The sequence below is a fragment of the Macaca nemestrina genome, chromosome 10, assembly GCF_043159975.1.
Source record: "Macaca nemestrina isolate mMacNem1 chromosome 10, mMacNem.hap1, whole genome shotgun sequence".
NCBI classification, from domain to species: domain Eukaryota; kingdom Metazoa; phylum Chordata; class Mammalia; order Primates; family Cercopithecidae; genus Macaca; species Macaca nemestrina.
The window spans coordinates 92106315-92683030 of record NC_092134.1 but is presented as its reverse complement, the minus strand read 5'-3'; the positions used below and the strand labels follow the sequence as shown (position 1 = coordinate 92683030).

Below are 576716 nucleotides of genomic sequence, written 5' to 3'. Positions count from 1 at the left end.
TTGCAGCTGTAACACTCCGATCTCTACCTCTTGCCACATGGCATATTCCCTGTGTGTCTTGGTGTCCACATTTCTCTCTTTTATCAGGACACCAGTCACTGGATTATGGACCACCTTAATATCCAGCATGACCTCAATTTAATTACATATGCAAAGACACTATTTCTAAATAAGGTCACATTCACAGGTACTGAGTGGACATATATTTTGTCTCAACCTAGTATAGTTCTCATTTCCTCTTTTTAAAACCTGTACGCATCACTCACGCTAATGTGGATATGACTGAAATTCTGCTCTAAGCATCTTTTCAGAAAGCATTTATGTTGATAGTTTACAACAATATGGATGAAACTCAAATGCATTATGCTAAGTGAAAAGAAGCCAGATTCCAAATGCTGTGTGATGCCATTTATAGAACATTCGGAAACAGTCAGAATGCTAGTGGTTGCAAGGAGTTGAGAGGAGTTGGAGGGTCTGACTGCACAGAAGCGGCATGAGGGAACTCTTAGGGGCGATAGAACTGGTTGTGGTGACTGAAATCTATGCATTTGTCAAAACTCACAAAATTGCCCATCAAAAGGGTGAGCTTTACAGTATGTACATTAAAACAACTTTTTTAAAAATGAAATTTTGAAAAGATCATGACCATTGGACAGATCTGTGATAATATTTTAATGCTACCTGTTATTACCTATAAGATCTTGGACAAGAAATATGGCATTCTGAGGTGCAGTTTCCTCTTCTCTAAAATAGGGATAACACTTCTCAATTGTTCAGAATTCTTTTAGTTGCAAATGACAGACACTCAACTCCAATAGCTTTAAGGAAATAGCAAAAAAAGAGTCTATTGGCTCAAATAATGTAGTCTCTAAGATGGAATAGATATAAGGGCTTTAGTAATGTTCTCAGGGTTTCTCTTCATCCATGGATTCTGTATCTCTGGCAGTATATCTTTTTGTGGAAGGAATCCGGGGTGCTGACATTTCCAAACCTACGTCCTCCTGATCAGTGGTCCAAAAGTATTAGAGCCTCTCTCACTCTGACTCAGCATACATAGGAAATCTCAGTGAAGACTCAGATTATTCCCAGGAATGTAGTACATTTTATTTGCCACTTTGGATAGCCTGTCTACCCTTCTGGGTAGTGAAATGGTGGCACAAACATTGTAATAGAAATATCCACCGGCCAGGCATGGTGGCTCATGCCTGTAATCCCAGCACATTGGGAGGCTGAGGGTGGATCATCTGAGGTCAGGAATTTGAGACCAGCCTGGCCAACATGGTGGAACCCCACCTCTACTAAAAATACAAAAAATCAGCTGGGCGTGGTGGTGTGTGCCTGTAATCCCAGATACTCAGGAGGCTGAGGCAGGAGAATTACTTGAACCGTGAGGGTGGAGGTTGCAGTGAGCTGACACCATGCCACCACTGCACTCCAGCCTGGGTGACAGAATGCGACTCTGTCTCAAAAAAAAAAAAAAAAAAATCCCACCAGGACTAGATGGAGTGGAGAAGGATGTTCCCCTAGAAGAAATATCAGATGCCTGTCAGCACGAAAACCCTCCTTTTACCACATCTCAAATGTACACTATTCCTGGTGATGAAAGGTGAGGGGAAACTATGGTCAATCAGTCCCATCTACAGTGCTTTTATTATTTCTAAGAATGACATGAATATTCAACTATAGTACAAGTTTCCAAGGGACTTCAAAACTTCATTAGAAAAGCTTATCCACATTACACAATCACTTCAAGTAATCACAGGGAAGGGACGTGTCACATTAAAGTGTTGCAAACACATGCACTATTTTAAGTGAACTATATTCATTATTCACAAAACCTCAGTGGCATATAACAGTAAAAACTGCTCACACATTTGAACAGCAGTAGGTCAGATATGTGGCTTTGCTTATCTGAACTGAACTCCCTCACATGTTCAGGAGTCAGTTGACTGTCAGTTGTCCAAAGCTGCCCTTAGATGGGGCCTTTAGGGTAACTTGGCTCCGTTTCACTTTTCTCCCGTTCTCCAGCAGGCTAGACCTGGCACGTTCTCACAGCTGACAGAGGTGCAAGAAAGCGTGTGGAAACATGTAGCTACTCTCTCAAACTTTTGTTTGCCTCATGTCTGCTAACATCCTATTGATCAAATCGAGTCATATTATAAACCCGGAACCAAGAGGCATGGTAGGTCACCCACATATGCGGGTGGGCATTTTAAAAGTACAGCAGAGGATGTGGACATAGGAAGTATTGAAGAATTGGAGCCACATGATATAATCTGCCACAGATACTTACCAAATTCCACTGGCTCTAAGAGGCCATCAATTTTACTATTAAAAAAGAAAAAATATTTATAATTAAACTATAACACAATGCTTGTTTATCATGTAGAATTGTTATTCTTATTGAAACAGCTATTTATTTGTACATGTTTTTATGATGTTATACTCATGCATAGGCAACAAAGAAGCTATACAAAAATTGTGCTAAGATAGTCTGACAAATTCTTTACATTTAGAATAAGCCTCATAAATCGCTCCTAAACTTTCAGTAGTTGATATTTGTATTTTGTTACAAAATGTCATATTTTGGTGGTAGTGGTGTCTACATCATTACTTAAAGGATGCTCCAATATTTCTTTCAAGCTTCTGATGCCTATTCTGCCAGTGTTTTCTCAATCTTACCAGTCATCAACAGAAAGTTATTGTGGCCATTGAAAAAAATATGTTCATAAACTCTTCTCTTCAAGAGGTGGAAAGTAATTCTGGTCCCCTTGAGAGTGGGCTGAATTTAATGAATCACCTCTAGGGAATGGGATAAAGCAGAACTGACAGTGGAGGACTTTGGAAACTAGGTCATTAAAAGCCAGTGTGGTCTCCATCTTAATCATTCTCTCTCTCTCTCTCTCTCTCTCTTAGATCAATGGCTCTTTGAGAAGCCAGCTGTTATATTCTAAGGGAATTCAGCCAGCCCTGTGGAGATATTCATATAGTGAGAAACTGATACCTCCTGCCAGCATCCCTGTGAGTGAGCCATCTTGCAAGCATATCAGCCTGTCAAGCCTTCAGATGAATACAGTCTAGGCTGAAAGTCTAACTGCCATATAATGAAACACCTTGAGCTAGAATCGCCCAAACGTCTGCTCCCGGGTTTATGACCTTCAGGAACTATCTGAGATAGTAATAATTTGTTGTTTTAAGGCACTATATTTTGGAGTAATTTATTACATAGTAATAGATAACTGTACAATTGGCATATGATTAAGACTCTTAAGTGACTTGTTGACAATTTTTTTTTCTTTTTTTAATTATACTTTAAGTTCTAGGGTACATGTGCACAATGTGCAGGTTTGTTATATATGTATACATGTGCCATGTTGGTGTGCTGTACCCATTAACTCGTCATTTACATTAGTTATATCTCTAATGCTATCCCTCCCCACCCCTCCCCACAATAGGACCCGGTGTGTGATGTTCCCCTTCCTGTGTCCAAGTGATCTCATTGTTCAATTCCCACCTATGAGTGAGAACATGCGGTATTTGGTTTTCTGTTCTTTTGATAGTTTGCTGAGAATGATGGTTTCCAGCTGCATCTATGCCCCTACAAAGGACATGAACTCATCCTTTTTTATGGCTGCATAGTAGTCCATGGTGTATATGTGCCACATTTTCTTTTTTTTTTTTTTTTTTTTGAGACGGACTCTCGCTCTGTCGCCCAGGCTGGAGTGCAGTGGCCGGATCTCAGCTCACTGCAAGCTCCGCCTCCCGGGTTTACGCCATTCTCCTGCCTCAGCCTCCTGAGTAGCTGGGACTACAGGCGCCCACCACCTCGCCCGGCTAGTTTTTTTTTTTTTTTTGTATTTTTAGTAGAGACGGGGTTTCACCGTGTTAGCCAGGATGATGCCACATTTTCTTAATCCAGTCTGTCACTGATGGACATTTGGGTTGATTCCAAGTCTTTGCTATTGTGAATAGTGCTGCAATAAACATACGTGTGCATGTGTCTTTATAGCAGCATGACTTATAATCCTTTGAGTATATCCCCAGTAATGGGATGGCTGGGTCAAATGGTATTTCTAGTTCTAGATCCTTGAGGAATCGCCACACTGGTTTCCACCATTTTAAGCAAATGAATTTGTCTAATTTGACCAATAGAAATAACAAAGGTAACCCTATATGCCCAACTACTCTATTTTCATCTATTTCTGTATGCTATAATGATTTAATTTCAATGCTGAATTATAAGACACTTAAAAAGCATTCAAACTCATGTGTTATCTGCAAAATATTTCCAACTCAATTGAAGTAATGATGATATAAACAGTTATGATAAGGTGACTTATGTGTAGGCAATAACAACTCTGCCATAGTTGTCTCCTGGCTAACAGCAATTGAAAGATACCATTAATTTTAAGATGTATCCTATTTTAAGAGATGTTAACATATTTTTAAAATGTGTGCACTAGAAATATGGTAAGTAACAGTTCTTATGAACACTTGCAGCTTCTTTGACTAAATTTAGGGTAAAGAAGATGAAAGTTATATCTAGGTTAGGATGTTGAAGAGTAATTGGTTTACTGAAGATGCAAGACTCCAGTTTAGCTGTCTGGGACCCAATGGGAACTGAGATGAGCATGGCTGTCCAGGGAAATAGTTTTTATTTTTACAGCTATCATAAAGGCAACAGCTCAAAGAATTCTGTCTAACTCAACTGTTTCACTATTTCTTTACATCTTCACACATTAGTACAAGCCCATGCATGAAATAAGGACTCAATACATATATAGTGAATGGATTGTTGAATAAAAAACAGAGGTTTTAGATTTTCAGTGTTAGATTAGCATATTTTCTAGAAATATTTTTATGTTACTTGGTTGATAATTTGCTTATTTCACATATTCTAATATCGTGAGAACTCTTTACTAAAATAACAATCGGTTTTTGACAATGCTATGTTTACAGGTTTATGTCTGTAAAAAATTGTAGGTGGAGAAAAGGCTCATTGAAGGATGATCACTAAAGAGGAAGAAATTTATCTACAGTTGTACACCCAGGACATATCCAGGACCTCCTCTTCTGAGTATTGTTTCTGCAACATTTCATTTCTAAATGTTTGCACCACAGGAGTGCTAGATCATATTAACATAAGCAATAATACTCTACAGTTTGTGGCACACACTAATGCACTATGCACAATGTCTCATCTATTATTTATTTTTATGTATTTATGTATATATTTTATTATGTGTTTCTCTATTTTAACTCCAATCCCACATCACACCATGCTTTCACTGTCATGTATTCAATGCTTGTCCTTTCAATTAATCTTTATTTTATTTATATACTATTACATGAACAATAAATAGGATTCATATATTTGGTTTTATTTATATAAATTATATTTTGCTGCATATTCTATTTGGCTTCATAGCTCTTTTGGTTAACATTACTTTTTCTGATATATCTATATGTATGTCTAGTTTATTCCTCTGGTTAATTTTGGTACATTTTATCCCTTTGTTCCCATTCTGTTTTATAATCTCCCCACTAGAGATAATTTTACAGTAAACATTTATTTGCATGCTTCTTTATGTACCTCTATGGGAATTTTTCTGGCATATAAATTCAGTAATAGAATTGCTAGATTATTGTACATGTGAATAATATATTATTTATCATGCATATTCACTCATTCAACAGCATACTTCTTTTCGTGTTAAGGATACAGCAATGAGAAAAATTAAGTCATACCAATTTGAAAAAGGTGGCTCTAATTTTTCACTTCTTTCAACAGTTGAGGATTTCCATTTTCTCATCCAAGCTTGATATTATATAGATATAAAATTTAGCCAATCTGGTCATGTATACAGTGTTTTAGTTTACATTTCTCTGATTACTAAATGTTCTTACCACCTCTTTGTATAATTATTACTTATATATTTTTCTTTTGTGAATTGTCTGGTCATAACAAAACATTTTAACATTCTATAGAAATCTTAAACATACACATACTGATATGGTTTGGCTATGTCCCCTCCCAAATCACATCTTGAACTGTAGTTCCCATAAACCCACATGTCATGGGAGGGACCCAGTGGGAGGTAATTGAATCATAGGGGCAGGTTTTTCCTGTGCTACTCTCCTGATAGTGAATGGGTCTCATGTGATCTGATGGTTTTATAAAGGGCAGTTCCCCTGCATATAGTCTCTTGCCTGCCACCATGTAAGATATGCCTTTGCTCCTCCTTCACCTTCTGTCATGATTGGGAAGCCTCCCCAGCCATATGGAACTGTGAATTGATTAAACCCCTTTTTCTTTATAATTTACCCAGTCTCAGGTATTTCTTCATAGCAGTGTGAAAATGGACTAATACACTAAATTGGTACCAGTAGAGTGGGGTACTATAAGGATATCCAAAAATGTAGAAATGACTTTGAAACTGGGTAACAGGCAGAGGCTTGAACAATTTGGAGGGCTCAGAAAAAGACAGGAAAGTGTGGGAAAGTTTGGAACTTCCTAGAGATTTAAGGAATAGCTTTGACCGAAATGCTAATAGTGATATGGACAATGAAGGCCAGGCAGAGGTGGTCTCAGATGGAGATGTGGAATAAAGGTGACTGCTGCTATATTTTAGCAAAAAGACTAGTGGCATTTGCCCCTGCCCTAGAGATCTGTGGAACTTTAACTTGAGAGACATGAGTTAGGGTATCTGGTGGAAGAAATGTCTAAGCATTCAAGAGGTGACTTGGGTGCTGTTAAAAGCATTCAGTTTTATGTATTCACAAAGATATGGTTTGGAATTGAAACTTATATTTAAAAGGAAAGCCAAGCATAAAAGTTTATAAAATTTGCAGCCTGACAATACAATAGAAAAGAAAAATGCATCTTCTGAGGAAAAATTCAAGCTGACTGCAGAAAATTGCATAACAAGGAGTCAATTGTTAATCACAAGACAATGGAGAAACTGTCTCCAGTGCATGTCAGAGGTCTTCATGGCAGTCCCATCTATCACAAGCTGGTAGGCCTAGGAGGAAAAAATGATTTTGTGGGCTGGGCCAACAGCTTTGCTGCTCTGTGTAGCCTCAAGACTACATCCCAGCATGGCTAAAAGGGGTCAATGCACAGCTCAGGCCAGTGCTTCAGAGGATGCAAGGACCAAGCCTTGGTGGTTTCCATATGGTGTTGGGCCTGCAGGTACACAGAAGTCAAGAATTGAGGTTTGGGAACCTCTGCCTGGATTTCAGGGGATGTATGGAAACACCTGGATATCCAGGCAGTAGTGTGTTGCAGGGGCAAAGCCCTCATGGAGAACCTTTGCTAGGGCAGTGCAGAAGGGAAATCTGGGGTAGGAGCCCCCACACAGAGTCTATACTAGGGCACTGCCTAGTGGAGCTGTGAGAAGAGGACCACCATCCTCCAGACCCCAGAATAGTAGATCCATTGGCAGCTTGCAACATGTGCCTAGAAAAGCCACAGACACTCAATGCCAGCCTGGGAAAGCATCCAGAAGGGGGCTATATTCTGCAAAGCCATATGGTCCCAAGGATCATGGGAACCCACCTCTTACATCAGCCTGACCCGGATGTGAGACCTGGAGTCAAAGGAGATCATTTTGGAGCTTTAAGGTGTGATGGCCCTGCTGCATTCTGGACTTGTGTGGGACTTGTAGCCCCTTTTCTGGGTCAATGTCTCCTATTTGAAATGGGTGTATTTACCCAATGCTTGGATCTCCACTGTATCTAGGAAGTAACTAACTTGCTTTTGTTTTTACAAGCTCATAGGTGGAAGGGTACTTTCCTTGTCTCAGATGAGACTTTGGACTGTGGACTTTTGAGTTAATGCTGAAATGAGTTAAGACTTTGAGGAACTGTTGGAAAGGCATAATTTGTTTTGAAATGTGAGGACATCAGATTTGGGAGGGGCTGGGGCAAAATAATATGGTTTGGCTGTGTCAGCATCCAAATCTTATCTTGATTTGAAGTTTCCATAATCCCCACATGTCATGGGAGACAACCAGTGGGAGGTAATTGAATCATAGGGCGGTTTTTTTCCTGTAATGTTCTCATGATAGTGAATAAGTATCACAAGATCTGATGGATTTATGAAGGGCGTTTCCCCTACACATGCTGTCCTGCCTGCTGCCCTGTAAGATGTGCCTTTGCTCCTCCTTTGCCTTCCACCATGATTGTGAGGCCTCCCCAGCCACGTGGAACTGTGAGTCCATTAAACCTCTTTTTCTTTATAAATTACGCAGTCTCAGGTATTTCTTCTTAGCAGTATGAACATGGACTAATGCACATATCTTATGAGCAAGCGATTTCACTTATGGGTATATATGATAGAAAAATGTGTGCATATGTGCACCAAGTATCAGAATGTTCATGATAACACTGTTCATAATAGCTCAAATTTAAAATCGACCTAAATGCCCATCAATAATAGCTTAGATAAATACACTGTGGTATTGTGTTAGTCAAGTTCTCCAGAGAAACAGAATGAATAGGATAGAAAATAGATAGATGAAAGATAGATAGAGGGACAGAGATTTATTACGAGAGACTGGCTCGCATGATTATGAAGTCCCCCTATTTCCTATCTGCAAGCTAAAGGCCCAGGAAATGTAGTGGTACAGTTCCAGTTCAGAAGTGCTGATATCAGGGCAGGAAGTGATGGATATCCCAGCTCCAACAGAGAGAGTAAATTCACCCTTCCTCTACCTCTTTGTTCTGCTTAGGCCTTCAACAGGTTGGATGATGCCCAGCCACACTGGTGAAGACCATCTTCTTTTCTCAGTCTACTGATTTAAATGCTAATCTCTTCAGGAAACATCCTCAATGGCATATCCAGAAATAATGTTTTGGCAGCTATCTGGGCATCCCTTGGCCCAGTCAAACTGGCACATAAAATTAACCATGACAGGTAACTTTCATATAATAAAATATTATACAACAATGAATATGTAGAGCCTATTACTACATTCAACAGGAATGTATCTTACATACATAAATAGGATGGAGAAGCCAAACGCAAAATAATACGTGCTGGAAGATTACTTTTTAAAAGTTCAAGGACAGCAATTGCCATGGTTTGATCACTACACATTTGAGCACATATCAAAATATTACACATACCCCCAAAATATGTACAACTATTATATATCAATAAAAAGTATAAGAACAGGAAAAATGGGTCTATTTAATTAGAAGTCAGGATATTGGTTATATTTGGAAAGGCAGGTGAGAGTAGTGACTGTCAGGGAGTGTGAAGGGACTTCTAGGGAGATGGCTTTTCCTAATCTGGGTGGTAATTGCACTGTGTGAAAATTCATTAAGTTTTACACTTATGACTTGCGCAGTTTTATATATATCCATGTTATGTTTCAATAAGATACTAAAAATTCACTAAACCTATTTGTACATAACTCTGCATTTCTAATTATGTCCTAAGGTAAAATTGTTAGAATAGGGAGTGTGACTATTTCATACACATATGTCCTACAAGGGACTTATAAAAGTTATTATTCTTGGTTAACAGGAAATGCAGATGACTAAAGAACAAATTATAATCAAGTGTGGTAAGTCCTATGATAGGGAAGATTTAAGATGCTTTGAAAATGAAGTGGGCTTGGCAACAGCAGTCTAGGAACCAGGAGAAGTTTCTCAGAGGGAACGATGGATATGAGACTACCTGAAAAGAAAAAAGCCTGGGTATTACATGGGGACCAACGAGGAGAAGAAGGTGCCAAGCAAAAAGAAAGGCACTATGAAGGCACCAAATTGAGAGAAGCCTAGTGAGGCTCAGAGTTTCTAAGAAGGACAGTATGGCTGCAGTATGAGAATTGAGGCCAGAGTGACGGACAAAAGTGGATGGTGAGAGCTTTACAGACCCCACCAAAACAAAACAAAACAAAACAAAACAAAACAAAACAAAACAAAACAAACCTGTGCTTCATCTAACAAGTAATAGGCCACCTTGGAGGGCAAACAAATGGTGAAATAATAATGTTTGCCTTTTATACCTAATTCAGACTACAGTGGAGGACAGCTTAATGCATGTTAGTCTGTAAAGTAAAAATCCGAAACATCATCATGACTCTACAAAAGACTTGCTGAGATAAGCAGAAATAGGTTATATTACTTAAAAGTTTCTCTCTCTAATATTTCATTGTTTATAAATGATGAGACTCTCCTTTAGAGAATATTGTCGTATAAATAATTTAAAAATGGATAGATTAACATTTCCTTCCTCAATTAATCTGTTGTGGCCAGAAACATTGACTGACTACTTATTTATTCTCCATTTCCAAAACCAGTTATTGGGATGAAAACTACTGGTATCGAGTGCTTTGTAAATTAGCAAAAGTACAAGCTGTCTGATGAATTGTAGATTTCTATATAATTATCTTTCTTGCCTTTAAACGAGTGTCCCTTAAATTTTAGGAAATCATAGCTGAAATCAAATCAATCAATTCAAAAATCGCAAGCTATTCAGTCGACTAAAATTATTATTAAAATGTTATTTAAATATATACAATGTAAAATCAATTATAAACTTCTTGTTCTTGTAACTCATACCAAAGCAAATTTAAAAATAAAACAAAGATACAAGGCTAGTAATATTAAAATTAATAACTGATTTAATATGACTATTGATGTTGTTTTGCTGAAATTAATTTGCTGCCCATGGGCCTAGATATTTGAATCCTTCCACAATATTTTTCTATCCTAGTTTTTGGCAGACAGTGCTGACATTTGGGCATCACTTAGTGCAAAATCATTATTTACCATTAAGTTCACATCTGTTCCTTTCTTATTAACCAGAAATTGTACCAATGAAGTTGGCACTTGTCACCAATGAAATTGTAAATACATACTCTAGGAATACAATTATAGGAAACATTTAGTTTCATTTAGAAGATCCAGAATACGCCTGTGTTATTTTTAAAGATATCAGACAAATATAATCACCAAATGATCAGAAGTTTTAAATTGTCCTTAGAACTCTCAGAGTTTGTGGGAAGCAGGTTCTTAGACCAGAACCAGGTTGAGGAACCCTAAATTAAGTCGTGATAGGCAACAGTTAAAATGCAAATATTATTTGTAAAGAATAGCACAGGCAAACTTTTCACACCTTAACTCAAAATAATTTGATAAGAGAAGGGCTTTGAAGAAAAGGAAATACAACATTTTTGGCTTCACTCAGGGATTAGGAAGTGGTCAATATTTAAAGCATTTGTAGTGGCCTGAAGCTTTCAGAACGTGCTAAAATTACAGAGTTCACAGTGATTATAATCTAGGATAAAGAAGGTGATTAAAGAGGGACTGAGGAAGAATATAAAGCATAATGTGAATATCTAATAAAATTATTCTTAATATTAGTAAATACAGATACAGTTACACTTTTCATTTCAGATACACTTGTGTAGAATTAAAGTTATTCAGGAAAGTAAAGAGGCAGATTTAGAAAATGACATCAGGCCCCAACAGGATTGTGTACCTTGCTAATGCAAGCAAGCTCTCAGATAAGACTGACTGATTGACATTTTTGGCACTTGAGACACTATTGATCCTGTATATTCATGACTTTCTCTTACTTGAATTTTAACTCCTGTTCTTAAAAAAGTAATCTTATTATGGCTTGGCAGATTGCTTATTTCTGAAATGGCTCCTATGGCATGAAATGGCATAATCTAAGCAATCCAGTTTGGGAGGAATTGAAAAACCACTTGAAAAATCTTGGAAAACACAGCAGCTCTTCGAAAAAAAATTTACTAGAAGATTTAAATGATAGAGTGGAATCCCAGATCTAGAGATATTGACCTAAATAAATGATCCTTGTGAATTTCAGGTTTGTTCACTCTAATAGGAGGGAGTTTACATAAATAATTACTGGCTCAACCTCTCTGTATCATCAAATCAAGCAGAAAGAGAAATCTCCTCCAACTTGTATCCCAAAGTTCTATAATATTAATATTAAACAAAAAGACAAATAAATTACGTCCCCCTTTAATTATTCACTTGGATCCCACATCCATCATATAAACAGTATTTCTATCTCATGCCACAAATATGCTTGGTCCTGAGCATTTGTGAGCTAAGTCCTAACTGACAAGCAATCTCTTTCTGTGCTTTGAATGGAGGAAGAAAAATATAACATATTTTTATAATACTATTTTCATTATCTCAATCTACAAAAAGAAATCACAGCCTTTCTTATTACTGACACCTAGAACTTTACAGTGAATTTATTTTTCTATTTATTTTCCATAATCAAACACTGTTTAGGCAGAGAAATACTGCCTCAAGGCCACTATGAAGTTATACAAAATCATGATTCATTAATGATCAAATAAAGAATGTTACCTATTCAAGTTCATAATTTCTTTTTTCTTTTAGAAACAGGGTCTCACACTGTCAGCCCAGCTGGAGTGCACTGGCATAATCATAGCTCTCTGCAGCCTAGAACTCCTGAGCTCAAGCCATCCTCAGCCTCTAGAGTAGCTAGGAATTCAGCCTCTAGAGTAGCTAGGACTACGGGCACAAGCCACAATGCTCTGCCAATATATTCTTTTCAGAAATTTTTTTTCTTTTACTTTTTTCCTTTCTTTCCCTATTTTTAAAATTCTGATTAGCATAACACTATTTTCCTTAGTGATGAATCTTCAAGGGAAGCACTCTGTTCTCTGGCACTCAGAAAAGCTCAGTTTGGGTGGCCATCCTAGAGAAGCATAAAATGCCATGTGGGTCAGCAAGCCCAGATCAAAGAGCTGCCTCAGACAGATGTCTGTCCCCAGAATAACCACAGGAAGCCCTTTGATCTCCAGGTTGTCCCATCACCCTCCACCTTCTGTGACAAGCTGCTCTTTGGGGTTGGGTTCCTGAGCAGCTGCCCCTTTTCTGCTCATTCTCTAGAATCTGCTAAGGACACATGTCATCTTATTCATCATTCCTTCAAATACCTTCATTTACCTGTGTCTTCTGATAACACCTCTCAGAAAGCTATAGTTCTTGAGAGTTTCTATAGGAGTTCTAAAACTTCAAATATGTAGTCACTTAAAAAAACCACACCACAGAAAATCTGGCAATTGCTATTCAGGAAATAAATTTTAAAACTGGGCTATGCTGGCTTTGAAGAAGTAGACTCATAAAATCAGGAGAAGGTTGGAGTTAAGTAGTGGAAAGCAACTGCTTCTCACAAGCTGAAGAGCAGCTGGCAACACACTTACCATGCAGACCTTTTTAAGGACGCTAAAATATATTTTCTCATTAATTATTTAAAGGGTCTACCAGATTTGATTTAGTTTGGTTTGGATTTTTAGTTAGGATCTCTGGGAAGATGATTCAAAAGATTTGTAGCAGATGTGAGGCTAAATATAGACTTATTTGAACATTTGTAGTAAATTTCTGTTTATCTACTCTCATAAAATTTGGCATTTAAGAATTAAATAATTGTAGACCATGCACAATAATACAACTCATAAAATAATTTTCAGTGTATAATCTCTTAAATGGCAACATCGATGATCGCTTTAAAAATATGCCATTCCCTTTGACAACTGTTTTTGTTTCTTATGACCACTGTAACAAATTACCACAAGCTTGGTGGCTTAAAATAACAGAGATTTATGCTGTCACAGTTCTGGAGCCAGAGATTCCAAATCAGTGTCAGTGAACCAGAATCAAGACATTGTCAGGGTCATACTCCCTCTAAAGGGTCTAGGGGAGAATCCATCCCTTGCTTCTTCTAGCTTTTTGTGACTGCTAGAATTCTTTGGCTTGTTTGGCTTCTGGTCACATCAGTCCAACCTCTACCCTTCTCCTGTTTGCCTTCCTCTTCCATACATGTCAAATCCTCTTCTGTCTCCCCCCTATAAAGACACATATTGAATTTAGGACTAATCCGGATAATTTAGGATAATATTCCTACCTCAATATCCTTAATCACACATGTAAAGTCTTTGCCACATGAATTAAAATTTGCAGTTTCCAGGGATTGGATTCAATATCTTAGAGAGCTACTATTAAGTCTTCTGTTTTTCCAACTTATATTTCTTTTCCTGGAGTGATAATCTCAGTAAAAAAATTCCCATAAGCAATGTGATTGTTTCAGTTAGTAAGTTTATGTTACTATTCTGAATAACAAAATATGTAAAACATTATACTATAAATTACCTGGTAAACTTTTCAAATGGTCAACGCAACATAAAACTCATCCAATAGGACATTTATTGTTGTCTCATCAAAAATCACAAAGACAAAAATATTCCACTAGTATCAGGCTACCAATAACATACAAAGTAAAACAGCAGTAGAGCCGCCTTTCAAGAAACCTAAGGAAAGAAAATGCAAACCACAGGTCTTCAGGTCTTCATATATCAAAGCTGAAGAAACACATTTTGAACATGGAGGAACTCATCAGATGCTCTCCACCTGTGCCCTTTTTGAGGAATCTACTGCAGGGTAAGCTTTATACAAACTAAAGCTAAGGAGAATTCCAGCAAAGGAACTGATGGTGAATACTGCACGTAATTGAAAAGCTAAAACTTAAACCATAGTGAAGTCATAGAAGAATAATTTCACAACATTATACTTTCTGACAGAGTAGAAAGAATGCAACTTTAAAAAGGTGAAAACAAGGGAGAAATAATGTAGAAAGTAGAATGATGTTAATAACTTTTGTATAGGTAACAGGCATCAAAAGATGCTATTTAAAACTAATATGGAAGATACTAAAAAGGTTAAATACAGAATAAATAATATTAAGGGCATTATAAAATGTATTAATATAAAATTAGCCACTAGAATAAAATATAAAGCTCCAAAAATACTGGAACTATTTTTTAAAAAAGAAAAAAAGACACACCAAAGAGAAAAAGAAACAGTAAATATTCCATAATTTGCATATATACAACTTAAGATGATACAGCATAATAGAGCAGACAAAAGAATAAGGACATGAAAGATCTAAACAACATAATAATATAGAACTTTTGGGGTATATATCAAGCACTATACCCCAAAATTTAAAAAATAATTTTTCTCAAGTATGCATGAAACAGTCACAACAATTGACTCTATATTAAGACACATAAAAACATAGTAAGTTTCATGCAGTGGAAATACTCCATAAACACTGATCTCAGTGCAATATGACCAGAAACTAAAAATAAAAGCAAAATATAAAAGTGCACCACCTAGAAGGGACATAAAATGTGGAATGGGGCAAGGCAAGAAACAACCCTATTGGAATGGATTAGAATTTCTAAAATATGTGTGTATGATGTATATATGCATGTACATGTACGTATGTATAAAAATACATATGTATGTATATGTGTGTATGGTTGTCTACCCACATATACATATGCCTGTTTATGTGAACATGCATATGATCTATGTGTAGTATGTATGTATGAGTATATACATGCATATATTTTCTACTTTAGTTCATTGAAAGGGCAAAGGTCCCCAACAGCAATGACTGCAATGAGCATGTCTAGCTACCAGATCTTAGTCTCTACTCCCACTCAACCTAAAAAGGAACCAGGACTCTTCTGAGTAATGACTAATTCCAGGGTTAGGGCAGGGCAGGTACAAGATGAGCCTGGAACGTTAGTTCTGCCAGAAAGTAAGAGCTATCCAAAACATAATGTGGAACATTTCACAAGGAAATAAGAACCAACTTGAAGGACTGCCACTAGTCAAAGCTGGGACCATTTGAACAAGATAAATAAGGGCAGCAATGAATTATAAATCATTGAAAAAGTAATATACAAGTCTATCATGATGAAAGAGACAGAGAAATGGAAGAAAAAATGAGGTCTCTTGCTCACAATAAAACGCTAGGTGCTGGCAAGCAAATGATCGTATTTTGTTTTTTGATCAGTTAATATGGTGAATTACATTGATTGATTTTCAAATGATAAACCAATATTGCATTCTTGGGTAATCTATTTTTATACATTGCTTGTTTGATCAGCTAATATTTTATTAGGGATTTTTGTGTCAATTTTGTATGTTCATGAAAGACATTTATCCATAGTTTTTTTTTTCTTTTAAAAGTTTTGTCTGGCTTAATGTCACAGTATTCCTGGCCTCATAAAATGAGTTAGAAGATGTTCCTTCTTCTATTTTCTAAAAGAATTTAGATTCCTTTTGTCCCCTTTGTTCACTAAAATATCAGCATGGGACAAAATAATTTTTAAGAATGTATGCACCTGATTTAAGGCCTTTCTTCTTTTCCATGTAAGGATTTAAAGAAATGTAAATCAAAACCACAATGAGGGGACAGATGCCATGGCTCATGCCTGTAATTCCAGCATTTTGGGAGGCCAAGGTGAGTGGATCACGAAGTCAGGAGATTGAGATCAGCCTGACCAACATGGTGAAATCCCATCTCTACCAAAAATACAAAACTTAGCCAGGCGTGGTGGCACGTACCTGTAATCCCAGCTACTCAAGAGGCTGAGGCAAGAGAATCACTTGAACCCGGGAGGCAGAGGCTGTAGTGAGCCGAGACTGCACCACTGTACTCCAGCCTGGGTGACAGAGTGAGACTCTGTCTGAAAAAAAAACAAAAACAAAAACAAAAAACCGAGATACCATCTTATGCCAGTCAGAATGGCAATTATTAAAAAGTCAAGAGTCAAGAAACAACAGATGCTGGGAAAGTTGCAGAGAAAAAGAACACTTCTACACTTTTGGTGGGAATGTAAATTAGTCCCTCCATTGTGGAAGACAGAGTGGCAATTCCTCAAAGATCTAGAAGCAGAAATATCATTTGATCCAGCAATCCCTTTACTGGGTATGTGCCCAAAGGAATATAAATCATTCTATTATAAATATACACGGACTTGTATGTTCATTGCAGCCTATTCACAATAGAAAAGACCTGGAATCAGTCCAAATGCCCATCAACAGCAGACTAGATTTTTAAAACATGGTACATACACTGTTGGGAGAACCCGCTCCCGATGGTTATGTGGGTTCTTTTCTATTTCCTAGGTGTCTCGGCAGGTTTGAGAAATAAAGGGAAAAAGCATGAGAGAGAAATTTAAAGCTGGGTGTCCAGGGGAGACATCACATGTCGGCAGGAACCGTGATGTTCCCCGAACCATAAAACCAGCAAGTTTTTATTAGCGATTTTCAAAAGGGGAGGGAGTGCATGAATAGGGTGTGGATCACAGAGATCACATGCTTCACAAGGTAATAAAATAGCACAAGGCAAATGGAGGCAGGGCGAGATCACAGGACTAGACACGCATCGTGGTTGATAACATCTTATCAGGAAACAGGGTTTGAGAGCAGACAACCTGTCTGATCAAAATTTATTAGGCGGGAATTTCCCCATCCTAATAAGCCTGGGAGCGCTACAGGAGACCAGGGCTTATTTCATCCCTGCGGCTTCGACCAAAAAAGATGGCAAGCCTTGAGGGGGCATACCCTCAGGGCGCATTCTCTTTCTCAGGGATGTTCCTTGCTGAGAAAAATAATTCAGCGATATTTCTCCTATTTGCTTTTGAAAGAGGAGAAATATGGCTCTGTTCCATCTGGCTCACTAGCAGCCAGAAGTCTTATCTCTGGTGTTCCCTGAACATTGCTGTTATCCTGTTCTTTTTTCAAGATACCCAGATTTCATATTGTTCAAACACACATGCTCTACAAACACTTTGTGCAATTGACACAATCATCACAGGGTCCTGAGGCAACTTTCATTATCCCCAGATTATGAAGAAGATGACAAGATCAAGAGATTAAAGTAAAGAAAGGCATGGGAAATCACAAGGGTATTGACTGGGGAAGTGATAAGTGTCCATGAAATCTTCACAATTTATGTCCAGAGATTGCAGTAAATACAGACATAAGAAATTATACAAGTATTAATTTGGGGAACTAATAAATGTCCATGAAATCTTCACAACTTATGTTCGTCTGCCACAGCTTCAGCCGGTCCCTCGGTTCGGGGTCCCTGACTTCCCACAACAATACACACTATGAAATAGTATGCAGTCATAAAAAGGAACAAGATCATGTACTTTACAGGGACATGGATGGAGCTGGAAGCCATTATTCTTAGCAAATTAATGCAGGAATAGAAAACCAAACCCCGCGAGTTCTTACTTATAAGTGGGAGCTGAACGATGAGAACACATGGATACATGGTGGGGAAGAACACACACTGGGGCCCGTCAGGGGGCCGGAGGGAGGGAGAGCATAAAGAGCAGCTCATGGGTGCCGGGCTTAATACCTGGATGATGGGTTGATTTGTAGGATAAGCCACCAGGGCACAAGTTTACCTATGTAACAAACCTGCACATCCTGCACATGTGGCCCGGAACTTAAAATAAAAGGTGATTAAAACATAAGTAAATATAAAATAAAATACTAAAAATAAAATAAAATGAAATGATAAATTCTCTCTAACCAATGTTCTAATTGCATTGCACAATGTTCTGTTTTCACCATTATTTAGGTAAAATCTTTTCTTTTTTTTAAAATTTATTTATTATTATTATACTTTAAGTTCTAGGGTACATGTGCATAACGTGCAGGTTTGTTACATATGTATACTTGTGCCATGTTGGCGTGCTGCACCCATCAACTCCTCAGCACCCATCAACTCGTCATTTACATCAGGTATAACTACCAATGCAATCCCTCCCCCCTCCCCCCTCCCCATGATAGGCCCCAGTGTGTGATGTTCCCCTTCCCGAGTCCAAGTGATCTCATTGTTCAGTTCTCACCTATGAGCGAGAACATGCGGTGTTTGGTTTTCTGTTCTTGTGATAGTTTGCTAAGAATGATGGTTTCCAGCTGCATCCATGTCCCTACAAAGGACACTAACTCATCCTTTTTGATGGCTGCATAGTATTCCATGGTGTATATGTGCCACATTTTCTTAATCCAGTCTGTCACTGATGGACATTTGGGTTGATTCCAAGTCTTTGCTATTGTGAATAGTGCCGCAATAAACATACGTGTGCATGTGTCTTTATAGCAGCATAATTTATAATCCTTTGGGTATATACCCAGTAATGGGATGGCTGGGTCATATGGTACATCTAGTTCTAGATCCTTGAGGAATCGCCATACTGTTTTCCATAATGGTTGAACTAGTTTACAATCCCACCAACAGTGTAAAAGTGTTCCTGTTTCTCCACATCCTCTCCAGCACCTGTTGTTTCCTGACTTTTTAATGATCGCCATTCTAACTGGTGTGAGATGGTATCTCCTTGTGGTTTTGATTTGCATTTCTCTGATGGCCAGTGATGATGAGCATTTTTTCATGTGTCTGTTGGCTGTATGAATGTCTTCTTTTGAGAAATGTCTGTTCATATCCTTTGCCCACTTTTTGATGGGGTTGTTTGTTTTTTTCTGGTAAATTTGTTTGAGTTCTTTGTAGGTTCTGGATATTAGCCCTTTGTCAGATGAGTAGATTGCAAAAATGTTCTCCCATTCTGTAGGTTGCCTGTTCACTCTGATGGTAGTTTCTTTTGCTGTGCAGAAGCTCTTTAGTTTAATGAGATTCCATTTGTCAATTTTGGCTTTTGCTGCCATTGCTTTTGGTGTTTTAGACATGAAGTCTTTGCCCATGTCTATGTCCTGAATGGTACTACCTAGGTTTTCCTCTAGGATTTTTACGGTATTAGGTCTAACATTTAAGTCTCTAAAATATTTTCAAATTCTTTTGCGATTTTTGAACCATGAGTTATTTAGAAGTACATTGTTCAATTTTCACTTTAAGCTCCCATTGTTCAGGTCTCACTTGTAAGAAAGAACATCCAGTGTTTGTTTTCTGTTCCTGTGAGATTAAAATCTATTTTAATTAATTTTAATTTAATATAATTTTGGTGATCTCTCTTTGATTTTGTTCCCCTTAAATATATTGGGACTTATCTGATGGTCTAGCACATGGTCTCTCTTGGTGATTAGTCAATGTGCACTTGAAATAAATGTGCATTCTGTTGTTTTGTATGAATAGTGTTCTATAAATATCATAGGTCACGTTGGTTGTTAGTATTGTTCTGATCTTCTATATCCTTACCAATTTTCTGTATTCTATAATTAACTGAGAGAGGAAAGTTGCGTACCCAACTATAACTTTGAATCTGCCTATTTCTCCTTTCAGTTCTATTGTGTGTTTTTTGTTGTTGTTGTTGTTGTTGTTTTTTGTATTTTGAAGCTTTGTAATTGGGTACAAATACAATTAGTATTGTCACATATTCTTGATGACTTGATCCTTTTAATAAAATATCTTTCAATATCTCTGGGAATATTTCTAATCTTAAAGTTTACTTTGTCTCATACTAATATGTCTACTCCAGTTTTCTTATGATTAGTGTTCCCTCTTTGCATTCTTTTATTTACTATTTTTGTCTTTATATTTAATGTGCATTTTCTGTATAGAATTTTATACTTCTTCCCATTTTCTGTTATCAGTCCCTACCACTGTTGTTTTCATCTCCAGGCTTTTGCTTACTGAAGCCTTCACATGACTCAAAGAATCGAAGAATGTTTTGCAACTCACAAAAATGTGTAACAGGATTATGTGATCTTCAGCTCTTTTAAACTTCTAGCCACAGACGTATACTCTTAACACAGACATATACTCTTTTGTTTCCTTGTTTTCAAATACTACTTAGAATATGGCTTGTCTTTTTCTCGTACATGCTTCCTGAACAATCCCAAAAATGGACAACACTTTTCTTCATTCTGATACTCTTCTGCTTGGTAACTTAAACCTCAGCAGCCACATTATATAAGATGCATGCTGCTACAGGAGGCAGTTTAATGAGCTGCTTTGCAAAGCCTAGCAAGTTTCTCAGTTTTTTAATTTAATTTTCCAAGTTAACATTAGTTTCATATGCAGATAATATTGGTTTTAAAAATACAGAAATATATTTCTTTTCCCTTAGAAGTATGGAAGAAGAAAGAGAACTGGTTTGGCAGTTTTGTTCCACAAAGTCTTTGAGAATTTAGGCTCCTTCCATTTTACCAATCTGTTTTTTCTAGTCTTCAAGATTTAAGAGGGTTTGAGGCAGTCGAACAGAAGAAGATGGGGGAAAAAAGGCAAAGGGCATGTTCCGGCTGCTTTTAATGAAGCTTCCTGAAATCTACCAAGTGACAAAGTTTTACCTTCTTCTTAGGGAAGCTGGTAAATGTAGTCCTTTTTCCCTAGAAGGCCATGTACCTTAAAAATGAAGGCTTAGGCAAGACAGTCCTCTGACTTCTTTATCTTAATTTGTATTTGTTTACCTTACCCAAGCTGAATGATGTTCTGCATTTATTTATTTATGGCCTGTGCTATCTCTTTCACTACTTGTCAGTAAATTTCATGTGAAATATTGGATTCCTGGCTTTTCTTGAAAAAGCTGACAGATATAGCACCAACGGAATATGTGTCCACCAGGAAGCATCTGGAATTGAGTACAGTCTCCCTCTCTAAAGGAGGCCTTTACTCTGCAGATAGCAGAGGTTGCTGTGCCTTCCTATTCCTAACCCACTGGCCAGCTGCCTGGCCCCACAGGCATTTGTTGATACTGCCCCTGTTTCACACACTTTCCCAAGGACAAGGACTGCCGGGTTAGCTCATACCTTGTAGATAAGCAAGGTCACTAGAGAAGTGTCTTGAGTCACTATGCAACTTTAACACTGAAGCTGGTTATAATTTAGTTTAACATACCATGTATAGTTTAATTTCTGTTTTACTAAAAGATATTTAGACCGCTTCCAATTTTTATTACATAGAATGTTGTATATACTTGCATGTATTATATATGTTCTTTATATATTTTATATATAGAGTTGGCCCTCCATATCTTTGAATTCCACATTTGCTGATTCAACCAATAGCAAATTAAAAATAGTTGGAAAACACAGTAAAAAATAATACAAATTTTAAAATATAATATAAAAATGATTTACATAACATTTACAGTGTTAAGTATTATAAATCATCCTGAGAAGATTTAAAATATACAGCAGGATGTGTGTAGGTGATATGCAAATATTACTATGCCATTTTATATACGGAACTTGAGGATCAATGAATTTTGGAATTCACAGTGGGTCCTGGAACCAATGCCCCCATGCCAGGTACAACTGGGGTACTATACATATACACAAACACACTGTATCTACCTCATATGGTGTGTCAAGAATTCCAGTTACATAACCCATGTAAAGCACTTAGGCGAGTGTCTGAAACATAAGAATTGCTAAATTAAGAAAACTCTGAAAGATCAGGTTTTAGAGATCATAGGCTCTATGACATCACCAATATATACAAAAAAATATATTTAATCAATTCCAAGCTGAAGTTTTTTTTTTAATTTTTAAAAATTTTTTTAGTATTATACTTTAAGTTCTAGGGTACATGTGCATAACGTGCAGGTTTGTTACATATGTATACTTGTGCCATGTTGGTGTGCTGCACCCATCAACTCCTCAGCACCCATCAACTCGTCATTTACATCAGGTATAACTCCCAATGCAATCCCTCCCCCTTCCCCCCTCCCCATATTAGGCCCTGCTGTGTGATGTTCCCCTTCCCGAGTCCAAGTGATCTCATTGTTCAGTTCCCACCTATGAGTGAGAACATGCGGTGTTTGGTTTTCTGTTCTTGCGATAGTTTGCTGAGAATGATGGTTTCCAGCTGCATCCATGTCCCTACAAAGGACACTAACTCATCCTTTTTGATGGCTGCATAGTATTCCATGGTGTATATGTGCCACATTTTCTTAATCCAGTCTGTCACTGATGGACATTTGGGTTGATTCCAAGTCTTTGCTATTGTGAATAGTGCCGCAATAAACATACGTGTGCATGTGTCTTTATAGCAGCATAATTTATAATCCTTTGGGTATATACCCAGTAATGGGATGGCTGGGTCATATGGTACATCTAGTTCTAGATCCTTGAGGAATCGCCATACTGTTTTCCATAATGGTTGAACTAGTTTACAATCCCACCAACAGTGTAAAAGTGTTCCTATTTCTCCACATCCTCTCCAGCACCTGTTGTTTCCTGACTTTTTAATGATCGCCATTCTAACTGGTGTGAGATGGTATCTCATTGTGGTTTTGATTTGCATTTCTCTGATGGCCAGTGATGATGAGCATTTTTTCATGTGTCTGTTGGCTGTATGAATGTCTTCTTTTGAGAAATGTCTGTTCATATCCTTTGCCCACTTTTTGATGGGGTTGTTTGTTTTTTTCTGATAAATTTGTTTGAGTTCTTTGTAGGTTCTGGATATTAGCCCTTTGTCAGATGAGTAGATTGCAAAAATTTTCTCCCATTCTGTAGGCTGCCTGTTCACTCTGATGGTAGTTTCTTTTGCTGTGCAGAAGCTCTTTAGTTTAATTAGATCCCATTTGTCAAACTTGGCTTTTAAGAGCAAACACATTCAAAAGCTAGCAGAAGGGAAGAAATAACTAAGATCAGAGCAGAACTAAAGGAGATAGAGACACAAAAAACCCTCCAAAAATCAATGAATCCAGGAGTTGGTTTTTTGAAAAGATCAACAAAATTGATAGACCGCTAACAAGACTAATAAAGAAGAAAAGAGAGAAGAATCAAATAGACGCAATAAAAAATGATAAAGAGGATATCACCACTGACCCCACAGAAATACAAACTACCATCAGAGAATACTATAAACACCTCTACGCAAATAAACTGGAAAATCTAGAAGAAATGGATAATTTCCTGGACACTTACACTCTCCCAAGACTAAACCAGGAAGAAGTTGAATCCCTGAATAGACCACTAGCAGGCTCTGAAATGGAGGCAATAATTAATAGCCTACCAACCAAAAAAAGTCCAGGACCAGATGGATTCACAGCTGAATTCTACCAGAGGTACAAGGAGGAGCTGGTACCATTCCTTCTGAAACTGTTCCAATCAATAGAAAAAGAGGGAATCCTCCCTAACTCATTTTATGAGGCCAACATCATCCTGATACCAAAGCCTGACAGAAACACAACAAAAAAAAGAGAATTTTAGACCAATATCCCTGATGAACATCGATGCAAAAAATCCTCAATAAAATACTGGCAAAGAGAATCCAGCAGTACATCAAAAAGCTTATCCACCATGATCAAGTGGGCTTCATCCCTGGGATGCAAGGCTGGTTCAACATACACAAATCAATAAATGTAATCCAGCATATAAACAGAACCAAAGACAAAAACCACATGATTATCTCAATAGATGCAGAAAAGGCCTTTGACAAAATTCAACAGCCCTTCATGCTAAAAACTCTCAATAAATTCAGTATTGATGGAACATATCTGAAAATCATAAGAGCTATTTATGACAAACCCACAGCCAATATCATACTGAAAGGACAAAAACTGGAAGCATTCCCTTTGAAAACTGGCACAAGACAGGGATGCCACCTGTCTTTCACCACTCCTATTCAACATAGGGTTGGAAGTTCTGGGTAGGGCAATCAGACAAGAGAAAGAAATCAAGCGTATTCAGTTAGGAAAAGGAGAAGTCAAATTGCCCCTTTTTGCAGATGACATGATTGTATATTTAGAAAACCCCATAATCTCAGCCCAAAATCTCCTTAAGCTGATAAGCAACTTCAGCAAAGTCTCAGGATACAAAACTAATGTGCAAAAATCACAAGCATTCTTATACACCAGTAACAGACAAACAGAGAGCCAAATCAGGAATGAACTTCCATTCACAATTGCTTCAAAGAGAATAAAATACCTAGGAATCCAACTTACAAGAGATGTAAAGGACCTCTTCAAGTAGAACTACAAACCACTGCTCAGTGAAATAAATGTAGTTATATATATATATAGCATCTATAAAATTGGGATGTGTCTTACCATTGATGATATCTCATAATTATCATCATATAAAAGGCTTTTTTTCAAGTAAATGACCTTGTCTGAGGACTTGAGAACTTGGTCATGACATTAATACTGTGCTCACTACAGCTAGGTAACAAACATGACCCATAACTGGAGAACCACATCTAGTGGTGTTTACATCCAGAACATCTTGATTATGTTATGAATTGGTGTTTATTGAAAAGGTTACTGTGTATGCAAAAACACATAAAAGCAGCAGCAGTGCATACATTTTATATTGGTGAAGTAAATATTCACTGTTGAAGAAATGAGTGCAAGTACCAAAAGTTGCTGAATGGATGTCAGAGATTTGGAAGAAAATATTTGAGACTAAAATGTGCTTCATCATCTACTGTCTTTGAGGCTTATAGAATTAAGAATGCTAAGTACTCAGAGTCAAAAAGTGATTTATAAGAGAACACGGAGTCAAAAATGATTCACAAAATGAAGAGGATTTAGGCATACCTCAGCCAATTTATTTCATTTATATTTTTCTTTTTGCATGCAAGAGTAATATATTTCTAAGTACATCTAAAAGAGCTCTTCTGCTAAAGAGAAAATTGTCTTTTGCTAAGAAAACATATCCTGTAAAATAGATACCTTCTTCTAAGTAATATGTACAGTAATGGTATATCTAACATATATTACATCATAGACTGATGAAATCTACAAATGAACAATTTCTTTACCACTTCAGTGTTTTCAGATCCTGGTCAAGATTTAAAGTCCAAGGAGTGAGGCATGAATAGCCCTGTTTAAATCACATGCCAGCCTATTGTCCTTGAAAAGGGTGGGGTACCTTGATTGGCAGTTTCAACACAATTTAATTTGATAAAGATGGGATTGATTTCTAAAGAAATATCAGAGTCTTATTATAAAAAAAGGAACATGAATATTGAGCAAGCAATACAATTGGGTTTAAAAAAAGTACATTATGAATTTCAACAGCTAGATGACTGCCAAGATCTATTGTAGAAAAAAAATACTGAAGCAATTTAAATTAATCAACAATCATGAGATATAAATTTACCAAAATCATCATCAGCATGATGACATATTCTAAGTATTGTCTGTTATATGTTGTTACATATATTTTTCCAGTCTATTATTTTACTCTCAACTTTGTTTACATGGTGCTTTTTCATACAGATTATTGTTATTTTGGTATTGTTGAGCATCTAGATCTCCCAACCCATGAAAGAAAGGGATTTAAGCTCAGCAGAGTATGTTCTCTTGAAAGCAGCCAGTATAACTGGGTTCAGTGCAGCTAGAGAATGGAGACAGATCCTCCAATATGCTGAGGAGATAACTAACTGCGTTATTCAAAATAGTGAGTTGGAGATTTCATCCTAGGTGTCAACAGAGGGATAAGCCCTTCGTAGATGACTGAGTCTTCATCTCCATCTTTCCTTATGCTGTGTTGTAAATAACAATACATAGCAAACAGCCCACACAGGGTCACTCTTGATCCTTAGGGATCCCAAAATTTCCAGAAGGCATGGAATCCTCTCAAGCCCCTACAATGAAGTTAAACAGTCCATGTGTATCACCAAACACCCGTGTCCAATACTGACTTTATTCCTTTGTTTTCATGATATCTTTCAAAAAAGGGGATCATGAGCCTATGGAATTTTATCTCTTAAGACATCTAGATTTTTTCTGTCTGGGCTAAATTTCAAACCTCAGTAGTAAAGCAATAATTATGAAAGCCAGTGTTTATCCCAAGTACTTTTTATTAAATATTCAAAAATGCTAACAGAGATGGAAAATGTGTATATACAACTTTGCAATTTAGAAAAAAGACCGATAATCATTCAATCAAATATTTTGACTCAGAGGTTGTTTTTTATAAAATCTGATTTTACTTTTGGTACTTCATAATTGGTTTATTTATTTTAGTCTATAAACAAACATTAAGAGAGATAAGAGAACTCTTAATTCCTGAAATATAATTTAGAAGACTACATTTTTATTCATACAACATAAAACATTAAATCATGTCTTTATCCTTAATGCTTCACGATGACGATGTGTTTGCAAACACATATTTAAAAACTCAAAAAATGTTATGAAACCAAATACCTGAACTAATGCTGAGGAGAGGGAATCATTCTGAAACAAAATGTGTAAAGAATAACTAATTGCAACATCAGTTTCCCCACAAGTTTATGGAATGTTCACAGAAAGCAATTCCAAGTTCACACAATAATCCACTTTAAATGCTGGTGATTATGATTTGTTTGTGGTCCTGGAAACCATAAGTACTATTATTTTTGAAAAGCAATTAATATAAAGCAGCAGTATTAAATATGTGTCAACAGAATTACTCATTAATATAAATGCTTTTCCCCAGTTATGGTGAGAGGTGTTCATTATTTGTAGGCAGAGGAAATTAAATTAAATAAACTCTAATCTAGGGCCTTGCCATTTTGCTTAGTAAGCAAGAGATAGTTTAAGTTAATCCTTGAGGTTGGTTGGCTGACTGCCATTTTTAGATCAGATCCTGGATTTCTAGTGGGGAAAGTTAGTCCTATGAAAAAATCATCTCCCATGGTACCTTAAATGTAGTTGATTCAGCTGTCATTTAAATTTCCAGATACAGAAAAATTAAGTCAAATGTTTGAGAATGAATTTTCAATATGTTTAGCAGATATTTTATAAACTTTTGTAAAATACTTCATTAAAAAGTATAAAACAATGACAAAGATTTTGCATTTAATCTGAACTATAATTTATGTGATCCCCTGTCGTTAACCTAGACTTATAAATAAACTCTATGGACAATTCTTGTGGGCTCAAAGACCAAGATTTGAAGACTATTCATTTTTTCTCTCTTTCTTTCTTTTCTTTTCTTTTTTTTTTTTTTTTTGAGGCAAAGTCTCACTGTGTCACCCACGCTGGTGTGCAGTGGTGCGATCTTGTCTCACTGCAATCTCCACCTTCCAGATTCAAGTGATTCTCCTGCCGAAGCCTCTCAAGTAGGAAAAAAAAAAAAAAGATTGTTGCTAGCCCTAAGACCACAGCTTTGTCAACAAGGACATCATCATTTGAAGTCAGCTTTAATGTCTTTTCACAAGTTATTTTTGTAATTCTATTCCAAATTCTTAAACTGTCAAATCACAAGATAATATATAATACATCTTTCTTTTTATGAAATGACAGTTTTCAAAAATGACCTAGAAAAATAACTTAAAAGGGAGATAATGCACTTTAGAAAAACATTTAAAAAACTTTCTTCATGGAACAAATTGGTTTTAAACCAGCACTGTCCCCTCAAACATTCTGAAATGATGGAAATATTCTATATTTGCACCATCTAAAGTGGCAGCCACTAGCCAGTGAGAACTTGAAAAATACCAGTGTGAAGAGAAACTAAGTTTTAAGTTTAGTTTAATTATTATTAATTTAAATTAAAATGGCCTCATGTGACTAGTGGCATGTTGGATGTCGAAGCTCTAGGATGTAGATTACCTATTGGAATAGCCATGATTACTCATCATTTGTTAATCATAAGAAAGAGGAAACAGTGAAACTCTATCAGAGCAACTCAGCTCTTCTGGGTGAACGAATATGGACACTGGATTAAGTCATCCCAAAATGGTGTCAAGAATTCTGGCAATGAATAATCCAGTTTCATCAATTAATGTGTTAAACTACTGGTCCACAAAACTGATTGTATTCACTTTTCACTTTCCCGAACGGAATTATATATTAATCACTTCAGACAGTGGTGTTTACTTATAAGGTTACCACCACTGTCCTGGTAAATATAGATACTTGTAGTCATGAGTCTCGCTTGAAAATCAGTTTCCCAGAGATACTCTCAGTCATTCAATTGTTATTTTGCAATTTTTTAAATATAGAAATAGAAAATATGGCCGGGCGCGGTGGCTCAAGCCTGTAATCCCAGCACTTTGGGAGGCCGAGACGGGTGGATCACGAGGTCAGGAGATCGAGACCATCCTGGTGAACACAGTGAAACCCCGTCTCTACTAAAAAACTACAAAAAACTAGCCAGGCGAGGTGGCAGGCGCCTGTAGTCCCAGCTACTCGGGAGGCTGAGGCAGGAGAATGGCGTGAACCCGGGAGGCGGAGTTTGCAGTGAGCTGAGATCTGGCCACTGCACTCCAGCCTGGGCGACAGAGCGAGACTCCGTCTCAAAAAAAAAAAAAAAAAAAAAGAAAAAGAAATAGAAAATACTTTTATTACCTGTACTTTATTACCCATGCCTATTGTAACAAATGTATATTGACTGATTATAAACATTTGTATATTTAAAAAAACCCAAGCCATACAACATAAAAAATAAAGTTAAAAAAATTCTATCAACTAGAAATAATTATTGTTAAATTTGTTACCTTAATTCCAGACATCTCTATTCATAAAGAAATATAGAGGTATATCAGATAACTAGATTGAGATCAAACTAATATTATTAAAATAGAATTGTACTTGCTATTTTCATTTTCAAAATTATGACATGCTATTTTATTTTAATTTAAAATTTAAAAGTGAACAATGCTGCATTAAAATGAAATGAATTGTTGTTAAAGTTTTGATAATTGCTTCTTCATCAAAAAGATAACATGACCTAAAATATTCATCTAAATTAAATTTTAAACGATTACAAAAAACTTTAAGTTGTTAAGTCATTTTCTTTTTAGCTAAATATCTCAGTTGCAGGCAGTAGATGAATGGCTCATGTGAAGACGAGGAAATGAACGTTCAAACACTACCTCCTACCACCCCTCTTCTTTCACCTAAAATTAGTGATCCTGTTTTTGGTTTTTGTTTGTTTATTATTTTATTTTATTTTACTTTGTTCTGTTTTAAATCATATTCTGAAGGTTTATATCACTTACACTCTATTCTGTAATATTTGGATTCTTTTTTTTAAATTTATTTATTATTATTATACTTTAAGTTGTAGGGTACATGATAACTCAAGCACAATATGACCAGCTGCCAGCTCTCCAGTAGATTAAAACTTGCTCTTCCTAATGTCTTGGCCATTTGGGTCATAAGCAGCTTCAGGCTTCCACTTGCTCATCTATAAAACTTGAAGTCATTCATCATTCTTGAGTCCTCTCCATCTCCCTCACTCCAATTCCAGACCATATACAAATTCTGCTGGCTCTACCCCCTAAATGTCTCCAGAATCTGCCCACCTTCCAGCACCTTCACTGCCATAACCTGGTCCAGGTCACCATCCCTCATCCCCAGATCCTTGCACAGTCTCCCACCTGGCCTTCCTGCTCTGCTCTGGCCCTGGACCCTCTGTCACATCTCAACACAGCAGACAGAATGATGCTCTTACAAAGACAATAAAATGATTTTAACCCTTTGAGCAAAACACTTCAAAGCCCTAACATTGGCCTAGAAAGCCAATGCAATCTTGCCCTGTTACTCATTTCATCCCATCTCCTACTATTTCACTTCAGCCACTCCGGCCTTCCCAAATACACCAGGTATGTTCCCACCTCATGCTTTTCATACTTGATGTTTCTTCTTTCTGGAACCACTTTGCTTCAGACTCTGTCACCATGCAAGATTTACTCAGATGCCAACTTCTCAGGGTGGCCTTTCCTGACCACCCTATTGATTGATTGGTTTAAATATTTTATTGACACAAGTATGTGCATATATTTATGGGTTACATGTGATATGATATTTTGTTAGATGCATAGGCTGTATAACCATTAAGTGAGGGTATTTGGGAAGTCCATCTATTATTTTATATGTTGGGAGCATCTTAAGTCCTCTCTTCTTGTTATTTTGAAATATGCAATGCACTGTTGTTAACTATAGTAACCTCCTCTGCTGTCGAACATTAGAACTCATTCCTTCTATCTAACTGTATGTTTGTACCCATTTACCAACTTCTCTTCATCACCATCTCCCCAACACCAAGACACCCTTCCCAGCCATCATCCTACTGGTAACCATCATCCTATTCTCTAACTTCATGAGATCCACTTTTTAAGCTCCCACGTATGAATGTAAACATGCAACATTTATCTTTCTGTGCTTGACTTATTTCATTTAACATAATGCCCTTCAGTTCCATTCATGTTGCTGCGAAGAGTAGGATTTAATTCTTTTTATGGCCAAATAATATTCCATTATGTATAAACACATTACATATTTTTTTTCTATTCATTTGTTAATGGATACCACTCAGTTGATTCCATATCTTGCTTTTATGAATAATGCTGCAATGGACATTTTAGTCTATGTATCTCTTTGATATACTGACTTCCTTTCCTTTGGATAAATTCCCAGCAGTAGGATTGCTAGACTGTATCTTAGTTCTATTTGCCATTTTTTGAGAAATTGCCATACTGTTCTGACCTCCTGACTTAAATCACAGTCCTGCCTTCAACTTTCCATCCATTTCTCTGTCTAGCTTGTTTTTCTCCATAGAACTTATCACCATCTGACATGTTGTGCATTTTACTTCTTACTTTGTTTATTATTTGCCATCCCCTTATTAGAATGTTTCCACAAGGGCAAGAAAATTTCCCTGTTTTGTCCACTATTTTAGGTTCAGTGCCTGGGACAATAGTGTCATAGGAACTTGACATTTGTTTACAGAAAAAAATTGAGTGAATAATTGCTGCAGGATTTTTTAATGTTTTTTGTTCTTGATTATTCATATCTTCTATTTTTATATAAATTCAGCCCCTCACCCTATTACCATTGTTTATATATTTCTGAATTGTCTGGAGATTTTAAATTTTTCTACTGCGATGTAACCAATTACCACAAACTTAATGATGTAACCCAACACTCACAGTTCTATAGGTCAGAAGACTGGCACAGCCTCCCTGTGTCCTCTGCCCAGGGAATCACAGGCTGAAATCAAGGTGTCAGTCAGGCTGAGTTCTCATCTGGAGGCTCTGGGGAAAAGGCAACTTCCAAGCAATTCTAATTGTTGGCAGAATTCTCATCCTTGCTACTTACTGAATGTCAGCTGGGGCCGCTCACAGCAACTAGAAGCTACTTGCCTGCCTCGCCTTCTGTCTTCAAGCCAGAAATGTTGAACCACATTCTTCTCATGCTATACATCTCTGACTTTTTTCTTCTGCAATGAGTGGGAGAAAACACTCTTTTTTAAGGTTTATGTGATTAAGTCACACCCACTTGGGAAATCTTCATATTGTAAGAACAACTGATCTGGCACCTTAATTACATTTGTAAAATCTGTGTACCTAGATTGGTGTTGAATTGAATAACTGGGAGAAGGTGTGTGTATTGCAGGGGCTGGGAACCTTAGAAGGGCATTTTAGAATTCCACCTACCTCAGATTTCAATATAAGATTTTTTTCTTCTTTTCACAAGAAAGGTTTGTAAGATCTGTATTCCTGAATTGCTGCAAACTTGAGGAACTTTCCTCCTAATTTTTTCCCAACCAAAATGCTACAGACCTTGCTCCTTGTATTTCCTGCTTTTAGGTGTTTCACTGATTTTTGCTACTAGTTTTCCATTCTTCTTCTGATTTTCTGGATTTAATCATTCAGTCATTTGGAATTTTTTTTTCTAAGAAGTAATCATGGGCACAATAATTCCTAAATTTTTTGAATGTTTGCAAAATGCTTGTTCAGGGAATCAAAAAATAACTGGCCATAATATCCATTCCTTCAAGACTTCGTGAGCACGATCTGTTATCTCCTGATACTGATTATTGTTCTAAGAATGTCCAAGTCCAGCCTGATCTCTTTGTTGGTAACTTTTTTTGTCCACATTCATGCCGAAAGTTTAATAACAGCCAAAATATATCTTGATATTTGCATCTTTCACAAATTTTAAAATACAGATTTAGCTCTTATATCAAATAAATTATTTTCTATTATATATTCAAATCATTTTATTTCAGTGGTTTCTATTTCAAAAACACCAATTATCATCCACAAGCATATCTGTCTTCTTTTCTTTTAATGGACTTTCAGCTTTCTCTTAGGTTGTTACTTAGAATTTTTTCTTTCTATGTTCTCTTCCTTTCTGTAAATTCAGAACAGAGTCCTATAGAATATTGAGGCCTAGTGACACACACACACACACATACATATATACATATATACATATATATATATATATGTGTATATATATATATATATGTATATATATATATATATGGGGTTTTATTTTTGTTGTTGTTGTTGTGTTTTTGCCCAGCTAGAACACGGCAATGATAATTGCTCTGTCTTTCTCAGCTCTGCCCTTGTCTTTCAGAGCTTTCCTCCAAGCTCCCACTTTCCCCTGCATCCACTTCTCATGAAGTAAACATTTCCTGAATTTTTTCAGCTTTTGGGACTCACATTTGGCACATATGGGAGGTAACAGCAGGGATATGTTTGGGGACTGTACTAAGACATGAAGGAACATTTTATTTCCTTTGTGTTACTTTTTAAGACAAAGTACTAAATTATAGCTTTTCATTGTTAGGTCTGTCTTGGTGAGATTGTTTTTCCTAATTTTGAAGTTTTTGCTTGTTTACTCATTTGCATATTTGCTGTTTGTTTAGTATATTTTACCTTTGTTATTATGATGTAGAAGACAAAGAAAATGATCAACAAAATGTAATTATACAACTCAATAAATTATTACAATATGAATATTTCTAGGACATGGATAATATTCAGGAACCAGAAATCCTCCTCCTCCTCATTGATTTATTGCCTTTAAAGGTGACCAGTTTCCTGACTCCTAACACAATAGTTCATTCTTGCCTGTCTTAAGTGTTATATTAGTGAAATAATAAGGTATGTATATTTTTCTGGTTTCTTTCAGGCTACGTTACATTTCTAAAATTTGTCCATCTTGCTGCATATAGGTACAATTTACTTATTTTATTTGCTCTTTAGTATACCATTGCTTGAGTCTACCATAATTTAGGCATTATTTATGGGCATTTGGATTATTTCCAGGGTATGCCTACTACAAATATTTGAGCCATGGACATTATTGAGCATGGTCTTTGGTACATGTTTTTAATATTTTTGTCGGATATATTTAAAAGTGGATTGAGTCATACGATATGCATATGGTCAACTTAATAGAAAGTGCCAAATTGCTTTCCAATGTGGTTAAGCTAATTACACTAATTCACACTTCTACACTTTTATGAGGACTACTATCACTCAACATATTCACCAACACTTAGTACTACCAATCTTTTTACTTTTAGCCATCTAATGGGTGTGTAGTGAACCTGTACATAGGTTTGCTTCCTATGTTGCTGATTAAAGTTGAAAAGTTGAAGACTGTTCTGAATCGTACTAAATTTGGCATCCCTGCTAAGATATTTTCTGCATGACAGAGGGGAAGCTGGAGACTACAGTCCTAACAACTGCCTGCCTTATTTCACATTGAAGTCCAACATTTAGAGGCAATTCATAGAAGGGAAGGTCACATTCTTCAGAAGAGGTTGTAGCAAGACTCATAGGCAGACATTAGATTCACAGAAGCCTGTTGAGAACTATTATATAGAGAGCACAGACTCTTGGGAACTATTTGCTTTACTGATGTAGACTGAGAGAGTGGGAGCTTCTCTGAGTTCTCCCAGCTCTTTAAATGTTTGTATAAGCTTCCAATTCCTTCTAATAAAGCACTTCACACCTGGAATACATACAGTAGCTTCTGTTTTCCTGTGCAGATTCCTGATGCTATATTTACTCTGTTGTATTTATCAGCCATTGAGATGTTTTTGTGAGGTGCTTGTTCAAGTCTCTTGCCTTTTTCTCCTTGCTGGGTTGTCTTTTCCTTATTGATTGGCAGGTATCTTAGTCAGTTTGGACCACCATCACAAAATATCAGACTGGGTGACTTAAGCAGCAGAAATTTATTTTCTCACAGTGCTGGAATTGAAAGTCCGTGATCCACGTGCCATCAGGGCTGGATTTTAGTGAGGCTCCTTCCTAGCTTCCAGACAGCCACCATCTCACTGTGTCCTTAATAGCCTCTTCTCTGTGTGAGAGTGGCAAACTCTGTTGTCTTGCTCTCTTCTCATAAGAACATCAGTCGTATCATATTAGGGCCCCACTCTTATGACCCTAAAGGTTGTATCTCCAAACACAGAAACACTGTAAGTTAGGACTTCAACATATGACTCTTCAGAGGACACAATTCAGTTTGCAATGGTAGGAGTCCTTTATATCATTCATGAGTTCAGTTATCGATGAAAAAAATAGTTATCTCACTTTATAGCCTGTTTTTCAGCCTCTCAAATGGTGTAGTTTGACTAAAAGTACTTAACTTTGAAGTAGTTTAACGAATTTATGATTGTGTTTATGTTTTATTTTAAAAGTTACTTCCTAACAATAGTCATGAAGATATTCTCCTCTGTTATCTTTATTTAGACGCTTTATTATTTTGCCTTCCATATTTATGTGTAGTGTCTACCTAGGAACAATTTTTTTGGTAAGACATTTTTCCCATATGGTTATCCAAACAACCCAGTACTCTCTATTGACTAGAGTATTCTTTCTTCTATTTATCTAAAGTACTAATGTTTGCATAAATCAAATATCTATATCTATGTGAGTCTTTTTTCTGGGCATCTATTTCATTGCATTGGTTTATGTGTCTATAGTTGATGCAGCCCCACTTTCTCTTAATTATCTACCATATAGCAAGTCTTGATATCCATAAAGCAAGATTTCTTACACATAAGAATGTGTAATGCAAGATTGTCTTAGCTATTCTTGGTCTTCTGAATTTCCATATAAATTTTAGAGCCAGATTTTCAGTTTCCATTTTGAAGCCCTGCTAATTTATTTTCTGTTTTGTTCTGTTTCCATTTGAGTTAGCTTCCTGGGGCTGGGGTATAGTGGGGGTATGAACCTATGCTCCCTATTGCCAGAGTTATCTGTCTAATACATAAATAAATATAATCTTAAATTATAAATTAAAAATATATAATTTTAACTTCTAAAATCAACTTCGAGGTAAAATGTAAAATACTTAGAGAGTTATACAAGACGCTACATTGGCTTGTCCTGGCCTTTATTTCCAGCCACAACACTAGCTGTGTATCATCCTTCATCTGACATTTTTGAATGCTTATTATATGCCAAGAATAGAGCTATTAATTGAATTTATTCTCTTCCTTTATATATTAGCCTTGGTGTCATATTTTCCAGAAGTCTTTTCTGAGTTTCTTTAATAGGGTTAAGGACTCTCTTCTCTGAATCAGAGATAATTTTACCTATCTATGTTAGTCTATAGCCTTAAAATTGTCTAGAAATTATTTCCATCTCCCTAAAAAGGGGGTGTTATTCATCTTGAATAACAAAAACTTAGGGCAAAAGCCTGTGGTTTAGGGAATATATATTGGAGAGAGAGTGATAGAAAATATATGTATAAATATGGAAAGAGGGGAAGAGAGTTGTCATTTTTTTTTACTATCATAATAGTCTACATTATTTTTCTATAAGTCATTGCTATGAACTTCTTTTGATTATCATAAAGGACACTGGTAGCACGTATTTTAGAAGAGTATTGAAAACAAACTGGGGGTTCTGTAGGCAAGTGACTCTGCCACGGTGCCCTGGCAATCTTGCACAACTCCACACAGGGCAACGCTTGACCATAGTCTGACTCAAGACTTGATGGCGATTCCTGTGACTCTCTTTTTGGTGTAAGGGGAGGTATATCTTTTAAGGAGTTGCTGTAAGGCAGTTTCTCATTTCAATCTTGTGGAAGACTCCCACAGGATGATTCTGGTTTCAGTTGAGTAAAGGACTTTTCTACCTCCCCTCACTTGGAGTACAGCTGCAGACTTCTGGACTAAGTTTATAAACCTGCTTGGCTGTGGTATAGAGGCTGCTCCTCCATGACACAGTGACACTTCACTGGTGTCACCCACCATCTGACTCTTTTGGGTTAGTGTCATAATATAGAACCAGGAATGTGGGGAGCTGACATCACCATGCTAATGTTGCTTTGCTTTTGCATAAGAAGCAAATTGTCAGGATCTATCTAGGACTGTTGACTCCTTACTAGCCAAACCTACGGAAGGGTGCAAGCCAACCTCACAACTGTAATAGCCATCCTTGTGGTCTTTTTAGTCACTGTGCTTCTGCTTTGGGAATGCCTGACCACTTGATAGATTCTTCTTAAAATGTCAGCCGATTAGCAAATCTTCCTTCAGATTCTGCCAAAAATACTTATTAATATGCATTTTAATATTGAAAACTCATGATGACACTATCAAGAAGAACCTACTGTCTACTTGCTACAATGTAACTGGCAAAATAAAACAACAACAAAAGGGGTGTTGGCCTCTGTGCATCAGGTTCACTTGTAGGAAAAATTATGCTTCGTTTTCCTTAACTAAATGGTTTTGTTTTCAGACACACGAGATTGGTACCAAGTTCTTTGCTACCCCCGGGCATTTAGCAGGCTGTGTTCCCACTGCCTGCTCTCTAGCCCTGTTCTCACCTGACAACCACATTTATGCTCAGCACATGGTTAACCCCTTCTCATTCTTCAGTCCTCAGCTTAAATGTCATCTACCCAGGGAATCATTCTTAATCCTCGACTTTCCCTTTCTCTATGCTTTCCCTTTGTCATATTTACCACAATTTTGTATTAAAAATGAAAGAGAGACATTATGATCATTCATGTTTATCTCTCCCACTGGAATGTAAGGTCTATGAAAATAGAGATAATAGCTTTTGCTTGCTTATTATTACCACGATATTTCCAGTACCTAGCTCAGTTCTGGCATATAGTGGAGCTTAATAAACATTTGTTGAATAAAATAATAATCATGGAGTGAAAAACTGGAAAAGTTATCACCCACCTTTGGTTTTTTGGGTGTTAAATCATGATTGCTATATTTCTCCGACCAGTTGAAATTTCTCTTTCCTGCTGTACATACTCGAGGACTTAAATTCCATAAGTATTGACAAAACACATATGATGGGTTGGGTGGGAGTGTTGAGTTAGGGATTTGGTGATGTTATTTAGGAAACTGATGTTACTGAGGGAGAAGGGTAGGAAGAAAGGATACTGAGAATGTCATATTGAGGCCTTGGAAGTAGAATCCCCACAGTTAAATTATGTAGATGGAGAGCACACAGGAAAAAGGTGAAAGTATTTGAAATTGGGGGACGTAGTTTTTAAAAATAAGTTTTTTATTGCTAGGCATGGTGGCTTATGCCTATAATCCCAGATACTCAGGAGACAGAGGCTAGAGGATTGCTTGAGGACAGAACAACAAGACCAGCCTGCGCAACATAGTCAGAACCTATCTTTAAATAAATAAATATTTTTCTTAGTTTCATACAAAACATAACGGTCTTAGTAATTGTAAGGTGTTCTCGCATTTGTCCCTCAAATCTGAATTAGACAAGAGTCCGCTAGACATTTGTTTTGGAGTTCACATCAACCAAGTAAAGAGCAAATCACCAATTTTAGTTATTTATCAATATCATGTTCTGTGTTGACTTCTATGAAGACAAGAATGAGTTAACACACATACACACACACAGAGCACACACACAAATATTCAGGCAAAATTATTACAGAGCAAGTAAAAAGAATCAATATCCTAAAGATTCAGAGGAATACCAATATTTACTAAGCCAGATGAACATTTTGGGAAATTGATTCCCTTAATTCAAGAGATAAAGGTTCCAGCCCAGGAATAGAGACAATTATAAAAGCAGGTATAGATGTAAAGGTTACAAACAAAAGAATGTAAGTGTGATAGATGTAGACAGGGTGGAGGAAAACTAAAAACCAAACTAAAACACTAAATAACAATGAATATCAAAGGTTGGAAGACAAACTTGAGAGGCTCCCCCAAAGTGCAGAAGAAAAAGACAAATGATAGTAGTAAGATACAAGGGAGGCGTAATAGTGAGTGAACTCAAGTATTAGAATTATTATTGGGAGAGCTACCAGAACTACTACAAATTACTCTAAAAATTTATCCTGCAAAAATTATAAAAGTGATCTTTATTGAAGAGAGGTAATATAGTTTGTTCAAATGAAAATAGACTTATCTTGAGATAAACAATTGGAAGAGAAACACTATGTAGCACATGAGCTTCCCCATAAAAAAATGGCCACCGGTATTCTTATAAAAGTACTAACACGGAGAAGAATAGACTCATGTAGTGGATATAAGAGTTCCAACAAGGAAAAACAAAAGGCCGGGAATTCAGCTAAACTCAGATCACAGGATCCCAAACCAAGGGAATTTACTATGTGTATATCAAACATGTCTGTCCTTTTTAAAAAAAAATCTACTCTGCCTTTGATCTTCTACCTGTCAAATTTATATTGACATTCCGCCATTAGCTATACCAAAGTTATTTTGTGGCAAGTTAAAAAATATTGTTTTAAATACTTCAGATATAGTTTGGCAGAATTAGGGAAATGGAAGAAGCTCACGGTAAAAACAAATGAACACATACACACACACACACAACAAAAAAAAAACAGAAAATGGAAAACCATTTTATAAGAGTTATAGATATATTGTGGAATGTTGGTGTGTATATTTCAAAAATAATTTTAAACTGAGTCTGAAACACTACCAGAGGAGACTGACTAAGAATTAATTTGGTAAACCTCTATGGAATTTAAAACATTAACTACCAGCAGTTTGTATAACTTTAAGTATACAATAAGTTATAGAAAATAATTAATGGATAAATGGATAAAGACAGCTGTTCTGCAAGTAGCATAAAGCCCAAGCTTTACAAAATATGTTTTCACTCTAAACCACCAGACTATAGTAATATGCACCTTTTAAACTGTTTTAATAATATAGGTTCAGTTTATTATTTTTATAGGTAAGTCATGTCAGTTCATAGACCATAATCCTTTTGGTATTTTTCCTGGACAAAACCTTGGAAATTGTAGAAAAATGACATGATCTCACCACTCAATAGAACAGCTATAATCAATTAGCTACAATCATATCCAATAATTTTTTATACATTACTTCACTTGCTTGCAATCATTACATACATGTAATTTTATATCCTGGCTTTTATACAATCAGCCCTTTAACATGTGACAACATAGTCTTCATAATTATTTTCATAGCTACATAATATTCTGTTGAGTAGAGGTTTTATAATTGTCTTATCTACTTTTCTTCATTTCAATATTCAAGTAGAACGAGGATGAAAAGTTTGTGTCCCTTTCAAAACTGATATGTTGATATCTCATCCTAATTTAATGGGGCTTGGAGGTGCGGCCTTTGGTAGGTGATTAGGGCATGGAAGTGATTAGGGCATGGAGGTGATTAGGGCATGAAGGTGATTAGGCTCACGAAGGAGCCATCCTAGGTGCGATTAGTGCCTTTATAAAAGGACCCTGAGAGCTCCCTGGTTCCTTCTGCCATATGAAGATACAGCCAAATGACAGCCATGTGTGAACCAGAAAGTGGACCCTCACCAGACACCAAATCTGCCAGCACCTTGATCTCAGACATCTCAGCTTCCAGAACTGTGAGAAATATATTTCTCTTGTTTACAAGCCACTCAGTCTATTGTATTCTGTTACAGCAGCCTAAACAGACTAAGACAAGTAACTTCCTATTTTTGTCGATGACAGGAAGCAAATCATACACATTGTTTTTATATAAAGTTTATTATTTCTTTAAAAGGTTTGCATCAATGTTACTTACTGCATATCAAAATATTTTATTAGTCTTGATCTGTGTTGCTCAATTAAATGAAAACATGGTTTTGCCAATATGCATGCATGAGTACCAGTTTTACTTCACATTTATTATTTGTCATTGAATTTGTACTTGTTTTATTATTTTTTCATTATTGTTTCATTATTTTAAAAATTTCTTTGAAAACTAACAAAATTGGCATTGGTCCTTGTTTATTATTTGTATTAACTGCCAAAATTTGATAGAAGTAGAATGCAAAAAAATAAAAAATCTAAAATATGGCATTGACTCAGTAGAGGTAGAGGGGATATAAACTTTGGAGCTTGGAAGCCTGGTGACTTTGGTTAAGAAATTGCAAAGCATAGTCAAAATATTGCTTACCAAATTAACACAGGAACAGAAAGCCAAATAGCACACGTTCCCACTTATAAGCAGCAGCTAAGCATCGGGCACTTATGGACTTAAGGATGGCAATAATAGACACTGGGGACTAATAGAAGAGGGGCCAGGGGAAGGGTTGAAAAACTAACTGATGGGTACTATACTCACTATCTGGGTGATAGGATCAATCGTACCCCAAACCTCAGCATCACGCAATACAGCAACATAACAAACCTGTGTAGGTACCTCCTGAATTGAAAATAAAAGTTGAAATTATTTTTGAAAAACATACTGTTAACATTTATCTTACTTTGGAAGAAAAATGAAGTACCAGGCAGTGCTGTAGCCCTGGGTAAATAAGTGGGAAAAAAATCAGAAGGTGTCTGTGTGCTGGCTGCTTCTCGAAACTTCCAGCAAACAATTGTATCACAAAATTCCAGCAAAATTTCAGGATAGAGTGAACTAGTCTGCAAGTGGAGACAAAAAGGCAATAGATCTTTGTTAAGAAGCATGCTGCCTGTGGTCTGCAGACTAAATTTGACTGAGAATCCAGAAAGTTGAAATCTCGTTGCGCGATAAAGCCAGCTATGTCTATATACGAATTTAAGCTATTAGGCACTAGTTCCCCGATCTACAAACTATGTCTATATACGAAGTGAAGCTCTTAGACACTTGTTTCCGCCCTACACATTTTGTGAGAGCACTGACAAAGATAAAATTAGGGAGAATGCCTTTACTACTCCCACTCATCACTTCAGAGTTGGTGGAGAATGGGAGATAGAATATAGGCCAGAAACTAAAAACCGTGTTCTGTGCCTAAATAAAAATGTTGATAGTAGTTACCCTTACAGAGAGATGAGAATGAATTCTGATTTCTTTTAAATAACATACAGTACATTCCCCTATCCTTAGAACCTCGTCTGTTTCATCCTCCATGGCCATCTCTCCATTCCCCACTATAATGCAAATGCGCAGGACCTCCATTTCCTGGTGTGCCTCGCTTTACTGAAAGCCCGTTTATTTGTAGAGATAGCTCCCTGTGGCTGTCACCCTCTCTCTCTCCCTTTGCCCTAATTAAACATCTATTCATCTTAACATCCATAATAATGTCTCTCACAGTGCCATAAACCAAGAAATAATTTTTTAATAAAATCGAATTGAAGCGAATCACCAGAGAAAGGAGCCTCCTGGCTGGTGATTCATGATGGTAGAGGAGGCACCTTAGTGCAAGTGGGACTGTTTCGTGATATTTTTCCAATTATCTCTCTCTCTCTTAATTCTGTCTCTCTCTCTCACACACACACACATACACACACCTGACACATTATACACATAACTACATGAAGCATGCTAGCTGGATGTAAACCACGTATCTCAAACTCTACTACCAAAAAAAAAAAAAAATACTGAAAACCTGCTTGAATTTAAACGTGGTAAATAATTGGCATATTGTTTTGTTTTGACATAGATCCCATTTTCCCTCATTATTCTCTTTTCGTGTTATAATAGGAACCTCAGAAAGCCTTCTTTCCATAGGGTACCCCTACAGCATCCAGAGAATGCTCTGATAAACAAATGAATGGAACAACACAAAAGACTCAGAATTACAAATCGTATCCCATTCCAGATATAGATCTATTCTCCATCTTAAAATGACATTTTCCCTTTTAAAGAATAGCAAGCCAAATGTGATCAGATTCGCAAAACAGCCAGCTGAATAGCATGTGGAATGCTGAAGAAGTAATAAACAAAAATGCAAATGAAGCTGGGCATTCTGCCTGGAAAACAGAATCTGTGTGCAAACAACACATATTCATGCCTATTGTTAAACCCCTGGAAAGGCCCTTCAACTGTGCCCCTTTCTAAGCATAAGGCCAAGGAGGAAATAGGTGAATTTTCCACCAACACACAGTGGGAAGGTTGTAACGAGTGAAGATCATACATCTAAGAAAGATTGGGGAAAAATAATTGATTTAATTTAATTTAATCTTGATGAGGATTAAGTCAAGCTTCACCGCTCCTCTGACAGGTTGGCATGTCAACATAGGAATAACTACTATCATCACTCAATAGCAATCCTCAGGAATTACGTTATAGTTGAGCTCCATATTTTAAACATTATTTTGGGCCATCAAAGTCTTTTTTTTTAAAAAAAATAGAGGTGTTAAAGACCTCAAGAACTAGAATTAGTCTTATTCTAGATTATCTGATTGGGCAAATCACTTTTTTTCTGGTTCCACCCGCATAACGAAGTTAATCATTTTGCAAATTCACAAGTATAAGGCATTCTGTAAATATCAGGTGCTAGTATTGTTATAGTTAGCAAGGGAGAGGAAGTGCATTCCAGACAAAATAATGATGTCATCTAAAGTGTGGCAGTAAGAAGAAGGCAGGCACAGCTATGGAATAAGTATTCACCTGTTTGGCCCAATAAACTTTACAAATCTTTTTAAAGCCTCCACTAGTCTGTCATTATTGGTTGAGAGTAATTATCTCTTCCTTTGATTTTGATGACTTTTCAAATTCATTTCTTCACAGACAACATTTTCTTGCTATAATAATTGTCTGGACATTAGGAAGAACAATCCTCTGCCTGACTGTGAGGTCCTATGACCTCAGTTTCTCTTAAATTCCAATCCAGTATGTCAAGATTTCTCACATACAGTTTTCATGTACCTGCTGAAGATTTTACAAGAGTTCACTTTAAGAGGCTACTATTACAGATCCCTTCACTACCAGGATTTCAAAGTCCTTCATTTTCTGCCCTCACTCAAACAGTCTAAAATCATTTCCCATTAAACTTTAGAGAGAACAATCCCTTTCACTTCTGGAGAATATTCTTAACCAGGTCTGTGTCTCCAAGGCTTAGTCTCTTCCTCCACCTGAAATTTCTTTCTTTCCTTCCAGTCTCTTCATTTTTGCCCACTCATCAAAAGCAGGTGATATTGAAGTCTCTACAAGTGTTGTAGCTGACTTACTCCTCTGAATTCATTTAGTACTTCCTGATTCATGACATCATTTAACACTTGTTTATATTTTATATTTCAAGATGACCCAATTCGATGGCACAGGGAATTTTGCTTCTCCCATACATATTAGATGTCTCAAAATACAACTAATTAGTGTATTAACTGATTGGGAGTGGATGTGAAAAGTGGTTCAGAAGTCTCAAAAATACAACAAAGCCATTTGTACTCACAGACTTGCCCACTATCTCCTTTGCCAAAAGCCTGTTGGCCTTAGGACTATATCTAAAAAAGTACAGTGGATATCAACGGAGGTAAAGAAAGTTTTCATGAAATCGAATTTGTAGGCTTATGCTGTCACTGTAAGGAAAGAATACTTATTTAGGATAACAAACTGTGTCTTTTGAAGTTTGATGATGGGATATGCAATAAGTTTCCTCTGAGGGTTGAGATAAAACTTAAATGAATAAATGATACATAGGGGCTGCTATAAAATCAGAAATGTGGCTTTCTGAAATTAAAACTACCTATCTGTTTCAGTGTAAACCATATGGCATGTGCATTTTAAGCACATTTATATTTAGTATTTAGGTTTTATAAGGAATGAAGAAAAGTCATACCACACCTAGAAAGGGTGTGAACATGGAAGCCAACACTCATGGAAAGGTCTGTGTCTTGACAATATTTTTGATCAAAAGTTGTCTCCATAGTTACAATACTATTACCCTTATCTTACATGAAGTAATAAGTCACTGTATTTTTTAATGTTACTTAGTTACTAAAATATAAAATTCCTGTAAAGTCAAATTATTATGTAAACTTCATATTGAATATTTATTTTAAAATAAACCAGCACAACTACTATGCTTTTTCTGTTAGTGAAAAAGACATGTTGCATTAATGTTTCTTGCAACTTAGATTTTTGGAAATAGATATGGGTGGATCTATTCTCAGAGAAATTACTTCATCTAAAGAGCTTAATTTGAGAGCTATGTTTATTATTAATATTTGATTTTACTATTAATTTATTAAGTAAAATAATACTTTGATAAAAAAGAATCAGTGTTCTGACTTTGCAGAATACTGTTTGTTATCATCATAGTTACCACCTCCTTCAAAACAAATTAAGGCTTGCAATTTATGGAGAAATATAGAGAGGAGATGAAGAATAGAGGCTTCAGCCACTCAAAGGAGTTATTACACTATTCCTTCTGACAGTGTTTGGTTTGTAAAACTTTAATTTGATGTATTTTGAAGGGCCATGGCATGAGGTCATACTAAAAAGATTATGTGACTGAAATATTGCATGCCTGATACTTTTAAACTTGGAGAATTCTCTTCTTAGATAAAATAATCTAAACAGCAATTTAGAGGAGTGCAACAGCTTGAGTTAGAGCACATGATGTGTAAAAGTTTGGAAAAGCAAGGCTGACAGTTTTGGGTGAAGGAAAGGGCAAGGTGGAAGAGTACAGAGAGGAGTTGCTCGAAGGGTGTGGTCTCCTGCAGCACCTCATTCTCTGGCAAGGACCTCCACCGGGACAGCCAAAAGTTTAATCAAATCATGCAATAGGTGGAAGAGAGAGCAGCTGACTGGATTAGAGTTCCTCCAATTATTTCCTCCTGCAAAGAACTTTTGTTACCATTAGAGAAACAAAAGCACATTTGTGTCCCCCACCTTCCATTACTCAAATGTCCCTGTATTATATCTATCAACTAAGTATTTAAATTAAATTAGATGGGCACAGATATCAGTAAGTGGCTGCAAAGTTTATGCAACAACAGCAATGTGATGTAAGGTAACACTAACCTGGTCTGATCCACCTGTCCAAGCCAAGAAGGCCAAAGTAATTACTATTTTGCTATCCCTGCACCTGGATTCTGTATTACATTTCAGGTAGACTTTTATAGGAATTTTACTTTAATTTAATACTGAAACCATGAAATGATGTAATCCCTAAAAGCACAATCTGGACTCAGGTAAATCATACGCTTTGATGGATATTCACAGTTATATTATATTATAAAAAGAAATTTAGACCTACTACAACCCAATTTTTTTTTCAAGTAAGTCATATAAAATGTTAACATCCACATAATCTTCCCAAAGGAAACTTTAATTTCTCTGCATGGCATTATGATAGTCATGGTACTATTTAAAACACAATGGTAATTGTACCTGTGATTCATGGATTTGGGTGAGCCATATGGTATATATGGTATTAATCGAGCTGGTTGAAATCCAGAAGCAGTGAAATGTTCTTCTTCCCTTGACTGTATAAAAGTTCTGAATTCTGAAGCATCATTTATTAGCACATCAGACACTTCATGCTCAGAAATGCTCACAAGTATGTCAGCACTTTCTGCTTAAACCCTTGAATGTCTCTATCAAATTTTCTCTCTCCTTTTACTCTGTCATTGAACTCTTGGTGTCTCTTTCACATACACACACAAACAGATGGACACACAGCTTGTAGTTATCTCAGTTTGCAGTACTTTTGTTTTTGTAAATTTGAGTGCTCAAGGGGATTTGGAGACTTTTGGTCATATTTGCTTTTTATTTTTTTAATAAAAATTTAGCTTGAATGGAAAAGGTGTTCTGTCAAGGCTTTGCTTCTACTAGGGCTCAATTTTCCTCTCTCAAGAAGACAGTACAATTGACAGCCCCTATTATGACACAGCTACCCTCTTAGGTAGCTGTATGTACCTATTTCATATAGTCCTTATAATCACTCCAGAAAATTCACTCATTTTATTCATATCTCTATTCAAGCATCACCATGTCAGGAAATTCTCTATTCTAAATCAAGTAGGAACTGCCCCTATTATCTCAATCCATTTTTTTTTCTATTTTTATTCTTAGCACTTACTATCACCTGACATATTATACAAACTTTGTTTGATTATTTTGTTTCATCCCTATTATATCATAGGCATTTTTGGGTAATCATTTGTCTTGCCTTTATTACTAGATATACTAGGTATCTTCATTATTTACAAGAGTAGCTGACCCATAGTAGATGCAAATAAATATCTGTAGAATAAATGATAAGCTATCAACCAAGGGCTAAAGAACAAAGACTCTGGATTCTTAATGTATGGGCTCAACTCCCTAAAGATGAAATATAAAATAGTGGCTAAGAGTGTAGCCTTGGAGTCAGACTGCTTAGGTTTGAATCCCAACTTTACCATTTGGTGACTACATGACTGATATGGTTTGGCTGTGTCACCACCCAAATCTCATCTTGAATTGTAGTTTCCATAATTCCCACATGTTGTGAGAGGGACCCTGAGGGAGGTAATTGAATCATGGGGAGCGGGTCTTTCTCATGCTGTTCTCTTGATAGTGAATACGTTTCATGAGATCTGATGAATTTATAAAGGGCAGTTCCCCTGCACAAGCTCTCTTGCCTGCCACCATGTGAGATGTGACTTTTCTCCTCATTTGCCTTCCACCATGATTGTGAGGCCTCCCCAGCCATATGAAACTGTGAGTCAATTAAGGCTCTTTCCTTATAAATTACCCAGTCTTGCATATGTCTTTATTAGCAGCAAGAGAACAGACTAATACAGTGAACTTGGACAAGGTATTTACCTTTTCTGGGCTTCAGTTTCCCCATGTGAATGGTGATAATAGTAGCAACCACCTCATAGAGTTGGTTGTGAGAATGAAATTAATGGATATTGCATGCTTAGAAAAGTTCCTGGCACTCCATGTTAAAGTTATCATTAACGTCATTCACTTCAGTTCGTAGATGAAGATACTGAGGTTCAGAGAAGTTAAACAACACATTAGGTGGTAAACTAGGCCTTCAGACAGAGCTGCTTCTGTTGTTACTGGTGTGGTTTTTTTTCCTAAACTGGATGTCTTCTCCTCTTCTTATCCTTTTTTCTTTTTTGTTTTGTTTTGTTTTGTTTTGTTTTGAGACGGAGTCTCGCTCTGTCGCCCAGGCTGGAGTGCAGTGGCGCGATCTCGGCTCACTGCAAGCTCCGCCTCCTGGGTTTACGCCATTCTCCTGCCTCAGCCTCCTTATCCTTTTTTCTTATTTTAATAACACTATTATTAAAAATAATAATTATTAATATACATTGAGGTTTTACTTAATGTGAATATTATAGATGGTAAATAAAATACAGGTCTCTTTTAAGGAAAATATGTAGAAAAATATACTTGGATATAAAAGAGGAATTAAAATTCACATTCTATTTTCCTCTAAAATCTCTGAGTATTGAATTTTCTACCTACAGAGATAATTTTCAATTACTTATTATAAATGCTTACCGACAAAATGTTAGGCTGAGAGGACTAGAAATATAGATACTTTGATAGTTAATAAGATCGTTTGATGGTTAATTTTACTACTGTTGCCTTTGCCCTTTCACGTGATAAAGAATTTCTTTAGCTTTATAGATTATAAAATGTGTTTTAGCATCTACCTTTTATTCTATCATAATAGTCATTTCTCTGATACCCTATAGTAGTTTTTCATACTTTTTTTTCTAGAGAATCTTTTTTTCAGAAAGCAGTTTACTAGGAAGTTCTCTATAGAATACATCTGAGTGGGGTTGCTCGATGGGAATAATAGATGTTGTAGAACACAGGTTACTTAATTCATTTTTCACTTCCCCACAGGCGGCCTCTAAAATTCAGAGGAGACTCCAGAGTCAGACAGAGTAAGACAATCATTTCAAAAGAAATATTGTGAATGAAGAAAGGTTTCTTATGCTATGGAGTAAAGTCTACATAAAGGAGATTTTAAAAGAAACACAGATTTTAAAGGGACACTTTTAAAAGCTTACATGTATTCATCAGTGTTCTCCAGACAAACAGAACCAATAGAGTATCTTTCTTCATCACAAAGTATTGGTGCACATATGGAGGTTGAGAAGTCCCATGATCTGATATTGCTGTCTGCAAGCTGGAGACCTAGGAAAGCCATTGGTGTAGTCTGAAGGCCTGAGAGTCACAGGTCAATGGTATAGATTCCGGTCCAAGTCTGAAGACCTGAAAACCAGGAGCACCAAGGGCAGAAGCTCCATGTCCCACTTCAACCATCAACCAGAGAGGGAATTCAGTGTTCTCTGCCTTTTTGTTCTATGCAGGCCCTCAACAGATTGAATGATATCCACTCACAGTGGGGAATCTTATCTGCTTTATGCAATTGACCAGTTCAAATGTTAATCTATTCTAGAAATATCCTCATAGACACTCTCAGGAATAACGTTTAACCAAATATCTGGGCATCCCATGGCCCAGTCAAGTTGACACATAAAACTAACAATCACAATTCAGATGAGCTTCAAAACAGTTAATTTTCCTTTAGTTCTGCCTTCTTATTCTAAGGTTGATTTATTACTGTCATTTGCCTTTTTAAGAAACACTCAGTGACTTCTAGGATATTCCAATGATTAAAGCTTTATCTTAAAACTCATCACTGTCTTCTGACTTATTTTTAAAATGAGATGAGAGAAATGGCTGATACAGTGATCTGGATTGATTCTTGCTATATGTTCATCTCTTTCTCTCCACTCCACCTGGCTTCCCCCTGCCCATTCCAGGTTTCAAGCATTAATCCTATAGCCAAGGTGTGTAAAAACCAGAGAGAACATTGCAGAACTGAAAGTAGATGCAGCCTAAAGGCAAGAGTTATTCTGGGTTTAGGGCACTGGTAAGAAGGTGTTGTGGGTAATGTGAAGTCTAGGGCCCACTGGCCTTTGGGAAGCTGAATCAAATGCTAAGGCCCTCAGTCCACACCAGCCTGTCCATACCCTATCTTGGGCACTGAATGACAAAGCTACCACAGGTCAGGGACTGCCTGTCCACTTGGAAAATGAGAATTTGAACACATTCAAGATTGCAGTTCACGGCCCTTTCTCTGATGGGAAGGAAATGTAATCTAGACATTGTCTCTAATCATGACTAAGAATCCATCTTTCACAGGTTCAATAGGATGGAAGTTTATTTAAGCAGGACAAGAAAAATATTTTTTTGCACACTGTGTTTGTGGTCTAAAATGAATCTGCTGCAAATAATTTAAAAATATTTATTTTAATTTTCCTGAAAATCATTAAATGTACAAAATTATTTCATGTGGTTTGAGTGTACAGTTGTGTGTGTGTGTGTGTGTGTGTGTGTGTGTTCCCAAGCTTGATTATTAACTTGATCTGTTGAGCTAATTAATAGTATTTCCAAGTAAAGCAGGGAGTTGTCAAAGACTGATTATGACTAAATAGTAATAGGATTGATTGGCCCTGACTCCAGACCAGATATGTGTGAATATTTTAGATTGTGTTTAATGAATATTGTCTCCTAAATATGTCCAATTTCCAACCTAAAATTTGGATTTTAGTACTAATTTGCTAGCAAATACTTCTTAAAGAGTAAAATGTTAAAGTTTATTAAACACAAGTCCCGCTACAATTCTGTGATGAATTATTACAAGTTGTATTAAAGTGTTATTGTATTTACAAAACTGGGACTGTTAAACAAAAGATACTGATAATCAGCATTGATAACAGTGTTTTTAATTTTATAAAATAGAGATGAGAAAAGATAAACACAACAGAGTATCTGCATATTATTTCAGAGATATTTAATTTTCTCTCTAAGAATATCTGATGCTTTCACAAAGGTTATAATTCTCTGCACAGTCCCATGGATGGGGGCTTCATAACTAATTTTTCTTGATGGGGAATAGAGGATGATTGATGAGGAGGAGAATTCATCTTAGTTAATGTTCTTTGTACTTTGTATTACAAAGAATTAAAGTAGCTACGATCACTAGCTTTGTGGGAATTTGTAGCTGAAAACATGTTAGGTGACTGGTAGCCACATTGAGATCTCATAAAGATCATGCTTTGATTTTGACTATTGCTTGTTAATAGCACTTTTATTTTTCTTTTTAAAAAGTCAGCCCCATTTGCTGTTTGGCTTCACCTCAGCTTGTCTTACATCACCTCATCCATCATACAGGCAGGGCTGTTGGCAGGGAGAGCAATTTCTCAAAGAATTATAATACGGCATGCTGTGAAACTTCTTTCTCTGTGTCCTTTAGCAATAGCTTTGACCTATCTCTCTTGCTTAGAGTGGCTATCCACCAACCATACCCTATTAGCCATTCCCTCAGTAAAATCTATTATTATTACAATTAAAATGATGCCTATGTTGAGTAGTTCATGAACCAGGCCCAGTGCTAACCATCCCAGGCTCCTTTGTGTATCTTTATTATACAGATGTTGAAACAGAAAGATAAGGTAAGTTTTCCATGGTTAGTATTAGGTAATGTGTGTCAAAAGTGGGACTCAAACATAGATCCAATTCTAAGGTCAATTTTTGATTTTACCTCTTGACAAGATGTTGCCTCTATATATCCAACCTGTATCTTTGTTTTAGTTTATTAATTCATTGGCTTATTTAATAAACATTTATTATATACCTAGGGCAAGGTGTTGGAATCTAAAGATGCATCGAACAGAGTGGTTGGCCTCCCAGCCTTTCCTCAAGGTGAGAGAGAGAAAAATTAAAAATCAAAATTAAAAAAAAAATCATTGTTTAGAGTACGAAGAGAAACACAAGTTTTTCTCATGAAAACCAAGGATAAACTTTGCAAATTCGGGTGATATTGGAGCTGATTCTTGAAGGATGAGTAAGTATTGAGATAGGAAAAGGCAAGCTTTTTTTGAAGAACATCAAGACTGGAACCTAAATTAGCAAAGCTTCAGAGGTAGACAAAATCCGTTTCTTGTTCAGCATCCTAATGGGAATGTATTTTCTTCTAGATGTAGATACAGGATAAACATGGAAGCATTTTATGCAGGGGATTTTGATAAGGTGAACATTTTGTAAAGATTACTATAGATAAAGAATGCCTGAGAATATGAAGCCTCCTTGAAAACTGGATGATTCTGGATCTCAATTTTTATAGTTCCCTTTCTTTCAGAAAAGAAATAATTATTTTTAGAGTACTTGTAATAAAATACTCATGTGTTTGTTTTTCCTTTGATCATATTTGTTCTTTTGGGGTTGGGTGGAAAGTTTGAAGAGACTGAAGAAGCAACAAGCATCTGAATGAAAAGGCATCAGTAAAATGTATGTAAATGAATTCTAAAATGTATTGGAGTTGTAGTTAGTAAAACCAGGTTTTGATTTTGTCTCTGGTAATTAGGACAGCTTTTTTTTTTTCTTTGTAAAAATAACAATATTTTTCTTCCCCTATCTCATGGCATAAGTTGAGATTCGAAGGATAATATCTGTGAAAGTTCTCTGTGAATTTTATAAATATCATAGAAAAGCTGAAATGGAGCTTATAATTTTTGCAGAGGCTTGAAGGGGAAGTCTCTTTGTCTTCCAGTTTCAAATGGCTTGAAAGTTTTAGTGTAGTTTATAGTGTGGTAATTGCATGCTTAATACTGATCGCAATCAATAAATCTTCTCTTGTGACTGGCATGATCTAGAAAATCCCCTCTTAGTAATGGGGAAAAAATCCCAGACGTGAGAGAGAACTCATAAAGTAAAGGAAAGTTGTGGCAAAGGAAAATACAACAGCTTTGCTCCCATGTTCATGGATTTAAATCTTCTCAACAGTCAGCCAAGGGCTTCTCAGTTAATATTTGGACCTAAATTTATATGCAAGATTTTCTAATATAGAGTTTTAACTTTGGAGTTTCCTTCCCTTTTGACTTTCCTTCCCTTTTGAATATGGCATAGCAGAGACAGCCACATGAATTTTATAATGAATAAAGAAATTATTATGAAAAATCTTTTCAACTTATTAGACCTATTAATTTTATCCTTTATGTTATGAATGGAATTTTGTCCCCTGAGAATTCACAGGTTGAAACCCTAACCCCCATTGTGACTGTAAGTAGATATTGGACCTTAAATGAGGTATTTAAGATTAAATGAGGTGATAAGGGGGAGCCACATTTCATTAGGCCTGGTGTCTTCATAAGAAGATGAAGAGGCACGAGATTCTTCTTGCTCTCAGCATGCACCAAGAGAAAAAGCCATGCCAGGATTCAACAAGAAGGCAGTCATCTGCAGGCTAAGAAGAGAGACCTCACCAAAAATCAACCCTGAAGGAACCTTCCTCTTGGACTTCTAGCCTTCAGAGCTGTGAGAAAGTAAATCTCTGTAGTTTAAGCCACACAAGCTGTAGAATTTTGTTATGACAGCCCTAGCAGACTAAACTCTGTATTTCAAGATCTATAGTCCTGTGTCATGAGAGTCAGGGCATGTTAACTAAGATTTTTAGCATGCCTTGAGGAACTTACAGGAAAAGCGTTCTCTTTGAACAAAATAAAAATAATAAAATGTATGTATCAAAAGGCAGAATGATGCCATTTGTATATTTGTCCCTGCCCAAATGTTATATTGAATTGTAGTCTTTAATTCTGATGGTGGGACCTGGTGGGAGGTGACTGGATCATGGGGGTGGATTTCTCATGAATGGTTTAGCAGCATCCTCTTGGTGCTCTCCTCATGATAGTGAGAGACTTCTTTTAGGATCTCACTGTTTAAAAGTGTGTGGCACACACTCTTTCCCTCTTGCTCTTGCTTTTCCCATGTGAAGTGCCTGATTCTAAGGAGTCCCCAGAAGGAGATGCCACTATGCTTCCTGTACAGCCTGCAGAACTGTGAGCCAATAAAACCTCTTTTCTTATAAATTACCCACTCTCAGGTATTTTTTTTTATAGTAGTGGAAGAACAGACTAAAACAGAAAATTGCAATGCAGGAATAGCCTAACGCACACTTTATCTTGGATTTCCTTCATTATTGCATTTTCTGTTTCTATTTGTTTATTTTATTTTCTCATGGCTCAGTTAGTAATACATTCTATGTTAAATAGAGAATCCATGAAATCAGTGATTAGTCTGGAACTGAAAAACAACAAAACAACACAATAAGGACAAGGCATTTCTTCCAAACCATGTAAAGAAGGGTAAAGTCTTTGCAGAAAATATTTGCTAATGATATTAGAAGTAAACTCAACCTAAAGCTACTATTTCAAAACAGTGAACAATATGTAAAGCTAACTTTACTTTTCTGCATATTATTATATAATTTCTAAAGAAACAAACACATAAATTAGCCTCAAGACTCTATAGATGATAGCACTGGTTTGTAAAGACGTCATGACTGAAGAGCAGTTTCCCCTGCATGAAGAATCAAAGGTAACTCATAACGATGTCATTTGGTTGCCATGTTCCACAAGAATTGTTGGTGTAAAAATCTAATATATTTATGTATATACATGTATATGTGTATGTATACATATACATATATGATACTCTCATTTGACATTATACTCTTCAAAAGGGTTGCATTATATTAATATTTATTAAGCCATGTAGCCAAACATATTTTACAAATGTTTCATAGAAAATAAAAATGTTTATATTTTCCTTTTGTATCATAAGTGTTACATGTGATTTAAGATGTGGGATTTAATGTCTCCTGTAATAGACATTTCCCATTAGAATATTGGACTACCATTAAAATGTTTACTCCATGAGGACATCGTCCCAATCAAACATCAACACGTACCTTTTTTCTCAAATAAGGGGAGGTTTATTCATTTATTTATTTATTTCTTGTAAGAAAAAAAAAAGAAACATTCAATCTGAACACGTAGTTTAGATCTATTTGTCCTTGGAAGAGTGAGCAGTTGGGCAAACATCATAAGTAATAAACTTGTCATCAATCTCTTAGTATAGAGTCAGTGACACTCAGTACTCCACCTTTGGGGAATTAACAAAGAAGGGAGACACACAGTGAACTGATCATTATGATATATGTCATTTTACCTAACGTTGGACTGAGCACAGGGTGCTGTGGAACACAGAACAGAAGGATCCAATCCAGTGTGGAGCAGACAGGGAATGCCCCTGCCCCAGAATGGAGGAGATGATGCCTTCAAACCTCACCACAAGTCTTCAGGGTGATTTGGGACAGGTTAGCTTGCTTGTCCTGTAGTGAAGGACTAGTAAGGTGAGAGGAACCCTCTTCTAAATAAAGTGTGACATCTTCAACAAAGTGCCACTTCTTCATTTTCTCAGAGTGGTTCTTCATAACAATAAAAGTGACAAGAGATGGTCAGATTTGCAAAAGAAGAGTAAGGTGGGAATAAGAAGAAGAAAAAAAGAAGAAAGAAGAATAACTTTAACCATGGGGACAAAACGAGGAAAGAAACAGACATGAAAAGAAAAACACAGCTGTATTTGTTCTCTATCACCACTGACCCACTAACTCTAACCTAGAAACTGGAGCATGATGTGCTATACATTTAACATACATTTTCTTATTTAATTCTCAAACCATCCATGAGATCTTCACTATTTTGCATATAAGGAAAATAAGAAACAAAGAGGTCAAATAGCCTACACGATGGCTCTTAGCAGACTGGGGATTTCAGCTCAGGTTTATCTGATGCCCTGATGCCATGCCGTCTGTCTCCTTGGTAGCTCTCTTACCAGTCTCATCCTCTCTGCCATTTTCTTGGACCAGCCTGTCATTAATTATCTCCTAGAAAGTGGCAACAGCTTCCTAATTACTCTTCTAGCCATTTGCCAAAGTAAGAAGGGTCAGATCAACCCTCCACAGTCCCTCTAGTGCTGTTCTCTGGGCCATCAAGTTCTGTTTCTGCTTGAATTTGCATTTGGCAACATGGTTGGCATAAACTATAAAATAACAAACCTATCTAAAATGTTTGACTGTTTCAAAATATATTTGCAGTTGGGTGCAGTAGTTCACACCTGCATTTCCAACAACTTGGGAGGCTGAAGTGGGAGAATTGCTTGATGCCAGGAATTCAAGACAGCCTGGGCAACATAGGAAGACCCTATCCCTACAAAAGAAAACATTTTATTTAGTTAGCCAGGCATGGTGGCACATGCCTGTAGTCCCAGCCACACAAGAGTCTGAAGTGGAAGCATCACTTGAGGCCAGAAGTTCAAGGTTATAATGAGCTATGATTGCATCACTGCACTCAAGCCTGAGCAACAGAGTGAGATCATGTTTCTATAAAAATGGAATAAAATAAAATATATTTGCAAAGATATGGTCGTCAAGAAGACCACAAAATTCATGCTTGGAAGCTGAGATTTCACTACCCTTAAAGATGTCCTTTTCCATGTAAAATGACAGCTTCCCCTCTAATTTCTAGCACTGATGATTTTCCTTAGTTCTGGATGTTGAACTGCCGTTGAAGAAAATGCAACTTTAACACAGCTAGTAGAGCTGCCTCCGGTTTCTCCAAGCAAGTCCATTATGCACACAGTTCTTAGGGCAACCTTGCTGAAATATTAATTTGATCTGTGTAGGACCTATAATGATTCATCATAACCTTCACAATAAAGTTCGAACTACTTAGCTTAGTGTATAAGTGTTAGGAGTCTGGTCTCTGCTTTCCCCAGGAGCTTAAATCCTATTATTCCCTCACACAGAACCTATTTTTTTCTCCATCTATACCAATCCACCTGTAGTTCCATCAAAGGAATTACACTCTTCTTTGCCTTCACCTGCTGGTCCCTAGAATAGTTTGTCTCCATATTGGTTTAGTCAAATGCTAGTCATCTTTCAAACCTGAGCTCAGGTATGTTTCTTCAGGGCCCTTCTCTTCAACTCCTTGTCTGATTGCCTCTTCAGTGTGCTTCCATTACACTTCGAGTCTACCTCTGTGGAAGACTGACCATGTTCTGCTGCAAGTCAGAGTTTCTTTACTCATCTCTGCAATAAAGGGTCAGTTCTCTAAGGACTCTGTATGCCGGCATTCAGCACTGTCCCTAGCCTTTTAGTAGGTGCTCGGTAAATGTTTTCTGATTTATTAAATGGGATACAAGAAAGAGAGGTAAGGAATTCAAGAAAAGTAAATGAAGAAATTAAGAGAAAAGCCCATGAAAAAAGAAAAATAAAATGACAGGTATCCTCCATTGGGAACATCTTGTGTGCAAATAAGGCTTATGTATTATACATTATTATTATGTATTGACTTTAGAAAATGAATGGATGAATATTTGATGGGTAACTGGAGGAAAAGTGAGAGAATGAGCAGTAAAGTGTACAGAAAATTAGAAAATGCTGCAGATAAATTAAAGTGTGAATAGGTACAGCAATGAGGACAAATTGTTTCTGATACTTCATATGATGAATTTCCAAATGAAGACTCCCAATGATAAATTACTCAAAAGTCATAAGACCAGTATCCAACTCCTCCGATTAATTAGTTGTTTCACTTTAGTATTAAGAATAAGTTAACTTTCGAATAAACTGTTATTTTGTAAAGGGTTTTCATATACATAATCTCATTTAATTGCACAGTACTTATGTGAGAAACTCAAGGCAGGTATTGCTGCTATTTCACAAATGAGGAAGCAGAGCTGAATTAAATGATTTGCCTAATGGTACTTTCCAATCTGTGTTGTAACCAGAGTGGATCTTTAGATCATGGCAACCAGCCGCTCATTTTGTAGATAAAGAACAGCATAGAAGATATGCCTGGACTAGCTCAGGGTTAAGTAAGTGGTAGCCAGGTTTACCCATTTAATATCTCCCAGTCAAGTGCATTTCTAATCAATCTAAATTGTTTCTTTATCATTGTTTATATCATGTGCTTTTAAATGCCAAAATATAATTCTTTGTCTTTGTGCTACATTTTCAGATTGATAGTATCCCTGCATTGAAATGTTGCATCTCATAACCTTGTCTCTGGGAGCTATTACTTGCAAAAACCCCCGACTGGTAAAGTTTGTGAAAACTGACTGTCTAAGAAAGTGAACTGATCCTGTTCTTTCTTAGTTCCTGGCTGAATCAGGACAATGGGAAGCATTTTCAAGTAAAAATTAAATATCTGATATGTCATGTCCTACTGGCACAGCTTCAACCTTGAACCCTATTCCCTCCAACACCACCCTGTGACAGCCAACACCTGCTTTATTGAGGAGGAAATGCAGGGGGAGATGTTAACATGCTGCCTCGTTCTGTTCAAACACATTTATACCTCACCAACCACAATCTCATCCCACCACACACATACATGTAGGATTAGAATTCCTTCTGCTCACTATTGTTTCTAAATTGCTGAAGAAACTCATTGCTGATGATGTAAAATACCTAGAACATATCTACATCTAACAAAGGAGATAATTGCATACCTAACACCTTATTTTATTAAAAGCCTTGTTTTTATGGAAATTGCATTCAGAAAGTATCTATATACTATGGAAATGATGCCCTTCAAGTCTGGGGAAAATATAGACCTCATTGGAGATGGGGAAAAAAAGAAGATAAAACTTACCTCAAGGGGTAGTTGTGAAGGTTTATGAAACATGTTAAGAATCTGTCTTGAGGCCGGGCGCGGTGGCTCAAGCCTGTAATCCCAGCACTTTGGGAGGCCAAGGCGGGCGGATCACAAGGTCAGGAGATCGAGACCACAGTGAAACCCCGTCTCTACTAAAAAAATACAAAAAATTAGCCGGGCGCGGTGGCGGGCGCCTGTAGTCCCAGCTACTCAGGAGGCTGAGGCAGGAGAATGGCGGGAACCCGGGAGGCGGAGCTTGCAGTGAGCCGAGATCGCGCCACTGCACTTCAGCCTGGGCAACAGCGTGAGACTCCGTCTCAAAAAAAAAAAAAAAAAAAAAAAAAAAAAAAAAAAGAATCTGTCTTGAAAGATACATTGCAAGCAAAAAGTTTTAAATATTGCCACATAGTTCCATATTACCATGATGTGAAATTGCAGGTTTTATGTGTGTGCAATTAAAAGCTTACTGCTCAGTTTGAAAAGTTTTGCAATCGTTACTCCACCAGTGAGGGTCAACCTTCAAGGCACCTACCTCATGCTGTGAGACCAGTAACAATGAGAGTAAAAGTCTCTGCCTCCAATCTATTTATTTGTGTCTTTGGGGCCCAATAATCTTTAAATCTTTAAATATTTTGAAGGAAACAAGTTTACACCTAGCTGCAACATTAAAGCAGAGATATTTGTAAATAATACCATGACTATTATGATAGAATGACATTAGACTTGACTTGTTTTGCTTCTACAACTCAATTTGTGTGTCAATATAAAGATGATAATGCACTATAGAAATTTATCAGAGTGTCTAATTTCATAACTAGAATTACCTAAATTTTCTGCCAAGATTCATTCGTCTAAGCTTTGCCACAGACAGATGCAGAATTAAGATGATTTCTAGGTAAAATGCAGAGTGACTCAAATAATCCAAGAGAAAACTTTGTAGAGAAGAAAGAAAAGAGAAGGGAGAGGAAAGAGGAAACGTAGGAAGAGAGAATAAGGTCACATTTTCTGCTTGTTCGACATACATCTTCCTTTACAAGCCCCTCATCCCATAGGTATGGCAATTTATAGAGTGGTAGAAACTATGGTTATAACTGTCCTTATTCATTCCCTCAGGGAACCATCTTTTCTGTCTCCAAGGGCTCGTGATGGAACTATAAATTATGATGCCCTACCAGTTTCCAGAGATATGTATAAGAGCATCCTTAACCTGCAATTCTACACTCCTCGGGATACTGTGATTTATACAGGAGCATATATGTGTCCTAGCCTGAAAGCATCAGAGTCTTTCTAAAGAGTCTTTTCTAGGCCTGGCGCGGTGGCTCACGCCTGTAATCCCAGTGCTTTGGGAGGCCGAGGCGGGCGGATCACAAGGTCAGGAGATCGAGACCACGGTGAAACCCCGTCTCTACTAAAAATACAAAAAATTAGCCGGGCGCGGTTGTGGGCGCCTGTAGTCCCAGCTACTCGGGAGGCTGAGGCAGGAGAATGGCGTGAACCCGGGAGGCGGAGCTTGCAGTGAGCCGAGATCGCGCCACTGCACTCCAGCCTGGGCGACAGAGCGAGACTCCGTCTCAAAAAAAAAAAAAAAAAAAAAAAAAAAAAAAAAAAAAAAAAAAAAAAAAAAAAGAGTCTTTTCTAAAGAGAAACGTCTCAACTCTCTTTGGACTATGAGACATAAGAATTCAGGTTTGAGGCTGCCAGCATTCTTCTTTCTGTCGATATAGAAAGAGGTTGCCTGAGAATTAAGCTCACAGACAAACCTAGGTGATATCATTTAAGTCCCTGGATGCAACTCTGCTGGAATTCTCAGTTACATGAGTCAGTATGTTTTGTATTCTTTTCTTTCTTAACTAGGTTAATTTGTGTTGAGTTTCTTGCTACTCAAAAGATGTGACAAATACAGCCTTTATATGAGTTTTTCTTAAGTAATCCTCTTGAAAACCTAATTTTACAGGTGAGAGGCTTAGAGATGTTAAGTAAATTATCCAAGTTCATATCTAGAAAGTGTCATGGATAGATTCAAATCCACATAGAATTTCCTTGAACATAATAAACTCAATGACATTAAGAGTGGACCATGTGGGCCTGGCATTCTTGAGAGTTGTATTGTTTATCCTTTTTATTTAATTTTTATTTTCACTTATTATTTACTTTAATTAACATTTATTTCTTTTTATTTTAATGTATCTTTTGCATAAAAATTCAGATGGCTGAGTTTGTCCTACATCAGTAGGAATAACTCACCTTCTGTAAATATGAGAGCTCTGCTGCAATGCTTACTGTTGTATAATGTAATCATTTAGAATAATTTGCACTGATAAAGAAAAAGCCAAACAATGACTCATAATTCTCTATTAAACCATCATTCTCAGCAAACTATCACAAGGACAAAAACAAACAAACACCGCATGTTCTCACTCATAGGTGAGAACTGAAAAATGAGAACACTTGGACACAGGAAGGGGAACATCACACACCGGGGCCTGTCTTGGGGTGGGGGTTGGGGAGGGATAGCATTAGAAGATATACCAAATGTAAATGATGAGTTAATGAGTGCAGCACACCAACATGGCACATGTATACCTATGTAACAAATCTGCACATTGTGCACATGTACCCTAGAAATTAAAATATAATAAAACACACACACACACACACACACACAAGTAATGGGAAATAAACACAATTAGTTTTGCACCAACATAATATATTACTGATTTCATGTACATTTTATACCTCTATCACTTTTCTGATACTTTTTTCCTAAGATATTTAAAGGAAATTTTGAAAGAGAATTACTAGGTAGCAAAGATTTCTATGCTCCCAATATGTTCCTTCCTTCTGTTACTAAATCCAGCCTATTCTTTCTTCACCTATGAAATCTCTACTCCAATGCCTTGACCCCCAAATCTTTTCGTATAAAAATTTAAAACTTCCTTTTTCTAACCCTCTCTTATTTCTCCTCCTTGGCCCCACTGATCCATTCACTGCTACCAAATTTATATGAATTTAATTTTCTGCCTGCCTACTTGTTCTGCCACATGTGAAGAAATTGTACTAATTAGGGCCTTCCACTGTGCTCAGCCATGGATATGCAGAAATTATGATATGATTCACAGTCTTACATGCACTCTCTTCAGTTGGAGAGACAGGCATATTAATAAAACTTTATAGCAAAGCCAATAATTAGTCTTATGACATGGATATATATGCTTGCAAAGGGAGCCCAGACATAAAAGCAACTAACACAAATAAGACCCAATGGGAATGTTAGATTTCATATATAATTGGAGAGGAAGCAGTGGTGTCAAACAGAGGCATGCTAGACAGAAGATGCAACAAACACAAAGACATGAAGCATAAAGGAACTTAGCTTGGGTCACAAAGACCTTTTGGAATGCCTGCCCTGCTTATAATAATACCATTCAGGACATAGGCATGGGCAAATACTTCATGTATAAAACACCAAAAGCAATGGCAACAAAAGCCAAAATTGACAAATGGGATCTAATTAAACTAAAGAGCTTCAGCACAGCAAAAGAAACTATCATCAGAATGAACAGGCAACCTACTGAATGAGAGAAAATTTTTGCAATCTATCCATCTGACAAAGCGCTAATATCCAGAATCTACAAAGAACTTAAATAAATTTACAAGAAAAAAACAAACAACCCCATCAAAAAATGGGCAAAGGATATGAACAGATACTTCTCAAAAGAAAACATTTATGCAGCTAACAGACATATGAAAAAATGCTCATCATCACTGGTCATTAGAGAAATGCAAATCAAAACCAGAATGATATACCATTTCATGCCAGTTAGAATGGCAATCGTTAAAAAGTCAGGAAACAACAGATGCTGGAGAGGTTGTGGAGAAATGGGAATGCTTTTACACTGTTGGTTGGAGTATAAATTAGTTCAACCATTTCAGAAGACATGTGGCTATTACTTAAGGATCTAGAACTAGAAATACCATTTGTCCCAGCAATCCTATCACTGGGCATATACCCAAATGAGTATAAATCATGCTACTATAAAGACACATGCACATGTATGTTTATTGCAGCACTATTCAATAGCAAAGACTTAGAGCCAACCCAAATGCCCATCAATGTTAGACTGGATTAAGATAATGTGGCATATATACACCATGGAATACTATGCAGCTATAAAAAAGGATGAGTTCATGTCCTTTGCAGGGACATGGATGAAGCTGGAAACCATCATTCCCAGCAAACTATCACAAGATCAGAAAACCAAACACCGCATGTTCTCACTCACAAGTGGGAGCTGAACATTGAGAACACGTGGACACAGGGAGGGGAACATCACACACTAAAGCCTGTTGGGGGGTGGGAGGCAAGGGGAAGGGTAACATTAGGAGAAACACCTAATGCAGGTGATGGGTTGATGGGTGCAGCAAACCACTAGGGCATGTGTATACCTATGTAACAAAACTGCGTGTTCTGCGCATGTAACCCAGAATGTAAAGTATAATAAAATAGTAATAATAGTAACGAACTCTTTAACAGCAACATCCCTTCCATCAGAATTTAAAATGTGGCTTTTTTAAATTAATTAATTAATCAATTATTTTGAGACAGGATCTTACTCTGTCGCCCAGGCTGGAATGCCGTGGCACAATCATGGCTCACCGCACTGCAGCCTTGACTTCCCTGGACTCTGGTGACCCTCTCACCTCATCCTTCCCAGTAACTGGCTACAGGCTCACACCACCACACCTGGCTAAGTTTTATTTTTTTTAATTTTTTGTGAGATGTGGTTTTGCCATGTTGCCCAGGCTAGTCTTGAACTCCTGAGGCTCAAGTGATCTGCCTGCCTTGGCCTCTCATTACAGGGGATTACAGGAAGGAGTCACTGCACAGGGCCTAAAGTTTGATTTAAAAGAGAAAGAGAGGAAGAAAAGAAAGAGCCATCTCAAGCTGTTGGATCTATAAACTGAGTTTCTCCATTGCAGCTGCTATGTGGAAGAGAGAGGCAAAGAAAGCCATGAAGCCATGAAAACAATAATAAATCATACTAAAACAGACATCTGAAGCATTCTTTCATATGTTCAAATGTATTATGAAATCATGATAGGGCAGGCATTCTGAGAAGTTCAGAAAAAAAAATGCAGGCCCTGCTCTCATGAAACCAACAAACTAATGCAAAGAATAGACAATCCAACAAGAATACATCAGATAGTGATTAGAGCTATTATGCAACTAATCAAAGGGATGTAGTAAAGAGTGTTTGGGGCATTGATTTAAATTGATGGTTCAAAGAAGGCCTCTATAAGGAAGTTGCATCTAGGCTAAGATCTTAGTGACAAGAAAAGAAACCAAACAAACAAAAAACACTAATGATGATTCAGAGGAGGAATTTTCTAAGTTGAGAGTACAGGAAGGAGTAAATATAGCATATTAACAGCACAGAAAGAAGGTCAGAGTGATTAGAACTTGGTGAGTGAAGGCAAGAATAGTAAGAGGTGAGGCATAGAGGGAAGCAGGGGCCCGATGAGGTAGGACCTCTATTTCAGGGTAAGGATTTTGGATTTTAGTTTACACTTAATCATAAATCATTATAGCAGACTAAGTAGATGAGTGCTATGTTCAGATATAAGTAGCTAAAAATAACTTTAACTTGCAAAAGGGAAGCAGGGAAATCAGGTCACAGAGAACCTGAAACAGCTTGGGCTAGAGAATATGGTAACCAGGCTGTTATCACTGTAGATGTAACAAATGGGACATCTGGAGATAGAGAAATGGCTTGCTAATCAATAAGATGAGATGAAGAAAAAGAGAAAGCAAGAGTGATTTGTAGGTTTTTAGCTTAAACAATTAAGTGGATGAAGATGAAATTTTCTGAGATTGGTCTGATTGTGAGAAAAACAAGTTTTGATTGAGTGGAGTGAATTGAGAGTTTCCTTTGGGCCGGGCCTGGTGGCTCATGCCTGTAATCCCAATACTTTGCCGGGCCAAGGCCTGTGGATCACCTGAGGTCAGGTGTTCAAGACCAACCTGGCCAACATGGTCAGACTCTGTCTTTACTAAAAATACAGAAATTAGCCAGATGTGGTGGCACATGCCTGTAGTCCCAGCTACTCAGGAGGCTGAGGCAGGAGAATCGCTTGAACCTGGGAGGCGGAGATTGCAGCAAGTTTAGATCATGCCACTGCACTCCAGTCTGGGTGACGGAGTGAGACTCTGTCTCAAAAGTAAATAAATAAATAAATAAGAGTGTCCTTTGGATCATTCTAAGCTTGAGATGACTACTGGATATCCAGGTGGGTATGTCAAGTGAGCAATTAGATACTCAAGTCTGCAGTCCAGGAGATCAGTCTGGGGTGAAGCTACAAACTTGTTGTAAATCATCATGTGGATATTATTTAAAGCCCTGAGCTGGAGGATATTACCCAGCCAAAAAACACACACAAAAGAAAAAGCTCTGCCCATCTAGAGATTAAGACAAGGAGGAAAAATCAGCAGAGGAAACTAAAAAAGATGTCAGTGTGATAGAAAATAAACACTAGAGTATGATATTTCAGAAGCCAAGAGAAGAAAGGGTTCAAGAATCAGGGAATATATAATGATGTTGAATAGTTGGAGAAGTTGAGTAAGATGAGGCCGCAGGTATACCTACTGGGTTTGGAAATGAGGAAGACTTTAATACTTTGACAGTATCAATTTTAGTATAGTGACAGAGATAGAAATTATACTGGAGTAAGTTGAAAATAAGAAAGAGAAATTATTTAGTAGAGAGATTACACTGGTACAATTTTCAAGATTCTATTTTTAAGAATACCAGAAATATGCTGGAAGAGCTGAAGGAGCAAATTCCTACAATATGTACGTGTGCTGATGAGAATGAACCAGCAGAGTAGCAGAGATGGTGGGATGTAGGAGAGGGAAGGGACACGGGCAGGAGGCACTTGAGAGCGTGTTAGGGGATTAGGCGATGGGATCGAGGAGTAAGTGAGGGCATGTACCCTCAGACACAGGGTGTTAGAAGAGTGGTAGATCTGGGGGTATATGGGTATGTGAGCTTCTGCCTAATTGCTCCTATTTTCCCCTTGAAGTTATTAGCTAAGAGGAAGAAAGGAAGGTAGAATGTTGGAGTTTGAGAAAGGGAGGTAATTTGAAATAAATATTTTAGATAACAGGAGAACAAATGTTCTAGAGTGATCGAGTAGGATTCCTGACCAAAGTTGAGCCCTCACTTGAGATTCGTGGTCATGAATATAAGGTGAGACTACTTGCTACAGTTGTGTGTTTTTTCCAGCAACATTTATATGCTCAAGTATTGAATAGGGGAATTGATACAGGATTTTTTTGCTCCTTAGTTCAGCTAACATCTGGGTTCTTGTTACATGACCAGGAAAGATTAGGCATGCAGACACATTGAAAGGTGAGGAGAGCAAAATTTATTAAAAGAAAGTTCTCAGTGGAAAAAGAAGGGGTACTGCCAACAGGCTCCTACCTCACAGATTGAATACCAGGCCACCATACACATGAGCTGAAGAGTCCAGGCTCCTCCCCATTGCATAAGGTGCAAAGCTCTGGTGGCTCCACCCCATTCTCCCAGTGTACAGGTGGGCCCCCAGTCTGTTGTGGTTATGTGCAGACAAGGCCTGGGGCAGTTTCCCTCATCTGCATAAAAGCATCTGATGTAAACACCTTTGGGGCAAGTTGGAGATCCTCTGGGGATCCTCCCTTATCTGCCTCCTGCATCTATCAGAATGGCTGAGGTTTACCACCCTTGGAGTTTTCCAGGCAGATATTGAAGGAAGGAGAGAGATACATGAGAGTTAAGGGTTTTGGGAAGAACATATTTTTAATTATTGGCCATGAAATGTAAGCTGTATAACCATAGCAATGAGAATTACAGGAATGTAGTTGCTATAGAAAACAGTGGTAAAGAATTAAAGGTTTCAATGAAAGCAAAGAATTGCTAGAGTAGGAGAACGAGACTAGGTAAGCTAACTGTAGGAGAGGGACAGTGAAAGTCTAAAGTTTGAAATAAAATTTCTGGTGGCCTTTGAGTTTGTTATTATTATAATGTGGAAAGACCATGATATTGTTAAATGAGTTGAGGTGAAATTTTTAAAAAGTGCAAGTGAGGTCAAGGCATTAAGAAAGCAAGGTATTTGTTAGATCATATAAGCAGACGTAGAATTGGCAGGAACTGTCCCAGAGTGAGTGTGGTGAAGAAGGCAGGGAACAACCACTGAAGCCACCATGAATGAAAGGGGTGTGGCCTGGAGGCTGGCAGGTGAAACTCAGAAGGAGGGTGGCAGTTGATAAAGCTTGCTGGCACAAACTTCAGAGAGCCTGCTGTATTGGAATGAGAGGGATGGAGAATGCATGGAAACAGCTCCGGGAATGGCAGAAGACACGCCTTCCCCTTCTCTGAGCCCTGAGGTATGCTCAAGGAAAACAAAAACAAAACAAAACACTCTTTACTCCAGAGTCTTGCCAGGAGTGCAGTGTCAGCAGGATACGGTGGCCACATTTCATTTAAGACAAGACAAGAAAAGAAAAGGAATGTTCAGAAAATAAGTTACTGAAAAAGGGATTGGCTATTTGTTCCAAAGGGCAAAAATGGAAGAGATCTGGAGGGTGAGGTCTGGAGAAAAGGCAGATTAGATGCTGCAGTGTTAGATTACCATCCACCTAAAGGGTAAGTTTACATTAAAAATCCAGCCCACAAACATGGCATATCCACAGATAAGAAAGCAGAGTCTCACATACCACTCTCTCACTTATTATGTGTTAAGCACTTTGTTCAGTTGTATTCTATTTACATAAAGAGAAAATACCATTCGGGGCCCTATAAATCATGTTTATGACCCACAACCCAGTGTTGAAAAACCAATGGAATGGCTCTTCCTTTTGCTTCAGGTTTGTTTTTCAGAGAGGTGTCCCTGTTGTTTGTTAAATTGGCCTACCTGGTTATTTTCTATCTTCCTTCCATGTTTATCAGCTTTGTGATGCTTATAAACAGCAGTCTTCTTGCTTCTCTTTCTAGTTATTATTGTCTACATCTTCTCCAACATGTGGATTTTATATGGGCAGGACATGTCTGTCTTGTGTATCTTTTCACTGCCAGCACAGTACCTGGCATGAAACATGCTCTATGTAAATAGTGAATTGATGGATCATTGGGAATACCAATTTTAGGTGTTCTAAACTACCAAGTTTCTTAGTTGTCTCTAGAACTGTATTAAACCTCTTCTATGCTTATTAAATAAATATCCTTCAGAGAGTATCTAAGAAAGTTTTCTTTACCCTTTAGCTTAGACTATACATCAAACAGTAAAATGAAAAAGAAAAGCCCACTAGATATGCACCATTTGTCCCTCCAGACTCACTTTCTTCTCCTTTCCACCCTGTTCTGTGACCCTTTTTTGACTGCATTCCCCTCTGGCTTCCAGCTGGGTCCAGTCAATAAAAGTACCAATAGAAGATCCAGAAGTAAGAGAAGCTGGAGAACAGGTGTTTATTTTCCGACTCTTCCTCCTGGGAATGGGTTGCAATGGCTGTGCTCCTCTGTGGAAAGATCTCTCAGGATTTTGTAATTGCTCCTTCTCCTTGCTCCTTGAGGCCTAGAGGAGATTAGTCCCTCCCCGCACCCTTAGATGCAATCCCTTGTCCCATGCTCTTTACTCTACCCATGACTTTCTAAATAGTTCTGTCCTTAAATTCTCCCCAAATACCTCATTTGTTTCCTGCCTGGATTCTGATTGAAACAGAAATATTTTTATTTAAAATAATCCAGTGCCATCTGAGGTGCCTCTGGGTTTAAAAGTCATGCCAAGGGCATTTCGGAACAAGTACATAGATGCCTAAGAAGATATGTTTTCCACTCCCCATTACTAAACTTACGGAATTAAGAGGGTATTTACTAACTACAGGCAAACATTCGATTTTCACCATGCCAGTATCATTCCTTCAGTCAAAACCATTTATCAGCTACCTACTGTGTGCCAGGTTATGCTAGGCACTAAAGACACAAGTAGTCAAATAGGCCTCAGTGCCTGCCATTAAGAAACTTAAGACATTCTTCTGAAAAATCTATCCTGTGCTTAGTATTCAAAGCAAAATTAGGTTGAGTGCAACATTATGAAACACAAAAAAAAATCCAATTTGAAAGCTGTGGAAAGAGCAACAAAATACATAAATATAAAATGTCTCAGTTTGATAAGTAGAAGATATTTAATATTTTGATACATAATAAAAATATTAATATATTACTTTTTGAAGCATACACAGAACTGTGGTTTGATATAGAATTCAAGAAAAGACTCAGAAATAGTGTATGTACATATATATTTCATTTGCGTAAGAGTAAAACACAGATATACTTATAAAGCAGAAAGCAATTAGTTCAATTTTTTCAAATTAGGTAAGTCACTGTCTTCAATGTAATATTCAAATAGGCAGTACTTGCACTCTTAATTTAGGATCTATTGCGCAAAGCAATTTTTATTAGGGCCCATTAAGTTTATTTTGTGGTATGCCCATCGATTTGATGTAAACTGCCTAGCTATAGTAAACTTTTTCATCCCGCTAGCCTGAAGGGAATACTGGGTATGACTCATGAAATGGAGTTTGAGATATCAAGATTTTATTAGAGGTTTCCAAAATAAACCTTGGTTTAGATTTAGATTCAAGCCTTGGCAATCAGTTTACTTTTTATCATGAGTGAAAAAGTAGGTTGGTAATTTAATTCTCTTTAATACTTGCTAAAACATTTCTTCACATTATGTTTTTGTAAAGCAAGAAGCCATTATGGATACTTTGATTTTTTTTTTCATAAATTGAAAAGTAAAATCAATTTAAAAACCACCTTCAAATTAAAGTGATGTTGGATTCATTAAATTTCTATTAAGGCTTCATAAAACCTTGCCTTTTTCCCTAGAAATTAGAAAAATGTGCCAATTAAAATAGAATAAAGTTTGAAGCTAAGTGTATCTCAGGATGGCTAACATAATTGGTATGTGTTGTGGGGTTGAATTGTGTCCTCCCAAAGATATGTACCTGTGAATGTGACCTGATTTGGAAATATAGTCTTTACAATGAATCAAGTTAAAGTGAGATCATACTGGATTAATCTGAGCCGTAAGTCCAATGACTAATGACTTTAAAAGAAAAAAGGAATTTAGAGACAGACAGACAGACAGACAGACACACACACACACACACACACACACACACACACACACACACAGAGGGAAAGGGTCATGTGATAACAATGGGAGCAAAGAATGGAGTGATGCAGCTACAACAGGAAGAACTCCAAGGATTGTTGCACCCACCAGAAGCTAGGAAGAGGCAAGGAAGGATTCTCCCCAAGAACCTTAGGAGGGAGTGTGGCTCTGCTGACAACTTTCTATTGAACTGCTTGCCTCTAGAACTGTGAGTGAATACATTTCTGTTGTTTTAAGCCACCCAGTTTGTGGTACCTTGTCACAACAGCCCTAGGAAAACTAATATAGTATACAGGGTTTTCACAGATGACCATATTTTTCTCTTTCATGGGGATATAAGGCCAATGACATGTATTCAGTTAAAATAAACAAGCAAAATACATGTAATTACCAACAAAGTGTAAATTAGGCCATCCAGAGAAGCCTGTCAGAGTAGGTAAAGAATTCTGAATGTCCCACGACAAAACATTTATAGTATATTCAGCTGCAATTTAAGGATAGCTCTGGTATCTTAAGAAGCATAAAGTTCCTCTTAAGATTTATTCTTTAAAAGATGTTAAACAGAGAGGAATTAACATTAGAGAGTGTCTCTCATATGCCAGACTCAGTGAAAGATATTTTATTCTTAGGATGTAATCTAATCCTTCTGTATTAGTCAGTTCTCACACTACTATGAAGAAATACCTGAGACTGGGCAATATACAAAGGAAAGAGATTTAATTGACTCACAGTTCCACATTGCTAAGGAGGCCTCAGGAAACTTACAATCATGGCAGAAGGCACCTCTTCACAGGGAGGCAGCAGGGAGTGAGTGCAAGCAGGGGAAGTGCCAGACGCTTATAAAACCATCAGATCTAATAAGAACTCGCTCACTATCACAAGAATAGCTTGAGGGAAACCACTCCATGATCCAATCACATTCCACCAGGTCCCTCCCATGACACACTGGGATAATGGGAACTACAATTCAAGATGAGATTTAGGTAGGGATACAGCCAAACCATATCCTTCCATCCCTGGCCCATCCCAATCTCATGTGCTCATATTTGAAAACACAATAATGACTTTCCAACAGCCCCACAAAGTTTTAACTCATTCCAGCAATAATCCAAAAGTCCAAGTCCAAAGTCTCGTCTGATATAAGGCAAGTTCCTTCTGCCTATGAGCCTGTAAAATCAAAAGCAAGTTAGTTATTTCCTAGATACAATAAGAGTACAGGCATTGGGTAAATACACATGTTCTGAATGGGAGAAAGTGGCCAGAATGAAGGGACTACAGGTCCCATGCAAGTATGAAATCCAATAGGTAGTCATTAAACCTTAAAGTTTCAAAATGATCTCCTTTGACACCACATTTCACATTGATGCAAGAGGTGGGCTCCCAAGGCCTTGGCTTTGCAGAGTACAGCCCTCTCCTGGCTGCTTTAATGGGCTGGTGTTGCATGTCTGCAGCTTTTCCAGGCACACAGTACCAACTATCAGTGGATCTACCATTCTCAGGTCTGGAGGACAGTGGCCCTCTTCTCAGAGGTCCACTAGGCAGCGACACAGTGGGAACTCTGTGTGGGGACTCTAACCCCACATTTCCTTTCTGCACTGCCCTAGCAGAGGTTCACCATGAGGGTTCTGCTTCTGCAGCAAACTTCTGCCTGGACATCCAGGCATTTCCATACATCCTCTGAAATCCAGATGGAGGTTCCTAAATCTTAATTTTTGACTTCTGTGTACCCACAGGCTCAATACCACATGGAAGCCACCAAAGCTTGGGGCTTGCACCCTCTGAAGCAATGGCCCAAGCTATACCTTGGCCCCTTTTAGCCAAAGCTGGAGCTGAAGCACCTGGGATGCAGGGTACCATATCCCTAGCCTGCACAGAGCAGGGGAACCCTGGGCCCAGCTCAGGAAACCATTTTTCCCTCCTACACCTCTGGGCTTGTGATAGGAGGGGCTTCTGTGAAGGTCTCTGACATGCCCTGGAGACATTTTCCCCATTGTCTTGGTGATTAATATTCAGCTCCTAGTTACTTATGCAAATTTCTGCAGTAGACTTAAATTTCTCCCCAGAAAATGGGTTTTTCTTTTCTATCACATCTGCAGTCTGCAAATTTTCCAAACTTTGATGCTTTTGAGGTGAAACCCTGTCTCTACTAAAAATACAAAAAATAGCAGGTGTGGTGGCAGGTGCCTGTAATCCCAGCTACTCAGGAGGCTGAGGTAGGAGAATCACTTAAACTCAGGAGGCATAGGTTGCAATGAGCCAAGATAGCACCACTGCAATCCAGCCTGACAACAGAGTAAGACTCTGTCTCAAACAAAAAAGAAAAAGAAATTTCTTCCACCATATACCCTAAATCATCTTTCTCAAGTTTGAAGTTCCACTGATCCCTAGGGCAGGGGCAAAATGCCGCCAGTCTCTTTGCTAAAGCATAACACGAATGACCTTTGCTCCAGTTCCCAAGAACTTCCTCATCTCCATCTGAGACCACCACAGCCTGGACTTCATTGTCCATATCACTATCAGCATTTTGGTCAAAACCACTCAACAAGTCACTAGGAAGTTTCAAACTTTCCCATATCTTGCTGTCTTCTTCAGAGCCCTCCAAACTGTTCCAACCTCTACCATTACCCAATTCCAAAGTCACTTACACATTTTTAGGTATCTTTATAGCAGCACCCCACTACCTCAGTATCAATTTACTATATTTGTCTATTCTCACACTGCTATCAAGAAAAGCCCAAGACTATGTAATTTATAAAGGAAATAAGTTTAATTGACCCACAGTTCCACATACCTGGGAGGCCTCAGGAAATTTACAATCATGGTGGAAGGCACCAGTTCACAGAGTGGAAGGAGGGAATGAATGCAAGCAGGGGAAATGCCAGACGCTTACCAAACTGTCAGGTCTCATGAAAACTCACTCACTATCATGAGAACAGCATAGGGGAAACCATCCCCATGATCCAATCACTTCCACCAGGTCCCTCCCATGACATGTGAGAATTATGGGAACTACAATTTAAGATGAGATTTGGGTGGGGACACAGCCAAACCATATCACCTTACAATAACTCTGATATTGAAATTATAGTATGTTCACTTTCCAAATAAGGACATTATAGAATAGTTGCCTCAATTATAAAGTAAGTTCCCTAAGATCACACCATAGTAAGTAGCAGGCATAAAATTTGAACCTAAGTCTAAGGAAGATCTAGGTTTTGTGGGACCTAAGCTTACACAGTAGGTAGGGGGAGAGCAAAGACAACAGAACATGAAATGCATTGCCTTGTGCCAGTGAGAGGCCCTCAAGTTTAAGTTTCATCTTGTTAGCTCCTGCCTGAGCACACCTGACTTCTAAGCATTTTTATTCCAGGCATTCGACAAGTAATACAAGTTAGTTATAGAAAAATAATAAAATGCACTCATCATTTTTATTTATTTTAATTAATTAATTTATTTATTTTGAGACAGAGTCTCCATCTGTCACCCAGGCTGGAGTGCAGTGGAATGATCTTGGCTCACTGCAACCTCCACCTTCCAGGTTCAAGTGATTCTCATGCTTCAGACTCCCAGAGAGCTGGGATTACAGGTGCCGGACACCACGATTGGCTAATTTTTGTATTTTTAGTAGAGGCTGGGTTTTTTCATGTTGGCCAGGCTAGTCTCGAACTCCTGACCTCAGGTGATCCACCCTCCCTTGGCATTCCAAAATGCTGGGATTACTGGCATGAGCCACTGTGCCCAGCCTGCACTCATTATTTTAAAAATCACTCAACATTCTACCACCTAGAGTTAATTGCTCTTAAGTACAAATTGTATGCATCCTTCAAGAGATCTTGCTATACATAAATATTTATATCTTGTTTCTTTTTCATTTAATATATTATTGACATTTAAAATATGAGCCACAACATAACAGTTTTCTGTTTATAACTATGTAGTGGCTTCTATATCAATTTTTATTAGTTTTTTTGGTATCAAAATAATATACGTTCTTAATTTAAAAATAAAATACTGCTGTTAAGCTTATAGCTAATAACAGGAACCACTGTAACTCCGTCATCAAAACTCATACCTTAGAAGCAATCTTTTTAACCTCTAGCTAATTTTTCTTGCTTTCCTCTAAAATTTAAGATATTTATCTAATATTCTTTAAGATATTATCTACTGACCTCCTAATATGGAATATATGAATTTAGTATTTTCACATTTCCCTTAATTTTTCATTTTTCTAAACTTTTTAGTTATCTTAATATTCAGAAATTACCTTATTATCATTATGTTAATGTCATTCATTGACAAATCAAGAGATACATATTTTCTTTCTTGTGCAACATATTTTCTTCTGGAATTAATAATGGTCATTATTTTTAGTTATCATTTATTTCTATATTACCAATTATTTCAAATACTCAGAATGCTGAACCCTTCTGAACACCACATTTTACATGGCCACACATTAAATAAACTTTTCATTCCAGTTTGTTGTTGTTGTTTTCATTAAAGATATTCCTGCTGGTCTTTCAAATATACTGCTGTTTTCTAGACCTGCAACTCAGCTACTGACCTGAGATCTCCCTGGGTTCTTTTATGATGATTCCAGTTTTCTTTGTTCCAACATTTAACGTCCAAGTTGTTCTCTTCATTCACTCTCTCATTTTGGTGGAATATACACTGATAATAGTGTCCAAAGAATGTGTATATGGAAGACAAATTATCTGTGAAATGTGAGTGCCTGAAATGTCTTTATTCTACCCTCATATGTGTTAAATAATGTCTGGCTACAGATTTCTAGTTCAGAAATAATTTTCCAACAGGATTTTGAAATCATTGCTGTATGGTATTTAAGCTTCCACTGTTGATGAGGAACCCAAGGCCATGCTGATTCTCAATCTTATGTAGGTGACCAGCTTTTATTCCCCACTCCCCAGAAGATTTTAAGGTCATTGTTTTCCCCTTAGTTTCCAATATTCCTAATGATGTGCCTGGTGTCATTTTCCATTCATTGGTCAAAAATTCAATGATCTCTTCTAGTTTAGAGACTCACATGTGTCTATTCTAAGAATATTTTTGTACTATTTCTTAGATAAGCCCATCTTCTTTTTTTCTGAAACTCTTATTTTATTGAAATATTTTGTTTAAATACAATATCAGTACTGTTTAATCATATATATTGTTATTTATTTCATTTTTATCACTTCATTATTTTATTATTATAATTATTAAATAAATTGACTCCAACTTTGGTATTTGTTTTTAGCCACTATATGGTTTCATATATTTCACTGAAATTAAGACATAGTTTTCCTTTAAATATCTTGACTTTTTAAAAAATTCTCTTCTAATTTTTCAAGTTATCATATTTGGGTTAGTGATGAATATGAAAGAACAAGTTGAACACAGGTTAGCAGGGAGAATGAGTAATATTTGGCTACTTACATAAGTATTACAGCAAAACAAACTTATGATGCCCTAAGCTCTTTTAACATTAGTGAGCTGCTGTGTTCTGACAACTAAATTAGTCATCTATCGTGCTACATCATGGTGTGGGAGAATCCCATGAAAATATGCATTATTCACCTATGGAATACCAAACAGCCAGTCTTCTGTGTTCATGGTTAGCTTTACTTTTTTAATAGGAGAAAAATGATTACTTTTTGAAGATTTTTTTCTCTATTATGATATGTCACAAGAGCCACCAAAGCAATGATATTTTCCTTTTAGAAGAGTAAGATTGGTGAGCACTTTCAGAATGTTCTAGATAACATGCAAACTCTCTCACCTTTTAAAAAAAATATTTATCTTTCCAAAAAGTGCTGCCAATTTTATTTAACAAATCCACTCATTCTAGTCTTTGTTTCCATTTCTCAAATGGCACCAATGACTTGATGCTTATTAATCCAATATTAATTTTTATCTCACTCAAGCTGCCTTGATACTGTTAACTACTCATTAACTACTGAGTGAATGAAATGAGTAATTTTCCAGCCTCACTCAGTATTCCATCCTTGGTCCTTTGCTTCTGATCCTAAGTCTAGTTGCTCAAGTTTGTACATATTCATAATTTAAATTGCCATTTGAATGCTAACAGCTACAACATTCAAAACAACCTATATCATTTTTCATTGCATTAAGCTCTTGTGTCCTAAAAAATTGATATGCTACACAGTTACCTCTGTATGTGCCAGTTCTGCTGTTTAGGGAAGCTAATTTGTAGGGACAAGAGGAACCACTGAAATGCTTTCCTTTCCCACATTCTCTTTAAATTAACTTTTTATGAAATATTATTTTCTGGCCATGACAATTCACAAAGTTCTCTTCAGTCTCAGATCTCCCATAGGGTTCAGTTTTAGCCACTGAGCTTTTGATTTTTCCTTTAAATCTGCTTGTTTTCTTTACCCAGTCATATTGTAAATTCATGGTAAGCAGAGATTATATTCTCTACCATTATATCCCTAAGAGCATCCTTCACTGGGCAAGGGTAGGTACCCATTAAATACTCATTGAAAGCTTTTTAATCAAATTGATGGGATTTTCCCCATATTTTGGATTCAGCTCAAACATCATTTAATACATATCCTTTTTTAGTTAAAAAAAAATTACAAACTAAGACTTTTTAATCTGGTTACTGGCCTTTAATTTAATGTTAACTGCCACTATTAGGTTGCACTATTGATCCAAAGAAAATACTGACTGTTGGTTATTTTCTGGCTTGTGATTGATGAAACGTTATTGAGTAACATTAGGTCATATTCTTTGTCAGAATGTGACTTGGAATTTGGCAGCTATACCATCAATTAGCAATATTGCTGATAACCTGTATTTTATATAGCAAGTAATTTGTTTTTCCATAGTAGCTGGGAGAAGGAGAGAAGAAAATGACAGTTACTCATTGCCACAAGTCATCTGTAGTAAAAATAATACATTTAAAATATTCTTTAATGCTCTTTTTAGAAACCTCTTAAAATGTTTTTGTGGTTATGTGTATGCACACATGCATCAGTATCTTGGTAGGCTTTCTGATCCAACATTAAGAATTAATTTACTTTATTACGCACTTTAATCTAGCAATTTGATGCTTCATTTATTACCTAAATTTTTGAATCAGAGTCTAATATTCATGTCGCCATACCAAGGTTCCAGGAGCATTTACATCGCAAAGTCAAAGAGTTGCTAACTTTGCCTATCTTTGTTTCCCTTTTCTGAAATGCATTTTATTGAAGCAAACTCAGACTTCAGCGCTTTTATTTCACATTTTAAAATAAGTGAAAAAGTATTTAATGTCTACCATGTATCAAGTAATATGGTAGGTACTTTTCATAATTAAAAAAATATATATATACCGGCCCTAAATAACTTAGACCAAAATAATGAACAGCTTGTTAGGTACCAATCTGATTTTAATTATTCAATCTTTTCTGTTTTCAACTCCAACTTTCAACTATTGATCCACCACTAACACAGACATTACATTTTTTCTGCTACATATTTCTAGAAATATAATTGATATTGACATTCTCAGGCACACATTAAATAATAACTTTTACAACTTTAGCACAAACCCATACTGTGTAATGTTGATTGACTAATACTACATTAGAATAAAGTAACCAAAAAATCTGGGAGGGAAAAACTATTTTTCAGTGTTCTAAATAACATAATTAACATGTCATCAATGATAAGACTTGCCCAGTTTGGAATTAGACTATCAAAATCATGCACATTCATGGCGTTAACTCAGTTTCCTTCCCCATAAAAATAAAAATATTATAGATTTCCACTTATTAGATCCGCTTTTATTTTCATCAAGACTATCAGTTTGTGTTCTAAAGAGCATAAATAATATATCCCATGCCTCCCATATATAAAAGTAGACTGGAAGTGAAATCAGTTTTTTTGAAAGAAACTACAGCAGTTTTGGAAAGTTGTAAACTCCAACAGTTCTTATTGAAGGAGTCAGTATTTTTTAAAGTTCCTGCTTTAGAATTTATGACTCAATTGATAATGAAATAAAGGATTAATTGCTTCAAGTCAGATTTACAAATCTAAGATGCTGCTATAATTCATTTAAGATTCTCTATGTATAAACTAACACATTTTATAAAGTTAAGAATTAGTAATTTCCATGAACCTTTACTTCTTAGCATATACTAGCCAATTAATAACTATTGACCAACTATTCTGAGACTCTCCCCTTTCAGCATCCACATCCTGCCGTGCCTACATACCTGTGGGAGATAATCAGGCATACAGTCAAATGCTTGGTGGGGCATATTCAGGCACACATGAATTTATGAACTATAAATGCAATAATTGCATTTTAATGTAATTTTCTTAAAAGTAAAATTTTCTGAACTACATCTGTGTTGTAGTTACAAATTGTAGTTTTTCTAAATAGTTATTTGAGAGTGACAGTAATAAAACACACCCAACCTATATATTTAAGAATGATGTGGGCACTTTCTCTGCATTTCTTTCCAAATGGGTGTTTTAGACAAATACACCTATCTCTGGCCTAATAATTTTAATTTTTTCAGGAAAACTCTTCTGCTAGGTGAAAATTGTTAAGTGAAAAAAACTTCATGTATTCTAATAGGAAAAATTATTAGATATCCCCCCATTCCACCCAAAGATATCCAGCTTTCATAGGTAGAAAAATGTTTCAATTGAATGAGAAGTTTATATATTTTAAAGGATTTGAAAATAAATACCTAAAGTTTGTACATAAAAAGTAAGGCAATAAAGGTTCATTACATTCATCAAAGAATATTTGATAGTGGGTTAAGGTTGGTAGAGTTAGTGAAGGGGGATGCAAAGGAGTCATTCTTTGGAAGATGGTAGAAACTGAATGAATGAGACTTGATCTTTACATTTATCAACATGAAGGTCATTGATGGCCTTGAAAAGAAGAATTCCTATAAAGATTAATAAAACGTTGCTAAGTTATCTCTTTATTTATTTATGTTTTCAAGACAGGATCTTGCTCTGCCACCCAGGCTGGAGTGCAGTGGTGCGATCACTGCTCACTGTAGCCTCAACTTCCAGGGTTGGCCTCCCACCTCAGTCTCCTGAGTATCTGCTGCTACAGGCATGCAGCACCACACCTGGTTAATTTTTTGTATGTATGTATGTATTTACTTACTTACTTATTGTAGAGCAGGGGTTTCACCATGCTGCCAAGGCTGGTCTCAAACCCTTGGGTTTAAGCAATCTGCTCACCTTGGCCTCCTACAGTGGTAGGATTACAGGTGTGAGCCACCATGCTTGGCTTCTTTTTAATATTTTATTTGTGATATGTTTTAATTGTTCTTCTGGAGTGTATTAGCCTAATTATTTTTTTTAAAAAAGTATCTTTATTTAAAGTAATCAGATATTCCTTGTTGTTGTTTCAGCACCAATATTTAATTACCAACCCCTTCCTTCTTTCAAGTCCTGTGCATCTCCTGTGTACAATGTTCACTTTTTAATATACAAAGTTAAATGAGGTACATCATATCTGATCTCTTAAAAGCTTTATAACAGAATGAGATAATTTATGGTGAAGAGGTAGTAAAGAGTAAGACAAGACTTAGTTCAAATCCCCGCCTGAGTCCTCTTCAAGAGAAGTAATTATATTGTGAATATATGAGTGTAAAATACTATTAGTTAATTGATCTGACAGTAAATGTTCTCATCTAGTGTAAGTGAGAAAAACATCTTAATGTGTCTAGCGTAGCCATCAACACCTGATAAGTGAAGGATGCTACACATTCCCCAAACCCTTAAGTCACCAGCAGTGATAAGCCACATTTCATTCATGAGACATGTTTAAAAATAATAAAATTCTTTTAAAAAATCAAATTCAGATTTTTTACAAATTAACATTAGCATATTGACAACCAAGTTGTGGAAACATTTAACTAAAATTAAATAATAAATTCACTGAAGTGTTCTAGTTCTTTATTATGATGTATATTTTACACTTTTTCTTGTATTGACATGTTGAAATGGTGGGTTTTTAAAATTTTTATCTTTATTTTAAGTTCTGGGATACACGTACAGGATGTGCAGGGTTTGTTACATAGGTAAACATGTGCCGCAGTAGTTTGCTGGACCTATCAAACCATCACCTAGGTATTAAGCCCAGCATGCATTAGCTATTATTCCTGATGCGATCTCTCCCTTCACCCCACCCCCTGACAGGCCCCAGTGTGTGTTGTTCCCTTCCCTGTGTCCATGTCTTCTCATTGTTCAGTTCCCACTTATAAGTGAGAACACGCAGTGTTCGGTTTTCTGTTCCTTTGTTAGTTTACTGAGGATAATGGTTCCCTGCTACATCCATGACCTGCAAAGGACATAATCTCGTTCCCTTTTATGGCTTCATAGTATTCCATGATGTACATGTACCACATTTTCTTTATACAGTCTATTGCTGATGGGCATTTGGGTTGATTCCATGTCTTTGCTATTGTGAATAGTGCTGCAATAAACAGAGAGGAGCATGCATCTTTGTAATAGAATGATTTGTATTCTTTTGCATATATACTCAGTAATGAGATTGCTGGCTCAAATGGTATTTCTGGTTCTAGATCTTTAAGGAATCACCACACCATCATCCACAGTGGTTGAACTAATTTACATACCCAACAGTGTAAAAGCGTTCCTATTTCTCTGCAGCCTCACCAGTATCTGTTGTTTGTTAACTTTTTAAAAACTGCCATTCTGACTGGCATGAGATTGTATCCCACTGTGGTTTTGATTTGCATTTCTTTAATAATCAGTGATGTTGAGCCTTATTCATGTTTGCTGGGTAAATGAATGTCTTCTTTTGAGAAGCGTCTATGTCTTTTGTCCATTTTTAATGGGGTCTTCTTTTAACTGTAAATTTGTTTAATTTCCTTGTAGATTCTGAATATTAGACCTTTGTCAGATGGATAGATTGAAACAATTTTCTCCCACACTGTAGGTTGCCTGTGTGCTCAGTTGATAGTTTCTTTTGCTGTGCAGAATCTCTTTAGTTTAATCAGAACCCATTTGTCAAGTTTTTCTTTTTTTGTAATTGCTTTTGGTGACTTTATCATGAAATCTTAGCCTGTGCCTAAGTCCTGAATGGGGTTGTCTAGATTTTCTTCTAAGGTTTTTTAAAGTTTTGGGTTTTACATTTAAGTCTTTAATCCATCTTGAGTTAATTTTTGTCTAAGGTGTGAGGAAGGGGTCCAGTTTCAATGTTCTGCATATCGCTAGCCAGTTATCCTAGCACCATTTATTAAATAGGGAATCCTTTCCTCATTACTTGTTTTTTTCAGGTTTGTTGAAGTTCAGATGCTTGTAGATGTGCAGTCTTATTTCTGAGTTCTCTATTCTGTTCCATTTGTCTATGTGTCTGTTTTTGTACCAGTACTATATGTTTTGGTTATTGTAGGCTTGTAGTATAGTTTGAAGTCAGTTTTGTTCTTTTTGCTTAGGATTGTCTTAGTTATACAAGCCCTCCCTTTCTTGGTTCCATATGAATTTTAAAATAGTTTTTTTCAAATTCTGTGAAGAATTTCAATGATAGTTTAATGTCAATAGCCTTGAACCTATAAATTACTTTGAGCTTATGGCCACTTACATGATACTGATGCTTGCTATCCATAAGCATGGAAAGTTTTTCCATTTCTTTTTGCCCTCTCTGATTTCCTTGAGTAATGGTTTGTAGTTCTCCTTGAAGAGGTCCTTCACTTCCATTGTTAGTTGTATTCCTAGGTATTTGATTCTCTTTGTAGCACTTGTGAATGGGAATTCATTCATGATTTGGCTCTCTGCTTGCCTGTTGTTGTTGTATAGGAACGCTTGTGACTTTTGCATATTGCTTTTGTATCTTGAGACTTTGCTGAAGTTGCTTATCAGCTTGAGAACCTTTTGAGCTGAGATGATGGAGTTTTCTAGATATAGGATCATGTCACCAGCAAACAGAAAATTTGTCTCTCTTCCTATTTGAATATGCTTAATTTTTTACTCTTGACTGATTGTATGCTTTACATACTTAAAGCCATTTGTATTAAGTTTGTTGGGGTCCGCGTGTTTCCTAAACAAAGGAATGAACACACAAGACAACACAAGACAAGACAAACATGGCGGCCGCCTCGAATGGCGTGCTCTCCTTTATTTTATACAGTCGTTTGTGGAATGTTCCCAAGTTACAAGACACATTGTTGTTTTTCTGACCTTTCCCTGACTTTCTGGATTTTCAAGATGTTTACACATAAACAAGCCCCCAGGGTCTGCTGTTAGCAGCTGGGCTCCTTTGTCCTCCCTGTTTACAGGGAAGGAATGCCCTGCTTCCTTTGCAAGAGCAGGACTTATTAGAACGCCCTGCTTCCTTTGCAAGAGCAGGACTTAACAGGAACGCCTCGTTTGTGAGCACGTAGTCCTCTACATTTCCCCTTTCCTTATATACGGTTTTGAATTTCTTTTAAAACCATCATTACATGTTGGGCTCGCTGGGATTCGGTGTTTGCCCTTTGGTACCATCTCCAGCAGACTGTGAAAATGACAAAGGCAAGAATAACAGTCAATACATTACTAGAAACAGAGGTCAGCAAAGTTTTTACAGGGCTCATAGGGTTCAAAGACGTCAAACTTTGTGCAATACCAGTCATCAAATCTGCACCAGTCAGCAAAGGTAACTGATTGTGAAATGTTTCAGAAATGTTCTGTATTAATTCTTGTATTTCTAGGGAAAGATTATTATGACCAATTAAAAGTCTCTTTATCTCAGTCCAATTATGTACAGTGCTGTTAAAAGGAACAGGAGTAATACAAAGTTGCGTAGTGTTCCAATCACATTTCTTTTATTATTATTATTATTATAGTTTAAGTTCTAGGGTACATGTGCATAACGTGCAGGTTTGTTACATATGTATACTTGTGCCATGTTGCTGTGCTGCACCCATCAACTCGTCAGCACCAATCAACTCATCATTTGCATCAGGTATAACTCCCAATGCAATCCCTCTCCCCTCCCCCCAGCCCCCTCCCCATGATAGGCCCTGTTGTGTGATGTTCCCCTTCCCGAGTCCAAGTGATCTCATTGTTCAGTTCCCACCTATGAGTGAGAACATGCGGTGTTTGGTTTTCTGTTCTTGTGATAGTTTGCTAAGAATGATGGTTTCCAGCTGCATCCATGTCCCTACAAAGGACACAAACTCATCCTTTTTGATGGCTGCATAGTATTCCATGGTGTATATGTGCCACATTTTCTTAATCCAGTCTGTCACTGATGGACATTTGGGTTGATTCCAAGTCTTTGCTATTGTGAATAGTGCCGCAATAAACATACGTGTGCATGTGTCTTTATAGCAGCATGATTTATAATCCTTTGGGTATATACCCAGTAATCGGATGGCTGGCTCATATGGTACATCTAGTTCTAGATACTTGAGGAATCGCCATACTGTTTTCCATAATGGTTGAACTAGCTTACAATCCCACCAACAGTGTAAAAGTGTTCCTATTTCTCCACATCCTCTCCAGCACCTGTTGTTTCCTGACTTTTTAATGATTGCCATTCTAACTGGTGTGAGATGGTACCTCATTGTGGTTTTGATTTGCATTTCTCTGATGGCCAGTGATGATGAGCATTTTTTCATGTGTCTGTTGGCTGTATGAATGTCTTCTTTTGAGAAAAGTCTGTACATATACTTTGTCCACTTTTTGATGGGGCTGTTTGTTTTTTTTCTTGTAAATTTGTTTGAGTTCTTTGTAGGTTCTGGATATTAGCCCTTTGTTGGATGAGTAGATTGCAAAAATGTTCTCCCATTCTGTAGGTTGCCTGTTCACTCTGATGGTAGTTTCTTTTGCTGTGCAGAAGCTCTTTAGTTTAATGAGATCCCATTTGTCAATTTTGGCTTTGTTGCCGTTGCTTTTGGTGTTTTAGACATGAAGTCTTTGCCCATGCCTATGTCCTGAATGGTACTACCTAGGTTTTCCTCTAGGGTTTTTATGGTATTAGGTCTAACATTTAAGTCTCTAATCCATCTTGAATTAATTTTCGTATAAGGAGTAAGGAAAGGATCCAGTTTCAGCTTTCTACTTATGGCTAGCCAATTTTCCCAGCACCATTTATTAAATAGGGAATCCTTTCCCCATTTCTTGTTTCTCTCAGGTTTGTCAAAGATCAGATGTCTGTAGATGTGTGGTATTATTTCTGAGGACTCTGTTCTGTTCCATTGGTCTATATCTCTGTTTTGGTACCAGTACCATGCTGTTTTGGTTACTGTAGCCTTGTAGTATAGTTTGAAGTCAGGTAGCGTGATGCCTCCAGCTTTGTTCTTTTGACTTAGGATTGTCTTGGAGATGCGGGCTCTTTTTTGGTTCCATATGAACTTTAAAGCAGTTTTTTCCAATTCTGTGAAGAAACTCATTGGTAGCTTGATGGGGATGGCATTGAATCTATAAATTACCTTGGGCAGTATGGCCATTTTCACGATATTGATTCCTCCTATCCATGAGCATGGTATGTTCTTCCATTTGTTTGTGTCCTCTTTTATTTCATTGAGCAGTGGTTTGTAGTTCTCCTTGAAGAGGTCCTTTACATCCCTTGTAAGTTGGATTCCTAGGTATTTTATTCTTTTTGAAGCAATTGTGAATGGAAGTTCATTCCTGATTTGGATCTCTGTCTGTCTGTTACTGGTGTATAAGAATGCTTGTGATTTTTGCACATTAATTTTGTACCCTGAGACTTTGCTGAAGTTGCTTATCAGCTTAAGGAGATTTTGGGCTGAGACAATGGGGTTTTCAAAATATACAATCATGTCATCTGCAAAGAGGGACAATTTGACTTCTTCTTTTCCTAACTGAATACCCTTGATTTCTTTCTCTTGCCTAATTGCCCTAGCCAGAACTTCCAAGACTATGTTGAATAGGAGTGGTGAGAGAGGGCATCCCTGTCTTGTGCCAGTTTTCAAAGGGAATTTTTCCAGTTTTTGCCCATTCAGTATGATATTGGCTGTGGGTTTGTCATAAATAGCTCTTATTATTTTGAGGTACATTCCATCAATACCGAATTTATTGAGCCTTTTTAGCATGAAGGGCTGTTGAATTTTGTCAAAAGCCTTTTCTGCATCTATTGAGATAATCATGTGGTTCTTGTCTTTGGTTCTGTTTATATGCTGGACTACGTTTATTGATTTGCGAATGCTGAACCAGCCTTGCATCCCAGGGATGAAGCCCACTTGATCATGGTGGATAAGCTTTTTGATGTGCTGCTGAATCCGGTTTGCCAGTATTTTATTGAGGATTTTTGCATCGATGTTCATCAGGGATATTGGTCTAAAATTCTCTTTTTTGTTGTGTCTCTGCCCGGCTTTGGTATCAGGATGATGTTGGCCTCATAAAATGAGTTAGGGAGAATTCCCTCTTTTTCTATTGATTGGAATAGTTTCAGAAGGAATGGTACCAGCACCTCGTTGTACCTCTGGTAGAATTCAGCTGTGAATCCATCTGATCCTGGACTTTTTTTTGTTAGTAGGCTATTAATTATTGCCTCTATTTCAGAGCCTGCTATTGATCTATTCAGGGATTCAACTTTTTCCTGGTTTAGTCTTGGAAGAGTGTAAGTGTCCAGGAAATTATCCATTTCTTCTAGATTTTCTAGTTTATTTGTGTAGAGGTGTTTATAGTATTCTCTGATGGTAGTATAATTTCTGTTCTTGTACATTTGCTGAGGAGTGCTTTACTTCCAATTATGTGGTCAATTTCGGAATAAGTGCAATGTAGTGCTGAGAAGAATGTATCTTCTGTTGATTTGGGGTGGATAGTTCTATCGATGTCTATTAGGTCTGCTTGCTGCAGAGATGAGTTCAATTCCTGGATATCCTTGTTAACTTTCTGTCTCGTTGATCTGTCTAATGTTGACAGTGGAGTGTTGAAGTCTCCCATTATTATTGTATGGGAGTCTAAGTCTCTTTGTAAGTCTCTAAGGACTTGCTTTATGAATCTGGGTGCTCCTGTATTGGGTGCATATATATTTAGGATAGTTAGCTCTTCCTGTTGAATTGATCCTTTTACCATTATGTAATGGCCTTCTTTGTCTCTTTTGATCTTTGATGGTTTAAAGTCTGTTTTATCAGAGACTAGTATTGCAACCCCTGCTTTTTTTTTGTTCTCCATTTGCTTGATAAATCTTCCTCCATCCCTTTATTTTGAGCCTATGTATGTCTCTGCGTGTGAGATGGGTCTTCTGAATACAGCAGACTGATGGATCTTGACTCTTTATCCGGTTTGCCAGTCTGTGTCTTTTAATTGGAGCATTTAGTCCATTTACATTTAAGGTTAATATTGTTATGTGTGAACTTGATCCTGCCATTATGATATTAACTGGTTATTTTGCTCGTTAGTTGATGCAGTTTCTTCCTAGCATCGATGATCTTTACATTTTGGCATGTTTTTGCAATGGCTGGTACCGGTTGTTCCTTTCCATGTTTAGTGCTTCCTTCAGGGTCTCTTGTAAGGCAGGCCTAGTGGTGACAAAATCTCTAAGCATTTGCTTATCTGTAAAGGATTTTATTTCTCCTTCACTTATGAAACTTAGTTTGGCCGGATATGAAATTCTGGGTTGAAAATTCTTTTCTTTAAGAGTGTTGAATATTGGCCCCCACTCTCTTCTGGCTTGGAGAGTTTCTGCCGAGAGATCTGCTGTTAGTCTGATGGGCTTCCCTTTGTGGGTAACCCGACCTTTCTCTCTGGCTGCCCTTAAGATTTTTTCCTTCATTTCAACTTCGGTGAATCTGGCAATTATGTGTCTTGGAGTTGCTCTTCTCGAGGATTATCTTTGTGGCATTCTCTGTATTTCCTGGATTTGAATGCTGGCCTGCCCTACTAGGTTGGGGAAGTTCTCCTAGATGATATCCTGAAGAGTGTTTTCCAACTTGGTTCCATTTTCCCCCTCACTTTCAGGCACCCCAATCAGACGTAGATTTGGTCTTTTTACATAATCCCATACTTCTTGCAGGCTTTGTTCATTTCTTTTTCTTCTTTTTTCTTTTGGTTTCTCTTCCCACTTCATTTTGTTCATTTGATCCTCAATTGCTGATACTCTTTCTTCCAGTTGATCGAGTCAGTTACTGAAGCTTGTGTGTTTGTCACGTATTTCTCGTGTCATGGTTTTCATCTCTTTCATTTCGTTTATGACCTTCTCTGCATTAATTACTCTAGCCATCAATTCTTCCACTTGTTTTTCAAGATTTTTAGTTTCTTTGCGCTGGGTACGTAATTCCTCCTTTAGCTCTGAGAAGTTTGATGGACTGAAGCCTTCTTCTCTCATCTCGTCAAAGTCATTCTCCGTCAAGCTTTGATCCGTTGCTGGCGATGAGCTGCGCTCCTTTGCCGGGGGAGATGCGGTCTTATTTTTTGAATTTCCAGCTTTTCTGCTCTGCTTTTTCCCCATCTTTGTGGTTTTATCTGCCTCTGGTCTTTGATGATGATGGTGACGTACTGATGGGGTTTTAGTGTAGGTGTCCTTCCTGTTTGATAGTTTTCCTTCTAACAGTCAGGACCCTCAGCTGTAGGTCTGTTGGAGATTGCTTGAGGTCCACTCCAGATCCTGTTTGCCTGGGTGTCAGCAGCAGAGGCTGCAGAAGATAGAATATTGCTGAACAGCGAGTGTACCTGTCTGATTCTTGCTTTGGAGGCTTCCTCTCAGGGGTGTACTCCACCCTGTGAGGTGTGGAGTGTCAGACTGCCCCTAGTGGGGGATGTCTCCCGGTTAGGCTACTCACGGGTCAGGGACCCACTTGAGCAGGCAGTCTGTCCCTTCTCAGATCTCAACCTCTGTGTTGGGCACTCTTCAAAGCTGTTAGACAGAGTCGTTTGCGTCTGCAGAGGTTTCTGCTGCTTTTGTTGTTTACTGTACCCTGTCCCCAGAGGTGGAGTCTGCAGAGACAGGCAGGTTTCCTTGAGCTGCTGTGAGTACCACCCAGTTCGAGCTTCCCAGCGGCTTTGTTTACCTATTTAAGCCTCAGCAATGGCGGGCGCCCCTCCCCCAGCCTCTCTGCTGCCTTGCCGTGAGATTGCAGACTGCTGTGCTAGCAATGAGGGAGGCTCCGTGGGCGTGGGACCCTCCCGGCCAGGTGTGGGATATAATCTCCTGGTGTGCCTGTTTGCTTAAAATGCAGTATTGGGGTGGGAGTTACCTGATTTTCCAGGTGTTGTGTGTCTCAGTTCCCCTGGCTAGGAAAAGGGATTCCCTTTCCCCTTGCACTTCCCAGGTGAAGTGATGCCTCGCCCTGCTTCAGCTCTCGCTGGTCGGGCTGCAGCAGCTCACCAGCACCGATTGTCTGGCACTCCCTAGTGAGATGAACCCAGTACCTCAGTTGAAATTGCAGAAATCACCGGTCATCTGTGTCACTCGCGCTGGGAGTTGGAGACTGGAGCTGTTCCTATTCGGCCATCTTGCTCCGCCCCCCCCCATCACATTTCAACAAAGCTCAGGTATTCAACACTGTTAGTTGATCTCCCAACCAAGAATCCACTTGCTCCAGATTATCCACTCATTCAGTCAAATGAGCATCTATGTTTCGTTGCTGCTGCCACAACAAATGTGATTGCTCATGCCATTGTTGTACAAATTCTGCATTTTGTATACTCTGGTGTAGAGCTAATCCAGCAACAGTGGCGGTGGAAGCAATTGCTACAAGTCCTATCACCACGGTCACGACGATTCCAACCATCCTCCAACTGCAGTGGACAAGATCTTGCATAACCTTGTAAATTTGAGTAACCCCAGCAGATTCACTCCAAGTATGTGTTAAGTTTACAGATAGCCAGGTTTCTTTTCTGGCTCTTAGTATATATAAATCGGAATGAGACTCATTCCAATTATTATTCCACCAAGTAGTATTTATACAACTTAAGAATGTACAATTGTTTGTACAGTTAACTACCCCTGTATTATTATCCCATTTAAAAATTCCTGTCAACAACAAGTAAGGCTTTCTTACACATGCAATAACATATCTAGAACTATTTCGATTTAAAGATATATGGAAAGGGTTAGCAATATTAGTAGGATTTAAGGACATGTTTCCCGTGAAAGTGAACATTGGTTTACCAGCAGCTAGCAACTTCCAAATATGACCTTGTATTTTTGAGGTATTAGCCACATGTGGCACAGGGGGTGATAGACCATCATCATGCCAAATAATAGTTTCATTGTCATCTGCAGAAATGCTGTGATTACCTTTATGCCAACGCAGGTTGACATGGCTGAATTTAGTCTGAAAATCTCCATGTACATTCCAATCTGTAACAAGGTATTTACGACTCTTCCCTTTTACTTCTAACAACAATTGTGGCCCACTACTTCTACATCTAGTCCACTCTAGTTGGGAAACACCTTCGGACACATCAGGGATAGGGCATAAAGATAATGTACTTGGCAGAGTTTCATTAAGTACTGCAGTATGATTATACTTAAAACTTTGAGCCACAATAATCATAGTAAAGGCAGAGATATGACTATGGTTATAGTGAACAGGCCAAGCCTCATAAGAAAGATGCAGACAATGTGGACTACTCCCAAGACATATAGGTAACCCTTCAACCCCAAATTGATATGAACTACTTACTGTGCCAGTGTCTAATTCAGGATCCTGGTTTAAAAAAGGCGATGGCATCCAGGTGGTATCATTAGTAAATAATGGGACTTCTCTGTCTCCCCAGGCCACACCTTGAAATAAGGGTGGAAAAGGAATATAAGCCCAGTATGTAAATTCTCCAGCTGTTACCTGACAATTTACTATGGTCAGCATAGCCAGGAATAAAGTCAGTGGGGTTTTGGGCTGCCCAACTTGTTGAACAACCCCTTCAGCTTCTTGAGTAAGCTTTTTCAGTTGACCCCATGTCGGGGGCTCCACACGTCAAGTCCCAAAGGTGAGTGTTCTCTGAGCACTCAGATTCAGCTCCTGAAATTCCTTGAGGAACTCTTCGGATTGGCTCCTCTTCGCCATGGCACTGTTTCAACCGTTGAGATGGAAACAACTCATCTCTGGCACCTGTAGGGACAAGAGCATAGCCTCGGCCCCATTGTAAAATTTTTCCTTTTAAATATTGCCCTTGTAATGAAGGATAATACACCCACAGATTACTGTTTTGCGGCTTTTCTAAAGGCTGTTGAAAATGTTTCACCACTGCAGACTGCTGTAATTGGCGCCAATGATTGAGAAAATTTAAAGTAAAAAGGACTTTCAGATTTTGATGTTTTGGGGAATCTCGTCCATCTCCCCCCCCCTTTTTTTTAAAGTTGTAATTTTAAGGTAGCATTGGCTCTTTCAATAATTGCTTAACCTTGACTGTTAAATAGAATACCAGTGGAATGATGGATATGGTCTAAAGAGAGGAAGGCAGCCAATTTGCAAGAGCAATGAGCAGGGGCATTATCAGTTTTTAATTCAGCAGGGACTCCCATAACTGCAAAGCAAGTAAGTAAATGAGTAATAACAGAGTCAGCCTTTTCAGAGGGTAATGGAGTAGCCCACTGAAAATGTGACCACTTATCAATAGTATGATGAACACATTTTAAACGACCAAAGGAAGGAACATAAGTTACATCCATTTGCCAAATGTGATTTTGTTGAATGCCTTGAGGATTAATACCTGGACTTAAAAAAGGTGCAATGATAGGAGCACAAGATGGGCAGGCTCTGACAATAGCTTGGGCTTGATGGCGTGTTATAGAAAATCACCATTGTAATCCTAAACTATCAGTATGATGTAGTTGGTGCTCATCCTGAGCCCGTTGGACACTGCCAATAAGTAAAGAATCAATCTGACTATTGTCAAAAGATAAAGGTCCTGGCAAAGCTGAATGAGAACGAATATGAGTGATAAAAAGGGGGGCAGTGTGGGAAGTAAGAGTTTACGTATACAGACTGATTCAAATGGGTAGTGAGAAATTTTGAATTATCTGATGTCCAGTATCCAGCTTTTCCATTGCTGGAAGCATCAGTAAAAAAGGTAGGACCCTTTAACTGGAGTGTAAGAGATAGGATTATATGGCAATAAAGAATATTGTTGCAGAAAAGCAAATAATTTATTACTAGGATAATGCTGAGAAAAAGAACCAGTATACTCAGCGCAAGCCACTTGCCAACCTTCATGAGTTTCCAATAGAGATTCAATGTATTGATTAGATAATTGGGTAATAATTTTTATAAGGTCAGCACCAAGCAACTGACAAACTCGATGTCATCCTTTAATAATTAATTCAGCCAGTTTATCAATATATGGGTGAATTTTCTTAATGGCTTTATTAGCCAAAAACAGCCACTCCAGAATATTATTATCTTGGTGTAAAATGGCCGTTGGTGAATGGGGAGTATGAAAAAGACACAACAAAAGTGGAAGATTGGGTGCAATATAATCAAGGTGAGCTTCACTACTTCTATTTTCTACAAATGATAATTCTTCTTCTGCTACAGGGGATAAAGTCCCCATAGGTTGAATACAAGTATTTACAACTTTAAGATCAGTTAATAAGTGCCATTTTCCTTTTTTTTTTTTTTTTTTTTTGACAAGACAAACACAGGAGAATTCCATGCAGAAGTACTTGGTTCAATAAGCCCCTCAGACAATTGTTCCTTAACTAAATTCTTTAAAGCCTTAAGTTTTTCTTTAGATAATGGCCACTGTTCCACCCAAACAGGAGTTGTAGTTTTCCACTTCAATTGTAAAGTTTGAGGCTTGTGGACAGTGGCTAAGAGTTTAAAGGATTGTAGCCCATTTTGAACATCATATTTTTGGCAGCTGAAGAAATATGAGGAATGCTTAAAAAGGCACCAAATTGTTGTAAAAGATCACGGCCCCAAAGGTTAATGTTAATGGGAACAATATAAAAGAACACTTTTCCTTGTTGTCCTTCAGGTCCTACACAGCTCAGGGGCTCGACACTTTGGTAGACTATAGAAGCAGCACCTAGGCTGGATAGAGTAACTGATACTTGTTTCTTTTCCCAATGATCAGGCCATTGAGCCAAACATTATTATATACATCCGCTCCTGTGTCGACTAATCCCTCAAAAAGTATCCCATTAATTTGCAATGAACATAAAGGTTTTTGATCAGAAACTAAAGTTTCCCAGAAAACAGTTTTCCCAGTACTACCGAAACCTCCTTGACGAGACACATCTCTAGATAAGAAAGGGGAAAAAAAGGCAATAAAAGCAATTGTGCAATATGTTCCCCTGCCTCTAGGCTCATAAATTGTGAGACTTGTACCATAATAAGGATTTCATCAGTAAAATCAGGATCAATAATTCCTGGGACCACCATTAACCCCCGCATAGTGCTGCTGCTTCAACTTAGTGAAAGTCCTACATGTCCTTTTGGCAAAGGACCACACACTCCGGTAGCCAACTTATATATTCCTCCATTAGGAGATAAAGTATAAGGTTGGACAATAGCCAGGTCAGCAGCGGCACTCTGCTTAGTGGCAGCATAAAGCTGAGAAACTGGGGTAGGGTAAGATGTCTTTAAGGAGGACTCGAGGTCATTCCTTGATGTTGTAAGCCACTGCTCACTGGGTACTGGGGTAGGCCTGCATTATAGTTGTTGGGGCCCCAAGCCTACGGGCCCCAGCTCCCATTTCCCAAGAGGGGTGACAATACATTCCCACTTTTATCAGTTTTTGAGCAGCATTCATTGGTCCAGTGTCGACCCTTGCGACATCGTTTACACATATCAGATGGTAACCTTTTTTCTTTTAGAGCAGAAGAGTCTAATTTTTTTTGGCATTCCTTTTTAAAATGACTGGGTTTCCCACATTGATAGCATATACCTTGTTTAGAATTGCCTTTTAAAGCCTTAGAAAGTGCCCCAGCAAACAACTGAGCATTGTAAATAGCTCCTCCAACACCTGCACAAGCCCGAATGTATTCATCTAAATCAGCTCCACTAGCTTTTAGAGGACGCAGCAATTTTTGGCACTCGGGATTAGCACTCTCAAAAGCTAGAGTATCCAAAAGAATTTTAGCAGCAGGGCCTGAACCTACAGTCTTTAATACAGCATCTTGAAGATGGGCTACAAAATCTGGATCCCGCTCAGTGGCTGTTTGTAGGATCTTTACAAAAGATAAAGGAGTTTTACCCGCTATTTCAACCTTAGTCCACGCTTTTATAAACAAGGCTTTAATCTGAGTGAGAGCAATATCATCTAGGCCTGCCTGAGCATTAAGAGTGGTGTATTGTCCTGAACCCATAAGCTGCTCTTCAGTAGGTCCTGGGGGATTTCGGGTAGCATTTTTTCTAGCTTGTACTCTTGCTTCCTCCCACCACCGACTTTTTAATTGAAGCCATTGCGAACAATCAAGGACAGCCTGTCCCAACGTTTCCCAGTCAATAGGAATCATCATATGTTCTGAAGAGAAGGAATCGAGAAGGCCAAGAACAAACGGTGACTGAGGTCCATAATTAGAAATTGCAGCTTTCATTTCTTTCAAAAATTTAAATTGTAGGGCTGCAAAAGTCACATTCTGGCCACCATTTGGGAATTGAGCATTGGGGCCAAAAGCAGCCCATATTATTGGGAATAAATCTAATTCCTCGAAATCATCCTTTTCCTTCGATTCCTTCTTTTCTCCTACAGGAGGAAGAGGCACAGAGAAAACCTGACCTGACATAGGCAAAGAGGTTGGAGGTGGAGGCAAAGGGAAATCCTCTTCCAAAGGAGCAGAACGGAAGGTAACAGGGAAGGCTCGTGGCGGAGAGATAGGAGAAACAGGAGCAGCGGTACCTTGCAATTTTAACAACCGTTGTAACATCTCTAAAATGAGCTGCAAATCAGAATTTCCTTCAGATGGAGGCATTAGCTCTTTTTCCAATTCCTTGTCCTCAACAACCGGGGCGTAAATATGTTCCTCTCTAGGATCATTCCTCTCTAAAGCTTCAGATACCTCACCTCCTGTGGCAGTATCACCATGCTCTGAGTCAGTTTCAAGTAACTCTAATGCCTGAGTAATGGAACTACACAAAGTCCACAAAGTCAGAGGCATCATTTGCCCTTGCTGATGAGCTCGAGGCAGGACTTTAAGGACTTGTAACCATTCCTTTCGATTTAACTGCACTTTGGTTTGATATTGAAACCAATAACAATGTTGTTCAACATGGGCAAACAATCGCTTCAAAGTCTTATGTTCCTTAACTAACTTCTACTCCTATAGACATCAACAGTCCCTGGAGTAACCGCAAATATTCAGAGGCCAGAGAGGTGGAATTCCCCATAATTTTCCCGTGGGTCCCCCTTTCTTTATTTACCTGCCTGGGGTGCTCCCCCTCTGGTTCCTTGCTCTCATGGAGCCACGGACCCTGCTTGATGCGCCACATGTTGGGGTCCGCGTGTTTCCTAAACAAAAGAATGAACACACAAGACAACACAAGACAAGACAAACATGGCGGCTGCCTCGAATGGCACGCTCTGCTTTATTTTATACAGTCGTTTGTGGAATGTTGCCAAGTTACAAGACACGTTGTTTTTCTGACCTTTCCCTGACTTTCTGGATTTTCAAGATGTTTACACACAAACAAGCCCCCCAGGGTCTGCTGTTAGCAGCTGGCTCCTTTGTCCTCCCTGTTTACAGGGAAGGAACGCCCTGCTTCGTTTGCAAGAGGAGGACTTATCGGCAACGCCTCATTTGCGAGCACGTAGTCCTCTACAAAGTTTCATTCCATAAACATTTAAAAAATTATTTAATAAAAAATAAAAACTCCTGTTGATAAGGCTATTTTTTCACTCTCTAATTTTAATAATTAGACTCAAACACTATGTCTCTCCCATTTTCTTCATTCTGGTATTCTGCATCAGGTAAACAATTAAAATTCTGTTATCTGCTTTATTATGCTGTATCAGGGACATTGGTATGATTTTCTTTATTTTAAGAAGCACTTTTTACTATTTTAAAATTTGCACTGTTTATTTTTCTAAGCTGTGTGGTTGACAAAACCATACAGATTAATTTGTAAAATACCAATGGGTTATATAAACATTTGAATATAGACATCGCCTTCTGATAGGGTTAATGAAGTATGTGGTCACCCTGATGCTATTTACACAATGCTCTAGAGAATTTTCTATAAAGGGCCTGCAGATAGTTAGCATTTTAGGCCTTGAGGTCCATACAGTCCCTGTTACCACTGTAGTAGGAGTAAACCACAGACAATACATCAACAAATTGATGTAACTTTATTCCAATAAAACCGTATTGACAAAATAGGTGGCAGGTCAGATTCAGCCCTTAGGTCACAGTTTGACAACTCTTCTCTAGAGAAGCAAATACGTGGTATGTTATGACTTTCTCAGTAGACTATATTATTTTAGTAACACATGCTTTTTCAGCATTAAGTTCAGAGTTAGAAGAAGAACATAGGAGTTTATTCAACTTTATCTTCAAGGTACATGCTATGGGTTACTTCTTGAGTGTGAATCTATATTATTAAAAGTCATTTTGGATTCTTCAGAAACTAAACAAATTCAGATGTGATTCAAGAAAAGTTTGCATACAAAGAATTCTATAGGGCATAGTATTTAAGCCTGCACTTCACTATGAACCAGTGAAGTTTAGGTTTATATCCTTAAAAATTAGTATGTCTAATTTTAAATATTAACAGGAAGCACTTGTGATTTATTCAATTTAAGGCGTATGTAGGGAGGGCAAGATGACATGTAAATTTCAAAATTACTGAGATGATTTATTTAGGAATATTTGTGAGGCTGATTATAAACATAATTTTAAAATAAAATTTTAGAAATGAGGACTATAAATGCCTATCTGTTAAAAAGTAAATAATTATACTAAAATGTAAGAAGCAATGTCTCCTTTTCAAAAGTAAAGGCATGAGTGTGGTGAGATATAACATATGAAAAGTATGAAAATAGATGCAAAATCCACAGGTCATGGGAAAAGAGAAAAAGGTTAGTAAGTAGGGCAACAGAATATATTTACAAGTAGATAATGATATTATTTTGATTTTATTATAAATCAATTGTAGAAACTGAAGTATTATTCAATGGTGACACAGAGTATGTCACGGATCAATGTACCCATCAAAATAATCTTCTACTTGAGAAAAGGGGGCTGGTAAGACCTCATTTCAAAAGATTTTCTGTTAAAAATTTACTTCAGACACGGTTATTAGATTAGGCCCTAAACTCAAGTTGTACACTGCCAACTGTAATATACACAGAACAATTAAATTTGGGTGATTTTATGAGTCAATGGACAGAAAGACTACACTATTAAAGCTATCCTAGGGGATTGCTTTTCTGAATGCTAAGTAATTTAGTGTTTACCGAAAGAAGCATAGAAACTCATATTTTAGTATGAATATTTAACCAATTTCTTCCTCTGATAAATTTCCATTTTGAGAGATCTAAAGAACTGTTAATTTTGGTAAGTGCATATCTCCAATTTGTCAGTAGAACAAGATCTATGGACACTTAGATGCCAAATCTAAGTCTTAATGCCTAATCTTAAAAAGATCAGAGTACAGCCATTAGCATACATGAAAACAGAATTTTTAGAGAAATAAGAGCTACCTTTCCTTTGACAAGATCTGCAGAAAATTAAATAAAGTAGAATTACTAATAGCTAGCAAGGATTGTTGATTTTAAATTTATCTATATTTATTTTTGTTGTGATTGGTGCTATTTTATTGCACCTTATTTTTAATTTTCAAATTGTATAATAATTTAATATTTAGACAATTTCCTTGCAACTTTCAAAGGACCGCTGCTAATTTTAATAGCAGCTGTTCTAGAGATATATATGTCTGTTAAGGTTCCAACAGGTTGTAGGAGGTATGTATTAAGTGTGTAGTAGAAAATGTATCAATGATAGTATTTATCAGATGAATGGAGGGCAATTAAAATTGGAGGTTGGAAAAAACATACACAGAAATTAAGTAAAAGAGAAAAGACTAGGAAAAGACGGAATTCCATCCTTCTTCTTACTCTGCTCCAACCTAGACTGTTTCACTGTCTTTACTCCCTCGTTCCTTTCTATATCATCAAGTGTACAGACAGCAGAAATTATGCCAAGTAAGTGAAGCCCAGAGTTGAAGGGTAGGGTGAAGAACAAAAGAAATAGATTTTATAAACTATATTGATGACCCCAATTCTCCTTACACATCTCTATCATTTGAAAGAGGTTAAGTGATGTGGTTTAGCTGTCTTCCCCAAGCAAATATCATCTTGAATTGTAGCTCCCATAATCTTCATGTGTCATGGGAAGGATCCAGTAGGAGGTAATTAAATGATGGAGGTGGGTTTTCCCAAGCTGTTCTCATGATAGTGAATAAATCTCATGAGATCTGATGGTTTTATAAAGGGCAGTCTCCTCTGCACACACACTCTTGCCTGCCACCATGTAAGACGTGCCTTTGCTCCTTCTTTGCCTTACCCCATGACTGTGAGGCCTCCTCAGCCATGTGGAACTGTGAGTCCATTAAATCTTTTTCTTTATAAATTACCCAGTCTCAGGTATGTCTTTATTAGCAGTGCAAGAACAGATTAATACAATAGGAAACCAATTTCTCTACTAAATCTATGCTTATAAATTGTCTTCATTCATTCAGCAAATATTTGTAGAGTATCATGTGTCAGATATTGCTCTGGGCATCAGAGTTACAACTGAGAACAAAAGTAGACAAAGATCTCTACCCTAATGCAGGCTCTTAGAGAATGGATCGGATTAGGAAAAGATATATTTCATTAAAAAAATTTTTCCAAAGATCGAGATTCTCACAAGCCAGAATACTGATATTTTATTAAATAGAAAATCATGTCCCTTATTTACCTTGGAACTTAAGCTAAATTTCTGTGGTAGAACTGCAGGTCATTTGTTTTGCAACTAAGTCAATGGTCCAGTTAATTTTTCGGATTGAAATTTTTTATTCTATTTCTATTCTTTCTCTGACACATTTCCATAATACATTTAGACGTTTTGAAAATCTAAAGAACCCATAAATTTGGTAAGTCCATATCTCCAATATGTCAGTATAATTGACTTAGTTCTTCTACACAGCATTCATATTAGAACGAAATCCAGATATTTCTGGTAAAATGCATTTTTAAAAAATGCTATCATAGGGGGAATATTTTAATTGTCCAGTTACCATTTATATAAAAAATGGTTTTATGGAAGAATAGGGGCCCTGAGTACTGTAAAGTGTAATGGAAAATAAATCTGTTTAGTGTATAATCGCAACTGGTGAAGATATAAAAAAGCAAAATGGCAATAATTCTTGGTGCTAAGCTTTTCAAAACTAAGAGGAAGAAAGCTAAATAGTTTAAATGTGGAAATAAGCATTAATTCTAGGATAAGTTGATCAGTATTCAAATTGTAGCTTATAACTTTGGACAATTCACTTAAAGTTCTGAGAGTTAGTTTTTTCATTTGCACAACCGTGAGAATGGCAATACCTCTCCTTCCTTGAGGAGCTGATGTGAGGGAAGATCAAAAATACAGTATTTGTGAAGGCATTTTATAAACTTTATGGTCCTACAGAAATTGGAAGAATCATCATTCTTAATCTCTAATATATTTTGGGGATAATGTAATGAGGGCACTTTTCATTTATTCAAGAGTCATATATTAAATATATATATTTCTTAAGTTTTATTCATTTCTTCTTTCTAACGTAACTCACACTATACAGCAAAAAAAAAAAAAAAAAATAGCAAAATGAGATCAAATTAATGGTTCACTTTCAGACCTCTTTACTGAGTTTTAACTCTTTTTTCTATTTTAAGATGACATCCAGGATAATAATCCCTGACTTTGGGGAGGATATCTCCTGCCTATATTAAGCAGTAACTGTTATTACGATTCTCTTCACAGATTATTTGGGATGCTTGGCTTAGCCTAGGAGTGAGCAAATTGCATTCTAATAGAATAATATTTAAACTTCATTTCAAAAATCCCAATTCCAAGCATTAAAATAAACACTGTGGAAATCCTCCATGCTCTTTCTTCTTTTCTTTTTTTCTCCTCCATTCCTTTTTTCTTTTTGTTAATAGCTAGATCCCTCTTTAGACTGCACATTTTATTTGCTTTTTCCTACTTTTAATTATGTTAGGTGAACACTAAAGGCCTTTCTTTTATAGACATAACTTTCAAAATTAATGTAATTAAGCAGATTGCCTGTGTAATATGAGAATTGATCATTTACTATAGAAAGCAACTAAACAAAAATCTTAGTTAAGCTGGAACATTTGCTGTGAACACTTGAGGCATCTCTGTCAATCCACAATTTAGCAAATTGTCCATTTTCCTGAAATTTTATTTTAATGAAATTTATATTAGTGATTCATAATCATGGTGGTTACAATATTTAGTTGCTCAAAACTTTTCTTAGCAATTTAATATCACATAAAAAGTGTAAGATAAATAAGTTACATGAGGAAAATCCTTAAGAATGTAACTTGTTTTCTATTTTATCTTTCAAAAAAAAAAATTGGCAGGCCTTTATTTTTCCTGGATGTGTTGTTAGCTCGACAAATTGTGAGGTACCTAAGTTAGCATTCAGTGAAGTCCTAACTCTCCTAGTGGAACTCATCTCTACCATACAGTATATTTTCCATTTTGTTCAGAGAATACAACTCCTTAAACCAAATTTCTGAGTGTTAATCCTTGGTCTATGCCAACTGATTGAGTAATGTTACTCATCTGTAAAGTAGGATTAGTAATAATACCCACCTCTTACAGTTGCTGTAAAGCTTAAATGATTTAATAAGTGTAAAGCACTTAGGAAAAGCCTGACACACTGTGTATGTTATTTCCTAGTATTAGAGCCTTAAAACCCAGGCAACCAGAATTTAGACTTCATGGCTTTCCACCTGGGTCTGCCTCCCCAGCAGCACCCATTCTCCATTCTCCTAAATTATAATTTGCCTGCCCTCTGTTTCATTCTTCCGGAAGTTTGATAGGCAATGGCTAACATGATCAACTGTTGACCTGGGATGATAACGACTAATGAAAGTCAACTTGGAAAAAGTGAGGTATGTGAAACCAGAGAAACCCAGATTTAAATCTCAGGTTACAACTTATGAGCTGTATGACTTAGGGCTAAATACTTAAACTCTGTTACCTATGGTGGCTTCATCTCAAAAATTAAGATGATAATAAGGTTGCTATCGCTAACTGGGGATCCTGTGGATTCCATCACAGAAGCTGAACCACTCTGAGGGATGTTACACATTGATCATGGTAATTAGATCTCGTGTGATTGTGACATCTGGTTGGGCATCTGTCTAAGTGTTCCCCTCCTGTATCTGAAGCTGTGCCTGAAGTAAGCAAGTGCTAACTGCAAGGAAGGGGAGATAGATGAGAAGTCTGGAGAACAAAGACAAACTGAGGACCATGAAGATGAGCTGGAACCCACAAGAACATGCTGTAGCCTGCTTCTGTCTTTCATTGGCACCTGCATCTGAGTCTCACTGCATCTTGGCCTCCAACTTTGAAGAAGTTGGTGACACTGCCATGGAGCTGTATATGAAATGGCCCAGATCTGGAGAAACTGAAGGTGTATCCAGTGGGAGCTGCAGTAGCTGTTGATCCATGCCAATGAGGTAAGCCAGCAGATCTAGGACACGATGTGCGAGCACACAGCACCTGACCCTTTACCAACCTTCCCAGCATACATATGGCTGCTGCATCTTTTCTGCCTTCCAAAACTTGCACAAATTATGCTCTTGGCCTATCATAATCCAAAACCATTCAGGGAAAGGAATTCTTAAAACATCAATCCAGTTTAGCTAAATTGATACACTACAATGCCACCACACATATCTACAGATGTCAAAACCTTATACTCTTTATCTTAGGTGAGCAAGAAATTAGAGTGCCTTCACACTCTATAACTGACTTCTTCCTGCACCTGAGCCCTACTTGCATAGTGCTGAAAGAAGGAAGGACATAAGCTTAACAGTTAAATGCATATTCCTTGGTTTAAACAGTTTTGGGGGACAAAATTAATCTCTTTCATGTAAATAGTGTTTAATTATATCTTCAACAACCCAGGACTTGTTGCCTTCACCTTTTCTTGTAGCTAAGTTGACATCTGAATATGACATCAGGTTTGTAAGATTGTGTGAAATTCGAGTATGTTATGACCTCATATGCTTAGGTACCTGCTGGGTATCCTTCTGTTATCTGTCACTGAAGTTTGAGTTCTTGGAAACTTGTGGCCTAGTCTTAGCATAGTTAAGGCCTGGTAGAAGGATCAACTCATCTTGGTTCTCCTAGGACCTTCCTGGCTTTGAAATAGAAAGTCTCATGCTCTTCTGATGAACTCAGTCTAATGAAGACCTGACCAAGTGGCCACACTGGGGCTTGATGTTCCTCCCCTTTCTGACTTGGCCCAAGCTCAGCTCTTGTCAGTGCTACCAATGTCCAGACCTTTTCTTCTTGCTCCAACCAATCCAATATTTGGTGTGTCCTGAAGTCTCTATTTCAGGGTTACCTTGTCCTTCCTCCATGGCAACCACTGCTATCTCTCTACTCATCTAATTTCCTAAAACCTCTTACTTGGAGGGCTCAACAACTTCTGAATTCACTTTATATGGCACAAAAGCAGAGGGAAAATAAGGAGATGGGTTGCTATTTCAAGCCCTGAGCATTTCCAAGGAGGTTTGAAAGTGTGAGGATGGAGGTAAATAACACACTTTTCTAAGAATGTTCACATTGAGTTTAACCACAGAAGGGATGTAGGTAGGAAAGAGGGAAACAGTCCATGTGTTTGACCATTTCAGCTTCTTTTCTTTTTTCTTTTCTGACATCAAGTAGGTACTGTATTTGTGTCATATCTTGAGTCCCTTCTACCTGTAGCTTATGGTAAGTCTTCAGTGTTGCTCCTGATATGTATATTTTGAAAATTAAAAAATATATAGTATTTTCTTTTACTGTAAACCCTGGCTTTCGAGAATAATGCCTTCTTATGGACACAGGAAAAGTTAATTTTGAATTTATTCCCGGTAATATCTGCTCTCTCTCTTTTCCTTGCATGATAAGCCACATGGTATATCACAACTAGGGAAAATCAGATTTAGATTGGAATAGAAAATTATTTAATTTTTTGCAAAATATTATGCATGTTTGCAAATATGTCTTTCTGCTCCTCTTTCCCTCTCCCCAGGATGTTTATAGGAGAGTCCTCTTGTTCGTATTCTAATTTAAAAAAATAATAAAGACAAATGAATCATAATTCTTGAATTACTTGTCTGGTAGGGAACACATTTTGAGAAGGAAGTTCTTTATAATAATGTTTTTCAAATCAGAAAATTTGCAAAAATGCACACTTTACAAATATGTGACAAAACCTTCTTAAAAATGTTTTACCAAGTCAAGGTCAGAGTCTGACATCATCAAAAATAAGAGTTCAGGGTAAACTATTAGAATGAGAGGAATAGGAACAGCTCCAGTCTCCAACTCCCAGCGTGAGCAACACAGATGACCGGTGATTTCTGCATTTTCAACTGAGGTACTGGGTTCATCTCACTAGGGAGTGCCAGACAATCGGTACTGGTCAGCTGCTGCAGCCCGACCAGTGAGAGCTGAAGCAGGGCAAGGCATCACTTCACCTGGGAAGCACAAGGGGAAAGGGAATCCCTTTTCCTAGCCAGGGGAACTGAGACACATAACACCTGGAAAATCAGGTAACTCCCACCCCAATACTGTGCTTTAAGCAAAAAGGCACACCAGGAGATTATATCCCACACCTGGCCGGGAGGGTCCCACGCCCACGGAACCTCCCTCATTGCTAGCACAGCAGTCTGCAATCTCGCGGCAAGGCAGCAGAGAGGCTGGGGGAGGGGCGCCCGCCATTGCTGAGGCTTAAATAGGTAAACAAAGCCGCTGGGAAGCTCGAACTGGGTGGTACTCACAGCAGCTCAAGGAAACCTGCCTGTCTCTGCAGACTCCACCTCTGGGGACAGGGTACAGTAAACAACAAAAGCAGCAGAAACCTCTGCAGACGCAAACGACTCTGTCTAACAGCTTTGAAGAGTGCCCAACACAGAGGTTGAGATCTGAGAAGGGACAGACTGCCTGCTCAAGTGGGTCCCTGACCCGTGAGTAGCCTAACTGGGAGACATCCCCCACTAGGGGCAGTCTGACACCCCACACCTCACAGGGTGGAGTACACCCCTGAGAGGAAGCTTCCAAAGCAAGAATCAGACAGGTACACTCGCTGTTCAGCAATATTCTATCTTCTGCAGCCTCTGCTGCTCATACCCAGGCAAACAGGGTCTGGAGTGGACCTCAAGCAATCTCCTACAGACCTACAGCTGAGGGTCCTGACTGTTAGAAGGAAAACTATCAAACAGGAAGGACACCTACACCAAAACCCCATCAGTACGTCACCATCATCATCAAAGACCAGAGGCAGATAAAACCACAAAGATGGGGAAAAAGCAGAGCAGAAAAGCTGGAAATTCAAAAAATAAGAGCGCATCTCCCCCGGCAAATGAGCGCAGCTCATCGCCAGCAACGGATCAAAGCTTGACGGAGAATGACTTTGACGAGATGAGAGAAGAAGGCTTCAGTCCATCAAACTTCTCAGAGCTAAAAGAGGAATTATGTACCCAGTGCAAAGAAACTAAAAATCTTGAAAAACAAGTGGAAGAATTGATGGCTAGAGTAATTAATGCAGAGAAGGTCATAAACGAAATAAAAGAGATGAAAACCATGACACAAGAAATACGTGACAAATGCACAAGCTTCAGTAACTGACTCGATCAACTGGAAGAAAGAGTATCAGCGATTGAGGATCAAATGAACAAAATGAAGTGGGAAGAGAAACCAAAAGAAAAAAGAAGAAAAAAAAATGAACAAAGCCTGCAAGAAGTATGGGATTATGTAAAAAGACCAAATCTACGTCTGATTGGGGTGCCTGAAAGTGAGGGGGAAAATGGAACCAAGTTGGAAAACACTCTTCAGGATATCATCCAGGAGAACTTCCCCAACCTAGTAGGGCAGGCCAACATTCAAATCCAGGAAATACAGAGAATGCCACAAAGATACTCCTCGAGAAGAGCAACTCCAAGACACATAATTGCCAGATTCACCAAAGTTGAAATGAAGGAAAAAATCTTAAGGGCAGCCAGAGAGAAAGGTTGGGTTACCCACAAAGGGAAGCCCATCAGACTAACAGCAGATCTCTCGGCAGAAACTCTCCAAGCCAGAAGAGAGTGGGGGCCAATATTCAACACTCTTAAAGAAAAGAATTTTCAACCCAGAATTTCATATCCAGCCAAACTAAGTTTCATAAGTGAAGGAGAAATAAAATCGCTTACAGATAAGCAAATGCTTAGAGATTTTGTCACCACTAGGCCTGCCTTACAAGAGACCCTGAAGGAAGCACTAAACATGGAAAGGAACAACCGGTACCAGCCATTGCAAAAACATGCCAAAATGTAAAGATCATCGATGCTAGGAAGAAACTGCATCAACTAACGAGCAAAATAACCAGTTAATATCATAATGGCAGGATCGAGTTCACACATAACAATATTAACCTTAAATGTAAATGGACTAAATGCTCCAATTAAAAGACACAGACTGGCAAACCAGATAAAGAGTCAAGATCCATCAGTCTGCTGTATTGAGGAGACGCATCTCACACGCAGAGACATACATAGGCTCAAAATAAAGGGATGGAGGAAGATTAACCAAGCAAATGGAGAACAAAAAAAAGCAGGGGTTGCAATACTAGTCTCTGATAAAACAGACTTTAAACCATCAAAGATCAAAAGAGACAAAGAAGGCCATTACATAATGGTAAAAGGATCAATTCAACAGGAAGAGCTAACTATCCTAAATATATATGCACCCAATACAGGAGCACCCAGATTCATAAAGCAAGTCCTTAGAAACTTACAAAGAGACTTAGACTCCCATACAATAATAATGGGAGACTTCAACACTCCACTGTCAACATTAGACAGATCAACGAGACAGAAAGTTTACAAGGATATCCAGGAATTGAACTCATCTCTGCACCAAGCAGACCTAATAGACATCGATAGAACTCTCCAACCCAAATCAACAGAATATACATTTTTCTCAGCACCACATTGCACTTATTCCAAAATTGACCACATAATTGGAAGTAAAGCACTCCTCAGCAAATGTACAAGAACAGAAATTATAACAAACTGTCTCTCAGACCACAGTGCAATCAAACTACTACTCAGGACTAAGAAACTCAATCAAAACTGCTCAACTACATGGAAACTGAACAACCTGCTCCTGAATGACTACTGGGTACATAACGAAATGAAGGCAGAAATAAAGATGTTCTTTGAAACCAATGAGAACAAAGATACAACATACAAGAATCTCTGGGACACATTTAAAGCAGTGTGTAGAGGGAAATTTATAGCACTAAATGCACACAAGAGAAAGCAGGAAAGATCTAAAATTGACACTCTAACATCAAATTAAAAGAACTAGAGAAGCAAGAGCAAACGCATTCAAAAGCTAGCAGAAGGCAAGAAATAACTAAGACCAGAGCAGAACTGAAGGAGATAGAGACACAAAAAACCCTCCAAAAAATCAATGAATCCAGGAGTTGGTTTTTTCAAAATATCAACAAAATTGACAGACCGCTAGCAAGACTAATAAAGAAGAAAAGAGAGAAGAATCAAATAGACTCAATAAAAAATGATAAAGGGGATATCACCACCAACCCCACAGAAATACAAACTACCATCAGAGAATACTATAAACACCTCTACGGAAATAAACTAGAAAATCTAGAAGAAATGGATAATTTCCTGGACACTTACACTCTCCCAAGACTAAACCAGGAAGTAGTTGAATCCCTGAATAGACCAATAGTAGGCTCTGAAATTGATGCAATAATTAATAGCCTACCAACCAAAAATACTCCAGGACCAGATGGATTCACAGCTGAATTCTACCAGAGGTACAAGGAGGAGCTGGTACCATTCCTTCTGAAACTATTCCAATCAATAGAAAAAGAGGGAATTCTCACTAACTCATTTTATGAGGCCAACATCATCTTGATACCAAAGCCAGGCAGAGACACAACAAAAAAAGAGAATTTTAGACCAATATCTCTGATGAACATCGATGCAAAAATCCTCAATAAAATACTGGCAAACCGGATTCAGCAGCACATCAAAAAGCTTATCCACCATGATCAAGTGGGCTTCATCCCTGGGATGCAAGGCTGGTTCAGCATTCGCAAATCAATAAACGTAATCCAGCATATAAACAGAACCAAAGACAAGAACCACATGATTATCTCAATAAATGCAGAAAAGGCTTTTGACAAAATTCAACAGCCCTTCATGCTAAAAACGCTCAATAAATTCGGTATTGATGGAACGTACCTCAAAATAATAAGAGCTATTTATGACAAACCCACAGCCAGTATCATACTGAATGGGCAAAAACTGGAAAAATTCCCTTTGAAAACTGGCACAAGACAGGGATGCCCTCTCTCACCACTCCTATTCAACATAGTCTTGGAAGTTCTGGCTAGGGCAATTAGGCAAGAGAAAGAAATCAAGGGTATTCAGTTAGGAAAAGAAGAAGTCAAATTGTCCCTGTTTGCAGATGACATGATTGTATATTTAGAAAACCCCATTGTCTCAGCCCAAAATCTCCTTAAGCTGATAAGCAACTTCAGCAAAGTCTCAGGATACAAAATTAATGTGCAAAAATCACAAGCATTCTTATACACCAGTAACAGACAAACAGAGAGCCAAATCAGGAATGAACTTCCATTCACAATTGCTTCAAAGAGAATAAAATACCTAGGAATCCAACTTACAAGGGATATAAAGGACCTCTTCAAGGAGAACTACAAACCACTGCTCAATGAAATAAAAGAGGACACAAACAAATGGAAGAACATACCATGCTCATGGATAGGAAGAATCAATATCGTGAAAATGGCCATACTGCCCAAGGTAATTTATAGATTCAATGCCATCCCCATCAAGCTACCAATGAGTTTCTTCACAGAATTGGAAAAAACTGCTTTAAAGTTCATATGGAACCAAAAAAGAGCCTGCATCTCCAAGACAATCCTAAGTCAAAAGAACAAAGCTGGAGGCATCACGCTACTTGACTTCAAACTATACTACAAGGCTACAGTAACCAAAAAAGCATGGTACTGGTACCAAAACAGAGATATAGACCAATGGAACAGAACAGAGGCCTCAGAAATAATACCACACATCTACAGCCATCTGATCTTTGACAAACCTGAGAGAAACAAGAAATGGGGAAAGGATTCCCTATTTAATAAATGGTGCTGGGAAAATTGGCTAGCCATAAGTAGAAAGCTGAAACTGGATCCTTTCCTTACTCCTTATACGAAAATTAATTCAAGATGGATTAGAGACTTAAATGTTAGACCTAATACCATAAAAACCCTAGAGGAAAACCTAGGTAGTACCATTCAGGACATAGGCATGGGCAAAGACTTCATGTCTAAAACACCAAAAGCAACGGCAGCAAAAGCCAAAATTGACAAATGGGATCTCATTAAACTAAAGAGCTTCTGCACAGCAAAAGAAACTACCATCAGAGTGAACAGGCAACCTACAGAATGGGAGAACATTTTTGCAATCTACTCATCCAACAAAGGGCTAATATCCAGAACCTACAAAGAACTGAAACAAATTTACCAGAAAAAAACAAACAACCCCATCAAAAAGTGGGCAAAGGATATGAGCAGACATTTCTCAAAAGAAGACATTCATACAGCCAACAGACACATGAAAAAATGCTCATCATCACTGGCCATCAGAGAAATGCAAATCAAAACCACAATGAGATACCATCTCACACCAGTTAGAATGGTGATCATTAAAAAGTCAGGAAACAACAGGTGCTGGAGAGGATGTGGAGAAATAGGAACACTTTTACACTGTTGGTGCGATTGTAAGCTAGTTCAACCATTATGGAAAACAGTATGGCGATTCCTCAAGGATCTAGAAGTAGATGTACCATATGACCCAGCCATCCCATTACTGGGTATATACCCAAAGGATTATAAATCATGCTGCTATAAAGACACATGCACACGTATGTTTATTGCGGCACTATCCACAATAGCAAAGACTTGGAATCAACCCAAATGTCCATCAGTGACAGACTGGATTAAGAAAATGTGGCACATATACACCATGGAATACTATGCAGCCATCAAAAAGGATGAGTTTGTGTCCTTTGTAGGGACATGGATGCAGCTGGAAACCATCATTCTTAGCAAACTATCACAAGAACAGAAAACCAAACACCGCATGTTCTCACTCATAGGTGGGAACTGAACAATGAGATCACTTGGACTCGGGAAGGGGAACATCACACACCGGGGCCTATCATGGGGAGGGGGTAGGGGGTAGGGGGGAGGAATTGCATTGGGAGTTATACCTGATGTAAATGACGAGTTGATGGGTGCTGATGAGTTGATGGGTGCAGCATAGCAACATGGCACAAGTATACATATGTAACAAATCTGCACATTATGTACATGTACCCTAAAACTTAAAGTATAATAATGAAAAAAAAGAAAAATAAATAAATAAAAACTATTAGAATGAGAAAAGAAGTGTATTTTAGCAATATCTGACTTATATGTAATTGTTTCCCATTGTAAATAGTGTTCACATTTTGTCACATTTCATTAATAATTAACACATAAAAATAACAATTAGGCACATATATACTGACTCATCTAATACCCCTTCAATAACCTCCTGTGCTGCAGATGAACAAATGAAGGCACAGGGAAGTGCAGTGACCTGCCCAAGGACATGCTGTTAGAGACAGCAGAACCATGAGTTGGACATATAGTGAGTTGAATGGTGACTGGAGGCCCACATCCTAGCCCCTGGAACCTATGAATGTGATCTTATTTGGAAAAACATTCTGATATAAATTAAGGATCTTGAGAGGTATCATCTAGATTATCTGGGTGGGCTCTGATTTCAATGATAAGTGTACTTTTAAGAGACAAATGAAGGAAGAGAAAACAGAGAGGAGGAAGCAATGTGACCTTGGAGGCAGAGAATGGAAAGATGCAGCCACAAGTCTAAGAATGCCTGAAGTTACCATAAACAAGAAGAGGCAAGGAAGGAATCTCCCTTAAAGCCTCCAGAGCATGCATGGACCTGCTAATACTTTGATTTTGACTTTTGGTCTCCAGGACTGTGAGAGAATACATTTCTGTTGTAGGTCACTCAGTTTGTGGTCATTTGCTGGGACAACACTAGGAAAACCTGTAGGTGGCCCTGCTCCATAGTCTGTGTTTTCAATCCTGAACCTATACTGTCTCTCAAACGAGCAGATAATCCTTAAAGTTTGAAACTCCTACTACCCTTTCCCAGGATGTTTGCTTCACCATTCTTGAAAGCTACTATTTCAAACATTCTCTTTTAAAATTAGTACATCTTTTTTCTCTTCTCCTGAGTCTTCTTTGATGAAATTACTCCATAATTTATTTATAAACAAACCCCTTTGATTGTTCAATTTCTAAACTTACCAAATTGGCTCTCACATAAATTGGCTCTCCACATTTTTGAATTTTTTCTTCTTATGTTGTTGAAATATTCTCTGCTTCTGTCCAAAAAAACACTTTAATGGCTCTTGATCTTCTTATTTGCTGCCTCAAATTCTTTACTCTTGTATTCATTAGTATTGCTGTATAACAAATTACCCCAAAACTTAGCATCTTGAAATAATAGACATTTACTAGCAAAGGTTTTGTACATCAGATATCTGGGCATGTCCCACCAGTTTCCCCTGCTTCAGTCTTTCACAAAGCTGCAATCAAGGTGTCAGCCAGCATTGGAGTCTCATCTGAAGACTCAACTGGGGAAGCAAATGTTTCTAATTCCACTTATGTGGCTATTGACACGAATCAGTTTCTATACTTGTGTTGACTGTGAGACTCAGTTATTTGCTGGCTATTAGATAGAACCCATTATCAGATGCTTGCCACATGGGCCTTCTCAATATGGCAGCTTGTTTTATCAAAGCTGAAGAGAGTCTGATAGCAAGACAGTAGTCATAGTCTTATGTAACATAATCATGAGAGTGACAGCCTATAATCCCTACCACTTTCCATTAGAAGCAATTTGCTAGACTAGCCAACACTCAGGGAAAGGGATGAATACTCAAGAACTATGGATCATTGGGGCCATATTAGAATCCACTTGTGACAATTCTCCAATGCCTTCTTTCTCCTACATAATCACATTCTCCATGTCTAATAGAGCACACTAATCAGTATTCAAACATGCTTTAGATTATCTCATTTTACAAAAATTCTGTGACTCCACTCTTTCAGCTAGTACCCAGTTTATTATTTTTTATTTTTATTTTTATTTTTTGAGACAGAGTTTTGCTCTTGTTGCCCAGACTGGAGTGCAATGGTGTGATCTTGGCTCACTGCAACCTCTGCCTCCCAGGTTCAAGTGATTCTTCCGCCTCAGCCTCCCGAGTAGCTGGGATTACAGGCACCTGCCACCACACCCAGCTAATTTTTGTATTTTTAGTAGAGACAAGGTTTCATCATGTTGGTCAGGCTCGTCTCGAACTCCTGACTTCAGGTGATCCACCTGCCTCGGCCTCCCAAAGTGCTGGGATTACAGGTGTGAGCCACTGTGCCCAGCCTTATTATTTTTAAATTTTGTAGTTAGCATGTTATGTATCTTGTTTATGAAATTTTATCCTCTTCTGGTAATAAAAAAATGTTCTTCTATGCTGTTTTTCTAAGACTTTGTTGTTTTTTTCTTTTATATGTAGATACACATACCTTTCATTTAGACCACTTTCATACTTAAAATTTTGTGTATGGTAGGAATGATTATATTTTTCAATATTATCAAATTGACCCAGAATGATCTAATTTTCTGAAAAGTATCCACTCACATTGTACTGTAGACTAAACTTTGCCGTAAACATGTGATTCAGTGTGGTTAATTAGATTCTTCTATATTGTGTAGTCTAAATGAAACTGTGAATAACAATTAACCTTATAAGACTGATTTTTACATCTTTATGGAAGGTTATATTTTCCCACAGTCTTGAAATGTGAAATTAAGTAAATCCCACTAATGAACACACAGACCACAGACACATAGTAAACAGTCCACACGTGTATAAGCACACACAGGTATCTAGACATCTACACTCTCAATAACAAATTAATTTTATTAATTCATTACACAAATAACAAATACTATTCCTTTGTTACATCTTTGTGTAACCTATTTTTGACTTAAGTTAAATTTTTGTTTATTTCTTAGTTATTGGAATTTTTGTGCAGTTGCTCTTCATTAATTTTTCTGTTGTTATTTCAATGATTTTCTTAGAGATTTATAACATGCATGTTTATTACTCACTTTTTCACTTTGTTATTAATTTGCAGAAGTTTTACATTTAATGCAGGCAAACCTACTGATATTTTTCTCTATTTTCTTCAGATAGATTTTTAGAATTTCAGTATGTTTTTAGTATATAGAACTTACCTAGGCAAATGGAAATTGGTTAAAACTTAAATGGATTTTGTTTCCAATATAATATGTAGGTAATTTTCCTAACACCATTTACTGAATAATCTGTTCCTTTCCCAATTTTTGTGCTGGAGTGGGACTAGATAATTTGAGAAGGCTTGGCTCAATGTTAGCTCTTGCAGTATTTGTGTGGAAGTCACCTCTCTTCCCTGCCAATTTCCTCCCTCCATTCCTTCTCATTCACCCCTCTAAATATCCAGGTTCTGTCCGTGTCTTATAAGCTAGGGTATCTGCACAGCCCAAAGGGATGCTGTGTGTGTCTGTATTCTGTCTTTCCTCTTAGGTTCTCTCAATGTTTGATATATCCTTTATCTTAGCTAAACTATCTCATAGCAGAAAAATTAACTTAGAAAAATATAACACATATTATCTTTGTGCATCAATGCACAGTATGTTCACAAAACATACTCTAACCTTTGATTATTATTTTCTCTTTCTGGAAAACAGGATTGAAATATAGCTATAGAAACTATTCTGTTATAGCAAATGCTCAGCAGACCTAGTAAAGGACCAAGGTAGGTAGAAAGGTAATTTTCTTTTCCTGCTTTTACTCTAAATATGGCTTAATCAATCAATTTAATACCTAAATATCTCTGTAATCACCATATAGACATTACAAATAGACATAAGATATGCAACCATCTTCAGGAAATATGCTTCGATGATATGCAGGTATGCACATTGAATTATACTCACTGTGACAAGATTAAAAGAGAAGCTGTTAAATGGATATGCATGAAGTAGGACCTGCCTGTAATTTTCTCTTTCCTTTTCCTTCATTCCTACCCTGTCCCTTTCTCTCACTGTTTTTCTTTTCTATTTTGTTTTTACTGAGCCCTAAAAATAGGAAATTGAATTAACAATAATTCTCAATTCATGACACACCATCATTATTAGTCTATGCAAGTCACTCTATTGCTTTATTTTATTTTTTGCTTTTATTCATTTTCTTCACGACTATTCCCTTCTTTATATAGTCACCTACTCCACTTAAATTATGTATCCTTGAAAAATGTGCATTGTTGTTTTATGAATGTATCTGTTTTAAATTTATAAACATGGCATTCTGCAACAGATGTGCTTATTGTTATTTTTAACTCAACATTGTGGCCATAGACTGAGCTGTATGTAGATCACTGCTCTTGACCACTGCACAGCCCAGAGGCTAATCTACCACACATTTTTTCTCTTCTACTGGAGACGAGCACCTAGGTTTCTCATAATTCCCTGGTCCGAAGACAAAGCTGCAAAGAACCTCCAGATCAACCTTTGGAAGAGGCTCCCAGGGGAGAGTTGCCAGGTCATAGGGCTGCACATTCTTGATGTCACTAAGTGCTGCCAGATTGTTCTCCAGATTTGTGGGCTTATATTTCTTAAGTATTTTGGCAGAATTCACATTAAGTTGAAATTTTGATTTTGTGCCAACATTCAGGGGCATGTTAGAGTAACTTTATAACTGTGTGAAAAATTAAAGAAAAAATCTAATGTTTAAAGTGCTTTTACATGCAGTTCTTTTTAGATTATTTAACCAAGAAACAGTATTTCTGAGAAATGGTGCATATAATATGTAGTTTTATTCATATCTATTAATGTGGGTCAGATTTTATGAAAATATTTTAAGTAAAATTCTACTCTCTATATCATTGGAATAAAGGTCTATATATTGTGTTGCATGATTAATAGAATAATCAGACATTTTATTATTATGTCCATTTTACATTTACAAATGCTGTACCATGAGTTGTGTTTGCCCTAGAGAAAATAACAAGACCTGACATTTATTAAACACCTCCTATGTGTCAAAGAAATAAGCACTACTTGATTATTCTTAACATAATATATGTGTAGTAGTCATTATTTTACTCATTCTACAGGTAAAGAAATTAGTATTCAGAAAGGTTAAGTCATCTCCCACAAGAATTGTGCAGCCTGTACATACAGAAACTAGGATTCAATTCAAGAACTACATTAACTACAAAGCCTGGATCTTTCATCATTAACTTCAAAACAAGATGGTGTATGGCTATAAGAAGGACAGCGTGCCTTAGTGGTTAACGGCGAAGTCTTATAAGCCAGATGTCCAAGTATAAATTCCAGTTCTGCCACTAAGAACTCTGAAACCTTAGCATGTCACTCAAACTCTGTATGTCACCTTCTTCGTCTATAAGACAAAGATGGTTTCAGTAATAATATAATAATATCTCCTTTCTCAGGTTGTTTTGACTCCTAAATGACTAAAACGTATTTAAAGCTTAGGACAGTTTGCAGGATATTTCCAGTCAATGATTTCCTGTTATTTTTCCTAAGAGGACTGTTCTTTTGTTCAGATATTCACTCCTCTTCCTCAAAGCCCTGTTCACCCAAGGGAAGCTGGACTCATCCTCAATTCCAGGTGTTTTCCTGGTTAGTTTGAGTCAATCAGCATAATTCTATGCTCCTTAGTGGTGAGTCATTCTGGAATGGCTTTAATAAGCAATTATGGTCAGTGACAATCAAGATTTTTGCTGGGATTTTTCTAGAAAGGCCCTTTGCTTGCTTTTCCAGGAAGAACTACCTCCCTGAGTATTTGACATGTATGAGGAAACACAGAACCCTGACAATGACTGGCACCCATTCTTTAGCTATGAGGAAAACCAGCCTTAGAAGCCAGCCAGGGCCATAGAAGTTAAGAACCTGAGTCACTGAAGGCATCATTCTGCCTGCAAACACAAAGCCTGCTCTACCCTTAGACTCCAAACTATTGGTAATGTCAATATGAGTTCAATTTTTGGTGCCATAGGTGAAAAGTTGTGTTCATAGAAACAGACTATGAATAAATGTTATTTTTCCTAGCTCTTAGACTTTAGAGATTAGGAGAATGAACTACTTCCACTTGAGGGGGAGCTCAGGTGCTAGAGGAAATCCTGCTGAATGTCGAAATGCTGAAGACTAAAGGTTTTCTAGGAAAGTTTGAATACATGAGAAAGATTCTTGGAAACAGAAGAGGGATTACATAAAAGGGCATTGTAAAAGAAGCAAAGCATCAGATTAAAAAGATAAACAAGTATGTCAAATAGTTTTAAAAAGAAAAGAAAGACACACAGTCAGAAAGAGATGGGGATGACAACCAATCCAAAGGGCGTAAAATATGGTGGATGATTATGAATCAGATAGGAGAAAGGAACATGGAGCTAGGAAGTGGGCGAGGAGTACATGAGTGGAATTGCTCAACCTCTTTATTCCAGTCAGAAATTTGGTGTACAGTTGTGGGATGACTTTGTAAATGAATAATTTAAGCATAGTCTTAACTGTGAACCAAAATTGCACATAAACTATCATATTTATTAAACATTAAACAAACATTCACTGATGATTATATGTATTGTGCATACAAACATGCATAGAAATTGGCTCTCCATAAAAATATATAATTTTAGCATTGGAAATATCAAATAACGATAATGCTGTCACAAAACTGGTGAACAAGATTTGCAACATATATGAAATATGTTTTGGGGGCTTCAATAATCCAGATGGTAGAGTGGTTTCCCTAGCTCTTGTTCAAAGTTCCATTGAATGACATACTCTTCTCTCTAGGCTTGTAACAAGGAATGCATATCTACTTAATAGATGTTATAAGACACATACAAAACAAAGACTCATTCTTTTCTTTTCCAAAAAAGACAAGCTATGATTTGGACACAGGCAACCTGGCTTCAGAGTTTACAGTGATTCTCATTCTGGTGATAAGTATCAAAACCGTTAAAAAGGTAATAAAAACATCATTGTTCTAAATTCCACTTATTGAAATTTATTCCAGCTCTATGTCTGACATGAAAACAAAAATATAAAATAATTCTAATTGCAATATTGTTTATAATGTGCAAACACTAAAAGCAAACAAAATCCATTAATAATTGATTCAGTTTTATAAAGATGATGCATCTATACAATGAATGACTAGAAAATAATTTAAATATATATTGTTGTTGGTTTCATCACCTGGAAAAGTGTTGAATTTACATGGTGAGGTGAAGAAAGACAAAATACAAAGCTGGGTAGTTGGTCTCCATTTGTTGAAAAATTCTACAGTAGGGCTGTATATACTGAAGAATATTTCTGGAAAATCATACAACAAATATTAATGGTTGTTATCTCTGAATGTGGATTATTTTCAACAATAAGCACATGTCAATTTTATAATCAGAGAAAACATAAAAAAGCAGTTACACTTCAAAAAAATGAGAGAGAGAAAGAAAGGAAGAAGAGAAAACTAACCAAGTTAGAGAATAAAAATGGCTACCAAATCCACCTTGGACTGCTGAAGATTTCTTCATAGAGAAGGAGTACATTTTGTATCAGGTCTTATTTTAGTAGATTTACATCTAAATTTTATTTATTGCAATGACAACGTTCTTAGTGCAAGTTATTTCTGAAGAAAACTTTTTTTTTTTTTTTTTTTTTTTGGAGACAGGGTCTCCCTCTGTTAGAGTGGCATGATCATGGCTCACTGCAACCTCCTGGGCTTAGGTGATACTTCCACGTCATTCTCCCAAGTTGCTGGTTACTGGTACTATGGGTGTGTACTACCATGCCAGGCTATTATTTATTTATTTGTAGAGATGGGATTTTGCCATGTTGCCCAGGCTGGTCTAAAACACCTGGGTTCAAGCAATCTGCCCACCTCGGCCTCCCAAAGTGCTGAGATTACAGGTGTGAGCCACTGTGGCCAGCCTACTGAAAATACTAAATTCTTATCATTTGAGTAATGCAATACTTTTAACTATCTTTTAAATGTAAAACTTTACTGTCAATACTACTTATCAACTGTTAAAAAGAAAACTTCTTGAATTTTTATTGTGTAATGACCAATGGATCATTTTCTAGTTTGACTCCTCTTCCATCTCATGTGAGTTTGGATTGACTTTAAAGAAGTTATTAAGCTTCAAACTGAGTTGGAGGTAAGAACTAGGACACAGAGTAATTGGAGTTACAAATCCTGGTAACTGTGATTTTTAATTATATGACAGTTATTGAAAACATGAAAATCTATATGACATTTTCTTAATTATGGCAAACAGTATACATTTGAATGAAGTACTTTCTCTTTAGTATAAAATTATACAGAGAAATTACATTAAACTGAAACAGAGAAACATATTTTTAAACAGTCATTACAAATAGCAAACTACAAGAATTTTTTCGAGAAATTATCTAAGCCTTCCCATTTATACAAGTTTAACTATATTTTGAGAGACTCTAGTGCACTTAGTACTCTAACTGCTATCTTGTTTTTGGGTTGAGAGTGGGAGGGCATTTGGTTCTTCATAGGAGGGGACAGGTATTTGCTTTACACTAATAAATAAGAGGACACTCTGAGTTCTACTGTAATATATAATCATTTTGTACAATAATTGTGAATGGTAATTGAAGTGTTCAAAACATAGTATAGATATTTTATTTATGCTTTCAAGATTTCTGGAAGGTAGGATGATACAGGTATCAATGATTTCATTTTATAGATGAGATTATACTGAAATTAAATAATTTATGTTGAATTTATGGCATGGCAGAGCAAATCATGGCAAAAGCATCTCTTTGTTTCTTAGACATCATTCTAGTCAACAGAATTTCCATGTGGAATTTCCAGTATCAGTTATTTTAAAAAATTATATTTTCACATAATAAATTATTAATATATAATACTAGTTATGTACATATTTCCCTTGAGTTTGGGATGAATGAGCAAAGAAGTGGCTTCAGAAGCCCAAAGAAATACTGACAGTAAATGAGGTCAGTGACATTTTTCCTGGTTTTGTCCTCAAACCCTCCTTACATTGGTTTTAGATTATGGTTTCCACATCACTGTAATAAAAAGTAAAAAATGACAATCGACAAAATAATTTGTTTCCTTTCACTAAGCAACAAGCCAAATTAATGAGCTGACATCTCTAAGTTCTGTGCAGAAACATTCAGAAAACTATTACTACAGAAAATTTTTATTGAACTAAGCACAAGTAAGAGTTTGACCGAAATTATAATATAGTGATTGATCTATTAAGATAAAACTTAAGAAACATACACAATTGGTTTATTACATAGAAAACTTTTAGCTATTTAAGACCAGTTAAGTGGAACCAAATAGTCTAAAATAGCCGTATTGGTATTGCATAGAACAGTTAATCAATATTCTCATTTGCATAAATTATTCAAAGACCTCTAATAAACATGACCTTGGAACTTACCTCATCAGAGGAAGCAAAACAAAGAGAGAATTTTTTTGTTTGTTTGTTTGTTTGAGATGGAGTCTCACTCTGTCACCCAGGCTGGAGTGCAGTGGCGAGATCTCGGCTCACTGCAAGCTCCGCCTCCCGGGTTCACGCCATTCTCCTGCCTCAGCCTCCTGAGTAGCTGGGACTACAGGTGCCCGCCACCGCGCCCGGCTAATTTTTTGTATTTTTTAATAGAGACGGAGTTTCACCGTGGTCTCGATCTCCTGACCTTGTGATCCGCCCGCCTCGGCCTCCCAAAGTGCTGAGATTACAGGCGTGAACCACCGGGCCCGACCAGAGAGAATTTTTAAACAATGGAATCAAATGAATGCAATTACAGTGTCTATTGACATATCACGTTTGATAGTGTATTTTATTCTAAAACAACCCCATGGCAAATGTAAGAAAAACAAGCCAATACAATGTAGCATTTAAGAGTATGAGTTCTTTAGTGAGGCTGATCTTAGCTTAAGCCTAGGATCTGCCACTTTTGATTTGTGTGAACTTGGTCAAGTTGTGGGAACAATAATAGTACCCACCCAAAATGGTCATTGGGAGATTTGAATGAGATTGTGTATGTAAGGAATGTAGTGCTGTGGCTGTCACATATTAAGAGTTATTATATATTAGCTCTTGTGGTTGTTTTTTATATCATCCCTCTTTGTCAGTGACTATGACCCACAAGATATAACACAAAATTAAAGTTAACTAAATACAGAATTTAATCTATTTTTCTCTATAAACCATCTCTCACAATAGTCCCTTCTTAAATAGAGTAATTTTACCCTTCCTGATGTTTGGGTGACTTTAGAAGAATCAGTCTGTAATCTAATTGAAAGTTGCCACAATTTTTAATTTAATACCTCACTTTAATTTGATTTTCTTCAAATTCCTTATTCTGCTGTGTCTGATAATTCATTCCTGCAGAGACTGCACAATTGCTGTAAATTATTTACGTGATTTTGGTGTACATAATAGTTTTATTCATACCACTTTATTCCTCTTATAAATGGCAGTCTGTACTGTCATGATACCCCTTCTAACTACATTTTGCCAAAGATAGCAGGAAAGCAAGATAAGAGCAAATAACTCCTAATGGATTAAGTGTCAACAGACAAGAATTATAAGAATTGATACTGCTCTGTGTTCTCTGGATTTAACTGATTCTGTATTATTCAGAGTAAAACATATCCAAAATGTATCACTTCTCTAACATAATGTATTATCAGCCTACTTTTGTAAAAAAAAAAAAAATCTGCCTCATTTTTAATGAACTTTCAACTAACTCAACTTCAAAGTATCTTTTATTGCTCTTATCAAGTTTGGAATTTTTCTGTACTGTCAAAGAGACCTTGTTATTATCTCATGCATTACAAACATAGTCATTATGCTACTAGGCACAAATCTGATCCTAGATTATGATGGAAAAATTATCAAGATAAGAACAAAGTCTGTTAACTTCAACACAGATGAATGTATTCCACAGGAACTATTTTGACCTGCAGTGGCTAAGTACTTTTGCCTCAGCTACCAGAGTAATTTTATATAGTTACAGATTACATTTAAAGCACTTGAGAATTTAGAGCACTTGGGATAATTATAGAAATAGTACTAATTTATGATAAATGACCAGGGAATTGAGAAAAGAAAAACACAGATAATGAAATTTTCTTTATGAGAAAGTTTATATAATAGATAATTGAAAAACTGTTGTTATATTTAAAGTACTAACTTATGCTATATGAACATATATAAAATAAATGATTTAAAGTCCTATTCTTTGAAAAATTCCCCCAACCTTTCCAACTTCATGGCCCTTAATTGAATGCACAAAAGATGAAAAAGAGTCAAAAATGAGTTGGTTTTGACAAAGCATTATCTGTGCATGAGGTGAAAAAAGTCTTTCCCTTTCACATTTTACCTCTCCATTCATCATTTTTGAGTCTTAGAATGCAGCATTTTATTTTAGGAATTTTAGCATTTGACTCAACAGCCAATACCTCCTAGATTCATTCTTAGAAGTAGGTATGACTCAGAGCTGGGATGAAACCCTGACTCTTCTCACTGGAAACACCCAAGGCACATTCCAGTTTCATTACTGCACTAGGAATTGGCCCAAATAATTTAGCAAGTTAATGTTTTAATCTCTTTTCATGAATATATGACCGCTGATAGCTGATTGAAGCAAAAAGTAGTTACTAAGCTGAAAATACTCAACCAATTGCTTAAAGTTTTTATTTTATTTTATTTATTTTTTCCTTGAGGTGGAGCTTCACTCTTGTTGCCCAGGCTGGAGTGCAATGATGCGATCTCAGCTCACTGCAACCTCCACCTCCTAGGTTCAAGTGATTCTCCTGCCTCAGCCTCCCGAGTAGCTGGGATTACAGGCACCTGCCACCATGCCAGGCTAATTTTTTAAAATATATTTTTAGTAGAGATGAGGTTTCACCATGCTGGCTAGGCTGGTTTCGAACTCCCAGCCTCAAGTGATCCACCTGCCTTGGCCTCCCAAACTGCTGCTTAAAGATAATTTGAATCAAGCCTTGGTTATTGGCTTGGAAATAAGCTAAGTGAATTTGTAGTCTTTCCTTTGTTTCTTGATTGGCAAAGCACATTCTCAGGTCCAGGCTGAATGAAAGGTTATGAGAAATGTAACAGGCTTGGTTTTGGCTACAATGTGTAACACAGCTAGAAGTTGGCCTTGCCCAACAAGAAGAGAGTGGCTTTCCTTTCAGCTCTTCCCCCAGTGTTAGTATTCAGCCTGCAATTTTCACTATCCAGGGATGTTTAAAAGATAGAATATTATGATCAGTGAACACATAAGGGTATGCCCAAGCTAAAGATGCAAGGTGTTAATTTGTCTAATTTGCCAAAAGGCATTTATTTAAATATTGTTGGATCTGTTTTGCTGAGATATTTGTGCATATTTTAAACTCATTTCAAGTGCTTTCTTTGTTTACTCAAACTAATTACTTCCATTTAATTAGGCTCCATGTTCCTAGCTCACTCAAGCTTTTCAGCGATATTACAATTTTGCTAATATGTAGAAAAATATTTTACAGTCTGGGAAGTGAAAGAGACTATCTGACTCAACTGATGTCACAGACTTATGCCACAATGTTTCCAGATGGCAAAAGTTTATGAGGTTCACTTGGGCGTGTCCATTCCCTTAGAGTTCAATTCTTGTCATGTTCTTTCCTTATACTTAGCTCTTTTGGAAGTGCTCAGGCTTTTATTTGACTATGTAAAAGATTTTCCTGTTCTGTTTGGCCTACTTCATTACTTAGTTTCACTTTACATGTCCTCATTTTTGAACTTGCTATTCTCTGTGGACAACTTTTGACATCTGCTTTTTGACATCTGCTTTTCTTTAATAATAAAAATGTTATGTTACTCAGACTATAATTTGCTCATGCCCCTTACTTTTACTATAGCAATTGCATGGGTATACCAAGGACATCATATGAACTTTTTTTTTCAAGTAACTGAAGTCTCATGGTCCTAACAGTCTCATGTCTCAATGGAATATTTTTGGATTCCATCTCTTCTCTGTCTTGTTAAAAATGCTGTCACTGTCATTGTGTTTACTGTAAAACCAATAAATGTCAAGCTATAGCTATAACTGTATATGCACAGTCATAACTATAACTGTTTATAGCTGTAGCTAAAGAAAGGAATGGATTTCTCCTGCCCAGAAGTATTTGAATAAATTCTAGAACATGCATCTCCAGTTTATGCAATTCACAAAAATATTTTCATGCTGTTAATGTTAAATGATTTCTTATTTAATCAGAAATTTATTGTTTGCCTATTTATTTGTAGCAAGACAGGTCAAAAGAGAGGGGGAAATTCGGAACATAGTGGCAAATGTTACTTTATCACATATGAATCTATATGTATTAAATGAGAAATACAGCATCTTATTTTGAAAAAGAGTTTAAAAGCATATTAAACATCTAGCACACCAATCCTCACGGGTCACTGAACAGCTAACAAAATCTCATCTTTCATACGGAAAGAAGGCTCAGAAGGTTATTAACCTCTATTATTAGTCTTCGCTAATTCTTCGGTTAGCTCCAAGGATTTAAAAGACAAAGTCTGGAGCTGTTCTCATCAATTCCAACTGATGCCATTGGTGTCATAGAGAAGTACAAGCTTTCCAGGAACAAGGCTCAACTGGCAGCAAGGAATCATCAATGATGAATTTATAAAACCCACCCAAGCATCTGGTAGCAGCTTCAGGATAATGGCAGTAAGTAATATGCAGCCAGGTGACAGGATCTCTTTGCATTCCTAAGATTCAGAAGATGGTAAAGGAAGTGGAGTAAGAAGGGTTTGGAATCATGCCCTACTGCGTATTTTCAGGAAGGCTTATCATGCTACACAATTTGAAGAGTCAAACTGGGAGGGGAGGCAATTTGGATACAAAGGGTTCATTCAGGGTAAGTAGAAGGAAGCAGCCACTAAGATTTTATTTATATTTCACTGCTTTCTTTCATCATCCTTCCCTTTAATTTTCCCTTCCAGGTTCCCAAATGATCACATTCCCGTCCCCAGTAGTAAAACGCCTGTGGAAGTAGAAGATGGATGCTGTGGCAACTGAACCTGGAGTCAGACTCAGAATCCCAGCTTCCTCACTCGGGAGCAGGCCTTGCATGGCTGTTCAGGGGCTCCTTAAGAAGGCAGTGTCCTGAGGCGGGCGCTTGGCTTTTTCCCCATCTTTGCTGCTAGGTGGAGGATCGCGCCTTTCTAACTCACCTGATTTCTGGATCATGGTTTGAGAAGCCTGGCTCTGTGGATTTCCTAGTGTTATTTTCCTAATAGTGATTTCCTAAAGTAACAGTTTCCTAACTTCTGATTTTGTAGTTTTGATGTGAAAGAAACAAAAGTGCTTCTATTTCAAACATATTGGAGGTAGACTTGACGCTGGGCGGGCCATGAGCATTCAGCGGAAAACCAGATAGACAAAAAGATTCTGCTCTCCCGAAGCTTACAGTGCGGTGGATTTAAAAGTTGTTTCTCAACATTAGCGCTGTACCCATCATCAGCCCTACCCAGGGCGAGGAGCCTCGATGCTTGAAGTCCACTGTTCAGGCAAAGGAGAATACAGTGTTCCCAAGGAACATTGTAAGCTGGCGGCCAAAATTTGAAAGAACGTAAATCGCAGGGCAGCGAAGGAGGCGGGGGGTCTCTGGAGGTTACTTCTATTAGCGTCAATACGGGAGAAGTCAGGGGACCTAGCAGGAGCCTGAAAACTTCAAGCCAAACAAACTCTGAGATCACACCTCCCACCCGCCACCTCTCTCCGACTAGCCACTGCCGCCGCCGCGAGGCGGCTGCCCCGGGGGTGGGCCGGGGAAGGCAGGGGGGCTTGGAGAAGACGGACTCTGCTTTCATTCCCCCTTTCTTTCCCATCCCTAACATGGGCTTTGCCCTGGAGCGCTTCGCGGAAGCTGTGGACCCGGCTCTGGAGTGCAAGCTGTGCGGTCAGGTGCTTGAAGAGCCCCTGTGCACGCCGTGCGGGCACGTCTTTTGCGCCAGCTGCCTGCTGCCCTGGGCGGTGCGGCGGCGCCTGTGCCCGCTGCAGTGCCAGCCCTTGGCGCCCGGCGAGCTGTACCGGGTGCTGCCGCTACGCAGCCTCATCCAGAAGCTGCGCGTCCAGTGCGACTACCGCGCCCGCGGCTGTGGCCACTCGGTCAGGCTGCAAGAGCTGGAGGCGCACGTCGAGCACTGCGACTTCGGCCCTGCCAGCCGCCTCCACAGCCGCCCGAGCTGCGCTTCGGGGCTGGGCGGCGGGGAGGTGCCCGCGCGGGGGGGCTGCAGTCCGGCACCCGGGGCTGGCCGGGGCGGGGGCGCGCGCGGGGGGCAGCCGAGCGGCCGCTGTGGCCGCCAGCGGGGGCCCAGGCCTCGGGTCCTCGCCTGGAGGCGGCGCGAGAAGGCGCTGCTGGCGCAGCTCTGGGCGCTGCAGGGCGAGGTGCAGCTCACGGCGCGCAGGTACCAGGAGAAGTTCACCCAATACATGGCTCACGTCCGCAACTTCGCCGGCGACCTGGGTGGCGGCCACCGCAGGGTAAGCAAAGGGGGGTGGGCACCGCCGGCATGGTCGATTGGGGTGGGAAGAGGAACGGTTCTTTCTGACACTTCAGGATTCCTTTGGAATTAGGCATCCTTCCTCACTGTGCAGCAGGAAGCATCACACCCTGATCATTACTTTCCTGTCATTATCTTTCGAATGGATTGTCATCGAAGTTAAGGATCGTCCCTTTTCTGCTTATATTACGATTGGAAAGAGTTAAACAGATTCGATTCTAACTTTGTGCCGGGAAAGTAGGAATTGGGAAAACTCGTTTTCCATCCAGACTTACTTTCTCCATCTTTCAGCCTCCTGCCCACCGTCTCTGCCTATTTTTTGAACCCTTGTCCCGTGCTTGAGGCAAATCCGAGAAGGAAAGCCGGAAAGCACAGACTTTCCCCGCCCAGCCTTTCCTCTCCCGCGACAGCCAGCATCCCCGCGGCCCTGGCAGCCGCACACCTGGGACTGGTGTCAGTGCTGATGACACTTGCGCTGCCACTGCCTGAATCAACTGCCTTCTACGAAGTTGGGGACTGTGAGGCATGTAGGGGCCAGGACGGCCTCAGGAGCTGAGAGATGGGGTTTCTTAGACTTGCAGAGTTCTTTTCATCACTCTGACTTTCCCTAAATAAGCCTTCCTTGCCTCGGGATCTCATTATTGGTGGAGAGAGAGACAGAGATTGAGATTGTGTGTGTGCGACCTGGGAAGTCCAGTCCGAGAGCCTCCATCTGTGGTCAGACCGGCCCTGCGAGCCCCCAGGCAGTGGCTGTTTCCCTTCTTTGTCTAAGCTTCTGGCCCCGAACTGCGCTCCTGGTCCGCCCGCCCGCTTTCAGGCCGAATAAACAAGCCTCTTTGCAGCACCCCGTGTGAAGAGGCTTGTTTATAAAGCTGTAACTTCTCTCCTGGAGGACTTCTGCGCAGTGTTTGACATTTTTGGTCGCTGCCATGGTGAGCAGGCATTTAGCAGAATTTGCGATCCATTCAAGGAGCTGTTTTCATTCTTCAGCACTCCCGGGGAGGAGCAACCCAGAAAGATTCCCATTTGGGACTGGCTGCTGCATACTGCCTCCAACTCAGGCACTGAGTTTAGAAGCGCCTGTCTTGAACCTAAATGAGAACGTTGAAGTGAGAGGGACTAAAATGTTTCCTACCTTGATGAATGGATGCACACTGTGTATGAAAAGACTGGTTTCAAGGATTCTTTCTCTAGTCCATATATGCATATACATACATGCATATATACAGGTAAATTTACAAAATGGGAGGACCCAGGGAAAAGCACAGATAGAAGCTTTGTATTACCAGTCCAGGTTTCAAGGTCTAGGAAACCAGTGGTTGAAGGAAAGGAGCAACAGTTAGAATAATATTACAGAAAAGTCCATGCAACAAGTCAAGCTATGATTCTGAGAAGTGAGAAAAACTGCCCATGATTTGCAGACTAGCCAAAACCCTCTATGTGTTTCTCAGAAATGTTTTTCTCCTACCAGTAGGGGCTGCTCTGTGCACTGCCTAAGAAAAGCTCCTGGGAAAATATCGTGATGCTGATAGTAGTGATGATGATGCATATGGAATGTTATCATTCAGAAATAATTTCCAAGTAAAGGTTAATAACATCTATAACCATGAATAAACCCACCTAGCCCAGCACTAATTCATCCAATGTTTAAGTTAGTCTTCACTAATAAACATTGTAGCTATAATTCTTGTTTTACTATTATTCGGCCAGCAGGAAAAAAAATGCATACTACTTTACCAAGCACAAACCCTTATTTTTTTATTCTGCAGGAATTATGCAAAACCAAGTAGGAATATTATTTAAAATTAGGACTAGAGTAGCCTAACATATTCTGCATTACAACAGCAACATGAATATTATGACTAAAATTTATAAATAGTTCATGTTTCTTAAATTCCTTAAGACTTTACAAAATAAAAATTTTACACTATTGATAATTTATATTTTACTTTTCTGTAATGGAGGGAAAAATAAAGATACCTCCAAGGTTTAACCAGAAATCTGTTTTCAATTACAGTGAAATCAGATTTAGATGCTGCATTAGGATAAAAGAGCTGCATGTCTCAAAATGCAAAGCCATTCCGTAATTTTTGAAAATAGGGTTTTTTTTCCCCTCACATGCACCGTTGTTCTTTTTCAAATATATACTTACAAAGTAAGTATAAGAAAATGTCAACCTTCTGCCACATTCAACCATTCTTAATTTCAAAGTTTTCCTCTTTTCACATGTCAGTTAACTTACGGTACATAAAAACTTATTGTAGCATTTATTTTTCTTTTATATTTTTACCTAGTTAGTCATTTTATACATTTTTTTTTCTAGGATGGAGAACATAAGTCATTTACTATTGTGTTAGAAAGAGAATATGACACTTTGGGATTCAATATTATAGGAGGTCGACCAAATCAGGTAAAACACCTTGTTAATGCACTACTCATTCCTTATAAAATAAGCATTAATAAACATTACTCATTGCTTTTAAAATAATAGAGGACTTAGCTTTCATTTGTGGATTTTGAGTAAGAAAAATAGTCGTTTAATCTTTAAAATTATGCTTGTGATCAAATATCAGATTTCTTAATGAAAATATTCCAGTACATGCCCAGATTTTATTTATTTATTTAGCTAGTTAGTTATTTAGTTTGTTTGTTTGTTTGTTTGAGACAGAGTCTTACTCTGTTGCCCAGGTTGGAATGTGGTGGTGCAATCTTGGCTCACTGCAACCTCTGCCTCCTAGGTTCAAGCGATTTTCCTGCCTCAGCCTCCCAAATAGCTGGGATTACAGGCACCTGCCACCATGCCCGGCAAATTTTTTGTATTTTTAGTAGAAACAGGGTTTCGCCATGTTGGCCAGGCTGGTTTTGAACTCCTCACCCCAAGTGATCCACCCCCCCTCAGTCTCCCAATGTGCTAGGATTACAGGTGTGAGCCACCACGCCTGGCCCTGATTTTATTATTTTTAAAATTTTTAAAAAGTATTTCCTTTTTGAGATGGAGTCTCACTCTGCAGCCCAGGCTGCAGTGCAGTGGCATGATCTCAGCTCAATGCAATCACTGCCTCCAGTTCCAGTGATTCTCCTGCCTCAACCTCCTGAGTAGCTGGGACTACAGGCATGTGCCACCACGCCTAGCTAATTTTTGTATTTGTGGTAGAGAAAATACAAAATGTTGGCAAAGCTGGTCCAGAACTCCTAAACTCAAGTGATCCGCCTGCATCACCTCCCAAAGTGCTGGGATTATAGGCTGGAGCCATTGCACCTGGCCTTTATTTTTGAGAGAAACAAAAAACAACAGCTAGCAAACTTGGTTCTCTTTGCAACTTTAAAAGAAGAAAAGGAAAGTACATTTCACATTTTATCTAAATTATATTGTACTTTTGGAAAATTTCTTGAATAAACCTATCTCACAATACCATATGTAGGCAACTTCTATTTGATAACATTAGGCAATTGTATTGCCTGCTTAAATCTCCTATTTATTAAGTGAAATTACTCAGCTTGAAGATGCTAATACAGACTAGGAAGAAAGTAATATATATTGAATGAATGAATGAACAGTTGAAATAAGGGATGATTGAATTCAATAGGAAGTACCATGTTAAAGAAAAACAGTTGATTAGAAATATTTTTGGCTCCCCAAACCAAGTTCTTTGTTTGACTGTATGAATAATATTCTCTATGTTGATGCCAATTGTTTTCAAAATGCATATTTTAAACTTACATAATATACTGTAGTTGCAAAGTTCTTTTATATCATTGAATTCCTGTGTCAACTTAATTTTCACCATAACTGGAAAAAGGTGGTTAAGTTTTAAAAAATGATGTTCTTTAATTTTCTCAATAAACTGCCATGAAATTTTTGCATCCTGCATTGCAGATGTTGTTCAAGGAAACTGTCTTAGTGTTGTTGGTCATATGCTCTGTTTAGGTAAGGATGGCAGTGACATATTTCTTCCTTGTGTTTAGTATTTTGAAAACCTAGCAACTAATGACTGCTGTGCTTCTCTTTTTAAAACAGTCCTCATTTATTAAGATGAAAGTCTTTTCATCATATCATTTTGGTTATCATTTTCCCTAAGGAATATTTTTGTAGATTCTGTTTTGGTATTTGACATATAGATGACATTGGACTTTTTAAAAAAGTCTCTTAAAATTCATGATAAGGACAGCTAAAGAGAAATAATTTTATTTAACCTGCCATGAAGTCAAATGACATTTAAAATTATATGATGTATTATTATAGGATGTTGGATATTTTCCCTAAATAAGCTTTGGCTTCTTGTGACTGTAAACTGTCCCATTTTTACCATATTGGCTATGTTTGAGGTTTAACTAATCATGAGTTACATTGCACCTGGAAATATGTAAAAATGAGCTTTGCATGGGTTCCCTTTTGCATAGGTTCCCTTGCAGTTTGGATGTGATCATTTGAGATTTTACACTTGAGTAAGCTACCAGTCTCTCCTGCGAATAGACACAGCTAGAGCTATGTTTCTAAATCTGTCACATCAAAAAGCTAAATTATATTTCAAAACTCTGACCTCATCTCAAACCAATTATACAGTGGGAACCAGACACATGTTTTTTTCCTTCTTTAACCTTATCACCCTTTTACTTGCTGTATCTCTTTAGAAGTGAGATGTTTCATAAATAATACTTAAAAGCCAGTTTATTTCACCTTGTACATGCCCTTTCCCATAGCTTTTAATGTGAACTAAAAAATGTGAAGTTAATAGATAATCTTGTCAGAGACCCTGGACTCATTCATTAAAACTGCCATCTTGATTAATGACTAGTTGGTGTTAAGTAAGTTAAAATTCTGTGCCAAATCACCAGCTAAGAGAGTTGCAGATTTACGGAGTATTGGTAATGTTACATTTGGTAAATTGTCCTTAATAATATTTAAATTTTGCTTACGTCTCTCTTCTGTTAACGATTTTTTTAATAGAATAGTCAGGAAGGAACATCGACTGAAGGAATTTATGTTTCAAAAATTGTAGAAAATGGACCTGCTGACAGAGCAGATGGCCTGGAAATTCATGACAAAATCATTGAGGTAAGACAATGATAAAACATGTATATGATCCTTGCAAGAAAGATTTGGATATTTTAAGTTTCCAAACTTATCACTTTACTTTGGTGTGGTGCTTATTAGAATATACATTCGTAGTAGCAGTAAAGGCATTATCGTTTTTACTTTCTTACAAAAAATGTAAAAGTCACTGGGAGAGATGGTTCATACCTATAATCCCAGCACTTCTGGTGGCTGAGGCAGGAGGACCACTCGAGCTCAGGAGTTCGAGACCTGACTGGGCAACACAGTGAGACCTCATCTCTACCAAAACACAAAACAAAAAAAATTAGCTGGGCTTGGTGGCACATACCTACAGTCCCAGCTACTCAGGAGGCTGAGGTGGGCGGATCACTCGATGTTAAACCCAGGAGGTCAAGGCTGTGGTGAGCTGTGTGTAGGCCACTGCTCTCTAGCCTAGGCAACAGAGCAAGACGCTGCCTCGAAAAAGATGTAAAACTCTATTATGATTCTATATAATTTATTGGATATTGTGATGAAAGAATACAATACCTGGAGTTTCCAAATGTGTTAATGAATACCTCTGTTTTAATAACTTGTGTTTCCCATGAACTATGATGTCACTTGCTTGATTATTAAAGGATTAATTATTATAACATTTCAAAAAAGGATGATAAATCTCTGTAATTTAATTAATTACAAATTAAATTTGTAATTATTTTATATAGAGAGTTTGGAAGAAATTATACAATACCTGTAATATTTATTAGTGTAATATGGCTACTTTGTTCATGTCATTATCTTTTATATGAAAGAAAAAGGGAAATACCTTTTTTTCTCTTTGCTGTGAAAATCTGGTGAGAACTCTTTGTATGTTGTAACTGTATTGTTGTATTTGGGGGTGATAAAGTGAGCACCTATATGCTAGTAAAATTGGGTTATGATAGTGAAATTTTATGTCCCTGCCATCTGCCATCTCTGTCCTTTTGACATTTTATTAACTGGTTAAGACAATATTAGTTGCTGTTACCAAAAATGGTTAAGTTACTTTTATCAGTGAGTATTTCCAATGTATTAGTAAAGGTACAAATAGGAATTTGGAAGGTTTACTTGACTCCACTATTCTTTTTAAAAATTCTGTTCATTCTAGGCTATATAATCACTAGTGCTATCTTTCTGAATATTTATATAAACTATCATGATGGAGGCAGATTTTCTGTATTAAATTTTGAATAAAGTTTTAGATTTTCATTAATCGTCTGTGCACTAAACAAAGTTGAATTTTTACTGAATTGACATAGAATAAGGGTGAAGAATATAGAACAGCCAATAGTTTTCTGTTTTGGGAAAAAATATCACAACATTTATAAATTAGCTGACTAGACAATTTAGAAAAAAAAAAGAAGAGTTGTCTTTTGCCAAAAAAACAAACAAAACAAAACAAAACTGTGATTTATATCTAAAGAGGTCTCTTGTATCAAGATTTTATTCTTCCAGTTTTGTTGCCAAGAAAGTGCAGACCTACTTTTGCTGTTGCTATCCAGTTCATCTTGACAATTTGCCTAGTGGAAACATTCACATACTGTAGCTTCTAAAGTTAGAATGTGCGCAGTATGATCTAAAGGGCAACATAATTTAATTTAAACAGAAGATTGTCCCTATTACTTTCTGCATTATCTCAAAAACATATTAAGCTGTCCAGTTACCAGTGGAAAGCAAAGTCTTATATTTGATATTATTAGAAGAACTGATGGAACTGAATACATATATTGTTACACACACACAAACACACAGACACAACAGAAATATGTGTTGGCAATTTAAAAACTTATGCTAGCTAGGTGACAATATTATATATGCTTCATTAATGTTACATTAAAAGAGAAAAAGAATTTTTTTATGTTGTCATACAACAATTTGGTTACAAACCTAATGGTTTTTTAAAGAGGTAATTTTATAAAACTATGGTTGAAAAAATCAAGTGCATGTAGACACCTATATAGTACTGTTACTAATATATGTCAAATTAATCTTCTTTAAACCCTGTATGATAAAAAGTAAAGAGATCAACCATAGAAATTCAAATGAAATTTAACTAGCTGCGGTATTATTATTCACTTTGATTTGCATATATTAGCAGCTAATGACTAGAGCTTGAAATTTGTCTCAATGATACAGATTTTTCAATGTGTCTTTTATACCAGGGTACACTGATTTTATGTATACATGCTATAGTTCTAGACTGGATCAATGTGACCACATTTGCAGTTAAGAAATGGATTAGATGATGTGCATATTTCTAGAATGTTGTGTGTTAAATAGCATGAAATCTTTTAGAAAGAAGATTATTAGAAATAAATCGCTCTTTCTTAGTTGTTCAGTGATGCTGTCAGCTTTTTGAGTGAATAGATATTTGTGCGACTTTGATATCTAGTTAAACAAATAGTGTGTTTTTTCTTGTGCGTATATGTGTGTTGTAAAAGAACTCTGTGTAATCATTAAAGTTAGAAATATTTGATGCTTATCAGTTATTTTAGTTTCTCTGTCATTATGATATCAGTCAACTTTAAGCAGTTTTTAGCTAATGGAAAATTGAGAAGAAATCTATCAGTTTAAAATGTGCAGATGCATATTTTAAAACAGATTTTTAAAGTAAAGATAATAATTTCTTTTCTGTTTTGTGATCAATGATTTGTTCAGTGAACAAATTTAATGGACCAATTTTTGAATTTCAAATGGTCATGCTGATTTAAACCTGGTGCAACAAATAAGTTTGTTAACAGTGTAAAGAGTACAAACTAGTTCATATATTATAAAATTATCCATATGACTTATACACAATCTGACATATTACTAAATGCTTTGAATTTACTGATATATAACTGAAATAAAAAATAAAACAATAAGAGATTCTATGGTTTATATATAGTCAAGGTATGCTCAAAAATATTTTGTGTAGCTAATTGCTTGATGCACACATACAAGTTGATGAATTGTTTTAAAAAAACAACAAAATTTTCCAAAGTTACTCACGTAAATGAGGAAGTAGATATGTTAAAGGTTTTGTTCTGTTGATGATTAAAAAGATTTTATAAACTGTAATAAATATATTAGTTATAATAGTTTGGTACAGTTCAACAAAGGCTAGTAAAGTAGTATTTTTTAATATTCTGCATTCTATTGATAAAATTCAAGAATAATAAAAGAATAAAAATCACTGTCATTAGGTAAATCTATGTCATGTGTTTCACATAATATAAGTTAATTTTTTGAGTCAGTCTCCACAAGCAAGTTAATTTTTGGAGTCGGTCTCCACAAGCAACTATGTTAACCAGTTTCTAGCTATTTCCACATTCATATTTGTTAAACTATTTATGCTTGTAAATTTTAAAATATCAGTTGTGATATTTGAGTTACACTAGATGTCAAAATATCACTGGAGACTGAAAAGGCAGAAGATATTGTTGAAGGCGTTTTGAAACATCACAGAAATTCACATATGCCAAGAATTCACCACAGTATACAGCGAATAAAAGTATGCTGTTTTTCATTCTTTCAAGAATCAAAAGAATCACAGAAAATCCCTGATCCTATCGAAGAGTTGGGCACAATTCTGGAAGAGCGCATGACCATTAATTTAGTTCTCATGATGTTAGGATGCCTAAGTGGTATGTGGGAGGGAGCTGAGAAACAAAGTTCACTGTTGCTTTTAGCATTGATTCCTCTATTCTTTCTTTCTTTCTTCTTCTTTTTTTTTTTTCTTTTTTGAGACAGGATCTTGCTCTGTCACCTAGGCTGAAATGCAGTGGCATGATCATAACTTACTGCAGCCTCTACCTCTGGGACTCAAGGGGTCCTCCAGCCTAAGCCTCCCAAGTACCTGGGACTACAGGTGCACCCCACCACACCCAGATAATTTTTTTAAAAATTTTCTGTAGAGATGGGGTTCCACCACGTTACCTAGGCTGGTCTTGAACACCTGGGCTCAAGCGACCTGTCCACCTTGACCTCCTGAAATGCTGGGATTACAGGCGTGAGCCATAGTGCCCAGTCTCTCTCCTATTTTTATGATGCTCATAGCAGGCAATGCAACTATAACTCCAACTCCAGAGTGGGAAAGGGTGGATAATCACTCATGGCTCTTTGTTTACACTTTCTTCTCCCAGCACTCCACTAACCCCTGCAGCTCCAGGCCAATGCTGTTTGACAGGGAAGTGCTGGAGGCACAGTGCTTCTCTCAACTTCTGGAGACCAGAGTGGGGCTGAAGGTCTGTGGAATCTTTGAGATGAATAGGTCGGAGCACAAAGCAGAGGATTATTTTTTAGTGCATATATTAAAATCTTTTTATTTTATTTTTTACCTTGAAATTCTAATGCAATGCAGCATAAAAGGCATTTTCCTTTTCTTTAGAAATAGTTCCCACATTGAAGTGTCAGTGTAGCACTTTCCATTAAGTGCTAAGTTTATTACCAGAAGAAAGAGTTTCACAAATCAGAAACTTTTTAACTAATGCCAGACTGCCAACTACACTTTCTTTTATTTCTGTAATATTATACCTCTGCATTCTCTGTGGTCACTGTCTGTACTGCTAAAATGAAAATCTTTGGTAGTTGTCTTGTTTATTTAGCTAACACTCTGCATAGTCAGATTGTAGCTGTTAAAGCAGGAAAATTAATTGCAGTTCAGAGCTAAACATTTAGGAATGTTATTGAATCAGATCTACAAGGTGCTACCTCTGTATATACCTAATGAAACACTATACCTTACTATCTCACAAAGCAATGGTGCTAATTTGTTGATGCATAAGAAGCATTTACAAGTTTTTATAGATCACCTGTAAATCTGCTGGGCAGTTAGTTTTTTGATAAATTTATGTCTAATTCAAACAGCTAAATATCACTAATCATAGAGAAATGCAAATTAAAATCACAATGAGATACCATCTTACATCAGTCAGAAAATGGTTATTAATAAAAAATCAAAAAACAATGGATGTTGGTGAAAATGCAGAGAAAAGAGAGCACTTATACGCTATTGGTTGGAATGGAAATTAGTGCAACTCCTATGGAAAACACTATGGAGATTTCCCAAAGGACTAAAAATAAAACTACCATTTGATTTAGCAGTCACACTACTGGGTATCTACCCAAAGGAACAAAATCATAATAGAAAAAGACACCTGCAGTTGTATGTTTATTGCAGCACCATTCGCAATAGCAAAGTCATGGAATCAACCTACATGTCCATCAGTGGATGACTGGATAAAGAAAACATGGTGTGCATATATACACCACAGAATACTGTGCCATCATTAAAAAAAAATGATATTGTGTGTTTTGCAGCAACACAGATGGAACCAGAGGCCATTACCTTAGACGAAATCACTCAGACACTGAAAGTCAAATTCCACATATTCTCATTTATGAGTGGGAGTCAAACAATGTGTACACATGGACATAGAGAGTAGAATAATAGACATTGAAGATGTGGAAGCGTGGGAGGAGGGAAGTGGATTGAGGGCTGATAATTACTTAGTGGGTACAATGCATCTTATTCAGGTGACAGTTACCTAAAAGCCCAGACTTCACCATGATGCAATGTATCCATGTAAAAAAACCTGCATTTGTACCCCCTAAACCTATAAAAATAACAAATACATTTTTAAAAGAGTGTAAATGGACATTACCACCTTGCCTTAATGAAGTGACACTGTAGATTTATTCAGTGTCCCTGTCCTCCTAGAAGTTAGTTTAATTCATGATTACAAATCATTACATTGGGTAGGGAAACAGCAGAATTTGTGGATGGAGGCAGCCTCATAGTTTCAGGAAAGGATGCAGGTGTTAAACTGGATTTTGGCCCTGAATTTGTGTCACATTATCACTCAAAGATTTCTCAACTTTTCCATTTCTCAGTTTCTCTCCTGTAAGTATAAGTGTCATCATAGACAGTCCCTCAGATTTTCCAACTAGGTGGTCATCATGGTTTTGCCACACCACTGAGGTTTTATTATTAATAAACATAGTTTTATGTCAGCCTACAAAAAAAGACTGGAAAGATCCTCATACTATTGAGTGTATTAAGCACTGTTCTATCCATTTTAAACTTCTAAGACTTGAACTTTTCTTTGACTTGTTAGTGCTAAACTCCTGAGAAGGGAAACAGGGCCACCTTTTTTTACTGTGCAGCTTGCACATGGCACAGCTGGATTTGGTGTCCCTCTCTGAAGGTCTCAATGTGGTTCCTATTCTCGTCATCATTCTGTGCTATAAAAATCTCATCAGAACACCTGTAACATTATTTGATTCATTTTAAATTGTGATCCAAAGTTGCTTTTAGGTAAAATTCCAAATTGGGGCCTTAATGTACTGATTTTTGCCCTTTTCTTCCTTTCAATCATCCTGAGCACCTGGCACCTCCTTTCTCTCTTTCTTATTCCCCCGCAACATTTCTTGTCAGGAAAGAAGGTCCTTACTTTCACTTGCACCATTTGAACCATATACGTTTCTTCCATCATCGTATCCAAATTTTAACTAGAGATGATGCCTTAATGACACCTAAGCTTTTATCATTTTCACCTGGGCCTGCACTGTGGCTTCTTGACGAAGCTTTCCTTCCTTCCAGCCTCTGCTATCTATAACTCCACTTGTTTTCTACCCTCAGCAAAACTTTGGTCATTGTTTTGCTCCTTTGCTTAGGGGCCTTTATTGGCATTATATTTTCAATAGGTTAAATCCAGGGTTTTTTCGTGAAGCAAAAATAGCCCTTTGAAACCCTTACTTTCTTTGTGCAATTTTTTTTTAACACAACCTCTACTGTTGTCTCATGAAACTCCTCCCTTTTCCTATCAACAGGCTTCTCTACTTTTATTTGTTGCTTTCTGTCTAACTGGTATTCTGTGCCACGGCCTTCTGTAGCTGATAAACTCCTTTGCATACTCAAAAATCCTCTACTCCTGGAAGCCCTTTGCAATCCACTAGGCAATACTATCTTTTCTTCTCCATTATCAATAGATCTTTATACCTCTCACTTTCATAGCATTTTCATGTATTATGGTATGTATTTATTCTTTGATGTTCTTTTCCCCCAACAAATGCATGGGTTTCTTCGAAGTGGTTTTAGTATTTTATTGAACCTACTATCTTCACCATCTCTTTTGCTCTCAGCATTGTGCCTGGGAAACTTCAGACATTCTGTGAATTTTCTTTGAATGATGGACTAAATGAATGGATGAATCTCAAGGTCAAGGTTTTAGGCATTATGGTATGGATCCAAGAGTTTTTCAACATCCCTAACATTTTTCCAGGTGGGCAGTCCACAAAGGCTCTCCTGTAACATTTGATTCCTTCTCACCATATATTTATAACTAGATCAATCAGAAGTTGAAAGATTATTGTTTCTTAAGTTGTGAGATCTTTAAAATCTAGCCACAATGGATCAAAGCAATTGTATCTTTCTAGACTATTTCTTATAGCCTATAAATCAAGAAAGAACCCAAGTCTACAAGGCAATGTTTTAAATTCTGTTCATGTAAATGCTTGAATTAGATCTAAAGACATGTGTGCTCACCTTCACCCTCCTGCAGAATGTTAGTTATTGAACTTGAACAACCCTGGTAAAGCTGTCTGAATTTACATGCTTGTCTGCAAAGCAGATGTGCAGAGAATGGCACTGGACCAAATATGAAATTGAACAAAAACATGATTGACTGCAGAGGAGCTAAAAAGATGAAAGATATTTTCAATGTTTCCAAGCCTTGTAAATGGTCTGGTGAAAAGACCAAAAGAGCTGGAAGCTTCCTAGAGCACTGGGGATGGCACAGGAGCCTCTTTGAAGTCCTCTTGGGGAGAGCTGCTTGAAATAATTACCAGTAGCCCCAGCTGTGAGGCATTCTGAAGAAGCTTAAGGCACAGCTCACTGAACTTGATGCTGGGAACTTTTTAAGGCAAATTTAGGAAGATTGTGCTTTCATAAGTACATGCTGTTGTATTCCTAGTAGATTTTAGTGTTTCTACAAAGAGATAGGAATAGAAACTTTCCCAGTCTTTTCTAAAAATCATTGTTCTTCCCAACGTCTTGAGAAAGTGTCACAAAGGAGAGAAAGGCGACTGACATGGATTGGGTGGATTTGGTGCCTGATCCTCTTAAGCTTATGAATTATTATAGCCACATCACAGTCCCAGGGCTTTATAGACAGTACTTTTAATCAGCTTTGCTCTTCTTTCTTAAGAAGATAACAGTGTTCTTAAAAAGAATGTATCACTTCTTTTACAATCAGCAACTCAGAGGTGATTCATTGTTATCTTCATATCAAAAACACCCCAAAGAATAGACATTATTCATTATGTGGTTTTGAATATTTTAAACAATTTTGTATTGCTATAAAAGTAGAGCAATAAATCTTTAATTTATAAGATTAGATGAGCAACTGACTATTCTGCTTAAAGAAATAAATATTTTTCATAATTTAGAGTATGATGCAATGTAGTATAGAATACCTAACAAAGTATATAATGTTAAATGAAAATATTGTTATTTTTTGTAAAATTAGGTGATTCGATGTTTTATTTACATAATGTATTACACTGAAGCTAAGGGAAACAATAGATTTACTCTATGAAATTATATTTCGGAAAAAAATAGTTAACAAACATTTGTTAGTTACAGAAAAGGTAGTTTTCACAGTGAAATGTGCTACAAACATGATTCATGAAGTACATAAACACATGTTTAAATGATAATAGGCTTTTGTTGCTGAAGGTTGAAAAAAAGCCTGTTATTGATTGGAAGTACCTTAAAGAGCTTATAATCAAGATGGGAAGATAGTTGTACATTAGTTAAACAAGCAACAAGAAAGCAAAACAACAACAACAAAAGGAACACAGAATGAGTGATTGGTGTAGAATCACTACCAAGAAGACTTCTTTGGTATTCTGGTAGCCTAAGAGGTTTAAGCTTTAAGGGGGAATGGTACTTGAAAGGACTCTTACAGGAAAAGTCAGAGAGGGATTAAGAGGCAAGAGAGGGTAGAATAAGAGCTTTCCATATTTAGGAAGAATGCCATGAGTCAAAGACAAGGTAGGACTTGTGTGTCTTGCTTGGCAGCCATTTGGTCAATTAACCTGAAAAAAATTATTATAGCTAATACTTATTGGTTATTATACGTCAAGCATTCTTTAGGATTTTTTACAGGTATTAATTCATTTTATCTCCACAGAACTCTATGAGGTTGGTACTGTAGGTATTAATGGTGTCCCATTTTGCAGATGAGAAGACTGAGGCATAGAAAGATCAAGTAATTTGCCAAGGCCATAGAGTAAGAGCTCCTGTATCTGTGCCCTCAACCATTGCTTAATACTACCTATTACTAAGAATTACATAAGTGATTCATGGTAGGTAATCTATGAAAAGTTCGTTGAAGCCAGACTTTGAAGAAATTAGGGGAAGGCCTTGCATGCTTGGCTAAGGAGTTTGCATTTTATGGTATAGGCAACAAGGAGTCAGTGATAAGGTTTGAGCAGGGGAATGACACGAGCAAAGCAATGATTGAAAGATTAAATTCCAAGATAAATTTCACTGGGGTATATAAATAACTTGAAAAGTGAAAGAACTTGAGATAGGACGCTAATGGTTGGGTATCACAGTTGTCCTTATATGAGGTAGTAAGGGCTTGTAGCAAATAAATACAAAAGAAAAGTACCAGAAGGTACTGATAGCCTAGTTATCTTATTCACTACACTTATCTTGAACATTTTCCCTTGTCTTCACTTTCCAACAGTATGCTTATCATCATCTTATATCAAGAATGTAGTCCACTACCTCAGAGGTTATATATCCTTTCTTTTATTCTCTTCATTGCAGATGGTGTCATGGTGTTTAGTATAAACAGACTATGGAAATATATCCCCTATGTCTATTAAGAAGTCATTTGATGGTATTGGTTCAAAGAGGTCCTCTAAAAAGCCTTGAGAGAAAGGAAGAGAGACAAAAGTCTTGATGGGTTACCCTTTGGACAGGAGAGTTCCTTAAGAAGAACTAGGGTGTTCAAGCATTGTTTTCTACTGCAGGCTTTTTAGAAAAGATCCTGCAGTAATAAGATGGGTGTTGGAAGTACTAGGCCAGTTGGAGCCTGTATTAGTCCATTCTCACACTGCTATAAAGAACTGCCCTAGACTGGGTAATTTAGAAAGGAAAGAGGTTTAATTGACTCAAAGTTCTATGTGGCTGGGGAAGCCTCAGGAAACTTACAATGATAATCAAAGGTAAAAGGGAAGCAAGGTACCTTCTTCACAAGGCAGCAGGAGAGAGAATAAATGCAGAAGGAAATACCAAACACTTATAAAACCTTCAAATCTTGTGAGAACTCACTATCAGGAGAACAGCATGGGGGAACCACCCCCGTGATTCAGTTACCTTCACCTGGTCTCTCCCTTGACATGTGGGGATTATAGGGATTACAATTCAGAATGAGATTTTGGGTGGGGACACAGCCAAAACATATCAGAGCCTGATCACCTTTTAAACTTGATTTGATATATTTAGAAGTACTATTGACACTGGAGCTTTTGTTCAGACAAAATTTTCTCTCAATCAAATATGTCATCTTCCCTCTTCTAGAATATAGCAATTTACTTTATATGGTTTCTTACCCACCATTTCTGTGCTCTGTCAAATCCGTCTCTATGCCAGTGCTACTTGAACTATTTGTGGTAAAAGACATTTAATTATTTTATTTTATTTTTATGAATCGTACACTGTAAGATAAAAATGTATTACTAGAAGAAAATGAAATAAAATGCGACAAAATACTACCAGGCCCATTTTTATTATGTATTTATTATTATTAGGTTCATCAGACATACGTGTGTCCTACCAAGTTAACATAAATGATTCTAAGTTCTTGTACTCTGTTTCTATACTTATTCTATCATAGATTAGTAAGAAACTGTTCATGACCTAGCACTGGTCTTTGGTCCTTAGTCCACTCTAAGTAACAATGCCTCTCACAGCATCCAGAAAGATCATTTATGAATGCAAATTACATCTTATGATCCTTCTGTCTATAATTCCTGAAAACCTTCCCTGCACATGGGATAAAATGCAAGGTTCTTAGGCTATTCAATGAGGTCCTGCCTCCTCTGGCACTCCTCTATAAATCCAGCTCCTTTGTCCACCCTCCTCTTAGCTCACGTTCTTCAAGCTACATTGACTTTCTCTTTCAGTTCCAGAATGCGCTCAGCACTTTCCCGTCTCAAGGACTTCTCACTGGAAGTCTCTTTCCCCTCCTTTAACCTCATTAACTTCTACTCATAGCCTCATTCCTTCTACTCAGCTCAAATATCACTGTTGCAGACAAGCCTTCTCTGACTTTCATGTTTAAACTCTAATCCCACGTGATGCTCTTTCATATTGCCTTCTCCTGGCAATATCACAATTAGAAATTACCTGTTTCTTTTTAGGCAAATGTTTACAGAAGAGTCACAGATCATAAGTGTCTAGTGCAACCAAAGATCAGAAAGTGAACTTATGCACGAGGCCAGCACCCAGATCAAGAAACAGAGCATAGCAGGCATTCCCAAAACCTTCCCTTCTTCCCCTGTTCCTCATTACCACCTTCTACATTTTGCCTATTTTTGACTTTTATATAAATAGAATCACACAATAGCTATTCTTTACAGTTCAACTTCTTTTATTCAACACTATGTTTGTGATGTCCACTCCCATTGCTGCCTGTAATTGTTCATTCTTATAGGTGTGTAGTATTGTAGCATTTCACTGTATGACTATACCACAACTTAATTATCAATTTTACCTTCAATGGAATTGTCAGTTCTAGGCTATTACAACAGTAGTGCTCTGAACATTCTTGTTTTGTGGACTCATGCATGCATTTATGATACACACACACAAACACATTTACGGGTGTATTTGCAGGGTCAGAGGACATATAAATGTTCAGCTTTAGTCATTACTTCCATACAGATGTTTCAAATGGTTGTAGCAATTTAGATTCTCATCAGCAGTGTCTTAGAGTTTCCTTTAGTCCACATGCTTGCAAAAGCTTGGTATTGTGTGTTTTTTAAAATTTCATCCATCTGGTGAAATGGTGTATGCAGATGATTCTGGCATTTCCTTGATGTCTAATGAAGTTAAATAAATCTTTGGATGTGTATTGGTCATTTCAGTCTCCTGTTTTATTAAGTACCACGATGAGCTTAGAAATCCTGCCTTTTGCTGTGCCTTCAACACTCAGTGGCACTCAGCAAGCACTCAGCTATACATTAGTACTACTAACTACATTAGTACTACTAACTACAAGGATAAAGCAAATCTAGCCCTGCTATTAAAAGTCTGTGCCTGACATATATGAGGTGTGCAATAAACATGTACTAAATGCATAAATAAAAGTGTTCTAAGTTTCTTTTAAAGACACATCTATCACAAAGCAATTAAATACTTCCTCTCTTACCTGGTTTTCTCTCAGAGAAAGAGAAGTAATTCTGTGTTTCTTTTGACATCGCATTTGATCATCTTGGCAAGCTCAATTTTTAATGTTATTCTTTTTGAAGGACCAGTCTTACACTACTTTGCTTCACAATTCTTTGTTATAGTGTCACAAAGATTAATATGATCCCTAAACTAATACTTTCGGCCTAGATACACTGTGTTACAAATCCTTTCACTTTTTCTGAATGTGTGGGTGTTATTTTTTAAGAGACATAATTCTTTTCAACAGATAAGGATGATCAAAGAAGAAAAATTCTTTGTTTTGCTTCTTATCTGAACTTTCACTTAGAGGACATTTCTTTTTGTAACACAGAACTTTGTAATGCATATCTTTTCTTAGACAGGTATAATTTTTTTTTTTTGGATCCAAATTAAAATTGGGTAATGTTACGTTCTACTGATTCAGAATTAAGTCATTGAGGCATACTTAGTTAACCCTAAGATAAAGTTAGATTCCCAGACATACAGCTGGCAAGATAGAATTTTAGAGCTGAAAAAATTGGCTGACTCAAAATTATCTAATAAACAATTGAAAAATAATTTTCATGTAATTTTCATACAAAAATGTTATATTTTACACATTATGCATTTAATATTATTCTAGGCATATTTTATATAATTAAATAATTTATAATGTGGGATCACGAACTGCCGTATAAATTGTCTCACTGTAGTTCATAAACATATGTCTCATTCAGGGAGTACTCATAAAATATACCTCAACACATAATATAAATTATATGCCAAGTGGCTGTTATGTTCAATCAGAATAATAAGGACGATGACGGTTATAAAACAGTTAACATGTGTAAACTCCTTATTGTGTGTCAAATTATGCAAACAGCTCTATGTAATAAACACCTTGGTGCAATTAAAGGATTCTAGTGAATAACAATAATAAACTTAAACTTTGATATGGTCAATTTCATCAGAATAAACTTCACTATGTCAGAAGAGGAAATATGGCTGGTTAATATGAAGGAATAGTAAACATGTTGTAACACGTAGGGGAGACCTATGGAGTTGATGGCTCCAACTCTTCTTTAAGCCAGTTAGTGAAATTCAAGTGAATTAGCCATGTTTACAGTTTACAAAAAAAAAAAAAAAAAAAAAAATCAATGTAATATAGTGATCATTATGTGTTTTCTTATGGCACTTGGAGTTTGTAACAGCTTTCATTATTCAAAGATCCTGAAACATTTTGCGGAGCAGAGTTACAGATAGTTAGACATTCTTAGCTCTGAACGCCCTTTTGTGTGTTTTAAACTTTGTAAACATTAATCTGTTGTCCACTATTGCTTCTATTCCCAGGATTCAACTGTTAAATCCCAGGGTTCATAATCTATTGGAAATATCTGACCTGCCAAAATAGAAGTCTTTAAGTGTAAGCTTTACGATTAAGACTCGACTATTGGGTTCAAGGAAAATATTTAAATCCAATTCTGGGAATAATTTGAAGAGATTTTGCTGCTCTGAGAGTGATTCCCAAAGTTTAATATTTCAGGTGTTTTCTATATGAAATGTTTTCGCTAAAGAAACCTTTATCTTCATGTATATTGTCTCCATCTCTTTGCTTCTAAGGGATTTTTCAGTAATATCTGCATCTGTTTAGGGATTTAGCTTTTAAACTTTGTCAATTATTTAACCAGTAGCAGCTGAAGAAACCTGACCTTTTAGAATGATCACAACCCAATGCATTCGCTTATCATCTCTACCATATTCACATTGATTCCTTACATGGAAGTGTTTTTTAATATCAAAATCAAGGAAGAATTTTTTTTTTGTTTAATAAAAGCTTGAACCTGTAATCTGTAGGAAGCATGCTATATAGTACTTTCTCTTTCTTAAAAATAACTCAATAGTAAGAAGCCTGTTGTTTATTCTCTTGGGAGAAGGCATTATTCAGGAAAGAAAGTGAAGATTTTTATGAACATTATTTTTTCTTGTTTTTTGTGTTTTTTTTTTTCTTTTCTTTCCTTTTTTAAAAAAATATTGTTGGGGGGGAAAAAAGATTTTCCAGAAGTTTTACACGTAAAAGATAATGAATTTTCACCTTGTTCATGCTGTAGGAATTTGGGATTGTGAAGGTTAAGTAACATGAAGTTGAGAAAGTGCTTGAACATGGTGAATTTCTCTCACTGTGTGTATTTGTGTGTGTGTGTGTGTGTGTGTGTATATACATGCATGTGTGTTTTCTCCTTCTCTGCCCTGTTTGAAAGTAATGCATCAACACTTTGTAAGATTTTTTTTTTATTTTTATTTGGAAACAGCTGCGTGGATACTACAGGAGTGGCTAAGTTAATGCATCATAAGAAGCAGTGGTTTATTTTGAATGGAAAGGAGTTTTATTTGTTTATTTTTTATTATACTTTAAGTTCTAGCGTACATGTGCACAACGTGCAGGTTAGTTACATATGTATACATTTGCCATGTTAGTGTGCTGCACCCATTAAGTCGTCATTTACATTAGGTGTATCTCCTAATTCTATCCCTCCCCCATGCCCCCTCCCCACAATAGGCCCCGATGTGTGATGTTCCCCTTCCTGTGTCCAAGTGATCTCATTGTTCAATTCCCACCTATGAGTGAGAATATGCAGTGGTTTTCTGTTCTTGCAATAGTTTGCTGAGAATGATGGTTTCCAGCTGCATCCATGTCCCTAAAAAGGACACTAACTCATCCTTTTTTATGGCTGCATAGTATGCCATAGTGTATATGAGCCACATTTTCTTAATCCAGTCTGTCACTGATGGACATTTGGGTTGATTCCAAGTCTTTGCTATTGTGAATAGTGCCACAATAAACATGTGTGCATGTGTCTTTGTAGCAGCATGATTTATAATCCTTTGGGTATATACCCAGTAATGGGATGGCTGGGTCAAATGGTACTTCTAGTTCTAGATCCTAGAGGAATCACCACACTGTTTTCCACAATGGTTGAACTAGTTTACAGTCCCACCAACAGTGTAAAAGTGTTCCTATTTCTCCACATCTTTCCAGCACCTGATGTTCCCTGACTTTTTAATCATTGCCACTCTAACTGGTGTGAGATGGTATCTCATTGTGGTTTTGATTTGCATTTCTCTGATGGCGAGTGATGATGAGCATTTTTTCACGTGCCTGTTGGCTATATAAATGTCTGTTCATATCCTTTGCCCACTTTTTGATGGGGTTGTTTGTGTTTTTCTTGTAAATTTGTTTGAGTTCTTTGTAGGTTCTGGATATTAGCCCTTTGTCAGATAAGTAGATTGCAAAAATTTTCTCCCATTCTGTAGGTTGCCTGCTCACTCTGATGGTAGTTTCCTTTGCTATGCAGAAGCTCTTTATGTTAATTAGATCCCATTTGCCAATTTTGGCTTTTGTTGCCATTGCTTTTGGTGTTTAGACATGAAGTCTTTGCCCATGCCTATGTCCTGAATGGTATTACCTAGGTTTTCTTCTAGAGTTTTTATGGTTTTAGGTCTAACATTTAAGTCTTTAATTCATCTTGAATTAATTTTCATATAAGGAGTAGGAAAGGATCCTGTTTCAGCTTTTTACTTATGGCTAGCCAATTTTCTCAGCACCATTTATTAACTAGGGAATCTTTTCCCCATTTCTTGTTTTTGTCAGGTTTATCAAAGATCTGTAGATGTGTGGTATTATTTCTGAGGGCTCTGTTCTGTTCCATTGGTCTATATCTCTGTTTTGGTACTAGTACCATGCTGCTTTGGTTACTGTAGCCTTGTAGTATAGTTTGAAGTCAGGTAGCATGATGCCTCCAGCTTTGTTCTTTGGCTTAGGATTGTCTTGGCAATGCGGGCTCTTTTTTGGTTCCATATGAACTTTAAAGCAGTTTTTTCCCCAATTCTGAGAAGAAACTCATTGGTAGCTTAATGGGGATGCCATTGAATCTATAAATTACCTTGGGCAGTATGGCCATTTTCACGATATTGATTCTTCCTATCCACGGGCATAGTATGTTCTTCCATTTGTTTGTGTCCTCTTTTATTTCACCGAGCAGTGGTTTGTAGTTCTCCTTGAAGAGGTCCTTCACATCTCTTGTAAGTTGGATTCCTAGGTATTTTATTCTCTTTGAAGCTATTGTGAATGGGAGTTCATTCATGATTTGGCTGTTTGTCTGTTATTGGTGTATAAGAATGCTTGTGATTTTTACACATTGATTTTGTATCCTGAGACATTGCTGAAGTTGCTTATCAGCTTAAGGAGATTGTGGGCTGAGATGATGGGGTTTTCTAAATATACAATCATGTCATCTGCAAAGAGGGACAATTTGACTTCTTCTTTTCCTAACTGAATACCCTTGATTTCTTTCTCTTGCTTGATTGCCCTAGCCAGAACTTCCAACACTATGTTGAATAGGAGTGGTGAGAGGGGGCATCCCTGTCTTGTTCCAGTTTTCAAAGGGAATGCTTCCATGTTTTGCCCATTCAGTATGATATTGGCTGTGGGTTTGTTATAAATAGCTCTTATGATTTTGAGATACATTCCATCAATACCAAATTTATTGGGAGTTTTTAGCATGAAGGGCTGTTGAATTTTGTCAAAGGCCATTTCCCCATCTATTGAGATAATCATGTGGTTTTTGTCTTTGGTTCTGTTTATATGCTGGATTACATTTATTGATTTGTATATGTTGAACTAGCCTTGCTTCCCAGGGATGAAGCCCACTTGATCATGCTGGATAAGCTTTTTGATGTGCTGCTTGATTCGGTTTGCCAGTATTTTATTGAGGATTTTTGCATTGATGTTCATCAGGGATATTGGTCTAAAATTCTCTTTTTTGTTGTGTCTCTGCCAGGCTTTGGTATCAGGATGATGTTGGCCTCATAAAATGAGTTAGGGAGGATTCCCTTTTTCTGTTGATTGGAGTATTTTCAGAAGGAATGATACCAACTCCTTCTTGTACCTCTGATAGAATTTGGCTGTGAATCCGTCTGGACCTCGACTTTTTTTGGTTGGTAGGCTATTAATTATTGCCTCAATTTCAGAGCCTGCTATTGGTCTATTCAGGGATTCAACTTCTTCCTGGTTTAGTCTTGGGAGAGTGTATGTGTCCAGGAATTTATCCATTTCTTCTAAGTTTTCTAGTTTATTTGCATAGAGGTGTTTCTAGTATTCTCTGATGGTAGTTTGTATTTCTGTGGGGTGGATGGTGATATCCCCTTTATCATTTTTTATTGCATCTATTTGATTCTTCTCTCTTTTCTTCTTTATTAGTCTTGCTAGTGGTCTATCAATTTTGTTGATCTTTTTAAAAAAACAGCTCCTGGATTCATTGATTTTTTGGAGGGTTTTTTGTGTCTCTATCTCCTTCAGTTCTGTTCTGATCTTAGTTATTTCTTGCCTTCTGCTAGCTTTTGAATGTGTTTGCTCCTGCTTCTCTAGTTCTTTTAATTGTGATGTTAGGGTGTCAATTGTAGATCTTTCCTGCTTTCTCTTGTGGGCATTTAGTGCTATAAATTTACCTCTACACACTGCTTTAAATGTGTCCCAGATATTCTGGTATGTTGTATCTTTGTTCTCATTGGTTTCAAAGAACATCTTTATTTCTGCCTTCATTTCGTTATGGACCCAGTAGTCATTCAGGAGCAGGTTGTTCAGTTTCCATGTAGTTATGTGGTTTTGATTTTCTTAGTCCTGAGTTGTAGTTTGATTACACTGTGGTCTGAGAGACAGTTTGTTATAATTTCTGTTCTTGTACATTTGCTGAGGAGTGCTTTACTTCCAACTATGTAGTCAATTTTGGAATAAGTGCGATGTGGTGCTGAGAAGAATGTATATTCTGTTGATTTGGGGTGGAGAGTTCTGTAGATGTCTATTAGGTTCACTTGGTGGAGACTGGAGTTCAATTCCTATATATCCTTGTTAACTTTCTGTCTCATTGATGTGTCTAATGTTGACAGTGGGGTGTTAAAGTCTCCCATTATTATTGTTTGGGAGTCTAAGTCTCTTTGTAAGTCTCTAAGGACTTGCTTTATGAATCTGGGTGCTCCTATATTGGGTGCATGTATATTTAAGATAGTTAGCTCTTCCTGATGAATTCATCCCTTTTCCCATTATGTAATGGCCTTCTTTGTCTCTTTCGATCTTTGATGGTTTAAAGTCTGTTTTATCAGGGACTGGGATTGCAGGCCCTGCTTTTTTTGTTTCCCATTTGCTTGGTAGATCTTCCTCCATCCCTTTATTTTGAGCCTATGTGTGTCTCTGCATGAAATGGGTCTCCTGAATACAGCAAACTGATGGGTCTTGACTCTTTATCCAATTTGCCAGTCTGTGTCTTTTAATTGGACCATTTAGTCCACTTACATTTAATGTTAATATTGTTATGTGTGAGCTTGATCCTGTCATTATGATATTAGCTGGTTATTTTGCTCGCTAGTTGATACAGTTTCTTCCTACATTGATGGACTTTACATTTTGACATGTTTTTGCAGGGCCTGGCACCTGTTGTTCCTTTCCATGTTTAGTGCTTCCTTCAGGATCTATTGTAGGGCAGGCCTGGTGGTGACAAAATCTCTACGCATATGCTTGTCTGTAAAGGATTTTATTTCTCCTTCCCTTATGAAACTTAGTTTGGCTGCATATGAAATTCTGGGTTGAAAATTATTTTCTTTACGAATGTTGAACATTGGCCCCCACTCTCTTCTGGCTTGGAGAGTTTCTGCCAAGAGATCTGCTGTTAGTCTGATGGGCTTCCCTTTGTGGGTAACCCGACCTTTCTCTCTGGCTGCCCTTAACATCTTTTCCTTCATTTCAACTTTGGTGAATCTGACAATTTTGTGTCCTGGAGTTGCTCTTTTCGAGGAGTATCTTTGTGGCGTTCTCTGTATTTCCTGAATTTGAATGTTGGCCTGCCTTACTAGGTTGGGGAAGTTCTCCTGGATAACATCCTGCAGAGTTTTTTCCAACTTGGTTCCATTTTCCCCCTCACATTCAGGCACACCAATCAGATGTAGATTTGGTCTTTTCACATAATCCCATATTTCTCGGAGGCTTTGTTCATTTCTTTTTACTTTTTTTTTCTCTACTCTTCTCTTCTCACTTCATTTCATTCATTTGATCTTCAATCTTTGATACTCTTTGTTCCAGTTGATTGAGTTGGTTACTGAAGCTTGTGCATTTGTCATGTAGTTCTCGTGTCATCATGTTCATCTCTATCAGTTCCTTTAACATCTGCTCTGCATTGATTATTCTAGTTATCCATTCAACCATTCTTTTTTCAAGGTTTTTAGTTTCTTTGCCCTGGTTATGTAGTTCCTCCTTTAGCTCTGAGAAGTTTGATCGACTGAAGCCTTCTTCTTTCAACTCATCAAAGTCATTCTCCATCCAGCTTTGTTCCATTGCTGGCGATGAGCTGCATTCCTTTGGAGGTGGAGATGCACTCTGATTTTTTGAATTTCCAGCTTTTCTGCACTGATTTTTTCCCATCTTTGTGGTTTTATCTGCCTTTGGTCTTTGATGATGGTGATGTACTAATGGGGTTTTGGTGTGGGTGTCCTTTCTGTTTGTTAGTTTTCCTTCTAGCAGTCAGGACCCTCAGCTGTATGTCTGCTGGAGTTTGCTTGAGGTCCACCCAGACCCTGTTTGCCTGGGTATCAGCAGCGGAGGCTGCAGAAGATAGAATATTGCTGAACAGCGAGTGTTGTTGCTGTCTGATTCTTGCTCTGGAAGCTTAGTCTCAGGGGTGTACCCAGTCGTGCGAGGTGTGAAGTGTGAGTCTGCACCTAGTAGGGGATGTCTCCCAGTTAGGCTCCTCAGGGGTCAGGGACCTACTTGAGCAGGCAGTCTGTCCTTTTTCAGATCTCAACCTCTGTGCTGGGAGAACCACTGCTCTCTTCAAAGCTGTCAGATAGGGGCTTTTACATCTGCAGAGGTTTCTGCTGATTTTTGTTTAGCTATGCCCTGTCCCCAGAGGTAGAGTCTACAGAGGCAGGCAGGCCTCCTTGAGCTGTGGTGCGCTCCACCCAGTTCGAGCTTTCTGGTGGCTTTGTTTACCTACTTAAGCCTCAGCAATGGCGGGCACCCCTCCCTCAGTCTCGCTGCCACCTTGCAGTTAGATCTCAGACTGCTGTGCTAGCAATGAGGGAGGCTTCGTGGGCATGGGAACCTCCGGGCCAGGCGTGGGATATAATCTGCTGGTGTGCTGTTTGCTGAGACCCTTGGTAAATTGCAGTATTAGGGTGGAACTTACCCGATTTTCCAGGTGTTGTGTGTCTCAGTTTCCCTTGACTAGGAAAAGGAATTCCCTTCCCACTTCTACCTCCCAGGTGAGGCAATGCATCACCCTCCTTCAGCTCTCACTGGTTGGGCTGCACCCACTGACCAGCACTGACCGTGCAACACGCTCCAGCGAGATGAACTGGTACCTCAGTTGAAAATGCAGAAATCACCCATATTCTGTGTCACTCATGCTGGGAGCTGAAGGCTGGAGCTGTTCCTATTTGGCCATCTTGGGATCCCCCCAGAAATGAGTTTTAAAATCAACAGTTACTTTGTTTAGCTTTCTAAGAGGTAATTTGGGCAAAGGTGAAGACATCTGAAAATTAGGCATCATTTTCTTTATCAATAAGCACAATGTCAATGGCAAGCTTTCTATTGAAAGTGTTCAAGAAACAACATGAGTGAATAATGTTAAATTATTATTGATATCTTTTGGAAGGGAAGTGTTAAAATATACTTAAAATTTTACTATTGTCTTAAAAATTGAAGAAAATATTATACTTTAGATCTACTCTTCATTTGTAGCAATTGAACATTTTTAAAATGTCAAAATATAAAAAATACTTTAAATTATTTTACTTGTGTACAGTTGTTGAAAAATGAAACCATGGTGAAAAGATGTCATTAAAACCCACTATTTCTTTTGGAGGAGAAATCTTGGAAATTTTGAAAGCCACATATAAATGTGAACTTACCTAGATTCCAAAATATAACCTGTGATTTTCCATATTTTTTGTGTATTTCCTGTCATGGATTGGTAGGTAAGGATTTTGCTAGAGGTTAAAACCCTAGAATTGCTCAAACCATATTTAAGATTTCAAATTAGTTTAGAACATTTTACCAAAAGATACTAAAGTCCAAAAACAGCTAACTCATTTTTATTATAAATCATTGAAATATATTTCTGTTAATTATTTATAGCTCTTCTAAGTCAAGCTGTTATTCAAATGTAATTTCTAAAATATTGTCAGTTTTATAGATAACTTATGTCTACACAATGCCAGAGAATACAAATAAATCTTAAATTAAAAAAATCACAAGACAGTGTTTCATGCCCTCAGCAAATACCCAAAGTTGAAGATAAGTTATTTCATTGCCAATATTTCCAGCTGTCAGAGTTGCCACATCAGCGTACTTTATATATAATTAACTTATTGAAAGAATTGTCAATATCCCTTTTGTCCTTGAGAGAAAAAAAAACAATCAGATGATGTTGAAAGATTACTAGATTCTAGATTGGTATTTTAATTTTCAGAAGCCAACCCAGTTCTGGGATTGTTCTTAGAAGATAACTTCAGATTATATTGCTTTGGTTTATTTTAGGAGAAAATCTGTTGTAGAATATAAGGCAGGTTCTTATCTCTTTCATACTTGCCCATTACTTTTATTTCTTTTCCTTTGTGGCCCTTACAGAAAGCCTTGTGGATAGATCTGTTTTTTTCTAGTAATTCCTACATTGTTGAAGAAGCTTTTCTCTGAGGTGCTCATGTATTATCATTAGCATGATTAATGTTAGTCACTTAAACAGAGAGATATGATCTTAATCAGAAAACTATTATCCAGAAACTGCAAACCAACAAAATACAAGGAAATTCAGGAAGAAGTCCACCTGTAGATACACTCTGCAGATTTGATAATTGGACTATTTAGGCAGGAGGCACAGAAGCCTTTATGCATATTAATGCAATTTAATTTGAAGAGCTGTACGAAGATCAGTTTAGGCAGAATAAAAGCCACCTATACTAGCTAAAATAGAAATGAAAGCATAGTTTCAGGATTATAGTTTTTAACGAGACCAGAAACCCATCCCGAGGCATTTAATTGTGCGTTCACCTGCAGATATTTAACTGTCAGTGGTTTTCAATGGTCCCTTTATATGATACTATGATTCTTTGTATATGATTTCTAAAATAGGTGGATGTGCCTTCGTTTAGTTTTATGGAGAAACTCCCTTTGCATATTTTATTTTATATTCTTGCCTGTCACTGTACGCTGGAACAGAATCAACCTTTATCTGGGCCCTGTACCTGTCAGCCTAATGGTAAGAGGGCTCAATCTCATGTTAACTCAATCTTACCTTATACCAGCACATGTTCCAAAATCTCTGTGGGTCCTAATTAGATTATATTGTCATTAGAGGCACATAAACTTTCATATGGATATTTAAGCATTTGTTTTTCTCAGACTAAAGTATTGTTATTATATATAGACATATTACAATATCAATGCAATGATATTTTACTTTCATTTCTTAGTGTTTCTGCCTGTTTTGTTTGATTTGGTTTGTGAACTACTAGTTATGCAAGAAACTTATTGTTCAGAGGTAGATTTTTTCCCTACTATTTTTGTTTACATACATCATTCCAAGTGGAATACCCATGTCCTGTAAATATGGAAAAGTTGACAGCCTCATCTTATTTTTGATGTGTTTTATATAAGAATACTTGTCTGGAATTAAATTGATAACTTCTGTGAAGAGTATATATTCTCTAATTCTCTTTTTTAAATATTAATTTTACCACTTAATAAATATTTGCCTAGCCTTTGCTACAAGCCAGCTACTGTGCTAATACTAGTTACACTACACCTCAGACACTGGAATTATGGTAAAGTAATAGAGACAGAGGTTAAATAATAAATTAGAAATTGTAGTAAATGTATGAGGGAAGTTCTAGCTGTTGTTTGAGGAAATAATGGGTGTGAGTGGGTGGTTTTTATCAGAGACATCAAGGATTTTTTCTTTGAAGAGTGACATTTATAGCATAACTAGAAACATGAAGAAGTGTTAGCTAGGCAAGGATTTGAGGACAAAGATTTTTAAACAGACAGATGAGTGCATGTGGAAGCTCTGTGATAGGAAAAAACTTAGTGTATTATGGGAATTGAAAGAAAGCTGATGGAAGAATGGCTCTCAGCAAGGATTGGAGAGTGGGAGGGGCTAATTCTTGGAATGTCTCTCAAACAGGTTGACTATACATCTGGGTGGCCCTCGGCAGCCTTGTTGATCTGGCAAAATGATTACTAACACTCCTAGTTATTCTCACATGTGCCCCAATTTGATGCTAAATTACATCCTCCTCCATTTATAAATCGGGTTTTCTTTTTTAATTCCAAGAAAAATAGGAACCCATTAAAGTATTTAAGCAGGGAAGTGACATGATCAAATTACCATTTTAAGAAATCATTCTGCTGTAATGTTGCGAGTGGATTTGAGGAATCCAGATGGAAGTGGGAGGCTGGCTAGCCAGCCAGAGCAGTAGTTCAGATGCCAGATGGCAGTGGTTTCGATGAGGGGTTTGGCAGTGGAGACAAAACCCACAGCTTCAACATATATTTCAAGAAGAGACTCAGGGAAGCCATAAGCAACAAGCACCCTCCTTTTGGTCTAGCAATAATAATGCTACTCTTCTTCATTTTAATGAACAGTCATGAGTGCATGCAATGCCCACACTGACAGTTCACTTGTACAGCCATGGGTTCTTAGTTTCTGTTTCTGGTTGGGCCAGTAAAGCCCTTTCCTCATCCCTCTTTCTGCTTATCACCAGAGACAGAAACTAAAAACCATGGCTTCAGGCTGCTGAAAGCCTAAAACAAAACAAAACAGAACAACAACAAAATAAGACAGATTAGACAAGCTTGCTTTAAGTGACTTCCTGATGACATATAAGGGACTCAGTTTTTTCGGCATTTTGTCTTTTGATTAACCTGTAGCAAGGTCTTGGAAAGCATCATTGCAAATAGTTGATCTAAGAAGATAGCATAGGGCATTGGTTTGGAGCCCAGTCTCTGGAGTTCAGTGGCCTGGATTGGAATGTCAGCCCTGCAACCAGTTGCTTCTAGTATGGAAGAGTCACTGACCCTCTCTGGTCCTCTATGTCCTAATCTCTAAAATAAGGATAACAATAGTGCCCACCTCAGAGTTGTTCTCAAGATTAAACAAGTTAATATTTCAAAAAATTTAAAACAATGAGTGGTACATAGCCACCCTTGTAAAAATTTTGTTAAATTATTAAATCTGGGTGACTGTATGGTTTGTACTGCAGCTTGATCAGAGATGTAGTGGGATAATTCTCGACCTAAATATCTTGTGTAATCTATTGATTATGTTACCTTCTGGATATATTGGCTTACGCCTGTAATCTCAGCACTTTGGACGACCAAAGCAGAAGACTGCTTGAGGCCAAGGGTTCAAGACCCGCCTGAGCAACATAGTGAGACCCCATATTTAAAACAAAAAAAAAAGTTAGCCAGACGTGGCTACACGCCTGTAGTTCCAGCTACTCTGGAGGCTGAGGCAGGAGGATGGCTTGAGCTCAGGAGTTTGAGCTGCAGTGAGATAATGACCACCCCACTGCGCTCTAGCCTGGGTGACAGAAGGAGACCCTGTCCCCCCCAACCCCCCCAAAGCTATCCATCTGGGACTGTTGAGAAATTCCTCAAACATAAACAATCAATGATCATCTAGATCTGAACTTGACTAGAATTCTGGCTAGAATACATAGGGAAGAGATGAAAGAAAGGGTTATATTTTAAAAAGAAAAATGTGTGTAGACTTAATTTCTTCCGCCTGTGTAGCATGTGATTTTCTGCTGAGACTAAAATTACAACTGCATTTATGAAATGTTAGAGTTGAAAGCCATTATAGATGACTTTTTTTCACATTGTCTTACTGTGGAGATTAGGGCTTAGAGAAATTAAGCAGTTTACCTAAATTCCTATGACACAGATCACGGTTACCCAAAATAGTTATAACAGGTAATAATAAAAAATTTCAGAAGTCTGTGACTTACAAATTTGATCATAACATTGGTGATGCCATATAATATATCCGTTTGAGAGAAAAAAAAGTCTGAAAAGCATTAAATGTTCAAGGAAGTGTTTTATAGCTGGTAAAGTCTAATACTCTCACTTTGCGGATGATTCTCATTAACTATAAGAAGCTGTGAGATATATGTATGAAATTAAGAGACTCATGGGAGATGTATATGTTTTTCTAGGATGGAAAATTGCCTTCAAACACAGGTGCCTGGTAAGCCACTTCTGTGATATGAAGAATAGTGAACTTGCTTTCCTGACCAAAATGTTCCACATCTCACCAATTACCTGGCTTGAATTTCCACCAGTAGGGATGAATTTCTTTAAGTTTTGAGGATATCTTGGTATTAAGGAATGGCTTAGAAAAATGGAAATTGTTTACTGGGCTGTCTCAATCTCAGCGTGTATTAACTAAGGACTTCTAGGGAAGAGGTTCTAAAACTGTAGTATAGAAATTATATATGTCAGATTCTTGAGGCACTTGTTAAAAACACAGATTCCAGAGTTCGATCACAGACCTACTGAAATAATCTCTAAGGTCTAGACTACTCAGATCTATACACTGTTTGCTTGATGGTGTTCCTGAATGCCATTTGAATATCACTTTAAATTATCACGAGTGATATGTTGAAAGTTTGTGATAAACAAAAAGTATACAATTTTATGTTCACTAGTAGAATAGTAAAGCAAGTACCTTTAGTTTTATTTGCATTCTGACTGATAATTTACTGTCATTAGAATCTGCCATGATGATTACATAGATATTGTAGGATTTTTTTTTACAGGTAATTGTTATATCCACTTGAAGTATAACTTGCAAATTTTTCATCTTAGGCAAAGTCTATCTGGGTTTATCATTTCAACTCTCATCCTAGTATCAGTTTTCTCCACTTTCTCCCATAGTGGTCTAAATACAGTGCTTTGAGTCTACCACTTGTCTTTGAATAAGTCTCATAAACACTCTAAGAATTCATAGTTGTTTTGTTTTTTTTTTTTAATCTATCATTGAATTTAATTTGCTCTCCTAAATCTCAGGATAGTGAAAGGATTTAGTTAGGTAATTTACATGAAAACTTTGTAAGTCATAAAGTGTTCTACAAATGTAATATACTATTACTAGTTCAGGACCTAAAAATACTTATTACCCCTGTGGTCCTGTCAAACTCATTCTATCAATTTCTTTTCTTTCTCAGAACTCTGGTCTCAGTGATACTAGTTAGCAAATTTAATTATGTTAAATAAAATTTTAACTCTGATACTAATAGGTAACATCCATAGGCCAAATCCAGATTGAGTACAGTTAGTACAACTAGTACATTCAAAGTATTGTTCTGGACATTATAGAGAAATAATGAGTAATGTAAATGTTCTTGATAATGTTATAGAGATTTTTAAAAAGAGGGAATAAGAAATGCAAGCAATCATTATGCAAATTCTTATGTAATCAGTGCCATTAACAAGATAGAAGGTACTGGGGGTGAAAGTTGTTTAAGGGAAGAAGAATAAAATTAAGTTTTAGGGAATCAAGGATTCTGTACAGACCTTGAACGATGGGTAGGATTTTAGAAGCTTGTGTTACAAAGAATTTGACTTGAATACAAGACAGAAATCATTCCTAAAACAACTTTATCTGTAAAATTTGAGACTTAAAACCAGGAAAAACTTTGGTATCTTTTAAATTAACTATTTTTTATTAAAAAAAACATAGAGTTCATCAGATCTGAAAGCCTGCATATTCCAAAAACTAAATTTATGTCCTATTTTGCATTAGACTATTCTAGAGTAGGCAATAATTGAGTAAGGTATTCTGGGTCTGTTTATTTGATCTGCTCTGATCAATTCATCCAATTCATTCATTTGATTAATCATCTGATTAATTCATCTCAGAACACAGACCAGATATCTGGCATCCTTTCTTTTCTTTAGGAAATATGGAATCATCAAATATAAATTATGTAAAATTTATATTTTACATAATAAAAATAATGTAATATTTTATTACATTAAAAATAATCACCAAATCAACCTGCTGAGTTAAATTAATGTCCCTGTATTCTTCCTAAAATGAAGGCACCTGCCTTACTAATGTTCATAATAAATGTCTTGTATAGAAGTTTTCCTCATGTAGAAATACATGTTTGTTTCATGAAGAAATCAACTCCCCAACATCATATCCTTCTCAAAACAAATAGGTGGATTTCAGCTTCTTCCCTTTGTTGTGAATGATCCTTTCATATCCCTATCTTGTTAGCCTGGTCAAAACCGATAGGTTAGAAGCCACTTAAAGCAGCAGATGAGGCAATAGTGTGCTTAAAGCTAGAGTGGTGTATGGACTGGACTTTCAGTCTTCAGGTTCAAGCAGCTCCTGAAGTAGAGGCCAATGTTCCAAATCAGAGCAACTCAATGAACCATTTTGTCTTTGTTTGAAATATCTAAGGCAGGGCTGGCTTCATGGGTGAGTACCTGAGCAGCTACACAGGGTTCACGCTTAGAGAGGTCCTATCCTTATTTTAATGCTCTACTATCACCATCTTGAAATTCCTAATCATTTTTGAACAATGATTTTCATGTTGTGCTGGGCTCTGCAACTGGTCCTGCTCTAAGGCTTTCATCCCTTAGTGCAGAGCCATCTCAAAACAAAATACAAGCACCAAATGAGTGCTGTCACTTTTTAACATGAGAAAAAAATAACAGGTTTCAGAGATCCAATCAGATAGTAATGCCAGATTTTCCCCAGGACATTCCCATGAAAAGGACAAAGTTTATATTTGAAACAGTCAACAAAGACATAGATAGGTCTGATTGTTAAAAATCAGTTTAGCCTGAAGGAAGACTATTCTCTGGGTAAAACAGATCATTTTCTCTTCTCTACCACAGCCTCCTCTCCTTGTTTTTGCTTGAAAACATACAGACACCTTCCATCCTTGGCCTGCTTACTGTGGGCTGCCAATAAGATAGACAAGGCTACGTTTTGGCCCTGTTTCCCAGTTTGCAGAGTTCCTCTCTGTGCTCCCAAGAACTTTCTAAATCCCATCCATAACTTCACTGAAGAAATACTGAAAAAAAGATACCACATTATTCATATAAACTTCCCACAGAGCACTGCCTTCCTCACCAAAATGGAAAAGGACTTGGAATGTACAAGCCAGAGAGCAGAGGGCCGAAAGGCTGTGGAAATGAATTCATTCACCAAACTGAAACTTTTGAGGGAGGCCAGTTTTCAAAAGCAGTCTTCCAAGTCTTTCCACTATTCAGGCTGCTCCCTCTGCACAATGAACCTATTAAAAGAATTAAGTCAACTTTTAAAAAGCAGTGATCTCTCTTTTGCCTGATTTGCAACATAATTCAAGTGAAAACCCCTTTTCCTTTTGTCTATTATATGAATCTGTATTCCTCTTCTAGTTCATTGCTTTATTTGATTTTCATTTCAATTGATAGCTTGTCCCTTGGTCAGGGGAAGGCAGGATAAAGAAGATAGGGCACATCGGAGAGGTTCTAAGAGTGTTAAAGAAATACATCAAGGGCTGACAAATGTGATTCTGTTTCAGAGCAGGCCTGATCACTGATTATGAACATTTTAAAGGTGAAAATGTTCATTCTGTACTATTAATCTGCTATAGCAAATTCACTTCTGATGCGCATCTCACATTCTGATGCTTTTGTTTCAAACAATTTTTAATGTCTAGGAAAATGTTCATTATATAAAAATTTTATCATGTACTGACATACCTTCTGCAAAGAGTGTTCTTTCTAATAACAATTGTTGGGCATAAGAAGTGACTCCTCAAGAAGGACTCTCAAATAATTCGGTTGTATCTGTTAAATAAAATAATATAAAACCAACTTTTGAAAATCATTAACTACAACTCACTTTCAGCAAATATGTATTACAAAGATTAAAGTATGTTCAAATATTTCCTATCCATTGCTCCTTGCACATTTTCAGTTAATTTCTGTTCTTTTATGGCAAGTTCAAATATTTGGCTATAAGTGAAGGAAATTTAACTGTAGAAATGTTTCTAAAACCTTAAGCAGTTATTTATTTTTACACGTAAGTCTCTACATTATTATTCCAATAGCTAGGAATATTATTGTTCCTAGAATATTCCTAGATCTAGGAATATTGTTTTACTGGGAATATTATTATTCCTAAGTATAGGAATAATAATGTAGAAACTTAAGAGTAAAAATAAATGGAGTCTGATTTAATATACATTTACAGAGGGTACCTTGTGTACAAAGATACAGATCCTGCCTTTCAGGGGTCAAGGTGATTAGAGAATTACAACACTGGGTTTTTTGCACGCTGTGATGAAAGCTTAAAGAAGATACCCTAGTTCTAGCTAGAGATGGTGGGAAGAAGCCAGGGGAAGAAGACTGAGAGGGTTCACGGGGAACATGATCTCTGACATGAATTTTGATGATTGAGTAGGAGGTCAGTCAAGATTAGAGGTGAAAATGGTAGGGAGAAGAAAATTGCATAGTCTTAAACCTCAGATTATATTTACTCCGAATATTGTCTTTTTGTAATATTTTATTATTAAAATGGAGATGAAGGAGAAAGAATAATCTAGTGATAATGCTCTAGAAGTTGAAATGAGGCACTTTTAACAGTGGGAGTAAGCTTCCCTTCTTTGCTAATCAACTGCAGCCTTGGTAATGTTCTTAATAATCTGAATTTCAAACAGCACAAATACTTGAAAGAAATATGTTAGGTGAGATATTAAAGCTGCCTCCCAAGAAACATGAGCTTGCCTTGAGGAGACACAAATTTTACTATTAGATAACACACAATAATACTTCAAGAAGTGTATGAAGAAGCAACCTTGATATGATCATTGGAAATTAGCTGTGGGTATTTGTTGGTTTTGTAGAAAACTGAATCTTTTTCTTTAAATGAATATCTCAAAGCTGTGTTATGCAGTCCACAAATTTTATTAGGAATTCCATATACTCAGCAACAATTTTGAACTGCTGTAGTTTCTGCTACTAATATAACCAACAGCATTAGTTGGGAAAATTTTGGCGACTCTTCTGTGTCAGTTTGACCTCAAGATGTCTGACACTGCTCACCGGGAGGGTAAATCTGTGTGAGTGCTTTCTGTAAAAGCAGAAAATACAAAGAAGACACGACTAGTCAGAAAGGTCTGTGCCCAGCAATAAGGAGAACCCAGAAGCCAAGCTCTAAGAGGATATGAAGATTCTTATGTTTGTGACTTTTCCCACACCCTGCCTCTGTAAAATCTGTATTAGTTTGCTAGGGCTGCCATAACAAAGTCCCACAGACTGGGTAACTTAACGTAAATGTAATTTCTCACAGTTTTGGAGGCTAGAATTCCAAGATCAAGTGTCCGCAGGGTTAGTTTCGGGTGAGTCCTTTTTCCTTGGCATGTAGGTGGCCACCTTCTTGCTGTGTCTTCAGGTGGCCTTTCCTTTTATGTCTGTGCTCTAATCCTCTTCTTAGAAGAACAACAGTCATGTTGGATTAGAGATCACCCTGATGGCCTCAATGAATCTTAATTACCTCTTTAAAGACCCTATTTCCAAATGCAGTCACATTTGGAGGCACTGAGGATTAAGGGCTTCAACATACAAATTTAGCCGGGAGAGGGGATGTAATTTAGCACTGAAGAGAATCTCACTACTTAGAGGAAGGCACTGCCATCTAGTAGCACTCAGTGACATGATTTTAAAATAAGTATTTGAAAGAACAAAGAAATGGCCCCTAGAGGAGCTGATGCCAGAAGCTGACTCCAATAGTGTATACAGCTAGACTCTGGTAAGGAAATACATAGTAAATTTGTAGTCAGTTCCATAGCCCTAAAACGCAAGAAAGCGGAATGAGGCAGAGGTTATGGAATAAACCAAGCAGTTCAGAAAAATGTTGGGCATAAGTCAAGAAGGTAGATCCGTAATAATGATGTCTTAATCTTGACACTACTTAAATCTGAGTTACTCGTGGTTAGCACAACCATAAGCTGAAAGCAAAATGAAATACTGTAGAGAAAAGCATCTATTTTAGGCTCCATCTTTCTACATACACTGCCTATAACCCAATTATGGCTGAGGCAACGTTGTGCATTTCTGCATTGTTTCATTTTTCTGTGAACATACAGGTGGGACCATATGACTGAGTTATAGGCAAAGGAATACAAATGGAAGTAATATTGTTTCTAGGCCATGAAGCATCCAAGCAATTGACCTTGCTCTCTCTCTCCTGACCACAAGTCAGGAAACAAAGGATACTGGAAGGAGGCCAGATTCCAGAGTTCTTGGGGAGGGGCTACCCAGGAGAGCTCTTGAACTGGGAACACCCACTTCAGACTTTAAGTGATCAAGAAACAAACTTTTAAGGCTTGTTAAGTTAATGTTAAGTCACTGAGATTTGAGGGATTTTTGTTACAGCACTTACTCATCCTAACACAGAAATTAGTACTGTGAAGTGGGTGTCCTATTGTAACCCAAATATATTGCATCAACTTATATGAGGCACATGGGGAAGAGGAAGCTGATAATCAAGACGAAGCAATGTTAAGCCATATTCTTAGGGGCAACACATTTGGCAGAGCATTTATATGGAAGCTAGACAATATATCAACAGCTCTAAGGAAAAAGGTTGAAAAACAGAATCTTATTAGTGTGTTTTTTTTTTTTTTAATTACTTGTGTTTGGCAAAATGTCACAAAAAGGAAATGAATTCAGGAAAGAACTGGCTAGTTTATGAGCAGAACTGGTAAGGAATTTTCTTAAATGTAGTAATTTAAGGCTTTTTGGGCTTAGAAAAGCCAACTGCTTCTAGATCTCAAGCAGTTAGCGGTCAAATTACGGTGACTCAGGAGAAAAAATCAGATTAAGGGTGTGTGTGGCCTTCCTTTTCAAGTCTCATAACCTTTAGCTGTCCTCAGGAAAGTTAAGTGATGAGAAAGAGGCAACAGAGAAGAAAGGAGAGAAAACTGGGCCCCTAACTGTTCTGGCACAACTGACAGCTTTTAAAGATCCAGTCCCCTACAGGGAATACTCATCGAGACATATTTGTACCTTGGCCAGGAAAAAAATACTAGACAAGAAGAACGTTTTAGGGATTAGAGCTGAGGCCATGGACAACAAAGAACATAGTTTGTCTTCCTGTGGTAAAAGAAACAGAAGCAGCATTGTCTCACAAATTATTCCTTCATGTGGAGTTGACAGTGGTGGTGGGTTGGCACCATCAGAGTGCCAGCATATGACCAGAGGCCCTCTGTGCCACCTTTTCCACATGGAGCACATAGTCTACCATGCAGACTATCATAAACTGTGCTTGCATCATAGGTCATGGGCCATATGGCATTTTTTGCTAGGCATGGACATTTGACCTGCAGCTCATTTCCTGCTAATGGATACTTATTTAACTTTTTAAAAAAAAATGTTTGCGCACATTTTGGAAAGTCCTTTTCGGCATTTTTTTTTTTTCCTGTCCACCTCACCTATTTAGAGTGTTATCTGCCCTTAGGCAGCTGTGATGTACAGATTGAGAGGGAACAGGTTGTTGCTGTACTCAGTCACATAGAAATAAGAAAACTCATTTTGTATAAAATTTATACTAAATTTCATGAGATTGCTCTGATAGAGTTTGTCTCAAATGTAATGTATTACTATCATTTCTCTTTTTTTATTGAGATGGAGTCTCACTCTGTCACCCAGACTGGAGTGCAGTGGTACAATCTCAGCTCACTGCAACCTCCGCCTCCCGGGTTCAAGTGATTCTTCCGCCTCAGCCTCCCAAGTAGCTGGGATTACAGGTGCACACCACCAGGCCCGGCTAGTTTTTGTATTTTTAGTAGAGACAGGGATTCACCATATTGGCCAGGATGGTCTCGATCTCCTGACCTCGTGATCCACCCACCTTGGCCTCCCAAAGTGCTGGGATTACAGGCATGAACCACTGTACCCAGCCTGTAATGGATTATTTACAGCTTTATAAAACTACTATAAGCTGTGTTTCTATAGTAAGAAACCTCTTAAATAGAACCCAAGGTATCTATGGTGTATATCTTATAGTTCTTATCTTGGCTAGAACTATTCACTTTTAGTAGCTTATGTTTGGTAACCAAATTACAGATTTAAAGGTGCATTTTTGCTTTATTATTAGCTTGGTGCAAAAGTAATTGCAGTTTTTGCCTTTTTTTTTTAATGGCAAAGCTCACAATCACTTTCGCATCAGTCTAATATAAAGAATGGGTAAGGCTTGCACAACAGGTAGGTATTACTATATTTATTTGGCTCTTCTTAGACTCTATACGAAGCAACACCTTGAAGGAACCCATAGTACACGTGATGGGTTTGTTTGTATCCAGAGCAGTATCATCAATATTTGGAATATAATAAGTAAATTACTTTTATGATGGTTTGTGTATGTATATATTAAAGAAAACATTAGTCTTGTCAGGTTCTTTTTAAAATTTTCTAAATTCTATCATCCCTATTTCTCCCTGTCTCTTCCTTCTCTTCTCCACTCCTCCCTCCCTCTCTCCCCCTACCCAGCCCATCTATATGTATTTAGTTCAGATAATCACACAAAGGAAACAAAGATGAATAACATATACCTCTTGCTCTCAAATCCTGTAGACACAGAATACACTGATTATGCTGTTTTATTTTAAAAGTGTAATCTTTTGCATTCCACATACAAAATTCCAAATCAGAGTAATTTTTATTTTTAAAATGTTAGCAATAAGATAATAATATTGATGCTGGGAGCTGTTGAGCCATTAGGTCTCGAGGTGATCATTTACGACAGTGAGCTGAAGTAGTACTCAAGCCTGTATCCACCCACTGCAGCAGAGCTAGCAAGAGGCAAAAAGAGCTGCCAGCTCCTCAACCCCATTCTCTCTGTGGAATGGCACTGGGCGATGGCCAGGCGAGTGCAGCACAGGCAGGGGGAGTTGTCTCACTGTTGAGAAACCCCAAAAATAGGGCTCCAGCCCCTTTATGATCCTGTGGGTCCAGGGCAGGGTTAAAGGGAAGGGCTAGGAGTGGAAAGGTACAGAATCTCAGTGGAGAAAAGTGTCTCAGCCAAGGCCTTCCAGTAAAGAGGCCTCTGACCAGAAGGGCCCTGGACATGGTAGGAGGGGATTAGGTTTTAGAATGCAACTCTCTGCAGAAAACTGCACCAAGTTTGGTGTGGTCAGAGCAGCTTGCCCTTGAGGCCTGCCAGGCAAAGCTTTGCAATTGCTTATGGTTGCATCTGAGAGGTCACACATAGGATTTTGTCCTGGAGCTGGGCTCTCCAGGAACTATCATTTAATGAAAGTTCACTATGTGCCAGTCTGTGGCATTCAGTCCTCATGGAAGCATGTGAGTAGGGGCTTTTATTAACCCCATTTTAAAAATGGGTAAACAATGCTTACAGAGATTACGTTACTTGCCCCATATCGTGCCATGAATCTCCTAACCAATGGCCAGTTAAAGTGTGACAGGTTATGAGCCATCTATTGATACATATTCATAATATTATTTTTGTTGCAGTCTTGTACATTTATTGTATTAAATATTACTGCCAAAATTAATAGCTGGGGTATGAACAAGAGTGGAACTTTTCCTGTGCATGACACTTGATAAACTTACAGGTTCAAATGGCTTTCATGAGGAACAGATCAAGTAATAGTGCTTTTAGTGGGGTTATAGAACAAAGTAAAGAGAAAATCAAGAGAATTTCTGTTCTGAGAAGTAGAGAATTGTGAGTATTTTCTGATCATGGAGATAATTCCAATTTCATAGTATAGGTAAGAAAATCTGAGTTTGTGTCTTAGAGTGATTTATCTACTTTAATCTTAGACGTGGGACAAGAAGTCAAAATTCTTGACTCTTAGTTCAATATACCCTTTATTATATAACAACAAGAGCTGCAACAGCAGTGGCTGTTGCTAATTTTCCACTTGCACAGATGAGGAAATGAACACTGTAAGATCAGCAGCTTCATCAGAATTTGAATGTAGGCTGATTAACTCTAGTTCTCCTTGCTTTAATCACTACATAATAACACCCTAATACTGCCCCATCCTACTTTAGTAATAGAGATCATGTTTTCTTAAGCATAAATCATAATACCTGGCCTGAAAAATAAAAATAGAAGAGTTAAAAAAAATAGGAACAAGTTTTACTTATTCAAATGGTCATTATAACTATATACAGTTCTGTCTCCAGAGTATAAAAAGTCATGCTATTCTAAGAAAAAATAATATAGATTTCATTTATTCATATTTTTATCAAGAAATAGTACATTATGAATTAATTATTGGACTTACGTTATCATGTTGATGATTTTTTACTGCCAGAATTTGCAGCTATTTACCACATTAAGTTTCAAAGCTAAATAAAGATAGCTGTAATTTCAGTCTATAAACAGGAAGAATAACATCTTAATGCTTTAAACTCTGGGTGGTTGTATCTGATCTAATAAATTGAAAGGAAGAAAGCAAAATTTAAAGCTCCAAATTGATGTATTTCATCATTCATATTGGGAAGTATAATTCACTTTATATTACATTGTGTTTTTTTTTTCTGATGTCATCTATCACCTGTATTACCTTTAAACCAAACACATATAATTGTGGAAAAGTATCTTACAATTTAGTGCTTTATACTTAAATGGTCTTGTAATAATTTTTAAATTTAGCTAAAGGAACACAAATATTTTCAACAAATGTTTACAAAACACACCTATTTTAATTTCACTCTCTTTTCTTTCTGGATCAAAATGGATGATTCCAAGTGCTAAGATGTTAAGTAAGACAAAACTGAATATGGGGGTGGGGGATCTAGAAATTTTATCCCTTACCTCCAAGTCAGGAATCAATACAAGCCCCGGCCATTTCTGTCATCAATTGTGCCATATCCATTGTCTCAGCTTGTTTTGCATGTTAGTAATAACAGCTATAAGGTGTTGTAGGAGTTGGCATCTTGGAATTTCGTTTTCATCATGCCTTCTCCTACCCTCCTGAGCTATCTGGAGCCAGGCACACCCCTGGAGTAGGTAATCCTTGTCAACAACACACTCCTGTCTCCACTTGGATTTTTTTTTCCTGCTATTCTTACCTCTCCAGGCGTTCTTTCTGGTCCATACAGTTTACCCATTCTGAGTGTCTTTATCCTATGATGTGATTAAATGATGTCTTGAAAGGTTTGTACTGATCATTTGGTGTCATATTTTTTTTTTTAACACAAAGTCCTTGAAATTGCCAGGAGAATGATGTGTGTCATATGTTGTCCTATTTGTGTTACAAAATAAAGACCTTTCCCTGGCCCGTACTCACCAGCTTCATAGCTTTGCTCCAATATGAGGTCCATGGTGAGCATCTGTCTGATCACCCTCTTTAATTGCATCTCTCCACCTCTAGCGCTTCCTGCCACCCTTCCCTATTCTGTTTCTCTCCATAGTACTAGCATCTTCTAATGTACTGCATTATGTACCTAGATTTTTTTTTCTCTATCTAATTCTCACTAGATCAAAAGTTCTTTGAGGTCATGGATTTTTGGGTTTTGGTTCACTGCAAAGAACTCCAGAGCCCAGGGCAAAGACTGGTACCTAGATGCTGCTCAGTAAATTTTGTTGAAGGAATAAGGAATTATGGAGGAACAAAGCTTTGATTAGATTCCCAAAGGGGTCCATAATCTTAAAAAAAATGAAGGTAAGGAAACCCTGACTTAAGGGTTCATTCATGGAGTCAAGCACAGAGCCTCCTGATTTTAAATGTAGCTCTGATGTATAAAACAGTGAAAGTCATAAAAAATGTTATGTGGCTCAAACATTGGCCACATGATTCAAATTTGTAATCTATGTTTCAAGGTATTGCACCTGCCATGCATTCTGGTATTTTAATAATGTTAAGGCTACAAAAACTGTTAAGACCCAAAGAAAATACCAAATAATCAGTGGCCAAATTTTATAATATTGAGCTGTGACTGAAGACCCTCTGAAGATCTGTGTAGAGCATTCTTTCTGATTCTTTTTGTGTCAAACTGACTTTCTATTGACCATATTGTACTTGCCGTTTTTACTATCTAATACCCAGGTTTCTTGCCTGTTTGTATCATGCAGTTGCAGAATATCCCAAATTGCAAATAGGCATATGCATCTTAAACGGATAACTTTTCCCTATCCAAACTGGTAGAGTTATTCAAAACTATAGACAAATACACATATTTAGAATGATAGCTAGGAGGTATGCTAATGTCAGATTATTTTTCACAGATACTAAGTAAAATAAGCATAATGGTGAATTAAAAAGATAGATGTGCGACATTCAGGGAATGAGAACTTTGTTCAGTCAAGTGGTATTCAGAAGTAATTCTGATAAAATCTGAGGTTTGTTCTGTTTATCTTAGATCAGTGAACTAAAATCCCCAGTGATTTTGAATAACCCCGTTGCTTCTCTGTATTTTGTCAGGGTCGATATAGAATTTGCAAATGACCTAACCAGCTGCAAACTGAGACATCAGGACGGGTGCAGTGGCTCACACCTGTAATTCCAGCACTTTGGGAGGCCAAGGGGGGAGGATCACTTGAGCCCAGGAGTTCAAAACCAGCCTGGGCAACATGGCAAAACCCCATCTCCACCAAAAATACAAACATTACCCAGGTGTGGCGGCAAATGCCTGTAGTCTCAGCTACTTGGGAGGCTGAAGTGGGAGGATGGTTTGAACCCAGGAGGCAGAGGTTGCAGTGTGCTGAGATCATGCCTTTGCACTCCAGCCTGGGCAACAGAGTCAGACCCGGTCTCAACAATAACAACAACAACAACAACAATAATAAGACATTGATGCTACCAGGATCTCTAGTGTGACCATATGCATATGAGATATATGCTGTTTGGTGTTTAATGAACCACAGCCTACTTGTCTCCTGTGTGAAGTGTGATAATGAAACAAAATGGCCAAAAGTAGAAATAGAAAGGAAAAGCAGAAGTCATGTCTTAAGAAAACAAGCAAAAATCTACACACACACACACACACACACACACACACCCCAGAAAGGTTGAAACTGTATATTACCATACTCTAAAATTATAATCACTTTCAGAGATGTTTACCAGTACTATTTAGTTGACTGATTATACTATAAATGAAAAGGTCTTTGATGCCATCCACAGTAGAAATAAAGTGTTACAAGAAAAGACAAAATAAAACGGTACAGGAAAAGACAGTCATCTGAATGGAAGTTATATGGAGCCAGAAAGACTGAACACCACATCTACTTATTACAGAAAGTTATGAACAATCCTCCTCTGAATGTGCCAGAGCCCAGTGAAGATGTTTTCAACTGTTTCTCCAATCACTTGAACAGTGGCAGCCATCATCAATACATCACCATTTATGTCATCATAACTATCTTAAAGCACAGAAGGGAAATTCATGAGCGTTTCTTTAGGCTGGAGGTTAATTTTAATTAAGTATTGGGGCAGAAGTCAGACTACTGACTACAGAGTAATTTTTTGTGCTGCTCTGAGAATTTGTGAGTATTCAAGAAAGTTCACAACACTGTTAGTATTACATGAACCGTCTGTTTAACTTGGATACAATAGGTCAAAAAAAAAAAAAAAAAAAGACAGACTCTTGGAATTTGAAAGGCCTTTTTCCAAAAAAAGAAAGTGTACGGTGGGTTAAAGTGTTAATTGGGTTAAGGATCCCAGGAGAATGTTATCATCTTCCTAAATAAAAATGCTACCTTTGTTCTGGGTATGCCATGCTCACGAGGCTGCCTTGCTCTGAGTTTCATGAATCAGACAATTGTAATATCATTGACAAGTATAAGCATGAGTTTTCTTAGAGAGAAAACAAAGTTCAGGTTGACAGCTTCCTTTAAGTAGCTCAAGGAAACAATGTTCCTTAGTACGTCATTAGCTATTTCTATGAAATTCAATAGTATATACAATGCACTGAGGTGATTTTCTCAAACTCTTTGTGTTTTTATATGTGAAATAAATGGATTGTTTCTACAGAGATAATCTCATAGAATTTAAAAATCAGACAGAAGAAGAGTTTATGCTGGAGTATCAGCCTGGGTGGGATTTAACACTTAGATTCTTAAAGAATTCTGAAGATATAATATCCTTTTTTCCAAAAATATAAATTTTCTCCCTGAAGTAAACCTATGACCTCAGTCGAATTGTGCTTGATGCAGTGCTTCATAATTTCCGCCATTCTTTCACTAATTCATCTAATTGCACATTATTTCATCTAATGTTTACACTGATAACCTGAGACAGATGATCTGTTTAACTTAGTAATGGACCACGCAAAAATATGAACTTGAAGATGCTCACTATGGCAAACCCCAGAATTGTTTCATGAAAGAATTTTTTTAAATTTTCTATTCAGATAAAACAGAGTGTCAGACAGGATTCTTAAAAAGTCTTATAACCAAAAATGGCAGGTTCAAGATCACAACCAAAATTCCCAGTGCATTGTGATTTCTGTTAAATCTGCTTCCTCATTAAACAGCAGATTCTCTGGATTTCAAGTAAGCATGAGTAGCCTATTACAATTGCACACTATGTGAATACTGCTTGACCCAGGCCCCACTCCCTCAGGCCGTGACCTTTTCCTTGTCTTACTCCCTATCTGCTATATCAAAGCATAGAAATAGATGCAGTTCTGGTATCTGCTTTCCTTGAGTTTCACATTATTCTTTAAAAGAACTCCATGACCTCTGGCACCATTGGATGTGGTGTCCTTGGATATTTTTATTTGTAACCCTTCTTGTGCTGGCCTTCAGAAGTCTTGTGAATGAATGCTCAGGGCTTGAGACCTGAGAGATTTCCCATTTTATTAACAGCCTTTCTCTTCCTTCAGAGTTCAAGGTGAGGTCAGTGACATTCTCTACATTTCTTACTAGGAAGTCACTCTCTTTTGCCAGGCTGGAAGCTTAGGGATGATCCAACTGTACATTTTTTTTAATATAATAATTTTTGTTATAAACTTGGTGGACTTAGTGGTTTTTCCCAAGTTTCCACAAGTGGCTTTTGTCAGAGCTGCTTTATGACCTGATTCGTATTGCTGTGTTGGGGATTTCCCTATAATTCAACAGTAATCATTTTTCAAAACCATCTGTGTCTCTCCTGGAGGCCAGAAATCACAAACCAGATAACATTTTTGAATATAGTGTACATTGCTGCTGGGGAGGGCACTATGTCAGCACAATTTAAAGTGAGGCACCCCCTCTCCAGCTTTAAGTTGATCAAGCAGAGTGCACATGCTCTTTAAGTTCTGGGTAAGGGGTAGTGCATTCCATGTGAAAGCAGGGAGGTTTTTGAAACTATATTAGAGGACACTTACACATCTATGATTGCCTCAGTCGCAGATTTTTAGCCCTGACTGCCTTCCCAACCCCTCTACCTATCACTGGAATGTGTCCAGGCAGGAGAACTGTAATGAATATTCATTACTCTAAAGAAATAATAACTAGTAACTGCATCTTCTGTTAAAATACAAAATGAAAATCATACCACTCAAAGGTCATATTCGTGATTTCCATATTATTGCTTTGCTGGATTATCTTTATTTCTGCTTCTCTCCATTGGCATGTATCCCAAAGAATTTATCATTACTGATAAGTTATAAATGCAATCGGTTAGAAGTAAAGATGGCATGTTTTAATAGTAGTGTGGAATCAATAACATCCTAGTCTTCCATCTTTGGAAATGGTAGATTCCAAATAAAGTGTATTTCATCTATATCAGTGCCCTTGAAAATTTTTCATCTTTTTTGAAGTCATGTGCTATTCTTAGACAGTGTTTCAACTATTTTAGAAATTTTCAGAAAAAATATCCGATTTTTGTCTTTCATTTCCAACTCTTATACTTGTTTTTATTTGTAATAGTCACATGCATGGCAGTTCTTTTATATTAACACACAGCTAATCTCTTTTTTTACCCAGGAAACAGGAAAATCTGTGTTTCAGTCACATTCAAAAATAACAATATACTCTTTTTTTTTTTTTTTTTTTTTTTTTGAGACGGAGTCTTGCTGTGTCGCCCAGGCTGGAGTGCAGTGGCCGGATCTCAGCTCATTGCAAGCTCCGCCTCCCGGGTTTTTACGCCATTCTCCTGCCTCAGCCTCCCGAGTAGCTGGGACTACAGGCGCCCACCACCTCGCCCGGCTAGTTTTTTGTATTTTTTAGTAGAGACGGGGTTTCACCGTGTTAGCCAGGATGATCTCGAACTCCTGACGTCGTGATCCGCCCGTCTCGGCCTCCCAAAGTGCTGGGATTACAGGCTTGAGCCACCGCGCCCGGCCAACAATATACTCTTTGATTTGTCTCTGAGCTGCCTGAATCTGCCATGGTAGGATTAATTTAAAGTAATTCCCATCACTCCCCCTGTGGTTTAATGGAGTGTGTACGTGTGAGTGTACACACGTGCATGTGTATTTTCAAAAAGAAATATCAAGGATATATGAAATAGAAATTCATTCATGAACTCACATTGCCTCCTACAGTAACATGATGTATTGAATGAAAAACACTCATTAGGGCTAAACAGATACAGGTAGTTAGGAGCTGATTTAGACTTGATAAGCCTTTGAGCAGTAAGATTGCTCTGTTACCATTCCGGGTTTTATAAACTTCTCAATCACTTTATTCAGGATTTTTATTAGAGAAAAATATATGCATATTAAAATGCCTTTGCATCATCAGCATTAAAAACTCATTTGTTGCCATTTACATTGCTTAATTTTCCAGTGACACCATTCATTGCAGAAAGAATCAGATTTGGTCTGTTGTGACATGCATTAACAGCACAAACACTGCAAGGAAACATAGCTAACTTGCCGATCTATTTGACTGCCATGTTGTTAGAGTGATGGTGGCGTGCAGATAGGTTTCCCTGGGGGTATAATTGTTCCAGAGTGATGGTGTTTCCTAATTATGCACTGAACGGTATGGCATCTTTTCTTAGACTTTATAAGAATTTACTTTAATATAATTTTGAAACAGCAAAAATGTTTCATTTTTTACTAAATAGTGATGACAGAAAAACCTGAAGCTATTGTTTTATAGGGCCAAGCCCTAACTTTGCTATATGGCAGTGAATAATTCTCACACTTTCTGAACTGTGATTTCCTTATTTGTCAATTATAGTTACTAAACTACATCTTGAATTGCGGTCAGTTCTGGTACCAAAAACTTATGGTTCCATGAAAGCGGGCTGATAATTCTTATTGTTGAAGTTATTCTGAAAAAGACAGGATCATTATACAGTAGCATTTTCAAACTACTATGGCACTGTTTATAACTAAATTTAAAGTATATTAAATTTATTAAATTTAAAAATCATTGAAATTATAATTGATTTAATAAGTGAATTATTTGCAGATTTACTTACATTAGTTCTTTGTTTCTAAACAAAGATGAGGCATATAAAAAAACACTTTGACTATGCCTAAAAGGTCATTTTTAGAAAATTGCAAAGGCATGTTGTAGAATGCCCTCTGAAGCAGCGGACCCACTGAGATATAAATCAATTAGGGAACTGCATGCTAAAAAAGTAAGAGCTGAAATTTAAATTCCTAAGTTTTAATGAAGTGCTGTCTTCATATACTGTTGCAGAATATTTATTTTCATAATAAAGCAGGTGTAAGGTGATGCTCACGTAGACTCACCTGTCCTTCAGCAGAGGATGGTAAACAAGGAATGACATTATTATGCTTTCCCTGGTTCACCATACACTGAATGTACAATGAGAAAAAAAAATTCCTTTGTTATTTTTCTATATGCAGTTCCTGGATCTGTAAGCAGGTGTTCATCAGCTGCGTCCTCAAGGCCTAGAATTTGGCAGCTCATTGTGAAATTTATTTAGCCTCTAGATGAAGGTTCTCTTATCCTTACATGTTTAGCACTTAAGGAGACGGATAACAAAGAAACTTATTCCCAGATGTAACAGAAAACCACTCTCTGATTGGCCCCTGTCAGAAAGCAATATTGGCCCGTTGAGGAATATTCATTTTAGTGAATTTATTGCCCCTTGATTAATAGAAACCTCAAAAAGGCCAACCTTTGGAAAGCATCTGCTTGATAATATATGTCGATAGTTTTCCTTTAAACCCCCCAATTTATAGAGCTACTACTAAGACCATCACTGTATTTTTCAAAATTGTTTTGGCAAGTATCGAAACCTGTACTTTTCTTTACCTTCAAAACATGCGTATAAAGAATACCTTCTCTGAATTCATACAGTTGGAATTCTCATGTAAATTAGAAATATGAGCAGCCAGGATTAAAATAGAAACTCAAAACCATTGGTCAGAAAAGTTATCTTAGAAAAGTTCAAATGTACTTTTCAGAGCTTCAAAACAGAGAAATCTAGAACCTAGGCAGAGGGTATGGGTGCATGGGGACTTCCATAATCATAATGTGAAATAATTTTTGTGGAAAATATAAGATTTTCATGTTATCACCAATATAGATATCTAACTAGAAAGACAGACTGTTTAATGATGGTTTCTGGATTCCTGGGATAAGAGTTTGTAGTCGCATTTGAGCAAATAGGAAGCTTTTGTGGTTCATCTCAATGTACATATGTGTCACGTATGAGATGGAATAATCACATGCATAAAAACCCTAAAGGAAAACATTTTCTTTTCCCGGTTGCTCTTCAGTGGTTATATAAATATGTCCTTTAAAACTTGATTGGATGAGAGCTGTATTTTCTAGCTCATTGAATCTCCTGAAATTGGAGATGGTTATTTAACCCTATGACAGATGGAGACAGCCTGTCTCAGCCTTCAAAGATGAAATGTCAACGAGCATGAGTGAATAAATATGAGACTAATTGAAGTGGACCGGCTGAGAGATTGAGGAAGGATGCATTCCTGGCACTCCTCAGACCCCAGCTTTTGAAGCCAGCCAACAGTCTGTGTAAATGACCCCACTAACCTACACCAGCAGGGGTTAGAAGGTTACCTAAACACACCGTCCTTTAGAAACCTATTAGAAACACCTTTCAGAGAATTGGTATTCCTAAATATGCCTGGTCTGTCTTTTCAATTATAGAGTAAGAATTAAAGAATACTGGTTTTGAGATGAGCACTGTAATTTTATGTTGTTCAGATATAAACTTTTAATGTAGTACAATCAAATATGAACTCTTCAACTTGATAGCAAATGGGACAGCTCAAGCCCTATGACCTTCTCACCTGATGCATTGTTGTGCCATTGTGTTTCTTTTGCAGCAATATATTCTCCTAGGAAAATAAGAAAAAGGCCAAAAAATGAAACAAAATTTAAAACAATATGGGTTTAAAGTCTAGCTTTACAATATTACAGTTTTTCATAGAAAATATTAAACTAACAAAGAAGAGAAACAATTATATTAACCAGGGCCACACATTGGAAAAGCCTAGAAGGGCCAGGTCGATTTCACCAATGAAGAATCAGGGAGTGAGTTCCTATGCACACAGTGTGCTTCTGAATGGTGAGGATTTTGGAGAACTAGACACATAAGTTAATTTAAAAACATGTGGGCCCAGAAATGCTAGACCTCACATTTTTTTGAGAAAAATAGAAACGTAAGTATAGATGTAAAACATCTCAATTTTTAAATGCTGGTTTGAAAATTTAAAAAAAAATAAAAACCCTCTATGAAGAACCAAACCACATACACGTGGGCCTCAGGGGCTATCTGGCATACAGGCAATCAGTTTACAACCTCTGAATTGCATAGATATACACAAACTGAAAGCTTTGCATATCATAGGCACACCAAAAATATTTGTTTAACCAGCTTGAACATTACCAGGCATCAGCATTACATAATTTCATTTCCAAATGTCTAACACTCATTTTTTTCATTGTTGAACTTTCGAAGTTAAATTAAAACTAAAGAGTTATATTTAGTTATATAAGTTGGTAACTTAGCCATTTCAGGAATCAAATTAATCCCAGAGAAAATAAACTTTACATTTATTTGAAATGTTTTTTACAGTCCGATAACCCATGTTTACTGAGCACCTAGATTAAAAGACATTGCAGAGTGATTGAATACAGTTTCTAACCAAAGTAGTTTGCAATCTAGTGGGTAAGAAAGACTACCTTTAATATGACACAGATAAAAGTAAATGTACAAATATCATGAGGGATAGAAGAAAATTATTTTCTTTGTGCCTTCATAGCACAAAAGCGGGAAAGATTGATTATTTGCAGGAGATCAAAGATCAAGGAAAGCACCTTGAAGGAAGTGGCATTTCAGATGTGTATGACAGAGTGAGACATTGCAGAATTGGGGGCAGGGTGCATCACAGTACTTGGACTGAGTATTGGGAAATCTGGCATGCCTGGAGCACAGAGGAAACAAAGTGAAGGTGAGGCGGGAGGCTCATTTAGAGCAGGCTTATAGACAGCCTTCGGAGTCATGTTGGTGCCTGTTTTAGGACTTTATAGAAGGAGAAGAAGATAAGGCTGGTGCATTGCAAAACAAATTAGAGATAAAGGAAAAGAGACTAAGAGAGAAGAAAGATCGGTTAGGGGGCCATTTCAATAGTATGGGCAATAGATAATGAGGACTTGAATGGGTGTGGGGGAGTGGGGCTGTGAAGATGCAACAGATTTGGATATCATAGCATATGACAGTCTGGGGATTGATATTTTTTTTCTTTTTACCAATAAGGCAAGTGAAACAATTAGACCTAGATCTTCATTTTTTTCTTCCCACTTTATTGGCTCACCATTCTTTCTGAATTTCAGTACAATCAACAGAATAAGGAAGGTGTGATAAGACCATAGATACTTCGATTTTCCTACATAACCCAATAACAATTTATATTTTAAGCTTCTGGGTCTATTTTATTTTATATATGGGGTTTATTGAAGACGGTCCTCCAAAGAAGATAGAAAATGTCTTTTTCATAATATCATACTCTAAAAATGGAAGACTGATAACATTTCAAATGTATACACAGGAAACATTTAACATAAATAACACAGATTGCAAAAAGGCAAGAAGGATTAGAATTCACAAAGCTAACTTTCATCATTGGAAAAATAAAACATGAAAATAAAAATACAATTAGGTGATATTAATTTCTAATCATTATACCTTCTTGGTATTGGTGCCCTCTCAAAGGCACTTCTTGGGGAAAATGGGAATCTAGAGTTTTCAAATGAACAGAGTATACAGTCCAGATACTTGATGAAATAACATAATTATTTCATAATATTTTAAAAAGAAATGTATTTCCTAATTGTTTCTTATAAAATGGAAGTATAGAAACAAAAAGCAGCAGAAACCTCTGCAGAGGTAAATGCCCCTGTCTGACAGCTTTGAAGAGAGCAGTGGATTTCCCAACACAGAAGTTGCGATCTGAGAACGGACAGACTGCCTGCTCAAGTGGGTCCCTGACCCCTGAGTAGCCTAACTGGGAGACATCCCCTACTAGGTGCAGACTCACACCTCACACCTCACACAGCAGGGTACACCCCTGAGACAAAGCTTCCAGAGCAAGAATCAGACAGCAACAACACTCGCTGTTCAGCAATATTCTATTTTCTGCAGCCTCCGCTGCTGATACCCAGGCAAACAGGGTCTGGAGTGGATCTCAAGCAAACTCCAGCAGACATACAGCTGAGGGTCCTGACTGCTAGAAGGAAAACTAACAAACAGAAAGGACACCCACACCAAAACCCCATTAGTACGTCACCATCATCAAAGACCAAAGGCAGATAAAACTGCAAAGATGGGAAAAAAGCAATGCAGAAAAGCTGGAAATTCAAAAAACCAGAATGCATCTCCACCTCCAAAGGAATGCAGCTCATCGCCAGCAATGGAACAAAGCTGGATGGAGAATGACTTTGACGAGTTGAGAGAAGAAGGCTTCAGTCGATCAAACTTCTCAGAGCTAAAGGAGGAACTACGTAAACAGCACAAAGAAACTAAAAGCCTTGAAAAAAGAATGGATGAATGGATAACTAGAATAATCAATGCAGAGAAGACCTTAAAGGAACTGATAGAGATGAAAATGATGACACGAGAACTACATGACAAATGCACAAGCTTCAGTAACCAACTCGATCAACTGGAACAAAGAGTATCAAAGATTGAAGATCAAATGAATGAAATGAAGTGAGAAGAGAAGAGTAGAGAAAAAAAAGAGTAAAAAGAAATGAACAAAGCCTCCGAGAAATATGGGATTATGTGAAAAGACCAAATCTACATCTGATTGGTGTGCCTGAATGTGACAGTGAAAATGGAACCAAGTTGGAACATCTCCTGCAGAATATCATCCAGGAGAACTTCCCCAACCTAGTAAGGCAGGCCAACATTCAAATTCAGGAAATACAGAGAACACCACGAAGATACTCATTGAGAAAAGCAACTCCAAGACACATAATTGTCAGATTCACCAAAGTTGAAATGAAGGAAAAAATGTTAAGGGCAGCCAGAGAGAAAGGTCGGGTTACCCACAAAGGGAAGCCCATCAGACTAACAGCAGATCTCTTGGCAGAAACTCTCCAAGCCAGAAGAGAGTGGGGGCCAATATTCAACATTCGTAAAGAAAAGAATTTTCATCCCAGAATTTCATATCCAGCCAAACTAAGTTTCATAAGTGAAGAAGAAATAAAATCCTTTACAGACAAGCAAATGCGTAGAGATTTTGCCACCACCAGGCCTGCTCTACAAAAGATCCTGAAGGAAGCACTAAACATGGAAAGGATACAACAGGTACCAGGCCATGCAAAAACATGTCAAAATGTAAAATCCATTGATGCTAGGAAGAAACTGCATCAACTAGCGAGCAAAATAAATAGCTAATATCATAATGACAGGATCAAATTCACACATAACAATATTAACCTTAAATGTAAGTGGACTAAATGGTCCAATTAAAAGACACAGACTGGCAAATTGAATAAAGAGTCAAGACCCATCAGTTTGCTGTATTCGAGAGACCCATCTCACATGCAGCCTATATTTTGACACACATAGGCTCAAAATAAAGGGATGGAGGACGATCTACCAAGCAAATGGAAAACAAAAAAAGCAGGGGTTGCAATCCCAGTCCCTGATAAAACAGACTTTAAACCATCAAAGATCAAAAGAGACAAAGAAGGCCATTACATAATGGTAAAGGAATCAATTCATCAGGAAGAGCTAACTATCCTAAATATATATGCACCCAATATAGGAGCACCTAGATTCATAAAGCAAGTCCTTAGAGACTTACAAAGAGACTTAGACTCCCAAACAATAATAATGGGAGACTTTAACACCCCACTGTCAACATTAGACAGATCAACGAGACAGAAAGTTAACAAGGATATATAGGAATTGAACTCCAGTCTCCACCAAGTGAACCTAATAGACATTAAAAGAACTCTCCACCCCAAATCAACAGAATATACATTCTCCTCAGCACTACATTGCACTTATTCAAAAATTGACCACATAGTTGGAAGTAAAGCACTCCTCAGCAAATGTAAAAGAACAGAAATTATAACAAACTATCTCTCAGACCACAGTGCAATCAAACTACAACTCAGGACTAAGAAAATCAAAACCGCATAACTACATGGAAACTGAACAACCTGCTCCTGAATGACTACTGGGTCCATAACGAAATGAAGGCAGAAATAAAGATGTTCTTTGAAACCAATGAGAACAAAGATACAACATACCAGAATCTCTGGGACACATTTAAAGCAGTGTGTAGAGGGAAATTTATAGCACTAAATGCACACAAGAGAAAGCAGGAAAGATCTAAAATGGACACCCTAACATCACAATTAAAAGAACTAGAGAAGCAAGAGCAAACACATTCAAAAGCTAGCAGAAGGGAAGAAATAACTAAGATCAGAGCAGAACTGAAGGAGATAGAGACACCAAAACCCTCCAAAAAATCAATGAATCCAGGAGCCAGTTTTTTGAAAAGATCAACAAAATTGATAGACCACTAGCAAGACTAATAAAGAAGAAAAGAGAGAAGAATCAAATAGACGCAATAAAAAATGATAAAGGTGATATCAACACTGACCCCACAGAAATACAAACTACCATCGGAGAATACCATAAACACCTCTACGCAAATAAACTAGAAAACCTAGAAGAAATGGATAATTTCCTGGACACGTACACTCTCCTAAGACTAAACCAGGAATAAGTGGAATCCCTGAATAGACCACTAGCAGGCTGTGAAATGGAGGTAATAATTAATAGCCTACCAACCAAAAAAAGTCCAGGTCCAGACAGATTCACAGCCGAATCCTACCAGAGGTACAAGGAGGAGTTGGTACCGTTCCTTCTGAAACTATTTCAATCAATAGAAAAAGAGGGAATTCTCCCTAACTCATTTTGTGAGGCCAACATCATCCTGATACCAAAGCCTGGCAGAGATACAAAAGAAAGAGAGAATTTTAGACCAATATCCCCGAAGAACATCAATGCAAAAATCCTCAATAAAATACTGGCAAACCGAATCAAGCAGCACATCAAAAAGCTTATCCACCATGATCAAGTGGGCTTCATCCCTGGGATGCAAGGCTGGTTCAACATATGCAAATCAATAAACGTAATCCAGCATATAAACAGAACCAAAGACAAAAACCACATGATTATCTCAACAGATGCAGAAAAGGCCTTTGACAAAATTCAACAGCCCTTCATGCTAAAAACTCTCAATAAATTCGGTATTGATAGAACGTATCTCAAAATAATAAGAGATATTTATGACAAACCCACAGTCAATATCATACTGAAAGGGCAAAATCTGGATGCATTCCCTTTGAAAACTGGCACAAGACAGGGATGCCCTCTCTCACCACTCCTATTCAACATAGTGTTGGAAGTTCTGGCTAGGGCAATCAGGCAAGAGAAAGAAATAAAGGGTATTCAGTTAGGAAAAGAAGAAGTCAAATTGTCCCTCTTTGCAGATGACATGATTGTATATTTAGAAAACCCCATTGTCTCAGCCCCAAATCTCCTTAAGCTGATAAGCAACTTTAGCAAAGTCTCAGGATACAAAATCAATGGCAAAGATCACAAGCATTCTTTTTTTTTTTTTTTTTTTTTTTTTTTTTTTTTTTTTTTGAGACAGAGTCTTGCTCTGTCGCCCAGGCTGGAGCGCAGTGGCCGGATCTCGGCTCACTGCAAGCTCCGCCTCCCAGGTTTACGCCATTCTCCTGCCTCAGCCTCCCGAGTAGCTGGGACTACAGGCGCCCGCCACCTCGCCTGGCTAGTTTTTTGTATTTTTTAGTAGAGACGGGGTTTCACTGTGTTAGCCAGGATGGTCTCGATCTCCTGACCTCGTGATTCGCCTGTCTCGGCCTCCCAAAGTGCTGGGATTACAGGCTTGAGCCACCGCGCCCGGCCCACAAGCATTCTTATACACCAGTAACAGACAAACAGAGAGCCAAATCATGAATGAACTCCCATTCACAATAGCTTCAAAGAGAATAAAATACCTAGGAATCCAACTTACAAGGGATGTAAAGGACCTCTTCAAGCAGAACTACAAACCACTGCTCAGTGAAATAAAAGAGAACACAAACAAATGGAAGAACATGCCATGCTCATGGATAGGAAGAATCAATATTGTGAAAATGGCAACACTGCCCAAGGTAGTTTATAGATTCAATGTCATCCTCATTAAGCTACCAATAGTTTCTTCACAGAATTGGAAAAAACTGCTTTAAAGTTCATATGGAAACAAAAAAGAGCCCGCATTGCCAAGACAATCCTAAGCCAAAAGAACAAAGCTGGAGGCATCATGCTACATGACTTCAAACTATACTACAAGGCTACAGTAACCAAAACAGCATGGTACTGGTACCAAAACAGAGATATAGACCAATGGAACAGAACAGAGCCCTCAGAAATAATTCCACACATCTACAGCCATCTGATCTTTGACAAACCTGACAAAAACAAGAAATGGGGAAAGGATTCCCTATTTAATAAATGGTGCTGGGAAAGTTGGCTAGCCATCAGTGGAAAGCTGAAACTGGATCCTTTCCTTACTCCTTATACGAAAATTAATTCAAGATGGATTAGAGACTTAAATGTTAGACCTAAAACCATGAAAACCCTAGAAGAAAACCTAGGTAATACCATTCAGAACATAGGCATGGGCAAGTACTTCATGTCTAAAACACCAAAAGCAATGGCAACAAAAGCCAAAGTTGACAAATGGGATCTAATTAAACTAAAGAGCTTCTGCACAGCAAAAGAAACTACCATCAGAGTGAACAGGCAACCTACAGAATGGGAGAACATTTTTGCAATCTACTCATCTGACAAAGGGCTAATATCCAGAACCTACAAAGAACTCAATCAAATTTACAAGAAAAAAAAAAAAACCCGTAAAAAGTGGGCAAAGGATATGAACAGACATTTCTCAAAAGAAGACATTCATACAGCCAACAGACACATGAAAAAATGCTCATCATCACTTGCCATCAGATAAATGCAAATCAAAATCACAATGAGATACCATCTCACACCAGTTAGAATGGCAATCATTAAAAATATCAGGAAACAACAAGTGCTGGAGAGGATGTAGAGAAATAGGAACACTTTTGCACTGTTGATGGGACTGTAAACTAGTTCAACCATTGTGGAAAACAATGTGGCTATTCATTTGACCCAGCCATCCCATCACTGAGTATATACCCAAAGGATTATAAGTCATGCTGCTATAAAGACACATGCACACATATGTTTATTGCAGCACTATTCACAATAGCAAAGACTTGGAATCAACCCAAATGTCCATCAGTGACAGACTGAATAAAGAAAATATGGCACTCATACACCATGGAATACTATGCAGCCATAAAACAGGATGAGTTCATGTCCTTTGTAAGGACATGGATGCAGCTGGAAACCATCATTCTCAGCAAACTATCACAGGAACAGAAAACCAAATACTGCATGTTCTCACTCATAGGTGGGAACTGAACAATGAGATCACTTGGGCACAGGAAGGGGATCATCACACACCAGGTCCTATTGTGGGGAGGAGGGGGGAGGGATAGCGTTAGGAGATATACCTAATGTAAATGACGAGTTAATGGGTGCAGCACACTAACATGGCACATGTATACATATGTAACAAACCTGCACGTTGTGCACGTGTACCCTAGAACTTAAAGTATAATTAAAAAAAGAAAAAAATAAATAAAATAAAATGGAAATATAAAACATCTGACAAACTTAAGGTCACTAAATATGGACATATTTGTAGCAAATACGTTTACGGATCATATTGGCCATGTTATTGCTATACATGTTTAAATAAACGTCTCAATTACAAGTTTTCATGAGTTTATTGCTACTGTATTCTCAGTATGTGTTGCTTTGTAATATATGGTAAAATAATCTAATTTAATACTTTAACATTTTTGTCATGAAATATTTGCCCATACCTATGTCCTGAATGGTATTGCCCAGATTTTCTTCTAGAATTTTTATAGTTTTGGGTTTTACAGTTCAGTAGTTAATCCATCTTGAGTTAATTTTTGTATAAAGTGTAAGGAAGGGATCCAGTCTCAATTTTTTGCATATGGCTAGCTACTTTCCCAGCACCATTAATTAAATAGGGAGCCCTTTCTCCATTGCTTGTTTTTGTCAGCCTTGTCAAAAATCACATAGTTGTAGGTGTGTGGTCTTATTTCTGAGATCTCTATTCTGTTCCATTGGTCTATGTGTCTGTTTTTGTACCAGTACCAAGCTATTTTGGTTACTATAGCCTTGTAGTACAGTTTGAAGTTGGGTAGCGTGATGCCTCCAGCTTTGTTCTTTTTACTTAGGATTGTCTTGGCTACTCAGGCTCTGTTTTCACTCCACATGAATTTTAAAATAGTTTTTTCTAATTCTGTGAAGAATGTCAATGGTAGTTTAACAGGAATAGCATTGACTCGATAGATTACTTTGAGCAGTATGGCCATTTTCACAGTCTCGATTCTTTCTAACCATGAACATGGAATGTTTTTGCATCTGCTTGTGTCCTCTCTGATTTCCTTGAGCATTGGTTTGTAGTTCTCTTTGAAGAGGTCCTTCACTTCCCTTGTTAGCTGTATTCCTAGGTATTTTATTCTCTTTGTGGCAATTGTAAATGGGAGTCCATTCGTGATTTGGCTCTCTCTGCTTGCCTGCTGTTGATGTATAGGAATGCTAGTAATTTTTTGCACATTGATTTTGTATCCTGAGATGTTGCAGAAGTTGCTTATCAGGTTAAAATTGACAAATAGGATTTAATTAAATGAAAGAGCTTCTGCACAGCAAAAGAATCTATCATCCGAGTGAACAGATGACCTACAGAATGGGAGAAAATTTTTGCAACCTATCCATCTGACAAAGGTCTAATATCCAGAGTCTACAAGGAACTTAAACAAATTTGGAAGAAAGAAAACTAAACAACCCCATTAAAAAGTGGGCAAAGAACATGGATAGACATTTCTCAAAAGAAGACATACATGCAGCCAAAAGCATATGAAAAAAAGCTCAACATCACTGATCACTAGGGAAATGCCAATCAAAACCACAATGAGATACCACCTCATGCCAGTCAGAATTGCTATTATTAAAAAATCATAAGATAAAAAACAACAGATGCTGGTGAGGTTGTGCAGAAAAGGGAACTGTTTTACACTGTTGGCGACAATGTAAATTAGTTCAAACATTGTGAAAGACAGTGTGGTGATTCTTCAAAGACCTAGAGGTAGAAATACCATTTGACCCAGCAGTCCCGTTACTGAGTAATATATGCAAAGGACCACAGGTCATTCTATTGTAAGGACACATACGTGCATATATTCATTGCAGCACTATTAACAATAGCAAAGACATAGAATCAACCTGAATATCCATCAATGATAGACTGGATAAAGATAATGTGGTAAATATATACCATGGAATAGTATGCAGCCATAAAAAGGAACAAGATCATGTCCTTTGCATGGTCATTGATGGAGTTGGAAGTCATTATCCTCAGCAAACTAACACAGGAACAGAAAACCAAACACCACATGTTCTCACTTATAAGTGGGAGCTGAATGATGAGAACGCATGGACACATGGGGGGTGAACAATACACAATGGGGCCTGTCGGGTGGAGGAATGTTGTGGAGAGGGAGAGCATCAGGAAGAATAGCTAGTGAATGCTTGCCTTGGTACCTACGTGATGAGTTGAACTCTGCAGCGAACCACCATGGCACACGTTTACCTATGTCACAAACATGCATATGTACCTCTGAACTTAAAAGTTGAAGGAAAAAAATACTATAGGGGATAAATCTGCCACCTGTTCTGTTTTCCTGATTTGGAAATAGTGTAATAACATAGGGAAATTATAGGCTTTACTGTGTTCAATTCATTTACCAAATATTAGCTGACTACTACTAGGTAAAAGGTGCCATATGCTATTGAGGGTAAGAAAGGTGACAAAAGGCACATCAAATAAGTCATTTTCAAGAAGTTGAATTTTATTTTATGAAGCTTTAGAAAGTCAAATTGTCCTTTCTTAAACAGCTTATATTTTCTGCTGATTCACTGGGCAGCGGATGTACTGAAGATGCTACAGGAGTAAACAGAGTTGTGGAATGTTGGATTTTGAAAAATATAAAAGCACATATTTAAAAAGACAAATGTTAAAAATGAAAACCTTGAAATAGGTTGGGCTAAAAAGTTTTCAGAGAAAAGATGTTTGATAGTGTTTTAAACCCTGATATATCCATCACAAGAATCCGTTTTCCCTTTTTAGAGAGTTATAATGTGCACATTTTTTTTAAAGGCACATATTGCCCACTTAGGCAGTATGGAGTAAATCACTGAAGCAGGCAGCCATTCATATTGCTGAAAATGTGGCAAATTATATTGCATATTGTATTTTCTTTCTTCTCTTTGCTCACTGCTTTGAAAATTCATCCTTGTAAGTATTGTTATTATAATTGAATTCACATTAATTGTAAGCATTTGACAAATTTCTAGCTAATGTTTGCCAGAAGTCTCTTTGAGGGTGATTATTCCTTAATATTTGTTTCTTGATATCTCCATCAACAATGTAATGAGATTCAATTCCAATATGTGCATTCAAGGACCACACAAGGCCCTGTCTCAGAACATAATGGGTGTAATAAATGTAGTTTTTCAGCACCATACTAAAAAGTAAAAAGCTAAAATCTAAATTTTAGAGGTGAATTTACTGGAAGTAGCTGAAGAGGCATTTAATTTATACTTTGTATCTGTTTTTGGCTGCCGAGTATGTAGTTATAATGAAGACAGTGAACGCATCAATACAATGACTCAAACTGGCTGTCACATTGTCTTAGTCTGTTCAAGCTGCTGTAACAAAGTACCATAAACTAGGTGGCTCATAAACAATAGAAATTTATTTCTTACAGTTCTGGAGGCTGAGAAGTTCAACGTCAAGGTGCTGGCAGATGTGGTGTCTGGTGGGGGTTCACTTCCTTGTAGACAGGGCCTTCGTATTGTGTCCTCACATGGTGCATAGGACTAGCTAACTCTCTGGGATCTCTTTGATATAAGGGCACAAATCCTAGTCATAAGGGCAAAGCTCTTTTGGCCTAATCACCTCCCAAAGGCCCACCTCCTAATACTATCATCTTGGGGGTTAGGATTTCAACATACGAATTTTGGGGAAACACAACATTCAGATGATAGCATATATAAACTACTTGTCTCTTGATCTACCAATTCTGTGTTGATTGTGGATTATGAAGTTTTAGAGTGGTGAAACTTCAGTATCTATTTTACTCCTCCCTCCTGACCCCCAGATCTTTTAGCCCTTTCCTTATTATTTTCGAAGTCGAGTATCCCTTATCCAAAATGCTGAGGACCAGAAGTGTTTCAGATTTTGGATTTTTGGATTATGAATACTCAACCTGTACAGATAAAGGATACCAGGGATTAAGATCTGGAGCTATGATGTACTGTGTTTGGTTGTTGATTTTGTTGTGCATCTAGATTTTTGGATTTGTTAAAAGGGGTTAGGCAAATTAATCCAAAAAGACATTAAAGTCAAACTGACTTAAAAATCAATCCCTAAGTGAAAGAGCATGGGCTTTTGTTACCAGATTGACTTGACCTGACCCTTTGTTCTACCACATACTGGCCCAGTAGTTATGGTTAAGTTACTTATCTCCTCTGAATTTCAGTTCCCTCATCTGAGGGACAATAATGAGGATAATAACAAATACATTGTAATATTGTATTTTTGTTGTAATATTGTAATATTGTTGTGAGAATTAAATAATACAGTAAATATTAAAACACTTCATATAGTGCAAGGTCTATAATAGGAATTACAGAATTGTTTTTTTCTTTATAAACCATCGGTGGTTTGACCTTGTGTTTCTTAAGATAACATTAAAGGTGTTTACTAGTATTCATGCTTTTATTATGATCACTGAACACTTTCCTGGGACCAGCCTAGATTGTTTATAGTCTCAGCCACTCTTAAGATTTCACAATTCCACACCGTTTAGTAGAGCTAAGCCAAAACTAAGTCTGTCAGAACTCCTTTCCAGTATAGATTTGGCCAAGATGAGCAACAAGAGAAATTTCTGCCAGATTTAGAAGACAGAAATGAAGCAACAGCTATGTTTCACTCTTGGAAATTTGGTAGGGTCAGTTGTAGTTGCAGCTCACACACAGTGTGAGAGATCTGCCTGCTCACCTTGTTGGCAGGAGGCAGCAAGCAAGTGGGCCCAGAGTTCCTCTAACTCTTGCAAGATTTTTCAGCTTCTCCAACTCTTGAGCCAGGTATGTGTTTAACTCTGTGATGAAATTGTCAGCATCTCCCGCAGGTCACTTCCATCATCAAAATTGGAAACTTGGAGGCAGTGAAAGAGCAAGGCAGGTTTTTGTTTTGTTTTGTTTGTTTTTGGTTGCAATGCAGGTCTTTAAAATATTAGAGGTGATAATTTACATTTAGACAACACATGTGCAAGCTTTTATTTTCTTATCTTGATAAAATATGTATGCTCTTTACACTGTCACACAAAAGTTAAAGTGAGGGAGTGCATGATGTAGTTTCATCCTACGTTTATGTTTTACTTAAATCCAAATCAACTTTGTGTGTGTGTGTGTCCATAAGAACAAGAATAAAATGCTTCCTAATCTTAATAGTTTTTAATAATTTTGTGTTACAATTTGGAATAGCAAGGGTGCTTTGAGTTGATCCTGAATGGTTTCAGAGCTCCCCTGTCCAGTGCTTTGATCAGAGATTATGTGGATAGTTGTGTAACCAATGAAGTATTCTTAACATCACACTTAACATTCCCCCTTATCCTTGCAGGTTCCAGGCTGACCTTCCCCTCCCTCACATCAAATCCACCTTTAATTCTCACTTGCCTGCCCCACTGATACTAGGTCAGCATCAGACACAAGGGTCGTATATAAGTTGTTCAACCAGTGCCCACGATTGTCTATGGCCTAATCCCTATAATAAACTTCAAATTATTTCTTATTCCTGTTGCTCCTGATTCTTTACACAAACCCAAATTGACACACTTTTCAAATATGAAATCTCCATTTTACAATATAAATACACGTATCTTCATTCCAAACTCTTTGCCAAAAGTCCTTTTAGAGAAGAAGTAATAATCATAGAATAAATAATTGCAAAAGGTAACACATAGGTGCACACACACCCATTATTCTCTTACTGAAAATAACCACTCATTGTCTCTCATAACCAGCCTGACCTGGTCAAACATGACATGTAGGGACTTGCCAGTCTGTGCCTGTTAAGCTATATGGTTTTCTTATATTTACCCCAATCTTACATTTTTTTAAAAGCTTCAGTCCTCTTTCTAGGAAGGGGTGGGATCTCTTGTTCATTTTTTCTCATTCATTAATTTATTCAATAAATACGTCTGGACTGAACTGTGTAGCGTGGCTCGATTGGCTGAGAACTTCACCATGACCATGTGGCTGCTGGCTTTGTCTACTGGCAGTGTCTTTCCTGTCCAACAGATCCAGGTTGTTTGGGACCACAGAGAGTGCTGTTATTATCATTCACTGACTTATACCCAGCATAATCTCACACCTATTATTCATTGACTCATTTATGAAGTATTAAGTGAGGGCCAGTTGATCGAAAGGGTAAGATTTGGTCACTACCATCTTGGAAATAGAAATCTCTAAGAAGATTATTCATAGCGCCTAGAATACGTCCACTCCCACAATCTGAGAAACACCACAGACAGGAAGAAAGAAAATGAAATAATTTGTATCCTATTTATCAGTGCAATGAATAAGTAAGTTTTAGTAGAGATTTTAAAAGTAAAACTTAAACATAGGATGAAACTACATCATGCTCTCCCTCACTTTAACTTTTGTGTGACAGTGTAAACATCATCCGTATTTTATCAAGATAAAAATAAAAACTTGCACATGTGTTATCTATATGTAAATTATCACCTCTAACATTTTAAAGGCCATATAAAATTATACATACACATACACACACATATAAATCTACATGTATATATTATGGTAAGATAAATATGTATTTACCTCTTTTTAGACCACAACAATGTGACATGAAGGAAATTACTCAAATCTACACACACATTCAGAAAGAGAGAAAGTGAAGAGAGAATGTAGTGTTTTCCCAGAAAAACTAATACAAATCAGGAGAGTCAGTTATGCTTGATGACATCTTAGAATCAAGTGAACATTTATAAATACATATGACTATTTCTATGTTGGGTGAATAGCAGTGAGTCTGAAGCCCTGGGGTTGGGGAAACCGAGCTTTTGTGAAACTAGAAAGTTCTCCCAGCTGCAGGGTAAGAGAAGTAATTTGTTCTGCCAGCTTCTATTATAAACAGAAATGAAATTACATAGATTGCGAATGACTGGCTTGACAGAGTGCTTGATAAGCTTATGATCTAAAAGAACTATCCATTTTCCCAAAGTCAGCTCTTCTACTGCTTGCTGTAAGATGGGAATTTTGATGTTAGAAGGTCACTATGTTTGTGGTTGCTGGTCAACATTGTAATGGAGTTGAAAAGGATGGATTTGCCAGTTCATGTAAAATATGTCCATGGAAATCCAAAATCCAAATCAACTTTGTGTGTGTGTGTGTGTGTGTGTGTGTGTGTCCATAAGATCAAGAATAAAATGCTTCCTAATCTTAATAGTTCTTAATAATTTGTGGTACAATTTGGAATAACAAGAGTGCTTTGTGTTGATCCTGAAGAGTTTTAAAGCTGCCTTGTCCAGTGCTTCAATCAGAGATGATGTGGATAGTTGTGCAACTGGTGAAGTATTCTTAACATCACATCCAATATATAACATTTATGGATATACATATTAACCTAAGCTATTGAGATACATTTTGTAAATGTTCAAATCATCAGGTGATGGACTACAGAACTCTCTTTCAAATCGCATTTGAAATTCTCTTTCCCTCCTTGAGAAGTTTATTTTTAGCATATCAGTCAACTGTTTTGGAAAATGGACTAGAAAGTAGGTATCAATATGACATCTTCTTTTCAATAGGGTTTAAGGAATCCTGAAGATTTGTATTTAAAAAATTTATTTCCATATGATCTTATTTTCAATGGAGTTCCAGGGATCCTTAAAGGTATGATTACCTTTTAAATTTCTTTCCCATATCGGTAATATCCTTTGTATTTCTTTTACTTCGACTTTTAGTTTTTTTGAGACAGGGTCTCACTCTGTTGCCCAGGCTGGAGTGCAGTGGCACAACCATGGCTCACTGCAGCCTAGAGGACTCAAAGGATCCTCCTGCCTCACCCTTGCCCCTCCCCAGTAGCTGGGACTGCAGGCAGGTGCCACCACGCCAAGCTAATTTTTATATTCTTTGTAGAGACAGGGTTTAGCCATGTTGCCCAGGCTGACTTCGATTTTTTTCTTGCTTCATCCAAAATGTCAGTTAGATAAAACTTCTGCTGCAAAACACTTTCCCTTAACACGTTCTTAAGGATGGAGAACAGCTGTCACTTGCTGTAGCTATCCACAGCTGTGGAGTGAATGCGCTTAGCAAAAAAATTGCAATGCCCTTCTAAGCATAGCACTCAGCATAGCTGCTGTCCAGTGGTAAATATAATTGGCAGAAGCAGCTTTTTCTTAATAAACTTCTGGCTCCTCTTTTTCACCTAATTGCAGTGTGTGTTGGTCCTAATGCTTTCGTCATATCTGATTCTAGGTATAAGATTCTTTTCAGTATTTTCCTTTGCTGTTATTTTCTTTGTCTGTTACTTCTGCCTCCTATAGTTTTGGATCAACAAGTTTTTGAGTGTAGAGGAAAGCAGAGTTTTCCCCTATGAAATGGAAATTTTCCTTGTATCTCTTCATCTTGTCTGAAGAATGTTCTTGTTACCATCAGCAGATTGCACATGGAGTGAAAAGCATAGCAAGATATAGAGAGACATAGTCAAGGTCAGACTTCTCTGAGTAATATTTTCAACTTTAACCTTTTACACAGACATTACCCCTAGGATTTGTTTTAATTTTTAGTAGTTGGGGCAGCTTGGTTAATTGTTCTGGTATTACAATGAATAATTACAATTTTAAAAGTTAGTAAGTTCAGTCAGTTAAACAAGGAAAAATATTGATTTTAAAATACTTTAGGTTTATGACCAGATCTCAGGAGTTGTGCCAAGGTAATGACAAAGCAACTAGCTGAGAACCAGAAGTTATTATTCATGCAAGTGATATGACAGCATTTAAATAAGTTAAAAATATTTTCAGTCAGTCCGTATTTAAAGCCAGATAGATCTACTGGAGTTCCTTTGTGCTCACAACTACAATTAAAATAAATATTTTATTAACTACAAATAAAATAAAATAAAATAAAATTATATTTCATACTTTAATTTGAGGTAATGATTTTTCTTACTATGTGTTACAGATTCAGGACTTTTTAGTTTCTGTATGGGATAACACTTCCCAATAGCTAATTCACAGCAGTAGACTGTCATTTCTATTTATAATACATTAGATGTAATATAGGACTTTATATGAAGACATGATATCCCTATAACTAATGCTCCTATTTCATAAGCTTAGCTAAGATATTCACTCAAACATCATTCATTTCCCTCTCATATTCCCAATCTTTCAATGTGCCTCCAGACTGAGTACTCTGGTGGCTTTTATTTCCTGTCTACTCTCAGGTGATCTCAGCCAGATCTAAGGCTGGAGGAGCCTTTATGCCTCCTAATATTTTATGTGTAGGTCTGACCTTTAGCCCCAAATCCCGCTTCTTTCCCAACATTTTCAACTGGACATCTAAGAGACATCTCAAATTCCCCACATCTCAAATTTTTGATTTCCAATTCCTGCCCCCAAAATACTCCCCCAACTTGGTAAATGGCCATTCTGTTCTTCCAGTTGCTTAGGCCAAACCCTCAGAGTCACCCTTGTCTCCTGTTCCCACACCTTACATGAGATTCCATCTCACCGTCTACACTAAGCCATTGTATCGCTCTCCTAGAATATTTCAATAGCCTTCTAACTGGTCTCTCTCCCTTCCACTTTTGTGCCACTAAGATGTATTCTCCGTACCACAGCCAGAGCGTTCCTGTGGATGGAAGTCAAATCATGATACTCCTCTGCTCAAAGTTCAACGAGTTCCCATTTTCCTCAGTAAAATCCAAAGCCCTTTCCTTGCCCATTGTTCTACATGATCTGCTCCCCTGCTGCATCTCTGACCCTACCTCTTACACCTCTCTCCTTTGCTTACTCCACCCTTGCCAAACCACAACCCTTCCTGTTCCTTCAGCAGGTCCAGCAGACTCCTGCCTCAGTGTGTTGTCCATGCCAGGCTTACCCCTGGAAGGCCTTCACCCAAGCATACAACTGTCTTGACACTCCCTTCACATTGATCTCTGGTCCAGTGTCACCTTATCAGGGAGGTTTTCCTCAATTATCCCATATAAAATAGCATTCCCAGTTACTACCCTGGGCACTGTCTAGTTAGCGTCTTGGCAGTGTGTTATTGTATTTCATAGCATTCTCACCCTCTTATGTATTATATACATATTGGTTTATTGCACTTCCCCAAGCAGAAGATTTCTGAGCACAGGGACTTTGCCTGTTTTGTTCATGACATCTCTAGAACCCAGAACAGTGCAGCCTCCTGTTAGGCATTTAATACAAATTTGATGAATGAATAAATGAACAAGTGAATTATTTTATTAACAAACACATATTGACTATATGCTTGATACTATTTCAATTCTTGGGGATTCAAATGTTAATAAAATAAGAGCTCTGCCTTCAAGGAAAGACAGACATGCACAAAATTAATTAGAATATGATATGACAACCCCTCTAGTAAAGTCCTGTGAAAAGTTTTGTATACACTGAAATATATATGGACAATATAATTGGATATCTAGGATTGGCTTCAAAATGATATGCAGTGGAGGGAATGATTTCTATACATGAACAATGTGTTCATAAATGTTCAATCTGGGTATTGAGAATATAGGGATTCATTCTTTCTATATTTTAAAATGTTCAACATTTCCCATAATACAAAGTGAAAAAATCTATAACAATATAATGGATGAGCAGTTACTGTTCCTATGCTGACAAGGAGTCTTTACAGAGGAAACAGTATTTAGACTGAGTCCTCATGGAAATCAAAGCAAGAACTCGTTAAAATGGACAGCAAAAGAAGGACAACCCCACCCTTATGTCACATCTGCCCTACAAAGAAACAGAACAATACCTGGGCTACACATTAGATGTGGCTCAATCGAGCTGGGTGGTAGAAGGTGAGTTAGAGGGGTAGTCTGGGGAAATAGTGAAGGATCTTGTTTGGAATGTGGAGAAATATGGAATTATTCTCCAGGGAGACAAAAGCCACCTGATATTTTAAGTCTTCAAAATTTAGGATGGTAATTAATAGCATGCAGATAGAGGAGCTTTGGGTAGACAGGAGACATGTTCCAACTGCAGGGAGATTTCTCGGAGAAATAAAATGTCTTTTTGATAATTTGCTTTGATGTCATTTGTTTTTATCATATCAATATTTAATATGAGCTCTGTCTGCATAGATTTTTTAAAAATAATTTTTGTTTTATCAGCAGTGAATATGATTTTGATTAATCCAATATACCCATCAAGATTTTAAAACAATTGTACAGTTAATTGACATGTATTTCAACTGTACAGTTAATTGTACAGTTAAGCGACAGTGTATTTCACTCTAGATTGAAAAGCTGTCTTTACGAGATAGTTAAATTTTTGGCAACAGATTATGCTGTGTGGATAGATATGGATGGATATTAATCTAAATCCAATCCTCTTGAGGAAATTGTGTATAAAAATATTCTTGTTATTGAGTTCTTTCATGTGCAGAGGAAGTTTTCATCCAAAATGTTTGAAGCTTGTTGCCCTGTGACATTTTGTGACACTATTACTATATCTAATATTTTTCAGTTAACTTGTAGTGGTTTGTTGGAGCTATAGATGAGGTAACGAGTTCCAGGCATTTTGGTGAGATCAACTGCAGGGGCTTGACATCACAACCAATTTACCTACAGCAACTGTTTCTGCTCTTATGTTCTTCATCCTGTGAACCTTCCCATTCAGTGAGAGTTGTAAAACAGCAAATTTGAGTTCAACTCTGTTATTCTTAATGCCTTGGGACCACTAATGAGTCCTGTTATGCCACCGAACATGAAATACAGTGAAGAAAACGACCTCTGCATTGCTTTGGAAGCTAGAAGCATTGCTCCATATAGATACTCTCTACAGTTACTTTTTTTTCCATTTACTCTGAAAGGTTAAGAGGTCATTCTGTATTGAGTCTTCAGCTAGGATATTTTGCCTCACTTTGTTTTCAGGCCTTCACAAATTTCAGTGTCATTCATCCATCCCTTCCTTTTTTTTTTTTTTCAAATTCAACAAATATATTGAGATCCAATATATCCAGTGTTCTGTGCTAGGCACGATGAGGACTATAATGCTGATGAAATTCCAGGGTCAAATAATTTAAAATTTAGTAAAGGAATTAATATCAAAATAATCATGGTCCAAGGTACAACATAAGTTATGTTTGGAGAGTATGGAGGAACAATGTATCATAGATAGTTGAGAAGAGAACTCTGGAAGTAAGATGCTTATTATATTGGCTACTACATTATCTCCTAATTAAGGTATGCAGACTGGCAGAACTAGCATTACCTGAGAAGTTGCTAGATACACAGATTTTCAGGCCCCAGTAAAACTCACTGAATCACAATCTTTGAAAGTGTGGCTTCAGAGTCTGTTTTAACAAGCTGATATTTACACACACTGACCACTGAAATTACCCAATATATGTTATTGGTTGTTGATTTAATTTGGGGGGTTCCTTTAAAATGTTTTATGTGATGAGCAAATGTTCCTCCTCTGTGGTAGGGTTCATTGCCCTCTTGGGCGTGGCTTTACTTGTGACCAGCTTGGAGAAATATGATAAATCTCTAACATACTAATTGTTATATGTTTCTTTGCATAGTAGGCTTGGATAGAAGATAGAATGTACATTGATGCAGTTATATGTTTCTTGGCATAGTAGGCTTGGATAGAAGATAGAATGTACATTGATGTAGTTATATGTTTCTTGGCATGGTAGGCTTGGATAGAAGATAGAATGTACATTGATGTAACCATTTTTTAAAGTGCCATTTATCTCCCATCCTTTTAATAAATACTTATATTTCCAAAATATTTAAAGACTCTAAAAAAGAAAAATAGCATTTGTGCTTAAGGTAGCCAGTTTTGAACACAGGTATTTGGAAATTGATTTTAAAAGATCTATGCTCAAACTAAGATTTTAGAAGATCCTGGTTTAAGTTAACATACTTGGGACATGCATACAATTATCAGGCATTTCAGCTACAGAAAGCAATGGCATTAATCCATGTGCTGAAGGTTCACAGATGTGAAATTTATTGGACTGTTGTTTTAGGCAGTCATGGTGAAACGGGAAATGACTTGCACAAAGCAGGCTCCAATGAATTGAAATGATGTTAGTTGCTGCAGGTTCTTTTCACCACTTTGTTCTGATATTTAAACTGATGTTGTCCAGAGGGTTAGCAACTATATTTAGAAAATTATTATTTGCCTATTTGTTCTGATTCAGCAAATAATAGTGTGTGAAAATTATGGATATGCCTCAGCTGGCAAGTTGCTGAGTACTTTTAGAGTCATACAAAACAATACCCAAAGTATTAGATGAAGCTTACAAACCTAAATCTTATGGGTTATCAAGGCTTTCTATAATGGAATCCGAAATCTTTTGGCTAAGAAACATTTCATCACCATGCACATGCACCATAGGTTTTACTTATTACACATTATATGCTGAAAACAAAGACTTACTGCAAATGACAAGAAAAGTAACATTTTAATTGCTTGAAAGCAAAATGTTTACTTAGAGTTCAATGACTAAATCCAGTAAGTTAGTGTGTAATGGACAGTAATAGCCAAGATTTTACCCTCCTACTCAGGAAAGCCAGCGTGAAATTGTGAGTTTCGAATGGCAGTAATTAATCATTATGGTAGACTGTCAGAAAAAGAACTCAGGTCATTTATGTTAATGATCGCAGTGTGCAGTTTTTGACATATACTGTGAGCTCTAACATATTTTATACATAGCAATTAACCCAAAATGCAAACATCTGGAAAGCATTCTACCAGCATTCTTAGAAGTGAAATAGATTTTAAAACACATATTAAAAGATATCTTATTATAAATAATTGCATTGTGAAGTAGTATTTTAAAAATAAACAAAAAATACAGATTATTTGCTTGGCATAATGTAATTATCCCAGAGTAATTTATATAATGTCATTACCCATTACAACCTGAATACAAAGTAATATTTGTTTGGTAATAACCAGAAAGCATTTAGATGTCATGGTTATTATATGAACCATGTGTGCATAGTACTTAGATAGATTTAGTGGACATTTATGATTTCCCAGTATTTATCTTAAATTACTCTGAAGTAAAAGCTTCTTGGTTATTACTAAGCAAAAATGACCATGTTATACATGCATATGCACATGTGCATGTGTGTGTATACACACACATATACACACAAAGAGATAGAGAATCAGCTTCAAAAAGATAATTATAAGACTCAATGTCTGAACATGCAGGTAGGTATGAAAAAAGGCACCTTAAAATGGGATATATTGGGTCAGTGCAAAAGTACTTGCGATTTTTGCCATTAAAAATAATGGCAAACCCATAAGAAATATTTTGCATGAAGAGGTATCTCGTCACTAATTAGGAAAAATTACTGTGTTGAAGGTGACTTGTACAGATTGTATATAGCATGTCAAAAGAAGTTGTTTGGGATAAAATAAATTAGTATATGGGAACTTGCACACCATTTGGATACCAGACAATATGGCAAAGTACTGCTGTAAAACCTGTGGTCTAGCTCTGTTGCTGAATTGTAAGGATTTGGGGAAGAAGGGACCTGAATGAATGACTTTGAGGCTGGAGAGAAGTCAGTAGTAGGGTGACAGGAACATAACTGTGATGCCTGGAATACACCATTCCCTTGCTATTGCAGATTATTTTCAACCTTAATTATTTAAGAAGCATAACAATGGATTTATCATCATTCAAGAGTGCTTTGCTGATGACTTACTGGGGCCTGAAGTATTATGCAGCCTTCCTTTGATTTGAAGACTTTACACTTTGACATGTTCTGTTGACTTACTCTGCACTAAATTGCCAACTGTAGAAGCTAGTAGGAAGGTAAAGAAGCAGAGTGCGTTCATAGGGATAGAGTTTGGATTTGGCAACATAAGGCTTTCTTTCATTTATAGTGAAGGGGTATGTGTGTATGTTTAAATTTCCCCATCCAGTTTTATAGGAAATCAATCTAATTTACCCACCCCAGGACGCATAGTCATGAGACAGAAATCTCAATTAAGGGGACTATTATTTTAGACTTATCGTTTGTAGATTTGTCTAGATGGTATAGACAACTATGGACAAAATGGGTAGGGTAACTTGCATACTTGTTTGCTCTTGACTTAGGTGTTCAGACATATCATTGTAAATGCATTACAAAAGTGTCTTCTGACCACTCCAGAATCTCAAAATATTATTTTTTTGTAACTAGTCTGTACTTCTGGTTCATTCCATGATTTAGCAAAAACGAACAACTAATTTTCAGGAAGAGTTCTGTGTTATAAGAAAAACAGTTGTTGGCCCGGCGCGGTGGCTCACGCCTGTAATCCCAGCACTTTGGGAGGCCGAGGCCGGCGGATCACAAGGTCAGGAGATCGAGACCACGGTGAAACCCCGTCTCTACTAAAAATACAAAAAATTAGCCGGGCGCGGTTGTGGGCGCCTGTAGTCCCAGCTACTCGGGAGGCTGAGGCAGGAGAATGGCGTGAACCCGGGAGGCGGAGCTTGCAGTGAGCCGAGATCGCGCCACTGCACTCCAGCCTGGGCTGGGCGACAGAGCGAGACTCCGTCTCAAAAAAAAAAAAAAAAAGAAAGAAAGAAAAACAGTTGTTATGAGTACAGTCTTGTTGATTTGCTCCCCTCCAAAAACATTTTCAAGAAAGGCAAGAGTGTCTGTTTGAAACGTTGTTCCTGGAACATACTAACAGGAAATGCCTTGATTATTCCACCACCATCTTGCTTTCTTTTCATATGAGGGAACTTCAAATAGTTTGTATAAAAATGGAATTAAAAGGCAAAAATAAAAAAACATAAACTATATTTCTCAAAATTAGCTCCATCAAGTTCAAGATACTTTTGTAAGCAATGATGCCAGCCTTTTAGTCCATCTCTAAATAACTAAAAGTCCTGGGAATTTAACCATGCTAATGGGATCTTTTTTACATTATAAACTGAAGAAAAACGGGTGTGCTTGACAGATTTGTTAAGATTGGCAAATGAAAAGAAGTTTGGAGGAGCCAAATTAGGACTGGAAGGTAGATGCCTAATGATTTCTTATTGAAACTTTCGAATGAGCAGGAGCATTGATAGGGTGGAAAAACACTAGTAAATCTTTCCTGGGTGTTTTCCTGCTAAAGTTGTGGCTTTCCCAAAATACCTTCATAATAAGCAGATGTTATTGTTTGTCGACCCTCCAGAAATTCAACAGGCGAAGTGCCTTGAATATCACAAAGAACTGCTGCCACGACTTTCGCTCTTGACTTTTACTTTGACTGGACCACAGCCACCTCTTAGTAGTCATTGCTTTGATTGTACTTTGTTTTCAGGATTCTACTGGTAAAGACATGTTTTAACTCCTGTTAGAATTCTTTGAAAAACTGCCTCAAGATCTGGATCGCATTTGTTTAAAATTTCCATTAAAAGCTCTGTTCTTTTCTGCAGCTGATCTGGGCACAACAGTTTTGGTACCCATCAGGTGGAAAGTTTGCTCAACTTCAGTTTTTCAGTCTGATGATGTAAGTTGAACCAATTGAAATATCTATGGTGTTGGCTGTTGTTTCTACTTTTAATCATCAGTCCTCTTCAATTAGGGCATGAAAAAGATGAATTATTTTCCTCAAAAATTGATATGGTAATCTGCTGCCATGGGCTTCATCTTCAACACATTCTCATCTCTTCTTAAAATGAGTTATCCATTTGTAAACTGCTTGTTTCTGTGGGGGCATTGTCCCTACAAACTTTTTGTAAAGCATGAATGATTTCACAATACTTCCTCCCAATCTTCATTATAAATTTGGCATTTGTTCTTACTTCAATTTTAGCAGAGTTAATATTGCTCTGGTAGGGTCTCTTTTCAAACTGTCTTATCCTTCTTACTTCTTCAAACTAGATTCTGTTCAGACAAGTTATAAAAAATTAGTTTATTTTGATGGAAATAAATTTGAAATCCATGCATAATTTTAAAAATAATATACATTTTCCATGAACTGTTTGAAGACCCTTTGTATATGTTCTGTGATAAATCATCCAACATTTCAATTCCCTCTTACCTGAGTCATTCACACTGGCCTTGTGTGGTCAGATTACAATATAGTCAACAAGTCATTAAACAAACATTTACAAAGCAAACCAAATTATAAAAATGTTATATTTACAATAAGGCCAGACATGGTGACTCACGCCTGTAATCCCAGCACTTTAGGAGGCTGAGGTGAGCAGATTGCTAGAACCCAGGGGTTCAAGACCAGCCTAAGCAACACACTGAAACCCTGTCTCTACAAAAAATACAAAAATTAGGTGGGCATGGTGGTATGTGCCTGTAGTCCCAGCTACTCAGGATGCTGAGGTGAGAGGATTGATTGAGCCCAGGAGATAGAGGACGTAGTAAGCCATGATCGAGTCACTGTACTCCAGATTGGGTGACAAAGCAAGACCCTGTCTCAAATAAATAAATAAATAATAAAATGAAGTAAAATAAGCATTGTAATATAATGGAAACCTTTGGCAGTGTCTTATAAATACTTTATGGTATGATCAGTAATTCTAGGTATTTAACAGAGAGAAATAAATACACAAATATAGGAGGGCAGTCTTTTCATAATAGCCAATATCTTGAAGTAACCCAAATGCCCACAAACAGGTAAATGTTCATACAATGAAGTACTACTCAACAACAAAATGGAACGAACCACTGATAGCCTCAAACTGTAAATGTTATCCTGAGTGGTAGCAGGCAGACACAAAAGTTTCATTCACAAGAAACACTTAAAAAGGCAAAACAGGCCAGGCATAGTGGCTCATGCCTGTAATCCCAGCCCTTTGGGAGACTAAAGCAGGTGGATCACAGAAGTTTGAGACCAGCCTGGCCAACATGGTGAAACCCCATCTCTACTAAAACTACAAAAATTAGCTGGATGTGATGGCAAATACCTGTAATCCAAGCTACTAAGGAGGCTGAGGCAGGAGAATTGCTTGAACCCAGGAGGTGGAGCTTGCAGTGAGCTGAGATTGGGCCACTGCACTCCAGCCTGGGCGACAGAACAAGACTCTGTCTGAAAAAAGAAAAAAAAAAAAGGCAAAACAGTCTTAACAGAAAGCAGATCAGTGATTGCCTGAGACTAGGGAGTAGGTAGGAATAATTTACTACAAATGAACACTAGGAAATATTTTGAGGTGCTGAAAATGTTTTAGGTCTTGAATTATAGTGGTGGTTAGTTGGGTGTACATTTTCAAAACACATACTTAAAATGGGTATATTTTATTGTATGTAAATCATATCTCAACAAAGTTGACTTTGAAAGAAAATATGAATATTGAGTATGTAAGAACAAATGAATATGTAGTGAGATGAACACGTGGGAAAGAGCAAGACTTGGAATTGTGTGGCATTAATGTGGGCATGGAATTGAGATAAAACTGTAGAAATCCCATTCTATTGGTTGCCATTTTACTTTGTTGATTGTTTCCCTTGCTGTGCAGGAGCTTTTTAACTTGATGTCATCCCAATTGTCTATTTTTGCTTTGGTTGCCTGTGCTTTTGAAGTCTTACACAAAAAAATCTTTGCCTAGCTCAATATCCTGGAATGTTTCTCCCAATGTTTTCTTCTAGTAGTTTCATAGTTTCAGGCTTAGAATTAAACTTTAATCCATTTTGATTTGATTTTTGTGTATGGTAAGAGACACGGGTCTAGTTTCATTCTTCTGCATACGGTTATCCAGTTTTATCAGTGCTATCTATTGAAAAGACTCAAAACCAAATACAGTATCATCTCACTCCAGTTAAAATGGCTTGTATCCAAAAGACAGACAATAATAGAGCCTGGTGAGGATGTGGAGAAAGGGGAAACCCCATTATTGTTACTGGGAATGTAAACTAGTAAAGCCAATATGAAGAATAGGATGGAGGTTCCTCAAAAAACTAAAACTAAAACTTCCTTATGATCCAGCAATTTCACTACTGGGCATATAGCCAAAAAGACGAAATTCAATATATCAAAGTATACCCGCACTCCCATGTTTATCACAGCCGTATTCACAATAGCTAAAATATGGAACTGTGTGTCCATCAAAAGATAAATGGATAAAGAAAATGTGATACATATACACAATGAGATACTATTCAGCCGCAAAAAGAATGAAATTGTGTCATTTGCAGCAACATAGATGAAACTGGAGCCCATTTGCTAAGTGAAATAAGCCAAGCACAGAAAGACAATTATTGCATGTTCTCACTCATATATAGAAGCTTTAATAAAAGTGGATCTCATGAAGATAGACAGTAGACTCCTGGCCACCAGAGGCCAGGAAGGGAAGAGGGAGAGGGGAGATAAAAGGAAATATATATATATATATATATATATATATATGTGTGTGTGTGTGTGTGCGCGCGCGCGCGCGCGCGTGCGCATGCGCGCATATATATTATACGTGTGTGTATATATATGTGTCTGTGTGTGTTTATTACCTTTTAACTGTACACTTAAAAATAGTAAAGGTGGTAAATTATATATGTACATTTTACCTCACTTAAACATATACATATATATAAAGTAAAAATATTTCAAAAGAAAAAGGGACAAAAGTATAAATCAGCACTTTCTTCTGCACTGCTAGAGATCAGAAGCAGCAGCAGTTTATTATTTAGCACAGTGAAGATATTACACGAAACGCTTTATATGCATAATATTATTTAATCTTCCCCAAATACCCAAAAGGTAGGATTTAAAAAACAAAGCTTCGGGAGACTAAGTAAGATACTCAAAGTCATATGGCTAATAGGTGGCAGGGCTAGGATTTGAATGAGACTGACTCAAAACTACAAATGCTTAACAGTTATACCCAAATGAAAATGAAAACCTTTCTGAATAATAGTTTCTTATATAATTATGGGAACGTTGGTATTTAGTGTTGTTTGAATAAGATATATGTAAAACCTGTTGCAAATTAGAGAGTACACCACTATACCCATGCTCATTTATGTAATAAACATTTCACCATTTCCTATGTGCCAGAAATTATGCTGAGTATGGGAGACAAGACAGATCCTCTGCAGTCCCAGGTCTGCAGATGCAGGCAGTAAAACAAAGAAGTTAAAGTGCTGTGCAGTGAGTGAGTCACAGTGCTGTAAGACCACATTGCCTAGGCAGCCATGCCCTTAGAAGTGGTGATGTCTAAGTGAGAACTGATAGATTAATAAGAGGTTGCTCTGGCCAGGCACAGTAGCTCATGCCTGTAATTCCAACATTTTGAGAAGCAGGAGGATCACTTAAGGCCAGGAGTTCTAGACTAGCCTGGGCAACACAGGGAGACCCAGACTCTACAAAAAATAAAAAAATAAAAAAAATTAGCCAGGCATGCTGTTGCATGTCTGTGGTCCCAGCTACCTGGGAGGCTGAAGTGGGAGGACTGCTTGAGCCCAGGACATCGAGGCTGAGCTGTAGTCACACCACTGCCCTCCAGCGTGGGCAACAGAGTGACACATTATCTCTAAATAAATAAATAAATAAGAAAGAAAAGAAAAAGAAAGAGTCGGCTCCCTGGGTGTGGGAAGGGGACTAATTGACGCAGGAATGATTCATGGGGAAATCTAGGGGACAGAGTTCAGTGAGACAGGTGGAGTGAGGCCAGAGTATAGAGTGCACAGTGGAGAAGTGGTGAGGGAGAAGGCTGAAGTGACCAGCAGGGCGGCCAGATCATGCAGGTCCTTTAGGTAAGACATGTATGTTTGTCATGCAAACCAGAATATGTAAAGGTTAATATAAACTTTGATAATTATGCCAAGACAACAGATCTAAATTGGGGCTGTTCGTGGTGACTCCATAAACTTCGACAGGAAGGTGTTTTGTTTGTTTGTTTGGTTTTGTGGTGTTTTGTTTTGTTTTGTTTCAGGGTAGTAGGAATAATTGGAGAGTTTTAAGTAGGGAAATGAAATGATTAGATTACATTCTGCCTTGTGTCATGTCTACCAACATGCCTTGAGGAGGATGTTGAGGGAACTTGTTTTTATTAAATTTTAACTTCCTGAAGTGTGTGTGTGAAGGATTTTACATTAGTCTGTTTTTGTGTTGCTATAAAGAAATACCTGAGGCTGGTTAATTTAGAAAGAAAAGAGGTTTAATTGGCTCGTGGTTCTGCGAGCTGTACAGGAAGCATGACACCAGTATCTGCTTCTCGTGAGGCCTCAGGGAGCTTTTACTCATGGCAGAAGGTGACGGGGGAGTCAGCACATCACATGGCGAGAGAGGGAGCAAAGAGAGAGAGCAAGGGGAGCAGCCAAGCTCCTTTGAACAACCAGGTCTCCTGTGTATTAGCAGAGCAAGAACTCACTCATCGCCATGGGGTGGATACCAAACCATTGGTGAGAAATTCACTCCCATGACCCAAACACCTCCCACCAAACCCAACCTCCAGCATTGGGGATCAAATTTCAACATAAGATTTGGAGGGGACACACATTCAAATCAGATCGGCTCTTGAGGATTCATGTTCTCTATGAAAATTATGGTCACTGAAAGAATATTAAGGAAAAAAACTTTTTAAAAATGCATTGACAAATGTGTAAGGATAATTTTCACAATAAAACTATTTATTTCCTAGTCATATAAAAGTGATTTTAGTGGTATTCTAAGTAAAAGAGTCTGTAAAAGGAAAAGGAAAACAGTTTTCCCAACAGGATATTTTTAAATGAATAAAAATTTCTTGAATACTTTCTAAGGTCCTACTATCTCAGAGTCAAATTTTGATTATGTTGTATAACGTAGAGGAAAATATTTAAGATTGTTTGTTCATTTCAAAAAATTTAAGAAGTTTGGCCAAAAGGGAATACTTAAATACTTTTTATGCTCTGAGATTATGTCTCCATTCAATTGAATATTCAATAAATAAGTATGGAACAGCTAAAATGTGTTATAGAAACCTGGTGCAATATATTGATCCCCCTGTACACAAGCCAACATATACCTTCTCTTTTCTATTATCTTGACATAAGGCAAAGAAAAGCTGAATTTTTAGGGCTTCCTGAACTGTGAGGAATAAATTTATGTTGTTTACAAGATACTCAATTTATATAGTAATTTGTCATAGCAGACTGAACTAAGACACACATTCATTTGGCTGGATCATGACTGTCTCCAGACTTTCATATCCAAGTGTCTACCTGGCTATCTTCTTGTGGCTATCTTCTTGTGTGTCTCAAGTCCTTTCTAACTCAAAAGGTCCATCTCAATCTTCTGTTTTTCTACCAAATCTGTCATCTGCCTATCTCAGGGAATGGTATGTCCATTCATCCAATTGAATAAGTCATAAACCATCTCTAATTAGTCAACTGGCTAGCCATCTCTCCTGTTATACATATCACCATATTACATTGCTTTTGCCTTCTAAATATTTCTTGAACCTACTCACTTTTCTCCACATTCTTCAACCCAGCTTAGGCTACATTAATTTATCACCTGGACTGTGCCTCCTGAATCATCTACTTATACTCACTTCCTCTCAGTACCCCAACCAACCTATACTCCAAATTGCAGCCGAAGTAATGCTTTTCAAATGTAGATCTAAATATGCTCCTGAAAACCCCTGAATGAATTCTCTTTCTTCCTAAGATAACTACTTAGCATGGTTTTCTGGAAGCTGGGAAGTCCAAGATCATGGTGCTAGCAGTTTAGATTCAGGTGATGGTACTCTTCCAGGTTGCGGATTGCCGACATTTCATTGTGTCCTCACATGGTGGAAGGGGCAAGGCAGCTCAGAGGCCTCTTTCATAAGGGCACTAATTCTGTTCATGAGGGTACTTGCCCTCATGACCTAATCATCTTTCATAGGCCCCACCTTCCAATACCATCGCCTTAGTGATTGGGATTCAGCACAGGTTTAGAACATAGCAATGGTGAGTCACCTGCATAGGAGACGTAACTGAAGCCTTGGGTGTGAATGAGATGCCCCTGGAATAGACCTTAGAGGAAGAAGAAGAGAATCTCCAAGAAATTCAATATTTAATGGTCGGTGGAAGTGGAGAAAGTCTTTGGACACAACGAAATGGCTAGAGAGGAAAGAGTAAAACAGGGAAGTGTGGTATCATGAAATTCAGTAAGTGATTTGCCAGGAGATTGGGTCTTTCAGTTGTGTTTATTTTGAATGAATTTCACTATTGCTCTAGTTGGAGGAAATATTTTCAAACGGAAATTGGCTGTGATTTATTTGCCCCTTTCACCTATTCATTCATTTTATTTGTCTTCCTATGAGTGGGACCCAGCTAGAAAAGGAACTACAGGTGTCTTAAAATTCGCCTGTTTATCGATTTAACAGTAATATTAGAAGGTAACATTAATTCAGCACTTATGTTACTCTGCTAATGCTTTTGATGTTATTTAACCTATTCAACAAACTTTAGAGTAGGTAATATTATTATCTTTTTTATAAATGAAGAAACAGTGCCAGAACTTGAGTGATCTGAGCATAGTCACACAGCAAGTGATAGGGCCTGGATTTAGAGACAATGAGCTACTCCCTATGTAATAACTTCTAACTGAGGGTTACTCCATCACTATTTATTCTATTAATGTGAAGCTGGCAGATATTATACTGGACAGTTGGTATGCTCTAAGCCCAAATTGTTTTGTATTGTGTTGCAAATTGTAAATTCTATGTTTCTATTTTTTCTTCCAGTATCCAAAGGAAAATATTTATATATTGTTTAATTTTTAGCCTTTTGAACGAATAATACCTACAGTCTCAATGTTTTTATTTGGCAAATAGAAGGAGGGGGGAAAGGAGAGAAACAGAGAAAGGTAGAAAGAGTGAGAGAAAGAAAAATACTAGAAATAAAATGCCTTATTTTACACATAATCTAGAATAAGAGTCATTGGTGACAGAAGCTATGTTTGTGTAGATTAGCTTTAAGAAATCTTTTCTCTCCCCTATTAAAAGAAAAGGGGGTAAAAAGCAACTATTCTCTCATAAATATTATTTTTAACCATAAAACGCATGATTAAAATACAAAAACTACTCTCTTAAAATTAAGTACCAAAAACGTGAAACTACATGTAATTTATGTATTCCACAAATATTTATTGAGTGCATGCTATTTGCTCAGACATTATTCTAGTGCTAGGGATGTAGTGATGAACAAACACCAAATTCCTTGTTCTTATGAGGTTTATATTCTAGGAGGAGAGATGATCAATAAATAAATAAGCTAAGAGATAGGTCAGGTGGTAACATACACCACAAGGAAAAAGCAAGATAAGGAGAAAAGGGAATGATGGAGGTGCTGTCTGATTAATATTATGAGTGGTGATGATGATGATGGAGATGGCAAGTACAGACTTTAGCTCATTTTTTGGCTCTTATGTTGGTAAAGACACTAGTAAGTAGTACATAGAGGGGGCACTGCAAATCATTAACACTCACTCTTCTTTATCACAGGCTGAAGCATAAATTTTGAAAACAATTGCATACATTTAGAAATTAACCTGCATTTAAACACACACATAAAAGAGACAGGAAGCAAACTTACCAAAAGTATAATGGATAATAATGGCTATCGTTGGCTGATTTTTATTTTCATCTGTATATTATAAGCATTTTCAACTGGTCCTATGATGCATAATTTTATAATAAGAAAACAATAACATTAAATATTTTCATATTGAGCCTATTGAGGAGAAAAGACAGAATGGAAAGGGAAAGACAGGAGAAAGTAAAGAAGAGTCAGAGAGACACATAAAAAATAGATATGAAAACATGAATACATAGAAACCTTTCATATTAAGAAAAAGATGCAGAGTGATGGACATGCTTACGTATCTGCTCACACAATATCACCATGTTATAGCCTTTTAAAAACAGTCACTGAATATTGTGATGCTGCATTTTAACAAAACTAGCATGTCAAGAAACACTGACACTTGAAAGTGTTTATTTGTGTTGGATGAAATTAGACTGAGGGTTGGATCTGCTCCTCGTGGTAGAATTAAATCAGTACCTGCTTAGACTCTCAGATGACCTTTGTTACAGACTCTAACCACATCTGTGGACAAAACTTCAAGACACAAGAGAAACAAGTCTGAAAACTATGTTAAGCATTTAAGATAAAAATAAAATCTTAAAAAAATTTGAGTATATTGGCCGGACAGATTACTTTGCATCATGTAATTAGTTCACAAATGAGTTTAGTCTAGAGGGCTACTTTTAAGCTAATTGGCTTAGTTTTAGCCCTCTCTTTTAGATATCTTCATTGGTAAATACTTCACTTACTAGGATTATAAATTCTATTTATTTTGCAAGCAAATCTATAGAAATCGAAGTGTCAGTTACAGATATCTTTTTCATCTGTATTTCTGATAAGAGAGAACGCTGACCTTGAAGGAACAGCTTAGAATCATACTAGGACGTTTTCTACTTTTAGAATACTGTTGGCAAACTTATTGGTTTGGAGTATCTGGAAGCAATCTTTGGAATTGTTTTGTATTATGTAAATGAAAATAATCTAATGCATTTGCTATCAAAAATACTGAAAGCAACTAAATTCACATTTCAAAAGTAGGATCTTTCAGTCTGTTCTTTCTTTTGGCCAATTCTTTGGATCGTATTTTTAGGAAGATTTCCTTTTCATGTGTTTTATTTTTTATTTTTTGACTTATGTATTAGGAGAGGAAGAACAATACTTCATTCATCCTATTTTCTAGCAGCATTTTGGTATAGTTTCCCTGACATAACAGCAGAGATGTGTGGAGTGGGGAGTGTCCACTAAACAAAGGTTATGAGAAGTGCCATCTTTTGTGGGTGGTCTCTGCTTAAATAAGCAGTGCAATTGAGTGGCGTTGTGAAGGTTTATCTTATCTCAAAACTAAAATAAACTAAGGGCTTCAAGAAATTCAGAATTTAGCATATCTAAGTTATGACTCCAACTGTACATGAGTTCATATAAAATTATATTTTTATGTAACTGCATTATGAAACTAAGGTTGTCTTATTTATTAGTAAAGACACATTTCTTGATATTAAAAATACTTGCTACATTTTCAGCAAATAAGAAGGAAAAGTTAATATTTTATTAGTTCCATCAAAATACTTAATCGATGGTCTGTTGTGTCCACTATGAGTCTAGACAAGGTGGTGCTATTATATTTTTTAAAGTCAGTAATAAGAATCTTATTTGAACTTGTGTACAACTGAAGTCATAATCTGGATTTTCTGTAGTCTGCACTTCCCTAGTTTCACCCACAGAGAAACATTAATATTTCTCACACTTGAAATATCTCTGACAGAAAATAATGAGCTTCTAACCCCATGGTTCTGCTGATTTTCTACAATATCACCCCCTGTAGTCAAGGTCGTTTTAAATCTTGTGTTTTTATAGAGATCAAACTCCATGATTTATCTCTCCTTTTTAATTAGAAAAAGAACATGCTTCTATTAATTGAGTTAAATTGGTGATGCAGAAAGATGCACTATATTTATTATGTTGCCTCATAAATTCCATAGCACATCCCAGTTTTAAAAGACAAAGGATTTTCTGTCCTCTTGGTTTATTAGGGATGTACAAATTGTCTAGGGTTTCAGGAATTCCCTAGAGTTTCTCATCCAAATTTATATCAATTTTTATTGAAGAAAAACTACTTTTCATTGCATTTCGAAAAACATATTCAGAATATTTGTGAAGAATGTAAATTGTAGTATTTAGTAGGGGGCAGTTACAGATTTCTTTAAAATACACCTAAGGGAAAATGTGTAAGCCCCGTTCCATGTGGATTACTTGTTAGAAATCTAATAACTTGTGACAAATGAATTCTGCTTCATCATAAGTTGAAGACTTAATCAAAATTTAGGAATTAAAGAAATTAGATTTCATTCTTTTACAAAGGCAAAGTAGTTCTATTTCTCTTTTTATTGTTTTGAAATCTCTTCAGTTCTACCAAATCCAACAATTTACAATGAAGTGTAATGTAAGAAAGAGGAACGCATTCTTATGCTGGCAGATCCATGCCACAGAACATGGGATGGGGAGAAGAGTATCTGTGGTGATGGACAAGAATGGGAAGGGTACAGAATGGGCAGCCTGCAGTCCTGAAGATAGGCTTACTGGCTCCCCATTAAACTCTAGACATTTGTCCGGTGATTGCAGTTTCTCCTCCAATCTTCATCCTTCCATTGCCTCCCCCTGTGATTTCATTTGTACTCTTTCATGCCTCCCAGATGACTGGTCCAGTTCCCTAAATTAGCATCTTCTCCAAAATCAGGACTTCTGGAACTCTTTTTCCATTTCCCAGTGGCGCTGATTGATGATACAGTGCTGTAACATTCATTATAGTTTTGCCTGCTGAAAGACCATGACCACAATCTATCTATGGCCGTGTACTGAGATAAACAGTTACCTATGTGTCCACAATGTTCACTTGCAGGCCCTTGTCTGATGTGTTATCATACATTTGGTTCTGTTTAAGAAGCTCCAGTTGAGTGTCTTCATAAAATGAAATGCCCGTGGCCTGAGTATACAAAAATTAGTAAGTAGTCAATGTTTGTGATTTTTAGAAACATTCAAGTAAGTGGAGGAGCTGGAAAAAAATTCAGTTATGTTGTAATGTGTAATTCTTACAATAATTTATTATGCAATAGCATCAGTATGGTTGTAGAGTTACAGGCTAGAAGATACAAAGATACAACTTCCATTGAAGACATAGAATTTGAGATGATATTTGAAGGAAGATTGGATTTTGAAAGGGTGAAACTGCTATTGGTTAATAACCACCGTTAAGTAAAACTATAGAAGTGATCACTGACAGAGAAAACCCAAGGGGAAACTAGTCTTGGGCTGAATACTGTTTGTTTAGATACGCTAGATAATTTTAATAGTTAAATATCATTTTAGATGGATTCTACATAAAATTATTAGAAGGTAAATGTAGATCACTAGAGCAAGATAAGATGTCAGCATTTCTAGAATTAAATTGAAGACAAATCGTAAAGATTAATAGGTCAGTCAATTAAGTTACCATTTTTAGCCTGATTTTTGAAGTAGGGATAAAAAGTACGGTATATATGTATATATATAATATATCTCACTAATCTAAACCACATGGTATATACTATTTAATAAAATATACATGGTACAGAAGATTACCTCATGCTACCAATGATAAATCAAAAGGGACTGTGCTTGTGTCTGTATTTGGGTAAAGGAAATCATGAAAGGGGATGATTTATTAACTTCAGTGATTCCTCAAAATTGTTACTGATTCCTTTAGTGAGGCCTCAAAGCAAAAAGAATGTGTATGTGTGTATACACACGTACATGTATCAATGAGACAGATAAGATGAATTAGTCATGCTGATATCTTTTTTTGGTGGTGGTGGGGGAATGTACTGACAAAGACTCTTTATCAAAATGAATCTTGTATTCACTTAAAGAAAATGAAAATAGCTGGGCGTGGTGGCTTATGCCTGTCATCCCAGTACTTTGGGTGGCCGAGGTGGGCGGATTGCTTGAGGTCAGGAGTTCAAGACCAGCCTGGCCAACATGGTGAAACCCCGTCTCTACTAAAAATATAGAAATTAGCTAGTGTGGTGGCTCATGCCTGTAATCCCAGCACTTTAGGTGGCCAAGGCGGGCAGATCACTTGAAGTCAGGAGTTCAGGAACAACCTGACCAACATGGTGAAACCCTGTCTCCACTAAAAATATAAAAGTAAGCTGAGCATGGTGGCACATGCCTGTAATCCCAGCTACTCAGGAGGCTGAGGCAGGAGAATCACTTGAACCTGGGAGGCGGAGGTTGCAGTGAGCTGAGATCTCACCACTGCACTCCAGCCTGGGCAACAGAGCAAAATTCAGTCTCAAAAGAAAATGAAAATAGAGTCTATCAATAAGTTGAAAGCAAAATGTTGGTAGAAAATAAGAATTAGCAATCACATGAATTTTTGTGCTTATATTAAATTTAAAAGCGAGTTACTATTATAAACTATACAATAAAAATATTCATCATATATAATCCCACATCTTAAAATACAAGAAGGAGACTCCTCCTTTCCCCTTGTATTGATAATAGGTTCACATTTATCCATCAACATGCTTTTACCTCTGTGATCGAAGACCACCCCTGACTACAAATCAAGCTGTGGCCAAAAACTGACTCCATAAAAAACACACCTTTGACTTAACCTTTTTATCCTTTCAATTTCAGCAATATTTGAAAATTTAAAAATATAGTTAACAATATGTGCAGATTTATAAATATACCAGTTTAAGGAAAGAGAAAAAAACTTATCAAAATTCTATCATTTAGCTGCCATATAATTACTTAAGGCTATAGGTACAATGAATACATTGTTTTTCATATGATAACAAAATAATGAAAACATTTTATTGGCAGAGCTAATTGTTCTCTAATTGCAAAGAAGATCAAGTGACTTTGGCTTTATGAAGGTAAACTTCAACCTGAGTGTATACAATTTACAAAATGATGACATTGTTTTTAAAATCATTATGAATAAAGTATCATATCAATAGTAGTTAGAATCGAACTTAGTTATAGCTCTTGGAAATTTGTTATTGCCGTTGAAATATGTTCTTTCTCTTATTTTCTTTGTATCTACGTAGTGGTTTGTAGTGGTTCAAAAAATCCATTAGAGGGCAATATAATATTGCTCTGAAGCTGAGGAAATGTACTAGTGAAAGAACAGTATTACTCTGTCTCTCTGTGTGAGTTTTGAAAACAGGCTTCTTAACAAAAGGAATTATTTAATTCTATGTTTTTTATTAGTGTTTTATTTTTCTGAAACACAAACCATCAGCTGAATTTTAATCTTTCATTTATATTTAGAGTTGTAAAATAAATTATTCTAAATTTGAATTTAAATCTTTCAGGTGTATATTTAACTTGGTAAACACAAATAGATGGTGCAGTAAATGTCCCTTCTACAATTGTATTGTAGAAAACCTTTTTTAGAATGAAATCATGTCATTTGAAGCAACCTGGATGCAGCTGGAGCCATTATCTTAAGTGAATTAATGCTGAAACTGATCTCACTTACAAGTGGGTACTCATGAACATAAAGATGGGAACAATAGACACTGGGGACTCCAAAAGTGAGGAGGGAAAGGAGGAGGAGAGAAAGGAATGAAAAACTATCTAGTGGGTACTATGTTCACTATTTGGGTGACGGGTTCAATAGAAGCCCAGACCTCAGCATTGAGCAACATATCCATGTAACAAACGTGCACATGTACCCCCCGAATCTAAAATAAATTGTAAAAACACCTTTTCATCCACAATATAACGTAAAATGATTCCTTAAAAATGAATAACAAACTTGCTTGGAATTTAAAACTGTAGAGATCTACATATGTAAGTGAAGAAATCCTGGGCATCTTCTCGAAGTTGATCGTTTATATTAAAGAGCATATATTTTACATGCATGGTTTATAAATGCAAGACTTCTACTGGATCATCAATCCAAGTTATATTTCTAAGTTCGAAAATACACCTGAACTCACGTAACCAGTTTATATAATTTAACATCGCTTTAAAGTTTTATTTAATTCAAATATAATTAAGAATCAATAGGTTGTGGATATGGTTTTACTTTAAGAAACCATTCTATGTGACAGCAGAAACACATCAAGGACCGATCTCAAATCCTGTCTTAAATCCTGCAGGTTAGATTAAAATATATTGTATCAAAAAACATTGAGCATTTAAGGAAAACACTAGGAAAAACTACATTAGGAGTGCTGCTTTCTTCAAAATCTGAGAGTCAGTCCTCAGTTGTTTCTTAATATGTGCAGCTGCTGACTAGCCCAAGGGTGGACTAGACAAAGGTCATTCACACTTTTTTCTTAGCCAGATCCATGTACCACTTGTACTGTAGTTAATTCATTGCATCGTGTTTTTAACTTAAACCAACATATTGTAAAAGATACTATTACCAATTGAAAACCAGAATGATGTGCCATAAATATCAGGGTACTATAAAAATAAGCATAGGGGAAATAGTTTACATTGAAAAAAGAAATTAATAAAAATAAATTATGATGGCTCTGATATCTATATAAAATGCAGAGCTGAAAATAAGTTATTCAAATCAAAGCCTTTTTCTTCTCAGTTCATAATAAAATGATTTGCTTTCACCCAGTGTTGCTTCATTCATGACTTAAAACGAGATATTAAAATCAATAAGTTAATTGCATTTTTTTCCTCTTGGTCTTGATACTAAATGGAACTGAGAATTCCATTTTACCTGTGCACCTAGTTGGATACTGGGAGCTGGATTGCAATTTACATTTTTCAATTACAGTCAGTGGTCCTCTGAGCAGCAGAAAGCAAATATGAAGCAGGAAGCTAGATCCCAGGCTACTCTTTGACCCAGGTCAGGAACTCACCTTAGGAAAAGATATTTTAAGAAATCTGTGAAATTATTAAAGAAGAATGGCACAAAGACCAATTCTGGCAAGAATGGAAGTGGGGGTAGTAGTTAGCTGTTCTAACATTTTAGCTTTTTAGTCCACTCATACTCTTAGACTGACCTGTTTTTTAAATCAGTGAAGGCGGTGTAAATCTCCAGAAATATGTTTGTTTGGTGGGAAAAAAAATATTTTTGTTCTAAAATAGTGACATATTTCTTGTGAAAGTATTCAATTATTTTATAATTGACAATGATGCTATCTTTTAATAATAATACATCAGTTAATCATTGATGAATACTTCTTAAGATAATACCATAAAGCTAAATGCTCTTTCCAATTTTTTCACAGATTTTGTAGTACATATTTCCAGAATTCTATCAGGTTGTCCATCCTTCTGTCCATCTATACAGTTAGACAACCAGCCCACCATCTCAGTGCATCAAAGCATTGTTTGCTCATGAAACTCTTTGGTTCACGGGCTCTACAAACTGCTAGTTAAACATAACTGTAGTGTTGGTCTCTGGACTCTCCAAGACAAACCTATCCAGACTTTGGCTATCATCTTATATGGATAATGTGAAAACAGATTAAGACTTTCAGTGTATAGGCTGGGCGTGGTGGCTCACGCCTGTAATCCCAGCACTTTGGGAGGCCGAGGCGGGCGGATCACAAGGTCAGGAGATCGAGACCATCCTGGCTAACATGGTGAAACCCCGTCTCTACTAAAAATACAAAAAAATTAGCCGGGCGTGGTGGCGGTCGCCTGTAGTCTCAGCTACTCGGGAGGCTGAGGCAGGAGAATGGCGTAAACCCGGGGGGCGGAGCTTCCAGTGAGCCGAGATCGCGCCACAGAACTCCAGCATGGGCGACAGGGAGAGACTCCATCTCAAAAAAAATAATAATAATAATAAATATATAAAAAATAAAGACTTTCAGTGTATAATGAAACAAAAATATAGCTAAAGTGGGATTTTGATAAGATGGCAAATACTTGGCATGCATAATGTATTACCCCTCCTGTGCCTATGGCAGACATTGCTAATTGATCATTCCTACTGAAATTGATCAGAACCCATCTCTAGACAGCTATTACCAATCAACTGGAGCTGGCATGTTACTTTAACCTGAATGTCATTCCTATATCTGGAAAAAGTAAAAAAAAAAAAAGACAAAGATAAGAATATGCAACAGCAAAAAACATAAGAGAGAACCAGGGTTTTCCATTGACAGAAGTTAGAAATGTCCTTTCTCCAGGATACTGATAAAAATTGGAGTTGCAATAAAAGGAAGAAGAAAGGGCCAGGTGCAGTGGATCATGCCTGTAATCCCAGCACTTTGGGAGGCCACAGCAGGTGGGTTACAGAGGTCAGGAGTTCGAGACCATCCTCGCCAACATGGTGAAACCCTATCTCTACCAAAAATACAGAAAAAAAAAATTAGCTGGGCATGGTGGTGTACGCCTGTAATCTCAGCTATTTGAGAGGGTGAGGTAGGAGAATTGCTTGACCCCGGGAGATGGAGGTTGCAGTGAGCCAAGATCTCACCACTGCACTCCAATCTGGGCGACAGAGCAAAACTCAGTCTCAAAATAAAACAAACAAACAAACAAAAACACACACACACACACAAAAAAAAAAAGGAAGAAGAAGGTGTGAGGTGTGAGTAAGAAAGTTGCTCTGTTAATCCCTTTCACCAAAGAAAAATAATCCTGACAAAGGAGCCTGTTACTAAGGCTGCCATTGCTTCCATGGTGGCCCAGGGGAAGCCAGAGACCTCTACTCTGAACTACTCTGACATTATTAAATTAAATTCAACAAATATTTATTAAGCAACATCATGCATACTATGCATAGGTTTCTGCTGTACTAAGTTCTGTTACAGATACAAAAGAGGATTTTTTTTTAACTCAGCTCCTATGTTGTACAAGTCACATACCACGTAATTAACATATTTTATTGAAATCCCCAAATACCCCTAGGTCCAAGTAGTGTTGTGTCAACTTTACAGATGAGGAGACTTGAGAGAAGTTTAGAGAATTGCCAGTAACCAGACAGCTGCCAGATGAGGCAGGATCTCACACACAAATTTACAGTCCTTCATATTGTATTGCCTCGCATGGGCACAAAGATAGTTTCACTTGTGTTTTTATCTGTCTCTGGATTCACTGGAAATAACAAAAGCAGCAAGAGAACAGACATGGAATAGTCTGCCTCCTGTTCACATGTGTTTTCTTGACTAAACCAGATAGGCTCTGAAGGATAAAGGTTAACAAAAATTAGAATTACCAGTGCTAGACTTTTTATCATGGTCTCATTATTTGGTTTTTAATTCTTTCCAGATACGAAAAACTTAACTTTTTCCCTCAAAGATAGTTGTCTGTTAAACTTTATTGTAAATATAATTTATGAAACTTAAAGAGAACCAGCACATTAGGAAATCACATCATAATTTCCAATTAAATACATCATTCTTTTCCAACATAAAGAATTTTAGAGTCAGACTAATGAAATATCCATCTTTTAGCAATGTTAATATTATTCTAATGGAGTACCTTTCATTTGAAGAGGCTGATGTGTTTCTAAAAGTTCAAATTAAATTGAAGAAAGGACATTAGAGGGATATGAAGAGCAAATCATTGAAAGATAAAAACATGGAAAATTGCATGATTGAAACTAAGGGATTTCACTTTATGCCTTGCCTTATAAATTATCAACCAGATAATACAATTCTGTATAGTAACCCCCAATCACAAATTTTTCACTTGAAATGTATTGTCTGCTTCACCTAGCTCCTGCCTTGAGCTTGGAGAGCAAACAAGGATATTTAGGTTTAGCCTAGAGCAACGTAAAAGAAAATGGAATAAAATCTTCTCCAGATCTCTGTGTAGCTAGGGGCCTACAGCAAACAGAATTGAGGTTATAATGGTTCTGAAGCTAAGAACAGTATTGCTAGTGTCTATGAAAATGGAAAGCAACTATAAAAATGATTGACACATTCTATAAAGTAGACTTTCACTGTCAATCATCTAAATATGATTCATTAATCATACTATAAGCATTTGACAGCTGACTGACAATAACAAATTCTCCCCAGAGAAAGCTATATAAAAACTTAAGAGCAGCTTATAATTGTTACTATTTAAGCCGGATGTTATGTATCATACAGGAAGCAGATAGCTTCTTGCAGCCCAGCATAATTGATTCCAACAGAACCTTGTTACCACAGTTGGCATTTCATGGCTTCTGATGCATTCCCAATTACAAGGGGAAAAAAGAGAGAGAGAGAAAACACTTCTGATCTAAACTAAATAAATTGTTCAAAACAGACTTTTTGTAAAAAACAATTTTCAAATTCTTTCAGCAATTTGAGAGCCTTAACATTACAGGGCATAAAGACATGGCCAGGCCTGGCATCAGTTTCTCCATGTTTCTAACACAGTCTGCCCAGAGTTCAAGACTCTATATGCCATATTTTGAAGTTTTCCACTGTATCAGGCTGTATTTCTTGAGGTATTCCAAAGAAAGATGAAAAGCCAAACTTTAAATAAAGCACAAGATGGAAAGATTAAGGATGTAATAATAAAGACTTGCTATGCACAGACCTGTGGGTTATCCTTGGGGAAGAAATGAAGTCAACACCAGGTTTTAAACTATAATAAGCATTCTGATACACACACACGATATTGCTGAAACATTTCTAGAATGTCAGTTCAATGCTATATAAGATGAAATGTCTCTCGCCCTACCTCTCTCTTTTGCTTTGTCTGTCTCTCTCTGATTTTTTGAATAAATTCTAATGGGTCATTGTTGTCAAGTGGACTGAGTTAGGAATCATATAAACCTGGGTTTGACTTTCGTTTCAGGTTTGCCCATTTAACAGCTATGGGTGAGTCAGTTACTCATTTCTAAAGCAGTGATAATTACTTTCCCATCACCAATTGTTATAAATTAAATGAGCTAATAGATGTAACAATAGATTTTACTCAATTAACTCTGTGATTATCTGGGATAATTTTTGGATTGTAACTATTGTTTGTGTGTGTGTGTGCGTGTGGGTGTGTGTGTGTGTCTGTGTGTGTATTTAGAATTAGATTGTTAATACATGTAACCTGGTTATAATTTAAGCAATTTATAGAAATAAAGATTAATAAATTTTGTAGCTGGAAGGAAAAAGTTGTTAGAGAAAATTGAATTCTATCACTTAATAGTAAGGGGAACTAAGTCATAAAACACATAGATGACTTGTGTAACAAAAGGCTTATTTCTTTAAAAAATCATGTTCATAGAACATTTGGCTTTCTCAAAATTTCCACTTGCTTTCAGTGAAGATACAAAATTGGAATCTTTATTCCATCTTATCTTCACAGAAGTCAGAATTCACCATTTTAAAGTAATTGATTAATCATACGATAAATGTACTTACTTTTGTAGTAACTATTTCTTGATATTTTTATATTCTAACAGGATAGAGATGCAGCCAATTGGAAGAAATGATGCAGATTATATACAAAATTTATTCATTTTATTAATTTGTTAGTTATGTAGAAATCTCAAAATAATTTTTGTGTGTATACCATCGTAAGAGTGTTAAAAACTCAGTATATGTAGTGGGGAAGTAATATTTTAATGAGAAGTGCTCTTTCCTGAACTGATTTAGTGAAAAATTTGTTTTAAAATAATACAAAGTAGTAAAATTGATTATTAAAATGTCAAAACTTCATTTTTACACAAATATTTTATAAATATGAAATTAAAATCTTTGTAGCATCACATATGATTCTACTTGACTTATATAATTTGCTTTTATATTATATTTCATTTTGTGTTTTATATTATCTAAACCTCAAAGTATATAATATATTTTCATCTCATCAGCTTAAAACAATATAGCTATTATTTTTTCTTGAATGACTGTATCTAGAGATTTAAAAAAAAATTTAATAAATCCACTCCTCCAACACAAAGCACAAAATAGAGACAGGATACATTAAATATCTTTCAAGTTCATTGTTTTATGAATAGCTGATTCTCATTACACTTAGCTACTTTCCCTTAGGTACAAAAAATATGCGTCAAGTTCTATTTTCATGACCTTATTAAATCACAACTGCAGGTACCATTTTTAAGCATCTATAGCATTGTTTTAAAGGTATCTTTCACATGAAGCGAGTTTGAAAAGTTATTCTTCCCTGGATTTTGCATAATTATTTTCTCTTAATCCAAAACTCAGAATTTTTGGTCTAGTCTGTTTTAACCACCTTGAATATTGCCAATTAAAATGCTAGCCTCCTGGCCCTAACTTCCTTTTCTTTGTTCCTAGCAAGCATCTATTTTTCCACATTCTTGTATACTTTAACTCAAAATGCCAATCAGTGATGATTGATCACATTTTTCAGACAACAGCCTGGACCCTGATTCTGCACTCCACATGCATTTGCCATTTTGATTAATGAACATAAATCAGGGGTGACAATTCACATTTGCAAGTGGATGGAAAGAATTATTAGAAATGCAGCATGTTAGTAAGTGAAAGCTTCCCTTCATTCTATTACAATTGCATTGAAAACAAATACATTCCCCTCAGAGGACCTTGTGGTTATCATTAGGGAATATCTGAAATATGGAAATAAAACACATGCTGCCAGGCCTGTTTTCATTATTTTGATCTCATAAAAGATCTTTATATTTCAATACTGCACAGGCACCAAATGATTTTGAAACATCATTTCTATGTTTATATAAGCCTCTACCATATAGAATATCTCAAAAAGCAATTCCTTTCTCTACCAAATAGAGTACATTTTTTGGAATGAAAGAATGGCAAACATTTAACTTGTTTTCTTAATTCACATAAACAATAAAAATCAAAGATTTTGTCTATGTCCATTCAATGAATTACTTGCTTTTTTTCCCTCCACTAATATTTACTTTAGGAGCACAAAATTCATATATAAATAACCTATTTTGGTTTTAAAGCCAAAGTGCCAATGATATGTGGTGAATCAGCCTAAAGTCAACGGTAAAAATATTGTTTTCTTTGGCTATGGAAATTTCTAACCCAGTTGAGACATACAGATCAGAATCTTCAAATAAAATATTCCTAAATGGAATATGTATGAAATATACTTCACAGACCATATGTATTGATCCTAAAGTGACCTGTTTGACTTATTAATTTTAAAGCATCATTACTATAATGGCCCATTTATTGTGTTAAATGAGTATTAAATCTTTGCAGCTACTTAAGACTGATTTTAAGGGCCACGGATTTAATTGCCTCAATAAATATATACCTATAGTATCAGTTATTTCTATCTTCTCACAAGGAAAAGGCACTGGTGTGTTTAGTCAGTATAACTGACTCTTTTAGTAAGAAATGGATAGACTTTTAAAGCACATGTATCAAGACTGCCAGAAAAGAAATGAAAACTTTATGAGCAGTTCGGAAGTTATAAAAATATTTGCCATGCTTGAAAAACATTTCTATCTTTATTTTATAATAACATATTTACTTAGGAAGTGCTCTGCTTTCTTTCCCCTTTGTGGCATCAAATTGTCAATTAAAGGCCTCTAGAGTGACCATGGGATGAGTTGGTTAAGTTGCTGTCCAGGTGAGAGAACAGCAAAATAGATGCTGTTGGTTGTAACTCTGAATTTCCAGAAGTCACATTAAAGTCCTAATAATCACAATATTTACGAGGAAATTGAATTCTGCAATCAATGAAAACTATAGTCTTGGCAGTTCCTGAAAGGCACATTTCCCTGATGTCTCGCTTAAACTTGTCTGGGTTTCATTTAGTAGTCTGTTTATGTTAAATTTAAGCAATCATGGGTATGGAAAATGAAGAAAGTGTTGAGTATCCATTTGGATCAATTTTATTCATTCAAAAATGTACATTTTAATAAAGTAATGTATTAGGCACCATGGATAGAAATAACAAAGAGACTCAGTTTCTTCTTCCAAAGTGTTCCTAAAAAAGGAAATAGACATAGAAGGAAAGCAAGTTATAATCCAGTTTGGTAAGTACAGTAACGGAAGATTGCATAAGACAGTATGCTAGCAAGAGCAAGAATGATCAAACCTGGTTGTGGAGAGTGTCATGAAAGTCATTATAACCAAATCTGAAAATGCAGTTCCCCACACACTTAAAGAAGAAAAAAGTATTCTGAAAAGAATAGTGATTTCAGTACAGAGAATGAAACAGTATAGCATGATAGAAACTACAAGCAGCCTTAACTGTAACTTACACATAGGGCATCTCCTAGAGATGGGAGAAGTGATAAAGGGTGAAGCTAGTAAGGAACTTTTATGCTTGGAAGTTTTGACACTACTCTATAAATGATGTAGAAACCAATAAATGAGGTGTTTCACTAAAGACAAGGTATATTCAGTCAGAAATTAGCAATTTTAGAAGTTTTTAGAATACCTAAAAAATGACTGAATATAAAATCTTATTTTTCATTGATAAAACATGTTTTCAGGTTTACCTGCAAACACTATGGTTGATTTGCAAACATGTCTTATTATAGTAGAAAATCACCAAATGTATGCTATTTCTCATTAAATTTACCTTCATGGCAGCAGATGCCAAAGAACTAGTTCAGCAATTATGCCTTAATGTCATCCCATTATCATTTATCATTTTTATTAATGCATCAAGATCTAAAGTCCTCAAAGGCAAGCTTGGTCAGCAACCCTAGAAATATGGAGCTCATTTTGTCTTTGCTTTGTCATAAAAGGGGTCTTGCCTTCTTCTATGTGGGACATGGCATTTAAGTTAAGTTCATATAACCTTTTAAGTAAGGACATTATATATTTTTTTCGTTTTGTACTGGGATAACTACCTCACCAGTAAGTGGTAGAGTAAATTGTAGCCACATGTCAAAAAGTAGGTCATCCTAATGAGTGTGTGTAAAGCTGATATTTTCCTTTTCAAAATGTCAGGGTTTTTAAAAAATGGAACAGTAATACGTTTTATTAGTAACCGCTGTGTGTATTGTGTAGTTAAAATTGTTGACTATATAACTTCTTTCATACCAAGCATTACTTAAAATAATGAATCTTTCAAAATTTAAATTTACATGGCATAAAGGTGCAATTTGAAGGAATATATAGATTTGATCATTATAAATGGAAAACACTTAAAATGCTGAGCTTCTTTCTATGTTTAGCGAACACTTCCTAGTTTAAGCTAGAAAGAAGGATTGCCTCAATTATTGAAAGTTCTGAATTAGAAAATACTTTGGAAGCAAATATAGTACCATAGACACTCCGGGACAATAGAGGCCATTCTTTAAACACCAACTAAAGTCTATGTTAAACATCGACATTATCACTACCTCTTGTATCCATAGACACCATTGAAATATCTGAATCCATGGTGGAGAGCAGATCTCCCAAGATAGCTTGCTTCTTATTCAGATGATTCCATTAGGAAAAGTTTTCTTGTATTTTGCCAAATCTATCATAGCTAGCATTCCCTGGCTCAAACTTTGCCTGCTGTGGTCATACAGCACATGACCTTCAAATATCTGAAGATAGTTAAAGATTAATTCCCTTCCTGTTTACTGAATCACTGGACTCGCCATTAGGAAAATGTGGTAGGAAAAAAAATGCTCTGAAATCACCCAAATATTTGCAAAGTCTCCCACTGAATTATTATAGATAGAAAAATTTTGGCTGACAGTATAATTAGGTAGATTCAAGCCCAAGAGCTCATTGGTGGGTCAGTGTCGGACTGGAGAGCTGATGCATCTATGTGGTCTGGATGCTACAGGGATCAGTGCTTTAGACTAAGATGCTGAACATTTTAACTCATGAATAAGCTGAGAAGCTTGATTGGCATGGGATCAAACTGATGCCAGAAGCAACTCTGGAAGGGAGAGTGGATACGCCTTATGACAGTTATCCCAGGGAACTGTGTGGCTCATTTCCTCATTTAATTAAAGTCTCTGATAAAAAGTCCATATTTCAGATAGCCGCTGTCTTACCACCTTATAAAATTAGCATTCTTCCCCGTCATAACTCTCTAACTGGCTCATTTTTCTTCATAATGCTTACCACCACTTGTCGTATATCTATTTATCAGTTTACTTGAACGAACCCACTAGAATGTAAGTCCCAACATTTTATAGTTTTCATTGCCAAAAATTCAATCTTTCATTTCTTTCCCATTAAATGATTTCAAGGCCAAGTTGTTGGCAGGATTTTTGCACTGGCCTGAATAGCAAACTTAGAAGAAGTGAGCTCAGTGGAGTGATAGGGGAGGCAGGCAGGAAATGGATCCCCTCTGCTCCACATCTTTACACACTGCATGCTAGGGTCTGTGCTTAGGCAGTTGGTGTAATTTTTATTTATCTCTCTTAAAATTTTATGATGGTATTGTGGAATTTTTTTTAAAAATAATCATTTCTGAGGAATTATTACATAAAAGGCTGTAGATATATAGTAAGTAAAGGAGATAGGATTCAAAACCAAATATGGCCATAGGAGTAGGAAATAACTTTTAATATCTGACTACAAAGGTTTCAGTGATGAGTATAAAGTATTTCATTTTTTAAAATAAAAAATGGAGGCTCATTGAATCTAAGGAAATAATTTAGAGAAAATGTACAGGCTGGATGTGAAGGATGTGAGACTAGAGAAGAATATGATAGTACTTGTGCATTTCAGAGTTGGGTAAATGGTTACAGGCAGACGAAACTCCAGACTTATACGCTTTTCTATCTTGGTAGATGTGGTTGACTAGCAGTAGTTTCATAGCTATTAATGAGGAAGGGTGAATGGTATAGGAAGCCTAGGACATTCTCGATGGGGATGACAGCAATCCCAAGGGGCAAATATTGGTTCTTGGAGGGCAAGAAAGCTTACATATTACAATGGTTTGTGGCCCTCCAAAGAACTACAGTATGTAAACACATATACAGTATATTTGTGGTATTAAAATTTCACATGGAAGGTGATGGGGAGATAATGGGAACCAAAAAGAAACAGGGGCCTAATGCAAGAGAGCAGAAACCATATAAGAAAATGATTTATACAAATAAGCTGTTCTCTGGTGTTTTAAGTACTCCTTTTAGTATATTATAGTTTATTGTAGCAGTTTAAGGAGTAGACCCTGGCCTCAGATAGACTCAGATAGACCTGGGGATTATTTTCTATGTGTCATATAAAATATAAATATATGAAATATGAATACATTTATGAAATATGAAAATACAGATTTCACATATGCATGTATCATATTTATATGTCATATTTCATATGTGTCATAGATTCTGCTGTTTCCCAGTGTATATTCATTGATTAAAGCCTTGCAATAAATGTATGAGAAGTTATTTGAATAAAACTTGCCCAAAGTCACACGGCTCTTAATGTTAGGGCCAGCATTCACTATGAGATTTATTTTCCTAATAAACTGGGAAAAGAAAGTAGTCATATGTATTCTACAGGTTGCAAGAATCACATCAGCTAATGTATGTAAAGCACTAAGCACAGTGCCAGGCAAGAATGTTAGCTACTCTTATTATCCATCTGTTGTCATTACCCTATATTTGTCTGGATAAACCAGAGTCAGCAGTATTTACCATTCTTAGAGACTTGGTTCTACTTTAATAATAATGTTATGCATATTGGTTAGCTAGTTTGACAAATGTACCACACTAATGTAAGATGGTAACAAGGGGGGAATCTGGATATATGGAAACTCTCTGTACTATATTTACAACTTTTCTCTAAATCTAAATCTATTCTAAAATATAACAATTCTTTAAAAGAGATTCACTTCTAGCAATGAATTGAGTATGTTCTTTTAAATTGCAACTTTAAAAATCAATTTCATAAATTCAGCAGAACAATGAAAATGCAAAACAAACAAAACAAAAACCAGTAATGAGAGTGCACAGGAATTTTAAACATTCTATACATGAACCAGCAGATGGCAGAGCACGCAAACGTCTGAACCTGGGAACTAAAAACCCTGCTTCCCAGCAAATGAAGCCTTTTCATTTTTCACGTAGTTTTAGTTAATTTATAGGGCCAATGATATAAAATCCTGCTGCCCTAACTACAGGGCTATTGCTGAAAATAAAATGGGTGTGAGTTCTGGGTGGATATGTTAGCTCCCAGGCACTGCAGAAGCGAATTTCCCACTGAGGAAAGAGGCAGCTTTCATTCTGAGCGCTGTGAACTCAGCTTATGCACCAGTGCAGGTATGATGTCTATAAACAGATGGCCGGTCTTCTTATCCCAATCTCTTCCTCACCTTGTGCTCACTGTAGTGATATCTCACCTGGTCTAGGTGGGTGGATGATTGACTCTGTAGACCAGACTAGCTGGACTAATCAGTGATCCCAGCTGTGCTGACACTGATCTAGAGTTACTGCTGGAACGAAAGTCTAACCTCCAGCTGAAATGAGGTTGGTGAACAGCTCTTGTTGCAAAGATTGAAGAGACTCTGCTGCTCTTTGGTGTGTAGGAAAAGTAATGTTTGTTAGAGGAAATCAATTTCTCTTTGGTAGATTAGCGGCTATAGCTAGAATTCACACACACAGGTTCCATATGGATAAAGATGATTTTCTTTTCTTATGTCTAGGGGAGAGGAAGATAATTTATGTGAGCAACTGAAAGGTAATGTAGAATAAAATGGATATTAGTTAGACATTTTAGTCCTCGGCAAAGAATTTAAGGCTAATGGCCTCCATCTGATCCAAAAGCCAATTATGCTAATGGTGCTCTTGGATGTAAAAGCTGTAGCTATAAGTCAACACAGACCTTTGGCACTCAATACGTTTGCATGGACACTAAGATGATTCTTTTCCTCCTGTTCCCTGGCTGTACTCAAAATTCAAATCCTTTTTACCTTTTGTTATATGCATGACTCATAAGATAATAAGACTGAATGAGAGGAGGCTTTTTACAAGGCCATGATTGGATATATCCTCCAAGCTGAGCCTTATGTTATATTCAGAAGTCATGGAAAAAAAACATAGACACAAGATACCATAAAAGGTTGTCATCTCCCTAACCAGGATAATGTTTTTCATCAAATTCTAGGAGACTTTTAATTTCTTTTGTGCAGGTTAATCATTGAGATGGGTTAACGTACACGCATTAGTTAATCTTTGCAGTCCGTTAAATGAACAGGTTTATTGACTTTACAAAAGGTTACTTTGTGTAACGATTACACTGAAAGAGCAGAATTCAATAGGGTGCAATATAAAGCATTATTTTTCCTTCCACTGTCCCTAAAACCCTGCTAGAGGGGCCAGCTATTTCTGTGCTTTTGATGAAAAGTCAAAGCAGTCCCATAGCTTCAGTAACTTTTAATTAAAAAACAGTCTCTTAATAATCAAAATTCTCTACCTCATTCAAAGTTAAACCTTGTCCAGTAGTTCCCTTGAAAGTCCTCTTACTCAAGATAGAGATAAGGGAACAGTGGAAAATGCTACATCACTACAACTGTTTCTAAGGAAATTCTGTTCCAAACACTCCCATCCTTTGAACTTTCTAACTTCTAAATATTTTCTTAGTGTAGACTGAACAGAGGGTCTCAGTATTTGTTTTGGGATGCCATTTTAGCAAGCCCTGCATAGTGATGGAGCCCTTACTAAGGATGCACAGATAATGGCCCTTATCTCAGCCTTTCAGCCTTTAGCCAAAACAGAAAGAAAAGGTCCCAGTTAAATATCCTGCCATATTTGTAACTCCAGAAGGATTTGGGGGACACTAAAAATAAAGGCAGGGTGACATAAAAATAACAATGTGCTAGGATTCTTGTTAAGTGACTCTCAAAGGGCAGTGGGAAACCAGTTACACTCAGGGTTCGGGTATACAGTGTTTTTCGAATGTTTGGGTTGGTAAAGTTTGAGAACCAATGCTCTTTTACACTTTAAACAAATCAATCATTCTTGACATAAGTCATTTATGAAATAAGAATGCTGAACTAGAGAGATTTATAAGATTCCCTTAAACTCAAATTATTTAAGAATAACTTCCTTAAGCAATCAAAAAGAGAAAATAAAATTGTCAAAATATTATGTCTAGTCATCTTAGCTTTGATTTTGTTTACATGAAGTAGGCAGGCAGTTTTTAAAACCTAAAAAGCTAAAACATATTGGCACAATTTATGAACTTAAATGAGAAGCAGCATCTTCATTTTATAAAAAATGATGGTCGTGGTATTTAAAGATGGGTAGTAGTTTCCAGCAATAAGTAGGAGCCACTATTATTAAATAATTAGTTTCTATTTTGGTTTTTCTAGGAAAGCTTGTATTTATTTATTTATTAACGTAAATAAGTCTCTGTGTCCTCAGATAAGAATATTAATTGACCTGGCTCCAGTCTGTGTGAAATGTGAATTTCCTTAAAACTGAAAATTTAGAAATCAAACATACTACTATTTCAAGGAAGTACTAATGTTTTCAATAGAGGGAAAAAGACATGGGTTGAAACAAAGAAATAGAGTTGGAGATAATTATAGTAGTATTGAGGATAGCCTATAAAGAGACAATAATGATTAATAAAAGGCCACCTGCAAGGCATATAAGATTTTCAAAACTTGAAGACTTCTTTTTTCCATCAGTCTATAGAACTTAAGGTAGAAAACAGCAACATAAGGAATTCCTGGACAAGATAGCCAAATAGGAACAGCTCTGGTCTGCAGCTCCTAGCAAGGCCAAGGCAGAAGATGGGTGATTTCTGCATTTCCAACAGAGGTACCTGGTTCTTCTCACTGGGACTAGTTAGACAATGGGTACAACCCACGGAGGGCGAGCAGAAGCAGGGTGGGGCGTCGCCTCACCTGGGAAGCACAAGGGGTCAGAAAACTCCCTCCTCTAGCCAAGGGAAGTCCTGAGGGACCCTGCCGTGAGGGACGGTGCTATCCACCCTAGATACTATGCTTTTCCCACGGTCTTTGCAACTCACAGACCAGGAGATTCCCTTCGGTGCCTACACCACGAAGGCCCCGGGTTTCAAGCACAAAACTGGGCAGCCATTTGGGCAGACACTGAGCTAGCTGTGGGAGTTTTTTTTCGTACCCCAGTGGTGCCCCTGGAATGCCAGCGAGACAGAGCCGTTCACTCCCCTGGAAAGGGAGCTGAAGCCAGGGAGCAAAGTGGTCTTCCTCAGCAGATCTCACCCCCATGGAACCCAGCAAGCTAAGATCCACTGGGTTGAAATTCTTGCTGGCAGTCCAGCAGTCTGAAGTCAACCTTGGACACTCAATCTTGGTGCGGGGAGGGGTGTCCACCATTACTGAGGCTTGAGGTTTTCCCTCACAGTGTTAAACAAAGCTGCCAGGAAGTTTGAACTGGGTGGAGCCCATCCGCAGCTCAGTGAAGCCACTGTAGCCAGACTGCCTCTCTAGATTCCTCCTCTGTGGGCAGGGCATCTCTGAAAGAAAGGCAGCAGCCCCAGTCAGGGGCTTATAGATAAAACTCCCATCTCCCTGGAACAGAGCACCAGGCAGATGGGGTGAATGTGGGTGCAGCTTCAGCAGACTTAAATGTTCATGCCTGCCAGCTCTAATGATAGCAGCAGATCTCCCAGCACAATGCTCCAGCTCTACTAAGGGACAGACTGCCTCCTGCCTCCTCAAGTGGGTCCCTGACCCCCGTGCCTCCTGATTGGGAGACACCTCCCAGCAGGGTTTGACAGACACCTCATACAGGAGAGCTCCAGTTGGCATCTGGCAGGTTCCCCTCTGGGACAAAGCTTCCAGAGGAAGGAGCAGACAGAAACCTCTGCTATTCTGCAGTTTCTGCTGGTGATACCCAGGTAAACAGGGTCTGGAGTGGACTCACAGCAAACTCCAGCAGGACTGTAGAAGAGGGTCCTGACTGTTGGAAGACTAACAAACAGAAAGCAATAACATCAACATCAACAAAAACAATGACCACACAAAAACTCCATCCAAAGATCACCAACAGCAAAGACCAAAGGTAGATAAATCCACGAAGATGAGGAAAAAACAGTGCAAATAGGCTGAAAATTCCAAAAACCAGAATGCCTCTTCTGCTCCAAAGGATCACAACTCCTCACCAGCAAGCGAACAAAACTGGCTGGTGAATGAGTTTGACGAATTGACAGAAGTAGGCTTCAGAAGGTGGGTAATAAAAAACTCCTCTGAGCTAAAGGGGCATGTTCTAACCCAATGCAAGGAAGCTAAGAACCTTGATAAAAGGTTAGAGGAATTGCTAACTAGAATAACCAGTTTAGAGAAGAACATAAATGACCTGATGGAGCTGAAAAACACAGCACAAGAACTTTGTGAAGCATACACAAGTATCAATAGCCAAATCAAGCAGAAGAAAGGATATCAGAGGTTGAAGATCAACTTAATGAAATAAAGCATGAAGACAAGATTAGAGAAAAAAGAATGAAAAGGAACACACAAAGCCTCCAAGAAATATGAGACTATGTGAAAAGACCAAACCTATGTTTCATTGGTGTACCTGAAAGTGACAGGGTGAATGGAACCAAGTTGCAAAACACAGTTCAGGATGCTTTCCTTGCCTGATTACCCTGAAGGATTTTGTCACCACCAGGCCTGCCTTACCAGAGCTCCTGAAGGAAGCACTAAATATGGAAAGGAAAAACTGCTATCAGCCACTGCAAAAACATACTGAAATGTAAAGACCATTGACAGTATGAAGAAACTATATCAACTAATGGGCAAAATAACCAGTTAGCATCATAATGACAGAATCAAATTCATACATAACAATATTAACCTTAAACGTAAACGTGCTAAATGCCCCAGTTAAGAGGCAAAGACTGGCAAATTCGATGAAGAGTCAAGACCCATTGATGTGCTGTATTCAGGAGACCCATCTCATGTGCAACAACAAGCATAGGCTCAAAATAAAGGAATGGAGGAATATTTACCAAGCAAATGGAAAGCAAAAAAAACAGGGGCTGCAATACCAGTCTCTGATAAAACAGACTTTAAACCAACAAAGATTTAAAAAGACAAAGAAGGGCATTACATAATGGTAAAGGGATCAATGCAACAAGAAGAGCTAACTATCCTAAATATATATGCACCCAATACAGGAGCACCCAGTTTCATAAAGCGAGTTCTTAGAGACCTACAAAGAGACTTAGACTCCCACACAATAATAGGGGGAGATTTTAACACCCCACTGTCAATATTAGACAGATCAATGAGACAGAAAATTAACAAGGATATTCAGGACTTGAACTCAGCTCTGGACCAAGCAGACCTAATAGACATCTACAGAACTCTTCACCCCAAATCATCAGAATATACATTCTTCTCAGCACCATATTGCATTCTAAAATTGACCACATAATTGGAAATAAAACACTCCTCAGCAAATGCAAAGGAACAGAAATCAAAACAAACAGTCTCTCAGACCACAGTGCAATCAAATTAGAGCTCAGGATTAAGAAACTCACTCAAACTGTACAACTCCATGGAAACTGAACAACCTGCTCCTGAATGACTACTGGGTAAATAATGAAATGAAGGTGGAAATAAATAAGTTCTTTGAAACCAATGAGAACAAAGACATAATGTACCAGAATCTCCGGGACACAGCTAAAGCAGTGTTTAGAGTAAAAATTATAGCATGAAATGCCCACAGGAGAAAGTGGCAAAGATCTAAAACTGACACCCTAACATCACAGTTAAAACAACTAGACAAGCAAGAACTAACAAATTCAAAAGCTAGCAGAAGGCAAGAAATAACTAAGATGACAACTGAATTGAAGGAGACAGAGGCAGGAAAAACCCTTCAAAAATATCAATGAATCCAGGAGCTGTATTTTTTGAAAAGATTAACAAAATAGACCATGAGCCAGACTAATAACGAAGAAAAGAGAGAAGAATGAAATACACACAATGAAAAATGATAAAGGGGATCTCACCACTGATCCTACAGAAATACAAACTACCATCAGAGAATACTATAAACACTTCTATGCAAATAAACTAGAAAATCTAGAAGAAATGGATAAATTCCTGGATACATAAATCCTCCCCAGACTAAACTGGGAAGAAGTCAAATTCCTGAATAGAACAAAAACAAGTTCTGGAATTGAGGCAGTAATTAATAGCCTACTAGCCAAAAAAAAAAAACCCAGGACCAGACAGATTCACAGCCGAATTCTACCAGAGGTACAAAGTGGAGCTGGTCCCATTCCTTCTGAAACTATTCTGAACAATAGAAAAAGAGGGACTCCTCCCTAACTAATTTTATGAGACCAGCATCATCTTGATACCAAAACCTGGCAGAGATACAACAACAACAAAATTTCAGGCCAATACCCCTGATGAACATCAATGCGAAAATCCTCAATAAAATACTGGCAAACTGAATCCAGTAGCACATTAAAAAGCTTATCCACCATCATCAAGTTGGCTTCATCCCTGGGATGCAAGGCTGGTTCAACATACGCAAATCAATAAACGTAATCCACCACATAAACAAAATCAATGACAAAAATCACGTGATTATTTCAGTAGATGCAGAAAAGGCTTCAGTAAGATTCAACACACCTTCATGCTAAAAACACTCAATAAACTAGTTACTGATGCAACGTATCTCAAAATAATAAGAGCTATTTATGACAGACCCACAGCCAATATCATACTGAATGGGCAAAAACTGGAAGCATTCCCTTTGAAAACTGGCACAAGACAAGAGTACCCTCTCTCACCACTCCTATTCAACATAGTATTGGAAGTTCTGGCAAGGGCAATCAGGCAAAAGAAAGAAAGAAAGGTCTTCAAATAGGAAGAGAGGAAGTCAAATTATCTCTGTTTGCAGATGACATGATTGTATATTTAGAAAACCCCATCGTCTCACCCCCAAGACTCCTTAAGCTGATAAGCAACTTCAGCAAAGTCTCAGGATACAAAATCAATGTGCAAAAATAACAAGCATTCCTATACACCAATAACAGACAAATAGAGCCAAATCATGGGTGAACTCCCATTCACAATTGCTACAAAAAGAATAAAATACCTAGAAATACAACTTACAAGGGATGTGAAGGACCTCCTCAAGGAGAACTACAAACTACTGCTCAAGGAAATAAGAGAGGACACAAACAAATGGAAAAACATTCCATGCTGATGGCTAGGAAGAATCAATATTGTGAAAACGGCCATACTGGCCAAAGTAATTTCGATTCAATGCTATTTCCATCAAGCTGTTATTGACTTTCTTCACAGAATTAGAAAAAATTAATTAAATTTCATATGGAACCAAAAAAAAAAAAAAGAGCCCATATAGGCCAGACAATCATAAGCAAAAGGAACAAAGCTGAGGCATCACGCTACCTGACTTCAAACTATATTTCAAGGCTACAGTAACGAAAACATCAGGGTGCTGGTACCAAAATAGATATATACACCAATGAAACAGAACAGAGTCCTCAGAAATAATGTCACACATCTAAAACCATCTGATCTTTGACAAACCTGACAAAAACAAGCAATGGGGAAAGGATTCCCTATTTAATAAATGATGTTGGGAAAACTGGCTAGCCATATGCAGAAAACGGAAACTGGACACCTTGCTTACACCTTATAAAAAAATTTACTCAAAATGGATTAAATACTTAAACATAAGACCTAAAACCTTAAAAACCCTAGAAGAAAACCTAGGCAATACCATTCAGGACATAAGCACGGGCAAAGACTTCATGACTAAAACACCAAAAGCAATGGCCACAAAAGCCAAAATTGACAAATGTGATCTAATTAAACTAAAGAGCTTCTGCACAGCAAAAGAAACTATTGTCAGAGTGAACAGGCAATCTACAGAATGCGAGAAAATTTTTGCAATCTATCCATCTGACAAAGGGCTAATATCCAGAATCTACAAGGAACTTGAACAAATTTGCAAGAAAAAAAAAACAAACAACCCCATCAAAAAGTGGGCAAAGAATATGAACAGACACTTCTCAAAAGAAGACATTTATGCAGCCAACAAATACATGAAAAAAAACTTATCATCACTGGTCATTACAGAAATGTAAATCAAAACCACAATGAGATACCATCTCATTCCCATTAGAATGGCAATTAAAAAGTCAGGAAATAACGGATCCTGGAGAGGATATGGAGGAACACTTTTACACTGTTGATGAGACTGTAAATTAGTACAACCATTTTGGAAGACAGTGTGGCAATTTCCTCAAGGATCTAGAACCAGAAATACCATTTCACCCAGCAATCCCATTACTGGGTATATACCCTAAGGATTATAAATCATTCTACTATAAAGACACATGCACACATATGTTTATTGCAGCACTGTTCACAATAGGAAAGAGTTGGAACCAACCAAATGGACATCAACGTTAGACTGGATAAAGAAAATGTGGCACATATACACCATGGAATACTATGCCGCCGTAAAAAAGAATGAGTTCATGTCCTTTGCAGGGACATGGATGAAGCTGAAAACCATCATTCTCAGCAAACTAACACAAGATCAGAAAACCAAACACCGCATGTTCTTATTCATAACTGGGAGTTGAACAATGAGAACATTTGGGCATAAGGAGGGGGAACATCACACACTGGGGCCTGTCAGGGGATGGTGGGCAAGGGGAGGGACAGCATTAGGAGAAACACTTAATGTAGATGACAGGTTGATGGGTGCAGTAAACCATCATGGCACATGTATACCTATGTAACAAACCTGCACTTTCTGCACATGTGTCCCAGAACTTAAAGTATAATTTTAAAAAGAGAAAAAAATAAAATAAAATACCAAAGTTGTCAATAAGAAACAAAAATTGAACTCCTGATTGCTTGATGAATTGGGAATGTGACACGAGGTAAGGCTGCCCTTCAGTATGGGCATAACAAGAGTTGTCACGCTAAGGAGACTATTCTGCCTAAAATTCTGTGTTACTATTTTGTATTTAAGTATGCTGGTATATTAAAAGTGCACATATTTGAAAAAAACAGCAACATAAAATCTGACTTTTAGGTTCTAAGATAGACACTAAAGAAGAAGGCTGACCACTCAGAAAGTCCTATTTTTCCTTTACAGATCATTTTCCTTCTTCTTTTTCTTTTTTCTTTTTTGTTGGGAGCCCACTCCAGACTTAAGCAGCCAAGGGAGAACTACTCCACTCTCCCAACCTCCTTAGAGACTCTATTAAAAAAAAAAAAATCCCCATTTAATCCCTGACCTGGTTTGCATGATCAACTGGGCACACATTCTAAGGTCTGTGAGGAAGTTTGTGTACAATGGCTGTTCCACAATCCCATTTCATTAAAAGAAGGCAATCTCTGTTTAAATAACATTTCTGGTCCACTCACTATTCTTGGAGGCACAAGTGACTGTCTGGATGTGTAAATGGATGTGTCAACACCAGGAAGAGTAAATGTTTGGATGTTCACTACAAGTCTTTGCTTTGGACATTGCTGGTGTTTGCGGAAGACCCATAGGGCAGAGAGGCACTGATTTCATAGTAGCAGCTTAGGACTTCACGGTGGTAAATGACTCTGATGATGTATTATGACACACCTCATAAATGTGAAATTATGACTGTTTACATTTTAAAGTATATGGGATATTTTTCTACGTTAATCATTTAATTTTTTACACCTTCTTTTCATGGTCTTTATGTTACCTAGGCTTGGAAGTGATGCCACTTGTTTTCATTGTTTTAATCAGTACAGTTTTCTTCCTTAGACATAAAAACACATCTAAGGTAGCTTTTGTAGCCTTCTTACTCTAACTAATGTCTGCAGAGGACCCCAGGCAGCAACATCTTTTGATGTAGTGATGTGCAGAAATAGATCATTGTATCTAAGCATTATTTAAATCATTCAAAAATCTTCTATATAAAACTGCAATTTAAACTCCAAGAAGGTGCACTTGGAATAACAGAAAGACTAAGTTAGAAAGAGACAAACCCGAGTTCTAACCATGGTTCTGCTACAGCCATAGTCATGGTTCTGCTAGAGGCATAACCTAGAGAAGACTTTTCATGAACTCAGATTTCTAATTTGTAAAATAAAGTAGCTAAATGGATGAGCTCTAAGATCCTTTTTAGCTCAAAATTGTATCAAGTGAGTTCTTGGTGTCTAAAAGAAACTTGCCCTTATTAAAAGTACCAACTCTATCCAAATTAGCTTTCATTCATTACATTTAAACGATTCCTTTGTACATGGAATTAAAACAGGAAATTACTAAATTTATTTGCAAAGATCTGAATATCATTTGTCTATGCAGTTTGACTAATGTGAAAATAACCTGCAGAACTGCAAACTGCAGAGGAAGTCAGAGTTCATAGAAAATCTCTCGCCTTCTTTCAGGACCTTCTGCCCAGAGTGTGTCTTTAGAGTTAGGCAGTTCACCATCTGAGGCAAGAAAAGAAAGAGAAAGCAACATAATCAAATAGAAAACTCTGAGAAGAACTCTCCTTTCATAAATTAGACTTCCTGTTTTTTACTTGACGATCTACAGTTTCTACAAAAGCCTTATTGTTTAGTGTAAAAGACCCCCCTCCCCAGCCCCCTTCAGTGAATTTGGGTAGAAAATTACACATATCTCCCAGGACTTTCACCAAAGTTTCTCCCTTATGTAGCACTGGCATTTCTTCAAATCTCCTCTAAATATTATGAGAGACAGAAGTAACCTTTTGTTTGGAATGCTAGTTGTGACTTCGGATTATCGGTGAAGCCCCTTTGTTTGGGCTCTATTGAAGCATGTCAACAGCTATCAGCAATAATACTTGCTCCGCCTGCTGCAACGTGATGTATTGATGTGTATACAACAATATGTTATAAATTGAAATAAAATATGCATTTTTTCATAATTTATCAGCATTATGATGGCACAAAAAAGGCAGTCTTATGAATAATACAGAGCTCTTCAGCGGGCATTATGTACTGTAGGTAATAAACGCAGCCTCTCCCCTGGACTGCTGGGAGAGTTGTAAAGCAGAATGCATTAGTTCAGCCCTGTGACAATAAATCATTTTAGTATGTCAGTAGGCCCTGTCTAACTTTTACTCCTGAGGTCTGAAAGAATAGTGTGCCATACGGCTCTGGATGGTTTGTGAAGTGTTTAGACTGGCTCCAATTCTCCTGGGTAATGTTTTGAGTGAGTGATATGGTTAGATAACAAGTGGCAGTATTTCTCAGGTATCAATATTGTGATGCCTCCTGTTGTTTTATTGCCTGGAGTGGCTGATTTTGTCCTAATTGGAACTGTAGTTCTTCTTTGTATCTCTATTTGCAATATGGTGCAGTATTTCTTTAAAAAATAAAAGTTGTTCTGTAATACTGTGAAACTGCTCGAAATCGCTTCACCCTGACTCTTAGTTATCTTTGCATGGATGAGAAATCAATAAATCCTCACTGTTGGTATTTTATCCTCTTAAAAATATGGATACCTTTCTAGGAACTGCTTTTCTTGGCACTACAATGGCCATCGGTTCACCATGACCTCATTTATTTCAAATGGTAGCAAACCAGCCTCTTTAGTAGTGAATTTAAATTAATCGTAGGATTTAAAGCATTATGTTTATATAAACTTTGTTAAAATATCCAAGCCTTCTGTATGTATTAATTTCTCCTAGGATAACAGCAGGCATAATGGTTTATACATATGTTGACAAGGCCCCATTTTAAATTATTCTTTTGGCTGAGAATATACACCTGAAATTTTAACACATTACAATTTTCTCCTACGGTAACAAAGATCTGAAAAACATTATAAGAAACACTAAATGGAAAACAACAGCTGCTCTGAAGGAGGTGAGACAGATATTTCATTTTGGCATTATTTTATTATGTTACGACTGTGTAAATGAATTCTAAACAAAACTTCGGCCCTTTCTTTTTCATGCATAAGATTACTTCCCAACCCTCTGCTCTCTTGAACTAAGTATTCATATATTAAGTTCATGCTCATCCATGAACAGTTAAGAAAACAGTGATTTGATGCATCCACACAGTACTTTTTACTGCAGTGTAATAGTATGACTTATAACTTGAGCTCATTTTAAACATTCAAACTAATTAGAGTCATAAAACTATAACAATAGTACATTTTAATCCACTGGTATATTAACCAATGTGGGTGGAGACGTGATTTTCATACAAAAGACTCTGAACTAGTCCAGAAAAATATATGGATTGAAACAGGTGGGAAATAACAGTTCAGGCCCACTGCTCCTTCATGTCCCTGAAATATAAATGCAAGGACTATTAGCAGCAGCACACCAGCTGAGCTGCATAAAGATGGTCAATTTCTAAGGAAACTAGAGTTTATGTAATAGAGGGCCTTTTGGACCACATCAACTTGACTTCATTTTGAAGCAAATATGTAACCAGTGCAGCTTGCAAGGCATGGCATGGCTTTCACGCATTTCAAATGGCTTGTGTGTGGCCTCTGTTCTGCCCCAGCGGGTCCTCCAAGCTGGCCCCCACAGAAGAGATTGCTGCAGTCCAATATAGAGATTAGGAAAGCATGAAGCACTATGGTGACAGCAATTTTGAAGACAGATGCCTTCTCTTTGTCTCCAGAGTGGGGCTAGTGAAGAAAATAGCAGTGCAAAGTTCTTTGCCATTAACTTACCTCTTCCATTTGCTTTGTGAGTGTACCCTAAAGAAGAAAGTGGAATTCTGACTGCATGATGGATCTCCAGTAATTGTTATGAAAGGTTTGGAAATTTTGACAGCAAGTAGGGCATGCCATCAAATATTAAGCTTAAGACTATCTACTGATTTGTGAGAAGCCACTATGTACATAGGAAGTACTGGTGGTGGGCCTTTCCTTTAGGTTCATGTGTAGCTGGAGATTAATTTGATGCTTGAGATCCACTGTGCTTTGGAACAGAATCCTCTTAACATCCCTACCATATGCTCACAGGAAAGATGATTTAAAGAACTATGGTTGGCTAACATGCATTGTTTCTACTTAGGGAAGACAGTTTTTTAATAAAAAAACTTTCAAAGCAAAATATCAAATATGCTTTAATAGGGAATTTTATACATCATTGAGTGAAGGCTTTTAAAAATTCTTTGATTCAAGACATCTTTTGTTTGGAAAACAGAAATTCTGAAGCTGGTTGCTCTGTGGAATACACTTTAAAAGAAAAGTAAATAGGTCATTGGTTTATCGCACTTTCCAGGAAATTCCTTTTTGACATTTTATTTTGGAAAATGTAAAAGAAACAGAAAATTCCTTCACATATATGAAAAAAAATCACCCTTCAGGAAAATTATACATCTTCATACATAAGTATTCTACAGCACACACATTCTGATATATATATACACTTTAACTTGGAAGAAAGATCTAGAAAAATACAAAACCTAGTATTGATATCACTTAATGAGCTTTCATGGAATAATAATTCTGAAATGGACCATGACTAAACCTATGAGGTATAATTTCATATATTTACCCTAGTTTCAGAAACATAGGTATTTAACAATCTTTTGGAGAAGGAATAACCGGTCATTTTTCATGGTCTAATGAGGTATTTATTACCTTTTCTGGGTCTGCCATGAATACCCCTTTTAGAAGTGTCAGATTTTTCATTTTCATTTGTAAAAATTTACAATTTTCTATGTCTAAGTAATTTGATTCATTTCCTTAAACATTCTTTGAATCCTATATTTATCTCTCTCTAAATTGAACAAAACATATATTTAAATGAGAGAATGAAAGTCTCCTTTTTAAAGAAATGGTATCTATGTTGCTTGCTTCCAAAGTTGCTTTTTTAAAAAAACATGCTACAATTTATCTTGGGTAATGTAAATTCTAAGATAGAACTTATAAAACACTTTCAAGATATCTGAATTATGTTATCCACTAGATTATATGTACTTTTTGTACAGGTATAATATAAAGATATAAAAATTTTATTTTACTTGGTTTCTAGGAACATTATGAACATTGAAAATGTTGTATAATTTCTGAGATATTGGTGATCAGAAACACTATTATTTGTTCTAATATGAAATGTTTCTGAAGAATAAGATTTAAATGGAAGAGCCAAGAAAGTCATAGCCTTACCTTATATTTGCTTAGGTGAAGGCCTTTGTGAGCATTGTAGCATTTCTTGGATGTAGACAGAATTCAGTTTTATCCCTAATTTCTTATTTAGTGGCTATATAAACTTCTATATATACTTAAACTCTCTGAATCTGTTTTATTATCTGCAAATTGGGAATAATGACTTTCAGAGTTTCTGGAAAATTTGAAAGTACTCAATAAATATTATTTTTCTTTATTTACATGTCATAAAATCATTATTCATCCTAAGCCTCCCAAAGCCAAGAGTAGCCCTTAAACACAGTAGATGCTCAATACACTATAAACATGTAATGTTTATAGTTATTGAGTGAGGCCAGAACTACGTGAGTCTTGGTTTGTACTCCTCATATGCTCAAGTTTTATGAACAGGATTGTGAAGAGAATAAGATTATGAAGGAAATAAGACAGCTTTGTGAACACCATGAGGAAGATCTATGGCAGCGTGGACAAATCCTGCAGTTATTCTTCTCCATAGAGACCCCCTATTGTATTCATTTCATTTCCAAGGAGGCATCCCATTACCTCAAACCTGGTACATGAGATGCAACCTTACTAAGAATCTCAGCACAGGAACCCTGAGTACCAAACTGGGAGGAAGCCAGGACCAGGATAACTGGAAATATGCTGGCATTGGGAAAACAGGCCAAAGGATGTGCATCCACCCAGGTTGTGTTTGGCAGTCTTCAGCAGAGGTTAATCAATTAATCAGCAGGAACACAAGCAACAAGCAAAGCATGAGTAGCAGGCGTTAGAGAAAAAAGTGGGTCAGGCATAACAGTTCTGAGGCAAGAGAAAGATGTAATCCATATTTACAACTATGAAGTTATAAATTACAGTGAACAGAAGGACTGAAGAAAATGGGAAGAACAAAGGTTTAAGCAAACAGCTAGAGAGAGTTGTTCATTCCCATCACAAGGCTCAAAATCTTTATGAAAGGGGAGAATACCATTCCAGGCCTTCTAAGGATCATTATGTGTAGGAAGAGGTGGTTTCATGTTGCTGGAGAGCACATGTGTCCAGGAAGTGCAGACCAAGAGAAAAAAAGTGGCAAAAGTGCAGAGGTCAGAGAGGGAAGTGATAAAGGGTCCTGTAAGAAATGTTCACTTACAACTTTTCATTGCATTTTTGAAGCTACTATTTAGGGTTTTTTCTTGATGTGATTCTTATATTTCAGGACACCCCCCCCCCCCCCGCAACTGGGTTTGTGCTTCCTTTTGCCACTCCTTTGGGTAGAATTAGTGTCTAGAACCCCAGATAGCCCAGATATTTATTCACACTTTAACTATACATGATATCACCTCGGCCATGCCTGGAAGCATGAGACTTCTTTTTAGTTCTTAAAATGACATTCTAAGTATGCTGAAGCATGCTGCTAATTTGTTGTCTTTATTCTTTAAGGAATTTGGAGAAGAACGTTCACTTTAGTAAGATTCAGCAAACTTGGAAAATACGTCCCAGAGAGTTGTGCATCAAACCATTATAAGTACTGTTTTAGACTCTACATTTGACAGAATTGGCTAGGGGTTTTAATAAACAACTCCAAATCCTCACTATTATGAAAAGACCAATGTGAATGTTTCTGGTCAGGCAGCTCTCTCGGGAGGCTCTTTTCTGAGATATGGCTCAGAATTCTGGAGTCCGTGCATGCTGTGGCTCCACCACCATCTTGGAGGCACATGCACCTTGCTTCTGGCTGCTCACTCTGGGTAGGTAGAAGTGAATGGGAGATAGGAGGGATGCTGGAGAACAGGTCACCCAGGTTACTTTATGGTTATTTTATGGCCAGTTCTAAAAAAAGTCCCACCTCATTGCAAGGTGGGACTCCATGACTAACTTCTGGCTGGTGGAATGTGGGTATAGGACATGTAATTAATTGTCCTAGGCAATGTAATTTTCCGGGTGCTGACAAGGAAAAAAATACAGACACACATGTAGCATTGTATCTGCCATAGCCTCTATAAAGCTTAGCCCTCTCCACTCAAGCGACTGACCTAGCCCCTTCCCTACTCCAACCTTCTCCAGTTCTCCCCTACTACCTGCACTCCTGCTCTATCAAGAGCCATCACCTAAATAGCCATAAAGCAGTAACTGCCCCCAACTCTCTCCGCCACTATTAAGAATGACTGTCAGAGCAAAGTGCCAGCAATGTGGCAGATTTCCTTAGAATCTTTAAGTGTTCTCTTCCTGTTTTGTAAAAGCAAATTCACCATTAATGCATATCACTGGTATGTTGTACTCTAAGTACAGGCAGAAATAACTCATCCTGGCAAAAGGAAATCACTCTGGAAATTACCAGAAGATGTGACATGGATTATTTAGTGTAATGGCTGAAGGTGTTTTCAGTAAAATTCAGTGTATGCTGTGTTCCCTGATCCCATTTGTCCTCTTAAAATTAATTTCTGTAGTGTTTCACAGTTACCTGTTTAATTATTCATTCTAGATATCACGGAGAATGATACAGTACTGCAAAATAAAGCTAATAAAACAAGTTTCTAATGCTAAATATCAAAGCTGGAAAATATGACCATTACAAATAAGCAAGAATCTGTCTTCTCTTTTCCTAAGTATTCTACAAAGACATGTCATTCAATAAACAATAGGGTTGCTTGGATTAATTTGAAGATGTTTGCATAAATAGGCTCAGAGTTTTATAGTTATGTTGTTGTGGGGTTTCTGTTTTTGTTTCTTTTTTTCCTCTATAGTTTGTTTGTTTGTATCACAAGAGTACGTGTTTCACAGGCAAAATATTCACCTTGAACTTTCATGCCATTGAAACTTCCTCTTCTCTTTGCAGTGTAGGGTTATGGGAGAGGCATGAACTTTCAAAGTCAGGCAGACCTGGGTGCAAGTCTTGCCTTTAACACACTTGTGCAAGTCACTTGCCATCTCACAGGCTGTTTCTCACCTGTAAAATATACTTCCCAATGTTATCATATGTATGAAACTAAGTGCTGTAGAACAAAACCTGAATTTAGCATACTGACTTGACTCTTTACTAAACAGATTAATTTCTACTAATAATTTTATATGAACTATAAATGGCAAGGTTGATTTCAATGGATAAAAATATAAAAAGAACAGTGAAAACTGTGAGGACTTTATGAAGACTATTAAATGAGAGAAGGGAATTCATTCATTTTAAATATTCATCATTTAAAATTATTTTACTTAAAATAGTAGAACAAAGACAGTACTTTGAAACTAAGTTTCTTTATTAAAATAGAGATGATTACAACTCTATTACCTTAAATATTACCTCTTTTTATAACTAAGCTCAACGAATCACATTTCATCAATGAGAATACTTAGAAATTAAGGCAGAGCTTTGCATATTATAGGATTACAAAAACAGTTTTCTAAAGCCCTATTGTAAACCTGGAAGATAAGGTTTAAGAGATTTTTGGATCTCTTAAACAGAAAAACATAGAAAATCAACTCAGGAGGCTAAATATCCTTAACATAAATACTAAAAGGAGAGAAATTAGAAAATGGAGGCAATTATCAAGTAAATGAACAAAGAAAATGTCATAGAGCTGAATGAAGACATGAATCTTCTTCAAAGAGCCTAAAGTCTTCTAGAAAGGGAAACGTGGTCATAGACATGTAAAAAATAAATCTCAGTAGATCTGATTTCTCATTAGTACCACAGCAGAGACAATGGAGCAATCCCTTCAAATTTTGAGAGGTAATGTTTCAAACTGGAATTCTATACCCAGTCAAGACGTCTTTAAATAATAAGTCAAAATAAAGACAATTTCAGAAATTCAAGAACTTCAGAAGTTTACCTTCTACTCACCCTTTGTGAAGATGTCACTCGAAGGTGTACTCTGGCCAAACCATCATGAAAATTAAGAAAAGGATTTGAGATATAAGAAACACTGGAAACAATTCATTGAGGTCAATTACAAAGAGTTCCCGTATTGTCATGAAATCACAAATAGTCCCCAAGTTCAGAAAATGTAAAACAAAGAAATAATATAAATTGATTTAACTCAAAGATAAAATTACTAAGAAGCTAGAAATTGTTAATTGTGAAGACATTTTTTTTCTCTGCAGGACAAAAGAAAGGTAATTAGGAAAGTGAGACAAAGAGCAAATATACAGAAATGAACTATCCCTATACCACCCCCTCACCAAAATTAAATAATCAAAAACTCCATAAGAAAATAATGGCCTAAATATGAGAGGGGTCTTCAAAAAGTTCTTGGAAAATCTGTATTATGAAAAAATTATGTATGAATTTCAAAACTTTTGGCCACAAAATAAGCTCATATGAATGTGTTATAACATGTCAGAACAGGATCTAGTTTGAGGCACTATGAAGGATAAGACATCAGTTTCAAAAGAGACCCTGTCAGAGCAGCCTGAATTCTACTGAAATTGTAGCAAAAACAAACATCAAATTTATGGTGAAGCTTGGGTGAAAGAATGGTGAAATTATCGATGCTTTGCAAAAATTTGGGACAATGCCCCAAATAAATCAGCAGTTTACAAATGGATAACTTGTTTTAAAAACAGGTGAGATAATGTTTGAGGTGAAGCCTGCAGGCACAGACCATCCATTTCCTCAAAAACTAAATTTTTTGAGGAACAATTTCATCTTGCTTGTGCCATAATTGAAAAGGATCTATGGTTAAAAGCAGAAACAATAGCCCATACCACAGACATCTCAACTGGGTCAGCTTACATAATTCTGACCAAAAAATGTTGACCAAATTTTCCACCTGATGAGTGTCAAAATTGTTGCACCCAGATCAGCTGCAGACAAGAGCAGAGCTTTCAACAGAAATTTTAAACAAGTGGGATCAAGCTCCTAAAGGATTTCTTCAAAGAACTGTAACAGGAGATGAAACATGGCTTTACCAATGCAATCCTGAAGACAAAGCACAATCAAAGCAATGGCTACCAAGAGGTGACTGTGGTCCAGCCAAAGCAATAGTAGACAGGTCAAGAACAAAGTTCTTTGCAATATTTTTGGGGGATGCTCAAGGCATTTGGCTTGTTGGCTTTATGAAAGGTCAAAGAACAGTAACATCTCCTTATTATAAAGGTACTTTGAGAAAGTTAGATGAAAGTTTAACAGAAAAATTCTCAAGAAAGTTTTCCTCTTTCCTAGAGAATCCTTCTCTACCATGACAATGTTCCTGCTCATTGCTTTCATCAACAAAGGGCAATTTTTCAAGAGATTTGATAGGAAATAATTAGGCATCTACCTCACAGTCATGATTTGGCTCCTCTTACTTCTTTTTATTTTCTAATCTTAAAAAATCTGTAAGGTTGGGTGTGGTGGCTTACACCTGTAATCCCAGCAACCTGGGAGGCTGAGACAGGAGGATCACTTGAGTTATTCGAAACCAACCTGGGCAACATGGCAAGACCTAATCTCTACAAAAAATACAAAAATTAGCCAGTCATGTGGCATGTGCCTGTAGTCCTAGCTACCAGGAGGCTGAGGTGGGAGGATCACCTGAGCCCAGGAGGTTGACACTGCAGTGAGCCATAATCATGCCACTGCAGTCCAGCCTGGGCAACAGAGCAAGACCCTGACTCAAAAAACAAAAACATAAACAAAATCTGCAAAGGGCACCAATTTTTCTTCACTTAATAGTGTAAAAAAGACTACACTGATGTGGTTGAATTTCCAGGACACTTAGTTTCTCAGGGATGAACTAAATGGCTGGTATCATCACTTATAAATGTGTCTTGAACTTGATGGAGTTTACGTTGAGAAGTAAAGCTTCTATTTTTTTAATTTTCATCTTTTAATTCCATTTTCCACAAACTTTTTGAAGTTCCTTTGCATAACAAACCAAAATATATCATACTTTTGAGCAGTTGATGGAATATAAGGAAAAAACATTTAATTGTAATACTAGGATATTTGAATTTTAAAGAGGACAGAGATAATAACATTGGACTAAAATAAATTTTTTAAAATCTCACAGAACAAATAAAATCTTTAACCCAGGGGATAATGTATGTCAATGGCCCTAGTTCTGGCCCTGGTCCTGTCCTTGACCTCAGCTTCATTATGTGGCCACAGGAGTACTTTCACTGGTACTGTGACTTTTTACAAGCTAATGTATAAACTAAGGCCTGTTCTCTGAATCTTATTTTTGACTAGTTCTGACACCATTAAAATTGAGGGAAGACACTAAACTAGTGCTGGCTGGCCTAAAAGGTGCTAGGACATTGAAAAAAAATGGTTCGTTAAAATGTAGCCTGTTTACCAAGTGCCACTGGTGGGACATATGAAATATTCAGTGGAAAGGGAAGAATCTTTCCTTACCCTTCATTTTCCAACCAACCCCAGTGGAAAACAGCTACCTGTAATTTGTGCTCTATGCCCTTGTCCATGTGATTCCCAGGCACTCGGTCATTTAGTTGGGGTAAAAGAATACAAAAAATTAACCAAACTGACTATTAGATTAAAAAAGAAAATGTGATATTTAATTATAGTCAACCTCTAAGAGACACAGGAATCCAGAATGAAGAGGAAGATGGATTAAAACAATTTCCAAGCAACCTGGAGAATCCCCTGTTTTAGACTTAGTGCTGTATTAATACAGTGACAGCTTTGAAATCTCCCAAAGTAAATTCGTAACTGTTTTTCCATTACCCCTTTCAGACTCCATTCCTAGTCTGTCCTATAGAATACAGAAGCCAATTTATATTTTCTAGTCCAAATCTATGTTTTAATCTTTAATGATCATTTTTATGTTATAGAAACAATGTTGGAAATTAAAATTCCCAATAATCTTACCCCAGGGAAAACAGTATTAACAGTTCTTAATATATATGCGTATATATATGTTAATATATAGGTCAAATATATTTTAATAATTGAACTTCAAAATTGCTCCCAGTTATAATTTGTAGTGCTTGAAGATTATTTTTGTATATTCTCGTATTTTGCTATTTGTATATTATACATTCTTTCCCTATTTTCCAGGCTAAGAATGTGCTATTCTGGTTGAGTAATCCTGCATTAATAAATTTGAAGACTTAACGATACCAAAGCTGCATTGCCAGTCAAATCTGCTTTTTGTTTTTAGATATTTGCATAGGCTTTATCCCCTATGATACAATTGCACAGATTTTTAAGTTTCATTTTATTTGTTTTATGAATGTTTTAAAATGATATGCTTTCTGTGGTAAATTTCTTTATAAATTACCTGATTAGGATTGGATGAGAAAAGATGTCTAATGGAGCTAGGATATAAATTAGAATGAAGTTTAATGTATAAACTAAGGCCTATTTGCTGAAGCTTATTTTAAATTACTTCTGATACCATTAACATTTCCAACACCATTAAATGAGCCAAACAGGTAAAATAGACCAGTACAGTGTCTTCTAGAAAGAAATACAAAAGTTCTAGATTATAATTAACATTCGAATTCTCATTATTTATTGATTAATAAGATTTGGGGAGAATATTCTTTTTCTTTGAGAAGGCAGTATATACCCCTTCTATACTTTGAAGTGGTTTAGTGGTGGTCAGTTCTCTTAGGAGTCACTCGCTCATTGCTGTTAGAACACCAACAATCTGCTGTGTGATCACTGCGTCCCCCTTTGGCCTTGTTTTCTAATTCCTATTATTCTGCGGCACTTTTTTCTGGTGTCATTCACAGAGTGCTGTCTCAGAGGCCAATGTCAGAGTTGCTCCATGCATTCTTCAGTTAGAGCAATAAGCAGGGAGTGAGCCTAGGTTCTTGGAGGAATTCATCATTTTACAACATTCTAGGGCAAATACTTATTAAAAATAAAGAGAGCTAGTCATTTTCTCGAACTGCTTTAAGCCCTAAAAATAATCAGTCAAAAACCTTCTCTGAAATGTTCTTGTTTTTGGTTTCAGAGAGTAAAATGAGAGAGAGAGAGAGAGAGTGGGAGAGAGAGGGAGAGAGGGAGGGGGAGGGAGGGAGAGGGAGGGAGGGAGGGAGGGAGGGAGGGAGAGGGAGGGAGGGAGGGAGGGAGGGAGGGAGGGAGAGAGAGGGAGGGAGGGAGGGAGGGAGAAATTGACATTTTCTGCAATTAAGCCTTGGTCTGGACACTCTTTCTCAATGAGTAGAGTTAGATTTTTCCTCTCTTTTGTAATCTAATTAAATCATCAAGATTTCTTGAATCTCAGAACACTTCTGTTGGACACACAATTAACTTGTATAGTTTATTTTAATTATTGGTTCTGAGTTCACATCCAAGTTGATGCTAGCTATTTTCTTGCCCAGAATTCATTAACTTTATAACCTCCTGTTTTTTTAGGCTTAGATGGCATCCTTATAATCTTTCTTTATAGTGACACTCTTCAGAGACAAAATTGCTTTTCCCTTTTATCTGCTAGTTCTTCTAGAGTAAAACTTTCAGAGTAGTTGTTCAGGTAATAAAATTATTTTAATTTAATCTTATGGGAAACAACTGTAAATAATCCTACCATGTTTTTACATTATAAAACTGAGTTAGTTCTTCTTTCACAAGAATAGACTCAGCAATTTCAGTCACTAAAAGCCATATAAGTATATTTATATATTAAGATATTATACAAGTTATTTTTATCTTTGTACTACAATAATAGTTGATAGATAATACTATTTTATGATGCTTTCATGAACAACGTTTCTTTCTAAAATAGATGCATGTCACCATCCCCTATTAAAAATAGACTTAGTGCATATATCTTTATTCAATTGTTTATCTATTTTGATCTCTGAGTATCCTCTACCAGTATTATTCCAAGATAAAGCTTGTATTTATGAATGTATAGATGTATTTCTGTCATATTTTATATAATATATACTGTTATGTCATCTTTAGGTATATATTGATAAGTACATTCTGAAAAGGAAAATACTATGTAACAATGATAGCAGTGTTACATTGCTTTTGCATAGCTCTTTTAGCTACTCTTTTAATACACATTTACACTTCTCTTCCAAAAAACTTCTGAAATAAGTGTATTTATAACTATGCATCTTCCTTTTAGAAAACACATGTACTATGTCAATAAGTGATATGCCAAAGTCCCAACATCTGATAAATTTAGTACTACAATTAACAGTTTTCCTGAATCGCAGTTCAATAATGTTTCAAATGCAGATATTAAATAACAGAATTAAAATAACTCTTAATTATGTTTTGAGATATATATGTATAACATTTTTATATGAAACGGTTTAATAAACTGTCTGGCACACCCAGAAATGTGCCCAATTAAAATTAAACACATATTAGAAATATTTCATAATATGTAGGTTTTATTTTTTCCCTTGTGATCATTATCTCTTCTTTGAGAAATGTCCTCTAATAAAGATACTCATTTGGCCTCAGGATACGTGTACATTAAGGAAATGAAAACCTCAAGCATTCTCCCTATTATATCCATAAGATATTTGTCAAATATCCCTAGGGCCTTTCACATACTGGTCAGCTATACCCAGAGACCATTGTGAAAACTTCCTGTAGTTTTACAAAATAACTTTGTGATTTTTCAGAGCTATTATATCTTCCAAGACTTCCTTGTGTTTTATGGAAAGCTTCAGGGAAAATAAATATGTCTTTCTAGACCCAGAACTTGAAATGACAGTGGACTCAAGAGATCAAGGTTATCAAAACAGGAGTTCTGTGTTATGGCTTCTGTTTATATCTGCAGGAAAGCAGCCAAGGTGAAAGGGGTTGTTGTTATTTTTAAAGTACTGGATTATCTATAAGGGGAATTTCTTATCATTATAGATTATTTTTGTTTCCAATTCTAAATGTTGACCTTATTTTGATATCATCTCTGTCCTTTGACAGTTATTAGCTTGTAGATGATTGCTGGAAAATATACCCAAAATCATAAACCCTTTAGGTTATTGTGAATATTTGGCAGTTTGCTTTCAAAGGGGGGTGGGGGAAGAGGCAGAAATGATGAGAAAGGAAACACAGACAGACATCACGCCCATTTGAATATACTCTTTTCTTCCACATACGCACTGTGAGGATCTCTAGTGTTTTACATTTAATACATTTAGCTTTTCTCAAATCTTCAATATTTGAAGAATTCTCTTTGTTATCCTGCAAAACGGTGGAATAACTGTATTATTGCCATGATGAGGATTGTTGTTTCTATTTTAGGTATGTACCAAATGAAATACAACTATGAACAGATTTCATGACCTTTATATAAGATATAAGGAGAAGACATAAGGATATAATCCTTATAGAAGAATGAAGTCACATTATTGGGGTTCTATCTCTTCCTGTACATAATTCAGAAGTTTGTAATACCTCACTAAATTCAATAACTTATTGCAGTCAATCACACTACATATTATGACCCCCCAAAAAAGATAATGCTAAATCTAACAGCTATTTTATAAGCGATGCTTTCCAAACAACTTTTTTTTTTCTTTTTCACTGCGGCATAGCAAGAGAAAACAAGGTTAGATAGTGGCTGGCAGAATTTAGGTATCAGGATCCCTGGCACCAAAATGTGGATGGAAAGAGCCTAGCATTTGCTTGAGTCTCACAATTCTAGATTTGAGATCAAACCTTCATAATTTTAGCCATGTGGTCTCAGGCAAGTTATTTCACCTTCTTGAATCTCACATGGCTCTTCTCTAAAAGTGACCTAATGCTAATGTTCAGATTTGTTGATGTCATTATTTGAGATAATGCATTTTAAATGTCCATCCAAAGTCTATAATATAGCATCGGCTAAATAAGCTTTCCTCCTCTGTTTTCAATTACAACATTAATAGAATGTTTCATATAACGTACGTGTATGTGTGTATTGCTTGTGTGTATGTTTCTGATTATATATGTGCATATGCATACATACATGTGTATATATAAATGTTTATATGTGTGTATATATTTGTTTGTACATACATAAAGAACTACTCAGAATATTTAGACTGACCTCAAATATGACATTTCTTTGAAGTTCATTTAATCTTAAAAATGTGTGTACTTTTATATTTCTACATTATATTTTAATATTAAAATAATATATCCACAGTCATCACTTGTTAAAGTGAAATTGTCCACTCCAGAAGATAATGTTGATTTTGTAGCTTCTTGTGCCTTTTGTTCACCGAAGTATATCCAAGGGAAGGGGTGCATAACACAGTTTTTAAAGTACAACATCAAGTGATATTTTCAGGATGTTTTGTGTGCAAAATTTTTCTAAAGATGTAATGATGTACAGGATTAAAGATGTAAGGATGCTATTGAGAGCCACGTGCTCTTTACATACCTCTCATAGACACTTAAATTGTTTTCTTGGGAGTGGGTTTTTATAGAATCAGAATCATAATCTGGAAAGGAAGTTAAATCGTTTCATTCATGCTGAATTTGCACAGTGCGTTTTGGGAAAAGAGTTTCTTTATATTGTTAAAAATTCTTCATTTATTCAATGAGATTTCATGGCCTTGCAGAAATGTTTTCTGTATGTCATTTTTTATAACTCTTAGTTTATCAATTGTTAATTTTGCACTCCTCTCCCCTCCATAATGGATGACATGCGATGTACCTAATCTAACGGAACCTTAGAATCTAAGGGTATCCTAAAGGGTAAATCACATTATAAATTTTTCTGTCCAGGAGAATGCTATTTTAGTCCTGGCCTGATTTCATATACATAATATTTTTATATACATATAGTATATAATACACATACCCACAAACAAACATACACTACTCACACACTCTTATGTTGAAAATCTAAAAGCTACAAGTATTTAGTCCTTAATACTGGCCCTAGTACTGATAGAGTGCAGTCAGTGAGCCATGGCACATATGATCTGAAGAATTACCCACTAGAAGCACATGATCTCATGGCAGGATAGAGACGGTCTTTAGGGAGACTCCACAGTAGTTACAATGATTACTACAAGCCTTCTATTTTTATAATGTTGTCAGTGTTGGCCAGTAAATCAGTAAAACAACCAGTCAGACCATGCCCTCGGCAAAATATGATGTGGCATAATTACAACGGAGATTTTTAGAGAAAGCCCTCCTGAGTCTTTTGTGCTAAGTGCCTAAGGGTGATTTCCAGCTAGCCTGTGGTTTGATCACAGTTATGTACAATCTCATGCCCACGGGCTTCACAGAAGTTTTCTCTATCTATGAACCATATTCTAAAACTTTTGCATCTCTACATAGGCCAAAGGCTACATACATATAATTATAAAAGATGATGTTTAGAAATAAAAATACTGAAGAACTCGCCTGTTTCCTCTGGAAATCTCACATTCAGTTAGGTTTCCACAAGACTTCATCTAGCTAAGCACTCAATATAGATTATGTTTTATTTAAATGTTGGAGGAGCTATGTCTGATTTGTCATCATCTTGCTTACTTGAAAATAATGCCAATACTGTCAGTATTTGAGCATATGATTGAAAAGATCCTTGCAGACCTGTGGCATGCACCTAGGCTTCCACATGTCCACCAAAGGCTGGTTGCCTTCAATTATGTGCTTTTGCTTTTTCAGACTGGCTTAAGATCGGAGTATGCTCAGAGTTCTGGATACGTTATGGGGCAGATTCTTTATTGTCACTCTGTGTGACTGGATATCTGGGGAGGTTGTTTATCACAGACATGCAAGTGTGTGAACTCAGTTTTTATAATTCATTTGACTCTTATTTTAGTACCTACTATGAACAAGACACAAACTCTGGCCTCAAAAATCTCATGCTCTAGGTAAGGAACACAGACATATAAAGATATTATGAGACTAGTGCAGCTTTCCCTGAGGAGGTCAGAAAATCCTTCACAAAACCTGAAAAATTATCTCTAAGGGATAAATGGGACTCTGCTGGGTAGAGAAGGTGAGGAAATGCATTCTGGTGGCATACAGTCACGCATGGAAGAGTATGCTGTTTACATACTTTTGAATTTACAAAGTGCTTTCCTATATGTCGTATGCTTTAATCGTTTACCAGCTTTGTATGATATTAGATCAAAAGGAGTTAAGTGATTACACAGTCACCGCAATAATAGGTATCAGACCAGAGTTTCAATTAATCCATTTCTTCCTTGATTTAGTGCTTATCTAAATCTAAAAACTAAAAATAAACCTTGATTTAGTGCTTATCTCAAAACAATGTTTCTCAAACTGTTTTCTAAGTTATCTTCACCTACGAAGCTTTTTCCAAATTTTCCCCCACTCAATGCTCTCTTCCCAGGAATTTCAATACCTCAGATATATGATATATCTGTTTTCTACTTCAGCCTTTTGGAGAGCCACAAATCATTGTAAGAGCTAAGATTTCTTCAACCCCGTCTTAAGAAACAAGTTTTGCTACCCTGAAGGTGATATCAACCCCAATGAGAATGCATGCTTCAGAGACATTCTGCCAAATGCTAGAGATATAAAAGTGAATAGGATATGGTTCTCTTTCTAGGTAAACTCAATGACTAATGGATAAGAGATGCAAGCAAACAAATCATTTCAATAGAGAGTAGTGAATGCAACAATAGAAAAATGCAGCAGGCATAGAATGCATAAGACATTGCCTTCCACTTTGGCTGAGAGCAGTCAGAGGAGACGTCACAAACTTCCTTCATAAACATACTGCATAACTGCATACTGCATAGCATACTTCATAAACATACTACATGGTTGGGCCTTGCAGTATGGGAATATCACTACTAGGTGGGTTAAAAGAGCACAGCATTGCGGACAGGCAAGAACAGCAGATTAAAAGGCAAAGGTGGTGAAGCAGCTTGGCCAGTTTTGGAGTCTGCAGAGAAGTTAGGAGAGGAGAGGCTGGGAGGTGCTGGGCTCATGACATAAATTGTGAGAACAGACTTTGTCATGGATGCAGTAGAGGGGTGACATTATCAGTTTTGTGTTAGAAAAATCACTCGGGTGTTTTGCTTCCTATTCAAAGTGGCTGAGGAAAGCCAACACGTTTCACTGTTTTCCCTCCTGCTAAAATGCTGTTGAACTTACACCCATACAACAAATCTACCGCATCTTTGGAAATCTGGATGGATGCCATTAGTAAACCAGAAACAGTGAGAAAAGTTGGGAAGACTTGGGAAAACAAGTAGATTAAAACACTTAGAACAGTGCCAAACATGCAATAAGTACTATTAAGTGTTAGTAACTTATCTCAATCAACTCAAGTGGCTCTAATAAAATACCATAGACTGGATAGATTAAACAACTGACATGTATTTCTCACAATGCTGGAGGTAGGGAAGTCCAAAATCAAGCTGCCAGAAGATTTAGTATCTTTTGAGGGCTGCCTTGTAGGTGGGTCCTCATATGGCAAAGGTAGTGAGGGAGAGAGGTCTCTTCATCTTCTTATAAGGGCACTAACCCCACCATGGTCACTCCATCCCCAGGACCTCATCTAAACCTAATTACCTCCCAAAGGCCCTACCTCCAAATACCATCACATTGAAGATTAGGTCTTCAGCATATACATTTGTTTGGGGGGGACATGAGCATTGAATCAATAGCATTCTTCCCCTGGACCCACAAAATTTGTGTCCTTCTCATATGTAAAATACATTTGTTCCATCCTGACAATGTTAAAACAAAGGTCTTACATTATTCCAGCATCAACTTTTAAATCTAAAGTCCAGGATCTCATCTAAATATCATCTAAGTCATATATAGTTGAGGCTCAAGGTATAATTCCTTTGGAGGCAGAATTCCTCTCCAGCTATAAATCTGTAAAACTAGCAAGTCATGTGTTCCAAAAACACAATAGTGGGACAGGTATAGTGTAGGCATTCTCATTCCAAAGGGGAAAAATCAAAAGGAAGAATGGGTCCCAGATAAACCTGAAACATAACAAGGCAAATTCCATGAGATCCTAAGGATTGAGGACAATCATTATTGGTTTAATACTTAACCCCCCAGGCCCACTATGGTGGCAACATTGTCTCCACGGCTCAGGGAGCCACCCCTCAAGTGGTGGCTCTCTGTGGTGGCCCTGGCTATACCATGGCTCTGCTGGGCAGGGATTAAACCCTCATTGCTCCAGGCAGCCCTTCCCCCATGGCTTTGTCCAGAGACTGTTGGGTCTGTTGAAACTGAGGTAGTGGTCCTGATGATCTCTGAATTGCCTTTGGGGACATTCTTTCCTTTTCTTGAAAAATAGCACAAATTTGAAGCTGAATATTTTTATTGCCCTGTACAGTCAAAGAAGTCTGACAGCCATCCTTCCATTCCATCTCCCTCCATCCCCTTCAGTTCTAGCTGGCAATGTTTTGACTCGGGTGGGTGATTTGGTCCATAGTTCACAACTATACTAATCTTTGTATCCAACAGTCAGTCAGTCACACCCTTACTGTTCTCTTCTGAGCATGCTTTCTCATTTTTTGCAATACAGATAGGCTGAGAATTCTCCAAATGTTTAAGTTCTGGTTCTTCTTTCCTAACAATTTCTTCTTCAATTCATTTCTCTCTTCTTGAGTTTTGCTAGAAGCAGTCAGGAGAAACCAAGCTACTCCTTCAACACTCCCACTCCCAAGTTCTGCCTTCCACAAAACACTAGAACACAAAAACAATTCAGCCATGTTCTTTGCCTCCATATAATGAGGATCACCTTTTCTTCATTGTCCACTAAGATGCTCCTCATTTCCATCTGAGACCTCCTCAGAATGGTTTTTACCATTTACATTTCTACCAACATTCTGTACATGATTATTTTCATATTCTCTAATAGATGAAAGCTTTCTCTCCAGCTCTCTCTTTCCTTTCTGAGTCCTCATCAGAATCACCTTTACTAATCCCTTTACGGCAACCCTGACGTTTTCTATCATGCGCCTTGAAATGAGTCTGTATTCATTACCTAGTTCCAAAGGTGCTTCAAGATTTTTTTCAGTATTTGTTACAGCAGCACCCTATTTCTCAGTACCAATTCCTATCTTATTCTGCTTGGGTGCCACAGCAAATACCATAGACTATCTGGCCTAAACAAAAGATACTTATTTCTCACAGGTCTGCATGCTGGGAAGTCTGAGATTAGGGTGACAGCATTGTTGAGTTCTGGTGGGGGCTCTCTTCCTGGCGTGCAGATGGCTGCCTTCTCGTTATATATCTATACACTACCTCTTCCCATGACCTTTCTTTGGTGAGTGCTCAGGGCAAAAGATCTCTGTCTCTCTCTTGTTCTTCTTAAAGGGGACTAATCCCATCACAAGGGCCCTTCCTTCATGGCCTCATTGAAACCTAATTACCTTCCATAGTCCCCACCTCTGAATACCATCACGTTGGAGATTAGAGCTTCAACATAGGTATTTGAGAGGGACACAAATGTTCAGTCCATAGCACTATTGTTTAATGGGCATAGTTAAGAGGCCATAAGTAAAACAAAAGATGAGGAGATCCTTACATGAGGAAGGACCTTTGGAAAGCCAGATTTTTCTTTTTTTTTTTTTTTTTTGGTAAACATTTATCTGTATTATACCATGGCAGTTTCACAAAATCCAGCTGTTTTTCTTATCAGATTTCTTCGAGAACAATCTTTCCACTCTTGATTACATGTGAAATCCACTCTTGATTACATATGAAAACATATTTGGTCAATTTGAAATCATAATACTTTACACGTACTGATACCTTGTGATGTGTCAACCATTGGTATAATAGATATGTTTTATAGGTATTATTTCATCTAATCTATACATCACTTATGTGAGATTATTGCTGTTATTTTGCCCACTTTATATATGGAACAATAAAACAACAACTTTATATATGGAAGAAAAAGCAAAAACTAAAGCTTAGGTTAAGTACTTTTCTCAAGTACCTGCAGTTATTAAGTGGTTAAATTTAAAATCATGACTCCATAACCATAGTCTTTCAATATCTGTAATTCTGATTGATATATATTTATATTATTATTTTCTAACATTCTAACATAAAAAAAATTTTACTTAAAAATTTATAATGTTTCTATATTATTTTTAGTTATTAACATTTTTCCCTTTACCTTTTATTAAGGTAAAACTAAAAACATACTTTGGCTTCATGGATAATATACACGTTTTTGAGAAATGGAAAAGGTAAATGCATTAGTATTTATTGTCTGTCACTATGTACAAGACACAGCAGTGGACTCTTTCCTATATCCTCTCATTTAATTTTCACCTTGACTTCTGAATTGACATTAAGATCCTTAAATATCAGTTGAGGAACCTGAGATTTGAAGATGTATAATTCTCACTTTTTTATATCACATTATTCATATGTGTAAAACAATGTTTACCTTAGCATTCTATGTTTGAAAAAAGTGAGTCAGTTGTAAACTAGATTATAACGCCAGAAGCAAGAAGTATCAGGAAGCAATATCAAAGATGAAATCCTGAGACAGTCTCAAATTCCAAACTAAGCACTAGAAATAAATCTCATATTGTCAACTTGATTATCTTTATAAATGGGAGAAAACAGAAGTTTAGACAATGGCAAATGTCAAATAATACAAGAATATATTTATATCTGATTTTAAAAGCTTTGGGGTACGTGTTTGTGTTCAAAAAGAGCATGTACTTATATTTGAATACTTAAGTGACAAATATTCTGGAAATTGTTTTTGAGGAAAAGAGTTTACCCAATGTAGTTAGATTCATATTGTTTGTTTTTATACTTTACACAGTATTCCAGGAATAAAGAATACTATTCATTATTTTCTTCCTAAGAAACCATCATGCAGAATGTGATTTATCACACTCATACATATGTTTATAATAAAATACCTCAATATACTTTATGTTCACATTTTCATTTGGGAGGAAAAGCTTATATTCCTATTTAAAACTATACATAAAAAAACTTTCAGAAGGATTAAAGACCCAAAATGAGAGACCTAGATTAAAGACCTACAATACTCCCCTCAAAAACAATACTATAAAAGAACTAGAAAATATAGGATCTGATGTTGCATATGCTTTCAGCAGGGAAGGCCTTCCTAAGCACCACAAGAAACCTAACTTGAGACTTGAAAATTCTAAAAATAAAAGTAACCATCTCAGTCGGTTTTATGTTTGCTATAAACAGAATACCATAGGCTGGCTAATTTGTAATGATCAGAAATTTATTGACTCACAGTTCTGGAGGCTGGATAGTCTAAAATTGAGGGGCCAGCATCTTGTGAGTCTTTCTTGCTGTGTCATTCCATAGCAGAAGGACAAAGAGAGGGAAAGAAAAAGAGAGAGTGAGAGAAAGAGAAGGGGGCTGAACTTGTCCTTTTATAAGAAACCCTTATAAAGTCTGTGATAACAGCATTAATCCATTCACTCCACCCTCATGGTCTAATCACCTTTCATTAGGCCCCACCTCCCAACATTGTTGTGTTGGGAAGTAGGTTTTCAACACATGCTTTTTTGGGAGACATAGTCAAACCAGTAACTATAAATAATACTAAAATTAAAAATATGACTGTTAGAAGATACCTGCATGATAAATAACAGATAAAGTTAATGGCTCTGATATGTAAAGACTTGATATAAATAAATAAATAAATAAGAAAAAGTTAAACAATCCAATAGAAAATGAGGCACAGCTAGTAGCATCAGATAATACTGAATAATGGTAAAATATATTTTTAAAAAATACTTCACACTAATGATCAAATAAATGGAAATTATTGGTTATCAGACTGACAAAAATTAATAGAGTATATACAATATCCAACATGGTTGTAGAAAGAAAAAGCAAGATATCGCTTTTCACTATTTGAGAGATTGCATCCTGTCTTTTCTTTTTTCTCTCTTTTTTTTTTTTTTTTTTTTTTTTTGAGACAGTCTTACTCTGTCACCCAGGCTGGAGTGCAGTGGTGTGATCTCAGCTCACTGCAATCTCCTGGCTTCAACTGACTCTTGTGTCTCAGCCTCCCGAGTAGCTAGGACTACAGGGATGTACTACCACATCTGTCTAATTTTTGTATTTTTAGTAGAAACAGGGTTTTGCCTTGTTAGCCAGGCTGGTCTTCAACTACTGGCCTCAAGCGATCCGCCCACCTTGGCCTCCCAAAGTGCTGGGATTATAGGTGTGAGCCACCACATCCAGCCTTGTGAGGAACTTTCATTTTTGTTTGTATGTTTGTGTGTGCATATATTTAAAGTGTTACTAAAATTTGCACATTATCAATGTCCATTGGGGACTAAAAATAATAAAGTGATAGGTTTCACATGTTAACAATCTGTAGAATTTTCTAAAGATCATATCTCACTCTTAACCTCATCCTCCTTTTTTTTTCACCTTGTGACTTTCAGTATTAAAGAGCTCTATTCAGTTGCTCTTAACCCTTTCACACTCGCAAAGAGGATTTAGCCTGGATCACAGTTTCATTTGCAAGTGCTATCCTCAGGATCTAAGTACATTATAACTGCACTGATGGTTCCATTATCACAGCTTGACCATGGCAGGCTTTATACTGTTGCTAAGTAATCAGTGTCAATTGTTGCTCTTGAGGATGAAGGACAAAATATTTCTTAAGATAAAAGGAAAGCTGTACAAAAAAGCAAAGGATACTTTTATTTTTCCCCCACATTATCCTATTTCTAAAATACTACCATGTAGTAATATTTTATTCATGAGACAAATTCTTACAAATATTTTATCACTTTCTTTAGCAACTTTACCTTAGAATTCATTTACATTTAGGGCAAGTGGTTCTAACACACATAAAAGGGTTTTTTGTATGTTCGTAAGGTTCATATAGGATTAAGGGAAATACACAGATCTAAGAGTTAAATCTCATGAGCATATGAAAGTTCTACTACCAGCTTTCTCTGATCTAGAATGTAAATTAGGCCTCCTGCTAATAATGCATTTACTTCAGCACACATAACAACTATTTAAAAATCTTTTTCATATCTGCAAAACTCTTACTGCACCAAATCATCAAAAATAGATGAAAGCATTAAACAATTTGATTATCCTTGTCAACAATTTAGGATGCTATATAATTTTTCTCCCAAACTATCCCTCTGGTACCACATCATTATATAGATTCATTTGGTTTTAATAAATTGTTTAAAAACCACACCAGTCAATAAATATATATGTTGGGTATGATGTCTATGCTATAAGCAATGAGAATTTTTTTTTTCAGAAAACAAAAATCCCTGTTAAAGTCTTATGTGGGGGAAATTATGCCTTTACTTATGAAAGTTAATCAGCAATACACAATATAGGAGTTCAGAATGAGGCAGTACGATGTCACATGCTGGAATTTTCAGGATATACGAATACCCATTTCACATCAGTAAGTTGAGGTGGGCCTGAATATCTGTAATTTTAAAGGTCCACAAAGTGATTTTGCTATGTATCCTGGGTTGAGAGCTACTGCATTCAATAATGTTAAGACTGAGATATCAGGAATCATTGTGATGTAATTAGAATGAAAAATTATGTCGTTAGTACTTCAGGGACTTGACTTCCCAAATTTCTGCCTATTCTGACAGAACACAAAATGTCTTCATACAATGTCAAACTTCAGTTGATTATATTCAAATTTAAAAATACATATAAATCATTGACTGTTTTACTTGCTGTATGAGTTACTGATGCTCTGTAGAAACAAATACATTTATATCAGGTGTAAAAATGTGTGCATTTGACAGACTTGATAGGTATCATGTGACTTTTAAAAGAAAGCATGTTAGAAAATTATTACATGTATTACAAAAGAATGCTTAGCTTTATAAAAAAGTTATTGTAATTTCTTTTAAACATAGTGCATATAAAAATATGTCACTTGAAAAAAAAACTTTTCCTTTTTAAAAACGACATTCTTCGCTGCCAATGATTTGGCATAGTACTTTTTATAGCTACCAGGCAGCTGAGTGAGAGGAAAGCTTGGGTTGCTCCTGCTGCTGAAATCATGTTTTTCTCAGTCAGTGCTAGGGTTCTTTTTCTACCATGCCCAAATACTAAAACTTAAATAGTATTACTTAAAATACATGTGCACACTGCATTCCATTTTGTCCAAAGTGACTTCATGATCATTATATTTCATTTAGGGTTTCTATTTTTTTCTGAGTATTTTTATATTTATGAGCAGCCTTCCCTCTTTGTCAAACCGCTTTTATGGGAAAGAAAACACACACACACACACACACACACACACACACACACACACTTCAAGTTTCTCTATAGCAAAAAGAGACTTCCAAAATCTTTCCACTGAACTTACAATGTGGCAAACGTTGGGTTTGTTCTTTTAATAAATCCAGGTGTTGTAGTATCTTCATTTGCTCACATGACTTTGCCTATCTGTACATACTCTGCCCTGAGACTGGGTGTGTGGCCTTCTGTGTTAGTCTGTTCTCATGCTGCTAATAAAGACACACCTAAGACTGGGTAATTTATAAAGGAAAGAGGTTTAATGGACTCACAGTTCCACATGGCTGGGGAGGCTTCACAACTATGGTGGGAGATGAAGGAAGAGCAAAGGGCCATCTAACATGGCAGCAGGCAAGAGAGAACATGTGCAGGGGAACTCCCCTTTATAAAACCATCAGATCTCGTGAGACTTATTCACTATCACGAGAACAGCATGGGAAAGTCCTGCCCCCGAGATTCAATTATTTCCCAGCAGGTCTTTCTCATGGCACATGGGGATTATTACAATTCAAGGTGAGATGTGAATGTGGACACAGAGCCAAACCATATCACCTTCTTTTCTTCTTTCTCTATGTTCTGTTCCTAGGCAATTTCATTCACTCCTGCAGCCCCTAGAGGCTAGCAAATCCTGCGTCCATCATTGCCAAATCACACTGCCCTTCTTAGTGTTTTGCCCAGAAATTCTGACTGTCCACCAGGCATCTCTATCTGAATGTCTCATAAGCAACATAAACTCAAGACACTTATTGCCTTATGTCCATACTCTTCACTCCCCCTGTATTATCCATCTACGTGAACCGGAGCATTATCATACTATCCTCCAAACCAGAAATACAAAAATTATCCTATTGATTTAGAACCCCACTCTTAAATGCCTCTTAAATCACCCATCACATATTCAATACTTACTCCTAAGCCTTTTGTATGATTTTATTATTTATTTACTCAAATTAAAGCATGCCTTACTGCTTTGAAAAATGTTCAAACTCACGAGTTGCTCTTGCTGGCAAACCGAGCTTATCTCCAGTGTACTGGCACTATTGGGAAGACCCATGTGAGTCATTCTGCTGTACCTATGCTCATTTGCCCTGGTGCCGAGAAGGCCCCATCCAATTCACTCTCCCCAGCTTCCCTGAGAACTCCACTTTTCAATCTTCACTAATAGGCACCTCTGTTGAGATGCCTTTCCTGACTCTCCAAGAGAAGGAATTCTTCCTCCTCCTCATTGAGCCCCATCCATGGACATCAGCCACACATTGCTGTGTGAACTTGTCATAAGTCTATCCCTCCAATAGACCAGGTACAACTCAGAGGCAGGGCGGGAGGAAGTGTTACATCTACTTTTTATTGCCAGGTACAAAGTCAGCATTTAGTGATTTTTGACACAATGAATGATTCTGAACACCTTTAATTTCATTCTACCACCTGTATTCTCCAAATCTTGGTCAATTTTGAAGAAAAAATTGTTGAAGGCTGTGTTTTGTGTGTATCGGTGTGTATAAACAGAGTAATGGGCTTCCAATGCCTTTTGTATTTATATCAGAAGATAAATGTTTATTCATTTTTATGTGTTAGAAAACAAATCCTTTGAGACCACCTATTACATCTTACCTGGGAAATTACCACCTATTCTTAATAATTCGATGTCTCTATAATCAGAGAAGCTGCAGAAATGAATTCAGGTTTTATTATTATTATAAGTATGAACAGCTTTTAGGTGAGGATAACCTGTAGTAAGTAATTGTATTTTCTCAATACCCTCCTCTTCTAGCAGCCCAGATGCTGTCAAGTTCTTTTCACAGGTGATCCCTATAAAGTTAATTTGGTTTTTCATCACAGCAAGTTAAGTTTCTGATCCTCCAATCTTATATTTCTCCCTCCCTCCCTTTCTCACTCATTGAGGATCAGCTAAGTATTAGGCACTCTCCTTAGTGCTCATGATATCAAGATTAGTTCACAGTCCCTATCATAGAGGTGGTCACAGAACAAATACTTTGAATATTACAATACACTGTAAGTAGTACAATTTAAAGATGTAGAATATGCTGTGGTAGCATAGTCCAAAAAGTGTCCATAGAGGAGTTTGGAACCTTCACCAAAGAGGCATTTTAACTGAGTCTTGAGTATTGAGTAGAAACATTCCGAAAGGAAGAAGGAAGAGGGCAATTTCATGCCTGGATAAAAATGTAGACATCAAAAAGAATGTGGAACATTTGGGTGAGAGTGGAACGTTTGTGTGGCTGAAATGTGAAGGTCTTGTCATTTGGGTTTGTCTTATTTTGATTATTTTTTTTCTTTCAGTAGGATTCTTTTTGCTTTTGTTTTTCCCATTCAGATATTCCCAATATGGAGATATCTAGACTGTTCACTATGTTTTTTTTTTCTTTTCCAAGTTTTTTTTTTAAGTTTTCCTATGGTAAATGTCCATTGCAAGTCTTTTCAAACAGAATAAAGAAAGGGCTTCTTGAGATTTCAGAATTCAAATATTCATGTAAAAACTAGCTTTAAATCATCAAGAATGGTAACTCATGCAGGCAGAGGTCACCTAGGAGAAATTGTGACCCTAGGTGATCTGTTTCCATGGTATACAGTGGTGTACACTAAGCCAAAACCATATTCCTAAATGTTCAGGGAAATTCATCTGTCTGCATTTCTTACTGTTTCTGAATTTCACTCGGTTATATTATCCATATTTTCAGTCTGAAAGCTTATGAAGCCAAACCTACAGGAAACAAGTGAAAAGATATTTCATTGTGAAGTGACATTTTATGAACTCTACTTGTCCTTGTTCTTATGCATGCCTACTTCATAACAATGAAAACCTCCTCTGCCGACCAGTATATAAAATTCAGTTTAGTTTATTATTTCTACTGTCATGATCACCATAGTGAAAAAGCCAACTGACATTTGATTTTTTTTCCCCACTCTTGTTTATTATATTATAAAACTTTGATCCACATCATTGGCATTTGACCTTTGAATTAAATGAAGCTGCATATGAAAGGTATGAGAGCAAATAAACACTATGGCCCCTTTTTTGAGTAAAATATAAGCAATTAAATTAACATGAGCATAAAGATTCCAATATTATTTGTTATCAATATAGTTTGATTTGTAATCTTGGTTAGTATAAAACAATAATTCTTGTGATTTTCTTTAATAAATTATAAATGACATTTTGATATAAATAAGCTTGTAACACTAGGAAAATGAGGAATGATCCAGTGATAGGATTTCAAACAATATTATGCAGTACTTGTAAAGCACAGTGATTATTCTAGAACTATGTATAAATACTATGTAGGTAAATTGCCCAGCCCTTATCTTAATTTATTATACTCATTTAAATTGCATTGCAAGTTGTTTTTCTTTTGCTGTTGTTCTAGCTTTTTAAACTGGAAAGGTAGAAAGTCCTGGTCAGTACCTAAATTTGCAACCCAACATAAATCAAAGCTCCATTCTTCAGTCTGAAAGCTCCTGCCCCCACCTTCACTCTCAGTGACCCTGTGAATGTAATCTTTTCAGAGTGAACCTTGAAGCTGGTCTAGACAGCGTGTGACTTATGAAGTGAGGTAGGGTGAAGTGTCCAGGGAGAGAGGCAAATCCTTCAGAAATAAGTCTTAAAATAATGTATTTTCTTTCTTAGAACCCTAAAACAGGTAGAACTGTAACCCATTTTCTTTTTTTAATAGGAAAGCTGTTGATTCCAACTTGAATGCTCTCTCTTCCTCTTGATGTTCGTACCTAGTGATCATAATCTGTTATTACAATGTTTCTGTTTTTCATGTATTGACTCCTCTAGTTTAGAAGACACGTCAGTATAAATAAATAATCCTGGGTAAGAGAAAAGCGTATATTAAAATGAAGATAGGGAAGCAGTGAGGAAGAGGATCTGCTTTTGTTTCTTAGTAGTTGGAATGGTGCTTTCATTATATGATTAGCATTCACCATGAAGAAATAATCTTGGAAGCATTTCTAATGAGCAGCTCTGCGATCAGTGTGATTACTAGAGGAAAAAGGCAAATATGTGTATGTGTGTATGTGTGTGTGTGTGTGTGTGTAAAATAAAAAATGTAGCCCAGAACAAGGAATTTGCTGCAAGTATAGACATAACTAAATATTTATTATCACCTATGAAAATAATACAAATGTAGATTTCAAGAGGATCCCAATACATGGCATCAATAGATGTTGTATCATGTGTACCTATGTTTGTATGGCTTGTAAGATCACTAATAGTCTAACTTGTTAGTACCTTTAAGCAATTTAATCCAATTACCTCCTATGAAAGAAACTGAAATCTTATTTTGTATGGCATTCATGAATCCAAATTTGATAATATCATTTTAAATTCTGATACTTTCAGTCATGCATTGAGGTTTGTCTAATATTTGCCAGAAAACCTGGCCTCCACCTCACTGACTCCCCTCAATGTTTCTGTGAGTCTATTTTCCTATCCATCACATAAGGGCTAAGGCAGGTACAGCAAGCTTGCCTTGTAATGGTGGAAAAGCTTTTAATCATCAAGTACCCAATGCCACTTGCTCTTCTGGGGAGTAAAGGGGTGTTATGTTAGGGTTCTCCAGAGAATCATAACTTATATAAAATGTGTGTGTGTGTGTATATATATATATTTGTATACTATATAGAGAATATATATATGAGAAGTATACATATATATATTTGTATACTACATATATACGTGTGTGTGTGTGTGTGTGTATATATATATATCAATATATAGCAAGAGAGAGAGAGAGAAATAGATAAACGTCAATCTACCTAGAAATAAAGAGATACAAATTTATTTTAAGGAATTGACTCACATGGTTGTGGGGCTGGCAAATTCAATATCTGCAGAGCAGGCTAGCATGCTGGAGATGCAAGGAAGAGTTGATGTTGCTCAAGTTGGAAGTCAGTCTGAAGGTAGAATTCTGTCTTCCTAAGGGAAGGTCAGTCTTTTTTTCTCTTAAGATCTTCAACTGATTGGATGAGGTCCACCCACAGGGTGGAGAATAATCTGCTCTACTCAGAGTCTACTGATTTAAGTGTTCAGCTCATCTAAAAAATAGCTTCAGAGATATCTAGACTGGTATAACCAAATATATGGGAACTGTGACTAGCCAAGTTGACCCATAAAATTAACCATCATGAGATTTTTTTCTTCCTTTGTGAAGCAAAAGCAAAACAAAGAAAGAAACCCTGTGGAGATTATTTTAACTCAAATTTTGCTCAATAATATTATAATTACTATGAATAATTATAAATTATAATGAACATTGTCCCTAGTGCACTAATAGAATTTTTTTTCTACTATTTTCAATGTGACACTTTTGGACAGTATACATGGAGTCTGGGTTCCACCTTCTCCACTGTTCTCCACCTTCACACACTGGAAGAATTGAACACATTAACATCAGGGTAGTAACTCACTACCAGAGTGATTTTCAATCGCTTTCCATTTTTAACCACTGATGTATCCAAATCTGAGAAAAGATAGTAGCAGGTGGTACGAAATGTTCGGGCAGGTTTTGTAAGTTGAAAAAACCACAGGCAGGTGATTTTGATGTTCCCCATGGAGGCATGTGTAGCCTTTCATTCTTCTCATTGCTGTATCCCTTAAACAATAGGTAGTTTACTGATTAATGGACTTTTCATGAAATTGCTTATTTATATTTATTGAATATCCCATTTTAAAAAACAACCCTAAAAGAGAACAGAGCTGCTGGAAAACTTTGTTGCTTAGATAGTTTATTATTACCTAGATTTGAGTCTTGGGATCAGTTTTCAGAAGATAATCAAAATGACCTGGGATTTAGCATGTTTTCCTTCATTGTTTTTCCAAGAGACATTTTATTTAAGTACCTATATATAATTATATTTGCTACCTTCTCACTATGACTACCCAATCAAAATCATTTCCATAATATAATAATGCATTAAACTTCAAAATTAACTGAACCCTTAGAAACTACTTTTGTAATTAGAAATGATGCATGCTTATTGTAGAAAATTGGGAAAACAAAGAAGAAAATAAGAATTAACCACGATCCCAACACCCAGAGACAAATAACAAGTTATTAATACATTGTGGTGTCTCACCGAGCTTCTGCATATGCCAGGTCCTTGTGGTAAGTCAACGTGGTGAGATGTAGGGACTCCCTAGCCACATAACATCATCCACCATGCGTACTAGCCGATAGCATTTGTATCTTGCTTTACTTTCTGCAGTTGTATAATGAAACCAGCAGATTTATTGGTTGTGCTTTTTAAAACTAAGCACACCAGATTCTAATGATTTTCTCTATCACCTCCCTTCCCTTCCCACTTCTGTTTGAGAAATCTAAATGTAATGTGAGTGGGGACAGGAAAACAGGAGTAGGAGTGTCTTCCTGTTCTGACTCTTTCACTTACAACTGTGTGATGATGGATAGATTACTACCTGTCTGAATCTTATTTCAGGGACATTAATAATTATCATTTTATAATTTGGAAAGTGGCCTGTCACAAGGATTAGAAGGAAAGATACATGTAAAGTTCCTTGTACCATGTTTCTGGAAGAAATAAGTAACTTCTTCAAGCCAGGACCTACCTTAAACCCTATCACATATGTTGTATAATTAATTTCTCAGAACATCTGTAACTTAAAACAAACATACACATTTTCACATGCAACTTGAATGCTTCAGACCTCACTAGTACAAATGAGATCATGGTCACATTAATGCCTAAATTCTGACACTTATTTCAACAACAGAGACCTTAACCTCCCTTTGAAGTCTTCCTCGGCCTCCGTAAAAGTTCACAGAGGGTTTTTGGAAGGTTTATTCATGTTCTGTTGCTCCAGCTGCCTTTGATGCACCCTGAAAACTGACTTAAGCCTCCAGTAGTGGCTGTAATGATGAATGCCCTGGGTACTGAAGCTGCGGGTGGACTGCTTTGCTGAGGTTGGAAGAGAAGTCTATCACCTGCTCTCACTCTGTCATGAGCTAGGTCATCGGCAGCCTGGGTTCTCAGTGTTTGTGGCCACAGTCCCACAGCCTCACATGAATACAGTCCCTTACTCATTCTGCACAAACTGCTTGCTTCAGAGACCCTTAAAACCAGCCACCGCTCCTCCTCAATGCCACATCTGCTGTCTCTCCACAGCACCTTGGCACAAATCTCTTTCCTCCTCCTGTCATTGAAAGGCAAAAGCTCACAAGCACACAGGGACTCTCATGAATAACCTGCCCACCAATTCCAAAATCAGCCAGGGTTGAAATTTTTTCTTTTCCCAGAGAGGACACCTTGGTTCTTTCAGATGTGACCGAGGTTGAAAGTCATGTGACCCAGGTTGAAAGTCATTACTAAATGTTCCTAGAGGTAAAAAAACTACAAAAACGATTTATCTCACCTGCAACTCTGTGGTTGCTCCCCAGGTGCAATATACCTGCAACCCTTGCAGAAGTGCTTTTTAAACGTATGGTTGCCCTACCCTTTTCTGCAACAAGAGCCATTCCATTGATTGTCTCGGGTTGGCCCCCTCCTGTTGCTTCCCAGCCGCTGCAGCTGTGCAGCATGGCTTTAGACTACGCTTCTGCACGTCTTTAGGCATGTATCCTGCCACCGCAGGGACTTGCAGCCCCCTGCTTGGCCTGTCTTGTAGCTGCTGTCCGGGTACCTGCTGTTACACATCTTCCGCACAGTCCCACCTGGGGGCTGAGGTAGCGAGAACGTTTCAGCACTAGGGCCTTGACTGTGTTCCAGGTAATTGCTGATGGTCTTGCCATCCCACTTCACATTTCCTTGGCTTGGAGGGGTTTCTGAGAATGCTATTGGACTCTTGGACTCGCAGACCTGTGTGGGTGCTACCAGTTTCCTTAGATGCGTCCCGGGAGCAATATTAGATCCCGTGTTGATATTTCATCTCTCCTGATGTGTGCTGACTAAATAGACTCCACTTGTTTTCATTTTGTTTATCAATAAATGTTTGCATTTCTTGCTGCTGAGAACTCAGTTATGGCCATCGGTTTTATATCTTAATTTAGGAAGAGCTTTGTTATCTGGGATGTTGTTAGAACACAGGACAAAACCCTATTCACATTGCCTTGAGGTGTCCTCTTATCAGTTCCTCCTTTCTGGCAGTGGACCTATAACTGAATGGGGAGACTCCAGGCACCTGGTCAGAAGGGAGACATACTTATTTCCAGTTGACCTCAGGCTGTCCTGCAATCAGAGAGAAGCAGATGTCAACAGTGAAACAGTTGACTCAGTATGGTTTTAAAAGTCTTAACATGTGAATATTTCGTTGAATGAAGTAGGAAGTGACAATACAAAGAAGAAATCTCATCTCTCCTTTTGAATAACAATCCGTGAATTAAAATTCAGCAGAGTACATAAGTAAAGTTAATTAGAATAAATAATCTTATAACTATAAAAATTCAAGAAGAAATCACACCACAAAACTAACACCAGTTATCTCTAGGTGGTAACAATTTTATGTAATTTTTATTTTGTTCTTTTTGTTTGCTTGCATCTTCGAGCATTTTCACAGTAGATATATATCACTTCTATAATAACATATAATTATATATTACAACTTTTACAAGTTTGGATAATCATACCCCTGAAACATTTTAGTATAAAGTAAAATCTTCATTTTTCAGCATAAATTTCTAAAATTATTCTCACATACTGGGAAGCCTAATAGTGAACTAAACAAAAAATTCTCATATGCACTTTTTAAAAATAAAGTGTCTGCTGTTTATGTCACAAAAGCTGATTATGCAGATAAACAGTAAATTGCCCTTTAGTGTTTTAGTTTTTCATCTGCTCTTTTACTAAATTAGGTCAGTCATGGGAAGTGGTGTGCCTGGACTACACTGCTTCAGTGGCACAGAAATGCCTTCATTGAGTTAAGATTTAGTGCTATATTCCCTGTTTCTAATATTAGGATCATTTGAACATTATTTCTGGGTCTGTTTTAAATGCTGAAATTTATAATATTGCCAAGATTTCATTGATCTTTACACATAGACTGACAGAGAAATTTCCTTTGTGACATTATTCCTAGTAAACAGTGTGTTTCTAAATACAGATTCTGTGTGCTCTCTCATGGAAAAATAAAAACTAACCCAGTATTATTTCATTTGCCTTAATTCCTAGAAATTAAAGTCAGTATCACTATTCATTTCATTCGTAACGTATTTATTCAGTTCATTTTTAGCATCTACTCCTTTGCTTTGTTTGTTTGTTTTGGTTTTGGTTTTTTGGATGGAGTCCGATAGGTCTTAATCACTGGTTTTTATTTTTATTTTTTTATTTTTATTTTTTAATTTATTTATTATTATTATACTTTAAGTTGTAGGGTACATGTGCATAACGTGCAGGTTTGTTACATATGTATACTTGTGCCATGTTGGTGTGCTGCACCCATCAACTCGTCATTTACATCAGGTATAACTCCCAATGCAATCCCTCCTCCCTCCCCCCTCCCCATGATAGGCCCCGGTGTGTGATGTTCCCCTTCCTGAGTCCAAGTGATCTCATTGTTCAGTTCCCACCTGTGAGTGAGAACATGCGGTGATTGGTTTTCAGTTCTTGTGATAGCTTGCTAAGAATGATGGTTTCCAGCTGCATCCATGTACCTATAAAGGACACAAACTCATCCTTTTTTATGGCTGCATAGTATTCCATGGTGTATATGTGCCACATTTTCTTAATCCAATCTGTCACTGATGGACATTTGGGTTGATTCCAAGTCTTTGCTATTGTAAATAGTGCCGCGATAAACATATGTGTGCATGTGTCTTTATAGCAGCATAATTTGTAATCCTTTGGGTATGTACCCAGTAATGCGATGGCTGGGTCATATGGTACTTCTAGTTCTAGATCCTTGAGGAATCGCCATACTGTTTTCCATAATGGTTGAACTAGTTTACAATCCCACCAACAGTGTAAAAGTGTTCCTATTTCTCCACATCCTCTCCAGCACCTGTTGTTTCCTGACTTTTTAATGATCGCCATTCTAACTGGTGTGAGATGCTATCTCATTGTGGTTTTGATTTGCATTTCTCTGATGGTGAGTGATGATGAGCATTTTTTCATGTGCCTGTTGGCTGTATGAATGTCTTCTTTTGAGAAATGTCTGTTCATATCCTTTGCCCACTTTTTGATGGGGTTGTTTGTTTTTTTCTTGTAAATTTGTTTGAGTTCTTTGTAGGTTCTGGATATTAGCCCTTTGTCAGATGAGTAGATTGCAAAAATGTTCTCCCATTCTGTAGGTTGCCTGTTCACTCTGATGGTAGTTTGTTTTGCTGTGCAGAAGCTCTTTAGTTTAATCAGATCCCATTTGTCAATTTTGGCTTTTGCTGCTGTTGCTTTTGGTATTTTAGACATTAAGTCTTTGCCCATGCCTATGTCCTGAATGGTACTACCTAGGTTTTCCTCTAGGATTTTTATGGTATTAGGTCTAACATTTAAGTCTCTAATCCATCTTGAATTAATTTTCGTATAAGGAGTAAGGAAAGGATCCAGTTTCAGCTTTCTACTTATGGCTAGCCAATTTTCCCAGCACCATTTATTAAATAGGGAATCCTTTCCCCATTTCTTGTTTCTCTCAGGTTTGTCAAAGATCAGATGGCTGTAGATGTGTGGTATTATTTCTGAGGACTCTGTTCTGTTCCATTGGTCTATATCTCTGTTTTGGTACCAGTACCATGCTGTTTTGGTTACTGTAGCCTTGTAGTATAGTTTGAAGTCAGGTAGCGTGATGCCTCCAGCTTTGTTCTTTTGACTTAGGATTGTCTTGGAGATGCGGGCTCTTTTTTGGTTCCATATGAACTTTAAAGCAGTTTTTTCCAATTCTGTGAAGAAACTCATTGGTAGCTTGATGGGGATGGCATTGAATCTATAAATTACCTTGGGCAGTATGGCCATTTTCACGATATTGATTCTTCCTATCCATGAGCATGGTATGTTCTTCCATTTGTTTGTGTCCTCTTTTATTTCACTGAGCAGTGGTTTGTAGTTCTCCTTGAAGAGGTCCTTTATATCCCTTGTAAGTTGGATTCCTAGGTATTTGATTCTCTTTGAAGCAATTGTGAATGGAAGTTCATTCCTGATTTGGCTCTCTGTTTGTCTGTTACTGGTGTATAAGAATGCTTGTGATTTTTGCACATTAATTTTGTATCCTGAGACTTTGCTGAAGTTGCTTATCAGCTTAAGGAGATTTTGGGCTGAGACAATGGGGTTTTCTAAATATACAATCATGTCATCTGCAAACAGGGACAATTTGACTTCTTCTTTTCCTAACTGAATACCCTTGATTTCTTTCTCTTGCCTAATTGCCCTAGCCAGAACTTCCAAGACGATGTTGAATAGGAGTGGTGAGAGAGGGCATCCCTGTCTTGTGCCAGTTTTCAAAGGGAATGCTTCCAGTTTTTGCCCATTCAGTATGATACTGGCTGTGGGTTTGTCATAAATAGCTCTTATTATTTTAAGGTACGTTCCATCAATACCGAATTTATTGAGTGTTTTTAGCATGAAGGGCTGTTGAATTTTGTCAAAAGCCTTTTCTGCATCTATTGAGATAATCATGTGGTTCTTGTCTTTGGTTCTGTTTATATGCTGGATTATGTTTATTGATTTGCGAATGTTGAACCAGCCTTGCATCCCAGGGATGAAGCCCACTTGATCATGGTGGATAAGCTTTTTCATGTGTTGCTGAATCCGGTTTGCCAGTATTTTATTGAGGATTTTTGCATCGATGTTCATCAGGGATATTGGTCTAAAATTCTCTTTTTTTGTTGTGTCTCTGCCAGGCTTTGGTATCAGGATGATGTTGGCCTCATAAAATGAGTTAGGGAGGATTCCCTCTTTTTCTATTGATTGGAATAGTTTCAGAAGGAATGGTACCAACTCCTCCTTGTACCTCTGGTAGAATTCGGCTGTGAATCCATCTGGTCCTGGACTTTTTTGGGTTGGTAGGCTATTAATTATTACCTCAATTTCAGAGCCTGCTATTGGTCTATTCAGGGATTCAACTTCTTCCTGGTTTAGTCTTGGAAGAGTGTAAGTGTCCAGGAAATTATCCATTTCTTCTAGATTTTCCAGTTTATTTGCGTAGAGGTGTCTATAGTATTCTCTGATGGTAGTTTGTATTTCTGTGGGATCAGTGGTGATATCCCTTTATCATTTTTAATTGCGTCGATTTGATTCTTCTCTCTTTTCTTCTTTATTAGTCTTGCTAGTGGTCTGTCAATTTTGTTGATCTTTTCAAAAAACCAACTCCTGGATTCATTGATTTTTTGAAGGGTTTTTTGTGTCTCTATCTCCTTCAGTTCTGCTCTGATCTTAGTTATTTCTTGCCTTCTGCTAGCTTTCGAATGTGTTTGCTCTTGTTTCTCTAGTTCTTTTAATTGCGATGTTAGAGTGTCAATTTTAGATCTTTCCTGCTTTCTCTTGTGGGCATTTAGTGCTATAAATTTCCCTCTACACACTGCTTTAAATGTGTCCCAGAGATTCTGGTATGTTGTATCTTTGTTCTCATTGGTTTCAAAGAACATCTTTATTTCTGCCTTCATTTCGTTATGTACCCAGTAGTCATTCAGGAGCAGGTTGTTCAGTTTCCATGTAGTTGAGCGGTTTTGATTGAGTTTCCTAGTCCTGAGTTCTAGTTTGATTGCACTGTGGTCTGAGAGACAGTTTGTTATAATTTCTGTTCTTGTACATTTGCTGAGGAGTGCTTTACTTCCAATTACGTGGTCAATTTTGGAGTAAGTACGATGTGATGCTGAGAAGAATGTATATTCTGTTGATTTGGGGTGGAGAGTTCTATAGATGTCTATTAGGTCGGCTTGCTGCAGAGATGAGTTCAATTCCTGGATATCCTTGCTAACTTTCTGTCTCGTTGATCTGTCTAATGTTGACAGTGGAGTGTTGAAGTCTCCCATTATTATTGTATGGGAGTCTAAGTCTCTTTGTAAGTCTCTAAGGACTTGCTTGATGAATCTGGGTGCTCCTGTATTGGGTGCATATATATTTAGGATAGTTAGCTCTTCCTGTTGAATTGATCCCTTTACCATTATGTAATGGCCTTCTTTGTCTCTTTTGATCTTTGATGGTTTAAAGTCTGTTTTATCAGAGACTAGTATTGCAACCCCTGCTTTTTTTTGTTCTCCATTTACTTGGTAAATCTTCCTCCATCCCTTTATTTTGAGCCTATGTATGTCTCTGCATGTGAGATGGATCTCCTGAATACAGCAGACTGATGGGTCTTGACTCTTTATCCAGTTTGCCAGTCTGTGTCTTTTAATTGGAGCATTTAGTCCATTTACATTTAAGGTTAAGATTGTTATGTGTGAACTTGATCCTGCCATTATGATATTAACTGGTTATTTTGCTCGTTACTTGATGCAGTTTCTTACATTTTGGCATGTTTTTGCAACGGCTGGTACCGGTTGTTCCTTTCCATGTTTAGTGCTTCCTTCAGGGTCTCTTGTAAGGCAGGCCTAGTGGTGACAAAATCTCTAAGCATTTGCTTATCTGTAAAGGATTTTATTTCTCTTTCACTTATGAAACTTAGTTTGGCTGGATATGAAATTCTGGATTGAAAATTCTTTTCTTTAAGAATGTTGAATATTGGCCCCCACTCTCTTCCGGCTTGGAGAGTTTCTGCCAAGAGATCTGCTGTTAGTCTGATGGGCTTCCCTTTGTGGGTAACCCAACCTTTCTCTCTGGCTGCCCTTAAGATTTTTTCCTTCATTTCAACTTTGGTGAATCTGGCAATTATGTGTCTTGGAGTTGCTCTTCTTGAGGAGTATCTTTGTGGCGTTCTCTGTATTTCCTGGATTTGAATGTTGGCCTGCCCTACTAGGTTGGGGAAGTTCTCCTGGATGATATCCTGAAGAGTGTTTTCCAACTTGGTTCCATTTTCCCCCTCACTTTCAGGCACCCCAATCAGACGTAGATTTGGTCTTTTTACATAATCCCATACTTCTTGCAGGCTTTGTTCATTTCTTTTTCTTCTTTTTTCTTTTGGTTTCTCTTCTGACTTCATTTCATTCATTTGATCCTCAATCGCTGATACTCTTTCTTCTAGTTGATCGAGTTGGTTACTGAAGCTTGTGCATTTGTCACGTATTTCTCGTGTCATGGTTTTCATCTCTTTCATTTCATTTATGACCTTCTCTGCATTAATTACTCTAGCCATCAATTCTTCCACTTTTTTTTCAAGATTTTTAGTTTCTTTGCGCTGGGTATGTAATTCCTCCTTTAGCTCTGAGAAATTTGATGGACTGAAGCCTTCTTCTCTCATCTCGTCAAAGTCATTCTCCATCCAGCTTTGATCCGTTGCTGGCAATGAGCTGCGCTCCTTTGCCGGGGGAGATGCGCTCTTATTTTTTGAATTTCCAGCTTTTCTGCCCTGCTTTTTCCCCATCTTTGTGGTTTTATCTGCCTCTGGTCTTTGATGATGGTGATGTATTGATGGGGTTTTGGTGTAGGTGTCCTTCCTGTTTGATAGTTTTCCTTCTAACAGTCAGGACCCTCAGCTGTAGGTCTGTTGGAGATTGCTTGAGGTCCACTCCAGACCCTGTTTGCTTGGGTATCAGCAGCAGAGGCTGCAGAAGATAGAATATTTCTGAACAGCGAGTGTACCTGTCTGATTCTTGCTTTGGAAGCTTCCTCTCAGGGGTGTACTCCACCCTGTGAGGTGTGGGGTGTCAGACTGCCCCTAGTGGGGGATGTCTCCCAGTTAGGCTACTCGGGTCAGGGACCCACTTGAGCAGGCAGTCTGTCCCTTCTCAGATCTCAATCTCCGTGCTGGGAGATCCACTGCTCTCTTCAAAGCTGTCAGACAGAGTCGTTTGCATCTGCAGAGGTTTTTGCTGAGTTTGTTATTGTTTACTGTGCCCTGTCCCCAGAGGTGGAGTCTACAGAGACAGGCAGGTTTCCTTGAGTTGCTGTGAGCTCCACCCAGTTCAAGCTTCCCAGCAGCTTTGTTTACCTACTTAAGCCTCAGCAATGGCGGGCGCCCCTCTCCCAGCCTCGCTGCTGCCTTGCCGGTAGATCACAGACTGCTGTGCTAGCAATGAGGGAGGCTCCGTGGGTGTGGGACCCTCCCGGCCAGGTGTGGGATATGATCTCCTGGTGTGCCTGTTTGCTTAAAGCGCAGTATTGGGGTGGGAGTTACCCGATTTTCCAGGTGTTGTGTGTCTCAGTTCCCCTGGCTAGGAAAAGGGATTCCCTTCCCCCTTGCGCTTCCCAGGTGAGGCAATGCCTCGCCCTGCTTCAGCTCTCGCTGGTCGGGCTGCAGCAGCTGACCAGCACCGATCGTCCAGCACTCCCCAGTGAGATGAACCCAGTACCTCAGTTGAAAATGCAGAAACCACCGGTCTTCTGTGTCACTCGCGCTGGGAGTTGGAGACTGGAGCTGTTCCTATTCGGCCATCTTGCTCCGCCCCTGTTTGAGTAATCACTGGTTTTTAAATAAATAGGCTGTCTCATATTGCCTTAGGAAACGAAGACATGATAAGATGATGATCGCCTGTGTAAATGTGACAAACTAACCTTTAATTTCCTTGAACAGAGATGCTATCATCAAGGATATTTTGGAATTATTATAACTTTCTAATTTGAATAATTATATTTTGATTTATGGTTGGAAAACTTAGTGTTTTCTCCTTCATTTAGGTGGATATGCTTATAAACCAGTCAAACTACCTATCCAGCCAGAAAGCATATTAGAAATTATAGATTTAAAACTGGTTCTTAACACACCTCTGGGTGGGTCCACCAATGTTAAGATTTCTTCAATTTTTTTTTTTTCCCCTGAGATGGAGTCTTGCTCTTCACCCAGGCTGCAGTGCAAGGGCGTGATTTTGGCTTACTGCAACCTCTGCCCCTGGGTTCAAGCAGTCCTCTTACCTCAACCTCCCAAATAGCTGGGACTACAGGCACATGCCACCACACCCAGCTATTTTTTTGTTTTTACTAGAGGCAAGGTTTCACCATGTTGGCGAGGCTGGTCTCAAACTCCTGACCTCAGGTAATCTATCCACCTCGGCCTCCCAAGTGCTTGGATTATAGGCGTGAACCACTGTGCCCAGCTCCTCAAACTTTTTGTAGGCAGACTTTGAGAATTCCTACTGGGTAATTTTGGATCTCATACTAGGAAAGTACTCCAGACTGTATAGCTGGATCTCATTTTATACGATGAGTGTATTATGAAATGTATAAAATGAACTCTGGAAACTTTGATTTTCTTAAAGTTATTGGAAATATCTTCATTTAAAGGAATCTGAATTATGATCTCTTTATTCCTTTCCTTTTTGTTTCTTTCTTTCATTTTCTTTTCTTTCTCATAAATCTTGAAAAAAAAAACCAGATTGTTTTAAAATTTTGAAAATGGTATCTACTGGATTGCTAGGATAATGAAAAATGTGGCAAGAGGGCAAATAAGGCCAGTCCAGTAAAGAAATGTGTTTACTCATCCCACACTGGCTGGCTGGTGATGAAGGCAGCTAGATTAGTGGCTGCATTACTTTTCTTTAGAACTTTCTGGATCTCATCAAAATATTGCATTTCCTTTACACCCAGCAGGATAAAGTTCTCTGCTTCACTCCTAAGGTTAACATCTCAGTTGCACCTTCAAATTGACAGGAGGACTATGCTGGAACAGTACTATGGCAAGGACATGCCTTAAAGGAAATAGCTAAATAAAGTAATTATTCATGTGTATTGAAATGAAAGATCAAAGTCAGTTTTAAAAATACAAATATTTTAGCTTCTTAGTAATATATGAAAATATTGACCTCATTCTTACATTTACATAAGACCTTTAGTTGAATTTGATAGACATCTAAAAAAAAAGATAAAAGAACAGTAAGATAGAATAAAGCCCAAAAGCAATGAAGTTATTGAAACTGATTGCTTCCAAGATAAACAGAAGATGAAAAAGTAATATTTTTGCCAAATGAAAAGATTGATCTTCTTATTGTATTGTTCAGGCAAATAAAAGCAAAAATAATCATAACCAAGTTGTAGAATAAGAAGAGTATAATACATTTTATATAATTTGAAATGCATGCTTTAAATCAGTCATAAAATTATTTATATTATCCAAAAAGTATGTCACTAATACAGTAACAAATGCCATAGTTTGAACATCTAATTTTTTCTTTTCTAATAATGAATTATAAAACATCTAAACATTTTCTGCACGTTTATATAGTAATACACATTAGTTTTATTTTATTAATAAGTCTGGTTATAAAATTTCTCATATAGATGTGATTTATATTAATTTTTTTAAATGACAGGTTAACCTGAGTTAATATATTATTATTAAGCTCAAACAGAAAGCATGTTATAAAGATATAATCAAAACTTTAGCTGTGTGGCCCTTGAAAATAAACAACTGTTTAGGTTTATTTCTTTTGAATTCTAGGTACTTAGCTATTATAAGACATTCATATTCTTATAATTGAACTTCCAAAACCCCACTTGCAGTAATATATGAAATAGGATGTTGTCTGTTACAGTGAGTGTTTTCAATATGATGCTGTGATTCATTATGATATGGAATGATTGCTTAAATAAAACTCATATCTAAATAAAAAGGATCTGATTTTTCCTTCTTTCTTTCCTCCACATGAGATTTTACAGACACCACCAGCAAGTTATTAAATGTCTCCTTAAACATTCCATTTATATTTTACTTTACAAAAGAATATATCTGTGCATATTTCTAAGTAAAACAAGTATTTGAAGATTAGGCCATATTTTAAAATCAGGAAAGAGATTACTGTTTTAATCAGTAGTTCAGCTTGTTGAGCTATTGAAACAACTGCATATTCTAGTACTTTTTGTGAAACATTATGAAAGAGCAGAAATTATACAATTTATATGAAAAACACATTTTAATTGAAAAACTGTCTATCCGTTAACTACGTATTTTCTCTTGTGTCTTTGGGACAATAGCAATATTTTTCTTTTAGACACAGAACTCTACAATCCAACAACTGGTTTGTCATACGTGTGTCATCAAGAATAAGTGGTTTAAAAGAACATTATGGTGCATATTTCTCTAAATCCAAATAGGTATTAGGTTAGTGCAAAACTAATTGTGGTATTTGTCATATATTCTGGATCTGTGTGCTTTCCAACATAGGAGTCAATAGTCACAGATGGCTTTTGAACAATTAAAACATGACAAGTGTGAATTGAAAAGGGCTGGATTTCAAAGGCTTGGTATAAAAATATAAAAACACCTTATCAATTTTTATATTGAGTACATGTTGATGTAAGAATATTTGGAGTTAAATAAGATATATCAGAATTAACTCCACCTGTTCCCTGCTACTTTTTAAAAAGGTAGACACTAGGACATTTAACATTTGAAATTACATATGTGGCTCTCATCTGCGCTCACATTATATTGCTATTAGATAGCACAGGTCCAGATACCTCCAGTCTATCTATCTTATCAATTAATATAGTACAGCAAATATCCCTCTTAAACTGTGGACCAGCTATGGAGATATTTAAATGTGTATAATTAATGTTTGTGAAATAATAAGTATAATACCATGATTATTACCTTTTCTCTATAATATAGTATCCTTGATAATAAATATTCCAGTGTCTGGGGTTTTAATTTTAGGTCATATCACTATGTAACAATTCAGTGGCATTTGAATCCTTACTTTAAAAAATTAGCAAACCTTATGTTAAAAGTTAACATTTCTATGAAAGTTGTTTGTACCAATGTGTTTAGTTTGGCATAATTTGAGGATTTTTCTGAAAATGGAATGAACCAAGATTCATTTGTATGCATTTGTGATTACAGTATCTTCATGCTTATTGTCCTCTTTAACTGGATTATCAGAAATAGTATAATAATCAATTTTAAAAACATGTAACCAGCCATCTCTGAGGAAATAAGATAAGATGGATTATACTAGGGAGGAGGAGACCAAGTCTTGGAAACTCAACAAGCTCAAGTCAACAGCAAGGAGGTTGAGAGCTATGGGAAGCCAGACAGGCCCTTCTACAGAAGGTCAACTAAGGGTTAGTTAAGAGCAACACTCAAAGCCCAGAATTTAGAGTTTCTGTCAAAGATCATTTACTAGAGAGTTTAACTATTGATCTGTCTCAGTTAATGTGATTTTCGAACCTTAGATATGGTGAAATTTAAAAGTCAGGTGGATTAAAAAAGATATGTATTTTAGCAAACAAGCTATTATTCCCAATATGGAACATACACTGTGATAAGAAATAAATTGGTTTAAAGTGTGTGTCTTGGAAAGATTGAGTACAATAAATATGTTATCAAATACATTGAAAAGGCCTTCCAATAATTCCATTGGGACTGTTTTTGACTCTTTAGTTTCATGGATAAGTGCTCTTCCACAGCAGTGCTTTTGATGTTTCTTTTCTCTCTCTCTCTCTCTCTCTCTCTCTCTCTCTCTTTTTTTTTTTTTTTTTTTTTTTTGAGGCAAGGGCTCAGTCTGTTGTCTTGGGAGTACAGTGGCATGATATTATGGCTCACAAGAACCTCGACTTCCCAGGTTCAAGCAATCCTCCCACCTTGGCCTCCTGAATAGCTAGGACTATAAGCATGTGCCGCCACACTCGGCTAATTTTTGTATTTTTTTGTAGAGATGGGGTTTCAACACATTTCCCAGGGTGGTCTCAACTTTCTGGGCTCAAGCGATCGGCCCACCTTGGCCTTCCACAGTCCTGGGATTACAGGCGTGAGTCACCATGCCCAGCCTCTTTCAATGTTTCTTGACCATAACCGGTAGCAATGCACTTACATAACAACATACACACACAGTTTACCTAACTATATTGCAGCTGGTGAACTTTGATCGTTTCTATCCTATTTGCTTCTATTTTCTGGTTATTATCCACTAAATGAACTTCAAAATCCATTGATTAAAAACACATCTTGATATTTTTTAAAATCACAGAAATTGTTCTATGCGGATATCAGGTGACAGGAGTCACAGAGCAAGGTTGAAGATTGAGCAGCAAAGGATTAAAAAGCAAGTAGAAAATTTGTCCCAAGTGGGATCAGGATACCCTGGCCTCAGCAAGGGTGAGAGGATCAGGAAGCTCTAAGCAACCAACAACGGTTATTAGCATCAAGCATAATTCTGGTACAGGAAGTTATCTTTGACCCAGTATATTTTCCTCCATGAAACTACAAGAGTCCTAACTAGATACACATGATAAGGTAAAATGTATTCCTGCTTAGAGTTGGAAAATGAGGAAGCAAACAATTCCCACAAGAGCAGAGTATAATTGAAACATCTAAAGAAAAAGTAAAATATCATTAGCTAAAGTGAATTTCATATATAACAGGTTAACCTGGTGTTAATAAAGTATATGGACAAATAAGTTCAATTAAAATGAAAAGAAATAATACTGAATGACATATTATTTGCTCCTGAATGTCTGAACTGAATTATTTCTCTCCCCATTTTTTCCAATCAGTTTCTCTCCAGGGGAATATAGTCATTGACAATCTCTATTTCTCTTGAAGATGCAATTCCTCTTTCTTGCTGTTTTCTCCAAGGCTTTGTTTCTTTCTAATTTGAGTACATATTCTCCATTGCTAATTTGGGGTGGTAAGTGCAGCCTCAAGCTTACATTGTTCAGGCCTTTTTTTGTTTTTGTTTTTTTTCTCTCTCCCCCAATAGCCCTTTCTTTCTTTCAGCTGCTAGCTATTGGCAGCAAGCTTGAGCATATCCTCCTGTGGGTTTGCTCCTTAGGGGACTTTCCTTTTGCAGTTAATCCACAGTGCTAAAGCACAAGCCTCTCTCTGTACTTTTGATGTTACTTCTTTGCAAAATCTTTCCCCTCTGTACCTGAGACACCTAAGCTGTAGCACATTGTTTGGAATTTACAGGGCAACTGTTATCACTGCTAAAGTATGCACCTTGATTTCTGCTGCTTTAATTTTGGGGAAGTGGTTATAGCTGTGAACATCAAACAAACTGAGAGTCCTGTTCAATTTGAATAAAATCTATGTGTAGCTTGTGCAGTAGAGGATAAACAGCAAAAATCATGTGAGTTCTCAGCACACCCTTATAACAGTGCAGAAGGCCAGGGGCTTAAGGCTGAAAAGGCTACAAACACTTTTAACTTTCCGTTGTTAGAGAACGCACAATCACCAGTCACTACAACCTCTCCAGTGCTTCCTCTTTAAAAATGAACACACATGGTATTTAACTGCGATATAAAATAATGTTAAACTGCTCTCTCTGTATGTTGGTGGGTGTGTGTGTGTGTATGTGTATGTATATATATAAATATGCAGATATACCTATATATTTGAGATACTTTACATATCCACTCCTCTATACATACTTATGCATTCAAATATATTTGTTTTAGTCTCACTGAAGCAATTAAAATATTTTTAATTTTTTGTTTATGCTGGGACATGGCTGATTATTAGCAAAGCTACACTAATGAAGTCAAATATGAAAAAATATAGTATATATGATTAGGAATTCAAACTATATTTAATGGGGCTCAGAAGGCAAGAGATAGTTTACCCAACTATTAACTATGCACTATAAAAGAACAGTGAAAGATAAAACTGAAAACAAAATCTAAATTTTAATCATAAATATACTTGTTTTTAATCTTTGATGAGAGTCTGACATTATACAAAAAGCAGATTAAGATTGTTTGGGGGTTCTTTGACATTTGATGGCTATGTACTAGATAAAATGTGTCCAAAAAAATATATTGTGTATATAATACTGAAAAATATAGAACAACAGCCTGGACAACATAGCCAGACCCCCATCTCTACAAATAATAAAAAATAAATAAAATAGCCCAGTTTGGTGTCACATACCTGTAATCCCAATTACATGAGAGACTTAGGAAGCAAGATGGCTTAAGCCAGACCCAGGAGTTCATGGCTACAGTGAGCTATGGGAATGCCACTGCACTCAAGCCTGGGCAGCAGAGTGACACTCTGTATCTAAAACAAATCGAATATATATTCAACTGCAGATTTGGCAAGTTTGTTTTTAAAATAGCTCAACTTTTTTAAAAAACGTTGGTTGTTAAAAATCTGTTTATATCTGTCTGGATCTCCACTAAAAATGAGGTGCCTAAGTTCTTTCTAAGAGCCCATCAGCATGGAGGATGGTACTGCTTTCACTGATAGACTTAATATTTCCATATAGCAATCTTCTTTCTGGAGAAAGATAACATGTATCTGTGACTCAAAACAAAGAAATCTTACCAGTTTTACCACACTCAGGAAGACAGGGGAAAGACATTTAAGCATAATTGAGTGGATTTTATTTTGTGACTGGGAGTGAGGCTTTTCTGATTTGTTACTTTGTTTATTGGCCAGGAGGAGAAGATTTAGAGTACAGTATTATCAACAGTACTCCAGGAAGCAACTTTCACACACTTCGCTAATGCCTTTTGTAACTTAAACAAAATTGGGCACTATAAAACAGAATGGAAGCAAACTTGAGCTTGAGGTGATTATCTTCTCTTTAGGGTTTGGACTTGTTCCTCACTTCTATTTCAACTTTAAAGTTCTTCCTCTGCAAGTAAATTTACAGGTAAGGTTAGAATCATACTGCATCTTCTTGACAGCATCCGCTGCCAGTTATTCGGTATTATAGCTTGATGTTCATTTGTTTGAGAAGCCTCAGAGATGAAAACCTCCTTTGAAGCATTCTCAGTTGCTTGTATTGCACCTACTCATTCTTCTAAAGTAGGTGAGACTGTGTTTAATATAGGAATGTGTTTTCAATGTGTTCTTCCATGGCTGAAGTGAACTTTAATACCTACACATTGTATGCTGATACTTTCCATATGTTAATGCACTATGTTTTCTCCATGTAGTATTTTTGAAAAGGAAAGTTCATCAAAGAGTAAATATTTGTCAAAGCATGTGTTTATAAATCCCATGGTAGCTGGTGAAATTTTCTTCTGCTTAGTTAATTCAGCCATCTTAGTCACTTTTAATCAGTTCCCTAATTATATTTTCAAGTCGGTTCAGCGTATTGTTTATGACAATAAATTTATCTGTTGTCATTTTTGGTGTGAGTGTATGTGTAGTAATGTAATGTTAATATGCATTGTTTTCTTTAATATAATTATAGAATAATGCTAAAATAATGACTACTAAGAACAGGCAAAATGAGATTCTTAATTGCTGTTTAACTTCCTTTTCTAGGTTTTTTAATGAATGTTGTTTCATCTGACATTGTTTATACAAATTCAACTCCATTATATTCATGAGAAAATATATAAAATCATCATGCAAAGAAAGTATTTCTGTAGAGTAAACCATCATTCAAGCCAAGTACTGTTTTTACTCAAGTTGATCAGACCTGACACCTAAAGATGGATCCTCAGTCCTCCCCTATAATCTTTTATACCTGATTCTCTCATGATAGCCACTGGACATTCCTCGTCTGAAGGCTGGATTTTGATTAGTCTGAGCATACAGAGATAATGTGCTTTTTCATGTTTCCTCAAAGGAAAAGCTAAATCATTTAAAAATCCTTTGTTATATGATTTTCCATAACAATAAATAATTTAGGATTATCATGTGTTGTTTAAACAATTTTATGTTACTTTTATGCTTCCAAAATTAGCATAGTGAGTGCTACTCTGGAGGACAAATTATTTTTTATAAAATCTGAATGAGTTAAACCATTGATAACCCATGCTGCAGAACTCACTAGTTGTCATTGATCAAACTTCTCCATTAGAAGAAAGAGTTATCTTGACATTCCAAGTGTTGCTAAGACACCATTCTGGGTTTTAAGTCTTTCCAGCTATTGAACCACCTGACCTGACTGTGACATAAGTCATGAGCAATCAGTTTCACCTCTCTGTATCTCAGTATCCTCATCTGTGAAATGAGGATATTAAAATCAGTTTAGATCATATAAATTACAGTTCTGTAGGTCTAATATGGTCAAAAACAGACAATTTCCTATGATCTTCCTTAATAGTACCTATTCCATAAAGCTCATGAGAAAATTAAAACATCTAATGTGTCTAAGCTCTTAGCACAATACAAATATGCTGGAATAAGCTTCTATAAATTTTAGTTACTATTCTTACTGTTATTACAATAAGAAAAACCAAAAAGTATTAGGTCAATATGCGAGTGAAGAAATACAGTCAAAGTAATACCATCCAGCAGCCAAAGTGATTCAGAATAAATTATTTTTTAAGTTTCTTAAAGTAAGAATAATTAGTCTTTATTTGCCTTTCTGGAAAAAAATGTTGAAACAATATGCATGACTTTGTATGCATTTAATGCAATAATCTTTCAAGAAATCACCTCAGAAATATTTTGATACTTCATTTAGTTCATACCATTAAAAGGTTTTCAGTATCCAGCTTTAAAGTATAACATATTGTACAATTTTAATATAGTTATTTTGTTCCATAACAATCAAGACCAAAAAGCTGAGAGTATTACTGAAGTGGATTCAGACTCAAACTATCTAAAATCTGAATAGACTTTGGGGAAGACTAATTAACATCACAAATTGCAAATTACTCCAATTTATTTTAGAAGTATAATCTATTCAATGAAGCAATCATAATAAATTCAGAGGATATTTAATCTCTGAGAACTTTAATTTTATGACTGTGAAAAGCTGAGAAGTAGCAGGTATATTTGGACAATATTTCACTTATTCTACTTCATTAAGACTTGTCTTATGGTTTTAAAGATGTTAAATAAATTCTTAATCATTGTCTATATTTCAGTAGGTTTATCTGACCATTTACAGATGAGCATGTCTGTATACAAACATGTCAATGACCACATAAACCTGGAAACAATTACATCTCTCATAATGTTAATGGATATGAAGGGCTAAAACTATTGGATTTAACTTAGAAATGGGAAAAAAGAGCTTGAAAGAGAAACTGAAAAGGGCTCTAAGCACCTGTCAAGAGATTGGCATTTACATTTCTTAGATGTGAAAGGAGGGAAAAAAAGAAGCTCTGTGGATATATAAGTAAGTTTTAGATTTGGCTATAAGGAAGTTGGCATTCAGCGATTTCTATTTTCACAGTAAAATACAAGAATGGAACTGTATTAGTCCGTTTTCACATTGCAGTGATGAAATATCTGAGACTAGGTAATTTACAAAGAAAAGAGATTTAATTGACTCACAGTTCCACATTTCCACATGACTGGGGAGACCTCAGGAAACTTACAATCATGGTGAAAGGCACCTCTTCATAGGATGGCAGAAGAGAGAATGAGAACTGAGCAAAGCAAGAAAAGCCCCTTATAAAACCTATGATTCGGTTACTTCCCATCCAGTCCCTCCCATGATATATGGGGATTATGGAAGCTACAATTCAATGTTAAGATTTGGGTGAGGACACAACGAAATCAATCAGGAACATTAGCTAAGAATGAGTCAAAGAGCTAGGGTAGGAAATGAGTGAAAATAATATTTGAAATAGTCATCTGTGGTAGGAAATGAGGAGGATAATACTTGAAATAGTCATCTCAGATATCGGGAAGTGAGTTTAATTGAGAAAGAGAATTTCTGGTTAGTATTGAGAGCCCATTTGACATATAAGGTCATGAAGTAAAAACAGTATGCCAGGCTGTATAATTTTCTCCAGCTACACTAAAGTACCTGGGAAGGAGCACTAAGACAGCAGATGGTTATGTTCACCTGGAATGTGTTTTCTTCAAGGAGAGTACAAAGGATCAGGATAGAAACTGTGTATCCGATATGATTCTAATAATGAACTTTTGCCTGTGAGTTGGAGAGGTAAAGATAGGAGGAAGGTGAAGGAAGGTTAAAACTCAATGGTTTAAATGTCTTCAGGACCATAATACTGTAAGGAGAGAACTTAATTGAATCAGGAAGAGAAAAGGAGAGGAAATATGGTCCCAAGGCAGAATGTTTTTCTCAGGATTTGGAGATGGTGCCAATTCTGATGATGATGAAAAGTGATCAGGTGATCAGGAGAAAGGATATGGGAGATACTGTGATGGGAAATATCCTCTGAAATAAGAAGGTTAAGAACTTTGGTGTCTTGTGATTGCATGGATCAGCCTACTGGCTGAAGTTTGTATGGTAAGGAAGAGTGGGTCCAAAGCAGAATTCATTTGTGAATCAAGAGCAATGACAAGAATTGAGTACAAACTACTCAAAGGGGGTAGTTTGGAGGGCAGAATCACAAGTTTTACAAGAGGATTAAAAATAAAATCTGGAAGTGGCAATAAGAAGGAGGGGGCATAACAAAAACAGTTTTTCCCCCTCCTTGATCTGAAGTATGTGGAGCCACAATGACAATAACAACAAAATAGCTATTGCAAGTTCAGTGGGAGCCAAGTTACTATTTCAAATGCCTTGCATGGATCCGCACATTCCATCATTACAGTAACCTACTGAGAAGTAAGAACTACTGACACTATCCGCAGTTTAGTAAACTAAGGCAACAGAATTTAAGTATCTTTGCCAAAGTCACACACACTAGTGAGCGATGGAGCTAGGATTCAAACCTGGCAGCCTGACCCCAAAGCTTGCACCTGTACACCACTGTGCAGCACCTTAAACCTTAATTGGAAATTGAGAAAATCAATAACTCTGTAGGAGAGTGTGTTCACTGAGTTTCAGATTGCTCTGGGACTATTTTGATGGCAATGAGCTAAGGTTCTGAGACAGGTCATCGTGGGTCTCTGGGATTTATGCTGCAGACATGGAGAGGCAGTTCAGCTCTCCCTGTAAAGCTTCTTACTCAGCAGCTGTGTGCTCCAGCACAGCAGCTTCTCACTACTCCTCATGACCACCACCCCCACGTTGAACCTGGGTAAAGTCCTATCTGCTTTGTGTGGTGAAATGCAAAATAATGGAACAGACTGCTTGCTCCATGAATGGGGAGAGCTTGGTTCCTCAGTGGTCTGACAGCAGGTTCTGCCGTGTGCTTCAGACCGGGGTCATTGCTTATTGCCTGCGTGTTTGATTCTGAATTCCAGTCTCGAGTTCTACCTCCTGTCCAGTCTTCAGCTGATCCAGGTCTTGGACAATCCTTCATTCTGCCTTCACTCCATTCTCCATAGCCAATCCCCAGAATGACATGCAATTTGACAAAAGAAAAATACATTCTGGAATATGTTGTTATGCCCAAAGCATTCCATCAGAAAATTTCCTCAGTTCTCATAGACTATTGAGCATTAACTGTTTCCAGATACTATCAAAGAGTGCATTTTTGTGAAGAGCTATGCAAAGGCAAGCACATCATGATTTGTACTGTTTATCATATTTAACTTTGCTTTTATCTGAGTATCAGAGTTCCTGAAGAATCTGTGTTGGCTCAACCAAGATACTTTTCATACTTAGCTATTTTGGGGTGCACAAACATACCGAGAATTTGAACAATTAAACATTCTACAGTCCTGGGCCAAAGCAAAATTTTCCTCTCTTTCTAATTCCACTGGGCTTTCAAGTTGCTGACAGGGATCCTTATTACCAGCAGACTGCCTCTCTATTGGCAGTATTTTTGTTATTGTTTTTATTTATGCACACCTCTTGGGCAAAGGCCACCCTTCTCTCTGCAAGACTCCAGTAAACCTTTGCCTCGTCATTAGCATTTGAATCTCTGAGCTCCTATAACAAGGTCTTTGCTAGCCTCACACCAGTCTGAGTCCCTCAGAACAGAATTTTTCACAGGCCTGCTTGCTTCTGCCTTTCATTATTCTCAGATCTTTTCGGTGTTTTTGTTTAGTTTGGTTTTGTTTGCTCTTGAATACCAAGAGTCCATCTTTGGTAGCATACTAAATATATTGAAGCTTTAGAAGTATTCAGTGGGGGACATTAATGAAAAGTTAAAAAAAAAAAAAAAGAAGAAAGAAAGAAGCCAAATTGATGACTGTTGTTCTAAATGCAGATGGCACTGATTAGTTTGCTGAGATCCTTCTCTGAAATAAGCTCAGCACCATCACCTCCTTATCTCCACATCAGCTTTCCTGCCAGACATGATGGCTGGGACAATGCAGATGGCTCTGGAGCAGGAGCTTCTCTCAGAACCCAGGCCTTATCATGGCTTTGACTGGCAAAGGCTGTCATTCATTCTGTCACTCACAGTGGGGACACAATGGATCATGTCTGCCTTGCACATCATAGATAACTACACTAACTGGGGCTGGATTTAATCCCTTGGTTAAAATAGAGGAGAAGAGATAAATCATTGATTATAGAATATCTGATTTCCCTTTAATTCACTTGTCACCGAAACTGTAACCTTGTGTTCTAGATTGGTTAAATTTGTCAGCATCCCTAATAGAAACCACCATTGTAATAAGATTTTTTTTTTTCAAACTGCTATATATTTAAAAGTCAGACTGAAATACATGTGAGTCTTTCAACTCTGTCTGTGACAGTCTTTTCTTCGAAAAGCAGCAGTATGGTTTTGATGTGCTTTGGAATTCTTATCCTAATATTTCAAAGTAAAATTATCTTGATAGAGCATCCTTGAAAAAATAGGGTAGGTAAAAATGAAACTATAAACATATTAAATATAAAAGTATTTTAGGTGAAAGTCTACTGTTTATGCAATATTCTGAATGGTGAAAAGGGGAGATTCATTTACACATCTAAAGCAGCTTAGTATATTGACAAAGAAAGTGTTTGAAATAGAATCATAATAATAATCACTATTTGCCTATTTGCTATGATTATTTTTTTTCTTTTTATTTATTAATTTTTATTATTATACTTAAGCTCTAGGGTACATGTGCATAACGTTCAGGTTTGTTACATATGTATACATGTGCCATGTTGGTGTGTTGCACCCATTAACTCATCATTTACATTAGGTATTTGCTATCATTCTATGTTATTGTACATCACAAATGTTGTACTTCTTCTTATATATTACAATAATCAGATAGAAGGAGCAATAACTCTTAGCTAGGTTAATTATTGAGTTTTTGAAAAACTAATTAATGATGTCAGACCTGATTTGCTTTGTTGTTGAAGGAAGGTATTGAAGATTTTAAGATATGCAAACACTCCGTAGTATACAATAAAACATATTTATAATGTTTGCCCAGGATATTAGTTTTCCACTGGTTTACAGCACTGAGAATGAAGAGGCTAATATTACTTTGTGGACCTTTGCTCAGTAGTGGGAAAATAGTCACAATATTCAGGAAAAAACAGATAGAGTTAATATGTTCGAGATGTATACTTATGAATTTTACTGGAGCAGCAAACTGAAATGTAACTCTTGATCTAACAAAATCAACATGTAGCTTTACCTTGTTATTTAATTTTGTGTCACATTTTATGCTTTTGTTGTAATATAATTCATCCAAATAATTTTAACTATAAAAGGTCAGTGCACTAAAATGAGAGTTTCTTTGAGAAATAGCATTCTGGTGCACAGAACAACTCCTTTTAGGATAAGGCATATAAAAAAGTTTTCTTTTAGAAACAATCATAGCCCTTTCTAGGTTTATGTATCTATATGCAAATTAAGGAGGCATTCCTCCTCATTTAACAATTCTCATTCAAAAGTTTTTATTGCATGCGGAGGCAACACAATCCATTATCCTTACTATTCAACAAATCTGGCCAATAATATGTCAAATCTTATAATGTATCCTCTATAATAATGTATCCTCTATAATAATGTATGTATTAATGAACGGCTAATTCATCCTGGCATATGCGATTCAAAGGGAAGGAATAGAGAGAGGTTGCTAAGTAGATGTTTTGGGAAAGAGAATAATGCACTGCTTTTGTAGTGACCATTGTAAGTCACTGACCAGCTCAGTTGCTGAGCTAATTGCTGAAGTTGATTACTGCTGAGTCAGATACTCATCTCTGGTCCAATCAGTGGCCAACTCCATGAAAACACCAGACTGACATTTCTTCCCAGAATATAGTTCTCCATATAAGGAAGTGTCAACCTAAAGTAGAATTTTAACGTGGTAGCCATGTGACTGATGTGTTCAGAACATCAATTTTCTCTGTACATGCAATGTCATAACCACCCAGTGGGTTCATGTTGCCCACTGCCTAGGCAGAGCCGATTTATCAAGACAGGGGAATTGTAATGGAGAAAGAGTAATTCACACAGAGTGGGCTGTGCAGGAGACCGGAGTTTTATTATTACTCAAATCTGTCTCCCTGAGCATTCAGGGATCAAAGTTTTTAAAGACAATTTGGCAGGTAGGGGATTAGAAAGTGGGGAGTGCTGATTGGTCATGTTAGAGATGGAATCATGGGGGTCGCAGTGAGTTTTTCTCACTGTCTTCTGTTCCTGGGTGGGCTGGCAGAACTGGTTGAGCCAGATTACCAGTATGTGTGGTACCAGCTGATCCATCCAGGGCAGGGGCTGCAGAATCTCTCCAGCACTGATCTTAAGTTTCACAATAGTGATGTTATCCCAGGAGCAATTTGGGGCTGTTCAGACTCTTGGAGCCAGAGGCTGCATGACCCCTAAACTGTAATTTCTAATCTTGTAGCTAATTTGTTAGTCCTGCAAAGGCAGACTGGCCCCCAGACAAGAAGGGGGTCTTTTCGGGAAAGGGCTGTTATCAATATTGTTTCAGAGTCACAGTATGAACTGAATCCCTTCCCAAAGTTAGTTCAATCTATACCCAGGAATGAACAAGAACAGCTGAAAAGTTAGAAGCAAGATGGAGTTGGTTAGGTCTGATTTTTTTCACTGTCATAGTTTCCTCAGTTATGATTTTGCAAAAGCGGTTTCAGTGTGACTGGGAGGATTTGAGAATTTTAAACTTTTCTCCACTCGAGAAATGGGACCAGTGCTCTGCTTTCCTATACCTGTCATGTCTTTCTAGTTTCTCAGTGGTGCCCACAGTAAACGCCGTCCAGGTCAGAGCTTTGACCCTAAAAGAAGAAGAACAGTACCACTAAAAAAAGGTGAAAGTAAATGGACAACCAGATGCAAAGAGGATGGGACCTCCAACCTTGCCCTGAATGTTGCTCTCAACTGTTAATTTAGGGATGGGAAATAAAATTCAGAATTCCGAGAGACAGACTGGAGGCGCAATGGAGCTTGCTCTCAGATTTTGGTTTTATATGTGTGTTGGTTTTTCAGAGAAGCCCAGTGGAATTTCATAGACTTCCAGTTTGTTATATAATAATTATCACCTGATCTCAGTTTTTATAATCCCTGCTATTCTTTGTCTGAGCCATTTCTTGATTCTCATGAAAACTTATAAGATGACCTTGATCCCAGGCTTCAGCTTCCTTGATCACCTGCAAAGATGAGGATGAATTCATTCCTTGGAATCTTACAGAGATTAACCATCTTTGACACCAATCCTCCTCTTAAATGGACCAAAGCTAGGAAATGAAGGATGCTGGGCCATCAACATAGATGACCTCATAGAGGCCACAAGATCCATTCTCTTCCTATGTGCTGTCTTTTTTTCTGGTTTTGTTTTAAGAGCTGGGGGACTTACTATGCTGTCTAGGCTTGACTCAAACTGCTGGGCTCAAGCAATCCTCCTGCCTCAACCTTCCAAGCAGCTGGGACTACATGTGCATGCCACTGTGCCTAACCCCTATGTTCTGTCTTTATTGTTGCTTGCTAATATGGTCTAGATGACTATTTATCATTAGAAAATCAATGGATGGAACATTTTCTACATCATGTCTAAATATAAGTATGTAACTATAGTATATAATTTTGTTATTTCAAAAGGATTGATTGATACCTATTCTGATCTTTTAATGTTCTATTTCAGTAATAAAATGTAACCTGAAAGTATAATTAATTCATTCATTCATATAGTATTTATCCAGTGCCAACTATTCTAATCGTTATATTTCTTCATATTAGTGAAATTTCTAAGCAATGCATGAAGAATAGCATTAAGAATTTTTAACAGAATGTCAATATTAAGGTAAAATGCTTATGGCCTTATTTTTTCATTTTGAACAGTATTCAAAGGATTCATTATAATGTATATGCAGTCAACATGCTGTAGGTCACAATAGGTGTTTCATTTTGTTTTGTTTTTGCTTGGTTTTGATTATATAGACTACATAGGAATATATGCACTAGGAAAAGGTGGAAATTGGCCATATCTATAGTTAGATAATTGCTATAGTAATTAGGTTGAACCAATTCCAGTTCCTAAGATAAAGAACATGTCTATTGGTAATGGAAATATAACACACTTTTTAGCATTGTGTTTATTCTTCCTCATTATAGAAAAGTAGTAGAAATTTAGTTATCAATTACTATGTAAATATCTCAAACTGAGCAATTTAAAGCAACAAACACTCATTATCTTTCATAACTTCTTAGAGTCAGGAATCCAGGAGAAGTTTAGCAGGGTAACACTGGTTTATTGTCTATGACGAGGTTGTAGCCATGATGTAGGGCAAGACTGCTGTCATCTGAAGACTTGACTGGGGCTAGAGAATCCATTTTCTTTCTCATTCATATGGATCTTGCAAAAGGCTTCAGTTTCTTGCTGGCTGTTGATGTTGATTGAAAGCCTTCATTCCTTGCCACATGGGCTTCTTCAGGGCTGCTCATAACATGGAAGCTTGCTTCTCTCAGAGTAAATGATCCAAAGGAGAAAGAGCAAGTGAACAACTGAAGCAACAGGCTCATCTCGAACTCACATATCATCTCTTCTTCCATTTTCTATTGTTAACTCTGGTATTGTGTGGAGGGGGATTAAACAAGGGATGAATATTAAGAGACAGGGACCACTAAGAGATAGGGGACCACTAAGAGACAGCCCACCCTGTTGGAGGCAAGGATCAAAGGCTTCTGATCTAATTCCCAGAAGTATTCTAGAGAGTTCTGATCCAGATAGGTCTCTCTTTAAAGCAGTGATTCTGAAAAGAGGATGAGGAGATATAGAGCTGGAAAAGCATATCCAATATTACAGTGTAATTGTGTATTTTGAAGTAGGAAAACACACTGTTTTGAGTATGGACTACAGAAAATTAAACTTAACCATTGTTTCTTCACTTGTGGGGATACACAATAGATAAATATTTGTTCTTCTTTTTTAACGAAATAAGTCAACTGGCAATCTTGGTGTATAATGGAATTTTAATTTTTGTTGCAAAGAGTATGATGATTTTTAATGTTGAAACTAAAACTACTTTAAAACAAAAACTAGGCCTGGGAAATATAGAAAGACCTTGACTCTATTAAAGAAATTTTAAAGTTAGCCAGGTGAAGGGGTGCATACTTTAGTCCCAGTTACTGCGCAGGGATGGTAGGTGGCAAGAGGATTACTTGAGCCCAGGAGTTTGAGGCTGCACTGAGCCATGATCACACCACTCCAGCCTGGGCAACAGAGACAAACCTTGGGAAAAAACAAAAGCAAAACAAACAAACAAAAAAAACCTAGAAACTTGTGATGACAATATAGATGCAATTGTTGGACCCATTATCAAAATTACTCCTCTTAATCTCAATGAGATCAGAGCACATTTCATAGCTTTTTTTTATTAATAAAAGTATTATTCAGATTTAAGAAACAAATACTTAAAATAGTTGCATTGGATATTAGCAAGGTGGCCTGCTAGAGTTGCCTTGCACTTATTCCTCCCACTAAAAGGAATCAAAACAATAATGAACAACTGTATTTTAACTGGAGTGACTGCAGAAGTATGCTGGAGAGCACAGGAATCCAAGACAGCACCATAGAGAGGCAAGTGAGACATACTACCTGCACTCCACTGTCTCTCCCCCTGCCCCCTAGCCAAGCATCAGTTTGGAGACAGGGTGGACTTTTTCCTACAGAGAAAAGGTAAGCTGGACCTCTGGTTCCCATTACCCCCACAAACACTAGCAATCATTGCTGCAGGAGGATGCCTGGTACTCAAAGTCTCCAAATACAGTATGGGCAGTTGCTGAGACTGCACATGGCTGCATTGCCCCAGACTAAGAACCCTATCGGCATCACCTACATGCATGACCTGCTATGGCATGGTGCCATCTTGAAACTGGAGGCCCACTATAATTTCATTACATTCATGTGGGTACCTGTAGTACCAATGCCCTGGTTGAGGAATGGTCTGAGCCTACGCCTGAGAGAATGACCAAGACTCTGACATCTTAACCAATGAGGCACCCTATCCCCCAAGCAGAGCTGCCCAGCAGGAAAGCCCCATGAAGCTTCCTGGCTTACATGGACCCATCTCTAGCACAACAGCTGGCCCAGAAGTGGCCTGACCCCACCAAAGAGGGTGCCACACAGCCACCCAGTCTACTGCACCCATGCTTGGATCAACAGCCAGCCAGGTAGCAGCCCCACCCTCCTGGAGAGCCTACCATACAAGCTATTGTTCCCCTTCACCCAAACATGTCTGACCCAACAATAAACTCAGTACCCTCATGCCCAGCAAAAACATGCCAGCACCATCACAAACTCCCACAGCCTAGGCTGCTGAGACAATCACCAATGTCACAGATGAGGATTACAGCTGAAGAATCTGTATGGAGACCGAACTGCTGAATCCATCCAGAATCAAAACCAATAAACAATTCCCAATTAATATCCTAGGACCAATCTATAGGAAAAACCTCTTGCTACAAAAACTACTCCATAAAAATGGAAAAAATCACTAATCCACTAGATGTGCAGATATCAATGTAGGGACATAAGAAATATGAGAAAGCAAGGAAACATGACATTCCCAGAGGAATACAATAAACTTCTAGTTACAGACTTAACAGAAAAGGAAATTTACAACATGCTTAAAACAGAAAAGAATTTAAAACAATCATCATAAGGAAACTCAGTGAGATACAAAAGAATATATAAACAATTCAATAAAATCAGGAAAATAATTATCTGAATGAGAAATTCAAAAAAATAGATAAATATTAGGGGAACCAAACAGAACTCTTGGCACTGAAGAATTCAATGAATGACATAAAATTACAATGGAGAACTCCAACAGCAGTCTAGAACAAGTAGAAGAAAAAATTTCCAAACCTGAAGACAGGTCTTTTAAAATAACCCATCAGAGGGGAGGGGGAAGGAAAAAGAAAAGTAAATAAGAATAAAGAAGAATGAAGAAAATGTACAAGACTTATGGGACACAAGTAAGCAAAAAAAAAAAAAAAATTGTTGTCAGACAGAAGAAATGAGAAAGGCCCAGAAAATCTATTTAATGAAGTAATAGTTGAAAACTTCTCTCAAGTTTGAAGTATAGACATTCAGATCTTGGAAGCTCAAGGATCCTCAATAAGATTTAGCTCCCAAAATCCTCTCTGATGCACACTATAATCAAATTGTCAAAAGTAAAATACACAGAGAAAATTCTGAAAACTTCGGGAGTAAAATATCAAGTCAAATATAAATAAATTCATATTAGACTATTAGCAGATTTCTTAGTAGAAACCTAGCAGACCAGAAAAGAATAGGATGATATATTCAAAGTACTGAAAGAAAAAAAAAATCTATCAGTCAAGAATACTGCATACAGCAAACCTATTTTTTAGAAATGAAGGAGAAATAAAGACCTTCTCAGACAAGCAAAAACTGAGGGAATTCATTCACTATTAGACTAGCCTTATAAGAAATGCTTAAGGGAGCACTACAACTGGAATCAAAGGGAAAATAATTACTATCATAATAACACATGAAATTATACAACTCACCAGTATATGTAAATCCAAATCATACTCAGAATACCTCAGTGCTATAATGGTTCCATATAAATCTTTCGGTCCTGTATTATGAAAGTTTAAAGTAAAAAAAATGAAAAACATCAACAGTTGCAATTAGTGGCTAAGAAACACACAAAAGATAAGGATGTAAATATTTTTATGTGACCCTATTAGTTGTTATTGGCTTAAAAAAAGCCTGTTATAACTATGAGACTCTTCACATTAGCTCCATGGTAACCACAAAGAAAGAAATTACAGCAGATACACAAATGAGAAAGAGAAAAGAAACAAAACAGAACCACAGAAAACCACAAAACTCAGAGAAAAACAAAAAGAGAGGAAGAAAGGAACAAATAATCTAAAAAACAACCAGAAAACAGTTAATAAAATGGCAGGAATAACACCTTACCTATCAATAATAACCTTGAGTGTAAATGGATTAAATGCTCAAATTAAAAGTCATAATGTGTTTAAATGAATAATAATAAAAGGGACCCGACTATATGTTACCAACAAGAGACTAACCTCACCATTAAAGACAAACATTGGCTGAAAGTGATGGATAAAGATATTCCATGCAAACAGAAACCAAAAGCAAGTGGGAGTAGCCATACTTATAGCAGACAAAATAGAATTTAAGTCAAAAACTGTAAAAATACACTGAGAAGGTTACTACATAATGATAAAGGAATAAATTCAACAAGAGGATATAACAATTCTATATATATATATGAACCCAACACTAGAACAACAAAATATATGAAGCAAATATTATTAGATCTAAAGGGAGAGATAGAATAAAATACAACAATTATAGAGAACTTCAGCACACTGCTTCCAATGACAGATAGATGATCTAGATAGAAAATTATCAAAGTAATAGCAGACTTAAAGTACACCAAATGGAAATAACAGACATTTAAAGAATATTCAATTCAACAACTACAAAATATACATTATTTGCAATTTCACATGGATTATTCTCCAAAATAGATAATATCTTAGGCCACAAAACAAGTCTTAACAAATCCAAGGAAATGGAGATTATATTAAGTATCTTTTCAGATCATATTGGTATAAAACTAGAAACCAACAACAATAAAAACTTCAGAAACCTTAAAAACATGGAAATTAAACATACTTCTTAATAACCAATGGGTCAATGAAGAAATTAAGAGGAAAATTAGAAAATTTCTTGAGGCAAACAAGAATGGAAGCACGTCATACCAACACCTATAGGACACAGGATAAACAGTCCTAAGAGGGATGTTTATAGCAGTAAATGTCTGCAGCAAAAAAGAAGAAAGATTTCTAATAACCTAACCATGCACTTCAAGGAACTAGGAAAACAAGAACAAACTAAACCCAAAATTGGTAGAAGGAAGGAAAAAATAAATCTCAAAGATGAAACAAATGAAAAAGTTATTTTTAAAAACAATTCAAAAGATCAACCAACCACAGTATTGGTGTTTTGAAAAGATAAAGAAAATCAACAAACCTTCAACTAGACTAAGAAAAAAAGAAAAGACTCAAATAAATAAAATCAGAGATGAAAATGGAGACATGATAACTGACATCACAGAAATACAAAGGATCACAAGAGATTATTAAGAACAACTATAAGCCAACAAATTTGAGAACATAGAAAAAATTTGTAAATTCTTAAGACACATACAAGCTACCAACATTAAATTATAAAGAAATAAATATTCTAGGCTGGGCACGGTGGCTCACACCTGTAATCCCAGCACTTTGGTAAGCCAAGGCGGGCAGATCATGAGGTCAAGAGATCGAGACTATCCTGGCTAACACGGTGACACCCTGTCTTTACTAAAAATTGAAAAAATTAGCCAGGCGTCATGGCATGTGCCTGTAGACCCAGATACTCGGGAGGCTGAGGCGGGGGAATGGCATGAACTTGGGAGGTGGAGCTGGCAGTGAACTGAGATCACGCCACTGCACTCTAGCCTGGGTGACAGAGCAAGAATCTGTCTCAAACAAACAAACAAACAAAAAACCTTTTATCAAAAAAAATTCCAGGAAATATCTAGGATTATACATAACCAAAGAAGTGAAAGATGTCTACAAAGAAAACTAAAATATTAATGTAAGAAATCGAAGAAGGCACAAAAAAATGGAAAGATATTCTATTGATCGGAAAACTCAATACTGGCAAAATGTCAATACTAACAAAAGCATTCTACAGATTCAATATAATTTCTATCAAAATACCAATGATATTCTTCACAGAAATAGAAAAAATTTCCTAAAATGTATATGGAACCACAGAAGACTCAAAGCAGCCAAAGTCATTCTGAGCAAAAAGAATAAAATGGGAGGAATCACATTACCTGACTTCAAATTATACTACAGAGGTATAGGGACCAAAACATCACAGCCCTGGCATTAGAAACAAACACATAGACCAATGGAACAGAATAGAGAACACAGAAATAAATACATCCATTTAGAGTGCATGCGGTTTTGACAAAGATGCCAAGAACATACACTCGGGAAAGAATAGTCTTTTCAATAAATGGTGCTGGGAAACCTGGATATCCATATGCGAAAGAATAAAGTTAGACTCTTCTCACAATATACAAACATCAAATCAAAATGAAGTAAAGATTTAAATCTAAGTCCTGAAAGTAATGAAACAACTACAAGAAAACATTGGAGAATCTCTCCAGGACATTGGACTGGGCAAAGATTTTTTGGGTAATACTCAAAAAGCATCAGCAACAAAACAACAAAGCAAAATGGACAAACAGGACCACATCAAGTTAGAAAGCTTCTATACAGCGAAAGAAACAATCAACAAAGTGAACAGACAACGCACAGAATGGAGGTCATGAACTCTCCATCTGACAAGGAATTAATAGCCAGAATATGTAACGCAGTCAAACAACTCAATAGAAAAATACCTAACAACCCAATTTAAAAATGGGCAAAAGAGCTAAATACAGATTTCTCAAAAGAAGACATAGAAGTGGCAAACAGGTATATGAAAAGGAGATCAACATCACTGATCATCAGAGAAATGCCAATCAAAACTAAAATGAGATATTATTTCACCCCAGTTAACATGACTTGTATCAAAAAGGTGAGTAGTAATGAATGCTGGTGAGAATATGAAGAAAGAGGAACCCTTGTGTGCTGTTGGTGGTTACACTATAAATTAGTACAGCCACTATGAAGAACATTATGAAAGTTCCTCAAAAAAATTAAAAATAGAACTCCCATATGATCCAGCAATTTCACTGCTGAGTTTATACCCAAAAGAAAGGAAGTAAGTATATCAAAGTAATATCTGCACTCCTGTGTTTACTGTAGCTCTATTTACAATAGCCAAGATTTGGAAACAACCTAAGTGTCCATCAACAGATGAATGGATAAAGAAAACGTGGTACATGTACAGAATAGAATATGATTCAGCCATGAAAAATAATGATATTCTGTCATTTGCAAAAACATGAATGGAACTGGGGGACATTATGTTAAGCGAAGTAAGCCTGGCACAGAAAGACAAACTTCACATGTCTTCACCCACTTGTGGATTCTAAAACTGAAAACAATTGAACTTATGGAGATAGAGAGTAGAATAATGATTCCCAGAGGTGGGAAGGGTAGTGAGGTTAGGGGTGAGGAAGTAGGGATGGGTAATGAGAACAAAAAATATAATTCGATAGAATGAATAAGATCTAGTATTTGATAGCACAACAGGGTTACTACAGTCAACATTAATTTACTGTACATTTTTAAATAGCCAGAGTATAATCAGAATGTTCATAACACAAAGAAATGATAAATGCTTTAGATCAAGGATACCTGCTTTATCTTGATGTGATTATTATATATTGAATCCCTGTATCAAAATTTCTCATGTACCCTATAAATATATGTTGCTACAACATACCCAGCAATGTTTTAATTAAAAAAAAAAAAAGGCCCAGGACCCATTGGCTTCACTGCTGAATTATTCCATGCATTTAAAGAAGAACTAATACTAAGTCCCCTCAAACATTTCAAGAAAATTGAAGAGGGGGAAGTACTTCAAAACTCATATTAAGAGGCCATGTTACTCTTATTCCAAAACCAGATAAGGATACAACAGAAAAATAAACTACAGGCCAATATTACTGATAAACATAGATACAAAAATTCTCATCAAGATACTAGCAAACTAGCAAGCAGCACATTAAAAACATAATTTGCTATCATCAAGGGAGATTTATCCAGGCATGCAAGGATGGTTCAACATGTAGAAATCAATAAATGCATTAAAACACATTAATAAAGAGACAAAAACATATGATCATTTCAATAGATGCAGAGAAAGCTTTGACAACATTCAACATCCTTTCATGATAAAAACTCTTAACAAATTGGGTATGGAGAATATGCACCTCAACACAATGAAGGCCATATAGGACAAACACATCGCTAACATCATACTGAATGGGGAAAAGCTGAAAACCTCTAAGATCAGAAACATTACAAAGGTGCCTACTTTTACCACTCGTATTCAATGTGATATTGAGAGTTCTAGCCGAGCAATTAGGCAACAAAAGAAATAAAAGGCATCTATATTAAAAAATAAGAAGTTAAATTGTCCCTATTTGCAGAGGATGTGATCTTGTATATAAAATACCCTAAAGCACTGAAAAACTGCTTGGACTATTAAATGAATCCAGTAAAGTTATAAGATACAAAATCAACATATAAAAATCAGTAGCATTTTTATGCACTAATAGTGAACTACCTGAAGAGGAAATCAATGGAACAATTATATTTATAATAGCTACCAAAAAAAATAGCTAGGAACAAACTTAACCAAGAAGGTGAAAAATCTCTACATTGAAAATTGTAAAACATTGATGGAAGAAATTGAAGAAAACACAGATAGATGAAAAGATAGATTTTGTTCATGGATTTAAAGAATTAACATTGTTAAAATAGCCATACTACCCAAAGTGATCTACAAGTTTAATGCAATCACTGTCAAAATACCAATGACATTTTTCACAGGAATAGAGACAAAAATTCTAAAATTAATGTGGAAACACAAAAGACCCTGAGCAGCCAAAGCAATCCTAAGCAAAAATTAAAAAGCTGAGGACATCACACTACTTGACTCCAAAATATACTACAAAGCTATAGTAACCAAAACAGCATGGTACTGGCATAAAAACAAACATATACACTAATGGAACACAATAAAAATCTCAGAAAAAAATTTACACACAGCCAACTGATTTTTGACAACAGTGGTGAGAACGTATATTGGGAAAAAGATAGTTTATTCAATAAATGGTGCTGGGGTAATTAGATATTCACATTCAGTAGAATGAGACTCAACCCCTACATCTCACCATGTACAAAAATCAACCCCAAATGGGATTAAAGACTTAAATATAAAAATCCCAAACTATGAAACTACTATAAAATAGCACAGGGGAAATACTTTATAACACTGGGCTGGGCAAGGATTTTTAAAATAAGGCCCCAAAAGCACAGGCAACAAAAGCAAAATAGGCATATGGGATTACATCAAACTAAAACGCTTTTGCACAGCAAAGGAAACCCTTAACAGATAACCTACAGAATGGAAGAAAATATTTGCAAACTATAGCAAACTATACATCTGACAAGGAGTTAACATCCAGAATATATAAAGAACTTAGCTCCACAGAAAAAAATGTAATAATCAAATTTTAAAATGAGCAAATGATCTTCATAGACATTTCCCAAAAGAAGACAAACAAATGACTGACAGGTATATTTAAAAAATGTTAAACCGACAGGTATATTAAAAAAAAGTTCAACATAACTAATCAGGAAAATGCAGATTAAAAACCACAATGAGATATCACCTCAATCCTGTTAAAATGGCTACAATACCAAAGAAAATAAATATTAGCAAATATATGGAGAAAAGGGAACACTTACACACCATTGGTGGGATTGTAAATTAGTACAGTCACTATGAAAAAGAGATGGGGTTTTCTCAAAAAATTAAAAAAATAGAACTACCATATGCTCCAGCAATCCAACTGCTAGGTATTTATCCAATGAAAATGAAATTAGTACTTAGAAGAGACAACTACACTCCCATGTTTATTGTGGCACTACCTACAATAGTGAAAATATGGAATTTACCTAATTATCCAACAATTAATGAATGGAAAAACAATAAATGGATAAAGAATATGTGGTTTATATATACAGTAAAATCCTATTCAGCCATGAAAAAGAATAAAATACTCTCATTTGTGACAACATAGATGGGCCTGGAGGATATAATGTTAAGTGGAAATAAACCAGACACAGAAAGACAGATACTATTCAGAGTTTCTATTTCTTCCTGATTTAATCTGGGAGGGTTGTATGTTTCCAGGAATTTATTCATTTTCTCTAGATTGTCTAGTTTGTGCGCATAAAGATTTTCATCATAGCCTTAAATGATATTTTGCATTTCTGTGGTATTGGTTGTAATATCTCCAGTTTCATTTCTAATTGAGTTTACTTGAAACTTCTCTCTTCTTTTCTTGGTTAATCTCACTAATGGTCTTTCAATTTTGTTTATCTTTTCAAGGAACTAGCTTTTTGTTTCATTTACATTTTGTTTTCTTTGGTTTCCATTTCTTTTAGTTCTGCTCTGAATTCACCACTAAAGAACTCATCCATGTAACCAATAACTACCTGTATGCCCAAAACTATTAAAATTTTTAAGTTTATATCATGGAAGAAGAGAATAAAGCAGTTGGTACCAGAGACTAGAGAGGAGAAGTGGGGTAGGGGAGGGTAGAGAGAGTTGTATACCAGGTACAATGTTACAATTAGATAGGAGGAATAAGTTCTGGTGTTCTACTGCACAGTAGAGCAACCATTGTTATCAGTAAGTATTGCATATTACAAAAAGGCTAGGAGAGAGGGTTTTGAATGGTCTCACTACAAATGAATGATAAATGCACGAGGTGATGAGTATGTTAAGTACCCTGATTTGATCATTATACAACATATATATATGTGAAAACATCAAATTGTACCCTGTAAATATGTATAAGTACAATGTGCCAATAAAAACAAGAAAGTTAAAAAAAGCATTTCAATTTATGTACAGATATCATAGATTTCCGGCAGCCTTATGATATATTAATCTCAAAATAATTTTATCATAAAATATAATTATTTTAGGTCTAATAAAATGCAATGCATATTATAAAATTGTACACTTCAGGTTTCTCCTCATTTTTAACACAGACATTTTATGTTTCCTTCTTCATGTTAAAGCAGATTCCCTGAGTTACAATCTGTACTGGTGATCAAATAAGCTGATTATATCATTCTGTTGCAGTAGAATAGCAGGCAGAGTTCAATGAGGCTTTTTATCTTAAATTATATTTTCAACTTGACCTCATTAAATTATTTTTCTCCTGTTTGTCATTGTTAGGCTTACTATTTTTCATATTTCCTCTCAGCCCCTTTACCATTTTAAAAGTGTCTTTGGAAATAACTCTTGCCTGGACAGTTCATTATTTCTAATAGTGACAACATATCAAATGCCCTAGTGAACTGATTTCATTGTGCCTCATGACCCACTCTTAGACAAGCTCAGGTAGATTTCCTAGTTGCTGATTATTATTTTTTAGAAAATCATTAAATGTCAAAAGCTATTTTCATGTTCATGTTTGTTTTCAAATGTATTCTTAAACTATCTCTAGGAGAGAAAAACTACTACTGTCTAACAAATGGAAAAAAAAAAAATTTTTTTTGCCTAGCCTTTGTTTTTTAGAGTAGAGAAATGAATAGGAAACTGGGTGAAATGTTTTCCCTAACATTGGACCTATATTGCTGTTGCAGTGAAGCTGATCTGTTTTTAAATATAATGCCGGTTTTGTGCACTTTTATAATAATTAATTTTTTATTTATTATATGCGCAATGTGGATATAAATATATTTAAATTTTTACATAATTATCAATAGGGATACAATTTTGATTTAAAATAAAAATAAAATTAGTTATTATAAAGTGCAACTTTTCAAACATGTTTCAAGAAAAAACTACTGAAATGTAATCAGATGAGCAATGCTATTAGACACAACCACTGGAGAGTCTAAAGCAACTCATAATGAACTAAAAGAAAAGGGCCATTAAACTGGAGAATCCCAACAATCAAGTGGAGACATTTCAGGCTCTTAGGCATCACTGCTGGAATAAATATGTTATCACACTAAGCTTTTATGAAAGGCTGTTACATTTTACCAACTTTAATCTGTTTCATTTTTGTGTTTAAAGGATGGGAGTTGCATTAAAATAAAAATTCCATTTGGGTTATTATCTCCCCAGCTGTCTTTACAGACCATGGGGATGGCCAGAGAATATTCTCATTATGTGTGGCGAGCAGTTAGTCAGCGATTGATGCTGCATTAACGCACGGCACAGACGCGTTCCTTTTGTTACTGAATATTAGACAAATTAGTTCTTACAAATGCATGACCCACCCTCCCTCTCCCGTCGGTGTGTCTTCCTCCTCCCTCTTCTCACTTCTTTACTGACTCGACTACTGTGGATGGTTAATATTGCTAATAATCTTCAGTGAGAATGAACTGAGGCATCAGGAGGAGGAAATGGACAAAGGAAAGGGCAGAAAACAGACATTGATTGTTACAGGCAAACAGTATACAAAGGGTTCTAGACATTTTCTGGGATCCCTCAGTGCAGTAATGACAAATGAATGTTTTGTTGTCCCAGTCCCAAATTAATTTTCCCTCCCACTTTTGGTGAGGAATCATTTATCTTCTCAATTGCTTTAAATCTACTTATGTTAGGCTAGAGAGAGATGAGTTGCAAAAAAATTTGATCTAGACAGTGTTTTTATCCTGGAAGCAAAGCGTGGGGATGCACACACCTTTCTTCCTCTTGCCCCCAGTTTTTGTATTGGAATTTTTCATTGAATTTTGAAATTACAGTACAAATATTAAAATTGAAAGATAAACTTCTGCGAATGATCACTGTTTTCCAATTGGATTGTGTGTCATGTATCTTTATTTTGAAAGGGCATGACAGTGAATATCAAGTATTTAGCACTCTGATAATAGATTACATGCCTTTTATTACCAATAATAATATTAGTTATTAGTCTTATTAAAACTAGTATTTTTAGTGTTTACTGGAGGATATTTAGTTGGTGTTAAACTTTATGTTTTCTCATTTAATCTTGAAATGGTCAGTTTCCAATTGTACAGATGATGAAAGTGAACACGAGATTAAGCCCCTTGTCCAATGTTTCCTAGTTTATAAGCAGATCTTGTGTGCATCACCTGAAAAGATACAGTATGAACTATATTTGGTTGATAAATTAAATTAAAATTGACTTTGTTGTCAAATGCTATAATATTAGACATCCTTGAAGTTTTCTTTAAGCATTAATTTTTAGTGTTCTAAATTTTAATTTTTAATATAGTAAATACAGATATACCAGTATTGCTATATTTATTTGGCATTGATATAAACCATCTAACTGAAAACTTGATGGTGGATGGTACTAAATAATTTTTTAAAGTATACAATTCAATGGTTTTGGATATGTTTTGTTTCTTGTTTTATTACAGCAATCTAGTTTTAGAACATTTTTGTCCTTCCTAAAGAAACCCCATACTGTTAGCTGTCATTCTCCATTCCTCTAACCTCTCACTAATATACATTTTGTCCCTATAGATTTGCCTATTCTGGGCATTTCATATAAATAGAATCATACAGTATATGGTTGTTTGTGTCTGTTTTCTTTCACTTAGCATAATGTTTTAAAGGTGCATTGATTTTCTTGCATGTATTTGGTACTTCATTGGTTTTTATTGCTAAATAATATTACATTGCATGGATAAATCATATTTAGTTTATCTATCAGTTGATAGACATTCCCAATTGTTTCCAGATGTGACTATTATGGATAATGCTGCTGTGAACATTCACGTATGAATTTTTGTGTGGATATTTGCTTGCATTTTCCTTGGGTATATACCTAGGAGTGGAATTGCTGGGTCATGAGGTTAAACTCTACGTTTAACCCTTTGAAAAACTGCCAAATTGTTTTTCACAGCTCCATCATTTTACATTCCCACCAGCAATGTACTGGGACTCTAGTTTCACTACATTTTCTTCAGCACTTGCTATTGTCTTTTTTACTATACCTATATTTATGGGTATGAAGTGGTATCTCATTGTGGATTTGATTTGCACTTGCTAATGAATAATGACACTAATCATCTTTTTCTGTGCTTATTTGTTATTTGCATATCTTCTTTGGAGAAATGTCTACTCAAATCCTTAGCCTATTTTTAAATTGGGTTATTTGTCTTTTTGTTGTTGACATGTAAGAGTTCTTTAGACATTTTGGGTACAAGTTCCTTATCAGATATGTGCTTTGGCAAATATTTTTTCTTATTCTATGGGTTGCCTTTTCGGTTTCTGATGATATTTTTAGCTGCACAAGTTTTTAAATTTTGACAGTCTAATCTGTATTTTCTTTTGTTACTTATGCTTTAGGTGTTATATCTAAGAAAGCATTTACTTACCTCAAGGTTACAAGGACTTACTCCTAGGTTTTCTTCTGAGAATTTTGTAGCTTTAGCTGTAAAATTTAAACATTTAAACATTTAAAACATTTATAAATGGCATATAATGGCATAGACCTAATTCTTTTTGGTTTGGTTAGATATATTAGTTAAGTGAACAAAGCATATATTTGTAAGTAACTGTTATATAGTTATGATCATTTCCTAAAACCTGATGCTAAATTTGCCCCGAGGAATTTTGCCTAATAAAGAGAAACAGACATGACACAAAGAACTAAGATGTAAAGTGAAATATGAAAGGGACCACATGAAAGGTAATGACCATGTGTATTGGAAATTCAAAGAAGAAAGATTAGTCCTGGTTTTAAGAAGTGATACTATTCATGATTTTTACTATAAATTAAAAACAAAGGTAAAGTTTTGGGAGATTTTCCCTTATTTAGTAAAGTTCAAGTAAACCACTGACTAGTCCCACTTGTATTTAGGTTTCTGGAGTGTACAGCATTGCTGATCTTAACTGTTCTGTGCTGTAGAGCAGCAGCTCTAAAAGTGTGGCTAGGAAAACTCTGGGGGTCCCTGGGACTCTTACAGGGTATCTGCTAAGTCAAGACAATTTTTGTAATAAGATTCAGACATTATTTGCCTTTTTCATTGTATGAGTATTTTGCTGATTACGCAGAAGCAATGATGGATAAGACTGCTATGCCTTAGGTTGAATTAAGGCAGTGGCACCAAACTGTGCTAGTAGTTGTATGTTCTTACTGCTACAGACTTGCTGTAAAAGTTAAAAAAAATAAAATGAATGAATGAATGAATAAATGCCAGTTTCATTTAAGCATGTCCTTGATGAAGTGGTAAAGTTATTAATTTTATTAGATCTCAACCCTAGAATACATATCTTTTTAATAGTTTGATTAAATGGGAAACATACAGAAAGCACTCCGCTGCATACTTAAGTGATAATGGTGGTCTCAAGGAAAAGCACTTGTGTGATTGAGTTGCAGGCTGAATTACTCACTTTTTTAATGAAACACCATTTTTATATAAAAGATTGACAGACACGCCATGGATATTGACAGAAAAGCTACTGGGTTCAGATTTCACATCATAGCTCACTTTTAATAAATTTCCATTTGTCAAGTTTTGGTGTAGTATCAAAGAATATCCACAGTTATCTGTAAAAGCTATTAAAATTCCCTTTGTGTTCCACCTATGTACCTATATGAATCTAATTATTTTTCATATACATATTTTTCATACAAATATTTTATTCTTGTCATGATTTTGTGTTTGGTGACATATATTTATTTTTTGTTAAAACGTTATTTATGTTAGCCTATGAAAAGGTCATTAGGGTCATTTAAATAAGTATTTATATATTTTAATTTTTTACACATTTTTTTACACAATTACTATCAAGAGCTGTCACCTATATTAACAAAAAGCTCTTTGGAATCTTCGGTACCCTTTTAACCGTGTAAAGGATGTTCTGTAAATAGAAGTTTGAGGACCACTGTTGTAGATTAACTTCTTTTCACTGTATTATTTAAGAGTAGTCTTTGAGACTATAAGAAAGGGAATTTCCACTGCAATTTAGTCAAGTGAAATACTTTATATTTACTAGATTAAGACATGTGAATTGAACAAAAGAGAAGACTGAGTTTAGGATATTCTTTGCATTGTCTATAGTTAAAGTGTATAGTCAAATATGAGATTATAATAGGCACCCACTTTACCATCCATATTTATTTTTATCTGTATATTTTGTGGTATATTTCTATGTCTCTATTACAAAACAGGTTATTGAGATAAATAAATATTAATTTATCAGGCTTTATGTAACTGGAAAGACTCACTATTTATTTGCCCTTGCATTTCTACCTCCTCTAATAATCCATGTGTCCTTCTTTGTAAACATTAATGAACCCTGTATTTGACACCTATTGACTTCCTAGTATGTAACCAGCACCACAAGAGAATCTTGTAATATAATATTGAATAAGGAGCTTTCTTGCTTGGGAGGAGACTTATTGTATTTGTGTATTAAATACATAATTACCATGAGGCATTTCACAACAGAGGTATATATACATGGTATGGGGAAGCAATAACAAAAATGCAGTGGTCATTTCTTCCTGCAGAAGTCACAAAGGGCCTCATAAAGGGAGTGTCCTTGAGCTAATTATCGAAAAATGCATACATGCTTGCAAGGAACACTCCATGCCGAGAAAGAAAGGAAATAAACAGCATAATATATATGAGGAATTGCAAATAACACCACACGGTTGGAGTAAAGGGTATAGGAGCAACACAATAAAAAATGAATAGTTTAGATTTTATCCTATTGGTAGTGGAAAGTTGTTGATAAAGCTTGAGCAGATATAATTTATATTTTACGTAGGTGACTCTTCCATCAGTTTGGTGAACATATCATTCCTTCATTCTGTAAATATTTCTTTAATTTATCCTATGTGACAGGTACTGTGTTCAATGCTGGGATTATAAAAACAAATAAGACATATCCCCTGCTATCAAATTGCTCTAATGTGCTGTTAGATTATCAAGTGTGCTCCCATGGCTTACTGATATAATTAATATTAGTTCCTAGTACCTTGGGTAAGTGAAGCAATTTCAGAGTTTAGTGTTTTTCATTAACCTGTAATGCCTGTGACTTTGGTGCCTAGACAAGATGGCACTGGGAATTAACAACTGTTTGTAATTAATCTTGATGAATGTCTATAGGAAACTAGATTTTAAAAGTCCTTAAAGCACTCAATATATCAAACAAAAAACATGTCCTCAAGGATTCAAAATAACCTCATTATTTATGAAATCTCTCAAATTTGATACATGTTAGTAAAAAATGCAAACAACGGCAAAATAATATAAACAAATACAAATGCATTCTCAAGGGGATTGTATTCTAGTTTAAGTTGAATATGAGTGCCTGATTTACAGCTTAATAAATTTCTGCCAAAATGAAATATAAAGCATAGTTTCTTGCAAAGCATGCAGGAAACAATAGATACAACTTTCAAAAATATAGTAATAGTAGCTTAGAAAGTTACATACATGTTTTGAATATATCCCCCCAGTTATGTTGGACATGTTCTTATACCCACTTTATGAAAGTAGAAACTGAAGAGGACATCAATCCAAAATTGGGCTTGAGTTTGTCTGACCCAGAAGCAGTCTCCCTATCAGGGTAGAAACAGCAGTCAATACCTCCCTACCTTTATCTGCAACACACCTGAGAGGGACCTATGCATCACAGTGTAATTTGATTGGAGAGTATTGAATCTTTGATTCTAGATAGGCTTCAATATCTGACAAAAGTCTAATCAACAGGAAGTGGAATAAATGCATTTCTTCTGGAGTTTTGGGTTATGGACATGATTCTGGTTGTTAGAAGCATCTTAAATTTTTAACCAAAACTCAATGAAATATATGACTTGAGTTTTCCATAGAGAAATCTATCACGAAGACATAGATTAGAGTCGTTACCTTCTAGGTGATAATCACTGTAGACATGACATGATGTCAAAAATTCCAGAGGAATATTATTATCCATTTTATTAAAACTAAGCAAAGCAAAACCAAGGAGGAGTCCTCTTTATTAGGTAGTAGTATGGTGTTATAGGTAAAACAGCTTATTCTGTAAAGAGACTGAAAGTCAGTGGGGGATTCAGACATATAAATAGATGAAAAGATAAGAGAAGTGTATTCATTTATTCTTGCACTGCTATAAAGACATACTTGAGACTGGGTAATTTATAAAGAAAAGAGGTTTAATTGGCTTATGGTTCTATAGGCTGTACAGGCTTCTGCTTCTGGTGAGGCCTCAGGAAACACAGTCATGGTGGAAGTTGAAGGGGAAGCAAGCACATCTTCACCTGGCCAGAAGGAGAGAGAGAGAAGGGGAAGGTGCTACCCACTTTCAAACAACCAAATCTCATGAGAACTCTGTCACAAGAACAGCAAGGGGGAAGTTCACCCTCATGATTCAATCACCTCCCACCAGGTCCCTCCTCCAAAACCAGAAATTACAATTCAACACGAGATTTCGGTGGGGACACAGAGCCAAACCATATCAAAGAGAATAAGGCTAAGGACAATAATTTGGAGAACACTCAATATTAAACAGGTAGATTTAAGTAGGAGAGGTATTTTTTAAAATCTCAAGAGAATAAACTGGGCATGGTGATACGTGCCTGTAATCCCAGCTACTCAAAAAGCTGAGGTGGGAGGATTACTTGAGCCCAGGAGTGTGAGATCAGTCTGGGCAACAAAGAGAGACAGTTGTCTCAAAATAAATAAATAAATAAATAAATAAATAAATAAATAACAATTTTCAAATGAATAAAAATGAGAAAGTAGAGCTGGGAAGTAAATAGTATGAAAACTAAGGAGGTAACTATTTGAAAAAAGTGGGGGTGTATTGGATTACACTTTGTGGTCATGTAGGATACATCTGACAAAGGTGCACTGGATTTGGCAAATGAAAGTTACCTGGTGAACTCAGTATTAACAGATTAAATGGAGAGATGGTGCCAGCTTGGAGAGTGAGCACGTACTACACTTTTAAGAAGCATGGCTGTGAAAAGAAAGAGAGAAAAGGAGGGTGTCATCCTGCAAAGGACAGACTGTCAAGAAAGTGCTTTTGTTGATTTAGATGGAATAGACTTAAGCATGTCAGATGCTAACAGTATGAGCCAGTGGCAAGAGAGTAGTGGGTGATTTATTTGGGTGACTGGCAGTTCCTGTTCTACTCAGGATAAGAGACCTTGAGTTCTTTTCATTTATCATGGCATTTCTGCCCCTGGTAAACTTATTGTTGTCAATTCTTTCACTCTATGCATTCCAAAACTTCTGTTACATGCTTTAAAGTGAAACAAAAAAATTGTATGAGAGTAGAATTATTCTAGAAGCTTATTATGATAAGGCCTTGGCTAATAGGAAATCAGCTTACTTATTAACCCAATTTTTTTCTGCACTTTTCTTTTTATATGAATGAGAAAGTATGTGGAGGTGGGTGATTCAGAATTTAATTTAAAACCAACTTTTTGGCTGAACAGGCAATCAGTAAGCATTTCTTATGTGCTTGCTTTCCCAAAGATATAATGATAGGTGTGAGTGTTGATACAAAGAATTATAGCACATAGTCTTTATTGTCATGAAGGTTGCAATCTGAGGATATAAAACTACACACGTGAAAAGGTAGCTACTAGATGACAATATAAATGACAAATACCATAATGAATAATATGGATTAAATGCAACAGGAATTTAGAAGAGATGAATAACACTAAGTTGGGGTGTTCTAAGATAACTTCTTGGACAAGATAGTTGGCAAGCAAATCCTTAGGTCAGGTAGATCTGGGAAAATGAAGAGAGAAAGGCATTTCATCTAGAATGGAAGAAATGTTTGTTAATTAGGTACTATTATTTGTTGGTCATATACTAGATATTTTAATATGCATATTCATAATTATTTTAATTATTTGTGAAGATGAGACAGAATAGGATTTTTTTTTTGCAACAAGTGAATGCACCATAACTTAATGGGTTGATGGTTTCATTAGTTAATCCTAGAATTCCACTCTCTCACTTGCTCACCCGTTCACTTTCTCTTTTTATTTTGATTTATTTTCTGTTTTTCCTGGCATCTGAATTCCTTTCCAGTGTTTGAAGAATTTCCTCCTATACGAGCATTGGTAGGAGCCCGACCTTACTGCTTTTGAGCTTGTCAAGTCCAGATGCATGCTTACCCAGTGCCTTTATAACAAAAAATAGGGCACAGACATAAGCTCAACTGAAGTAGATGACTTGTCTGGGAACTTGGAATCACAACCCAGTTGTAATGAGACATGAATTTGGAGAGCAAGGGCACCTACATCCAGTCTGTGTGGTAGTGATGGTAATGCATTTGGTGTCGACCTCTAGCAAGCAGTGTTGGTGAGGAGGTGTGGCAAACTGTGGCAGTGGTGGAGGCAGAAGTATTCTCTCTAGAATGGCTCAAGGGCTGCCTGGCCTCTCTTGTTTCATGTCCATTTTCTAAATCAATTATCTTGCCTCCCTAACAATTCCGTAAGCAACCCAGTAATTCTTCCAACAATTGCCTTTTCTGCTTTAACCGGTTAGAATATTCTGTTGTCTTCATTTAAGAATTACAACAAGTGCAAGAATTTAGGATGAGATTATGAGGGCTTTTCATATCAGCCTAAGGAGTTTGAACTTTAATTTATAGGAATTATCCCAATATGAAAGCATTTTGAATAGTAGGATGGCATTACCTAAGGGATACTTTATGAAGATTAACATCAGGGTTATGTAGGATAAATAATTTGAGAGACAGTAACTAGAATGATCACATAGGAGAAGTGGGCCATATTAACAAGGCAGCTGGCTTGCAAGGGAAAAGGTTAGACAGGTTGAGTTTGAGTAGATGCAACAAATACATGATTATGTAATAGCAATATCAGATTGAGCACAGATTAGAGAAGTGATAATCAAAATCTTAATAGTAATAAGGTATGTGTCAGTTACTTTTCTAAGCAAACGGGTTATTGCACTGATGAAGAATTGTAGAATATTGGTCCTCTCCATAATCTTCCCTGACATGCCTGAGGGCTAACATATAGACCACACATGGAAACTGTGGTTTAACAATTATTCTCTGTTTTCAACCTTGCCTCACTTATAATATGTATTTGCATTAGAGGGAAGGAAGCAAGTGTCCATTGAGAACAACCCAAAGATTATTAAATAAGCCTCTCCCTCTTCATTCCCATACTGAATTCATATGAATTTACCTATGAGTCTCTTTTTTTTTTTTTGGAAAGTGAAAAAAGAAGGACAGAAACAAATACTGGCTACATTTATATTATGGGCTGATAGAAAGAAATTGAATTCATAAATGAAGGGGAACAAGAATTATCCAAGAAGTATCAGAATTGCCAGAACTCTTGGCAGCTGAACTTCACTTCCCTGTTTTAATCTCTGGAGGCCTACCCATAAGTGAGGAAGGCTATCACAAGAAGCTGAAAATACCAGGCTTAGATAAAATGATTCCTTTATTTTACATCTAAGATCCTTGCACTGCTGAATAAGAGTTTTAACCCCATTCAATTAGGATATTAAAGGTTGTATTGCTCACACATGACACTCCTCCATTACATTCTTGTAGAATAATTCAAAAATGTAACTTTCTAGACCTTCTGGAACAAAGGGCAAGTAATATCATACATACCATTACAAAGATAACCGAAGACTTCAATGTATATTTCCACGTTACTGTAATGCAGTGGAATTGAGCAAGGTAAATTCCATGTTAGTAGATGCAAAGCACAGAGAATAGTGGGGAAAGCACCACACTGTTTAATCAAGAGTCTTGTTTTGCCACTGACTAATTGTTTACTTTGAAGATATTCTTGACCTCTGTTGGCCTCTGTTTTCTTATCTCTTAAGTGAAGAGATCACTGAGGGCTCTTGGGAAAAGGACTGAGAAATTAGAACTCTGGTTCAGGAAAATAAAATTGGCTACCAGAGGGAGTGAGCAGATGATGCTGCAAGATGAAATTGCAGCCTTCATAGCAGAAGTTGAGAACAGTTGCTATTTTCCTTAAAGGTCATCGTTCATATTCCAATATGAATGGGGTGGTCATGACACATTGAGAACCTGTTGTCTTTGTTAGGATGGGCCCTACCCTTTTCTAGTAGTTATCTGTTTACCTTTTAATATAATTAGGCAGACCAGATTGGTATTTAGTCTTCTTCTGACAACAGCAAATTAGGCTTAACTCTTTAATTACAATGAGAAGGAAATCACCTTTCTGATATCCTTCAATTAGCTCAAGCAGCTGTTAAGTTATAATTAAAATTTCACATGGATCATTTGAGTTCTTGGAATGTTTCCATTTAATAACAAAACATTTGCATATATGCATTCAGTTTTTAACAACCTTTTCAAATCTGTCAATGGTAAACCAAGAACATTGATACTGTATTAAACAAAATCTTCGTAGTCTTGCAAGCAGACAGCTGGGTCCCACAACATGAAAAATGGAAATAGAAGAAGGTGATCAAAAAGTATTAGTGTCTCCAAGTTTTCTGGAGCTTGTTCAGAGAATTAAACTTTTGCTTCATGCATAGTTATCTAACAGGAAGGAAAAAAAAAACCACTAACCAGGAGAGAGTGTTTTTTTGGTGCTTGACAAATGAATGCATGCATTATGTGCATACCATTACTCAGTACAATGACAATCACCCCCGCTGTCTTTACAAGTGGGTTCTTACCTCTATAGACTTTCAGAAGTATAAATGTGAAAGGAAAAATTATACTTGAACATTCAAAGATCCTCTTTTGTTTTTATTTAGTTCTGAGAATTGAACTGACTAAAAAAAATTACTCTCTTTGAAGTTGCTCTGGCCAATATCTCTCTGATATAGCAATGGATTCAATAATCTATGTAGGACCAAGATGTAAGAATAAACATAAACTAAGTATTTAGAAACTGAGAATCTTTGAAACACTGCATGCTGGCTAAATTAAACTGCACTCAATTGAAGAATCATAAGAATATTTTAAAAATTATATTTAAAAGTTTGAATTAATGGCCATTGGATTCAACATCAGAAAACTGATTAAAATCAGGAGAAGTTAAATTATTGTTTCCTCTTTTTAGATATAATTTATGTTTTCTATTCTTTAACATTGGTAGGAGGAAGTGATAAAAAATAACAATGTTGGAAGGTGGTAGGTTTTAGAATCTGTACTGGAGGCCTTAAGCAGGAGTGTATTCATGCTTATTCCTTGGTAGTCTACATTGACAAGAAGAATTCTATATTGGTTAAGAACCTAATGATGTCTTCCCAACCATCAATTTGTATTGTATGTTATTGAATTTCAACCACCAAGATAATTGTATCTCCTGGAATTAAAGAAGCACGTAGAGAAAAGAGATGAAAGAGCAATGTCTGATACCACAATTACACCAGTGTGCACACTTTTGGGTGTACCAGCTGTTATCAGCACATTTTCCATCTGCCTTTCCTAATTTTACTATGACCTTTTAGAACTGATTTCATCTGGTAGAGAGTTGAATCTCACATCATCACTGAGTCAATTTTGTCTTTGAACAACTAAAGGGAAGAATGAGTAACAAGTGGCATTCTGTTCAGAAAAATGTTCCAAATTAGTATTTCATTATTCTTTTGTTGGGAGACCTCATCGTTGAGTGATTTTAAGATTCACTTCAAGTACTTAGGTTTACCAATCTACAAGTCCACAGTTTACCTCAGGGAATCAGGGTTAGAACTAATAAATTCTCAAGCTGTTTTCAGTAGAGAATTATTTTGGAATGTTTGTTTAAAGGCTTTTAATTTTTTATGCAGATGAAAAACAGAACTCTAAAAGGGTGATTTTATTAATTCTGGCTCCAAAATCTAGAAAGATTTACATTAACTTCCCCTCTCTCTGTCTCTTTCTGTCTCCACCTCTGTCTCTCTCTTTCTCTCTCTCCTTCTCTCACACCCACACAAACACTAACACACACACACCCCTACATGAAGACCATGCTCTAGAATATCATGTTTAGAACACTTTTTGTGTGCCCTACGCTACTTACTATCAATAAATAATGTATTCATCCCAACAACCCAACAAGTCCATTTATATTACTATATACATCTACATAAGAGAAAACCGAAGTCATGGAAAGTTAAATAAATAGTGCTTGACATATTCTAAGGCCCATTCTCTTCGCCAGTATGGTATTATTTTCATTTATTCATTAATTAAATAACTTAGTGTCTTCTAGGTCTCAGACTTATCTAGGAGCTAGGCATACAAAGATGAACAAAATGAACATGGTCCCTGGCCTCATGATGTTGACAGCATATGCGAAATTTTCTCCTTACAAATTGATCTTACATCAATGAGTAATTCCTACATTCATAGGCTTTAGCTTAAGCGTATACTGTACCTAGTATTTAATGAGGCTGCTGAGGCCTGCAGTAATGCTCACAACTTTTTGAATTTTGTGAGGCAATAGGTTTTGGCTCGTCTCTGATGACCATGTTAGCCTTGGCTGGCTGCTTGAGTTTTAGCAACAGCTATGCAGCCACTAAAATGTTCCAGTACCCAGCTATTAGATACAAGATCAGTCTCTGAATTGTTCCTGGATATTCCTCAGTTTTCTAACAAGCTGTATCCCCTCTAGTCTCTCTCTAAGAGAGGAAATCTCTGATAAGTGAGAAACAGGCCATATGAAACCCAAGAGCAAATTTTCATGTCTTTCACTTCAGTCAAGATAATGACTGATACTGTTACTCTGCCTCTTGCTTTGGGGACAATCATGAGTGAGGAGGGGAAGATATAAAACATGGGGACAACTAGCAGGTCTGAAAAAAATTCCATTTTGAACCATGTGAATTTGCAGATTTGTGATAATGCCTCAGAGAAGCTTGTTCCCTTAGGAGGAGTTGATATTCTTCTCAGGAAGATTATGGGAGGTTGACAAAAATCACAACCTCAAAATTGTGGCCCTTTGCGTAGCAGCAACCACCCTAACTAGTTATGTATGCTGAAATAAATAATTACATTTAAGTTTACCAGAACTCTCATATATATTTCCTCAGCATAGAAAGAGAATATTTTTATTAAACTCTATTTTCTTATATTTAGCCAATAAATTTCCCAGTTATTCATTTTATTAATAGCATCATTACTGTTCTGCCTTTTCGTGAAATTTTCAATGTGTCAAGAAAAATGTCCTGGGCAATTTCCACACTCTTACTTTCGTATCTACTTACTTTTTTCCATTGTATAGATGAAACTGAAGCTGAAAAATGTTGATTTGCCCAATGTCACCAGCTAGTAAGTCACAGAGTCGGGGAAGAATTTGAGTCTGTTTGATTTCAAAGCTACTTACCTTGAACTAATATGAGTGACAAGACTGTCCTGCCACAGCTGTAAATCACCCATATGTGAAACTTGAATATATTTAACAACTTTCAATGCATCTTATAAAGGTTTTTCTTTGACTCTAAAGCACAGAGCCATGGATGATTTTATTTTGTGTATACACTTTCATCTTCCAGTTGCTTCAGTGATTTGCATGCTCATTTACATATTGTGAGCACATGTCAAAGCTAGGTTATGATTCTTTCTTTTAGCAAAAGCCACTCAGTAGAGATTTTATTTTTTCTACTGGGTTCCATTACTAACATTTCTGAAACAATTGGCCTTTACTTATTAAATTTATTTAAATTATTTAATTTAATGATTAAAGGTCTGGGGTTGATTTGTCTAACAAAGTTTAGAAAATTGTTTAACGATACCACTTCAGCCCATTTCTGTTGTTATTTACATTATGTTGTTAACTGGGTGACTTACCACAAGTCCTTCCTTCTCTCTGGCCTTTACATTTTTCATTCAGAATTATTATTCCTGCTACTTTCTTCAAAGGCATTTTCAATCACCAACTTCTAATATTTTTTTTTATTCTTAGAAGGAAAGAGCTGATTAATTGTATTATGGTTGAGAAGAGTTTGGAATTGAAATTGAAAAAGCTAGAAATCTCTTCAATAGCTAATTTGGGCTAGAAAGGGACACTTCTGTTTTCAAATTACTACATTAATATATCGACTGATTTGCCTACCTCTTAAACACTTTCAGTACTGCATTCTGAAAAGCAATATTCCGTAGACAATCTTCATTTGGAGTTAAGAAACAGAACCTTTAATTAGCAAGCTAGGACTTACTGCACTGACATGGTTTGGTTGTGTCCCCACCAAAATCTCATCTTGAATTGTAACTCCCATACAGGTGGGAATTATAATTCCCAACTGTAATTGAATCATGGAGACATGTCTTTCCCATGCTGTTCTCGTGATGGTAAATAAGTCTCATGAGATCTGATGGTTTTATAAATGGGAGTTCCCCTGCACATGCTCTCTTTTTGCCTGTCTCCACGTGTGACGTGGCTTTGCTCCTCCCTTACTGTCCACCGTGATTGTGAGGCCTTCCCAGGACTGTGGACCTGTGAATCAATTAAACCTCTTTCCTTTGTAAATTACCCAGTCTCGGGTATGTCTTTATTAGCAGCATGAGAACGGACTCATACATGTACAAAGCAAGGTACCTTGTCTATTCTATTGTAACTGTTAGTCTGTTAGGTTTCTCCTACAAGTTTTGTGCTACAATTTAAAAAATCATTTCTAAGAAGCAGCAGTGGATCTTGCTATTCATAGGAATACTAGGTGAAGTTTTCCATAGGGGAATAATCAACATATGCCTGCACACTCGTCCTTTCTAGTTCAGCTGCCTCTTTGACGATTATTATAAGCATCATCCAATGTAACAATTATAAGACATTTGGTTAAGATTGTTGTGTGTCTTTTTCCTAAGATGATTAGCTCCATGAACATAGAAACCATGACTTATATTTCCTTTGTATTCCTCCATAATACCTAGCTATTAGCATAGCTATGCTATGCTATGTTCACAGAGCTATTATGTTCATAGAACTGAACATACTGTAATCTTCTAAGAAATATTTATAGGATTGGATGAATTTGTGTCAGAAATGTTACTGATTTCTTTTGCTTAACACAAGAAACATCTGTAACCAATAAAATAATTCTAGTGGTGCTGGAAATTCAAATATAAAATACTTCTTAAGCAATGTTTAGGATGCAAGTCTCCATCTCTCATGGTGCTTTATGGTGCTTTAGCTATTGTCTGGAGAATCTTTCACAAAAGTCTAGGACCCACTCCCAGACATTCAGTTCCAGCATATTTGGGGTGAGTCACTGGCAACCTTACTTTTAAAATACCACAAGTAATACTAACATGCAGCTAAGGCTGAAACCCACTGGTTTAAAATAAGCACAACCAATTCTATAGAAAATATGACAGAACACTGCCTAGTGAGTTATGTGACTTATTTGGTGCAAAAAAATTAATGAATTTTATATATTTTTCATAAACTGAATAGACTAAAGGTGTAATTTTTACATTAGTAGACTACCTGAAAGAAACTTGATTAAAAATTACCCTTTTTCATATTATAGACCATAACTGACATAGGAAGAGCATGGAAAAGTTACCATCTGAAATGGCTAATGTCCACATGTCCATTGATGATTATCTGCCTTCTGTTGCATGAGGTTTTCTACCTTATTGCAGGGTTACAAAGTTAGAGCAAAAAATTCCCCAAAACACCTATTTATCATTCCAAATAATAAGTAAAGAGAGAGAGTGTGTGTGTGTGTGTATTATTTGGAACATACACATGTATATACATGCATATAGAATATATACAAATATATGTTTGCACACATTTATACATCTTATACAGATTTTCCTTTGACTTTAGAGCATGTATTTCCGTATTTGGTGTGAGTATTTTTGTCTTCCAGTTACATGAAAGATTAGTGTGCCAGTTTACAGATTACACAGTTTTGTCTTTCAAGAATAATCGCTCAGTAGAGACCAAAGTATATAACAAAAGTACATAAATAAATAATCATAGAATTGGCTTTCAGTAACTTATTTCTATTCCACTTAATTTTAAAGGAAAGTCATTGGAAATGCTAATGAAACATATTTGGAAGGTTTCCTCCTAATACAACATGGTAAAAAGAACAAAATTCCGGCCTAAATTTCACTTTTAATTTTTACTTAAAATATGCAGATAAAGATGCTTGTCCCTGAATTGATATTGAGCTTGCTTGTTATGAGTTATGAATGTTTTAGCAGTAAAATTTGGCTTTCTGGAACAAATGGATGTTCAAACCTGATTTTATTAGTGTGGTTGAACATTGTGGAATTAAAACAAGGAAATTTCTGCATATTGCCACAATATGAGGCCTTATGGATCATAAACTTTTCTATTTATATTTCACTGGTAGACATAAATGACATTATCTCATCACAAAAAAAAGAAGCAAGGAATACACAACTGAAGTTTAGAAACGTACGTCTTAGCTACTGAATATCAGATAAAGGTGAAGCTTTTAAATAGAAGGCCCCTTGATTTAGTACCTTTAATGTGCACAGGAAGGGATCTGCACAGCACATCATTAGTGTGACGGGGTGAAAGGGGCAACACGTTTCTTCTGTTACTGTGGAAAGAGGATGAATCTGGCACAGCTCTGATGTCAGAACCTCCATCACCTTTCTCACAGATGATGTAGATTTTAATTGTACTCGGGGCTGACTCGCGTCGCACCAGCTCCTACGTGACATTGAGATGGATGAAGCCATTTGTTGGCATTATCAGAGCCAGCTGTGTGCTTGGCTGCAGCTACAGTAGGCATTTTATCTCATGCATAATCCTCTCATTGAGAGGGGATCACAAGCATCTGAACCATATGGCAAATAATTTTATTATGATCAAAAAAGGACTCTTGAAGCTAGTTAAACAGAAGAGTCCTTGAAATTCAATCAGAAGAAGTTTTATTTTCATGTTGCACCATCATCCTAAATTAACTGTTAGTACTGCCACAATCATCAAGTAGAGCCCAGACTCCTCTACCACCCTTGCTTGCAAAGTGAAAATAAACTTATAATTACTTTATTTTGCCTGGATTTTTTTTTATACTTCTCAATGTGGGAGAATTTATTTTGATCCACATTAGAGAAGAGAATCTGGATTTCAAAGACTGAAGCTGGCTTCTGATTAAAAGTAATAATTGTAAAAAAAAACTCTTCAAATATAAGAACCTTATATCTAATGAAATAAGCTTGAATTTATGTCCTAATTGCAGCTCTCTTAAAAGCTACATAAGATGGAGGTGATACATATATATATATATTTTTTTTTTTTTTTTCTTTAGGAGAAGTAAAGTCTTAAAGAAAATCTATTCTTTCACAGGGTATCCTAATGATCCTGTAAGTTTAGCATATATCTATCTTCAAAGGAAAGGAGCAAACTTGTCTTTTCCACATGGTGCGCTTTCCTGCACATTGTCAAAGAGATACATAGGTCTCCATAGCGAAGGCGTGTAATCCGCTGCCCTTCTGTGCAGGGAAGTGATGAGAAGCAGCTGCTATGGAACAAGATGTGATCTAGTTAGGAGGAATTGTGTGAGGCTCTGGCAAGCAGTTTAGTTACTGCCTCAAACCAGAATGACTTCTAGCTATCATATACCTACACTGTGACTTTTATTCATTACAAACAATGTTCCAAAACTCAAGTTCAAATGTGACAAGTCCCTAAAACAGCATCTTGTGTAATCTTAACTTGTTATGATGTATATGTTCTGTTCTTTTATTATAATTTTTCTTTCCAGAGAAAAGTCCATAAGATTTGGGCCTTACAGCACCTGTCAGTGATATGAAGCTGTAATCAGCAGCTTCCACACCACAGTTTGAGAATGTGAAGTATCACAGGGTCCAAATGGCAACAGCTGCCTTATCTGGAGACTAATCTTTTATTTGGTATTTTATTGACAAATATTAAAGCTAGTAATTGGACTGGGAGAGAATATAGCCACCTAATTTAGAGGAACTTTAATTTTCTACTACTAAATGCCTGGAGCAGCTTTTTGTTCTTATTGCCCCCTCATGACTGAAGCAGAGGAGCTGGCTGAATCCTTAAAATGGTTTCAGATGTGCATTTTTATCTTCATTATTTAAGAACATGTTTGAAAAAAAATATGCTTACTATGAAATATGATAGTGATTCCTTAAGAAAAAATAAGCAAACAAACAAAATAAACAACACTGTGGAATTCTGATTGTAAAATCAAGATGCAATTATTCAGGCTGCATTTGTTCAGGATGCATTTATTCAAGGTGCATTTGTTCAGGTGCATTTGTTAAGGATGCATTTATTCAGGATGCAACTGTTTGGGATGCATCTGTTCCGGATGCATCTGTTCAGGATGCATTTGTTCAGGTTGCACTTGCCCAGGATGGATCTGTTAAGGATGCATTTATTCAGATTTCATTTGTTTGGGTTGCATTTGCTCAGCATGCATTTATTTAGCAGTTCCCTGTTCTCAGCAAAGGCACATGGGGCAGGGCCATGTGTGCTGGTAGAAAGGGTGAGCAGAAAATGGTGACTACCTTCCAGCAACTGCCAGACGCAGGCTTTCTGCATTGAGAAAGTGGTTAAACGTGTATAATTCCTCATCTTTGGAACTTCTTCAACTTAGCAATTTAAAAAGAAAGAGGAGAGAATAAAGAAAGAAAATAATGGCACTGGGCCCTTCATTTGCTTGCCTATTATGGAAGTAGATGTTGTTATAAGTTTAGTGTTATAAGTTATAAGTTCACTTTATCATTTTTCCAGTTAATATAATAATAAAAGGAAGAAGATTATGGAGATTTGATTGGCCTCTGACAAAGAAGAGGCGTTTGGTGGCGTTATAGTTTCACCCAAGTAAGCTTTGTTAGTATGGAACATCCAGTGTATTGCCCAGCTAAATGAAATGTGTCATGATTTTTTCTGGGATAATCCTGGTGCTTTTTAAATGTACCCTCCCCACAGTGATCATTTACACAGTGTTTAATAATTATTATCCAGTATGCTTTCTAAAAGTTTTTGCTGAGTGGCAGAACCTCAGTGTTCAATGCCATGCTACACACCTCATAGGGATTTTGCTGGTAATGAAGGTTGTACATAAATAATGGATGAAGTAGGGTGACAGGGCCTGAGCACTTGGGCTTGACAGATTATCTTGTGATGTATTACAATTAGATATGCGTCCGTGTCACTTCATTTATTCAACTAGTAAGAGTGCATAACTCTTTGAAGGTAGATTTATTAAGAGCTTTACTCATGTCTTTTCAAAATTTAGAATTGATTTTTGAGCATCTCTAACAGCTTTCTAAATCATCTATCCTTTACATTTTTTAAGTTGAAATTTTATGAAAATCTCTACTAAATAGATTCCATTTTTGGTTGTGTGTTTTATTTGTGCTCAAGGCAGTTGCTAGATGACAGATCACCTTGTCATCCGCTGGTCAACAGACTGAATTGGCCTTTGGGAAGGGAGAGTATAGGATTTGTAGTACGGGAATCATAGGTACTGGTGGATAGCAAGTAGCAGACATTGTAATAAAGAATGGTTGTTTCCATTAGTAATTTTGTACACATGCATTTCAAGTAGGGATTGTCTTATTCTTTTTGAAGAAAGTGATGCCAGTGGTAAGAAAAAAATAAATCCTGTATGTTAAGATGCATTTTTCTCTCTTTCTAAATTATACAAATGTAGTTTTTCTAGCCCCCTGGGGTGAGTTACATAAATTAACTGTGACCCACATGCCTAGGACCTAAAACTGCTGGTGCAGTTGCACCTTATCTGAATTTTGCAAAGTCTTACATCTTATCTATGTTTCAGGTTTTTTTTCTTGAAAACTTAATTCGTGTCAGGTTTTTCTGTTCTCTTAGAGTTCAGTAAAATGGGAAATAATAGAAGATATTGGGGATGACTAAGAAGAGAAAAAATACTATTTTTATATGTGAATGAAGTCCATATTGATTTACTGTTATGGACCTAAAGTTTCTAGCAAACTGTTTTTCTAGCTTAGCCTCCATCATATTAAATCAAGTAATTGGTTGTCCACATGAGCATATACATCGGTGTGTGTGTTTTTAATTGTATGTTCTATTTAAATAGATATTTCTAAAATAACGCACATGATTGCAAAAGACTCCCAACCTCTCTGGCCAGAGTAAACCTCACCTTACAGTAATTCAATTCTTAATTTGATGACCCTCTCTTGTATAATTAATCATTACGAAATAAATTATTTTGATGCCCTTTGAATGTTTATTTTTAGCAAAAGAAAGGGTGTTGTATTGACAGATAGCAAGTAACTACAGAAGCAGAAGAAACCCAGAATTCTTGAGATTATCAACATATTCCCTTTCCCCTCTTTGAGCCCGCATCAGTCTCTCCAGGGGTCTGAATAAACAAACATGCTTGTCACTGTAGAACAACTTTTACATTCTTCAGATAAGGACTCAGCTCAGTTTGGGGTCAAATTATACTGGTAGCAAAGCTGATCAGAGCAAACAAGGTTTCAGAGGATTCACTCACTCTTGTAAAAGCTGATTATAATTGATGAACGACCAGCTTGCTAGACCCTGACAGACTGGTTGCCTGGCCTTTGCTCTCTGCCAGTTCAAGCCTTACAAGTGTGAAATAGCCAATTACTGAAATACCTATTGAAAGTAATAGGCCAATGAGCAAATTGCTACTGTGGGACATCGTGGCAGTGGAGATGGAAGGAGGCCAAGATAAAGTTCTGCTCTGAGCAGCTGCTCCCACCACAGATTGCTAATACTATTGGATGACCAAGAGATGAGAGCAAGGTATTTTCCCATTCAAACTGCAAGTGTCCTGCCTTGTATTGACTTAAAGTTTATGATGCATGATACCATCTTGTTATCCTGGTCCTAATTTGCAGAAATAAATCCTCCTTTTAAAAGGTAGTTAAATAGGTAATAAGGATAGTCACGGCCATAGATTTTGTGCAAAAGCATTAAATACAATTTTTGCAGGGAATGAAAAGTCATATAGTGTGCAGAGTGTTAATACTTGCCAGCCATTTGCTATTGACAGAACAATTTATCTTGATAAAGGACAGTGAAAAATTCCAATCTATTCACTGACATCACATTATCAGCAGTAATATATGACTGCATCTAAATATAAGGTTGAGATCTGATACAGCTGAGAAGTTCCTGGTAATTTTCCTGTAAATATATTGTGTACTGGACAATGAACAAATGACACATTTACCATGTAATTGGATAACCTATTTTTATGTGAAATTTAAAGTTTTACTGTGTTTAATGGAATATACCATAATGTTTCCTTTTGGAGGTAACCTGTTTCTTTAGTAAGACTTTAGCAAAAAAATGGGTATTAATGGGTTTGAAAGAGAAGAAAGGTTAGACAAAGAAAGGTAAATTCTAAAATTCTGCATAAGGCAATAGATCCTCTTGGCATTTACTACCATAAGAAAATTACCTTAATATTTACTATAAATTGTAATTATGTTATAGTTATTATAATAGAATATATCTTTTTGTAAGATTAGGAAATTGTGAATTGCATTTTAATTGAAAATGTCTTTGCAAATTGCTCTAGCACAAGTCTGAATTATCTGAAATGTACCTGAGTGGGCCACAATGCAGTTGGGGGATGAGACAGGGGTGGGGTGGTGATCTGGAGCATAGATAGTCCTGTGAGACTGGTAAAGGTGATTTAGACCTAGGGGGAGCTGTTTGAGCCCATTCCTCCCTAGGCTAGGGGGCATGCAACTTCAGCTCCATGAGATTACAAGAGGCAAAAATACAGACACACAAATCCCTGGATGTGCAACACCTTTGTCCCTTACATTCCCTAGTACCTGTACTTATATGGCCTCAAATAGGAATCAAGTCTATCATTGCTTAAAATCTGAAACTTGAATTGATTTGTGGACATGTTGTTTCCAGCCAGGCGTGGTGGCTCATGCCTGTAATCCCAGCACTTTGGGAGGCCGAGGTGGGTGGATCACCTGAGGTCAGGATTATGAGACCAACCTGACTAATATGGTGAAACCCCGAGTACTAAAAATACAAAAGTTAGCCAGGCATGGTGGTGCCACCTGTACTCCCAACCACTCGGGAGGCTGAGGCAGGAGAATTGCTTGAACTTGGGAGGCGGAGGTTGTAGTGAGTCGAGATCGCACCATTGCACTCCAGCCTGGGTGACAGAGCAAGAGAAAGAAAGAAAGAAATAGAGAAAGAAAGAAAGGAAAGAAGAAAGGGGGGAGGGAAGGAGGGGGAGGGAGGGAGGGCAGAAAGGAAGAAAGGAAAGAAGGAAGGAAGGAAGGAAGGAAGGAAGGAAGGAAGGAAAGAAAAAAATGTTATGTTTCCTAGCAAATCTGTGTCTCATTGGTGCACATTCTTTCTTTCTATTTGTCTTTCATGAACACTTTCAGAAGATGAGAGCTTCTTATTATTGACATAAAATAGCTTTGGGGTAATTTGTGTGTTCCATTTTGGATTATAGCTATGAAAAAATTCAAATAGTTTACTATTTTTAACATATTATTCTGCCTGGAGAGGATTTGAGGAATCTATGAATTAAATTAATTATAATATAAAATCTCATATTTAATTATTGAAAACAAAAACTAGCAAAAAAAATCCTAGAGCCACGTCCAAAAAGGAGAAGGATTCTTTGAGAGAAATATCTTGAATTAATTGGCACCGAGTTTAACAATCTGGTTTTGTGACTGCTGAGGCAACAGATGAAACCTGTATGCACCACAGTACAGAGTAGAAAATACAGTGTCCTCTTTTTCCAATACTTACCAAAACCACTTGAGTTACCTCCCTATCTAATAAGCAGGGTACTTGGCTTTCCTTTCTATCTCCTCTTGGTCAAAAAGCCCAGTCCTACTTTTAAAATCAAAGTAGAGAAAGATGAAGAATTAGATAGTTCCTCACCATTTGCCTGCCTTTACTTCCGTCTGCCACAGGGTGCCACTGTTGAAAATAGGTCCTGCACAGTTTGTTGCCACTCTGTCCACAGCTGTGATTATATCCTTGCTGGTCCAGATCTCTGTGCAGGACAGGATGGTTTCTCTAGAGAGGCAGTTCCACTCTGTTGAGCATTTCCAGTGTTTTCCGCTTTTGATTTTATGCTTCACTTTCAACCATTTCCCTCCTAAGCACACCTAATAGTGCCAGAGAATAAATAGGAAGGTGCTTTAAACTCATGCACATGAGAGAGTCATATAGCTGTTCCTCATCGAGCTGTGGAAGGATGAGTATTTGGTGAGATTTAAAGGAATTATATACATGCACATGCACACACACTTAAAACAGAGGCTGTCAGCTGTTATTTTTCAGATAAGTCTCAGTCAAGACCGCCCTGAGATTGAGCACAGAAGTCCCAGTCTAGTCTCCCCCATTTTCTCTCCCGTAAGTTTTTTGGGGTGGGGGCTTTTGGCATCTTTCTTGCCTGCCGATTTCAGTTGGCATTATCTCACTCCATTCAAACCATTATGATATTACTAATTCTTTAAGGGAATGTTAGGTGCTCCTGTGTACATTAGCTCATCTCCTCCCAAGTGCCGAGCAGTCTGGGGAGCCAAGGGGTTGGTGGTCAGTGGCTGCTCTGGATGAAAATGTAAAGCTCTGGCTGCACTTTCCTGCTGGGTGCCTCCTAGGACAATGGAAGTGTACTGTTTCATATTTACATAAGTAAGAGAGTTACCCAAGATTGAACAAATCTTGAAGGTAACTTTCCATTTTCACTTTAAATAAATCATTTTTAAACTTTTCTTGCTAAAAAGTACTGCCCAGATTGTACTCATTTCCTGTTTTGAAATTGTTTTTTCATGAAGATAATTTTGTGTGTGTGTTAAATTCAACTATTAAGTGGTCATATAAAAACAGTGTTGAGTAATCTAATGACCTTATCTTTATTATAGTTTATTAAATGAACTTTGTTGGGAAGGGAAGATAATATTTCTAGGAACTATAAACAGTGTTTCATTTTACCCACGCTACTTTTTTATCTGTTGTCAGTTTCTTAGAATGATATCATAAAATCTTACAGTATAATTGTGGATTTGCCAATTCTTCCTTGTAGTTCTCTTAATTTTTCTCTTTATGCTTGTAAGAATATGTAGTTAAGTGGATATATGATCAATATGGTTACCTTTTCCTCTTGTACTGTTCATTTCATTTATAAGTAAAATTGTTCTTTGTTGCTAATAACCCTTTAAAGCCTATTTTGTTTGCACTTAACATTGTATCAATTCTCTTTTTAATTTTCATTTCATTGATATTTTGTAATTTCCTTTTCTGTCAAACTTCTTATGACATTAAGTCTTTAAGTGTGTACATTTTCAACATTAGATTTTAATTGTTTTTAATTGGATTCTAATTTATTTAAAATTTAATTTCAGAATCTCTGTCCTTACTCATTTATATCATTTTTAAAGTATACATGTAAGTCATAGAATATATTTTATTCAAATTAAATACAAACCAGAATAATGTTTACTCTTTATAAAGTAGCAGTTAAATTATTACAAGAAATTATTGTCTGAACTTAACATCTTTTTATTTTTTATTTGCCATGTTCTATCTTCCATTTCACCACCCCATCAATTCCTCTATACCAGATTAATCAAAATATTTTAATCCAGATCTACTCCCATGTTTCAGATATTAAGCATCTCATTTTCATTACTTAGTAATTAGTCTTAAAATTTTTGTATGCATACTTGATTTAAAATCTGGAATAAATATTTCTGTATATCTCTCAAAGGACCTTAAGATATTTTAATTCTTATCCACCATTTTAAATTACACATTGTTTTTAATCTATTAATTTCCCCCTTGTTTAAAATGCCCCAAACTAATTATAACTGATGATTTTACAGTCAATGCTATTTGAAATAATCACCATACTTACCAATTTGCACCCATTGTTGCTTCTTTTATCTTAGTTCTATTCCTTCCTTCTAGAATCAATTTTCTTCTTAATGAATAAATATCATTAATACTTTTCACCATGTCTACTTGGGGCAAATTCTTGTATTTTGTTTTTCATACTGAAAATTTATTTTTCTGATCACTCTCTTATACAATAAATTAGCCAATAATAAAATTTGTAGTTGACAGTTACTTCCCATTGGTCTTTTAAAAATATTTATCCATTATTTCTTATTTCTCACTTTGCTAATGAAAAGTCTTTTATCAGTTAAATAACTAAGTCCGCCTTTCCTCTCTGTTGCTTAAGATATTTCACTTTGTCTCATATGTTTTACAGTTATACAACACTATGTCTAGAGTGTGATTTCTTTTTGCTTATCTGCTCAGGGCTTGATATTTTTCTGCAGTGAGGAATCTTATTTTTGCATAAATCTGGTAAACTCGTAGCTGTTACCATTCTCCCACATTTTCCCTGTTTTCTTCTTCTGGAACTTCTTTTAGATTTATACTAGATATTTTTAAACCATGCGTATCTTTGTCTTCATAATTACCTGCTTTTAGTCACTCCGTATTGCCTTCTCTTTAATTTCCTCATATCTATCTTCCAGTGTATGCATTCCTCACTTTAGCTATTTCTAATGTACTCAAAAAAAGTCATTGACTGTGTTTATTTTTATTATTCTATTTTAAATATTCCTTTTTATTTTTATGTTATTCTTCTTTTTTCTTAAAATTCAGGTTCAATTATTTACTTCTCTGATCGTTTTAGTCATATTCTATACTCTTAGATTCCCCTATTATATGCACTTTCTGAAATTTTATTTTAGATGATTTTCTGTATCAACTGGCTCTCCATAAAGTAGTTCATCTCTCCATGTGTATTTACAGTTTTTTAGTAAGCGCTTATTTGATGATTTTTATATATAATTCTAGAGTACTATTATATATTACATATAAATATATATCCTATATATATTAATTATTACTCTAAATGGATTTTCTTAAGTTGGCATATTTATATCCCAGGACCAATCTTTCACTACTTTTTATGTTAAATTTTTGCTTTGAGATTCTCTAACTATTAATATAAGGTTTACTTCAAATTACAAACTGTATATGGCACTGGCTTGGAATTTTGATTTATCAGAAGAAATTTTATGTTATTGTTTCATTGTTTTCCTCTCAGGATTCCAGGAAAATAGCAGGCTTCTTTCTGCTATTCTGAGTCAGTGAGTGAATTTTTTCTGGTCTTTTTTCAGGAAGAAGACAGCCCTACCAATTTCTGGTTCATGTGAGATTTAAATCCAACTCCTTGTCTCATCTGAGACCAAGGCATTAAAACACTAGGTCCTGGATTCTGTAGTCAAGCAAAATAAGAAAGAAAAACTAAACAACAACAAACAAAAGAGTCTGTAACTGCCTGAGCTATCATGGCATCCCCTAAAGGGTTTAGCTTTTTCGGTTTTGACTTTATTTTTGCCAAATGTTTATTTGCTTGGTTGGTTGATTTGGTTTGTTTTCTGAACTTGCTATGTACTTTAAAAATTTGCTTGCTTATACACAATCCAGCATTTTAATATATGTGTTGTGAGAAGTGAGGTCTCATCAATGTAGTCCACCATGTTTCTAGGAGACCTCCTTTGTTTTATGCATGATGAATGTGAGATATGTCATCAATGCTTCGCCCAAATTAACCTAGCTAATTTATGTCTGGCAAGTCATCCAAATCTGGCTTCAGTACACTTTCCCTAGTTTCTTCCCTTTATTCCCTGCAAGTCTATACTCCTGCTAGATGTCAGTCTCCTGAGGAATGTATTCACCTTTGTATTTCCAGTTGCTAACTACAGTGTGGGACCTAGTACATGTTTTTATTAGTAGTCTTTTAAACATTTTTGCATATAATTTTCCCCTAAAGGAAAGATGTAAAGCCATACCCTATAAGGGATTAAAAGGGAAAAAAAAGAAAGATAAGATCGTTAAAGTGCTTCACATTGAGTACAGATGGTAAAATACACAGAAAATTACAGTGTAGCCCAGACTTGTAATTATGAAACTTGATATAAAAAATTGATTATTATGCATTCATTTAGCAACTATTCAGTGTATTTCTACTATGTGGTGGATGTTATGCTAGACTTTGGTAATATAACAGTGAAAATGATAGTCTGGAAAGGCAAACAGTCTAGTCGGGGGGAACTGTAGATAATTAAATAGGCAATCACAAGACTGGGTGATAAATATTGATATGGGAATAAGAACACAGTTCAATGTCAAAGTGTGGGGCAGTTATTATTAAAGGAATTTAAGTAAAACTTATCAGAGGAAGTTACATATAATGGAAAACTGATGGATGATAGGGATGAGCCAGATAGATGAAGAGTCAGGTATACCAGAGATATAAACTTGGTTCAGGTATAGGGAATAGCATTTTTAATGGTAATAAATGCATTTGCATAACTATTCACATAGGTAGCTAAAATGTTGACTGAGGAGTGAGGGGTTGAGGAGGTATGATCACAGTTAAGTCTAGAGAAGGGGCTAAATCATGAAAGACATTATAAGCCATTTATGACAGCTTAGACTTTATCCTGAAGGCACTGGAGAAATATGACAAGGATTAGAGAAATGTTATGACAGGATATTTTAATTTGGAAAGAAGTCTATTCAGGATAAACTTAAAAAACTTTTACCCACCGTAGGTTCTTGGGCTCCCATGAAATAGAAATTGACATGAGGTCAAGCAAGTTCCCCAGACAGAGCTTTATTAGGGACTTGTGCTTGAACACAAGGGAGACAGCGCTGGAGCGAGGGTTCTCTGGCTACCTCCTTGAGGATAGGTCTTTACAGTGTTTTAGGAAGGGTGATGTGAAAATGCATGAGGCACATGAACAGTCATTACATGTGTGGAGTGGAACTCAGGGTGGACAGGCAGGCACAGTGAGAAATCATGTTAGAACATATATGACATGATTAAAAAAATGGCAGATAAGCCCCTTCCTGGGAGGGGAGTTTAGTATTATAATGAGACATGAAGTAAAGATAAGTCATTTTTCTGGTTTTGTGTGCATGTGGGCAATGCAGTCATCAGGGATGGTGGCAGTGCATGATCGATCTGGTAATTGCTGGAGATGGAAAAAAAATGTTAGTGGGGATGGGGGCTAAATCCCAGTGAGGGACAAGTCTTGTCCCTACTCTGTCTCAGAACTCTACAGGGGCAGTGACCTCACAGGCTCTTGCAATAGATCAGCAAGGGCTTCAGAGAAATGCTTATCCTAGACTGAAAGGATAGCAGTACGTCCATAGAAACATGGGAATGTTCAAGAGATATTTAGGAATTACACTTGAAAAAACGTGAAGATTGGTTGAAATTAAGCATGAATGGAGAGGATAAATTGAAGGCTGCCTCTGAGGTTTCCTTAGGGAAGTTGGCTACCATCTCTACAGCTCAGGAGAAAGATATGGCCTGAAAGTAGCAATTGGGAGGAAGGACATTGTAGTGGTTCTTAAAATATGTACACAAATTCTTTAATACTACTCTCTTCAACAGATGAAGTTGAAATTTAGTTCCTTTTTCCCTAAGAAAGGGGTAGACCTAATGACTTTCTCCTAACAAATGGAACAGGGCAGAAATAATGTTATGCTGGGGGCAGAGCAAGATGGCCAAATAGGAACAGCTCCAGTCTCCAACTCCCAGCGCGAACGACACAGAAGACCGGTGATTTCTGCATTTTCAACTGAGGTACTGGGTTCATCTCACTAGGGAGTGCCGGACAATCCGTGCTGGTCAGCTGCTGCAGCCCGACCACCGAGAGCTGAAGCAGGGCGAGGCATCTCCTCACCTGGGAAGCGCAAGGGAGAAGGGAATCCCTTTTCCTAGCCAGGGGAACTGAGACACACAACACCTGGAAAATCGGGTAACTCCCACCCCAATACTGCGCTTTAAGCAAACGGGCACACCAGGAGATTATATCCCAAACGTGGCTGGGAGGGTCCCACGCCCACGGAGCCTCTCTCACTGCTAGCACAGTAGTCTGCGATCTAACGGCAAGGCAGCAGCGAGGCTGGGGGAGAGGCGCCCGACATTGCTGAGGCTTAAATAGGTAAACAGAGCCACTGGGAAACTTGAACTGGGTGGAGCTCACAGCAGCTCAAGGAAACCTGCCTGTCTCTGTAGACTCCACCTCTGGGGACAGGGCACAGCTCAACAACAACAACAACAACAACAAAAGCAGCAGAAACCTCTGCAGACGCAAACAACTCTGTCTGATAGCTTTGAAGAGAGCAGTGGATCTCTCAACACGGAGGTTGAGATCTGAGAAGGGACAGACTGCCTGATCAAGTGGGTCCCTGACCCCTGAGTAGCCTAACTGGGAGACATCCCCCACTAGGGGCAGTCTGACACCCCACACCTCACAGGGTGGAGTACGCCCCTGAGACGAAGCTTCCAAAGTAAGAATCAGACAGGTACACTCGCTGTTCAGCAATATTCTATCTTCTGCAGCCTCTGCTGCTGATACCCAGGCAAACAGGATCTGGAGTGGACCTCAAGCAATCTCCAACAGACCTGCAGCTGAGGGTCCTGACTGTTAGAAGGAAAACTATCAAACAGGAAGGACACCTACACCAAAACCCCATCAGTACGTAACCATCATCAAAGACCAGAGGCAGATAAAACCACAAAGATGGGGAAAAAGCAGGGCAGAAAAGCTGGAAATTCAAAAAATAAGAGCGCATCTCCCCCGGCAAAGGAGCGCAGCTCATTGCCAGCAACGGATCAAAGCTTGACGGAGAATGACTTTGACGAGATGAGAGAAGAAGGCTTCAGTCCATCAAACTTCTCAGAGCTAAAGGAGGAATTACGTACCCAGCGCAAAGAAGCTAAAAATCTTGAAAAAAGAGTGGAAGAATTGATAGCTAAAGTAATTAATGCAGAGAAGGTCATAAACGAAATGAAAGAGATGAAAACCATGACACGAGAAATACGTGACAAATGCACAAGCTTCAGTAACCGACTCGATCAACTGAAAGAAAGAGTATCAGCGATTGAGGATCAAATGAATGAAATGAAGTGAGAAGAGAAACCAAAAGAAAAAAGAAGAAAAAGAAATGAACAAAGCCTGCAAGAAGTATGGGATTATGTAAAAAGACCAAATCTACGTCTGATTGGGGTGCCTGAAAGTGAGGGGGAAAATGGAACCAAGTTGGAAAACACTCTTCAGGATATCATCCAGGAGAACTTCCCCAACGTAGTAAGGCAGGCCAACATTCAAATCCAGGAAATACAGAGAACACCACAAAGATACTCCTCAAGAAGAGCAACTCCAAGACACATAATTGCCAGATTCACCAAAGTTGAAATGAAGGAAAAAATCTTAAGGGCAGCCAGAGAGAAAGGTCGGGTTACCCACACAGGGAAGCCCATCAGACTAACAGCAGATGTCTCGGCAGAAACTCTCCAAGCCAGAAGAGAGTGGGGGCCAGTATACAACATTCTTAAAGAAAAGAATTTTCAACCCAGAATTTCATATCCAGCCAAACTAAGTTTCATAAGTGAAAGAGAAATAAAATCCTTTACAGATAAGCAAATGCTTAGAGATTTTGTCACCACCAGGCCTGCCTTGCAAGAGACCCTGAAGGAAGCACTAAACATGGAAAGGAACAACTGGTACCAGCCATTGCAAAAACATGCCAAAATATAAAGACCACCGAGGCTAGGAAGAAACTGCATCAACTAACGAGCAAAATAACCAGTTAATATCATAATGGCAGTATCGAGTTCACACATAACAATATTAACCTTAAATGTAAATGGACTAAATGCTCCAATTAAAAGACAAAGACTGGCAAACTGGATAAAGAGTCAAGACCCATCAGTCTGCTGTATTCAGGAGATGCATCTCACATGCAGAGACATACATAGGCTCAAAATAAAGGGATGGAGGAAGATCTACCAAGCAAATGGATAACAAAAAAAAGCAGGGGTTGCAATACTAGTCTCTGATAAAACAGACTTTAAACCATCAAAGATCAAAAGAGACAAGGCCATTACATACTGGTAAAGGGATCAATTCAACAGGAAGAGCTAACTATCCTAAATATATATGCACCCAATACAAGAGCACCCAGATTCATAAAGCAAGTCCTTAGAGACTTACAAAGAGACTTAGACTCCCATACAATAATGGGAGACTTCAACACTCCACTGTCAACATTAGACAGATCAACGAGACAGAAAGTTAACAAGGATATCCAGGAATTGAATTCATCTCTGCAGCAAGCAGACCTAATAGACATCTATAGAACTCTCCACCCCAAATCAACAGAATATACATTCTTCTCAGCACCACATCGCACTTATTCCAAAATTGACCACATAATTAGAAGTAAAGCACTCCTCAGCAAATGTACAAGAACAGAAATTATAACAAACTGTCTCTCAGACCACAGTGCAATCAAATTAGAACTCGGGACTAAGAAACTCAATCAAAACCACTCAACTACATGGAAACTGAACAACCTGCTCCTGAATGACTACTGGGTACTTAACAAAATGAAGGCAGAAATAAAGATGTTCTTTGAAACCAATGAGTACAAAGACACAACATACCAGAATCTCTGGGACACATTTAAAGCAGTGTGTAGAGGGAAATTTATAGCACTAAATGCCCACAAAAGAAAGCTGGAAAGATCTAAAATTGACACTCTAACATCACAATTAAAAGAACTAGAAAAGCAAGAGCAAACACATTCAAAAGCTAGCAGAAGGCAAGAAATAACTAAGATCAGAGCAGAACTGAAGGAGATAGAGACACAAAAAACCCTCCAAAAAATCAATGAATCCAGGAGTTGGTTTTTTGAAAAGATCAACAAAATTGACAGACCGCTAGCAAGACTAATAAAGAAGAAAAGAGAGAAGAATCAAATAGATGCAATAAAAAATGATAAAGGGGATATCACCACCGACCCCACAGAAATACAAACTACCATCAGAGAATACTATAAACACCTCTACGCAAATAAACTAGAAAATCTAGAAGAAATGGATAATTTCCTGGACACTTACACTCTTCCAAGTCTAAACCAGGAAGAAGTTTATTCCCTGAATAGACCAATAGCAGGCTCTGAAATTGAGGCAATAATTAATAGCCTACCAACCAAAAAAGTCCAGGACCAGATGGATTCACAGCTGAATTCTACCAGAGGTACAAGGAGGAGCTGGTACCATTCCTTCTGAAACTATTCCAATCAATAGAAAAAGAGGGAATCCTCCCTAACTCATTTTATGAGGCCAACATCATCCTGATACCAAAGCCTGGCAGAGACACAACAAAAAAAGAGAATTTTAGACCAATATCCCTGATGAACATCGATGCAAAAATCCTCAATAAAATACTGGCAAACCGGATTCAGCAGCACATCAAAAAGCTTATCCACCATGATTAAGTGGGCTTCATCCCTGGGATGCAAGGCTGGTTCAACATTCACAAATCAATAAACGTAATCCAGCATATAAACAGAACCAAAGACAAGAACCACATGATTATCTCAATAGATGCAGAAAAGGCTTTTGACAAAATTCAACAGCCCTTCATGCTAAAAATGCTCAATAAATGCGGTATTGATGGAACGTACCTCAAAATGATAAGAGCTGTTTATGACAAACCCACAGCCAATATCATACTGAATGGGCAAAAACTGGAAAAATTCCCTTTGAAAACTGGCACAAGACAGGGATGCCCTCTCTCACCACTCTATTCAACATTGTCTTGGAAGTTCTGGCTAGGGCAATCAGGCAAGAGAAAGAAATCAAGGGTATTCAGTTAGGAAAAGAAGAAGTCAAATTGTCCCTGTTTGCAGATGACATGATTGTATATTTAGAAAACCCCATTGTCTCAGCCCCAAATCTTCTTAAGCTGATAAGCAACTTCAGCAAAGTCTCAGGATACAAAATTAATGTGCAAAAATCACAAGCATTCTTATACACCAGTAACAGACAAACAGAGAGCCAAATCAGGAATGAACTTCCATTCACAATTGCTTCAAAGAGAATAAAATACCTAGGAATACAACTTACAAGGGATGTAAAGGACCTCTTCAAGGAGAACTACAAACCACTGCTCAGTGAAATAAAAGAGGCCACAAACAAATGGAAGAACATACCATGCTCATGGATAGGAAGAATCAATATCGTGAAAATGGCCATACTGCCCAAGGTTATTTATAGATTCAATGCTATCCCCATCAAGCTACCAACGAGTTTCTTCACAGAATTGGAAAAAACTGCTTTAAAGTTCATATGGAACCAAAAAAGAGCCCGCATCTCCAAGACAATCCTAAGTCAAAAGAACAAAGCTGGAGGCATCACGCTACCTGACTTCAAACTCTACTACAAGGCTACAGTAACCAAAACAGCATGGTACTGGTACCAAAACAGAGATATAGACCAATGGAACAGAACAGAGTCCTCAGAAATAATACCACACATCTACAGCCATCTGATCTTTGACAAACCTGAGAGAAACAAGAAATGGGGAAAGGATCCCCTATTTAATAAATGGTGCTGGGATAACTGGCTAGCCATAAGTAGAAAGCTGAAACTGGATCCTTTCCTTACTCCTTATACGAAAATTAATTCAAGATGGATTAGAGACTTAAATGTTAGACCTAATACCATAAAAACCCTAGAGGAAAACCTAGGTAGTACCATTCAGGACATAGGCATGGGCAAAGACTTCATGTCTAAAACACCAAAAGCAATGGCAGCAAAAGCCAAAATTGACAAATGGGATCTAATTAAACTAAAGAGCTTCTGCACAGCAAAAGAAACTACCATCAGAGTGAACAGGCAACCTACAGAATGGGAGAAAATTTTTGCAATCTACTCATCTGACAAAGGGCTAATATCCAGAACCTACAAAGAACTCAAACAAATTTACAAGAAAAAAACAAACAGCTCCATCAAAAAGTGGGCAAAGGATATGAACAGACATTTCTCAAAAGAAGACATTCATACAGCCAACAGACACATGAAAACATGCTCATCATCACTCACCATCAGAGAAATGCAAATCAAATCCACAATGAGATACCATCTCACACCAGTTAGAATGGCAATCATTAAAAAGTCAGGAAACAACAGGTGCTGGAGAGGATGTGGAGAAATAGGAACACTTTTACACTGTTGGTGGGATTGTAAACTAGTTCAACCATTATGGAAAACAGTATGGTGATTCCTCAAGGATCTAGAACTAGGATGTACCATATGACCCAGCCATCCCATTACTGGGTATATACCCAAAGGATTATAAATCATGCTGCTATAAAGACACATGCACACGTATGTTTATTGCGGCACTATTCTCAATAGCAAAGACTTGGAATCAACCAAAATGTCCATCAGTGACAGACTGGATTAAGAAAATGTGGCACATATACACCATGGAATACTATGCAACCATAAAAAAGGATGAGTTTGTGTCCTTTGTGGGGACACGGATGCAGCTGGAAACCATCATTCTTAGCAAAGTATCACAAGAACAGAAAACCAAACACCACATGTTCTCACTCATAGGTGGGAACTGAGCAATGAGATCACTTGGACTTGGGAAGGGGAACATCACACACCGGGGCCTATCATGGGGAGGGTGGAGAGGGGAGGGATTGCACTGGGAGTTATACCTGATGTAAATGATGAGTTGATGGGTGCTGACGAGTTGATGGGTGCAGCACAGCAACATGGCACAAGTATACATATGTAACAAACCTGCACGTTATGCACATGTACCCTAGAACTTACAGTATAATAATAAAAAAAAAGAAAAGAGAAAAAACATAGCATGACCTAAAAAAAAAAAAAGAAAAAAAAAAGAAATAATGTTATGCCTCTTCTGAGATTAGGTTTAAAAAGACCATTGTCTTTTTCATTTGGGGCTCTCTCTCTCTCTCTCTCTCTCTCTTCAGGTCACTTGCTCTGGCAGAAGCTAGTGACCCTGTAGAACAGTTTCATAGAAAGGCCCATGTGGGAAGGAATGAAACTCTCCAGCCAACAGCTGATAGGAACCGAGGTTATAAGCAGTAAATTCTCCAGTCTCAGTAAAACTTTGAGATGACTATAGCCTCAGTCTACAACTTGATTAGAACCTCTGTGAAAACCCTCAATTCAGAACCACACAGCTAAGCTCAGACCCCTGATTCTCAGAAACTATACAAGATAATGTGAATTGTTTTAACCTATCAAGTTTCAGGGTAGTGTGCTATTCAACAAGAGCCAATACATACTTTCAACCTCTGCCAAGGATGATCATATACAATTTTGTAAGTAGAATGGCATTTGAGCTATATAACTAGATGATAGATAGAATGAAATTTCAAGAGGAGGGAATCTTGAATAACATTATAATTTATTAAAAGCTCTCTATATCCAAAGCACTATTCTCAATGAATTGCATGTACTAACTCATTGAATATAGTAATAGCAAGCCTATAAGCTAGATATTATTATCCCTCCTTTACAAATGAGGAAATTAAAACCCTGAGAAGTTAACAAATATTCTTTTTAAATATTCTGTTTCATTTTCAAGCTTGATTGAGGTATAATTGACAAAATTGTATAAAGTATACAATATAATGGTTTGGTATACCTATATATTGTGAAAGGATTACCACAATCAAGTTAGCTAAAAGATCTGTCACCTAACCTAGTTATCATTTGTGTGTTTGTATTTGTAAGGTGAGAACGTTTAAGATCTACTCTGTTGGCAAATTTCAAGTGTAAAATACAGTATTGTTAACTTTTGTCAGCATGCTGTGCATTAGATTCCCAGAGCTTCTGCTTATAATTTTGTATCCTTTGAACTTCTCATTTCCCCCAAGCCCCATCTCCTGGCAACATCCATTCTATGTTTAATTTCTGAGTCTGATATTTTTCAATTCCACATAAAAGCAAGATTATACATTATTTGTATTCCTCTGTGTGATTTACTTTACTTAGCATAATGCCTTTAAGTTTCATCCATTTCATCACAAATGGCAGGATTTCCTTCTTTTTTTTCCTTTTATATGGCTAAATACAATTGTGCATATGTATGTCTGTGTGTATCTCACAATTTTTTAGTTTGTCTTGGCTATTGTGAATAATGCCAGACTGAATATGGGAGTGCTGGTATCTTTTCAACATACTGATTTTGTTTCCTTCAGATTTATACCCAGAAGCAAGATTGCTGGATCATATGGTAATTCTATTTTTAATTTTTTTAAAAGCATCATACTGTTTTCCATAATGGTTGTACTAATTTTTGTTCCCATCAACAATCCGCAAGGGTTCCCTTTTCTCCACATCCTTATAAACATTTGTTATCTCTTGTTTTTTTTGTTTGTTTGTTTGTTTTGGGTTTTTTTAGATAATAGCCATCCTAACAGGTGTGGGGTGAGAGTTCATTGTGGTTTTTATGTTGTATTTCCTTGATGGTCACTTATATTGAATATCTTTTCATGTATTCATTGGCTATCCATATGTCTTCTTTGGAAAAATGTCAGTTCAGGCCCTTTGCCTGTTTCTTTAATTGAATTATTTGCTTTTATTCTATTGAGTTCTATGGGCTTCTAATATAGTTTTATTTTAACCATTTGTCAGGTATATGGTTTGAAAATATTTTCTACCATTCCATTGGTTGCTTTTTTATTTTGTTGACTCTTTTCTTTGTTGTACAGAATCATTTTAGTTTGATATAGTCCAGTTACTTATTTTTGCTTTTGTGGTTTGTGCTTTTAGTTTCATGTCCAAAAAGTCATTGCCAAGACCAGTGTCAAGGAGTTTTTCCCCTTTTGTTTTCTTAAAGGAGTTTTGTTTTATGTTTTATATTTAAGTTTTAAATCTATTTTGAGTTAAATTTTGTGAGTTGTGTAAGACAGAGGTTCAATTTCATTCTTCTGCATGTGCATATTCAGTTTTTCCAACATCATTTGTTGAGAAGACTATCCTTTCCCCATTGTGTATTCTTGGCACTCTTATCAAATACTAGTTGACTATATATGCCTGGGTTTATTTCTGAGCTCTTCTTTCTGTTCCATTGGTCTATGCATCTGTTTTTATGCCAGTATCATACTGTTTTGATTACTATAGATTTGTAATACAGTTTGAAATCAGGAAGTTTGACGTCTCCAACTTTGTTGCTCTTTCTCAAGATTACTTTTACTATTAGGGGTCTTCCGTGGTTATATATGATAGGATTTTTTTTTTCTATTTCTGTGAAAAATGTCATTAGGATTTTGATAAAGATTGCATTGAATCTATGGATAGCTTTGGGTAGTGTATGGCTGTTTTTACAATATTAATTCTTTTGATCCTTGTATAGAAGATAGTTTTCCAATTATTTATGTTGTCTTCAATGTCTTTCTTAAAAATTATAGTTTTCTTGGGAGGTCAAGGCAGGTGGATCATAAGGTCAGGAGATCAAGACCATCCTGGCTAACGTGGTGAAACCCCGTCTCTACTAAAAATACAAAAAAATTAGCCGGGTGTGGCAGCATGCACCTGTAGTCCCAGCTACTCAAGAGGCTGAGACAAGAGAATGGCGTGAACCTGGGAGGCGGAGCTTGCAGTGAGCTGAGATCGCACCACTGCACTCCAGCCTGGGCAACAGAGTGAGACTCAAAAAAAAAAATATATATATATATATGGTTTTCAGTGTACAGAATTTTCACCTCTTTGATTAAATTTATTCCTAAGTATTTTATTGATTTGAGTCTATTGTAAATGGTATTTTCTTGATTTCTTTTTCAGAAAGCTCATTGTTAGTATACAGAACTCTGTAAATTTTCTATGTTGTTTTGCATCTTGCAACTTTGATGAATTCATTTGTTAGTTCTCTCAGGTTTTTTGGTAGAATCTTTAGGGTTTTCTACATATAAGATCATATTATATGCAAATATATATAATATAACTTGTTCCTTTTCAGTTTGGATGCCATGTATTTCCTCTTCTTGCTTGATTACTATCACTAGAATTTCCAGTACTGTATTGAATAGAAGTGAAGAGAGTGGGAAGGCTTGTCAATTTCCTGACCTTAAAAGAAAAGATTTCAGGTTTTCATTGCTGAAGATGATGTTAGCTGTGGGCTTATCATCTATGACCATTATTATGTTGATGTACATTCATTCTATACCCAATTTGTTGAGGGTTTTTATCAAGAAAGAATGTGGAAATTATGCTAAATGCTTTTTCAGCCTCTATTGAAATTATCATTATAGATTTTCATTCTTCTTCCTGTTAATGTGATGGGTTGTATTTATTGACTTGTTTATGCTGAACTATCCTTGCATTCCAGGGATAAATCGAAGGTGATTATGGTGTATGAGTCTTTTAATGTACTATTGAACTCAATTTGCTATATTTTGAGAATTTTTGCATCTATGTGCATCAGAGATATTGGCTGGTAATTTTCTTTTCTTGTATTGTCTTTATCCAATTTTCATATCAGGGTAATAATGGGCTCATAAAATGGGTTTGGAAGTGCTCCTTCCCTCTTCATTTTTTTTTTTTTTTTTTTGAGACAGAGTTTTGCTCTTGTCACCCAGACTGGAGTACAATGGCATGATGGCTCACTGCAACCTCTACCTCCTAGGTTCAAGCAATTCTCTTGCCTCAGCCTCCCAAGTAGCTGGGATTACAGGTGTTGCCACCATGCCTGGCTAATTTTTCTATTTTTAGTAGAGATGGGGTTTCACCACGTTGACCAAGCTGTTCTTGAACTCCTCACCTCAGGTGAGCTGCCCATCTCAGCCTCCCAAAGTGCTGGGATTACAGGCATGAGCCACAGTGCCCAACCTCCCTCTTCAATTTTTTGGAGAAGCTTAAGAATTGGCATTAATTATTCTTTAAATGTTTGGTCAAATTCATTAGTGAATACTGGGAATACTGGGACTCTCAGGGAATAAATTATTTAGCAAAGTTCACATGTGTAGTAATCTGCAGTCTGTCTGCTTTTCCAAGGTGCCATGTGGTTTGGGCTTTTTTTTGTTTGGAGACTTTTGATTACCAATTAAATTTCATTATTCATCATTGTGTCTTTTTTTATGATTCAGTTTTTATAGGTTATATGTTTCCAGGAAATTATTCATTTTTTAAGTTGTCTAATTTGTTGATATATATTCATGGTAGACTTTGATGATTCTTTGTATTTCTGTAATACCAGTTATAATATCTCCTCTTTCATTTAGAATTGTATTTATTTGAGTCTTATCTCTCTCTCTCTCTCTCTCTTTTTTTTTTCTTTTTTTGTTGGTCTAGGTAAAGTTTCATCAATTTTGTTTAGCTTTTCAGAAAACGATCCCTTCATTTTGTTGACCTTTTCAATTGTTTTTCTATTCTCTATTTCATTTACTTAATATGTAATACTTTATTTTTTTTATTCTGCCAAATTTGGGCTTTGATTGTTCTTTTTCTAGTTTCATAAGGTATAAAGTTAGTTTATTTTAAATCTTTCCATTTTTCATGTGGGCATTTATAGCTTAAAATTTTTCTTTTAGAACACTTCTACTACATTCCATAAATGTCATTTTTTTCATTTTTGTTCATATCACAATTTTTTATTTATTTTGATTTTTTATTTAAATAGCTCTTGTTTATGAGTGTGTTGTTTAATATCCCTATAGTTGAAAATTTTTCAATTTTCTTTTATTATTGATTTCCTATTTCATACCATTTTGGCCCAAAAGTACTTGATTTTTTTTAAAATCTTCTTGCAATTATTAAGAGATATTTTGGGATCTAACACACGATCTTTCCTACGGAATATTTTATGTGTATTTGAGAAGAATGTGTATTTTGTTTCTGTTGGATGAAATGTTTTGTTTATATCTGTCAGGTCTGTTTGGTCTATAGTGTTGCTGAAATCCACTGTTTCCTTATTGATTTTCATCTGATGATCTATTCCTTGTTTCCTACTATTACAGTTTCCTACTATTATAAAATTGCTGTTTATGTCTCCTTTCAGTTCTGTTAGTATTTGCTTTATATATTTACATCTTCCAATGTTGAATGCATATGTATTTCAATTATTGTATCTTCTGGATGAATTGATCACTTTAATATTATGCATTTACCTTCTTTGTCTCTTATGACCATTTTTCACATCCAGTCTATCTTCTCTGATATAAGTTTAGCCACCCCTGCTCTCTTTTGATTTTCATTGCATGGAATATCTTTTTTTATTCCATCACTTTTAGACTATTTGTGTCCTTAAATCTAAAATGAGTCTTTTGTGGGCACCAAGGTTCCTGGATTTTGTTTTTTTAATCCATTTAGCCACTCTGTCTTTTGATTTGAGAATTTAATTCACTTACATTGAAAGTAATAGATAAGGCCTTGCTATTGCCATTTAGTTGTTTTCTGACTGTTGTTAGTTTCCTTGTTCCTTTCTTCCTCTTTTGTTGTCTTCTATTGTGACTTGATGACTTTTTCATGGCAGTATACTTTGATTCCTTTCTATTAATCTTTTCTATATTTGCTACAGGTTTCCTTTATGGTTAACATATGGCTTAAATAAAATATTTTATAGTTATAACATCCTACCTAAGCTATAAAAACTTAACTTTGATCATGTAGAAAACTCCATAGTTTTACTTATTTCCCCCTAGTCATTTTAAGTTGTTGCTGTTACAGCTTACATTTGTTTTATTTTGTGTGTTCAATAACAAATGATTATAATTATCATTATTTTTAATACATTTGTTTTTTACCTTTTATACCACAGTTGAAAGTGATTTATGCATCACCATTACGGTATTAAAGAATTCTAAATCTAACTGTATATTTACCTTATCTTGTGAGTGTTATATATTCATAAGTTTTTACATTGTAATTAATGCTTCCATTTCAGCTTGAAGTAATCCATGAGGCATTTCTTGTAAGGCAATTCTAGCCGTGATGAACTTCCTAACCTTTCTTCATTTAGAAAAGTCTTTATCTCTGTCTTCATTTCTATAGAATAACTTTGCTATGTATAGTATGGTTGACTGGAAGATCTTTTTCTTTCAATATTTTAAACATATCACCCCATTGTCTGCTGAGGTTTCTGCTGAGAAATACTCTAATAGTCCAACTGAGGCTCCTTTATATGTGATGTCACTTTTCTCTTGTGCTTTCAAAATTCTCTTTGTCTTTCACTGTTGGCAATTTTATTACAATGTGGTTCAGTGTAAACGTTTTTGGATTGAACCTATGTAAGACTATTTAGGTCTCATGAATCTGGATGTCCATTTCTCACCCCAAATTTGGAGAATTTTCAGCTGTTATTTCTTTAAACAGACTTTCGGCACTTTCTGCAACTTTCTGTCTCTCTCTATTTCTCTCTCTCTCTCTCCCTTCTGATTTCCATGATATATAGTTTTGCTTGGTGGTGTGCCGTAAGTCTTGTTGATTTTCTTCACTCACTTCTTGTTGTTATTCTTTCTTTTGCTCTTCTTCCTGGATAATTTCAAACAACCTGTCTTCAAGTTCACTGATTCTTTATTCCACTAGAGTGTGCTATCACGGGTCTCTATTCAAAATTTCAGTTTAGTCATTGTGTTCTTCAGCTCTTAATTTTCTCACTCTATAATTTAAAAATATTTATCTTTCTTTATTGAACTTTAGCTTTGTTCATTTATTGTTTTCTAATATTGCTTAATTTCCATGTTTTCTTGTAGTTCACTGAACTTCATTTGAAGGGTTTTTCTTGATTCTTTGTTAGTCAGTTCATACATCTCCATTTCTTTAGGGCCAGTTATTGGAGCTTTATTAATTTACTTAGTGGTATATTGTTTCCTAGATCCTTGCGTTGGTATGTGTACGTTTGAGGACCTCTTCCAGCCCCTAGACATTTACTTTAACAGGGAAAGCCCTTCTCTAGTCAGTTCAACCTGGGCTTCTGGATGGGCCAGCTGGTAGCATTTATGGGCAGGTAGTGCTAGCTGTCAAGGTCTCTTGTTTGGTAGGGCCACTGTCCATGCTCTCAGTTTAGGTTTGACCACTGGCTGACTCCAGTCAGGCAGGGCTGCTGGATGAACTCTGCATTCAGGCTTGGCTCCACAATCACCTTTGGTCAGATGGGGTCACAGGCTATACTCCCTGCCCATCTGGTGCTGCTAGTTGGACTCAGCAATTGGAGTGAGCTTCAGAATGGGTTCCGTTATCACTCCTAGTTAGCTGGGGTCCCAGGATGTGCTCCCCAGCCAAGTAGTGCTGCTGGCTTCTTGCTACATTTTCAGGAATGGGCTTCTGTCTGGGCTCTATGATTGGTCAGAGCCTCAGACTGTGCTGTACAATTGGGTGAGATTGGGCTCTGCCCTGTGTTTGGGTGTGGTCACTGACTAGTTTCCCTGTCTGTGCATGACCACTGGCTGACCAAGGTAACTGATTGCAAATTTAGGAAATTGAAGTTCATCAAGCTTTTCTGGAGTATAAGTTATTTTATTCATCCTCTCATTAGTTGATTTATCAATATTTATTTATTAAAGGCAAGTTCATATTCTTGCCACAATCTTGACTCAGGGAATTACCATGCAAAGTAGGCTTAGCACTTATACAGAAGAGGGCCCTGGGACTGTCAGGGAATAAATTACTTGGCAAAGTTTACATATGTACTAGTCAGCCATCTCTCTGCTTTTCCAACATGCACCTTTTCCATTACACTATTCAGCAGCTTTGTGGAAGGCTGGGGAAAGACATGCAGAGACTTAGGTGTAAATGTACTGATCTTTTTTCATGCATGTAATGTGTTTCTACAACTATTCTTTTAATTTATATCTCCATTTATTGCTGTACAGCACAAGAACGTGTTAAGAAAGGGCTAATACTGAAGAATACACAAAATTACTTAGGTTATTTGCTAACAAATGCATTATACTGATATAGAACAAAGCTTGTCTTTTTGTTTTTTTGCCAGTTTTCATTTTGCAAACATAAAATGATTCATAACCTTTTCATATTTTTTTTCTCTTTGGGGTTTTCCCTAGAAAAGTAGTAAATGAACACAATGTATTTATTTAAGTGCAACATAAGTGAATTCCATTTTTATGATATGATTTTTGTAATGCATTGAGCCTCAGATATGACTGTTCAACACCTGATTATGCCTCTAGGTCCTCAGATGTGTGAGGCCAATGAAATAGGACCTTTTGTGCCTTTTTGCTCTTTAGAGCAACAAATGAGGACTTTGGCACCTAATTTGGAAGTTTGGAGCACCCTATTTCATCAGTTTTTGCCGTGTAGATTCTCCAGAAATTTGCTTCCCTTCTGCCATGGAAATGACTCCAGCAAAGCTGTTCTGTGGAGGCATTCTGAGAAAAAGAAGGCAGAAAATCTGAAAAGAAATATGAAAAGCAATATAATGTGCTGAGCGTTTTAAAGTTGTCAATAGAAATAAATACTTTCATATATTTATGGTAAAAGCACCAACTTAAATAAAAATGTATGTTTTAGAATACATTCATAAGCACCAAGTCATACTGAGTTTTGATGATTAGCAAAGATAAATGTTTCAAAGAACTCCAGAGCCCAGAAAGATCTGAGTAAACTCCTTCTTCTGCAGAATCAATTCGAAAACCCCTCCTTTGTATGGCTTTCTCCTTTAATATGGATTCATAACTCTGAAATTAATGTTTGCTGTTACTTTGTATGTTTGTATTCTAATACTTACTATACTATATTATAGATAAATGTTTCCCCATAAGTTTTAATTTTGCCAAAAGATAATGAGATCTTTGTAGCTGATTTACGCTAGTGCAAGTTTTAGAAGACTAATGCAGACACCAAAATGTTACTTTATTTATCAAAAAGTATTGGGGATATATGGGAAAACCTTTTCATGGAATGGAGTGGTCAATTTCTTGTAATCAAGGTACCTCCTTGGAGGCTCCTGTAATAATCAATTCATCATGATAAAGGAGGAATGAGAATTTTAACTTGGTAATATCAGTTTCACTATGGAGTTTTTTTGTTTGTTTGTTATTTTAGATGGAGTCTCTCTCTGCCGCCCAGGCTGGAGTGCAGTGGCACGATCTCAGCTCACTGCAACCTCCGCCTCCCGGTTTCAAGGGATTCTATGGAGACTAATTTTTTATGATTTTTTTTTTTAGACAAGCCCTCACTCCCATCAACCAGGCTGCTAATTCATGTATTAAATAACAATGAAAAGTAATTTGAATAATGTTTTTGCAAAAGGTAATCAGTTTATAAGTCCTTTTCCATTCACTCTGGAGACTTTTTTACAGGCTATTTCTTCCAGGCTACAGAAAAACATGGTAGACATTTCTGTACCACTCACAATATAAACAATGCTAGTAATATCCTCCTTACTCAGTGTTTTTCTTCTCTTTAACAACACTAGATTTAACACAGACAAAAACTTTCTTTTAGGGGTTTCCTGTTTTTCAACTCAGTATAAATGGAATTAATACTGTCTTCAAAGAGAATTCAATAGTGCTGGGTTATTTTAAGTTGTTACAATCAGTTACTTTGCCAATAGTGTAGAATTGATCTTGGAGGGACCCAGGTGTCCTCTGCTCTTGGAATGGGTTAATTCCTAGGACAGTACATCCTAGCTACTATGAGTATACTATAATTGTTGACTCTCTCTTATTTCTTGGCTTGTGAGGCCCTTTACTTAGCTCTCAAACAGTTGTATAGTGTAAAGCAAAAAGGACAGGCTCTGCCAAAGTCATCATATGTGGACTGGAATCATACATCTCCTATTAACTCAACTGTGTGCCCTGGGTGAGACTCAATTTCACCCAGGAAAAGGGAAATAATAATACTAGAAGTAATAGCAATGCTCAACTCCAGGGACTTTAAGATTAAAGGTGGTGTATGCTAAACACTTAGAATCCTGCCTGGTACTTGGCAGGAATTCAGTAACTGAAGGCTTTCCTCTTACTACCACTTACAGATAAGATACACCTGATTGCATTAGAAAGCACCATGATGAATCCTACATTCATCAATTTACTCATTCATTCGACAACCACTTGGCACCTACTTGATGCCAAGTATGATTTACAACACTGATCCCCTACAGCATTTAAAAAATGGAAAGTATTTCTAGTGGGAAGAGACAGACCATGAACAAAATGTGTAAGGAAAAAATACTCTATAGTAGAATATGATAAGTACATTAAAGAAAAACAAAGCAAGCTTTAGGTGATAGGAAATTCTGGGAAGGAGTTGCAGAATTAAAAAGGAAGATCAGATAAACAAGGCAACACTTGAGCCAAAGAATGAAGGAAGCACAATGGACATGGCCTTGCAAATGTCACAGGGAAAGATATTCCAGACAGAAGGAACAGCTAAAGTGAAGTAAAGTGGGCATGCTATTAGGCTATTTGAAGGCCGGTGTTCTAGAACAGAGTGACCAAAGAAAACACAGTAGAAAGTAAGGTTGAAGAAAAGGGAAGATTCAAATAAACATCATCGGAAACAACAAAGGGGATATTACCACTGGCCCCACAGAAATATAAACAACCATCAGGGGATATTATAAACACCTCTATGCACATAAACTAGAAAATATAGAAGAAATTAGTAAATTCCTCTGGGCACATACACCCTTCCAAGACTGAACAAGGGAGAAACTGAATCGCTGAACAGAGCAACAATGAGCTCTGAAATTGAGTTAGTAATAAATAGGCCATCACCCAAAAAAATCCTAGGACCAGATGGATTCATAGCCAAATTCTACCAGATATACAAAGAAAAGTTGGTGCCATCCCTGTTATTCCAAAAAAATGAGGAGGAAGGACTCCTCCCTAACTCATTCTATAAGGCTAGCATCATCCTGATACCAAAACCTGGCAGAGATGCAACAAAAAAAGAAAACTTGAGGCCAATAACCTTGATGAACATGCATACAAAAATCCTCAACAAAATACTGGCAAACCAAGTCGAGCAGCACATCAAAAAGCTCATCTACCACAATCAAGTAGGCTTTATCCCAGGGATACAAGGTTTGTTCAACATACACAAATCAGTAAATGTGATTCCTCACATAAACAGAACTAAAGACAAAAACCGCATGATTGCCTCAATAGATGCAGAAAAGGCTTCGACAAAATTCAATATCCATTCATGTTAGAAATTCTCAATAAACTAGATATTCAAGAAATATACCTCAAAATTATAAGAGCCATCTATGACAAACCCAAACCAACACCATACTGAATGGCAGGAAGCATTCCCCTTGAAAACCAACACAAGACAAAGATGTTCTCTATCACTACTCCTACTCAACGTAGTACTGGAAGTCCTGGCTAGGGCAATCAGGCAAGAGAAAGAAATCCATTGCATTCAAATAGGAAGAGAAGAAGTCAAACTTTGGCACAAATCAAATAAAATACCTAGGAATACAGATAACTAGGGAGGTGAAAGATCTCTACAATGAGAACTACAAACCACTGCTCAAAGAAATCAGAGATGACACAAATAATTAGAAAAACATTCCATGCTCATGGATAGGAAGAATCAATATTGTTATAATGGCCATGCTTTCCAAAGCAATGTATAAGTTCAATGTTATGCCTATTAAACTACTATTTGCATTCTTTATAGAACTAGGAAAAACTATTTTAAAATTCGTATGGAATCAAAAAGAGCCTGAATAGCCAAGGGCAATCCTAAGCTAAAAGAACAAAGCTGGAGGCATCACAGTACCCAACTTGAAACTGTACCACAAGGCTACAGTAACCAAAACAGCCTGGTACTGGTACAAAAAGTGACACATAGACCAATGTGACACATAGACCAATAGTCTTACCCAGAAGTAAGACTGCATGCCTACAACTGTCTGATCTTCAACAAACCTGACAAAAACAAGCAATGGGGAAAGGATTCCCTATTCAATAAATGATGCTGGGATAACTGGCTAGCCATATGCAGAAGATTGAAACTGAACCCCTTCTGTACAACATATACAAAAATCAACTCAAGACAGATTAAAAATTTAAATTTAAAACCCCAAACTATAAAAATCCTGGAAGACAACTGAGGCAATACCATTCAGACGTAGACATGAGCAATGATTTTACGATGAAGACACCAAAAGCAATCGCAATAAAAGCGAAAGTTCATCAATAGGATCTAATTAAACTAAAGAGCTTCTGCACAGCAAAATGAACTATCCACAGAGTAAATAACCTAAAGAATGGGAGAACATTTTTGCAAACTATTCCTCTCACAAAGGTTTACTGTCCAGCATCTATAAGGAACTTAAACAAATTTTCAAGAAACAAACAACCCCATTAAAAAGTGGGCATAAGCCGTGTGCAGTGACTGATGCCTGTAATCCCAGCACTTTGGGAGACTGAGGTGGGTGGAATGCCTGAGCTCAGGAGTTCACGACCAGTGAAACCCCATCTCTACTAAAATACAAAAAATTAACCAGGTGGGGCGGCGTGTGCCTGTAGTCCCAGCTACTTGGGAGGTTGAGGCAGGAGTATTGCTTGAACCCAGGAGGTGAAGGTTGTAGGAAGCCGAGATCATGCCACTGCACTCCAGCCTGAGTGACAGAGCAAGACTCCATAAAAAAAAAAAAAAAAAAAAAAAAAAGATGGACATAGGCCATGAACAGACACTTTTCAAAGGAAGACATACAGCGGCCAACAATCATATGAAAAAAAGCTCAACATCGCTGATCATTAGAGAAATACAAACCAAAACCACCATCTCACACCAGTCAGAATGGCTATCATTAAAAAGTCAAAAGATAACAGATGCTGGTGAGGTTGTGGAGAAAAAGGAACACTTATACACTGTTAGTGTGAGTGTAAATTAGTTAAATCATTGTGGACAGTGTGATGATTCCTCAAGACTTAAAGACAGAAATACCATTTGACCCAGTAATCCCATTACTGGATATATTCCCAAAGGAATATAACTCACTCTATTATAAAGATGCATGCGTATGTTCCTTGCAACACTATCCACAATAGCAAAGACATGGAGCAAACTTAACTGCCTATCCATGTTAGACTGGATAAAGAAAATGTGGCACATATACACCATGAATATTATGCAGCCATAAGAAAAATGAGATAATGTCCTTTGCAGGAATGTGGGTGGAGCTAGAGGCCATTACCCTTAGCAAACTAACACAAGAACAGAAAACCAAATACCACATGTAATGATGAGAACACATGGATCAATAGAGGGAACAATACACACTGGGGCCTATCAGAGTGAGAAGGGTGGTTGGAAGGAGAGGATCAGGAAAAATAACTAATAGATATTAGGCTTGATACTTGGGTAATGAAATAATCTGTACAACTACCCCCATGACACAAATTTACCTATGTAACAAACTACACATGTACCTCTGAGCTTAAAATAAAAGATTTTTTTAAAAAAGAAAAAAGGAAAGGAAAGTTGGAGGAATTGCAAGAGCCAAATTTTTGAAGTGTTTTGTAGGCTACTGTCAAGACTTTGGCTTTTACTGTAACTGAAATGAAAGCTACTGGAGGCTTTTTTTTTTTTTTTTTTTTTCTGAGACAGAGTCTCACTCTGTCACCCAGGCTGGAGTGCAGTGGTCGGATCTCAGCTCACTGCAAGCTCCGCCTCCACTGGAGGCTTTTGAGCAAACTTGTGATATCTGCTGTACCTTTTTCTGATTTGATTGCTGTTTTGAGAATAAACTGTAAGGAACCAAAAGTGCAAGGAGGCATACGTTTCAGAATCTACTGGGGTAGTATAGGTGAGAAATTGTCAAGAATGGAGATGGTGAGAAATGTTCAGAAACTGCATAATTTGGAAGATGGATTCAGAAGGATTGGATTTTGCGTAGGAGAGAGAAAAAAAGTCAAAAGTATCTATACAGTTTTTGGTTAAAGCAATTAAAAGGATGCAGCTTCCATTTACTGAGTTTATGGTATCTTTGCCAGTTACCTTCAAATATTAGGTATCTTTTTTGAGTATTTGTCTTATTTTTAAAGCTATTGTAAGTTTTTAAGAGTAAGAACAGTGTACTATGTCTTCTTCATGTATACTCATGGTACTTTTCTCTCTGGATGGTAATAAGCAAATATCAATGACTAACTGATTGGCTCGTCAGTGACACTGATGAAACTTTTTATAAAGTTGGCTGTGATGGCTGAGATAATTTCACATGTCATAGGCATAGATGCTTATGGTTGGATTGTTAAATGTCTCTGGAGGTACTTACGATTATTTGAAAAAGTACGAGAAAATAAATGTTAGTTCAAATTAAGAATTTTGACTCCTTTTTAAATGCTTAGATCTAAAATGCAGTATACTTGAAAGGCCCATCATAAGATATAAAAAACACTGTAAATGAGAATATTAATATGTTCCTAAATGGAGCAACATCTAATTACAGTTAGTAAATTTAAATTAATGTTTAAAATACTAAAAACACATCCCGTTTTATTACCAAAATCTTTTAAAGGCATTCTCTAGGATTTTAAATGAAGCCCTAATTTGGAACAAAAAGATGGTCTGCAAATATAAGCAAGTAGAGCTTGCCATTCCAGAATTTATAAATGAAAGGGAATTTAGAAAGTAGCTAGTTAATGGCTAAGGGAGATTTAAATCCATATCTACTTGTTTCTGGACCAGTAATCTACTATATCATGTTTATCTTGACTTTAATTAGTCTTTCTTAATTTTCATGAGATTTAGAAATTATTTAGTGCAATCTACTCTGCAATCTGTCACTCCCTCAGCAGTGTAGATATATTATTAGAAATAAAGTGAGTTGAATGTCTACTGAGATACTTGACTATCTCTATAGCATCATGTGACCCCAGGTTTCCATACACTGTTCCCTGTTTATGGACTATGACTTGTCAATTCTCAACCCTCCAACTCTCCTTTGCTATTGCCCTTCTTGCTGGGCACAAAGAGGTCAAATGGAAGTTGGACTCACCTGGAAGCGTGATCAGACATTTCCACTCACGGGTTCTGCTGGATTTTACCACCTTCTGCAAAACACTGAGTATAATCATGACTTTCACCGTTACACTCAGAGTACAAATAATCCAGTCTTAAGCACTTTGGGATTTCAGTAGCCTCTTACGTTAGGTAATTTCGAAAATGACAGATTATTCTTAAAATAAGATAAATTAATGGCTAAAAGCCAATAATTCAACAATTGGTATGTCATTGGCAAAGAAAGGATGGTAAATCTTGGGTGGGTGCCTGAGATTAAAACCCTTTTTATAGTTGAGGACCGTGATAATTTCAGTAACATTAATTTACAATTGACAAATTGTGTACTCTTAACAATGATAATCTAGCCATTTATTAGACTTTAAGAGCAGGGGTAATTAAGTATTACTGTCCAGAAGAGTTGCTGGGGTGTTATTTATAACCACGATGAGTATAAAAAACAATTTTTTATGTTCAAATGACTATTAATTATTTCTTCATCAAATGCAGCCTGAGATATTTGTGTTAATGTTTTGCCTATACCATTTTATTTCCCAAGTTGATTGGGCTGCTTATTTGTTATTGTTGTTTTATTTTGTTTTGCTCCCCACCCCCAAGCAACCCATATGACCATCTAAGGAGTGAGAACGAGCTAGAGGGTATTTTCTGAAAGAAGTGTGTGCCATACTCTCTAAGTAAAGTGCTATTTTCACCTGGTAGTCTGGTGTTTGAGAACTCCTAAGCAAAAAAAAAAAAAAAAAAAAAAAAAAAAAAAGCTTTTTCTAAATTGATGATTTCTGGGGTTTAGATCATACATATCCTTCTAACTGGGCTAAATAACATATTATTCCATCAATATTCAACATAGTCTTAAATTCCAGTATGTTGTTGGTAAGAATAATGTAACAGTGGTCTGCAGGAGGTAAGATTTTACAAGCTCCTGTGGTGCAAGCAATTTCAAAAGCAAATAAAACCAAATAACTAATGCAAACAACTTGGCAATAATATTTATTGTCATTTATTTTAAAACAAAGAAGGAAGATACTATGAATAGTCTTATTTTTTTTTTCTAATACTAAGAAAAGTCCCAGATGTAGGAAGAAAATATGATTCTATCACAAAAATAAAACAAACTTTGTAAATTCTAGACTACAACTAGAATAATGGTCTCTCCCCACTATTAGCCTATGGCTGGACATGCAATTTCAAATGCTCCCAGAGTTTTACAACTTTCTTCCCCTCAGAAAGTCCAAAGACTTAGTTTCTTGTTAAAATTCTGTACTCGCATGCTTTATATTTTGTATGCTTCACCTGCTATGTCGCCCTCACTCTTAATAGACACTTATTTGGATAATGTCTGGAAGCAAAGAGTGCCCCCCTGAAGAAGGTTAGGGATGGAGGCACTCTGTCAATACCTGACAGGTGTAAATTTTTTAATGTATGAGTAGTATATGAAAATACAAATCACCCCAAAGAACCAGCCTAAAGCAGACTGAAAAGCTGTCATAAGCAATTTTCAAAAAGCATGAGTTATTTGGTTCCCTTCCAGGGAGGAACAACTCCGTAGGCATAAATTTATGAATGGTACTTGACAATCTTAACAAGTCCTGCTCTCTCCAAGCTCACCGTATAACCAACACATGACAAGGTGGACTTTCTGGTCACCTGGAATCTGTGGTCAAGAGAGAATTGACATGATAACTGGGAAGAGCTTGAGCCACCTTACTTACTGAGGCCTGTGTCAAGGAACAGATTAAATAATCTCACAATCAGGAACATTTTGAAATGATTATTTTTGAACCCTCTTCCAACCCACCAATTTCTTGGATGTCATAATATGAGGGAAAATGTAGTCTTTGAGATGTATTCCTCCCCCAATCACAAGTTTATATCCTTTAACACTGTAAATTTCTTTTTTCCTTTTTGGCCCCAGGTTCATTGAAAAATCTTTACTAACTGAATAGCCTTCTCTCTGGGGTGAGAAGGCTGACTTTAGCGAAGAAGTGCATGATTGGTGAGTCAGTTCTAATTGAATAAGTGTCACGGTCAAAAATCAACAAGTGATGAAGACGAGGAAGCCCTGGAGTGGTGTTTGTTTCAAATCCTATTAAATCGTTCTTAGTAGCACAGGGCTTTAAGGAGAATATGTAAAATTGAAAAAGACAAGAAGTTACAGGATAGCTTTATGCTATAGATGTCATATTCACTAAAATGGAGAAACTTGTCTTTTGTAATTCTTAGCAAAATTAGGTCACATAAAATGTACTGATATCAGAATTCTTGTGAATTCAACACTTAGAGGTGAATTAAAGTATGAATCTGTCCTAAAGGCTTTGCTGTGATAGAAGAATAAAATAAAGGCTTTGGTTCCTGCTATTCAAGATTCCCCAGTGGCTTCCACTGATGTTCCTCTAGGACAATGATTCTTATGCTTCTTTGATCATGACCCTCAGAGAAAGAAGAGCTTATTCACTGGGACTCAGTGTACATACACACACACACACGCACACACACACACACACACACATCAGAAATAAATATTATTTTTAAAAGACCTACTCCTATCTCATGTGATTCATTTCAATGCTTTCTATTCTATAATATATACGTATATTATATTAGGTTTCAATATTTCATTTAAAAGGCTGGCTATATTTCACTAACTTGATGTCTCAGCTTGTCAATGGTTCACAACTGCTGATTGCAATACATTGCACTAGAAGGCTCCATATTACCAGAATATGATATGGGTATTCCTTCCAGTGGACTTGTGTTCACACCATTATTCCTTTTGGAATGTTCTTCCCTTACGTACATCCTAATTATGCCAGAAGTTATTAAGAAAGTGAGCTATCACCTATTGAATCCTATTGGAAATAGTTGGCATTATTTTATATTTGGAGTATGTGGGAGCACTACAAGCCTCTTCTTCACCAGCCATCTCTTTCCTCAAGATTCCTGATGAAACTACATGTACAGTAGAAAATGGCTGCCAAGAAACATTTTATTGTTAGCTGTGTTTTGAACACCAAACCAAAAGGCAAAGTAGCCCAGATAGTGGAGGAAAATATTCTAAGTTTACAATTAGCCTTGAGACAGGAATCAAAGCAATGCTCTTAGCCACTGCATTCTACTACCATATGCTATATTTATTTATTCAAATGTGTCATTCATTCAGAAAGACTTATTGGGTACCTGCTATGCCCCAGGCATTATGGGTTAAGCATGATAACAATGCATTAGTGTTCTCATTATCACCAGTGCCTATGGAATGAAAATATTTTCTATTCCACTAAATTCTTCAATTCCTCTCTTTGGTTCCTTCATTGAGTGCTGATTTCAACTTATAGGATTTACCATGCAGTGAGTATTTAGAAGTAGTACTTTTTCCTCTTTTTAAATCATGCAGTAGTTGTATATACACCTAGCACCAGAATTTGTTATATAATAATAATTTTCTTTTTCAACACTCTAATTAGTCTGAGGCTAATAAATATTTGCTGGGTAAATGCACAAACATATTAGATTTATTTAAAAGGTTTGCATTGTTGTCATGGCTATGTGTAGCTGCTGTGAAACCCAATTAGTTGTAGCAAGAACATATTTAAAAAACTGAATGGTAGGATACTGACGCCTCACTCATTATTTATATGGCTTTATATGGCTTCCTAAGGTCTTATGAACTCGGGAAAGATCTAGAAACCCTTCTAAAATAAAAAACAAATGTAGCCTTTATTATTATGCATTGCTGTGTAAAGAATGCTTTTCCTAGAATTAAAACAGCAACTGTTCTAGATATCTATTGTTGTATAACAGGTTCTCAACAACAGTTTAAAACAACAGCTCTTTTATTATGTCTCATGATTTTGTGGCTAAGAATTTATGTAAGGCTTGCAGAGTGATTATTTTCTCTATGTAGGGGTGACTGAGGTTACTTAACGATATCTGGCTGGAAGGTGAGCTAATCTGGAGGACCCAAGGCCACTTCACTCCCATGCTTGGTGCCTTAGCAGGAGGCACATGCCTGGGACCTTCTCAGGATGGTTGTGCAGCTGGGCTCAACTGGAGCTGATAACCAGAACACCTGGCTGTTAGGTAGCCAGGTACAGGTAGCATCTCTGCAATGACAATTATAGGGTAGAGAAATATCTTACATGGCAGATCAGAACATGTCTTAGTCAGTTTGAACCACTATATAGCAAAATATCTTAGATTGAATGGCTTATAAGTGGAAACGTATTTCTCTTGTTCAGAGGCTAGAAGACTGAGATCAGAGTGCGAACATGATCAGATTAAGTGAGGGCCTTGTTCTGCGTTGCAGACAGCTGTCTTCTCATTGCATCCTCACATGGTGGAAATAAGGTGAGAGGGCTCTCTGGGGTTCCTTTTATAGGAGCCCTAATCCCATTCATCAGGGGTTCTCCATCATGACCTAATTACCTACCAAAGCCCTGACTTCCTATCCAATCTCACTGGGGGTTAGGATTTCAGTATATGAATCTTAGGGGGATACATATATTCAGTCTATTGCCGGACACTCCCAAAGATGCTGTTCCAAGAGTGACAACCTTCTAAGAGATACAGGTGAAATCTGTAAGACTTTGTATGACAGCAGAATCTACAAAATGTACCTTGTAATTACAGTGTATTATGTTTCCATTATTGCATAACGAATTGCTCCAAAAGGTAGCAGCTTAAAACACAAACATTGTTATCTCACTGTTTCTGTGAGTCAGGAATCCAGCAACATCTTAGCTGGCTTAGAGTTACTAATGAGATTGACCAGGCTATTGGCCAAGGTTGCAATCTCATCTGAAGATTCTACTGGGGAGATTTTGCTTCCACAGTCACTCGTGTGGTTGTTAGAGGTCTTAGTTCCTCACTACCTGTTGACCAGAGACTTCAGTTCCTTGCGATGCAGGCACCACCATAGATTTTCTGAGTGTTCTCATAACATGGAAGCTGGCTTTTCTTAGAGTAAATGAGAGAGAAAGAGAGTGACTGAATGAGAGATGAGAGAGAGAGAAAGGGCAAAAAAGAGAGAGCGCCAAACCGGAAGCCACATTCTTTTTATAACCTACTTTGAGAGTGGCATACCATCACTTCTGCTACTTTTTATTCATTAGAAGTGAATGTCCATACTACCAGCAAGGAAGGGTAAATTAAGTTCTACTTTTTGGAGGAAAAAGTATGAAATAATTATTTAAACCACTGCAGTTCACTTTCTGACCACAAATTATTTACATTGCTCCCACTATGCTAAATACACCCACCACTGTCCAGGGTCCCAAAAGTATCATTTCATTATAACATCAACTCTAAATTTGGAACTTCATCATCCATATCAAGTCTGGGTGTGGATGAGTCTCTTCTGCTATAGATCCTTAAATATAGCCTCTTGAGGATATCCCCTCTTAATATGTAAACCTGTGAAACTAAAAAAGCAAAGTATCTGCTCCCCACACTCCCAAAATACAACAGTACAACAGGTATATTGTAACTGATATAGACATTCCTGTTTAAAAATCGGAGAAATGGGAGCCATAAAGGAGTCAGTGGTCCATAGCGATTCTGAAATTATGTGATTGGGTCTCAGAGTTTGGGAATGATTTTCCTTGGATCTTGGCTTCATCTTCTGGGCTTGAAATAATCCTCTGTTTTTCATGAAAGTTTGCACATGTTTACAGCTGAGTCATTTTCTTTTCCTGCTTCCAGAGAGTTGAATATTTGAAGTCCAAAAGTCATATTTCATTTTGTGTTATCTCTGCTTTGTTCAGTATAAGCTAATGATGTGTATACATTTATAATTCTTTTAAAATTTGGGTCTTTTTTGACTTACTGGTGTCCACTCCATTATACAAAAGTCACACTCAAAACCATCTTCAAAGTATACCTATCTTTACCTTAGGCTTCAGCTGAGGAACAGCACTTTAAATTTTTCTAGAAGTTTTATTGTTTATTTGGAAGACTGGACACACACTGATTTCATTAGAGGCCTTTTGTTAAGCTGAATAATATATTAGGACACTACCTTAGATTCTTCTGATATCTTAATAAAAGATTACATAGGAATGCCCTTTACTTTATCTTTGAACTAAGTTTTCTTGGTAGTACCCTATGTTTAATCTTTTCTCAGAAGCCATTTTTTAAATTTTATCATCATGTACCACATAAAAAGAGTAAGAATTTTCAAAACCATCAACTTTTTACCTCCTTTTGTTTACCAGTCGTTCCTCCAGTTCATCTTTATTCTGCTGCATTTTACTATAAACAGCAAAAAGAACCCAGAAAGCATCTTTGATAATTTGCTTGGAAATGACCTTAATTAGATCATCACATTTTTACTAGCCAATTTATTAATTTTCATGTTACTGCAGGTAAAGGGGCTGTGAAAGTTTTCTGCAACTTCGTAATAAGTATTATTTTTCCTCTAGTTTCCTATGATATTTACCTCACTTTCCTGAAAATTATCCTCTACAGTCCTATCAAAGATCATAAGATGGTTTCTTCAAGGCATGCTGGGCTCTTGCTAACACTCTCCCAAAAGCCCACTGCCTGATTCAAAAGCTACTCTTGCATTTTAGTGTTTGCTATTGTTTTTGTTGTTGTTATTGTTGTTTTGGCAGCACACAATTTCCAGATATCAAAATCTGTATTGGTCTTTCTATTATTGTGTAGCAAATTACCCAAAATTTTAGCAGCTAAAAACAACAAACATTATTAGCTCACAATTTACATGAGTCAAGAATTCAGAAACAACATAGTTGGCTGTTTTAGGCTCAGAATCTCTTGTGAGGTTTTGATCAAGGTGTTGGCTGGGGCTGCAATGTCATCAGAAAACTGAACTGAGGGAAGATCTACTTCCAAGATACACTTCTATTCACATTTGTAATTAAACTACATAGTTCTTTATATCCATGACTGTTTTCATTGTCTGTTTGTATTATATTCTTTAACTAGAAGATCTAATGTAAAGACTTTCTGATTTCTTCATATTGCTGAAGAATCATATTGAAAAGTTTTTTGGAAACAATGTGATTTCTTTGTATTTTTGAAACATATTTGGAGAAAATGATAAAAGATTAAGTGTGTGCACAGTGAGAATGTCAGGTATTCAAGAGTGAATTTTAAAGTCACTCTTGCTAGCTGTTACTTTCTGATGAAACACTGACTGAAAATCATTTTAGTGTAAAGTAAAAAACAAAACTTCCCAAATACAGTTTTACAATACTTAGTTTTTATTCTCTTGCCCATAAAATACATTTTTTAAGTAGCATGTATAGTTTGGTGGATATATTCTACTTGTAAGCAGTAAATGCTTAGTTGTTTTAAAGATAACTGTATTTATAAATTCTTTAAATTCCAAACTGATACTTGATTTGTTAAATGAATGACATTGTGTTAAAATAAAACACTAATAAAATACTGGAATTACTTCATTGACCTCCCTCTCCCTTCACGCTACATGCAGTTGTGATTTCTAAGGATGTGTTTAGCTTTGTACTTTAGCAGATTTCCGTCCTATTTTCAATCCAAAAATAGGCACAACAAAAGATTCTTGCTTTGCCCTGTGCTTGTAAATGCCTGGCAAAACTAGTATGTCTTTTGAAAGCAATTTCTACTGTTATAACAAGCTGGAATAAAAATGGCCAATCAGTAATAATCCAACCCTTATTAACTTGCACTGAATTATTTTCATTTGGCAGATAAAATAACCACTTTTCCAGTCTTAATTAGAGTTTCTTCTAATAGGATTGACAAGGTAAGCTGGGCAAAAAAAAAAAAAATATATATGCTGTATTTAATTGCTTTTAGAATTCAATCTTTTTTAGTACATTAAATTTTGGGGAAAATCCAGAGAAATGTTAAGAGCGCTCATTTTGTTTTCTGGGTTATTCTTACCCTTACAAATCAAAAACAACTCTAGCCAATGGATATTTTAAAGTTTTGCTGTTATGTATTGGTCTCTATGCCCTTGAAGAACTAATAGTACTATTATTAGAAAGTGATAGTTTACTTTTTAAGTCACTTATATTTTTTTCTCTATTACATGACTATATGTTATCCTATCCCAAGGGGCTGTGTCTTATGGTAGAAGATACACAAAATTGCCACTTATGGAGAAGAGAGGTAACATAGTTTTAAAAAAATAGGCATTAGAATCACAAGAACTCAAGTTCAAATCTGAACTTTGCTGCCTATGGCCTGGGTGACCTTGGGCAGGTTATTAACCTATTTAGGTCTCTGAGATGATGTGAAGAATTGAGGTATAAAATGCTTCCAGCAAAGAACCTGAGCCATATGATATGTTTTGGAAATTTTGCCTGCTATTACTATTACTGACCTACTCTCGATATGATAATACATTTTAAAATGCACCCCCATTTGCAGACCCCATGTCCTCTCATTTCATTTCCCCCAAATCACAAGTCTAGCTGGCATTGAGAAAGAGTGGATTAAAAGCAGTCATGAAACTAGAGTTTTAAATTACGTTAAATATAATTTTTAACAACTGAAGGTGGCTGGGGAACTATGCGATTTGCTGAAGACGTCATTAAGGAATGGGAAAGTGGGACAAAGTGTAGATGAGGTCAGTGATTAGACAAAAAAAAAAAAGTGGTTCAAGTTAGAAAAGAAAGTGAAGAGAAAGAAGTAGGAAGGAAAAGACCTTGATCTGTTCTCCCTTTTCTAGCAAAATATCAGAATGCTCCCTGACAGAATGAACAGATTAAATCATAACCAAAAGATTCATGGTGATATATTTAGCAATAATGATTTGAATCAAGAATTATAATGACTTACAAATGCTGCAAGATGTAATTTGTATGTAACTTCTATTTAGTAATTTTTTTGTGCTTTTGTTAAAAATTAGATGTTACACTTCTTTAATTTATATCACAACTGAAGCCTATTCAGTCACCCAGGGGGTAGAAATTCAACGATAAAGCTTTTTCTTCTCATTTCTTTCATACCTGCTATATGTAAATTATAATATAAAAGTTTTTATTCCAGAAATTACAACAGTGTCTGATGCACAGTAGGTGCTCAGTATTTTTTGGTTGCATGAATGATAACTTAATTAATCTGAAACTCTTCCCTTAGTGCTCTAATTCTAAGATTTTATTAGATTAAATTCAAATAAACTGTTTTCATCTCATCTGTACAAATTCATCTGTAAAACATTCTCAGCTGTAAAACAAGCATTTTCAAAAATATCAATCCTTCTGCTTATTTGAATTACTTTTTAAGGATTTGAGTTATTGGATCTTAGTTAAAAAAATAGAAAACTAGAAAGGTCTAAAAATAAAGCATTTATTATATGTAGTAAAAAAGTATGCAATTCAAAAACACTAAATTGATGCATTAAATTTATTCACTATTTTTAATTATACAAATAATACATATTGATTGCCAAAAATAACAGTGACCAAGGTATATAAAAAAGAAGAAAAAATCAGTCAACAGGTGTTATATACATATATAATGCATATTTAATACTCATATGCAAGCATAAGCATATTAAAATTCAAATAGTGAATTGTGTCCCTATATTCTATTTCTTATTTTTTCTGCCTATTTTGCCAACTTGCTAAAGATTTCTTTTATTTTCTTTCTCAATGGTACACACTTAAAAATTTACAAATTAATAGGGTTTTAAAAGTATTTTGGCTGGGCGTGGTGGCTCACACCTGTAATCCCAGTACTTTGGGAGGTCAAGGCAGGTGGATCACCTGAGGTGTGGAGTTCGAGACCAGCCTGGGCAACATGGTGAAACTCCATCTCTACTAAAAATACCAAAAATTAGCTAGGCGTGATGGTGGGCACCTATAATGCCAGCTACCTGGGAGACTGGGGCAGCAGAATCGCTTGAACCCAGGGGGCAGAGGTTGCAGTGAGTGAAGATTATGCCATTGCACTCCAACCTAGGCAACAAGAGCGAAACTTCGTCTCAAAAAAAGAAAAAAGTATTTCAACCTATAGTGATATGTAATATTGACATTAACACAAGAGAAAGAAATCAATAATTTCCCCTTATATTCCTTCCTTAATTGTTCAATGGGTTTTTCATTTTTAGGGTAGAATCCAATCACTTCTGTTTATGCAGAAGCGTCTTCTCTCTCGGCCTGACGAAGAAGGCTCCATACATTCTGCAAAGGGCACAGTAAAAAGGAGGGGGTGGGGAAAAGAGAGAGAATGTCTTGGCCCTCTGTACCAGCTTCATATGTAAGATGTTGTTCTCTTTTAAACTTGATCTACTGTGCAACTTTTCAACAGGGATATTGGAGCAGCCTTCAGTTATAAAGCAGTCATCAGATAACTCAGGTGCTGGTTGCAAGAATATGAGAGCAATACACAAATATATCTCTTTGTTTCTTTATCCACTGAATCTGCAGTTTTCTAGCAGCTTTTTCTCCCTGTTGTACATTTAACTTAAATCTGACAGAAACCATGGATGAATTTTGTAGTAGACACTATTGGTACTTAAATACCGGAAAGGCATTCTGAATAGGCTAATATCAGCAAAATTTTAGTAGGTAGTCAGGGAATGATATAGAAATCATATAATTGGGCTCTGTGTGAAATAGTCCACTAACATTCTTCTGATGGGGCTTCAGATTCATCTAAACCTGAATAATTTGTGTTAAGTGATTTGCAACAGTTTCGAGGCACCATCAAGGGTGCATTTTGGGCAGAAGGCATACTTTAGAAATCAGGACCTCATGGGTTTGGGTTTTTTTTTCTTCCTGTATGAAAATATACTACATATGTTCTGTTTTGTTCTGGGACTATCACAAAGCCCTAAAATGTTTACAGCTTTCAGCTAGAGGGAGAAATATGGAGTGAATGGGGGGATGTAGTCAGGGAAAGACAACTCCGTAAAACTGCCCCAGTGCATCATTCGGTTCTTTCTTACAATGGAATCTAAACTAGCCCTCAATGAAAAATAATTTCATTAAGACTTATCCTATAAAAGTGCCTTTAGGAACAGATGTTGCTTTACAAGTAACGTAAAACATCTTTTTATAAAAATGTTCAAGCAGCTAAATTCATTCCAGGGAAATACAGCTGACTTGGCCAAAATTAGTCCTCCTTTGCTTTCCTGCATTTATATCCTTTGCATTTTTGAGGTAGGCCTGAATCCTGACTGTTATTTGGCTTTTGGATTGTATTGTTAAATTCTGGATTTTATGATGTAGTTGACATTCTCATTCATTTCATATTGAAGCATTTTAAAAATTCTTTCTCATTACTCAAATGTTTACCTTTCAAAGAGGTGGCTAATCATAATGTACTTGGTGTATAGCAAAAAATCCACTTACAGTCTATTGAAGTATTCTGTGTAAATGTTACAAGTTTTGCCTAATAATTTATTCCCTTGATCTTCTTGCTAAATAAGTTAAAAATACCCATGAAGATACAAATTGTCACCAACTTGACATTTTGCATGACCATAGCCAAACGAATAAATTGTACCATTTCCCTTATTCAGGAAACAATGAATGTGTACTAAGAACTAAGGAAAGCTATTTAAAACTGAAAGTTTCTCTCCAGTGCTCATAAAAGTAACATCAATTTCTCTAACATATCTAATAAGCATGTTTCAGTTTTCTTTTAAAGTTTCACTTACATTGTGCTGTATGCTAAATTTAACAGTTTATTATGAATGTATAATTTATAAAATGCTCTCTTCACTTACATTTATTATCCATTAATTATCGAGTTAGCAACCTCAGAATCTTCCTCAGTTTCTTCCTTCCTTGCCTCAACCGTTTTCACTGAGCCAGACTGCTACCTTCATAGGGCTTCTTGAATCCATCTCTTCTTTGCCATTCTAGTCTTCGCTTTTGTACAAATGTTTTCCATACTTTATCTACCTTGTTATATAATATGTTTCCTGTTGGTCATTCAGTCTAGCCTCTCTGATGTCGGCAGAATCCCTCCTTTCCAACATAAACACAATGACATTATCTGCAAGTTGAAGTCCAAAGTCTGTAGAACGTCACAAAAAGACTGTGATCTGTCCCCCAGTCTCCATCTTTAATCTCCTAGAGTTCTCCCAAGACTATGCCAAAACAGCCAAAAATGATTCACCCTCTTCACTGTGTGACCCCTTAAATTCCTCAGGGCCTTGTACATTCTGTGCCCCTCACCTGCAAGGTCCCACCCTCGTTTCTCTCTCTTCATGTAAAAAATTTTGTCTATCCCTTGAAGTCAGCATGAAAACACCCTGTGGATGTGCCACTCCCTCACCACACTTGTAACTTCTTCCCACTCCTCCCAACCCTGGAGCAGGAAAAAAAAAAATATACACACACACACACACACACACATGTATGTATGTATGTATACGTGTGTGTGTATATATATATACACATACACATATATTTTTACTGAGCACTAATACTCTCTCGAAAGTCAAGATCACCAATGATTTTTTACTTATGATTGATTAAAGGTAAAAAAATTATTTTCTGTTTTGTATAAGAAAACAAACAAACAAAAAAGTAAGCCCTTTGAGGGCAGAGTCAGCATCTTAAGTCTTATTTGTCCACACAGCACCTGACATAGTGTTTTGTGTGTAACATGAGCTAAATTGCAAAGAGAAGCTAATATCGTGGCATCAAATTTAGGGAATTGATATATTTTGTGATAACATAGATCTCACTGTTGGCGTAATAATTCAAGCCAGATTTCTAATTGCTCCTGTTTCTAGAAGTCTAAAAAGGGAAGCCATAATAACTTCTAATAATTCAGAATTGATTGAGTGTCTTCCTCCTGCTCATTCATTTGAATTAAACCCAGCTTCACAGCAATAGGCAGCATATAACCATCCAGCTATGTGATGAGAACTTGTGTTCTCCCCACACACTTAATACTGAGCCACAGCGGCTAGGAAATCTCGGAGTGAAAGTTTGGGAAAATATCTGCTCTTTTTTGTTTGGCTGGTTTTTTTGCCCTGATTTTCATGTCTACCCTCTCATATCATAACTTCATTTGTAAAAAATAGTTGTGAGCTGGAAAGACCATTTGTAACAGTAGAATTAGAAAAATATTTTGAAACCTCTTTTGCTCCCCCAAATACATGTTGAATATGAGCTATTTCCATCAGGAACATGAGAGATGGGGGAGGAAATATTTTGGCTGTTTTGAAAAAGTCTTCCACATAAATCACATATGCCCCTCACTCAAAGGTTTTGGATCCTAAGAGTTACAGGATATTCTCTTTATATGATAAGCAAATAAAAGTACTAGAAATACAAGGTTGGTTCTGGTGGGGGTTGGAATGACAGGAAAGAGTAAGTATATTTCAGTCCTTACTGAAAAATTTGGCTTTACATTTCAATTAGAACAGTCGTGAGATTGTTTTTCTGATAATAAGTGAGAGAGAATCTTTACTAGAGTCCCCTGAAATGCTAGGTACATTTTATTCAATACTAGCACACAATTTATTCATTCAAAATATTTGTTAATTAATTTTTGGTACTGGGCATATGAAATGCAATTCTAAAAAATCACAAAAAGTGCAATACCAAACAAAATACAGACCCAATAAATGGATAAGTATAAAGATAATTTGCAGTAAGCCATATGTGATAAGAAGGGAGTACAGTTGTCCATTGGTATCCATTGCGGTGTTGGCTGCAGGAGCCCTCGGGAATACCAAAATGTGCTGATACTGAAGTCCTTTATATAAAATGGCATAGTATTTGCATAAAACCTATGCACATCCTCCTACATAATTTAAACCATCTCTAGAATACTTATAATTCCTAATACAATGTAAATGATATGCAAATAGTTGTTATGCTGTATCATTTTTATTCATATTATTCTTCATTATTGTATGGTTATTTTTTCAAATATTTTTGATCTGTGGTTAGTTGAATCCACAGATGCAAAACCCACAGATTCGGAAGACCAACTGTAAACATGGCCATAGAAATGTGAGTAGCATGGCATCTATGAGACAGCGTGAAAGAAATTCCAAAGACATTGGAGCACAGAGATAAAAGTTCCCAGAGAGCTATACACTAATAACGTCCAGGCTGAGAGTCAATTCAAAAACACAATCTCCTTTACAATAGCTACAAAGGAAATGAAATGCCTAGGAATACAGCTAACCAAGGAGGTGAAAACTCTCTACAAGGAAAACCACAAAACACTGCTGAAAGAAATCAGAGATGACACAAATAAATGGAAAAACATTCCATGCTCATGGATTAGAGGAATCATTATTATTAAAATGGCCATACTGCCCAGAGCAATTTACAGATTCAATGTACTTCCTATCAAACTATCAATATCATTCTTCACAGAATTAGAAAAGAAAACTATTCTAAAATTCATGCTGAACCAGAAAAGAGCATGAATAGCAATTCTAAGCTGGAGGCATCACACTACCCAATTTCAAACTATACTGAAAAAAAAAAAAAAGAGCACAGTACTGTTACAAAAACAGACACACAGACGAATGGAATAGAATAGAAAATTCAGAAATGAAGTCACACGCTTACATCTAATCTTCAACAAGGCCAAAAAAACAAGTAATGGGGAAAGTACTCTCTGTTCGACAGATGATGCCGGGATAACTGGCTAGTCATTTGAAGAAGGATGAAACTGTACCCTTACTTTTTACCATATACAAAAAGTAATTAAAGATTTAAATGTAATACCTCAAACTATAAAAATCCTAGAAGAAAACCTAGAAAATACCCTTCTCAACATTGGCCTTGGCAAATAATTTTTGGCTAAGTCCCCAAAAGCAATTGCAAAAAAAAATAATTGACAAGTGGGACCTAGTAACTAAAGAGCTTCTGCACAACAAACTATCAGTAAACAGACAACCTTCAGAATGGAAGAAAATATTCACCAACTATTCATCCCAGAATTGATAAGGAACTTAATTCAACAAGCAAATAAACAACCCCATAAAAAAATGGGCAAAGGACATGAACAGACACTTCTCAAAAGAAGACATACAAACAACCAACAAACATATGAAAAAATGCTTGTCATTGCTAATCATCAGAGAAATGCAAATCAAAACCACAATGAGATGCCATCTCACACCAGTCAGAATGGTTATTATTAAAAAGTCAAAAAGTAACAGATGCTGGCAAGGCTGCAGAGAAAAGGGAATGCTTATACACTACTGGTATGAATGTAAATTAGTTAAGCCACTGGGGAAAGCAGTTAAGAGATTTCTCAAAGAACTTAAAACAGAAAAAAATTTGACTACCATTTGACCCAGAAATCTCATTACTGGGTAATAGATCATTATGCCAAAAAGACACATGCACTCATATATTTATTGCCATGCTATTCAAAATTGCAAAGACTTGTAATCAACCTAAGTACCTATCAGTAGTGAACTGGATAAAGAAAATGTGGTACATATATACTATGGAGAAGAATGAAATCATGTCCTTCACAGTAGCATGGATAGAGCTGGAGGCCATAGTCTTTAGCAAATTAATGCCAAAACAGAAAACCAAATACCACATTATTGGAGGAACCCACTCCCAATAGTTAACTTGGGTTCTTTATTTCCCTAAGCATCAGCTGGTTTGAGAAATAAAGGGAAAGAGTACAAGAGAGAGAAATTTTAAAACTGGGTGTCTAGGGGAAACATTACATGTCAGCAGGTTCCATGATGCTCCCCGAGCCGTAAAACCAGCAAGTTTTTATTAGCGATTTTTCAAAAGGGGAGGGAGTGCACGAATAGGGTGTGGGTCACAGAGATCACATGCTTCACAAGGTAATAAAATATCACAAAGCAAATGGAGGCAGGGTGAGATCACAGGACTGCAGGATGGGGCAAAATTAAAATTGCTAATGAAGTTCCGGGCAAGCATTGTCATTGACAACATCTTATCAGGAAACAGGGTTTAAGAGCAGACAACCTGTTTGAGCAAAATTTACTAGGTGGGGATTTCCTCATCCTAATAATCCTGGGAGCGCTACAGGAGACCAGGGCTTATTTCATCCCTTCAGTTGCGACTGTAAAAGATAGCCACCTCCAAGGGGGCCGTTCATAGGCCTACCCTCAGGGGCACATTCTCTTTCTCAGGGATGTTCCTTGCTGAGAAAAAGAATTCAGTGATACTTCTCCTGTTTGCTTTTGAAAGAAGAGAAATATGACTCTGTTCCATATGGTTCACCAGCAGTCAGAGTTCAAGGTTGTCTCTCTTGTTCCCTGAACATTGCTGTTATCCTGTTCTTTTTTCAAGGTGCCCAGATTTCATATTGTTCAAACACACATGCTCTACAAACAATTTGTGCAGTTAACACAATCATCACAGGGTCCTGAGGTGACATACATCCTCCTCAGCTTACGAAGATGACAGGATTAAGAGATTAAAGTAAAGACAGGCATAGGAAATCACAAGGGTATTGATGGGGAAGTGATAAGTGTCCATGAAATCTTCACAATTTATGTTCAGAGATTGCAGTAAAGACAGGTGTAAGAAATTATAAAAGTATTAATGTGGGTAACTAACAAATGTCCATGAAATCATCACAATTTATGTTCCTCTGCCTTGGCTTCAGCCAGTCCCTCCATTTGGGGTCCCTGACTTCCCACAACACCACATGTTCTCACTTATCAGTTCTCACTTATAAGTGGGAACTAAACATTGAACACACGTGGACAACAGACAATGCAGTTGGAACAATAGACAATAGACAATTGCAATAGACAATTGGAACAATAGACAATGCAGACTACTACAGCAGGGTGGGGGGCAGGGGAAACATGGGTTGAAAAACTACCTGTTGAGTACTATGCTTACTACCTGACTGGAATATACTCATGTAACAGACCAGCACATGTACCTTCTGTATCCAAAATAAATAAATAAATATTTAAAACTAAAAAAACCCAAAATATGTTAATAATAAAAAAATTAAATGTATCCAAAATGTAACCCAACTTCTGCTTTTTTTGAGTGATGATTCTGCCAAAAGACTAAAATACAAGTACTAGATAAGTCTAACGAGTAACAATATTAAAGCTCTTTAATTTTCACAATGTTTATTAAGAGCAACGTTATATTTAGTGAGAAGAAAATAAAACGAGGAAATGATAAATCTAGTTGAAAAATAAAACAATTTGGTTGAAAACTAAACAAAAAAAATGTATAAAAGAAAAAAAATCAATGCCTACTGTTGGCAGGACGGTGGCTCCCTACATCATTACCAAGCTACTGTGATGTCCTCAATTTGTTGTTCTGATGTGAAATTACTGTTTTACAGTCATTCGAGACAACTCATCTTGATCAGTCCAGCTTACGACTTCTCATTTTCAATCTGTTGAGTGCGAACCCAAAATTGGGGAAGAGACTTATCAACTAGAAAAATTACCCTTAAAAATGCATTGCTTAAAAAGAGAATTCTGGCCCGGCACGGTGGCTCATGCCTGTAATCCCAGCACTTTGGGAGGCCGAGGCGGGCAGATCACCTGAGGTCAGGAATTCGAAACCAGCTGGACCAATATGGCAAGACTGCGACTCTACTACTGGAATCCCAGCTACTCGGGAGGCTGAGGCAAGAGAATCGTTTGAACCTGGGAGGCGGAGGTTGCAGTGCGCCAAGATTGCGCCATTGCGCTCCATCCAGCCTGGGCAACAAGAGCGAAACTCCGTCTCCAAAAGAAAAAGACAATTCTAATTTGAAAATGTTGTTTTATTTCCCATGTGCGTGTGGCACCAACAAAAGAAAGAGAAAAATGCAATCCCGACCCACGTTCATAGTTTGAATATTGCACTGACAAGAAATGCTACAACCTTTAGGTGTTCCAGAAATGCCTGATTGATGAGCATTGTTCCTCCTAATGAGCTGCGTGTTATGATGAAGAACTTGCAGTCCCCATGGACCTTATGCTCTTGGAACTATTCATTTATTTTCTGTGAATTAACACTACCTTTATTAATAGTACAAGTTTCAGCCCTTGGCAAAGTCCTCATCCACTTGGGGATAATACTGACCTATAATATCTCACTGTCATTTTAGGCTAGTACTTTGGATAACAGAGTGAACTTAGCCAGCAAGAAAACCCTTCTTTTCTTTGTAAGAAGGATTCTAAGTTCTGTGATTTAACATGAGCCTGTAGTAAGCAGAGAGATATTTGATGCTGAATTCTGAGCAACGGGTTCTTTGTGGGAAGGTCTGTCAAACAGCACAGTTACCACGGCAACCCTGGCTGGATAACCCATTTGGGAAAATACTTGTAGGACCTAACACTCTATCATCTGTCATTCAATAATTTCATGTTCATAATAACTAGGAAATCAATGGCGATCCTCTGAGACAGTTTGTGGAAAGGGCAGGCATGCTATTGGCAGCTCACAGCTTACATTTGCGTCTATTTGTTGTGATTCTCGTGCCAGGTTAGGAGTGTGAGAAAAAACTTGTTTGTTTGGACTGGCACAAAGATTAAAGGCAGGTTCCGTTTTGCAATCTAATTACAACTGCAGTGTTTACGTGTACAAAAGAGAAGAAAACCAAATGGCATATTAATCAAGCATTTGCTAGACTGTTAGGAAGTAAGGTTCACCTAATATTAACATTTCACATTTTAAAATTCTGCAAGAAAAGACGAGTCCAAGTTATCATGCGACTGGTATGAACAAATTTGGTAACGTAAAAGGCATTTTTCTTATCTAAGCTTTCTAATTAAACTGCTTATCATTGTAGAAGCTGTGTTACCTGGATGTTATGTACAGAATATAAAGTGATCATAGAAAAGTAATTAAAATTCTTAAACATGCAGCCCGTTGACTTAACATACAATTAGTTTTTAGAGTGTGATGTTTGATAATAAGGCGAGGTAGCTGAGTAGAGAAATATATACTTAATAATTACCTTGACAGTGTTTATCAACTAGAAAAAATGTCAGAAATAATTTCAGGAAATGGATATTACAAATAAGAAAGCATGATGAACTAAAACCAAGAAAGTGAGTAGAAGAGAAAAATTAAGCATTCTGTATTATATAAAGAAAGGAATATTTCACCTTCGTGGAGACATTTAGAAGATACTGATTCATGCATTACGAAAAGCTTATTGTTTTTAATTTAGAAGTGTTCTGAAACAGAAAGATAAAGATGTTTGTAAATTGCTTTCCTTTTAGCACAACAGGTTTTTATTTTAAGCCACTCTGGTAAAGTACACATAGTGGAGCTCCCTTTCTGCAAGTTTCCAGAGTCCAAGTTTTCTCAAAGTGGAAGTGTGGGGGAACTGATTAAAAAAACATCATCTTTTCAACATAAGAGATGAAGTCTTCTAAAGTGGAAATGGTATTTTATTCAAAGGAGGAATAGTTCCCTAAAGAGCTATGCTGAATATGAGCACAGAAGATGGAAAGATTATATGGCTTCTCTGACAACCTGAGGTCTACTAAACACTTTTGAAATCAGAATATTATATCTTTTTCCAAAAAACAATATGATGTTCTTGTAAAATTTTCAAATATCTGGTTGAATAAATGAAGAAACTATTTGTTTTTCTATTTTTCTTCTTTCTTTCTCCTTCCTAAACATTTCTCTCTCTCTCTCTCTCTCTCTCTCTCTCTGTTGCTCTCTATCTCTCTCTGTCTCCCTCCCTCTCTCTCTCATTCTCTCACTCTCTTTCTTTCTCCCTCTTTTTCTTTCTCCTTATTACTCTTGAGACCAGAAGATATTCATTTTTATTATTAATGCTTGCTTGAATGAAAAATGAAAACTTCTGTTCTTTTCCTTTCAAAATATCTACACATTTTCCAACCTACTCGGATATATAAGTAGAATCCAAGTGGCATCATAGGCAAAACTATTTCTGTTATGGAATGCATTTTAAAAGAGGAGATTGATTATATTTCTAAATGTAACAATAGAGATAAGAACTATGACAAGAGTTGAAGATGATAAAATGTCCCTTTAAAGTTATCTATTAATATAACCTGTAAATAAAGGGAATTTATCATACTTTTAGAGAACAAAAATGCCTCTTATTTTAAATACCTCTTATAGCTATATTTTTAAGGGTTAAAATCTACGCTATTTTATTATTCCTTCATTTATTTATTTGGGATCTATAGTTATTGAGTCTTGACCAGATCCTCAGGTACTCTGGTAGGTGCAAAATTCCCAAAAAAACAAGATATCTATCCTCAAGTTCTTACCAGTCCATTTGGGGAAAAAGATAAGTAGACAGAGGGATTCACAGGGTGTTACAGGAGCATTGAGGAGAAACATTTCATCTGTCATTCTTAGATCCATTTATTCCATTACTGTAGAACTTACTGATATGAGGTAATTTCTGACAGACTTTTTTCTTTTTGGCGTAAGTTATTTAACACTTTATAAATGAAGATTCAGAAATACCAACGTGTGAAAAGCTTCTTTGTATTCTCAATAAGATCCAGATATTTAAATATATGTTTTTCAATATTCTCAATGAAACTCAGAGAAAACTAGTATTAGCATGTACATTAATTTCATAGGGCTGTCTCTGGGTGGCTTAACGCAACAGAAATTCACCTTATCACTGTGAAGATCAGACAACTGAAATCAACATGTCAGATGTCATGTTCTCTCTGAAGCCTCTAGGGAGGAACTTCCACTGCTTCTTCAAGCTTCTGGTAGCCCCAGGTATTCCTTAGCTTGGAGCAGCATGACTACAGATTTTGCTTCCATCTCCATATTAGCATTCTCTCTGAGTCTGTGTCTTCACAGGGCTATCTTCTTATATGGACACCAGTCCTATTGGATCAGAAACCATTATGACCTCATCTTGACTAATTACATCTGTAATAACCCTATTTTCAAAGAAGATCACATTCTAAGGTCCTGGAGGTTAGGACTTCAACATATTTTTTGGAGGGACATAATTCAACCCATACTAGCATACACACCTCTATTTCAACATTTTATCTTTTTGAGAAAATGAAAGACTTTAAAAATGTGAACAATAGCATATATGATTTCTCCCAGAATACTTTCTAACACGATTTTTCATGTTCTGTTTGGCATGGTCATGTCTTGCCTTCTTTAGTGTATTTGCTTAGAAATCATAAGCAATACATATTTCCTAAAAGCTTTCATATTCTCATATGCTGGGAAATACACATACTCACAGATACATACATACATACATACATACATACATAGATATGAAATAATTACAAAAATAAAGATGAATATTCTGAAACTTGTGCATAAGTCTTCCTTTAAATATAAGCGGCTACCAAGACCTCCTTATCATAGGCAATGCTATAATTAACATATGTACTGTGCAACCATTTTACTATTGAGCCTTCTGATGTTGTTTGGGGCCAGGCTGAAGTGAAATGCTAAAATATTATGTTATATTCACAGTTCAGATGATGCAGTCTTTTCTTGAGCATTCAGAATCAAAAGCATATTCTGTCGGGTACCCTATCCAGGAGGAAGAATGCTGCATTGAAATGAAAAGAATGATTTAATTTGGAATCCCACTCTGGCTTAATGGCTCTAACTGTTAAACCTGTCTCAGCCTTGATTTCCTCATCTTTAAAAGTGAAAGGGCTGTTGTCAGGATGAAATTACATAACATGACAGAATGCCTTTTCTCACTGTTGGGTGCAGAGATACCTGAGAAAGGGTTACTCAAATCTGCTTGGGAATTTGGAGCAAGTGAAGCGTAGGTTTTTGGGGATATTTTCTATTTTGAGACAGGGTTTTACTCTGTCACTTAGGCTGGATGGAGTACAGTGGTGTGATCAAGACTGACTGCAGCCTCTACCGCCAAGGTTCAACCAATCCTCCCATGTCAGGCTCCCGAACAGCTAGGACCACAGGCACATGCCACCACAATGAGCTTTAATTTTTTTTTTTTTTTTTTTTGTAGAGACGGGTCCCACTATGTTGTCCAGACTGGTGTCAAACTCCTGAGCTCATGCAGTCCTCCTGCTTCAGCCTCCCAAAGTGCTAGGATTATAGGCATGAGCCACCACGCCCAGCCTAGCATAAGTTTTTACAACCTAATGCCTAGAAGGTTAGAACAAATAAAACCAATGTTACCCCCAGATATAAGTACAGCTCTCCTATTTCTAGTACTAGTCTTCGTTTCTAGCCCCACTTCCTTCATCTTTCCATTTAAGAAAGGAAAAGTGAAAAGGAAGGAGAAAGATGGCAGTCCCACGTGCCACCTTAGAGACACACCACCTCCCCTTAGGTTTCTCTGCTTTAGTCATGGGTTAGATTAGTACAACTTGCACCTGTGAGTGAGAAATGTCATTGATAAGACTGACTTCTCTAACCAGCTGAAAGACAAAAAAAATCAATTGATTCAGAGTTCCTTGTTTATTGGGCACTCATCAACAAAAGCACAGATATTGCATCTTCAGTTTGACTTTTTAGCATGCCAGAGAACTCGGAGGTTAAGCAAATTCCGGCTTATTTGATCCTACTGGGTTATCGCTTTTCTGGGGACTGCTTTATTGAAGCAAGAATGCTATTTCAAGTAAAATACATCAAAAGGCATTTCATTTTAAACCTAGTTAATTCTTTACAAGGCCCTATAGTAAACAAAATAGAGCAGCTATGTCCTTCACTCTTCACTTTCTTCACTTTTAATTTCAGATCTCAACGTAATCAGCAACTTTTTCTTCCAAGTAGTTATAGCTAAGAAGAACTCTGCTTGTTGACAGGGAGATGAAGAAGTTGAGAAGAAAGGTTAGAGAAGAGGGCCAAGTCTAGTCTAGTCAAGTCAAGTCAGGTCTACTCCGGTGTCTGCTATACATTTATATATGATCTTAGTTAAGGCAAGGTATATGTCTAGGGCAGTTTCCTTATTTGTAAAATAAACAGATTGAATTACATAAACTTCAATTAATATTTTTAGAGTAAGGGTCCACTCATTAAAACTCTGATAATTCCCGTAGATCTTTCCCACCTGTCTGGATATATGTAAGTACAATTTTATTTGTAATGTAGTAGTTGTAGACTCCCTTGAACAATGTGCACAAGACATACCTGGCTTCCTTTCCCAAGGTCACTTCATGGTCCAAACGACTGTTTCACTTCCAGTCATGTCTGTTTTATATCTGTTGGAAAGACAGCACGAAGGAGAAAAGGGTGATGATGAAAAATTAGCAAAGGGCATGAGCCAGAAGTGATTTCAGGAAGGCTCCTGGGAATTGCCACATGGCATTTTACTTATATCTCACTGGTTAGAAACTTGGCCATGTCTGATATATGGAGTTTTCATTTTGGGTAATCATGTGCCAAGTTAAAAGTTGGGAGTTCTCCTTCTTTGGAAGGAGATGGGTGATAACAGGTGACATCTATCAGTCTCTGTTGCAAAGATGTATAGATACATACTCAGTAAACAAACAAAAAGGAGGGTCAATATTAACTCCAGGGAAAACAAGACATTGTATAAGTAATGAAATATAATCAGAATGTTTCACATGATGTGGCTATGAATCATATATACATAGTTAAGATGATATAATTACTAAATATTGATTTAAATAAAAACTGTGATAGAAAAATTAATACCAAATGTTGAAGGGCAAGTAAAATATCTAAATCCTCAATATCTATTTTATAATAGCCATAACTAAGCTGGGCGTGGTGGCTCATGCCTGTAATCCGAGCACTTTGGGAGGCCAAGGCAGGCAGATCACTTGAGGTCAGGAGGTCAAGACCAGCCTTGACAACATGGTGAAACCCCATCTTTACTAAAAATACAAAAATTAGTCAGATGTGGTGGCACATGCCTGTAATCCCAGCTACTCAGGAGGCTGAGGCACAAAAATTGCTTAAACCTGGGAGGTGGAGGCTGCAGTGAGCCGAGATCTTGCCACTGCACTCCAGCCTGGGCGACAGAGTGAGACTCCATCTCAAAAAAATAATAATAATGATAAAATAAAATAAAAATAAAAAAAGAATAGCCATAACATGGTGTCCAACAATAGATGAATGGATAAGGAAAATGTGGTATACATACATAATGGGATGCTATTCAGCCGTAACAAATAACAAAATCCTGTCATTCACAGTAACATGGATGGAACTGGAGGACATGATGTTGAGTAAAATAAGCCAGAAACAGAAAGTTAAAAATCATATGTTCTCACTTATATGTGGGAGCTAAAAGAATATTGTCATGTAATTAAAAAGTAAAAAAGAAAGTACTAGAGGCTGTGAAGGATAGGGAGAAACAGCCGATAGGGAGGGATTTCTTAAAGTACGTAAAATATATAGATAGATAGAAGGAATAAGTTCTAGTGTTCTATACCACTGTAAGATGACTATAGTTAACAATGCTATATTATATAGTTTCAAATAGCTAGAAGGATTGAATGTTCCCGACACAAAGAAATGTTTAAGATGATGGATATGCTAATTATCCTGATATGATCCCTGTTGCAGCACACATAATGTTTATTCATTATGTACTGAATAAATATGTACAATTATTATGTGTCAATTTACATTTTTTAAATTGAAAACAAGTCTGTGGGTGCTCTTATATGTGAGATGAGCCTTTGAAGACAGCAGATAGGTATGTCTTGCTTTTTTATCCAACTTGCCACTCTCTGACTTTTAAGTGGGGTGTTAAGACCATTTACGTTCAAGGTTAATATTGATATATGAGGTTTTGATCCTACCGTGAAGTTGTTAGCTAGTTGTTTCATAGTTTCTATTGTGTGGTTACTTTAAAGAATCCGTGGGCTATGTACGTAGGTGTGGTTTTGTAGTAGCAGGTATCATTCTTTCATCTCCATGTTTAGAACTCCCTTAAGATTCTCTTGTAAGGCTGGTCTAGTGGCAATAATTTCCCTTAATGATAGCTCGTCTGAAAAAAATTTTATTTCTCCCCTTACGCACTTAGTTTGGCAGGGTATGAAATTCTTGGTTAGAATTTCTTTTCTTTGAGAATGCTGAAAATAGGCCCCCAGTCTCTTCTGGTTGTAGGGTTTCTGCTGAGAAGTCTGTTGTTAGCCTGACAGGGCTCCCTTTGTACATGACCTGACCTTTTTCTCTAGCTACCTTTAAGATTTTTTTCTTTAGCATTAACCTTAGGAAGTCTGGTGACTATATGCCTTGGTGATGCTCATTTTGAATAGTACTTGAAATGTGTGCTCTGGATTTCTTGCATCTGGATGTCTACTTCTCTAGCAATATTAGGGAAATTTTCTTGAATTGATTCCTCAAATATGTCTTCCAGGCGGTTTACTTTTTCTCTTTATTTCTCAAGAATGCCAATAATTTGTAAGTTTGGTTACTTTACATAATTATATAATCTCATATTTCTCAGTGACTTTGTTCATTTTTAAAAAACCCTTTTCCCTTAATTTTTGTCTGAAAAAATAAAAAATGTTAAAAAAAGAAGAAAAGAAAACATAGATGGATATCTTCCAATAAATAATGTACAACCATCTTCAAATTTAAAAAATTATTAGTATCTAAAACCTAAAAACTAAAAGGAGCATACTTAGTGAAGCAGATAAGCATACATCAAATTTTTACAAAAATAATTAAAACTGTGATAACTATCATGATGGAAAAATATAAAATGCTACAAAGATGTGTAGCAAACAAATAATATCATTTTGAGCCAGAGGAAAGGTGTCCCAGAAGTGTCACTGTAAAATGAATAGGCATTTACAAGACAAAGAGAATGGTTCTTTTTTCACAGGGACTAGCAGGGCCAAGGGAAGAGCACATTTGAAGAACTGAGTGAAAGCTGGTGACTGAAAATGAGCAGTATGAGATCAGGCTGGAAAGAGATGGCTGTAATCGTGCTGGGTCTTGCAAACAGGGTTATGGATTTAGGTATTTGACCTTAAGACAACCAGGACTTCAATGCAGATTTAAAGCAGGGATGTGGTATGATCTTGTTTGTGTATTAAAATATACCTCCATCGAGATGAGCTATAGTGAACTTGTGGAAAGTGTTGGAAGCGGGCAGGATATATGAGACCAGTTTTGTACTGTTCAGTTAAGAGATGATGCTAATTGCAGCCTAGTTGGATACAGTAAAAAATGCAGACATATGGGTGGAATTGAAACATTTTTAGGAGGAAAAGTCAATGGAACTTTATTATATATATGAAATAATATATATTACAAATCTATGTGTAATATATATGTAATAAATGTTATATATATAAAAAACAAAGATATACATATCTTTGTAATATTCAGTTACTGGTTCAGAATTTACTTTTTCCTCCTAGAGTATGGCAGTATATACTACCCATATATAAATAAAAATTTAATGAACAAACATCTTGGTCTATGTATAGGAAAATACTGACACTGTCAAATTTCTAAAAGCTAACAATCTTTGTTGTAAAGCATCCAACATTTTGGTGAAATTCAGACTTTGGGGAAGTATTGTAGTTAAGTATAGAAATGTTTGTTCAGTATCTAAAGGAAGAAATTGGTTACCTTATGGTAGATAAAACATAATTATTTGGAAATGAGAAATTGTGTCCAGAAGGCATGCTTTGCCACAGCAACCTTAACATTGAGTTACAGTATGTCTTTCAGTTTTGCAAAGGGTAATTTATCATGGGAGGAATGTGCTGAATATGTCACATTTTACTATCTGCTTATTTAGTTAGATAATCAAGATCTTGACTCTTGAAATAAAATTATTCTAAGTTTTGTCTTATATTCATGCTTGCAAGTATAATATGTGTATACTTTGAATTCATTTTAAATTTGAAATAGAATGAAACAGACTAAGTCTAGCCAGAACACACAGGACCTAGAAGCAAAACCATACTTCAGTTTTCTTCCGTGACTTTACAACTGTGTGATTGATAGAGACCCAAATATTTTCTCTGAGACTGACAAATATTTTTCCCAAATCATGCCATTAAAATTTGAGGACTTAAACGTAGGGTAAATTGAAAAAGAGGATTTGAATTAAAATGTGACCATATGTACAAAATTTATGTTCATATTTGTTCCTACTTTCTCTGTAGACATACATCCACTGTAGTTTAAAGTCTGGTAAGTAAATTTTTATTTTAGAGGTAACATTTTTCTTCTGTTGTAAATAAGATAATCTTTTTCCTCTTTCTGAAAACAAACAAAAAAAATGGCAAAAACGGGACTTTCTTTCTGATTAAAAACATTTGGTCTTGGCCAGGCGCAGTGGCTCATGCTGTAATTCCAGCACTTCGGAAGACCGAGGTGGGTGGATCACCTGAATTCAGGAGTTTGAGACCAGCCTGACCAACATGGTGGAGTCCCATCTCTACTAAAAATACAAAGAAAATTGGCCAGGCGTGGTGGCAGTCACCTGTAATCCTATTCAGGAGGCTACTCAGGAGGCTGAGGCAGGAGAATAGCTTGAACCTGGGAGGCGGAGGTTGTAATGAGCAGAGATTGCGCCATTACACTCCAACAGTGAAACTCCATCTAAATAAAAAAAATGGTCTTTTACTTTTCTCGACATTTATTTTTATATACAGCTAGAAATTTGGACAGATTTAGCCACAGGTGATGGCTGCAAGGAATGAATTGGTTTACTTCCCTGGGTAGATGTTCTAGGTTTGTTCAAGTTGGTTCTGAAGTATATGTAGGATTAGGTCCATTCTTAGATACTGCAGCAGGGTTCTCCAGCTGAGTCCAAATATGTGTAAACTTTCCCCAGAACACTACCTTAATACTCCTTACTTAAAATCATCATATGCCTTTATGTTTAAATTTAGTGATAAAAGCATCTAAAGAATGAGTTCTTCAAGAAACTGGAATTTGACTTTCTGTATGATAGCCTTATTTTATGTTTGTAATACAAATAAAGAGATAACCTCTGTTTATGACTTTTAGATTTAGAATGTTCAGATGAATTCCAAAGCTTCGTCATTATGATTTCCTGATATTCTTACTTGGAAAGGAAATTGCCATATTTCCTCAAATCTAAAGAAACATATCTTTAGATATTTTTAACATTTTTGGAAATGTTTTTAAAAAGACTTGTAATTCAGACATGTCTTTAATGTCATAGTATTTCCTTTCCTCTCTTTCACCAAGCTGATATTAAATTGCCAGATGTTTTATAGGCAATGCTATCTTTGGCCAGAGAAAATGTGGTAAGTGCCATAGCTAACACAAACTGAATAGCATTACCTAATTTCAAGGAGGACAATTGTCAAAATCACTGACAATGCTAATAGTTTAGGAGTCATATATGATGATGTTCTTCCTTAATTTAGCCACTATTTTAGTTTCACATTTCTCATTCAATCATCCGTCAATACTTACTGAATTTCTGTTGTGCACCAGGCAATATTCAAGATGCTGGGAAGGCAAAGATGATGCTTGTACTCCAAGATGTCACAGTACAGCAGACCACTAAGGATACAATGTCAGAACTCCTATTATAGCAATAATTACAAAGTAGTGAGAAAGTATAGCAAGGAGGCACTTGATTCTGCCTCAGAAAGAAGAGAAAAGTTCACAGAACTGGTGAAGTTTGCATTCTCAGATAGGTGATGGTATTCAAGGTAGAGGAAATAATATGATCAGAAGTGCATGAGAATGTTGTAGAATGGCAAGACTATACAGTGTATGCTGGTTAAATAGAATTGAACTGTAAGGGAGGGGCACATTGTGTGGGTCTCAGGATTTCACCACACTTTCACATATATATATATATACAGACAAACAGCCTAACATGTTAACTCACTTGATAGTCATATAACACAAACCCCAATTCATTAATTTTCTTATTATTTATCCTTGTAACAAATAGTAGTCTTTGCCTCACATATGCAACATACCACTTGTGTAATTACAGGTTTGTATATTTTTATAAAAATACTGAACATTAAATGCAAAGTAGAATTTATGCAGTTCTAATAGGATTATTTTTTCCTGCTTCTATGAGCATATTTCTGCCGCAGATTATCATTTATTTGAATTTATAACTGACATTGACAAACAACAAAAGTATACTGATGTTGCATGTATTCACTTTTTAAAAATACTAACATGCTTTAAAATCTAAACTGAAAAACTTGGAAACATTGTTTTCTTTCTACGGAACATTAATTGAAAGTCATCCTAAATGAATCATTGTTATCAATTCTGCTGGTGCATTATCTGAAAAGCATAACTGGAAGAAATGTATTGTGATGTACATTTTCAAACACTAACAAAGGCATTCCAGTTTACATCAAAACAAGGAAGTAGTAGGAGGTAGTACCTACAGATAACCAACTTTAAAAACAGCCCTAAAATAATTGTATTCCTAGTTTAAAAACAAAATCTGAACTTAAAAAAAAAGTGTGATCATGTTGTATGCAAATCTAAAAGCAAGCTTCATCTCTCTAAATAGTCATGACTTTGTCCCATTTTAAATGGTTAAATGGGAGAATCTGTGAGAGCCACTATATTTTGCCTGTGGCTACTTTTCTACCCTGAAATTTAAGCGTTTGCTGTTATGTAAAACCAAGAAATTTTCCTGCAGTCCTCCTTGGAGGACAGCTCTGATGTATGAAGGAAGTGTTGATCTATTGCCATTTCCCTGAGCACATTCAGCAGCAGCCAAAGGAAAAGGGTTTGGCTGGAGAAGAATCGTTGGGTGACCAATGTAGGGTGTAGGTGTCAGCTGGGGGGTAACTGGTGTCTCAGATCAGCATCTAGCTGACAACCCATAGCCTGAGAACTAGTCAAATGTGACAAATCTCCCCTTGCAATTTGATAGGATGCCCTGCTTGGCTTCTCATAGCCAGAAGAAGAAAAGCAGATTTCAGATTAAGGCTATGTAACTCCATTCAGAGATAAAGTAGGATTTTCCTATGCTAATTTGTATTATTTTCCATAGGAAATGAGAATGAAAGAGAAATCCTTTGTTATATGGACTTTAGCAATAACCCTGTATTAGGAGCCTTTCTTTTCTTCTGGGCTTCTTGTCTTGAATACCTGTTTCATATCTGGTGTTTTACGCCTGTTTACAAAGTATGATGGCTTCTGTGAGAGTCACCATAAAGCTGGTTGGACAACAAAGCACTTGCTGTCAAATCGTGTGCTGTAATCCTGTTAAGTACCTGTACAATAGTGTAACAGCTGGTGCAGGCTGCTGTTGGTGTGTTAGTGTGCTATGTTGAGACTTGGGATCCTTGCAGATAGTGAGCTGGGTTGGCTTAGAACAGACCCAAGTACCCCTTAGACAGCTGGTCCAGTAACTATACACTAGCCAATCTTGGGAGAGAGACTCATCAAATAACATTAATTTTCTTCTCTACCAGACGGTAAGGTAACCAAAGCCAGGTTGGTTGTGGTGCCTTGGGATTTTTACCTAATGGTCTTCTGGAAAGCAGGTGCATTGGCAGGGATTGTAAGCTTCTGAAAACCCAACTAGTATTACAGAGTAAACCTTTGCCGCTATGGGGGGTTTACAGGAATGGGGTACATTAGTGTTAGATCATTACAAAGCATTTTGCTGACTACTGCAGAATTGATGGCATTTGTATGGCTCTCGGTTAATGACTGTCAAGAAATAAGAGTCTATATCGGTTCAAATTGTAATTTTAAATTAAACTAGCCAGCTGTCAGATGCATCCAGCACATGCAGACTCCTTATTGGTAATATTTGGTGCTTCCCTTACATCCATCAGGTTATAAGATCATTGCTTGGAAATGCAATTGTTTTGCATATGCTTGATGTAAATTTTATCACGACAAAAGCAAAGCAAGTTGTCACTTCTAAGAGGCAGTTTCCATGTCCTTGAAGGAAACGTGATTTTCTTCAGCATCAGAGTAACTGAAATTTTTGCTATTTATTGACTACCTGATTTATTTCTTTTTGTTTTAATTTAAGCTTAAGAAAACTATAACCTCACTTCCTGCATTACTGAGTGCAAGGACATCTGAAGTGAGTTCATTCAAATCTCTGTTCTTCCCACGCTGCTAAATTGTCCATATCTTTACTCAGAATCATCTTCTGCCTAAGAAAAGAAAATGCCAGGAACACAAAGTACTTTAATCAGTACCTACATATTGCCTTTACTGTGCCTTTCCTCCTATCCATTCTCCCCTTTTCTAGATTTGTACTCTGTCTCCCTTCAGCATCTTCAGGCTTTTCTTTCTTGAACTCATCCCTATTAGAAAATAAGCAAACCAATCCTTCCTTTGATCCTACTGTCTCCTAGAATTATCACTTTAGATCTCTCTTCTTGCCATTACAAACTTCTTGAAAGACTGATCTTCGTCCGCTGCCTCCACTTCATTACTTGTCCCATTCCTCATTCAACTCTGTGTAGCCCTCTGCCTTACTCTTAAGCAGCTCTCTCAAAAATGACTGATGCATTCCAATCAGTAAACCCACCTCTCCCCACATAGCTCACCTGCCTGGACTTCTCAGTCTCTCTTGACCCTACTGACAATTCCCTCTGTTTGAAATTGTATCTCTGCAGATTTGCAACTCCCTTAACTCTTGTCTTTATTCTCTTGACCCTTCATCTTTTGATTTATTTTAAAATCTAGGGATATCCAAAAGCTCAGTTTTTGACCTTTTTTTTTTCCTTCTATCTTTTTCTTTTTTTTTTAGTTTATTTATTATTATTATTATACTTTAAGTTCTAGGGTACATGTGCATAACGTGCAGGTTTGTTACATATGTATACTTGTGCCATGTTGCTGTGCTGCACCCATCAACTCGTCAGCACCCATCAACTCATCATTTACATCAGGTATAACTCCCAATGCAATCCCTCCCCCTTCCCCCCCCCCCCATGATAGGCCCCAGTGTGTGATGTCCTCCTTCCCGAGTCCAAGTGATCTCATTGTTCAGTTCCCACCTATGAGTGAGAACATGCGGTGTTTGGTTTTCTGTTCTTGTGATACTTTGCTAAGAATGATGGTTTCCAGCTGCATCCATGTCCCTACAAAGGACACAAACTCATCCTTTTTTATGGCTGCATAGTATTCCATGGTGTATATGTGCCACATTTTCTTAATCCAGTCTGTCACTGATGGACATTTGGGTTGATTCCAAGTCTTTGCTATTGTGAATAGTGCTGCAATAAACATACGTGTGCATGTGTCTTTATAGCAGCATGATCTATAATCCTTTGGGTATATACCCAGTAATGGGATGGCTGGGTCATATGGTACTTCTGGTTCTAGATCCTTGAGGAATCGCCATACCGTTTTCCATAATGGTTGAACTAGTTTACAATCCCACCAACAGTGTAAAAATGTTCCTATTTCTCCACATCCTCTCCAGCACCTGTTGTTTCCTGACTTTTTAATAATCACCATTCTAACTGGTGTAAGATGGTATCTCATTGTGGTTTTGATTTGCATTTCTCTGATGGCCAGTGATGATGAGCATTTTTTCATGTGTCTGTTGGCTGTATGAATGTCTTCTTTTGAGAAATGTCTGTTCACATCCTTTGCCCACTTTTTGATGGGGTTGTTTGTTTTTTTCTTGTAAATTTGTTTGAGTTCTTTGTAGGTTCTGGATATTAGCCCTTTGTCAGATGAGTAGATTGCAAAAATTTTCTCCCATTCTGTAGGTTGCCTGTTCACTCTGATGGTAGTTTCTTTTGCTGTGCAGAAGCTTTTTAGTTTAATTAGATCCCATTTGTCAATTTTGGCTTTTGCTGCCGTTGCTTTTGGTGTTTTAGACATGAAGTCTTTGCCCATGCCTATGTCCTGAATGGTACTACCTAGTAGCCATACTGCCCAAGGTTATTTATAGATTCAATGCCATCCCCATCAAGCAACCAATGAGTTTCTTCACAGAATTGGAAAAAAACTGCTTTAAAGTTCATATGGAACCAAAAAAGAGCCCGCATCTCCAAGACAATCCTAAGTCAAAAGAACAAAGCTGGAGGCATCACGCTACCTGACTTCAAACTATACTACAAGGCTACAGTAACCAAAACAGCATGGTACTGGTACCAAAACAGAGATATAGACCAATGGAACAGAACAGAGTCCTCAGAAATAATACCACACATCTACAGCCATCTGATCTTTGACAAACCTGAGAGAAACAAGAAATGGGGAAAGGATTCCCTATTTAATAAATGGTGCTGGGAAAATTGGCTAGCCATAAGTAGAAAGCTGAAACTGGATCCTTTCCTTACTCCTTATACAAAAATTCATTCAAGATGGATTAGAGACTTAAATGTTAGACCTAATACTATCTTTTTCTTTGAATGCCCAACTCATTGCCTCAGTTTTAAATACATATTAGTGATCATCACATCCATATCATTATCTTTGACATCTCTATTCAAAATTTCAACTCCATGAAGAATATCTTTGTTCTGAGAAGCACCTCAGTCTCATCATACTCAACTCCAATCTGTTATATTCGCTATTCACAGTACGTTTTCCTCCTGACTTCCTTGTTTTTATCGATGATGTAGCCTTTAACCCAGACACTCAGTCTTGCAAATACACTCACCATTGATTTCTTCCTATCACTTGCCTATCATTTGGCATAATCTCTTGTTCCTATCTCTGTAGCATTTCTCTCATTTACTGCATATACCTCTTTTCAATTCCCTGTTCCAGATTGTTTACACAGTATTGTAAAACATCATTACTTTTTATAATTCCTAATGTTATTAGACTACTATTTGTTTCTTTTTTTTTTTTTTTTTTTTTTTTTTTTTCTTTTGAGACAGAATCTTGCTCTGTCACCCAGGCTGGAGTGCAATGGCATGATCTCGGCTCACTGCAACCTCTGTCTTCCAGGTTCAAGCGATTCCCCTGCCTCAGCCTCCTGAGTAGCTGGGATTACCCACCACCACACCCAGATAATTTTTGTATTTTAAGTAGAGATGGGGCTTCACCATGTTGGGCAGGCTGGTCTCAGACTCCTGACCTCAGACAATCCACCTGCCTTGGCCTCCCAAAATGCTGGGATTACAGGCATGAGCCACCATGCCAAGCCTATTTGTATCTTTTTGTTTAGCACTCTTGGAATGATAAAATAAATGTTGGCACTCTCTTACACAGAAACGTTTAGTAGCTCTTCATTACCCACTACAGAAAGAACAAATACAGACCCTCAAAACTGTTCACCTCATAGTCAAGTTCATCTCTCCTGAGGGATTAAATAAGTGCTACCCCTTTAATGTTCCCATTATTTCTTAAGTATGTAACTTGTTTCTTCACTATTTCTTCTACTAATACTTTTTCTTTCCCAGCCCCTCCATTTCTGCCCGCTAAATATATCCCACCTTATGATATTTTTTCTGAAAAATAGTAAAGCATTACCAACAATAAAATACATGTACATGTATCGTATATTTATAAGTAAACAATATATAAAACATCTCTTGACCAGCTAATACCCCACAGTGATTAGTATGCTGGAGCTCTACTGATAATTCTGTTTTGATGATTTATTTATTTATTTATTTATTTGTTTAATATGAGCAGAGTACCCACATGTATCAATAAATACTTGTTGAATAAATAGATGAATTTAACCGATTGTTTTTAATTAGAGTCTCCTGGCTCATTATCTTGGTATTTCTTGGGCCTGACAGAGTTATCAATTTTGCTTTCATTTGTAATTTTATTCTCACTGATTTGTACACCATATCATGTGCTATACCTAGGGAAATAGTTAAATGAATTTATGATTAGAGCAGAAAAATAAGTCAATGCACACATAACTTATCTTCATATTGCTAACTAATATTAGAAGAGAGTAGTGTGTATCTGTTCATTATATGGTAGAAATTGTGGAATATATCATCAGTCAAATGAGCTGTGTGTCACAGGTACTGATCAGATTATCTGGCCCTTCAGTGACTTTGTATTGGTTATCATTATTACAGTAAAACTCCATTAGAAAATGATATGTCCGTTTTCACACTGCTATAAAGATATTCCCTGAGATTGGGTAATTTATGAAGGAACACGATTTCCACATGACTGGGGAAGCCTCAGGAGACTTACAATCATGTTGGAAGGTGAAGGGGGAGCAAGAACCTTCTTCACCTGGTGACAGGTGAGAGAGAGCGCGGATGAGGGTGAATGTGCCACACTTTAAAACCTTCAGATCTCCTAAGAACTCACTCACTGTCAGAACAGCATGGGGGAAATGGCCCCCATGATCCAATCACCTTCCACCAGCTCCCTACCTCTACACGTGGGGATTGTAATTCAAGATGACATTTGGGTGGGGACACAGAGCCAAACCATATCAAAAGCCATGACTAATGTCCCAAATTTTATAAATATATACATACACATTAGTCATATGTGTGTGTGCATGTGTACACACATGTGTGCACACAATGGAAATTTCTTTTTTCACTATGACATTTATCCAAGACACTTGCAAGATGATTGGCCAAACTTCTACCCTCCAGTATCTTCCTTCCTTTTACATATACTGATTCTGGTTTTACATGGGTCTTACCTTCTGGTATACTCTGTTCAACAACTCCTCTTTGTTGGTTAAAAATTGGTAACATAGACTCAACTCTGGTTTTTGTTTCTTGATTGTTGATTTTTTGTACTCATCAGGAGTAATTTAAGTTAGATAAATCTGTTTTTTATTACTCTTTAAGTTCTGGGGTACATGTGCAGAACATGCAAGTTTGTTACATGGGTATACACGTGCCGTGGTGGTTTGCTGCACCTATCAACCCGTCATCTACGTTAGGTAATTCTCCTAATGCCATCCCTCCCCTAGTCCCCCACCCCCTGACAGGCCCCGGTATGTGAAGTTCCCCTCCCTGTGTCCGTGTATTCTCATTGTTCAACTCCCACTTATGAGTGAGAACGTGAGGTGTTTGGTTTTCTGTTCTTGTGTTAGTTTTCTGAGAATGATGGTTTCCAGCTCCATCCATGTCCCTGCAAAGGACATTAACTCATCATTTTTTATGGCTGCATATATCTTTAACCTTCATTCTACTAGGATAGTTTTCCCCAAATTTTGCTGCATCTCTAAAATCCCATACCTTTAACCTTTTATGCATCACATTGTCCTGCAACAGGCATACTACCAAAAAAAGTGTTCCCCAACTTCTGGTGTTAATTCCATATTCCTGAGTCTTTCCCCAAGACAGAAGTTTTCTGTTTATTTTGCCATTGGACTCCTACTCCCAGTGGTTAAAAAGTTGATGTGAACTTGCCATCCTTTGCCATTATGATTTAGAACAGTTAGTGATTGTAACTCTTCCAAATAATTCAGAAAGAGATAAGACTATGGGGAGCTGGAATAGGAAAAGATAGTTAATATATGAGGAACAATCATTTCAGGTAATCAATCCTATCAGCAGCACCATGAGGAAGAAGCTGCTAACTCTATCTCACAAATGGAGAACCAGACTCAGAGTTAAACATGGTCTTGTAGTTCATGTTGTAAAGTTGGAATTTAAGCCCATGACTATTGTATTCCAAAGTTCATATGACTCCGTTACTCTTGCCATGTTGGGAAGTACCTCATGTTTTGGAAATGCCTGTTCTCTAAAAATTAATAATTGCTATCCATTCTGTGTCTGGTTTCCTGCAAGCCTTACTCTGGTCTGTGAAAAAAATATTTATTGCTTGATGAGGAATTAGCTTAAACTACTTATGCAATATTTGTTTGCTATGCAGTTGCCATCTTAAGCCAGTTAAAATGCAAACTGCCTCTGAGAGTTAATATTTCTGAAATGGGCAGTGATTTTGCTTCAAGGGATCTTTAGTTCTATATGACACACCATGCATATACTTAGTTTGATTATATAAAGCTTTCCTTATGTTGGATTTGTTCTCCCTCCATTGCAAACAAATATTGCTTATGTGTATGGATAAACACATGACCTGATGAAAATTTGGATGGTGTGTAGAGAAACTTAACAATTTGTATACTGACATTAGTGAATGATCATTCAATCATGCTAGATAATGTTGCTGTATGTCTTTACACAAAATTGGTCTCTAGAAGCTATTATGACCTGTTGCTTAGTTCAATGGGTTGAGTTTTTTCATGCTAACTATAATTTAAATATGTTTATTTAATACATGAACTCAGAAGTGTTTACTTTGAGTCTTAGTCATGATAAGCTATGCTGGGGCAACAAATAGTCCTCAAATCCTTAGTAGTTTAATGAAGAAAAGGTTAATTTTTCCTTCATAAAGGGTTACATGCAAGTCAGGAGGCGCCTCTGAGTGAGTTTCCTCCAGATGGTGAGTCAGGGGTCTAGGCTATTTCCACTGTGTGACTTTGTTACATTGGTGGCTTTTGCTTACAGGCCTGGAGTGAGTGGAGAGAGAGACTGAGAGCAGCAGATGTAAGAGGCCAGGCCTGATGATGCTCTTGCACTTCTGCCCATATCTGGTTGACCACAGCTTGTCGTATCACCCCACTTAGATACAAAGACATTGGCAAACACTATCTTCTGGGGCTGGGAAAAGAAAATAGGTCAGTTGATATATCACAAAGACCCTGACACAATTAGGAAGATGGCATGGATCAAAACTACATTCACAACATATGATTAAAAACTAAAATACTTTCAGTAACAGGCTTTTTGATAGATTAAAAGAGAAAAATAAAATGATCAATTTTAAATTAATTATTATATCAAGCAATGTCAATGATTCCATTGATTTGTTTTTAAAACTTAAAACATTAGGTTGGTACACGAAAACACACACTCAAACAAAATTTAAAATGAAAGGCCTAAAAATAAAGTTAACTTTCTAACATGAGTGAGGAAACAAGCTGGTAGGAAGGTCACTTAGAAGCTGGGCACTATCTGGTATAGAAGTTGGAAGTATAGCCAAGGAGTAAGAGGAAAGCTCAGCCCTTCCTACACACTGGGGCAGAGAAAATTCAAATATATTGACCCAGGAAAGAATCCAATGGCCCAGGAACAACTGGACAATCTTTTCTTACAAGTAATGTTCTGTTATATGTCATATGGTGTTCCTGTACAGAATTTCCACACCAATGCATAAAGGAGAGGTCTTTAAACATAATCGTGTTTTTCTCCAAGCATCTATGAGAATAAGACACCAAATCTAAGGACAACTGTCTCCTGTGCTGTAAAATAAAGCCAGAAAAAAAATATGTCCACATTCACACTTGAGTCAGAGGGTTCACTTTTCATTCAACTTAAGCAAACAACTGGAAAGCATTTCATTAGGAGTTACGCAAATACCGTGTAGTTGATCTAATTCAGTCAATAGCAATTGCGGATTTTTAATGGGTCTTCTTTAACCTACTAAAGCCTATCGAAATATAGTGGGTTCAGTATTAATGAGATGATTTCCCATAATGCAAAATTTATCAAACAAAAATATAAATCCACCCACTTTTCTAAAATATATGATTTCTGTTTTGATTTCCAGTATCTCTAGACACCAAGTTCAACCTGTCTGGGGCTTAGTTGCTTATGGGAAATCTGTTTCATGAGGAGCAGAAAGTAGTGATGATAAAGCACTTAGGGCATTTGAGATGGAAACTGTAGTTTCAGCTTAGAATTCTTAAAATTGTTTTTGTTTTTAAATCCATCAATGTATAATCCTTCTTAGTTAAGCTGAGGTGGACCCTGAAATCTAATAACTAAATCCACTGGAAAAGGACAGATCCCATTACCCAGTAAAGAGCATTTAATTCTCTTTGCCTGTCACCAACAGCTGGGCCAATCGCTATCCCACCAGTAGATGGTGGGGGGGCAGGTGGCTTCTTCATGCCCAACCCATAGCTGATCCTAGAAGCTAAATCCCAGCCTGTCCCACATGTCTAGTAAGAATTTACTCACCTTTACATCCCGTGGGTAGGACATGTCTGGTAAACTGCACAAGGAAACAATGACTGATTCAAGACCACCTCTACCACAGACTCTTCATTCATGGCACACAGGACTGAAGACACTATGCTAAATGAAGTGGGTCCTCATGGGAAGAGTATATCTTATTGAAAAAGGCAGGAGCTTAGGATCAAACCTATTTGAATTTAAATGCCAGCTTCTCCATTCAATTAACAGTGTGACTTTGATCAAATTGCACAATATTTTGATCCTGAGTTTTCAAATGTGAAAATGACTGCACATATCTCATAGAATTTTTGTGAGATATAAAACACTTTAGACAAAATAGTTGTTTCTTAAATGTTAGTTTCCTTTTCAAATTAGTAACAGATCCAATAATCTTCATAATCACAAAAGCTAGCATATCAGAAATTATAATGATGTGAGGCATTCAAGAATTTGTCTAATTTAATACCTTACGTGTAGACTTAGAAGAGAGAAATGGATGCACACAAATGAGTTTTCTGTGGGATGTGTAAAAATGCATATTCCCAGGCCCACCTCAGATATGCTATGAATAACTCAGAAGCCTTAGGAATCGAGCTTGTGCACTTGCAACTTGAAAAACTTCCTAGCTGATTCCTACACACACCCCTAGTTAAGTGCCATGGATCTAGAAGCCAGCACGATGTGTGGTGAATAGGAAGTTCTCAGCAAACATTTGCAGAACTTGGATGGTCCATGTCTTGGCCCAGTTTCTACCTCCCATAACCATATAGCTGCTTTCTGCTTCTCCCTGGCTGCCAGTCACTATGACACCAACCATTTTTATCTTAAAGGAATTCAACTGCTCCTGGAGAAAAATTGATGTTTCAGAGTATCCATTTAGACATTTGCCAAAATGCAGACAAAGGAACAATATGGCTGCCTGTTTTTTGGAATATTTTCACAATACTAGAATTTAGACACTTTGGCAAGACTGTATTATAAGCTATAACATATTAACTAATATTTATTGAACACGTACCTGCAGCAGGCACTGGGTAAAGTTCATGTACCTAAAACCCCTTTGTGGTAGGTGCTGTGAATATCCTTATTTCACAGTGAGGAACTGAGGTATTTCAGCACACCTCAACGTGTAACTTGTTCAAGTTTATACGACAAGTTTTCTAGAGCGAGGCTCAAACATACTTCTAGATTACTTCAAAGTCTAAAAAGCATCTGAATACACGCTCATTCTGATGATAATGGAGTCCTGGGCCACAATGCGTATGCAATTAAACATTCTATATTATCAATTTCGCAGAAATTAAGGGATATTAGCATGTTGATTTTTTAGTGCTAATGTTTTAGACAACCATACGAGGACCATTTTCATGATGGAAAAAAGTGGGAATTGAATGATTTAGGTCTGAAAATGCAAGGAACACAACAGATAAGGGATTTTCTAGGATGCTGAAGGTAGAGAAAACTTCAGGTCCTGACCACCTGGCACAGGCCTGTAATCCCAGCAATTTGGAAGGCCGGTGGGCAGATCACCTGAGGTCAGGAGTTCCAGACCCGCCTGGCCAACATGGGGAAACCCTATCTCTACTAAAAATACAAAAATTAGCTGGGTGTGGTGGCAGGTGCTTGTAATCTCAGCTACTTAGGAGGCTGAGGCAGGAGAATCACTTGAACCTGGGAGGCGGAGGTTGTGGTGAGCCGAGATCACACCATTGCACTCCATCCTGGGTGACAGAGCGAGACCCATGTCAAAAACAACAACAACGAAACAAAACAAAACTCATCTCTTTACTTCCTATCCCCCTACCTGTCTTACATTTTTTGATTTATCTGTACTTGGTTATATATATGTATGCAGATAAGCAGGCAGGGAATAAAGCAGACAGGAAAGCACATTCCAGGCTATAGAATATCTAAGAAGGATGATCTAGTTACTCCCTGTTATACCACCCTGTGTTAATTTCCTGTGTTGACCCTGTGATTGTCTGGAAATGTTATATAATCATAGTTTGTGTTTACTTATGCTTTCTTCTCACAATAAAGTTTGCTCCATGAGATCTGGGACCTTTATATATCTTCACTACCATTATAATGACTGAATAGATGAGCAGAATCCAATGTTGAGAGAGGAATGAACATGTATTATGGTACCAGACAGAATTGTCCACCCTCTAAAAAGAGAAATATACCAAAAAGACAGTCATGTTAGCAGAGTTGTAACCTTCGCTCTTAAAGCAGAAATTTCTGTTTTGTGTTCTCTTTTTTGTACATGCATGTGCGTGTGCACGTGTATATGTATGTGAGTATGACAGCAAGAGCGAGCAAGAGTGAGAGGGGTTGCAACCAGGGAATCAGGGACAAGATGGCCTTATAAATGTGTGGGTATAGGCAGAGAAGAGCAAGAAATCAACAGCTTGCTCCTCATACCATTAGAAACCCCAGATACTCATGAGCGAATGCAGGACCCTGGCTGAGAGAAGATGATATTCTGAATCTAGGAAAGTGGCATAGGACAGGATGAAACGAAGGAAGGAGAGACTGTGCAGTTCAGATTGACAGGGCCTTGTCACTAGGTGTAGGGAGAGGGAAGAGCCAGGGCAAATGCTCAAACCTCAAACTTGAGCACCTGGGAATAGTCAGGCCATTCTGTGATATGGAGAACGTGTAGAGAAGCAGTTATGGGGGGAGAGAACCATGAGTTAAGTTTTGGTAAGTAGAACTTAATACGTTTTGAATAGTCCCAATGGAAATGTTAGTAGTCAATGAATCGATGGGTCTGAAATTAAGAGGGAAATTAAGTCTGGAGATTTATATTTAGAGTCATCAGTAAATCTCTACCTTTACTTTTCTTAAAACCTCCAAATTTACCTGCCTTAAGTAGCTGTTGACTATTCCTTAAAATGGAGATGTAAAATGACTTGCCCTAATGTCAGCCCATATATTGCCTACCATAATAATTACCAAGAAGGAAAAATATTCTACAGTTGTCAGTACATAGTCAATGCAGCAAAAAACTCACCAGTGGAGTGGAATAAGATTATGAAATTGGTTAGGTTTTATTCAATCTATTTTATGTAGCCATGCTTGAGGACACAACATGGAACCTGCAAGTTAATTTTAGACTATGATTCTGGTCCTCGGGGAAAGCCTTACATCTCAGTGTGCTGTGAACATCACCAGAATTCCTTCTTCTGGCCCTCTAGGAATTTGTCATAATGATGACTGTATTTGAGTGACAGGCAATGGAAAGTACTGGTTAAGTAGTAGATGCAGATTGTTGGGGTTTGAATCCTGGCTCCCTCATTTACTACTCATGTGACCTATTTACTGCCCATGCAAAGAGGAGACATTAATAGTGCACATCTCAGAGTGTTTATGTGGGAATTAAATACAATTAATACCACATAGCGCTGGAAATGGCATACAAAATGTACTGAATTAGTGTTATCTCTTATTTTTTAAAATGTCTAGGTATTATCACTATGCTGTACTCATAGTACTATTCAATAAATACAGTTGAATGAAAGTTTGTACTGAGATTCACTAGACCACTTTTATAGAACTAAAAATAGTGATAGTAGCATTCATTGGAAACCCTACATAATATCTGTGATGTTGCTGAATGGTGTGACATTATCCAAACATGGTACCTTGGCCTCTATATGATCAAATAAAGAAAGCTAACTTTATACTGGGCTAGATTAGTAGTCGTGAATAGACCTCAAAGAAATATCACTGGACTCCCTGTTTTATGATTGCATGAAATCTTGCTTCGGATGCCATTATTGGTTTCTAGTACACTTATGTCTGCCTTATTTATACATTGTGCATTAAAAGAAATAAACAGGCCAGGAGCAGTGGCTCACACCTATAATCCCAGCACTTTGGGAGGCCAAGGTGGGTGGATCATGAGATCAAGAGATCGAGGCCATCCTGGCCAACATGGTGAAACCCCCGTCTCTACTAAAAATACAAAAATTAGCTGGGTGTGGTAGTGTGCGCCTGTAGTCCCAGCTACTTGGGAGGTTTAGGCAGGAGAATCACTTGAATCTGGGAGGCAGAGGTTGCAGTGAGCCGAGATCATGCCACTTCACTCCAGCCTGGTACAGAGTGAGACTCAAAAAAAAAAAAAAGAGAGAGAGAGAGAGAAAGAAAGATGAATAAAGAAAGAGAAGAAAGAAAGAAAGAGAGACAGGACATCATAATTATTACTCTGCATGTATTACATTCTTTACATGGAAAAAAATAGGGGTGTGTGTGTGTGCGCGCGCGCACATCACATTTACACAATGAGTACTTCTGTGCAACTATTTCTGTTATATAAAGAACTAGGAAACAAAAAGCCTTTTAGAAGTTGTTGAATGACTAGCACAGTGTACAACGGCAAACAAGGTGGACAGAATTATAAAATTTCAAACAATGTAATAGAGATTTAACATGACAAAAATTGTAAAGATAAATTATGTATTAGTCTGCTTTCACATTGCTATAAAGAAATACTTGAGACTGGGTAATTTATAAAGAAAAGAGGTTTCATTGGCTCACAGTTCTGCAGGCTATACAGGAAGCATAGAGGCTTCTGCTTCTGTGGAGGCTGCAGGGAACTTTCAATCATGACTGAAAGCAAAGGGGGAACGAGGCATCTCACATGGCAAGAGCTGGAGCAAGATGGGAGTGGTGCCACCACTTGTGTTTAAAAGCTTGTGTTTAAAAGCTACATGCTTTTTAATGGTGGTAAGCCATTCATGAAGGATCTGCCCCCACAATCTAATCACCTCCCACTAGGCCCCACCTCCAACACTGGGCATTACAATTTGACATGAGATTTGGGTGGGGACACAGATCCAAACCGTATCAACTTGGAAACTGAAAATGAAGGTCATCATTATCATTATACTTGGTCCTGTGATTACTAATGGCCAACAAGGATTTGGCACATATGTACTTGACACATACTATCATCACAGCAACTTCATCTCTTGCAATAACTATATAGTAGGTGCTATTATTATCCCTGTTTTAGAGATGAGAAACCAAGAAACACAGAAGATTGAGAAAATAATAATGACTTGTCCCACATTACATCAATAGAGATCAGGGAAACTGAGACTTGACCCAGGGCACACTGACCCCAGAACTCACGCTTAACCAGCACACCAATAGGGCAGAATACTTCATAGTTCATGAATCCTGTCTCAGGTTTGTTACCTTATTTCGTCTTCAGAGTCAGCCTGTAGAGTAAGTATTATCTCAGAGCTTGTAAGTTGTACAAGCCCATACAGGTGACAGTGACAAGGTTCAGATGAGAAACCTAGTCCTCTTCTTTGAAATCGCATGCCCTTTCTTTCCACTGGAGTCTAGTCTAATAATGTTTGTGACAACTCTTGGGAGTTCATAAGTTGGTGAGGCACTCTTCATTCTGCAAGCAATGACTGTAAATGCAAATTGAAGATGTTCAACTAGTGAACACAGTGCGGAAAGGATGCTTGCTTACACATTGATCTCTTGAGCTATAACCAAGGAGGGGATGACGCATGGGAACTATTAGCAGACACATCTTTCTAAATTCATGCTGTTAGTTAATGTTGCACAGTGCTGTTAAAAATAAAACTAGGTTAGAGTCAGAAGACAATAGTTCTAGGTTTCGCAGCATTAGAAATCTCAACATCTAATGATTTCTGTATTAATAAATAAAGGATAATATCTGACATATTTACCTCAGAGATATAGTGAAAATTAAATGAGATGATATACAACTACAAAAATCTGGCATTCATATACCACCAGACATATGATAAATACACAGTAAATATTTTTGAAATAAATAAGTGAATAATTTTCTGATATGTAGAGCAGAATGTCAATTTAAATGTACAGATAGTATATACACATAAATACACAGCTGACAAAGCACATTTGAATCATACAGTACTCATTTATATACCTGTCACAGATGTTTTTCTTTCATAGACTTTCAAATTTATGTTTATGGATTTGAATCAAATTAAAAATGGTTTATGCTCATGGCCTTTCAGTCTTTTAACTTAATATTCTTGAATATTGAGAATGTTCTTTAATATTCTTGAAGCAATCCTATGGGGGAAAATGTCATATAGCAATTAGTCCTTGCTAATGTGTATTACAAACATAAATTTATGTCACTTTGCCCAACTCAGATATGCTTTCATCTCCCAATTACACTCATTAATTCAATATATGTTTATTAAAGGCACAGAATGTGAAAGGTACAATGCTAGGAGTTTGGGGGGCTCAAAGATCAATTAAATGTTAATGGTGCTCTTACATGTCTTATAGTCCAATAAGAGACGTAAAGCATGCATCTAAAAATGATGTGAAGGAGAAGTAATTTGTGCCTTCAAATAGGTAAGGATAAAATGCACCAAGAATTCAGAAGTTGAAGAAGTTACTGCTAGCTGATGAGAACAAGGAAGAAGGAGCCTTAAAACTGGACAATGGTGTGGATGATTTAATTTGTGGGGTTTCCAAAAAGTAAGCAGGATGAGGTAACATCGGGAGTACAGGTAGGGAGATGTAGACGTGTATACAGCAGTTCAGCTTTGCTGGATCCTGAAAACAGAATCATGTATTCAAATGACCGGTTTGTGCAGAACTAAGGAATTCCAGATTTGAAACTTTCAGTGCCAAAACCAACAAAGTCCCAGGCACATGAAGATAAGCTGGTCATCCTAGTATGTGTTCAGGTACATCTCCTAATTACTGATTACTGTGGGACATTAGCTGATTAAAGATATTTACCTGTGACATTCAAAAATTTTCAGCATTTTAATACATAAAGTTTACATTTTTAACCACAAGCCACTCCCCTTATTTTAAGGTATGTCTGTCTTTGAACATTTATTCTCTTTTATTTTCTTTAATTTCAGCACTTTCAAGGGCTATCCTCCGTTTCCTCAATCATCAAATAAAGACACGTTAGTGTAGCTCTAGCTTCCTCTGCAAGAGAGACAGCTCAGGATGTTAGAGATTGAATTCCACCACAGAATTTGTCATTGGAAAACTGAGTTCAGATTTCTTTACCCAGGTTGACCTTCTACAAGTTACGGTGTCTTTGGGCCTCAGGTTCTTTGTCTTTATGATTACGTATAAGGTATTTAACTGCAGAAAATGTTAGGCAGCTACATGTCTACTAATACTCAAAAGCACATAAGTATCTCCTGAAACGAATTCAGGATTGGGACTAGAAAAGAAATTTGTAAACCACATGCCAAGGTAGGTGGCAGGCAGAGTTGGAAGGTCTGCATGTGACAGGGGCAAGGGTAAAGAGAGGGTAATCAACCGGAGTTACGTACAGAACTTCCACACTGGCACAGGAAAAGAACACTGGCGTCATTGCAAAAGGCATAAGCAAGCCATCCTCTGAAATGTATGACAGCAGTCACAGGCTCAATGGGCTTCGTGATTCAGAATGGGCTCAGTTGGGTTTTCTATTCCTCTCTTGGTAAGGGGCACAATTATGTACTACATTGGCGGCCAGGGATGAGACATAGGCACAGCCTCTTTTGTCAATTAGTCTTTTTTAAGTCTCATTGTTAAATATAGCAAAAATATGGAAAACACCAATAACAAATGTCAGTTTAATGAATCTTAATGTGACCACCTAGAAAAACTACTGCCCCTGTCAGGAGTTAGAACTTTGCTGGCCATGATGAAACTTTCTGGTGTCCCTTCCTAAAGAGTAACCACCATCCCGAATTTTTTGGTAATTATTTTCCTACTTCTATTTAGAATTTTATCAACCAAATGATATATATATATGTGAAAATATAGAGTAATGAGAGTAATGACTTTTTATTGTTATTAAAATCTTTTCAAATGTATAGACTTCCTCTTCATCTTCTCTTTTTCTCTCTGAAGCTGGAATACGTACCTGTCTATGTGGTGTTGCTGACAGTCTGAATTTAACTGATTGCATCCCCATGGTGTACCTTAATATGCTCCTCCGTCCCCTGCATTCGCTGACATTTGCTCACATTTGGAAAGGCTAATTTAAGGGCTGTGCAATTTTTCTGTCTCAGGTGGCATATAATGTACACTTATCTCATGTGCATGTGTGAGTGTGTTGTGCTAGACACCATTCATTCACAGTACTTAGATCCTTGAATGAATTAAGGACTGTTGGCATGACAGTCTATCATTTATTCTTCGATTATTAGTCAGAATAATTCTATAAAGAGAAACTCCCTCTCATCTACTCTTTAGCTACTCCATAGTACAGTTTATACAGAAAAAGCAAGAAAAATGTTGGATTTCTTCTTTTCACTTGCCAGTTTAGCCTGTTATACGTCAGTCTAGATCTTCACAAATGTGTCCTATTTTGAATGCCAATGCATTTGTGTGGAGTAAACTCACACAAATTAAAGGCATTTAAAATAAGTAACTATATCTTGAAATACACATACGACATATGTTTTTACATTTTGATGAGTTTATTTTCTAAGGATACTTGGAAAGATAGTCCTTCATTCCCTACTTATTTTTTATCCCATATTATCATTGCCCAAGACAAATAATATCCGCTCTATTTGCATTTTCAGGGCAGTGTTCAAATGAATGTTTGTGTCCCTGTTTACTTCGAACTTTATGCTCCAATGCAAGATTTAGCCACTTAGTTATTGGAAAACTTAACCCTCATAGTCTAATGAAATTTAGAGAACTCTGGAATTATGAATCTCCCTTTTCCAAGTCACTCTTCAGTTCTATAGGATGAGTCCATTAGAAGCAGAAGGTGGAATCTCTCCAGGGTAAATGGGCCAAGGGCAGCATTTGATAAATGACTGAAAAAGCTGCTCTTGCTTCCTGAGATAGAAACACAAGAAGAGGGACTAAGAATGAATAAAGGAAACAGCCAGGAGGAGCTGCTGAAGGATGAGCTTCTATTTGAACTTGCTTACTTCCCTAGAATATTCATTCTTTACTTTTTGATGAGTAAGAAAATATTTTTAAAGCTATGATTGTTTAATTGTTCTTTAAATGCAAACTGCATTTAAAGAGAAGAAAGTTCCAATAAGAAACAGCTTTGATATTTAAATTTCTTACTTAGCTTTCAAAACCTATCACACAAGAGAGTTTTATCAGTGGAGAAAGCAAACATTTTCATTGATAGAAGGGTGAGCCATCCTTGCCTTACTGCACTCTAATTCCTTGATCTGACTTTTTAAAAAAATGTAGAGTATGGGCTGGGTGCGTTGGCTCATGCCTGTAATCCCAGCACTTTGGGAGGCCGAAGCAGGCAGATCACGAGGTCAGGAGATCGAGATCATCCTGGCTGACACAGTGAAACCCCGTCTCTACTGAAAATAGAAAAATTAGCCAGGCGTGGTGGCACATGCCTGTAATCCCAGCTATTCAGGAGGCTCAGGCAGGAGAATCGCTTGAACCTGGGAGGCAGAGTTTCCAGTGAGCCGAAATTTCTCCACTGCACTCCATCCTGGGCCACAGAGCAAGACTCTGTCTCAAAAAATAAAATAAAATACAGAGTATGAACATCTGAGAATCAATAATTCTTTCACAACTCAGCAATGTAGAATCCTTCAAAGAAATAGTCAATGTTTGCTTTGAGGGTGTGAACTCCAGCATGAAAATACTTCATGGGAAGTGATATAGAGGCTTAGAGAAGTTAAAACTTTCAAAAGTATCAGACATGTATGTTTTACAGCTGCACCTGAGAAGGAGATTGCTTATGTTCGTGGCCACCATTAATTTTTATAAAGTCCACCTCAAATACCTTTTTGAAAACATTCTTTCCATAGAGGAATCAAGTCCTAACATTAATATCTCCTACAAGTGGTTTCTAATTTGCCAGAGGTCCTGGAGAACTTTTTTCACACACACTGTTACCAATTATGATGCCACTTTCATGTAGGTCTCTCAGCTTGGCTTTTGTCCAGGCCGTTAGGTGAAATTAGGCCCAGAAAATCGGATTATTACATCCCAAGGGAAACAACTGATAAGCAGCAGATGATTGTTCATCTCCTTGCTACTTGCTGGTGTTGAGGTGTTGCTAGTTGCAAAGCCAATTTGTTAACAATTAGTGCTCATTAGAATCATTTCCTGTTATCGATTGTAAACATGTGACAAAGCACTTTTAGGAAATTGGACCCCCAAAAGTAACTATACCTCAGTGATGAGCAATTAAAAATCTCGAGATGCAGTGTAATTCCTAACCAGAGTCATCAGTTTCCAAGTAATTATTTTTGCTTTGGAACCCATCTGCTATCCTGTCCAGTTTAGAGATGTGCTGGAACAGGGACATACTTCTTAATTAGCAGAGGTTGTGGATAAGTCAGTGTGGGAACAAAAGGAATTTTCTTTTATTATCTGCTTTAGCTGTTTGTAGTATAGCTTTAAGGGACAAAAACTGCCAGCTTGCAATACAACACATGTATTTGCAAGAGTGTGAAATTAAATGCATTACTTCTGTTATCTAAACATCTAAGCTTAGTTTTTAAGTCTCTGTTCACCTTTGATCACAATGAACTTTAAATATAGAATCATAAATGGAGTCATTGTGCATTACATTCAAGTTTAAATATTGCCAGTATCAGCTTTCTAAAATATTATATATGACCTTAATAAAATTAGCATAAATACTATAGGCATTTGAAATTTTTCTTAGAAAAGGCATTGTGTTGATCTACTTTTTGAATATAGATCTACATGCATTATATGCTACAAATATATACTCAATAGATGGGCCTTCATTATCTAATTAAAATATTAATTATCTGTACAACTATCAACTGCTAATACTTGCCAAATATTCTTTAGAATTAAGAGAATATCCCTTATTTCCTCCTTTGTAAGTAATGGTCTTTACATATGAACTATTCAGTTATTTTTGTAGTATCAGAATAAAAACTCAATGATACCCCTCTGCCTTCTCTTCCTTTTCCATATCACCCACTAAATTTTCCTTTGCTTCTGTGTTTATTTTATAAATGTAAAGAATTATCCCTACTCATTTTCCCCTAGGTTTAATAATGCTAAAAATATTTCTTCTTGTTGCAGAGCATGGAGATGTAAACTATGTATATTTCTGTTTCTGAATTTCTTATTCCCATATTAAAAGCTTATATCAATGGAGAAATTAAGTGTATGTTTTTTTTAATGCCCTATGTGGAACCTCTCTATCCTTAATAAACAGAGATGGTATTGACACAAATGAATTTTGTTTAACCACACTACATTTGCTTCTTAATTAGTGAATATTCATCTGTCATCAGCAGCAGCTATGACACCCCTCCCTGCTAACATGTTCTGTCATAAATAATCAATGAGGCACTATTAATATTCATGAGCTGGAATCTGTGTAGTCATGTGCACTGATGCAGAGACGGGGGAGTGTTGCCATGAACTGACTGGAAACTCTGTGTGTGTATCCGTGAGTACAAGATACTTAGGGAAAGCGAAGAAGAGCATGCTGCTACACACCACTCTGGCTTACGCTTCCAGCTAACAGCGGTTTGTCTGTGTGTCTGGACTGAAGTGACTGATGAAAAACAGTAGTCAAGTCTGGAGGGTGATTCCCTTTCAGTTCACTTGCCTTTCAGTTCTGGGGAAATTAGAAGATTTGCTCTCTCTCTCTGCTTCTTAGAATGGGCTGCAATTTGTGCACTTTTCAGAAAAGAGAGGAACACTACAAACTGCTGTATGAAGTTTCCCAGGTGAGTGCAGGGTCTGATACCAGCAACTAAGAGCCAGGCTTTGTGTTTTGTCTGTAAGATGGTAAATGAATTCTGGCTAGCTTTATTTTTTCTTTCAGTACATTTCAGAATTGAGGGCAGACTTGCTGGTTTGGGGCTTTTTATTTTGGTTTTGGGTGGCAGTTTTCAGCTTCCTTGCCACTCCCCCTTCAGATGACTTCCTGTGGGATTCTTTTTAACATTTTGTGTATCTACTGCCAAGATGTCAGTCACATAACAGGAGTAGCATTGAGATCCATGTCTGTAATATTTTGAGATACCTCTTTCATTTTGGAATACTGTTGACATTTGAAAATCAATTGTATCATTGTCTGCATAAATATTGGGGTTTAATAAGTCTATGATCTCTGTTATTTTCAATAGACAGGAGAAGTTTCCTGCCAAATCTTGTTAGCCAGAGGAAATTATTGGATGAATTGAGAATTTGTGCTTTGGTTTAAGAGGAAGACCTAGCAATTTTGTATTACATGGGAAAAAAAAAATATATGCTCTGTCCCGACTGAAAAAGAAGATAAAGAAATTCTCTTACCACTTGTTCTTGGCTCCTTTTTATAAGGTTTTTGTTTGTTTAGCACTAGAAATTAATTTTGAGAGCTTATGAAAACAACTGTAGGTGACCTAGAAAAAAGTGTATAAATTTAGATGTCTCTTTTATGTGTATCCGAGGGCTTTTCAGAATACAAATAAGAAAACTAGATCCTGAGCCCTTATAGTTTTCACAGAATTTTCTTAACTTACTGTTTTATTGGGGGAGGTTCCCCTGGGAGTGTATGCTCGAGTTCAAATTTCTTATCTAGCAAAATAAAGTTTATTTCTCCCTTCTTGCAGTTTGTCCCAAAGGTGACACAGTATTACATTTGTCCTTAGACAAGATTGCTGATGAAAGACGATGCTTGGCATGTTGGTGGCCCATGGCACAGCAGTAGCCAAGTACCCACTAACTACTGGCTCCCTCAGATTTCCCCCTGACGTGATTCATTTCACAGTGGGCTAATTACAAAGTGGATTTGCTACACATGAAACAGCCTCCTCAGTTGCAATGTTAATGCACATTTTCATGGTAATGTGATCAGAGGCTCATTAGCCAGTTTCCAAAATGATCCTCTGCATTAATTAAATATAAAAATGACTGCTTTATCACCATAGAGAGGAAAAAGAAAATTAACATTGTTAATTACACCAGGGGCAATACCTTTTGCTTCATTTTTTAGTACAAACTTGCAAGGATAGGCTAAAATAATATTCATTTCCTAGATGAGCTCTCATCCACTTTGACTCATGAAAACAGTCTCTAGGTGGAACACTTTCCTTTAGTTTGGTTGTTAGAGTTTGAGTTCTAGTATTGTTTCTCTTTGGGTGGTGGAGGAGCAGAGGAGTGGATTCATCAATCTTTTTTTTTCTCTCTCTCTGAATTACTAAATTTGTATAAAAGGATAATATGGAAAGAGTGGTAGGTGGCATCCTCCCTGATTATGCCTAGGTTAAGCTGTTTATATTCTACTAAGAAATCCAGCAGGATTACTGCAGCCAGAAAGGACCACTGTATTTGCTAAGAAGCAGGAGCCTTTGTTATAGATTTTTTAAATGCTTCTCTGTGAGTTTTGCCTTCAAGTGCTTCCTAAATCTTGAGAAAATAGATAAGCCACGCTCTTTATTGCCTCTACCTGTACTCCTCCATATATTTATTTTATTTTCTCTACTCCTGAGTTGCAATACTTATGATCTTTAATAAAGGGGGTGAAAAATGAAGTATTAGCTTCCTTTAACTGGCTTTTATTAGATAAGCTAAAGCCCCAGCTTAAAGGTCTTGCATGTGTTTTCCAAGGGGAGCCCTCCTGCAATTTGTCCCCAGCTTTGCCTTCTATTTTATTGAGTTAATGGAATAGATAAGATATCAAAGGAAACCAGTGATAGGCTCATATAATACGCTGGAGCCCCGTGTGGTGCTACAAACTAGTTTCTATTTTTATTTGGAGGAACGGCAGCTCAGAGCATACATGAAAGTGAACATGTTCTTAACCAGGTGTTCAGGAGGGCACATAGCTTCCCCCATAAGAGAGGATACTATTTACAAAAGTGACTTGCGATTGGAAGCCTATTTCTAGCTGTGTATTAAAATAAACTTGCTGGCACATACACTAACACCTGATTACCCAAATCATATTTATTTAAAGTATTGCAATTCTCAGATCATTTGCCTTTTTGTTTCTTTTGTTACTATTCCTCATGAGCTAAGGCAAAATAAAGTTTACCAGGAGATGTGAAACTTTAAGATTAGCATCGATTACGACACATATGATCAACAGCAACAATGTTTATTTCTTTATAATAGAATAATTATGATATTGAACTTTTCCACGTTTTCTTTCTAGATTTAGTGACCTGATAATACAGGACACATAGAATGCAGTTTCTGGTTTATAACTGCAGTAAACAAACCTAATGTGCTCGCTGAGGAGTCTAGTAAAACAATCAGAATGGTGCGCTTGGGTGTGAAATGAGGTCAAGTTTGTATTTTGTTGATATTTTTGCTCCTCTGGAGGAGCTAAGACTTTCAATTGGCACAAGAGATGGAATGTCACCTCAAGAAAATTATTTTCAACTAGAGTTGGGCCAATCAGGCTCCAGTATGCACACAGATGCAAGAATCTGGGGTTTCGGTGGATCCAGTAACCTTCACACCATGCAGTTTTCATGCGTCTTTACACACCTATTAACTTTTGTTTGTGCCAGGGACACAGTTTTTATCTGCAGTGATTTATTTTATTCAAAGTAAGTTATTTATTAACCTCTTATGAACTAAGAAATGGGTAGTGGGAACAATGTCCTTCTGTTGACACAAACTGAACTGCCTGTTTCTTATTAATTTGATTAAATACCCTTCTGGACCAAGAGAGCTACAATAGCTTGTTAGGTATTTCTGGCCTAATAACAGATTTATTTCGGAGGAAGATTATATAATAATACTTAAATCTAATGACGTTAAAGCTTTTTTTTCACACATGAATCCAATGTAACTTTTTGATTACGTGATGGCGATTATTGATGGGATATTCATTGGTGTTCAGTAATGTGTTAAAATTGGGAGCAAATATTTAGAAGACCATACTGTTAACAAAAAGCTGTTTATAGGATTTCATTTAAATCTTATATTGTGATGTGCAAGATTCTGTTCTTATTCACTTCCCACATCAGGGTAAAGAAAGTAATTTGCCTTCAATCTCAGGAAAACCAGAAGTAGAATAGCACTAGTTCTTAGGCAATGTCACTGCTGTGACTGCTGTTCTCTTCTAAGTGGATGCAGTAGCACAACAGAGAGTTCATTTATTAATCTGAATGGTTTGGCACAGCTAAGAGGTCTCCCCACCACCTGCATCTGTGAATTAGTAACGGAAACTGAAACAGAACCTGCGTTGAAAGTAACAGTATTGAAAGCAGCTGACAGTGAGGACTTAGAATATTCTAGACACTGTGCTAAGCACTTTTCCCTAAGCATCATCTTATTTAATCCTCACAATATACCAAGAAAGAGTTACAGGATCCCTTTCCATAGGTTTTAAATATGCTAAAGTCTCCTCTATTCTAGAACGTTTCTTGGATCTCATATAATCTCCCTTCTCTGGGTGCTGTCCTAGATCTTTCAGATATTTATTTTATCTCGTACTATGTAACCCCTACTCATAGTCCCTTAACTTCCTCCCCCAAACTTTATCCTTTTCCCACGTTCCTTAGTGCCAGTGAAGGTCTCACCCTCCCTTTTGCTTTCAACAAAACTCAAAACCACTGAATGAAAAGGGCCACTTCTGCCTTCTCCACCCACACAGTGGCTTCCCTGGCTCTTTTATTTGTGCACATTCCCAGCATCAATTCCTGCCTTCCCACAATCACAACTCCTTTTATTAACTCTCTCTGATACCATGATAAGAATTTTCCCTCTTAGATTTTGTCATTGTGTCAGTCCACCCTGATGGCTGCTGCTGGAATTATTTTCTAGAAAATGTTTAATGGCTCCCAATTACTATAAAATGAAGTAAACATTTCTTATTCCAGTTTTCAAGGCCCTCTTGAGCTGCTTCTAAGTTTCTTTCCAATTGTCTCTCTTCCTATTCTTCCTCTAATGCAATTTGTAATTGCTCCAGACTCTATTTTTTGCTATTTTCTTAAGGTCAGCCTCCCAATTTGGACCCTTGTAACTTAGTTCCATTTCTTCAGCCTCTGTGGAAGACACCTTATATTCACCTCTGCCACTATTTTCTTATATCACTGGTCATTTGAATGTCTCCTTGTGCAGAGAGATTGCTGCAATTACTGTTCTTTTTTTAAAAAATTAATCTCTCCCACCTTGGGACTCCTTTTCATGTTTGCCTGCCTGGTATTATAGTCAATTATGTCTGAGTGAATTATAAGCATCTGGAGGGCAGGCCAGGTGCTTGTTTGTCCTTTCACCTTCATTCTCACATCAGACACTCATTAGGACTCACCAAGATCCCCTGCTCATCTGCAGCCTCTTTAGAATTAAACTGCTCCATCCACAGCTACTGGCTAAGGACCATATCACTCTGCCTTCCTCTCCACTCTATACCTAACAGCTGATTAAACCAGGGACCAGCACCTTGTGCATAAAGTTGAGGGTTCAGTTAGGTTTTTTCAGTCTCAGAAATTTATATTGGGAAGTAGGGCACTAGTAATGGGGCAAAGATAGAAAGGAATGTTGGTGGGGGAGTTTGGGGGTTTGTGTTCCACCGTATCTATGAGGATCTGACCTACCAAGAGAATCAGAGACAGCTAAAAAATGAAGCAGGTGGGTCATGAGAAAGGCTAAATAAATAGCAAGTCCTCAGTATGGCTTTTTTCCCCCAGTTCCAATACCTTCCTATGATAAACCTCCATTTTGTTTGCTAGAATGAGGTGTCTGTTCCTTAATATCAGAATAACAAGTGAAGACGCACCACAAAAATGGCTTGCTTTTGTCAACCACCCAGCAGATATCTTAAACTCTGGACATGTGGTTCAGTTCAAAAACTTTGGGTAAGCTCTGATTGCTTAATATGTGCCAAGCCCTGAACTTTGCCATGTGATAGTCCTTGCTTTTGAGAAATGCACAGTCTGGTAGCATAAGAGAGGCATAAGCAGAGAATGTTCAATTTAATGTGCTAAATATTGAATCAACAGAGATATTGACAGACAGCTATGGAAATGCAAAGGTGCTGCTCAGCATGATAGGGGCTTGGCGAGTGGGGGAGAAGAAGGGAGAAGAAACTAAAATGATGAAAGCGTTTTTAAAAAGCCCATGGAGGTGGCAAACAAGCAGTAGATGTCAATGGATTGGGGATTGGAAACTATAAGCAATAGATGTTGCTAAATGCTAAAGTAGGAGGCAGACTCCCTGGCTGTGGCCTGAGAGTGCTCAAGACAGACCCCAAAGAATTTCCCATGTTCCGATTTTCTGTTCATTTTTTTAGGAGAAAGATAACTGTGATAAGAGTTCAATTGCGGATTTGGTTATGGTGTGTGTTTGGGGACAATTAGGCTTGATTTGGGGATGGTGCACTACAGCAGGACTACAACAAGGGAAACCAACGAGGAGGCTGCTGAAAAGGCTAAGTTAGTGATCAAAAGAATATAAAAGGAGAACAAAAGTGAGGCCTACTAGGAGGTAATTTCAATAGGTATCTGTCTCTTGAGACTGAGTTGATGTTACGAAGTTTACAGAGAGAAGAAATAAAAGAAAGGAAGTGTGTTCTGTAAAGGAAGAGGAGATTATTGATTTCATTTGCAGGATATCTAAGCAATGTCCAGGGACAGTGGAAGAGTGAATATTCAAAACTAAAACTTGGCATATATGTGTCTGTTGGATGAGATCACCCAGGCAGATGTGACAAGTAAGGGAGAACCAAAAAGTGAGGAGAGGTATAAGCATTGAGAAACAGGCCAATAAGAAGAAAGGAAAGGAAAAGACTGACATTATTACAGAGTGGGAAGGAAAATGAGCAGAAAGTTATGGAAGTCAAGAGGAGAGAGATTTAAAATCGGAGTGGCTAGTGTGGTCAATTGCATTAGAGTGTATAATAAGAACCAAGTGTCTTTGGATTTGAAAATATGCTATGTGCTATTCAGATGCCTCTTTAGAACAGACTTGCTCCAGCTGCTGGACGTGCTGTCAGCAAAAGCCTTTAACTGTCGGCTCCACTGTAACTGTCTTAGCTGCAGAAAGTCCCTCACCCGACATCATTCCCCTTCCTGGGAGGCCCATATCCAATGATGGATTGATGCAAGTGTATACAGGTCTGGCCATCTTCTGCCCCAAACCTGACTTGGGACACTCTGAAAGGCAATTTGAGCTCAAGAGCTCCCTGTAGCTGGTACTGGGCCTCAGAGTTCAGTCCTCCTGCCCAATCCTGGTTCCTTCCTGTCCCTTCCACAAAGGGAATAATACTCCTTAGTAAACATCTTGCACACTGCATTATAATCACTATAATCTCAGCATTGGCTTACTGGAGAGCCTAACCTGGTGATGATCACAGAGCATTTCAGTAGAAAAATAATCCAAAAAGTGGTGAATTCAAAGAAGAAGATTCACAGCACTTTCAAGAACTTGAGATATGACAGATTATCAAAAATGAAGTTACGCTATCATTGGATTAAAGCTTTTCTTGGCCCTTTTTGTTAAATGCAAAATTATTTAAAATTGTGAATATGAAAAATGAAAGTTATCACTACCTTCCCTTTAAAAGTAAGATAAGTTGATTTTACATCTTGAGCTATGATGTTCAGAGTGATGATAATATAGTGATTAAAAAGTAGAAGATGTACATTTAGCTAGAATGTTCCTTTTCAAGACCTTTGAAGAAAATCTTAAATGTCAGAGTGGTTTTGATATGCAAAAGATCTTTTATAAAAATAAATATTTTAATGATTATAATTAATTTAGGCAGGTTTAATAAGTGAAGTGCCCTTCCTTTATAGAAAAATCAAAATGTCGTAATTTTATTAAAAATATATAATTTCTTTATATTTTCACTGTTTTATTTCATTAATCTAGACCTAAGAGAAAGTCAGCCATTTCTAATTGCATATCTATTTAGATGGAGTACTGTAGGAAGACATTTTCACTGTTTCCAAATTGCACACAAGGGAGGCATGTTACTAAAAACTTAGCTAGAAAATATGCTTAGATATTTGACTCTTCGACTCACCTGAATTTGTTAGTGAAGTAGGATAACCTCATTAGAAAATTATTTAATTTAAATTTTGGTTAAAAATATTTTCAGAACACAGGATCTTATTTACATAATTATTTAACCTGCACATTTGTTATTCATTTCCAATCCTGGTATTAACAAGTGAACTGCATATCTTTGGCAAACAGTGGTTTCTTTACAAGTGTTATTAAGTAATTAAGAATAAAGATTAATTGATAGTGCAGAATCTTCCCACAACAGTCAATCACTGTCCAGTATGTTAATTTTATATAAGTAGATTTTCATATATTGAATTTTCACAAGTCATTTAATAGGTATGCAATCAATCTGATTAAATGATTATGAAAGACACAAGAATTAAATCACTAGGTAGTCCATCAAACGAGGTCCCCAGCTTGTGGTTTTATGAAGATTCTATACTCTTGACATGCTTATAATTCATGGGGAAAAAGTGAGCACATTGCCCAAAACAGGATCTGCCTCAATCATTCAATCTTTTCCAGACACTGTTTTCTCTCATTATCCATCCTAGGGCGTGCACTTTGAGAATTTTAGGTATTATTCTTAAAAAATGTCTTCTTGTGACTCATGTGAATTTAGAGTAGCACTGAGTAGCAATCATGTCTTCAGACTTAAAATTATAGATAATTCAAATGCAGCTGTGTTTTCTATACCCAAATGCAACATTTCCAAAGTCATCAGTATAACCTGTCCCAGCTCCATCTTCCTTCCAGCTGTATTCATTTCTTCTTTCTTAATTCTATCACTTTCGATGTGGAATTCTAGCCTTAAAACGTTATTATGAATAGTTTATTGTCTCCCTCAACAAAAAGCTTAAAAGGTAGCAGCCCCATATTCTCCTGTATTTCGACATATAACATCTAATTGCTAATTTGTGCCATTATGTAGCAAGCTGTAAATCTTGCTTTATGGTTGTTTAGGTCCTGTGAAGCTCTGCTTTTCCCCCTCCCTTCTGTTTTATGTAGCTTTATAGAAACATTGTAGGGCTTTATTTATTTATTTATTTATTTATTTATTTATTTAGGAAACTTGCTCTCATCTCAGTGCAAATTAGATTTTTTTCCTGAACTAACCTCTCACTCCCAGGCCTCTTAAGGATCTGTTTCAGATATCTTTATTAACAACAAAAAGACTTTCCCAAGAGTATAGGAACAAAGAGAATTTCTAAACTACTTAGCACGGTTTAAAAAATAATAAATCTGCAGATGAAAGACCACTATTGTAATCAGTGACAGTTAATGTTTTTCTATAATTGAATCATGGTAGAATTTAGATTTTTTTTTTTTTAGGTAAAGCAAAGTTTGGGAAAGAGCATTTCTCACTGAATACCAAAAATAATTATTTTGCACATGCTTTGTGCTCAGGACTCTGCTAGATAGTAACACAGGACACAAAAGAAGCATAAGGAAAAAAAGAAGCCAATCTTCAAGGAGTGTATCATGAAGGAATTAGAAGAAAATGTGAAAAGGTATGACCTTAGTACAGTGGACATGGCAGAGAAAAGACAGTTCTCTATGAGCAAGGGGCATCTAAGAGGCTTCATGGAACAGCCAGACAGTGGGTATTATTCCGAATGGCCTAGTTTAGGAGTCAAGGGTCTTTTTTTTTTTTTTTCTTCCGCATAATCATTGCATACCATTTAGTCAAAGGTAATGTGTTTGATGTCCAGGATTTATTGTAAAAGCCAAGTTACAGAAAGATGACTTATAGGATATATTTTGGGGAAATGAGAACAGCCAGACTAAACTAGGATACGGGACAACTATAGTTATTGAGGTTCTTGATCTCCAAACAAAAGTGAATGGACTTAGTGGACACAAGATACCCTGAGGATGCAATCAAATAGAGTCTTAAGTTAATTTTAATCATAGAATATGTATAAATATTATTTGCTTGGTACTTTAGTTAAAAGAGCTCAGCCATGCTAACTGGACCTACAATAGGTAGATTTTGCCATTTGCTCAAGTATGCTCTTTGTTTCCTTGTTGAGTCATGTTTATAATGTTTGAAGTTGACTTTGTCTATGGAATTGTGAGCCTCAGTGTTAAGACAACATGTAAAGTAATAAAAATGTTTTACTAAGATGGCACATGGGAGCGTTACTGTCTTTAGTGATTGCATACTAAATACCAAGTACAGCATGGGGAGAAACACTGTGCATAGAAGAAAAAATAGAGACTTGAATCAAGCAGTCTTCTCTCGGACTGTGAGTTACTTAACTTCATTGAGTTTCTGTTTAATTGATTAGTCTCAACCTGTAAGTGTTTTGTTGAGGATTAAATGAGATAATATGTTTAAAGGGTATAACACATTACAGGCATGACATAAATGGTAATTTTTATAGTTAGGGTATCATTTCAGTCTAACAATGACCCTGTGAGATGTGTAATACTGTCCCCATTTTATAGATGAGAAAACTGAAGCACAAAGTAGTCAAGTAACAAATTCATATTGTCAGCATGCAGGACACCTGGAGTTCAAACCAGGATCTGCCAAATGTTAGAGTTCATGTTCATTTTATTGTAAATAACAAATGTCCCATTTCATATTTATCCACGGACCTTATCCATAAATATTGAAAATCTGACATATAGTAGGCGCTCAATAAGTATTTCATAAAGACAAAAAATGGAAGAAAGAATAGAGGAGAGGAAGGGAAGAAAGAAGTAAGAGAATCAATAAAAGATGCTTTTAAAATTGTTTTCCCTTGAAAGGGTCTGTGGAAGATGCTCTTTTTGGCATAGGAAGAGAAGTCCTCACTACTACTTCTTTCCCCATCATTTTAGCACCTTCAGTGAAATTATCTCACCTAGGAGAGCTCATCAGTATGGGAAAGTGACTTGTCACTCCCCACTTTTGAGGGCTTGAAAGCCTTTGCCCACTGTTCCATAAATCCATGTCTGCTATGAAAAGTTCCTCGCAATCTGTTTTGTTTCCTCATTCTCTCCTAACAGATAAAATGTTAACCAAAGAAAACTATAACTTTCTATTTAAGACAATGTGATTTTTCCCATCTCTTTGTCTTTCAACACAAAGTCCCTTTTGCCTACAATGCCTTTGCCACCTCCCCTCCCTCACCCCTATTCTGGTAAAAGCCCTAATACCTTATGACTCAATCCAAAGTTTGCCATATGTGGAGTTTTCACTGAGTCCAGGACAGAGTTAGTTCACTCTTCTCAATGATTCTCTTCCATCATGCTTCAAAACTTGAAGTATAGTCAGATGCTCCTGTGTATGTATTTAGTTCTGCTGTTCCTGTGCAGTTCTACCATTCCATGCAGTGTCTGGCCCAGAGCAGGTATTTAATACAAATTGAGTCAAAGAATAGGAGTGGAGACATCGTAAAAACTGCATTCACCAAGGAAACATTTTGTGATTGTCCCCAGTATTCATTGAGTTCTGTTTGAAAATAAAATCATTAAAAAAACTATGCTATGTTTTCTTGATTTTGAAGATGCCACCTATTTTAAGACACATCTTAATTATAAGGTTCATCATCACATTTAAGAACAGTTGGGGGAGTGGGATTGACAAACATATTTTAATACGCATATTGACTGCAAGCTATATCCCAATTTCAGAAATAATAAGATATTGGGAAGAACTTCCTCTTAGAATTGAGGAAACGGTCATTGCTTTTCTCCAAAAACAAAACATTATTGGCCCTTCCTTCACTCCAGCTGGGCTCCTCTTCCTGTCCCTCTTATCCCAGACCAAGCATTTCATTACCTCAGTTTATGGAGACCCAGCATATTAGGACCTTATCTTAAGATCTCCAGTCATGACAAAAAATAATAGAATTTTTATTATTCAACTGTCAAACTGACCAACACACTAAGCTGTTCTTTCTTTCTAGAATCCTCCCATTTTTCTTCATCTGAATAAGTTGTAGTACTCCTCAAAGTGTGGTTCAGGCATTGTTTTTTCCAGTAAATCTTCCTGGAGTCCTTGGACTTGACTAGGTCCTTTCTTTTCTCTTTCCAAGGTACCCAGTGCCTATCTCTGTCATAATATGTACCAAATGCTATTGCTTTCTCAGTTTACTTGCAGATTCACTGATCTCCGAATCTCTGGAGGTCAAAAACCCTGTCTTCAATCTCTGCATCCTTAGCCTCTAACTCAGTACCTCTACAGATGTTTCTCAAGTAAAGGTACATGACAAAATACTAAATGAATCCTGTCTCCAGAGTCAGATGATGAAGGTGACACAATGACATAATAAGAAGGGATCTCTGCTCTCAAGGGGGTTACTATCCAGCAGACATGAGTAAAGGATGTGCATGCAAATAACTATGGTGCAAAGAGCAATATTAGTTCTGTGTGTGTGAGAGAGAGAGGAATAAAGTGTCATGAGATGTCATAGTGATGGTAATTGTCTGTAGCATAGTTGAAAATTAAAATAAGGCATCTAAAATAGGACATATCTGTGTACAATTAAATGAATCAATTATTGACTTGGTAATTGTCATGTGTCTCCTTTTGCTGCCTTCTATGCTGTAAAATTGAATTCACTGTTTTGTGTAAAAATAGTTTGATATATTTGTTTTTATTTTACATGGTTTTTATCCATCATTGAAATAGCCAGGTATGGCTAAATTGTCAAATTATTTATTGTATATACACTCCTCTTTAGTATAAAAAGAACATAAGATGATAATTATAAAATATACTAGAAATAGCCTAAATTTTATTTGATGATGATGCCTTTGGGTTTCATAATTATGATAGTATTAAAATGAGAATTTCTTCAACTGCAATTATCTAAATTAAAATCATATAAAACAAAGAGTAGCCTAAGAAAACCATGAGAATCTGGCCGGGTGCGGTGGCTCAAGCCTGTAATCCCAGCACTTTGGGAGGCCGAGACGGGCAGATCACGAGGTCAGGAGATCGAGACCATCCTGGCCGACAAGGTGAAACCCAGTCTCTACTAAAAAAAATTAAAAAAAAAAATACAAAAAGTGAGCCGTACATGGTGGCAGGCGCCTGTAGCCCCAGCTACTCAGGAGGCTGAGGCAGGAGAATGGCGTAAACCCGGGAGGCGGAGCTTACAGTGAGCTGAGATCCGGCCACCGCACTCCAGCCTGGGCGACAGAGAGAGACTCCGTCTCAAAAAAAAAAAAAAAAAAAGAAAACCATGAGAATCATTATTTAAACTTTAAGCTTTAGATAAAAACTAACCCAATTTAATAATATACTAAACATATATTGTCTAATAATTCAAAACCATATTTCTTTTACTTGTATTATTTGTTATTACTTTTACATCTAGGGTATTGTTTGAGCCATGAAAAATAAATGAAAGTAAAGATAATCTCTCCTCATATACCCAATATCCATTAAGCTTTTCAAGAAACTAACACAGTGCCCCACATACAACTTTAGATAGACAACTCAGACAGGGTAGAAGTTACTGCTTTTAAAAATTCATTTTAACTGAGATTAATTTCCCATTCCAAACAAAATAGCTTTAAACTGTGACCAAAATGCTAACCGTATTTGCCATGTGAGATTGGAATCTTATTCAGATACTGGGGAATCTGAAGAAGGAGGGAGGGAGGAAAGGTATCTTTACTGTCTTGCTTATGTTGGCCATTTTAAGAACTAGATACAAAAGTGATGTTTCTACCTGAGGATAAATCTACTCAAACTTCAAGAATTCATTGAGACCAAGTGTGGTGGCTCATGCCTGTAATTCCAGAACTTTTGGAAGGCTGAGGCGGGGGATCACTTGAGGTCAGGAGTTTGAGACCATCCTGGCCAACATAGTAAAGCCATCTCTACTAAAAGTAAAATATAGAAGAAATTAGCCGAGCATGGTGGTTCATGCCTTTAGTTTCAGCTACGTGGGAGGCTAAGGCAGGAGGATTGCTTGAGGCTGGGAGATCTAGGCTGCAGTGAGCTATAATTGTGCCATGGCACTCCTGCCTGGGTGACAGAGTAAGACCCTGTCTTAATACAAACAAACAAATCTCCTATCCAAGGAGATAGTATTATATTGAATGGAAGACTGTTACAGTCTAACTTTCTCTTTAATACAGTTAATAAAATTGAGAGAAAGTCAGACCATAACAGTCTTCCATTCAATATAATACTATTTCCTTGGATGTGCAATTTAGATTTTTAAAAATAACTTAGAAAATATCTCCTCCTGAATTGGCATAGACCAAATGACTTAATTTAATCTTTTTCATTTCTACCTTCTGAATAAAAATGTCACCAATAAATACTAGTAACCTCAACAAAGGTGTAAATATTACCAATTTATTTATATGATATGGATATTCATCGTTGGTTATTAACAGGTATTAAGTAGAGTCTGTGACTGTACATTTTTCTTCAGGTTTATGGGCTCCATTTGGATACTAACTATTACAAAAAGTTGGTGAAAGTAAGTTAAATATACGGATCTTTTATAGTGTCCCTCCAGTCTCTTGAAAGCAAAGTAAGTAGGTCTTAAATTTCAGGAAGAAGAAATTATGGTTTCATAACTGATCAATGACAAAAATAAAACAAACAAAAAAATCAAACAAAAGAGTGACAAAAGCAGTCAGAGTGAATGGTGCATATAACTAGCCTTGTTGCAGTTTCTAAGATCGTCTCATTGATGAAATGATCTTCTCTGATGGACTGCCGTTTTCTGGCCGAGTAATGGACACCTTGTCTGTGCTGAGGAACATGATCACCAGGTCCCCTCCGGCATCCTGGAGCACAACCAGTAACAATATTATCAATGTGCTAATGACTGCTCTGGGGTGCTTTCCTCTTCTTTCTCACACCAAAGATACCTCATTCTTATCTTCTACTACGACCAGAAAATCATTTTAAACCTGGCTTCTCACTTTGAAGTTTGCTTTGGCAGCTTTGAAATATTTGACGCTTTCTGGCCAGTATTATCTGTTTCATAGATCACAGAAAATTCTGAAAGAGGGAAAAGCACTTATTAATTTGAGATGTAGAATCTTTTGTTGATATGTTTCATATGGGGTTGGTTTCATTTCTTTAATATCCTGTAATAAGTTATTGCTTTTAGAAGGTGAATAAGAGACAAAAAAAAGTGGCTAACAGGACCTCAGGGAACTATCTATGGCTCACGCCTGTAATCCCAGCACTTTGGGAGGCCAAGGCAGGCATATCATGAGGTCAGGAGATTGAGACCATTCTGGCTAACACAGTGAAACCCTGTCTCTACTAACAACAACAACAACAAAATTAGCCTGGCACAGTGGCGAGTGCCTGTAGTCCCAGCTACATGGGAAGCTGAAGCAGGAGAATGGCGTGAACCTGGGAGGGAGAGCTTGCAGTGAGCCGAGATCGCACCACTGCACTCCAGGCTGGGAGACAGACCGAGATTCCGTCCGTCTAAAAAAAAAAAAAAAAAAGAAAGAAAGAAAAATTACAGTCGTCAAAGATGGGAAACAAGGAGTGGTCATATGATGCCTAATATCACCTTCAGTGCTCCAAATAAGAAGCCATCATGCCTAGCAAATGGTACCCCCGCTCCTGAATATGTTGCTACATTTTAGTTACTGGGTTACTTAGGTATATAGAGACCCACAGAGTCAAACTCTTTACTTAAACTATTAAATGCAATACATTTACATTTTTTTAATTTAAAATTTTAAATAAGCTAAATAGAAAACACCTCGTCTGTGTAAGTCCAAATGAAGTAATAGTATGTAACTAATTGTGAACCTGAATGTCCATGGTTGTTAGTATTTCATTTAGTCCAGCATTTCAGTTATCTTAATTTGCTGCAAAGGAAAAGTGTTTTAATTATGTATACTGTCTTAGGTTAAGTGGCCCCAGAAACAGGCTCTGAGACAGAGTTTTGCTTGTGAGAATCCTGGAGAGTTGTCTCAGGAACAACACCTGGGAGGGAATGAAGGTAGTAGGGCTGGACAGAGGAAAATACAGAACTATGATGCACTCTTAACAGAGACCCCTGCTGTTCTGATAGCAGAGAGAGCTCTGAAGCTGGAATGGCCCCTCAGAGCTGTCCAGAGCCAGGCAAAAGAGCCATGCCGTTATTCCTGGAGAAGTGAGCACAGCTTTGAATAAGGCAACTCCCTTTGACTGAATTCAGCTTCCAGAGTAGGAAGAAGCTGCAGCAGCCCATGCCCACCGCCCCTGGGGGAGTGAGTCCCTTGATCCTGAAAATGGGATCTCAGTCTTCAGCATCCACTGTGTACACCAATTCATCTTGTAATATGTAGACATAATTTCTAAGCCATAATAAAATTTTCCTTCCCAAGTAATTTTAATCACTTACGAGACAAGGTCAGATTCCTTAAGGTTGCATTGTGCTTCTCCTCTTTATCCACTTTGCTGCTTGTTTAAATCATTTCTGCAATTAAGAGTGTGTCATTGGAGCATATTTTGAGAATGTGACTTTGAAAGTGTGACCTGCGGACATGTGATAAATTGTGTCTGGAGATTGATTTTGCTGAGTGCTAATACCAAATCATGTAGCAACATAGTGTCACCTACTAAATATTGCCCAGACCATATTGTTGAAGTCTGCACTGCCACGGTCACCTCATCAGGATGTTTTCTGTCCTGTGACTAGTGGCTTCAAATGTACTCATCCATCTTCTTGTCCCATTACATTTGGTGTGACTGATGTTCTGTACCCATTAAAATTGATGGGAAAGAACAAAGAGAAGAAAAATGTGCCCTTCGATTGATTATTTCTCTGAAAGCGTAAATGAAAATTCTCCAGTACCAACAAGAGATTTAGAGTGGGGGTTTTCCCTCCATTTATTAAGTGCTTTAATTAGCAGGTTTACTAAACAGAGTTTCCTGTTTATACGGGTGCATTATTCAGCCCACTTTACAATTTAATCTCCTTCTGAAATGTTTGATCTTTATAAGATGAATTGAATAGCTGTAACATTGTTTATAGTCAGGGGTTGTTTTGGTGAATTCTCAGTACCAGAACCAATTAAATCAGATGCCTTCGTGTCAGGTTTTTTTCCTTCTGATGAGCTATCACAATGGCTCATTTTATGCTCTATGATAGCCAGTAATTAAATTGACCATTATTGTAAGCTGAAGCCAAAACCAAAGTGATTTTGGAAGGCTCAATCTTCCTAGGTTTTTCTTGGATCTATTGAATGTTATCTTTGTGTTCAACAAATTGCAGAACAGCAAGATATCTCCGCAATATTCACAAAACATTTGTTTAATTACATTATTGAATGTGTGAGGGGGAAAATAAAGGCTGCCCACTGGCAGCTATCAGGCTTTGGTCTCAACACCTCTCCAGAGGTTCCTCCGTTTGAGTTAGAGGAAACAGTGTTGACTTGTTTCTTAGGAGACATGATAGAATCACATTTTTAAAAGATGTATTTTTTTCTTTTCTTACAAAATTCAAAATGAAATAAATGTGGCCAAATAATAAAAAAAAAATAAAATGAGACTAGTTACTTTGGTCTGAACTCCCTTGGGGGAGATTGAATACCCAGGGATCTGTGGGGTAATTTGAGTGGTACAGATAGCATGGTCCCTTGAGGGAGACAGGAAAGTAAGAAACATTCTTCCGGTGTGACCCTGGTCACAAGGATGGCAGGAGCTATTCTAGGACTTTGACCATAGGACTATATCTGTGAACAGCTGTCAAGTTGGCTGTGGCCAAGCTGGTCCACATTTTCAGCAATATTAATGATCATGTGCTATACGAATACTTGACCAACTGTGGGACAAATGGAACTAAGGAGACTAGAGTCAGATCTTTTCCCTTATGTAAAAAATGGCCTGAACCAGCACTCTCCAATAGAAATATCTGTGATAATGGAAATATTCTATGTCTGTTCCATCATGTACAATAGCCACTAGCCACATAGACTGTTGAATAGTTGAAATATGGCTGGTGTAACTGAGGAACTGAACTTCTACATTTGGCCATTTTAGCTAATTTGAATTTCAGTCACCATATGTGGCTAGACTATTGTATTGGACAGTGTAGGGTCTAGAAATTGTTAACGAATCATATGCAGTGCTATAGAAATGATGTCTTAAAACCTTGAAGTCTACAGTTCAATATATATTCTATCCTAGCATTTAAAAATTCTCTCTATGGATTTTTTAGGGGGTTGAATTTTGTTTAAATGTGTAGTGCTTTTTTAAGAAATGAAATGAAATATAAATTACAAAAGCAAGTATAAAATATGAATCCCATGGAATAGCCTACAAAGAGGAGGCTTAGAAACTAGAATACTAAAATAGCTCCCTTAGATAGCAGCATTTAGTAAATAATCTTGACACTAAAATATTGTGAAAAAGATAATCTTATCATTTTACATTTACACATCTTGACAGCCTGAAATCTAGGTCATTGTATTAGCAGTGGGAATAAAGAATGAATTAATTTAATTCAAATACAAAGAGTTGCACTTCCAGAACTCAAAAACATTATCATCAACTGGGGCATTCTGAGAAAATCAGTTCCCCTTTCAACTATCACAGCAAACATAAATAATAAAATAACAATATTAATAACAGTTTAATTGGAGTAGCATCTTGTACCGAACCTTCTTTCAAACTATTCCCCAATCTTAGGATTCTGTTCCATAAATCTTGTTCATTAATCTGAGAAGTTAATGAGAAGTTCATTATCCTTATGAAATGCTGCTTCTTCAAACCCCTTACTGCATTTTGGCTCCAATAATACATCCTGTTATGTCAGTATTTCATACATATTCAGTACTCACCATAAGATGTGTGTACTTCAGTCTCACCATTCAAAACTAAACCCATCTTGGTTAAATAGAAATTTGTTCTTTCCCAGTAGGGATATTACAGGCCATTCTCTCACTGTAAATCCTAATTAGGGAACCACTGTCGACATTGTCTACTTATGTGTGTCCCTCACCCTGTCCCCTCAACCACCACATATCCAAGTTGCCAAATTCTAATGTTCTTCCTTTTCAACATTTCTTTCATCTATATTTCCTTCAGTGTTATCTCTCCTTTCCTGTACCGCCAACCTTCTGGATTTATTATGCCCACATTTTCTCTCAACTTCTGATCTGTCTCTTTGCTTCCAGTCTCTAAGCTTCAAGCCATCGTCCACCCTGCTGCCAGTACATTGTTCTTCTAGCTTCTTTGACAGATTCCCCAGTGGTTGCGGAACAAAGTCCAGTTATACCAGTTATACCTCGCTCAGAGAACACTGCATCCTGATAGCCTTCCACAGACACCTCAGTTGGAAACAATTTCCCTCTTGCTTAAATTACTTGAATATATTTCTCCCCGGGATAACTCAAAATTTATAAAGGAATGAATGGTGTTTTATTCTTTTAGAGATTGTAAACATTTTTCACTGCCCTACCTCATGTTTAAGTTCTCCAGAAATCCAGTGACCTAAATAGAGCAGGCAAGATGTTTTCCCATTTTGTAAAGGAGAAAACCAGCAGAATTAGGCAAGGGAATAACCCAAGAAGACACAGCCAGGAAGTACCTGGCTGGTCCTTTCTATATTAATAAAATTAGTGTTTCAATAAAAATGATATCCCCAGTGTCTAGAATAGTGCTTGGCATAAAACAAGTGTTAGGGAATAAATGTTGATTTAATGAATGAGTAAATGAATGAATGAAGACATAGTGCAGAGGGCCTTATAAATATCATAACTGGTGTTTGAACTGGCCTAACCACATAATGAGTGGTCACTGGGTCACGCAAGCAGGCTAAACGGTGTGGTCACACACAGGTGCAGATAAATCTGAAGGAAAGAACGAGGAAGTTAATACAGAAATGAGGAAATTCTGCAATTGGGTGTGACAATGGAACCGAAGGTTAAAATAGGACACTGAAGAAATTTTAAAGAAAGGGCTTAGAATTATTACTTCTTGACACTAACTGAATGGAAGGGCCAATGGAGAAGACAGAACCAAACATCATGCCTAAGTTTGCAGCTGTGGTGTGTGGGCAAAAGGTGATGTCCATACCAGGAAGAGAGGATTGTTTCCTTTGAATACAGATGGGCCTTTATCTGTGCTAAATCCTTTAGCATCTAATTATACTATAGATTTTCTCATACTCCTTACTGGATCTCTGACTAATTATTCACACGTGAAAATATTGTATTTCTCAATCTTTTAATTCTTTATTGTTCCCAGGGCACCAAGCCCACTTCTCAGCAAACGGCAGACCTTCCAAGAAGTGTGGAAATTGATTAATTTTAATAGGATAAACACTATGCTGTTGAAGTATATCGTATCTTTTATGAAAGTTTAACTTAGGTACAATTTGTGTAAACAAAAATATTATTTTTCAGAAAAACAGCTGTTCTCATAAGTACTAGCTGCATTTTTCTGAAATGCATTTTGCTATCAAGTGCTTTGTAAAGTGGGATAGGAATGCAATGAACAATTCGAACTAAATTTTTCACAGAGGAAAAGTTGCTGGAATTTTAAAGACAATTTTCTTTTCGATTTTCTAGCAAATACTGAAATAAGCATTTAAATTTTTTCAAGCTTCACAACAAACTTTACAGCCATGAAGCAATGATTTATCTCTTTCTCTTCCTTTTTTTAGCTATAGTAGAATAAAATGAGGGATTATTGTGTCCATTTGAGTCATGTGGTTATATCTACATTTGCTAGGGGACCAAGATATTTTCCATCAATGCTTACTTTCCTTGTACCAATGTCAGAAACATGGCATTTGTTTTTAAATAAAGTAATTTAATTTATAAGCTTAAAATGTAGCTATTAGAAGTAATGGAAAGCATTAGTAACTTTTTGGTGATAGGAGTAGTAAATTAACCCAGGGGTCGGTAGTGACCATCCAATTAAATTCAACAAATATTTACTGAGTGTGAATGATTCTAGGTGCAAGGCATTGCAGTAGCAAAGTGGAGTTCCAGAGGTGTGTAAGACAGGACCTTTACCCTCTAGGGGCTTTGTATCTTTCAGGTAAATCATTGTATAGTGAGACAAAACACAACTGATGAGAAGAGCGGGGAAAAGGGAGGGGGAATTGGACTAAGGGGACCACCAGAAAACTTCATGAAGAACATGCAATTCAAACTATTCCTTGACTGATGAGGGTGCAGCATTCTGGCTGTAAAGATGTTAAAAGCAGAGAGTCCGAATCTGGGAAATCTAGGTGTTAGTCTGAGGAGAGTGACTTTTTTTTTTTTTTCTTTTTTTGAGACAGAGTTTCGCTCTTGTCGCCCAGGCTAGAGTGCAATGGCGTGATCTCAGCTCACTGCAATCTCCGCCTCCCAGGTTCAAGTGATTCTCCTATCTCAGCCTCCTGAGTAGCTCAGATTATAGGCATGTACCACCATGCCCAGCTAATTTTGTATTTTTGGTGGAGACAGGGTTTCACCATGTTGGCCAGGCTGGTCTTGAACTCCTGACCTCAGGTGATCCTCCCGCCTTGACCTGCCAAAGTGCTGGGATTATAGGCATAAGCCATCACGCCCAGCCGAGAATGACTTTTATATGCAGTTAGAAACCTTCAAATCCTTTCAGAAAAAAAAAAAATGGCAAGATCAGATCTATGCTCAGCTATAAGGGAGGGTTACTATTAGCAAGGTAGGGCAGGAAATTTTCACACTGGTTTTTAGGAGTATAGCCACTTTTTTGCCAGATGAAATAAGGAGCTTTGCCTGGCTAAATCCTGGGAGGTGAGAAGGGTGGACTGAGCACTGGGTACCCCACAGTGGCCCTGGAGGCTCCTATAGGTGAGACTGATAAGGTTGGTAGGTAAGAGAGACTAGAGGTCAATAGAAAATCTCAATCTCTGTAGGGGCAGAGAGCTGGCTTGGAAGACACGGCTGTGAAGGAAAGCCAGGCCAGAGCAGCACAGTTTGGTGACGAATTTCCATGAGGGAGTTAGGGAGAGAAAGAAGTTACAGAAGTTTCTGATGTTTCAGATTGCTGCAACTGGGAAGAGGACATTGGCACTGAGACAGGAAACATAGAAGAAGGGCAGATCTTTTAGAGTAGATGAGGAATTAGGTTTGGGATCAGAGTTCAAAGGATTTGTAGAATAGTAGAAGAATGGGTGCCAAAATTCAGACAAATACCGTAGATTTGTTAATCTGACCTTTTATACCAGCATTTCAAAACAACTTAAGGAAGTGCTAGAAGAGAGTTTTGAGACCTGGCATGTGATCCAAGCTGATGTAACAAATTTTAAAATGTGTTTTCGTGTGGAAGGTAAAAATGTGCAGCTTAAAGAGTAGTTGAAACTCCATATGCCTCTTTTGGCCAACCCAGTAATGCAGCTTGCAGAAATATAAATGAACATTCAGAAATTGGAAGCATGCCTTTGTCTAAAATCTGGGCCATACGTAAGCCTTCTTACCCACTGCAACCTTTCAATTAGCCATTACCAGACTTAGCCATAGCAGCATTTGCTTGTGCTTGATTCTTCATCCTGTCGGTAGCTGAATTAGATTCCATGGCTAAATAAATGCAATGTTTTTAATAGCCTTTATAAACAGACTTATATACCCCAAGATTCTGTTATTTCAAGAAGCTGTTATGAACAACAGGCTGTAAATTGTGAATGCTTATTAGACACTATAAATCATTTTGCCTTGCAATAAACATCAATTAAATGTAGTTCACATGTCACAATGCATGGAACAGATTGATTTTTGAAGACAGCATAGCCCTGCACCATGTACATTCAGGGGTATAGGGAAAAAATACCCATTAAATTAACATTAGTTTTTAAAAAAATGAAAACTTCTAGAACAATTACAGCTTTACTGTTTTGACTGAAGGAGAAAAAATGACCTTTGTTTCAGGAGCTGTGACTTGAACAATGCTATTCTGCATGAAATTGAGAAATTGCCAATGTTCCCAACCTGATAGATAGTATGTGTGGGATCTTAGTTCTGCTTCATTAAGCTCTTGTGAATGAGTGGTAAATTTTCCCTATTTATACATTTTCTGTCAGGGGATCATAAACATAGCCTGCCTACCACATGTTTTTACTGTTACCTTTTTATTTATATATTGGTTGCACCTTTAACAAGAGTTTACTCCTATATTGAATAAATATCCTAGTTAGGAAGGTTTTAGGAATAGGCAAAATTATACACTTGCTACTTTTTATAATATTGCACATTAAATGTAGAGTGATTAAAACGTCTAATTTTTCAATGAATGAAAATAAGCTTATATTTAATTTGTTCAAACTTTGTAGTGCATAATTTTTAACATGCTGGAAATGAGGCTTAATAGAGAAGCATTTCCTGAACGAAACTTTCTTTTTGTGTTCGACTTGAATAAACTGCGTCTGCAAAGAAATAAATTGTTTCCAGATGAATTCACTTGGAGTTTATTTTGAGAAAATCTTAAGAGCAGATTCCTATACCAATCTTCTTAGAGCCTTCTTAAAGGCAGGAGGATGGAGGAACAACTAGCTTAGTCTCCTTCCAATTGTGTCAATATATTTTTGAGATATTCAAATGTGTCTTAGAAGTTGTGAAATATTTTGCAAACAATATGTTACTAATAATTGTATAAAAGCACTCAGTGTTCACAAACCATATATATGTAGATGTAAATATAGGAGGAGGAGGAGAGAGGTCCTCTAATCCCCAGTGTTACTCAATTCCGCTATACTTTCTTGAGTGGGAAAGAAAAGGGTAGAGTTATGTCTTGCTGTAAAATGCACGTATAACTCTAGATGAATAAGCTCATGGGGGATGTGTCTGTCATGAGTAGAACACTTTTCATGTTGCTAGTCTAAGGGACAGCAAAGTGGATAGCAAAAGTTCATTGGAGTTTCAAATTGTTCCATCTGATCCCTGCATATACATGGGGTCTTTTCTACTGCTGTGGCTGTCTTCAGACACAGCTTTAGCTTTTCCTCTGCATTGAGTGATGTTCCCTAGAGTTTCCCTGTGTAAAAAGTGGGGCAGTTTCCCAGGGTCTTGGCCTTTAGAGAGACCTGAGTCATTTGACGAGTACTGCAGGGAGTCCACGTGATTCTACCAACAACACAAATGACAAGCACAAAAGCAACAGCATAAAACAACCATTGTGCTGCATGAGTATTACTTTCCTTTTTCTTTTCTTTTTTTAAACTTTTATTTTAAATTTCAGATGTACAAGTACAGGTTTGTTACTTAGGTTAAACATATATCATGGGGGTTTGTTGTACAGATTATTTCATCACTCTGGTATTAAGCCTACTACCCATTAATTAATTTTCCTGATCCTCTCCAGTCTCGAATTTTCCACCCTGGGACCAAAAGGCCCCAGGGCGTGTCGTTCTCCTCTATGTGTCCATGTATTCTCGTCATTACATGTGGTATTTGGTTTTCTATTCCTGTGTTAGTTTGCTAAGGATAATAGCCTCCAGTGTTGCCTTCCTGGAGAGAGTAAGAGACAAGGCTCCCAACAACCACACCTCCACGTGTTATTCCCTAGGGATAGCTTACTCCTCCAGTGTGTCTTTGATATTCATATATAGTAACCAGATTTACCCAAATACAAATATTAAAATTTTGGGATTAAGATTGATATGATTCTTCCCTTATTTCTTTATGTTTAGAAATCCCATATCACCTTTAGATCCAACTGAAATGGCATCTACTTTATGATGTCCTCTCAGAGCCCTAAATAGAATAAACGGATTCACCTCCAAAAATCCATAATACTGTCTGAACCTCTCTTATTGAACTTTCAGCAGATGCTTTGTATTTTAATTGAGTGCATGCCTGTCTTTCTCCTCTAGAACAAGACCCACTTCTCATATTTGCTTCACTCTCTCACCCAACCCTGCATGCCCCTAGAATAATGCTTGCACATAGCAGTTGTTCAGGAAAATGTGACTCATGTTCACATTTATAATTAACCTCACATTGTGCTCTCAAGGGTTAGACTTTGATAATAGCTCTGATTACATTTGGTCTGATATGACTATGCGGTACCTATCTGTTCTGCCAACTGGTAGTTCAGCTTGCTTTCTAAACTTGATTTTCAGATCTTTTCAGGATTAAACACAAGAAAATTAACTTACATTTTAAAGGGTCCTTGAGGAAAATATCCACTTCATATACAATTTTTGTATTTCATAGAGTTACTTAATATAGTGCTTTTACAAAATAGATATGCAGTGTTTGTGGAATGAAATTGTTAAGTCAGGAATACCTATAAAACTCAGATGGAGTCACTCAAGTGCTGAGCATGCATTTCTTATGTATATTTCTCATAGAAAGTTAATGTACCAGGAAGCCTTCATTAAGTTTTCATTATGCTTTAACTCTAAAAAGGTATTGACATGGTTTAAAAGTCATTGATCATTAGTCACAAGATGCTGCTAATCTCTCTACCTGAGTAAAATAAATGAAGCTATCCAGGTAAAAAATTACTCACCAGTTAGTCATTCCTTCAGAAGAGTTCCTAGACTATGTTTAAGGATATGCAGGCATATCTTTAGGAAGACCTAGGAAGTGTCTCCTGCCTGGATTCTGAAATCTTTTCTAGCCAACCTCTGAGAAAAAGGCAGAGAATATTGATTAATGTCAGATTTTGGCAAATCAAGTTTAAAAAATGTGAATTTTAGATGAGGGGGAGATTCCTTTGCTATAGAGAGAATATATTATAAAAAATTGACAAACACAATTATATATCAGTAATTCTGTGATTTTTTTTCAGAGAATGGTCTTATAAAAAATAAAGAATGGTCTTATCACAAGAATTATGATAATTCAACAGTGATATTAGCAAGAACGATTGGCCAGATGTAAAAGGATTTGGGATGTGTAAAAAGAACTGTGGTCTGTCCACAGTCAAACTCTGGGTGCATCTTGACTTCCTCAAGGATCAGAAGGAGGGATGGAATACCTGACCCCTGGGATCGCTTCTGTCCATGTAGGCACAGCCTTGCCACCCCGCTGCCAGATATGTATTCTTAAAGATTATCAAACTATAGCATTTCCTTTCTCAGAAATCTTCAGTAGCTTCCAACTGTCTATAAAATCACCAAATCAGTTGTGATTAGCAAGTATTTTAAGACTGAAAAACTATGATCAAACCCACCTTTCTCTCAAGCCATATTTTCCTGTGCTCTGAAATGTACAAATGCCAAACTGGACAAATGGCTGAGTTGTAACTTTCTTTTGAAGTTGGCGCATTCCACGGTTTCTGCTGGAAACATTTTCTCCACTTCAGGGATGCCTACCCAGCCCCAAAGCTTTTCCTGACTTCCTCAACTCTACTTTCTTTAAATCTGTGGTACTCCTAATTTATATGTCTTGGAATTAGTTCTTCATACTCTGAATTAGAGTTATTCAGATTTTGAGGGTTTATCCTTGGGTTATAATCTTCTTGGAACAAGAGAAGGAACTATAAGACTCTTTTTTCCCTCTACAGTATCTAGTAGAATGTCTTATTCATTGGGGATATAAAATAATATAATCTTTAAATAAACAAATGAGAACTCACACCATCCTCACAGGGCACAGTGCACAGTGCTTTACAGATGTAAAGCATTTTAAAATAGAATACTACACGGTGGTCACCACGTCTATATTTAGCATGTAACTCTTGATAATTCACATAGAAGGGTGCCCTGTAATACACTTAAGTCTAAACAGAAGTTGTAGGTTTCTCACACCCACTTTGTGTGTAAGTAAATTTTTGTTTTCTATTCCTGTTGAATTTATTATCAGAAAACAACTGGAACTTAGACAGCCTCTGATAAAATGGAGGACAATACATGTTCCTTTCAGTAGTTAAAGATCTAGTCTCAGTGAGATACGGATTAGCCATTTCCATCTAACAGAAGGCTCCAATCTGGCCAAACATATGGGTGATTCTGGGAGCCAGCTTACCCCCACAAGAGGTACAACGGCTCTGGGGCACACAGGATGACCAGAACTCTCATGGCTTCCACCATAAGTCTATTGTGAAGGTTGACTTTGCATTTCCAAGCATGCCAGGAGAGTAGAATTCAGTTACCTCCCGAAGTGGCTGCTTTGTCCTGCACACTCTATAACACTAGCCGTGTTCAACCAGAATAGTCGAGCACTCATGCATCAGTCTAGTCCTGAATAAACACAGGGGCAAAACTCATTCAACAGATGATACAACTGGCTCTCTTCAGAAATCCAGCTGAATGCCAAGAGAATTAGCCCAGTTCTAGCCTTCCACTGTACTAGCTTCCAGGAAAAAAAAAAGAAAAAAGAAAAAGAAAAAAGAATACAGCTCCTTTATGTTGATCAATTCTGCAAAACGGAAGAGTTCAAGTTCCAGTGAACAGAATAGCCATCTGTCCTGTTCATCATTTCCATTCTGATGCCATTCAGTGGAGTCAGTCATTCATTGAGCAATGTCTAGGGAAGAGCCAGTCTTGATATGAGATCCGAATATTTAGAAAATTACAAGCACAATTTACATGCATTCTGAAATTGTAGTTGATGTATTTTTTCTTATTCTTTTTGGCATAAATTTTAGTTTTCTAAATTGAAGACATGTTTTGCAACAGGGTTTACATATGAGAATTTGTAAATAAAAACAGCCAAATACTAACTTACACCTTTTTCTCTTTAACTCATTCATCTTGTTCATTTAGTCATCACTCTTAGAACAAGCAAAGACATCATGTGACAATGAAGACATTGTGTGATAACTAGAGTCTTTTTAGAATCATTGGGTTAAATTTCATTGTTAAATGAGTGAATAAATGTTATAGTTCCTGTTGTACTTTCTTTTTTTTTTTTGAGACAGAGTCTCACTCTTTGTCGCTCAGGCTGGAGTGCAGTGGTACAATCTCGGCTCACTGCAACCCCCACCTCCCAGATTTTCCTGCCTCAGCCTCCCTAATAGTTGGGATTACAGGTGCTTGCCACCACGCCTGGCTAATTTTTGTATTTTTAGTAGAGATGGGGTTTTGCTATGTTGGCCAAGCTGGTCTCAAACTCCTGACCTCCAGTGATCCACCCACCTCAGCCTACCAAATTACTGGGATTACAGGCATGAGCCACTGCACCCGGCCACTTTTTATACTTTTTATTCCCTAAGACAGTGAATATGAATAGCCAACTGTCATACCCCTAACTCTACTCCTTTCTCTAAGGGCGTGAGAATCACCTACAAATACCCTTCTACTTACATGGTTTGCCCTTTGTGTTGCAGGGAGAGGAGGGACTTTATGCTGGGCCAATATGGAAGAGACAAATATGTTTACATTTTGATACCTAAACACATCAATGAACAACCACAGAGATTTCACTTGTAATTACTTCACACATCTAACAATTGGAAGTTATTGTTTTTCTAAACTCTTTTTTTCTAAATCAAGAAACTTAAGAAAATATGCATGTTTCTGAAAAATTGGTTGGCCAAAGAAAAGCTAAGCAAAATACTATCTTAAAACATTATGAATGGAAAGTTTATGTATCAAAACAATAGTAAATGCCCTTATTTGCTTACAGATAGGTTAATATAATAACATCATTTATAGTCTCTTTGGTGTTCTAGCAGTTGTTAGTCTTTAACATAGCTTTTGTTCGTCCCCTTTCTTTATCCCCACTGCCATAGTCTTGTGTTATGTCTGGACAGTTGGGAACTACCAGTCTCTCTCCCTTCCTCCAGTTCACTGTGGCAGTGGAGATGAAAAGGAGCAGGATGTGACAAATTTTTACTTAAGAATGTTTTAGTTTCCTGCCAACTATTTATTTATAGAGTTTCACCCAGTGATACTTATATAACTTAAGCTATAATGCCACAGTACTTTCACAAAATATATGCATTACTGTTTCAGTGGTTTTTTTTTAATAGCCTTGGTTTCAATGCTATTATCAGTTCATTATCAGTGTATTGTTTGCTTCTTTGTCCGGCACCACTATCTGATAATATCCTTAATTATTAAGTATCTGATAATACTATCCAAACTGCTTTAATTACAGAACATTTTGTGCCTCGTTTTTATTACATTTCATGCCAGAATGAACCTAGCCAGGATGTTTAATAAGGCCATATTAAATCCAGGCTAGAGGTTAAAACTCATGAGGCTGCCTTGATTCTCTGCCTATTGTGTAGGGAATCTCATCAGAAAAGCCCCAAACTTCATTAAAGACAGCTTGATGTGGGCCCACCTATATTGCCATTTACTTTAAGGGCTATCACTCAGAGGCAATTATTGGTGTGCTCCTCATGATCCCTGTTATATTAAGGCAATTTCTACACCTAGGTTAGGCATTAATACCACCATTATCTCCAACACAAATCCCCTGACAGTTAGAAAAGCAGGAGAAATTACAGAAGGATTAATCTCTAGTGCCCATCCAAAAAGAAAACCTTTCCCCAGAGGAGGGAGGAGGGTATGTTGAACTCGGTTAAGCTGTGTTAGTTGTAATGAAAAAGAGCCCCCTGTGCCTGCCTCTGTCGGAGACATTAGATGACCCTTTCTCAACTTGTCAATATCCCTTTGGGCTTTCCTTCTCTCCACTCTTACTAGGCTTCTCAGAGTTTTATGACATCTTTAAATAATTATGTTTGCATTAAAAAGGTTGGGGGGGGGACAGCTAAGCTTTCCATGTAGAAGGGTTGGATAAAGTAATTCATTTTGCACGAAAAGAAGAAAAAAGGAGCCTGGTGTTTTCACAAATCCTTTGTATTTCCAGTGTGTTTTGTTTTGTTTTGCTTCCAGAGGTGTTTATGGGTCTTGCACCATGAACCATGCTGAGAAAAGCAGATCATAGAATAAGGACAAAGAATCCCACTATGCACAAAAGAGTAGGAAGACAAGAGCCTGCAGTGACTTGGCAGGTCATTCCCAGTGCACGCTGTTTTGCCTGATAAGGATACCTTTGACAGTGGCTGCTGCTGCTGCTGACGCACCTCTGTGCTTGCTGCAGAATGACTGGGGCTTGGGAATGGAATGATAAGGAATACAATGAATAACTAACAAAGCTCCTTTGATGAATGCAGTCATTTGCATTACAGCGCAAAATAGCTTCACTCCTGATGGGAGCGTGGCATGCCTAACCACAAATATCGTTCTTTTCTTTCAGTGACATATAAGGGCAACAGTAGACACAGTGAGAGTTTGGTGGGTGGAGAGTTTCAACTCATTACATGGTAAAAGCATAGACAACATTGGCCCAGAAAAAAATTTGTTTAATAGTATTGGTCTCAAAAACAAATGAGAACGTTTGTTTTGACTGAAAATATGTGTAATAATAGTACATTCTTTCACAATCCATCGTCATTGAAATTAATACCCCATGTGTCTTTTCTAGGTGTTAAGAAATGATTCACAATTGTACTGCTTGTCTCAGTGCTGCAGAAATGCTATTTCACCTCACTTTATTCCTATCCTACTCAATACAACAAAAGGAAAAGAGGTTTGGAGTGTGTCAGGTTGAATGTGAGGGACTTTCTGGGTTCTATACTCTTTCAGAGGAAGCAATTGGATGTATTTGTCACTATGATGGGGTTTAACCATTTGCCCAGAACATAGCAGTGATTTGCAGGTTGAACATATCCACTCCTACCTTACCACAAACCAGAAATGTAAAACTGTGACACAGAGCCAGCCATGGACTCTAGCTTCCCTGCTAATTTTGATCTACTGCCTGATGATACTGGTGACTCCCAACTCATAATGCAGAAAGCCCCAGGGGACTCTGTACTTTCTGGCCAAGTAAAAGCTAATATAAAATGAGAAATCACTTATTCCATGAATCATTCATAATTCATGGTGTGTTCCCCCTTTTTTGGTAAACTAGTTGCTATTCTTACTGAAAGACTCTTTTCCCCCTGTAAATTACTTATTGCATTGCTGCTGTAAGTTTTGATAGTCTTATATTCACTCAACAAACAAGTATTGAACACCTACTTAGTGTCAGACATTGCATTTTGTTGGTAGAAAATAAAGATGACAAAAAGAAACCCCAAGGTCTTACATTTCTCCTCAATGGAAGCAGGAAACAGCATACAAATATTTACATCCCAGATGTGAGGGAAGTTGTAATAGGAGTGTGGACAAAGTACTGGCTGTGCACAGGGAAGAAAGGGATGATTTGAGAGAATATGCATCTGACCCTCAGAATATGGAAACTGAACATGAGCCAGTGAATATTTAGAATGACCTCCCAATTTAATTCTCTATCCCTTAGATTGAGCTACTGGATCACTGAAAATATTTAGAAAAATCTCCCATAGACTTACATGGTCTTAAGAAAACTTTCTCACCCATATGTAGGAGGGAATGTTTTCCGAGTATGTTTGCCCTCTGTGTATCAAAGCCCAAAATGAAGTGGACAATGAAACAGCATAATATCAAAGACAGATATTCCTGACTGTAGTTTAACCAAAAGGGAAACCACCAGAAAGACTGAAATGTCCATTTCCTTTTCTAAAAAAATGTGCTTTTTTGCTTACTCACATTCATCCACTAAAAATATACATTCTTAGATAATAGCCACACTTTCTCAAGTAAAACCCTGCCTACTTCTTTCTTTTGAGTTGTAGAAACTGTGATTAATTATTTTTACCTTTATGGGTCTTTCTCTACACAAAAGTAACTTACACTTGTTAGAAAAACCTTCGCATCCATTCATAGTTTACAAAATTAAATATCCTTTGTAATCTCTTCCCCTCATCTAGAGTGACCAAAAATAATCAGAATTGATTCTAATAAGCCTTTTTTACTCTTTTGTTTTTTGTCTTTAATTTTTTTTTAATCAAATCAAACACAGTGACTTGTACTGCTGTGTTCCTTCTATTACATAGATTCTGTCATAGATTTTGAAGTTTTCTTCTAATTTTTTAGTTCTTTTTTTCTTTTTTCTGCACATTAATCAATGTAGTTCTGTTTCTTGCTAGTATTAGTGTGTCTGCTAATTTTGTATGCCATAGACTGGAAACCCCAGTAAAATGCTTCTTAAAATGATCTGTAAAATAAGTATAAAGAGCTCAGAGTGAGGTCTTATAGAGTCTCCCTGTGGAAAGTCCTGTCATTTGGCACTAGGAATATATGGCATTCTTTTATTTTGACTACTTGAAGGCCTTTAAAATCTTATTTCTGGGTCTCTACTGTGCTTTGTTGAGATGGGTTTGTCAGAAAATTTACAAATCTTTTCAGATTTGTGACTACAATTGAAATCTCTACCTATAACCATTCATCAAGTGACACAATTAAACAAATCACCCTCATGCTTAATAAGTTTGTGATGGTAGTGACAAGGAAGCTCAGACTTATTTTGACAAAAATCTCCTCCAGGAGAGAGAAAAAATAAATTAACTTGGGATTGGATACTCTTTCGTTTTGTTTTGTTTGGGTTTTTTGTGTGTGTTTTTGTGTTTTTTGTTTGTTGGTTGGTTGGTTGGTTGGTTGGTTGGTTGGTTGGTGGAAGGTTGGGAGACCTTCCTCCATATGATTCAGAGACCCAGGTTCCTTCCATCTACCCCTGTCATTCCCTGTGGCTTCAGAATCCTCTGCTTCTAGCCAGCAGAAGGGGAAAACAGGAGAGAAGAAATTCCCACCCACTTCTTAAAAGTCCTGATGGGAAATGATACAGATCGCTTCTGCTCTTCCTCTATTGGCAAGAACGAGCCTCATGGCCAAAACCCACACGCACCCTCCACCATAGCCCCACACCAGCACAGCATGAACTTCTGGTGAAGAACTAGCCATAGCAACCATAGGTAATAAACAACCTAGAAGTTCTGGAAAATAAGGGAAAATGTACAATACAAATATGTAATAATACACATAAACACATAAAATCATCTAGCTCCACCAATATGCAAACCTTCTACTCAGCAACACTCCTGACTGAGTTAATCATACACTTTGAATACAGTGGTGGTTGGAAATGACCCCTTTAAGAAACTTGTGGGTGCAGAGCTACAGTGACAAACTTTCTTATGACAAAGTGCACCCCTATGGCAGCCTCCCTTAAGCAACTTAAATATTATGAAAGTATGCAAATGGAGAAAGAGTAATTTCTGTTAACCAACATCGTGTTCTTTTTCTTCTCACTCTTGCTGAAGGTCTTTATGTTTATTGGTTTATTTTGTTTGCTATTTATTGTCACATATAACAGGTGAAGTCAAGGAGAAATGTGAAATACAGTCAATTCCAGAGTAAATTGTTTCTGTTGCCACATTTGAAAATACATTAGGATAGCTGAATTTAGCTTTAAAAAGGATTTATTCTTTACTTTGGCAGAGAGGATGATTCTATCTATTGGTTTGCCTTTAAAATATTGTCTTCTACAAGGCAGAAATTATTTATATAATATTTATAATTTATTAATATAATTTCTATAATAAATAGTAATTATTCTATAAATTTGAATAGACCGTTTGATGATGTTAATGATGATGATTGTGATGATTTTTATACAGAAACTCAGAGATAGTCATATGATAAATGAATGCATGTTGAATTTACTTTAGCTCTTATGATGAACTATGTAATAATAATAATTATAATAATTATTAGGGTGATGATTATAAACATAAATGATTGAAAAAATATGCTGAGAATTGTGCTCCATTTAAAATAAAATGTGCTACTTTTATAAAAATTTCTTTATAGAAGTCAATTTGCTTTTTTAAAAATATATTTTCATACACTAAGTTTTCTGTTAGCATAAGCAATTATATTTCTAATTAACTTCAAAGTAATCAATAGGTGGCAAATGATATCAATAAGTCAGTCCAAGTAATCAAATGTACATGAATTTAATGACAATATTATTCTATATTACTTTTTTTTTTTTTTTGAAGACGGGAGTTTCACTCTTGTTGCCCAGGCTGGAGTACAGTGGTGCGATCTTGGGTCACTGCAACCTCCATGCCTCCCAGGTTCAAGTGATTCTCCTGCCTCAGCCTCCCAAGTAGCTGGGATTACAGGCATGCACCACCATGACCAGCTGATTTTGTATTTTTAGTAGAGATGGGGTTTCTCCATGTTGGTCAAGCTGGCCTCGAACTCCTGACCTCAGGTGATCCACCTACCTTGGCCTCCCAAAGTGCTGGGATTACAGGTGTGAGCCACAGCACCTGGCCCTGTATTAATTAGTTATTAGAAAGACCAATTCCATTTGAAATATTTCATATCACACCGTACTATTTGTTATTCAACTGTGACAAAACAACTAGATACACTTTTATAGATACATATTTTTGTCAGGACATATTTTACCTCTTCAGATACATTAAAAAGTAATTAATTTTCTCTGACAGTGTTTTTAATTTTTTGGTGCTAAATAATTTTTTATTAATTTAATTTTAATTGACAGTATTGTGTACACTAATGGAGTACAGTCTGATGTTTGATCTACGCATATAATGTAGAAAAGTTCAATGTTTTTAAAAAGGAGTATCCTAGGCTCATCACGTCCCTTTTTACCATGATTGTATGTTAATATCATGATAGTACCAGGGGTCACTCTAAGCGGTTGCTAGCTCATGTTGTCGTCTCGATAAACATATGAGATGGTAGTAATACCATTTCTATGTTAACCGTTAGAAAACTGAGGCATAGAATAGTTAAAGCAGTTAGAAAACTGAGGCATAGAATAGCAGTCATTGCACTGCTAACTAGTGGAATTATATGTGAACTAAGAAATTGAACATCACATCCCTTGCTCTGGACCATACTAGACTAAAGTTCTTTTTGTACTAGGAACAACCAAAATGTTAAAGTATTAAGTTTTTACATAATAGTCTTTGCAATGTAGCTAAATAAGCATGCCATTATTGAGCAGCCAATAAGTGGATAGAATGAAAATACACTTTATTTCAGAACAGAAAAGACAAAAGAAGTTGTGAGTTACTTTAGCCTCTTAAGTTGGGTAAGATATTACAGTGTTTTTTTTTTAAACTAAAGCCTCATTGAATAGATAAAATATATTTAAATGACCCAATGAAATCACCATTTTTGGAGGTCAAAAAGTGATCACAAATTAACAATTCCATATGATTCAGACTGTTACCAACATAACACCACAATTATTTCTTATTAAGAGTAGGTCATAAATTATAAAGGGGGAGATGCAAGGATTCAAAAAGGGTAATGCATAGTCCTTGTCATAAGAGAGTTTACAATATGATTATAGGAACAAACCATACATAGCTGTAAATTTAAATGATACCACTCAGGAAATCTTAGAGTGAGATTGTGCTCAGATGCCAGGGCTCCAAGAACCTTTCCTATAAAACCAATAGATGTTCAAGGGCAGGAATAAGCTCTCAGGATTTCAGGAAGGGTCATGGCATCCTCACTGTACCTCCCAAGAACACTTCTGAGTGTTCCTGCCAGATTTTGCTAACTTCTGGCCATGGGCCCCATGGAAACTGCACACACTGAGTGTTTCATGCTGATTCAAGCTTGCACTCCTGTTGATTATCTCTTGTTATGTATTTATCTCTCCAGCTGTGGCCCTGGTGACCTGCTTACTAAGCACCAGTCTCTATCCCTACCCGCTGCCCTTTCTCTCCAACATCTGATCTTTGTCTCTACTTCTTATATGCAGTGGAGCTGTCCCCAGTGCCCCTCCTGCTATCCAATAAAACCCAACCTACTAAGTGACCAAGTTATAAATATTGTGTAATAAAGTCTTTCAAAGCAACCAAAATACTTAGTATTGTAATTTTTAGGAAAGTCTTTGAGAATCAGAGTTTTTAGGAAAAACCTTCACTGAAAATGGGTAAGCCTTGAATGTGATTTGAACATCTGGTAGAATTTGGATGAATGGCAAAATAAAAGTTAAGATGCTTAGGCTGTAGAAAGAGTGGAACTAAAAGAACAGCACAGAGGTACCCATGGCCTGTGAAGAGGATAAGAAATTGTCCAGCCAAAGTGAAGATTAAATGCAGTGAGGGATGAATGAGAAAGACTAATTAAAGTAGTTTCTGTCCAGTCCTCAATGTTAGGCCGAGGGCTTTGCATCACAACCAATAATAGCCACCACATACTGAGTATCTACTGTGTGTCAGACACTGACATATGACTTCCTAGTTTTACCCAACTGATGAAAGTAATTATCAATTGCACAGATGAGACACTGAGATCCAGAGAGGTTAAGTGTCTTATCAAAGGCTGTATTTTAAAATTATTTTTAATCTCTTATAAAGCATTTATTATACAACAGGCTTAGATCTAAGCACTTGTTGAAAATGAATGCATTTAAACTACACAACAACCCAATGAGTGTGCTATTATTATTCTCACTTTCTGTTAGAGCTAAATGAGGTACCCAGGGGTTTCCTAACTTGCTCAAAGTCTTACAGTTTGTAAATGATGGAGTAGATATTCAAACACAGGAGGCTTTGCTCTAGGGTCTGTGTTCTTATGCACTCTTCTAATAGCTGTGAAACTGGGGATCTCAGGGACACTAAAGGTTTTGAGCAGGATAATTATCTATGCAAAGTGGCTTGCAAGTATTATTAAATACTTCAGTGGGAAGTCAGGTGGAGGATTATGGCTATCATTTTAATCTGAGATGACTGAGGCCTGGATTAGGGCAGAATTGGTGAGGACACAGAGAAAAAAACTGTGGGAAATCCTATAAAGGAAGAATAAAGCAGATGTGAGAACTAATTAAATATGAAACATAGGTGTGAAGGAAAAATATTTGATTCTGAGGATGCACAATTGATTCTGACTAGCTAGAATTAAAATAAAACTATCTTATATAAAAGAAATTTGCAAGGAATATTTTGAGGCAGATTTTGTGCCTAGGCTGGAAAATGAAAGTAGAACTATCTAGAGAGTTACTGGATATAGATACCTGAATTTCCCATCGTACATTGGATATACTTATTTATATTCAATAGTGTAGTTATAGTATATCATAATAATGTATTTATGTTTCTGTTTCTCCTACCTAGAAATGATTTCTAGGTTCTCTCATCCCTTTGAATCCTCATTGCCTAACACAGCATCCAGTAACATAATAGATGCTCAATAAATATGATTGAATGAATAAGAATTATCTAGATAAAAATAATAGCTATGCTCTTGAGTCTATAAGGAAAATTGTAGAAAAATGAGGACCAGGTATCATATTTATCTTTTTTCTGGAGATTATGGTCTCAGCTCTATCTTTTCCTAATAAAATCTGAAATATGCAGCCTGTAAAATTGTAGGGTAAAACAAATCACCGGATGTTTAACAAAATATTACCTTAGAATTGTCTTAATGGTTTAGTAGTTAGAATCAATATATGACTATTGCTTTCATGTCTTTAATTATGTTTATCTAGAGCACTTGATTGCTAGGCTATAAGTGATATGGAGAAACAAATTCTTTGCAGCTTTAAATAGTATTGTAGAAAATTCTTATAAGAACATTCATGTACTGAAAGTGACTTTTATTTCTTGATTATAAATAACGAAGTATTTGGGCCCTGTGTTCTCCTGGATCTAAACCACTCTGAAAGAGCAAGTCAATGGCGTAACACTAGCAGTTCAAATTTTATTTATTTCTTTTATACATAATTTCATGAAAATTGTAATTCCTTTTGTATGCATGTAGTATTTGAGATGCATTAGAAATGTTCAATACCTGGATGGTATCTTGAACATAATATTTACAGATCCCTTTCTACTTATCTCCTTTGCTCTCCTCCCCTTTGTTTTCTTCTTTTGACCTCCAGGAGTAAATGTTGTCTGTACCATTTTTTGGCACTTGCTACTTTGTATTTTAAGCTATAGTTTCACAGGTAAAGAATTTCAGCTCCTTGAGGATATTGTGTCTCCAACATCCAAAAATCCTCCTTAGCACCCAGCAAACCTCCATTCATACCACACTTGTGCGCGCGCGCACACACACACACACACACACACACACACACAGGGAGCATATCCGAATGCCATTTGTTAACTGACAACCTTTTGAGATCCCAAAGTACCTTGAAGTTAGTCTTTTAGTATCCCTGTAAGTACATGATTATGATTTTGAAAACTTTGTATCTAAAGAAAGAAACAAGGTATTGAAATGAAAATTACCTGCCTGATTTGTTTCTCTTTATTAGGTTGACTTTACATGTGTAGTAATAGTTGTTTCTGCAAAATTGACTGACACTACTCATTTCCATGCTATGTATGCGTTGCTAAAGAAACAGCATAATAAACCAGGGGTAGAATCACAATTAGAGATTAAAATTAGGAGGTCTGTATCTCATTTTTATTGTAAATTGTTAAATGAGACCTAAAATGAACTGGTGTTTAAATGCCATTCTTTACAAAAGCTGAATTAGGTGACCACTCAAAACCGAAACAGATGACCTTTTTGTTTGATACTGCTTCACCCACTTAGCCCTCTTCTAATGTTTGTTTTTGCCAGGCAGAAAGGCCTATAAAGCCTCCCCTTCCCAATGCTCCTACCCGAGGAACACCTGAAACCTTTGGTCTACTGTAAGAGCTTTGCTGTATTTATGAAAAGCTCCTCTTAACCAGGTGTTTCACTCTTTCAGGAAGGTGACACATTGTTGACAGCTCTGATAGTGAAAGGAAATTGACAAGCCTAAGCACCTAACATCCTCAAACTACCTGATAATGATGGTGGTTCCCATGCCTGCCTGGCAGCCTTGATCTCCAATTAAGCATCTGTGGAAGCTGGAAAGCAGGCCTCTTAATTGGGAAGCTGCAGATGCAAGGCAGGTTACAATTTCTGCCAAGACATTTATCAGTCAAGCCAAGCTTCCTCCCCTCTTTCTCATGCTTGCATTTGTGTTTTGTTATTCTGCAGTCCCCCACACTGTAAGACAAGGAGGCTATTTAGTGAAGATCTGAATATACAAAAGTCATTTTGCATGAGCAACTTTCAGCTCCATAAATAACCTCCTACTGAAGCAGGATCCATGACGAATTTAGTCCTAATTACACTTTACTCTCACCCTTCTTCTATACCTCCCATTAAGATATATTGTCTAGGACACATGCAGGGGATCTGTTTGCAGCTATCTTTTACATAGAACTGATTGTTTAATTGCAGATTAAAGATTAATGCAAGTATAATGATTCCATAAGGACACTTCAGACAAAAGCATCCTACATCAGGCTGCCTGCCTCCATTTTTCAATTTGACCATAAATTTGGCTGGGAATTAAATAGTAAGTAGCCGTGATTGCAACTCTGGTCTCTGAAGGCACTCACGGGAATGAAAATAAATGAACAGGCTCTCACACAAAGCATGTTTCATTATGGTCATTAGTGGGCAGATTCTCAGCAGTATTGAAGGTGAAATTGTCTAGAAAAGAGGTTGGCACATGTCTGTTAAGGATAGCTGAAAAGGATGGTGAAAAGGATGGAAGTGGTTTGGGTTGGGGACGATTGTGGCATAGTTTGCGTATTTTAACTCCTTTTGTTTATTTCCATTGTTTAAAAGGAAGCAGCCATCAGCAAAAGATTCTTTTTACTACAGAACCACAAAAACATAAGCTTTTTTTAGTATGGGTTCAAAACTGGCATGATGTACAATACGAATATAAATGTAAATGATGGTTATTTGGTGAACAGACCAACTCCGCACAAAACAGCCAAATAAAATTATCATAGAATAAACATGACATTATGAAAAGCCTGCAGGCGCCTTTACCATGTATGTGGTAATAATTTTGATTATGAAATGCTTATCTTTGGAATTCTCTTGCATTTTTCAGGTAAGAGACAATTTTTCCTTAAAACTTTGGCATTGTTGACATGTTGGCCATCCATTGTAAGTATGGCATTAAATTTATTTTGTCATATTATTCTCTTGCTTATCAGTGAGCAAATTAACCTACATGATATAAATAAGAGGACAAATGTGGCTGCTTTGGTCTTTTTTTGTGACCACTGGTTCTGTGTCCCCCAATAATATATTTTATCCCATAGGTACCTTAAATGTTATTACACTAATAATACGTTAATTTTTTTTTGAGACAAAGTCTCACTCTGTCATGTCATGCAGACTGGAGTGCAGTGGTGCAATCTTGGCTCACTGCAACCTCCGTCTCCCGGGTTCTAACGATTCTCGTGCCTCAGCCTCCAGAGTAGCTGAGATTACAGGCATGCACCACCATATCCAGCTACTTTTTGTATTTTCAGTAGAGACGAGATTTCAGCATGTTGACCAGGCTGGTCTTCAGCTCCTGACCTCAGGTGATCCACCTGTCCCGGCCTCCCAGAGTGCTGGGATTACAAGCACGAGCCACTGCGCCCAGCCTGTTAATTTAAATATGCTTACATATATACATTAGTTTGAGTTATGCTAGTATTTGAGAAACTGGTTTTCATTTATTACAAAAAAAAGACCAGAGACTATTCCTATTATAATATGTAAATATGTTCAAAAACATTTTCACCTGTTGCCAATTTACATGAAGCCAAGACATAAACTAAAATCTGACAAGACACAAATTTTTCCTCACATTCTCTACAGTTTTACAAAAGTCCTTTTATATGGAGGAACAAATACAACTTTGATGACAACATGACCTAATAATGATATTTAGAAAGAAAATCCTAAGATGTTTTATAGTCATAATGACGTTATTCCTTACTGTTCTGATATCCCAGGAGATCTCCTAGGAAAAATTAATGAAGCTATGCTAATGCTTGATAAACTCTGTTAAAACCATATTACCTCAGAAACACACATAAAATGACAAAGCGTCAGCATTTCTAGAGATGTTCCAAATCAAAATTCTAAGGGAAAATAATTGTGTTTTTAGTTTTTCATGAGTTAAGAAAATAAAGACCAAAGCAATCTTTTCCTCCCTCACCAAAATAAATTCAAGTAGTTGTGAAAAAAGTAAGTTTTTATTCTTGTTAATGAAATCCATCCAAATACTCAATATCACAATTGACAGGAAGAGTTCAGGATTAGGAATAATGACTTTTACCAATGACATATTAATGAGATACAGTAGCATACAGACAAAAGAATGTAATCATATCCTGACTTGGATATGGGTATCTGTTTTTGATTGATAGAAAGAAAAGTTGACTTCCTCTTGAGATTGGAATAGTATTGATTTTTCAGGAAACTAAAGTAGATGACACAGTACTTTTTATTTTTTTTACAGTCCAATAGATCAGATAGTTATGATAGTATTATGATACTATGTATCCATTCACTTTTACTTTGTTCCATTATTACTTCAAAATTCTTTTATGGCTGAGAGAATGATTGAATAACTCCTCATGTGCATGGGATTATTTTATGAAAGAGGTTAACCAGCTGCTCACTATTTTCACTGAAGAGTGAGCAAGAAGAAATAATTTAAATTGAAGTAGCAGTTCTCTAAGTTGCATGAGAATCATGATCATTGCTATCATCATCAGTCCAAAGCCTCTCTACACATGAGTTCCTGCTGTGCACAGAGAAAAGTGCTTCCTCTTTGGAAAGAGGGTTAGATGCAAGAAAAGCTTCACAAGAGAAATTCCAGAATACCCATGTGTATAGATCTCTTTATAGAAACATGTGGACATGTCTCTTTGTTCAAGATATCAATAACAAATTTGCACTAAAGAATATGAGAGCCCAGAAAATGTAAGAAATGTGTGATTTAATTAATGTATGCACATTTTAAAATACTTTTTATCCTTAAAACCACTCGTTTGATCCACCTGACTGTTTCATCTATTCTGAATAGCTTTTATATTAAATGTGAGTGAACCTCATTGGTCCATAACTTTATAAAACTAAATCAAACGAATTAATGTAATTTTCATGAAACAAGATGGTTCATCTCTTGTAAAGAGATGTAATTCTTTGCATATTTTAAGTCTGTATAATGCTCATGAAACATTGGTGTAGAATTTTTCCTCTGTAAATTAGCTGTTATAATTAAAAGTTTGTGGGCATGATTTGGGAATATTAGCAATTTCTTCTCTCATGCATGATAGCCATCTTCTTTTACCCACCACCTGTTGAGAAAACAGCTGGCCTGTTTATTGTCTCTGTGGCCTGGAGTCCTTTCAAAGTGAAGCTTGCTTGTCACCTCATTCTAGTTTTGATCCTATTCACAATACATGCAAATCTAACATTAGTTCATTGCTCCGTTACCAAGTGGCTGGAATATTATACATAGTCAAGTTGATATTTGAAATGAAATGTATTCCCACTTCTTTGTTCTATATCTATTTATTATACTAAGAATATAGATGTTCAATGGAGTAAGAGATCTTTCTGAGGTTTTGATCTTTTAGAGACTGATTCTGGACTGTACATCAAAACATAACATGCTATGAGGATATAAAGCTAATAGTAGTGGGTTTTATTTCATATCCCAAATGCCTGGTAGGACGGTTTCTACAATGTATCTACTTCTACTGAATGAAGTTTTAAGGAATATAATAAACAAAAACATATTAACAAATCAACATTGCTATTAATTTTTTCCCAATATTAAGCTCAGTTACCAAATACAGATTTTTATATAAATATTTTATAATTTCTTACTTTCTCTTCTCCTGGAAGATTTTTTTTTTCAAATTGTCAACATACAGCAAGATAGGGGAGTAGGAATAGAAAGAGATATTCTGTTCAACTCAGATGTGAGTCTAGGTGAATATGCTGATACTCTAGAATGAAGAAGATGTAAGATTTCAGCAGGTGATACAGAAGATAATTTCAAAGCATGACTAAGTCAAAATTATTTTGCTTGATAAACTAAAACAGTACATGTCAGATAAATTAAATATAAAAGCCAAAACAAAGCCTTAAATTACAGGTTTTTTTTTTTTTCTAATAGGCTATATTTTAGACATCTTCATTTTCCCCCCTCTGTATAAATGAATTAAGCTGCACATGAAGAAACTGTGGTGTAAGAATTTCTCCAAATGCATGAGCCCCAAAATATATCTATCCCACCATTTCCCATAATGCCTCATATTTCTCCCGTAGAGGTTGGTGCCTGTGAGCTGTGTCGTGATCTATCCATTTGTACCAACCTATCAGTGACAGGAACCTATCACCCATCATAACAGGAGTAGCTCATAGTCACCTCTGTTTTTTCTCTTCCCAGTCTGACCACCCATATTTAAACACTCACCTCATTTGCTCTCCAATCCTCAGTTTCTCTTCCTTCCAACCTAGCCTATAGAATATTACCAAATTACTCTTTCTCAAGAATTAAGCTACATATACTTCTTTGCTAAAAACCCTCCTGCCTATACAACCAAGTCCAACTTATTAATTTGGCAGGTAACCACCCCAATCTGCCCCTTACTCCCTCTCCCTGTTCTTCCACATGAAAAACTTGAATTTGGTAAATTAGTCTTATCATATCAAAAGTCTTCCTTCTTGTATGTCATTGATCCAGCTATCTTTCTCTGGCTTTCTCTTTGTTTCCCATTTGAAAACATGCTATTTAAACCTCCCTTCAAAACAAGCTCAAATCCAAGTCTTTTGTAAAGTTTTCCCTGATCCTCAGTTATCCTGAGAGTTTTTTCAGCCTGCACTGATTGTTTGCATTAGTAATTTCTCACTTAGTATATGCTATATTACATTACTGTTTATCTTTCTTACTTACATGCCCAATCTCTACGACTAAATCGAGAGCCTCTCCAGACAGAAACAGAATCTTATATTTATTTGCCAATGTCGTACATATTACATTTCTCTACGTAGAGTAAGCATTTACTAGATGTTTGTGGATAATGATGATCAATTTGCCAGATTAAGAAGAATAATTTGATTATAACAACATTTTATAAAGACTTCAGTTTTGGCATTTTTAATGCTTTTTGGCAACAACTAACATACCCCACCAAAAATGGATTAAACAGAGGACTTCAAATGCATTTTGATCATATCAAAACATGCCAGAAATAACTGTTCCCAGCTTGGATCAGTGAATCACTGATGTCTGAGCATTGGGTTATCTTCTCTGTCTTTCTTTTAGACTTTTCCTCATTGTCGCAAAGGGGCTGCCACAGCTGTAAGCATCACATCTTCACACAGCCAAACCTAAGGTGGAAAGAAAGAGAAGGTGTTTTCCTTGTCACCTATCTCTGGTATCAAGATGAAAAATCCTAGATATACCTCAGCAGATTCCCATAGAAATACTTTGGACCAGTGTAGGATTGTATACACTTGTATATACAAGGAAGTTGGAAAAGAAAAATCTGAAATATTTAGTTTAGGATGAGAACTTGAATTCTACAACAAGGAAAAAAAAGGAAGAGGGAAATAACTGTTGGCTGGTCAACCAATAGTATTTGTCACCAGGTAAGATTCACATTCAATTAACAATCATTAAGTACTTAAAGTGGCAGGATCCATATCAGCTTCTGTTATATATGTTGAGTTATTTATTTCTCATAACAGTCCTGTAAGATAAATATTATTCTCCCATTTTACAGATGAAGAAACTGAGGTTCAGAGAGGTTAGAGTGTTATCAAATTTAAGTAAGTAAGAGAGCTGACATTTAGGTCCATTCTGTAAGGCTAAGATCAGCATATTTTCTACTGTACCTCAGCTGAGTCTCAGAGCAGAACATTTTAATGATACATGTAGAAGAAGAAAACCAACTAGGATGGGATAGGAGAGTATACTTAGTGTATAGCAAGAAAGGTAGCAAGGATGGCACAAGTGCATTGACTTTCTGATGAGTGTGGCTAGGTATGAGGGAATGGGGGAAACAGGGCATCATCCATCAGAGGTTAGCCTAGGATCAACCCTCAGAGTTTCAATAACATTTTTAATATTATGCGATTATTTGTATTTATATAAACAAAAATATTTACCTTTTTGAGAAAATTAATATTGACATTAAAAATTATATATATAATATATATTATATGTGGCATTTGAGAAGCTGTCATGAAGTGGAATTTTTCAGGAGACATAATTTACATGAGATCTAAAGCACAGCCTGTATTCCAGCTCAGTCTTTAAATATTCTTACCCTTTTATATTTTTCCCTCTGTATCAAAGAATAGATAGTAGGTGACCTCCACAACCAAAGTTGATGATTTCTTCTTCATTTTTCAATTTCCTTTTTTAAGGTTATCAGAAAATAGCAATTCATTTTCATTCTCTCTGTGAACTTACACAAGATCCTACACAGTAAGCTTACTAAAAGAGAAGGGTATCAAGAAGAGTGAAAAATAATATAGGTCTCTTTTGAAATTTCTTAGGATTCTTACAGTGCCAGAGGACTTGAACAGGATCCTAAACCTCTCTTTTTCCAGGGTGGGAGAAGAAGCTGTCAGGAAGTAGAAAAGAGACGGTGACTGAGATTACCAACCCTTCCCCACCCCATGTAGGGAGCTTCAGAGCAATGTGTAGAATTGATGTAAGACACACTATTCCTTTGTAAAAGCATAAAAAATATTAAAATACTCCTATTATATGTGCTTAGCCTCCAGCTTCTTTTAATGGTCTTCTGAGATCTCACAAGAACTCGGACTAAATCGACTGTATGAGTTCAAATGGTAGCAACAGAGTGACAATTAATGGTTCTTATCAGGATCCATAAATTACAGCATCTTTCTGCTAGTCTTTTTAAAAGATTTTGGGCAGCTTATTAAAGCATCTAGCCTTCGCTCCAATGTGGCCTTGAAAAGAAAAGAAATAAACAACCAATCAAGTAGAAATTCTCTTTGGCTTAATGCATAGTCCAGTAGTACACACATTGCATTTATGAGAAAAGAGCCCTCTTCATCTGACATGTGAACTTACATTCTTTTCATCTAAATTTGTTGTGCTCATCTTTTATCTTTGTTAAATTTAACCTGGATTCCACTCTGAAAAAAAAATACATTTTTCAAAAAGCTAAATAGATGAAAATATCTCGAGTTTGTGTGTAAGATTCTACTCCTCCTGTTTGTTAGATAACCTAATAAAGTTTATCAACTTGTTTTTAAATGAAAGAGAATAATGATCTCTATTACACAGAGAACTTATTAGTGTCCTATAGCAAAATTGAGGGAGGATTTTTCCTCACAAGTTGAGGAACAAGGTGAAATTGAGAAAAGATATTTGTAAATACTCAAATAATCATAAGAGATCAAAGTAAATCTATGTGAATTTTTGAACTTGAAACCTACCTTTCTCAAAATTGCAGGATTGAAAAGATTATTTGTGTGTTGGATTCTTGTTACTGCAACCAACCAACTAACTTGATATTGTTAACGTTAGTGCCGTTTGGCATGTTAGTAAAGTAATTAAGAGTTTTTATTTAAATCCTGACTGTTCATGAATGAGCTATGTGAATTTAGATAAGTCACTTAAAATCACTGCATCTGTTTCTCACCTGCCCCCAAAACATAATAGGAGCACTCCACCACAGTGAGGTTTTTCACTTACTAAATGCTGCATGTATACAGGATATTTAACACTTGTGAATAGTAAGTGCTTTATTAATGTTAGTTATTAGAAACATTGTTTTGTATATTTCGATCTCACTTCATATAACGCTGACCAAACCAAGGAGTCCAAAAACCAGATAGATCTCTACTGCCCAGATTTGCTGTAAACTTAACATTGTATCTTTGGGCTATTTATGTAACCCTTATGATTCTGTTTCCTTAACCCACAGATGAAGCTTCTTGTCCTAATAGTCTTTGTGGGTATGTTGACATTTTCCCTCATTGCAGGACATTGGACACCAAAGAATATCAGGTAGTAGGTCAGGGTTGCTTACAATCCTGACCACGAAGTGACTTGTGTCTTTTAGGTTGTAACCTCCCTCTGGCTATCCAAGGCTGGTCCTTACCAAGCTTTCCAGGTCTGACTCCCTAGTCATCCATCCCATGCCTCATAATCTGCCCCTTTTCTCCAACCTCAACCTCCCCAGGGAAAAACATATTTGCTCTGGACCCAGGTTTCTGAATACCAGAGTTTTGATATTAGTTGATCTGACAAACACATCCACAGTAAGTTGCAGTAAATGCTAATACCATGTGTTGCTATTTCCAGAAAAAAATATGCTTGTTTATTTTCTAATTGAGGGAGAGCAATAGAGGGAAAGGGAGGACTTTCAGGCACTGTGGCAGAGGAGGTCATTGAGGGAACAAGAAGAAGGCTCTCCCTGGGCAGGCAAACTGCATTATTCTGTATTTGGTGCAAGGCAAGTCAGACAGTGTATAACCCTATACCTATCCTGAGATGACTAGAATTTAGAGACTGGCTATTCCTGTGGTTCAATTCCGGTACGGAAATGACAAGTCAGGAAATTCTTGGCATGCCAGGACTCACCGGAGGTGTTGCTATTCTTACTGTCACATATCTGAGACCACTATTAACCACTGAAATCTAGAATTGCTCATACTCTCTCTCTCTCTCTTTCTCACTCTTTTTCTTTCTTTCTCTCTCTCTCTTCAGAATCCTGCTCTGTTTTATTTCTATATGAGATTATGTAGAAAAAAGAAAACAAAAATAGCTTATTACCTGGAATATAATTTAATCAGCATTTTGGATTTAAAAATCTGTGATAATTATAGCGAACTATTTTAAATGAATAAAACATGAGTCATTCTTGTTCTCTGACATGATTAAAATCCAGAAATCATTTCTTGGTCCTAAATTTACTATTTGTGTTTATTTTGAAGTAGAAATAAAGGCAAGACAGTTTACCGTTTCCTTTATGTGTCTTTGCTACAACTTAGTCTCAAAAAACAATTTAACCAGAAATAAAGGTATGCTGCTAAATTAGTTAAAAAATTTAAAACTTACTGAGATGGACTAAGACAATATACTGTTTAAACAAGAAGAAAAAATGGAAAGGTGACAATAGCTTTTCAATATTATTATGTGAAAAATCACGATCAATAGTTTCCAGTTTTATGTAAGGCAGAACAATGGAATATCATGGACCTATGTTATATCATAGTTCTACATATTTTTTAAAAGCATTATTTCAACTCTTTGTTACTAGGAGTTTTTATGTACAGGTTGGATGACCACTTGGCAGAGATATTGTAAAAGACACTCAAATATTGGGGGCAGGTTAAATAGAATGACTTCCAATGTGCCTTCTAACACTGAAAAAATTAAATATGGGAGTCCCATTTTGTTAAATCCAATGTTTGCGATACTTTCCGAATTGAGTTGGGGGATACAAAAACACAAAATACAATATAACTTGGTGTTATCTTGGGTATGGAGTCAGCCCAACTGGGGTTCAAACCTCATTGCTTTTATACAACATAAACTGAAATACTTAAACTTTATCTGTCTGTCATGCAAAAAATAGGTGAAGTAATAATGCTCAACATAAGGGAGTTATTGCAAAAATGGAATCAAACAAGATTCTATATAATGCATCATGCTGGGCACAGAGTAAGAACTCAGTGAATGAGAGTTCATGATTTCTGTGGATGATCTACCTAAAGATTGCAAGAGAAATAAGCAATAATATGAGAAGGTAGCAGCTGGGAAAGTGCAGGCAATGGCAGAGAGGGAAGAAGGAAGATTGACCAAATGGGAATGTGAATGATGAAAATAGAGAAAAAAAAATCAGAGTAAGAAAAGGGGGGAAAGCTTTATTGGAAAGTTGTGTGTCATGGGAAAACAACTCAAGGTAAAAGTCCCTGTCCACTGAGTGGCCTAGGTGTCTGATTCCTGTGAGCTCATCTCTTACTCCCCTCCCCTGCTCACTCTCCTCTGGTCTCTCTTCCTTTCTGGGGTACACAAATTTGTCAGGAATGCTTCCATGCTTCCACCCTTGGGCCTTTGCCATGACTGTTTCTCTCCTTAGGTTCCAGCTAGAGGCAGGAGCATTCCTCAACCTCTTAACTAAATCTTCACTCCAATGTCTAGCACCATCTCAGTGAGACCTACACTGGCCACAAAAGAAATATTACAACTCCCCTCCTCCTGCCCCAATTCTTCTCATTGTTTTATATTTTTTTCCTAGCAGTTGACACATAATCAACTTTCCATATGCTTAAAATTAATTGAAGTATTTTTACATTGATTGTCTGCCTTACTAAAATGTAAACATTCTGAGGTCAGAGATTTTGTCTGATCTGTTCATTGACATTATCTCAGTGTCTAGAACAAGGTCTGGCACATGGGTGGTGCCCAGTAGTTTTTTTTTTTAATTCATGAATGAAAATGGAAGGGGAAAAGAAGGAGGAAGAAACTAATTCCAGACTCAGGAAAAATATTTTCTAATTTTCCATTTTAATTAGTATTCCCAGTGCTTTGACAGGAGCATAACATTACACACTAGAAAGGTCTCAACATCTAATTATATTTAAATTATAACTGTTAGCTTTGAGTTTTAGTAACATCATTTGCCTTTGATTCTACTGTAACCAGCTCTGAATAGACTAGAACTTGAAACACGATAAACAGAGAACCTCAACTATGTGTATTAAAAAGTGTTCAATATTGAGAATTCTAAAAATACATTGGTTTCTAAAAATTACTAATTGTGCAAAGTGTCTATTTACATGTTTGGTTATATACCAACGATATTCTTTAATTCATAAGGCTTGTCTCTTGACATCTAGTTGAAGTATCTGAAGCCCTGATATCTAGCAATTAAAATTATGGTGGAAGCAACTAGTATAGACGAAGCACAGATTCTGTCACACTTGATCACCTCTTTCTGTATCATGCTCAGTCACCCTTAATGAGGAAAGATGGAAAATGTCTACTACTTCTTAAAGTGAGAATTTTCCCAAATTGGAGTTCTAAAGTTAAGAAAGTAGTTCTTCATTGGGTAAACATAGTAATTGACTTTTATAGCCTTTTTGAAAATGCATATGTATGTATCCTTTTTAAATCTAGAAAGAAATGCATTATATATGAATGAATGAATAAGCAATGAGTCTAGTGTGTTTCTTTCCATCGTCATCCAAAATAGCAGTATGCAGTCATGTCAGGAGCACCAAATAGTCAAGTACTGTTTTCAGAACAAATGTTACAAGGTATTATTTTAATCTGGCAATGTTTCACTGCCTTTTAGCCCTGCAAAACTATACTCTGTCATCTTCTCCACATTCCATTATCCAGCATCCTAAATCCTGACCCAAGTCAGTGAAGTGTACAGATAATCAACATGAAGCAGAGCATTTCTAGAAGAGCATATGGAATCTCGAACAGTTTTCAGTGCATATTAACAGTGTTGTCATATGTTATACTTGAGGTTATCACTACTTGAGAAGGATTTGGAAAACCAGTTTAGAGGAAATTACAATATTAAATAAGAGAGAGAAAATAAGATCTATAAGGAAAATTTATTGAAATGCACTCTTTGTTGAAATAACTAAACGACAGTCCTCTGAAATCCAGGGATCCTTGTCTTCTCAATCCTTGTCATATGGCCACTGCCATCAAAGAATAATTTTATCTCATTAAAGGCAGCTTGAGAAACCTGGCATGCAGTCACTGATAGATAAGTGACAGCTTCTGAGGCTTTACACCAGGACAATGCCATAGTGGAAGAACCACAACCATCATAGTTATCTTTCCCTGGCTGGCGGGAAAAAAAAAAAAATGAAACCCTGTTAAGTAATATTCCTTGCTATTTTATTCAGATATAATCCAAGTCAATTTGTCCCTTTAAAATATAAAATGAAAACAATAATCCATGAAACACAAGTGAAGCTCTATCCTTCAACTTCTGTGTTATAGTGTTTTATCTCTCTTATAGGAAACCTAGGTCCTGATTAGATCCAGCATTCTTCAATTTTAATGGAGTAAATTGTGACTCAAAGGAATCCTAAAGTAAATGTTCTCAAGTGGATGTGATCTCACCCTCTAGGGCAAGTTTGTCCAACCCATGGCCCATGGTCTGCATATGACCCAGGACAGCTTTGAAAGTGGCCTGTCACAAATGCGTACACTTTCTTAAAACAAATTTGTAAACTTTCTTAAATTACGAGATGATTTTTTGAGATTTTTTTTTTTTTTTAGCACATCAGCTATTGTTAGTGGTAGTGTATTTTATGTGTGGCCCAAGACAATTCTTCTTCTCCCAGTGTAGCCCGGGGAAGCCAAAAGACTGGACACCTCTGCTAGTCTAGGGGATATTTGGCACTCTCTGGAAACATTTTTGGAGCTGTTTTGGGTGGGGGCAGAGGTGTGCTTCTGACATCTAGTGGATACAGGCCAGGAATGCTACTAAACATCCTTAATGCAGAAGACAGCCTCCTACAACAGACTTATCCAGCCTCAAATGCCAACAGTACTGCAGTTGAGAAATCCCAGACTAAAGGTTCTAGCACTATTCAACAGGCAGTTCAGTCACTTAAGAATAATTCCCACAGTTGCTCCTCTCTGTGCACCTTGTATTAGAGTAATCATGAGGGTAATGGAGCAGTAGATGAACTTACCTCCATGTTTGGAATCTCAGCACTTTACATGCAGGGTTTAGTATAAGCAGTGAGGGGCAGTCAACTCGCCCTTCTCTAAACTAAGTTTATTATTTTATTTTGTAAGATTTAGACTTCATAAAGCTTAAATATTTTACTGAGATTTCCAGTTTTTGTTTTTTGTTTTTTGTTTTTTTCCCAGAAGAGAACTCTTACCTTGCGAAGCTGTCATTGGATAAGGCTTAGGACATCAGCAAAAATTTAATGTTGACACTAATTAGCCATAAACTGCAAACTGAGTATTTCACAAGGGCCAAGTTCAGCCGATAGTTCTGGGCTCTGGTTTCTATTAATACTCAAATCAAATATAGTCATTAGAACTTGAGAATCAATAATAGATTCTGGCTTCTTGTTATCATTGAATTCTTTGATAAGTAATTTTGTTGAGAACATATTTGAGTTTAAATTAACAACCGTTTTCTATATCCTGTACAGTGATTAACTAATCTGGGCATTAGGTTGAGAAGAAAGGAGAGAAATCTCCAGTTGACATAACAAGACTGAGAGCCAGTCAAGACTTTTAATCTCAGCTTTACCACTTGTTGTGTGACCTTGGTAAAAAAAAAAAAAAAAAAAAAAAAAAGTCAAACCACTGTTCACCTCTTATTTAAGATGTGGATAATACTTAAAACCCCTGTGAGCAGTGAGATAAATATTGGTGTGGTAATTAATGTACACATTGCCAAATAGATTGCAGATATCAAGACTAACTCGCCTCATCTGTGATGACTTCACATGTGTTTGAAACTCACTATGGATTGAAGTTTCCAGAGCTTAAGAGACTTTTCCAGGTCTACGTTGCTAGCAAATGGTGAAACTAGAATGACTATTTAAGTCTTCTGACCATGAATCCAAGGCTTTTTGTTTATAGTATTCTGCTCCTTCAGATCTATACCATCCAAAAATTTGCAAGCATGCTTTCTTAGCGTGTCTACATTTGCCATAATTATTTGCAAACATTGAAAGAAAATTATTTGGAATGCCATGTCCATAACAAAGTATTAGAAATAATTCACGTATTTTTGTTGACTTCCTACTCTATCTCACATATTAGTTACTCTTTATATATGTGCATATATTATATATTGTAATATGTTATATATGTTATTACATTTATTACATGTTATCTCCCCCACAGGAGCACCTCCTCATGAATTCCTCAGAGTCCCAAGACTCTCTTGTCTTGAGGCTGGTTTTTCTCCAAGATCCTTTGTTTTATTGATTTATTAATTTATTGATTTATTGATTTTAGCGAGGGGATTTCACTTTGTCACCCAGGCTGGAACAAGGTCCTCTACTTTGAACTTCTACTACACAATTCTCCCCACACATTTCAAGAAATTCCCATCCTCTAACTATTGGTGCAGTCTCACCCTTCAAAGTCCATCTTCTCAGTCCTAGAAGTACATAACTCAGAGTCATATCTGAGTCTTTAGATTAATCTTTCACAGGTTCCAACAAGACAGAGCAGAGGAGGCTTCCGTACTCTAAGTAGCACAGAACATTTCAAGGTGAGCATGAGCACTGCCAGGATCTCTGAGGTTCCCTACAGTGTAGTAGCACATCTGCCACATTACTCTTCTGAGTGTCCAGTGGGATAGCTGTTAAATTACACGCACATCCTGCATGCCCATTCCCCCTATGAATCCTCAGAGAAAGTTGTCTAAACTGTCAGTGGAGTCCAATCAGTAAGTGAAAAATTCTGTGAAAATTGGGACAAATAAGGTAACCGTGAATGCTGGCCGGGCGCGGTGGCTCGCACCTGTAATCCCAGCATTTTGGGAGGCCAAGGTCGGCAGATCACGAGGTCAGGAGATTGAGACCATCCTGGCTAACACAGTAAAACCCCGTCTCTACTAAAAATATAAAAAATTAGCCTGGCGTGGTGGCACACGCCTGTAGACCCAGCTACTCAAGAGGCTGAGGCAGGAGAATCGCTTGAACCCAGGAGGTGGAGGTTGCAGTGAGCCAAGATCACACCACTGCACTCCAGCCTGGGCGACAGAGTGAGACTCCATCTCAAAAACAAACAAACAAACAAACAAAAAACAAAAACCATGAATACTGGCTTTCCCTGTCCAGGTGAATGTTTTCTGCCTGTGCCTTCATGGATAACGTTAGTGGATCACTGGGAAAGCCTGTGTCAAGAGTGGCCAACTAAGGCACAATTCTAAAAAAGACAAGACTATTTTCTGCAGTTTTTAGGATCATTGTCTTTAATACTTTTGTTGTTATTGGAAATTACACATTATACTATAAACTGATTAAGCATTGAATACATTATCATGTATTTAATAAGAGCTACTTCTGATATATTATTACTGGTGGCCTTTGTGAAACCTGCAAATTTTTGCCTCTGTGTGTTATTCTATTCTGTATCTGGTTCCTAGACCTTTATTAACATCCAGTATAGACTGAATAAAAATATTTTCACTTGATATAATTTTAATAACCTAATTTATACTTGTTTCTTTCATACATATTCATATGAAGACCACATAACCCCCAGAAAAATGGAACTTATGCTATGAATTGATTAGTGTATCAAGCACTTGCATCAGATGCATACAAAATGCATGTTCTTCAATATGTACAACTTCTAAATCCTACCTGTTACTATAACAGTCTCAAAAAATAAAACAGCAATGGCAATGTGATAGTTAATTTTTAAGCTTTACACATTAAAACATCTGAAGAAAGTAGGGAAAAAATATCATCTAAGGTTAGTTTATTATCTTATTTCTTTTATATGTAAAACTCTTGAAACTAAATCTTGCTTTCAAGAAGACAAGGAGAAGAAAGAAAGAATAGATAATATGAAAAGCATGTGACTACCTTCCATTAGAGGTTTCTTTCACAAAAATTAAGAAAAGGATCAGAAGAGCAAAATTATGCTATTCTTATCATGGATAGCATACCTTAAGAGCAGAAAAGATTGGGAGGGGACGAGTGTTTACTATTCAAAGTGAAAGCCATCATGATTCTGCAAGGAAGAGGGTGTTTTAACTTTGCTTTGTGATTTGAGCATTTTACCAAGTTGTAAGAGTTGAAAATCTCTGAGTCTCATTCAGCCGTGTAAAAGGAAATAAAGGGAAGGAACTGTTTAATGCCAAGTCTAACTGTCCTAGCGTTTGTATTAAGATGGAGCTACCCAAAGTTCTCTAAAGTATGAGATCTTGGTGGTGAAAGAAAAAAATCAGACTTCATTTTGCATTCTACTAGTCTCTCCTTCTGGATTATTCTTTACACCTTTGAAATGTCCAAGTCACTCAGGAATAGCTATTTGTAAGCTGCCACTATGAGATGACATTTAAAATGAATGAAAAAGATATAGACAACATCCTCTCTAAATCAACAAAATCAACCTTGGCTTGAAAGCTGGTGTGGAAAGGCTCGTTTTCTGTCCCATTCTTCTGTGCATATGACATTCTGCAAATTTTACATTCTGTTTCACAGAACTAAATATTTATTACCAGAGGAAAATAGATTATTAATTACAGCCAAAGGCTGCTTTGATTAAATATACAATTAATTAGCTATGCTAAACTCATCCATCCCAGAGCTCCTAATATTTTCAGCCCGATGATTCTTCTAGTACTTTTAATTAAAATTGTTCTAAAAAGCCACGAGTTAGCTGCATGTGCACTTAAACTGAAGTTATCTCTGCAGTGTTTCACTGGTTTCCGTATGCCATGTAATTAATCTTTAGTGATTAAATGTACATAAAATCATCGGAGATGCAAAGTAATTTGTGCAGACATGGAACAATGGAGAGCTTTTACTGGGCCCTGGCAGGATTGTTTTATCTGCTGAAAATTATTTCAAAAGCATACAGATGTTAATTGTTTGAAGGAAGTAAATGTACAAAATTGTGCCCTTCTCCCCCACTCTTCCAAATGAAGCTAAATAAAATCAGCAATATTAGTATAGAAAAAATTTGTGGCAATTTGAATTTAAGGATGTGATGACTCTATTTGGTGGAGATGCATCCACTTTGTTGCCCTGCCTTGTTTGCTTGCTGAGGCAAACATAGTGTCATGTAAAACATGGTTTTCAGAAAGTGCCGCCCCAAATATTATTGCCTCGTTGTACACGCATGCTCTCAGATAGACCTGAAACCTTCAGTTGGTTACAACTCTCCGTACACTCCAGTTGCTGTCTTACGGAAATCCTGTTTGAATCACTCATAGTGATTGTGTCCACGAAGGTAAAAGCAGGTAGGAACCCAGGCGGTCTTTTTCACTTGGAACTTTGTCCTATCTTATCTCAGTGGGCTGCTGAATTATTGTAAGGCAGCAACAGCTTTACCTCAAAGGTGGCCTACGCTGGAAGATTGGCAGGCACTAAGTCACCTCCTTTCTGAGCTTTTCCTGATTGACTTATATTAAAAAAAAATAATGGGGGGGATTCTTTTGACCGAAGTTTTAAGCTGCATCGAGATTAATGCTTATTCAAGCATATGCATACATTATTATATATTTTTGGAACTGAGGTAATCCTTGGAGAGCATTGTGGTCTAACCTGTGCATTTTATGGAATTTTTTTTTTTTCGCTCTGCAGCTGGAGTTTCCTTGTCCTGGGAACATAAGTTAGAACAATTATCCACATGGTTATGAATGGGGATCAAGCAGTTGATTCAACACTTAATTGTAATATTATGAACTACTTACTGTATTTACTAAAAGGAAATAGGAGAATAAACTTCCCACCAATCATCTTGTTCAAGTTTTAGAGCTTCTATGATAATATTCTATTGATGTTTAAAAATAATTAATATGAATGTATAGAATAATCCTGGGTGTTTTTTCACATAGTGTCATCTTCAGCAAGTTGCTTAACCTATTTAGTTTTTTAACCTATGGGATGAATATAATAATATCTGCACCTGTAGTGGCAGGCAGTACCAACCAGCATGTATGACACAAATAGTAAGCACTCAACAAATTTTTGTTACTGTTGTTATTATTATCTATCTCAAGGTGCACTTAGAGATGCCCATGTCTATGACATTACTGGGGCAAATTCCAACTATTCTATAGAAAATAGCATCAGTTGCTACTTTAAATGCATTTACTTTATTTTTTGGCCTTAGGCGTCAATCTACATTTCATTAATATAGAACAAAATATTTCTTTTCTAAATCTATGAATTTGAGGAAGTTGAGGGCATGGTGTTGGGAAGGTTATGGGCTCAAGTTCAGGCGGTTTTACTTGCGATGTAGAAGCTTGTGAATTTCCCTTAGGGCTTGGCCTTTCTACTGTGATTTCATGTCATCGACTGAACTCAACAAGTGTCAGGCTGCATTCAGATGGCAGAATTGATTGTTGAAAGTGATTTAAGCCTCCTGCTTCTCCTAAGAAACTGGCTGTTCGTTCAAATTTTGTCCTGTCCTTTCAAACTGGTGTGAAATACCATTTATCGCATAGGCACTAAGTTAAAAATGCTGGTATTGAAAAGCACAGTTGTATGTCATGCAAGTTCTACTTTCTTATGTTAATGTCCATGTTGCACAACTTCTATATATTCTCTTTGGTAACATACCTTTCTGAGTTCATATCCTACACAAAGGTATAATGATGCAGGTGGAGGACCCTAGAAAGTGTAAGTGTGTGTGTGTGTGTGTGTGTGAGAGAGAGAGAGAGAAAGAGAGAATGAGAAACAAAGGGAGAGATTGAATGTGTTTATGGTGGAACAGTTACCCAATTGACTAGGTGGGTAATAACTAGAAAAGTTGAGTTTCAGAATATTGGAAGAAGTAAATTTTGATTTATAAAATAACCTCTGAAAACATAAGTCTTCAAGGGATGAGCAACATCTACTTGGAATGCCTTTGTATACTTAAAATTCAAACTCTACAGCTTGTATTTCTGCACAGTGTGGATTAATTGGTGGGAATAGATACCAAGGCTAGGCTGTTACAGAAAATCTGCAAATCTGAATCCATGGGGCCCACTGGAATCCATGTGAATGGGAGCATCAGGATACCATTTTACAGTTCTCTTCATCCTCCTCCCACTGTACTATCCACACTGTCCCTGTCTTGACCCAAGTACCCATCATTTTTCCCTCTAATTTCCTAAGTGGTTTCCCTGCTTCCATTCAGTTACATCTCACCACAGCCTTCCAAGTTTTATACCCCTAAACCTAAATGAGGCCACACCACTTTTCAGATGAAAGGTATTTTTTAAAAATCCTTTACCATGACCCATGGAGGACATTGGGATCTATGTTAAAGCTGTCTTTCTCTACAACTTCTTCCCCAAGACTCAGTCACCCCAGACCTCTCATGGTGCCCAGAGGACTTACTCTTTCATGCCTCAACCCTGGGGAATCCTTTCTCCCATCTGTGCAGTTTATGAAGTTCTTCATCTCATCAGACCCACCTCAAATGTCAAAGTCCTGGAGTCACATCCCGAGAGCCCAGGCATAGTTAGTGCTTTGTGCTGTTGCAGAGCTGTTAATACCTTCCTTTTAGCTCTTTATGAGTTTGGTTACAATTATAGATGTATATGTTGTTTTTCCCAGATTGTGAGAGCAGGTGCCTTTCCTTGCTCAGCCTGTTACACTCATTTACACTCAACTTCCACAACTTTCAAATGGGGATAAAATACTTACCTCCTACGACTGTTCTTGGATGTGATTGAGATAATATAGGCCAAGGGCTTGGCTCAGCTCCTGGCACTCCATGAGTCCTCACTCAGTGATAACTAGTATTACTGTCATTGCCACTGCCAGGAATGTAATGTATATCCCCAGAGAGTAGCCTCATCTCTGTCACTTAAGACTTAGCAAGGAAGGAGGGAGGGAAGGAAGTGTTATGGATCACCACCATAGCACTGTGCTGGCTGCCCTAGCTTTGTTTTTATTTGATCCTATCTGCAACTCTGAGTGGATATTATTATCCCCTTTTCCACATGAAGAAGCAGAGGCTCAGAGAGTTTCAATAACTTACTCAGTCATACAGCTAGTCCCAAAAACTGTATTTAGGCCCAGTTCTGAGTGATTCCCACATTGATGCTCTTTTCTGCTATCACAATGAATGACAGGGCATTGAGGTGCTTAAGAGCAGAGCAGCCCAGACCTTTGCTTGCCACTCCGAAATCATTTGTACAATATATTTAAGTCAAAGGAATAATGTGGACAACTGGGCTACAGAATGGAGCTGGGAAGTGAATGTAATGCAGTTTGCATTGTGAACATGGGTAATTTTAGTGACAAGTGTAATCATATTTGTTTAAACATGGTTCTTGACAAAGAAATATATGAAAAGGTATTTAACACGTAATTATTCTGAAGTATGCGCCAAGCACATTTTTAGGCCCTGAAACTACAGCACTAAACACAATTGTCAGTTTCTTAAAACACTGAATGCAGTGTGTTTTGTACAGAAGCATTTAAATAGTGAAGCATTATGTTGCTCTCATAGATAGGGTACAATGAACCTCTGGTGAAGATACTTTACCATCTTCTTTCTTGTTTTGACCATCTTCTTTCTTGTTTTGACCATCTTCTTTCTTGTTCTTTCTTGTGGTAAATAATTCACTATCTCCTATTCCTTTATGTGGTACAATTTACTTCTTTTATTTAATAAATAGGTATTTTCTAGCACGTGCTAGTGTGGCTAAGTCACAAGGTTAATTTCTACATCCTTTTATGCTCTCATCACAAAGATGGGACAAAAAAGATCTTGTCCAAGGGCTAAGAGCACATTTCCTCTTGTTCAATGGATATGAAAGATGAACAGCTCTGTCCAAATCCTCAGTTGTTGATGTTGTTTGCAGGATTTTTTTTAAAGAAATCTGAGTTGTTTAATGACAATGACATTTTTTTCCCATTGAAATAATTTGAATTTATTTCAAGTGTTTATATATGCTTTATACCTTTATATCCTTAGGCCTGTTACAGAAAATTTTGTCTCCATCTGAATTCCTTGTTATGTTTTAAATACTTGGATCTGATATGTCAGAACTTAGTGAATAGGTTTATTAATAATCACCTACATCAGTTTAGTATTATGTTAGGAAGTAAAAGGTCAGCAAGTAGTTGTTATCCAACCGTTTCATCAGTGGGATCTTATCCAAAGATTTGAGTCATTTTTCACTGTGTATAGAGTCACTTGAGATATAAAAAGTCTTTTTGTAGTAATGAAGAACTCCCACAATTAGCCAGGAGGCAGCCATCTATCTTTTTAAATAGCTCAGCTTGGAGAGCAGGATATCAGGTGATATTCAGTGATGAACTGTTATGACAAAGATAAAGTAGGTGACACAAATCTGTGTTTTTTGCTTGTAGGGATGTGTGTGTGTGCATGTGCACACAGAGAAAAAAAGACACTCATAGTAGAGTAGGAATTTGTTTTTCTAGAGGTATGCAACAGAAACACACTTTACAGGAAGCTATTCATCTATCAATTCCTTATAATTATTTGTGAACTCTAAATGATTACAGCATGGATCTATTTTTAACTAATAATAAATATAACAATATTTTGAAACATTTTATTTTTTTCAGTTTCAGACATCAAAAAATTATGAGAATAAAAATAATAATTTTAAGTTCCAGGAATAGTATAAAAATTCTCAAATATCATTCACCTAGGCTGCCCAAATTTTAACATTGATTAACATTTTACATTTGCTTTAGATTCTCAATCTCTCTCTCTCTCTCTCTCTCTCTCTCTCTCTCTCTTTCTCTCTCTCTCTCATTAAGTCATAAATGTGAACATCACCAGTAATAGACAAATAAACATGACATGCCTCCTGATAGGATAGGCTGAAAAGGACACACCACCACTTCTGGACATTCCTGCTCAAAATACATAAATACATAACCTGAGTCTAATCAAGACAAACATTAGACACACCCAAATGGAAGGATTTCTGCTGCTATAACAGAATACCACAGACTGGGCAATTTATAATTTTAAAAAATGTGTTTCTCACAGTTCTTGAGGGTGTTAAGTTCAATATCAAGGTGCCAGCATCTGGCAAAGGCCTTCTTTCTGTGTCATAACATGGTGGAAGACACCATATGGCAAGAGAGAACACCAGAGAGCAAAAGGGATGGGAAGGAGAGCGAACACATTGTTTTATCAGGAACCCAGTCATGTGATAATAGCATTAATCCATCCATGAATACAGAACTCTTACAAACTAATCGCCTCTTAAAGTTTTCAAGTCTCAACACTGTTGCATCAGGGATTAAGTTTCTAACATGTGAACTTTGAGGGACACATTCAAATCATAGCAGGGATATTCCACAAAATAACTGTACACATCAAACAACTATGTAAATACTTTGTTCTATGATCTCAATAAAAATTATATTTTAAATTTCCCTTAAAATGTGTAAATTTGCTAAATCTGACAAACTCATAATTGCATTTTAGATGCAACTACTTTTGATAGTAAAGTTAATTTGCAAAGATAACAAATTTTATCTCTTGCCACAGTTTTGTTAAAGTCAGAAGAGTTTCATGCTTAGCTATATCAGTCAGGGTCCCAGAAGAAAACAAATAGCATAATCAAAGGGTTTAATTGAAGAAAGTTTAATGATGGAACAGCTTACAAAGGATGAGCAGAGCCAAGATAAAGAACCTAGGGAACAGCAAGAGAGAGATGTTCTTACTACCACTAGACCTGGAGAGGGAAGGTGAGTCAGGATTGTGAGCAGATCCAAGCAAGAGCTAGAGTCTTGGGAACTGGATAAAGACCTATAATACTCTCTAACCATTGGCTTAACCCAACAACAACAACAAAAAGTAGAGATCCTGGGTCAGGCAAGGGTGCCAAGACACAGAGCTGGATGAAAAGAACAGATCATGGATCTGAAAGACAAACCAAAGAACCAACTCATGTGCCCAAAAGCAAAAACTTCCATTTCTTTCATTAAGGTGAGGGGAAATAAACTTATTTATAAAGAGGTTAATAAAACTATGTTGTATTCATTTTAGTTTTTTTCCTCAGTAACAATCAGAACATATCATAACATGTTTCTTCACTATAGGAATAATTCATATAAATATGTACTCTTCAAAGGTGTTAAGTGCTTTGATGGGAAAGCTTAAAAGAGAAGTGTGACAGTGGGAACAAGGAAAGGAAGAGAAAATACAGAAGGAGGGATACAAAAAAAACAAGACAAGGAAAAGATAATGAAAGGAAAAAGCAATTGTGACAGATACATCAAGATTGCCTATAACCAAAATTATTCATTGGTTCAGGAACAGTTTGGATGAGTTCACAAATAATGGATCCATAACCTCTTCATATGAAAAATTGAAAATGAGTCCTGCTTGCACTTGAGAATGCCCTACCATCGAAGTGCTCTGTAGAAGGAAACAGACGCAACATACTGGACTATTGTTGTAGCCTCAGTGTCACAGTCTATTAACTAAATGTAATAATAGGCTTTTACACTAGCTCATTGGGGTGCTGGGAGTCCTCCATTCAATACTGTTACATTACGTAAGCATTTCCAATGCATTCAATTATCTTAGGTTGTAAATGGATGTTATGTTAAACCAGATTGGTAGAGGCAAATCCCAAAATGTCACAAGTTGTAGGTAAGGCAACAGTCTTCATTAAGGAAACACACAAGTCGGGAATCAGCAATACACAGTCAAGCAAGGGACCAAAAACTGTGGGTATATGGTGGGTCTGTATTTCAACTCTTGTTGCTCTGTCTTACAGGGAACATTGTCAGTAAGAGAACAGACTGCTGGAGGTTCAGGCTGCCTGGGTTAGATATCACTTATTTTCTTTTGTCTGAGAAAGCCAGCTGCCTGGCAAAGTCCCTGGGGATTTTGGAACTAAGGGAAGCTGCAACACCCCATACCCAGGGTAATGAAGCTCCCAGTCTTTCGTTGTGCAGACAGAAAAGCAGAAGAAGCCCCATAATCACTTTAGGATAAGTCTACTCATTGTGTCACGTGGAATAATCACCATATTCTCTTCCAAAAATGCAATTATAGCACTGTCAAAAGCGGAATACTGGAGTAAATGGACTTCAGGGTTGATGTGATCTAACATTTCCTATGTACATAGGTTCTGAAATTATATGATGAACACAAACCTACATACCAGTGATTATTTTGTTTATTGATAACCTTTTTTTAAAGGTTGAAGTTAATTTTAGTCAGGTTTCTTTCATACAATTTTGCAGATTCCTATTATGTGACTTCATTATAAATACATTTTACACTATGCTATACTCCATTTATATAACAATGTTCAAATAGGGTCAATCATACCAAAGTTTAGGAAAAAACAGTGTGCTGAAATTTCTTAAAATTAATTTGAAGATTGTATATGACAAGTGTTTTGATGAATATAAGGTTCAGATTATCTTAAATTCCTTCTCTACCAAACATTTTAGCAGCAATTTAAACATTGTTTCTTCCTTCTGTAAAATGTCACCAGATTGTGCTTTGGCAACACCTCCCTAATTATCAAATAGAGAATTTATTCTGTGTCACTTAGGAACTTCAGTCAAAATTAATTCCACAGTTACTAGTGAGGGTGGGAGATCTTGTAGACTAACCAGGTACAGGATCATGTCCAACCAGAATTATAATACGCAAGTATTTTATACTTATCCTCAATTTGAAATTTGGTTATATCAATTGTCCCTAATCCTTGGAATTCTATGCTTCTTTTATGGCACATTCTTAAATTTATTCTCCCTTGAAAGTCATAGATGCTTAGAAGCCCTTATTTCTCATGAAAGGCGTGGGGGTTTGGAAACCCTCATCATTCCCAAACAGCTGACTCTAGAAATGGCTTCTCACTAGAGTGACTGAGTTATTCATGCACTTGTTAGCACTTCAAAAGAAAAACAAAAAAGACTGTTTGTTTCCTGATATCCAAGAAAATTTTGCATGTGGTTGGATTGGAAGGAATAATCAAAGGGGAACAGCTCAAATCTAAACCGAGACCACTAGTCACTCTGGGGAAGTAATTGAAGAATGGCCCAGATTTTGCAAAAGGCCCAGATATCCAAAAGGGTAGATTATTCATTAAACAGAGGCTTCATCAAACATTACTATGATATGGTTTACATATGAGCTCTCTTCTTTACTTAACATTCACAAGTTGCTTATGGATTAATTAGCCCATCTTCCACAAGAAATGTATTCGCACATCTTTTGCATTGATCACTGAAAAGTGATTGCTTTTTCTTTATCCACTTAAGATTATGCTATCAATATAATGAGAAATAATAACTTTTTAGAAACAAGATAATTATTTTTGTATCTCTAAAAATTTATATGTGTGTAATACAAGCCATCACTTGAATATCTAATCTTGAAGGATATTTGTGCTGATCTGAATTGGTAAGTGCAGGGAGAAGGGGAAGACCTTCTCAGAAAATGGTTTCCTATGATCAATTTTTCTTCTAGTTTCCTATCATATGTTTACTTGTTAATTCATTTGAATATATATCTTATAATTGCTTCAAGTTTCATATGATTAAGAATGATTAAGACTACTCTCTCCACTTTTTTCGAATCCTACATTTTAGTTTGTCTCGGGACAACCACATGTCACTATTTATCCTAGAATTTCTCTCATTGGCATCATCCTTTCCTCTTTTTTTGTTGTTGCCAATTTTGATAACCCCTTGTTGCATAATGTGTCTGCTTTTTTATTTATCTCAAGTCCGGTACCTAAATCATCATTTCAGAGTCCAGTCTTCCCACCGGGACTACTAGCCTCTTATCAAATATCAATCGCACGAATCTTTTTAGTTGTACACTAGTTGCCTGGTTACAGTGGAACCAAATCAGTCTGGGCCACAGCTATCAAAATGCCAGAAGTTATGGCAATAGAGGAAATTATTGCATATACTACTGCTGTTTGTTATGACACCCTATCCTCTCAATCATTCGATTTAACAACCCTTTTGGAAAAAGGCTCTTTTCTTATGGTATGCTTAAATCAAATTGCGATCTTTCCTAAAATCCTTCCGCATGCAAACTCAAACTCCGTAACACATGGGTTTTTTTTTTTTTTTTCAGTAATCAAGTTACCTTGCACCCTCTTCCCTCAGTTTTGCTCCTAACCATATTCATGTGGTTTTTTTTCTCCTGAAAATCAACTCATCTGTATTCCTCTCGCAAAAGATCTTCCCACCTTTTACTGGACACCCAAAAATATTGGGTGTCTACCCTTAACTAATTTAAATGGGACTCCTTTAGTGGATAGTTTCTTCATCTTTAGTCTCATCTCACAAAACAATTTAAAACTTTATGTCATCCATACAAAACTAAATTTAAGATTGAGACAAACGAGTAAGAGGGAAGAGGAAAAAAAGGAAGGTGGAATGAAGGGAGAAAATATAGTGGTAAAGAAATAGAATAATACGTAAGGATCTGGCAATATGGCAATATGAAGCACCAAATATCTGTTATTGGTTTAAAAACAAATCACTTGAAAAAAAGGAAGTTTTGCTGTTGTTCACAAACTTCTCCTAGAAAACTGTAGATATTCTTCCCATATAATTCTTCTCTCTAGCTGCACCTGATGATAACTGAGCAGAGCAATTGCCAGAAAATCCCAATTAAGCGATTCTTTTCTTTTCTTTTGAAAGGCATAATATATAAAATGGTGACCTTTTGGTAGGCTAACAGTATGTTGATGAACTTCAAGTGAAGTGAAAAAAAGTATTTAGTATCATCAATGCTTGCATTTTCTAAGCGATCATGTGTAACAGTAGAGCCTTTAAAGGTCATAGACTTCTTTACTTTGAGAGATTAAATAGCTTATGAAAATAGAGGTCAGCTGCATGATAACTAGAAGAAAAGAGCATTCTCCAATAGGGAAGTAAGATCTTGAGATTACATTGACTGTCCTTTTAAGATTGTATTTGATTGTTCTTAGAGAAAAGAATGAAATTTGCATATAAATTTCATGATAATAAATAAATGAGTGTATAAGTCATATAATCAATAGCCATTGATCTTGACACATGAACACTAATATTGTTTGCATATACTAAGCATTACAATAATGATTTCACAACCTAAAATACCTTTCAATAAATTTTATATTTCCACAAAAAACTATAATCTTCTGGATTTTGCAAAAGCAATCCTACTTATCTTACAGTAACACAGGTAAATAATCATTATCAGTAGGAATCTTACGTTTTTAAAATAGCTGTTGCTTCGAAGATCACTAAAGCAAATAAATATTCTGAACACCAGGACTAGATTAACATGTAAGGCTGAGGAAAAATGAGCCTTGTCTTGTCTTGGGGAAAAAAATAGATGAATGGCATTTATCTATCTATTACCTATTGACACACTTTGTGCATTAGTAGAATTTAATGTATAACTGGAAGAAACCCTGGTCACAACCTTTTCCCTTTACCTTCAGATACTGCATAAAGGTCCCTCAAAAAAGTAGTCTTATTTCTCTCTACCACTATTAGGGTTTCCTCTTGACACAGGGCTTATAGGAAAAGATAACATGTTGACACCGTTCCAGTAGATATATTAAATAGTTGATAAGGCCAGGGGTGGTGGCTTATGCCTGCAATCCCAGCACTTTGGGAGGCCAAGGCAGGTAGATCACGAGGTCAGGAGTTAGAGACCATCCTGGCCAACATAGAGAAACCCCATTTCTACTAAAAATACAAAAATTAGCCTGGCATGGTGGTGCGTGCCTGTAATCCCAGCTATTTGGGAAGCTGAGACAGGAGAATCCCTTGAACATAGGAGGGGAAGTTGTGGTGAGCTGAGATCATGCCACTATACTCCAGCCTGGGCAACAGGGCGAGACTCCATCTCAATAAATAAATAAATAGTTGATAACAGACTGTGTGACTGAGATTTCTTTTCACAGAGGGAATGGTGTAGGATCCTGCAGGAACAGATCTTCACTAAACTGAGGGTACATCATGAAGCAGGAAGGCTGGGGACAAAAGAGCAATTTTTACCTACTGCATCAATTCTCACAGAGCAATTTTACCTACCACTTGATTATCTTCCACAATCTGGAATTTATAAATACTGACCACAATATGAAACACAGGGGATGATACTATTCAATGAGAGGGGCTAGATTTTATGTTGTGCTTTTTCATTCTGGGATTTCTTCTATCATCTGCTGTCTACATGTCCTCAGGGGAGGCAGTAGTGGCTCCGGCTCAAGCACCTGTCATACAGCAGGAGCTAAAGGAATGAGTGTGATCATGTCCATAGGTGTCTCATGTCCACATACCCTCATGTGCCCCAAGTCAGGTATTCCAAGGTGTATCAATGAAAACTCAGCGATAATTTTTCAAGTTTAGTTCATGGAAAAGAGTATCAAACAGTGAATACATAGATTAGTGAATGTGTTCACACTGGGAAACACCCAGTCAGATCTCCACCTGGCCTGTCTTACTAGTGATTCAAGAGCAAGAACTGAATTGGGACATATTTTGCTGTTGAAGAAGTTTAATTGCTCATTTTTTGAAGGCACATTAACTCTTTCAGGGTCCATTGAGTAAATTAGCTCCTCCAGGTCATTAAGCCTGTCTCTACATGACGTGATGATTTCTACCTGCCATTGTATCATTTACCCCAAAATGCCCCACACTTGCTCTGAGCACACACATATTCCTTGTCTACTCAGGGAGAGAGAATGTGCTCATTTGAATGTCAGCAGTTTCTCTACAGCTGCAACTCAGTGACTTCTTTTGCTTCTTTTTTAGGCACCCAGGGATCTCTAAGGGTTTGCTGGTGCGTGACAGTTATCGGTGCCTCACCGACAGGCGGGTGGCTTAGTTTGCTGTCTGGAAATGGTATAATTTCAGGGATATTAGGCACAGTATTGTGCCACTAGATAGCTCTTCATATCTGCAAAAAACAGCATTATTGATTCATCTGGGGCGAGAGTCATAAAACTCAGGATTCTAGAGCCCTTTATTAAAACACAACTTCCACTAAAAGGCTGTGTTATCAGGACTCATTTTAGGGGATTAAATTGACAACCATTTGAGCGTGGTCTGTATTGCCTACCACAAGGTTGTTAGGGAAAGTGTGTAGGTGTTTTGACAGCCACAAAGGTTGGGAAACATTCCTGGCCCTTGGTAAGCTGGCATAGGAGAGTCCCACAAAAAGAATAATTTTTCTCTCCCAAATGACAATGGTTTGTGCCCCTGTTGAGAAGCAAGAAGTGAGGACAAAGGCAGACTTCACCTCTTTCTCTGTAATGTCTAGAGCTACCGTGGAGAATCATGAATTGGTATGAATTAAAACGAGTAACCAGTGGGGACATAATATATTCATTCAGAGGATTTTTAGAGCAGTGATTCTTTCAGTGAATATAAATATAAAGTCAGACTCTTGTAAGTATGCCAATTCTGATTCAGTAGATCCAGGGTAGGGCCAGGGATTCTGTATTTCTAATCATCTCTCATATGATGCTGATGCTGCTGGTTCACAGACCACATTTCAAACAGTGAGGATTTAGGATAAAATGCACATGGGCAATCACATGGTCTTGGATTAAAACATTATGAATATGGAGGAAATTTGACAATACCTTAAAAAATTAGATTTTAGGCAAGTAAGACCTTGATTAAATATTGAAAATCTCACAGAGACATTGATAAATCATGAAAAAGTATGACATACTTAACATTTCCTCCATCCGAAGACTTCGGTGACCCTTTTCTGAAGCAGATGTGTTACTTAAATTTTTAAATCTTTACTAATAGTTCTGCTGTTTTACTCGTTAACCAACTCCAGATACTTTATAAAGATACAGAAGTAATTGTTGTTGTAATCTCAGGTACTTCATCATGTTGGTAAAGACGTCAGTAAATATTAATATCTGATTAAATATTCCATTACAAAATTCACGTCAGAGCTGGTTGAAACCTTTCTCTCTACCTTTTATTAATCTATCACGACAGCCTCTCTGATCTTTCCTCTGAGATAAACAACGTCCTCATATGTTTGTAGGTCAATGGGAAGGATCTTTCGAAGGCCACCCACGAAGAGGCAGTGGAAGCCTTTCGCAATGCCAAGGAGCCCATTGTGGTGCAGGTGTTAAGGCGAACACCTCTTAGTAGACCGGCCTATGGGATGGCTCCAGAAGTGCAACTCATGAATGCCAGCACTCAGACGGACATCACCTTCGAACACATCATGGCCCTGGCCAACCTTCGGCCACCTACCCCTCCAGTGCCAGACATCTGTCCATTCCTGCTCTCAGACAGGTATTTTTCTGTCATTTCTTCCAAAGCCCTGTTTGTTTCCATTTGTCACGTAAAGCAGATGTTGGAAAGAAGCAGCTCCCCTAGCAGGTTGACAGTTATGGAGACAGGCTTCCCAGCTCTGTTTGGAAAATGTCTCCCCTGTTTAGATATGTGCAATTAGTTCTCAGTGGTCCCTGCTGGCTACTCTCCCTAACCCACATGGTTGCTTCACCTGGGTAATCATACTTGCTAGCTGCTATGAAAAATTCTGGCTCTGATTAGTTCATCTTCATATTACTAGCTGTCAAAAGCCTCATGCTACTCATGAACACTGGTCAGGGAAATCACTTTTCTCACCAAAGCTGCCGAAAACCTTATTAAGACTCATGTGGAAGTGGCATGTTAGCTCCACATTCTCCTCTGTGGGCCACCTCTCTCTCTTCCTTGCATTTCTCTTCTTTAAAGAGAAGCTAGGAAATTAATTTAATTAAAGTGCAACTCTCTGAAGAAAGCAATTACCCAATATATTGAGATATAAACAAAGGATCTTGGCTGTCAAAGAGTAAATATAGTGCTATCAAATAAAGATCTATTCAAGGAATACTTCCTCCAGATTTTTGCCCAATTTAAAGGAAGTCAGAGAGATTTTATTCAAATAATCCTACTTGAACAGTTTTAGAAGTACGCTTGTCCAATTCATTGTGTTCTGTGAGCTTTCTAGGAAATATTCAAACATTGAGAGTTTGTAAGAGCAATAGTCTCCTTAGCCTACATTTTCATCACCTACTCCAATCTGCTCTCTACTTTGTAAAACATAGATCTGATTCATGCCACTTTCCTGCCCTTTGATGGCTGGCTCCCATACGCCTGTTTCAGTGGGTCACAGATGTACAGTAGAATCACCTGGGAACTTTTAGAAGCTGTATCAATACCTGAATCACCCCTTAGGCCAATTAAATGAGAATTCTTAGAGTAAGGCTTAGGCATCGGAATTTTTCAAAAATCTCCCTAGGCAATCCTAATGTGCATCCAAGTTTTGAAAACACTCCTTGAGACTTCAAGTTCCAGGAGGGTAGGGGATTTGTTTGTCTTGGGTATCTCTTTATTCATTCATCCGTTACCTTTTAAATAGCCCTTTGTGTCAGACACAAATCGGATGTGTCAGGCATTGGAACTAGATGCTGGGCATAAAACTTTGAACAAAAATAAAGTCATTGCCTTCTACAGTTTATATTCTACAGGGGTAGTTGAAGAAAAAGCAACGAAACAAATATATAATATTCATTAATACCGCCTAAAACATAGTAGCCATCCAATACTTCCTTGAATGAATAATAATAGCTAGCTTGTATTAGCTAACTTAACATGCTTTCAGTATTATTCCAAATGTTTTGCATTTATCGACTCATTTAGTTCTCACAATAATCTCATGATGGAGTGCATTATATTATCAACATCCTACATCTAAGATGAGGGAACAGATATTAAGTAACATGGCCAAGATTACATAGCAAAAAAGTGACAGGGCCAGGCTTCTAGGCCTAAGAGATCTGACCCCAATGCCTACTTCCTTAGCCAGTGCATCTTGCTGCTCTTCCTAGGTGCTGCAGACCTTAGCTTAGAGACAACCTCTTCTAGAAAACCTCCTAGGGCTGCAGTGGGTCCACCCCCTACCATGTGCTCCCAAGGTTCTATATGTTTTCCTTAATTATTGCACTGTATTAAAATTCCCACTTTGCTGCTTTCCCCAATTAATAGGGCAGAATTGGATTTTGTACAGTAACATATTTCCAGCACTTGGCCTGGCATCTGGTAGCCACTGAATAAACGTTGAATGAATAAAGTCTTCCTCACAGCAGGGCTCCCATCTTACTATCTGAAAGACAAGGGAAACACATCAGATGTCCAAAGCAGCAAACTTCAATGTTCCAACATCTCAAATGGGCTATGTGGACCCAGTTCAGCTTCAAGCAAGGAGATTTATCTGGCAGACACAAGGCAAGGTGCTGCCTCTATTACTTTACCATTCTGACCTACACTAGTTAGACCTGTGTGGAGCTGACAGCCATAGATAGTAGTGAGGAGAGGCTGATAGAATATTTATGCTGACCATCGTATGAGGGCATGAGGATGGGTCTCTTGCCTTTCAGCAAGGGAGAAGAGAACTAATTGATACTGCTGTCTCCAATTTTTCAATAAGGTCCACACTGTCAAGGCTTAGAGGTCTCATCTGCAACCAACTAGTCAATTATATTTAGGCTTTTTCAGTGTCTTTAGAAATAGAAAAGACCTTATGCCCTTTGCTGTTAAACTATTCTTAGTTTTCATATGATACGATGTGTGGTCTTTATATCAGAACATAATAAATTGAATAACATGTTTACAAACTATTTAAAATATTTCCTAAAAGTTGAAATACATAAAAGCCACGTGCAACACCTCATATCCCCTCATTTCCTTAATGTAATCTGCTCTCACCGTCACGAAGAATTTTCTAAAGGTATTATGAAACCTTTCGGCTTATAGGAGTTTCCATAAATGCTCTTTAATACTTGTGTATATGTCCTTGATCAAAGAGGAGAAAATGTGCATTATGAGGGAGAGTGAGAAAGGGGGATCTTAAGAAAGAGGGGAGGGTACAATGTGAGCACATTTTAGAGTCTGAAAAATATGTGCTTTTGAAAATGGTTTTCAAAAAATAGTTTGCAGCTGTGAATTACGAAATTGTTAGTGCTTTATGACAAATACCCCTTTTTGAGTAGACTGCAATCTCAAATGCCACACACCCACGTGTCGAGCTTGTCACATTCGGTGGAATGGAAGCAGGCCAGAAAGTATCAATAAAGCATCATGGACTGTCAGAGATTTCACATCAGTCTCTCCACAGAATACAACTCTGACCACAGGCCCTTATTCCACAGAAATTGCAAACCGATGGACTTCCCATAGAGGGAGAAAGGAAAGCGATTGCTTTTTCTGAGCTGTAGTTTGTTTAAAGGCTAGATCACTACAGGTCTTATTCCAAAGCAGAGCAAACTAAAGTGAAATTCTAAAATCAGTTTTAATCTTGAAAACAACCCTTTTAATCTATGCCTATCATATTGCTATATTCCCCATAGCTGCCATTCTCTGCATCCAATAGAGCATGAATTTTATGAGGACAATGAGTATATTTCCAGCTTGCCTGCTGATGCAGACAGAACAGAAGATTTTGAATATGAGGTAAGATCATTTTCACACCACTTCACATTTCTTCATGAAGTTATGGTTGAGGGGTTTTGTATAACAAAGAAATTAATTTATTACAGTGAGAAATGTCTTGTCTATTACATATCTAGAGTAAGATCTTTCAGATACTATTTGTTCTAGCTATGTGTCTCCAGTGTTTTATGTATATTAGAAAATATCTTTATAGTATAAGCTTAAATATAATTTGCTCTCATTTTGTTGCTTTTTAATAAATAATATTACAACCACTACATTTTAAAAATTTGTTCTATAATATATGTGGATTTCCAAGTAGACTTTGAAAAATGTATTTAAAACAAAGATTGTGTTTACTGTTTTCATTTGTTGTATAATATTCTAATTTTCATTGATAAACCAAATTTTATTATATTGTATTCTTTGGAAATGTAATATTCTCTTTGTGCCTCTGGTATGTACTCTAACGAGCCATTTCACAGACTTCCTAGAAATAGAGATGGCCTCATGCCCTTTGTTGTTAAACTATATTTATTCTTCACATGGTCTAATGTTAGAATATCTGTTCTGTGATATATAACAATTCAAAAGTCCATTCATTAATTATTTTAAAGCTCTCACAAAAGTTAAATAATGTATCCTAATATTTCCTCTACTTCTGCAGCCTGTATATCTTTGAAAGATTTCAGACTACTCTGACATTTAAAAATAAAATAGATTGAGGAAGTAAGGAAGCTTTGGTAAACAGGCAGAGAACTCATGATCACCTGCCCTTTTAATGCTTCAGGTGATGTCATACAAGTTCAGCTAAGTGTTCTCTTCCACTTTACAACCAGGAAATCCTGAAATCTCTTCCCTTAGGAGGATCTGAAATCAAATAAGGAAGCTCATCTAAAGCAAATAGACATTTGTTTGAAATCTTCTCCCCACAAAAGTCATTCCTAGGAATTACAGAAATCATTATTTCTTTGCAGCCAAAATTTAGAAGGATGTGAAATGACACCAGGTAACTGAATAGATGGTTTTGTCATTCTTGTGTTGTTCATGTTAAATTTGTATCTCCTCTTTATTAAGTTGATTGAAAAGTTTTATTTTCTAAATCTACTCAGACCCTGGCATGCATTACAATATCCATTGCTTTGTCTATTCACGTAAAATAAATTATAAAATTGAGTGACTTATCCAAATAATTCAAGATTCTTATGAATTATTTTAGTTATATATATTAAAATATAATATATGAATTATATTTTAGTTGAATACTTTGGGTTTGGGGACTGGAATTATCTATATCACTTCAACTTTTTATTTGGATATCTTAAAGCTTTATTAAAATAAGTCAGTGTGCTGGGAGAGGGCATAGGAGGAAGACTGTTTAGGCTAAGCAAGTTAATAGCAAAAGCCCTTTTAATTAATAAGCATGTCATTGAAATATTACAGTACAGACAGATTTCTTTACATTTCTATGGAGCTTACTGTAGCTGAACCACATCCTCTTTTTTGGCCAATATTAATCCCCAGCAGAAGCCAGCATCAGGATGATGTCAGTGGCGAATTCTCAGACAAGCTTTCTGTAGCCTGTAATCTCAACTAATCACAGCATCATAGTCATTAATTTGCTGTCAGCTGTGATTCCGTTGCCAAAGCCCCCTTTCTGAGTGATTGAAATAAAGAATGCTCCTGTGAAATTCAAATAAGGAAGGAGTTGCTATGACAGTTTTCAATCATTAGAAAGGATGCATTTAGAACAACATGCATGGTTAAAGGTGGGAGTGAAGGCATGGGATAATACCTCCAGAGAAATTTACCAGATTCAAGAGAGAATAGTGGTTCTGCCCAGTACTCCTCAGTCTGTTACCGTTATGTGACACACACATAGAGTGGCACATGCCATCCCTTGTGGCTGCATCAGATTAAACTGCAAAATCTAGTCAGTCAGTCCACTGCTATCATTGGAGCCTATGGTGGACACCATTAGGCTCATTCAGTGAAGACATTTAGAAATGCTACTTCTGTCTATGTGTTGCACTTTTACTGTTGCACCTAGAAGCAGACTGATTTGATGTTTCTGTGACCAGCTGAGATGACCCTAGCTCCTCTAGGAGCTTCATCAGAGCCCTATAGCTCTAGGAACAGGATGGATGAGCACCTTAAGGAAGTACCAGTTTTGTGCCACTGAGAGAATATTACAGGAAACTGAGGTTTAATGGCCAAGAAGGCGGCTTCAGCTCCGAAAGAGATACGCATTCCTCTTCAACCTAAACATGAGCACAACCAGGAAATCAAGGAAGCAGAAAGAAGACTCCTTTTGCATCTGCTTTCGTTCATTTGTACCATAAATATTTAATGAGGACTTAAAATGTACCAGGCAGTTATCTAAGCATGGAATTAGGAGGCTCCTGCCCCAGTGGAAGGAGCTTCTAGGAGAAGGAGGTCAACAATAAACAAACAAGTAAAGACATATTCTTTTCAATGGTGAGAAGTACTAATGGAGAATAATAAGAGTGGTGTTACCGGATGTTGCTGTCTTATACAGAGTGGTCATGGAAGACTTCTCTCATAACAGAACTAAAGAATATAAGAGATCTAGCCATGTGAAAGGAGATTTTCAGAAAGAAGGAAGGGCAGGTGCAAAGGACCTGAAGCAGAAGCATGCTGGAGTGTACGAGGAGTAACAAAGAGGCCAGTAAGAGAGTGGAAGGGGTGAATTCTGAGAAAGGAGGGCATATCTTGAGGAGCCTTTGGCTTTGACCGTGGTATAGGAAGTTGCTTTGACTCTGAAATGGGAAGTTGCTGGAACATAGGAAGGCCATACAGGATTATTCTAGCTGCTGGGCTGAGACTGACAGGAAGGAAGCAAAGTCAGCTGACAGGGAGTGGGGGATTTGACCTGAACAGTGATAGTGAATGGAATATGTATGACATAATCTAGGACAGCATCCACCCCAGCCTGGAGGGCTATGCCTCAGAGCTTTAATATAGCTTGTGCTATGGCAATTTTCTTCTGAGATTTTAAGGGCAAAATATTACAGGTTAGAGTGAAGCACACCTTTTGGCATCCTCTGGAAAAAGAACAATACATCCGCACTTTAAAAGAAATAGCTTATAGTATATAGACTGCATTTCTGAACTTGCTGAAATACAAACTATGCAGCTATTTAGGCGCCTTTTTAAAGACCTACTTACTATTGACTCAGTGAACCAAAGCTGATCTGTATATCTTGTGAGTACATATATACAGACTTAGCACATGGATTATTAACCCAACAGACCAAAACAGATCTGACTATCTTGTAAATACATATTTAGGGACTTTTTAACATGCAGATTACTTCATTGACGGACTGTAACAGCTCCCTTCAGAGCCATGGCAGACAAGCAAATGCTTGTTTGGAGATATTATAGTCAATGTGTCCATGTTATGGTGACTCTGGTGTGTTAAGAACCTCTATGAAAATTTAATGACACCCGTATTTCACCATGACCTATCACCACTTTTCCTAAGAAAAATATTTGACTGGGTTTAAAATTTCCCCATAGTGCTTCAGAAAAGTCTCAGAGGACCAGTCTACCTTAAAAGACTCACAGCTTGAAATTTGTTCTCTTTAAAAAATGATGATACTTGTTCTCTAATTAAAAATGATAAATGAGTTTAATTTTATTTTTGAGAAAAAATAAACATATAAAAAATTTAAAAATGCACCCATCATAAGAGTCAGCGTGTTCCATGCCACTGGAATTTCACTAAGGATTAAGCTTCTCCTCCTTTTAGTTTCAACTTTGTTCATTTTTCCCCCCTAGAGCCAGCTAAAGGTTGAAATAAATCATAAATAATCCTTAGCAAGTCAGAGGCAGATCTCAAATCCAATCTCTACTAGAAATAATTTAAAGGGAACGGTTTTAAGAAACACAGAGATCTTTTTGCCCAACTCCTAATAAAGATATGTTTGCAATTGCCTGAGTGCAAGGAAGATGTTGAATTGTCTACAGCATTTGCCGTTAACTCTCAAAAGTCAATGCTAATGCTGATAGAGGGGTCAGAAACCAATACTTGCAAAATTTAGATCGTATAAAACATCGTGTTAGTCAAGACAAGCAACAATTCTGTGCCTGTAGATTTTTATCACTTAGAAATACCACTGGAAATCATTTTTACTTCTCCCTCAATGATCAGGTAAAGAAACATATACAAAAAGCTGAAATAAGTACCCTGTATGCGTCCAATATCATAAAAAATGTAAGCCAAAAAAAATTAGAACTTTGCTTGAAGAGGTATTAAAAGTGGAAAAGAGAGGATAAATACATGTCAGGGTTCCATGTACATGTTAACCAAAAACCAAACTTGGACCAGTGTCTATAAATAGAAGTGAGCACTTAGCATATTAATTAGCTTCCTCTTGGCCGTCCTTATGCAAAGCATAAGTAAACCCTTGTGCTGTGCTAAGAAGTGTCATTTTGCAAAATGTATTTCCTGGAGCTGGATCCCTGCAAATATGTGCTGAATATTTGTGAGACTTTAAGTATATAATCTCTCTCTTACATAAAGAAAAGAGAATCATGAATCAAGGAGATTTTCATTCAGAAAATAGCAAGAGGATAATTATTACCTAGATTCCATCATATTTTTTGAGCAACTTCACGATTTGTGAAGCCAGTATTAAAAAAAAAAACAAAACAACAACAAAAAAAACAAGTCCCTAGCATGATGCATTATAGAGCTATATGGATCTCAAGGCTCTGAGGGCAGCAGCTTTATTGCATCACACGGTCTGTTTCACAGTGGGTGCTCAATGCATATTTCATGAAGGAATAAATGGGGACTCCCATTGCTGTCTGCATGGACCAACTTCTGAGCCACTCAGTCCCTTTCCTCTTTTCCATACAAAGGGAAGTGGAAAAGAACTTGGGACCACTGTCCAGTTATAATGCCCTCTTGCTTTCCAGCAGGTATTTGTTCTTGGAGTCAGGAGTTTTGATCCTAATGCCATTTTTGTCTCAAACACTTCTAAGGAAAGGGCAAAGAGGGTGAAAAATAGGGAGAAATAAGTAATGTAGTAGAAAGTTATTGGACTCCTTGAAAATTTATCTTTACTGGCCACCTTATAAAATCATAGAATCTCATATTTGGTACAAATTTGGCATGTTCTCTAATCCACACTTGTACCCCCTTTATTACTTGTTGACCAAGGGCTCAATCAGTATATGTGAGAAAAACTGCAACAGATGGGGAAATAAGTGCCTCCCCCACTAACCAGCTGGGGCTGTCTCTGTCCACCCAGAGATGGCTCTGTCCATCTCTGATCTTGAGAGAGGCAAACCTATCAAAGAGTTTGAAAGCCAATGATGGAAGAAACATGATGGGTATGAAACATAATTGACAAAGAGACCATATGTTATCTGTGTGTCGAAGTAGATAAATGAGAAAATAGTGTATAGAGTGTAAAAGGGTAGAATATTTAGATTTGTTTAACTCACTGAATGTCTTCCACTTAGTCCCTTTTCTTCCGCTTGTTAGTCACATTTTAGAATTATTAATGAAATAGCTAAAATAATTTTATACCACTTACTACTGGGGCAGTAAAATCATCCATTTAAAAAAATCACCTACATAAGTGCCGTTCCTTTGGGAAATTTACTGAATTGAAAACTGATCTGGATGAAGTGCGGAAATATTTTTATTACCTGAGCATTAAAGATAAGATGGTATTCTGTCAGCCTGGAGTTGGTTCACTGAGGTGCCTATTAATGACACCACCATTTTCTTAAATATGTCAGATGAGAATCTTAATCATATAGCCAAACCAATAAGTTATCATTTATTGGAACTAGTGTTTCCAGATTATCTGTGGCATGTTTCTCCTTATCACTGCTGCCTTCCCTTTGTTTCCAACATTGTTGTACCTTTAGGCTAGTTTTTGGTCTCTTGTGGCCCGTCCCTGGTCTCTGCAGGTTATCTATCCTATTCACCACTGCCAGATCAAACCTTCTCAAGTGTGCCTCTCATTGGTTTACTCCTTTGTTTATCATCTTGTATGACTCTGTTCCTTGAATTAACTCTAAAATCCTCTGCCTGGCATTGAGAGTACTTGGAACTCTCTCACCACCTCACCTTTCCAGCATCTTGGGGTCAAACTCTACAGCATAACAATACTCAATGTCTAACTAGGATACTTTCGAAAGTAAAAAATATATATATATAGTTATCCTAACAGACTAGAACAGAGGAAGCTGTGTGCTTTCATTTCTTTGTGCCTTTACTGATGGGCTGTTGTGCCTCTGGAATGCTTTTATGACAATCTCTGCTATCATTCAAAGACAGAGTCAAGCATTACATTAGAAGCATTCCATGATGTCCTTCAGCCATGTACCACGATCCTTCCCACCACTGAACTCCTACACTGCTTTCTGTAAATATTTTCTGTCATTTAGATTATGCCGAGGGCTATAGTCATTTATGTACTTGTATATTCTTCTAAATAGATAGTCTTTCATAACAGAAGTGACCTCTTGTAATTACCTGCACATCACCAGGAGGGCCCAGCACATGCCCTGGCACACAGTGAGCCCTCAGTAGTATTTGTGTGATGAATGAATAAACATTGCTGCTACTATTCTTATTTTATAAGTCCCCAAAACAAGTACAAAGTGCTAAATTCGGGGAGAGGAGAAGAAGGCTGATGGACAATAACAATTTGAAATAAAGTGAGAAAGTCTTTTTTCATAGGATATCAATTTGTCTAGTAATTAGAGGAAATGGATTTAAGTGTATACCTGAGCCAGCTTGTAAAGGAAGAAAATTGGGATTTTTATTGTTTCTGTTTTACCGAGGAATATATGTGTGTTTTACCACAAATGTGTAAGCTGGTGAATCCTGGTAAATAGACATGCTAATTTATGTAGTTAAAGAATGATGGGGGCTCTGGTCTGTTAGGATAACTATACATCCTGGTTTGCCCTAAACAGTCGTGGTGTATGGCTCATTATGAATAACAGCTTTTTTTTTTTTTTTTTTTTTTTACTTTCGAAAGTATCCTAGTTAGACAATATGTTATGTGGTTGTTCTGTTTTTTTGCTTGTTGAACTTTAATTGAGACTGTTACTTCATAATTACATGTTGTATAATCCTAACATTCCAAGCAGAATTTCTTAGATTTAGTACCTAAGTTTATTAAATTGCATGATTTTCCTAAATTGAGATTACTTTTTGTTTTCTTGTAGGTCTTACTTAAAGAGTGACTAGAAAAAAAATGCCACAAAGTTGGCAACAGTTACCAAAGTATTATAATTCTTTCAGATTTCTTACTGAATGAAACAAGATTAGTATTGCTATTAATTTGTTCATGTAATTTCATAAAACAAATAAGAAGCAAATCTGTCTTTTGCCTCACTGATTGTGACAAGACTAAACCTTATTTCCTAAGAAAACAATGAAAAGCAAATTGAACCTTCCAAGTTGGTTATTAAACCAGGTAACCATGGGCACATTTGTTTTACCAGGGATCTAGATATGAAATAAAGATTCCTTATACTACGTCTATGACTTTTATCAAAATGCTGACATTCAATTTTTGTTTGAAGATACTTATGATACACATTCAGAGGATTTCCTTGCATTACTTAAAGGTGTTTGTGAAAGGTTGTGTTTAAGGTGCATATTTGCATATCAAATCATATTTTCCAGTGACTTCTATTCTGCCTTCAAAGACTGTTTTCATAGTGGCAGAAAAAGGAGAGCTGTCTTTTCCAATATAAAGCAAAATTCATATTAAAGATTCTAATGTTCTTTTCAGAGGCAGTAGAATAAAATGGAAGGAAAGCAGACTAGGAGTCTGGCCCCAGTTCTAGATCTGTCTCTTGAATGAATCATATTCCACCTGTGTGCTCCACGGGAACAACCAGTGTTAGCTGTGGACTGATTAGTCTGCATCTCTTTCTAGAATGTAACTCACATAAGCAAAGTGAGATAAATTCATGGTCAAATTCTTAAAAATTTTTACAAGTATTTTCACAGTTTAAACATATCAACCTACATTTTTTTTAGTTGTTATAGAGAAAGCCCACACACTCACATGGCGTCACACTGATCTGGTCTATGTGTAGTACAATATGTCTCAATTGGTATCAGGTAGTACACCTCTCTGTATTATCTCTGACTTTAGCTTCAGCATTCAGAGCAAGTGAGCTCATATGCATTTACCAATTTGAAATGGAAGATGCAGTCTGTAAAAACTAGAAAATAAATTACTTTATTTACACATAATACATATTTTTTGATTCAAAAATATAGAAAATAATCCTAGTTTGAATTTTTTCTTCACTATATCACATTGTCTCTGAAATGAATGAATGGAATTCTAAAGGTTATATATTTTATATTAGGTTTACAGTTCTCCTTCAAGGGCATAAGCTATTGGTAATACTCTGGTTTCTGATTACATGCTGCCTTTACCAATATTCACTGTCTATTAAATAATCCAGTTCAATGTAATTGAATATAAATAAAAGAGAACCAGTACAGATGTATGGTAAATCCAATCTATGCATTTGAGGTCCAAAATACAATTTTAAAATGTGATGGCAATTATACCACCTAAGATAACCACAGTTTATATTTTGTGTTTGTTTTCCTCTTCTATGTACACTGTATGACTGCAATTTTGTCATTTTGGGGGGTTTTAACGTTTTTTTCCAGGTTTTATTTAAATCATTAAGAGCTACAGTTAATTGCTTTATGCATAGGTCTTTGTCTGCATTTCAGAATTATCTCCCTAAGAAAATTTTCCCAAAGTAAAATTATTGTATCAATGCACAAGAATAGTTTATGACACTTCAGATAAATATTTATTGAAAAATTGCTTTCCAAGAAAAGATGTATTAATTTATATTCTTACAGGCAATATATGAGAATAGTATTATTAGTATTAAGTGGGCTTATTTCCTTTATTATCATATAACCTTTATTTAAAGCACATTTTAAAAGGAGCATAGCTTGAGGCCAGGAGTTTGAGACCAGTCTGGGCTATGTAGTGAGACCGCGTATCTACAAAAAAGTAAATAATTAACTGGCCTTGGTGCATCTGTGGTCCCAGCTAGTCAAGAGACTGAGGTGGGAGGATTATTGATCCCGGGAGTTAGAGGCTGCAGTGAGCTCTGATCACACCATTGTGCTCCAGCCTGGGTGATAAAGCAAGACCCCCAACTCTATATAAATAAATAAAACATGCTTGGAATAAATACCCAGTTTATGGAAATAATATAGTTTCATCAACATAGTAAGTGGGCTTAACATTATAGTTAATATTTAATGTATACCTACTTCCATCTCAACTGTATATTCAAATATAGGTCTATACGCATAAGGTTGAAAAAAAAAGATAAGTTTTAAGAGATTTGAATTTTCAAAGTTGAAGGATATTTTAAATGAAATCAGGAAATGAAATGCCTCCTAAATTAAGCATGCTTCTGCCCCTAATCTACTTGTTCTTCTATCCTGTCTTGTTTAACAGCCTCATCAGCTGCACAATGCTAAGAGTTACTGTGTTCTGAGCATTTACTGTGTTGCCAGACTCTCAACTACGTGCTTTAGAGATCACCTCTAATCCTTCAAACAAACTTGCTTTCCAGGTAAAGTGGCACAGACCAGAAAGCCGAGAGCAGCCCTGATTCCCTCCTACTTCTCACCTCCAACATTAACGAAATGTTCTCAGTTGAGGCTGGTGCATCTTCACAGCTAGGCCCTACTCCCCATTCCTCTGAAGCAGTAGCCTCCTCACATCTTCCTGATCTTACTCTCTGCCATCACCATCTCTTTCTTACTATGAATGATCGTGTCACTCCTCTGCTGAAAATTCCTCAGTGATTTTTTATTGCTTCTACCAATGCTCTTCAGAGCTTTTTCCTAAAGGAATAATGAGGAACATGAGGGGTCTTAGCCCACCAAGTCTGGGTGTAAGGCCTAAAGAACAATTTCATGCCGGTTTTGTGTTTCTTTTTATTTTTTTGAAGTTTGCATTTTACCTCTTAGTAGATATATTGTGGTATCCACACCCCCACTTTCACAAATTGATACTCCAGGAAGAGGCAAAGTGCTTAAGTTGTGGTTTTCTGGCTCCCCTGACATTCCAGTTTGGAAAACTCAGGCCTATATAATGAAACGTAAACTTCATAGCATATGAGGCACTTCCCATCTGCCTCTCTGTGCTCACCTCCCACTAATCTAAGTGTGATGTGGGAATGCTGTGCTTCTGCGCACAAACTGCCTGCAGTTCCCCAAGGATGACATTTTCTTGGTTTTTTGTTTTTGTTCTTGCTTTCCTCTGCCTGGAATATTCCCTCTTCTCTTCCTCCACACTGTTCTATACCATTGATTTCGTGACGGAGGTAGAAATAAGAACACAAAAACAAAAAACAAAGTTTTTTGGATTATTAAATATTTGACAAACAGAACATATAGTTACAGTTTTTTCACTTAAAGAAGTACTGGATTCTTCCTTTAAAAAGATGCTTAGATTCTGGCCTCTGCCCTCTCTTCCATTTGCCTTATGTGCGATTATTGTTTTTCCTTACTTTAGGTTCCACCAAAAGTCTCTAACCTTCTTCAGTATGGTTGACCTTGTTTTATGCATCCCTCTCTTCCAAGTACTCTGTACATGATAGAATGATTGAAGCAATGACTAAATCTTAAAGACACTTGCAGGCTAGCAAAGCTAAAGCATAAATCTCGAAAAGGGTTTAGAACTGAGACTCTTTGGATATACATCTCACTTATTCAAAAAGTTGTTTTGTTCTTCAAATTAAATATGAGAGAAAAGATGATCACATTTTGGTAGTTTAACTTTAAAATTATTATTTATTCTTCCAGTAAACGTGCCTAAATACACACACACACACACACACACACACACACACACAAACACAGCCTCTAACTCGGCCTCATTGTTGGCTGGTAGCATGTTTTAAATGTGTTGATGGAGCAAATAAATCTTTTGTCTCATTTCAAACACAGAGAACGATGTCAGCAGTAATAATGATGTTTACAGATGAAGCACTGGACGGTAATATTTTTTAATAAAACAACAAATAATCTACACCTGTAGTCATCATAAATGAAACAGATTAGGAGAATGTGAAGATGAAGGCACAAAGCTGATAATCACTTGGCTTGAACTGAGATACAGCACTTCTAGACATTGTTGGATTTTAAATGTCCAGATTTAATTACTTAAAATAGGACATTTAAGGCAACATATATTTGTATTTGGTGTTGATGCAAGCTATTATAGAAGCCACAGTTTTGGAACCGAAATCTAATTGTAAGTTGGAGCTCTGTAGCAGCAGTTATTCACCAACCAAAGTTAAAATTGACCAATCTCTCAAATATTCTTTTGCCTGTGCTTTCATTTCATTGTTCTTGCCCTCTTACAGATGTTCTCTTTTCATATTTCTATTTGTTAATAAAACATTTCAATAGTAACAAAACGTAAGTTAAATCTGAGACTTTTTCTTCGTTCTGTAAAACACATTGAAACCGTTTGCTCTTTTTGCTCTCTTGAGAATAGCAGATTTTTAAAGTCCCAGATTCTTCTCAGTAGGAAGTGAAGGATTCCATAAGAAGCAGTTACCAAATAGGAATTTGCTGTAGAAAGCTTGTTAGGGAGAAAAAAAGTTGTACATTTTATAAGATGAATAGAGTTCTTCTTTAATATAAAAGAATTATTAGTAATCAAGGCACAATAAGAGATATTAGAGATAGAAATTTGAAATAATGGAAAAACACATATGAATTAAAAACGATTATATCATATTTGGACAAAAGAGAATTAAAATGAAGAGAACTTTGACATGGTATATATGAACCATAAGAAGGCTAGAGAAGTACATCAGATGTACTTGACAGAGGAAACTGAAGCCTGTGAAGGTTAAAGATTCAACTGTCACAGCTAGTTAATGGAAAATGCTGGGCAAGAATTTCTTCTTGCTCTTAAGAAATGATTTTTTTTTTACTATTTTAAAAGTATTGTATGCTTGTTATTGGTATTTCATTATTCAGTTTCCCCTTTGGCATGTAATTGAGTATGTGTTCTTTCCCAGATTGTGCAATCATCAAGAGGATATAATATTTCACTTTGTTTTTATAAACGAATTAAAACTAATACATCCTACATATTATGTGATTACCTGTGGTTTATCTTATGAGAGAAGTCTAAGACTCCTAAATAGCCATTGGAAGGATAATGTTTTTCCAAGGAAATGTTTATGAGTAACTAGAGGATACACTGACAGCTGTTGAGCCTTTTTTGCAGCCAGGAAGTTCATAATCCTTAAAGAATTTTCCTTCCTTTGACTTGTACATGGCTATCTGCCAAGTAAAGACAGTTACAAATCCTTTTAAGCAAAGGTTGTAAATATGCTTTAAGAGCATGTGAGCAATGCAGTTGTGAAATTCAAAAGAAAACTGATTCCCTGTGTGGAGACACCACTAAGTGTTTTTAGTTAATAATGGTTTAATCTCTTCCTGTCTGATAGACAAAGAAATTAACAAAAATCTCTCCCTCCAAAATGAAAGTGAAAGGGACTCCAAACCTCTTTGTCTCCCTCAGATAATTCGCATGACCAGCAGACTTTCCATCACTTACTTTCTTCTGGGTTAACTTGAAGGTCTAAGTCTCCCAAATGATGTGCTTTTAGATTTATTCACCTTAAAATATTGTTTAGGAATGCACTCTCATGCAACATAACTGAGTGTAGGATGGATAAACTAACTCACAGACATAGATTAATTCATGTAGGTGGCAGCACATGTGAATATTCAATTAGTTTTACTATCTGATTCTCACAGAAGGAAATGAATTAACATTATCACCACTTCAAAACTGGACTGGCCATTTTATATGCAGGTTCTATTTATGTCTGCCAAAAGAAAAGAAAGCCATACATTCTCTCAGGGAGTTTTCTCAGGTGTTGGGAAATTAGCTTTAGGGTCATTTCCTGTCACTTTCCTTAATGGTCTTAAACATGTGCGTAGCTGTATGGTAATAAAGTATAGACATTCATAATATTATAATTCAAAATGATCAATAGCTGATTAGTATCAGATCAATCATGTGAAAAGGATTCTAGAAGACTTTCTATTTCCCAAATTATTTTGCTCATATTCCAACTATATGAAATAAATTCCCCTCATTAAGTCCTCAATTACTCTTCCCTATAAATAACCTGCCCATTAATTTACAAGTCATTCCTTCAAAAACTTTTATTCCCAAGACACCAAACGTCTAATTGTATCATTCTTATTGGAGGAGAAGTTGTATTTAGGTATATTTGGAGTCAGCCAGAAGTGCACTCAAATCAGACTCTCTAAGCCTCAGTTTCCTTATCTGTGAAAAGAAGATAGTATTAATAACATGTATTTGTTAATATTAAATGTAATAACATATGAGAACATGTAGTCCTGACTGGCACATACATGGTAGATATGTATATATTCGGGTATATGCCATCATTTCATGGCCCTGAGAGAAAAATGGCTGCCAGGTTTCCCAATGAGCTGAAAGGTCCCTTTCATGTAGATGCTGCTGACTAAGAAAATGCTGGAGAAGGAGCATAGTTATGGGTTTGCTTGTGGACAATTTGAGACATGGGAACATTCATATGGAAATGTCTAGAGCACAGATGGACACATGGAGCTACAGCTGAAGATAGTGAGCTCAGTGGAGTTCAGAGCTAAGAATGTCAGCCTTTAAGTGTTAGTTGGAGCCTGTGACTTCACGCATTGCTCACCAAATATTTATTAAGTATCTAGTTCATATTAGAGACTGTCTCAGGTACTCGGAACACAGGGGCCAACAACACAATGCCACTGCTCTCCTGGAGTTTGTATTCAAAATGGGAAGAAGACAACAAAAACTAAGAGAAGAAGAAAATCTCAGATGAAGAGAGTGTTAGGAAGAAAATAGTGTGAAATTCCAGTATGGGACAAATACAGACAGAATAGCCAAAGAAGGCCTCTCTGAAAGCTGAAAACTGAAAGAAAGATCCACCCACACAAAGATCAGAGGGAACAATAATCATTGCCAATAACAACAACTATCCCTTGCTGGAAAGCACTAGTGTATATTGACTCATGTACTCATTTTTAAGCCACTTTATAGAGGTAAGAGCATATAAAATCTGTGCATGTTTAATGTATGCAGCTTGATGAGCTTGAAGATAAGTATACACTTATGAAATCATCACCACAACCTATGCCATAAACGTATTTAGTAAAGTTGAAGGATACAAAATCAACATACAAAAATTAGTTGCACTTCTATACACTAACAAGGAACTATCTGAAAAGGAAATTAAGAAAACAATTTCATTCACAACAGCATTAAAGACGAAATACTTAGGAATAAGTATAGCCAAGGAGGTGAATGACTTGTACCATGAAATGTATAAAACAATATTGAAATAAATTGAAGCAGACACAGATCAATGGAAAGACATCTCATGTTCCTGGACTGGAAGAATTGATATTGTTAGAATGACTGTACTACCCAAAGTGATCTACAGATTCAAAGCAATTCCTATCAAAATCCCAATGGCATATTAACTCATTTAGAACCTAAAGTATAATTAAAAAAAAAAAACTTTACTACAACAGTATGAGATAGATATTATAACTGTTCTCATTTTACATACGAAGGAACTGAGGCAGAAAAAAGTCAAGAACTACTCATAGTGGGTTAGTGGAGGAGCTGGTATTCACATTGTGGTAGCGTGGCTCCAGAGCAGATGCTCTTCTACATGAAGGAAAAGTGTAGAGTTCAAAGTCCCTTAGGAAAGAAGGAGCTCAATATACTACGCAAAGAAAAAGGCCAGAGTTGTTGGAATGGTGTTTATAGAAGACAGAGGAGAATTATAGGCCCGATAATTCAGGACCTTGCAAATCATAAGGCTTATGGATTTTATTATAAGTGAAATAAAAAGATATTATAGGAATTTAAGAGGGAAATAGCATGATTTCTATTTTTATATTTTATTTTATTTTAATTTCTATTTTAAAAATATAACTTTGCCTGCTTTTTGGTGAATACACTGTCAAGTTTGGTAAGGACACAGAGAAAGGTGGTAGGTAGGAGGTGATTGTGCTAATTCAGGTGAGAGCAGATGGTGATTTGGTCAGTTAGTAGAAGGGAAGAGAAGTCAGTGAATATTTTTGAAACATGACAGACATTATTGCTGATTGACTAATTATGGGAATAAGGAAAACAAAGGAATTGAAAGCAGCTTCTTCGCTTCTTCATTTTTGAAGTTGAGCTATTAGATAGCTATTTCCTAAGAGGAGGAAAACTGAGGGAGGGAAAGTGTAGTGTGGGGGATTAGGAGGCAAAACTCAGGAGTTTTAGGGCACATTAGGTTTTAGAGGCCTCTTAGACATGCATATAAAGATGCTGAGTGGGCCACTATTGCAATACAGCACTCAGGGAGATATCAGGCATGGATGGGAGAGCCCCAGGGGAGAGAAAAAGGCCAAAGACAGACTTTCAAAATTGTATTACCAACAAACTAGAGGTCTAATTGTATCGCTGATTTGAGGAGAAATTATATTTCACTATTTTTGGAATCAGCCTGAAGTGAACTCAAATTAAGCTTCGCTGCTTAGTACTTGTGAGACATCTCTGACACTCAGATAATTAATATTATCTGTGAAAAGATAATATTAATAATACATGTTTCATAGGATTATATGAGATAATATATAAGAACGTGTAATATGGCTGGCACATATATGAAATATATGTAAATATATATGTATGTATATGTAAACTTTTACTGCAAATATATGCCATATATACACATATAAAACCATATAAATGATGGAATACAGATATGTTAGATAGATATAGGCATAGATACATCTATGTATGTAGATGTAGATAGATATCTCTATTCCATCATTTAACCACTGTCTCAATTTCATCACCTACAGTGGAGAATATTTGAAGAAAGAAAAAAATATATGAAGAAAGGAAAAAATGGAAAAGAAACTCCATACCTTGTGGATTATAAGATCTGAGTACAAGCACTTGAAACATGATTCTGAGCCGTGCACAAGGAAGAATGCTCTGAGAAGCATAGTATGTCTGAATATATTCAAGTGTCCTTCATTTTTAAAAAAAAACTTCAAATTAAGCCCATTTGTATATTTGACTTTCATATTCTCTATTCTTCCTTTTCCCAAACATCGTAAAATAGTACTTTTATTCTCTGCCATTTTTTTAAAATCTCATTTATTTCTCAACCCATTGAAATCTGATTTGAGGATGATAAGTAATAGTTGAATGACCAAATCCAGTCCTACTTCTACTACCTTATCATCTCAACAACACCTGGTGCAGTTGGCCATCTGCATGTTCCTGAGAGGCTCTTTCTCCTTTGCCTCCATAATACCACAGCGCCCTTCCTTCCAATTCTAGTACAGCTCTACCTGGACTAAAGCTCAGTTTCCTGTATCTAAATGTGGGGCTACTAAAACCATATGTCTTAGTGCTATGGGGAGGCTTAAGCGAGCTGACTGTGGCTCTTGGCATTCTGAGCTGGCGGGGAGGATGGAGCTGGAGGAATCCTCAGTGCGCATGGCACCCCTTCACTCCATTTGTCTGGAAGCTCCAGGCTCAGACACTCTGTGGTTCACTGGTGCTGGAGAATAAACCTCCTGGTTCTCATTCGATCTTGCCTTAGCTTCGGGCTTTAACATAATCCCTTCTGCTTTTCATTTTCCAGGGATTTCTCGTAATTTCCAATGCTGAAGAGTTGCCTTGCTTATTTTAAAACATGATGGTAATTGTTGGAATGTGGAGCATAAAGAAAGTCCTGACAAAATAAATTAATGTTCTTATTAAACAGGAATAACTACAAATTGAAGAAATTTTTGAAAATATTTATAAAATATTTGTTTTTCACTTCTTTTTAAGTTTCACACACACCCTACTATCAGACATATGTCTCAGTCCTTAGTTTTACAACTTTATGCACATAAGTAGTCAAAGATATAAAATTGTGCTACTTCATGGTGTAATTCTTATGCATACAAACATAGATCATGGTATTCCCATAATATGTGATTAAATACACAGTTTTAAAATTTTGTTTATACTTTACTAAATTTTGCTTTTACATCCAGAGATTTTGAAATGACTTCCACTTCTACTGTAATATACTGATGCTTTCCTTTCAGCTCTCTGAAAGCCATAGTGACCCAATTAAGTTCAGAAATAAATATTTTTGAGCACTACAGTATTTCAGATTCAATGCTGGTAAGCCAAAATAAATAAGGCACTGTCTTCTGTTAGATGTAGATGTGGAAACAGGAAGACATATATAATTACACTACCATGAGACATTCATAATAATAAAATACAGATGTGGAACAGAGAAGCCAGTGGCAGACTCTTTGGGAAATGGGGATCGAGGAAATTATACCTGAGCAGAATTTTGAACAGGCAGACATTTAAGGCAAGAGCAAGTGGAAAGGTGTGAAGGCACCAACAAGCACAGGAGGTTCCAGGAAATGCAAATAGGTCAGTCTAACAGGAGAATTATGTTACAAGAAGTGAAGAAACATGACTGGGCCATGAGCAGGACCATATAAGGAAAAGCCTTTTCATAATGAGAAACTTGGACCTTACGCTACAGATAATGGGACGACAATTCCATATCAGAAGAGGTGTGATGGAGGTCAGATTAGCATTCCAGATAGACCCATTTTTGTAGGAATTTGGAGGAACAAAACCCAAAGAAAAGCAATAAATGACGGGCCAATTTTTATAGTCCAGGTGGGATATGAAAAGAACCAGAACTAAGGTGTTGAGAATAGAAGAGGATAGAGTCAAATAAGTAAATAGGGACTTTTAAAAATAAGCACACATTATTTAAGTCAACTGTTATCTTTCCCATGCATGACAAGTGGTTATGAGCCAAATTTTCTTCATATCCAACCACTGACCAAAGTTATTTGGGCAAACTTGGCATTCAGCACAATTTGTCCCCCTTGATAAACGTTCAAAGGAGCCAAGACAGTCACCTGTCAAAATTGATAGGTGAGACGACAGTGGGGAATGCAGGCTTATTTGTGACGGCACAGCTGCCAGGATTTGCAGTCCGTTTACCTCTGGACTGGTTCTATCTCACTCTGAGACTTTTCTACTTCCACCCAAATAGCCCCTGAACATATTGAGGCTATGCCTACCTATGTGAGATATTCATTCCAGACCAGTCTGCAAGTGCAGGAGGAGAATAAAGAGGCTACTTTCATTAGGCTTTAAAAGAGAAGAGTTTCAATAGCTTTAAAAGAGAAGGCATGAACTTCACCAATCCTCTGTAGGCATTTAGCAAAAAAGGTAGTAAATTCTGTGAAATAGAAAGGCCCACGGGATTATGGTAGTGCCTACTTCTAAAATCCTAAAATGTTCATCATCTCATGCATAGATGGTGTCTGAGGAATAAGGAGCCGTTTGTTTGTTTGTTTGTTTGTTTGTCTTTTTTTAGGACTTAGTTCTGAACAATAGAGTGGCTGGTACTTTTAAATTAAATACACAGGAAGGCACTTAAACTTCATCTTCTGCTTTTGTGAAAGAAAGAAATGAAAGTCTCAGAGGACCCCCCAGGGCTGATGCGAAGTCCACAGTGCACTCTGTACAATAAACTTTTTCTTTCTTTTCTCTTTACAAATGAGATTGTGGTTATTTACGTACATGAACACATTGCTTGTAAAACCTAGAAAGGAAAGTGCCAAATTCTTAATAGAGCAACAGCAGGACTTAGGTCTGTCCACTGTGTGGTCATTAGCAAAACTTCCATTTATGGTGGAAACTCAAAAATTCTTGAATTGTTTTTGAAACCATGAGATATTAGACAAACTCTAATTATCGCAGACTCACATCCACTGCTTTTTAGTTCCAGACCATCCTGCCTTGCATTCTTTACATTGAGAAAACATATTTTTTAAGATTAAACTGATTTTTTTTATGGAAAGAAAATAACAGTTCTTTGAAACTACAATTCCCTTTACTTTCCAGCACACAGCAGTGAATTGTAAGGTTTTTTCTTTAACACGTAAGTTTTCAAAAAGTGTTATAACCCTGGTAATGTTCTGAAGGTCCTGCCTTTCATCTGCTGCAGACATTTGCCCTATTGACAGTTTAAATCAAAATTTTTATTGTGGGTTTTTAAGTCCTTTTTTTAATACAGCCTTCACATTCTCCTGCTGAGATTATTTCAAGACCTAATAGACTCCATCATTAGAAAACATTTTATAGTACTCAAATTGGCTTTTCCTATGTTGAATTTCATCCAGTTTTTCCTCTCCATTGCCCATTACAGAAGTAATTTGCAGAATCTCTGCATTTTAGCCAGGAGCATTCAGAGAGAGTGACTTCCTGGGGTGCTGGATACCAGTGGTATTGCCAAGCTGAAAAGGACTGAGCTTTCTAGGGCTGGTATATATTCAAGAGGAGTGTGCATGCATGTGCACGTGTGTGTGTATGTATGTGTGAATTTCTGGATTTCCAAGTTTACCTAAATTACTGTCTCTATTACACTCATTTCTCGTTCCTTTTATAAGCTGAAGGAAACATGTGTTTGCACAGGTCTCTTTCCATGGCCATGCTTGTCCTAGATTAGATATTGAGTTAAATTTGGTTACGTCTAATAGTATTAGAAGAGTAATTCAAGAGCACTTTAGTGCTACTATAACCATGCAACTTCCTTTTTTTAAAAAGATGATATCCCTAATATCTAGCATCAGATACACTTAAAGTTGTTTTATAGAAGTTATGTTGGATTTAGGCATTTATGCAAAAAGGGTTTATTCTTTTACATTTTGTAAGGTATTACTAGGATAAAAGACATGTACTCTGTGGCCACAGTAAATTAATATCTATTATTCATTATAAGTACACAAATAACAATTGCCCAGTAGAAAATGCCAACCTCAGGTAGTTATAAAACTATTTTCCTGACTCTACCCTTTTCCATGTTTTTGTAGGAGTTCCTCAAGGCACTCCTCAAAATCCTTTCAGAAGATTGTGAGTGTCCTCAGGGTATGTGTCATATGTGATCTCAACCTCTTTTGTTGCTATTCCATGAAATCTGACATTTTCCTTCTCTCTGGCTTCAACTGTGCTGATCATATCCTCTTCTGGACCTAATGTTCTGATGCCCACTGTCTTTCCTTCTTTACACTTCTGACTAGCTCAGACAGGTTGCCCAGATCACGGTGTAATGCCATGCCATGTTCCAACAATTACCTCAAGGAGAAGCAGCAACCTGTGCCTGTCTTTATGCTTTTGGTGTTATCAAGAATGGAAATGGGTCTTTCATTTTCACTACTTCTCTATTATACTTTTAGAACAATGGCATAAGACTTCAATGGCAGATCTACAATACTCTGAGTGATAAATACAATGCTACAATATCAACTTGCCTTCGAACAAAGATTCAGTGAATGCCGTCTACCCAACACTCGCGTTTAGAAAAAGAATAAGAACATGATCATGACATTGCAGTTCTGTGCATGCCTGAACCAATATTTTGAATTTTATGGTGATTATTATCTTGGTTATTTTTATAATTGTGCCACATAAGTTTGTAGCTCTAAACAATGTGTTGTTTAACTTTGCATGTTTATATACATGCAAAAATACTGAATACAGTATGGTTTTCCTGAAACCTGTATTTTTTTCTGAAAATTCTGAACCTAGTTCCTAGTTCATCCAAGTTGTAATGTGTAGCTGGAAATCACTCGTGTTCACTGCTATATAGGATTAACAATTTTAAAAATGGTGCAGTTTATGTATTCACTTGGTGGGCGTTTGGGTGTTTTAGTTTTGTAACATTACAATGTGCTGTGAACATTCTTTTATGCATAGACTGGTGCATATTAATAGAGTTCTCTGGGGTAACTCCTGGGCATAGGATATGCAGATCTTTATAATATATTTACTAAGAAGTTAGTGCTTGAGCCAATTCTAACTCACACTAATTATGTGGAGGTGCTCCCAGAGCACCACATTCTCACAAACACTGGGTGGGCATGATTGGACTTATGATTTCCTTGATTTTTAATTTTCTCCAGTTGGTTTAAAATTTTCCTTCCCGTAATATCTAATGATATCAAGGATCCTTTTGAAATGGGAGAAGTTCCCTTGTCCTTCTGGCAGGGAGTGAGATGGGGGTATGGCTCACTTCTTCAGTGCCCTGCTGCTCAAACCCCTAGGGGAGCATACAGAACAGCAGGCTGTGGGGCTTCGACCCCACAGTAGTGTCTAGGGGTGGATATTTACAGCTCCTGAAGCTCCAGTGGGCGTGTGTTACAGGGTGCTCTATTTTAATTTTGCCATCCATAGGCCGCTTGTGTTAACCAGCTCAATTAAACCCTCTACTTTGTTGCAAGGGCAGAGGGCTTTCTGTATCCCGGGTTCTTGCCTTGGTGTACCAGAAGAATCAGATCACACCTGGGCTTGGAGAATGAGTGCAAGGTTTTATTGAGTGAAAGTAGCTCTTAGCAGATAAGGGAGCCAGAGGGGAGATGATTTTCCCTTGGAGGAGGGCCACTCAGCTCCCTGGGCTCTCCTCCAACCGCCTCAGCCAAACTCCATGTCATTCTGCCAGTGGAGGGCCTGCTGGAGTGCGGGTGCCTGCCTGTGCTTCTGAGGTCCTCTGGACGTCAAGCTGCTTGTGTGTTCCTCCTCCCATGTGTTTCTCTGAACATGCAGGTGCTTGTATCTTCTTCCGCCAATCTGCTCTTTTTGAGGTCCAGCCTTTTGTGTGTCTGCCCGCTAGGGTCTTGGTCTTTTATAGGCCCAGGATGGGGCCCTGGCAGGCCAGGGTGGTCTTGGGAATGCAATATTTGGGCAGGAAAATAAAAATGCCTATTCTCAACTAGGTCCGTGGGGGTGGAGCCCTAGCTACCCACATGCCATTCCCTCCCCAGCACTTCCCTTCCCCATTTCTGTATCATTTAAAGGGACCATGCTCTTTTCTACCCAGCACTTCCGCATCACTTCAATATGTTTATTGGCCTGTTCTGTTTTCTTCCTTCTTTTAATGCTAATTTCTATATGGACTGTTTTTTTGTTTATTTATTTTTTAGCTCTTTATATATTTTTAAATCAATCCTTCATGTGCTGCAAATACAAACACTATTTCCCAGCATGTGACTTGTTTTTTGCTTTTTTATGGTATTTATCATAAACAAAATTCCTGATTTAAATGCAGTAAAACATATTAATTTTTATGGTTCCTGATTCTGCTATCTAGTCTAAAAAAATCATTCTTTTGCAAAGAAAAAGTAGTTTCTAATTGTATTCTAAATTTTTCAAAACAATTTTTCCTTTTACTTTAAATTTTTAACCCACAGAAATTGTTTTTATTGTGGTTAGAATTTGGGGCCCAAATTTATTTTTCTGATATATACGATATATTCTCTAAGTACTACTAATTGAAAGTCTTTTTTTTTTTTTTTTTTTTTTTTTACCCAATATGTAGTTGTAACTCTATCATAAATCAAGTTTCTGTATATGTGTGAATCTGTTTCTGGTCTCTCCAATCTGTCCCATTAGTCATTTTGTCAAACTCTGTGTCATACTACACTGTCTTAAATAGTTTTATATCTTTATAAGAAGTCTTGGAGCTGGCTGACTAATCCTCTTACTTTATTCTTCTTACAAATATCTTCACTATTCTTTGTCCTTTGGTAGTTCATATACATTTCAGAATTAACTTTGCATGTGTATAACGTTATAGATTTTGAATCTATACATCCATTTAGGAAGAACTGACTCTTTTTGCCATTGTTTCTTCCAAATCATGAACATGAGCTCTTCTTTTCTCTAGGTCCTCTTTAATATTTGTCAACAGATTTTATAATTTTCTCCATAAGATTACACATTTTTATTAGCTTAATTCCCAAGTAGTGCATATTTTTCTACAATATTACATAGTAGGTAAGAGTACAGACTTTGCAAATCCCAGCTCTTCCATTTTTGGATTGTATGACCTTGGAAAAATCACTTAACCTCTTTGTGCCTCAGTGTTCTCATATATAAAAAGGGAATATTTATATACCAAACTCTGAGAATTGTTGTGAAAATTAAATGTATTCTAAATTGCTTGCAACACTGCCTAGTACAAATTAAATGTAATGTGTTTGCTATTATTATGTTGAGGAGAACCTTTTTCACGAAAGATTCATGCTTGAAAAAATACGTATTTTTTGCATTTATTGGGGATAATGGTCTATAGCTATACATTAGATCAGCTTATTAATCATATTGTTCAAATCATCTACATGCTTAAACTATATTACCTAATTGATCTATCAATTACTATTATGTTAATAGATTTGTCAAAGTCTACTTCTAATTCTGTCATTTTTGTTTTCTACAATTCGAGATCATGAGTTAGGTGCATCCAAGTTCAGAAATGTTTATTTCTTCCTGGTCAGTTCAACTTTTTTTTTTTTGAGACAGAGTCTTGCTCTGTCCCCCAGGCTGGAGTGCAGTGGCGCGATATCACCTCACTGCAACTTCCCTCTCCCGGGTTCAAGCAATTCTCCTGCCTCAGCCTCCTGAGTAGCTGGGATTACAGGCACATGCCACCACACCTGGCTATGATTTTTGTATTTTCAGTAGAGGCGGGGTTTCACCATGTTGGTCAGGCTGGTCTCAAACTCCTGACCTTGTGATCCGCCCACCTCTGCCTCCCAAAGTGCTGAGATTACAGGCATGAGCCACTGAGCCGGGCCTCAGTTTAACTTTTTTAAAAAATTTAGTAACCCTTATTATTTACTGTGGTGCTGTTTGTCCAAAAATATTTTTTCTTTGAAAATATAGCTATACCAGCTTTCTCTAAGTATTTTGTGGCATATCTTTTGCCAATCTTTTACTTTCAACTTTCCTGAATTATGTTTTAGATGATTTTCTTCTAACTTCATGAAGCTTCTAATTACAAGTGTTTCCTATACATTTTTTGTATAGCTGGATTATTATTGCTTTGCAAGTGGTGGTGGTTCTTGTTCACATTTCCGTTTTGTCATTTTCTATATTTTGTTCTACTTACACTTATTATAATTCTTTACTTATAATTATTTATAAATTTGTATTTGATTACATCACATCATACTATGTCTCTCTTGTTTTGCCTTTTCTGTTTCTTCTTCCCTGTTTAAAAATCTTTTATGTGAATTGGTTGACTATTTTTCTCATCCCATTTTTTTCCTCTCTGCTGAATTAGAAGTAATATATACTATTTGTATTCCTTTAGTGCTTATCTTAGAAATTTTAGCTTAACCATTTCATAATTAATTAATTCTTTTACTTTCCTTAAACAATAAAAGGACTCAGGAACACTTAAATTGTATCCACTCTCTGGCTGATTTATATATCACCTTCAAAGGCATTTAAATTCCTTCCGGCATTATTTTAACTTTTTAAGCCATTATACTCGTTATAAGTTGGTATATACATTCCAGATTTGGTTAGATTTTCTTTGCTTTTCATTCCTTTTTAAACCACAGACCTTCCATCTGAGTTTACCTTCTGAATTTGCATATCTCTTTTTAACATTTTTGTTGTTGTTGTTAAGTTCCAAGATACATGTGCAGGATGTAAAGGTCTGTTGCATAGGTAAACGTGTGTCATGGTGGTTTGCTGCACCTATCAACCCAATACCTAGGTATTAAGCCCAGCATGGATTAGCTATTTTTCCTGATGCTCTCCCTTCCCTCTTCCCCTCACTCCTCACAAGCTCTAGTGTGTGTTGTTCCCCTCCCTGTGCCCATGGGTTTTCATTGTTCAGCTCCCACTTGTAAGTGAGAACATGCGCTGTTTAGTTTTCTGTTCCTGCATTAGTTTGCTGAGGCTAATGGCTTCCAGCTCCATCCATGTACGTCTTTGAAGTTTCCCTTAGTGACAGTCTGCTATTGGCAAAATACTTAGGTTTTTCGTTTGTCTGAAAATATCTTTATTTTGCCTTTGTTCCAAAAAGATACTTTCCCTAGGTATAGAACTCTGGGTTTGCAGATGTTTTGTCTCAGCACAATAAAGGTATCTTTCCACCATGTATTTACTGATCCATAATATAAATACAATACATAGTAAAGAGGGTTATTTCTGTCGGCCGGGCGCGGTGGCTCAAGCCTGTAATCCCAGCACTTTGGGAGGCCGAGGCGGGCGGATCACAAGGTCAGAAGATCGAGACCACAGTGAAACCCCGTCTCTACTAAAAATACAAAAAATTAGCCGGGTGCGGTGGCGGGCGCCTGTAGTCCCAGCTACTCAGGAGGCTGAGGCAGGAGAATGGCGGGAACCCGGGAGGCGGAGCTTGCAGTGAGCCGAGATCGCGCCACTGCACTCCAGCCTGGGCAACAGCGTGAGACTCCGTCTCAAAAAAAAAAAAAAAAAAAAAAAAAGAGGGTTATTTCTGCATCTGTGGATTAGCATTTTTCATCAGTTCCATAATATTCTGTCTTTATCTCCATATTTCATAACTACTGTCTCCTAGTTTTTATTTCTTTGTGTCTTTGTATGCATTCTAGATAATCCTGTCTAATCTATCTTCTAGTTCACTAATTTCCAGTTGAGTAATTTCCTTCCTCAGGTATGTCCAACCTGTGGTTAAATGCAGCCATTAAATTTTCATTTCAATTATTATAGTTCTCATGTTTATAAGTTCTTCTTTCTTCATGTTGGTGATTTTTATACTAACTTTTACTTATATTTGCAATCCCTTCTTATATTTCTTCTATTATATTAAATCTCTGTATATTTCTAATGACTTTGCAATTATGCTGACTACTTTTTTCTGTTGCTGGATGTCACTCATGATGCATTGTTTCTTTGTGTGTTTTGTGAAATTTGACTCTAAGCTCATTTTAACTTTATCTCTGGGACCCTGGGTTTCTGCAGGTAGAAAGTGTGTTTGTTTCTGCCAGACTTCTGAGGATATTACCCTCTTAGGAGTCTTTTAAGCTTTATTATCAGCTTGAACTATTTTAGACACAGTTCACAGTTAGTGTGAATTTGAACTGCAAACTTCTATGAGGTTTGCGTGAGGGCCAGTTTATCATTGGCACATTCTCAAGTGAGACTTTTTTCCTTTTCGCTCAGGCCAAAATGTATAATATTCAACTGTTACTGTTTGAATGTGTCCCCCAAAATCATGTGTTGGAAACTTAATCTCCCATACAGCAGCATTGGGAGGTGGACCTAATGAGAGGCTATTGGACCATGAGGGCTGTGTTCTCACAAATGCATTAATGTTCTTACCATGGGAGTGGGTTTGTTATTACAGCAGTGGGTTCATTATAAAATTGTGAGTTTGGTCCCTTTTTTCTCTGTCTCTCTTTTGCCCTCTCCTTGCCCTTCCACCATGGGATGATGCAGCAAGAGGTTCTTCACCAGACTCTGGCCCCTCCATCTTAGACTTCCCAGCCTCCAGAACCTTGAGGCAAATAAATTTCTTTTAAGTTGTATTATAAATTACCTAGTCTTGGTATTCTGTCCTAGCTGTATAAATGGACTAAGGCAACAATTTTCTTTACAATCCCTTGGGAGGGGTCTGTTGTGTTTCTTGTTCACTAAGAGTGTAGCTGTCAGGTTCCCAGCTTCATTCTCGTGGTCTCTTGTTAGACTCTACACCTTGGGCTTTGTCTCCTGTCCTTCATGCTCTATGAAACTGTCAACATTGAGGCTTAGGATCACTTAAATCAGTAAATACGCTCAAGGTTAAAATCTACTTCCTTAATTGCTAAAACAGGAAAGCAACCAAGATGTCTTTCAGTAGGTGAATAGATAAATGCACTAGATTTACCTCTAGACAATAGAATATCATTCAGTGCTGAAAGAAATAAGCTGTCAAGCCATGAAAAACCATGGAGCAAACATAAATACACATTACTAAGTGAAAGTCTAAAAAGACTACATACTGTATGATTCCAACTACATGAAAAGGCAAAACTATGGAGAAAATAAAAAGATCGGTGGTTTTCAGAGGTTGTTGCAGCAGAAGGGATGAAAAAGTGGAGCACAGAGGGTTTTTAGGGCAGTGAAACTATTCTGTAGGATACTGTAAAGGTAGATACATGCCACTATACATTTGTCCAAACCCACAGAACGTACAATACCAAGAGTGAACCGTAATGTCAACTATGAACTTTGAGAGATAAGGATGTATTAATGTAATTTTATCAACTGTTACAAATACACTACTCTGGTGGGGGATGTTGATAATAGAAGAGGCTATGCCTGTGTGAAAGAAGGATGGAAAATCTCTGTACTTTCTGCTAAATTTTCTGTGAACTTAAAACTGCCTGAAAAAAAATAACATATATTGAAAAGTTAAAAAAAAAAAACTTTCTTGAGTTTTCCTCTTCTTCAAATTCTTACCTTCACTCATTTGTTTTGTCCTCTTAGCATTTACTGTTATTTTATCATCTTATTAGTATGTTTAACAAAAAGAAGTTTATAAGCATCATTAACTGTTTTCAGCAGGTATGTTTTTCATAGTACCCAGCAATACATACTGGCAAATATGAAACTTCTATGTTTTTGAGTAATACTCCTTGAATCTTTGTTTCCTGAATATCAGTATTATTTTCCATAAAAAGACTCTTAAGCCCTCTTTCATATGGGTCCTAGCAGGTCCTTATACTAGTCTTCTAGACATGTCCTGATGTAACTACTGGTCTGAGCATTGTATAGGGCCTTAAGCTGGGATTGTCCCTGTCTTCCATTAAAACACTCTAAGCTCAAGTATGATATGTGTTGAGATAGAGATGCAGAGATCTCTGTGTACTCAGAGGATGGAAGAGCACTTCTGGGTGATTAAAAAAAAAAAGACTGTGGTAAACACGTGGTTTGAAATGTGTGCATTTATGTGGCAAATGGGCAATGAGCACTTCTTGCTTGCAAAGTTCTATAATCAACAATGAGATACAAAGCTGAATACACTTGCTCTACCCTTTGGAAGTCCATAGTTCATTACATCTTGAATCATAGGTAGAATTTTAATTCAGATAGTAAATGAAGTGGCATACATTTTTTTGTGAGGAGGAAGAGGAATCTCTACAACAGAGTTGGTGAGTGGTTCCTACTTCAGATTGGCTACATCGTCAGATGCGTGAGTGGAATAGTAGGAGATTTGGGGAAAATGTTGTTTGAGATCAGATTACAGAGGGCCTATAGTGTCGGTCTGAGGAGTTTGGACTTCAGTAGTGCTGTAAGCATGTAATGATGTGTTTAAGGACTTATATTAAGGAGATTCATCTGGCAGTAATGTACCAGATGAATTCAAGGAGATAGAACATTTAGGAAAGAGATTATGTCATCCTAGACTGTAGCAGCAACAGAGAAAGTAGAAAGGAAGGGGAAAAAGATAACTCTGAAGAGAAGACCTAAACCTGGATGACTGGAAGATGATAAGGTCATTAACCAGCTTAGGAAGAAGATAGGATCTGTGAAGAATCACTAAGACCAACCCACTCATGTGAAGATCTGGTTCTGGTGCCAACAGAAAAAACTTCAGGCACTAAACTTGTCAGCTGAAAAACTTGGCTGCACTCCACTGAATCAATCAAATTCCACTTTTTTCTTGATTCCTAATTAATATTTTCCAGTAAACAAGATGATCGGGTAGGAGAGAAAGAAAAGAGATGAGCAGATTTTATGGTGTATCCATTATTTATTTTATTAAGGATAATTATTTGTATTTTAAAATAATGCTAATTTTTCTAATCATAAGTAACTATATGGTCACAGCAAAAATGTTTGGAAATACAAAGGTATATTAAAAAGAAAGTAATCATCTTCATAATAACAGCAACTAGAGATAATTACTGTTTCCACATAGAAATTTTTCTGTGAATACAAGACTTTGAAGAATGAGGTTATGTTATACACATGTGTGATCATTTCCCTTTTTATAGAAGTTCTTCAGAGTCATAAAATTCATTGTTTAGATATTTCCTTACTTATTTAAGAAATCTCATATTGTGGACATGGAGGATATTCATGATACTTTGCTATTATAAATTATACAGTAGTGAACAGATGTGATATACTTGGATTAATTTCGATGATCCATGTTTTTGCATGTAGCTATTAAACCAGAATGAAGAATAGATAATGCAGTGATTGAAATTAATTTCAAATGGCCAAATGATCAGGTTGATCCGTTAACAACAAATAGAGAAACATGTCTACTCTTTAAAGGCCCAAGGAAAAAACAGTTGATATAATTGTTGGGCAAAAAAAATTAAACATTTTTAATAAATAAATATGTTAAATACATTAAACATTAAAATTAATTTGATGAGTAATTTAATCATATATTCAAATGTTATAAAATACTACTCAAATTTCTTTAAACTGACACAAATTGTCATCATTATACAAACATACAATTATACAACTATGCACCAGTCACTGGAAGAACTGTATTATCTAGAATAAATCATTGATATATATGTGTGACAGTATATACATTCTTATGAAAATTTAACAGTGCACAAAAGTCTGTACCATCATTTATTTTGCATTTTGTGAAATAGATGATAACACAATGTCAGTGTTAAACATTACAGTCCACTGTTAGTTATAAACCCAGGAGGTGCAGGCAACTAGTTATAATCAAACTTAGAGGGTATGTACACATCCAATTATGCCAATAAGTGTTATATGTGTGTATATATATTATGCATAAATATAATATATATATTTTGTGGGAGCTCCTCTAATTCTCCTCCAGAATGGACATATCTCCTCAAAATGACTTTTTCTCTTCTAAGAGTATATATATTTAAAGTGCGTATCTTCCTGCTTGTTTAAATATTAAAATATCCTGAGTTTTTTGGAAAAAAAGATTTGAAATGTGACTAAAACACTAAAGTTAACATCAATATTTTGTGATCTTTTGTTATATTTTTTCATAAATCTACTTTACTGTTTAATTTATTTGGTTAGATCCGAAATGTCTGAACATATTTAATTATATTAAAATATCACCTTACCTAACAAGAAAAAGAACAGAGAAAAGCAATTTGGTAACAATTATTATTACATTCATAGGATCTTGACAGCTTTAAGTCTTGTACCTTTTCTTGTTATTATGACCCCAGGAAAAGCTCCCTCTCCTCAGTATAAAATAGCTTAGAAAACATTGCAGGAATAGCCCAGTTCGTCATTAGAAAAGCCTCTATTTCCTGCTTCAGTAACCAGCTGATAGAAATGAAGTTCATCTTATCAACAGGGTTATTTATTTTCTATTCTTCTTCTTCTTTGTTAATCTTCCTTTTATGTTTTCTTAATAACACATGCTGGAAAAGTTCCTGAATGCTTTTCAAATAAAGAAAAGTTCTGAGGAGGATTGACAAATCTCTGTTGTGTCAACATAGACACAGGCATCTCCCAGTCTGGAATTCAATGTATAATATCTGAAATAGATAAATGTAGACCCTCCCTTTCTCATTCATCAGATCAGGAGATATTCAGGTCTACTAATTGGTTTTAATGCATGTTACTAAAATTTTATTGCCAGTACAATGAAGATGTAATGCATTTCATGTATCATAATAGACTGGCATTTAAAAATAACTAGGAGAGCTGGCTCTAAAAAGAAGGAATAGAAAAGGAAAAATCCAGAATTCGTGCTATTAAATGAGTTTTTTAAATGTTTTGGAATTATGACCAGTGAGGAGATGTAGAACCTACCAAATTGGAAATCATGTATCAATTCAGCATCAGCCCATTACTTATGATTAATCATTATGTATTTACAATGACATTTTTTGTTATTATACACTGTGGTACTAATCTGAAGATGAGAAACTCCAAGCATTTTTTAATAATTAATCTTGTAGATGAAATTTCTCACTGACCATCAGACCCTAGAAGAAAATACTGTATTTTAGGGGTGTCATACTAGGGCATCTAAGAGATTTAATTCATTATTTTGTGATATTCTCAACAAATGTCTGAGCATTGAGTATAAAAATACAATAATACAAAAATATTCTTTCTTTGATCTACCTTCAGGAACATATTCATTCCATGTAATGTTTTCTATGTAAAATCTTGGTCATTTCTATGTAACACAAACAATCTGATCCACCTATGAAGAAAACAGTAGGTTTGCACTGTTTTTTGCAAATGATTGTCATTGCTTATCAGCATATAGGTCCATCATAAAGCAAGATAAATGGAATATTATTTGATAAATTTAAATTAACATCTCTATGCAAGTTCAAAAATTAGTTTTTGTTAACATGCCCCAGATTCTTTTCTTTCATTAACTTCCTGCTCAATTTTACAGTAAATCTAGTCTCTCTATTAATTCTGTGTGCTTTGGAGCAGTCTTTCGGTCTTAGCAAACCTAAATAGACTCTCCTTCTTGCCTTTTTGTTGCACTCCAGCACTGTAACTCTTAATTCTGCCTACTTTGTCCCTTTGTTCTTACCCATGTATTCTACCTCTCAAGGGCTAGGCAGTGTCTCAACTCTTGTGCCAGATATTTAACAGGGCTTCCAATAGTCCAAAACGTTTGCTGCCAATGACATCAATTCCCAAAGCAGTGATAACCCTTACCACCGTAGCATGTCACCCAAAGTTGATATGTATTACTTCTTCTAGTTCTATTTTTAAAAATTCCCTTGAAGGCACTCTTGTGGATCATTTTGCAAATGTTTAGACTTTACTTTTATCCCTGACATTTATCTTTCTGCCACCCGAAGTAGCTATCGATTGTCTATATCTGCCCTTATATTTAGGCAAAAGGTATTTTGCCTTTCTGAAGTGAATACCTCTTCAAAGTGACTTTTTAAACTATAAAATGATATCCCAAACAGTAGGTGGTATCTCTTTAGCTGATTTCCTTTGCTGAAAACATAGCCAACTCAAAAGCACAATAGCAGATGTAACCAAGAAGTGCAGTCATCGAATCAGAGACAACTACAGCACAAAGGGCCACCCTGTCCTTATGGATTGCTTACTTCGCAGAGTGCACATAGCTAATGTCAAAAGAAGGTTGTTAACACTCTCTTTTGAAAAGCTATTTTCAGTAATTCAAAGGAAAGACAGCTTACAAATGCTGAGAGTGGAGATGCAATAAAGACTGCAGGGCCCGGTGAAAGCAGCACTATGGACATTGCAAAAGGGATTTGAGCCTCTCCAAGAATGGACAGTTCTTTTCTATAAAAGTGAGGTCTGCTCTTTCTTCTTTTTAAATTTGCTGCAGACACTAAAGGTTGAAAGAATAGTAAAGATCTTTTCAACTGAAGCCTTGCTTTCCTAAGAATTCTATGCTCTCCACCCTCATTCAGTTGACATCACAACAAACGAGGCTCTCCACCTTGTTCCCGCCTCCACACATTTCATCTGGATAACACACTTCATTCAGCATCTCTCTCCCATTCAGTGATTCTGCCATCCCCAACACACACCTTTCCATGAACCCCCAGACCTCAGTCCCAGGTCAGAATGACTTGATTAAAGAATAGTATCAGAACGGTAACAGTAAAAAAGAGCAAATGAATGAAAGTCAGGAGGCCTGGTTTCTACTCTTAGCTCTGCCACTAAATTGTCAGATGAATGTGGGTAAATCACTTCAATTTATAAAAGATAGAAGGCAAGTTAGATTGTATCTAAAATTCCCTCCCAAATAATTATAGGAAGTAAATTATAATCACTTTTTTTTTCTAAAAAATCTAATCAATACTAAAGATAAAATAGAAGAAATGTATGCTTCTGCTTGGGTTAAATACCAGAAAATCACGTTCTTGCTTTCTGTCAATAGTTCTAATTTTATAATTGCTTATGTTTTATATAAGATGGAAAGTCACAGTTTATGCATATTGGCCTCCCTCTCCCTTTTCTGCCCAGGACTTTGGTTATGAGACCTTTTAAGAATCAGTCCTAATCCACCTCTCTAGTATCCTCTCTTAATATATCCCTAAACCCTCTTCGTGGTAGCCAACACTGAACTTCTCACCCTCCATGTAAATAGTAGCTTCTCTCTGGAGCATCCCCTCTTGTGGCTCATCTTGCCTCTTGATTCATCCCATCTATCTTTTACCACATATCCCATTGCACTATAGTGAATTCTTTATGTGCTTAAGCCTTCATCTATAGACAACGAGCTCTTAAATGACCACTGGACTATAAGAATGCATCTCTTGAAAAAGCAATCTTCAGAGTTAAAAAGTGTGTGTGCGAGAGAGAGAGACAGAGAGAGAGAGAGAGAGAGAATCTTGTGATCAATTTCTGATTCTGATGAGTAGTTGCTTAGTGACCTTAAATAAATTACTCAATGCTGGCTCTGAATTTCCTCATTTATAACATAAAATTTGTAGATAATATCTACCAAAAGAAATTGGGACTATAGTCCAAAAAACAGAAGACTGAAAACAAATGCTTAAGGAAAAAAGGAGTTTTATTGGCTCTCCTTGCTAAAATTTCCAAAGGTTTATTGTTTTAGATATAACTTGTTGCAGGGGCTCAAATAGTGGCACTAAATTTCAATCTTTATCCATCTTTGGCTTTTATTCCCTTTTTTGCATCCATCCTCAAGGTCTATATATTGTGGCATGATAAAGCTTAGAGCTACTCCTGATCTAGATTTTTGTGGTTCAAATACAATAGAAAAGACAAGTGTTCTTTTCCTAATAGTTTCAACAAAAGTCATGAACCTGATTTTGATGGGCTTGAACTAAATAATACTCATTTTAAAATGATCACTATACCCAGTAAAATAAAATGCACTTATTAGCTAATCCCTAGATCACAAGCCGAGCCCTGGAGCTGGAATCAGCCCTGAACACACACATCAACTAGAAAGAAAAAGGTGTAATTCTGCAAAATAAATTTAGGGTCATGTTTCCAAAAAGCCAGTGAATAAATGCTAGATGGACCAGAAATAACTACTGTGCACTGTATTACCCTATCAGATTCTTAACAATTAAATGAGACGTTATTCACAAATCATTTAGAGCAATGTTTGTTTGGGACATAAGAAGTTTCCAAGTGTGATCCATAGCATGTAACAGGTGCTAAGAAAATGTCCAGTGAGTAAAGTGAATATGTAAAAACTGAACATGCTAGAGGAATTCTTAGAATGAGTAACTTCATAGATAACTTTGCTTTAATTTTACAGTTCATTTTTGATTACTTTTCTTGTTGGCAGAGATAAGAGACTAGGTCACATCTATTGTTTGTACAGCTTTTTGAACATATTATACTTAATCTAATACAATTATGCTGCTGTACAAATATAGCAAAAGCAATTATACCCTACACCCAACTTCACTTTAGCAGTTAACTAATTCAGCAAACACATGTGGGGCTTCTCATAAGCTCTCAGTCCTCTGCTGATACTAGAAATGCTAAGAAAAAGAAGACAAGGTGCCATCCTCAAAGAAACAAGTTTCTTTTATTCATATCTAAGGCTGTGGGATATAACAACAGACATAACAGATAAGGACCTTCTTAGAGAACAGTAAACAGGTAATTTTAAAACTAAACATCTTAATGAAATACAAATTTTCTAATTAAAAAAAAAGAAAGAAAAATAAATGCTCATAATTGCCAAGAAGCCACTAAGCAGCAGTCCAATTTTCATACAGGACTTTAGGATCCTTATTTCAGAAAGAGTGATGGACAAGGGTACCATCTAGCAGTTAAACTGAGAGCTGAAAAATGAGAAAGAGCAATATACTATGAAGTCAGAGGAACATACTATTCAGAATTAAGACCATGTCCCTTAGCTAGAATGTGAATCCCAGCTCCACTTTCGACTTGCTGCGTGACTTTGGGCCCAAGTTCTCTCTGTGACTTCTTTTCTTCATCTATCAAATGGAAATAGTGATAACTGTGTTTAAGAACTGATAGAACAATGACACTGCTTGCATTCAAGCACTTAGCTTCTCTTGCATGAACTGGTAACATTCGCTTAACCCTCCAACTCACCCACTATGCTAGTGCTGAAGTCATCTTTCTATACTACAAATATGATAGTTTTAATTCTTTTGTAATAGCCCCCCTTTACTTTTTGCAAAGAGCCCAAATTACTTAATAGGATGTGGTCATCCTTCCATGATCTGGCCCTTGCCTACCTCTGCAGTTTTAGTGTTCACCATGACCGCTCACGCAGCCCAACCTTAAACTCTTAGCTTCTCACACATTAACTATGTAAAGCTCCTCTAACGTGAAATGCTGTTTCCTACCTCTGTGCCTTTGCATGGTCAGTGTTTCTCTGGAAATTACCTTGGTAAACACCAAGACTAATTTTATGATCTCTTCAACGTTTGCTGGATTCTTCCAGTAGCCCCCAACCTAGAGCTGACTACCATGTCCACAAGGTTTCCCTCTGCCCCAGCCCATATTGATATGTGTGTGTGTGTGTGCACGCACGCGTGTATGTGTGACAATGAGAGTAATCTAATGAGGATACTGAAATGAGTAATACAGGATAAGAAGGAATAATTCCATGAGAGAAATTCTTGAAAAACAATAAAGGAATGGTTTACAGAGCATGAGTAGAGGCACTCACCTGTGGTAGGATTGGGGATTTTTCTTTCACTGTATAGAAAGGCAGCCCAGAGAGTCTTTCTACGTACAAATGCATGTGGATTGATAAGTGGAGGGAAGACACAGAGGTTTCCATTCTATGGTTTATTTTTCCTCCATGAAGTCTAGAACAAGATGACTGGCCAAGCATGAAGAGAGAGAAGGGCATGGTAGCAGAACTGCAGACAGAAGAGGTACAAGATACCTGACTGGGAGGGCAAAAAGTTGAGGTCATAATAATCCACTAGGATCCAGTGAACTATGAGATAAGGTCATCAACTAAGAGTGGGTGGTTTTTGTTGGAAATTTGAAAAAAGAGGAGGAATTATGACACTAGTTCCTTTAGCATGTGAAACAGCAACTTGGCAAGGAAAGTAGAGTGTGATTGTTGGGCAGCATGGATTGCCCATTTGCAACTTGTAGTAAAGAACTTACAGGGAAAGCAGTCGCTATGGTCATCATGGTGTGCATCTCCTCTGGGACCATGTCGCTGCTCAGCTGGGGAAGCAGGGAGGTGAATACTTGCTCTTAACCGCAATTGACCTTTTTCTGGATGATACAGTGGACAAAGAGAACAGCAGAGTTGAGGATTTCGGAACTCTGCCAATGCTTTTTATCTAGAAGCGTGTTGCTATTTTTGTCTTCTATGAAATTTTTGTTCCAAGAAAGGCAAGATTACATTTTTTTAACAGATTGAGTTGGTGTAGTGTATTCTTGGTTATCAAAATACTCATATAGCTTTGGGATTTTGAATTGGTAAATATTCATGATGTGCAAAAAATCATGATACCTACTGTACGATCTCAGTCCCGTAAAATTGAATATTGTGCCTACACATGCACAGGACCTAGAAGAACTTGTCAAACTATAAACTGCTTGTGATTGTGAATGATTTTGTTCTTTGCTTCTTGTGTTTTTCAGTTTCCTGTAATGCACATATTAACTTTTTTAAAATAGGGTTATTTTAAAAGCCAAAAAAAAGATATTATGTCTAACTGTGAAATTCAAGCTGCATCAGGAGACAGGAGTGGGCTCGAGGGAATTATTGACAGTGAGAATGGGAAGGGTCAACAGGTTCAAGCTCTAGCGAGAGAACAGAAGTGCTGGAGTGAGAGCATTTGAGCTGACCAGGAAGTGAAGTGCTTAACATTGCTATTTTAAAAATAAGGCATCTATGAAAATGACATTTTATGAATGGTCTTTTCTACACATTGCTTATGGCATGTTGAACTATTTTGATGGAGACCTCCCAAAAACTGACATATGAGTCAGGAAATCAAATCACATATGGCTGTGGATAGTTAGCAATACCTTTAGGAAGCTAATAAATGATCATTTTAATATCTGCTAAAAACTCAACAATCAACTATGAAAAACCTTGGATTCTGGATTCTTTCGAAGGTAAACCACATGACGCTAACAAATAACAAAGTAACTGCGATTTCCTCAAAAGATACAACAAGCAAAATAGAGAAGGCGGGAAAAAAAACCTTCCTGATGTAAACAGAAGTGTCTTCCTGGTTTCCTCCTATACCTTTGTTCTTTGTTTTAGACAGATTGCTTTGGGGTGGAAGCCCATTCTAGGAAAGTTTTCCTTGCAGTCTGCCTGGGTCAGTAGTTGTTACAGCAGAAGTAATGATACAAAATTTATGGATCATGGCCAGGCATGGTGATTCATGCCTCTAATCCCAGCACTTTGGGAGGCTGAGGCTGGCAGATCACTTGAGGTCAGGAGTTCAAGACCAACCTGGCCAGCGTGGTGAAACAGCATCTCTACTAAAAATACAAAAATTAGCCAGGTGTGGTAGTGGGCACCTGTCATCCCAGCTACTCAGGTGGCTGAGAGAGGAGACTCGCTTGAACCCGGGAGTGGAGGTTGCAGTGAGCCAAGATCATACCATTGCATTCTAGCCTGGGTGACAGAGTGAGACTCTGTCTCAAAAACAGAATTAAAAAAATAAAATAAAAGCAACATGTATGGATCACTTCTCACTTCAATTTTATGTTTCTCTTTTCTATTCCTGGCCCAGATTTCCTGACATCGACTATTGTTTGCCAGCATCATGAGTTCATTTCCTCCCCCATTAACAGTAGAGGCAAAAGTAATGTTTCTTTCTTTGTTAAGGTATAAAATCTACTCCAAATAGGTCATTTATGACTTCTTAAGGGGATTCACAGCCCATAGTGAGAAGCAGCCAACCTGGGCCTAGAGAAATGTGACTGCTTTCTTTCCCAAAGAATGTCTCTGATTCTAAGAATGGGAAATTGGAGGTTAAAAGCCGCCCATATTTCAGAAGACCATTGAAAAAGAAGTAGTCAAATAAAGAGGCGGGATTAAGGATGTTACAGAAAAGACATGACCATAAGCTTTAACTTTCACCCTTATGTCTCCACAGAAATGTGATTTAATTATTAGTTGCAGCAACTTGTTATGAATAATTTGGAGTTGGAGAATGCAAACCTGAAATGTTTTGTCAGAGGGATTTGATATTCCAGGATTTTTGTGATTTATTTTTTACTAAGTATTATCCCCAGATTCCATTATGCAGGAGATAAAGACACTGAAACAATATTTTTATAACAGACTATCTAGCTTTCTCTTAGCTGTGGAGATTAAAGTGTTCATATTTCTCATTTGATTCCTTTTTTGAAATAAATGTTTTATTGGAACAACAAGGCATGATATTTCACTAGTTACTAATCAACATTAAAAAATATAAGATGATATATGATTAACACTGAGATTGAGTAAAAGTGCATATATTGTCTAATAAATGAAAACCAGGAAAATAGTAAAAATATGGACATAAAAGACCCTACATTCCCCTGTTGTCAACTGATATAAATGACTAACCTGTCTAGCCCTAGATCTTCTTCAGACTTGAATAGTGCTGACTGCATTTGAATTTTCTTATGAAGAGGAAAATCTTTATGGCATGCATGGGCCTAAGTGTTCTTTAAAGTTTGGGAACAATGCTACTTAAAAAGTCACTGCTTTTTAAGCAGTGTCAACCCTTGTTTCTTTCCCCAGTAAGACAGAGTTCTATCTAGAAAGCATTTTTTTTTCTTAAGTTTCTCATTTCTCCCTAGACTCAATCACAAAAAAATATAAAAATTTCACCCACTGGAGTACAACCAATTTATGTAAAAATCCTATTTGTGTCATTCTATGATTAGAAAGATGTTTCACAGCAAGCTTTAATAACAAACTGTAATCTTCTACTCGACCTTCACCCTATATATAATCAATTTCTCACAATATTAGATGCTGAAGTTAGATTTTTTTCAAAGGACTTTAGACACGTCCCCAGAACAGCACGTCTTGAAGTACATTTAAGTCAAAATAAATGTAGTTTCACCAGGTGTGTGAAGTGATTCTTTCACTCTAGTGACAAATGACTTATGGATGGTTAGTGCTGCCATTCATGCAGGCTTAGCTTTGATTTGTATACACTCATGAAATGTCTCCATGGAGAAAATGTGCAGAGGTAGCATTTCACTTTTATGTGTTTCATCAAACAGCTTCCAAGTGACGGAGGGAAAGGTATGAAAGTTGTTAGGGAAAACATTCTCTATTACCAGGAGGTTGTTTCTTCAGAAGTCAGAGGCTTATGTGTCCTGTGAAGGGAATACTTAATTAAACCTGTGCTGCAGAATTCCTTTCAGATAATCAGAGTCTTTATAAAGCCACCTTTGCCTCCTACAAACAAAATTGTCTACAGGTAGCTGCTTATAAGTTATTTTGACATAGAATTAAGGGAACTTTGATTCTAAAATGTATGTTTATGTGTTTTAATATAAACTATGTAGTATCTGAGACATTCTCAGCCAAGAAATACAACTTCACACTTGGGACTGGTGTGAGATGGTTTGCGGGATCCAGAAAAATCTCAGTTTGGTCTCTTACGGTGCCTGAAGGCTTTCTCCCAAGGGTTTAGTCCCTTGCATTAAGGCTTTGTATTTGCAGCCTTTATTAATATGTACTAAAGCCTGATTGGGTCACGTTTTAAGTAATTGTTAATGATGATTCCTTTGAGAGATATTTATGTATTAATTATTTTTATGTCTCAAGAGTTAACTGTGAGAGAATGAAAAATCACACTGAATGCCAGGTTTTGTTAGGGGACAAGCAAAATGGCAAATCTATAATACTCATACCTCCGGGACTCCAAGCAGCTGAAAAGAAATAGGAGGGTGTTGAGTGTCTTACCAAGGGGAATATTGGAAACAAAGACCATGGAGATAACTTTGAGACCTGTTTCACAGTTTTGGTTTGGTCCAACACAAGGAAAATATTGAAAAGTTACTTTGACCTGAGGACCTTAGTCTCCTTTCCTCTGAGATTCTTGGGTTAGTGCTTTGGTTTGTGGTGTTGAAGGATTATAGGCAGATTCTGCCCTTTTGGTTTTAATATATTCACTCAATTTTATTGCAAAACAGTTGGATATGCGCCTTCTAAGCAAACACCAAAGTGAAGGTACACCATGGAGAATGTGGAGAAAACATTCAAAAAAGAATATTCCCCCCTGAAAATGTCTTCTCACGATACTGAGAGTTGCTTCCATGCTTTGCCAGGGCATTGAAAGTCAGTGGATGTCAGCTTTGGCTACAGCTCCTCATTTGTGTTGATTTAAAGGCCCTAATCTCAACTCCTTATGGAGTGTGTAGGTTTCCTTATTGGCCTCTTAGGAATCACTAAGAGATACTCCTCAACTGTATACCTTGTTGCTGTAATTGAAGCTGTTTTGTTGCTATAATTCCTTCCTAATGTTGCAGTTTTAGTCAAGTATTGTTTCCCTCTGGAGGCATTAATTATTACCAGTTTTGAAAAGACCTTTGCTTGATGTGTACATTTTTGCTTCTGGTGCTAAATCATTTCACTGTTTCCCAGTCTACATCTAGGTAAAAGGATGTTTCACCTTTTCTCTTTACTGTTCAGCCTACGCTATAACCTTTTTAAGCACTATAAAATAGAGTATCTTTGTCCACTGGACAGAAAGTCAGCATTCTTCTTAGTTTCATGCATTTCACTAATTTGCAGTACTTATCTCAGAATAGAGGATTTAAATTTAGTTTTATTTGCTATTATCTGTGAAATTATTGGTCACTGGAGTTTATGAGAGCAAATCCTCTTGCTAAGGATTTACTCATGGTGTATGGCGCATCATTTTTATACAGGTTATTATCCACTGTCAAGGACTTCATTGAAATACAAAATTGAAAGGGAGGATATTTACTCAAATGTAACAGAGTGTTCTGGGAAGTATTCTCCTGTTTGAAGTTAAGTAGGTTTTCCTTCATTTTGTACTGGTAACTATTTCAGATTTTAGACAATTAAGTGAGTACTCTATGTCTTTGTACATTTGGGCTGTTATAATAAAATACCATGAACAAGGTGGCTTCTAAACAGCAGAAACAAATTTATCACAGTTCTAGAGGTTAGGAAGTCGAAGATCAAGGAACCAGCAGTTTTAGGGTCTGGTGAGGGCCTGTTCCTCATAGAGGGCACCTTTTCACTGTGTGTGTCCTGACGTGGTGGAAGAGGCAAGATAGCTCTCTGGGGCCTCTTTATAAGGTCACTAATCCCTTTCATGAGAGCTCAGCAGCCCTTACAACCTAATCACCTACCAAAGGCCCCATCTTCTTGGTAGGTAAAATATGTTGAAACCCTAACACAAATTGTAGGAAACACAAACATTTAGACCTTAGCACTCTATTCTTATCAACTTTCATAACCTTTACACACACACATACACACACACACACATTTATTTCCGATCAAAGAGGAAAGACTACCTACTTATGGTTTTACAAAAATCTGTGTGCACCAGGAAAGATTTTTGAAATAAAATTAGTCACCCTTCAGCTAGTTGTTACTGAGTGCCCACACTGAAATATCCTGTTCTAGGCTCCGGAGAAAGAGCATTAAGCAAATTCAGACATATTCAGAGCTCCCACAGAGCCTGAGTGCTAGAAATTGATCCAGACTTCACTTCTAATTTAAATAGACATTGTTCTTCTTCATCCGATTATTTACTAATGGGTCTTATATTCTCCATCCAATAGGAATAAATTCTCCATAATTAGTGTGCTAATTTGGGTTTTAATCCTTGGAAATATGTAATTTATCCTGAAGTCATCTGCTTCTGAAAGTAGTACAAGTCCACTTCATCATATAAAACTGAAATACACTGAAATTTATTATTATTTTGCTGAACATAAATCAGGAAATAAATTCAATATACATTACCTGAGGACTGACATTTCAAGCCCTTAGCCATGTGTTTCAGTAAATGTATTTTCTTGTTCATTTACTGCTTCATTTTGAATCATTGCCTCTGCCCCAAGTGGCTTTTGATGTCTCTCCCTTCAGCCTGGATGAACCCATTTCTTTCCAAGAATGACAGTTTCTACAAAATAATAGAAAACCTTGGTCAAACCTGTACAAAACACTTGCTTATTATCATATTGTATAGAACTCCAGAGCAGGAATGATGGAAACAGCTTGGTATAGTCTTTTTTTTTTTTTTTTGAACTTATTTTGTTCTCTTATAATACAAATAAAAACATAATATAGTAACTCTCCATATTCTTATGAACATTTTGCCACCAACTCTGAGATTCTCAAATATTTTATTGATTCCAGTGTATTGATGTATGCATGTATTTGATTTATACATTATTGTGTAATTTTTAAGGAATTTTATATTGACAGCTTGATGCAAACAGCTGTGTATCTCCAACGTTACAATAAAAATATAAAACACTGGCTTAACTTCATAGAAATCCATGCTGAAAGAACATTTGAATAATACTGGTAAAAACAAAAAGTTAATTTCCAATGTTGGGCAATAATTATTAATACTTGCCAGAGTGACCCAAAGAATATCAGTGAGTTCTCCATTCTGCTGCAGATTTTCTCTCTGACATAAATGTCATCTGTGTGTGTTGTTCTCTCAGGAGGTCGAGTTGTGTCGTGTTAGCAGTCAAGAGAAGCTGGGCCTGACAGTCTGTTACCGAACAGATGATGAAGAAGATACCGGCATTTACGTCAGCGAGGTAAGAAACGCCATGGAGGGGAAATTAGAAGAGGGAGACCAGAGGAACAGAGCGAAATGACTCACAGTGAGAAGACCCTTCCTTAAGAGGCTTAAATGTGAAGAATTGGCCATGTTCCAAAACTTGTCACTTTCAATTAGGAAAGTAAATTATGCTGCCCAAGTAATGTAATTATTATCAGCTTGTTTAATGTGAATACTTTCACCCCAGAATCCCAGCAAGGAAAAGTGCAAAAGTGGTAACATTTTTGAATTCCAAATTTGAATAAATTCCCATAAGAATGCAGCAAGTCCATCAAAGTTTTTGATCCTCAAACATCTGTCCTTCCATTCTACTGTCTCTTATGAGTTCTATTAACAGTAGCACTGGCTAACTGTTTTAAATTACTACTCACAATAATCACATCTTTTACTCTGCTGATGGCATTGATACATTTGAATGCCCAGTGAGTGCATCTATTAGTTTGTTTTATTCAACCCCGCAATGAGATTCTACACTTGATCTTAGCCAAAGGCCAAGAAGCAATACGCAAGAGAGAGTCTAAAATGCGAGCTACTGTTAGTGTTAATTCCTTTTAAAGACTGTGAAGCAAATTTTACTACAATAGATGATTTTTAAAAACTCACAAAAAGCGTTACTTTATGTGAAGTAGGAAGGTGTGTTTTTAAAAATTAAGGCTGAGCACAGTGGCTTATGCCTATAAACCCTACACTTTGAGAAGCCAAGACAGGAAGATTGCCTATGGCCAGGAGTTTGACCCTGTCTCTAAAAAAAAAAAAAAAATTAATTAGTCAATCATGGTGGCATATGCCTATAGTCCTAACTACTCAGGAGGCTTTGGCAATAGGATTGCTTGAGCACAGTAGTTCAATGTTACGGTGAGCTAGGATTGTGCCACAGCACTCCAGTCTGAGTGACAGAATGAGACACTGTCTCTAAATATAAATAAATTAAAATTAAATATGCTTATGATAAAAAAGTACATACTTATATGTGCAAAACATACATGTATATATATTTATATATAAATGCAGAAGTTAGACAAACTAGATACTAATTGCTGCTCTATGCTGTTCCAAGTTTTCTTGGCCATAATCATGAAAACATTACCTAATATACTGAACTTCAGCCTTCTCAACTAGAAAGTGAGTATAACAATGCTTATCTTATTGTTTTGATAGACTTGCTTAGAGTATGGAAGAGATAAAGTAATTAATGCATTTAGAAAACAATACAACTCTGTAAGTATAAAATATTACCCTTTATCCCTTTACCAAAAAATTTACTAACTGGCTTCTGCGACTGAAAAATCTCCAGATAATATTCAACTTATGTAGTTCTTTTAAATATGCAATTAGGATAATTCCTCTGATTAGGGTAAGGAAGTATAAGGAAACACCTGTGGAATTGTCTTTTGTAATATGTACAGAGGTAGGAAGGTAGAAGTTTAATATTAGTTTGATTACAGTTCTAAAGATGAGGCTTTAGATTGTGAGTGGCTTTTAAATGGGATAGAGTTCATGAATCACCCCTCACTTCCTTCTAGTAAGTCTCTATTTACTATTTAAATATGTCAGTATTGGAACTGCACTATTCAGGGAAGAGAAAGAAGCCACAGGATCTGAACATATGTACTTGGAAGGAATGTTTTCCTTTTACCTCTTACATGTAATTATAGTGTCATTTATTCTTGATTGATGATTTAAGACTCAATTATTAGTTGGCACCCGTAATAAGAAAGTAATATCTAACATATGGATAGAATGCATCAACCTTATGCTACACTTGAAACAGTTTGCTTTAAAAATAAAGCTTTGGTGCAACAAGCCTAAATAAAGTTTGAAGCCATCATATGAACTCTGATAGATGAAATTACCCCCAGTAAACTGTAAGTCGTCACTCAAATTTAGCCCATTAAAATGCTGATAACCTCCTAATAGAGCCTTAAATATCTATACATTCTAAAATAGTATGTAGTAAATATACTTTAGCCCACATGTAAAGTGGTACTAATTAAATGCATGGATCAGATGTGTGTGTGTGTGTGTGTGTGTGTTTTGAGCAATATAGGTTGTAAATTTCTTTATAAATTAATATGTCCATGAGACATAATTATCTTTAATAAGTATGGACTTGGGTCAGGCGCGGTGGCTCACACCTGTAATCCTAGCATTTTGGGAGGCGGAGGCAGGTGGATCACGAGGTCAGGAGATTGAGACCATCCTGGCTAACTCGGTGAAACCACGCCTTTATTAAAAATACAAAAAATTAGCCGGTTGTGGTGGCGAGCACCTGTAGTCCCAGCTACTTGGGAAGCTGAGGCAGGAGAATGGCGTGAACCCAGGAGGCGGAGGTTGCAGAGAGCCGAGATCGCGCCACTGCACTCCAGCCTAGGAGTCAGAGCGAGATTCTGTCTCAAAAAAACAAAACAAAACAAAACAAAACAAAAAAAAAAAGGGATGAACTTACACTGTAGCTTTCAGCTTTACCAAGACAGATAAAGCAGGATTTAAAATGATCTCATAGAAAGTAAATTTCCTGGGTCCAGAGAGTCCTGGTGTTACTATCATCTCACGTCAACTGAAGAGCATGTGTGACAGTTGGGATACACAAATGAATGAAGGAATGTGGAAAAAAAAAAAAAAGAATGAAGGGAAAAAGGAAGGAAGAAATAGAGGAAGAGGAAGGGTGGAAAACTGGTCTTCAGAGTAAGTTCTGCTCTAGTCCTCACAATTTTATTCTTGTTCATTCTAAAATAGCTCATTTGCATTTTTAGAATCAGTGAGTTTTGATGGAGAGAAATATGGCATGCACTGTCATAAATCAACACAGAATTTTGCAATAGTTTTTTCAAAATATATTTTAAAACCATATTTTTAAGTTATTGAGGGAATGTTTCATATTCAGTTGAAGATGTATGTCCTCTTTATTACAGGTTGACCCAAATAGCATTGCTGCCAAAGACGGCCGGATTCGAGAAGGGGATCGGATTTTGCAAGTAGGTGCTGTAGTAATTTCCTTTAGTTTCCCACGGTCTGTCCAAAGTTACTATTTTATTTTGTTTCTTTTTTTTTTTTTTTTTTTTTTTTTTTGAGACAGTGTCTCGCTCTGTCGCCCGACATGGAGGGCAGTGGCGCAATCTCCGCTCACTGCAAGCTCCGCCTCCCGGGTTCATGCCATTCTCCTGCCTCAGCCTTCCGAGTAGCTGGGACTACAGGCGCCCGCCACCAGACCCGGCTAATTTTTTATATTTTTAGTAGAGACGGGGTTTCACCATGTCAGCCAGGATGGTCTCGATCTCCTGACCTCGTGACCCACCCGCCTCGGCCTCCCAAAGTGCTGGGATTATAGGAGTGAGCCACCGCGCTCGGCTTATTTTGTTTCTTGTAAACTGTTGAGAAAAAAATTTGTCTTTGCTTTTGGATATTAACATCTACAAAACCAAAAAAAAAAAAGGCTATCATTTAAAACTTATTAAGGATGGTGTGATTTATTAAGAGTGATTAGCTACTAATTAGTGATTCAGATCCCATCTCTGGAGTCAAATTTGACTTCTCTTCCAGCTTGCTTGGCACATTGCCTAACCTCCTCTCATCCTAAGCTTTATTTCCTCGTCTTAAAAAAAATGGTAATAATAACCTATTATTGTTGTGAAGGTGAAATGAGATTATGCACACAATATGCTTAACACAGTGCATAAGTACGTAATAAATATTAATGGCTATTATTACTAGCAGCGGCAGTTATTGCTGCCTTTTCCAGAATAAACTAAGTGAACATGGATCTAGATGTTCCTTTGCTATATGAAATTCTAGAAGTTTGAAGAAGTTTCAACTACAGTCATGCGTCACTTAATATGTTCTGAGAAATGTCATTAGATGATTTTCCGGTTGTGTAAACATTGGAGAGTGTACTTACACAGACCTAGATGGTACAGCTTACTACATACACACCTAGCCTAGCTGGCATAGCCTATTGCTCCTAGGTTACAAACCTGTACAGCATTTTACTGCACTAAATACTGTAGGTAATTGTGACACAATGGTAAGTCTTTATGTATCTAAACATAGAAAAGTACAGTAAAAGCAAGGTATTATAATTTTATGGGTCCACTGACTTATCTGCGGTCCATTGTTAACTGAAAAGTTATTGTGTAGTGCACTACTGTATTTACTAATGAGTTGCTGGGAGATGAAGGAGAATGTGTTTTATTCCCCACTTGGAAATGTGAAAACATAGAGACTGATTACATTTCAGCTTTACGTGAGAGATAATAAGCAGACTGTAGGAGGGATGTGAGGCTGGAAAGAGAGTTTTAGGCCAAATCAGGAATAGCTGAAAGCCAGTTTCTATCCTAAACCTGCCTTCACCTGCTTGCTCTCTCCTTTCTGAGTCCTCTCCCATTAAGAATGGCTGCAGGGGCCAGGCCCGGTCGCTCACGCCTGTAATCCCAGCACTTTGGGAGGCCAAGGCAGGCAGATCACCTGAGGTTAAGAGTTTGAGATCAGCCTGACCAACATGGTGAAACCCCGTCTCTATTAAAAGATACAAAAACTAGCCAGGCATGGTGGCAGGCACCTGTAATCCAACCTACTCTGGAGACTGAGGCAGGAGAATCACTTGAACCCGGGAGACGGAGGTTGCAGTGAGCCGAGATGGCACCACTGTACTCCAGCCTAGATGATAGAGTGAGACACTGTCTCAAAAACACAAGAATGGCTGCAGGTAGACACACAAGGTCCCCAGCTCCTGTAAACAGATCAACCCCAAGATAAGACCAGAGGTCCTTTGGGATGGAATTTCACTGCTGATCACAACTGTGAAACAGAGAAGAGGACTTGAATGATAAATCCAGGGAGCGATAAGCTGTTAAAACGTCACTGCCACAGTTCCAGAGCTCCTATTTCTCCTTGTTGGATACAGACCCCTGGAGAGTGTTTTTGTTTTTGTTTTTGTTTTTGTTTTTGTTTTGGATTCCACACTTTTGGAATCTGAAAACCAGGGCTTCAAAAATAGACAAGCTATTGTCCAGCATTTGGAGCACGCCGTCTCTGTTTAGGAAGACAGGAGCATACACAGATGATTACGGTACAGCACGACACTGTCATGGTAACATTGCCTGCGCTGCCTGGGCACATGTCCTGCCCAGCCTTCTGCAGCTCTCTCCCTTATTCAGGACAACACTCATGGAATCACACCACCTCCTCACCGCCTGTTCTTATTCTAGCTAGATAGTGCAGAGCTCCTTTTTCACCATGGACCTTCTGCTAAGGCTCCAAATGGGAAAGAATACAAAGTGTGAATTAATGATCGTTTGGGTTCCCACTAGTTATCAGAAAACCTCAAGTTTATAATTTCTCCTTCCATGAGCTCCCTAAATAGTGATCTACAGTAAACAAAACAGAACTATGTCTGTCATACATGGGGGAAGGAAAAGTGAACCAGGAAGCCAAGACATAGTCTTGTTGGCCACCACATTTCTGTCATCTTTAACACATGCACATGAATAAATCAATGAATGAAACCAGGGTATTCAGTGGCGAGAATGATAGGATAGATGAGTAACATCTGTTGGAAAGCTTTGCTTGTATAGCCTCCTCAAGAAATTAAAGGGACCATTTTCATGTATCATCCAGATAACAAAAGCTTCAAAAATGTTTTACTATTTTTTAAATGTTGAAATAATTTTAAATATATTGTTCACCTTGTTAACATCTCCAGTAAAATATACTGAAAATAATGTAATCATTTGATGCTCAGAGCCATGTTATACCCAGCATTCATTCCACAATGCTATAATAGAGTCAAATGCTCAGTGATTGGAAAGTCTGGAAAACCTGTGCCCCAACATGAAATGACCTTGTCTGGATACATTTGCAGATGCATTAGGTCTATATTGTGTCATTTTTCTTACTCCTCCCTTGCTGTTGCCAGTGGGCAGGTCTTCCTCTTGCCAGCTACTTCACATCTCATACTTTCTACTGTACCTGGCTCCCTTCCTAGTTCCCAGCTAAGCACTTTTCCGTAGGCTAGATACACAAATACAGTTATTAAAATTTCATTCATTTGTTCTGTGGGTATAGTTGGATAGAAATAAAGTGGGTGTTAAAGTGGGTGTGTTTCCATACATGCATACTGTATGCTATGACACTTCCAAATCCTTAGGGATATTGTGGGCAGATAAGTTTTTAGAGAAAATACCTACTAGATAATAAAGCATTCCTTAATGGTCTAGGTTCACTAAGGAAACAATAGCAGGATGTTGAAGTGCTGTTTTCTGCCTGATTACTTTATATTCTGTGACAAACATGTCACACTTAATACATGTCCCACTAAAAAAACCTAGAATACAATTCTGTCTGCACACATAGGAAACAAAGAGTCTTAAGGGTGATTATGAAATTATATTAAGTAACACTTTGACAAAATTGTACCCAGAGACAAATAGCTCCCTTATGGTTGATGAGGAGATTATGGGATACCCTGTAATGAGCAGTTAATGACTCCTTTCCCAGAGAGATGAGAATGGGAAAAACAGAGGATTTACCTCTTATCCTTAAAGTTTCTCGGATGGCTTTTATTTAAATGAATCCCTTAAGAGCAACTGTGATTTTAATTTTCTGTTCATTTGACCTAAGTATGTCAATGGCCCTGCCCTCATTGTGTAGCCAAACTTTTCTTAATGTAGCATACTATGGGTCTGTAGGTGACCTCACCCAGTGACATCTCACTCACACACACACACACACACACACGTGCTCTCACACAAAGGGGATTGTTATACAGTAGGGATTGTGCAGAAGAGAAACCAGAAACCAACTTCCTGAGAATAGTTGTGGTTCTACTGTGTTTTTAGTTTGCAAGGAAAGTTCTTCTTTTTCTTTCCTTCACAGTTCTGTCTGCTGTGTCATTTCCAGGAACTTATATCAAATGTCTCCAGGAATTAATCAGAGGACATTTTCTCACAAAATTTCAGGGCTGAATATGGCATTTCTGAGTCAGATAACAAGAGTAAAAGACCACATATGTGACCAGCTTTCCAAGGAGTTTCCAAAGAGGCAATGCTATATTCTCCTTTTCTCCTTGGGATGGTAAACCTGTAATATTCCATGTAAGCAGCCTAATCTCATGTTGGCCAAAAGCTCAATCATGTTCCTAAGGATGACTTCCTGACAAAACTTTACAAGAACTCAAACAGTGAAACAACAGGACTTCTAATGGGCTCTCTCTTCATTTCTCTGTTCTACACATAAACTGGTTGATATGGTTTGGCTATGTCCCCACCCAAATCTCATCTTGAATTGTAGTTCCCATAATCTCTGTGTGTCATGGGAGGGACCCAGTGGTAGGTAATTGAATCATGGGGACAGTTACTCCCATGCTGTTCTCGTGATAGTGAGTGAGTTCTTGCAAGAACTGACGGTTTTATAAGGGACTTTTTTACCCTTTGTTCGGCACTCATTCTCTCTCCTGCCACCCTGTGAAGAGGTGCCTTCTTCCATGATTGTAAGTTTCCTGAGGCCTCCCCAGCCTTGCAGAACTGTGAACCAATTAATCCTCTTTCCTTTATAAATTACCCATTCTCAGGTATTTCCTTATTGCAGCGTGAGAACAAACTAATACCCTAGTTCTCTTATTCTTTCACTTTCTTCCCTTTGGATATTTCCCCACTATTTCTGTTCTTTCCACATCTATGTCTCCATACTTTGATCACCTCCTTTGTCTCCATAGTAAAATATAAACACATTTGAAATAAATCTTTTCTTATTGCCTAAGATTCTTGAGTTTTCCTAAGAAATTCCATTGATGGTTCAATGTCAAGAATTTGAGTTGCCCACCTACCTTTGGTACAATAATAGAAAAAACCTAGATATTGGTATATGGAAGAGAAAAGCTATATTACATCTCATTTCTAAGCTTTTAGGACTTTACACACACACATACAAAACACACTCATACACAGATACAGGAGATTGGGCCTACAGTGAGATTTTGAAAGATCTATCCATATAAGTACCACAGATCTCTTCTTAGCCAAGGCAATATCCATTCTGAAACTAACATTTACATATGGCGATGTACAGAAAATGAGACAGTTATGTTAAAAAAAAAAAATACCCTACCTGCTGTCTTTTCCTTGGTTCTCTTTCCCTCTGTTTTCCTAAAGTGGAAGTCCTCCATTAAGCTATGTAACATAACTACTCATCTGTCTCCCTCCCTTATTGCTGGGTCCTCCACTTTCATGTCTGTCTGGTATTTTCCCAGCACAGCAGGCTGCATTCCCACAAACAATCCTGTAACTATAAGCCATTATTTCAGGACCAAGACCAACCGAAGGTGGAAAACTCTATCTGATTCTGTTCCTCAATTCTTTTCATTCCTTGAGAGGTATCTTTGCTGAAACCCATGGCTACATTTCTTGTCCCAGTATCAGTTTGGGTATAAAACTAATGTCCTGAGTACAATAGCATCTATCAAGTGGTTGGCTAAAGTGTGGCACTTATTTTCTAAAAGAAATAATAAATTACATTTTAATGTCAGGTTTCTGTGGCAGTGATTTCATCTGAGGTATGATCCTGAAGGTAGAAGTGTTTCTGCAAGAAATGATCTGTTGCCCCAAAATAAGAACTAATTGTTGCCAGGACCAGAGAACATAGTTCTGGTCATAATGAGTTCTCAGGGGAGAGAGATGAATACCAACTATAAAGAAACTAAAAGACAAGCAACCACATTATCTCCTGATGGTCCTCTAAGGGTTAGAAATACATATGAGGTAGATATCTTTTAAAATAAAACCATGTTTACTACTATGCATTTAATTGCTTTCCATAAATTTCACTCTATTTGCTTTACTTAGTATGAAAGAGACTTGTCTTTACTAAGGATTAAAATATAAATTATGATAATAATAACAACAATAACAATAACATCAACAGTAATATTTGCCAACATTGAAGACTTTCTATGTACCAGGTGCTATTTAAGATTTTTACCTATATCAACTCATGTAATCCTTATAAAGACCCTCTGGGCAAGGCACTATTATTATATGCATTTTAAGATAGCAAACATAATAGCAGCATTAGACTAACATGAATAACTATTTAGATTAATGGTAAGTGAAATTCAGATGAAGAATGAGGAAATATATATATATATATATACACACACACACACACACACACACACATATATATATATATATATATATAGTCAAGTGGAGACTAGGAAAAAAAGAAGTGAGAAGTATATTTCAAACAGAAAAGATGAAGGTAAGCTGTGTAAGATCACCCAATTGAATTCTCTCAGGATCAGATGTGCCTGTAGTGGAGAAGAGATGAATAAACAGGTTCATATTTGACAGACAAATAGATGCATTACAAATATATTACTAAGAATTACCATGAAACAGACATAAGCCCTCAAAGTGCAAATAGAGTAAATACTGCAAAGTCATTATTTTAAAACTACACTTAAGAGAGGGTAGGGGAGGTATAGTGGAATCCACCACTGCCAATTTATCTTTATTTGAGAAAAAAAGCCTTGGAGTTAGTACACACATATTTTTTCAGAGGTATTTACGACAAACCACGACATATCCTTCCCAGTCATTATTTCCCATTGTGGAATCATAGTTTCTGTTTCCTAATTTAATGAATTTTATTTGTGAATTGCAAAAACAAATGGGGAATGCATGTGAAACTTACAACAACTGAATTTCCTTTCTATGTATACAAGTGAGAAATGACAGTGATTGGAGTAAGAAAACACAACTTGTACCCATATATATATTTTTTATTATCATTGTCTGCTTTCCTTGCACTAAATACATATAAGAGTGTAGGAATAAGGATTATTTATTATGGTCCAAAGTTGAAATTCCTGGGCTTGTTTTCAGATAATTACGTCTGTCCTCATGTATCAGCCAGAAACCCAGAGACCTATGAGGAGAAAAACCTCAATAGTCTACTCTATGCTTTTAGGCAGAAGTCCTTAGTGAAAGACATTAGATTAATTATTGAAAAAGGAATGGTCAGTGCTGCCACATTTTCCATCTGTTTAATTTATTCAAGTAATTAATACTATTTTAGACAGAATTACTTGACCTCTTTAGTTGTAAATTCTTTCCACATTATTTGATTACATATATGGATCAAAAATCTTATTGTCTCTATGGAGTTAGTAATCAATAAAAGAAAATAATCATTAAATATCCAAAGGAAAATGTTTTGTCAATTAAGAGCTAAATATATTTGCACATGAAAATGTGGTTTAAAAAAATAAACTTTACAAATCTCATTTACTCTTTCTTTAGAACTTAGAAAAAGTAAGAAGATCTATTTCTAATGCCACTGGAATCTTTTCCATGAAATCTAAAGTTTACTCAAGCTTGGTTTCTTTCACTCATCATTACTTTAAAAATTCAATTTTACTCTATGTTAATTTTTTAAAAATTGTTAAAAGTTATTTAAAAGATGAGTCTGAAGATATTTCGTTAGTTTTATGCTTTAGGAAATGGATAAATATTAGAAGGGAAGTGGAGTATTGATGAGAATGTTACTTTACTTTGATCAGTTAAACACTGAGATTTATCCTGACGATGATGTTTGGGCAACTGAGTCAGACCCCCACACACAAATATGAAATGATTAAATAAAAATGCAATCAGCAGTGGCCTGGGAGCATTGCCTGGTGAGAGATAATACTGCAGCTCTCTAATTGGCTCGCGGCGAGCGTGCAGGATGACGGATTTCAGTTGTGGTATCGCCAGTCCTTCTTCCCCCAGCACTATTATCTCAGAGTGACACTTCCATTACTCTGAGCGAAGAAAGATGAACGTCACCTGTCAGGAGCTGGTTAATTGTGTTGCTAGATGTATGTTGCCAGGGCGCAGGTTGGACATTTATGAACATAACTGCTTCCTCTGATGTCCGCCATCCTTCAGGGATCGATATGGCTCTTACAGTAAGCGCGTAATTGAGTGAAGGCACTTTGTGCTGAGGGGCTGAAGATGAGCCCATTGTGTGAGCTTCATTGTCCATACATTTACCATAAATGAGCTGATATTTGCCATTTATTGTGTGCAGCATTGTGGAAATGGAAACTAATGTGCCACTCTCATTTGTTTACTAGATAAATGGGGAAGATGTCCAGAATCGAGAAGAAGCCGTGGCCTTGCTGTCTAACGATGAGTGTAAGAGAATCGTGCTGCTTGTTGCAAGGCCAGAGATTCAGGTCAGAACAGAGATCAAAAGTCTTGAGACTGAACTTTATATTCATTGAATTCACTGAGTGTAAATTCGTGAATGAATTTATATTCATTATCTGCTATTCTCTATTAAATCATTATCATGGTTATCTCTCCCCACATAATCCACCAGATGGCCTATGTGGGAGCGAATTTTTAACATACATATGAAAGCAATTAAGGTATACAAAATACAGTGAAGACTGATCTTTCCTAACTTGTCAAAAATATTATACATTAAAGACTTCCTTATATTGCTCCATAGAATGGCAGCTAAATATCCCTTTTAAGAGGGGAAAAGCATACCAAATTGAATTGTGATTCTCTCCTTCAATTTTCCAGTTACTTAAATAAATACTCAAATGAAAAATGGCTGTATAGATCCTTTTAATTCTGTGTGAATCCTTGCTTTAGGTTTCCGTCTGAAAATATTTAAATGGCATATGAAGGTCTCTTGGAAGAATCTCCATGAGAGAAACACTAGCCTACCTAGTCATCAACTTAAATCTTTTTCAAATAACTTTATCAATTCAAATGTCTTGTATAGCATGATCTGGTTCCATGTATATTAAATGAATTTTTTCCAAGTTTAGTGTGACCAAAACAATTGTCCAGCCAAAAACAAACTGATAGCTTCTAAATAAATTTTTTAGATCTTTATGGAAGAAGATGTCATGAAAGTAAAGGAAAGGTAATGGTGGAAGAAAAGTACCATTGGGGCTTCCTTTTATATCCTTTTTATCTCTCACCACAAGGCAGAAGGGACAATACATTGTCACCAGTCTATCCATCTGTCAGTAGTTTGAGTAAAGTTAGTTATATTGCCATTTGTCTCCTTGGTTATTGATCTGATATTTTTCAGACTCAGTAACTACATACTATCTATAAATTACATTGAGTAAGTGTATTTCAGTGTCAGACTGAATCCTGACTTGAATATAGTGGTTATAAAGGATCACCCTTTCCGCATATATTTCCTTTATGCCCTTGCCCATTCTAAATGGTTCCCATAAAGTTTGCCATAGTCTGGGTCAGAGTAAACTTACACACCTGAGGTCTTAGGAGTGGGGAAACAAGCCCACACAACCCCCACACTGCCTATATGGGAGCGAATTTTTAAATGCATATGAAATTATACCAATTATCTGGAAATCTCTCAACCCAGTTATCTCACTGCTCCCATTTTCTTCAAAAAAGAACATATTAAAGGGGATAAATGCACATTAGTGAAATTTATGATAAATTGAAGTTGCCATCTCTATTGTAGAGAAGATATTTTTATGTTATAATGTGATTTCCCTGCCCTTTCCATGTAACTGCTAGAGAACGTCATTAATTTAGAACTAAGCATTTCCTTAAACTATGCCACATAGTGGCCATAATGGGCTGTAGAAATAATAGAAATTAATGACATAAGACCAGATCCTGTTAATCTTTGATGGAATACAAACGCTGGGTAGAACCAGTGGAAAATCTGAATATCTGGCTACACTTCTGAACTTTTCCTCCAAAAGAGTCAATGCTGAAGGAGGAAATTTCAAATGAGATTTCCCTTTCCACACTTGATGAAAGATGGTTGTCTGACTCCATAGGATGCTGTCCTGCCTGTCAAAATTACGATCTGCATTAACCCCTTGATCCTGAAGAAACCTTCATGCCACTGGAAGGAAGCTAATTGCCTATAGAAAAAAAAAAAAAAACAGATTTCCAGGGAAATCAGGAAAAGAAATACATTTTAAGACCATACTTTAAAAATGTAATTTGATCAGTGCATGCTATAAAGTGGCAAAAAAAAACACTAAAAAAATCTTGTTTTTATATCACCCATATTTTTCCATTGAACTCATTGTATCTCATTATTGGTTTGGTTTTGTTTTGTTTTTGTTGCATGTATATTTTATTCAGGGAGAATGTGGAAGCTTTTTGTGTGCTTTTTCTAGCTTTTTTTTTAATTTTTAATGTTTCAAATACTCTCTAGATTCTTGGAAATGATCTACAGAGTTGCTAGGGGCAGTATTGTGCATCTGTGCAATATTTTTAAATAACTCATTTTCCTCATTTCCTGTCAACTCTCTTTCATTTTCTGCCCATTTTCTTCCAGAGACCATTAAAGATATTGCTTTTCTGTCCTATTTCCCGCAAGACACTGGGGCAGAGAGGATTCTCATAAGAACTTGTAGCCATACCTTTGAGACAGTGTAGGTTGTTCCTGTCTCTGAAATGCCACATGTGGCCCCCTTTGGTGCAGATAGATCCCCACTCTTAGTAATGACTATCCCTCTTTTCCCACATCTCAGCTCAAGGGAGATGTCTGTCTCTGCCATTACATTAGACTCAGACTGTAGTGAATGCACAGCTAGGTAGAAAGGGGGAAATAGGAGAGAGGAAGGAAGTGAGCAAGAAGAATCTCCCTTTGCTAATTGGGCTGTGTGCACCTCCAGCCTAAAAGAAAGCCTTATCAAAACAGACATATAATGACTATGGCTGGCAACTCAGAAATCTACTGGATTACTCAATGAGAAAAGAGCTACGGGAAATCATTAATTTTGACCATTTTCTCTTTATTTTCCCCACCACTTCATTTAATCCTCAAAAAACTCTGTTTCATCATTCACTATATCAGTGTCAGAAAATACTTTATTTTGACCTGAAGAAAAATTCCTTGATGTGTTTGAGAAAAGTAAGCACTCCCCATTTTAAGTAATTTTTTATGAGGTCTGGCATTTGTAGCTTTATGATACTTGAAAAAGATTAAAGAATGTAAAATTTGAACAATTATCAATTGGACCGAATTTACATTTTTAGTTGGCATAATTATCATAGCTCATCTGCATATCAAAGTCAAAGGCATTTGATCAACTTATTCAGGCCACATTAAGATAAATGAGGATGAACAAATGTGCCAGCACTTTGGGCCCCAGTTAAATTTGAGGTCATTGAAGTTCTACATGGCCTTTAATAGATATTATAAAATCCATGATTTGCCTGCATATTAATAAAGATGATACATATATGCTAATGCCTCTTTTGGTGCAGCTTAATGTCCTTTCTAGTTTGTTTTTAAGTTGTAGAAGTCCAGTTATGTTTAAAAGCTTATTTTGCCAGTTCACTGGTGGTGAAAATATCTCAAACTATTATCCATGTTTGCTCACTAGAATGCTGCTATTTCTTTGTACAGAGTGATGCAGAGTTTTGACAATAATCCAGCTAATTTAATCAGCATAGACAGCTAATTTATGTAATCCAGCTCCAAAAATCCACTTTGAGGCAAATTATCTGTACTGTCAACATTGATCATATTAGCCAGGTAACCACTAGTTTTCCACTTCACTTTGTATTGAAAAGCCGAAGGGATTTGTTCAGTTTAATTTGCGTTAAGAGTCCTCCAAGAATACTTGTTTTCAGCACCCATAAACAAAACCCTGCACGCCCCACACCACTCCACCACCCTTAAATGTCACATCCACTGTGGTGCTTTTCCTATAAAATTGGGCTTGAAAACGAATTAAAATAGACATGGAGTGACATTGCTTTCCTTTCCTTTTTTTTTTTTTTTTTTTGAGAAGAATAACTTAGAATTTTCCTTCCTTTACAGACAAAATAAATGTTGTCTGTAGATTCTTTTGTGGCAAGCAGCCATCTTGTTAATATGGGAGCCCACCTAAAAAGAAAAAAGCAGGATGAGGATAGCATGAGCGTATGCGGGGCACTTTGTATGCAGTCTCGTTGGGGGTTGTTGTTAAAGAAAAAAGCCCAATTGTCTCATAGCCCTATTAGTAGCATGGCAGTCCTTTTAACACGGGACTCTTGGAGGTAATGAGCATGACAGCTGTGGATTATGCAGGATGCTTTTCATACATTTTGAAAGAAGGTAATGTTCTGTGCTGTGAGATTTACTTGGTTATGAGAGAAAATCTGTAGCCCTGTTTCAGGAAAGGATAAAAGGCATAAGAGTCCAATTTTTTTTTTTTTATCACCTTTTCTTCTTTCTGAAAGGTGAACCATGGGAGGCTGGTATTCTGAAGAGAATCATTATGATAAAAGGAACTCGTCGGGCACCGGCCATTTAAGTTTACTCTATTTTACCATGAGTTCTCACTAACATGATATAATGTACTAATGTATTCTTTTGCAGCTAGATGAAGGCTGGCTGGAAGATGAAAGGAATGAATTCTTAGAGGAGTTAAACTTGGAGATGTTGGAAGAAGAGCATAGTGAAGCAATGCAGCCCACTGCCAATGAGGTGGAGCAGGTAGGGCCAACAATTTGAACTACATGATTTGAGATGTTGCTTGTTCTTTTTTAATGTGTAACCATAAATGGAGATGAAAACAAAATCAAAGGGTTTAATCAAACATCTCTGTCATGGTAATTTTTTAGAGCAAATGGTCATCTCAAATGAAGCAGAGGGAATAAATAAAATGATTTTCCATTTCCAGTTTGGGAAGCTTGGGGACCATTGTGAATACAGTACAGTAGTATTCAAATGTTGACCCAGGCACTACTTCAAACTCACTGCAGAAATTTCAGAGTAAAAAATGTGTGTTGCCTCTCAATATGCCAGCTGAAAACAAACTGAGGTAGCCTCCCCAACAAGTAATTTTTTTTTACTTTAAAATATTAATGTATCTATTTGAATACTTAGGCTATCACTATAGGATGAAGATGACGTGATGTAAACCATCAGTTTTATTTGCGTACTGGATGGCGTGATTACACCTGTATATTCTGAATAATCATAGAGATTATCCTTGGTCTTATGGCTGCTGTTGACACATTTCCCATAGCATAACTTGTGCAACATTTCTCATAGCATAGTTTGAGATTATTGACATTTTTGCCTTGAAGTCACATATTCATTCAACTAAAAACTTTGAACGCCTAATATACTCCAAGCACCCCGTTTGAAACTGAGAAAATTCATAATAAGTGAAAGATCACAGTGTGATTATTATATTATTTTTATTGTCGTTTTCCCATTTTACAAAAACAAGCTCAATATATTCTAGATTTTTTATGTTACACTCATGTCATTTATCTGCCTGATATAATTTTGTTTTCAGTTTACAGATTTGTTTAATTATCTTCGTATTCTCAACATTATTATTATTATATGTATTATATATATATATATATATATATATATATATATATATATATATACACATTTTTTTTTTTTTAAGATGGAATCTTGCTCCGTCACTCAGGCTGTAGTGCGGTGGCACAATCTTGGCTCACTGGAACCTCCACCTTCCGGGTTCAATTGATTCTCCTGCCTCAGCCTCCTGAGTAGCTGGGATTATAGGGACCACCATGCCCAGCTAATTTTTGTATTTTTAATAGAGACGTGGTTTCACCATATTGGTCAGACTGGTCTCAAACTCTGACCTCGTGATCCACCTTCCTCGGCCTCCCAAAGTGCTGGGATTACAGGCATGAGCCACTGCGCCCAGCCTCTTTCTTTTCTTTTTAAAGATAGAGTCTCGCTCTGTCGCCCAGGCTGGAGTGCAGGGACACAATCTCAGCTCACTGCAACTGCCTCCTGGGCTCAAGTGATTCTTCTGCCTCAGCCTCCTGAGTAGCTGCAACTACAGGTGCATGCCATCATGCTCAGCGAATTTTTGTATTTTTAGTAGAGATGGGGTTTTACCAAATTGATCAGGCTGGTCTTGAACTCCTGACCTCAAGTGCTTCACCAACCTCAGCTTCTGAAAGTGCCGGGATTACAGGGGCCTGCCACCACACCCAACTAATTTTTGTAATTTTAGTAGAGATGGGGTTTCACCATGTTGACCAGGCTGGTCTCGAACTCCTGACCTCAAGTGCTCCACAAGCATCGGCCTCCCAAAGTGCTGGGATTACAGGAATGAGCCACTGCACCTGGCCTCAACATTAACTCTTAACACATCTTAAAAGATGATAATTTTTTTGAAAATCTTGACAGGCTTAGAAACATGCAGCACAAACATTCTATCACTTTACCACGCTGAATAATGAAATATTCAGCTTGCTAACATCCCATAACAGAAATGTGTATGTGTGTACACATGTCCACATATTAAATACATAATTAGATTACACAGTATAGCATCAACATAGTCATATGTGATATACTCATTTGCTCATCATATGGAGTTTGGCCACTCCACAAACAGAAGTTCATGCTCACAAGTAATATCGCTACTCTGGTAACTGCCTTTCAATATAGATAGGACAGATTAAAATTTTTATGTATAACTTCAACACTGGCCACAAATAAAGATATTTTTGGTGGCAGCTGCTGGTTACAAACAAGAAAGTCCTTGCTCCAGGCCTTTTTTTTTCTTAGATACAAAATGTGACCTGATACTGAATTGACAGGAGGATGTTGGAATAAGGCAAGCAGGGAGAAATCCTGTCCAGGAAAAGTGATACGGTGTCAAATGCTGCCTACTCATCAGAGGTAATGCAAATGTTAGGTCTTGTGAGGTAACACTAGATGTCCCTGAGGTTAGATTCTCATTGTGTGGAAATTTTTCTTCACCATGAAATGAAAAAAATGATGAGAAGTACAGAAACCTTTAAAAATCCTTTGCCCTTATAAACAATAATACTACATTAGAAATGTCTAGATAGAAACATTGCGTGTCACTATAATAATTCCATAGGGAAATGATAAATGATAGGGTAACATTGCATTAGAAACTAGGAATTCTAGGTTTGAGAATGGAAAACTGTTTTTATTTTCACAGTTGTTCATAGACCAATAACAAAGAAAAGGGAAAATTCAATTGAAAAAATAAAATACGTACCCATATGTGAACCTACTTTATGGAAAGTTTCATTTTACATAGTATTCTTGGTCTTATGAATGCTGTTACATTGTGCAACATCTCCAATAGCGTAATTTGTCATTATTATTTCATCTGCATGTGAAATAAGAAAAAAATTACTAGTCTTCTTGTATTTTTCAGCTCATGACAAGATATTAGAAAAATATAATTATAAATAACATGATATATAAATTCAACTGCCCAGTATCAATAACATCCTTTGAGAGTTATATGGTATAGTATACAGACATTGCCATATTAAATACTATTGTCACCTTGTAAGTCACAGCCTAGGGATGCAGCAAGCTTTCCATTGTTAGTTACAGTTACTTATTATAATTTTTTTAATCAACAAGACAAGTAAGATAAATCTCAGTGTGTTTTCAACAAATGAAGGAACATATTCCAGGGAAAGATTGAGAGTCATAAAATAAACTGATACTGATACATGGTTATGTTCTTGCCTCTTCAATTTATGTTACTTTTTTTCTGCCATTACTTTTGTGGAACAAAATAACGATTATCTAGAGATACCTTTTAGACTTCTTTTAGAATACCTTTTATCACCTGTTCCATCCTTATTTAGCACTAGCTGTTTGCTTGATTATATTTAATTATGTAATTACATCTGCTAGAGGGATGGAGCTAGCTATATCTACTATCTATCTATCTATCTATCTATCTATCTATCTATCTATCCATCTATCTATCTATCTATCCATCTAACTATCTATCTATCTATCTAGTGAATAAACTTAGGCATGAGTCAGATATAATCTAGAAACTGCCTTATAGATTATCATGTGATGACTGATAGAGGTGAAAGTAACTTCACAATATTCCCAGAGAAAGAACAACACATGCATCTTATTAGGACAATTACAGTTAATTGTTTTACATGAAAGCCAAAAATTACCAGAGTCTCTCTCTCTCTCTCACTCATACACACACACACACACACACACACACTCTACATAAACATACATGGATACATATATACATATATGTGATATATATGTCAAAAATTATTTGATATTATGCCCATGTTTGGCAATCTGTGCTGTTCAAATTTTCCTGGGACTGAATTTTTATTATTAATAGACTAAAACTTATCTTTGAAAAAAAATCCCTGGTTAAGAGTAGAAAAATCTTATACAACCCAAATGAGTCCTAAGACATTGTTGTTGCTTTTGAGAAACATGATTTAGAGTGCACTGAGGTCATAGCCCATGTATTCAAGAATATGGCATCCTGGACATATAAGAAATTCTGGCACTGGAAGATGAAGCTTTGCCTCTGTCATTAATCACCCGAATCTGTCACTAATAACCTGAATCCATCTGGGATTGAGCATCCTCCCCTACAGACAGCAATGTCCTAGACTCCAGTACATAATGTTAACTTATTCCTAAATCTCTGTGATGTTTGGCTTACCCATTGTCAGCATATTACTAAGCCAGTGATACATTACTAAGCCACCTTCACCCCCCAAGTTTCCCAAGTAAGAGAAAACCTAAAGAATCACTTATTTGAATGTATCCTGTCTTATTTATATCCAAGTGAATATCATAGCCATATTCAAGCAGCTTTTGTTTTCTTCATTTCTTGTATAAAAAGCTGTCATGAGCTAATTTCCTTTATTTCTAAAATTGTGATGGACCTTAAATTAGAGCAATTTTCTAGGAGATGCAACTTTGCAAGAAACATTGGTTTTCAAGCAAGATTTTTAATAACCAATGTCTTCCAAACTAATTAATTTTCTTTGTTCTTTCATTTTCTTTGTTCACATCATTTTCTTAGCCAAAAAAGCAAGAAGAAGAAGAAGGCACAACAGACACTGCAACATCCTCATCCAACAACCATGAGAAGGACAGTGGAGTAGGACGTACAGATGAAAGCTTGCGAAATGATGAGAGCTCAGAGCAGGAGAATGCAGCTGAGGACCCCAATAGCACATCTTTGAAGAGCAAGAGAGACCTGGGGCAGAGCCAAGACACTCTAGGAAGTGTTGAACTTCAGTACAATGAGAGCCTCGTGTCTGGTGAATACATTGACTCAGACTGCGTTGGCAACCAAGATGAGGACTGTGAAAGATTCAGGCAGCTCTTGGAGCTCAAATGCAAGATTCGAAATCATGGAGAGTATGACCTGTATTACTCGAGCAGCACAATTGAATGCAATCAAGGGGAGCAAGAGGGAGTGGAGCATGAGCTACAGTTGCTTAATGAAGAGCTGAGAAACATTGAGCTTGAGTGTCAGAATATCATGCAAGCTCACAGGCTCCAGCAAGTGACAGACCAGTATGGAGACATCTGGACATTGCATGATGGAGGATTCCGGAATTACAACACCAGCATAGATCTGCAAAGGGGAAAGCTGGACGACATCATGGAGCATCCAGAAAAGTCTGACAAGGACAGTTCTAGTGCTTACAACACAGCTGAGAGCTGCAGAAGTACTCCGCTCACCGTAGACCGTTCCCCTGACAGTTCCCTTCCAAGGATGATCAACCTCACCAATAAGAAAAACCTGAGAAGCACAATGGCAGCCACCCAGTCCTCTTCCGGACAGAGCAGTAAAGAGTCGACCTCCACCAAAGCCAAAACCACTGAGCAAGGCTGTAGCGCTGAAAGCAAGGAGATTTTGGAAGGCAGCAAGCTTCCTGATCAAGAGAAGGCAGACAGCGAACACATCCCTTACCTCTCTCCTTACCACAGCTCCTCATATAGATATGCAAACATCCCAGCACACGCCCGGCATTATCAAAGCTACATGCAGTTAATTCAACAGAAATCTGCCGTCGAGTATGCTCAGAGTCAGCTCAGTTTGGTGAGCATGTGCAAGGAGTCTCAGAAGTGTTCAGAGCCCAAGATGGAATGGAAGGTGAAAATTAGGAGCGACGGGACACGGTACATCACAAAGAGACCCGTGCGAGACCGCATCCTGAAGGAACGTGCCTTAAAGATCAAGGAGGAGCGGAGTGGCATGACCACAGACGATGACACCATGAGCGAGATGAAAATGGGGCGCTACTGGAGCAAAGAGGAGAGAAAGCAGCACCTGCTTAGGGCCAAAGAGCAGCGCCGCCGCCGTGAGTTCATGATGCGCAGCCGGTTAGAGTGTCTCAAGGAGAGCCCTCAGAGTGGCAGTGAGGGCAAGAAGGAGATCAATATCATTGAACTGAGTCACAAAAAGATGATGAAGAAGAGAAACAAGAAAATTTTGGACAACTGGATGACAATCCAAGAACTGATGACCCATGGGGCCAAGTCTCCAGATGGCACAAGAGTCCATAATGCCTTCTTGTCGGTGACCACTGTATGACCGAATGAATGGAATGCATGTGACTGATTTTCAGAGGATGCTACCAGTTTCGGTAGAGTATGATTGCCTCGTTCAATGTGGCGTTTTTATATATATTTTGTGACTCTTTATAGTTTAAATTTTTTGTAAGCAAAAAATACCTGGTAAATTTTCATTTGTTTTTCATATACTGGTACCTTCGTTTTGGCTGAGATCTTTCTTTTACTTGTGATATATTCATATTACTCGTTTATTAAAAAAATCAAAAACAAAAGGAAAGAAAACAAAAAAAAACTTGCACAAAAATACTGAGGAGCCCATTAATTTCCTACTTCAATGTATCTAATGTAAGTGAAAATCTGGATTTATTTCTCTAGTTTACTTATTTTCTACTTTAATAACAACTTAATGCCAAAACATTTCTATGCTTGTTTCTTGGCATAATATGTTTGAAATCAAACCTGTTTGTAATAAATCATGTGCCACATCTTGTCTTACACACAAAAGCCACTGCTTTTTAACATCCCATTGTGCATTTAACATATAAATGGTGTTAACATCTCGTTGTACATTTAACACAAAAATGGCCATTGTCTTTGTCTCAGTAAAGTGTAGGTGGACAATCTTCCTGTGATATGTAGTGACATTGGTCATGTAGCTAGATAATCGTGGTAATTGTGACAATTAAAGAGAAATAAATTATTGATTATCCTTCAGAAAAGTTATCAAGGAGTGTTTTATTTTCATTGTCCACTGTGGTTAACAGTTATAAATTCGTTATATGTGTATACTACTTAGAAGACTCCTAATTGTGGATTATAAAATGTGCACATTTTCTATCACTTGTTTCCAATAAAGTTGTATTGAAACATTCCCTATAGATCACTGTGTCACATATGCCTACCAGGATTAAATTCAATAATATATGTACGGCATGTAACAGGTGCTAATTCAACATCCAGTAGCCATTAGTTCACGTTCCCCTTGCCTGCCACCCACTTTTAAGGTAAAGCCAAGAAAAATTTAGAGAATGTCTTGGAGAGAGAGTATCAGTGAAGTGTCTGAGATTGTTTATAATGCTGCAATGTATGTTAGTCTGCTCTGGCTATCATAACATAATGCCATACTTAAACAACAGGAATTTATTTCTCATAGATCTCACTTTATTGCCAGGCTAGTCTCAAATACCTGGATTCATGCGATCCTTCCACTGAGGCCTTCCAAAGTGCTGAGATTACAGGTGTGAACCACTGTGCAGGGCATCAATTTCTCATGGTTCTGAAGACTTTGAGTCAAGGTCAAATATACTGGGGGGTAGAGTTTCAACATCTGAATTTTGGAGGAACACAATTCAGTCCATAGTACTATGTGCATTTATTTAGTTGATAAACAAATTTTAATAATTTATAAATAATTTTAGGGAACCATATTTGCAAAAATCTCAGCATAGTCAAGTATAAATGCTTCATATGTCAGTTTATTAAAAGGTAAGATTATTAGATGACTAAACTTTTTAAATCCTAACTTTTCACCATATAAATATCTGAACCATATTGCATGTCCATCATCATACCTCCAAAGTGAAAGACCAGATCAAACTATGTACATCCAAACATGAGTTTGATCAAATTTTCATTCAACTCAGCAGATTGTTTTAATGTAATGGATACACAACATCTGCTTACTTCTGAAGCTACTTTCCTGTTTAAAAACCTACAGTGGCTTCCTAGGAGCTCTAGAATCAGACTCCTATGCCTCTGTCCTCTATTCAAGGCCCTCCATTAACTTGTGGGCCTTGCCTATTGCTCTTCCTCTTTACATCTTCTCTGAGTTACTCCTGACTCCTTAGCAGCCTAATCATTTCCCCCAGGTTATCCTATGCTATCGTCCTGTCTGGGGTTTCTGTGACAAATCCTACACCTCCCTTGGCATGGGATCACATATATTTCCTTTTTGGAGCCTCTTTTAATGACATCAGACTTTCTCAGCTATTGGGCATATACTATCATGCCTATTGCTTCACCTTGGAAATTGTATTCTTTTGTTATTGAATTACATACATAGAACTTACTGTCTTCCTGCATAGATTTGAAGTTCATAGAGGAAAGCCCTCATGATCCCCCTCTGTCTTTGTGAGCTGGCAGGATGCCATTTGAATAATAATGAATTTTAGTTGAGCTAAATTTTTTTATGCATTTATCTCTCTCTTCCACATACTGGTCCTTTTGTTACTGTTTTCCTTGCTTTTCTACCTTTTCAAGTTCTTTTCTTTTGAAGGGCTATCACACAGATGAAAAGAAACTAATCTTATTTATATATAATGAAAAGCTGGACTCAAAGACTTTAAGATAGTGATAGTAATAGCAACCTAAGGCAACTGAAAATTTCATCACTTCTAATACGAGCTATTGTTAATTCAATGAATAAGACTGCTCCCAGAGCACCTAGAGAGCTAACTTTTGAGTACCTAGAGTTAACTTTTGAATCAGATAAGAATGCCTATCTTAAGTGCTCAGTTCTTTCCAGATCTAATGGCTGCCGTTACTGTTTCTCCTCTTGAAACAACTAGGTTTAAATATTCCTTGCCTTTGAATTACTCCAATAGGTAATCTTCATTTGGAACCAACTTTGTAGATTTTTCCAGAAGAAACATGTGCACATATCACAGTATGCAGTTTCCAAAATTACCAGTTTAATTTTATTTTTATTAAGGCCCAATGTGCTTGCCAATTGTTTAAAAATGTGATGTTGGTGTTTTTCATGTCTGTGTTTATGTAGTTCTACCAGAAATGTCTCTTTTTCAAAAATCAACGAAAATATAAAAAGTGTCATGCTTTATCTTTCTACATAATATATCTTTGTGCTAAACTTTTTTTAGTAAACGAATAATAAATCTGTTGCCCAGCAAAGAAAAATAATTGGTTATATGTGGGATATTTTATTTCAGCTCAGAAGAAATATGTGAATGTAAAGAGGGGAAATATTTTACTTGGGCTTATGAAATTTCATATTTATTATTGCTTTTTATACTCAAGATGTGACAGAAATTGGTGTTAGGATCTGATGAAGGAAAATGACAACGGGTTAATCAAAGAATCTAAAATGGAGCCAGGAGGCCATTTTAGCTTGAACCTCAGGCAGGCTGTGGATGGAGGTCACAACTTCCTGGCTGAACAATGGCCAAAGCATCTGCTGACTGCTTCCTGCTGAGCTCTGGAAGGTCCCTTACCACAGGTGGCCTTTTTAACTGTTAAAACCAGTCCCTTTAGATACAATCACACCAACTGTAGCAGTTGAAAAACAACTTTTGTAATCTCCCCCTCTCCTGATTCATCCTTTTTTCTTTAAAAGCTCCAGCATCTCTTTTGTTCTCCAGGGCACTTCGCAAAGTAACTTGGAAGCATTTCCTAGGCTGCAGTGGCTCAAATTTAGCTCAAATAAATTCTTTGTTGTTTAAGACATACCTCAGTTTTTTCTAGGTCCACAGATCCATATGTGAAGGACATAAGGGGGCAGAAAGCAATGTATGTTCAATGGGTATTTCTTCATTGTGTGCCATGAAGAAACCTATTATTGGCATCATATTTTGTGCAGACTGTCTCTTTATGAATACATATTGTGGGTGAGGGAAAGCCTCCTCTAACATAGCCTTTCCACCTACATATTGAATTAATCCATATCTTTTTGCCATGTGTCAATCTGCCACCTAAACTCGTCTGTCTATCCCTCCAATGAGCATCTCCTCTAAGCTTCAAATTCCTCATTTTGTCACGGTATCACTGTTCCCCTAGTCTCTCATGCTTATCACCTGAGCCTTCTTGGATTTCTCATTTAGCTGGTCAGCCACAATGAAAAGCATTGTTAATTTCTCTTCAAAGTGTGTCAGATTGTTTCTAATGGGCTTCAATCACCGATAGGCTAGATGGTCACTGTCTCATGCCTAATTACTTCAACAGGTCCTTGACTTTTCTCCCTGTACCCCTTTCCTGCCTACCTATATATAGCCACAACACTTGCCCTCCTAAAAATCACTTTCCTCATTGTGCTCAGGTACCTTCAAAGGTCTTTTCCTAAATATCAGACAAAAGCTGAGAACGTAAGATGGTCATTTTAGGATTTCCATCATTTAAACTCAAACTATTTTTCCATCTGACCTCCTACTTCTCTTCAAGAGGACTTCCAACTCAGACCTTGAGAAACCTGCCTTGAGTAGATGAGTAATTTGGTGCTCCTTCAAACTAACATTTTTGTATTAATTTTTTAGAGACAGGGTCTCGCTCTGTTGCCCAGGCTGGAGTGCAGTGGTGCAATCATAGCTCACTGCAACCTCAGACTCAGGCTTACATGATCTTCCTGACTCAACACCCTGAGTAGTTGGGAATATAGGCGTATGCCACCATACCTGACTAAATTTTTTTATTTTTTGTAGAGATATGGCTCTCACTGTGTTGCCCAGGCTGGTCTTGAACCAATTTGATTGGCCTCAAACAATCTTCCCACCTGGGCCTCCCAAAGTGCTGATATTACAGGCATGAGCCACCATGGCCAGCCAGTATTATTTAAATTTTCATTAAAAGTTAGTTAAATTTTCTATTCTATTAATTTATTTTCTATCATTAATTAATTTCCACTACATTCTTATTTCTATTAATGTATTGTTAATATTATATACATATTATCAAATAATTTCTACTGATTTTCTAAGTTGAACACTGTAACAGGCTCATCAATGAATTCACTTTTTCTGAAAAAAAAAGTTATAAAAACCATTTTCCCAGCAAATTATTTCCCACTTGTCTGAAGTTTTCATCTTCTCTTGAGTATTATTTTATTATTTTCTGAAATGTATGTCTTTGGAAGTAGTCCAAAGTCTCTGAATATCCTCTAAAGGATATAAAATTTAGATAAAACAAATCATTCATTCCTGTAACTATGCAAGCCATGGTTTCAAAATTTCAGTGAACAGTAACTACAGGAAGCTACTGACAAAAGCAACTGACCAACATAGGTCACCTACTGGGGAGTGTTTCAGGGTTTTTTAGTAAAATCTGAAGAGAAACCAGAGTGTTGCTTCGAGGGGTTTTTGTTGATGTTTTTGTCTTTTGTTTATTGTTTTGCTGTTTCCACTCAAGTTGTGCTGCTCTTTTTAGCCAGAAGAGGACCAGTTTACACTGTAAGTTTTGCAAAGTCTCCTTACAGAATTGAGTAAATGATACCATAATGCAGATTATTTGGGGGACATTTTTGTGCTACTTCTAGGTCCCACTGTGCCTAGACTGTGGACTCCCTGCAGTTTTTTGAACATGACATTCTCATTTCTGGCACCACTCTTTGCTCTTGGTGTTTTGCATGCTAAAGAAACCCTTCTCCTATTTGTGTCCATCCTTCCCTTGATGTTCATTTCATGCCTTCTCATCCCTCCAGGAGATTTTCCCTAAGTCTTGCTAACAGCAACTCATTTCTGAACACTTATACATGGTATTTTCTTATCACTCACTTGGCTTTCCACCCAGTAGTGCCTAATATATTCTTTCTGTAGTGTCTAGCATGAGCAGAGTGTACTGCATAGTAGTAACCACTGCTACATTTGTCCTTCTGGCATTTCTTCCATTTTACCAAACAGCAGCTGCTCAGGATTTGGGGAGTTAACCATTTTTCACATACCCCAGCCAACAGTGTTGTTTTCCAACAAACATTGCTCCTGGGTTCAGGGGACATCTATAAACTAGGGTCCTGCTTGTTATTCAATATCCTACTACATGCTTTTAACTTATTAATATCCACTACTTAATTGTCCCTTTCTAGCTCTGTCACTAAGCTTGCATTCTTAGGCATGTGACTTAACTGATGCGCAGTACAGTGGAGAGAATTATAGCCTTTTTCATAGGTTGAGAATTAAATGGGTTAATATATGTAAAGAAGCTAGATAAGTATTGGCACAGGGTGCGCACTCAATGTATGTTAGCTATTGTTTTTATGTACAGATGAGCAAAATATGTCTAATATAATTTTTGTAATCTGCCACGAATTCCACAGCTACTAAGCAATGGATTCTGGATTCAGGTTCACGATGGTGTGCCTCAAAATTTTTCTTCTTTCCACAACTCACTGCCTCCACATGAATTAAGAATGAGTATCAGCAGCTTGTCCACTTGTCATCAGCTCTGCTTCAAACAGAAGTCCAGGCACACAGAAGTCCAGGCACTAACCTCATTTTCCCTGTGCCATCAAACATGTGCTGACCATCTTTATTTGCTCCTACTTTATCAGTCATCCTATTTTTTGAATTGTATGTTGCTTATGGTGGGGAATGATGATGCTAGATTTTGTTATTGATCAGTCATTGAGCCTTATGATAATTTTTCTAGACCTAACCAGTACATAATGGCATTCTGCTTCCATGTATTATGGCTCCATTCTATTGTGCTGCCTGTCATGCCCATGAGCAGAAGTGTGACATTGTAAAGAACCTCTGGGATGTACATTTTCAGGACTCTCTGGGATCCTCAAAGCCTGATGTTTTAATAAGAGAGAAGGGGAGAGTCAATGCTGAATATTCAATCCTCAATCATATCTAAACAAGAAGTTTAATAAAATGAGACATTTACTCAACTTCACCTTTCTGATGGTGATGAGAATAGATTGAATGGGATGCAACTTCTCAACATATCCTGGAATATTCGTGAAGTGCTCTGGGAAGCGAAGTCTACTCAAATGTGTCAAGAAACCAGCCCTAGCCTGGTGTTCTCATTATGATAGGGTCAGTGAGTAGAGCAGCTATTTGTGTCCGTTTAACTTAGTCTGACTTCGTTTTTGAAACAGAACACTAATCAGAAAATCAATAAGTGTTGAAATGTGCTGTGTGAAAAACGCAAAGAAATAGAAACAGTACAAAACAGTTAAGACAAGGAAATGTGAAAGTCTGTGATGTTTAATGTGCTAGATGCTTTACATGGGTCATTAATAAACTTGTTATCTTGGGGAGATGAATGATGGGCACATGAAAAGAAATCTAACTGTATAAAGCAGAGTGTATAAGTGCAGCATGACAGAGTCCCTGAGGAGCTCAGGAGGGTTGAGAGGAGTGAAGGCTTGGCATGGGCTCTCCTCTCTGGGATGCCTTCCCTGGCCTCACAGCCTTCAGTAATGACTCACTGAACTGACAAGTTCCTATCAATTCTACAATCTATATCGTCACTTCTACAATTTGTTGCACAAAGTCTGACTGAAACTTAGGAGAAGACTGGGAGAGGTAGGCAGAAGCCAGGTCATGAAGGGTGTCATATGCAAAAAAGCAGGGGAGTGAATGTGATCAAATTTATGTCAGACACAGATTAGTCTATCAGTAATTTAGACCTTGTTTTGGGTGGGAAAACATTTAGAAGGACAACAACTAGTTAGGAGGTAGTTTTGATGATCCAGAAGAGAAGAGTGAAGGGCTTGAACAAGGGGCTGATGGGTGCAGAGAGGGGAACAGATTTGACAGGTATTAAGGACTAAGGTTGAAGATTGAGTATATAAAATTACAAGATGATCAGTTAAATTTGAATCTCAGAACAACTGAATATGTTTCTAATGTAAATGTATACTGGGGACATACTTATATTACAGTTAATAGTTGTTTATTTGGAATTTGCATTTAAGTTGGCATTATGTATTTTATCTAGCAACTTTGTTAAGGAAGTAGAATAGTCAGATCCTGAGGACTGACTGGATATAGAATGGGAGAGAGCAGGTGGAGGAAGGTGTTGAGGATGATTTCAAGGCTGTTGGTTGGGGATCTGAGTGATTGATGGTACCACACAGCAGAATAGGCTTAGCAAGGGAAGGTGAACTATTCAGTCTTAGGCATGTTGTTTTAAAGGTGCCAATAGGACAACCCAGGTAGAGATGTCTAATGAGCAACTAAAAGATACAGAGATCAGAATAGGAGATAGGGCTTGGAGGAATACCTGTACAGGGCACCAATAGTACCATCCACTGGCGTTCTCTTTTGACTCGGCTCCCCCATGGCCACAAAGGCCAGGCCACCAGGGGTGAAGCAGTGAACAGGAAGCTGCTGAGTGTCAAGGAGGTAAGGGGTGCATCAAATTTCCATGGCCCTTCATCGTCCTGGGTCCCACCCTGCTTCTGTGAGGCATCTGGTTTTCAAAGTCACTTCTCTGCTTTGTTAAGAGCAGAAGGCAAGAGCATCCCTGTCAAATGTCTTCCCAGCTCTTCTGAAGCCATTTTCAAGTCTAGAGGATGAGTTTTAGAAACATTCTCAGTAGCATCTGGGGAAGCACTCAATAACCAAGTACATAAGTATTTCTTCTGTAAAACATATGAATATTTAAAGTATAAATAGCCCCGTGTAAGTTTGGGCCATGTTTTGCAACCCAATTATTTATGAAAAAAATTTTCTTTCAGAGATTTATGAATTTTAGAATCTCAGCTGAGTTATTATGAACCTTATTTATATCAATGGTAGAACAACCAAACAATCCCTTTTTACTCAGTATCATCCCACATTTGTCCATAAAGAATCTCCTCTTTTATTTTTCCTTCTTTTTAAAGGAAATAGTATTCCATTGTATTGATGTACCATAAAGGTATTAATCTATCACCAATTTAGGGATATTCCGATTGTCTCTACCGTTTAGCTTTTGTTTTTACAGTGTCCATCATCCAAATAATGTACATTATACCCATTAATTTCTCATCCCTCCCTATCCGCACCCTTCTGAGTTTTCAGCATCTGTCATTCTATACCCCATGTCCATGGGTACACATTGGTTAGTGCCCACTTATAAGTGAGGACATGTGGTATTTGTCTTTCTGTGTCTGAGTTGTTTCACTTAAGATAATGGCCTCCAGACTCAAGGCTTCAATGAATAACCTTATACATATGTCCTTTCACCTATGAGTATATCTCAGATAAGTTTCCAGAGGTAGAACTGCAGGGTCCAAGCACATGCACATTTGTGATTTTGATGGTTACTATCATAAATATGACTCTCCACAGAGGTGGCATGATTTCGACTCCCACCAGCAGAGAATGGAAAGACCTGTTTATCTTACTTCCTTCCTGGGCCATTTTCTGCTTGTTTGCTGTCTGCTGCATCTTTCTTCCTCTGCTAGGCTTATTCTTCTGATCTGTGTCCCAATCTCTGATGACAGCTGAACTCACTCAATAGGTGTCAATGAAAAGAGAATGGGGAACAGGAGGAAGGGAAAGCCATGGCATTTGTACCTGCAGCTAGGTTTCATCAGATCTGTGGCTTAAACACTTGGGAGTCCTAACAGAGAAAAATTCATTTAAAAATTATGAATTCAAAATTAGGCACAAAAGTAAATAGTTATTTAGCAAACACCTACCTGTACATTTTGACTAGCTTACAAATATCAACTGAGAAAACTTTTAAATTACTATTTTTATTAATTATCTACCAAGCATTTTTAACATCTATTCCTCCTGGGTTTTGACTGCCTTTTGATCAAAGGATCATCTCTTTATATGACAATTATTTTGTGATATTTGTATAAAGAGAATGTGAAAATATAATTCAGTCTTTCCTTTATCATTGTTCATAAAAATATATTTGATTACTGACAGTTTAAAATATTTCGTCTCCTCAACTCATTATTCATAATGTCATGTAAATTTGTAGGAGTATATAAATTTGGGGAGAGCCTCTTTCGAGTTTCTACTTTACATGAGCTGAAAAACTAAAGAAAAACCTACCCCAGATTAGTTTCTAACTGTATATTTTAAAACTCGTTTCTCCTCCATCACTTATAACTATCACTGCCAGCTCTAACTCTTCTCTTCTGTATAATGTCTCCAGATGAGTTAGAGAAGAGGGGGAGTCCTAAAAACTGTTTGTATTAATATGCCAGGACAGCTAGAAATAACCTAATTTTATAAATAAGTAACTATAAAACACACAAATATTACCCAATAAACCAAAAATAAATCTGTTCCCAACTCATCTTCTGTTTAATTTGTGTCTCAAAATGTCCACGGCCACCCCATCAACGGCTGGCATGGGGAAAAATGAAAAGGGAAGTCAAATAGAAACAGGCAGCAGTCTTAACTGATTACAGTTGCAATGTCTTAATTTAAGACATTTTATAAAATCATATGAGTACGTGAACACATTGACCGGCTCCTCCCAGGGCTTAGTGAAGGACGGGCAGTGAGCTCGACCTTCACTGGATCCACTGTCAGTCCGTCTCCTGCTCCCCACTCCTTGTCTGGGCAGCGTCTCCTGCAGAAGCTGCAGTTCCCTCAGGCTGCAGCTCCCACCAGACAGGTAGACCATGCTCCCAGATTCCACCAGGTAACCCTGGCCCCCGAATGCATGTAACACTGCCTAAGGATGGAAATGGCTTCCCACCATTTCTAACTTCTGTGTTATCTCATTCTCAGATTCTTCATTATTCTTGATGGATTTCCTGCATTACACTTTCTAGTTTATTTAAAGCATTTTGTTGTTCTTCTGCTAAGATTCTAATCAATACTTTTATTGGTACTAGAAGTGGTCCCAGTAAACAGACTCCCAAATAAGATTGTAGAATGAAAGTACTCACTTGTTTGTGTGTGAACACATCATGACCTCCTTGAAGATGGAAAATGAGACCTTACTAAGGTCTCACTAGTATTACTAATGCAGGCATTACTAATGCCCATCTGTGGTTGCTTGGGGTTAAATATCTGTTGAAATAAAAATTTTAGGAAACCAAACAGTTTCTAACTTGATACACTTGTCCAGTAAGGAAGTAATGATGATTACAAAGAATATGGATTGTAACAACTATTTTTGACGGCCCTGTAAAGTTTATAGGGGAAAATGTTTTAGGAGAAAAGTCTTGTGTTTTTAGAGACCCATCTATGAGCAACAGAAATAAAAATTGACCATCTGAGAGGGTCTGTGCTGGAAAAGCTAAGCTTCAAAGTGCCTAAAGCATGCTTATTTCTCTTCTAAGCACAGTAGTTTTTTTCACAGGTCACCATATGCTATCATCAACCATAGTTGATTGGACCAAAGGGTGAGCATCTAACCCAAAAGCCATCTTCTTAAGAAGTAGCTTAGAATTAAAGCATTGCCCAAACAAATAATGACATGCAGAAGCAATCAAATTTACTAGATATTGCACAAGATGGTAATTATAGTTAAGAACAATGTGTTGTATTGGGAAAATTGCTAAAAGTAGAATTTAAATGTTCTTACCACACACAAAAGATAAGTATGTGCAGTAATGCATATATTAATCAGCTTGATTTAGTAATTCCACAGTGTATACATACTTCAAAATAACCTATTGTATATAATAAACATATACAATTTTATTTGACATTTAATACTAAAAATGGTAAAAACATAATAAAAAACATCTGCCAGCAATTTTATTTTTGTAGCTTTTGGTTACTGGATGAATTATATAGCGGTGAATTTTCAGATTTGATGCACCAGTCACCCAAGCAGTATATACTGTACCCAATCTGCAGTCTTTTATCCCTCACCTCCTCCCACTCCCTCACTGCCCGAGTACCCAAAGAGCATTGTATCACTCTGTGTATCTTTGCATCCTTATTCTGCTGGAATTTGAACTGGAGCTTTGGGGAGATCATCAGTTAGTTATTAGCTGAGGCTTAAACCAAAAGATAATCAGAGAAAAAAAGAATCTCCAAAATAATGAATAACTAGAGTTGGGATTCATACATTCTCAAAACAGTAAAACTAGTCAGTAGCTCATGAGTGACTGCCTACTTTCTCTTTCCATAAAACTTGATCATTGCAAGTTCATGCTTTTTTGGTAATGACTCGTAATGAAATTTCTTCTGATTTCACATGTGGACTAGCTGAGTGTTAGATCCCATATCTTCATGTGCATGGGCCACCATTCTTATAGTAACTTGGGGAAGTCTCCATTCACTACAACCAGAAGAATCCACCTACAACAATGTCCTATTAAACCTTTTTCCATGTACTTTTATGATTTTTACTACAAAATCAAATCATATGACACAAATGATGTCCCAATTGTTTGATTTAACATTACATTTTAAATACTTTTCTGTAACAATAAATGTGTATATGCAGCAACATTTTCAGTGTTTAGAATATCCACTATATGGATCCATGCCTTACTTAACAACTTCCTTTTTTCCCTTTTCTTTTGTTGTTTGCTGTTGGTATAACAAATAATGATGAAATAAAGACACTTGTGTACATATCTATGTATATTAATCTGAGTACTCCCGTTGAATAAATAACCAGAAGTAAGTCAGTTGAATCAAAGAATATGATCATTTATAAGACTTTTGAATTGTATTACTAAAATACCCTCCAGAAAGTTACTAACACTTGCATTCCCAATAGCATCACACAAGAATAGCCATTTCTATGAAAACAATAAATATGTGCCTTTTTAAAGCCTAAAACTCACTGTCCTTGAGGAGTATCCTCAGTTGCAGTATAAACATCAAGGGAGCCCTATTACTGAGGGAGCAATTTGGAAGTGAATGGAACTGTTGACCATGAACAGTTGTCAAATTTTGCTGTCAAATTTTCCAATAATTTAGTGGATGAAACTTGCTGGAGATCCTGTTTCCTAGACACTTTCTAGGAAAAAAAAAAGACAGTATACACTTCCCAGAGTAACCAGAATTTCTTTATCTGTGAGTTTTGCTTTCCTACATTATTTGAAAGTTCTAGCAAATATTTACTTTCTTTCCAAGGTATATTTCTAAGTGGACTAAGAAAACAAAATGAGAAACTGTTAATATATGTATATTTCAATAGCATTAGGATGCATATACCATATATATGAAAACATACATATATATTTGTATAAATAGCATATGTGTGTGTATGTATAGTATATATGGTAAATCTAAGAGGTAGTATGATAAGGGAAGAATGCTGAACTGGTAATCAGCAAACCAGACCCAACTCTTTACTAACTCTGTAAACTTTCACAAATTACTTTATCTTTAGGGATCAGTAAAATAAAGTAGTCAAGCAATAGGACTCTTTCTAGCTTTTAATAAGAAATGAATCAGACCATGCGTTTTAGGTGATTAGAGCTAGAAATTTCTCAAGAGGACACAAAAAGTTTCAATTATTTAATCTGTGATCTTTGAAAATTATGTCTTAAGAAATCGTCACTTATAAGTGAGCTGACACAAGTCATATGTGATGGCTGACAAGGAACAAGAACACTGGGTTCAACTCTGTGGTCCCACAATATTGGCCTTACCCAGTCATGGCTGAAAACTCTTCCTAGTGAGAATCTTGCTGGGAAGACTGCATGAATTCTCAAATCTCCTGTTTGAATTTAGTCCTGAAAATGTGAAAAGGCATGTAAAGAAAGACCCATTCATCTTCCTAAATGAGGAGTCATATGCTGGGAATTAAATTTTTATGCTAAAAGACAAAAAGGTTGACACCATATTTATGATGGCTGGACCTTCTTTGGCAGAAACTGTGGGGAAAAAAATGAAGTAGGAAGTTCAGCAGTCAACAAGCTCATGAAATTCACTAGAGATCAAAACAGTCCTTTTTGGCACTTTAAAGGCTTTCTGCTTATTTTCTGAGGTTATTTAACCCTGCTGCCAATCTCAACTGTGCATAAATATTTTTGTGCCTTTGAAATCACCAGCTTAATGGCATATAGATGCTATACAGTGAGAAATAAGGAGTGTATAAATATTCATATCAGTCAAGATGCTGTCACACCTTAGACAGGATGGGATCTCCAAAATTAAAATATAAAAAGGATATTCAGTTTTCCCTCCCCTTTTGCTTTGGCTTCATGCTTAAATGAATGGTGAAGATAAAGAAGTGGAGCCTGAAATTTATATCAAGGTTCAGGTGTAAGAAATTAAAACTAAAGACAAGTTCAACCCTGGCAGTTTAATTTACTTCTCTTAAGATCTTTAATACCAAACTTATCAGTTCTCTCTGTTAGGCATTAACTTGTTAAATGAGTCTTAATTATACATAAGCAGATGGAGATTTGAATTAAAATTACCTTACACTCGAGTGGCTTTAGTTCATTATAACATATCTTCCTCTTAATCATTTAGGCAGTCTCATCATCTTTCATATAGAAAGTTATTAAAATATTCCAATTTCCATATTTCTTCAGATACAGCCACTATTAAGTGGCAAGTAATGCACATTAGTAGGTGACTTATACCATCCAAGAGTTGGTGAATTATTCATGTCAGGAACAATTTTTGTACTTTTCTGTCATCTGTAGCATTCTTTTTTAAATACTTCATATTTACTTGATACGTGGAACCTCACCTCATTTAATTTTAAGTACCAATTTTAATTCCGTTTCATTTCCAAAGGAATAGAAACAGAGCATCATCAACTTTATTCTGTACTTTGGCTGGTCAGAGTCCTCAAAGTAGAGGTGTAGACTCCTATTACTTGAAGGCATTCAGTGAGGAGAGCTAAGTACTTCTTAATCACATCCGCCTTCAAAAAGACTGCCACAACTCTTAAAATGAACTACAGTTTTGCTAAATATTGAGACATAGTAGCAATTTTACTTTTGGCAACTAGTATTTCTGGGCCTAACAACTCAATCCAGAGTTTATTCTTCTCCAAAGTTGCTAAGAAAACCCAGAAAGGGCACACCTGGATATTGTTCTAAGGCCAATAACTCCAGGGTACAATAAGGTTAACTTAGGCCAAGTAGTAGCGTTTTAGTATTCCTAAAAGTGAGAAATTTATAGTTATGCCCATAAGAACCTTCCTGAGAAAATCTCAAAGCCCGACACTGCCAGGCCTTCCTTTAGAAGCAGAAGCCCCCTTGGGCTGTTACTTTACCCAAGTAGTCAATCAGTATCCAATAATGTTCTGTTCCAGAGGTGTCACTGGATTTACAGGCAGCAATGATAGTGGCAGCAGAATCAAACTAGACAGCTGACAAGAGCGGAGAGTCCTGAGTCTTGGCTGAGTCATCAAGACAAAAGTTCAGTCAGTCTTGCCAAGCATTGTCATATTTTACTTATAAAATGAAGCAGAATATCATCCTTTATGTTTGACAAGACCCAATATTCAGCACAACTCTTTCTGCACTGTTTAGCCTGCATGAGTGAAGACAAATGAGTCCCAAACCCACAAGTAATTTGAAAAGTAGAGTAAATTGGGCCTGAGTTACTCAGTGAGTTGTAGCAGCCACAAATGGGATCTTGGAATACTGCATGAAAGAAGAGTGATTCTAAGAAATTACTTCTTTTAATGCAAGGAAACTTTTCTCCAACCAGTAGGTGAAAGTTATGTAATTTGTAATTACAGCATATTAGCATTTTGATATTGTAGCTTGCTAATGCATGTTTCTATAGAAATGTGAAGTAAAAAGTATAATCACATCCACACCTTGAAAGCAAACATTGAGCACATAAGATGTGATAGAAACATTACGACCATTCTGCTTTGTTGTTTTCTTGAATTTATAAATGCATTTGTGTGTATATACCTTCTGCCAATCATACAAATTTACAAAAGATTGTATTTACAATCTGTTTGTAAATACATACAAACAGAGGTATGTATTTATTTTCTTTTTTTATTTGTTTATTTCACCTACTGCCACATACTAGTGAGTTACTTGAGAAAAGAATATACAAAGATAATGTGCTCTCAAAAGCAATTTAAATTGATGAATAATCTTTGGAGGCTTTGAAAATTGTCCAACCAGCCTCCTGTTTAAGGTTGGTAGATTTAAACAAGGTCTCTTCTCTGTTGAAAGCCCATATAGTGTTTGGGAATCCTCCAGCCAGTACATGCTCTGGACTCCAACTAATTAAGTTTTCTGCTTGCTGCCATTGAAAGCTTCAGTCAGGTGTAATTAAAACTGAGCCAATGACAGCAGTGGCATTTGTCAGAATCATCCGGTGGTTCAAATACCAGTTCTGACAGAAATGTCAAACTGATAGCACTCCCATCTTCCCAGTGCATGTTAGGGAAAAGCAAGGAGGACTTTTATTATAAATGCTTGGCTGATAACCTTTTTGAATCCCAGAACACCCAATGCCACACATGAAATTTCATTATTCTGGAAAAGAATTCGGCTCATAGATGCTTCCTTCCCATGAAGTAAAGCTCAGCCTAGCTCAATGGTTTTTACTTGTTAGATCTTTCTGGGAATTTTAAAATAAACAAAGAAAATAACAGATAATCAGCTGGAAATAAATATTCTAGTTATAGAGGCATGAAACTCTTAAATGAAAATGTTCTCATTTCATTTCAAAATGAAAACTGTTGCTATCAATCAAATTTCTGGATACACTGGTAGATTTGAGCTTTGTCTTCTGTTTCAGTGACAAATACAATCAAAAACAAGTAAAGACACCATTGTGAAGGAAGACAGGTCACAAACCCTGGCCTCAGATTCTAACTCTCTCTAATTTTATGATTTATTACCTAGCATAGCTCCTGATTGGACTAAGTATATTACTCAGCGTATGTTTGATAAGTTAAAGAGCAAATGAATGAGTGAATATCACACTACTTTCATTTCTAACTCATGAAATGAAAGTAGTCATAGTATTTTAGAGTGAAAGATAACTTTGTGATTATGTATTTTAGGGATGAGAAAGATGAAAAATGGAAAGAAGTTATTTGTACCCCTTCTCTTTCTATATGCATGCATGATAGTAAAGATTGGATAAAGTTACAAATATAGAACACTTTCATCAATCTAGAAAAAAATTAACATGTTCATGGGCCAAACAATAGCAGATATAAAGTGGTTAGGGTCAAATATACTCCAGCTATTGCATCTTAAAGATTTAATATCTACACAAGAAATGTCATGACTGTATAATTCTGTCTACTTTTTACATATTTTCCAATTATATCCCCAAATACAATGTTGTATCCCATGGAAAACATTTTAAATGTGTACCTTCACATGTGCTTGTAGAACGTGCTTTACAGAAGTGGGAAACAGAAAACAGAGCAAGCTGGAATGGCACAGAGCTATGACTCAGATAAAAAGTCAAACTGATACCAATATACCTGGCACTTGGGAGAAGCTCAGTAAATACTTGTTGACTAATAAGGAAGAAAAATAAAAACAGTAAACAGGAATTGATTTATAACAAGGCTCAGTAAATCCTTTAGAAAGTGAGATCCTAGGTCATAAATGGAAAGAGACAAGTGATGACTAAACTACTCTTCATACTACAAAAACAGAAAATGTGGAACAGAGAGAGGTTCTGAGTAAAAGGGAGTAGGAAGGGAGACAATGGTCAGAACTATGTGGTAGAAAATAGGGGCCTCTGGCAGAAGGGGGCCAGTGAGAATATTCTTAGTGACAAACAGGTTGGATTGCTTTCGAGAACAAGGATCTCTAATAAATGATTTTTCAGATTTTTTGCATTTCTGTACCTAAAACTCCTCAGTCAACCCAAATATCAGTATGTTCTACCGTACATACTAATAGGAGACATAAAACAAGGGACCACATCCAGTTTTGAATAGAACAGAGGAATACTCTTGGGAGGTGAAACATGAATAAGATCAAGATTTCAGTAGAAGAAGAAGCCCAGACCCAGAAATCTGCATGAAAACATAAACCTCTAGGAACTTATGGAAACATTAGGGCAAGAATGGATTTCTTAAAATTATAGAAGAGTATTGAGTCAATTGAGCATAATCAAGAGCTGGCTGATTTCAAGTAATACTTGATTTTTTTGTTCTCAACAGTTTAGTTAATGAATTGAGTAATCATGTAATTCTTTCATGTATTTTTCAAATGGTCTTTCATTTAATAGCCCCACACCCAGAATATATCCATGTTTTTCAAAATATTTTGGGAAAAAAACAGTCTTTTAGGATATCAAATATGTTACAAAAACAGTTGAGGAAAGGAAATTTTAATTTATTTTTCAAATTAATTTGTGAACACTAAGATAACCAAAATAACACAAGCTGACCTTCCCCAATCCAAAAATTCAAAAATCAAAATGCTCCAAAATCTGAAACTTTTTGAGTGCTAATATGATGCTCAAAGAAAATACTCACTGGAGACTTTTGGATTCTCAGATTTGAGATGCTCAAATGGTAAGTATAATGCAAATACCCAACATCTGAAAAAAACCCAAATCTGAAAAAAATCCAAAATCTGAAACACTTTTGGTCCCAAGCATTTTGGATGAGAATTACTCAACCTGTATGTACCAGAGTCTTCACAGCAGTGTTCCTATAAAAGCCTTAAGTATACGAATTACCAAAAGAAGAGTTATGTTTAACAATGTTTCCTAAACGTATTTGACCTGGGAACATCTTTAAAAAACTCAACAGTCTTCTTTGAAAAACACTGGTTAGTGTTAACTGGATCAGCCCATGAGAAAGAAGTTAGCCCATTTGGGGCCATGAATGCCTCTGAGAACACCTTGAAAGCTTTAGGTCACCCAGAGGCACTCCATTCATACACAAAGAAATACATATACAACTTTGAAATAGGAGTAGGGAGTAGGAAACCTTGAAATTCAAAAGATTTTTAATAGTCAGAGGATATTCATTATAATGAGTATGAGTATTTATCCAATCTGCCATGGATTAACATTGGGATTGTTCTTAGTTTTTATTTATTAAGAGTAATACTGTTAAAAAACATACTTGTACACATCTTTTGGTGCAGAAATGTAGACATTTCTGTTGCAAAAACTAGGAGAGAAGTACTGGTTTATAGAGTGTGCATATGTTCAACTTTACTAGATACTGCCAGATAGTTTTTCAAAGTTGTTGAATGCCTTTATACTCCCACCAACAGTGAAAAGTGTTTCATTATATTCTCCTTGTCAATATCCTGACAACACTTCAATCCCATTTGGTAATGCTAATTTTTGTGATTTTAGCCATTCTGGTAGGTGTACGGAAGTGTATCATGATGGATTTAAGTTTTGATTTTCTTAATGAATAATAAAATTGAGTACTTTTCATATGGTAGATCTTCTTTAAGGAGGAGCCTGTTCATTAGTTTTGCCTATGTTTCTGTTGAGTTGCCTGTAATTATTTTATTAATCTGTAGAAGTTTTTATATGCAATGATAGGAACCTTTTGTTGATATATATGATTGCACATATCTTTTAATTACGGATTACCTTCATTCTCTTTCAACAGTGTCTTCTGATGAATAGGCTATATTTATAGAGGCTCTACAAATAAAATAGGTTCTATTTATATGTAATCTAATTTATCGGTATTTTTCTTTGTGGTTTGTGTTTATCAGTACTGTTTAAGAAACTTTCATTTCCTATGGTCATGAAGATATTAATCTATGTCATATTCCAGAACTTTATATTTTTACCTTTCACATTGACATCTACAATCTACCTGGTATTAATTGTTCTGTATAGTGTGAGCTAGGGACCAACTTTAATATTTTTCTATAATGATATCAAACTGAGTGATAATTTTTTATTGAAAAGAATAAACTTTCTCACTTTGAAATCTCACACTTTTATATATGGGTCAGTTTTGGGACTTTTGCTTCATTGGTCTACTTGTTCATTCCTGTGCCAAGATCATATTATCTTGATAATGTAGCTTTGTGGGTTTTGATATGTAGTAGATCTAGTAATGTAACATTGCTTTCATTCTTCAGGGTACCTAGGGCTTAATTTGCCCATTTTCATTTTCATAATGATCTTATAATCAGCTTGTCAACTTCCACCAAAAGAAAAAAATCAACCAGGGTTTAATATAATATCATTTAATGTAATAATCCTTATATAATATAATGTAATTATTACATCATTATATAATCATTTAATATCATAATCCTTAATATAATAAGACCTCTTTATAATGTCGAACTTTCCAATTCATAAACATGCTATATGTAGGTATTTTCAAAAGCTTTTATTGGATTTATTCTGAAATATTTCTTATTTTCTATGCCTGTTTATAAGATATCATTCTTTAAATTTCGCTTTTGAATGGCATTTTGTTGGTAATGGCAAAACTAATTTATTTTTGTATATTGACCTTATATCCAGTGACCTTGCTAAATTTATTTATTAAGTAAAATAGTTTAATCACAGATTCTTTTGGATTTTTATGTACATAATCATGATGCTTGCAAATAATGCGAGTTTAATTTCTTACTTTCTATTTCGTATCTCTTTTATTATTTTCCTGCTTTTTACACCAGATAAAACTACTGGTACAATGTTGAACAGAAATAATAGTCATCTCATTTTGTTCCCAGCCTAAAGGGAAAGCTTTTAATTACTCACTAAGCAATATGTTTGCTACTGATTTGTTTTTGCAAGTAACCTTTATCAGATTAGAAGACTTCATTTCATTTTGTATTTTGCTAAGATTTTGAAATTACAAACAGGCGTTTTACTTCATCAAATGTTTTTCTGCATATATGGAAATGATCAGATTATCTTTCTCATTTTTCTGTTAGCATATTACATTAAGTGACTTTCAAATGTCAAATGAACCTTGCATTCCTGAAATAATATCAGCTTGGTCTTGGGTATTATCATATTTATGTATTTCTGGTTTTGGTTTTGTAATATCTCACTAGAAATTTTACATCTATATTTTAAAAGATTGCTCTGTAATTGTCACTTCTTGTAATGCTCTTGACATGATTTGGTATGAAAGTTAACTGCTTTCATAAAATGAGTTGAGAGAAATGCCACCACTTTTTTTATTCTCTGGAATATTTTTGTCTAAAACCAACATTATTTCTCAAATGTCTCATAGAATTCAATCGTGAATACATTTGGCCTTGGAGTTTTCATTGTAGGAAGACTTTTATTTATGGATTTAATTACTTTAATAAATTTGATATTACTTCTTCTCGAGTATCTGTTAACTGTTTTTCTAGGAATTTGTCTACTTCATTTAAATTTTCAAGTGCATTGATTAAAATGACTTCATAAGTTTATGACTTAAAATGACTTCATAACATCTTATTATCTTTTTAATGTTCATAAGATCTGTAGCAATATCCCCTTTCATGTTTCTGATATTGACAATTGAGCTGTCTTTAATTTTTTTCTTTATCAATCTTGACATAGATTTATCAATTTTATCATTCTTTTCAAGAAACCAAGCATCTACTTTGTGCTGCTATAACAGAATACCACAGACTGGGTAATTAATAATAAGCAGAAATTTATTGGTTCACAGTTCTGGAGGCTGAGAAGTCCAATATCAAGGTGCAGGCATTTGACATTGGCCTTCTTGCTGTGTCACCACATAGCAGAGAAGAAGAGGAAAAGTCTCTGCTCGAAAGCCCCTATGTGGAGCTTTCATGGCTTAACCATCTCCTAAATGTTCCACCTTTTAATACTGTTACAATGACAATTAAATTTCAACATGAGGTTTGCAGGAGGCAAACATTCAAACCATGGCATTCCACCCCTGGCCCAAAAACTCATGTCCTTCTCACATACAAAATACATTCATTCCATCCCAAGGTCCAAAAATCTTAAGTCATTCCAGCACCAACTCATAAGTTCAAAGTCCAGAGTCTCATCTAAATCAGATATGCATGAGACTCAGGGTACAGCTCATCTTGAGGCAAATTCCCCTGCAGGTGTGAGGCTGTAAAATCAAATAAGTTACCTACTTCCAAAGCACAATACTGGAACAAGCCTATGATAGACATTCCCCTTCCAAAACAGACAGGTAGGCAAAGAAAAGGTTGGGGGAAAGTAACTGATCCCAAGCAAGCTTCAAACCCAACAGGAGGCACAATATTAAATCTTAAGGCTTTAGAATTATCTTCCGTGACTCCATGTCCCAACTTCTGGACACACTGAAGCAGGGGTAGAGCCCCAAAGGCCTCGAATAGCTTCCCCCACCCATGACTCTGCCAGACTCAGCCCACAGAGCAGCTCTCACGGGTTGTAGTCTAATGCCTAATCATCTTTTAAAGGTCCCACCTCTTAATACTGTTACAATGGCAATTAAACATCAACATTAGTTTTGAAGATGGCAAACATCTACACCATAGCACTAAGTTTGACATTATTGATAACCTCTAATATACATTGATTCCCTTTTCCCTCTTCTTCTTTTGTTACATAACAACCATTTTATTAGGATCACAGATTATCTGGGTCAGGAATTCAGAAAGGGCACAATGGGGATAGCATCTCTTTGCTGCACAATGTATGGGATTTCCACTGGAAAGACTCAAAGGATGGGAGGGTGAGATAATTTGAAGCCCGCTGCACTCAGAAGTATAGAAATTGGTGCATGCTGTCATTGGGACCCCTACCACAGTTGTCAGTTGTAATACCTACACGTGACCTCTTTAATTAGCTAGTTTGGACTTCCTTGCAATGTGGCAGCTGGATGTCAAGAGCAAGTGTCTCATAAGAACTACATAGAAACTGTATTACCTTAAAAAAACAGCTTTATGGAGATATAATTCACATACCAAACAGTTGATCCATTTAAAGTACACAGTTTAATGATTTATAGTATAGTCACAGAGTTGTGCAACCATCACTACGATTAATTTCTGAACATTTTTATCTCTGCAGATAAAGAAAATAATTCCCCATTTTGCCCTAATGCTCCCAGCCCTAGGCAACAACTTATCTTTCTGTATGAATTTGCCTATTCTGGACATTTCATAAAAACAAAATCATATGCTCTCTGGTCTTTTAAGTGTGATTTCTTCCACTTAGAATAACTTTAAGATCTATTCATGTTGTAATATGTATCAGTACTTAATTCCCTTTAATGGCCATGATATTTATGATATTCCATTGTAATTTTATTTGTTCATTGATTGGTTGATGGACATTTGAGTTGTTTCCAATTTGGGGCTATTTTGAATCATGTTAGTATGAACAACACTAGCAGGTTTGTGTGGACTGTTTCCACCTAGGAGTGGAATTGATGGGCCATACGGCAACTTTGTGTGTAACCTTTTGAGGAACTGCATATCATTTTCTAAAGTGCTTACACCATTTTATTTCTGAACTCTCAATTTTACTCCAGTGGTTTCTTAATTTATCTTTATGTCAATATCACACTGTCTTGATTATTGTAGCTTTGTTTCAGTTTGGAAATCAGTAAATATGAGTCTTCCAAATTTGCTCCCAGTATACTGTTTAATTTCCACATATTTGTGAATTTCCCAAATTTCTTTTTGTTACTGAATTCTAATTACATTCCATTATGACTGGAGGATGTATACTGTATGATTTAAATTCTTTTAAATTTATTGACATTTGCTTTACATCCTAGCATGTGGTCTATCCTGGAGAATAGTCTGTGTGCACTTGAGAAGAATGTGTATTCAGTTGTTGGATGGAGTGTCCTATAGATGTCTGTTTAGATTTAGTTAGTTTATAGTGCTTCTCAAGCCCTCTGTTTTCCTCCTGTACATTGGTTTTCTATTTTACTAATTTTTACTGCTTTCTCTGATTATTTCTGTCCTACTTTTCTTGGTGTTTCATTTGCTTTTCTTCTTGAAATTTCTTAACTTGCATGTTTTAAAAAGTGTTTCTCAAGCTATTTTTATTATTGCCCCCTAAGAAGCTCTTCAGACATGCTTTTCTTAATTGGCTTCCTTTTCAAATATAAATACTAAGGATATATTATATGTGTGTGTGTGTGTGTGTGTGTGTGTGTTCATGTACTGTACATCTGCCTGTGCTTCATGTGTGAAGAGAATAAGAAAGAGTAAGATTTTTTTCACTAATTTTTGTCCCCTGGATGAAATTACACCAGTTGAAAATGCACGTCTTAGGTTTTACCCATCTTCTTTCATAATACATGTATTCAAGACAATAAACTTTCTTCTTCTTCTCCTTCTCCTTCTCCTTCTCCTTCTCCCTCTTCTTCTTCTTCGACTGAGTCTCACTCTGTTGCCCAGGTCAGAGTGCAGTGGTGTGATATCAGCTTACTGCCACCTCCGCCTCCTGGGTTCAAGTGACTCTTCTGCCTCAGTCTCCTGAGTAGTTGGAGCTACAGGCTCCCCCCACCATGCCTGGCTAATCCTTGTATTTTTTAGTAAAGACAGGGTTTCACTGTGTTGGCCAAGCTGGTCTCGAACCCCTGACCTCAGGTGATCTACCCACTTCGGCCTCCCAAAGTGCTGTAATTACAGGCATAATAAACTTTCTTCTAAACATAGCTTTAGCGAGCTGCATTTCACAATTTTTAAGACACCCATTTTCATCATTATTTAGTCAAAACATATTTTCTAATTTCTACTGTAATTTCTTCTTTATCAATTTGTTAGAAATGTGTTAATATAAAGGGATTTTCTATCTTTGTTCTTCTTGTTGATTTTTAATCTAATTCCACTTTTTCTAGAAAACATATTCTTTATGATTTTAATTATTTAAAATGTTTTTGAAACTTACTTTGTGGCCCAGCATGTGATCAGTTTTTAATATTTTTCCCTGTTCATTGAAAATATGTTGTTGGGTATAATTTATAGTTTTTCTATGTATGTCAATTAGTTCAAATTTGTTAAATAGGTGTTCAAATTTATTATATACTTATCAACCATTTGTGGTCTTGTCCTACCAATTATTGAAAGAAGTGTGTTAAATTTTCCCTCTATGATTATTTTTTTATGACACACACTAGGTTAATATCTTTAATATATACCACGTTCATACAAATTTATCAGACCCCAGAAGATAGAGCAAAGGATATAGACAATCCACAAAAGAGGAAATACAGTCGCTTCACATGAAAGATGCCCAACCGTGCTAGAAATCAATGAAATGGGCCCGACACGGTGGCTCACGCCTGTAATCCCAGCACTTTGGGAGGCCGAGGCAGGTGGATCACGAGGTCAGGAGATTGAGACCATCCTGGCTAACACGGTGAAACCCTGTCTTTACCAAAAATACTAATAATTAGCCGGGCGCCTGTAGTCCCAGCTACTCGGGAGGCTGAGGCAGGAGAATGGTGTGAACCTGGGAGGCGGAGCTTGCAGTGAGCTGAGATTGCGCCACTGCACTCCAGCCTGGGCGACACGGCGAAGACTGAAAAAAAAAAGAAAAGAAAAGAAAGAGAAAGAAATGAAATGCCAATGCTACTTTTTCATTATCAAATTAGCAAATATTTAGCCAGATGATAATTCCAAATACTGGCAAGATGGCCATGTTTATCCTTGCTGGTGGCAGTGTAAGAGGATACAAATTCTTCCGGAAACCATCGTGTCAATATGTAGTAAAAGCCTCAAAGGTTTTAATCTTCTTTAATTCAAGAATCTCACCTCTGGGAGTCTATCCTAAGAAAATAACTTGACATTGGGAAACAGCCTTGTACACAAAGCTATTCATCAATTTATAACTGAAAACTTAATAACAGCATTCGTGACCAGCAACTGGCACAACAGTCCATCTAGTCGATGGAAGAGTACACAGCCACTCCAAAATAAAATGAGCAATAACGTGGGGAGATGCCCACGATATGCTACGTGAAAACAGCTGCACAAAGCTGTATCATTACAGAAGACAGCAGCATAACTATGTTAAAACATAATGCAAAGAAACCATAGTTGGTGAAAAAGCCTGAGAGACACCAAAATGTGGTATTTTACTTCCTTCTTTCCTCTACTTGCAAAAATGTATCTAATACGTGGTTTACATGGATAATGAGAAGACCTGGTAGATTTGGTGCTTGTGTAAGGAAGATTATTGTTTTTTCTACTTTTACTTCCATCAGTTTTGATTCCACATATCTTGAAGCTAAATTATTGGATACATACTAATGTAGAATTGTTCTGTGTTTTGGGTGGAATGACACCTTTATGTTCTTCTTATCTACAGTATTTCTGACAGAGCTGTTTACTTTGCTTTATACTATTATAATAATACAAGCCTTCTTTAGTTAGTGGATAAAAGGTATATCTTTTTCCATCCCTTTACTTTCAGTGTTTACATAAACTGAATGTAGCTAGATTTTGTTGCTCTATATAGCCTGTTTTATCCAGTTTTATCTTTGATTTTTAATTGAAGTATTACTGATCTATCTGGTTTTAAGTATACAATTTTAATACTTGTTTTCTGTTTGTTGCATTTGTTCTATGTCCCATTTTCACTCCTTGCTTTCATTGGAATAATTTATTATTGTTGTTTTCTTCTCATGTCATATGATTATATTTACTATTTTATTCCATATTGTCTTAAAAAGTACAACATATATCACTAACTTATTAACTCTACTATAATTTACCACTTCCCAAACAATGAAAGGAACTTAGTACTTTTTAACTTCATTTACTCTCTCCCATTTTTAACGTATTGTTTATCTGTATTGTTTCAGATACTTTAAATGGCCAAAGATATTATTTTATTGTTTTAATCATTATTAATTTAGATTTATCCATGTATTTACCCTCTTCATAATTCATCATTCTTTCTTACATCTCTGTTCCATTCTAAGATAATTTTCCTTTTCCTTTTGTGTTTTCTTTAGTTCAGGTATGCTGATAAAGAATTCTCTCATTATTATTATTTTAATACATCCTTATTTTGGCTTCATTTTGTAACAGCTTAAAATATAGTGGATAAAAAAACTGAACATGTTCAGTTTATAGTGTGAAATTTGATAAGTTTTGACTTATGTAATACACGTGTGAAACTATATCATAATCAAGAGAGTGAAACAATCCATCAATCTCAAACATTTTCTTGAGCCTCATTGTAATCTCTCCCTCCTGAACCTCCCAAGCAACCATTAATCTATTCTGTCACAATAGTTTACAGTTTCTAAAATTTTATGTGCATGGAACTATATAGTATGTTATATTGTTTTTGTTTTGGTCTAGCCTCTCACTCAATATAATTACTTCAAGACCACCCATTTTGTTATAGTTTACTGTATGGATATATTACAAAGTAGCCACTTACCTTTTGACAGACACTTGAATTGTTTACAGTTTAGAGTTAATACAAATAAAACTGCTTTGAACATTTGTGTTTACACCTTTATATGGGCACATGCTCTCACTCTTCTTATGTAATTAGCTGGAAATAGAATGGTTGCTTCACATGGGAGGTATACTTTAACTGTTTAAAAAACTGTCCAACTTTTCCACAGTGGTTACACCATTTTACTTTTCCACCAGCAGTGTCTGAGAGTTCCAATCCCTCCATGTCTTTGCCAACACTTGTTATGGTCAGTTGGTTTAGTTTTAGCCATTCTAGTAGGTTTGTAGAAATATATAATTGTGGTTTTAATGATTACTTCCCCAATAATTAATCATATTGAGTACCTTTTCATATTGAGTACCCAACCTTCGGAATCAATTTCATGGAAGACAATCTTTCCATGGATTCATGAGGGGAGTTGCAGGGAGTGCAGAGTAGGAGGGATATGGTTTCAGGATGATTCAAACCCATTACATTTATTGTGCACTTATTTCTATTATTATTATATTGTAATATATAATGAAACAATTATTCAACTCCCCAAAATGTAGATTTAGTGGGAACCCTGAGCTTGTTTTCCTGCAACTAGACAGTCCCATCTGGGAGTGATGGGAGACACTGACAGATCATCAGGCATTAGATTCTCACAAGAAGTGCACAACCCACATCCCTCACATGTGCAGTTCACGATAGGATTCGCTCCTGTGAGAATCTAATGCGCTGCTCATCTGACAGGAGGCGGAGCTCAGGTGGTAATGCGGTGATGGAGAGCGGCTGTAAATACAGATGAGGCTTCACTCACTTGCCCACTGCTGACCTCCTTCTGTGTGGCCTGATTCCTAACAGGACCTGGACCAGCCTGTTGCGGAACTCTGTTTTTATGTTCTTGTTTGTAGTTCATTTATCTTCTTTGGTGAAGAATCTGTTCAAATATTTTTCCCATTCTTTAGTGGATAGTTTGTTTTCTTCTCATTAAGTTTTGAGGATCACCTCTCTCTGCACTGTGGGCTGGAAAGTCTCTCAAGGCATTAAGTTGGGGTAATTGCAATGCTTACCATATTTGCTTCAAATCTCTCAGACATCATTTTGATTGACTTCATGGCCAATGCCTTCAAAACGTTTGATTCCTATATTTTTTCCTATTTTGTGTTTGCTTTAGGTAAGAGGGTAAATCCGCTTCCTATTACTCCAAATTGTCTGGAAGCAGAGGTTCATATCTGCTCTGCCCTTTTTTAATGCTGCTTTTGCTAAACATAGAAATCTTTGACACTTCGAAGATAATATGCATTGTGATCTGTCTTGCATCATTTCTTTTGATGAGTCATCTGTTAGCCTTATTGTTGCTCCTTTAAAGGTATTACAATATTTTCTGACTTCCTTAAACATTTTTAACATTTTTCTCTTAGTCTTTTGTATTCAGCAGTATTATTATCATGTATCTCTATGTGGTCTCTCTGTATTTATTCTGTGTTGGGATCACATCACCTCTTGAACCTATTTCTTCATGTCTTTCATTCATTTGGAAATTTTTCTGACAGTATTCCTTCAAATACTAAATATTTCTTCTCTCTCTCTCTCTCTCTCTGCCTCTTTCTCTCTCCCCTCCCTCCCTTTCTTCTGTAATTCCAGTTTACACATATGTTAGATTTCTTGGCATTCCATATGCCTCTAATGCTCTTCCCTGACCTTTCTAATCTATTGTCTTTCTGTGCTTTAGTCAGGATATTTTCTTTTGATCTGTATTTCAGTTCAACAGTACTTTCTCCAACTAAATCTAATCTGTAGTTAAATATACCCACAAATCTCTTAATTTTAGGTATTTGTCAGTTCTCAAATTTCCATTTGAGTCTAAGGAATGCATTTCTACTCTCTTCTGAAATTCTATATCTTATCATGTAATTTCAGGGATGTATATTAATCACACTCACTTTAAGTCTAACTACACGGGGATGTGTTTTGAGAAATGTGCCATTAGGTGATTTTGTCACATAAACTGCATGGAGTGTACTTATACAAACCTAGATGGTATAACCTACTACACACCCAGACTACGTAGCATAGCTTATTTCTCCTAAGCTACAAACCTGTATAGCATGTGACTGCACTGATTATTATAGGCAATTATAACACAATGGTAAGTATTTTTGTATCTAAACATAGAAAAGGTACAGTAAAAATGCAATATAAAATATGTAAAAAATAGTATACCTGTATAGGGCATTTACCATGAATGGAGCTTACAGGATTGAAACTTATTCTAGGTGAGTCAAGGAGTCTGTGGTCAGTGAATGTGAAGGCCCAGAACACTACTGTATACTACCATAGATTTTATAAACACTGACTACTTAGGATATACTAAATTTATTTTAAAAATTGCACTATGATGCTGCAACATTATGATAGCTACAACATCACTAGGTAATAGAAATTTTTCAGCTCCATTTTAATCCTATGGTACCAACATCATATATGCTGTCCATTGTTGACAGCGGTTGCATTAACTGTGGACCTGTTTCCATTTTATTCCTCTTGGTTCTGGGTCAATTTTTATCTTCTCTACCTTGTTATTTTTTATTCTGAGTACTAGACTTTTTTATGAGAAAATATTGAGAGAACTTGAGGCTCTGGATGATGTTATAATCCTCCAGAGAGAACATTTACTTTTGCTTCTTGAAGAAAGTTAGTTTGGGGGAAGATCACAATTCAATCATGAATTGAGTTGATTCAAAGCTGGATACCTTATCCCTATTTTCCTTCCATTCTATACATTCTCATCAGAAATATTTATTAATTTTTTGAATTGATTACATGAATTCTAAAAATATGATAAAGTGGTTCAGATGCTGGGCAGTTAAAAAGAATGACAAGTGTCCACCTAGTTTACGACCTAAAAAATGTAAAGTCTAGGAAGGTATTAGTTCTATCAAATTTGATGCACATGTCTATTTAAATTTCTAGAAAACTAATTTGATCTATTCAGAAATAGCTAAAGAACAATAGTCTTCATAACCTGGCACATTTATCAAATGTATGATTCTAGATTTTATGCTATAGGTGTGATGACTGAGCTCCTTGTCATTTTTTTCTAACTGTGGCCTTCAGGTGACACAATTGAAACAAATAAAATACACATTTATTTCTGAATGAAAAGTAAAAGACTGTCAATAAAACCTAGAGCAGTGGATACTAATATTTGGGAAGAGATACGAACTAACTTTTGGAGCCAATGAAAGCTACAGACTCCCTCCAAAATGGAATTGTAGAGAACCCATTTATATGCAAAATTTTGTGTACAGTTTTAGCATGCTTGGATCCCAACTGAAGCTCATGAGTGAATCCATTGTTAAGAATTCCTTCTCTAGAACAAAAAGCATTTTTTCTTTTTTTAAGCAAAAAGAAAAATGTGTAACATTGACATTTCAAGAAGTGCTTTCTCATTCAATACTTTTCAATCATGTAGGTCATAGAAACCATATTGCATATGTTTGCCTTTTTTTTTCTCTTTGCCAGAGAAGTGAGAGTCACTAATAAGAAAGGGAAAAACTTATTTAACCTTTAAATCACAAAATATACTAAGAGCAAACACTAAATCTGTGAACACACAGAAGAAGAGGTATCTCACTCCAGCAAGTAGATTTCAGAGAAGAACTGGAGGCCAGTAGCCCATGTCATAAGCCACAGTGACAAACAGTGAACATATATATGGCTGTGTCATGCTCATCGTCAGATTTCTTAAGTTCACAAAGTAATTAAAACACTTATATTAGTTGTCAACACTTAGAAATTGAGAGATTTCTTGTTTTTTTTTTTTTTTTTTTTTTTTTTTTTTTGAGACAGAGTCTTTCTCTGTCACCCTAGCTGGAGTGCAGTGGCATGATCTTGGCTCACTATAACCTCCACCTCCTGGGTTCAAACGATTCTCATGCCTCAGTTTCCCAAAAAGCTGGTATTACAAGCGTGTGCAACCATGCTCAGCTAATTTTCTTTCCTTTCCTTTTTTTTTTTTTTTTTTGCTATTTTTAGTAGAGGCTGGGTTTCATCATGTTGGCTAGGCTGGTCTCGAACTCCTGGCCTCAAGCGATCCACCTGCCTCAGCCTCCCAAAGTGCTGGGATTACAGGCATGAGCCATTGCCTGGCCAGGAGATTACATACTAAAGTATATTTTTCCGTCCCCTCTTTAAAAGTCAAAAGATACAGACACAGTTGGCCTGTATCTCTATGTTGCTATAATCAACCCAGGATGAGTAGCTGCTACCTGTTTTCCCAGTTCACTACAATCCTCAGAAGCACCTACTTCTCTGTTTCACTCATTTCTAGTACATGGTTGACTTTGGTAGGCATTGGAGCTTGTGATTCATGGTGGTGAGCCCTCAAATAAATGAATGTTGACCCAGTGTTGTGCTTTCCCCATTTTCTTCTATCTTAGAAAATTACACCTGGCTTCCAACAGACACATGAAAAAATGCCCATCATCACTAGCCATCAGAGAAATGCAAATCAAAACCACAATGAGATACCATCTCACACCAGTTAGAATGGCGATCATTAAAAAGTCAGGAAACAACTGGTGCTGGAGAGGATGTGGAGAAATAGAAATACTTTTACACTGTTGTTGGGACTGTAAACTAGTTCAACCATTGTGGAAGACAGTGTGGCGATTCCTCAAGGATCTAAAACTAGAAATACCATTTGACCCAGCCATCCCATTACTGGGGATATTCCCAAAGGATTATAAATCATGATGCTATAAAGACACATACACACATACATTTATTGCAGCACTATTCACAATAGCAAAGACTTGGAACCAATCCAAATGTCCATCAGTGACAGACTGGATTAAGAAAATGTGGCACATGTACACTATGGAATACTATGCAGTCATACAAAAGGATGAGTTTGTGTCCTTTGTAGGGACATGGTTGAAGCTGGAAACCATCATTCTCAGCAAACTATTGCAAGAACAGAAAACCAAACACTGCATGTTCTCACTCATAGGTGGGAACTGAACAATGAGAACACTTGGACACAGGAAGGGGGAACATTACACACGGGGGCCTGTTGTGGGGCACGGGGAGGGTGGAGAGATAGCATTAGGAGATATACCTAATGTAAATAACAAGTTAATGGGTGCAGCACACCAACATGGCACATGTATACATGTGTAACAAACCTGCACGTTGTGCACATGTACCCTAGAACTTAAAGTACAATAAAATAAAAAATACATATACACAAAAAAAAGAAAAGAAAAGAAAATTACACCTGGCTTCTCGAGGGGAGATTCCAAACTCATCCCATTCTCTCTGAATGCATCTCCACTCAATTTTTTCCAGATAACTTCCGGTTGACCTCTTCCCACACTCTTCTAAGGAGCAAAGTTTCTTGAAAGGATGAAGGAGAAAGGACTGTGCCTGGAATGCTAACCTCACAGTGAACAACCTCTGTGGCGTTCCCATTTCCCCACACCACTTTTTCTTTTCTGGTTTTCTTTTTAGGTTTTTTTGTTTTGTTTTGTTTTGTTTTGCTTTTTTAATTTTGACCTCCATTAGAAAGGTCATTGAGATACTTAGTGCTGAAAGCTGTGTCTGAAAATACTGTATTTCTTAGTGAAAATGTCTTAGAGATCATGGTTAGTATTTGTGGCAGAGCTAGGTCAGAATTAACATATTACAACAGCTTGTGTCAGTCTGGGTTACGAACTTTCCATAAGAAAGGGTAGGCCGAAAGGACACACTCATCAGCTCATACCACAGAGAATTGCAGAATCCTAAAAGACAATTTCTTACCTTTATAAATAAAAGAGACTGATTTCCTCTTGCTCCAACCAACACCCCTTCTTACCCATACGCATGACTTGCAAGCACACTACTCACCCACACTTCACAGCTGTAATTTCTCTGCCATCCGTTTCTACAAATTTGGTTTCCTTGAGTCAGTTCCCAGGTTGCTAACATACGTATTACATCATCCTACTTTTTTAGTTGTCTAATTGCTTTTGTGAAAATGCTTATTTAAATCCTTAATGAGCCACTAGCCCAGACCCCAGCGATGACTGCAGTTAATAACAGAGTTCTCACTCGCAATTCATCTTGTGTGACCTGTGCCAGTGGCATGATCTGTTAGTCATGAAACTTCTTTAACCTACTTCCATTATGCAAATACAACAGGAAATGTGCTCTTCTGTTTCAGATGCTGAAGCGTAGGCTGCGATCCTGTGTTGTATGTTGTACACTCCAGCTCACAGCCCACGGGAGGGATGCCAGAATGTGGTAGGCACCCTTGCTGCAGAGAGAGATGCTCAATGGACTCTGCACTCAGTTGGAATGACAAGCCTGATGTGGCCATGCATTCAACATGACGTCAAAATGACAGGTTATTTTCTGTTCCGTGTCTGCTGGTTGTATTGGCTGTATTGACCCGGAGGTTGGTGAATGAAAGATGCCCTCACTTTACCACTAATGCTGATTGCACTAATCTTGCACTAATCCTTCTAGGTGAGAGTTCAGATTCTCGGAGAGCCAAGCTGTATCCTCAGAGAACAAAAGATGAGGAGAATTTAAAGCACTTGGTCAAGGGCTTGGGCTTTTCCTCTTCTCTGCTGACCCCAACATCACCAACATAGAACATGTCAGCACCTTCAGTTATGAGACAGTCAGCTCTAAAAGGTGCAGAAACTAAAAGGCATTTCTAGCTATGGGAGTCTCAGAGTATTTCAGAGCTTCATGTCACCAGAAACACTATTTGCTTAGGCTATCCAAGGAGAGCCACTTGATTTTGCAAGAGGCTATCTTTTTCAGTGGGTCCTGTCCTTTCTATACCCTTTGTTGCAAACTACCATCAATTCCTATATTATAATTCCTGTGTCTCTAAATCAATTTATCTCTCTCTCCCTCCCTCCTTCTCTTTCTGCCTCCTTCTTTACAAAGCATGCTGTCTTTCAATTAACATAGTGATGACCTATTGTCACCCGTTACCATGCTAATCCTGAGCTGGTGTGAAATTACTTTATAATAAACACTATGGAGTTGTGACTTTCAATTAATTTTTCACATGCTGCGCTAAATCAGATTAACGCTCCCCACCACCACCACCCTTTGACCACAGACGTAATTCCTTCTTTATAATGAAATGGAGGATTAATTTATATGAAGCAAATAAATGTAAGGATAGACTTTGTGCCATATTTGCATTGTGGACTGTCTCAGGTTTAATACAGACTCTCTGAAATGATTAATTTTTTGTGTTCACTGGGGTGGGAAAAGATATTTCCAGTTGTTGTTTCTCTGTTAAATTCTAACTAAATGCCTCCACAAAGAATAAGCAAAGAAATGCTCACATATGCCACAATGCTGAGAGAGTGTTGACTTCTTTCGTAAATCTCACAATGCCGCATTAGGAGAAGCTGAAAGAAAATATAAACACTCTGAAATGGAAACAATGAGCATTAACTGCTAAATTGATTGTTGCTCTCCCTGGATGTGCACATTCACATTTATCCTGAATGAATGGACGGGAGGGGGTACAGTAGTTTTTTAAATGACCATTAAATGGAAGGAATTTGATGACAATTTCAAGTGAATGATGGTTTGTGCCTTTTTAAAACTCATATAGGCCTTGCACTAAATTATATTTTTGGTGAAATAATTATTTTCATCTTTGAAACTCATTATTAGAATCGAGTGATGGAAGATGGATGTAGGCGCACCCTAAATGAATAAATTTGTATTTTAAAAAGTTAATCAGATGACTCAGACACTAGGCTGTATATTTTTTTCTGTCAGTCTCCAGTGTATTTCATTCAGCTTCTTTTATTACCACAAAATATTGATAGAAAAATTTCCCCAACACATAATTCCTTTATGACACAAAATAAGAAAAACTGCCAGGAGAACAAAAGCTATGGCACATATAAAAGATAAATATGTACTCATCAAGTCCTTAAAACCAATCTTTTATTAACAGTAGAAGAAATAAAATCTTGCTCAGTGTTGCAATAATGAAAACGTTGTACGATGAGTTATTTTAAGGCACACTAAGCAAATTATGCTTGGTGAACACTGGAAATTTATTGATTCATTCATTCAACAGATATTTATTTAATGCCTGCTGTATTCTAACCACTATTCTAAGTACAATTGACAAAACAGCCCAGGCAGATATACTCTTCCTCCCACATGGAGATTCCCATCTAGGGGGATGTGCATTTGAAACGGTAAAGGAAGTTCATCACCATCCTCATTTAAGAATTTCTTACTATAGACCACCACTGTACCACATGCCTTCCATGTATAATCATATATTTCAATACTTCTGTTTAATACCGTCTTGCTAGGTTATTATCACACACATTTAAACATGAATAACTAAAGCTTAGAATAAACTAAGTAATTTGTCCAAGATCCCGCTGATATAAAGTGGCAGAGCTAGAATTCAAAATTCAGCTTTGGGGACTAAAAATTCTGTGCTCTTATTCACTATGCTATACTGCCAATGTTGTTCATTCTCTCAAAAGCATGCATAGCGAAGTGAAATAAGTCAGAAATAAGGTCAAATAACACATATTCTCACTTTAAGTGGGAGCTAAATAATGCTTACCCATGGATATAGACAGTGGACTAATAGACATTGGAGACTCCAAAAGGTGGGAGGACGGTGGGGATGAGGGATGAAAAATTACCTATTGGGTGCAATGTACACTATTCAGGTGATGGTAAGACTAAAAACATAAACTTTATCACCACACAATATATCCATGTAACAAAACTGCACTTTACACTCAATAAAAAGTATGTATCATCATCTTCTATTTGGCCAAATTTTATTTTTTACACAATCATGGGCAAAATAGAAGCAGAAGGCACAATTCATGACCTAAGGAGATTTCTGGTTTATTGGGAGAAACTTATGCATTTTTAAAACAACCATTATTTAAATTTCTTTTGTGCAGATAAGTTTATAGGTCATAGACATGCAGTGTGCATGTCATGGGGGAAGGGGACAGAATTATTTTCTGACATTAATCTCTATTGAATAATATATTCAACATCTATGACTTTATGTATTATAAAGTGCATTATTAATTTAATAAAATATTTTAAAGAAATATTGAAATAATAACACATTAAATGTGTCCATTATATGCTATACAATGTGTCCTAATGTCAGTTTCATGGAATTGTGAAAAGGTTAAATTTTTACAGTCTTACATACAATAGTGTAAGAACAATTTGTTCCTTAAAGGTTTAAAAGACTTCACTTTGAAACTATATGAACACTAAGGCACAATTTAAAAGAGAATCTTCTGGACCACTGGTAATTTCTGTCATGGCATTATTCATTTTTGTTACTTATATTTTCCTATATATTCATCCAATTCATCTAAGTTTTGAAATATTATCATAAATGCAATAAAAAATCTTTACAAATTTATTTAATCCTGATATCTGCAGTTATTTCTAATTTAAAATGCCTATTTTTTCCATTTCTATTTTCTCTCTTTTCGCTTGATTGGACTTCCTTTATTTCCCTGCTTATTTTTTCTATTTTTCTTCTTTATGGTTTCTTAATCATTGTATTCAAACAGCCAATACTTACATTTGTTTCTCGATCCTGGTGTTCTTTTTTTTATTATTAATTCATTTATTTTTGCTTTTATGCTCATTAATTCTTCTAACTGCTTTGCATAGGTATATTTTTCTTTCTTTTATACTTTCTTAAGTTGAATAATGTGTAATTTGTCCTTTCTAAAATACTGTGAATTTTCCTTCAATACAGCTTGCTTGATCTCATCATTATTTTCCCAAATATTCCATATTTAAGAAATTTTGAGTTTTTCCTATACCTAAGAATTTTTTAGAATAATGTTTTCCAAATAATTCAGCTTTTCTCTCCTTATACTTTCAGTATCAATTTCCAATTTTAATATAATGCACTTCAGAATGTTGTCTAATAGCTGGTCAAGGAGATACTTGCAATAAAATGCATTTGCTGTTTGTGTAGTGTAAAATTTAATGATTACCTATTAAAACAAGGTTAGTTATTTTGTCAGTCTATTTCCATTGCTATAAAGGAATACCTGAGAGTGGGCAATTTATAAAGGGAAGAGGTTTAATTGGCTCACAGTCTGCAGGCTATAGAAGCATCCGCTCACTTTCTAGAGAGGACCTCAGGAAGCTTCCAATCATAGTAGAAAGCAATGAGGGACCAGCATGTCACAGGGCAAGAGTGGGAGCGAGAGAGAGTGGGGAGACACCGCACTCCTTTAAACAACTAGATTTCACATGAACTCACTGAATGAGAACTCACTCATCACCAAGACAATGGCACTAAGCCATTCATGAGGGATCCGCTCCCAAAATCCAATACCTCCCAGGGGCCCCACTTCCAACGCTGGAGGTCACATTTCAACATGAGATTTGGAGGGGACTAACATCCAAACCATATCAATTATCATTCAGATTATCCATGCCCTAGTTATTCCTTGAATGTTTTATCTGAAAATAACCGAGAAAATTGTATAAGATCTTCTAATGTCATTATAGTCCTGTTAATTATTTTTGTTGTAGTAGTTTCTGCTTTTAAATTTCAATGATATTGACCGGGCGCAGTGGCTCACGCCTGTAATCCCAGCACTTTGGGAGGCCGAGACGGGTGGATCACGAGGTCAGGAGATCGAGACCATCCTGGCTAACACGGTGAAACCGTGTCTCTACTAAAAATACAAAAAATTAACCAGGCGTGGTGGCAGGCGCCTGTAGTCCCAGCTTCTTGGGAGTCTGAGGCAGGAGAATGGCGTGAACCCAGGAAGCGGAGCTTGCAGTGAGCCCAGATGGCGCCACTGCACTCCAGCCTGGGCAACAGAGCGAGACTCCATCTGAAAAAAAAAATTTTTTTTCAATGATATTATTCAGGATTTAAATGTTTGTGGCAGTGTGTCTTTGGCAGTAAAACTGACTCTCTGGTCTTATTTAATAAGTCGACATAATGGAATATTGAATGTGATATTGTTTGTAACAGAAATAAATTTGAGACAACCTGGAGGTCCATAAATAAGGGACTAGTTAAAATATATATATATATATATATATATATATATATATATATATATATATCCATTAATGCAATCAAGTATTTATGTTCATTGAAAATAATGAAGAAATCCAAAATTTCTACATGAATAAGCAAGGTGCAGAATAAAGTGTAGATTATGTTATCATACATTATCAGGTCCACAGAAGGCAGTTTGCCACGGTAGTAAGAACCCAGGTTCTGAAGTGAGTGTGATTGAACCAAATTTGGTTCCAATTTCCACAACTGTGACCTAGGACAAGTTATTGAATGTCTCTGTATCCTCGCTTGTGAAATGGGAGTAAGAATTAAGTATCCGTCTGGGGTTTGGGGGAGTATTAAATTAACTAGTACAAGAAAAGTATCTAAAACACTGCTTTGCACCAGTGGTCAATACATGTTAGTTGATTAACATTTAAAGCAAAAAAAAAAAAAGACAAAAGGAAAAAATTCATATACAGATGAATAGATAGATAGATAGATAGATAGATAGATAGATAGATAGATAGAGATATGGTTTGGCTCTGTGTCCCCAACCAAATCTCATGTGAAATTGTAATTCCCAGTGTTGGAGGAGGGGCCTGGTGGCAGGTACTTAGATCATGGGGGTTGATTTTCCCCTTACTGTTCTCATGATCATGAGTGAGTTCTCACAAGCTCTGGTTGTTTAAAAGTGTGTAGCACTTCCCCCTTCACTCTCTCTTTTCCTCCTGCTCTGCCATGTGAAGAAGGTGTACCCACATGCTTCCCCTTTGCCCTTCCACCATGATTTTAAGTTTCCTGAGGCCTCCCCAACTATGCTCCATGTACAGCCTGTGGAACTGTGAGTCAAATAAACCTCTTTTCTTCATAAATTACCCAGTTTCAGATAGATCTTTATAGCAGTGTGATAATGGGCTAGTACAAAGAATTGGTACTAGAAAAATGGGGCACTGAGATAAAGATACCTGAAAATATTAGGAGCAGCCTTGGAACTGGGCAATGAGCAGAGGTTGGAACAGTTTGGAGGGTTCAGAACCAGACAGGAAGATGAGGGAAGCTTTGGAACTTCCTAGAGACTTGTTGAACAATTTTGACCAAAATGCTGACAGTGATATATACAGAAAAGTCCAGGCTGAGATAGTCTCAAATGGAAATGAGTAAATCAAAGGCTTCAGGTGACAACACGTGTGTGTGTGCATGCTACTTAAATGCACACATGTATGTGTCTATCCCTAATACTTAAATGCATACATCCATATAAATATATTGATATGTGCTTCCATTTAAGGATAAGTCATTTAACTCACCCAACCATCCACTAGACTCAATTTTTTGATATCTGAAACCCCATACTTTTCAGCAACTTGCATGATGCCTGGTACAGAGTAGGTACTCAAGAAATATTTCTTGAATGAATGAATGAATGGGCACTGTAGAATAGGCGTTAATACCCTGATGTTCAAGGTGTGGCTCTCCCAGTATCAAGGAATTAGTAAAATATATTTCTGACAGGATTTTTCTTCTTCATTTCCTTTTTATTCAAAGTCCTCCTTGGACCAGAAGTATCCATATCTCTTCAAAGTCTATTAGATATGCA

At 36.7% G+C, this 576716-nt stretch overlaps 1 protein-coding gene, 1 long non-coding RNA gene and 1 other non-coding gene across 6 annotated transcripts; 1 reads left to right on the top strand and 2 right to left on the bottom strand.

Annotated features, from left to right (window-relative positions):
- The first annotated feature begins 121729 nt into the window (after positions 1-121729).
- LOC105470138 (PDZ domain containing ring finger 4) lies at positions 121730-540032 on the top strand. 3 transcript variants are annotated; one of them, XM_011721911.3, is made up of 10 exons: positions 121730-123239; positions 125583-125669; positions 128208-128315; positions 469721-469977; positions 473076-473178; positions 515718-515816; positions 518752-518814; positions 526950-527051; positions 531200-531316; positions 535677-540032. In XM_011721911.3, exons 1-10 carry the CDS (start codon positions 122592-122594, stop codon positions 537198-537200), a joined length of 3108 nt encoding a protein of 1035 aa, XP_011720213.2. In that variant the 5' UTR covers positions 121730-122591; the 3' UTR covers positions 537201-540032. The 3 variants fall into 3 exon arrangements, with proteins under 3 accessions (XP_011720213.2, XP_011720214.3, XP_011720215.2); XM_011721912.3 differs by lacking the exon at positions 125583-125669 and having other exon boundaries at positions 123037-123239; positions 535677-540031; XM_011721913.3 differs by lacking the exons at positions 121730-123239; positions 125583-125669; positions 128208-128315 and adding an exon at positions 400805-402249 and having other exon boundaries at positions 535677-540031.
- On the bottom strand, positions 320251-372488 carry LOC105470137 (uncharacterized). Of its 2 annotated transcripts, XR_980325.3 has the most exons (4): positions 372351-372488; positions 351830-351894; positions 324921-325150; positions 320251-320388 (listed from the first exon to the last, which is right to left on the bottom strand). It is a non-coding gene; the product is annotated as an uncharacterized lncRNA (long non-coding RNA). The 2 variants fall into 2 exon arrangements; XR_003015498.2 differs by lacking the exon at positions 320251-320388 and having other exon boundaries at positions 325094-325229.
- Positions 516159-516342, bottom strand: LOC112424665 (U2 spliceosomal RNA). The gene has a single exon (XR_003015504.2). It is a non-coding gene; the product is annotated as a U2 spliceosomal RNA (small nuclear RNA).
- Positions 540033-576716: the final 36684 nt, after the last annotated feature.

What these genes read in the sequence shown, in the direction of transcription:
- LOC105470138 (XM_011721911.3), top strand. Translation starts at nt 122,592, where the DNA reads ATGGGCTTTGCCCTGGAGCGCTTCGCGGAAGCTGTGGACCCGGCTCTG. An exon ending in TAGGAGGTCGACCAAATCAG is followed by an intron (nt 125,670 to 128,207) that starts GTAAAACACCTT and finishes TTTTTTTAATAG; the next exon opens with AATAGTCAGGAAGGAACATC. An exon ending in TTCATGACAAAATCATTGAG is followed by an intron (nt 128,316 to 469,720) that starts GTAAGACAATGA and finishes ATATGTTTGTAG; the next exon opens with GTCAATGGGAAGGATCTTTC.